Raw genomic sequence first — 576,716 nt, 5'->3', positions numbered from 1 at the left:
CTCAAAAATAAGTAAACAGGGGCGCCTGGGTGGCTCAGTCAGATAAGCATCTGACTTCTGCTCAGGTCATGATCTCAGTGTTCATGGGTTCACGGCCCACATTGGGCTCTGTGCTGACAGCTTAGAGCCCGGAGCCTGCTTCAGATTCTGTGTCTCTCTTTCCCTCTGCCCTTCCCGTGCTCATGCTCTGTCTCTTTCTGTTTCTCAATAATAAAAAAAAAAATGTTAATTTTTTTAAAAGTAATAATTGCTCCAAAATGTTAAGCACAAAAATTTTTGGTGATTTCTTTTTATTTTATCTACAGTATTTTCTGTCTGTCACTGTCTCTCTCTCTGTTGGTCCCTCCTTCTTTCTCTCCCTCTCTTTGTCTCTTAATATAGATTTGTGTGTGTATATATATATATATATATATACATAAATAATATATTTATATAATTATTGTTTTATTATATTGAGATCTATAATATGCAGAGTATAATATATAAGCATTTTTTCAAGTCTTTACAAACCTGTGGAAACATAATTGTTAGAATTGTGTAATATTCTACTAAGGGCACTTACTCAAATTCATTTAATTTTATAAGATATTTAGCATTGTGTTTGCTCCCATTTGAACACGGTTTTAATATTAAAATATCTAACACCTTAAGAGAAAGAAAACTGGTATGTTTTTAAGATTAAGTAAAAAATAGGGCATAAAACTGAGTGAATAGTTAAGGGGAAAAGTACTACTTAAGTACAATCGAAGGAACAGAAGTAATGACCGCTAATGCTAGGGGCTTTGCACAGCAGATAAAGATCACATTTCCCATGTAATAAGCAGTTAGGCTAAAGTTAAGCTCGTATAAGAATTTCTTTATATAGGTTTTTAAATTTGTGAATCCATATTTTTTCTATTGGTATTGGCTATGATATATTAAGTAAAAGAATAATGTTGATTTTATTTTTGCTGTTACATTAAATCAACTTGCATTTGTGCTTCCAGATTATTTTACTAAGTTGTGGTTTATGGAAGCATACTATTCCTTTGGGTAACAGTAGAACAGACGAGATAGATCTGCAAATTATTAGGGTTTTTTTCCAATTTTTAAGTTACTTAAGCACTTTTATTCTAAAATGAGGGGAAATGGCACTGGTATTTACTTATTACCAAATTAAATGTGAGGGTGCACAAAAAGAACTTGAAGCAGAGAAGGATCCTTCGTCTTTTTTTACTTTCTTGCTTTGGTTTGCATTTTCCCCCTATAACATGGAACCGGCTTTGGATATCAACATAAGGAAGGACTTGGACATAACGAGAGACGTATTACATTTAGATGCAAATTATTAATCATGCAAGGGGAAAAAAAACCTATTGTACTATGACAGACAGAATGAGTTTTATGACTAACTTGATAGTTTGCTCAGCTGTCAGTGCCATCGGGCATTAAAACTTTACACTGACATTAAAACTTTACATGAATTATTACTCAAGATTATTTTCCCAAGAAGAATGTTTTGTGAAGTCTTGTATGTGTTGTAAAATACCTCACATGTAATTTTTCGAAGCATCACGAGAATGAGTAAGGAGGAAATGCACCCATTTATTGACTTAAACTTTTCAGAGGAACCTGTGTTTTAAATTTTTTTTTTTCAACGTTTATTTATTTTTGGGACAGAGAGAGACAGAGCATGAACGGGGGAGGGGCAGAGAGAGAGGGAGACACAGAATCAGAAGCAGGCTCCAGGCTCTGAGCCGTCAGCCCAGAGCCTGACGCGGGGCTCGAACTCACGGACCGCGAGATCGTGACCTGGCTGAAGTCGGACGCTTAACCGACTGCGCCACCCAGGCGCCCCGGAACCTGTGTTTTAAAGAGTCAAAGACACTTTTGTCCCTGGGTTGGGATTGGGGAGTTATTTTTATTTCTCCTTAACAGAAGCATAGTGTCTGAAAGCAGCTGAGTATTTCTTGTCACCTGTTCCAGGTATTTAAATGTTGCTCTTTTTTCCACATGCATAATATATATTTATCCACCCCAGGTGAAAACAACATCAGAAGAAGGGGGGGAACCACCAAACCAAATTAAACCAGCAGGATTAAGCCAAAATGTAGTTGCCGCCAGCTTGATCAGTGATGTTTTATTCATCAATCACCTGCACTCACCTCGAATTGTTTACGCACAGATTTCAAGCATAAATAGCAAATGCACCACTTCCTTTTACTTGTGTAATATCATGGATTAATGTGGTGCCCATTAGTCTGTTAGATCCCCCTTCAGTGTTCAGGTGCTGCATAAAATGACTTCCTATTAGTTGTATTAAACTTCCTTTTTTTTCACATGAAATGAAAAGAACTTTCAGGTGTTTCACATAATGAGGCAGATTATTTAAGCACTTAGGCTACTTTAGAAAAGCAAGTAGGCATGACTAGAAGCGGCATTAATGCCTTTATGTCACAGAAAAATTACTGATGCAGTTTATGCGTTTTTCCAAAGCTTACGCGTCTTGTAACCTAATATTTTCCAGTATGTGTCCAATTTTGTTATGGAGGGTGTCAGAATTTACAGGATAGACTGAAAGTATGTGAGCAGCCTCCTTTAAAGAGGCTGATCTGATGAGACCTCCATGAAGAAGGAATATTTAAGCAGAACATCTGCAAAAGAGTCAAGACTGCAAAAGTTGTAGGGAAGAACATACCAAATATCAATTGAGCCATTGTCACCATTATCAAGTGCAAAGACTGTGAGTAGGGGACAAGTGTGGCGTGTTCGTGGAACAGGAAGAATACTGGAGTGTCATTTAACATACTCAGTCCTGCCACGTTCCAAAACCGTGCTCTTTACACCAAGCTGCCTTGGGGGAGAAACAAAAATATGGAGAAAGTGAGTGTGCTTCCTTTTCCTCAGCAATGGCTATATACGGTATATAAATGTCTCTTTATAAGCTGTCAAACTGTTTGATTGTTTATTTAAACAGAATTAAATAAAATCTCTTACATTGACATTAGAGTAGTTTCACACTTTGAAATGATAATAATAAGACTGTAGGTAAATTCTAGCCCAGAAATAAACCACAAATGGGACAAACACTTTAATATTGAAAGTACTGAGAGGAAATGAACCTTGGATTAGAAGATCCATACATTATTCGTGAATAAGTAGGATCCATTGTTGAAATCATGTAGATTTCATTTTTGCTCACTGTACATAATAATTTGATCCCCCCATAATTTAAAAGGCACGATACCATTCCAGTAATTTGAGATGGAAAAGAACATCTTTGTGTTCTCTATACCAGACATAATCTTCTAATTAAAGAAATGAGTGTTGTAAATAGGAGATCTCTGAGAGCCTTCCAATTCTGACATCCTCAGATTCTGTACCAAGCTAGCCTCTCCAAGAAACTGTCCTAAAGAATGATATCGTGGTTTTGCTTTGAGCTACTAATTGTTAATTATCCCTATCATATGATGTTTAAAATTGGGTTAGAGCAGGGGCTCCTGGATGGCTCGGTAAGTTAAGCATCAGACCTCAGGTAAAGTCATGATCTTTCGGTTTGTGGGTTCAAGCCCTGCCTGGGGCTCTGTGCTGACAGCTCAGATCCTGGAGCCTGCTTCGAATTCTTTGTCTCCTCCTTTCTCTGTCCCTCCCCTATTCGTGTTCTCTCTCTTAAAAATAAATAAACATTTTAAAACATTAATTAAAAAAAAGGAGGGGGATAGAGTAAAATGGCTTGCAAAGGTGTTTACACTCTAGGGTCCTTCGCTCTGCCACCAACAAGCCTCCTTATGTTGAATATCTCGTGTAATTCCGCCAGTCATCATTGAAAAACTGAGATGACATCATACTTTCTCATAATAAATGATAAATTACAGTGAGAGATAAGTTGCTCTTAAAATGAATCTTTAACAATAATTATAGCCAACACAAAATGAAAACATTCTCAGCAAACAAAAGACTCTATAAAGTCTTCAAATCTTGATTTGTTTTTTTCTTTTTGAAATGTGGAGTGAGTTATGATGGCCATTTGGCATACTTCAAGTCCTTCAAATTGTCAATTCTTTGCTCTTTCTAAAGCTCTGGAGGTCTGTTTTCTCTGAAATGTTTGTTTCTCTCAATTTGTAGCTCTCTGTAGGGTCCCACACTCAGAGCATAAACTAAAAAAATACAAAGAAAAGTGAATAATCTTACCCTAAATTTATTACAAATAGCAATTTAGAAGACTCATTATCACAGTATGAAACATTAAAAAAAAGAAGAATCATAATCAAAGAATGTGAAAAAATGTAGAAAATGTGTGGGTACGTATCTATCTAGCTATCTCAACAACATCTGAATGCATGATGTTGTGCTGTTATGCGTGAATCAATAAATACATTTCTGTACTCATTTAACAGTGTGTTATTGAAATTAGACTATAGTTATAAATACTAATTAGAATTAAATCATTAGAAATGAAATGTGCCCAGCATCTCCTGACAGGCTGCTGTAAATGAAAACACTTAAACTTGTTGAAAGTCATCAATTTTTGTTTCATACTTTTATCAGGGTTTTATAAGACAAAAGTTTGGGGCGGGGGAAGTCCCCAGGCTTCAAGAGACTATAAAATCTCATTGAAGTCAGTTTCCTGCAAGTCAAATAAAAAGGGAAAAAAGCCCCTTGGTACTCATCCACTGCTGAGTTGGTCGAATGGAGCCAATTCTAATTTTTCAGGGTTGTTGAACTCACCAGGGAGGACATGAGCAGACAGAAGAAGAAGACTATACTCTATGCCTCGGCTTCAGCAAAATCCAAGTGATTTCTCAGCCTATACTTCTGAACCCTCACATCATGGGTCTCAGTGTTCTCTAATGCTCTTCAGTGAGTACCTGGGGTGCCTCACTCAAGTAGCCCTGTTTCCTTGATAATGTAAGAGAGACATCAGCTCTCTCCAGGTCTGAGCTGTAAAATCTCAGGCCAGAGCAAGACTGACCTTGGCAGCTTCTTCAAGGAAGATTGGAAGCTTTGGAGTTCAGAAACTCCATGGAAGACTTCAGTGTGTTCCAGGATGGATGTAGCCACACAGGGAAACCAAAGAAGCAGGGAGTGCAGACCAAGAAGAGGTATCCATTGGAGACTGGGGAGGTGGTAGAATGTTGCTGAGAAACGTTCACCAGGCTATGCCAGGGTTCCTCAGCCTCAGCACTATGGAAATTTGGGGGCAAGTAATTCTTTTCTGTCAGTATGTAGTGTTGTTGCGGGTGTGTGTTTATTATAGGACATTTAGGAGCATCCCTGGCCTCTACCCACTAGATGCCAGTAGCACTCCTCCTGAGTAGAACGCATCAAAAAATGTATCCAGACACAGCCAAACATTCCATGCTGGTGGTGTGGGGGGTGGTAGGGGGGTGGAGGGAGAGGTGGCAAACTCTCCCATGGTTTAGAAATCTCCTGTGGTACATTATCCACTCCTGTGGTTTGGATTAATGACTTTCTACTTTAACTTTTAATAATCATGCTTCTTCCCCCAGAAAGCTTTCCCTTCCTCTCTGTGAAATTTCAGTGCTCACCCACATGCACTTTTAATACCCTATTCTTGGATCATTCAACAAAAATGCATTAGACACCTACTATGTACTGTGTATGTCCCAGAGATATGGTAGTCAATAAAATTGACACAGCTCCTATCTTTATAAACCTTGCATGTTTGAAGAGGAAGTAGGTCTTAAAATGCTTACCTACAAATGAGTGAGATATTTGTGGTTGCTAGGAAGGATATTAAACAGTGTTGTGATGAGATTGCTACTTAGGAATTAAGGAAATAATTTAACTTGAGTGGTCATGAAAGCTGATAATTGAACAGACACGTGTGTAAAGAAGGCAGCCTAACAACCAGGCTGAGGAAGTAGCAAGAGCAAGAGCCCTGACATGGGAGCAAGATGGATTTATTTGACGAACTGTAAGAAGCCAATGGCTATAATGTTGAGAGCAAGGGGAAAGGCAGACCTGAGGTGAGTGAAAAAAGGAAGGTCATGGCCAGGTGATACAGAGCCTAGTAAACTGTGGTGGAGTGTTAGGTTGTATATCAGTGGTCTATCATAGCTCTTAATACACTATCCCTACTTGTCGAGAGAGATTGGTCTCTCTCTCTTATTGTTCATGTGGCCTTAAACCATGCATTTTCTTAAATCTAAAAAATGGATAACACTATATGCCTCAAGTAATGTTGTAGGATTAAATAAAATATTGTGAAACTAATGAGTGTTAGTGAAATTTTGGTCACAGCATTTACCTGCATTGCATCTCTTAATCCTCACAACAGTATGCTTTATTCCCATCGTAAGCAAGGAACAAAAACACTAGAATTCGACGTTGAAGGCAGGAAAGGAGTTTGGCAGGCAAAAAAACGTGATGGAGAAAAGGCATTTCAGGGAAAATGGGAGCAACATATGTGCCAGGCACAGTTATTGAAACTCCTGAAGTAGAGAGTGACTGTGAGCAGTTAGGTGTGGCTGGAGGGTCAGGAGCAAGGAAAAGGAGGAGAAAAGCCTAAAGAAATACATTCTTAACATATTTAGGTTATGTGATCTTGCTGAAAGTAACTTTCTTCTTTAGTCCTCAATTTCCTTGTGCACAGAATGGGGCAACGGTGTTTCTTTCATAGCATTGTTGTGAGGAAGTATAATCTTTTATCAGAGACCAACATAAAGTTTTAAAAATGTTAGGTGTGTATCGAAACATCGAAGGGATGCTTATTAGTCTGCCAGTGCCTTTGTTAGCTCATTTCCAGTGATAGTCTAGGACTCTGTTCTCAGATCTTTCTCATTCTACATTTTGATGAAAGATTTGATTGCTAACACAGATCAAATTTTTTACATTATCAAAGTTGGAATGGATAGTTAATATACCAAGTGACAAAAATCATATCTTGACAGGCTGGAGTGATTAAATTTAACACAGATAAATGTATAGTCCTAAACTCACATTCAGGAAAAAAAAAATGTATCTATTGAGATGAGACAGATGTGGGTGTACAGCCATTCATCTAAAATATCAAAGGGCATTTTTGGGTGAATGCACACTTATATGAGGTAAGAATGTGATATATTTGCCCAAAAAGGCAGATGCAATGGCATTTTAGTAGCATTCATAGAGGTAGGTGTCCATTATAAGGAAGTAATTATCTCACTTCACTAAAGCCAAAGAAACTTATGGTAATGACAGAACGTGGCTGGCACGTATTGATTGTTTGAATGATTGCGTCTTTGAAACTAATGAATGAAGTGGTTAGTATATTAATGCTATAAATCTATCTCTAGTTAGTGTCCATTTAGAATGGAAAGTATGAAAGATTCTCTGAAAGATGTGAAAAGCAGTGTCCTGAAAGGAAATGGAGCCCATGATATTGACCTTCATCCTCTCTTTTGATTCCTGTAATTCCACTGCTGTTAAGGAGGCCAGTAGACCAGTTGGCAGATCTTTTCAAGGAAACTGACCCTGAATAGCTCGCTTTTGACATATGGCCAATGGAAAGTCAGGCTGCAATTCATCTGGGGAGTCTGGTTGAAATGTGTAATGATGGGCATGACATGTACTCAGCAAGAGTGGCATGAACCATACAAGGGCACTGGAATGCTTGCAAAGAGGATGCTCCAAAAAGAGGGTGCAGAGAAAAGCACAGCCCTCATTTGAAATATACTCTTAGTGAATTTCAAGAGACTGGAACATGTTTTAAGGAAATCTGGGCTTGCTTTCAAAAACAGGATCCATTTATAGTCTGAGGGGAAAGCCACAGGAGGCTAAGGGATGCTGGCTGAGATTTACTTTGAATTCCTTGATTTTCCAAATCTGAAGCTCAAAGTCAAGTTCAGGCTCTGCCAACTACTTGAACCATGACAGGAGTTAAAAGGTTTTTATAAGTCCTTGAAAAATGTAGCTATAGCTTGATGACTTCAATTCTGCAACATCAATAATGGTAACCAGGTTGGGTAATCCTTGTGATACTACTCAGTTTCACTCCCTAGTACAAACTGCATTTATTTCTTGTTTTGGAAAGGTATTACTCATATGGGAATGACTGTGAAGTGATTTGTGTAAGACGATTCTCTTGAAGCCCTGACAGTCCTGACTTGCTTGTATTCTTGGGTTGGATTTTGCCTTCTGCAGCCATGAAATTTTGTAAGAGCACATTAAAACTCTTGTTAGAAGCAGCTGCAGAGAATTCTACAGGGAAATGGTTAGCACAGATTAGGCACAGGTGCACCATTGGCAGTATCATCTGGATTCAAGAGATGATAGATGACAGGTAGAGTAGATAGATACAATTTTTAAACTGGATAATGATTTTAGTTACCAGCCCTTTTTTTTTCTGTAAAATTCCCTCTTACATCACTCATCACTCATTTTCAGCTAATTGGCACTTGCTCTCAATTTCAGAAAGACTGCTCCTAACTAAATTGGTCTTATCAAAATATTACTTTTCAATTATTTTCCACATGTGAAGGCTCCTTGTTCATGTTGACTCTTACCCTGTTTATAAAACGCCCTGTAATAAACTATATGGTGTGGATTAAGGTCCTAACTCCACATCTTGTTTGCACAACACTGTAAAATATATTTCAGAGATATACCATGTTATAGGCTCACCATCTGTGACACTAGTAATTGTGGCAGGGGAAGAGAAAGAACAGACACTTGTGCAAAGGTTGATTAAGACCTCCTTCTAGAAGTGTTATAAATCAGTTGTATTCATATCTCATGGCTTGGAACCCAGCCACCAGCCTGCTGTTGAGGAGTCATTGTTCAAACTTCACCTGTGATGAACTGAGATGTGATACCAGCAGGCGGGAGGCACTAACAAGAACAATTACCCAGACAGTTGGAGAAGTTGGAGTAAAGTAGTAAAGATAAGGACTATAGGAATGAATGGCCATTTTTATAAAAAATGATACACTCTGGGGCCCCTGGGTGGCTCAGTTGGTTGAGCGTCCAACTTCAGCTCGGGTCATGATGTCAAAGTCTGTGAGTTCGAGCCCTGGGTCAGGCTCTGTGCTGACAGCTCAGAACCTGGAGCCTGTTTCAGATTCTGTGTCTCCCTCTCTCTCTCTCTGACCCTCCCCCGTTCATGTTCTGTCTCTCTCTGTCTCAAAAATAAATAAACGTTAAAAAAAATTAAAAAAAAAAACTTAAAAAAAAAAGGAAATAAATAAATAAATAAACGTTAAAAAAAATGATACACTGAATAAGGTAACAATAGGTTGAGGATGGGTAATCAACAATTAAAGGCTAAGTGTGAAAGCCAATGAATTGGTACAAACAAAACAAAACAAAAACAGCCTTCCTGTGTTTCTCCTTTACTCTCCTGTTACTATCACACTTAGAACACTGATACCAGATGTGTGTTGTTGTAGGTCCCCCCCCCACACACACACAAAGCAATTCTCTGCAACACCAGTTGGGTATTGTACAATTTCACCCTGTTCTAATGCTATCTACCTGGAGATATCACCAGATACCATAGATTAAGGGCTCAGTCCCATAAGACTGTCCCCCATTTCAGATTCAGTAGCAAGTAGTGAGTCCCAAGTTACCCACAATTTCTGTCTGATTTGGCTATTAATAGGAGGTTCCCATGGCTTTCTACCCCTTAGATTCAATTATTTCCTAGAACAGGTCACAGAACTCAGGGAAACACTTATTTATATTTACTAGTTTATTATTAAAGGATATGACAAAGGATACTGAAGAACAGCTAAATGAAAAGATACATCGGGTGAGTTCTGGGAGGGACCTGCACACAGGAGCTTCTTTCTCTGTGGAGTTTGGATATGTCACTTGTTCGTAGGTGGATAGATTCACTAACCTGGAAGCTCTCCAAATCTCAGACTACTGGGATTTTATAGAGGCTTCATCACCTAAATGTGATCACTTATTAACTCCATTTATAGCCCCTCTCCCTCTTCCAGAAAATGGCAGGTGAGACTGAAGATTCTAAACTTATTTTTTCTTTCTTTCTTTGTTTCTTTGTTTCTTTCTTTCTTTCTTTTTTCTTTCTTTCTTTCCTTCTTTCTGTTTGAAAGAAAAAGCACAATGGGGAGGCGGAGCAGGCAGAGAATATGGGAAGAGAGAGAATCCCAAGCAGGCTCTACACCATCAGTGGAGAGTCAGATGCAAGGCCTGAACTCACAAACTGTAAGATCATGATCTAAGCCAAAGTTGGATGCATAACCTGAGCCATGAATGTGCCCCAAGATTCTAAGCTTCTAATCATAGTTTGATATTTTTGGAGACCAACCCCTATCCAGGAGTCATCCAGGAGCCCTCCAGGGTGACTTCATTAGAACAAAAGATGCTCCTAGTGCTCTTATCACATAAGAAGTTACAGTGGTTTTAGGACCTCTCTGCCAGGAACTTGGGAGAAAGACTACAGATATGTAGATATAGATACAGATTTTTTTTTCTATTATCACACAGTCAATGAACTTCCATGGCAGCATGTAAAGAGACTTTCAAGTCCTAAATTCTGCAGGCATAAAATTTTGAAGTTCAGGGCCAAATCTTATTTATAAGACTATCTCAATTCCATAGGAAGTTGAATTCTCCATTGCAGCTATACTAATGTCTGGCCCTAATTGAGAAGGAATAAAACCAAAAGATGACATTTAAACTTCTGAGTCATTCATATACAAATCTTGAATTCCAGATCCTTTTAGTATCCCTGGAACTAGAGAAGTGACCCACTTTTTGTTAAAGGCTGGTGCTTCTGGGGCACCTGGGTGGCTCAGTTGGTTAAGCATCTGACTTCGGCTCAGGTCATCATCTCATAATTCGTGGGTTCAAGCCCTCTGTGCTGATAGCTTGGAGCCTGGAGCTTGCTTCAGATTCTGTGTGTCCCTCTCTCTCTCTGCCCCTCCCCTGCTCATATTCTGTCTTTCTCTCTCAGAAATAACATAAACATTAAGAAATATATACTTAAAGGGTGCCTGAGTGGCTCATTCGGTTAAGCATCGAACTTCAGCTCAGGTCATGATCTCACAGTTTGTGAGTTCAAGCCCTGCATCCAGCTCTGTGCTGACAGCATGGAACCTGGATCCTGCTTTGGATTCTGTGTCTCCCTTTCTCTTTGCCCCACGCCCACTCGTGCTCGCTCACTCTTTATCTTGAAAATAAATAAACATTAAAACATTTTTTTAATTTAAAAAAGGCCAGTTTTTATTTCTCTTTACTTAAAGATGACTCAAAAGACTTGCCTCACAAGCAGAGGCATACCCTTAAGAATCCTCACCTGCTTCCCACCTTTCACCATCCATTAATCAGGGCTGAGTCACAGATGACTTGGTTCAATGTATGTGTGTGTGTGGGGGGGGGGGGCACTAAATACCAATGGACATATGGAAAGAGCAGTCAAAATTTAGCAGGCCAATGGATTAATCTTCATATAGAGCAATATTTGGGCAACTGAGAAAAAAATGATGGGAATATCAGAGAAATCCAAGATATACCTATGTAGACAGATTTATGGAGAGCACAAATGAGAATATCTTTATATCACATGTTAGTGCCCAATAGAACACGTCCACTTTTGTGGTAGGCAGGATAGTGCCCTCTACTCCAAGATGTCTGCCTCCTAACCCCTAGAATGTGTGAATACGTTATCTTGTATGTCAAGAGGGACTTTGCGCATGCCATTAAGTTAAGGATCTTGAGACGGGGAGATTATCTTTGTTTATAATCAGTTGACCCAATGTAATCACAAGTCTCCTTACAATTGAAAGAGTAAGGCAGGAAAGTCACCATCAGAGGACCCGAATGAATGAAACAGAAATTGGGAGTAATATGGTTGGTGCCAGGTGATATTGAGTCCAAAAATTCTGGTATCTTGTAGAAACTGAAAAAGGCTAAGAAGTAGATTCCTAAATCTTCCAAGGGAAACCTTGCTGACACCTTGATTTTAACCCCACAATACACATTTCAGACTTTTGACTTCTAAAACTATAATTTACTAAATTTGTATTATTTTAAGACATAAGTTTGTGGCAATTTGTTGTAGTAGCAGTAGGAAACTGATACAACCAGGGAAGAGGGACTAAACAACAAAGTAGACAGCATTACTCACCTAGCTGACCTTGGCATGTTTCTATCAAAAGTACTAGAATAATGGTCTTATGAATTTAGACATATTGGCAGAGATAGAAGTAACACATGGGCTCATTGATGCCCACACACCAAAGCTGACCTAATTATCACCACCAAATATCTTTATTGCCATTAACTAAGACCAGTGCTAAGCCCTTTGTGTGGCATTCATCAATCAGAACACCAACCAGCCACTTAGTCACAAGTGTTTATATTACATCCTTCCTAACACAGAAGAGGTTCATCTTTCCTGAAGTTGGCAAATACTCTTGATATGGGTTTCCCTTTCATGCCTGCAGAGCCCCAACCAGCCCCATTGTCTAGAATTTACAGAGGATCTGAACCATTGACATGGGATTTGCATAACATTGCATCCCATCAAGGAACACTTTTAAGAACAAAAGTTATGGCACAAGGCAAATACCTTGGAATCCACTGTTTATGTTACATACGCACCATACAAACTGTCAGACTGACACAGCAATAACAGTAATTGAAATACAGCTTGGAGATGATCTTGAGAATATAGGATAACATCCATCAGTATACCATATACACCCCAAATCAATGACCATTGTCTTTTCCACTGTACTTGGTAGGTATAATACGTGGGCTTGAGAAATATTGGTTGCAAGTAGGAGTGGCCACATGTATCACTCCCAGTGATCCCCTTGGGGACTTTGTGCTTCCCATACCACATCTCTGGACTTGATAGGTCTGGAAGTCCTGATCTTTGCCAGAGAACACAGACATAATCTCATTAATGTTTAGTTATAGCTGACATCTGGTTATTTCAGGATATGTATGCCAATAAATGAACAATTACAAAAAGGAATTACCAACCTTGCTATGGTGATTGACTCTGATTATCAGGAGAAGACAGGGTACTTTCAGTCCACAAGGCAGCAGAGAATATATTTGGCATCCAAGAGATCCACGACCACATCTCTCAGTATCCCCTGGCCCAAATTTAATAGGAAATTGACAAGCAAAGCACCTGTGGCCTGAGAAGGGCATGGTGACTACAGGGTAAGACTCCCTCAGAATAACAGTCTGGGTTACTTGACTAAGTAAACTGCCTAAGACAAGCACAGATGCTAGCCAAGGCTAAGCAGAATCTAAAATGGGTAGTAAAGGAAGGAGATGGTGAGCATCAGTTGCGGATTCAAGATCAGCCATGGTAGTGAGGCCATAGTGCATCCACTAGCATTGTTCTTGTAAATTTCCCCAGGAAGATAGAGCAACCAGAATCCCGGAGGAGGTGCTTCCAGAGCACATCATATGACAAAAGTAGATTTACTGGTGTAAGATGTGCCACTCAGGTGTGTCACCATCCCTCCAGTCTCTAATTCCCACTTTTCAGAGCTGAGTCATACATCCTTGAAGCTGCTGGAATTGTTGGTGTCTGAAAGTTCTCAGGTGAATCATTGTCCAGGAATTCCCTCAAAAGAAGAGAGCTGCATTACACAAACACATTACCTTTCCCTGGGATATGCCACATATAGTAGATGGTCAAGAAAGAGGTGTAAATGTCTCAAAATAGAACAGTTATAAAGACCTGTCCCATCTCCAGCGACATCCCTGGATTGTAGTGACTACATGTATAGGTCAACGTCTCTTGCTGTTCAGGCTTACTTTTTTCACTCACCCATAAGTTTTAATCTAATGCATATTCCCCAATAAATTTCTTACATGCAGATCTCCATCTCAGACTCTTTTTGGGTGAAAATATGACAATCTTTATTATAAGGTCAAAGAGGCAACTATTGTTTTTTGTAATGCAGTTTTGTGAATCGGAAGCAAGAAGTGTGATATGATCAGATTCTCATTGTGAATGGACCTTTCTGCCTTTGGTATAGAAGCAAAAGGTGCATACAGAATATGGGAGGAATGGACACATAACTATGAGGGTATAGGTAGAGGTCAATGAGGACATGAGAAGGGACATCTAAACCAAACCAAGATGGTCCTTAGCATCATGTAAGGCTTCTCAGTAGAAATCACAACTAAACAGAGTGGGAAAAGCTGTACAGGCAGAGAAGAGAAAAAAAGGGTTTTTCTAACAGAAAATGTGTGAAAACCTCTGATCAGGAGAGGGCAAGCCTATCACTAGCACTATAACTTGATAGTTATGTATCACTGAGAACAAAAACACATTAGCCTCAGAGCTGAGAGGCCACTTCCTAAATGAACTTCTAGGGCAGAGTTTAGACTTTACAGTAAAGGTCAAGTGGAACTATTGCACAAAATTAGCAGCAGAGGGGCCTGATCATGATTCCACTTTAGAAAGATCTCACTAAAAGCAACTTAGAGGACAAAGTGGAAGAACTGAAGAAACATAGCAAGATTCTTACATAGGTAGGGGCTGTCTGCCATCTGATTATAGTTTCACATCAGAAAGATTACTCTCTCAGCTGTATTTATAGTGGAATAGGACAGGGAGACTTACCATCAGAAGCAGATAAAAGATAACACAAAGATACTTTTATGGATTATCAAAAGATGAAGACTTCAATGCACATGGTTGTAGGATGTACATGCAATCCTTGCCTCATCTGTCCATGGAATTTCCAAAGACAATAACAAATGTATCATTAAGGTACAATGAGGTACAGAGGAGGCTTCAGCTGGTCCTAAAAAGAGCTCTAGAATTGGGTTGGCCATTCAAAGTTGTTCCATATTGAGGCATGGTGGCTGGGTATCTATACTCCTACATAGATCACTCTTTGGATTTCAAGTTGTCCCAGAGAGGGAGCATACACTTGGGGATGGTCATGGTTAATTTCTGGTAGGGACTCAGTCTTTTTTTCAACGTTTATTTATTTTTGGGACAGAGAGAGACAGAGCATGAACGGGGGAGGGGCAGACAGAGAGGGAGACACAGAATCGGAAACAGGCTCCAGGCTCTGAGCCATCAGCCCAGAGCCCAATGCGGGGCTCGAACTCACGGACTGCGAGATCGTGACCTGGCTGAAGTCGGACGCTTAACCGACTGCGCCACCCAGGCGCCCCGGTAGGGACTCAGTCTTAAACCATCAGCAGTCTATCCTCAGATTCTCAGCAGCTGGAGAAATGAGTATCTTGGCCCTTAATGGTAGAACTTAGTCATGCAATAGAGCATCCACTAGAGAAAGCAATTCCCGGGATAATCCCGGAGAAACTGCCTCCAGTTCTGCATAGTTTTCTGTTGCAACTTGCTCTCTGTGAGGGCTTACAAAGCTTTCAGTAAGTCAGCTTCCTTTCCTGTATTATTTCGCAGTTTATTTTGGATCCTGTAAATCAGCTGCTTAGGCACACTATAGTAAACACTTTTCCAGCTCCCAGGAAGAGTAGCCCATACTAGGTCTTGAATACATGTGCTGTTCACTTCTTAGCCCTGGAAACTGAAGCTACCCCTCTATTTACCTATCTTTTTTCTTCTGGCTCTCCCACTAAGGGAGAAAGTTTTGCCAAAATCAAAGATCAATCTAACTGTAGAGAGCTGACTTAGCCATCAAGATTTCTCATTGATGTGATACATGTGACCTTCTCTCTTTTGCTGTCACTGAATTCTACACCCTACACTTTTTTTCTAAGATGCAGAGAGAAAACCAACTCTCTCCACCTTGAGGAGAATGCCTTTCTCCTCAAATTATCACTTGAGGAGATAGAATGATCCCTCTCAGACTTCAAGTTACCCTATGGGCTTCCAAATATGAGAGAAGGCACAGAATATACCTTCCCAGGTTTTTGGTACCTATGTGCAAAAATGACTGGAAGAGAAATGTAAAAACTCATTTTAAAAGTGTTGAGGCAAATGATCATTGATACTATTTTAAGTTCAAAAGATTTTATCTCTAAGACATTTTATTGAATATAGACTAAAAGCTTCAACTTTGGAGTCAGACAGTTGTGTCTCCAGTTGGACCTCCTTCATCCCCTACTTGTGTTATTTGAGCAGATTAGTCAAACACACTTAACCTCAAAGACATCACTTGTGCGAGGGGATTTATAATAGGTAGCACGTTGTTGGTGTCCTACTCAACTTCCTCTTCTCTGACAGTGATCCCTCCCCCTGCTGCAGGTGTTGACTGCTCCCAATACACATCTGAACTTTTTTTGAGAGGATTCTCCCTGATTTATGAGGTCTACCAAAGTGCCTAGGAGGTTACCCACCCTCAAGTCAAGCCAGTAATTGATTATGAGGTGGGTCTACATCCCATTCTGACTAAACGATTATAAAAAATGTTCTACTCGGAAGATCTTCCTCATTAGGAAGATACAGTCTATTTTTTTTATCCTCTGTGTGTTGTTGTGCTTCCATGCACCTCACAAAACATCTGCAGTTACCAGCACACTATACTGAACATGAAACAAACATTGAAGTTGTCAGACAGGTGAAAAAGAGCTAAAGTTCTTGGAAAGATTGGTGAGTATTCAAGCAAACATTCTGGAGACTTTTCTACCACTGGACTTCCTACTATGTTAGTCAATATATGTCATCACTATTTAGTGAGTTGTTGCAAGATTTATCTTACTTGAAATCAAAAGCAAGTTAACAGATAAACAGTGTAGAGGGGAGAGAGAGAGAGAGAGAGAGAGAGAGAGAGAGAGAGAGAGAGAGAAGAAAGAGGAAAGAAGAGAGAAGATGTGTGTCCTGGCATCCACATTGATTCCCTAGTCTTGGTCCTAGAAGAAGCCATACATTCTTCCCCTAAACCCTGCTCAGCTTTCTCTTTTACTTGAACTAGATTGAATTGAGTTTCATTAAAGGGGACCTGAAAGACTAATATTGATTAATTCATATTTCAAAGTGCTTTGTACAGTTACAGTACAATAAAGACTCAGTGACTACTAGCTATTTATAGCATCCTTAATTATCAAGATAATCATTATATTCTTTCATCTTATCACTCCTTGTGAAACCAAAGTAGTGATTCTTAAACCTGGTTTCACATTAGTATCACCGATAAGGCTTTTAAAACTTAACAACACTCAAATTTTCCACTTCTATAATAGAGTGACTTATTCAGGTCTTCAATGTAAATAGGAAACTATACAAAATATATAAAGCAACTTTTGTCAGTACAATAAGTGCATCTTTGGTCTTTGCCCATAGTTGCTGGCATGCAGCTCCCAGAACACTTGGAAACTCCAGAGTAATAGGAACATGTTTTGTTCTACTAAGACTGCTCTTGACAGGGTCCTAGATCACTTCAGCTTGGGGTCTGGTTGCCCAAAAGACCAAGGCATGATTAGAGAGTTGGAGCTTTCATCCCTATCCACTTACCTTTAAGGAGAGAAGAAGAACTAGATATTGAGCTAATCACCAATGGTCGTTGATTTAATCAGTCATACATACTTAACTAAACCTCCACAGAAACCCCTAAATGACAAGGTCCAGAGAGATTATGGTTTGCTGAATACATGGAAGTGCAACTGTCAAATGGGTGGTGTGCCCGCAAAGAGCATGGATGCTCGCATGCCTCCCTCTATACCTTTCCCATGCATCTTTCTTTCCCATTTGGCTATTCCTGAGTTGAATATTTTAGAATAAACCCATAAGTAAGACGCTTTCTGAAGTTCTGTGAACCTTTTAAAATGATCAGACTTGAGGAGAGGATTGTGGCTAGCTGGTCAGAAGTACGGTGACAACCTGGGACTTACAAATGATGTCTCAAGTTGTGTGGGGACTGTGATAACTCCAAGCTGTTAGTATCAGAATTGAACTGAATTATATGACATTCAGTTGGTATCCATAGAGTTGGAGAATTGGTTGGTGTGGAGAAAAAAAGCAGCCCACACATTTGGTGTCATAAATGCTGTGAGTAACAACAGTTCAGTTGACATTATACAGCAGGCAGCAAAGGCTGGCACCTGAGAGAAAAGAAATAAATGAGGTGAACCTTACAATTTCCCCAGCTATTGTCTGGAGGAACTTTCTAGACCTCATACGAGCAGAAGGAACCCTACAAATGCAAGGAGTATTTTTGAGATTAGGAAGCAGATATCAGAGTTAAGATAGTCCAAGGTAGCTGCAAAACTCAGAGTACTGATGGGATGCCATGCAGAAAAAGAGCTGCAGATATCTGCAAGAAGCCCTATGGGTCTGTTATTGAATACAAAATTGTGTATGTGTAGGGGACGATGTCATAAACCCAAAAGTACACTACCAGAAAAGCTATTAGCTAAATTATTATGAGAGGTCACCTAAGTCTGGCAATATATTTATTTCTGACCAGTTAGATTGAAGACTGCTCACTGAACACCCAGAATATCTGGTAGTAGTAGATGAGTCATGACTTAGTTGTAGAGCAAACCTACCTCTAGGATAAGAACTGCTATAGATCAACACTAGTAAAGTTTAAAAGGAAGCAAGCCTGGGAAGTCTCAAACTGGTCCACAGGTAACTTTCCTGCCAAACAAGATAAAATTCAGCATTTGTGAAAGAAAGCAAGAGAATCCAGATACTAATGTGATATTAACAATGCCTAATGCCTACTAAAAATTAGGCAGATAATTTTGGGTAGTCAAGACAATGTCAGCTATGTGAATTTGATTACCCCCCCCATTTCTCCAACAAATAAACAATAAAGGACAAGAAAAAATACAATGACAAAAACTCAATCTGTCAGCATCACATGAAGATTGAGAACAACTAAAATTACATTGCCTGTAACTAGAAAAATAAACACCAAATTCTGGCCAGCTTTCTCTGTGCATCCTCACACAAAAATTTGGAAATGCAAATAGAGTTTGGAGAATACTCCAGTGTAGAGAAATTAGAGGAGCTATGTCTGGGTCTTTTTATTTTTCTAAAACTACATCAGAAAGAGAAAGCCTACTTTCTGTTGAAAATGCTTAAAAAACATTCAGGTAGATCAAAGCAGGGAAAAGGCAAAAATCTTTGTGTGAAGGGTGGGAGAGAGCGAAAGGAAGAGACACTCTTTAAAAGGACATAGAAAAGGAAGAAAAAGCAAGAGGAGAGAATTCAGGATTCTGCAAGATAAAGTAAAAGATACCAGAGATCATGCAACCCCTCCTCTGCTTTCCAAAAATAAATAAATAAAAGGAAAGACATACACTTTTGTACTCTGACAGGAGAGGGCACTCTTGAACTACCAATCTTCTAGCCTTTACAAGCTGGCAGACTTGATCATCTGTGTGTGTGCATGTGTGTGTGTGTGTATCTCAAAAAACAAAAAAACCTATGTAGCACAATGTTCAAAATTGAAATAATTATAATCACACAGCATTTAGGGATATGAAAAACAATCTGAATCAGAAATTTTAAGAATGCAAATAGAAATAAATTAAAAAAATGAAAGAACGAAATGAAAATGAATGAATGATATTTGGAAAGAAATAGGAAAAAAAGACAAAGACATATTAGAAATTACAACTAAATTACAAAGGACTCAAAGAGGAAGCTATTTGAGTGAAAGCATTAAAAAGGCAAAAATGAGTGTGCCTGGGTGGCTCAGTCGGTTAAGCCTCTGACTATTGATTTTGGCTCAGGTCATGATCTCAAGGTTCATGAGTTTGAGCCCTGTGTTGGGCTCCGCACTCACAGCATGGAGTCTACTTGGGATTCTCTCTCCTCGCCTCTATTTCTGCCCTTCCCCACCCCAAAATAAATAAATGAACTTTTACAAAAGGCAAAAATCAATGCCGTGAACAAGTTAAATAAGTAAAATTGTGTGGAAAAAAAAATAAGTGTTTGAAATTGAATAAAATCAAAGAACAAAATAACATCTGTATAATTGGAGTATCCAAGGAAGCTAAGATAATGCAACAAAATTCATCTGAAAACTGCAGTACAAAAATAGTTCCAAAAACATAAATAAATAAAACCTGTATCAACATATGCAAAGGGCCCATTGCATACCTGGAAAAAATATCCTGTGATTATCAACTCTTTGATATATACTAGTAAAAGTCATAGTGTGTAAAATTTAAAAACAATCCTTAGGACTTCCAGCAAAATGATACAGTATCTCACAAATGAAAAAGAATGAGGCTGACTTTAGACTTGTCCAAAATAACATACAAAAAAAAAAAAAAAAAAGGGCAAAATGGAGAAGTATTTTCAATAAATTGAATGGTAAAAATCATGAAACACAATTTGTTCTGTATTCCTTTTTATTCCATTATTATCAACAAAGCTGTCTTTCAAATATCAAGGCTATTAAAAATAAGAGTTACAAGAATTCTAAAACTATGAGACTTTTTTCAGAAATCTGCTAGAACATGAACTTTTTCCAATGAAAATATGTCTAGGGAAATTAAAACAAAGGATTAATAATAAGCATTTAATGTATTAATATATTAATTAGAATTGTATTAGATATAATTAGATATTGTAAGACTAACGTCAGCTGAGGGTGGAAGAATAATATGCTATATGATATATAAATTATCTTGTGGGTTCTGACAAGTAGAAATAATGCTGCTTAAAACATGGAAAGAGAAGAGGAGTAGAAAGTGAAATAAAGTGATTCTTTTATAAGAAATGAGTGTGGGGGCACCTAGGTGGCTCAGTCAGTTAAGCATCTAACTCTTGGTTTCTGCTCAGGTCATGATCTCATGGTTAATAGGATCAAGCCTCACTGAAGCCTGCTTGGGATTCTCTCTCTCCCTCTCTCTCTCTCTGGCTCTCTCTGCCCCTCTCCCACCCATGCCCATTCTCTCTCTCTCTCTCTCTCTCTCTCTCTCTCTGTCTCTCAAAATAAATAAACTTTAAAAAAAAATGAGTGTGAATTAAAGGATATCATTAACAAATGAAAAACCAAGTAAAAAATTACCTAAGTGTAAAAACTTGAGATAAAGGGCATTTTAAAAAGTATAAGTAAATAGGTATCCACTAAAACAAAACTGTAAAGCTTCCTAAATATTGTAATAAATTAAAACATAAAGAGCCAAGAAAACTATCATGTAGAGAAAGAGATATAAGATATAGTACTAATTTTAAGATAAAATCATATGGCAGAGGTGAGACCAAACTATCAGTCTTATCAATAAATGTGAATGGGCTTAACTCACCTATTCAAAAACAAATCTCAATCAGACTCACAGAGACCCAAATATATGCTTTTTACAAAAGGCATACTTAAAACAAACTGAATACTAGGATAGAAAAACCCTAAGAAGAAAGGATTAAGAAATACCAGGCAGAGCAATCAAACAAAACAGCAAGACAGTAAGAATGCAGCTGCAGAAACACTGATACTAGTTAAGGAAGAATACAAACCTAAACATAATATACATGACAAAGAACATACTTTGATGCTAAGTATCACAATTCACAATGATTAATTACAAATATGTATGTGTCTGTACCCCAATGATTATAGCATTACTATCAATAATAACCAAATTATGGAAAGAGCCCAAATGTCCATCAACTGATGAATGAATAAAGAAGATACGCTTTATATATACAATGGAATACTATTTGGCAATGAGAAAGAATAAAATCCTGCCATTTGCAACAACGTGGAGGAACTGGAGGGTATTATTCTAGGTGAAATAAGTCAGTCAGAGAGAGACAGGTGTCATATGTTTTCACTCATATGTGGAATTTGAGAAACTTAACAGAAGACCATGGGGGAAGGGAAGTAGAAAAATTGTTTCAAACAGAGAGGGAGGCAAACCATAAGATACTCTTAAATACAGAGAACAAACTCATGGTTGATGGGGGAGGCGGGGGGAGGGGGAAATGGCGATGGGCATTGAGGAGGGGATTTGTTGGGATGAGCACTGGGTATTGTATATAAGCAATGAATCACAGGAATCTACTCCCCGAGCCAAGAGCACACTGTATATACACTATATGTTAGTTAACTTTGCAATAAATTATATTTAAAAAAATTTATATGTGCCACATAACAGAGAAACCACCTTTATATACCCCAAGTTATAAGAGTTATGTAAGGATTCATAGGTATAAAACACTAATAATGAGTCTTAAATAAGCTTTTCTCAGTAGAAGACCTATCAAACCAAAAAAATGAAGGAAAAACAGAGATGAACTGTATTAGCACAATCAGTATGGATATACGTCTTTATACCCTAACAATAAAGAATATGATTTCTCAAGCATACATGGGCCATTCATGAAAATTTAACATATTTTATAATACAAAGAAATCAATAATTCCATAAATATTATAAATATTACCATCTGATCATAATTTAGTAAAGACTAAAAATTATTGAAAAACAAAACCCTAGAAACCAATTAACTTTTTGGTTTTCCAAAAGACTCCTTCAACTATTTACAATCTCTACTTTGAATCAGATGTGCCCTGGCTGAAATTCAGCCTGAAATCTTTGGTCAGATGCTACATTCAGTGAAAGCCACAACTCTCCTAGTTTTCCTTTACAATGCTGTTAGTCAAAATTTAGATGATTCAACCTCTTTAATTGGTTTTGTTATATTGCTAGCATATACAGCACACAGCAGCACGGTCATTAGTTTTCCAACCCTACACTGAGATTCAAAATCATAATGTTACAAGTATTAAATGATTTCTCTGAATATGTACTTTTTGAAACACCAGTACATTGCAAGTCATTAAAAACGAATGCTTTTCAGTTCACTTCATTGTGTTTGGGGGTGGGGGGAGGAGAAGAGATTTCTTCTGGAATTAACTAAGGGGATATTCTAAATCACGCTTCCATTGTTGATAAGAAGCTGACATTACTACCTATTTTTGAGTAGGTTAGATGTTCTCACCTTCCTTCTAAGGAGGAATCTTGCCAGAGAAGCATATAGCACATTGAATACCCAGATGGAAAAATCATACCAAATGAACAGAAAATACATTCATCTAGCAAGGCATTCCATCATTCAGAAAAGTGTATTTAACACTAGCTACATGTGAGGCACTCTGACAGGTAGTGACCCCCAACTTTGTAAGATAAAATCCTTGCCTTTCAGTAACTTATCATCTGACAGAAACAAATTCACAGAGAATATATTTCACTAAAATGTAATGGATATTATAGTAGACATGACAAACTCAGAAAAATGATGCTTGACATGGAGAAGGAGTGCCTCCCAAAGCAGAGGAAATTAAGTGTGCACCTTTGCAAATTAAAAGATAATTTATTCAAGTATAAAAATGGGGTGGGTATCTGTTGGCTATTTCTGCAACACTGCTGCATAATATGGAACCACAAGGTATAAGTGGCACACAACAAGCGTCTATTACTTCATGAGTACTTGGTTGGACTGGGTCAACTCTGATGATCTCAGCTGGACTCATCTATACCTCTTCAGGTTTGCTGTGGGTGCTCTAATCCTGACTGCTCCTGGATGGGTGGCTTGGCTTCAAGCTCTAGGGCTGGCCCTTGTGTTTACACTTCACCCAGGTCCTCACCCTGGGACTCATGCTGAAGGACCCTTGAAGGGGAGCACTTCTCTTAACATGAACAAAGGGTAAAAGACTGACCAGCAGACATGGTACCTCATGGGCTGAAATGAGAGCCCAGAAATGGCAGAGTGTCACTTCCCCCTACACTCCACTATCCACAGTAAGTCATAGGGACAATCTACTCTCAATAGCATGGTAAGGTAAATTCATGCATCTCTGCTGGAAGTTTTTAAAAAGTGAACAGAGGGAGAAAATATATAAGTCTTATATAGGAAGGAAATGAATAATTGGGAATAAATGATTTAATCGATAAGCATTATTCATAGCTGACATAATAGCCTGAGCCAGAATTATTTTTAAAAACATAGAATATATTAAAATGCATTAAATATACAAATTATAAAAATATATTAAAAAGACTACCTACGCATATGTTATTTTAGGGAACTTTTAGTGGTTCCGTTAGATTAAATGACATGGCGGGGGGTTGGGGGGGAGGCATTGGCAAATGGTAATGAGGGAATCTGGGCTCTTTTAGCCTAAAACAAAGATTTAATTTCCCTTTGAATCAATGTTTGTTTAGCTATCAAACATGTTTTCTTTTTTTTTATTTATTATCTGTCATCTTTCACCCAAAATTACAAATAGGCCCTTTTGTCTTATTCATCAGTTTGACATGAAGGAAACACAGACTATATGGTATGTTTTCATCATTTGGTGAATCCTTGCTACCTCCTAGTTAGCATTGAAATTATTATTAATAAAAAAGGCTGCATATCAATTGGTACCTTATGAGATGCCATGGGGAAGACACGAACATAAATTGGAAATGGAATGAAGCACAATATTTAGGATTTCTAGTATTGCAAACACTGCACAGTTTTTTGTGAAATGAAAAATTCTGACATCTATACCTTTCATCAGTTGGTTAAAAATGACATATGAGGAATGCTGAAATATTTAAAACCAGTATAAATATCCTTTTCATTCCATTTCTAATTTGCACCAATATCTCTCCCTCTGTATCTCTCAAAATGAAACTTCGTGTTTACCAACCTGTGGAGAAAAATTTTATTAACAGCACTGTAAACAGGAAGGAAAGGGAATATTAACTATTTGAATCTGTGGTTTAGGGAGCGCATGTGACCCTGTAAGAGTTTCCATTTTATTGTTTTTATGTCAAAATATTTTTGTGCAAATGGAATTCCTGTTCAAAATAGAATCTTACATTGCTATTGTTGCAAAGGCTCTTAATTTATAATAATCACTGAAAGCCTTCATATTTGGAAACCTTGCACTATGTTATATTTGGAAGCTGCTAACACATTTTTAATCATATGATTTATATCAGAAGTCTTCAAAAATTTAGCAAAGGGAGTTTCTGGCCTCCTTCATTTTCAAAGCTAGTGACAGGTGGTCAATCCTTTCTGATGCCTTGAATCTCTCTTATCTCCCCTTGGTCTCATCTTTTCTGCATTCCTCTTCTGGTTCTAAGGATTTATGTGATTACATTAGGCCCACCCAGATAATCCAAAATAATCTCCCTTTCTTGAAGTCAACTGACTAGTGACCTTAATTTCATATGCAATTAGTAACTTTAATTCTATTTACAAAGCCCCTCCATGACAGTATCAAGATTAATGTCTAAGACTGTTTTTTAGAGTGAAGAAGAAAGTATCTTTAGATTCTGTCTACCATACTGCCTCACTGAGTTCCTCCAGGGATTAAATAAAGGAATATATATCCTATGTATAGTGGCTGACACATAAGAAAATTTCTATGAATAATAGATTTTATCATTGCTGATCAATCAATAGAAGTCTGACATTTGGGTACATTTGACATCAGCCATCTTATAAAGGCTGGAAAAAGGAAGTTGAAATTTTGAGGGAATGTTATGTAGACTAAAATCATTAGGATGATCAGAGTTGTTAATTCACATCAAAAATTGGAGTCAAGTTCTTATTTTGACTTTGAAGTTCAGATATGTCACTTAAACAAAGTGTTTCAATAAATAAAGAAGACTACCACTACCGATAGAGGCTATGCCATTCTATTACCATGTGACCCTGGGCTCTTTACCTTCCCCATATCAGCACTCAGGGATTTCAGCTGTAAGATGGTGTGATAATACCTACCCACATTTAAAAAAAAAAAAAAAAAAAAAGATAAGAAAAGTGCGATGATACCTCCTAAGTAATAAGTGCTTAATAAATGTGAGTTTCCTATAGTACCCTTATACCCATGTATTAGTTTTGGAGTTAAGACAAAGAAGTGTTATTTTTGGTTCAGTCATTTATGAGCTTTTATTTTCATAGTCTGTAAAAATGGACATAATGGTTCTTACCTGTAGGACATTGGTAAATAAAATTAGAAACCTCCATGATTTAGCGATTACTGAAGTTTCCCTTTTAAAAGATTGAAGAATTTTAGAGGTGCTCGGAGGCTCAGCTGGTTAAACATCGGATTTCAGCTCAGGTCATGATTTCATGGTTCGTGAGTTTGAGCCCACAGTTGGGCTCTAGGCTCTCAGGTCTCAGCACAGAGCCTGCTTCAGATCCTCTATCTCCCTCTCTCTGTCTCTGCCCCTCCCCTGTTCGTGCTCTCTCTCTGTCTCTTTCAAAAATAAACAGACAATTAAAAATACATAAAAATAAATAAATAAAAGATTGAAGAATTTTAAAGCATTTCAAAACCTTTGATTGGCACATGTCCACCTGTCAGGTCACCCCTTAAATAATATTAGTGTTCCAGTTACTATAAGACTGATTGTAAAACACAATGCTTTTTGGGAAATGTGCACTTGTTACCACTGGGGGTTCACCTCCTGTGCCTCTGCTAGAGCGCAGTCACCTGTAAGCCTTTAGTTGGCCGATCTGAAAAGGCACTGGCTTGCTCCTACTATTTATTAATATGCGTTATCTATATTCTCAAAGGAATCTTCTATATCTGTGTACTTTGTGATCACTAACAATGTGGTAGGCAAGGTCATGGAAGATTAGCTAGGATTTAATGTAATTTGATGTTTGACAATGATAATGAAATGTGTACTGTATTGGAACTTTGCTTGTTAAACAGGGATAGTTTTTAATCTGAAAAGTTGCATTCAAAAAATAATTACAATGCCAGACCCTAAAACCAGAACACTGAAAGAGAAAAAACACCTGGTTACTTGATTTATTGAAACATTTTGCAACTTTGGAGAATATATTTATTCTCTCAATGGACCCAACTACCAGTGCGTTTATGTGTGTGTATGCACATAATAATGCATATAAATTATATACCTATAAGTAATACTATATATACATGTGTGCATATGATTAATGTTACATAAAATATATAGTATATATAAGAAAAGTAACATAAAACATAAATACATATAATTAGTTATATATACACATATATACACACACAACAAATATGTGTGTGCACACATAAATGGTTGCTATTACTATAACATAATGCCTTGTTAACATGCTATTTCTAAGGCTGAAAGTTCTTTGAAGGAGAGAACTATCGGAAAGCTATAGATATAACTGATCTGTTTGATTACACTAATAGTTTCCATACTAAACTTGCTGGGTCAATGTATATGAACATTTCTTTGGTTCTTATGTGCAATAATTTAATTTTAGTAACTCCCATAAAGAAAAAAAAAACAAAGTAGTATATCTAATGTGAATTAGATTATCCAGTGCTCTTCATTTCAGTGTTGTTTCCTATAAAACCCTGTTGGGTAATATTGATTCACTTCTGGATAGCAAGGGGTCTTTTCCAAAGCATTTGATTAAAAAAAAAAAAAAAGTTAGTTACTAGTCATTCTACTTTTACTAGTAAATTTTGTCAAGTTAATTGGGTTTTATTGTATTTGGAGACACCTGTGGGTAATGGTTAGGCTAGTATACCTTACACAGATCAGCAGGCAATAAACTGGCTTCTGCCTGGGCTTTCAATCCAAGGGCGTCACCATTTAATCTAACAACCTGCTGGGTAGAAACTGTTTCCTGAGGTATTCTCACTTATATGCAGCATCCAAGAAATGTCTTTTTGAAGCACAACACAGTTGTGTTTTCTTAAAATACTTCCCACAAGGGATGTGAATATCAATAAATGAGAATATCATAAGAAAAAAAGGGGGTCTTATTTTAGAAAAAAAAATTCATGCATTCAAAAAGCATTGTATTCTCAACCACTGCTGAAACCAGGGGTACAGGAATGAAGAAAATGTGGTTCCTTCCCTCAAGGAACTTGAAGTCTTATAAAAGAAATAGCATGTTAACAAGTCATTATCTTATGGTGCCCATCAGTATTTATCACAGTAATCTGTGTTGTTTGGTAGTCGTAAAAAAAAGAGCAGTCATTTACTAAGCGCATCATGTTTGCCACACCTTGAATAAAATATTTACAAAACTTATGTCACTGGATGCTCACAACAGCATATGTGGTGAGCATACTTTGATCATTCTTGTTCTGAGGATGAACTGTGGTTGGAGAGATTGACTTGCCTGCCTGAAGTAATATGGAGAGGACATCACTCAGTCAGGATGCATGCCTGTCTAACTAGCATCAGGGCATCTCATCACTATGCTGTATGGCCTGAAGGAGGGTGGGATTGTCTCTTTATTTAGTGGGGTGGCAGGGGGTAGGGATGTGGGAGGTTATTGGTGGTGGCAAGTGATGACGTTGAAGGATTCACAAAAGAGTAAGGTATCAAACATACACTAAAAAATGTATATGCTGGGACGCCTGGCTGGCTTAGTCAGAAGAGCATGCAACTCTTGATCTTGGGGGTTTGAGCCCCACATTGGAGGTAGAGATTACTAAAAAAATAATTAGCTTAAAAATAGATATGTTTTCTAAGCAGACTTACACATGGGGAATTCCAGGTGAAGGATACAGCATGGGCACAGATGGAGAATCCTGAGAAATCATGGCTAGAAAAAGACAGACAATTCTGCATGGCTGGGAATAGGCTGCAAAAGGAGTAGGTGGCCCTCTAAGATTCTGGAGGCAGTCATGTGACATAGCTAAAGCTCTCACATTATGAATTGTCATTCACTACCATAGAAAAGAATCAAACAAGAGTTCTGGGGTGATTAAGGTTTCAGAAAGATAGCTCTTCAGAGTGATAGAGGTATCAGTGGAACAGAACCTGAAAATGGCCATCCCAAGAAAAAGGCCATTGAAAACATCTAAGACAAAACTTACAAACTGAGGCAGTGGCAATGGGAGATCAGGTGAGAGGAAGGAATGCCAGATTGGATGTGGGTCCATGAAGCGGAAGAAGGATTAGGAGTTTACATTTCTAACTCAGGTGTCTGGTTGAGAGAGAGGCTTGACTATTGGTGCAGGATGGTTGGAAGGAAGGAAGAAGAATGATGATGAGGGCATTTTGTTTATGTCTGACCTTAGTTATGGCAAACTATGGGGTGACTTCACCAGAATGAAAAATGAGAGCTATCAAGCCATTTTATTTCCAAATACACAGTAATAAATGCCACAGCATAGTAATTTAGCAACCTTCCAAATTATTGAACTATAACTGATAAGGAACATTTTATCTAAGACCTCTCTCCCAATCAGTAGGTTGAAGAACTACACTTAAATGTATGTTTGTTTACCACATTAGATGCTCAGGAGAAACAACAAAACAAATATCAGCAACAAAAAATACTGCAGGAACACATTTGTATCTTCACACCAAGATCTTATCGGTGAATGAAGTTCCTCTCTTAATATGACCTCCATTGTTGAGAAAGCTCCCCATCCACTCCTAGTATCCTCTGTTAGCTACTTCTGTTCCTGGATCCCACTCATGTTAATTCTCTTGGTACTCTCACTGCCATCAAAAACTTCACCTACAAAAATTTTCTCAAGTTTATTAGGCTTTAGTCGGCATATTGTCAGGCATTCTATTTACTGGCTGACACATTAGCTATGTAAAATATATATTACTTTGTTTCCTCACTCAAAGACATTTTCCTAAGAAGTTTTGAGAGTAGAAACCACAAGCTTCATTAGGAATTAAAGATACAGATAAAGGAGAAGAGTTATTGAGAATCCACTCTGCCAGGTGCTGTGTTTCTGTGACCTTTTATTTTCCTAACTCACAGTACGAGATTAGTATTATTATCCACAGTTTTAAGAAGAAGGGTATAATGTTTAATGAGACTAAGTACCTGTTAAACATGCCACATCTTGCTGAGATTCAACTCAGTCTCTTTGAGGAGATAAAACACTGCTGTCTTCGTTTGCTTCCCTCTGGAGAGATGCTTGGAAATTACTATGTTTCTTACCCGCTTCATTCAGCCCACAACTTCTTCTAGGGGTTAGAGATGAACAGATTAGAGAACTGCCCAGGATGAAATAATGACTTTAGGACTAACAAATATTGTCACAAGTTGTTTTACTAATATATACCAAAGCCATCATTTCTCTTCCTGTGGAAAAATGAGGCAGGTATTCACGTTGTCCTTTTTCATGGATCCTCAGTCAGAATGCAAATTTTTGTGGAAGAATTTTTAAGATAAGCTAAAAATTTCTGAAATATCTCCTCCCTCATGTCTAAAGAATGATCTTTTCATCATATATCACATATCAACTACCTTGATCTTTTTGATTGTATATAATTCAGATATTGATGCATGCATGGGGGCAGAAAGGTTGAAATACATATAGCAACTCAAGTAGTCCTCATAATAAAATGTTGAGTCAAAAGTGAAGGAAGAGACACAAGAACTCTGTGTGGCTTGGTTTAATGACATTTTAGATATTGGGGTTAAAGGAAGGGAAAGGTTTCAGTGTGAGGAAAATACTGTGGGGAAATGGGGAAAGCAAATTCTCCCTAAGTGTTGAGAATCAGAGATCACTGTAGATCATTTAATTGTCTTTTAGCTGTTTTTAATGTCAGATTAATATTTTTTGGTTAGCATCTTATGAAAAGGTGTTCATTTATTTAGTAGGTTTTATTAATCACATTCATACACGATAGAATAAAGAAAAAAAGAAGGAAAAATAATAATGAAACCCTTAGATCCTAAATGTTCATTTATTTTTTTTTTTAGTTTTAATAGTCTTTATTATTTTTTTTGAAATTTATTGTCAAATTTGTTTCCATACAACACCCAGTGCTCATCCCAAAAAATGCCCTCTTCAATACCCATCACCCACCCTCCCCTCTCTCCCACCCCCCATCAACCCTCAGTTTGTTCTCAGTTTTTAAGAGTCTCTTATGCTTTGGCTCTCTCCCACTCTAACCTCTTTTTTTTTTTTTTTCCTTCCCCTCCCCCATGGGTTTCTGTTAGGTTTCTCAGGATCCACATAAGAGTGAAAACATATGGTATCTGTCTTTCTCTATATGGCTTATTTCACTTAGCATCACACTCTCCAGTCCCATCCACGTTGCTACAAAGGGCCATATTTCATTCTTTCTCATTGCCACGTAGTACTCCATTGTGTATATAAACCACAATTTCTTTATCCATTCATCATTTAGGACACCTAAATGTTAATTTAGATTCTACCATGTTTATTTCTGTGATAATAAAGAAGATACCTTATCCTCAGAGCTTTAATTTTCACCAAAAGAGTGAGAGATAGAGGGGAAGGAGAAGGAGAAGGAGAAGGAGAAGGAGAAGATGAGGAAGAGGAGGAGGAGGAGGAGAGGAAGGAGGGAAGGGAAGTGGGGGAGGAGAAGAAGGAGAAATCCTGGCAAGGAGAAGCTATCATAATGTTCATCAACTCAACAAAGTCATATAATAAGTTGCCCACCTTGCAAATAATACTTTTATTAAAAGTTAACCAAAATTCAAAAATACAAATTATAAATATTAGAATTACAAATTATTGTGCCAATTCTATCTCCAAAGAAGTAAAACGTGATATTATATCACTGATTTTACCTTTCATTTTAGATACAATTTTCAATAATGTAATACTAGCATTTCTTATAATTTCCTTAATTTTGTTTCTTTGTTTCAAAATCAAAGATTGATAACTGGCTTAAGGTCACTGAGGGTCCAGCTAACCCTAGGCGTGTATTGTTTTTGATAGGCATTTGAACATTTTCCATTTGTTTTTAATTTCGTCACACTTTTATGATACTCCACGTATCAGTGCTACAGGCACTTTTTTCTGTTGTCCACTGTTTTCATATATCAGGCAGATTCAGTAATATTCAAGTAGTTTCACAAACTAGCATGCTACTGATAATGGACGATAACAGCAGGTAGAAACACTGTGTTGGAAAATGAAATGTAAGTTACTCACCTGATGAGCAACAGCCAAAATCTGACATAGGAGAGTTCAAAGTGCCCACATATAATATGCACGTGGCAAGTGTTTTGGAAGTGGAATCTATAAAAATTAAAGATTAGTTGATACTTGTGTATGCAAAGAAAACAAAGATTAGAGGAAGAGGTGACAGCTCTTCATGACAAGCTTTGCAAAAGAAGCAGCAAGTACAGTCAGGAAAGCTTTCTAGGACAAAGAGAATATACAAAAGAATTTCAGAGTTTTGGAATTGAAGAGCTGGAACAATTTCAACATGAAGGAAATGATCAATACGGAGAGGCAAGGGGAAAGTTCTGGAATACATTTCAAGAGAGTATGTGTCAGCATCTGGATAAAACATCAGTTGAGAGAACTGAGGATATCTATAGAAATAGTAGAAACTGAGATGTGGTTTGTAGAATATTCAGATAGATAGTTTGGGGACACAGAAGAAACATTTCTGTGTGTCTTAGGACAGTCTTCCTTTCCTTTTCATTCGAGTCTGTATGATCCATAAGTTTCTTATTAGTGGAAACTTTGAATTACTTTTCAATACATGAATATTCTAGTATCTCCTGGAATCAAAAAGCAATATGAAATGATTCTAAGATAAAACCAAAAAAAAAAAAAGCACTCTTTATTTAAGCCGACTTTGGATAGTATCCCTTATAATAACCATAAGCTCTTTCCTTCAAACTAAAGACTCTGTCTCTCCCCCCACTCTACCTGTCTATTGTGGCTAAAGTTTTGATGATTGGCTCAGCCATCGCGGGGTCTCATTTTCCTTTTTTCATGAACTAGTGATGTGATAAATTTCAAGTCTCAAGTTGCCTGCAAAAAAAAAAAAAAAGATATAGCCCATTCCAAGTGTTTTTAAAAAATCATGAAAATATCGGTGTCTTACTGTTACAAAGGGAATTAAAAAAAAAAAGAGGAACAAAAATGAGAATTCTTTTTTCTGTGTTCAATTTTGAGACAACCAAACATGGACACAATGGGAAATGCAATAAAAAATTACATAAACTGTTTTGAGTTTTGAAAGATTAAATTTTTCAATAAACCATCAATTGAACATATTTAGATTATTGTCCCTGAACTCCCTATTGTATTTTTTTTCCAAACAGGAAATTTTTTGTTTCTTTGTTGGCATTTTGTTTTTAATTTTTAGATGATGTGCATAAAGGGAAAAGCATTAGGAAGAAAATCTGCAAAACTCAGTCACAGTTTTGAACTATCTAAACTAATCTTGAAATTTTAAATAAGCCACCCAATTTGTTGATCAGTTTTATCATCTGTAATAAAAAAGAATTGATCGATATAGTTGTACATAATTTTAAGGTTGGCAGTAACCTTATCTACCTTTATTTAGTTAAATATTGAAGTAAAAAAGTATTTGTTTCTCGGCTAGCTACGTCCACAAGTGGTAAAACTCTCTCAAATATACCTCTCCAATATACTGAGGAATCTCAATTTTCCCAAACCAAATTCTTAGATTTTTCTCCACTGGCTATGGAGTTTTCCATATGAGCACACCAACAGGTTGTATGTCCAAGCAAGCTATGTCCAAGAATCAGACACAGGGTGCTAATTAGGTATAGTGGGTCCAGTGTATCTTCACTTGACTTTCAGGAGGCTTCTGCCCTGGCCTTTCTCTCTGGTGCACAGCAAATGTGTCCTTTTTTTCCCCCCTACCTCAACCTGGGAGCTTAAGGTCTCTGTTCAATTACCTTGAGTCAACAGTGCTGATATGCGTCTGTTAACTGTATTTATTCTATCATTGCTTTCCCTTGACTGTTTCCAACTCCCTCATCTCAAGAATGAGCCTCTTGAGCAGGCCCACACATCACCACCAACAGGAGAGTATTCAAAGTTGAATGAAACTTTACTTCCCAAGTAAACACTTGGTAGAAGAAAGGGGCATTTATCAGAGATGGTTAGCAGTGGACACTGGAGAATGGAAGGGATTCTACTGTCTCCAGAAAGCCAGAGACTTTAGCACTTATTTTGTCTGTGTAACCAAGCATTACTGAGTAATACACAAAGAAGCAAATCATCTAGCTGTTTAAGGTCTAAAATAGTGTAGCATCAGCTACATTACCCATTGTTTATGCCTTGCTATAAACTTCCTTTCACTGATAATCTGACTAATACTTGGTGTGAATAGTTCCATCTTTCTCCATCTTTAAAAATGGTTCTTAAAGCTATTTTTTGTAGAATATTTTGAAATGGCACAGTTGACTCAATGAGCACAAGTTCCTAGAAAATCTATACAACTTCATGGCTCCCCCGAATTATTGTCATAGTCTGTGATCTTCAGAAGAGAAAACTAAGCTCTCCAAAACATACAAAGTGTCATCTGAGACAATGATCTCATTTGCTATTCTGGACAATTAATACATGTCTGAAATTCTGAGATCTAGCTCTTCTCCTCCTGAATTTATTGGAATCTAATGAACTGAGAGAGTTTGTAAACAATTTAGGGGGTGAGGTAGAGGGCTGACCCCACTCATTCTGCTTTGAACTGGTCAGCAACACAGAACACATATGGTAGGTGTGATTCAAGGATAACCTAAATACCACCTGATCCTTTTATAACTCTATCCACCTTAATCATAGCTGATGGAACTAAAAGATTAATATATAGGCAAAGCTAAAGAAAAATATTTTTTAGGTTTATGTATTTATTTTGAAAAAGAGAGAGAGAGAGAGAGAGAGAGAGAGAGAACATCCAAGTTGGGGAGGGGCAGAGAGAGAAGAGAGAATCCCAAGCAGGCTCTACTCTGTCAGCACAGAGTCCCACGAGGGGCTTGATCTCGTGAACTGTGAGATCATGACCTGATCCAAAATCAAGAGTCAGACGTTTAACTGACTGAACCACCCAGGTGCCCCTAAAACATTTCTTTCATTATTTCTTTTCTGACAAAGTGAGGTTTGGTCCTTGGGAAACGTGTTAATATATTAATATATTTCACCATGGTTTTTTCGCTGAAAACTTCACAGTATTAATGAAAGAAATCAAAGAAGATATAAATCAGTGAAAGGACATGCTGTGCTCATCAGTTGAAAGACATACTTAGTAAAGATGTCAATTAAAACACAGGTTTAACACAGTACCTTTCAAAATTCCATCAATTTTTTGTGGACATACACAAGATTGTTCTAAAATTTATATATAAAGGCACAGGATCTACAATAGTGAATGCAGTTTGGAAAAGGAAGAATAAAAGACAAATTGTCTGTTCAATTTCAAGGATTATTATATAGCTATATTAATCAAGACTATGGAAATGGTGGAGGGTTGAATACATAGGCCAATAGAGTAGAGAATCCAGAAATATATGTACATTATCTTAATAATTTGAACTAAAAGAAAAATTTTCCTGAATCATTCTGATGATGGTGGTCAGTTGAAAGAGGAAAATCAGGCATGGAACAGCATTGGAAGTCAGGATTATAGAGAGTATAAAGAAGCATAGATCAGAGATTTAGGGAGGTTAGGGGAGAGAAAGAGAGTAAGATTGATTTTTAGTTTCTGGAAATTCCACATGCTTCTAGAGACTCCTCATTCCTTCTGATTAATCGATTTTATCGTCAAGGTAATTAGAAAGGTGTCTTACTGTTATTGCTGTTGTCCCAACATTGTCCCAAGCTACCAGCTTAGAAAGACAGATGTACAACTTGGAAACAGTTCAACAAATTAAAGAGTGAAGGCTGTAATATGAACAGAAGTTTGCTGAGTTCAGGTTTCCAGGACAGGCCTTTGTGTTTCTGTGTAGAGAGTGACAGAACAGCAATCTCCCAGCCACTATCAGGAAGCAAAGACACACGACTTTCAGATTTAGGATGAGATTTAGAATTCTAAGATGGCATATATGAGGCAATAAAACCAGTGCTTTATGGGCAGAAGCAAGAGTGAGAGTTGTACTTTCATTAGAGTCTCCCTGACCAGGGCTGGACTAAATCACCCTGAGCAAGTTACTTAACCTCTCCAACCTTTAGTGAGTTCAATGGAGAAATGGAGATAATAACAATAGCTCTTCCACAGGATAGCTGTAACAATTAACATACAGCATAGAACTCTGCATGATGTACTGAATATTTAAAAGTGCTTTAGTGATATTAACATTGGTTGTGTCTTAATTTTGTTATCTGTCATTTGGACAGGTTTTAGAGAAAGTCTATAGATGGAGATATTAAAGTATCATTTGTTAAAATTTCACAAAGGTATGTCCACATGTACAAGATTTTCTGTTACTTGAGACACTTGACATCCCATGAACTAGGGGAACAAAGCCCAAGTTTAAAATATCTCACGTTCACATTTGAACAGTTTCAGCAATGTGCTCAGTGCCAACTTTTCTGAATATGAAGTTATTAATGTAGAAAAAGAAAGTAGTGATTTGGCCCTCAGAGATAGATCATTGGATGAACAAATTAAATGTGTATTCACTGATTTACAAAGTTTTAAAGTACTTTAAATAAGAAATGAGTTTGAAAGAAATTTTATTCTGGCAAACTGATACCTTTCTTCCACATTTGTTTGCAAAATAAGACTTCTCAGCGATCGTTTGGTTTATAACATATAATTTGCACTAGTAGAAGTAAGAACACAAATGATTTATATTTATTAAATAGCTGTTTGCTAACTGGCCTAAGGAAACCTATGGAATATCAGAGTTTGAGGTAAGGAATCCAAATGCACTGGCTCTTTTTAAAGGATACAATTGTTTAAAACATATAACTATTGATAGATATTCTTTTAAGTGTTGTTAGACAATAAGATATATGCAACTGATTGTGAAATAGTTAATTAAATTAAGCATAGCCATTTAACTCACCTACCATGAGTCCCAAGAATGTAATGCAATTGAAATCAAGGTTTCCATTTGTCACAGTTCACTGCAATGAGCTTTCTTACAATCTCTGCCAAACAAAATGAAATGAATAGAGGTTACACATTCAAGGCCCCTATCTTTTATTCCTTAAAGCTCATCAATATGTAAACCCCTGGGGAGTTAGCTTTCTCAGTTTGTACACCAGGCCTTCACTCATGTGGGGATCACAGTTCAGTGAGTTATGTAAAAGATCCCTGCCATCACTCTTTATGTACTCTTCCCTCCAAAAAAGATAATCTGATAAAATGCTTAGGCTATAAACAGGGGAGGCAGTAAGGGCAAAAAGGGCAGAATGCTTAAGATGTGGGAGAAAGAGATGATAGATAAATAGGGAGGGAGGGAGATAGATACAAAGATAGATAGATAGATAGATAGATAGATAGATAGATAGATAGATAGATAGATAGGATATTGGAAATATTTTATTTTGGATATATAATTTTATACCTTGGAAAACAGATAACATTGCCGTGGACTAAAACTGCCTTGCGGGGAGAGAACTGCAGAAAGATTTTACATAAAATTCTAAATTGCAATAACTTTGTAGTCTCTTCTAACTGATTCAAGCTACCTCCCTCCCAATCACTTATAACCATCCAAGTCAACACCTCGGCTTGTGTGTCAGCTCCTTTTGTACCTTACATCTCATCCTAATGTTCTTCCCATCTGTAGCTATTGCTGGTCTACTTTGCTTTTGCAGTGCATTCAGCCTGTAGAGATGGTAGCATTCTGAGATGTTAACTTATTCCATGTTAATATCCAGCATTTATTAAAGGGTTTAGGATTTTGTAGATACTCAATAAATGTTTTAAAATAAATGAATAATTGAATAAACAAATTAATGGATGAATGAATGGGTAGATAAATAGGACAAATGGATGGATAGATGGATGGTTGGATGGATGGATGGATGGATGGATGAGTGGATAGTGGATGAGTGGATGGATGGATAAGTAGATGGTTGTCTGAATTTGGGTCAAACAGAACTATTTAATTGTCATAAAAGCAAAACATAAATCATTAAAAATAAATAACCGGTACTCTAATTTTATTAAAGTCTTCTTCACCATCTACTTTGTTCTTCACATTTGGGATAATCAGTTAAACCTTCTTTCTCCTTAAAATTATCAAACAAGGAATTTTGGGGAAAACACTTTTTTTTTTTAATTCAGGAAATATTGAACAACTTCCAAAACCCCTACACAAAGAAAAAAGAAATCAATTGATGTTATCATCAGTGCATTTAAACATAGCTTCTAAAAATGAGACACTGATGAAAAGGAGTTTAAAAGCTGTTCCCTTTACACTATTCTAAAATAGTTGATGTTATTTCATTTTTTCTCCTCTGAGCTTTCAAAATACTCATGCTGAGATACTGAGATTGTATTCAGTTTCTGAAATTAGTGACATAAAGCTTCTCCAGCCACCCCTATTATCTAGCACAAAGATGCTAAAGCAGAATTGAAATCCTATTATATATATTGCATTAAATTGGTTCCCAGCGGGGCATCTTAATTAAGATGTGCTTATTACCTGGGTCCAGATTAAGTGGCATGGACTGTATCACAGTCTTTATAATCAGACAGAAAGCAGGGTTAGCCAGGCCCTGATTTGCTAATGAAGGCTAATGACCCGTCGCCTTCAATGGTACCATTGTGGTGGGGGCTTTTAATACCACACCAGACACTGTTTTAATTTAACGCTAAGAATGCACATAACCCTATTGCCCTTTCTTAAGTAAATACTCGTAGGTCTTTAAGCATTACTCTCTTAAAGAGAGATTTGCATCAGAACCTCACTTTATGCTTTAGGGCGATAATACAGTTCCTCTACAGAACCTGCAGAAAATGGAGACTCTTTCCTAGTTTGATTCCTCTTCTCTCATTTCTATTATACCCCCAACTCCAACACCCTCCAACATCATACTCCTCCTCATCCCATGTATACACTCTTCTGACAAGTCTTCATCTTCCTTGTTAATCTATCCAGAATCCCCAGAGCATCAAATCTAGGATAGATCAAGAAGCTCTTTATGATGTTATAGCACAAGTCAGGGTTCAGTTTCCAAGGTCCAAACTGGCTAAGAGATTGAGCTCCAAACTACTAAGTATATTTTTGTGTGTTCTTTGTGAAATCATAGATATATCTATCTGGACCATCCATACAAGTATGTATTTTCACATATTTTTCCCTTTCATTGAATTAGAATATCCTATCTTTCTATTCTTATATGAATCTGGATGCAAATCAGGGGAGAAGCTATCCTACTTGATTATAGAAAGTAGGAAATGTAACTGATCAAAGTAGCAGGAAGTATTCTCATCCAGGTGAACACCCTCTGGTTCATCCCCATCAACCTGGGAGTAAAATCTTATTGAGTGCCCTAGGTTTCTTTACTCTTAAGTGCCTAGGAAACCCACATATGAATTAAATATTCAGCTGGGTAACAAAGATCCTATGACACAGTCCACCAAACACCTTTAAAATCAGCATTGCTGAAGGAGCCAGCAAAGTTACATAAATATTTGATGAAGGGGACTTAGTTATTGGTGCTGCAATAATTATACAGATTGTAATGGTAATCCTCACTATCAATAATACCTTTGGAGGTAATGGCATTATATACTTCTCTCAGAGAGAATAATAACAATATTAACACCGTACTGACACTTGGCAAACCAATATCTCCCAAGCTGGGCTCACTTGGCAATCAGGACAGCAAGGAACCTTAGCAAACACATATTTTTTTGGCTGTCGTTCAGTTACTGGAGTGTCAGAGAATATTTGGCATTTAATGCTATGCAAAGTGTTGTTCCCGTTTGATTGTTGTATACTATATAAGCCTTGGAGCATGACGTGAAGTAATTTAACAACTGGAAAAACAGACATTTGGGACAAAACTCATTTCATAGAAAGGCTGATCACAGACATTTAACTTGTTCAAAAAAATGTTACCTTGTCATATAATACAGAGCTGAAGATCAAGCTATGGGGGCAAAAAAAGCCAGTTGTGGGAATGTGACGTGAAGTCTGTTTTTCACTATAATGTTATCTAAGCTCTAAGTACCAAGATGTGCCTTGGTCTTTCTTGCTGTGTCTCTCTTCGGTTTGCAACAAATGGGCAATTGAGTTAGTAGGTTTGTGTTTTAATGAGCTCTATTACTCATATCAGCATATTGATATGCTCTAATATCAGCTGTTTACTTCACCTGGCTCCTGTAAAAGATGCTGAAACAGTCTCACCAGTGTATCAGAGAATGCACAAAGACCCAAGAAAAACATAAGGAAACAAGGCAGACTGTGAGCCACATGTGAGAACTGGAGTCTCCTTTCTTTTCCTGGATAATTTACACAGGTATAGTCTTAGGAGCCAATCTCCTTACATTTTCACATATCCAAAGTCACCTCACTTTAGTACCTGATGGGGAAGAGGAGGGTTCATCCTATGACCTCCCAGATTCACCCACTCTGCAGCTGATCTTCAGCATCATGCTGTCTCTCTGTCAACTGTGATGCTTGTCACTGCCAGGGACTTTTCAGCATTGATAGAACTGTGACATTGATAGAATCCTACATTTTCTGCCCAGAATGGAGCAGGGGATTGAGAGTAAGAAAAAGCAACACTTCCTTTTACTGCCTATCTTTCTTTTTTCTTCAAAGACCTGCCTACTGTTTTAGAATTTACTGAATCCTTACAGTATAAAATCTGCAAGTTCCAACATCCAAAAATATTCTCTATATACCCACTGATTACCACACCCACTCACAACAACCCAATTCATACCACTATCATCTTTTACCTGGATTATTGTGATAGAGCTTCTCTTGGTGTTCTATTTCTTCTGTTGCATCGCTACTGTCATTGGTCCATCCAACAGCCAACATGTTCTATAAAAAAATAATGAAATACATTCAAAACATTAACACATGCAGAATAAATGCACATTTAAAATAAAACAGACCAACGATACATAATGTATAGATAGGTACAGAACATCTCTCTCTCTCTCCTAGTACAACATACACATGGACAGACAGAGACCAGGGTGTCTTTGTGTAGCTTATTCATTTTAATAATCCCTAGTAACTGGATCAGCTCCTAGAATATTGTAGAACTGAATATAAACTTGTTGAATTAATTAATTATGAAGTATTCAACATCCCTGGGTCCTCTGACTTCATAGAAAGTTCTACATATAATCCTCTGTATTTGGTCTTGCCACATGTCTTTCCTCCTACTAATGCTTCTCTCCCCGATGTGAATCTGTCCTCAGGACAATTCATTCTCAGTTTTAGTAACACATGCTCCTTAGAAAACTGGGTGTGAGTGTTGTAGGTCTCCCACTTCCCAGTGAGTAGTTGAATCACACACAGACACACTTGTGTGTGCATAACCACATTATGCTTACTTTGGGTCTGCAGAGAATCAGAAACACCTATAGAACTGAAACATTCAGCACCCTTTCCTTGTTTTATTCATAGATGGAAGAAGGCCCACTGAAGCTCTGAAATCATGGATTGGAAGAACCTTCTATTTTTTTTTTTTAATTTTTAATGTTTATTTATTTTTTAGAAACAGAAACAGAGCATGAGCCAGGGAGGGGCAGAGAGAGAGACACAGACATAATCCGAAACAGGCTCCAGGCTCCGACCTATCACCACAGAGCCCATTGCAGGGCTCGAACGGACGAACCATGAGATCGTGACCTGAGCCAAAGTTGGATGCTTAACCAACTGAGCAACCCAGGTGCCCCAAGAACCTTCTATTTTTGACCAGGGGCCATCTTCCTTCCCAAATTCAGTGAGGGAAAGAGGATGTTTCTTTCAGTACCAAGTAGAATGTCAGCATTATATTATCCAATTTTACCATGTTTTAAGAGATGTGCTGTGTTTAAATCATTGGAAAGAAATGGTTCTTTGGGGGGTTATTAATTATATTTTGTTCAATTTTCTATGTGTCTTATGATGTTTTGACATCTCTCCTTGGGCCATACAGACCTGGGGAGAGACCACCCATCCCAGGGCTAGCTAATTGCTGGGAGAGGTGGACAGCTTGCCTGGGACATGCCCTTCCTGTACACATTGGGCATACCAAGCCAATATTTCCCCTGCCCTAACTCACACCAGGGCCAGGTACCAGACTACTAGGGACTGTCTGTATACCCTAGAGCCCACCAGAATAATTCAAACTAGCCAATCCTAAACTCTTAACCTTGCCATGCCCTGCCTTGCCTTTCCTACAGAAACCTCAGAAAAGCCCCTGGCCTTGCCTTCCCCTTGCCCCTACTACTGCTTGGCCAAAATGGTCAGTAATACTTTTTTCTTCCCCTTTTCATGACACTTACCTCTCTGTATTGACACTCAGTCATCTCCATAAAAATTAGTCACCTCCATTAAAATCCCATTGGTATAATTTTTCCCAATGGTAAAATCCCATTGGTCAATCTGGACAATAGTACCCCATTCAGAACACATTTGAAGGACTTCTTTAATGAATTAGGCCATATACATACAAGACTCGTCCAAGAGTGGACCAGGAATTGAAAAGAGACTTGGCTCTGTTTGAATTGGGATATTCAGTCCTTCTGTTGTGACCATTAGGAAAACCACCTTTCAAGAGAGGAAACAGGCATGTAATATTCATGCGTAATTCATAACATTGGTTTTCAGGTCTCTTTTTCCAGTACACCTTTACCAGGTACATTGAGAGTAAATTCCTCTTCTCTGGATCATGCACTTCATTTACTAGGTCTACTATTTTCTTTTAATAGCACCTTTCCTTGGCCCATTAATTCCACTTTTGACACCTTAAAATAAGATAAGAAAAAAAGCAAGAACTTAGTTCTCCTGCCTAGTCATTGAGTGTTTCAAATGATTGATGGAAGGGCAGAACTATTCATATGTGCCTGGCAGGAATCAGGTTTGTGCTCCAAGAATCAGAAGATTGAAAGGCAGGAAGGGCCTTATGATTCATGACAGAGGGTGGTAGGTGTTTGGATGAGTGGTTTAAAAAGTGGGGAAACATGGAGGCAGGGGATGGGGGGCCTGGCGCTGTAATGACGTTAAGGATTCACCACTTACAAGAATATTAAATGCATTTGTTTAAAGTCATTGTAAATAAAACACATTGCTAATATTGTAGAACTTCTGTCAACCAGAATATTATTCATTTTTCATTTGTAAAAGAAATGGAATTTAATTATACAAAGGGAGCCACGTCTGGATAGCACTAAGCATTTTCTTGTATTGCTGATGCTTCCTCCTAGCTTTAAAAAAACTGCATGGCAATTTAGCTTGACAGATGTGCTAACAGAGATGGATGTGACATTACATTCTGGGTTTTGTTGGAGTTGCTGTTTTGGATGAATACAAACGCAGTTCTATGTGACTGATATCCTAAACTTTTGGTGTTTAGTGATTTCATAGATTTCATAGTAAGAAAGACCCCAATTTTATTTAACACTTTCAAGCAGTTTGTCTTACTCTTTTCCCCATGAATACAGACTGCAGAGATGCAAGTTGGAACATGGTCTTGTTGATAATGGGGCAAGAATAGCAAAGTTAGAATTCGGCCACTAGGCCTGAAAACAAGTGGAACCTGGGGCCAGACCCTCAGGCAACTTAGAATCAATTCTCCAGAGTGAGACTGTGATGGAGAACTGCAGGCCAAAGGTTTATTGGGGATTATTCTCAGGCGAGAACACCTATAGGAAAGCGATTGAAGCAGAATTGAGCAGGGAGAGAAGCTGACTGATAACTAAGTTGCAATGGAAGCCTCAGAAGATCCTATGAGGAGCTCTGAAGTTGGACTGGCCCTTTAGAACTGTCCCACATTGATTCACGGTGTCTGGACCTTTGCACCTCTGAGTCAGCCAAGCATCACCTGTGGCTGAGGCAATGCCCAGTGAGAAACAGCTGTGAGCTGCTGGCAGCAATACTGAGGAGATGAGGAGGAGATAGGGAATGGCCGCTTCTACCCTGAAGAAGGATCTGGGCAGAACACCATAGTATCTTTAACACTGGGCCTGGAAATCTAGAGCCATAGGAGTAAGTGAAATTAGAAACGCATGTAGAACAATTAATTTTTAAATGTAGGGTGTATAAACTGAGTAAGTGAATAATGAATCCCAGATAGACCTCCAGAGGGGACAAGCCAAGGTTTGGGAATGAGGAAGATAGTACTGATGAAATCTTTACCAGGATGAAGGGAGGTGATTTACAAGGGGTGATAGCCTGACTGCAAGACTTTAAATTATCAATTTCCTAAAGGTATTTTACAGGGCAAATAGGGGATGCTGGTTTAATGGATCAAAGCTGGGGTAAAAAATAGATGTTTCACTCCTAAAACACCGAAGGCTGATTTCATCTGTGGTGATGCCAAAAAGCAAAAGATTTTTTTTTTCCCTCACAAATAAGTATTCCCATGTTGAAACTGAAATGTTTAAAAGAGGGAAAAAAAATGAAAGGAGATAAACTTTGATCAAGGAAACACAAAACCTTCCAGAGCATCAAAGCAGCATTTTAAGGATTCACATCAAGGCTTTTCAAAAGTGGCACTGATTGGCATTTTGGACCAGACACTTCTTTCTTGTGAGGGCCTGTGCTGTGCATTGTAGGATGTTCAGCAACATTTCTGGCCACTACCTCACAGATACCAGTAGCAACCACCCCTCCCCAAAAGTCATGGCAACCAGAAATGTCTCCAGGAATTAACAAGAGTCCACTGGGTGTGAGGGGTGGGGAGAGGCAAAACAACCCCAGCCTAAATACACTTATATTCTTTTATTTTCATTAAGGGTTACCAATGGTCTGTTGGCCCAGAGCTGAGAGGTTTCTCCTGATGTGGGAATTTCAGTGCTACAACCAGGCAAGTCACAGGTAAACCATTCAAGTTGCTCACACTAATTGGGCTCTGTTTCAGAGAGCAGTGTGTTGGAAGAAATACATTGACATTGAAGAAATACATACCTGAAGAAATACATTGTAATACCAATTTTAATGAAAATAATAGGCAGCAGAATTGCCCAGCAAGAATTGTCTTTCGCACCTAAAAGAGCTTCTAATTTCTTCAGGACAGTATTGGGGTGACATACTGCAATTAGCAAAGGTGAATTCAGTGTAATTTTACCTAATCAGATAGAAGCTATTTCACTCAAACTTGATCATATGTAAAAATGGATATATTTTTTTACTGACAAGGAAACAATGAAATCCAGCTAAGTAAAAGGATATTGTGTTTATTTTTAAGTTTTTGAGTAGAGTTGGCACACGATGTTACATTAGTTGCAGGTGGACAACATAGTGATTCAACATCTCTATGTTTTGCTAGCTCAGAACAAGTGAAGCCACCACCTACGACCATACAGTGCTATTCCAGCATCGCTGACTATATTCTCTATGCTGTACCTTTCCTCCTGTGACTTATTCATTCCATACCTGGAAGCTTGTATCTCTCACTCCCCTTTGCCCACCTTGCCCACTCCCTACCCCCTTCCCTCTGACAACCGTTTGTTCTCTGTATTTATCAGTCTGATTTTGCTTTCTGTTTGTTTCTTTATGTTTTATTTTTCTTAAGATTCCACATATGAGTCAGATCATATGGTATTTGACAATGACATTGTATTTACAAGTTCTTTTAAAAACAATTTTTTTAATGTTTATTTATTTTTGAGAGAGAGAGAGACAAAGAGTGAGTGGGGGAGGAGCAGAGAGAGAGGGAGACACAGAATCCAAAGCAGGCTCCAGGCTCTGAGCTGTCAGCACAGAGACCGATGTAGGGCTTGAACCCACAGACTGTGAGATCATGACCTGAGCCGAAGTCGGACGCTTAACCTACTGAGCCACCCAGGCGCCCCTGTATTTACAAGTTCTTAAGAAAGAATGGTTGTCCCAAATAGGTTTTATTGTTCAAAATTCAAACTTTTAGGTAAAGACAAAGACCAGTGATTTGTTTTTTCTTTTGTTTTGTTTAAAGTTTACTCATGTGCAGTCACATATATTGTTCTTTTCTAATAACATGAGACGTGGAGGGAAGAATTTGAGGATCGTACAACTAGTTCTTTCTTTTTTTTTTTTTTTTTAGATTTAATTTACAGTGAGGGAGAGCATGAGTGGGAGAGAGGAGCAGAGAGGGAGAGAGAGAGAGAGTGAGAGTGAGAGTCAGAGAGAGAGAGAGAGAGAGAGAGAGAGAGAGAGAGAGAGAGAATCTTAGGCAGGCTCCAAACAGCACAGAGGCTGACGTGGGGCTTGATCCCGTGACCCTGGGATCATGACCTGAGCTGAAATCAGGAGTGGTATGCCCAACTGATGAAGCCACCCAGGTGCCCCAAAGCCCAGTGATTTGTAATTGACTTTGCAGCAGAGATTTCTCAAATAAATCACATATTTATCCACTGCATCCATTTGTCTCAGTAAATTGAGGAAGTTGAAGAGAAAATGATTTACTCATAGGCACACAACTAGCATTGTTCTCACAATATGTAAATGGAAACTAACTGGAAATTTACTAGTAAGAGTAAAACTAAGGTTAAATATTATTTCTGCTTTTGAAAATTGATTGTTTAATCATTAAACAAATATTGATTGAGATCCTATTATTTGCTAAGGACACTGTTAGATGTTGAGGTGGAATAACTCAATAATACCCCATAAGATAGCAAATTTGATGAACACCAATACATCACTGATTGCTGTGCTTTTGCTTATGAGCAAAGATTATTAACAATAACTTTTATTGATCACTATATGTCAAGCATTGTGTTCAATACATTTGTATTTTTATTACTAATCAAAACAATCTTCTAAAGTAGGTATGAGCACTATTTGGATTTCAAATATTAAATGTTATATATATATATAAATGTTTATATACATAAATGTTATGTATATATTATTGGGCAACTAATCATATTATATGTATATATACATATATGCAGTATATGTACAGTATATATACATATACGTATATACAGTATACATATATACTGACCTTAAGATTTGTCATGTAACAAGGTCACATGGTTTGCAAATGATGGGTCTAGACTCTCTAGAAACTATGCTTTTAACTTTCACTCTGATTTTTGACAAAATATGTTACCTCTATGATCTTTAATTCTGTACTAATTATAATCTATTGATATTTAAATGGAAAACTAGGTATTATTGCTTTCAGAAGTAATATAGCAGCGTGAGGTAGGTGTGCATTAACTTCTTAGATTTTCAAAATTAGCCTTAATTTCAAATATTTTGTAATGTTCTCAGGCCATATATCTTTATGATTCAAAAAATATATGTGGGTACTCTCAGAAGCATCAGTATGATTATTTGTGAGCTAATGAAAGAAATACAGAGCACTTAGTTGCCCAAGGTCTCAGAGCTGGTAATTAGGAAACATGGAATTGGAACCAGGACATCCGACTCCAATGTCCACTTAATCAAGTCCTCTGACTCATAAAAGTTGTGAGAGGGAAAAAGGAAAGATGGTTTAAAAAGAGAGCTCAAGCTCATGTTTGCCTAAGATTTTTCTTTTCTGGGTTTATTAAAGACTAATTGTCTTTTTTATGCTGTCAATGGGAATGGTGTTGGACAGCAAGCAAAAAAAAAAAAAAAAAAAAAAAAAAAAAAAAACTTCTTTGAGCACTAAAATCCCTCTAACCCTCTACCTTACTAATCAGAGAAAGACGTGTCCAGGGTGTGAAAGCCTGAAAGCCTTTCTAGGGTGTCCCTTACTTCCCTGGACTCTCACTATTGAATATCTCACTACTGAGTGTAAGACCCTATATTTGCAAAACCCATTTGTTGCTTGGTCTTTTTCTATGTTCCACTACAGATACTCTCTTAAGTATCTTATAAAGTGAGCTGGAATCTCTTTTGCTTCTTGCAGTTCCTCAGCCAGCCAAGTCGTCATAAGGAAGGGAGGAAAATAGATCCTCCTTCATGTTTCATGAGTTCATGGTTCACAGAACATCTCTTCAGAATAGATTATTGGATGTAGAGGTGAATGAGATACTGTTTATCTTGTTTGACCACCCCTCGACCTGGCAACTCACTATTACATAGAGGAAATCCTAGTGTCAGACATCTTCTGTGTTTTTTTTTTTAATTTTATTTTTGTTATAGTACATTTTTAAAGCTAAATGAAGGTAACTATCAAGGTTCTAAAAAATGTAATTATAAGACAAGCATATGTATTGTTGAAAAAAGGCCCTCTGAAGAGGTCAGGAGTTTGACTTATTCTTTGTGCCCTGAGGTCCAGAGTAATTGCCACATGGTGAGTGCTCAAACTTCAGCCCTATTGGATTGAAATGGGTTTCATGTATCACACCAGAATCCCCTAAATTATATGCAGTAAGAACACTATTTTTATACGTATTGTATAACTACTATAGTTATGGTACTTTAAACTCTATGTAAGTATATATATTACTACATATCTACACATTACTATTATGTTACTATATATAGTGCTATCACTTAGCTCAGACAGTGATCAGAGGAACTTTGCATCTCAATCGGAAGCCATATTCCCTTTAAAGAGTGACAGTGATGTGAAACAAAACAGACAGGGACTTGAGGTTCAGTCCAAGTTCTGACATTTACTGGCTGAGTGAAGGTGGCAGATCTTTTTGCCCAACTGTGCTCCAGGTTTCATGCTTGTAAAATTTACCAGCAGAAGTTTCTTTCCAGATCTAAGGGCTCAATATTATCTGGTCACAAGCTAATCTATGCTCATTTAGTTTTATGATGAGAAACCAGTCCAAAACATTCTCACTTGAGAGCTTTCAAGAAAATACTCTAAGCTCTTTATTTTGAGCCTGTTGTAGATGCGAAAAATGTAGTCACCTCCCTATTTCCCCAAATTCTCAGCACTATTCTGCAGATGGCACCATATGTTCTGTTTTATAAACTCTGTTTTATTTAGTTAAGGTGTTTTTGTTTAAATGCGAAGTACTAATTGCTATCTGAGATCTTAAAAGATAAATATAAAGGAGAGGCTTTGTATTTTAAAAATTAGGAAAAGGCATATATTGACATGTATATCTAAAAATATAGAAAGAGAAAGAATGGGAAGAAAACAATCCCTCATTATGCATATCCACCACTGGATTTTTTTTCCTTCTTAAGTCATTCCAGTCCTTCTGTCAACCTCCGTTGAAGTGGCTGTCCCTGTCAATTGTCTGTCGCTGCTTAATGTCATTCTTAAAAAGACTTGCAAACTTTATGAGTGACACTGTAACTTCAATCAATTTGCATTTCTGCCATGGTGGAAATTATTTTTGAAAACGTATGCATCCTCCCTAGGCTCTTTGAGGCCTTAATTGCCTAGAATGTCACTTGATCTATAAACTTTCTGCAAGAGGTTTGTCTGAAGGGAAGTCTGTATGAGCATGAGGAGTATCTTCTTTCATAGAACATTTTTAAACAAGTGCTAAAATCTTGCCTGGTATACACTGTTATGAGATCCTGAGGACGACCTATTGCCACAATATGTTGAATTATTTTCTGATATTCCAGACTTGGCAGGTGCAGCACAGAACCCAATGGTAGTCAGTTACACAGACTTTAAAGCTAGACTGGTTCACAGTCATAGATTTCCTTTTTACCAATCTTGTGACCCCACATACCTCACATCAACTTGTTAACCTTGGGTTCCACTTTGCAAAATTGAAGATCGAAAGTGCCTAACTCATAAGGTTACTGTGTTAAGTGCAATTGTACTTTATACTTGGAACATCAGCACTCAGTCACTGGCTGCTTTTCTTCTTTTGATGCCTGTCTCTGGGAAAGCTTGAAGGGATACCTCCTAGGAAGCCCAAAACATGAAACTGTGAGAACAAGTCATAGGTGGAGTGATGAAAAAACTGTGGCTATTGCTACCAAGTCTTGAATTAAAAGATTCTGTCTTTTGTCTTTACGCAATATGCATCTTTGTCAAACTACAGAGGCTTCTTTGTCTGTCTTTCTGTTGCTCCCCACCCTCTTCCTTCTTTCCTTCCTGTCTTTCACGTGTGTGCTTCAGAAAATAAGTACAGGGAATTGATGTAAAGCAGTATATGGATTGGTATTTACATTTTGCAGATGAAAAAACTGAGAGAATGGGTTAAGAACTTACCCAAGACCCTCAGCTAGAAGGTGTCAGATCTGGGCAGGCCGATTCTGTCTGGTCTTTTGTCGTGCATGATGCAGCTCTGTCATGGCATTTCACAGCCATCCTATTAGTTTCTCTGATCGAATGACACTAAACCTGCACTTTTGTTTCCCTCTTAGGGAAGGGCTGATTCCAAGCCTAATAGCAGCTATTAACATCCTCATACAAGGTCCTTTTAAAATGTGGGAATAGCTTTGAGATTAATTTCTTTTAAAGCAAACTTGAACTAGCTTTTCTATTGATGCTATGAAGAGGAAAATAGTCTTGCCCAAGGTCGATAAAGAATTGAAAAGTGAGGTTAATAATAAAAGCAGAATTAGAAGCAGTTTCAGTGGTGATATGTCATGTGCAAGCCTATAAAATAAATAGCAATTATCACATTAGAAAAATGAGTCTCTTGGAATGGGAGCTGTTTCTGACAACTCTATCTATGTACCATTCTCTCTGCCTTGCTCACTTTGTGACTCTTATTGACTAAATCAAAGCATGACACTGCCCACCCCTGTGCTTAAGATGAAAGCTGTTTTCTTCCATAAAAACTCAATAACTAGAGACAAAACCATGCCATTCCGAAAGCAACCCCTTATGTATTAGCTTATTGTATTAACAAATACTGTCTGTATTATGCTTTATTTGTATATGAAAAAAGAGTGCTGGCTTATATATATCTACAACATATAACGATAAATTCTTACTAAAGGTAGCACATCTTGCCTACAAAATAATACATGTAAGTGCTTGTTTTATGTTACATCTCTGAATCCTTACAACATCCCAGTTATTAATTATCCTTATTGCATTTTACGGAGCAGAAATCGGAGTTTGGAGAGGTGTAATGACATGTTCAGTTTTATGGAGCTATAGAGTAGTGGAGATAGAATTTAAACTTAGTTGTGCAGGCATACCTGGACTTAATACTAAGTGTGGATCACCTCCCTAAATTTATCATGTAAAATGTCCATATATATGTTATATGTCATTCACTGCCAATAGCAGAAAGTCATGATTCGTTTTTCCAAAGCTTGGAGATAGTATCTCCTCATTTTTAACCAAGTAAGGTAGGTGTATATCTTAGTATAACTCCACGATCTCCATTTCTAACTCATTCCCACCAAACACAAAAGTCCTGATTGCTTCTTGAGCCCTTCATGATGGAGCTGCTTATTTGTTTCAGAGATCACATGGCAGTGGTAAACTTCATATCTGTAGCAAAACTGTAGCCTCCTCTTGAAGGAAGTCCTCTACCCAAGTTCTTTTTCCACTGGATGTCCTGGTGTCTTAATGGGCACCACTAGACAGACCCCTGTGAGTCTGTCTTACAAATGTAAGCCTTTTTGTGAACAATATGACTCCAACAATGTCTCAAGGACAGAGAAAAGTTACCTCATCAGTAAAGACAAAATGTTTTCAATGCTCAGAGATAACTTTTCCCAAAACGTATTCGCTTAATTGAATACTTTCCACAGAGCAACGGGTTTGGCAGATGGTTAGTTGAGAACAGCGAAAGCAAAGTTTGGCAAAATTGCAATTGTCGTTATAGGCTTTATGTCCACCCAGGCATGTCTCAAGACCATTTGAGCAGTCATACCTGGGACTTAGTTATATGGTGGGTCAAAAAGCATTTCTGGGAAAACTCATCCTAGTCGGAGCAGTAGAGTCTAGAGCAATGGTCTCAAAGTGCAGTTCACAGATCAACCAGCATGCCCTATGTACTTGTTCATGCCAACTTCTCAGGCTCCAGTTAAAACCTACGGAGTCAGAAATCTGCGGAGATAGGCCTGGAAATCTGTTATTTAATAAGATTTCCTAGTAATATTGCTAGGTGCTAAATTTTTTTTTTTGACATTTTAATTCATTTTTGAGAGACAGAGAGAGGTAGAGTGTGAGCAGGGGATGGACAGAGAGAGAGGGAAACACAAAATTGGAAACAGGCTCCAGGCTGTGAGCTGTCAACCCAGAGCCCAACACGGGGCTGGAACCCACAAGCTGTGAGATAATGATCTGAGCCAAAATCAAGAGTCGGATGCTTAACTGACTGTGCCACCCAGGCACCCCTCGGTGCTAAATTTTAAGTGCTAAGCTTAGTGCAATTCTTTACAAATATAGCTGTATTCTTAAATCACGTGGGGAGGCTTGACAGTAATTACAATTAAGTGAAAATAGCTGGATATAGAGCGTAAGGACTTGTTTGGTTTTGTTTGTTTGTCTGAGACTTTAATTCTGAACTTCTCTCAGCCGCTGTCTTCTTTGTAAAATACTTAATGTTTTCCAATACATGCTATGAGTCAGACATGGAATAATTGTTTTGCAAGCCTATCTTGCCTTTATGACATAGATACTAACCCTATTTTGCAGATGAGGAAACTTAGGTGGAGACAAGTTAAGCAGCTTTCTCATAATCACTATGTAAGCGGTTCATTTTCTCATAATCACTATGTAAGTAGAGCCAGTATTTGAACCTGCCTTCTCAAGCTCAGAGCCTGCACTCTGATCCACTCTTTGACGTCAGTCTAGACGAACGGCAGATAACCAACACATATTGGTTCTTTTCCTCCCTGCCAACACATTCAGGTACATTTCTCTTCCTACTTTCTTGTTCTTTAGTAGAAAAACATTAAGCTGATGGATTTCCTTTGTAACTCTGCTTTATAGGAACTAATCACTTCTCTTTCTTTTTTTATCCCCCCCCCTCAAAAGTGAGAGATTCCTTTTAGAAAGAAAAGAGGGAGAAGAAGGGACCATGTGATTTCGTGCAAGACCTTAGGGTCTCTAGATCTCAAATGTGAATGTAATTAAAAAAAAGAAACTTTGTTAGCATTCAGTTCATTCTATACTCCCTGTAATCTATTCTAGGTTTTATCCCCCATCCTCACTAAACTTTAAAAAAATATATTATGGGTTATAACCATCATACTTTGCAACTGGGAAACAGCTTTAATGTGAGCAGATAGATATTAGTCTATTTGAAAATACCTCTTTGGTAACATTTTTAGCTAAGTAATTGGCAGCAGTGATAGCACAAGGAACAGGGTGGTATTTCCATCCTTGTGCTGATGAAAACCTGTTTTACCTGTAGCCTACAGATGACTTTTGGGACTCTGTCCCTGAAGGGATGGGACTGGGCTCAATAGATTAACCAATGAGGCTGATCTAAAAGAGCAGTATAAGAAAGAGGCAGTCCTCTTTACGTGCAAAACAAAATTTATTGAGTGTTTACAATGTGTCATATACTCTTCTCTGCCTCTGCCACATACCATCTAATTTGATCCCTCTGAAACACCATGAGGAATCGCTATTATACTCCCATTCTAAAGAAAGTTAAATAATTTCCCCAGGGTCACTCAGTAAGTGGCCCTGGTAGATGCATTAAACACAAAGAGTTTGCCTTCAGAAACTGGGTTTGCATCTTCTGTATTGTTTCGGCTTCTTGACTATCGTTTTCTAGAAAACTCTATGTTACTTCTAATCTTTTCCTCCGTTTAATTAACAACAGTTTTTGAATGTGTATCTTGTGCTACAGACTGCTGAAGACACTGGGGATTTAAGGGAAATTCACGGTTATACATATTTTGAAGGAATTCCTAGCATTTCATTTAACCTGCTGAAATTTTCCATCTCTACCACAGTGCAAATGAGCGGTAAGTTATAGTCAGTATTGATACACATTTTTTCAATGAATAAATGTACAAATGAATACATGAATCCAACCTGGGAGCAATGGACTTATAAACATATGTTCCTAACACATATGCTAATGATTTTGGCACAGACTAATGGATTTGTTCCCCCAAATCCATTCCTCCTTTCTTCCTTAATAAAGGAACCCCTGATATTTACCTAGACTAGTGGTAACCATGAATTCAATTACATTTCCTACTCATCTGTGTAGTAAGGTATAACCATGTAACTCCTTTCTCTTAAATTAATACTAAATGTAGCTGTATGTACAATTTCCAAGAGCTGTCCTTGTAGAGAGGTAGCCTGCTTTTCTTTATGTCTTCCTCCTTAATTCAGACATGATGATTGGAGTTTGAGAGGCCATGTTGGACTGTGAGGTGACATATTAAAAATTGCAAAGCAGGTACTCTCGCCCCTAAAAACCGGGAAGATGGCGGCGTAGGAGGACGCTGGGCTCACCGCACGTCCTGCTGATCACTTAGATTCCACCTACACCTGCCTAAATAATCCAGAAAACCGCCAGAGGATTAGCAGAACGGAGTCTCCGGAGCCAAGCGCAGACGAGAGGCCCACGGAAGAGGGTAGGAAGGGCGGAGAGGCGGTGCGCCCTGCACGGACTGGCGGGAGGGAGCCGGGGCAGAGGGGCGGCCTGCCGACCAAGCAGAGCCCCTGAGTCTGGCTGGCAAAAGCGGAGGGGCCGGACGGAGTGTGTTCCGGCAGCAAGCGCGACTTAGCGTCTGGGAGGTCATAAGTTAACAGCTCTGCTCGGAAAGCGGGAAGGCTGGAGGACAAAGGGAGGGAGAGCTGCTGAGCCCCCGGACGACAGACCTCAGTTTGGTGGGGAACAAAGGCGCTCGCCATCGCCATCTCCCCCGCCCATCCCCCAGCCAAAATCCCAAAGGGAACCAGTTCTTGCCAGGGAACTTGCTTGCTCCACGCAAACATCCAACTCTGTGCTTCTGCGGAGCCAAACCTCCGGCAGCAGATCTGACTCCCTTCCACTGCCACAGGGCCCCTCCTGAAGTGGATCACCTAAGGAGAAGCGAGCTAACCCTGCCCCTCCTGCCCCTGTGCACCTTGCCTACCCACCCCAGCTAATATGCCAGATCCCCAGCACCACAAGCCTGGCAGTGTGCAAGTAGCCCAGACGGGCCACACCACCCCACAGTGAATCCCGCCCCTAGGAGAGGGGAAGAGAAGGCACACACCAGTCTGACTGTGGCCCCAGCGGTGGGCCGGGGGCAGACATCAGGTCTGACTGCGACTCCGCCCACCAACTCCAGTTATACACCACAGCACAGGGGAAGTGCCCTGCAAGTCCTCACCACTCCAGGGACTATCCAAAATTACCAAACGGAAGAATTCCCCTCAGAAGAATCTCCAGGAAATAACAACAGCTAATGAACTGATCAAAAAGGATTTAAATAATATAACAAAGTGAATTTAGAATAAGAGTCATAAAATTAATCACTGGGCTTGAAAACAGTATAGAGGACAGCAGAGAATCTCTTGCAACAGAGATCAAGGGACTAAGGAACAGTCGCGAGGAGCTGAAAAACGCTTTAAACGAAATGCAAAACAAAATGGAAACGACGACGGCTCAGATTGAAGAGGCAGAGGAGAGAATAGGTGAACTAGAAGATAAAGTTATGGAAAAAGAGGAAGCTGAGAAAAAGAGAGATAAAAAAATCCAGGAGTATGAGGGGAAAATTAGAGAACTAAGTGATACACTAAAAAGAAATAATATATGCATAATTGGTATCCCAGAGGAGGAAGAGAGAGGGAAAGGTGCTGAAGGGGTACTTGAAGAAATAATAGCGGAGAACTTCCCTGAACTGGGGAAGGAAAAAGGCATTGAAATCCAAGAGGCACAGAGAACTCCCTTCAGACGTAACTTGAATCGATCCTCTGCACGACATATCATAGTGAAACTGGCAAAATACAAGGATAAAGAGAAAATTCTGAAAGCAGCAAGGGGTAAACATGCCCTCACATATAAAGGGAGACCTATAAGACTCGTGACTGATCTCTCCACTGAAACTTGGCAGGGCAGAAAGGATTGGCACGAGATTTTCAGTATGCTAAACAACAAAAATATGCAGCCGAGAATCCTTTATCCAGCAAGTCTGTCATTTAGAATAGAAGGAGAGATAAAGGTCGTCCCAAACAAACAAAAACTGAAGGAATTTGTCACCACTAAACCAGCCCTACAAGAGATCCTAAGGGGAATCCTGTGAGACAAAGTACCAGAGACACCACTACAAGCATAAAACATACAGACATCACAATGACTCTAAACCCGTATCTTTCTATAATAACACTGAATGTAAATGGATTAAATGCGCCAACCAAAAGACATAGGGTATCAGAATGGATAAAAAAACAAGACCCATCTATTTGCTGTCTACAAGAGACTCATTTTAGATCTGAGGACACCTTTAGATTGAGAGTGAGGGGATGGAGAACTATTTATCATGCTACTGGAAGCCAAAAGAAAGCTGGAGTAGCCATACTTATATCAGACAAACTAGACTTTAAATTAAAGGCTGTAACAAGAGATGAAGAAGGGCATTATATAATAGTTACAGGGTCTATCCACCAGGAAGAGCTAACAATTATAAATGTCTATGCGCCAAATACCGGAGCCCCCAAATATATAAAACAATTACTCATAAACATAAGCAACCTTATTGATAAGAATGTGTTAATTGCAGGGGACTTTAACACCCCACTTACAGAAATGGATAGATCATCTAGACACACGGTCAATAAAGAAACAAGGGCCCTGAATGAGACATTGGATCAGATGGACTTGAGAGATATATTTAGAACTCTGCATCCCAAAGCAACAGAATATACTTTCTTCTCGAGTGCACATGGAACATTCTCCAAGATAGATCACATACTGGGTCACAAAACAGCCCTTCATAAGTTTACCAGAATTGAAATTATACCATGCATACTTTCAGACCACAATGCTATGAAGCTTGAAATCAACCACAGGAAAAAGTCTGGAAAACCTCCAAAAGCATGGAGGTTAAAGAACACCCTACTAAAGAATGAGTGGGTCAACCAGGCAATTAGAGAAGAAATTAAAAAATATATGGAAACAAACAAAAATGAAAATACAACAATCCAAACGCTTTGGGACGCAGCGAAGGCAGTCCTGAGAGGAAAATACATTGCAATCCAGGCCTATCTCAAGAAACAAGAAAAATCCCAAATACAAAATCTAACAGCACAGCTAAAGGAAATAGAAGCAGAACAGCAAAGACACCCCAAACCCAGCAGAAGAAGAGAAATAATAAAGATCAGAGCAGAAATAAACAATATAGAATCTAAAAAAACAGTATAGCAGATCAACGAAACCAAGAGTGGTTTTTTGAAAAAATAAACAAAATTGACAAACCTCTAGCCAGGCTTCTCAAAAAGAAAAGGGAGATGACCCAAATAGATAAAATCATGAATGAAAATGGAATTATTACAAGCAATCCCTCAGAGATACAAACAATTATCAGGGAATACTATGAAAAATTATATGCCAACAAATTGGACAACCTGGAAGAAATGGACAAATTCCTAAGCACCCACACTCTTCCAAACCTCAATCAGGAGGAAAGAGAAAGCTTGAACAGACCCATAACCAGCGAAGAAATTGAATCGGTTATCAAAAATCTCCCAACAAATAAGAGTCCAGGACCAGATGCCTTCCCAGGGGAGTTCTACCAGACGTTTAAAGCAGAGATAATACCTATCCTTCTCAAGCTATTCCAAGAAATAGAAAGGGAAGGGAAACTTCCAGACTCATTCTATGAAGCCAGTATTACTTTGATTCCAAAACCAGACAGAGACCCAGTAGCAAAAGAGAACTACCGGCCAATATCCCTGATGAATATGGATGCAAAAATTCTCAATAAGATACTAGCAAATAGAATTCAACAGCATATAAAAAGAATTATTCACCATGATCAAGTGGGATTCATTCCTGGGATGCAGGGCTGGTTCAACATTCGCAAATCAATCAACGTGATACATTACATTAATAAAAAAAAAAAAAAAAAAGAGAAGAACCATATGATCCTGTCAATCGATGCAGAAAAGGCTTTTGACAAAATCCAGCACCCTTTCTTAATAAAAACCGTTGAGAAAGTTGGGATAGAAGGAACATACTTACACATCATAAAAGCCATTTATGAAAAGCCCATAGCTAACATCATCCTCAATGGGGAAAAACTGAGAGCTTTTTCCCTGAGATCAGGAACACGACAGGGATGCCCACTGTCACCACTGTTGTTTAACATAGTGTTGGAAGTTCTAGCATCAGCAATCAGACAACAAAAGGAAATCAAAGGCATCCAAATTGGCAAAGATGAAGTCAAGCTTTCGCTTTTTGCAGATGACATGATATTATACATGGAAAATCCGATAGTCTCCACCAAAAGTCTGCTAAAACTGATACATGAATTCAGCAAAGTTGCAGGATACAAAATCAATGTACAGAAATCAGTTGCATTCTTATACACTAACAATGAAGCAACAGAAAGACAAATAAAGAAACTGATCCCATTCACAATTGCACCAAGAAGCATAAAATACCTGGGAATAAATCTAACCAAAGATGTAAAAGATATGTATGCTGAAAACTATAGAAAGCTTATGAAGGTAGTTGAAGAAGATATAAAGAAATGGAAAGACATTCCCTGCTCATGGATTGGAAGAATAAATATTGTCAAAATGTCAATACTACCCAAAGCTATCTACACATTCAATGCAATCCCAATCAAAATTGCCCCAGCATTCTTCTCGAAACTAGAACAAGCAATCCTAAAATTCATAGGGAACCACAAAAGGCCCCGAATAGCCAAAGTAATTTTGAAGAAGAAAACCAAAGCAGGAGGGGCGCCTGGGTGGCTCAGTCGGTTGAGCGGCCGACTTCGGCTCAGGTCATGATCTCACAGTCCGTGAGTTTGAGCCCCGCATCAGGCTCTGTGCTGACAGCTCAGAGCCTGGAACCTGTTTCCGATTCTGTGTCTCCCTCTCTCTGACCCTCCCCTGTTCATGCTCTGTCTCTCCCTGTCTCAAAAATAAATAAAACGTTAAAAAAAAAATTAAAAAAAAAAAAAAAAAAAAAACAAAGCAGGAGGCATCACAATCCCAGACTTTAGCCTCTACTACATAGCTGTAATCATCAAGACAGCATGGTATTGACACCAAAACAGACACATAGACCAATGGAATAGAATAGAAACCTCAGAACTAGACCCACAAACGTATGGCCAACTCATCTTTGACAAAGCAGGAAAGAACATCCAATGGAAAAAAGACAGTCTCTTTAACAAATGGTGCTGGGAGAACTGGACAGCAACATGCAGAAGGTTGAAACTAGACCACTTTCTCATACCATTCACAAAAATAAACTCAAAATGGATAAAGGACCTGAATGTGAGACAGGAAACCATCAAAACCCTTGAGGAGAAAGCTGGAAAAGACCTCTCTGACCTCAGACGTAGCAATCTCTTACTCGACACATCCCCAAAGGCAAGGGAATTAAAAGCAAAAGTGAATTACTGGGACCTTATGAAGATAAAAAACTTCTGCACAGCAAAGGAAACAACCAACAAAACTAAAAGGCAACCAACGGAATGGGAAAAGATATTTGCAAATGACATATCGGACAAAGGGCTAGTATCCAAAATCTATAAAGAGCTCACCAAACTCCACACCCGAAAAACAAATAACCCAGTGAAGAAATGGGCAGAAAATATGAATAGACACTTCTCTAAAGAAGACATCCGGATGGCCAACAGGCACATGAAAAGATGCTCAACGTTGCTCCTCATCAGGGAAATACAAATCAAAACCACACTCAGATATCACCTCACGCCAGTCAGAGTGGCCAAAACGAACAAATCAGGAGACTACAGATGCTGGCGAGGATGTGGAGAAACGGGAACCCTCTTGCACTGTTGGTGGGAATGCAAATTGGTGCAGCCGCTCTGGAAAGTGGTGTGGGGGTTCCTCAGAAAATTAAAAATAGATCTACCCTATGACCCAGCAATAGCACTGCTAGGAATTTACCCAAGGGATACAGGAGTACTGATGCATAGGGGCACTTGTACCCCAATGTTTATAGCAGCACTCTCAACAATAGTCAAATTATGGAAAGAGCCTAAATGTCCATCAACTGATGAATGGATAAAGAAATTGTGGTTTATATACACAATGGAATCCTACGTGGCAATGAGAAAGAATGAAATATGGCCTTTTGTAGCAACGTGGATGGAACTGGAGAGTGTGATGCTAAGTGAAATAAGCCACACAGAGAAAGACAGATACCATATGGTTTCACTCTTATGTGGATCCTGAGAAACTTAACAGAAACCCATGGGGGAGGGGAAGAAAAAAAAAAAAAGAGATTAGAGTGGGGAGAGCCAAAGCATAAGAGACTCTTAAAAACTGAGAACAAGGGGCGCCTGGGTGGCGCAGTCGGTTGAGCGTCCGACTTCAGCCAGGTCACGATCTCGCGGTCCGTGAGTTCGAGCCCCGCGTCAGGCTCTGGGCTGATGGCTCAGAGCCTGGAGCCTGTTTCCGATTCTGTGTCTCCCTCTCTCTCTGCCCCTCCCCCGTTCATGCTCTGTCTCTCTCTGTCCAAAAAATAAATAAACGCTGAAAAAAAAAAAATTAAAAAAAAAAAATAAAAATAAAAAAAAAAAACTGAGAACAAACTGAGGGTTGATGGGGGTGGGAGGGAGGGGAGGGTGGGTGATGGGTATTGAGGAGGGCACCTTTTGGGATGAGCACTGGGTGTTGTATGGAAACCAATTTGACAATAAATTTCATATATTGGAAAAAAAAATTGCAAAGCAGCAACTTATAAAAATACCGATGGTCACGAAACTCTCTAATCTCGTCTATGTAAGATTATGTGAGAGAAATAAATTTCCATCTTGTTCAAGCCGTGGTTATCTGTGTTTTCCTGTCATAAGCAGTTAATCTAACCTTGTTGATTCAGTGTTAAGATACAAATGTGCATAGTGTTGCAGGAAGACAGATCAGGGAGCATCTACCTTAAAAGATGGCTGAGAATTAGGAAAGATTCCCAAGAAACTTGAAGAATGAGTAGGAGTTTACCAGCATCCAAGGTGAGGATATTCTTTCAGGAACCAAAAATCATATTTCTAGGATTCTGTAGTTCTATCTTTCTCCAGGCTGTTTCCCAGTGGTGATTTTGAATGCGTAATATCCATTAAAGATTCATTCATTAAATATTTACTGGGCATCCAATGAAGCAGACACAGACTCTGTGTTCAGCAGAAGCTCCCTGTTCTTCACACTCTGGGATCAGTCTATCTCTCTAGGCTTGCATCCTGCCACTGAGCTGGCTTGCATTTTATAAGTATTTAATGAATTAGGAGAATGTCGTTTAATACACCATGCTTGTTTTGCATCCATGCTGTGACAGTTATCCAGATTTCTTCTTTCCAGTTGCAAGGTCTGCCAAAACTCTTCGCACCCACCTTCTTTCCCTCTTATCCTTCCCTCCTCTTCTCTGGCCAGATAATTCAGGTGAGACTGAGGAAGATAGGTATGCACGCCAGGTCCAAGAATGCTGTGTGGTCCAGAGCAGTTTGTTAGAATCCGGTCAGGTAGAGAATGGCATAAAACCATGTCTGGAGCATCTTAAATCAGAAAGTAGAGATGTACTAATGGACGGTGGGGAATTTCAAAAGGAGACAGAAATCTCATTGGAGGGGCTCTGGTCAGTTTAGGGAAACTTGAGACTCAGAATAGGTAACAGGAGTAACAAATTACAATGCATTGAATAAAATATGAAATCACTATTCTACACTCTTATATAATGAATGAATATATTGAAAGTTTTATCAGAATTGGATTATGTATATAGTTTCAAAGTAGCTCCCCATAAACTAGTTGTAAATTGTAAAGGAAAACTGGCTCATTTACAATGGAAAAGCCTGCTGGACACTGTTTATACCAAGAGATCCAAGTGTGAACCTCAACCTACAATGGGAGAGAGAGGATCTGGGCATCGTTGGATGAGATGCAACGAGAACAACGCAGCACTGATTTTGCAGAATTCTCACCATAGATACATAGCCTGAATCTGCTCATAAGAAATTTTCAGATAAGCTCTAATTGAGAAACATTCTCCAATGTAAGTGGCTTATAATCTTCAGAGGAATAAGGCCATCAGAGGGCGAGGAAATATAGAAGAATGCTGTCAGGTTAAAGGGAAATAAAGAGACACTAAATTCTAGACTGCTTCCCTTTGTTGTAAAAGGGCACCTTTTCATCTACTAGCAAAACTTGAAGGAAGTCTCAGAATTCAATGTTACTCATGTATTGGTGTTAAATTACTCATGGACAGGATTGTACTGTGGCCACGTAGAAGAATGTATTTATTGTAGGAAATGCACAGTAAGGTGGGCGAGGGTTTGTGGGCACCATCTCAGCAATTTATTCACACAGTTTTAGGAAACAAAAAAACAATCCACAGAGTATGCGTGCATTTTTTCCTTCAGGTTCAACAATTATTTTAAAATACACTAAATAAGTACACCAAAAAATTAAGTGGTTGCAGGTTTTCCTCTGATTCTTCTTCACATACCCTGATGTTGAACACCCCTCCTGCCTCAATTTTCTGAACAAGAGAAGAGCACGAGATTTAAATTAAGGCCGATACGGGTTTTAATCTAAGATCCACTGTCTGTTTTATTTTCTCTGTGACTCTTGGCAACTTATTTACTTTCTTATCCTCAGTAACCACCTCTGCAAAAGAGAAAACATAGTAGTGTTTGCATTTTAGGCTCATTCTGAGAATCAAATTAGCTAGACTATGACAAGAGAAACACAGTGTCTGGTGCAGAGCAAGCACTGAATATCTGTTAACCCCTTTAACTGACCTCTTCTGTCTTCGCATGTACATCAGTAACTCCAGCTACCTCACTATTGTCGCACACCCCTAGGGGCCAGTAAGGCACTCCTCAGAAATGTGACATCACTCATCCTCTGATGTGACTCCTTTCATCTACCTCAAGCTTTGAAATTTCACAGTCTCTCGAAGAAGCATAGGCCAGTAGCCAGAGTGCCTTTTTTCATCCCTGAACTCATTTGATCCTTACAACCCCCACCCTGGGTTATACCACTGTGTCCATTTTACAGAAGAGAAAGCCTCAGGTTCTTCAAGATGTTACCTGTAGTTCTGACTGACTGTAAACCCTCCCCCTGTCCACTGCCCCCCCATCCATCCATTTTGCCCTGACGCTGCAGGAGCCAGAAAAGTAAATTAAGTAGGACAGGAGCAGAGAGGAGGGGAGAGACGATCATCCCCAGTTTCTGAAGGCAAACTCTGGTCATCTCTGTTTCTACCTAAACAAAGATGGCCTAAATAATTATAGAGACTGAGCTGGGTAGAGGGAGCAATAATAGTTTCAGCCGGTGAAAGACTGAAGTTTTTATATTCTACTGAATTGCACATGTACGTGTCTATGAATGAAGCTGTTTTCATACCGAAAAGTGAGAGGAAAAATAGTGGACTCTACTTGACTCAGGGTCCATGATTGAGTGAGGGGAATAGAAAAGCATACTGGAAGAACTATGGTAGGAAAGAATACATGTGTTTCTTCCTTATAACCATCCCCCATCGCTCGTTCCTTTCCTTTAGTTATTCTGTGTATTAGTTTGCTGGGGCTGCCATAACAACATACCACAGACCGGTTGACCAAACAACACACATTGATTTGCCCACAGTTCTGGAGGCTCAAAGTTGAAGATCAAAGTGTCTGCAGGTTTGGTCTCTTCTAAGAATTCAGTCCTCAGGTTGCAAGTGACTGCCTTCTCCCTATATCCTCATATGGTCTTTCCTCTGTCTTACACACATTCCTGGAATCTCTTTCTGTGTCTCCATTTCTTCTAACAATGACACCAGTCAGATTGGCTTAAGATCCAGTTTAAGGGCCTCATTTTAAAAATGTAATCAGCTCTTTCAAGGCCGTACCTCCAAATACAATCAGATTCTGGAGTACTGAAAGGTAAGACTTTAGTATATGAATTTTGTGGGGACACAGTATAGCCCATGACACATATTATTAAGCACTGCTTCTATACCAAGGAGTTGACACAGTGCTTTCCTAATAATAGCAGAGTGCCTGGCATATCTGATGTTTTCAGTGAAATTTAGGCAAGTACTTTACAGGCATTATATCATTTAGATCCCATACCATGTTTGGGTGTATCAATCATTACCCCATCTATAGAGTGGAAAACAGCTACAGAGATTTAGGTAAACTTCCCAAGGTCTCACAATTAAGAAGTAATTCAGCAGGAATTGTAGCACAGATATTTGTGTCTAAGCCAGCTTTCTATATTTATGATCTAATTCATCATTGCATATCTTTAGAACTGCATGATTATCTATCTCAAAACCTGGGGTTTGCAAATATCTCATTGATGAGAGATTTCTAGTTAATGTCAAATGTTTGTAACTCTGCTCTTTTTATATTTGATAAAAAATATGTGTAAAACTAATGAAGAATAAATTACATATGGTTGTGTGTATGTAAAGTTATGGATGCATATATCTTCAAGCATATGGTGATATAATATGCATGTATTTATTCATAAGAATTAGCTGTTTGGTAACATGACCAAATTCTTTTCACAGTACAGTATTTGTTCTTTTGGTGAATCTTATTGTTGCTTTTTAGTTAAGGAATTAAAGAGCAATTGCATTTATTATAAAAGAAGCCTATTACTAACATTTATTGAGGGTTTTCTATGTGCCCAGGACTTTGAACATTTATTTGGTTTCATCCTCCCTGAACGCCTTAGAGGATTAACACCTAACAGAATATAGATGGGTTCCTGGAGAAATTAAGTCACGAGTATCTGTATCAGGGAACTTGACTGATGTTTGCAGAATACCCCAACAGATCCAGAGTACGGAGATGCAGGAAGTTGGTCCCTGACAGAAGTGAGCTGGCCACAGACTTCCAACACCCCTGAAAAACTAACTTCTGGCACCTTCCCTGAAGACAGCAGGACAGACTCGAGAATTACAAGGGAGCTCTACACCAAGTAAACAACCAGTCAGAGGTGTTAAGATGTCAGTAGTCACAGTAGAGGTTGCAATTTCAGAACCTTTAGATTGCTGACTACCAAGCTTCGTGGTCCATAGGCATCAACGAAGATGCTTATTAAAAAAATATTTGTCCCCTGAGTATCCACTCTCAGAAATTCTGTTGCATTCTGTTTTGCTAGTGCCCAGGAATTAATACACTTTATGAATTCCCCCAGGTAATTACTGGGGCAGTTAGCCCAATTCTATTTCATATTGCCAACATAGTACATTTTGAGAAACATATATTTATATTAGTGGTTCTTTAACCTGGCTTCCTATTAGAATCAACTAAGGAGTTTTGTGTTTTCTATTTTTAATTATTTATTTATTTTAACTATCATTGCTGTGGCCCATACTCCAATTCTCAGTTAATTGGTCGAGGATGAGGCTTAGGAATTAGGCAATTTTAAAGTTCCCAGAATGTTTCTAAAGGTTACCTAAGAAGCAGGGGCTGACAGTGGTTTCCCAGATACAATGTAATAGAGTCAGGAAGATCTCACAGACCAAACTGATTCTTGCAAACAAGGCATTCCCATTAAAACACTGCCATTGAAAATTATTTTCTCCAGGTTAGGTGTTTTCTCCAACCTCCAAAATATGATAGTGTTATACTTAAAAATATCAATTTAAAATTATTATAATGCAAAAAGTTACAGAAATATAGACAGTTTTTCTTTTTTTAACTAAAAGGGAACTTGGTGAAAAGGGGCTTCAAAGAAATTGAAATTGTCCAGAGGAGATTATCACAGAAAATCACAGAACATGACAAGAATTTGTAACATTTGGAAAGTCCTTATGTTGTGCCCGGCTCTATGCTGAACAGTTAATGTACATAACATTATTTAATCTTTACAATAATACCAAGATATGTGCATCATTATTGAACACATTTTTATAGCTAAGAAAAAATGACAAAATTCACAGAGAATATAAAATGACCAAATGGGACTAGACCTCAAGGTTCATGATGTCGGATCAATGGTCTACTTATTGTAAGACACTATCACTGCATAAATGTGTAGAATTCCCAGATAAATGTGTAGAATTTTTCCTTGGGAAATAACAGTTGAGCTGTGAGATTCCAGGTGTGATGAAAAAAATTGATAGGAATCAAAGTGACAGAAAAGAAGTGATCATGGGACGTGAATGCCATGAAACAAGACTCTTGTAGCCCAAATGAGAAACCTACATCCCTTACCATAAACTCCTGGAAAGAACCCATCCCCCTGGAATCCAGATTCCTGCAGGGCATGTAAGAGACATACCGGTTTCCAGATTCTTGCTTTATTTTTTTTTTCTTCCACTACTTTATTTAAATTCAAGTTAGTTAACATATAGTGTAGTATTGGTTTCAGGAGTAGAATTTAGTGGTTCATAACTTACATATGATACCCAGTGCTTATCCCAACAGGTGCCTTTCTTAATGCCCACCACCCATTTAACCCATCCCCTCACCCACCCTCCCTCCATCAACCCTCAGTTCTCTCTAGTTAAGAGTCTCTTATGCTTTGCCCCCCTCTCTGTTTTTATCTTATTTTTCCTTCCATTTCCCTGTGTTTTGTTTCTTAAGTTTTGTTTGCTTTGTTTCTTAAATTCCATATTGACTGAAATCATATGGTATTTGTCTTTCTTCTGACTTATTTCACTTATAATAATGCACTCCAGTTGCATCCAGGTCATTACAAATAGCAAGATTCCACTTTTTTTTTTTTTTTTTTTTTTTTTTTTTTTTGGTGGCTGAGTCATATTTGATTGTATATACATACCACATCTTCTTTATCGATTCATCAGTCAATGGACATTAGGACTCTTTCCGTAATTTGGCTATTGTTGAGAATACTGCTGTAAACATTGGGGTACATGTGTCCCTTCAAATCAGTATTTTTTATCCTTTGTATAAATACCTAATAGTACAATTTCTGGGTCATAGGGTAGTTCTTTTTTTAACTTTTTGAGGAACCTCCATATTGTTTTCCAGAGTAGCTGCACCAGGTTGCATTCCCACCAAAAATGTAAGAGTGTTCCCCTTTCTCCGCATCCTCACTAACTTCTCTTGTTTCCTGAGTTCTTCAATTTAGCCATTCTGACAGGTATGAGGTACCTCATTGTGGTTTTGATTTGTGCTTTTCTGATGATGAGTGTTAAGCATATTTTATGTGTCTGTTAGCCATTGGTATGTATTCTTTGTAGAAATGTCTATTCATGTCTTCTGCCCATTTCTTAACTGCATTATTTCTTTTTGTGGTGTTGACCTTGACAAGTTCTTTACAGATTTTGGATACTAGCCCTATATCCCATATGTCACTTACAAATACCTTTTCCCATTCTGTCATTTGCCTTTTATTTTTGTTCATTGTTTTCTTCACTGTGCAGAAACTTGTTATCTTGATGAAGTCCCTGTACTTCATTTTTGCTTTTGTTTCCTTTGCCTCTGGAGACATGTCTAGCAAGAAGGTGCTCGGTTGAGGTCAAAGAGTTTGCTGCCTGTGTTCTCCTCTAGGATCTTGATGGTTTCCTGTCTCACATTTAGGTCTTTCATCCATTTCAAGTTTATTTTTGTGTTCAGTGTAAGTAAGTGGTCCAGGTTCATTCTTCTGCATGTCATCATCCAGTTTTCCAAGCACCATCTGTTGAAGAGACTTTTTTTCATTGGATATTCTTCACCACTTTTTCAAAGATTAGACAACCATATGGTTGTGGGTCTATTTCTGGGTTCTCTATTATGTTCCATTGATCTATGTGTCTGTTTTTGTGTCAGTACCCTACTGTCTTGATGATTACAACTTTGTAATACAGCTTGAAGTCCGAAACTGTGATGCATCCCACTTTGCTTTTCTTTTTCAACATTACTTTGGCGATTCAGGGTCTTTTCTGGTTCCATATATATATTTTTAATTTTTTAATGTTTATTTATTTTTGTATGAGAGAGAGACAAAACATGAGCAAGGGAGGAGCAGAGAGAGAGAATTCAAAGTAGGCTCCAGGCTCTGAACTGTCAGCACAGAGCCCAATGCAGGGCTCTAACTCAGGAACTAGGAGATCATGACCTGAGCCGAAACTGGACGCTTAAACAACTGAGCCACCCAGGTGCCCTGGGTTCCATACAAAATTTAACATTGTTTGTTCTATCTCTGTGAAGAATACCAGTGTTATTTTGATACAGATGACACTGAATGTGTAGATTGCTTTGGGTAGTATAGACATTTTAATAATACTTACTTCCAACCCATGAGCATGGAATGTTTTTCCATTTCTTTGTGTCTTCTTCAATTTCTTTCATAAGTATTCTATAGTTTTCAGAATACAGATATTTTATGTTTGGTTATATTTATTCCTACATATCTTATGTTTTTTGGTGCAAATGTAATTGGGATTGATTCTTTCATTTTTTTTTTCAGCTGCTTCATTAATGGTGTATAAAAATGCAACAAATTTCTTTATGTTGATTTTATATCCTGCAACATTGCTAAATTCATGTATCAGTTCTAGCGATTTTGGGGTGGAGTCTTTTGGTCATTCTACATAGAGTATCTTGTCCGCAAAAAGTGAAATTTTGACTTCTTCCTTCCTGATATGGTTGTCTTTTACTCTTTTTTGTTGTCTGATTGCTGGAAATCCAGCAATCCAGTGCAATGTTGAACAACAGTGGTGAGAGTGGACATCTCTGTTGTGTTCCTGACCTTGGGGGAAAGCTGTCAGTTTTTCGCTATTGAAGATGAAATTAGGTGTGGATTTTTTGTATATGGCCTTAATGGTGTTGAGGTATCTTCCTTCTATCCCTACTTTCTTGAGGATTTTTATCAAGAAAGGATGCTGTATTTTGTCAAGTGCTTTTTCTGCATCTATTGAGAGGATCGTATAGTTCTTATACTTTCTTTTATTAATGTGGTGTATCACATTGATTGATTTGCAGATAGTGAACCAACCCTGTAGCCCAGGAATAAATCCCACTTGATTGTGGTGAATAATTCTCTTTTTTTTATTTTAATGTTTATTTATATTTGAGAGAGAAACAGAATGCAAGTAGGGGAAGGGCAGGGAGAGAGGGAGACACAGAACCCAAAGCAAGCTCCAGGCTCTGAGCTGTCAGCAGAGTCTGATACGGGGCTCAAATCCACTAACTGTGAGATCCTGACCTGAGGGGCAGTCAGCTGCTTAACCGACTGAGCCACCCAGGCGCCCCTGAATAATTCTTTTAACGTACCATTGGATTACATTTGCTTGTATCTTGTTGAGAATTTTTGCATCCATGTTCATCAGGATTATTGATCTGTAATTCTTTTTAGTGGGGTCTTTGTCTGGTTTTAGAATTAAGGTGATTCTGGCCTCATAGAATGAGTTTGGAAGTTTTTCTTCCATTTCTATTTTTCGGTACAGTTTTAGAAGAATATGTATTAACTCTTCTTTAAATGTTTGCTAGAACTCCACTGGGAAGCCATCCTATCTTGGACTCCAGTTTGCTGGGAGATTTTTGATTACTGATTCAGTTTATTTGCTGGTTTGGGGTCTGTTCAAATTTTCTATTTCTTTCTGTTTCACTGTTGGTAGTTTATATATTTCTAGGAATTTATCCATTTATTCCAAATTGCCCAATTTGTTGGCATATAGTTGCTCATATAAAATTCTTTTATAATTGTTAGTATTTCTGTGGTGTTGCTGATGATGTCTCCTCTTTCATTCATGATTTTATTTGTTTGGGTCCTTTCTTTTTTCTTTTTGATAAGTCTGGCTAAGGGGGTTATCTGTTTTGTTAATTTATTCAAAGAACCAGCCTCTAGTTGTACTGTATCTATTGTACTGTATCTATTGTACTGTTTTTTTTTTTTTAAATTTCTATGTTATTTATTTCTCTCTAATCTTTATTATTTCCCTTCTTCTGCTGGTTTTAGGCTTTATTTGCTGTTCTTTTTCCAGCTTCTGTAGATGTAACATTAGGTTGTATATTTGAGACTTTTCCTGCTTCTTTAGGAAGGCCTGTATTACTATACACTTCCCTCTTATGACTGCTACATCCCAAGGGTTTTGAACTCCCATGTTTTCATTTCCACTTACTTCCATGTATTTTTTTTTTTATTTCATCATTAATTTTCTGGTTAATCATTAATTTTCTAGTAGGATGTTCTTTAACCTCCATATATTTGTGGCCTATCCTAATTTTATCTTGTGGTTGACATCCAGTTTCATAGCATTGTGGTCTAAAAATATGATCTCAGTCTTTTTGTACTGGTTGAGGCCTGATTTGTGACCCAGTATGTGATCTATTCTGGAGAATGTCCCATGTACACTCAAAAAGAATGTGTATCCTGATGCTTTAAGATGAAAGGCTCTGAAAATACATCTGTTAATTTCATCTGGTCCAGTGTGTCATTTAAAGCCATTGTTTCCTTGTTGATCTTCTGCTGAGATGATCTGTCCATTGCTTTAAGTGGGCTGTTAAAGTTCCCTACTCTTATTGTATTATTACCAATGAATTTCTTTAAGTTTGTTATTAACCTACTATATTTGGCTTCTTTCATGTTGGGGACATTAATATTATAAATGTTAGATTTATTGTTGGATGATCCTTGCTTTATTTTTGTTCTAGATTCATCTTTTGCTTTGCCACAGTTTAGGTGTGCCAAACACTATAGCCAGTACTGAGAACATACATTGCAATCACTATCCATATAGTCACCTACATAGCCAAGAGGAATTGACATATACATGAAAGCAATGGAGTGTTTATATTAAGTGCTATGAGCAAAGTAATTTTTGCTCAGGAGGGATGACAAAATTGGAGGGCTTAGGGGAAGAAGGTAGGAAAAAATAAATGAAGCAAAGAAAGAGAGAAAATTATTTCAGGAACATAAATGAGCTATAGGGGAAAAACCTTGAGTACTGAAAACAGGTGCCTGAAATATACTTCCACAGAGAATCCACCCACCCCCTGCCATTTCCTCTTGACTCTTTGTCCTGAAAAGATAAAGAACCAATCACTTGTTAAGCCTTACTGATGACATATAGTGAACCTTCCCTTCCTCGTACATCCACTCAATCCTTCAGAAAATTCCCAATGGGCAAGGAGTGCTTTTTAAACCACCTATTTTCCTCTGAGTGCTATTATCATGGGCCAATTTCTTTGAAAGTGTTTCCGAAAAAACATTATCTACTAACTAATAGGGACCTGTTGGTGAGTTATAGAAGTCCTGTAGCAGCTGTTGACCAGTCCTGCAAGTACACAATGCATATGCATGTGTTTTTCTCTTTCAGTCTGAATGTTATTTTCTGGGGAAAAAATGTATTTATATAGACTTTTTTTTCTCCCCCAGATCAGTTGAGTAGCTCTCTTCTTCTATTCTAGGGAAACATTTCACTAGTTATTCCTGTTAGGTTGAGGTATTGGAAGAGATAGGAAAAGTAGAAATTCTTTTCTCCTTTAATCCATCCCAAGACTTCTGCCATGGGGCACAAAGCCCCAAAGTGTTTGCTATTCAGCTGTGAATGGTTCAGCGAATCTACTCAGAAAACATACATCTCTTTACACATCTTCTATTTCACTATATTTTCATTTTGATTGATTTTTATATTTCTTTCTGAACTTTATAACTTGGAGATAAAACAAGCTTGGCACTGACCACTTGATATTAAGGAATGTACTGAACACTTGCTCTTAACAGAAAATTGGATCCGTGATGTGACTATTTCTATTTAATGTCAGGTAGTCACAACTTGTTAAGACCTGCTTTTCTTAAAGCTCTGAAATTGCACTTATAATGAAAATTCATTTTCAATGTTTGGTGTATGCTTACAGCAGGACTTCATCTGTAAATTACCTGTAATTTTCTTTTACTAGACTGGTTTCTAATATAAAATACTGATACTTTAATATAGTTTGCTTGAATTTATATCTATATGAATTAATAAAAAATAACAGTAACTAAATGATGTCTGTAGTCTAGTCAGCAGTATCATACCAATGTCACCCTGCTGGCTTTGATATTGATAAGTTACCTTAAATGTTACCATTGGGGAAGCTGAGGGAAGGGTACATGGGACTCTGTATTAGATATAAAAATTTCTGTGAATCTATAATAATTTCAAATTCAAATTTAAAACAGCAGTAAAAGGAGGAAACAGAGAGTGCTAACGAGTATCAAACATGCTTAAAAAATTAAATTTGGGTTCCTGGCTCCACCACAAGAGCTGACTTTGGGATAATTATTTGATTACTCAAACCCTCATTTTATTCATCTTTAAAATGGTAGCAATAGTCTCCAATGTACAATTAAATAAGAAAAATTCTCCAATGAACCTTTGCTTGAAGAAGCTACTAAAAGTGTGATAAGCTATTAGTGATACAAGATAAAATCAACAATAATAACAAGAAAATCTGTGCTGAATTACTTGTGTTTAAGTGTTTATACTACACATCCTGGGTCTTAGGCAAAAACAAAACAAAACAAAACAAAACAAAACAAGTTTTAAGGTAACCTGACCCTTAGTCCCTCTACATCTCTGAAATCCCTCCCCATCTGTGTCCCTTTTCTATGGCTTCGGGGTGACTGGAGCATACATAACTTATGCCAGGAAAGGGAATTTAATTTTCCTTGGCTTTCTCTCCTCATCATAATACCTCCCTGTTAACCACAGGGTTAAGATCTGGACCTGTTGGCTAAAAAGATTACCACTCCAAGGCCCTTTGATATGGTACAGGATGATCCTTCAAATGCCCTCTTTTACAATTAAGGCAGATAACCCATTGTAATTAAAGTAAACAATCTACTGAATATCATCTTTTGCAATGAAAGCAAGCTTTCATAATCCTGAAGAGTTAGGAAGCCATAATTCTTTTTTCCTTGTAATGGTAGAATATTGCACTTTCAATCACCAGTTGGAGAAGGACACTGAAGTTTCCTGATTGTTTTTTTTTTTAACTTGTTTCTTATCTGATATTGAGTATGCCAGTGCATTCCTAACGAGTATCATCATTATAGACAGATTTCTCTGAAAAGTACTTCTGAAGCTGTATTGCATGCTAACAAGGAACACCAGCCTCAATAAATGGTCTAACATCTATCCTATAAATGACATTTTTAAAAATTTTATGTGCTAATGCAAACATGTATAGCATCCTTAATTTCTGTTTTAAAGAAGTCATCCCTTACAGAAGAATGGATCCCTGCTCTTCATTGTCTCAGTGGAATGTTATGTCTCTGGGTAGAATTTCCATGTCATTGTTTTCATCTTATCAAATTCTCAGCCAAGTGTTCACAATCAGGTATGGGCCAGTGGTTGGAAGTTGAAATTGATGTGACTCCGAGATGCCTATGTTCTTGTCAGTTATGTGCAGATCAATTCAAAATGCATATTTTGGGCCTTGATTTCTGTAAGTGTTCTACACACTTTGACAACTATCTCCCGAAGTTTGAACTGCGAGGAATGTTGATGAATAAAATGATAGCTCCCACATGAACAAAAGAATGCTGATGACATAATGTATGACCTGATGAACACTTATGATCTTCTCAGAGGCCTCGTAGAAAGGCTGAGGTTCCTGGAAAAAAACTTATCGGGTACAAGAGGCTGGTGCACAAGTCTTATGCAGTGATAAGGGAAAATAAATCTTTTTTCTGGTAACTAACAACTTTAACAATATAACAGAATCACATTTTCAAGACTGTGCATAACTTTGATTGATTTTGAATGAAGCCAGCCAAGTCACTAAGATGTAGAAATGTATGCAAAATTGAAACCTAGACATTCGTGCCTGTTTCCTGACTGGTCTCAAATAAGATATTTAGCGCCTAAGTCCACAATTCCACTGGTGAAATGAGGGAAATTAAAAAAAGCTGTGCCAGCTTTTGTGTGGATGAAAGGTTGCCATGCTTCAAAACTGTTCCACATCACTTATGGTATGACTGAAGCTACACTACTTTTCCCCAAAATTATATTGAATTGGCTACCTACCAAATTGATTAGACTGTAATTGTCAGTGTCTTTTTCCTTTACCATCCCTTCTTTGTCTGTAGAGCCAAAGGATCATATAAGAACTGGAAGGTCCTTAAAGGGTTCAGATATCAGGCAGGGTCCTCTTATGTGTCAACTTGGCTGGTCCACAGTGCCCAGATATTTGGTTGAACATTATTCTGGATGGTTCTGTGAGGTTTTTTTGTTTTTGTTTGTGATGAGATTAACATTTAAATGAGTAGGCATTGAGTAAAGCAGATTGTCCTTAGAATGTGGATGAGCCTTATCCAATCAGTTGAAGGCCTTACTAGAACAAAGACTTACCTCCCCTGAACAAGAAGGAATTTTGCCAGAAGACTGCCTTTAGATGCAAACCACAACTCTTCCCTGAGTCTTGAGCCTGCAGATTTTAATTCACTAAGTCTTCAAAATTATGTGAACTAGCTCTTTAAAGTCAACCTCTCTCTTTCTCATTCTTTTCCCCCTCCTCTCAATAGATAGATAGATAGATAGATAGATAGATCATATTAGTTTTGTTTCTTTGGAGAACCCACACTGATAGAGAATGCTTCAAAGCTCTGTATCCACTACAGCAGAAATTAAAGGAATTGTTTACCTGGCACACTGCTAAAGATGAGAATACATGTTATAACCCAAACACTTGGCCTAATATACATCTTAGTATTTCTCCTTTCAGAGCACAATTCAAACTTCTTAATAAATATATGGTCTCATTACAACCTAGTCTCACATTGTCTTTGCAAACTTATTTCCCAAGGACCTCCATATTATAGATGTTGCTTCTGCCTGTCTTCTCAGCCCCAAATATTCTGCTAGGTGCCCTAGGTTTTATTTTCAAACTCTACAGGTGTGGGGACTAGGTGAATGGGTGAAACTAACTTTAACTAGAGAAGGCCTGTTTTCATATGCCTTTTTTTTTTTTTTTATATGCCTGTCATTTGTGAAGAGAGATTCTTGCCATCTTTCATGTGGGTGCTGTGGAAAACCTTTCTACACTGAACTGAAGTTCAGGAAGTAAATCCAGCTTCATGACTTTCTTCATTTGTTTACAAATTCATTTTCTGTTATCTCCCAGTTTAACTCAATCTTTGCCTGCAAAGTATTTGTTGGGTAAATAATGTCTCACAGTCTCTCAGAATTGAAGTGGATTATAGCACCTGACTGGTTCAGTCATTTGAGTGTCCGACTCTTGATTTCAGCTCAGGTCATGATCTCAGGGTCATGAGTTGGGGCCCCATGTTGGGGTCCTTGCTGAGCATTGGGCCTGCTTAGGATTCTCTCTCTCCCTGTCTCTGTGCTCCTTCCCTGCTCAATCTCTCTTTCTCTCTCTCTCTTTAAATAAATAAGTGAACTTAAAACAAGAAAGTACTTGCTGACTTTTCATGAGGAAAATAAGTGCCTCACAAGGCCACTTAATAGGGCATTTTGTTCTAAACTAACTTTTGTGTGTTGTGCAAGCAACTAGATAGCGATGTTTTTCTGTGTAACAACATGTGTGCTGTTTTTCAAAGGAGGGCTGAAGATGAGAAGGGTGGTTTCTCAATTCCAAAATACATGAAAGTTTGGATTTTGTATTTATTTTATTGAAAATGCAAGTGAACATTTGCATGTTTGCAATAAAAAATGTCCGTGGGTTAAATTACAGCTGGCAATGTACAATTGAAGTAGATAATAACATTCTTTCTTGTAAACTGATATGATACATAGATTTGGGGATGAGCAAGGATGGCAACTCTTATGTAAGATCCCTGACATTAAGAAATATGAAGGGGGGCATTTTTTTTCAGGTTGTCAGTCCATGTAGACAAATCACCACACAAATTTATTTACTTTCTTTCTTTGGCCAAATAAACAGGAATATTGACCACTGTCTTCATCATTTAGCTAACGAAAAAAGTTAAGAACGCCAAATTTCATGAAAGATATGTAACATTGTACCGTTTTTGAGTACTAATTGTGTACACGGTGCTCTGTAGCGAGCTCTCTATTGATATTTCTTTATAATTTATCTGCACAGTAGCTCTGCAAGAGACAAATATTCTTCAAAGAGACAATTGTCATAGAAGTATTATAATGGGACTTCATTGAGTAAGTGCCCCTTCCTTGAAAATGCTTGGCTTCATTTGATTCACTGGAAACCCTAGCAGGTATGTAGCAATATGTCATTTTACAAATCAATAAATCAAGGCTCAGAGAAGTTTAAAAGTATTGCTCATTCACAGCTTCATTTAAAAATAATATTTAGAAACTTTTTGTTTATTTATTTTCTTTTGCCTGGTAGTGTACCAAGCTTTGTCTTACAAAGAACAGAGAGTATGGAGAATCCATGACCTTTAGAATCAAGCAAGGGAGACAAGTGTTGATCAAGTATCCCTGTAACAAACGAAAATTGAAAAGTTGACAAATTTGCTATGAAGGAAAGAAACAGTACTGTATGAGAGCAGGTAAACGTGATCTTAATGAAACTTAACCAAACCCCCTGGGCCATGGGAAGGCTTTCCCCCACAATAGTGTCACTAAAATGAGGCATAAAAAATAAAAATCCAGGGGTGCCTGTCTGGTTCAGTCAGTTAAGCATCTGACGCTTGACTTTAGCTCAGGTCACGATCTCATGGCCTGTGAGTTCAAGCCCACTTGGGGCTCCATGCTCACAGTGTAGGATTCTTTTTCTCCTTTCTCTGCCTCTCTCCCTCTCTCGTTCAAATAAATAAATAAACTTAAAAATAAATCCAAATGTTAGGATGGGAGCCAAGAAAATTTAGACAGGTTAGAGCCATGCCAAAAGTTTACTGTAAGTCATTAGAGATTTATTTTATGGTTTGGAAAATAAACAAAGTAAAGCAAGCAAACAAAAAACTTAGCAGACCTTAATGGTCCACTGAAGTGGACCATTTTTTTTTTTTTTTTTTTTTGAGAGAGAGAGAGAGAGAGAATAAGTGGGGGAGAGGCAGATTGAGGGAGACAGAGGATCTGAAGCGGCCTCTACCCTGACAGCAGAGAGCCCAATGCAGGGCTTGAACTCATGAACTGTGAGACCATGACCTGAGCCAAAGTCAGACACTACACTGAGTCACCCAGGTGCCCCTCCACTTTAGTTCTAATAGAGATTATACATACTTTTAGATAGAGCAGCAAAAAACGTAAAATATTCAAAGGTTGAAGGCCAGAATTCTTTTCTCATCACGTGTGAGAACTCATGGGCTGCCCGCTCCACTCCCCATCAGTGAAGACCTCTGGGCAGTGACAAAGCTCACCAATTTCACCAATGCACATTTTTCATTTTCACTCATGCCTTTTTTTCCCCCTCTGCTGAGAATCTTACAGCTCATCTCAATCTTGGTAAGTAAATATCTGGCACTCCATCCCCAAGTCTAGAACAAAGGAGATGCATGTTGACATTTTGATGCTGGTCAATAGTTTCACAAAAAAATAGTCAAGATATCTCTTCAAAAAACCCTATGCCATAAACTTCCCTTAAATGAAAATGCCAGCTGAACTTGTTTCATTCTTTCTAAGCAAAGCTATTCAAAAGGTGCAGGGCATCAGAATGGACCACCTGGGCTGAGCTGTTAAAAAACAGCAGGAAATATAGGAGGTCAGAAAGAATAAAAGCAAGGTATTCACCATTGCCATAACCAGCAACATGCCTCCGTGGGTTAACCTTTCCCGAGGTTCTGACCCCACTCTGCCTGGAGAAGTTTCCCTTGCAAATGAAAGCTACCTCTGATCCTGGCTTTAGCAATAGAGATATATCTTTGGGTAAGATCCAGGAGGTAATGAAATAAGGAATCATAAATTCCATGGGTGCTTATGCCTGCTAACAGAGAAAAATACTGGAGCCTCTGAGTGTTGCAACTGTTTCCATCTGTTCTCTTTATGTGTAACTGATGTAAGAAATTAGTGACTGCCAGAAGTCACTTGGTTTGCAATTACAGTGTTTCATGATATTAGTATAAAGTAGGAAAATGAGATACTCTATTCTAGAATGGAAAGCACAAATGAAGGTGAAAGCTACTTTTGAGATCCTATATCACTTCTGGCATCCTTTGTCATTACCTAAAGAACGGGATATTCTCACTTTACTTGCAGAGCATATGGAAAATCCCAGAGAACCTGCTGATAAAATATGAAGGAAACTTACACAAAAACTCCTGAATTCTCACAATGGGTCATAGGAGTGGCTTTATTTGTCTCCTATGGGTCAAGTGGTTAGGTGAAATAGAGCTTAAAAATTACAAAGCCAGTCCTGTAACAAATTAAACTTTGACCCCCTAGTGCTTGTTCTGTGTCAAAATGAGGCACTCGAATATTCATCCTTGTTTTTAGTCTGGCTCTGGTTGGTCACACATTCTGAAGTTCTGACTTTCATTAAGCCTCCCAGCCAGCAATATAACCTTCATGTTAATTCAGTGCAACCCTGGGTAAGGTGCTTCAGTAAAATGAGAGTCAGAAAAATGATCTGCAGAATGGGTTGATGAATCAGTGCCCTGGATAATGCACAAAAACAATGGTATGGTAAGAAGACACACAAGCTGAGAATACTCTTGGTAAAACAAACACTTGCAAATATAACTAGTCAAAAAACAAATACTGTGTCTCTTAAAGCACAAGTGTAATACAGAGTTCTCTGTACAGAATATTCTTTAGTCAACAATGAAAGAAAAATAAAAATCCACAAGACAAGCAACCGTTTTAAATAAATATCTTATCTGTGGGTGGCAGTAGATTTTAGCAGAAAATGTATGCATCTTGGAGAAAGATGGATATGAGTTTGAATGCCCAATCTGTCACTTACTAGCTGGATGACTAAACAAATCCCCTAACTTCTCGAAGTCTAAAATTCCCAATTATAAACTAGAAGTCATTCCAACTATCTCATTATACCACAGTGAAAATTATATGAATTAATGAATGTAAAATGCTGGCATGCAATAGTTGATTAATAAATGCTAGTCCGTTCTTCAAACCATCCACACCTTCTATTTTAGTAGGATTTATTGTTTGGAGGGTCACTGGAAATCTAACGAAAGCTATCTTATAAAAATTGTAGACACATACAACTTGCCTTACCTTTCTGAAGGTTCACAGATGACATCCATGAGTTTCCCATGAGCCCCTGGCTTATATACAGTTAAACGACCCAAAGAAGGTTAAGGACAGGATGCCCATTTAGGGTGTTCTAAAAATTCTTGAGACAAATTAAACAAAAACTAACAGAATGTATTCCATTAAAATACTCAGCAAAGAATATTTCTTGGGAGTCTAGTTGTATGGCAACTATCACTTTCTTTCTGAAATGAACTACTAGGAAGTAAGATTACAACAAAAGAAACCAGATGCATGTATTTGCAACAAAACATTTTGTTCTGCTGCACTTAGATTAGTGTTATCAAAGTTATGATTATTGGCTTGCATTCTTGAATGTAGCACCCCCCCCCCCCCGCTTCTGAATGCACAGAGCATCTAGAAATGATAGAGAACTGTGGGACCATAAAATCAGACACTTGGGAAATTCGTACCCTTGAACTCCTACACCAATATATGGTGTTTTGTTAGTTTCTGAAGAAATATTCACCTCTGAGGCCTTTAGACATTAAAAAACATTTTGTTGCGTATGGTTCCTTATCTAGGGCATCTAGTAATGTAAAAATCCCTTCAATCATTTTCTTTTGAGTTATTATGAAAACAAGTATGGGAAAAAATAAGCCCATATTTATATACAACCTAGTTTCACATTTATTACAATGAGTAACTATATTGTTAATAGCTAGAATTACTGTAGTTTTGCAAAAGGTACTAACTTGAGACTTCATAGAGGATTATTTGTAACCATCCTTTTGAATCAAATGTTTCCTATTTATCTTAAAATATGAAAACGTTTTCTTTCAGAGTTCCTGTTTTTAACAAAGCTTTGATATTCCTTAAAATCTCATAAATTTAGTTGTGCATTTTAACATATGGTGGAACTAAAACAACCATAAAGAAGTCTTTGGGAAAGAGAAATGAATTTGCTTCATATTAGGTAAACTGGGGTCATGCATATCAAGTGTAGGGAGAATATGTAATGTAAATCAGTGACATAAAATAAAACACTTTGCCTTTACTCATAAGGAAAATATAAAAGTTGAAATAATTTCACTCTCAATTTTTTGGTCAGGTTGGTTATAGAAGATGAGATGTGGGGCACCTGCCTGCCTCAGTCAGTCAAGCATGCATCTCTTGATCTCAGGGATGTGAGTCTGAGCCCCACGTTGGGCAAAGAGACTACTTTAAAAAAAAAAGGAAGCTAAGATGTTCATGATTCTATTGCATCTTTAAGAGTTGGTAGTAGGGGCACCTGGGTGGCTCAGTAGGTTAGGCAGCCAGCTTTGGCTCAGATCATGATCCCATGGTTTCTGGGCTCGAGCCCCACATCAGGCTCTGTGCTGACAGCTCGGAGCCTGGAGCCTGCTTCGGAATCTGTGACTCCCCCTCTCTGTCCCCTTCCCAGCTCATGCTCTGTCTCTGTCTCTCAAAAAATAAATAAACATTAGAAAAATTAAAAAAAAAAAAGAGTTGGTAGTAATGCTGTGTGGGGACAGACTATAACTACACCTATATGGTGAGCATTGTGTAATGCATAGAATTGTCTAATCACTACATTGTACACCTGAAACTAATAACATTTTATGTCAACTATACTTCCATAATAAAAATCGTTTAAAAAACAAGTTGGTGTCACATATAGAATGGCAGAAAGCATGACATTCATAGTCCATAGATATTTTGACAAAGAAGTGTTTTGAACATAGTCATTTTTAATATGTGCTCCTCACAGTGATGACGGTATCACGCTACAAAGGGTCACTGAATGGAAAAAGCCAATTCTTACTGGAAAACCCAGTTTCCCATTGAGAAATGAAGCCCCTCGCCACACCTTTTATCTCCCATTGTTGTGGGTGGCAGATTTTGTTATGCACTGATCTCTTAATTTGCAAATTAAATTTAAATGTGCATCTCTCTAAGGGTGCAGAAACATTTGTAGATAGGAGCTGAGTATTCCTCCTAAGGGCATGCATATGCTCTCCAACAGGTATGGTCACAGACAGCAGGTATTAAAAGCAATACAAAAATCCACCCACCTGTGCTCCCCTCCTGAAAAAGTTCTGAAGAATTTGAAGTCTCAGATTATTTCAGATGCGGGGGTTGGTGTGATGGAAGCTCTAAGACCACTATGTCAACTATCTCTGCTTTTCCTTCAGCTTCAGCTGTATTCTTCATCTATTCATATTGATTTCAGCACATAGCATATATATGGAACACTTATTATATGGTAGGGCCTTTGGTAAGAACCATGGACTCAAGGATGGATGAGAGATAACTTACATTCCCCATAGGAAGTTACAACTTTGTGTCAGAGGACTTCCAAACAGATGTTCAGAGTCTGGGATGGTAACAGTTCTGATGGAGGTGGGCAAATTGCATTGTGAACTCAAGAAAGGGGCTAAGTAACTCAGCTAGGGAAGGATTCGGGTTTTGGAAGACTTGCAGTGGAAGTGAAATAATTAAATGTCAGGACTTCTCTGGAGGTTCCCCTGGAAGACCCAGCTAACATTGTCTACTCTGGAGAAATTTATTGTCTCCACTGCCACCCCACCATCATTCTATAGACAATGTTATCGCAGTTTTGCCAAGTTGATGTTAGCCTCTCTAATGATTAGCACACAGCGAATAATATGCACTCCCTCCTGGGGATGGGGGGGGGTGGGAAGAGGGGAGGTTAGGGAGACCGTCCTGTAATAGAATACATCTGAGTTAAATATTTAAGAATAGGAATTGGCCAGATAAGAAAACAAGGGAAGTGCATTTCAGAAAGAGGCTCTAGCGAACTGAGCATGTCCTGTCTTTTTGGCTCAAAAAATGTGGCTAAAGTCGTGTTTCTCTGTAGGGAAATGTTGATTCTCATTGAGCAGGATTTATTAAAGGTCAAGACTGGGAAATATCTCAAAGATAACAGCAACCTGTTTTGGAAAAATGAAGGGATGTAACAGGAAAAACCCAATGGGATGAGGATGATGTTTTCCTTTGGGAAAAGGGGAAATAATACATGATTTCCATCTCTGCTATAAGGGAAAGGTGAATCTTCTATAGCTCACAGTGTTGCTCACAGCGTTTTCAGAAGATATGAATTAGATAAACTGCTTATCCTCATGTCTGGGAACTTGTCAGCACTTGATAAAAATAGTTTCTCCTCTCCCTCACTCCTCTCCCACTCATTTTTTTCAGTGAATATGGTTTGAAGACCTCATTTATATGTCTGTAAACATCCTGAAAAAAACATACACAAACTTTATCAGAAGAAAAATATCGAATAGACAAATAGGATGTTGCTTGGTGTAATATATCAGTTTCATCACACCCATGGCCCTAAAAGCTGACTTATTACAGACAAGAAAAAAAAACCCATGAATTTCTTCACTCTTGCCTAACTTTCATACACATGAAACATAAATAATGTAAAAAGGTGACTTCTTTGCTGGCTTGTGTTCTCTTTCACTCGTTTCCTCATACCTTTTTAGAATTCTAAGAGTCTTGTCATTGTATTATGAAAAGAAACCCATGTTAATTGTGTTTTCAAGGTAGGCAAAATCTTAACGGTAATGCTAGCTGGCACGCTCACTGTGTTTACCCTATCTGGGCACTATTACAATGTATTAATTTAATCTTCACTACAATGCTGTGAGTTAAGTTTTGTTATTATTGCCATTTTAAAGAGGAGTCACAACAAATGAGCAATATAAGGTTACATTCAAGGAGGTACTTGAACCCAGGCAGTCTGCACTTGAACCCAGGCAGTTATGCCAAAGCGTCTCTGTTTCTTTCAACTATTCTAAAGGAAGAAACACATGGTAGAAGAATCAACAGAGTGAATTTTTCTAATGCCTCTCTTCTTCTCTTCAAACTCAGATGGTTGAGGTTGGATTTGAAAAGAAGTTGTGCAACACTCCCTAGTCATATACTCTGGAAAAGTAAGAGACTAGGGAGTGTGTGTGTGTGTGTGTGTGTGTGTGTGTGTGTGTGTGTGTGTTGATGCTTGCCTGTGCATTGGAGATGCAAATTCGCTGAAGGTAGAAAAGCAAACACATGCTCAGCATTTTCTCCATTATCTCCTTTGATTCCCCACACACATCTGCAATGTAGATATCATCCTTCCCACTTTAGGGAGACTTCTCCCATGTGACAGAGTTGCAAGAGGCCGAGCCAAGATTTCTGTGCAGGGTGCTTCCACAAAAGGTGAGACAGTATTATAAGAGCATTTAACGGAAATCATTACATTTGCTGGAAACAGGGTGAGATTCAGGAAAGGCTTTCTTGAAGAACGAGTATGTGCACCAAGATCTGAAGAATGAATAAAATTAGAATGGAGGAGTAGTACTCCAGAGAGAAGAGTACCCGCAAAGATAGCCTCGCTTGCATGAGGAACCGAGGAAAGTGCAGTATTTCTCAACACAGAGAAGAAGCAGGGCAGTGGTGTGGGACGAGGAAGATGTAGGTGGGAACCAGACATTTGGGATCTTGAAAACATGACCAGGATGGTCATCTGTATACTAAGAGCAAGGGGCAACCGCACACAGCTCTACAGTGTGTCATGAGCAGAGAGGGGAATGCTGAGATGAACAGCTGTGCAATTAACATGAGCATATTTGCATTTCTGAAGGTTGATTCAATAGGTAGAATATTGGGCACAGTCGAGTTATGTAGAGCAGTTAGGGAGCTCTTGCAGTAATGTAGCCAAAAGATGGTAGGTCATTAGCATAGAGCAATGGTGGGTGATACGGATGGATACATTTGAGAAATTATAAAAACCAGCTGAACTTACTGAAAGATGAGATGGGTGGTTAGAGTGATCAAGAGGTCCAGGCTTGACTTCTGGTTGGATGGACTGTAGCTGCACTCCCTAAAAAGCGAAGCATGGCTTAGAACCAGCCACAGAGCAGGAAATGTGGAAAGGAGGAATTCTAGAGTGTCTTGAGCAATATGTATTTAATCATAGTCAAACATTTTGCCACACCCACCTATAGGCGTTCAAGGAGAGAAAAAGCATCACAAAATAAGCACAGGAAAATCTGGGTAACCTATACCCACTGTAGTCATACACTGGATGTAAAAGAAATATTGACGGATACTAGACTCTCAGCAGCTGATTCACTAACTACCCTAAAACTGAGGTTCAGGAAGCATGAGTTCTCAAATTCCTCTAAGAAGTCAGGGTTTTGTTTCTCCCTCTGTGACACTTTAACTTTTGAGATGGAAGAACAGGTTAGAGATGCCAGCAATGACAGATGCCATTCAAAATTATTCCTTCATTTTACAACGGAGAAACTGAGGTGCAGGGAGCAGACCCACACACAACCAAGGCCACAGAGCATCATTCTATGTCATAATTCTATTGAACTGTTGGGGATCACGCAATGCAATGACAGGATGTGAAGAGAATATCCTTTATACTTTCCTATACCATTCATCCCAGGGCCAAGACACCCCTATGAATCAAATACAGTATACTCAAGCACTGACATCCACATGAGATATTTACATGAATGGTGTTTGGCTTCCTTATGGCGTATTTAATACATTCAGTAATGCCATGGATATGAGCCAATGCCAAGTCCAAAATCCCATAATTTAACTTGCTCAAATTCATTATATTCTGTTCTTTAAACTATTATTTTTTTAGACTTCCTCCTATTTTTTTTTCATTTTTATTACAAATAACAGCAATTGGATTGTGCTTAAGGTTAAGATTCATATCAAAAGGAAGATCCCTTTATTTATTCATCTGTGTGTGTGTGTGTGTGTGTGTGTGTGTGTGTATAAATTTCACTTTAGGAAATTTAAACACTTGCACATGATTAGGAGTAGCAACTAGTGTAGATCATAAATACTGGGTGATCTAGTAGTCAAGTGACAAACAGAACTTGATATGAGTTGTCTGCTTCATCACTCATTTTCGAGAGTCTACAAAATGGAAAACTAAAAAGTATGCAGCAACAAAATGGTATACTCTTACAACATATAACTTTAAGGTTTCTTTCAAATCGTTGAAGGAGAAAAACTATATACGCAGATAACAAAACCCATTCAACACATTGCCCAGAGAGTTTGGTATTGAGTGGGACCTTAGATTAGGTTTGGGATAGCTGCCAAACATCCTGCATTCCAATCCTCATTATTCATGCCGATGCTGTGTGACTTAGGGTAAAAAGCTTAAAGTCTCTGAACTTCAGTTTCATCTTCTGTAAAAGGGGAATAATAGTTGTTCCTACTTTGTGGTAGTCTTCCAAGGATTAAATGAACAAATGTAGTGAAGGATTCAGTGTGGTTCCTGGCATAAATGTTAGCTATGCTGAGGATGATGATGAATATATACAGTAAAAGTTGGGAAATACTGGAAGGCTTAGTTAATGCTCCACAGACAGAGATAATTTGTCATCATGCTATTGGAAAATAAAATTTCTTCATGTGCCTGGGCCAAGGAAAACCGGATTTGTAATGGTATTCTGAATAATACCTAGTCTGTTTTCTCAAAGAATATACAATTTCTTTTTAGGCAGAGATTCTCTTCTGTATCTTTCTCTTTTTAGTTCTAGGTTACTATTCAACTGATTAATCTCAGAAAAAATATATAATAAAATATGTTTAGTCAATCAAATAATTATATATATTTACATATGATATATCATATGTATTTAAATTTTTTATTATCATCATGAACATTAGGTACTAGTCATTAATATTAGGTAAATTGGCATAAGATGACTAATTTTGTGTTGGGCATTATAATGACCCTGCTTGTAAGATTTAGGTGGAAGAACAGGTTGGTGAAAATTATGTGGGTTGTCAACAAAAAACAGGACAACTCATATTCCAGGATGTGCTGTTTCCTTGGGGTGTTTATTTAACTTCTGTTACCCTCTGTTACCTTTTTGTAACAACTAGAGTCATACAATCTTACAGCTTTTGCAATATATGATAAAATACATAATATATATCAAGTACCAGGTATCCAGGAAGAGCTCAGTGTTGATATAGAACACATTGGAGTAAATACACAACATAAGTGATGCAAAAACACTTGTCTTTTCTCTTTAACTAAATAATTAAACGAACATTAAATGAACCATCTCTGAACTGGAAGTCAGGAGCCCTGGATTTTCATTTTGGCTCTGAGTTGTCATGGTTCCAAGCAGCCATCAACCTCATTGAGGAGAAAGCATATGACACAAAACTTTTGTGCCAAAGCCCATCTAGAACCAGTATTTCCAAATCCCTTGTGTACTCCCGCAGATCTCAGCTTGCATATCTGTAAAACAAACCAGTGACCTAAATTATCTTTAAGTGCTCTTCTAGCTCTGAGATGGTATCATTACTAGCATCTCATGTTTAAAAGTATTTACAAATGGATCTCAATCTCACCTTGTTTTTTTCCTGAAAATTGATTTAAAACTGGTGCATAAAGTGGGTAGTTGGGAGAAACAAAGTATGAGGGAAGGCAGCTCCTTTAGTTTCAATCTGCCTAGTCAGAGACAGATTTTTCTGTTAGAAAGAGTTAACTCACAAGAACCTGTGGTAGTTGGGCATCTTTTAAAAACAGATCTCTTTTTCTGTCCTCAATGAAAACAACTATATGTCCAGTCAATGGCTGTCAACTACTGTCAGGAGATTTGTTGATGGCTCACTGTCCTTTTTACATTCGCAGCATCATGCATTTTAATTAGAAGCCCATACAACTGGGTGCCCTCTCTACCTGCCACATATAAATGAATGCTAGCATGTTGCAGAGACAGTTGTCCCAGATGAAAAGAACCAAACAGGTCTCAGAAAAGACTGATATTCATAGAATGAGTTAAAAACCCAAGGGATGATAAATGAAGGGTCCAATTTTCACTGAGCCAATATAGATGTCCCAAGGTCAGTGGCTCGGTTTCCATATGCAATACTGACCAAAGTGTTCATTGTTACCATTGAAGAGTGTTCCTACGTGCCAGTTACACAGTACACATGTTATGAGACAGATGTGGAAATTTAGGTTCAGAGAAGTAAAGACATTTTACCTAAAATAATGGGGACTAAAACCTAAGTCCCATTGTAACTTCACTTGGTGGGTTACCTCTTCATCACATTGTATAGTGCTTGTTGTTGGGCTGGCCACATCATCTGTTGGAGGAGGAAAATCTCTCTGAACAAGAAGGAGAAAAGGAGTGAATTAAGGGAGAAAGGGAACACAAAAAGTATAGCAGAAAAAAAAAAGAAGTCAAAGAAAAAAAAGGTCTTGTCACAAAAGATGAAAAGGAAGACAGAAAGAAGGAAACAAAGACGATAGAACAAAAGGCAAAGAAAACGATTGCAGAAGAGCTAGAAGCCAAAAGGAAAGGACCAGAGATGGGATTTTGTGTGACAACGCACAAGACGAACGACGGAGCAAGGGGATTTGTTAGGATGCATGTTAAGATCTAACTGTTTCCCTTCAGGAGTGTGTATTAGTGTCTCTTTTGATCAGTAAGTCAATGTTTCAACTATGTTATCACTGCCTTCCTTGTGGCTTTTAATCATCATTCTTGAAAAAGAAGTGTTTTTGCCGACATATTGGAAGATGCTCTTCTCACTTGACTGATTATTTAATCCACCCTGAAGCTGTCTGTCTGTCGGTAGGACAAGGTGTTCATCCAGGAAAGCTAAGAACGGCGCTGACGTCTTAGAGCAAATTAACTTCCATAATGGCCCTGTCAATCCACCCTCCCATCACATTCTATTTTGTTAGTTTATACTAAACTCAATCAGTCTCACACTCGGTTTGCTTTCTTTCCCATGCATCAGTTAGTTATCCCAGCTCCCTCGACATGTACCAAGTGCTAGGCATAGATGAGTGGCCTAAGGAATATAAGGAACATTTCCACCCCTACCACAGGAAGTATCCAAGTGTTTTAGACTGAATGTTTCTGTCCTGCCCAAATCCATATGTTGAAGCTCAAACTCCCAGTGTGATGGTCTGTGGAGATGGGGGTCTTTGGGAGGCCATAGATGAAGTCATGAGGGTGATGCCCTGATGGTAGGAGTACTGTCCTTACACAAAGAGGTAGAGACCCGAGAGCGCTCACTTGCTCACACTGTCTCTCTTCAGCTTTCATGGGCCGACATCAGGAAGGGCCACGTGAACACGCAGAGGGATGGGAGCCACTTGCAAGCCAGGAAGAGAGCCCTCACCAAGGACTAAATCTGCCAGCACCTTGATCTTGGACTTGGATAAATGTCTTTTCTTTAAGCCACTCAGTCTAAGGTATTTTGTTATAGCAGACCTAGCTGACTAAGACCACACATGGTGTTAGACAAAAAGGTAGCTGTAACAGCCCGGGAGCTAGATAGCAAACAACAATGTTTTTCTAAGTGCTGTAGGCCTGGGCCACGTTAGAGGGGAGGGGACTATTCACCTTGATTTGAGAAAATCAAGGAAGCGTTGTCGAGGAAGTGAACTGGCCAGATTCCTGAAGATGAGCCTGATGAAGCAGGGCATTTCAAGCCGAAGGAAGCATGTAAGCTTATTTGGCAAAGGAACTTAATCTAATTGTCCAATTCTGAATGATTCTCGGTGACTGTCTTAAGTGCAACCCTGAAGATAAATCTTAGAAATGAGTCCGTGCTCCGCTGTGATTAATTAGACATGTCTGCTACGGTTATAGGATTGAAGAGGTGCCTGTGTTAACTGCCATATTCAAAGAATTCAAAGAATCTAGGGAGTGCAAGCACTAAGTTTAGGGTGGGTGGAGGGGAAGGTTTATACAGCAGGTATAAGAGATTGGTTAGTAAAGGGAATTTGGGGAGGATATAAAAGGCTGTGGATGTCAGGCTGAGGAAATTATACACTGTGAGAAAAATTATACACTCATATATTTGGTACTCACTATATTATGTGTGAAAATCCAGTGGGACCAACTTCATTTGACTTAAGCCTCTATCTCTTCCATCCATCCAATTTAGACACTGTCAGTCATTTACCATTTCCCAAATGTTAACGGTCCTCTTGCACAATTTATTTTCCCTACTGCATATTGCCTTACGCGCAGTCCATATCGGTTACATAACATGTGCCCCGATTTCCCAGATCTTTAGTAGGTGTGACAGGACAGACGTCAGGAATCTGTACGACACTGCAGTGGGCTCCAAGTACAGGAGTCGTGGTAGAGGGACTGTTGGGGGGCAGCATAGGGGCAGTGATAGCACAGGCTTCTTACCCTAGTTGGGTGTCATCTAGTTAGATCTTGGAGATCAGGCAAGATTTCCGTATGCATAAACCGTAAGGGAAAGTGAAGAGGAAATTCTAGACTAAGGAAACAAGCAATGATTCAGAGAAAGGAAAGACAATGGTGGCCGCTGCTGCCTGCCTGACAATATGTAGTCACATGTTACAGTAGAATTGGACCCTTAGAATTGTATACAGAGCCTACAGCAGCCTCTGACCCCCAGGACCCCATCGTGGTTCGTTTGGTAACAGTTATGGGGACCTGGTACTTGCTGAGTACTAAAGTGGGCTGCGTTAAAACATAATAAAAAAAATAATAATGCATGGAATTTAGAGTGCTTGTCCTGGAGCCTATGGCTCTAAGAAAAAAAAAAAAAGAAAGAAATTACCAATTTAATAAGCAGAAGGACAGCAAATCCAAAATGTGCAGTAGGGTCACTTGGGTGGCTCATTCGGTTTAATCTCCAACTCTTGATTTTGGCTGAGGTCATGTTCTTGCGGCTCATGAGTTCACCACCCCCATTGGGCTTCGCACTGATGGTGCCGAGCCTGCTTGGGATTCTGTCTCCCTTTCACTCTGCCCTCCCCTGCTTGCTCTCTATCTCTCCCTCTCTCTCTCAAAATAAGTAAATAAGCATGAAAAAATGTACAGTGAAATAAAAGGAAAATTTTTATAGTGCTTTAGCTTGGTTCAATCCCTTCAATGTTCTTGCCTGGAGTACTGCAGTAGAATATAATGGTTAAGGGTAGGATTGCTGAAGGCACACTATCTGTGTGATCATGCGCAATTACTTAATCTCTGTACCTCCCCCTTCTGTGAAATATGGATAATAAGATTACCTATATCATAGAGTTTTATGGGCAGTGAATGAGTTAAACACTCTTGGAACAATGCTATCTTCTATTTGCTATTGTTTTGTTAGTATTGTGGTTACTTTTTAACCAGTATTCCTGCTTCCCATTGCCCATAACCCAGTCTATACCCACTCAATTCCCAGGGCTATATTTTACATGGCTACCATAGAGGTGATATATCTATACCTGCTGGGTCTTTTTTTTTTTTTTTTAATTTTTTTTTCAATATTTTATTTATTTTTGGGACAGAGAGAGACAGAGCATGAACGGGGGAGGGGCAGAGAAAGAGGGAGACACAGAATCGGAAACAGGCTCCAGGCTCTGAGCCATCAGCCCAGAGCCTGACGCGGGGCTCGAACTCACGGACCGCGAGATCGTGACCTGGCTGAAGTCGGACGCTTAACCGACTGCGCCACCCAGGCGCCTCCTGCTGGGTCTTTTTAAACATGAGAGAGGTTTGCTAGATTAATGCTCAGTTTCTCAGTCAAACTGAGATAAGGTCCTCTGAGCTGGTGAAGTTAACTTTTGGAGCATGTGACCCTCTAACTCTCACCTTACGCTCCTCCATGTATCCTCCTCTCCAGTCACACCTGAATACTTATCAGAGGAGTTAAGTGGCTCCCAAGGTTAGAAGGTGACAAGGATCTTCAGAGAGGTTAAGTGACATTTCCAAGGATACGCTGATTCCTAAGCCTTTCACTGTTCCCATCAATCCATTGCGCTGTAGCTCTAGAGAGCTGTCGTTGTACCAAGATCATGTGTTGGTGTCATCTGTCTGTGCCACTTGGCTGAGCTTTTGAGGACATCTTGTCTCATTCACCTCTGAGTTATCTGCATCTGGTACTAAACAGGGTAACAACATGAGAATTAATGCATGTTGATGAAACCACAGTCATGTAGACATTTTCATACGTGAACATATTTTTATCTTAAGACACTGACTGCTAGTGCGTTCATTAAACTAAATACTACTTCTGCTAAGCACTCATGTAATGCCTTACCATTAATGACCAGTGTTCATGGTGAAATTTTTAAAGGGAATGGCAGGACTCACAAGGGTGTCTGCTGATCAGGGAGATTTTGGCCCCACACATAACAGTGTGGACTCTGGCCTCTCTATTTGTCATTATGGAAAAGCACAGATAACACATCAGACTTAAAATTTCAGTAAAATGGGGATTTCTACAACTTCATTTCTTGCTTTTGATCTCACACATTAACATCAAAGATCATAACATGGTGTGTGTGTGTGTGTGTGTGTGTGTGTGTGTAATACCATTCTGTCAAAAACTTTCATATTACTATATTTTTACTACAACCCAATAAGAAAGAGGAAGCAAGAGTTATTTCTCTCACATTACCGATGAAGAGCCTGAGGTTCAGGGAGGTAATGAGGGCTAGTGGAGGGTGACTGTGGAAGAAAAAAAAAGAGAAAGTCTATATAGACGTCAAAGTGGCATTGATAAGACCACCATAATCAATTAGTAGTCTCGTCCTGACTGACTTAATCAGCGTGACCAAATTCACAGGGCACATAGAAAAGAGAATGGGGAGGATCTTCTTACAATTTATCAAGTAATCATTACAAGAACATCATTTTAATGGTTTTATTATTATTGAGATTTATTTATCTCTGAGAGACAGAGCGTGGATGAAGGAGGGGCAGAGAGAGAGGGAGAGAAGAGCCTGACATGAGGCTCGAACTTAGGAAACGTGAGATCATGACCTGAGTTGAAGCAAGACACTTAACTGACTGAGCCACCTAAGTGCCCCTCAGAACATCATTTTTAAAAGACAAACATATGGAAAAAAAAGCAATAGCTGTTTTACTCTTTCAAGGTCCTATACCTAGTGAATGACAGAGCCCAGAATATGTCCCAGATTTTCTGACTCCATATTTGTGCATTCCCAGAATGCTTTCTAGATTTGTGTATTTTGCATCTGACCTTGAAAAGAGATGTGTGTGTGTGTGTGTGTGTGTGTGTGTGTGTGTGGTTTAAAATTGTGAATATCCTATAGGAGTACCCCAAACCCCAAGGATCTGGCTACACTAGGCAAACTCAAGGATCAAAGGGGAACCAGACAGTATTTACTATGTATTTCCTTTTCTATTTTTCTCAATTTCTGCTTTTTTGTCTTTTTTCTCTCCACTTTGCTTTGTCAAGTGTTTTATTTTTTTTTTCTTCCTCCTTCACACAGTAGAGTGCTAGTCAGTAATTCAAACAAAAGGAAAACATAAATGGTACTTCAGTATTAAGTCCTAGGGGACGTAAGTGATTTATATTCTCTTTCTTCAGCAATATTTGCTATAAAGCTATTGAAGGTGATATTTAGAGGAAGTGGATATTTTGCCACAATTTCACCTCTTAATCCTTAGAGCATTTCCTTGATATCCATCAGCAGTTCATAAAGACTTTAACACTTTATAAGCAATATGTTGACTTCCCTTTACAATGGCAAGGAAAAAAAATAAAAATAAGCTTTCATTGAAGAAGACTACAATGTCTCCTCAAATGAAATTGGGTGATAAACCAAATAAAATAGGCACAAATAATGGAAGTAAGCTTTCGCTTGTTTTCACACACTCTGCTCCAAATCTGCACACTGGGAAGATTTATTTGATTTATTTACTTCAGTCTTTGCTGAAAAAAGAAATTACAGGGGAATTTTTATCAACCTATGGCGAGGATGTTAACTGAAGATGATGATTATTGTTTCACAATATTAGTAGGGGGAGACAGAGAGAGATACAACAATACAAAATACTGTTTGTACCTAAAGACTAAAAGTATTTCTGCAGTGTCCATTGGAATAGGTTATACTGTTCCCATTCCTTATAACTCTCAGAACTGACATTTTTATTTTTAAGAGTCGATTTTATAGGAAATCAAAGTAGAGAAATATGGAACATTTGATATTGCATAAAAACTTTAAGCTCAGGAATAGTACTTTAAATGTGTATACTTCTAAGTTTAAGAGGACAATTTACTTGATAATAGTACTTTGAAAGACTGCTGATTTAATACAGTTTTTTTTCTTCAAGCTTCAGTCATTTATGTAGTTCTGTGTCATTATTTTCTAATGTCTGTACACCATCTGTGTCATATAGTTTTTTAATCAACTCACTTCTTTGAGAATGTAATCATTGGTTTTGAAAGGAAACTTTATATCTACACTTAAGAATAAGAAAATTATTTTCACTTGCCATAAATTCAAGGTAAACTTAGAAATCAAACAAATGAGGGCAAAACAATGTTCTTACATTCTAACAAGGCACTCGGAGTCTGCTTAGGGCTCTGAGCCTCAGGCCAGCATTTTGCTTGTTAGAGGCCAGCAATGGCAGGGAACTGAAGTGTTCCCTCTGGACATAATGAGACAGTTGAAAGAGAAGTGGAAAGCAAGTAACTCTCCCACCATGTGATTCAGTGTTATTTATTTTCCACGTCTGTGTCCCATGAGAATCACCACGGGGGTGTACCACCTGCAGCATCGGAAATGCTGGGGTCTCCTAACAAGTCTGGGATGGACAGCCAAAGGTGCAAGTCGTTCTGGGGTCTCACATTTTGCAAATGAAAAATGGAGGTAATATCTGCATTTCTGAACAGTAAGTACCAATATGGACTGATTGCTCAATTAATTCCATCAGCCCTCAATATATGCTATCTTTCCTTCTCTCCTACAAGCATGAAGACTCCATTTATTCCAAGTCCCTGTCTTCTCCCTTTACATATCCTTCCTTCATATGGAAATCCTAAACTTGTGTAATTCACCCCTTATTTTTTGCTAGAATAGTCTGAGGTATTTGTAGTTCTGAGGAAATTGCATCCAATATTCAGACAGATTCCATAAGGTTATCTGCCTGTTCTAGTGAAAGCTACACTGCCAAAATAAATAGAGAAATGGGAAAAAAATACTAGTAATGTAATAAAATACAGGTTAACCACCTCTGTGTAGGGCAAAGTGGAAAGATTTTGAGAGCAAATGAGACTTTGAAATCACATCATTTGGGTGTAAGATCATGAGAAAAAAAATAAGTTCCTCTTCTTAAGGCAAAAACAGCTTTAAAGTCCCATTAGGTCCTTTTAAAAAGGCTTCTTGAACATCAAATATCTTTTCCAAAACACTTCATTGATTTAAGTGTAAATTAATCAGTAATGCATGGTTTCCATTTCCCTCAGAATACATATGGATTTTTACATCAGATGCAAAGTATCTTTCCTGTTTTCCATCTCTTCAGAATTTGCAAGGGTGCTTTAGGTACTCCAGACTGACTCAAAAGTGCAAAGCCTTGCCCTTGATTCTTGCAAAACCTAAGTGGTGATTTTGGCATGAGATTTGTTTGGTCCTTTATATGAATGCTAAGGGAACATGCTTTCTCAGAATTCCAAACAGAAAAGGAGTAATTAAGAAGCATTGTGACCTTGGAAATATTTCTAGACAATAGCAGGGCCTAATAAGAAAAGCCAATGTGTTTAAAGATCTCGATTGGTTTCCCTGACTTCAACTCTGACTACATATTTCTGGTTTCCTCATCTGAAAAATGGGGATACTGGACAGTGTCTCTTTATCTTGCAGCTTGCTGGGGGAGAGATTTGAGATGATAAATCCACAAAAATTTATAGAGCATCTCTCCTGTGCTACTGGGGATTCAAAGATAAATGGACAAAATACTTTTCTGCGGTCTTCAAGGAAACTCCTAGCTCTGTAGGAAGAAAGCAGTCTGGGAATCTATTTTAGAGTGCTATCTTTGGGATGGGATGAGATGTGTGTCCAGAAGCTACAGAGACAGTGCACCTGCCCAAGGCATCCCAAACTTCCTTAATGGAAACTTGTTTTGTAAACACCCAGGTACTAAATTATGAGGCACTAAGGAGCAGGTGGGTTCTCAGGAATACTTGATGTCATTATAATCATTATTACTACTGGTATTACCACTACTATTATGCAAATCACCAGTAGGGATCTGAATTATTTCCTGATGTTCACTCTTAATTTTGTCAGTTGGAAGAATTAATTTTTCCCCCAGTTATTCAGCCTTAGTCTGCTATCTTCACTGTTCTATTTCTGCTCTAAAAGATTGAGTTTCCTGGTTTTGTTTCCTTTCACTTTGTTTTGCCATCCCTTTTTCTCCCTCTCTCTTTTCCAGTGAAATCTGTTATCCTTGTTGAGTCCCACACACCAATCTGCTGAGCCATCTGATTTTTCTAACTCCAAATCTGGGTCTATTTCTAGCTAACTGTTGACAATAATACCATAGTTATCTTTGCAGTCATATTCCTTTATTCGTTATCTCAAATAACACAGTACCTGAACACTGACTATGTGTCAGGCTTTGGGCTAGGTTTGGATACACGGATACGGATAGTGGAGTCTCTGCTTTGAAGGAGCTCAGAATTAATCTGGTGAGGGGGCCAGACAAATGAACATAAAATGATAGGAGAGTGTGGGCCAGGAAGAACAAGGGTATATAAATGGGCACATGAGTGAAGACTTAAGACTAGAATTCCTATCTGTGAGCCATCTAGAAAGAAAAGATGGCCAGTACTTATTGAAAAGTATCCTAAGAGAGGAAGAAAGCCATCTCTCTACACTTAGGGTCTGTTCAACAGGCTGATCCCAACAGCATCCCCAGAGTATGGTGCCCAGCCTAGTGGCAAATCCAAGGAGTGTCTCTGGGGAGCTTGAACTCTTTTATAATTAGTGGCAGCACCACAAGAACGCATCTCCAAATAGACATACAATGTATGTAGGAACAGTGTTCTCGCTATGCAAATTCAGGTTCTAGGCAAGTTCCCCAAGGAACTACACTGTCTTAGGCTGACCCAGACATTTTTGAGTCCAGATCTCTTCCCTGAGACCTTCCCATGTATCAGGATCTTCAGGCTCTAGTCTCTAAGGTACATGGCTTCCAGATAATTGGATTGAGGAAGAATCCCCAGCAGAGTTCAGCAATGAAGAAATGGGTATGGGCATGGCCCACTGTTTGCAGGGTGCTTCTCCTCTGAAGTCCTCATGTGGCCATAGACTCAACTACAAAATGTTCTGAACACTGGTATGAAGCCTAGTGGGCTGTCATTTTACCTGTCTGTAAATTTCAACACCCCCCTGATTAGAAACTGACCTTGTTTCACTAGAGATTTAGGAGAGCCCTCCTTCCATTACAACGTGGGCCCTTTCTTGCCTCAAGATCCCATTATTTCTCCTTTAGGTCATCAAATGTAAAATATCCATCCATATTTCTTTACCAGATCATGAGATTGAAGTGGGCCTCTTTCAAACATCAGCAGCCTTTCAACTCTTCTTAACAAAAGTAGGAGGGGGTTTGGAAGGCCAAGTGAAATAAAATAAAAAAACAACAACAAAAAAAACCCCAAATTTTAATCTTCAAGAAGGAATGCAATTGCATGAACGAGGTATAAACTGTTTAAAAAATGATTTGAGGGGCGCCTGGGTGGCGCAGTCGGTTAAGCGTCCGACTTCAGCCAGGTCACCATCTCGCGGTCCGTGAGTTCGAGCCCCGCGTCAGGCTCTGGGCTGATAGCTCAGAGCCTGGAGCCTGTTTCCGATTCTGTGTCTCCCACTCTCTCTCTGTCCCTCCCCCGTTCATGCTCTGTCTCTCTCTGTCCCAAAAATAAATAAACGTTAAAAAAATAAATAAATAAAATAAAAATAAATAAAAAATGATTTGAAGATGAAAGGCTGGTTTGTCTGGAGCTGAGAATGTGTTGGAGAACAGCGGATGGTACTAGTTAAAGGGCTGATTGAGGTCTGACTGAATGCCCTGTGTAGCCACCAGACAGAATTTTACAATTAAGAGGAGTAGCCTCACTGTAGGGATCTTGGAAGGATCTGTTTTCTGGCCATCTGATCTTTTTTAGGTAGGTGTTGATAGGTTTGCTTGAGAGGAAACTAACATATATACTGAAAACTAGATACCTTTTTTTTTTCTTTCATTGCATCCTTTAATGGAACAACGCTATGAGTTAAACATTTCATAAAGCATAAAAAGGCTTATGCACAGAGGCCCAAGAGCCTCAGAGTGGTTATCTAACTAGTTAACCAGTTAGCTGGTGTAATTTACAGAACCAGTAGTGTGTTCAGCCAGCCTTTGAAACGAGATGTAGGACTCCGAATGTCTGGCTCTTTCTTGCAGGCCTCATGCCTCCGAACTCCGGAGTAAGGGAGTTAGCATTTTCAAAGGAAAAAGAATTAGTTTAGCTGGTGCATACAGGACAAATAGATTGTGCTATAAAAGGATAGTGGAAAGATGAGCAGGGCCACTTGGGATTTAGAGAAGTAAAATACATTTCCCTTCACATTTTCATCATCTGAAAAACTAGGAGGTTATTGTAGAGAGTAAATGACACAACATATGTCCATCAATCCCTAGAGTGCCCAGCAAGATTTTAAACACTCAATGTAAGAACACTTATCACAACTCCTAATACCACTTATTATTACTTTCTCTTCCAGAAAAGTGATTATATGCATTATGTAATTTTGGAGGAGAAAACAACCCAGTGAAAAATAAAGGTGTTCTGTGCTCAGGCACAATGAGATAGTTTGGGGAAGACGGAATATCATTATATTTAAAAAAAAAAGAATGACTAAAAATTTAATAGGCTCCTTCATTTTGGCAAGTCATGTGCATTTGTTGTCTCTGCTTTTGGAGAATGCAACAGTCTTGTACACCTGCATTTGAAATGAGTTGTTACTTTGTGAGGATACATCAGAATGTATGAGAGCACATTTATGTATTTTTTTTCTTATGTTGATGTTTTTCTCTGATTCCCCAACAATCCTTACTCCAAAAATCTGCATCACACAAATTTTGCTTTGAAGGAGCCTCCTGGGGCTGCATCAGTGAGCTTAACTCCAGGATACTAAAATAATTCAACCAAGACAAGACACATTATTACGCAGATACTAGGTGAAGGGAGTAAATGTAATCTCACCAGAAAATGAAAATACTTTACTGGACTACATTAATTTAGATCTAAGTACCTGAACTATTTTTTCCCCAAGTCTTCTAACTTCATATCTTTAAGATTATTGAGTGTTAGCTTAATGATTTTTGCTTGGGCCATATTTACAGAGATAAGTGACAAGCTGACATATGACCAAGGACTTATGACCTGATGACAAGGACTTAAGATCTTGTGGGGTTCCCTCCCCCCAAGAACAAGTTATATAACCTTAGGCTCAGAAGTCAAAAGCCTTTCCGCATTCTTTTCCTATAAAATGAATAACTTGAACTAGATAGTCTCTAAAGGGCCCTTTTGGTTCTGATAACATGTTAACTCTATAAAACTGAGAAAATAATATATTTTCTCCCCTCATAAGATTATTGTTGCAAGGATCAAATAAAAGAGCTGCTGTTTTTGGAAATATATGAAGGGCTATACAAATCTAAATAGTAATAGAAGAGTGCTTGAACCGTGGACTCCAGTACTGAGGAGTAAGCATCACCTTGGAGGCCATTTGGTTTCATTATTTTCCAAATGGTCTTCAGAATGGTGTTTGTTATGCTGAATCAGAATCGCCTTATTCGCTTTCAAAAAATACACATTCTTGGGGCGCTGGGCTTGCTCAGATCGTGCAACTCTCGATCTCAGGGTGGTAAGGTTGAGCCCTATGTTGAGCATAGAGATTACTTAAATGAATAAAACTTTAAAAACAATACACATTCTCCTTGGAAAGCCTGATTTAGTTGGTTAACCATGGAATCTGGGATCTATATTTACAAAACCACATGCAATTAAAGATTCTGATTTGGTTTGGGAACACATAATGTTTAGTTCATCTTGTATTGCAATGTGTGTGTCCCTGCCATAAAGAGGTGATACGTTATTTAAAAGTAGGTGATGATAGTTACTTATTAGTATTTTAATGCTGAGAGGTAGTACTCAACTGTATTTAATGTTGAAAACCCTAGGTTGAAATTGTGCTCTTTAACTCATTAATTGTGTAACCTTAAGCAAATCATTTAACTTTCTGAGCCTCAGTTTCCCCATACTTTAAAGGATACCAACCATGCCCTTTCCATTCTTAGTGCCTTAATAATAAAACAGACATTGCCTGTAAAGAAATGAATGGGCATGTTATGATGTTATCTCGCCTCCCTCTTTAATTACTTTTTAAAGTATCATTGTTATAAGGGGAATGGTAAAACACATGCTGCATAATAATATTATTAAAAAATGCATCTCTGAGTTACATAACAGGTGTTTAGATATTCTACCCTCCAAATGGATGCCAAAGGAGAAGTTTGTTTACAGGTATCTTCTTCTCTCTCAGAGACTGTTTAGTGGGTGGTGTTTGGGTGAGTAAAATTACCTTCTGTTCTTGTTAGCTTATTTTCAAATTTAGGGAGATACACCCAAATGTACGTCTTGAAGGAATTTTGCCTTACCAGTTAGCTGTATTTATTCACACGCAGGCATGTTTGCAAAAGCAAGTACATTTTTCTTCCCCAGATATTCTTTCCCATTTCCTACCATGCCAAGTCTCTTGAGCAAATCCACTATTTACAATAGAGTTGTTTTAACGACATGTTTATGGAAATACAGATCCTGATCACAGTTTCCCTCTGGAGACCAAAGAGAATTTGAAACCCTGTTAGTAGATGGGAGATGAAAGGCGGGTTCAACTGTATATCAAATTGTATCTGAGGACCTGAAATTGTTTTATAAACCTCAATTAGGCCTCATACCACCCCCCTGGGGCAAGAAAGAAGTATTATGCACTTTTATGGAGACACAAACCGAAAACCCACGGAGAGGTTAATCAATTTGCATCACATGTCTTATAGCTGGGCTGCAGTGAGTTAGGAACAAAACGGAATTTCTTCCTAGGGAGCAACTTACCTTCTTTTATTTGCCTGATTACTACAGTGTGTGAAACTTCTGGAAAATTATGATGAATGTTCAAAAGAGACCCCTGAGAAAGGATTAGCATTTGTTTCCCAGTTTAGTAAATGAGTGATTTGTTTTTCACGCAAAAGCAACAGCACCTTTTTTGTTTTGCCAAACACTTTGGTAGAAATGACCCCTTTGAGGAAGGAGAAAAGGAAAAGCAGGGCAATTCAGGAATTAGGGAAGCAATTGGTAGGATATTTCTTTTTCTTTTTTCTTTCCACCTCCTTCTACATAGCAACCTGCACAGATATCGCACGCTAGAGGGCACTTGAGGTAGAAGGAAAAAAGTCTTGACGTCTCTCCGACAGGACCAGTTGCCTTTGCAAACAGGAGCCGGCAACCTAAAAGCACTGCTTTCCGTTTTCTACGTGGCAGTCGAGCTCTGATGAACGAACAGACAAACAAAAAACCCTTCGATAGCACTATGCAGCTTGGACTAATAAGGAAACTGCGTTCAGATTCTCGGAAACGCAATTTCCTTTCAACTTCTTGGAACCTTTGTCGAATGTAAATACAACATTCTTCCAATACCCAACTTGATAACAACTAATCAGAACTATAGGCTCCATTTTAGGCATATTAAGAGATGCTGATGTGCTGCCCCACCCCCTACTACTGAACCCCCCATACATGTGTAGTGATACGTTAGTGTTAGTGTGCACATTGCAGATGACAGTGATCTAAACCAGTCTTAGGATTAAATTTAACTATTATATTTTAATACCAAATACAATCTGATATACCAAACTAATTTTACCTCATGGGGTGTGTGTGTGTGTGTGGGGGGTCTTTTCCTTTTCTTTTCTTTCTTCTTCTTTTTTAAAAACACAATGTGGATTCACTGCCCCCCCCCCTCCCCTTCATGGCTTCCACGTTAACAAGAGGGGTCTGGCATCTTAATCTAGTGGCCGCTCTGTTCCAGAAAACAAAAATAAAAACACAACACAATCGAACCAAACCAAAAATGCTAAGTGTATCATCTACAAAATCCGGGCTGGCTTATTTGATAGCTTTGTACCAGTCCCCTTAAATCTATCTAACTGGCCCCTCACCCCCAGTTTCTGTGTAGAAGCTGAATTGGAGCTTATCTCTTTTCTAGCACCTGGGAAGATAGGAGATAATGCCATTTTGAAAACCTTCTCCAAAACGCTCTCAGCACAGATGTGGTTTTCAGAAAGTGTTTACACCTCCATTTACTGAAAATATAATGGCAAGCTCAAGATTAGTAATTACAGTCAATATTAAGAGATCCAGGCCTAATTTCAGGGACAGCTAAAACCAGCAGCCAAGAAACGTAACCATCACAAGTCTGAATAACAAGCTCAATGATGATTTTATGCCAAGAATCCATCACCACTTCTAAAGAAATCAGTCTAGTTTTTCAAAACCTGTAATAAACATTGGTGAAGTAATTCCATTATTTAGTGTGCATACACTTTTCTTTTTATTTTACCTTATTTGTTAAGATAAGAGTCTGCCCTAGAACATCCCAGGACAAAAACAATAAGTATTCATACAATGCACTGCTTTATTTTTATTCTTCTCATCTTTATATATATCACCTGAGAAAAGAATAGCCTAAGGCAGTGGTTCTCAAAATATAGCAAGCAACACAGTCCCTTGGAGCATTTGCTAAAACCCAGGTTGCTAAGCCCCACCCAGATTCAAGGTCTGAGAATTTACATTTCTAACAAGCCTCCCGAGATGGGGAGGCAGGATCTGGACCAGAGATCGGTGTGAGAACCACAGTAATTGCTCACATTCACTTCATTTGACCACCCATTACATCTTTTCATGACTGTAATAAAGAGGCTGATTTAAAACAAACTCTTAAAGAAATCTTTCCTAAATGTACCTAACATTTACAAACTTCTTAAAATGCCTTCCTAATTTTTTGCCTTCTCATGATATATGCTCCAATATTGGAAATTCAATCAAATTTCAGAGTCTCTTCTGCCTAATGCTACAGTTGTTATATATTACTTATTACAACCCCCACACCCTCAAAAAAAAAAGAACATGGTGGTTTTGAGGTTTCTGCATCACGATTTCATAACATGAAATCTGGGAAAAGTACTCTGCATTCCTGGAAAGTATTATATGTTAATTGGTATTACACTTACGTTTTGGCCTTCTTCATATTTCAGAGTCTTAAAGTTTTTACTTAAAATATTATGTTTAAAATATCCCAGGCAGGAGGCACCTGGCTGGCTCAGTCAGTGGAGTATGAGACTCTTGATCTTGGGGTTGTAAATTTGAGCCCCATGTTGGGTGTAGCGATTACTTAAAAATAAAATCTTAAAAAATTAATAAAAAATAAAATAAAATAAAATACCCTGGGCAGGAATTACATCGTGAAATATTTTCATTCACCGAATCCACACTTCTCAACCCCTCCTTTAGGAGAAAGTCCACAAATTCATTAATTGATCTAAATTTAAAAGCAAGCCAAGAAACCTGAAAGTTCTCGCCATTATACTGTGGTAAACACATGTTTTTTAATATTTGCTTTTATATTATTTTAGTTTTTAATTGTGTACCGGAGAATGAGAAGAAGAAAAGTTTACGTTTTGATGCAGCAAATAGTAGCTATGTTCCATTCTGCCATTTCCTGCTCCAGTGGGACAAAGTGGAGTGTCCCTATCTCTCCCACCTCCCGCCAGGGCTCTGCTTCCTATAAGCCAGCGGGTTCTTCACTATCCAACTAACCAGTCACTTGGTTTAGTGTCTCCTTTAGTCCAAATTACAGCACAAGATCTACCTGTAGTGAAAAAGAAACATAGAGTTTCTTTCCATGTCATTCAACTGCAGTAGAGTCCTCCTCTGCCTGTCACAGAAACCCAGGCTGGAAACACCCTGCCTCATCCCAGTCTGCAACTCAGTCAGCCAAGGTTATTTTGAAGGCATCTCCCCACCCCCCAGCTCTTCTCTGATTCTACTTCAGCCCTATCAGATAATCCCTCACCCTTCCTCCCCTGCAAGGCTCCACCGCACAGGCAATTTCAGTCGCCATTCGGAAAAGCCCATGTAGCACAGTCCTCTTCCTGTGGACTGGAAGCTGGAAGGCTGTAACCCTGGAGAGGATGTTGAAAAGAAAACACTTTCTTAAGGAGTTAGGCTCTCACCATTGTGACATTACACTGCATCCTATTAAGTGTGGGTGGAATTGTTAAAGAGGCAAATGCCTTGTCTTTCAGCAACCCTGATTATTTTAGAAATATCCTTATAGGGCTTTTTAACATTATCCTAATCCTCTTTCACAGTGCTTAATCACCCAGACCTCTCCTAAGAATTAGGAGAAAATTAGTAGGAAATTCCTACTGCAGTGCTTTGAGCAGAGATTAGCACATGGAGAGAGGGCTACCTTGAATTCTAGTTGCCAAAATTCAATGAAGACAATGCATGTAACTGCTCTGAGAGTACACGTAGAGGTGAGTCAAAACAACGCATCCCTAACCATGGCATCCAAAGCCATTGGATCCTGACTCTCTTCCCTTTGTCAAAAGAGTTGCTGTTGTTGTTTCCCTTTAAGAAAATGAGATTTGGGGATGTTGTCTAATTCTACCATTCTGGCTTTCTTTTGAGATGAGTTTGTTACTTGTGACGATTCGCAGCCTTCAGTAACACAAAACTTTTTCTGTGGTTCTCATAGATTTAAGAAAAGTACCCCCAGGAAAGGAGCAGAGCATGTGTTCAAACTGAAGATGAATGTCTGAAAATTAAGCACAACCCAAATATCGTGTATTTCTTTGTCCACTTGGGACTTACTTCCTGGTCTAGCAGGAGTTATGATTTGATTGAGGTATGACTTCTGTTCCTTTTTCCTAGATAGAATTAGCCAACTCCTGAATACCCTGCAAGCTTACACAGTCTGAGAAAAGAAGGAACAGTTACTATGTACTGTCTTTGTGTGTGTGTGTGTGTGTGTGTGTGTGTGTGTGTGTTTGGGGGTGGGTGGGGGCAGAGGGGAGATACCTCCTGGTTCTCCTCACCTCTCCGTGTCTGAAATAATTCACTAAGTTTTTTGCCCGTAAGAAGCTAGAATGTGAAACAGATATTAGACCTATAGGCTGTATTCTTTTAAACATTTCATAATGGGACACACACACACACACACACACACACACACAAATGTCAAATCTGCATAAAACATTACAAGCATATTGTGCCTATTTTCTCATTCTGCTCACTGTGTCTCATTAATTTGCGACAGTCAGTACAAGCTCTACAGACCTTGTGTCTGGTTGTCTGCGCCCTTTCCCCCTTCTGTTTCGGCTGTGACCCCCAGATGGTAAAACCCTTCCTGAGAACTCCCCTCTGGTGCACAGGGCACGGACCAAATCAGGGTGGCCTGTGGAGGGAAGTTAAGCAAAAAAGTAAGGATTAGTGCATCTTACGTTTCACTGATTGTACCAAAAGATGATCATGGTGGCTCAATATTTCTATGTGTTAGCCTTGGAAGTGAGAAGAAAACAAGCCTGGACCTCTTAATTTATCTGTACTGGCTCTACCCCAGGGCGGGGGTGGGAGGGTGGGGGGACGTTTCTCAGGACCTGCACGGCGTCCATCAGAGCAGTTGAACGGGCCACAGCCAGGGCATCTCTTGGCGGAGGTAAAGGAGCTGCGAAAATGGTGTCTGCGAGTAGATCTGGAGGCCAAGGGACACTGACAAGACAGGGCAATCTCCCCCTGGATTTCCCACGCAAGTTCTGCTGTTCTTTTCGTGCCTACTTACTGCGCGCCCCTGCCCGCTGCCCCGGTGCCCGCCCCGATCCCATCTCCCTGGAGTAGAGGCAGGGGGGTGCTAGGAATGTGCTCCACCCACAAGACCGCGACACACCGCCTGCCTCCGAGCTGTAGCGTCTGAGTCGTAGGTAGCGGTCTGACAAGCACCCCACTCTGTCCGCAAGAGGCTCTCGGAATTGCGAGGTAAGCCGCCCACGCGCACCCCTCGGCCCTGCCGCGTCCTCTTCCGCCCACGGAGAACAGCTGTGGGTCGTTGAGACGCTTTTCAAGACCACGCTGGCCCCAGGGCGCAGGTGAGAGCCGACCGAGGAAGCTCGCGGGAACCGCCTCCGCCTGCCTTGATCCTCCGCCGGCCCCCTTCTCCGGGAGGCTGGCCTTCCGCGGGCTGCGCGCTCCGCACGGAAGGGCGCATCTTCAGCCGAGGCTCTGGCTGCGGAGACGCGCGGGGCGTGCTCGGGAGCCAGGAGCGAAAAGTTGGTCGCCCACTTGGAGCGGGGAAGAGCGAGCGAGCGAGCGAGCGCGCGACCGCCGAGGGGGAAGGCAGGGAGGGGGCGGGGAGGGGGACTGCTTACATGAATTTCCAAGTGGTAGACCTGCCTCTGCGCTCTGCCCAATGAGATCCGTCAGGGGAGGCACCCGGCTCACTTTTCCACATCACTTCACAGTTACATTTGGCAGGCAGGCGGGCTCGCACGCCGGAGCGCTCAGCCCGGAATTCGTGGATTTATTCGGAATCTCCTTGCTTCCCCGAGTCCCTTCCGCCGGCGCCGGTCTGGGCACGGACGGTCCCGCGCACCCGCCAGCTCGCTGCACTTTGGGCTGCGGACACCCGGACTCGGCGCGCCCGCCCCGCGTCTCCACGGCGAGCCCGGCAGCTCCGAGAGGCATGAACGGAATCCGGAGGCGCCTGCCCTGCGCGCGGGAACCTCTCGGTGCTCGCCGCCCTCGGGAGCCGACCCAGAGTCCCTGCAGCCGTGTGTGAACCAGGAAGCTTGAAATTCGCCAGCGCCGAGCTCGTCAAGAGTAAGTGCTCTCCCCCGTCCCCTTTTCCCTCCAAGCCCCGAGGACCCCGAAAGGACCGTTTCCTTTAAGAATCCCTATCCCCCTTCGGACACCTTGCGCGTCTCCCCCCCCCCCCCCTCCCCCGCAGATGGTGGACGCGGGTTCCTAGCCCAGGCTTGGGGCTGAGCTGCGTCTTTCATGATGCGCACAGCCGACGGGGCCACCTCAGGGCTCTGACGATTTGGCAAACTGTTGTGACAGTAGGTCCTGGGGAGTAGCAAGCAGCCTGTGCCCCTTTAGTCTTCCTGCCAGTCTCCATCTCCGCGGTCGCCTGGCGATTTCGCCGCCTCGCCAGGCCGGCAGGCAGGCGACGCTGCAGCCGCGCGCCTTTACTGCGGGGTCCGTGCGGAGAATGGGCAACACCCGCGGCGGGGGTGAGGAGGGTGCGAGCCCGAGAGGAAAGAAGGCGCAGGGACCGGGGCTGCCCCTTTGCTGCCCCTTCCCCCCCCACCCCGGGGACAGGGAGGGACACCCCTGCCTTGGGGCCGCGGGCCGCGACCCAGCAGCGGAGAGCCCCCCCCCCCCCCCCCCGCCCCGGCGCAGGGCTTTCCTACAAGTGGCTGCTCCAGCCTACGAGGCGTGGTGCCCGCTGCAAACTTGCTGGCTCTCGGGCCGCCCCGCGGCTCTGCAGCGGCCAAGCCTCTGTACCGAACCCCGGCAGGACGCCCAGAGGCACTGTCCTTGGCGAGCCCGCTCTCACAGAGGCCCCCCGAGCCGAGGACTCCGAACCCTCTCCCCATCGCCCGGCAGGGCAGGCGGCTGCGCTTTGTGCCTTCTCCCTGCTCCCCATCCGCCGACACTCGGGGGGCGGGCCGCCTTGCTCGCCGGCCTAGAGGGCTCTCGCCTGGCTTGTGCCAGCGCGTAACAGGTTCGTAAGGGACCTTCTCCCCTCCTACCGGGTTCCAGCCAGGGCTGGGGGACGCCGAACACCTGCTGATGCCAACAGGTATCCGCAGTTCTCTCCGCTTCCCTTCTCTCCCAGACCAAAGCTCTCCCCACACAATGTGGCAGGAACCTCAAAGTTTTGTTACCGTTGACCCTTCCCCGCAGGCACTGGGCCGGCCGCTCATCAAGGGCCAGCCGTTGGCCTCCGCGAGCCGAGATGGCAGCTATTTGCTTGGGTTGCTAAATCTTGGAAATCAAACAACATGAATTGTTTATTGTTGCGAACGCACAGCATCAGTCCGTCATGGCAAATCAGGCTGTCAGCTGCTCACTTCAGCTCCAGTTAGAGAACGGGGCTTGTAGCCGAGGCAGCGGGAGGCAGGAAAGGTCCTTGCAACTTTACCACCCTTTCCTGAAGATTCCACAAGAGTTTCCTCTTGAAGAGGCACGATCCGACAATCCCTTAGCGCGCCGGAGCTGCTAATCAGATCAGCCGGCTGCTGGGTTTCACCTGGCTTCACGCAGCTTGCGGGCTGACAATGGGAAGGAGGGGGCTTCGGAGAAGGTACGCCAGCACTGCCCTCTCGGGTCGGGTACCATTGCGGAGCGGGTAGGAGGGACCCGGGTGGGTTGGGGCGGTTGTGAAGCGCCTGTCCGCCCTACAGTTCTCCTGACAGCCGTCTCAATGGTTAGCAACGCTCCCTGGGCTGTCACCTCTGCTTCATTATGGGAGCTTTTCAACTGGAAAACTATGTGGGAAAGAGATATTTATGTAAGATTCGAGAGTGGGATTTTCCATCCATTCAACCTCGCCGCTGTACTTGACTGCATGCAAAATGTGCCCCGTCTTTTAGGCTAAACACAACTGAAATTTCTGCCCGGCTGTTGCCTTTTATCAGCTGTGTCCAGTTTTGCAGAGATTTTATCTCTGTGTGTGTGTGTGTGTGTGTGTGTGTGTGTGTGTGTGTGTGTGTGTAAGTAACAAAGAGCGAGGGAGAGAGAGATTCTTTTACAGACAGGCCTGATACCTTTGAAGGATGTTCTCTAAGGGCTGATTTTTCTCCCCTCAAAGGGAGTTCTCCATAATCATCCTGTCCAGACATGTTTTCCACTTCCCTGAGCTCTGTGGCTGAAAGAAATTCAAGGATTAACCCTCTTATTAAATAATAACACTAATAATATTCTATAATTCTTTAGCAGATTGGAAGCTCCCCATCACATACTCATTTCATGCTGGAGCAGTTGCGGCATTTTAAACCATCCCCTTTGATAGATTTTTTTTTTTTCCTGGACTCTAAAGAGGGCTTGGAGTTGAGAAAAATCTCCCAAAACAGAGAAGAGCTTTCCCAGCCACTCTGGGATTGCTTCATTCAGGGCTGTTGAGTGGCATTTCGTTTTCCTCATTGTTTGTTCCCCCTGCCACCCAGATGAGTGTCAAGGTATCCCATGTCCATCAGGAATGGGCTATATATTTTAGAGATGCTGGCTAACGTTCTCCAAAATTTGTGCTGTAATGCTGTCACTTAAGCTTTGAATCTTTCTCCCCTGCAACCTAGATCTTGTATTTCTGGTTGTTATTACTGTTAAGAATCACTCCGGCTTTAAAATCCCCAGATTCCCAAAACTCTGGAGATTCTTGATAGGTAAGTCTCTACATGCAAGACTCAACATTTTTTGGCTGCATTTTTGCTGCGCAGGATGCATTTTTGAGTTCTTGAAGGTGCTCTGAATTTCACTGAAGAGCAATTTTATAGCAGCCTTCCCTAGAATAGCAGCAGCATTTGCTGCTCTAAAGGATATTCTCTCTAAAGGATAGGAGGTCTTTAACCTGAAAATAACTTTATTTGGGTATTGTGTAGAACTCTGGTCCAGACCGAATTCATCTAAGGCAGCCCCTTAGTTTAGCACTGAACACACTAAAGTAGCCAATGGTGGTATGCTCAATGTAAAAACAAACAGCCCATAAAACATACATGCTCAGCAGGCTGGAATAGACCACGTGAGAAGGCATTTGTAAAGGCTGTTGTATGAGCATATTCGTGATACAACATTTCCGTGTACACTGTGCACAAATTTAAGGTCTTAGGATGCTGGTTAGCCGGGAGCATCGGATTTTGGAGCAAAGCATGGGAACTCCAAAGAATCAGGGTATAATGATTCTATTCAAGAAGTTGTACTTAAAGGTTTTGCTTTCCAGTTTCCTTTCATTGTTCATTAGTGAGGAGAAAGGAACAATCATCCAGAAGTTAGAATCCCTACTTACCAACTGTCCAGAAAACCATATTATAAGTAAATTAATGCTTTAAGAAAAAAAATCTTTATTTTTCTACTCAAGGTGGCACACCTCACAGCTTTATCAACATTCCAATCTGAGCAAAATTTCCATGCAAAGCCGGAAGCTTTTCAGGGGTAAAATGATAGTCAATTTATATTTCCAACCACACTTTTCTGGTTTATCAGCCAAGTTTTGTGTTTGACAAATCAAGGAGCAAGCATGATCAGAGTAGCCTTTTAGTTATAGATGGAGTCTAAAGTCTCAAGACTTTGTTTTGGAAGTAGCATGCTCAGTGATGCTGTGGATAGTGGTGTCAGTCATTTTATATTGCCTAAAAAGTTACTTGGAGAAGCAGGAAAAAGATGAAGTTTTCTTCCCCCGTTGTTTTCAGCATTGTTGCACTCACAGCTGAAATGATCATATTTTGCTTTTTAGTTTAGGAAAAAGCTCCTAACTTTGGTGTATTAAACACCACCTGCAGAGTGTAAGAATTCAACCCTGGCCGGTCCTGGTTGCTCTGTATTAGGTGTGGTACACACATACACAAAATTTACTTGTAGAAAACTTCAAAATGTGCCCAGATAACTAACTTATGTATTGGTTCAAGTATGAGGATTTTTATCATGTTCCCTTTGCCATTTCATCTGCCTTGGATGGTTTGATTTGCAGCCCCCCCCCCCCCCACCCTGGCTTCCTGAATTTGTATATTGACCAGTCTTTTTTTTTTTTTTTTTTAATATCTTTTTGCAGTGCTGGAATTTTTTTTCTCCAGAATCCCACAGATGTGTATTTGTGAAATAAAATATTATTTTGATGGAATAAGGCTGTCATCTGAATTAGTGGGGCTTAATTAACCAAAGAGCGATTAGGCTTTTCTCATTTAATTCCCATAGAAAGTTGTGATGAGCAATCTATTTCTGCTGAACCGTTGGTTCTTGCCTCTGGAACCTGCTTCAGATATAACCATGAGGAGAAAATTAGTTGAACCTGGCAACTTCGAAAGGTCAGAAAGGAAATAAGTTCAAGGGATGCCATTCAGCTGCTGCTCCCATATGCTGCCTCTAGCTAAGTCTCCAGAGTTACTTCATGGCAAAGCACCAGGGCCAATACTGTTTCCTTTTTCTATCATGTCCCAAGCTTTTATTTCCCGAGTTTTAAATGTCATATGCTTTTCCTTATAATAAATATCATCTACCTTCTTGCCTGTAGAAGTCTTGTTTTTAAGTTTTATTAATAGTTGAAATAGATGTGGTTTTCTGTCTTTCTTTGGAAAACATCATAAAAGAATAACACTTGTACTTAGAACCTTCAAACTTTCCTTTCCTATTCTCTCTGCCAAAGACAGTTGCAAATGTTGAAATGATGGTTAGTTGAGGGCAAGCACAGAGTTAGTGCTCTGCAAACACTTATTTAATGCATCAACAGTGAACAAAGACTGCCCTCTCTTCCTTTACTAGGAGATTCTCAGTGAAGGATGGGGTGGGATATAATCCTACCCAAAATCCAGTATTATGATTATAAACCTCACTTGGAAAATCAAGACCAGACTTATATCAAGAATGCTGCTAACCTATATGGGATGCAAAGTAGTGTTTTATTGGGGAAAACACACTAAATTCTGAAGTGTTGCATGTGTAACTCAGTGTCCATACCTTTTCCTTGGTGGGGGAATGTATAAAATAATGAAGGGAAGAACTTTCCCTCTTTTGCTCCTTCCTTCCCCTCCCTCCTTTGCTTCTCTTTAGTATATTTTGTATTTGAATGGAACAGTTCATATTAACCTTATGTGAATTGCAAGTCAGAACGTCTTAGAAGACCATTCTATACTCTTCTATATTGCGTTAATCAGCAGGATACCTGGCACTCACATGTACACAATGGAAAAAAATACTGTGTGTGCCATGATAAGGTATTTCTGTGAATAGATTTATTTACATTTTAAGCATGTTGAATATACTGTAAAGGAATATTAAGTGGAATTGTATTCTATGTATGTCATTAAGTGAAAATGTTATAGTACCTTCATGTTCTATTACCGATAACATTTTCCATGCATTGTTTCTTTCTAGATAGATTAATGCATAAAATATGACTATTTGATTTCCGATGTGACACAAATAACATGAAATAAGTTGGTGAGGGAGTGATACGAATATCATAAGGGAATACTTTTCTTTCTTATACATGCAACCTCATCTTCCGAACTTGTTATAAAAATTACAAGGACACATTCCATTCTTTATTTCTCTATTGCTGTTTCAGCTTGACAAACAGAATTTAATTTTCTGTGTTGAAGTATTTCCATCTTCCTACTGGGGGTGCTCAAAAATGAAAAACCATTAATTTATACTTATTTTTATTAAAGTGGTAGGGCATATTTGTGTTTGTCTGAGTTTGACTCAAATATAGTCGGTGAAGATAGTACTGATTTTAGAACTCATATAAATACTTTAATTGTCATGACCTATGTATTCTGTTGTATCTCAGTATTACTTTTGTCAAATGATTGCTTGTTATCTGTCTACCCATCTATCAACTGTGTTCGTAGTTCATGGTAACCGTGTCAGTGGGTGGTTTTTAAGCTATAAAGTCTTTGAAACATGAAAGAATGACAGTAAGGTGCACTTGTAAGGATGGTTACTACACAGTATAATCTAATTGGCAGAATCTTGACTTAATATGCTGGGATACTTGGCTGCATTTCAGTTTTAGTATTACAGACTCTGTAGCCTTGGTTATGTGATATAACTGATTTTAACCATTTCTGCATGACTTAAGCAAGAAGCCAGAGCTTGTAATTTTCAGCTATCACCAGTAGTGCTGAAATGAATGGAAACCAGTTGTTGAATACTTTTGAAAGAAGATACTACCTGACAATCTTGTAGCATTATCTTCTCTCAGCAGCCTTCTGAGTAGTGTTGAGAGATCATTTTGGCCTCATTTCTGAGTTAGTGGGGACTCCTCACTTTGACCATTCTCACAGGAAGGTAGATGATGATGAAATGCAATGGAATTTTTTTTTTTTTTTTTTTGGTAGCAGTACCCAGCCAATGAAATGTTTGTCATCGAGTAGTTAAAGTTTGGCTGTAGTGCAATTGTACAGTAGGATGTAGCAGCCCATGTTTTTCATTGAGTGGTTACAAAGGGAGGAATAGGTCCCATGTGGATGTTTAGTGCTTGTGTGTTGTCCTGTCTGCAGAAAATAGTGAAGGGACAATGCTATGTCTTCAATGGAAAGAGACATGGTTGGCTCTTGGGAGGGGACTAAAAATCCTGCCCTTTAGCAGCTTAATAAAACTATTTGAAGTCATTAGTTGTGTGTTAGCTGTGGGCAGGGAAAGCTATTTATGAAATGCTATTTTATTCGTATCCAACATGGTTCCTGCCATTTAAAAAAAAAAAAACAAGAGTTGGAAAAGGTTATTTTATTACCTGTTCTAAACAGAACGCTGGGATATTTCCCAGTGAAGTACACAGCAAGAAATTGAAATAAAATAATTTTTTTAAATATCAATCAAAAGTCTTTGTTAAGTACATGGAATTTTCAGTAAATAGTAGCTATCATTGCTTAATTGATAGAGTTTTATGTACATTCAGTTATTTTTTCCCACTGTCCCTCAAGTTAGAGAGTATGAAACAGAGCATCAGTTCCCTTATTTGTCGTAATTGAGATACATCTCCCCGTACCTTATGAGTGATAGAACAGTGATTCAAACTATTTCCAACTCCAAACTCGAGGTTTCATCCACTGTGCCATGGAGCTTTTCACAGCTCAGCTACACTACAATTGGGCAAGAGTAAAATTGATTTCTATTGGTTACTGTGATTTAAAGGGTCTTGGTTCACAACCTTGGGAGTTCCCAGTGTAAACTTTGAAGTTGGCCTCCGTATACAGAGGCACGGAGTTGCCAAAGAAAGATGTGAGACACTCCTGACTGGTAGGTGGCAGTGTTAATAAACAAGGGAACTCAGATATGAAGCTTTTTCTCAGGTGGTCACACGATGAGATCTCCGCATCTGTGCACTAGAATCTTAAGGTGTTAAATAGAGGCCTCCATGGGGTTCAGTCACGTATTTAGTCCAGATGGACTCACCAACATCTTAATCCCTCAAAGCTGAGTCTTTGAAATGACTCGTAGTAAGAGAACAGTGGGTAGAATGTAGGTCCAGGAATAGGGATGGGATAAAAATTCCTGCGCCAGCTCTCTGATCCACTGGTGGTCACATCTTCACAAAGACCTCCTCCAACAAAAGGCGAACACATTGTTTTCACTCCTAGGTCTCTATTAAATTTTGAGCACGTTACTTAAAGACAGGTATAGATGGGGCTTTCAAATGGAGAAGGAGGTATTTAGAATAGCCCTGAGAAATCACTGCCTGACACTACTGTGTCTATACTTAGCAAGGGATACATGGAACTTGTGTTCATTTTTTTGAGATGATCTCAGTACACTCCTGTCTTAAGAGTCTGACAGAATAGATTCATCTTCAATATCTTAACCTTATGATTTCAAAAAAGTTTTCCTAAATGAATGTCTGGGTCTATAACACTACAAAAGGGCCTTATTGTGACCTTGTCTTTGTCACAGACCTAGTCACCCCCTGCTGAAATTTCCCTAACAAATAGAAATGCTTCTGTGCTCTGTGTGTAGAACAAAGTTCTGACTCCTTGGGAAAGGAGAAGGCATTTATTTTTGCCAAGGTAACCAATAATGATTAAACTTCATGAAAACTAAAGAAAAAGAGTCACGTGCCAATGGCAGCAGAATGGATTTGGCAGGTGTTCTGGGTGGCAAAATAAGCGAAAGATAAGTGCTTTTGAATAGAATAGTAGCTGGATTAAGGATATGGTAGGAGACCAAGGAAAGATGATTAGAGGGTTGTGGCTGATGGGGAGATAAATAGGTTTTGTGTGTGTGTGTGTGTGTGTGTGTGTGTGTTTAAAACAAAAACAAAATTAGAATCCTGTTATGCGACGGGAATCTGGTCAGGGAATTCTGAAGGCTTTAGGATAGATGACTCTCCTGAGTTGTATTTGGATGCATGCAAGTACCATCCCTCTCTAAACCCCAAATATATCTGTGCCTGTTCCGTTCCAGTCATCCAGCGTTTGGCGTGAATTGCACTGGGCCACAAGCTGAATCTCATACCCCATCTGTGTTTCTGAAACACCACTTTGAATTCAATGTGCATTTACCTGTTTTGAAGCAGCCTGCTAATGGTTCTAAATTCAAGGTCAGAAACATTTTTAATAGAAACTCTCTGGTCTTATGTGTCATTTTTGCTTCTATGAAATATTGTGGCTACTAAGCCTGGTGGATAATAAAAGCATAATTTCCTGTCAACCACAATAATCTGCTGGATTGAATCCTAAAGTGTCTGTAAAAGCCCATTTTTATTTTAGACTTCACCTATTGGTGTGTGGCTTATTGTTTAGAACTTTAATCTACCTCGTTCACAAAATTGATGGTGGAGTATATTTTTGCATAATGACTTAACATACCTGAGAATTGACCACCTTAAAAAAGTTCACCATAAAAAAAATGTTGGGGTCAGCAGAGTAACATCCAGGCTGTAATTAGAAAGGTGTCTAAAATATATGTATGAATGAAAAGTCAGATTGTAAGTATGTTACCCAAGAGAAGATATTTTCTTATGGGGAAAATTCTAAAGACTTTCTTACTTGTAAGAATTCCAGAGAGACTGTAAAATCTCTTCATCTCACTATCTGGGTGTAAATCAATGCAACAGCATTATAATAAAGTGGATTGCTTGGCCAGACATACGTACTGTGGTTGGAAAATCTAAAAATAAATTGATTTTTTACCCAAGCTTTACAACCTTGCTCAATTTCTTCTTCCTTGCATAGACTTAAGCAGTTTGTGTATGAGTTACTCTTCACGATGTTTATTAATTCTGATAACAGTGACATCACATTTGGTTGCATCTCAAGAATTCCTATAAAGCTATTTTCTAATCATCAAAGAGGACATTACCTCTGCTTGTGGCAGAGGTGAAAGCAATATAAATAGTATGGTTCTAATTGTCACAGTAGAAGCTCATTTGTCTCTAAGTGAAGACTCTCCAAGGCAGACTTCGCTGAATGGAAGGCCAAGTCTCACCACCCCCTGATAGCACATTTGTGCCTGTGAATACTCCAGTTAGTGGCACAGTTTTACCAGAGCCTTGCATAAAGTAGTGTGTGTGTGTGTGTGTGTGTGTGTGTGTTGTTGGGGGGGGGCGGTATTATGACATCATACAAATCTCATATATTCACACCAGTGCAGGGATTCCCAAAGTCTGATGTGTGTATGTACTCCTGTAGGCACAGTGAGGGTGAGCCCTGTGTGGGCCTGGGAGGAAAAACCTTCTCACCACGCTGCTAAATCCTTTGTTATTTTAAGGAGAAGGTCTGAGTTGGGAAGTGGTCTTATTTGCTCCAACCCCAGGCTTCTCAGACTCTGGTCCTCAAATCCATGCAAAGTCCCAGGCCCCCACCCTCCATTTACTGGTTTATTATCTGCATTTTGGCCAGGTTTCCTGAGGATTTGTATGCATATGAAGGTTTGAGAAGCACCCCCAGGGGTGTTGTGGAGAGGACTTACTACATTTACCAGAGCCCATTGTTAAATTTTCAGGAAATGCCAGAACTTGTTAGTGGCCACAGTGAGAGCTTGAAATTGGTGGAAGTATTTACATTATGGAAATAATAAATCAAGGATTCTTTCTTTCGAGAGCCACTTAAATATTTAACAGCATATCCTTGCCTCTAACTGTTGATTTTCCTTTTTATCGGAGACAGATGACCTCAGGCTTTGCCAGTGTCTAGTTAAGAGAAAATAAAACATTACTTAAAATACCAGTCTCTCTGTGCTTCAGTTTGCTTATCCATAAAATGGAAATGATGATAATAAAGTGATAATACTTACATTAGGGTTATTTTGAAGAGTAGATGTAAATACATAGCTGTGTTGTACATATAATATGTATATATACGTATGTAGTCTTGATTTACCATATACATACAAATATGTGTGTATGAGTTGATGATTTAATATTACCCAAACACTGTCTAAGTGTTTACTGTTAATCTCTTTGTAACAAATAACATTGGTTTGCCATTTTAAAATAGGTATTAGAAAAACTCACATTTTAAATTTAATAGTACAAGTAATTTAAGAATTTGGCTGTCTGAGGGAGGGGTATATGACTGTGCTAGAAATTCTGTGCAGGGGAGGGTAGTAGAAATGACCAGTGTGGATGAAGGAGAGTTTCCCTTCATCTCAATAGAGTTAGGATAATTTCTCTCCAGAGCTCTGCCACCAGCTATTGGCCACTGACCAAATCATTCCTCCTTTCTCTGAAAAATGAGGAATCAGATTGGAATAGCACTCATATGTTTCCCATACCCTGTCTGCAGGATGGAAAATATTTCTATTCCTCAAAGCCTTGGAGAAATCCAACATGCTCTTTGCTTCACAGAGAACTGGCAGAGTAGAGGGTACCTTATTTGACAGGTACTCTGTGGAGACCATGTGTAGGATGAATTTGGTGGGTGGAGAGCAGATCATGGATTGAATGATCTGGTAAGTAATGATTTGCAGACTACCCAAGATGCTGGATTAATCGGTGGTCTAGTTCCTGTGCATTGCCTGACTTAAATGCCCTTTCACACCTAACTCCTCCCCTCCTCCCCAGTTGGGAAATTGCTTGCTTCTCAACCCTTAGATGTCACTTCCTCCAGGAAGCCTTTTTTTTTTTTTTTTAAATGCTGTGAAGATGAGTGGCATACCATCGCTCTGTATTTCTGTAACCCTTCTCAGCCTGCATTTCACTAAATACTGTAAGTATATCTTTGTTAGTCTGTACGCATTGGACTCTTTGCTTCCTGATGAGAAGAGCATTGACCTGATTGCCTGTTGACCATCAGAATACACTCATCAGTGTTTATATAACGAGAGACGTGGTTAAGAACGAGAATTTTGGAAGTAGATTACCTAGATTCAAATAATGATCTGCTCCTTAACTGGAGGTATTTTTCGGGGCATGTTGTTTAACTTTTCTGTGCCTCAGTTTTGAATGAAACAGTGTGAGACACAGTAAGATTTATCCAGCTCTAAGATACTGCGTTAATGGGTGGTATTTTGGGCTATGCATCTATTCCTTTATTAATGCATCCTTTCTAACTAACAAAGGTGTGCCATGGTGTACAATTACTTCAGGGTTTGTTATCACTTTTTACCCGATTTTGGTAAGTTTGGGTGCAGTACCTCTCATGCCACATTTCATCCTGGCTGCCAGTGGATGGCTTCCATGAAGGAAGTGTCTATTATGAGTATCGGATTAAACTTTCTTATCCCAGAATCATCAACAACAGAACAGATGCCAGAATATACTTGCAGAGTTATTTGGCACAGTTTAAAAATAACTGTACGCTCTAGCCTTTTCTAATTGCTTTAACAAGACTACCTCTTTTAATCCTCAAAATAAACCATTTAGGTATTATTATAATTGTTGTTATCGTTGGTAGTTGGCCCCCACTAGTAAATGCAGTTTTTTAAACTAGAATTCAATCCCCAGACAGGCTGATGCTGGAGGAAAATCACAACCCACTTAGCCTTCTTGTCTTTGTAGTTCTCTGGCCATGCAAGGGTTTTGAGCATTCAGGGATGTTCTGTCCTATAGAAGGTGAATTTGGAGAGAATATACACTTTTTCCTGAGAAGAATTTAGAGTGAGGCTATGTGGACAGGATAGGTCTCAACTACTTTGTGATAAGGTCCAGCCTTTCCTCCCCGGCAACACCTTTGCCTTCTCCCATCCCACCTTCTGGAAGATTTTTGAGTGCTTTGTGTCACTCTTGGACCTTACCTTCTCCTGCCATAGAGGTTATGTGGCTTAAGTCTCTGCTCTTTCATTTGACTTTTTAACCAAAGCCTCCCAAAGGGATGGACCATGTCAACACCACCCTCACAGTCTGGTTTAGGAAAAACAGTTTAGTGAGTGCTTCGCATGTTCCTACTGCTTTATCAGAATCTTGATTCTGACTCCCTCTACTGACTGGAGCAAAGTGGGAATTATTTTTATTGCCATTTTGCAGAAGAGAAAACTGAAGCTCGGGAACTTACGTATCTGATGCATCATGAGAGAGACCTCAAGTGGTGTGAACTGGGATTCAAACCCATGCTTATCTGCCTCCACGGTGGACCCTGTGGCACACTACTGTGCTCCTTTAGCACTGTTCAGGCCCCCTGTCTAGGAGAGGGCAGGGTGTGTGATGGTCGTGCTGTGAATGCTGGTTAAATAGACCAGTGGATGGGCAATTTAGAAAGAGATTAATACTTGGGGATGTTTTTCTTGAGAACTTTTAAATTCTGTCTTGTTTTAAATTTGAAGCCTGCAAAGGTCTGCTTCTCACACTGGAATAAGAGAAGGTCATGATGGAAATGTGCTTTAAAGAAAGGCTTCTCTTCCTTTTGTGTGCTGCGGTTCCAGGGGAAGCAGAGGATATTGTTCTGGGCTCTGTTTTCTCTGAGCTGGTTTCCTATTGAAAGCTTTTCTTCCCTTCCATTTACAGACAACTGCCATTTGCAGTGCTTTCCCTAGGCACTCATGGGGCGGGGCCACCTGAGGTACTGTCCTAGTCCCGAGATTGAGCTGAGCCTGGGCAAAAGGTGACAAGTGGGGTGATTCCACTGGCCATCTTGTTAGATCAGATACAGCCTGTATTTGCGGCAGAATCTGGGTCTGCCATTTCAGCTGGCATCACTAAGGCCACTCACTAGCCCAGCCAACGTTAATGACTTTCTTGCTTTCCCATTCTGAGCCGGAATGGGACCAAGGACCTAGAGGTGAAAGGTTCCCTACCCCATTATGAATTCCCTGAGCCAAACTGATCCCCATGGTGTCCTGAGGAATTATTTTCCCATTTAATCTAATTCAGCAAGGCTTCTCTCTGGGTTCTGCAGTGAACATTCTTTCTTTAAAAATAATTTTTTTGAGAGGGAAGAAACACATTTTTCCACACTGAAGGTAAGCAAAAAAATGTATTTGACACCTCAGGTAATGGGGGATTTTTTTTGCCCATCCCTTTCTGAATCTCCTCAATTGAAAATTGTATTTTTACCATATTTCATTCCCAAAGGAGCTTTTCATAATTTAAATCTCCTGTTCAACTGTACATTTAGAATGGGAGCTCTGACACCAGCCTGATTATAGCATACATGCTGGACATTACAGAATTTCTCTCTGGGAGACTTCTAATTTTATTCATTCATTATTAGCATCCTGGCAGAGAATAGCATTCTGCACCCTGAATTGGACCATCCCTTCTGATGCTTTGTGGCAGCTAAGACTGTAAAATGGGAAATTTCCTTTCCCAATCTCATGTGTAAATTAAAAAAAAAATACCCATTAAAGGCTATTTATATTGCTCAACATAGAGTGAACTAGAACCCATTTTTAAATCAGAAGAGAGGGAGCGAGGGAGGAAGGATGGGTGGAAGGAAGGAAGTAGGTAGGGGAAAAAACTTGTGTTACTTAAGCGGTTTGTGATAACTAACATAGGTACAAATAAAAAAATCTAAATAAAGCTTAACAAATAAAAGGACCCACTCATTCTAACTCCTAAGATCCACTTTTTTAACTCGAGAGTTGGGGAAATGCCTGCTGTTGTTCATTTAGGTGCTTCTAAAAGGCAGCAGTTTTGTTGGAAGACCTGGTGGAGTGAACCTTTACTCTTTCTCTCTCCTTGTGTTTGCAGGCGATTTCAGTGAGAAGGAATGCCAGTGGATCGTGGTCTCAGAAAAGCGGCTTAGATGATGTCTGTTTCCTGTGCTAGAAACACGTGGCAGAGCTGTAAGTAAACGCTCTACACTGCATGATGAATTGGATGGCTGCAGACCGGAGGCAAAAAAAATAATTGTCTCATTTTCGTGGTGATTTGCTTAACTGGTGGGACCATGCCAGAACGGCTAGCGGAAATGCTCTTGGATCTCTGGACTCCATTAATAATATTATGGATTACTCTTCCCCCTTGCATTTACACGGCTCCGATGAATCAGTCTCAAGTTGTAATGAGTGGATCCCCTTTGGAACTAAGTAGGCTGAGTGAACAGCGGATTTTGAACCGCTCCAAAAGAGGCTGGGTTTGGAATCAAATGTTTGTCCTGGAAGAGTTTTCTGGACCTGAACCGATTCTTGTTGGCCGGGTAAGCTACACTTTTAAGATCCCCATTTCGGGATCTGTTTCTCTTCTTTAGATCTTTAACATCCGACTTGTCAGAATTGTTGGCACACTTAGCTGTAGTACTTTAGGCCAGATGGTTAGTTTAGTTACCTATTGGTTTCTTTAGGAATATGACTAATCCCACTGTAACAGTCTTAAATGTAGACAGACTGCTCTTCTGGTGAAGGCTCGGTCTCCCCCACCACTTGCCTCCCTTCAGATACAAAATACTTGTGTAATGTGTGTACCTATAGACTTTTCTTTCCCATTTTGTACAAGAAATCTGCATGGCAAACTTTTTCTCTAGCTTAAGTATTTGGAAGAGGGATACATTTTTGTTCGGTTTGAATTTCCTACAACCTTGATTCCTAAGATGTTTAGTTTCATTTTGTTTTGAGGTCATGTGTCTCCAGTTGCAGGTAGATTCCCCCCCCCCTTTTTTTTTTCCTGTGGTTTGTTTGTGGTTTTAGTCATTAACCTGGGTTGGAGAAAAAGAAATTCTTGGAGTGGATATTTAACAGTGCTTTGTACTGTAATTCAATAAAATTTGCGATAGGAAACTAGTTCATTCATTGTCAGATGGAATCAAATGTGTACAATCAAAATTTCACCTAGTGGCGTGTGTGTGCGTGTGTGTGGGGGTATTTACATTTGTTTTGTCGTTGACAGGTTCAACAAATGTTCTTTCTGTAGATAAGTTTTTTTTTCCAAAATCATACCATGGGTACTGAAGACTGTATACATTTATTCCTCAGAACTGTTCATAGGCTTCTATTAAATTTGATACATCATGGTAGAATTCTAATTATAAGCCTACCAATGGCTGATTTTCCTGATAAGGGAGATTAAGATGTGAGTCATGCCAATATTACTCATTTCCCAAAAGCAGTGATTTAGAAAAATAGGAGGAGAATTAAATATTGATCTCTAAGACCTGAGTTAACTCTTTGTGTTTGACTAGGAACTTCTGAATACATTCCTGCTTCTACCTTATTGTCTTGCAAAGCAAATTGAGACTCTCCAAGGGTTATGTTTTCTCATTTTGTATAGTTAGTCTACTTGGACAAACGATATCTGGATGAGGAGATCTCATGAGTAAATCAAATAATACTTATTAAGCCCTTTCTATGTGTCTGTCACTGTTCTAGGGATACTGGAGCATATCCGTTTTCAAAACCATGATCTCTTTCTTGAAGAAGCTCATACTGTAGCCAGTATTGAGTGTTTATTATGTATTGACCGCTCATACAAAAGCACTTTGTGGGCACAATCCTGTTTGCGTCTAAAAATAGCTTTTCCCCTCTTTCTGTGTATATATGTGTATGTGTTTATGTGCGTATATATACACATATAAAAAATATGCGTGCAAAACAGCTCTACACTACTTTTCTCAGATGTAAAAATGCAAAAATTTCTGAAAGATTTTTTTTGTATGTTTAATACAAACTCAGGTAGCAGAACTGACTTGAGGCCATTTATAGTCATAATGCATCCTATTACTGTGACTATTCATATAATTCCCAGCAGAAATGTTAATGTGCTTGAATACAGGGTACTGCCCCAGACCCTGCTAAGGGTGTTACTTACTATACAGTTTATGTACCTTAATATGTTTCCAAATGTGGAAATTCCTGAATTTTGAAACACATCTGGCCCAGTGGGGTTTGAATATGGGCTTCTTGACCAGCATTATGTTTTTTGGTTTGTTTTATAAGTACAGAAACTGAGACTTAGAAGGATTGGTAAAGCAAACCAAGATCATTGAGTTAGTAAAAGTTCTGAGTTTGAATCAGGTTGGGGATTCCCAAGGCCATGATTTTACCCACCATATCCTATTACATTTTAGTAACTAGTTGCCACGTGTTGAAACCATAATTTGCACTTAAATGTTGAATACAGGGTGACTGGCTGGCTCAGTCAGTAGAGCGTGAGACTCTTGATGTCAAGGTTGTGAGTTTGAGCCCCATGATGGTTGTAGAGATTACTAAAAAATAAAATCTTTGGGATGCCTGGGTGGCTTAGTCAGTTAAAGCGTCCAGTTTCGGCTCAAGTCATGTTCTCATGGTTCGTGAGTTCGAGTTCCACGTTGGCCTCTGTGCTGACAGCTCAGAGCCTGGAGCCTGCTTCAGATTCTGTGTCCCCCGCTTCTCTCTGCTCCTCCCCCACTCGTGCTCTGTCTTTGTCTCAAAAATAAACAAACATTAAAAACATTAAAAATAAAATCTTTAAAGAATAAAAAAATTAAAAATCCTTGATCTTAATGGAAACTGAGTTAATGAATACAGAATGCAGAGCCTGTAAAGTCCAGAAAAGTATTCTGGGTATTGAGAACTTACCCCAACCCTCAGGCAATTTGTTTTCCTACTATAGGAAATTCTGGATCTGTGCACACATGCATCCATGCATAATTGGTGAATTATGTGAATTCTATTAACTTTTTATGGAGGCCTATCAGTGTGATGGCATTTTGTATAATATAAATAACCAAACATGCTATACCAGGATGTCTCATTTTTGTCTGCATAGAAAAAGTATTTAAATTGGGGTTTGCTTTGGATTCGTAAGAGTCCGATGACTAATTTTAACGCTGTTCCTTATATTAATAGAGATAGAAGCAAACAGGCAGACTTCAGCATTGATTTTTGACTTAGTAATATTTGAGAAATTCATGCTTCTTTGAAGGACAGAAATCTTGTCAGAGAACCCTAAGATTGTCAAATGACCAAAATGCTCCCAAGTCTTTATGACCATTTTAATGAATTAGCTCTTTGCTTTCCTGTCTACCCCAGCCAGTTCACAATTGTTAAATCAGAGTTAAACTTATTTTCTGAAGAAATTTCCACAAACAGTTCCAATCCTCCATATTTCCCCTTAAAGAAAATTGCTCCTGAATTATTATAGCTTAGCCATGGAGGACCTTGGGTTGTAGTGAAGCCAAAAATACCTTTCAGGTGACTGCTTCAAATTATAAGTCAGGCTGAGTGTGCGGATGATCCGTAGCAAGGTACCCACTGGTGCTTTATGGTGTTTTATCTCTGTGTACACTCTTCCACGTCGGACTCTAAACCACTTGTCACTGAGCTTCTCCCCAGGAAGGGCTGAGAGCGTTAGTCACTCAGGAGCATACCTACTCTTTAAAAGGCACTCCTGTTGGTGCACCTGGGTGGCTCAGGTGGTTGAGTGTCTGACTTTGGCTGACTTTGGCTTGGGTTATGATCTCACGGTTTGTGAGTTTGAGCCCTGCATTGGGCTCTCTGCTGCCTGCTTTGGATCTTCTGTCCCCCCTTCCTCTTTCTATCCCTACCCCTCTCTCACTCTCCATCTCTCAAAAGTAAATAAACATTAAAACAACAAAAAAAAAGGCTTTCCTGTGAATCACCATGGTGGGGCCCTTGACATTGCAGGCTGAGTTCAAGTTCAAAGGCAGATTCAGTTTTTGAGTGACTGGCTTTTCAGAGCTTCACATATACCCCCCATCATCCATTGTGCTTTTACTGTATTTGTAGACAGTGGGGTGCAGAGAAGGAACAAGCCCTTGAGATGTACTTTCCAGAAGTTTGAACTTTGCCTTTGCTACCTTCTGAGTGTTAACCCTGGAGAAGTTACTAAAACTCTTTTAAAGTTATCCAAGTAAGAGCAGTAACACTGGCTGTTGTTCTATGTGAGTGATGAATCACTAAATTCTATTCCTGAAATCATTATTACATTATATCTTAACTCACTTGGATTTAAGTAAAATTAAATAATTTTAAATAAAGAAGAATAAGAGTGTATAACAGCCAATAAAATAATATATGCATAGTGCCTGCATATAGTTATTGTAGTCATGATTGTATTCTTTAATTTTTTTTAATGTTTATTTATTTTTGAGAGGCAGACAGAGCACGAGGGGTGTTCGGGCAGAAAGAGGGAGACACAGAATCTGAAGCAGGCTCTAGGCTCTGAGCAGTCAACACAGAGCTCTATGTGTGGCTCAAACTCACCAGCTCTCATGACCCCAGATATCATGACCTGAGCCAAAGTTGGATGCTTAGCCGACTGAGCCACCCAGGCGCCCCTAGTCATGATTGTATTCTTTTTTTTTTTTTTTTTTTAATTTTTTTTTTCAGTGTTTATTCATTTTTGGGACAGAGAGAGACAGAGCATGAACGGGGGAGGGGCAGAGAGAGAGGGAGACACAGAATCGGAAACAGGCTCCAGGCTCTGAGCCATCAGCCCAGAGCCCGACGCGGGGCTCGAACTCACGGACCGCGAGATCGTGACCTGGCTGAAGTCGGATGCTTAACCGACTGCGCCACCCAGGCGCCCCATGATTGTATTCTTAATTTGTGTGTGTGTGTGTGTGTGTGTGTGTGTGTGTGTGTGTGTGTGTGTAGTTGCAGTGGTGGCTAAACAGACAATTACATCACCAGGTGAGCACAAGACACCTGGAGCCTGAACAAGAGCCCTTGCCGTTATTTATCCCAGGTTGCTTAAGGTGGAGGTGATACTTAGATGTGTTTTGAAGGACGACTTGTTGCCTAGACTGAGGTTGGGTGGAGTAGGAACTTAGGTATCCCAGCTGGACAGAGGGTTTACGCAATGTCAGTGGGATAGGGTAGGACTACTGAGGATCCCTTCTGTCAGAAGTAATGCTGCCTGTATATTTCTTGTTGAATTCGAATGAGGTTGAAAGTCATATTCACAAGAAGTCTTCCCTGTCCCATTCTGTCTAAAATATAACTGTCCTCTCTCTAATATTTCATATCCTTTGTGCTTTATGTTTTCTTGTTCCTGATGATCATTGTCTCAGCCATTCTCTATCTTATTTAGGATTTGTCTCCTACTACAATGCAAGTTCCACAAAGAAAAAGGATTTTTGTTTCCTTTGCTTTTTACTTTACATCCCTAGAACCTAGAACACTGCCTGCTTATAAGAAGTGCTCAGTAAATATTTTGCATAGATAAATGAATGAATAATTCACCTAAATAAGGGAAGAATTTATTAAAAAGTAATATAAATTCAATATGACTTAATACAAGTGGCATTTTTCAATAAAGAGGGCAATGCATTACTTTCATGTTCCATTTTCATATTGGTACCTTATAGACAGCTGGGTAGTTTAAACATGGTCTCTACTTACTGATTTTATTTTTATTTTTCTAAATATTTATTTATTTTTGAGAGAGAGAGAGAGAGAGACAGTGCATGAGCAGGGGAGGAGCAGAGAGCGAGGAAGACACAGAATCGTTAAGCAGGCTCCAGGCTCTGAGATGTCCACACAGAGCCCGACGTATGGCTCGAACCCACAAACCATGAGATCATGGCCTGAGCCGAAGTTGGAGGCTTAACCCACTCAGCCACCCAGGCACCCCACTACTTTCTGATTTTAAAAGTCTTTCTTTGAGGTAGTCATAGTGTGCAAGTTAACTTGTTAAAACAACTCTTTTTTGAGGAGACTGCATGATCCTCTCTAAGCCCCTTACCCGTGGTATGAATCACTACATAGAGATGATGATTTCATTGTCTCCAATCCATCTGCAAACTTATGTCTGTGCTTATGGCACAAGGTACCTCAGAACTCTTCTTTCTGAATTTCTCAGAAACAGGTATCAGCCAAAGAGACTCTAGTTCTTCGTGGAACAAGAGTATACTTGTAAATACTTAGCATTCCACATAATTAGGAGCTCCAGGGGTGACTTACTCTGCCAATTCTGGAAGAGAATAAGGTGGTGCAAGGACTCTTCATCCTATATACTTATGTGTTCTTGTCTTAGAGAGAGAGAGAGAGAGAAACATGGTGGTTTTCATAAATCGTGCAACTAAGACAGGAAAAAAAAGTCATGTCCTTGTGATGAAATGGACATGACATGAACAGCTTGATAACATCATGGGAGCCCTTCCCTGTGAAACACAAGGATGATTGATCAAGTCATTCTGCAAATATGTATTGAGCACTTACTGTCTCCTAAGCATTGTGGCCAGTAGATTCTCCGCTTGGAACAAATACAAATGCAAACCCTCTGTCATGGAATTAATGGGCTACCGTGGGGAGAGAGACATTAGGAAAATAGTCATGAGAACACATGTCACATTAAAACGGAGGTAAGTGCTACAGGATAAAAAGATAGGGTTCTATGGAAACACATACCCGGGAAGCTTGTCTGTTTGGTAGGATGTAGAACCTTCTTGAAAGAAATAGCCTGTGAGCTGAGACGCTATAGCCAGCGTCCTGGCTATAGAGTGGCATCCCAGAGTGCAGGGATGGAAAGGGAGAGCATTCCCAGCAGAGGCGATCACAGATGCCAGACTGTTGAAAGAGCCGAGAGGGTCAAGGTGACTGAAAGAGAACTAAGGTTGGAATCTGAGAGTCACAGAGAAAGGATGGGAAGGCTCTCTTGGAGATCTGACTTCTTCCTTTTTCACTTCTGCTACAAAGCAGCTGGAAGAGCAAGTCAGACAGCCTCTCTGGGGCAGTTTCCTCTCTTGTAGTGGTACCGTGGATTATGAAATTATATTTAACATACAAATCCCTATGGAACAGGAAAAGCAAGCAATATAAGAAAAATGAGTGTAGCGTCTATTGATTTTCTGCCCAAGTTCTTTTGGCTCTTGTTCTCTGGTTCTGTGATCCTGGTTCCTCATATTGGTTTATTTTGGGAAGAACCGGTTTGCTCTCCAGGTGGTCAGAGATCTATCCTAAATCCTCTCTGTTACATAAACTCCTCTGCTCTCTTTCTTCCCTTTTCCCCTCCTACCTGGGCTTCTGAGCAGTTCCTTATTTGGATATAACTCCACTGCTGGTGATGCCACATCTATTTATAATTCTCTCCCTCCAAGGCACTGACTCATTTTCTCTCTTTAAATTTGACCTTCTAACCTTCCCTCTTCTCTGCAACTTGGAAATCGTTTGGGTGGTGCTTAGTATGAAGGACACGGGATGCCAAATAATTACACTATATTATAGTTTACGGTGTCAGCGGCTGGGGAGAAAATTGCACTTGACATGCCATTATTTTTGCTGGCCGTTTGCATGTAAAGAGCACTGGGCTACGCAGCCGCAGCCAAATTGTATCCTCGGCCTTGCGAGAACGATTCACTGTCAGTTCCGTGGAGCCTCTGCCTACTCAGACAAAGCCCGTGCACCAATAATTTGGCAGGAATGCAAGTCAGCATCGTGTGTCTCAATCTGGCAAAACGAGAGTTGTCGGCTTCTTGCCCCATGCCCCGACCTAGGAATAACAGGCATCCCAGAGTTTTGGGAAATCTCTGATGCTGATGTCAATAAAGGAAATAATATTCGTCATGGAAATCAGCAGAAACCCTAAACACACACACACACGCACAAATGCACACGTATGAGCGATCTACTAGCTGAGTTTGTGCATGAGTAAAATCCCAGATCATCTCCCACTCCTTTGTCTCTGGAGCCCGCCCCCCCCCCACCCTGTTTGCCTCATTCCTTACCAAGGGACCAGGTGAGAGTATGGATAGTCTGTGCTCATCTTTGCAGATACCCTCAGTCACACTTAAAAGTCTTTCATGTGTTCTTAATCTGCTTAGGGTCATCTCATTAAGGCAGGTCTAGTTTTCCCACTTGAAGAAAATGATAGTGGTCATATGTTTGTGGGTGAAAAGCCCGATAACATAACCCTATTTTATAAATGACAACAAGGTAATCAGTATTAAAAAAAAAAAACAACTTTCCTTGCAAATTCACATAGCAGAATAGCCTGAATCATTAAAACTTACTAAGATTTATAACATGGGGACGTGATTGCAACTGAGGAAATACCAGAAACAAGATATGAGGTGTGGATAGACTATAATAAAAAAAAATGCATGTGTGAGATGAGCAGAGTATGTGGCACACATGTGTTAAGATGTGCATGTGCACATGTGAAAATACATATTTTAATCATCTGCAAAATAATGAACCTCTGTGTACTCATCACCCTGATCCTCCATATTCAAAAATTTTCACCATTTTGCTGCTTTGTTATCTTTAGTTACTTCCCCTTCACGCTTGATAGTGCCAATACTCTTTATTTTTCTTTATTTATTTTGAGATAGTGATCAAGGGAGGGGAAGAGAGTGAGAAAGGGAGGGAGGAAGAGAGAGAGAGAAAGAGAGAGAGAGAGAAAATCCCAAGTAGGCTCCGCACTGTCAGCCCAGAGCCCAGGGTGGGGCTTGATCCCACAAACTGTGAGATCATGACCAGAACCAAAACCAAGAGTCTGACATTTAACCAACTGAGCCACCCAGGTGCCTGTAATACTCTTGACTTTGAAGATTAATGTAGGGGGGCACCTGGGTGGCGCAGTCGGTTAAGCGTCCGACTTCAGCCAGGTCACAATCTCGCAGTCCGTGAGTTCAAGCCCCGCGTCAGGCTCTGGGCTGATGGCTCAGAGCCTGGAGCCTGTTTCCGATTCTGTGTCTCCCTCTCTCTCTGCCCCTCCCCCGTTCATGCTCTGTCTCTCTCTGTCCCAAAAATAAATAAACGTTAAAAAAAAAAAAGATTAACGTAGGAAGAATCCTAATCATATTTATAATAACAACCCATTGTTTCTGATAATAAAATTCCCTAATAGAAAAAATGAAACATAAGTTATCAAAATTCCCAAATATATTATTGTATCTAATGAATAAATGATAGGTATGTGACCCACATTAAAAACAAAATAAGGAGTTCATTCCTGATATTGACTCATATTAATAATTGTACCAGGTATCAATAAAGAGGAATCTTTAAGGAAATAGACCAATATATTCGTTTTTTCCCCAATTCATGTGATTGGATTACCATTTTGTTTTCTTTATAATTTTTCCCCATTTTACTTTCTAGGATATGCTATTATTATATTATAAAACATTAACAAATAAAATTAGAGAAAATTAAATGGCAATGTTATATCATTTAATTTTCTTACAACCAGTGCTACATATTTATAGCATATTCTTGGAGACCACTGTTTAGTTTGAATCTCATTTCGTAAATGTAATCTTATTTTAAAAAAAAAGTACATTTATGTTAAATTCTTGAAAGGATAATCTCAGTAAATTAAAGAGTTAGAAATATTTAGTCATTTTTACACAATGATGAAGAGATAAAGAACAGCCATAGCTCGGCTATACTGCTAAATGTACTTTAATGACTTTTATTACCTTGGGATAGACCAAATGCTAATCAGAGATAGTTTATATTTGGCTTTGAAATGGGAAACTATGTTTTTAATGTTTAAGTATTATAGTCAGCCTGCATGTTGCAAGTAACTTTTCAATCAATAAGAATAACCTAGAAAAGATATTTATGGAATCATGTTATTTAAGAAAGATAAAAGTGTTACCGCATTTATAGAGTTTCCTTTGGCCTGGCTATGCGTGTTTGCTAGACAGTAGTTTCTGTAATATTTTAGCATTTTCCTTCCATGCATATCATTAACCTTAAAAATAAAACCACCAGTTCCATTACCAGCAAAAGATGGGTTTATTCGGGAATGAAAGGGAACTGCAGTCTGGGATAAGCAAGAGGTGGCGACACTTAAGTAAGTCCAGAGAACAGAGTAGAGATCGCTCTTTTACCGAGGGGAGAGGGGAGTTGGGAAGGCTGTTATAAATAGTCCACTGGAGTAAACTGGGAGTAAAAGTATGGTGGCTTCTCATTGACTTGTGACACACTCTAATTGGCTGGGCTGTTGCTGGGAGAGGAGGTAAGCTTTTCTTCCTTCTGCGGGGGTTGTGAAGTAGTGTCCATGTGCAAGGGGCATCTCTTTTATTTGGGTCTGCAGCTGACCTTGAGTCTAAGGGCTCTCCCTGCCATCCCCTTGACTTCATTTTCGTGAGGTATCCTTTCATTAATTTTCACCGTATCATTTCCATTATAGCTAACTTAAACCTCCCCCCCCCCCCACACACACTCTCCCCTTCCCCTTCCCTTCCTGGCATAATTTGGTCATGTACGTTCCTGTTCCTAACTAAGTCTTTGAATATTTTGAAATATAGTAAAGACAGCCTTGTCAGTATTCAAATATTGGAATGTTTTGTTATGATGTGGGTGTGCTTTCTCATTAGCTACGGCTACCTTACCTCACATTTTAATACATTTAGGAGTCCTTTTAGATGTTCTGTCTGTAAAGAGAAATATAATTCACTACATTCTTATTACTAAAAGTGAGGGTCTGCAGACCAGCACCAGTTTCTGGGAGCTAGTTAGAAATGTGGAATTTCATTCACCACCTGTATGCCTGACTTATGAATCAGAATCTTCATTGTAACAATTTCTCCAGGTAATTTGTGTGCACGTTAAAGTACACATACATAAATATAAGTATATGAATATAAATAAATACAAATCATCAGTCAATCCCAGGATAGCTTGAATCATGACTTTGGTGCTCTGTATCCGGCCTGAGTAAATTTGGAATACCACTTAATTAAAGAAACAGGTCATGGGGATTGATGTTTGGAAGAACTTTAGGCAAGGTATTGGGTAGGAACCGCAGCTTATTTCATTCCAACTTATGTGATAGGTGCCGGACACTATAGGCTGTGACATCAATTTGCACACGGGACTCCTCTATACTGCAGGTGATGGCAGAGGCAACAGCCTGTGGACCCCCACAAGCTGGATTAGTTAACAGGAACCATCCCCTGCTCAGCTCCATGGAATCCTTTTTTTTTTTTTTTTTTTTTTTTTTCTGCATGTATTTACCACAACGTGGCAGATGTGCTCTGAAATCTGCAGAGTATCAAATGTCACTGGGCTTCCATGGGAGACAATAGCAGAATCCAAATGAGCCTGATCAGAAGGGCTGAGGGATATTGGGAAACAGCAGGGAATAAAACACTAGATGCATATTTCTATTTCTCTGTAATCCTAAAAAAGCCCAGCTGTGTTGCATAGATCTCTTTTTGTTGTGAATATATGTCGGAGACTATGAGATTGATGACGTGGTACAGGGACATTAAAGAAAAGAAGGATTTTAAGTCACCAAAACAAACTGATCATGCGTATTGAGTGTTGACTGTATGGCAGACATCTGATAAAGTTTGCTGGTCCAGTCCTCACAGATACCCCTGATGAAGGCATCATTATTCCCATTGCCAGATTGAGAGAGCTCAAGGGAAGAGTTATTTCCATTAGTGGTTACAGGTTAGACAAACAGTGAGTGTGCGATGAAGCCAGGAGTCAAGCCCTGGGCACAGGGACCCCAGAGCCTGTTCCTGTACCCATGGCCACACATCGTCTCTTTTGAACCCCATGTGGGAGGTGCTCAATGAGCTTAGCTGCCACCCCGATTTGGAGATGAGAAAAGTGAGTCTTGCTGAAGTTGCTCAAGTTATAGTTTCATGACTAGAATGTAAAGAGTTAGTAAGATTTGAATATGCATTTAGAGATGTCTAGCTAATTGCAAAACCACTGTAACTATTTGCATGTTTCTCTTTGTGCTTTGCTGGTTGGAGAGCGGGGTGGATGTAAAGCCCTTGAGAGAAGAAAAATATCCTTGAGGCTTATGCGTATGGTAGCGCTGTTTTATTTCCTTTATGGAGACATGAAGCTGCCACAGTGTGGGTCTGGGCAGGGCTGGTGCCACCTACAGAGTGACATGTGGGTTAGTCTCCAAATAGAGGGTAGAGAAATAACTGTCTTTTTTGCTTTCTCATTTTTAAATATACATTTAAAATAATTATGATAAGGAAGCAAGAGAAGAACCATGTGGAAGGAGTCGCAGAAGAATATTTCTATTGAACAACTTCAGGCATCTTGCTCAGTGCTTTAGATACACTTACAGATGTCATTCTCTGCATTTTGCAGATGAGACCATTGAGGCCTTTGCATCGAATCAAACTTGCATTGGTTAGGTGACTACATTGCAATGATTCTAGCTTTTCTTCTGAGCTGGGCAGAATTCTGCGGACTCATGAGCTATAGCGTTACCTTGGAGTACTCACCGGGACCTTTGACCATGACTGGGCAATTTTGTAGGCTCCTCTTAAACTGAGAATCACCAGACAGCAGCAAGAAGAGTAGAATGGTTGAGTGGAATAAAAAATAAAATCCTGTACACGTAGGCAGGAACTAAAAGAAGACAAAAAGCTTGTACCCTCCAGCTGCTTGAACTAATTGTGTTAATGCTGAATAATTTATTAACAATTCCCTGTACACTTGGAAACTGAGCTGGACAATATTACAGAGGCTCCAGAGGTGGGATCAATGATTTGCTTAGCTCCCCGCAGTGACTTCCCTGATTCGTCTTGCAACTCCAAGGGTCTTTTTCCAAGGGGATATGGGCTTCTCTGTTTCATCTCTTCCTTCCTGACTCTTACAATAGTGACCTTCCTCTGGCCAGCTCCAGTCATGTCCTTTGCTACTCGTGCACTTTGGCCTCTGAGAATAATTCCCTCGTGCCTTTAGCAGATTCTCTGAGGAGAAGTGATTTGGTGAGAAGGCAAACATGGCTATTAAAAATGACCAAATCCTAGATCTCTTTGAAGTAAGTCAGACTCCCTAGCCACTCAAGGGCTTTATTTAGAATGTGGCAGGGTTATTTATAGTAGAGTTTTCTTTGCTTTTATTTTTTATGTGCTTCTGGGAATCTAAAAGTCTAAATGAATTTCTCATTGCAGTTTGTTTTTTGTCATACTCGTGTGTGTGTTCACGTGTGTGTGTGTGTGTGTGTGCACGCATGCCTTAGAGCAGTGATGCTTTGGCAGAGCTCAGCCTCCGATTATGTCCCTGCCTGCCTTTGCAGGAACATTTACAATCAGCCTTGTGAGGTGTTTTCAGAAATCATTAGACATTTGCAGTGGCTTGTCCTATTGATCACAGCCACTATTTCTCTCCTCTTCTCTGCTTTGCCTGTCATTAAACTCATATATAAAGTTCTTAGATTTTTAGAGCTGAAACCGAGTTCCACATCACAACTAGACTATGGGGAATGCATTTCAGTGTTTGTGGCTTTTTCTTCATCCAACAAGTTGGGTGAGAGATACAATTTGAAGCCAAAAGACCAGGCAGTAAACATGGAGACCACCCCCCCCATCACTGCCCCTCAGAAACACACACAAACAGATAAGGTGATCGGGTCGGGTCACAGAATACAAATGATCTAGCCAAGCAGAAAATGGAGTAGAAGACCAAAATTCTGAATTACAGAGAGAAAGTCACATTATAAATGTTACAACCTAAGAAAAGAGGGTAGACACAGAAAAAAACAACTGAGAGACTTTCACAGGAGCCAAACATTTAAAACTACACGGGATCAGGAAACAATGAGATAGAGGGAAGTGAAGAGTTAGAGAGCAAGAGAAGAAAGATAATGGAGAGGAAAAGAGAAGGAGAGAGAGAGAGAGGGAGGGAGGGAGAGAGAAAATGAGAGAGAGGGAGAGAGATGGAGAAAGAGAAAGAGAAAAGCCAGAGTGAGTTTTGAATCCACTCAGTGATTTTCACTAGGAAGAGTCTAATTTCTTTCAGCCTCTACACAGATGGGCTTATGCATACTTCTTTGGCACTTCTGATCACACACAGGTTGTTTTTTTTTTTTTTTTTTGAACAAGGAGTCTGTTTTGTTTCTGACACATGGCATTCGCTGAGTAACCGTGGCTGGCAGGACCCGGCATGAAGTCAGAACAATTTGAGAGAACCAGCAAGCATGATCATCTTTCTCCTAAACTTTCCCAGAAACAGAATTTTGGCTTTTAAATTTAAATACTTTGTAACAACTGGTGCTAGAAACTGAATGGTGGCCATTGTACCTCAAATGAGATATAATAAGTGAATAATGTCTTTAAATGAAATCATCACATAGTTCATTCTAAGGGTTCATTCTGATAGGCACTAGTTTACAAGAGAAGTACAGAAGTTGGGGAGGATTATGGGTAAACCCTTACACCATTTATATCTTCTAAAACTCTCTAAAATTATGGATTGGGCTTTTGAAACAGTGTAAGAGAAAAACACATTTTATTAGAATTTCTATTTCTAGTAGAGAAGCAATTTAACTTATGTATTTAATTTTAAATAATCCAAACTGTGCATAGAGGAGGCTAAGACTGTTTTCTGTGTCTGCTACTTGACAAAGACATTTCAATGAATATATTCTTTTGAAAATAATTTTTAAATGTTTATTTTTGAGAGAGGGAGAGGGGGGGGAGAGAGAGGGAGGGAGAGAGAGAGATTGTGAGCAAGGGAGAGGCAGAGAGAGAGAGAGAGAGAGAGAGACAGGGAGACACAGAATCTGAAACAGGATCCAGGCTCTGAGTTGTCAGCACAGAGCCTGATGCAGGACTCAAACTCAAGAACTGTGAGATCATGACCTGAGCTGAAGTCCAATGTTTAACCGACGGAGCCTCCCAGGTGCCCCTTCAATAAATGTATTCTTAATGGCTTAAGAAAAAGTGGACAAAGTGAAATTTGAAGGGTGTGTATAAGTAGGACAAAGGGAAATAACACTTGGCACATACCTCATGTCTTCTAGGATATACAAAATCTTATTTAGCATTCATTGAACCTTGTGAGAAAGAACTCTTGACACCGGTACCCCCCCCCCCAACAACCTTTCACATGTAAAGAAACATAGGTTCTGAGAGATGTAGCCACTGTCCCAGAATGGCCAACAAAGTGTGGGAATGGGTACTGGAATGCAGAGCTAGCTGATTTCAAAACCCATGCTTCTTCCTGCCTACACTCCACCACCTCCACCCTCCCTTTATTTGGTTCTTCCTTATGTTTCTTTGCACATGGATATGCTCTTATGGAATATGGAAACGTTCTTATTTTTAAACAACACCATTTGCTCTTCCAAATATTTCTTTTGATCATTCCAACAACCCTGAGGCCCAAGTAGGATGACTGTGACAGCACGAGACCCACAGGAGCCACCAGGGCTTCTGAGTCTCTGCTCAGTGTTTAATGTCACACTGCTTGATCAGGGTCCTCTGTGAATTCCTTGGCATTGCAGAAGGTGGGCATGTTTCTGTGATGACTCTTCTCCACGGGGAAGTGTGTTGAGATTCCTACTACAATTCCAGGTTGCACTACAGAGCAGGCTTCTTCGGACATGGACCCCTTATTCTTGCAACATGTTTCTGCCTTGAAATGGGAGAAGTCTGGTTGAGGTTACTTGTTTTAAGTATACTAGCCAATCGTGTGTTTGATGTGGTCTCTGCCATCAAAGGACTACACTACTTCCCTTCTCAAGCTGGCAAATGAAGAGCGAGAACTTGGATTAGTAATAGTCATCATCCCAGGAGGTGTTAAGGAAGGAGGCTCTCAAAAACCTTCACTGCCTCATAACCTCTTAGCTTCACATTGTTCAAGATTGTGTTCCTTAATGCAGCCTAGCACCCAACTTCTGGATGACGTATAGTCCAGGCCAGGAAACCGTATGTACAAAAATGTTGGATTCTTTTGTTAATGTTTGAGGAAGTCCCGGGCAGTTGAAGTTTTCTGTAGGAATATTCACCAGGCTTGGATTTGGGTGGGAAAAGGTGGAGCATTTCTATGTCAGTTGGCATCGCAAGCCCTGGGTACAGTTTGATCCTATGACCTGGCGAAAAAGCTTTGCTCTATTTACAAAGGAAATCAGCATGTCTGGGAACTGCTCACTGAGATGTAATGTGGAAGGAAAGGTCTGTCTGAAGGCTCTGCTCTCCTGAGAGAACTTTTGAGGTAGCTGAAGAAAGGCTGCCTCATTGGAATTGGAGACATCGAACAATTCTTGCAAATGCAAAGTTCTTGCGTCTGTTCCTCTGAAAGCTCCACAAGGTCCTGGCCTTTTCTTTTAGATTTCATAAACGTGTCGGCTCGAGCAACACTTGTCTGTCTCATCAAATAAGAAGCTAAGTGTTGGCTCTTCCTCCCTAAAACTGAGCATTAATGCACCACGTGCAGATTTTCAATTTGAACCTCATTCATCTTAAAGCACTAATATTTTCTAGTTTACAATTTACTTTTTAAGGTACATTGTTTTACCTAAGGCATCTGTTTATGGAGTTATAGGCTTGGGTTTGCAGCTCCAAGAGGAATAAACACTCACTCGAACACAGAAACACACAGTTAGCACAATGTTAGGAAACAGTGTTGAGCACCAATTTCTGAAACCTTTAGCAGATGTTCAACACAACTTTTTTGTTATAGCCACAGTGGCTAGTCTGTTTTCCTCCCATATTTATTCCTGATGCAATGAGCTTATATGGACCACCACACCCTGTAGTACCTGTATTGATCTCTGCTGGTCAAAAGTTTAGGCTTTTTGTTTTGTTTTTTTTTCCTAAATGAGAAATATGCTAGCCCAGAGTATTGTGGTAAGGAACTCCTGTGCTGAAGTTAGACAAACTTGAGTTTCAAATTCTGTCATAACTGACATACTCTGTGGCTTGTAACCTCTTTTAATTTTGTTAAGCCTCAGGTTCCTCATCTAGAAAATTACCTTGTAGGATTTTTTTTTTCTCTAGGGATTCCTTAAGCTATGAATGTGATATCTTAGTATCTACTAAGTATAATAGTATATCTGCTAAAGATAATAGTAGTTGTTAACCTAACCATTTCACACCTTGGAATTTTTTGTCATTAAAGCTCTAATTGCCATTACCTTGAATTTTTTTTAAGTCCTGCCATTTTGTGCCCGTATGCTACTTACCTGTAAAATTACATGGATGAGTGCAATCTTTTCTAGGGCCCTCAGAAATCCAACTTGTCATTTCTCTAGAATTCTGTTACCTATACTGGTAAAACACTGAGCTTGAGGAAGGAATGGATCTCACATAGTAGAAGGAATAGTGGTTCTTTAATATGAGTGTTTTGTATTCTAAAGTCATAGGTGAAAGTATGTGCCTAACTGTTACTTGCTATTCAATACTTACCAAGTAGAACATTCAGAATGACATAATGGATACCCACATTCCATAGTCATAGGCAATCGAGTGCAGTGCTTCAAAATGTCACAGTACCAACAAGATAATTACTCTGAAGATCAAGTGAAGGGACAGGTTGAAGATGTTCCCCAACTTTCAACACTCAGGAGCCCATGTAATTGGAGAGCAATGTGGGTGCGACACAGTGATGTTGAGTTCTGCCGTGCTGTGGACTGCTGTGCGATAAGCATGGGTAGGAAGGACTATTTTCCTCTGAGCTATGTAGGCGTAAAAATGATCCTATGAGAAAAAATATAGTCAGCACTTACAAAGTGTTCCTGACTTATAAGTATAGAATCATCACCATCATAATAATATGAATGGCAATGAAATACTCGATCTGTAACACCTGGAAAGCAGGTTGCATGAAAAGATCATTATTAAACATATGTAATAAAAGCTATTATGTTGAAATAACTTAGTGTTATTCCATGGCTATATTATTTCATGCAAAATTTCAAAAAGAAAATCTTAAAACTCCTGAACAGGTAAAAAAAAAAATCTATATTAATAATACTATCTGGAATTTATTGAAATAGAAGGTAACCTTCAATGGCACATTTTATATATATTAAAAGGAAGGAACCTTTAGATTCATAAATAAGTGTTATGTATCCTTCCGTACATGCATACCACCAAACCCCATACCAATTCAAATTATTAACTTTCTTACTAATGGATAATTATCGTGCTGAATATGTCCAATAAATAGGTTTTTAGACAAGTGATGGGTACATCTATTATCTAAGTTGTATTATCTTATAAATTCACCTAAGATTTGTACCAAGTGTCATTTTTAGGAAAATGAGGTGTTTTATAAGAAGAATGTCATTTTTAGGGTAACACTGTATCACATGTATTGCGATTTCCATTCTGTATTTCTCTCTTAAGGAAAATAGATCTGACTGCTGTTAATAACACTAATAGCTACCATTTTGAACACTTTCATGCTAGCAGTAGAATGAACACTCTTCAGTGCTCACAAAATCTCTATAAGGTGCACACTGCAATATATTTCAATTTGTAGGCATACACAGACTTAATGAACTTGTATAATTTGCCTACAGCCAGCCAGCTGAAAGTCGCTGAATCAGATTTCAAACATAAATATATTTGCCATCAAATTTTGCTCCTAAACATTTCTGATATATAATGTCTTAAAAAATGTTGACGTTCTTAGATAAAGTACACACATTATGTCATGTCATCTCTCTCTCACACACACACACACACACACACACACACACACACACACGGAAGCTAGAAACTAATAGGACATTCCACAGATTTATTTACATGTTATTTTCAAAATCAATACACTTGATTAATGTGTTATTCTGAAGTGCTAACACATTATTGGGTCAAAGTAGATTAAAATATTTATTCTGCAGTATTTATTGGGGACATACTATGTGCTAGGGCCTTTGCTAAAATGATTAAGACAAAAGCCAAGACTCTGGATGAGTTAAGCATTCACTCTGAAGAAATGAGGTAGAAATATTCTAAATAAATTTAGAAGAAATGAGGGCTATTCACTCTTTAAAACAACTTTCTGTTTTACCTTTAATATCCATACATTTTCTTTGCAATACTGCTACCAGTTCACCTAAATTATCTGGATTTCACATCACCTCTGGAAAAGAATTAGCAATCAAACCAGCTTGAAATAGGAAGGATTTCTCTCTTCCTCTTAAGAGAGCACATAGCTTGAAGCTAGTGCAACTTTCTAGTCAGTGAGAGAGAGGATCACTATGTAAATCATTATCACTGACAAGTTAAGCCTCCAGTCAAAAGCAGAATGTATAGTTTGTGTATTCACCTCAGGCTATTTGTCTCCACAGGGTAACTTTTTGAAAAGAAATACTTAGAGCAGGTTGATATCCACACATATCCACACAAACATACACACATACGGTATTACTCTCATGTCATCTTGGGTTAACTGAATTCCAAGATTTAAATTACTCTCAGGACTCTTGATATTCACCTCTCCATCCTAACCCAGAAATTCCAAACCAACGAGATGAATTGAAACTTCCATTCAGAATGAATTGGAACTTATCTGACTCAGTCTGCATGTAGGTGGTCAAATATGCTGTCCCAGCCTCATCTTCTCTGTTTCATTCGACTTGATTTTCTAAATTTCAAAACCAGATCTGTTATTATCCTGCTTGTAAAATTTCTGCTTCTCTGTTACCTATGTGGATGAGTATAGAATCCTTCCCTACCTCAGTGAATAGCAGTTACTATTATGTGATCTTAGGGGAATCATTTAACCTTCTAGGGTTATTGAAAACATTAAATGAGTTGATAGGAAATTGATAACGCTTAGAATAGTGCCTAGAGGTACTATGTAATGGTTAAGCATACTAATGATAATAAAACTAATTATAATTGTTCACCAACAAATAACTGTTACTGCAGCTACTACTAGAATTACTACTTCTGCTACTAAAAATACTTCAGAATTTGTATCTACAGGTATTACATGAGAAAAAAATATATTAACTTTGCTCAGCAACCATGTGTGTGTCTGAGCTCAGAGAAACATTGAAGCCAACTAATTCAAGTAGGATTTTGCTTTTTAAAACTCTTTTTTATTTGCTTTTATTTTTTATCTCTTTTCTTTACCATGATATCTGTAGCAACCTACATCTGTTCTGTTGTTGGCACATTGAGAGTACACAGTAAAAGTTTATTAATAGAGCTATCTGTGGATCATTTTTGTTAGACCATAAAAAAATACCTAACACTAGTAAATGCTAAATAAATGTGTGTTCTCTTTTCTTCTAGCACTTTCCCACAACATTTTGAAAATCAGTCTACTCTAAAAAGGTGAAACATGAACTGTCTTAAGCCGTGTGTTTTCAAGATAAGGGGATTCATTATGACTTTATTTTTTGGAAAACATATTAAACTCCTGTCCTTAAAGTATGCTAATGATCCCAATATGGACATCAGAAACACATGCAGAGCTAAGTATATGTACCTTAGCTTTTTCCAGGGTCCTGTGATAAAACAAAATTCAGCTGAGTAAATTTTATTTTATTTTTTTTAATTTTTTTTTTCAACGTTTATTTATTTTTGGGACAGAGAGAGACAGAGTATGAACAGGGGAGGGGCAGAGAGAGAGGGAGACACAGAATCGGAAACAGGCTCCAGGCTCTGAGCCATCAGTCCAGAGCCTGACGCGGGGCTCGAACTCAGGGACCGCGAGATCGTGACCTGGCTGAAGTCGGACGCTTAACCGACTGCGCCACCCAGGCGCCCCTCAGCTGAGTAAATTTTAAAGATGTTATTGGTTTCATGAATGGGTCAGCATCCCATTTAGCAGATAGAAAGTAGCTCCAAGGAACCATACAGAATGGGCAGGAGGGAGTGGGACAAGGAAGTCATATCAGTAAAAAGTAGATTGGTCATGGCAAGGCCAGTTTCCTTTAGGGGATGGCAGGGGACCTAGAGGGCAAATTACCTCACTAGTGCTGACCAGGGGATTCCTGATTGACTGGTTCAAGATTCCATTTTTTGGAGAAGCTAAAACTGTAAGTCTCTGTTTGGTGACATGAGGCTTAGCCTAAGTGACTCCATTTCGAATCTGTTATTATTTTAATATATTCTCAATGATGAGAAACCCATATACCCCCAGAGGTTAGGTAAATCCTCCATTGAAGTGATGACAGATCTGGATCTGCTGATATCTGATAGGCATGTAGCTAGCTGTAGAGCTTTGGTTCAATCATCATACTGTTTATGCAAGAAATAGCCAATAGCTTCCATGATTTTCATGATCCTCTTACTCTGAGAGTTTTTACTTCCAGATTTCAACCCTCCAGTCTTTTATACTTTTTTTAAAAAATTTTTTAATCTTTATTTTTGAGAGAGAGAGCAAGCGAGCAAATGGTGGGGGGGTGAGAGAGAGAGAGGGAGAGAGACACAGAATCCAAAGCAGGCTCCAGGTTCTGAGCTATCAGCACAGAGCCTGACGCAGGGCTCGAAATCATAAACCACAAGTTCATGACCTGAGCTGAAGTCAGACACTTAACTGACTGAGTCACCCAGGTGCCCCTCAACCCTCCATTCTAATAATTCCCCGTTATTAGATGCAATAACCTAGCAAGACTATGGTGGAGTTGTGTCAAACACCCGGATGCACGTGACTGGGAAAAAGCTTGTCCAACTTTTCTGAGCTCATTTGGGTTTTGTTTGTTTCTCTGTTTTTTTTCCATCTATTAAATATTTGCTCAACTTACATTTTGGATTAAATGAAAGTGCATATGAGAAATACTGGTCCCACACTTTTTATACAGTAGGAACTCAGTAAATGGTAGCTATGTCTTTTATTTTTCTTACTATTCTTCTTATTAATAATCAGGTCATGTAGAGGCATCACTAATCATTATGAGTTTCATCCTTCTAAGGCTGTGTATTGGTTCTGTTTGCTAATGAGACTCTCAGACTTAACTGAAGTTATCTGCTTTGTCATGCTCCAGTGTCTTAGTTTTACCTTTCATGTAATATCCTACTGATTTCTTAGAACTGAATCTTTGTACCCCCATTGTATTGATTTCATTAAGTCTTTCAGCACAATGAGTCATTAGTTTGAAAGATGTGGTCTTAGAGAAAAGTCTTTGGAACCAGGAACTGAAAGTTTCAGTCCTAAGACAAGTAGGTGACTACAGAAAGCAGAGACTTGAATTTCTTTTCCAGATGACAGGTAGCTTCTTTGTGGGTGTCAGTGCTGCTATCCATCCCACGTGTCCTTTGATTCATGAACTAAGGTTGAGTAACTCAGTCTTCTCAGTAATGCTGAACAGATGATGGGCTTGATTCATTTATTTACAAGATGAGAACTTAGGCATGGCTCAGAGGAAGCAAGAAAGGGCAACACTGAAGTTTGTATCAACTTCCTGTGTTTAGGAATAAGACGGGCTGGTTGAAGACAGCATGATAGACTGGGATGTTTTAGATTTAGACAGTTATGGGTTAAAATTTTGATTCTGCCACTCTATTACTCAGGGATTTCCAGAGAAACAGAACCAATAGGTTACATAGACATAGAAAGGGATTTACTCTAAGGTGTTGGCTAATGCGATTATAGAAGCTGAGAAGTCCCACCATCTGCTGTCTCCAAATTGGATGCAGGGGAGCCACTGGTGCATTTCTATTCCAAGCCCGAAAGCCTGAGAACCAGGAGAGTCAGTCACGTAAATTCGAGTTCAAGTCTGAAGGCCAGGAATGCTGATATCTAAGGGCGGGAGGAGATGAGCGCCCCAACTCAAGCACAGAACAAATCTGCCTCTTGTCTACCTTGTTCTCTTCCAGACTTCATTGGATTGGGTGGTACCCGGCTATTTCTTTACTCAATCTCTCCCGGAAACATCCTCACAGACACACCCAGAAGTAACATGTTTTTTTTGTTTGTTTTTTTCTTTAAGTAAGCTGTATACGCCCAATGTGGGGCTTGAACTCAAGATCCCAAGATCAGGAGTCATAGGTTCTACTGACTGCGCTAGCCATACACCCCCAGAAAAAACGTTTTATCGGGTCTCTGGGCATCCCTTAGCCCAGTCAAGTTCTCAAATAAAATTAACCATCACAGCCCCTGAGTAGTCCTACATTCTTAGGCAAATAATCTGGTCTCCTTAAGCTTCAATGTAATTACCTGTAAAATGAGAAAAATTACACCTTGTAGAAATTTGATGAACAACTGTGGTTATTATTTGCCATAGAGGGCCACATTGTGATAAAATTTCAACTTTTAGGAAAGTTGGAAGAATAATATGAAGATCTCCCCATATTTACCAGTTGTTTACATTTTGATCCATTTGTTTTATCATTTGCTATCTATCTACCTGTGAATATTATATTTTTCTTCAAAGTCATTTGGAAACAAGTTAGGGACATTTTAGGGATATTTTCTAATCACAAGGTAATTATCATTATCAGGAAATGTAACATTGGTACACTACTATTATCCTATCCATAACTGTCTAAAATTCTGTCAGTTGTCCCAACAGTGTTCTTTATACATATTATATTTCTTGGTCCGGGTCAAGATGACAGACTGCTGGTAGTTGTAATGTCTTTTTTGTTTATCTTTAAATTTATATTGTTGAAGAATTATAGGCCATGCATTTTGTACAATGTTTTTTTTTTAATTTTTGAATCTGATATCCCCTTGTGAATACATACATGTTATGTTTTTTGGATGAAAAACCAGAAGAAGTGATGATGTATTCTTAATATCACACATGTTGTCCCAATGTTGATGATGCCACTTTGATCATCTGGTGGTCTTTGAAGTCTCTCTACTAGAAAGCTGCTGTTTTCCTCTTAGTAAATAGTAATTGGTATAGAGCTACTGCATGAAAATTTTGTTTCTCATCAGACTTTTGTCTAATAGTTTTAGCATCATTGGTAATTTTGTATCTCCATTATTATATCCATGTTTGTTAATTGACATTCTACTCTAAAGAAGTCTATGAGCATTCAACCACTGTTCTCTATTAGAAGAAAAGCACAGTAGGAACATGAGACAGTCTAGGGGTATAATAGTGTAAAGACCTTAATTGCCTCTATAATTAACTGGTATATGCCTTCCTGACCAGTTATTTTGGTGCCATGTGCAACATAATACAGATAGGGCCTTAAAGAAATATGCGTTATATTCTCATTCCAATAGAATGTCTTAATTTTATTTCATATAGCATACCATAAGGCGGGATGGTGGAATAATGGGGGAATCCTTGGTAATCTGCACCCTAAACTCGAGGAGACTCTAGATTGGAGAGGGTTGGATGTTATATTAGAATTATGAATGTTTTGGAAAATCTAGACCTTGAGAACAAAGAAACTAGAATATTAGAGAAAGATTACTCTTAAAAATATAAAACACCTCTACTTATGAAATGCTTGTTTGAAGACTGTTAACTTCACATATGAAAGAAAGCAAAGTGGAGATTAAACTACCTAACGTTTCAGGATTGTTTAAATTGTAGAACCCATCAGGGATCTAATCAACTGCCTTCATTGCCATTATATAAATCAATTTGTCTTTTGAAAATTACTTCATAAATTACTACCATATTATGGGTTTAGGTGAAATTGTTCTGTACATTTTGGAAAAGATCTTATCTGGGTCTGTGTTTGTGGGAAACTTTCAGATTTTAGAATGAAAACTGTTACAGCTTTGGGAAATGTTATTATATGACTTCATACCTTCCCAATGAAAAAATATTAAAGATGAGCATCCTTAAATGTTCTGTGTTATGTCTCCTAGGAATGTACTAATGCTCTCTTAAGAAGGGAGATGTGAGAGCACACCTTCCCTTCATCTGGGTACAGGTTGGCATGAATCTTTAAGTGTGGTCATTCTGGAAGAAAGCAAAATTTTCCTCCCTACTCCCAACCCCAGGCAGTGTTTCCCTGTGGTGTGAATGAAAGAAGTGTGTTGTTCAATTAGAAAGCCTGATTCTTCCATTCTGGGTTCAACCTCAACCCTGATGCTGTTATTTTTAACCCTGCTTCTGGGGATTGGGCTTGGATGATCTGTCAGCTCCCTTCTAGCTCAGATATCCCAAACTAAGAAATAGAGAACACACTAGTAAACATTTCCACAGGCCTTGAGTTTTGATGAATTTATCTGCAAGGATGGATTAGGTTTATTTTTCTTTGTCTTGAGGCAAAGGAGACATATGTCTTTAAAGCTGCTTGGCTGGACTGTCTTTTCAGCATGATTTAAGAACACAGGAAACTTTCACATAGGATTAGGATCAGTATGAGCCATTGGAAGAGTTCATAAATTCTTTTTGGAGGGTGAGTAGCTAAGAAGACCAAGGGCGGATGGATTATGTCTGCTGAATTGGGCAGGTAGGATGAGAGCTTGTGAGATTGAAAGCATGTTTTCTTCTACCTTTCTAATATATCTGTTAATTTTGATTGCATAATAATGAGAAAACATATTATTAAATGTAATTGTAGGCACTCAGTCTGCACCGGAACAGCTGTTCTGTTCCAATTTATCCAAATGAAGAATGAGACCTGTAAAAAAGTGAAAGAGAATTCCAACATGCCTGCCCCCAGCACAAGCCCATCTTTGTCCTTAGAATCTGAGAATTAGATGATCTTTTGTGGGAAAACAAGAATTACTTTCAGTAACCTCTAAACAATTGGTTTTAGTTTTCCTCTTTTTTTTTCCTTTTTTCTTTATTGTAGCTTTAGGTAAGTTCAAACCTGAAACATTATCTCATTCATAATCATCTATCACAAGAAGTGTTTTCTCTGTCTTACACAGCAGAATGTTTCCTTTGTATGTATACTAGACCTATTCCCTCTTTAATAAAACTTTACCTTGTAAGTGTCTTGTCTGGGAACAAGAGAGTTATCATGATTTCACATAGTAATCACTTTTATTTGAAACTTGGTTCATTTTTCTTAATCTCCTTGGGGCTTAGGGTTTACCTTCAGACAGCTCTGTTTGGTGGAAGTAGGTATTGTGGGACACAATTAGGACTTCAGTGAGATTACCAAAGGAAACAGAAAGGGCAGAGGTGAGGGGTGCCTGGGTGGCTCAGTCAGTTAAGCATCTAACTTTGATTTTAGCTCAGGTCATGATATCATGGTTTGGGTTCATGAGTTCGAGCCCTGCATCAAGCTCTGCACCATCAGTTCAGGATTCATTCTCATTCTCTCTCTGTCTGTCTCTCTCTCTCTCTCTCTCTCTCTCTCTCCCTCTCTCTCTCCCCTCCCTCCCTCCCTCCCTCCTAAAATAAACTTTAAAAAGGGTGAGAGGTGATATTTTGCTAATTTTCTAATGGGTGGTTCCAATGTGAGGAACAAAATGGTTTTAGGAGGGTAGATGATGTGAAAAAATGGAGACCTGAGGAAAATACTCTAACATAGTGTGGTTCTGAAAGTAGAGTGATCATCAGAATCACATAGAGGGCTTGCTAAAGCTGGATGGTAGGTCCCACCTTCGGAGCATCTAAAGGGGGGCATGAGAAACTGCATTTCGGACAAGTTCCTGCATGATCCTGATGGTGCTAGTCTGGGGACCACACTTTCAGGATTGGGGCTCTAATACATCTGTAAAATACGGTCATTTCAGTAGCTTTTGTCTGTAATAGACCAATAGATTGGTGTCAAAGCTTTGTGCATTTTATTGGTTATTCGACAGATTTCCCTTGTCCCATAATAGGTAGATTGTGGGTTATGCCCTGTTGACACAGAGGTTACTAAAGCACAATCTTTGTATTCTGGAAATTGATAGTCAACTAGGGGAGGCAGTGAAGGAAATCCACAATCTCAATACAGCGTAATAAACAGTCTAATGGAAGTTAGTACTGGTTGATATGGAAACATAGGTGTGCCTGAATCACTTTGCACCCAGGGCCTGCAGTCAGTGTAAGATCTTTGGGGGCAGACATCTACAATGAGTTTTGAACACCATATAGGATCTGTTAGATTGAGGGACAATATTACATGCATAACGAAAAGGGTTAAAGGCACAAATAAGTGAAATGGTAATGCAATTTAAAAATAGTAACAGTTGGGTAAAAGTAGAACATGCAACAATGAGGTACTTTTTTCCTCCTTGGCCTATTATTAGTAGTATTCACTTCCCAGGCATGAGTTTTGCCTGCTATTATTAGGGCTTTGCACTTTATTATGTATGTGATGGGCTTGGAGAGTGAACTCTGTCATTGATGATATTAAGCAAAGAGGTAATAAGATTTAATTTCTATCACGAATGCCTGAATAAATTGTGATAATCTCCCCTTTGGAATATGATGCAACTGTGCAAAAGGGGGTGGCAGTACTCTTGTATGTTAAGGACTAGTCTCTGAAACAGGGTACAGGTTAATGTTCATAAAACGCTTTTATTCATGTACAAAGCAGATGGAGGAGAGTAGCTGCACTCACATATTCTTGTGTGTGCTTTGAATATTTCCTTCTGTATGGACACATGTATATGCACAAATGTGCAAAGTATAACTTGATAGCCGTGGTTGCCTCTGGAGGGAGAAACGGGAGGACAGCGATCTGCATTGGGAAGGAGAGTTGATGCTCCGCGTGCTATTTTGTGCTACTTACGTGACGTAATTTTAACATGCACATTTTGTTTTTGATATTATCACATATATTTACTACTACAACTAATAACAAATCATTTTAGAGTAAAAAGGTTGCTATTATAAATGTTTTTATACAGGAGGCCAGAAGGAAAGGCTGAAGAAGGAGGAACAGTTACCTTCTCTTTCAGTTCATGCCTTGAGTGTATTTAAAGTTAGAAATATGGTGCTGGGGCACTTGGGTGGCTCATTCCTTTGAGCTCCTTGATTTTGGCTCAGGTCATGATCCCAGGGCCGTGGGATCGAGCTCTGTGTCGGGCTCCTCACTGAGCACGGAGTCTGATTGTGATTCTGTCTCTCTCCCTCCCTCCCTCTCCCCTCTACCCAACCCCCCACCTCTCTCTGTTTGTCTCTCCCTCCCCCCCTTCCTCCCTCTCCCTTTCCCACTCCCTCACTTGTACTTTCTTTCACAAAATAAATAAACATAAAAAAAAAAAAGAAATAAATTCATGACAGGGTGTATTGAAAGGAAGAAATTGATTGATCTGAGAGAGTTGTAAAACCCAGGTGTTTTCTGGAGTCACTGTATACACATAAAAGTTTGTTTTTGAACCATGTGTATGCACATTAAAAATATCAGTTTTCCCCATCAGAAGGTATGCAAACTGAAGGCAAGGGATTTATTTTTCTTGTTTACTGTTATATCCCCAGTACCTCCTGGGTAGGTGCTCAGTAAATATTGTTAGATGAATGAATCCCAGAGCTTTAATTCCTTGCCTCTGTTGAATTTTTATTCTCTCAGCCACATATTAAATATATCCCCCCACTTTGGTGTAGAATCCAAAACTTAATATATTTCTTTTTATTGCAGAACTCTAAATAGGGTATATTGCCTTATATAGTAGTCTCCCCTTATCCGTGGGGAATATGTTCCCAGGCTCCCAGCCAATGCCTGGTACTGCAGATAGTACTAAACCCTATATAAATTATGTTTTTTCTTATATATGCGTTCCAATTATAAAGTTAATGTATAAATCAGGTACAGTAAGATCAACAACCATAACTAATAATAAAATAGAGCAATTATAACAGTTTACTGTAATAAAAGTTTTGTGAATGTGGGCTTTCTCTCTCCTTATTATACCATATGTACCCTTGTTCTTGTGATGATGTAAGATGATGTAAGATACTTGATGAGATCAAGTTTGGTGAATGACATAGGCGCTGTGACGCAGCATTAGATTACTACTGACCTGACGATACATATTGTCAAGAAGGAGGATTATATACTTTGGACCTTGGTTGACTCTGGCTAACTGAAACCATGGACAAGGGGGGGGGGGACTACTGTATTTTGTTTCCTGCAAAGATGACCCCCTACAGAAAAAGGCTTTACATGTATTTTGCTGGAAGCAGGGGGTTGCAGACATGCATTCAATATATTGACTGGCCGAAAAGTTAGAAAAGCAAAGCATCAGGCAGTGCATTGTTTCTTAAGGGAGGCTTGTGTCTCCAAAGTAGTGAATAAATTTTGTGTTTGCTAGTTTTAGGAATCAGATTACAGGAGAGGGAGAGGGAGAGGGATGGAGGGAAGGAGGGGGATGGATTCTTGGATAACTCCAAATTTTCTGATTTAGCTAAAATGATTGAAAGGCTTGAGCAGCACCTTTGTCCCTTACTTGTGTTGCTTTGGGCAGAACTCCCATTCTCTTGGAAACTCTCCTGTCCTTCCCTATAAAATATCCTTCATCTGGCTCCAAATGTGGTTTTAAGTACCCAGCAACGTGAAGAATGTGAAAGCATTCGGTACACTTCCCCAGTGCTGCAGTAATTTAAGTCATGTCATTGTCTGCCTAAATGGAGTCTTTACACATTTGCATTAGGTGTTAAGAGCAGCTAAAGGTTATGATCACTTACACTCCTGCTACATTGGGTTTCTGCGGGGAAATGAGAGCAGGAGTTTACAAAAAGGAATATCTGTAGTACAGACGGAGCGCACAAAAGTGCCTTACACTCTGCCTGGCAGATGGTGGTGTCTTAATAGATGTGTTTCCTTCCCTTCCGCCCCTGCTTACCTAAAATGTCTTCGAGATGCTAACTCTGGCAGTTTGTAGAAAATTGGATTCCTGAACTTGCCAAGTTGGTTTAGGGTATGAATCTATGATTTTTTATCTGAGTATTGTTAGTGAAGACATATTGCTAGTGAAGTCACAGAGGCAAGGAGTCAAGTCCTGACTCTTTTTAAGATTATTTGGCTAGGGGCCCCCGGGTGGCTCTGCCAGTTAAGTGTCCGACTTCATCTCAGGGCATGATCTCACGGTCTGTGAGTTCGAGGCCCGCATCTGGCTCTGTGTTGACAGCTCAGAGCCTCGAGTCTGCTTCAAATTCTGTCTCCCTCTCTCTCTGCTCCTCCACCACTCACACTCTGTCTCTCAAAAGTAAATAAAGATTTTAAAAAATCTTTAAAAAAGATTATTTGGCTAATGTGCACCTTTATACTCGACTCTCAGCTTTTCCTTTCTGTAAAATGAGAGTACCTTCCACTTTATCGGCGTGTTAAGATTTTAGCTAAAATATGCAAATTACTTGTTAAAGGATGTAGCAAATAATGGCAAACAATGCATGGAATTAACTAATATAACCTGGTTTAGAGGACCCTTCTCTGATCTGTTATAATATCCGCTAATGATAACACCCATGTAGTAAGAACTTGATTACTGTTTCATCATGCCAACCATTAAATTTTTGTTTCTGTATCTTAGCATGGAAAAAATAATAGTACCTGTCAGTTATGTTGCAATTTAAAGAGATTATATACACTTCTCATAGTAGAAAATCCAGTAATTTGAAGTATAGCAATTGGACCTATTCTTGTCCACCTCTAGAGTCTTAGCTGGCTTCTAACTAGCATGTGATATTTACTTTTCTAAGAGCATTAGAAGAACAAAGAAGGCTCGTCCTGGGGTTTTCTCAAAGACAAAATTCATTGCCTTGGACAAATCATATACTATCATAAGATGCTAAGTTTGACACAGACAGCAAAAAAAGCGTATCCTTAGCACAATCTCAACAGATTATGGGAAGGACTTAATTAATGTTTATAGAGTGTTTCCTTGTTTGAACAGGAATACAAAAGAAGGAATAGAACCAAGCATATGCTTTTCATTCCCTGAGCTCTAATGCAATTCAGTACAATTAATTTATTTCACCGTCTCCCTGATCAATCATAGGAGCTAAGGATGGCAGTCTGAGCACACTCCTGATTTGTAGCTGCAGGGAGTGGGGCTTTTCGCTGCACGAGCAAATCACTGAGAAAGATTTTCCTGGAGATTTGAGAGGGGACCCTTGGCACTGGTTTTATCTCGGCATGTGTGTATTGTTCTCCCAGGATGTAGACGCTCTGCCTGCTTTAGGACATGGAGTTGAAGTTGCTGTGAATCTCAGTATTTCCCCACATCTTAGGAGTTCACCATTCCATCAAAGCTGGACATCAACACGTTGACAAACTCTAACATCAGCACGTTGCCACTCACCAACCTCCCTGTGTGAGGCAACTCATTTCGGTCAATCATGGTACTGATTTATCTGCAATATTTTGAATCACTCTCTTTGTCTAAAAATAACAATGCATCAACTGCATGGGGCCTCCCTTGCCAGAAGTGTATGGATGTGTGAAATTATAATTTTGGCCTCCCTTTTCTTTTTTTTCTATTTCATCTCTCTCTGTCTGACTTTAGGTGTTAGAACTAGTCCCTAAGCCAATTCACTTCCGAGGGTTTGCAGAAATCTCCGGTTACTTTTGGATCTCACATAATTGAAGGACCTTTCCCTGTCTGTGAGCTGAAATACAGACCAAAGGAAAAAATGCTAGAGTGTTTTTAGAAAATCTATTCAAGTCTTATCTGTACCCTGACCCTTTTATTCTTTTTTCTTACCAAAAAAGCCAATTCTTTTTGGAATGAAATTATATTGATGCCATGATCTCATGTGTGAATATTTCTGGTCTCAGCAGCTTTCTTTACATCTCCTCAGCCTAACGTTGGGATTTCCTGGGTCACATTTCACATATTTGAAGAGATTTGAAATTGCGGAGTTAAAAATGGCTGACAAATGATCAGCTGCCAGCCTTTATTATTTAAGTTAATAACAAAACATCACTTAAAAACTTCTCATTCAAACTAAAAACTTCCCATCAAATTGTGTTATAACAAACTCTAAATTTTTTAAAGATTGTTTTAATTATTTGACAGCATGAGAGAGTGAGCAGGGAAGGGGCAGAGAGAGAGAGGGAGGGAGGGAGAAAGAATCCCAAGCAGACTCTGCGCTGTTAGTGCAGAGGCCGATGTGGGGCTCGAACTCATGAACCATGAGATCATGACCTGAGCTGAAGTCAGACACTTGACTGACTGAGCCACCCAGGTGCCCCCACAAACTCTGTAAAATTTTTTTTCCATATGTAGTTCATTATATTTTGTGTTTAACAGAAGAATCCTCCGTCATCTGAAGATGATGGGTTTTTCTTTTTATTTTCTTCCATTATCATCATCATCATCATCATCATCATCATCATCATCATCATCCTTTGGGTATTTGTAGTTCGTGAAGATGGGCCAGGGGTGGATGCTGGATTGTTACTGCTACATGCTTCTAGGATGGTTTTATATGGCTATTTCAAAAATATTTACAGCTAAAATGTAGAACTTGGTTTAAAGAGCCCCTGTGTAATCAAGGATAGAAAGTCATCTTTTGTATGTGTCACTAGGTGAATAGCTGCCTTACATGCCACTTCTGTCCCTGACAATGGCTCTGTTCTTGTGGAGTTTTCTCTCATTAGAAGATAATTCTTTTTAGAACCAGTGATTAAAATTTTAGGACAGATATTTCTGTACTGAGCACTGCTTGGGCACCAAGTTAGATATTTGTTTGTTTTAGTATAACTTTTTATGTATAAGTTCCTTTCTGCCTTTAGAAGTAATTTCCTGTAGGAAGTTTGGTGTAGATCTTACCCAGAGGAGGAAGAAGCAGATACCAACAGTGTCTTGAGTCTTCTGAGCATTTGTGATGATGGAATATTTTTGTTAATTGAGCAGTATTATTTTCTAAGAATAAATACAGGGTAAATTGATCACAGCTTGGGTCCTTAATGTTATGAAGTTAGAGAGACTTGGGCCATTTAGTAGCAATGTAAACTTAGGAAATTTACTAACTTAGATTTTCCGTATTTGGAAAGTTATGAAAATTATATTACATACCTCATAGTGTTATTGAGAAAATTAAATGAGGCAATTCATACAAAGTGCCTGAAATGAAGTTAACACTTAGTAAATGCTAACTATTAGTGCTATGATTAATACCCAAACAAAAACTAAAAAAGGGGAACGATTTTTAGAGACTATTTTTGCCAGTCTAAAACACCAGACTGATTAGAATGTGAGTAATGGGGAGATTCATGTTTTTGACATCATATTGTAATGAGAAACAGAAAACTGTAAAATCAGCCAGATATATCTGAGTCTGAACTCTACCTCTTACTAGCCAAGCTTTAAGTTTTCTACCCTGCCCAATGGATATAATAATCCTATCTCTAAGAGTTATCGTAAGGCATAAGTGACATGATGTCTCCAAATCGTATGACCCATAGTGAAAACCCAGTGTATTTTCAACCCCGTATGCATTCTCCTTTGAACTCTTCATTATTAATTAGCACCACAGAATAGATTAATACAGGGGAAATACATTTTTTAACCCCCCCTCTCTTATGTAACATGGCTTTCATTCCCTGGGAGTTGGGAACAGGTTGTATTTGTTTAAAAGCCCAATCTTAGGTCATAATTTCTCAGTACTTTTCCATTGTTGTGAATGATGTGCAGTCCAGCCTGCCTGAGATTTGTATCTGAATGAAGAGTCTGTCACAAAATAGAAATTAGAAAAACTACATTAAAGTGCTTAGACAAATTCCATATCCTGATGTCTCTTTTTCAACCTTTGAATTGTAAATGGCTTTTCCACACAAAAATCATTCAAGTTGTGCTTGAAACTTCTCTTTCAGCCACTAGCCCATAGAATCCATGGCTGGGTTAGAGCACCTCCTCCATTACCTATCTCATTTTCTAATCTGTCTTCACATAGTCCTGGACTCCCTGCTTCCAGCATACATAGAAACTTTACCCCTCCTTTACATAATCACCTCAAAGCCCATTACTATGGTGACTCAGTTTGGACATGTTTCCAGTTTTTAGTGATTCATTTCTCATAATTTCAGCATTGGGTCATACAACATTTTGAATTAAGCCTCTGTTAAAGAACACAATTCAACTGAGTAAGTTGTTATGACCTTATGGGCTTTGTTCAGCGATTTATGAATCAAGCAGCATCCAATCTAGTAGACAGAAAGGAGTTCAAAGGACTTGTATGGTTCAAGGTTTTAAAGCCCAAAGTGAGCTGAAATAAGACAGTTATACTGAGCATTTGTTGATGGGTTAGAACTGAATTACTTCCCTTATATGGAAAGGGAAGGGAAAGTCTTAGAGCCAGGTTAGGTAGTTTGTGATAAGCAGGCAAGTGCTCATTGGTTGACCTAGATTTCCTTTTCTGGGAGAGCAGAACATTGAAACGTAGTAAAGCTTTTGCCTGGTGAAGTGGGACTTAGCATGGGGGGCTCCATCTTGGGCCCAACCTGATTATTTTAACACCTGAAATAGCACATGTTCTTTCTTTTGTTTTCTACTCTATGCATGTAATAGCCCTTCTTGCCTTTCATAGCAATTGCAAGGTGAATAGAGGACCCAGGAAGATAATGAGTTTCTTATCACTAGGCATGTACAAGCAGAGATCACTTATCCTGCAAGTTGCCCAGGGATTTGAATATCAAAAGGTTTGTAAAAAGGGTTGAGAAAGTTGCTTACAGAATCTTTGAGGTGCAACTTACCCTTGAGGCTATTATGATTTTTCCTACTCAATACACCTTAATTTTTCAACTGTTCATCTTTTGGAATGAGGATACCCATATTTAGCAACAAAGACATTACATGTAGAGATTTTAAAGAAATCCAAATGTAGAGAATAAGAAAAAAGAATGAATCAGAAGACTTTATTTGTTGTTGCAATGTTTTGTTCAAAAGTCAATAAATCAGCTGTCTTTTACCATTCCCTCTTAAGGGTCTGAAACAACATTATCTGATAAAGTTTTCTGTGATGACAGGAAAGTACTATATCTCTGTTTTCCGAGATGATGGCATTAGCCACTAAATGTAGGTAGAATAACTGAGTAACTGAATATTTGTATTTAATTTTAATTAACATAAAATTGTGCACATGTATCTTGTGGCTACAGTGTGGGTTGATTGCAGGTACAGAATGTAAAATGGCTTTCTTGGAAGCTTGCCATTTACAGGGGATAGAGCAGAGATCATTACAACTTTCCACATTCGCAAAATAATTCTTCTTGGAGAAGAAAACAAGGTATGGGTGGTTACACTAACATAGACAAAGACTCAGTATAAAAGAAATATAAATTGTGGCTTTGGCTCTGTGATAGCCAAGTAGATAGTAGGACTGAATTAAAGGGGCCAGAAGGAGACTGTGCATACACCAAAAGTTGCTGCAAAACAGAAATGGCATTATAAGTCAGTGATCAAAGACTGGTCCATAGTTGGTAAGCAGCTCAGAGACAATTCATTGTCCATATGGAAAAAAAAAAATGGTTTTCTATTTTAAACCATCCTCCCCAAATTAATTACAGTTGGATAAAGACCTTAAGGATGAAAGGTATAAGTTTTGGAAGGCATATGAGAAAATTATTTTATGTCCTTTTGATAGGGAAGAATTTATAAAGCAACAAACAAATAATGCAGACATTGAAGGGAAAAATGAAAAGGTTTCACTGCATCAAAATTAAGAAATTTGGCTTAGGCATCAGGTTAGAAAAAAAGTGAAAAGGGAAGAGAAAAGCCATTTGTTACATGTAACTGACAAGGATTTTCATCAGAATATGTGACAAGTAAGATTAATAAATAAGAGACAAATAAAAATGAGAAAAAGATGCAGAAAAAGATACAAGTTACCCTTAAGCATCTTAAAAAGTGTTCAGCCTACTAATAATCATGCTAATTAAAAATTATAGTTAAGTAGCATTATGTACCCAACAAATTGCAGAAATGAGAAGTTCACCAATATCAGATGATGGAGATGTAGAGCAGAATGAGTTCTTATAACTGGTAGGTAGTGTGTGAGCTCATAAAATTGTTATATACAACAATGTGGTATTATCTTATATATATATTTTAAAGTAGGAAAATTGAAGCTATGGATGTATTGTATTACCTAGCAATTCTCTGGGTAAATGCCCTAGAAACCTTCTCTTAGGCATACACACTAGAGTCCAAGGAAAAACTATAAATCAGCAATGTTTATAATGCTAAAAAATATGAGAATAACTTACATATTCATCTATTGTAGAACAGCTAGATTTTTATTGTCTTTCCATAATTTGCTGAAAATGAACTACAAGTGAAAGCATCAGCATGAGTCAATTTCAAAAACAGGTGAACAAAAAGCAAGTCACAGAAGCATTTATGAGGTTGAACTTAAAAGAAAGGCATGTTAAATACAGCATTCAGGGTATTGACGGCCTTTAATGATGAGAGAAGGGGATGCTGTATTATAGGGTCATATTTAAGGTCAAATATATTAGGATTGTTCTATTTTTTTTGTTAGATTTATTGATGTGTTCCTTTTAGTAGTATTCTTCAACCTGATTTTTATATGATATATATAAAATATATACATATATAAATTTATATTTATTTATTATACTTAAATATATTTATTATACTTATATTAATATATTAAATAATATATTATATTATGTTATATTATTTAATATATTAATATTACATTTTATTTATTATACTTAAATATATTTATTATATTTATATTAATATTTTAAATATTATATTATATTATTTACTATATTAATATTACATTTTATTCATATATCAATATCAATATATATGAACTAATATATAAATATATTAAATAATATATAAATTAATATATTACATTAAATATGTTTATATTTATATTTATAAAACATATAAATATAAAAAGTATATATATATTTATATGATATATATATAATTTGCATGTAGAGAATCTATTTCATAATAAAAGTATTTAAAAAACCAGGAAATACTTTTATGACAGCATACAAATTGTTTCATACACATGTACTTTACCAGCTACAGAAGAGTTCAGGGCTCACTCATAAGCTAAGAGTGTTTGATGGTTTCATTTTTATGTTTTGTTTTTATTTTTGTTTTTTTCCAGGCTCAGACTCAGAGTTCCTGGCACTCACATGTCTGTCTTAGTAAATTCATTAATTCTTACATGTTATAAAACTTCAGGATCACTTATGGTTAACTAAAATTAGTAGTATTATATCTAGAAATAAGAATGGCATGTGTTTATTGACTAGTTACTATGGATGTGGCACTTTTTAAAGAGCTTAGTACACATTAACTTACTGAATTTTTACAACAACTGAAAAGAGAGAACATTATTATTATCCCAACTGCTTTCTACTGGTTAGGGAGCTAAAACTCAGAATTTATTTTTTTAGTGTTTGTTTATTTTGAGAGAGAGAGGGAGAGAGGGAGGGAGGGAGAAAGAATCCCATGCAGGCTCCACACTGTCAGTGCAGAGCCCGATGCGAGGCTTGATCCCAGAAACAGTGAGATCATGACCTGAGGTGAAATCAAAAGTCAGACACTTAACTGACTAAGCCACCCAGGTGCCCCTAAAACTCAGAGTTTAAGAAGCTTGTTCAACTTACCAGAACTGGTGAGAGAAAAGACTGTTTCTTATGCAGGTAGTAAGACTTCAGAGGAAAGGCTTCTGCCATTTACATTGTAAGGACTTACTGTACATACACCTTGTGATTTTTTTTTTTGTATAAGGAATGCATTTGGGAATTTATTCAATAAATATTATTGAGCATTTTCCATGTACCAGAAATTATTCTAGGATATGAGGATACAGTGATGAGAAAATTAAAAATAAGATTATGCCTTTCTTTCCAGAAAGCCAGCAGTAAACTCACACAAAAGTAAGGGGCAAGAGAGGGGGTGATGGAGTGAGAGAGGGGAAGAGGAAGAGGAGAAAGAAAGAAAGCAAAACAAAGGATCAGGAAGCAATTTTACATTCTTGACACCAGTCCAGGGTAATTAAACAACCTTAATAGGACAAACAAGGCCTTTTATTTTCTGCTTCCTAATTACTCTATAACCTGAGAGTCTTAATTTATTACATTACTTTTCAATTCCTGACTCAGACATTCTTTCTGCTGTCACTTCTGCCCGGAATACCTTTTTTATTTACCTTTCTGTGCCCAGTGCGCGTGCGCACACCCACCCACCCACACACGCACGCACACACCCTTCTACCACCGCCCCCACCATACCACACATCCTTTTAAATTTTTAGCTCAAAATTTATGCTTTTTTTAAAAGACTTTCTGGGCTCCCCTCAATGTCTGAGGTGAGTGGATGATTTACTCTGTGTTTATTACATTTAGAGTTAGGGAGAGAGACATACTGGTTCCCTGTATTATTCTAGAGGCTCTTTCTTTGTATGCCCTAATTGATGCCTTAGAAAAACCCTATGTTCAACTTTAGATTCCTGCAGACCACCAGATGGAAGCCCATGGAACTAAGAAATTTAAGCCTTATTGAGAAGTATGGGGAGGAAAGCAATATTGAATACATTTGTTACAGTTCTAAGAACATGATGAGGCAGCCAGTCCACTCACCATTATCTCATGTTGAGGTGATGGCACTGGCCATGCTACTATTGGTTACTGCTCATTCCTCACTAGGAAGTTTTCCAAATTTGCTTCTTTCACTGTTGAAATGATTATAGGTCTGTTGTCAAGAGATATAAATCATAACAACTACAGCTAATGCTTCTTTAGTACTTCCCATGTGCTAGGCACTCTGCTAAGTGTTTTTGAGATACGCTCTCATTTAATCTTTGGCACAGGTACTGTTGTTATCCCTACTTACCGTATAGATGAGGAGCTGAGCCACAGACAGATGTGGAAGATTGTTCAAGGTCACCCAGCTGGGAAATGGCAGTGCTGGGGTTCAAACCCGATCTTGCAAAGTCTAGCTTAGTTTTGTTCTTTCAGACTTTTTATATCTGTGTGGAGAGTACATTTGCCCTGTATAATTTTCTGGTCTGATGTTTTAATAAAAACATAAGTTAGGTAGTGTTCTAGGGCAGGACTTCAGGAATTGGCAAACGTTTCTAGAAAGGGTTAAATAGTGAATCTCATAGGTTCTGTGGGCCATGCGGGCTCTGTTGCAACTATTCAACTGTGTCATTGTAGAGTGAAAGCAACCGTAGACCTAATGCAAGGGAATGCATGTGTCTGACTTCCAGCAAATCTTTATTAACAATAGGATTGACCATAATTGGCCTGAGACTAATAGAATGTGGACCTTGGTTTTAAGGGCTTTGTAAATACTCCCATAGTCCTTAAAAACAAAACAAAACAAAACAAAACATAGAAAACGTGAAAGTACCATGACTCTTGGATAACATGGGTTTGATTTGTGCAGGGCCACTTAGTTACGTTTTTTTCCCCCCACTAAATATAGTACAGTACTGAAAATGGGTTTTCTCTTTCTTGTGGCTTTCTAAATAACATTTTTTTCTCTAGATTCCTTTATTTTAAGAATGCAGTATTTTATACATCTAATGTACACAATATGTTTATTGATTATTTGTGTTAATGGTAAGGTTTCCTATCAACAGTAGGCTATTAGTAGTTAAGTTTTTGGGGAGTCAGAAGTTATGGGTGTGTTTTTTAGTGCATAGGGGGGTGGTTGGCGCCTCAGTCTCCAGTTGTTTGGAGTCAGCTGTGTTACTATTAGGATGGCAACAGTTTAACATAAGAGGAATCTGAGGTAAATGGAGTGCTAGTGACTTTCACCCAAAGTAACAGTTTGGTAAACAATAGAAGAAGGGTGTGATGTCAGTAGGACTGTGTTCTTCGACATTTACATGATGTTATCTGCATTCTGACCCAGAGATTCCCTGAATGTGAGAGATGGTAAGAGCAACTCACTGTCTCTCCAGTCCCAGCTACTTGCTTGGTTAGCTGTATGAAATCCCCATGCTGTGAGCCTCTTTAACATGTATCCTTGTCCCCGTTCCTGCCCTTCTCTCTTCCCTGGAGACCCATGCACTCTCTCTCCCTCTAGTTTCTACAAGATTACAGTGCCTCATTATGTAAACTTGAATGCCTTCTGCCACCTTTTTAGGCTCCTCTTTCTCCTTCTACTCTCTAGTTCCTATTTTTGGGTTGTCTCTGGGTGGAGTGGATCAAATGTTGCACATCCTCTAGGTTAAATCTTTATAGGGCTTGAAAGGAGAAGAAAGGCACATGTCTGTGCTAGAGTTTTAAAAGAGGGAGGTATAAATGGATAAATTATTCTGTCTTGAGGGTGGAGTTCAACAAGATGCATCTTGATTTCTCCAGCAGGTATCACAGGACCTGACATAAAATAGATGCTTAATAAGTGTTTGTGGAATAACCTAATGGCTGAATGGCATGTATTATTTGATAGTCTTAAAGCATTCCTAAAACCATGGGAGTAGTCACTGATTAGAACGGTGGCTGGCTCTGTGAGTACCTGTAATTAAATATTGGGGACCCTTGAGAAAGTCCCTTTTGTTTCCTCCATATAGCAGATGACTTCATGTGTCTCTCTTTGGCTTTCATTGTTAACAAATCTATTGAGGTATAATTAATATTTAAAAACTACGTATTTGGTGTATACAGTTTAATGAGTTTGGACATATGGACATATGTATACACTTGTGAAACCATTACCATAATCATGATAATAAAAATAATCCACTCCCAAAACAAAACAAAACAGAAACAAACACAAAACAGAAACAAAAACCAGTGACTAATGTTATAGAAAAACCTGAGGGTAAATAAAACAAGCAAACAAAAATATTAGAGTCATCCATATTCCCTGTCTTCTGTGTTTGGGTTGGCCCAATTTTTTTTTTCTTTTTTGCCTGTTCCAGTTTATTGATAGAAGCTGCTTGGAATGTGATGTTTAGAAGGACGTTTAGGCTAATTCTGGCCCCATGAACGCAAGTGCCTCCATCAGTTATTGATGTCTGCCCTGTGTGCATGATCACAGAGTTGAGGCACCCTTCCAAAGTATCTGTTGATCTTTACCTAAGATTTATGTTGCTCTCTAAATGATTTTATTTTACTCATCAATGAGAAACCTTTAATTTAATGACATACTCTATCTGGAACTGGGCCTTACTAGTGTTTGTCAACTTCTTTCTTCACTCTGCTTATGTCCCTTGATCTCCAGGTGATGAAGGAAGCCTTTTACTGTCATTCCAGAAGTCCTATATGATGTCCCATCTTAAATATCTCAAATGTGTATTGTTGATAGCCAAGATTTATTGCAGTGCCTACCTTAGGCAAGACACATTTACTCTGGGCCCATTGTTCCTGGCTCTGACTTTGGGCTGGATTCTTTATTTCTCTTGGCTTTTTTTTTCAGTCGAGGTGCAAATTGCTTTTCAAAAGTTTGAGTAGAAACTAGAGCAGTTTTGGATGGGTTAGAAATGGGGAAAATGGCTCATTTCATGAATAAATATTTGCCTGCGGTTCTCCACTTTGCAGACTCAAACAGGGATTAAAAGGTAAAGATTGGCAGGAGGGAGGTGAGGAGGCTTTTAGGCAAAAACCAGCATGTGTGCTACAGCTCCACACAGAGAGAATGCAATTTTCCCTTTGTTATAAGTAAAATCAGCTATAAGTAACCCTTTGTAGCTGCCACTACAGAGAGTCAGTCTTGTGGAAAAAGCACAGGCTTTGAGCCAAAAATATCTGAATTGGGATCACTTACAAGAGGTGTGAGCTTGTGCAGGTGGCTAACTGTCTCAGAGTGTCAGTTTCCTCATCTGTAAAATGGGAACCAATACAGGCAAAGTGCCATGTCCAGAGCCTGATAGGCAGTAGATAATGAGCAGTAAAGCTTGGTTTTCTTATTTTTGCCATAAAGAAAAGATTATAAGCTAATCAGAATTACCCGATTTCAGAAGACTATTGAAGCAAACCTCTTCAAGCATTTTATTTGGATAGTCTGTTCGCCATACAAAAACCCTTCCATCACCATCACCACCACAACAAAGCAGCAGCAGCAGCAGCAACAGAATGGTGAGTGGGTAACTTCTTGAGCAGATATAATCAGGGAGATGGGTCATAGCCTTTTTGTTAAATTGGTCAAGGAACACATGATTTGTGCAGAGAGAAATTTATGCACACGTGCGCACACACACACACACTCATGCACACAAGACATAATGAGAATATTGTGTTTCAGAACTGCTAGGCTGGTATGCTCCCTAAAGTCCTGGCATAGCTTTTGAAGTTGCATAAAGATTTCAATAGAAGAGCAGAAGAAAATTTTGCAGTGGGCAAAGATAGTATGGCTTCCTTGCCAAAAGAGAAAGAGATTATAAATCAATACATTCCGGACTTAAACTGAGCATGGATGTAGGTGGAAAAGCTGTTTAATGTATTGGCATATTTTACATGATTCTGTGCCACAGTAACAAAGCAACAACAAAGATAGCAATAATAAAAATAACAATCACTAAAGCTAAAGCCAGTATGTCCCGAATGCTTACTAAGGCCAGGCATGTGCCAAGCCCTCTAATAAACCTGTCAGAACCTATGTGTTGTTGTTATGCAGGAAAAAAACGAGTTAAGTTAATAAATATAGTTAGTTTGTGGACACATAGTTCAGACATGGCAGATCCAGTATTGGAAATGAAGTGTTCAGATGTCACGTGACAGTGGAAAGGGCAGGCATAATCATAAATGTTCTTCTCCACTTGTGTACCTTTAACCTTAGATATGACGAAAATTACCTTGATCCATTCACTTTACCTCCCCAGATTTCCTATGGAGATTCTAGGGTATTTTTCTTCCAACCTACAAATGGGTATCACATTTGAACTGATTTCAGTTTTCCTTTATCCCAGACTCCCCTTTCTCAGGTAAAACTTTATCATAGAGACAATTTAGCCATCATGTTTTTTGGGAGACAAGGCTAGGGGAAGAGGCACTTTTCTTTGAAGTTGTTGGGAAGAAGTCTTTGAGCTAAATGTCTTGGAGAAATGTAGAATAATACCTCTTTATTATGGTATTTTTTTTTCCCCAGGGTTTTTCAAGGTTTGGCCTCCCTGACTTCCTGCCTCTTGCTTTCTTTTGTGACTTAGACATTATTGAGCATTTATTATGCTCTAGACTGCTTGGGGCTGGAGACTCAGAAACAAATAAAGTGTTCTTTATGCCCTGAAGGAGTTGCCATTCTAGCATTTCTCAGAAGGTTAACTGTTGCATGAGCGGGAGAAGATAGTAGAACCCTTGAGAAGAATTTAAGTGACTTTATCTTAACCCCTCAGCAGTGAGAGATCACCTTTATTTTAAAGATACATATTGCCTGAATCCCATGGCTGTGTGCTTTTTGTTAAAATTCTGGCTTCTTATATTATGCAGTTCAAGGGTCCATTGATTGCATGTGCTGGTAGGTATTTTGGAAACTGATATTGATACTGGATGTCTGTAGTCCAGACTTTTCCCATATGAATTAGTGTGCGTTTTTTGTTTTTTTGTTTTTTGTTTGTTTGTTTTTTTTCTGTTGTTGTTGTTTTATATGTATTTGGATTGTTTGCTGAGTGAAACCCCCAATGAAAAAGTTCCCACTGGCTTGGAAAATAAGGAATTATGCTTATGCGCCATTCAGCTGCTTATACTCGTCTAACTTTGATTTGCAATTAAAGTCTCCATCAATGTCCATTATGCCGTAGTTACACGCTATTGTGTTCTTAGTGTAACTATCACCAAATTATAAAGCTCTCATTCTCAACATTGTTTCTATCCTAGAATTTTGATTGATAACAAAGTAAAACACTTTCCATCGGCTTAAGCAGAAATAATAGCAGAATATCAGGAAATTCACAGAATCCAGAAGAAATCCATTGAATCTGTCTCAGAGAACATATTTGGATTCTGCAATGGTAGGCTTTATGAGAGCCCTGCTGCTGCCCCCTCCAACACTCATTCCTGGAAGTCTGGAATTCCTACTTAAATTCACGAGTTGTGGTGGATTTCCAAGATATCGGGAGAAGGCTCAGAAACTGTGCAGCCTGAGAGAGAGAGAAAGGGAGAGAGACAGACACAGAAGGACAGAGAAGAGTGGATCCTCTACAAAAGCAATCTGGCCTGTTCAACTATATACTACTGAAATAGAGCTATGAAGCACAGAGGGTCTGCTGCATATATATTGCTGCAGGAATATTTGCAGAATGATTTTTATCCCTGTTTTGCAAACTAAGAAGCAGAGAATTTAAGCAATTTCCCCAAGTTTGCACAGTTAATAAAAGGCTGAACTAGGTTTTAAATGTAGTACGTTTTAGGGGCACCTGGATGGCTTAGTAGGTTAAGTGCCTGACTGTTAATATCCTCTCAGGTCATGATCTCCTGGTTCTGAAGCTCTAGTTCTGCATCAGGCTCTCTGCTGAGAGGGCAAGGCTTGCTTGGGATTCTCTCTCATCCTCTTGCTCTGTGCCTCCCCTGCTCACACGTGTTTGCCCTCTCTCAAAAAGAAATCAACAACAACAAAGTAAGTGTAGTATGTTTTTGTATGATATTCTCCCTGATGAACATTCAGTCATGTTTTAAGGGATTGAGGGTGCAGCCTTAGGAGGCTAGATATTAGGTGGAGCTAGAATTTAAGCCCATCTTCTACATTTATGGCCACTTTTATTTTTTCCTATTCCAGCATTCCATGTTTGACAGTAAATGCCATAGCAGTATGGATTTTCTACTTTGGGTTTCCATTGTCAAAATGCTGAGCAGCCTTTTTCTTGGCAGGAGGATGATCACATTTGTTTCTTCTTCTTCTTCTTCTTTTCTTTAATGTCAGTGACACTTTCTCCCCAACCACGTAGACCGTCACAGAACCTTTATGATCTAAAGGAAGACAAAGAGATTTATGGCTTCTTGAGATTGTCTCCTGCTTCCCTGAGAATAAAATGAAATTCTTTGTACCACACTTCAATATACTTGACATCTTTTATTATTTTCAGGTCATACACATCTTTCTTCCTATAAAGAGAGTCATCCTACAAGCATTCATTCATTACTCTTAAGGTCATGTCACAAAGAATCATAGACTTATTGTCAACACTCTCAGTGTAGAAATACAAAACCTTTTTCGCCCCAAATCTTCTGTATGTTCTTATCAGGAAATCAATGTGCTGATGGGGCACTGAGGAGTGGGAGAGTTGGAGAAATTCAGTGCACTTTGCCATCTGCCCAAGCAGATGGAATTGGGATTGAGTGCTCTCACTCCGATCTAGGATCTGTTGGGTATTAGCATCTGGAATGTCATAACTACTAGAATTACTGCCCATGAAAAGGTACCAGTTAAGATGCTGAAAAAGATGTGCAGAGCATACTTTGCTGTGATATGGTTTCTATGTTTTTATACTATTTAATTCATTGTGTGCTTTGGAAGGTTTTTAAAAAACTGGGAATATCTACAGTTTCTTTCTTTTGAGTCTGCTTTTAGACTTCCCCAAAGCTGTGATAACCAACAGTAATAGTGTCACATATGGGTCTGAATGGTTCAAAACTTTTAGAACTGGGCATCTTTGATTTCACAGTACTTATTATATCTTTTATTAGTTCTTGAGTTTGTGAGTCAACTGTACTCTGCATTGTCTAGGCACAACAGAATGAAGCATATGCTGTTACATATCCAGACCCTCATCCCTGACACAGGTTGGTACCTACCCCTATTCTCATGGTAACACCAGCCTGGTTCAGAGAGGGATGTCTATGCACTTAATACAAAATTCCACTGTCTCATGGGTGGCTATTGTAAATCCAGTAGATGCCTCATCCTTTTCCAAGACTCTGCTTTATTGAAAGCCAACTATATTTTCTCATCTCATGAATGCATTTCTTTATATAGTTCTGCTGTTCCTAGCCTTTTGAATTATTATGTAGAAGCATCAGCTAGGCCCATTACTAGCTGCATTAGTCAAGTTATTTACCCTCTCTAAACCTCAGATTGTTTAATTCAAAACAGGACTAATTATACCTACACCATAAAACTCTTATGATGGTTAATACGTGCAAATTGTTTATTGTATTTCAGGCACTGGGTTGGTGACTCACTGATGATGAGTCTGAGGATTAGGCCAACCTGATAGATGAGACTAAGGAGAAATGTGGCAACTATGTCCATTTCAAATATTTGTGACAGGGGCATTAGGATGTATGGACTTCTTAGTACAAACATCTCGGAAAAGTGTTAGGTATGCGTAGAATGTTTGGATATCAATTTCCAAATTGTAAATCTGAGGGGTAAGACGTTCTGCACCTTCAGACTGAGAAGCTGTGGATATTTTCTCTAGCTCATCATTCAGGAAATTATATCTCTGGATTTATTTAGTTTCATGACATCATTTTCATGGACTACACTCCAGGTTTCTTAGCAACCTGGACGCCTCTGTATTTTTGTGCATGTTGCTGTGTGGCACCATGGGCTCTGTGGTGTGAAGGAGAGGTGGGTCGGTCTCTAGGGAATCGTATGACTATACATTATTCGGGACTCTGAAGGGTTGTATGCTTATTTCAGCCTCAGAGTCACCTTTTTGGTGTAAACTAGTGTGAGCAACTTCTGAATTTCGATCCACCTCCTTTGCCAAATTTCATAGAATCTTGACTGAGTGTATCTCTTCTCCGTGTCTCCCCTTCTGCTTTCCTCTCTCAGTGGAAAACATTATGTAGACCTCTTCTGCCAGGTACCTGGGTGAGACAGTTGCTGACACCTACAGGCTTAACAGTTCCTTCAACCTCAAAAGCCACTAGGTAAAGTGAGGTCCATTATCACCTAGCACTCATGTCATTCCATGGAAGGATTTGGGTCAGCCTTGATGGGGTGATATTTCTGCTCTCAGTTAAATCTCATTGTCATAGAAAAGGATATTCTGAACATTCTAGGAACTAAACCCAATTAAAAAAAAACATAAAACATAGAATAAAACACTCAAGCGCGCGCGCACACACACACACACACACACACACACACGCAAAATATGTTCTCAGAAAAAGTGCAATTTTTCTTGCTAAGAGAGTGGGGGAGGCACATAGCTAGATACAGAGCTGACCTTGGTATCACTCTCTACCTCTTCACCAACCCTTGTTTTGTCTGCAGGAATCGTACATGATGCTTATCCTGTCCCACCTCAAACCAAATTGCTACAAAAATAGACTCTTTTTTTAGACTCCCTGCTCCTCAGGGAGGTGAACAAGTTGTCTTTATTCTCTTCTTATGTTGATCCACTCCATTCCTCATTTCTTTCTTGATTTTGGAATGTCTGCATTTTTCCAGTTGTTGCTGCTTTGTTCTTCATTTTTCTGTGACTTTGGCAATCTTTTTTCAACTTCCTTCAACTTCCATTTATGAAAAGAGACATTCTCCAATATTTCCTGCTTGACTTTATTTTCTCATCCTTCTCTTGAGTTTGGATTTCACTTAGATCATACACATCATCTAAGTGATACACATACTCTCTTTTCGAGATCATACACATCTCTAAACCATGTCTCACTTTTAAGTTTCTAAACTGCATGGCTAATGGATCCACCTAAACTTCCACGTTAGCACATTAAACTCAAATTATCTTGATGTAGTTAAAAGTACAGGGATTATGATGATTTATGGACTTGCGTAAAAAGTCCAGCATCCTAAATTTAGTAATGGGGTGACCTCGTAGAAAATACTATGTATCGTGTAGCATGCATAATATGGTGATGATAATACATGCCTTTAAGAAATGCTTTGAAGATCAGAGATATTACATGTCAAATATTAAGCAGATGACTTGGCATATAATATTAAAGGAGGTCACCATTCTAAGAAAGAATGCCTTTCTTACCCTTTCAGTACTCATGGATCAGTCCTAGGGAAGCACCTTAATTTGAAGACTTTGAATAACATAGCTCTATCTCTGGGTCAAAACAGTGTTGTCTAGAAGGCAGGCCCAAACCTGATTTATATTCTCATATCAGAGACCAGCAAGGTACTTCTATACGCTAGATTTATACTCATGCCGTCCCACTTAAAGAGAATGCAATATATAGTAATGGCATCAGGAGCAATACTATACATATTTTACCCCACTAGTGTCCTGGTACACATTATATGTTCAGTCAATCTTTGTTCATAAATGCATTAGAAAATATATGTATCTGGGGGCAGCTGGGTGGCTCAGTCAGTTGAACATCTGACTTTTTTTTAAATCAATTTTTAATGTTTATTTTTGAGAGAGAGGGAGAATGCATGAGTGAAGGAGAGGCTGAGAGAGAGGGAGACACAGAATCTGAAACAGGCTCCAGGCTCTAAGCTGTCAGCACAGGTGCAGGGCTCAAACTCACAAGCTGTGAGATCATGAGGACCTGAACCAAAGTCCGACACTTGACTGACTGAGCCACCTAGGCTCCCCTGAACATCTGACTCTTGATTTCAGATCAGTTCGTGATCCCAGAGTTGTGAGATTGAGCCCCACATCAGGCTCTGTCCTGGGCATGGAGGCTGCTTAACATTCTCTCTCTCTCCTTCTTTTTCTGCACCCCCCTCCCGCACTCTCAATCTCTTAAATAAAAAATAAAAAATATGTCTTTGGATCACTGTATAACTGACAGAATTTTGGTCCTATTAGAGCTAGGAGAGAAATCAGAGGTTGTTCAGTACATTCTGCAGATAAACCCACGTAGGTCCTCTCTGCGCTCTGGGTATTCTTTGATAGATTTCAAAATAAAATGCACACAATATTTAAGGGACGTGCTACACACCAAGACAGTATCTCCATTACCCCAAACAGTATATGATGACATGTCTCATTTAGCAGTGACTCAGAGTAATAGGTAAAACAAACAAAAGCATGCAGCCAGCAAGTGTCAGACTTAGGGTTCAAACCTGTGCCTCTGTGATTTTAATAGAGGAACACCCTGTCCTATGAAATCTACTCTCCAGATTCACAGTTTGTGTTTTAGCCTACCACCTCACACACGTGGAAATCCATTTTAACGTTTCAAGGTTTCAAGGGAGGATACAGTCTACCCAGAAATCCATTCAATGATGGTGCTGCCCCGGGAGCTCACTTTTTGTAGTGATTTTCCGTGTTTGTGTCTGGGTCGTGTTCCATGGGTTCCGAGAACTTTCATGTCACATGCCAATCCTCACTTCGTACCATTCACTCTGCCGATGGGAAGTCTATTTATTGTGAGTCATTTGTATCGTTACTGCACACTTGAGGGCGAGGGAAATGAGGCCCTTAACACCGAGGAACACAATCACCTTCATTTTTCTTTCTCCTTAAATATATAACCCTGCGTGAGAAGGTTAGTTCAGCTCCTTTTTGTGTAAATCCAAAGCCGAGCTCAGTGTTTCTCAACAGTCTTGGACTCTTAGCATTCTGTGGTCTTCTGCCAGGAAAAATAGTCAATTTGTGGTGTGGGGATACAGGGAGACGTCCCTCACGGTTTCTGGGAGCAGAGCTTGTTTTCCATAAGCAGCCTGCCCCCTGTCAGGCTCCATGCCGCTTTCTCAAGCAGCACTAAAGGAAATGAACTAATGATAGCTGATGCTTGGGATGGGCGAACTCCCTCCTGCTGCTCAGAATGGGAATGCGAGGGAAAGCTGTGGGGGCCCGGGCCAACCCCGGCAGAAACAGGTTTTTAACAGCATGAATTTATGAATCCAGTCAATGCAAATGAGAGTTTATTATGCTTGGAGTCTAAAAAACGATGCCTCATTTATTAAATTAAGCTGCAGAAATTCTGTTCGGATAATGTTAAATGATAGTTTTTACTCTCAAAGCTAGGCTTTTCTTTGAGTGCTTCTGCTTTTCATAGTATTATTTTAATGCTGTGCTTGAGACGGAAGGGAGAGGAAAGATAAGGGGATGGAGGGCATTATGATGATGGCCAGATAAGACTGGATCTGAATCACGGTTCTGCTCTTCCCTGTTCTGGGTCCCACAGATTTGGAGGTAACCTTTGTCATCTTTTAAATGGGCACAGTTACCTAAACCGTAAAGTGTGGCGAATGAGACAATGAAGGGAGATCACGACATTTAACTAATAACTCAGTGCAAACAAGAGGAGGAGAGAAAACAACTTTCAGATACATATATAATCTAGATAAGTGTTTTTCACTGAGAGGCTGTGGACCATGTGTAAGAATTCCTATTCATTCATTCATTCATTCATTCATTCATTCATTCATTCATTCACATTTGTTTACCTGTTGAGGAGGTATTAGAGGACTCTGCATCAAACTAACCCTTATTCTAGTTAAAGAACCACTGACCTTAAAGTCACTGTCTCTGTTTAAATCCAGCTGTGATGTAAGTAATATGAGTATTTTAACCCCAGTGTGAGAGTGCTCACTAGGTTACTAATGATCAGTATCAACATGTTAGGAGCAAATGTGATGATGTTGGAAACAGAAAACTAGCCTGTACACGCTCTTTGGGATCTTTTGGCGTGTTTATTTTTCACTGACTATATGACTCGGGCTAGTATTTAATTTCCTGTGAGACTAGTTTCTACCTCTCCAACTTGAAAAAGTCTTGATGTATTTGCATGATTGCTTTGATTAGTAAATGAGATAATGCATGTAAAGGTTTTAGCGCAAAGCTTTGTATGTCGTGGTTGCTCTACAATGCTAGTGTTTTCTCTACCTACGTCCTAAAAATAAGTAATTGCTCATTGTTTATATCTATAGTTCGGAACATAATTGATTTGATTGATTTAATTTTAATGGTTTGACTCAGTGTCTTTTTAGTGTTCTTGCTTGTACATGGATTTTATGATGATAAGTTAATTATATAGTTGAATATTTAGGTACTCTGTGTGTGTGTTTGAATAATCACACTGTTCTTTTTTTTCTTTTCTTTTTGCTAAATTATGTCAGTATACAAGTTGGTTTGCTCTCAAGTTATTACCACGCCAACTTTCTATAAAATAATCACAAGACATATGTGGACTAGGGCACTGTTTTATACTCTTCTTTTCAAAGCAATATTTTCAACAAAGAGGTTCAGCCCAATAAAGCCCTTTGTGATAAAGCCAATGAACATGGTTTTAATTGATAATTCTTCCTGAATCTTGCAAACATGATTTTTCATCCTAGGAAGCCAATTTTGCTAACCTTTTAATAGTGTCACATATGTGATCAAGGCATAAGGTGTTCCAAGAACAATTAGCTGTTAGGATCCAGGTGTAAACAGAAGGATAATTCACAAATGCATTCCCCATGCATGTTATGCTAAAGAGCCACTGCAAATGAAAAGAATTAACATACATTATGGCCCATTTTCATGAAAGTGCCCGCTTGCAAATTAGTGTACCTAGTTGGAAATGTACAGTCACAGTGCTCCCCAAAGTGCAGTAATACTCCCTCTTCTCCTTGTCAGCATGTTTTATCAGGAAATCAAATGGCTGTAAGGTCATCTTGTGTATATATTTGTTTTATTCTTAGCTTTGTTCTTTTGATTTTCTTTTAGTTGAAATTAAGTATGTTTGTTAGCAGGGACGAGTTCCTTTGTGAGGCTTTCACCTTATGTGAGCTCATTTTAGAATTTCACGTTTGGGTTTCTGAGAGCCATGACTTAGAGAAAATTGGGTAGCCAAATACTCAGTTTAGGTTACTTTGCTGTTACAAACCTTGAGAGCTACGAATGGGTCTTTCATTGGAGACGTTTAATAAATATGGGGGGGAAAATGAGACATTCAGGTCTTGTGCTGCCTCTGGGGTTTCAACAGTTACCATATTGAAGTGATTCTAGCCTTTACAGAAAGGTAACTTGTTTTTGCTCCTACTCCCCCAAGAGAATGTAAGCACGTTAATAAATTAAGCACCAGGATGGGAAGTCAGCTGAGAAGAAAAGAAACTGGGTGCTGATCAAAAATAGTACATGGGTACGGAGAGTCTATTTGAGATGAGTTGGTCATAAATTGACCACTTTCGACATTTAATTAAACAGTGATTCCCACTTGAGGGAATTTGCACATGTTGTTTCTTGTATTTTGAACACTCTTGTCCCCAACCTCAACTCTAAAAGCCAGGGAAAGAGTAGCAGATGAGGGGAATGGAAATCGTTTCATACACAAGGAACAACATGCATCAAAGGCCTTGAGGAGGATAGAGGTGGGAAAGAACCAGGTATATATGAGGTCCTAAGTAGAAGACTACTGTAGTAGAGGTCAGGTTTACGTAGACCAGCTATATCCCTATAAGGAGTTTGCATTTTATACTTTGTACCCAGGAAAGCCCTTAAATCATTTTAAGCCAAAAGGGATGCAAACTAACTTACAATAAAGAAAATCCATCTTTTACAGAGCATCAACATAGTATGAGAAAAGTGTAGCCAGTAGACCATCTAGAAGGTCAATATTTAATGCAGGAGAGAGCAGTGGTGGTATTTTATAAAGAGGGTAAGGGGCAGACAGGGGGTTCACTATTTTGGGGAAGACTGAAGCCCTTAGAGGCAGTGATTTACCCAAGGCCGCAGACCTAGTCAAAAGTTGATTTAGGATTGCAGCCAACTATCTCCCCCGTGCTCATTGTAAATAGGTGAGGTTTGAAGAACTTTTTAGAGAGAAATGCCCAAGCGTTTTATTTTATTGCCATTGCCTACCTCTTGTTTGCTAGAGATAAGCAAGACAAAAAGGCAAGCTTAAAAGTGGGTTTCTGAGTATTTGCTTACATATGGTTTGTTACAAGATTCTCAATTAAAGAAAACAACAAAAAGTCAATGAACATGACTGGTGTATTTGGTTCCTTGAATTTCAGAAACCGTAGGAGCTTGGAAAATACTTAAGACATTGGGCAGTCTGTTATTTCCCAAGGCATTCCCAGTTAGTTTTTGTTTGTTTGTTTGTATTTGTTTTTATTTTTTCCCCCAATCCTTGTCACAATGGAGAAGAAAGTCTCAGTTTATTAGTCTTCAGTGAGTGTTAAAAAGAGAGGTTAACACTTCCCTGGGCCTGAGGCCCCTTCTCTCTTTCTTAGTGCCTTTGGCAGGCAACAGCATTTAGACAGAATTTAATAACGTTGCTTTGTTTTCATTGAATTTATTTTTATGATTACATTTATTTATGGCCTGTGATATAGGTTTTGTGTTAGAGTTGTGATGTAGAGTTTTCTTTTGAAATATATTTGAGTAAAAAGTCAATTTAAAGGCAAAAGTGAAAAACGTTAATAGATGGTATGTTAAAATGAAACATTTTACATCCCTCCTGTCAGTTACCTCACTGATGGTTATGGTGAGGTAGTGGGGGCCGTGGAGAGGGGTGCACTGGGGGCCAGCTTCCTTTGTCTTATGCCTTTCCCTTGCCCCTATTCCTTTCCTGCTCCCTACTTTGCTTTTAACTCTGGGGAAAGAATCAGTAAGGTAGTGAGTGCAAGATACACAACACCCCTAACCTTCAGAAGCCTATCTCATTAAGGGAGCGGGGATGGGGAGAGAAGAAGAGGCTTAGTTTTGATTTTACACGATTCTCTACCAGTGTACCACTTTGCTGTGTTAGCCCATACTTTTTCTCATACACAGACAGGTGACAACCACGCATTCAGTTTTGGAAGGAAAGGAGAAGGTACCAATTTTAAGTCAAAGCCCTTTGAGTCCAGCAGTTTTGGAAGCAATGCTTTAGTCCAGCAGCCCCAGACTAACCAGGCTTGTGGCACATGTGCTCAGCACTGTCCTGGAACAACAGATCCTGAGGATCATGTGATGGTAATGGGAAATGCTTGTGTGGCACAGTCTTGGGACATCGTCAAGTTTGTTCTGCTCCCACCTCCACTGAGGATTCAAGGCTAAGCCACTCTTAGGGAGACCTGCTGACTTAGTATTTGTATTTTTCCTACTTTTAACAGTTACGTACCGAGATGCTGCTCTTTGCTAGGCACTGTTCCAGGTATAGGGATTCAGAAGGGGAGAAGTTTGTCTTACCTAACTTGATTTTGGTGTGAAAAAAAAACAAAACAAAACATTCAAATGGAAGGGAACCATATTTATTTACATAAGTGTTATGTATCAGGCAGCATCGAGAGACAAAGAGGAATACATTTGGGGGATCCTCTGTGAAGCAGTAACATCAGCACAGGGACTGGAATGAGAGAGCTGTGAAAATTCTTTGTCTGAGGTGGGAGGAGCTGGCAGACTTAAGGAGAAGGAAGAGTTGGGATCTTTGTGATGGAGACCAAGAAGGGTGGGGGGGGGGGGTGGGGGGGGCAATGAAAACCTCAGGGGCAGAACCTCACACTCCCTGGAAAGAGACTGAACTTGGAAATTCATGATAGGGATTTGCTGCCAGATTTGGAGATTTTGAATGGGAGAGTAACATGATCCAATTCATGTTTTTTAGAGAGGTTATTATGTTTTCTTTGAGGGGGATAGACTGTGGGGAGGCAGTGGTAGAAGCAGAGAGCCGATGCAGGACCCTACTCTAACCTTTGAATTTTCATGTTAGAACTTTTTGGAATGCAAGTCCTCAGAGAATGTGGGTAAGGAAAAGAGAGCAAAGTGAAGTGAATGCTGTTAAACCTAGCACAGAGAGCTCTGGCAATATATATATATATATATATATATATATATATATATATATATATATATATAATATGTATATATGTGTATATGTATATGTATATGTGTGTGTGTGTGTGTGTGTGTGTATATATATATATATATATATATATATATATTTAATGGGAAGTGTTTTTGCTCAGCTCGACTGTAAGGATTCAGTCAACCAAGGCTAGGGTGGATGATGGATAGTAAAGAAAGGAAAGAAAAAGGAGGGAGGGACAGAGGGAAACAGGCAAGCAGACTGGATAAAACAAAAGGGCACCAGTCTGAAGTAGCACTTACCCATTTCTTCAGTTATTTGTGCTGTGTTTCTTTCAACATTAGTGTAGTTTTGAGCCCTAGGTTGTGGAATCAATGTGCCATGCTGCACTGTACAGAAAAATCTTCATGACACATTTTTTTAAAGAATTTTTTTGTTTATTTTTGACAGAGAAAGAGTGCGAGTGGGGGAGGGGCAGAGAGAGGGAGACACAGAATCCCAAGCAGGCTCCACGTTGTCAGCACAGAGCCAGATGCAGGGCCCGAACCCACGAACCATGAGATCATGACCTGAGCTGAAGTTGGATGCTTAAACCAGTGAGCCACCCAGGCACCCCTTCACTGAACGTTTACTCTGTACTGCAGTGTGGTAGAGTCTGTGGTGAAGACAGAAAATAAAGTGAAGGGCACCTGGGTGGCTCATTCAGTTTAGCATCCAGCTCTTGCTTTCAGCTCAGGTCATGATCTCTTGGTTCCAGGCTGCATTGGGTGCTGCACTCATGGTGTGTAACCTACTTGGGATCCTTTCTCTCCCTCTCTCCCTGCCCCTCCCCTGGGCATGCTCTCCCTCCCTCTATCTCTCTGTTAAAAAAAAAAAATAAACTTTAAGGAAGAAAAAAGTGATAAGGCCATGATGCCCTAGGAATTCATATTCTAAAGACACCAGCCTGGCTCCTTATGCATGCAGCTTAGGGAATTGCATGGGTCTCTGTGGCTCAGAAGAGCCCATGGCTGGATTCTTGCTCTGCTGTTGCTGTCTTGAAATTCTCAATTTTTGGACATGAAATCCAATGAGACAAAAGAGCATGCGCATAAGTGGGAGAGTCACATGGAAGAGAGGAAAATACTTTATACTTTAATACCTAAATGATGCTTTATTCTTGTCCCTTTGTCTACATTTTCATTTCGCACTGGGAGCCACAAATTAAATTAGCTGGTTTTGCAGCCAGGCACGTGGACGTATAAACCAGTAGTTCTAGTAGACCATGACTTTTCTTGTGTGAGAGATGCTTGTGTCCAGCCACAGGGTAGAGGCACTCAAGTCAGACGTAGGTGGGAGGTGCCAGTGGTAAAAGAAGAATATCAGGAACAAGTGAGAAGGTAATTGATTTTTAAAGGAAAATCAGGCCAGTGAGAGAAAGGACTTCAGACAGAGCAAACAATATGTGTGAATGCTGAGAGTTGTGAAGAGGTTGTGCCTGGGGATTTACAGTTGTCATTCAGGCTGTAGTCCAGAGAATGGTCTGGGGGTTATATCCACTGGGGATGTAGCTGGACAGACTTGGTCAGACTCAGGTCAGGGAGGGCCTTCTGTGTCACACTGTTGAGCAGGGAAGCAAATTGTTGATGAAATACTGATCTTAGTAAATAATCTCACATGTCCACAGAGTACTGAAGGTTTTAGGAGAGTCATGATGAAGTATTATACGGCACTCCTTGTGCAAATCTTTCCATGTGCGTTACTTTCCTTCACAAGATTATTTGGAAGGTTCCTATTAATTGCTATCCTGGCTGCAGGAACTGAAGTTGAGTCTGAGTTACTCTTCACACATGTGATCTTAGAAAGATTAAGTGAGAAACAGATTCATCTGAAGTATTTTGACTTCAGAGTCCATGCTTTTAACCCTTTTTTTTTTTTTTTTTTTTGTGGCATCCCTATGGAATGGTAGGTAAACAGCAGTGGTGGGAAAAGGCTTTGACAGATGGACAAAGCTTGACCTAAATTGTAAGGATCTTAGAATATTATTGTGTCACTGTTATGGATGAATGTGACAGTATTGCTTTCTTATATTGATATAGCTCTGCTTTGTTCATCTTCTTTCCCACATATCACCACAATCATACACAGAAATTCAACTTTCAGATAGATCAAGAATTCTCATAACATCAGACCTACGTCCCCACTTTTCTTTTGACTGGAGAGCAGTTTCAAGCACGCTTTTCCTTAACTCAGTGTCGGGGGGCCCACCTGAGCTGTCTCCAGCCTTTGGAATCTTCCCTGCCTCATGCAGACAGGCTTGGCCTCCCTTTTCCAAATTCCTGAATCTTCCATCTTTTTATGTCTCTTACCATCCACACATTTGCTTAGTTTTCTTATTCTGTCCCACTACACAGGAGGTTCTTGAGGACCGAATCTGTTTTCTTTCTGTATACTACACCCATTGCCTAGAGCAAACTGTAATGCAGTCAGTGCATAATTTCATTCTGGCCTGGGTTACCACCACTTACCCCAGCAGAGTTCTTCATCGAGTTGAACACCTGATATTAACAGGATATTGTATTGAGTGCCTACTGTAAATAAGGCAGACACTGTGCTAGGTTCTGAAACTAGAAAGGTAGAGTAAAAGACATGATAAAATTAGGGGGAAAAGAAATAAGAAATGATTTTAAATATGGTGGTGAGCAGAAGTGGGCTGATGGTTAAACTGTAGCTTGAATGGCAAAGAACCACCCATGTAAAGGTTCGCATAGAAAGTGTTTCATGCGCCGAGAAAAGTCCAAAGGATCTGAGTAAAGAGAAAATTTGCTGTGCTCAGAAAGCCTCTGTAGCTAGAACAGAGCATATGAATGTGTGTGCATGTGTGAATGTATGTGTGTTTGTGTTCAGATACCTACATACTGTCCTTCACATGTATTTAAGTAGCTCTGTTCATTTCCATCCTGAAATCCTATGCTCTCCTCTTTAGTACCAGAGCTGAATGGCTACTTAAATAGTCTGGAGTCTCTTGAAGTCACATTAACTGGTGTTCTTTTTCACAGAAATGGTGAACCTGACAGATAGGGAGGGTTTCCAATGTGTTCCTTTTAAACTACACTTAGCTGCTGCTAGTGGCTCTTAAATCGACATTCTTTCTGGCTTCCTTGAAGGGAACAATCAGATAGTCTGTAGGTGGTCTTGCTTAGACATTTGAAGCTTTATTCTTAGACAAATCTGCCAGGATATGCTTTGATTCCTGAGAACAGCTACAACCTATCAAGGGGTGTGTGTGTGTGTGTGTGTGTGTGTGTGTGTGTGTGTGTGTGTGTGTGTGTCTAAGGGGAGGAGACTTAGACTTGGATCTCTGGAGTCTCTGATTGTGTAATTAAGAATCAATTGGCCAAAACCTAAATTTGAATATTTAACTACTGCCACTGACTTGCTTCTGCTGAAATGATTTGCCAGGCAATATTACATTAACACCTAATCTACTCTGAAAGACGGTTAGAAATACTAAATTACCCAGATACACCTAATGTTTTCCGTGGAATGTCCATGTTGTATTAAACGCATGCATTGACTACTTCACACTTATTAGCATGAGGAATGATCTCGGAACATGGACTCTCTTGACCGCAGGTAGAATGAAAGTGGATTGGGGAGAAATGCAGGCAATCCCGTAACATGCAGCTTTAAGGGCCCTCCAACCCACTTGCAGGCTGGACCCCCTGCCTCAAGTACTGAAGTCCATTCCTATGGGGCAGGTGAGAAAAATCAGTCCGAGTAAAAACACTGTTGAAATCAGAATGAGTTGTACAGAACCGAGCATTTCGCTTAGCTTTTTATTCTTTTTTTCTTCTTCTTCTGTTTTTTACTTGAGAAGTAAAATAACTTCTTCTTGCCGAAGAAGTACAAACTTGTTAAGCGGCATCATAAAAATGCTGTTCAGGAACTTGGTACTTTTACTGTAAAAATAGATACTGCTTTGTGCTTATGCAAACTAGGCTTAATTTGCCCTCATGAAATAGAATTGCATTACCTTGGGTCTGCTGTTTGGAAATTAGATAACATTAAAGGCTATAACAAAACACAATGTAAATTTACCTCCTCTCCTTCCTTTATACAAGATGAATTTTATTGGAGTCTAGTGATTATTTGAGTCAGTTCCAGGCATTTTCTCTAAGTTTACCTTAAGATTTTACTGTGTGTGGCTTCTGCGTTTTCAAAGCCTGTCTTGCCTGCTTTAGAACAAAATAAACAAACACTTCTGTTGTGCAAGGCAGACTTTCAAGGAATAGGATCAAATTAGATGTACTGTTTTTAACTTTCAGAGTGTAGATATTTATAGTTAAAGGGCATGTGCATGTGTGTGAGTGTGTGTTTGCATGTATGTATGTTCATGTATACATACTTTTTTGGGCAATTAATTTACTGGATTGAAACATAGTCTAATTATTAAAATACACATATGGACATTTATATTAGAGAAAGTTAAACACATTTCAATTATTTAAAATGTATTAGTGTTTACATATTTACGTGAGCACTACTAAATTAAAAAAAACATTTTAAAATTTTTATTTATTTTTGAGAGAGAGACAGAGCACAAGCTGGAGAGGGGCAGAGAGAGAGGGAGACACAGAATCTGAAGCAGGCTCTAAGTTCTGAGCTGTCAGCACAGAGCCCGACGTGGGGCTCGAACTCAAGAACCGTGAGTTCATGACCTGATCCAAAGTCCCACACTTAACCAGCTGAGCCACCCAGGCACCCCTGAACACTACTAAATTTAACTTAAGTGATCAGGTATGATTATACTTAAGCTTCATGGTGTCAATGTAAAGAAAGGGGTTTACATTCTCGATATAGGGTTCATTTCTACTTGTTGGTTTAAATGTGGGAGAACTTTTGGTCTGTCTCACATGGCAACGCTGTTAACAGCATTAGGTATATTGGGGCATTTATAGGTCAAATGCTACTTCTGGTATTTGAGCATTTGCTAGGGAGTCAAATAGTTTTGAATTTTTCAGGAGCCCTGTGAGACACATCATTACAAGATGTTAGGCATTGTAATGGAGATGGTGTTATTTCCTACAGAATATCAAGAAACCCTTCCTTTTTTTTTAATTTTAATTTTTATTTAGTTTTTATATGAAATTTATTGTCAAATTGGTTTCCATACAACACTCAGTGCTCATCCCAACAGGTGCCTTCCTCAATGCCCATCACCCACTCCCCCCTCCCACCCCCATCATCTTCCTGCAAGGAATTTCCTTTGTACAAAGTTATACCCAGGTCTTTGCAGTCATTTTCCAATCACCTTATAGTTAAATCTTTCTCCCAAGTTGTCAGTCAAAAAACAGAGAAAAAAACACAAAACCTAGAGTAACAGCAAAATAAAACAAGACAAAATGAGAAAGTAGATGAAAGCTCTATTTATGAAATATTTGAACATCTGAATGAAAATCAAGAAACCACTTGGTTCTCTGAATGTTCACATTCTTCACTGGAGAGTGGCATGGTCTTTATTAGGAGGAATGCTGTTTCTTCTTCACTCACTGTATCTATAGGCTCGGGTAAGTAATTTCCCTAATTCTCTTTCACTTCCTCATCCATGAAAGGGAGCCAAAAACTGGTTGAGAAAGTTACTTTTGAAATACAGTGATAGTGCTAGTTCCTGATGTGTTAGCTCTTAATACTGTTACCGCCAAGCAGAGTTCATATTTATAAATGTGTGCATTTTTGTTTAGATGTCTCATTTCCCACATAGTTAAAGATTGGGACTCAGTTAATTATGGGAGTTGAAACTCATTCTCAAAAGTATTTTTGTTCTGCAAGTTTGGTTACAGTATTATCATGACACAAGTTTAGTCTTGAGGACTAGGGATATAAAGGTGTTTAAAGCCTTCCTTTAGTCTTTGTAGGAAGCACAGTATTAAAATCAAAGTTGGCACTGGAACTGCTGGAATTGTGTTGATGTGAACTCCTTAGTAGAGAAGAGGATGTGTAACCAAGAAGGACAAACACTGTATCTTTTTTTAAATTTTCTTTTAATTTTAATCCCAGTATAGTTAACATACGGCATTATATTAGTTTCAGGTATGCAAAGTGATTCAACACATCCATACATCAGCGGGTTCTCATCATGACAAGTGCACTCCCTAATTCCCATCACTTGTTTCACCCCCCAACTCACTCCACTCTGGAAACCAGCAGTTTGTTCTGTAGAGTTAAGAGTCTGTTTCTTGCTTTGTCTCTCTCTCTCTTTTTTTCCTTTGCTTGTTTTGTTTCTTAAATTCCATATATGAGTGAAATCATATGATATTTATCTTTCTCTGAGTGACTTATTTTGCTTAACATTATACTCTTTAGTTGCATTAATGTCATGGCAAATGGTAAGACTTCATTCATTTTGATAGCTGAATAATGCTATATTAGGTCTATATCTATATCACATCTTCTTCATCCATTTGTCTATTAATGGACACTTCGGACTGCTTCCATAATTTGTCTATTGTAGGTAATGCTGCTAGAAACATACAGGTGCATGTATCCCTTCGAATTAGTGTTTTTGTACTTTTGGATAAATATCCACTAGTGTGATTATAGGGTCATATGATAATTGTATTTTTAACCTTTTGAGAAGCCTCCATATTGTTTTCCAGAGCGGCTGCGCCAGTTTGCATTCCCACCAACCATGCAAGTGGGTTCCTGTTTCTCTACATCTTTGCCAATGCTTGTAGTTCCTTGATAAACATCATATCTTGTTTTTTATACCCCTTTTCTCCATAGTGGATAGATGAGAGGTGGACAACCAACTTAAAAACGTGCTCCCTTGAGTTACGGGAAACTGCAATGAAAAGATGTCACCTTAGTGGAGTCGTTGAAAATTCCAGATTCCTTCCTTGCGTCCGTTTGTCCCACCTCCAATCTGTACGTTATACTTAATCATAGAGTTGATAAGATTTGATTTGCATTTTGGGAAGACCACACAGGACCCTACACATCATTTAGTTTTCAGTGCTTATAGAAGATGAAATCCTGAGGATCCAGTAGACATTGCGTATGTTGCCCCTGCCTAATTCCATGATCAACCTTCTGTAGACCATGCACTCTCCTCATTGGTATCTGTGTCCCCCTACTCTGGCCTCCTTTCATTTCTTAATGTGTACGTGGGTTGTTTCCTCTGGGTTTTTACATAGGCTATTTCTTCTATCTGGAGTTCACCTCCTGTGTCATCCCAACTCCAGATTTTTAACCCCTAGTTTTTGTTTTTTTTTTAATCTCAGTTCAATATTTATTTCACTTGAGAAGCCTTTCCTAACACCCCTCCATAAAGCCAACTGTCTTTATTCATTTTCACATGATATCCCAGGTAACAACACAAATATCAAAAATAAACACAAAGCATATGTAAAACCATAAGTCTGTCCCCCAAGTCAAGCTGTGCATTATTATTTTCTTGGTGTTCACCATTAAATCCTCAGTACATAACACTGTGAGGGAGCTCAAAATATATTTATTTTTGAATTAATTATTGAATGGAATTCCCCTGTGGTATTCTTCAGCTGTTGTAGTGGTATTTTATTTCTGTGTAATAAACTCATACAAGAAATTATAGTTTATTGGCTTCTTCTCATATTAATGAGAATAATTTTCACAAATTTCAAAAAAGGCATTTTATTTTACCAGACACGTATTGAACATCAGCTCTAAAGAACTCTGCTTTGGAAGCCACACAGATGAACAAGACATGGTCACTGCCTTCAGGGTGTCTAATAATATTCAGTAACTGATTTGGGGTTTATTCAGTTTCTCTCTACATCAAAGGTTTCTACTAGGTTATGCAATGAATGAATTCCAGCAAAGTTGGCAAATTCCTGTGAAGCAAATCCCATTTCCCATCGACTTCCATTATTAAATTGGAAATGCATTTCCTCTTGTGAGGGACCCGCAGTATTCTATTGCTTAGCACAGTGGCTCATTGGGAAATCATATCCCTTCAAAGGAGTAAAGAGAAAAGGAGGAGTGACAGGCATGGTAGGAATTGTTAATATCCTATAAAGGTGCTGCCGTTAAAGGATAATGTTGGTGTAGAAGCTCGCTCTGGCTTTTAGCTTCACTATAGTAAAATGTGAGGTTCAGTGGAGAGTATGAGCAGGATCTTTTGATTTTGAATCCCCGTTCTCCCACACTAGTTGAATGATCTAAGGCGGTTTACTTCTTTGAGTTCCGTATTCCTCAAATATGAAAAGAAGATAATATGGGGTCTCTCATAGGTGTATTGAGAGGATTATAAGTGCTAAGAATATGTGTATTGCTTAGCATAGTGCCTGGTACAAAGAAAGCACTCATTCAAGTGTATCTTCTGTTTATGATGATGATGATAATTAGCCAAAGACCGGAGTGTGGAGTGTTAGCAGCATAAAGATTGAAAGAACAAAAAAATTATAGTTGAACTGGTGTTGGGGAAGAAAATAAGAAAAAAAAATACTGTTACCTCTTGATGCTCTATTTCTTTATATTATCATTGTTGGCACTGAGCCACTTGAATCAAAAGCAGTAGGAGGGAATAGACACCCAGTCACGTGGTACTCTGCACTCGTGTCATTTAATCTTTTCAACATCAGTTCACTCAACAAACAAGTATTGAACTGCAATGCACATTTGCTAAATAGAGTAAATCTAGCTCCTGCCTGCAATATTTCCCTAAAGGTGTCTTTCTTATGAAGAGCTGCTTCTCAGCTAAAAATATCCTATACCCTGTCTTATCTCTACCACCTTCTCTCAACACAGAAGTCAAAGAAGAAAAAAAAATCCATTTGGGATCAAAAGGTCTTGCCTTCTGTATTACAACCTGTATCACTTACCAGGAAGTATGCTGGGCTCGTCCTGTATAGACAGAAAGTGCTTTATCAATAATTTTGCTGTACAACCTCATTTACAGGTCCCTGGCTGTCTTGATTTCAGGATTATTCAGCCTGTACATGTTGTACAAAACCAGGGAGCAGGAAGCACCAGTGTGATGTTTTGGTTCACAGAGCTTAAGATGCCTTAACTCTAACATGTACCCGAGTGCATCCTGTGAGGTATTAGTAGGTGTCACGTGAAATAGTCCCAATGTTAACCACAAAATCTATGAGTTAATTAGATCCTAACATGTGTCTCTGCTGAAGGAGTAATCAGAACTTTTAACACGCTGACTTGGGTATCTGCAAATTAGGAATATAGTGTGTAAGTTCAAAATATCAGGTATTATTTTTCCAAAATTTATTGGATTACTTTTTATATATAAGATTACTTTAAAAAATATCTGCTGTCTCCATGGAAGGAGAATACTTTCTCGCTTTCCCCATTTTTTGTCAAAATATTAAGAAGGGCTATATGCCTGTGTGGCTCAGTCATTTAAGCATCTGACTCTTGATTTTGGCTCAGGTCATGATCTCAAGGTTTGTGAGATTGAGCCCCGCATTGGGCTCTGTGCTGACAGCGTGGAGCCTGTTTGGGATTCTCTCTCTCTCTCTCTCTCTCTCTCTGCCCCTCCCCTGCCTGCTTGTGCACATGTACACACTATCAAAATAATAAACTTAAAATTTTTTTTTAAAATATATTAAGGGAAAGTGAAGTTTTTATAAAAAGATACTATATTGAACAATTAGAACATACTCTCATCTGTAGCATATTCTTTAGAGGGATGAAAAGCATACATTTAGAGGCACCTGGGTGGCTCAGTTGGTTAAGAGTCCAACTTTTGATTTTGTCTCAGGTCATGGTCTCATGGTCCTGAGATCAAGCCCCACGCCAAACTCTATGCTGACAGTGCAGAGCCTGCTTGGGATTCTGTCTCCCTCTCTCTGGCCATCCCTTACACACACACACACACACACACACACACACACACACACTCTTTCTCTCTCTCTCTCTCTCTCTCTCTCTCTCTCTCTCTCAAATAAACATTTAAACAAAATAAATAAAAGTATGTATTTAATATGTGTTGTTGGAAGGCACATTGTTTCAGCACTAGACAAGTTCTCTACCACTTGGAACCTTGGTTGTGATCTTGTTACATATTGGTAATATTTGTTGACTAAAGAATGAATAGCATGTCCACTATTACAGAGGCACTCTGCTAGATGTTAAGTCCTGACTGTGTTCTAAACCCCTTTTGGATGTTTCTTCCAATGTTGTGAATTTTCTAAACCTAAAATGATTTCATCAAAATAATCAGAAAACTAAGAGATCAGAAATTTGGGGGAGCTAATTCTTATAGGAAGACTTAATTCTTTTGTACATATCTTAATGTCTGCCTGTTTTATTATGTTCTTTACAATGTCAGCTCTACCCAAATGTCTTTGCCAATCTGCCCCCAATGTAGTGTCATGAAGTCTTATAGCTCAGTTGGTAATTACTGATTTCCAGTAATTATCATGTGGATTTCTCATGATGTTGCTGCTATCAAAGTGGGGTTCTTAATGACTTCATAACCAGGGCGAAAGTAGGGACAGGGAAGACTTAATGGGGACTGTTAACTTCCTGTGATCAGGAACCTCTGTGTTTTTAACCATGTGGTCCTCCTGGGTGCCTCACTGTAATACAGATTCCATCAGATGAACATGTCCTTGGATTATTTTCATTTCCTTGTGGCATCTATTATTTGAGAACAGAAGCACAACAGCCTTGTAAGTTGACCAATAGCAATACCACACTGAAATTTAAATGCATTTTAACCCCATTTGACATTTATTTTCATCATAGACATAACTTGCAAGACCCCAGAGTAATGAGTAAAGCTTTTTTCATTTTAATTTTTTTTTAATGTTTATTTATTTTTGAGACAGAGAGAGGCAGAGCATGAACGGGGGAGGGTCAGAGAGAGAGGGAGACACAGAATTGGAAGCAGGCTCCAGGCTCTGGGCCATCATCAGCCCAGAGCCCGATGCGGGGCTCGAACTCATGGACCGTGAGATCGTGACCTGAGCTGAAGTCGGACGCTTAACCGACTGAGCCACCCAGGCGCCCCTGAGTAAATCTTTTTAAAGAATGAACTGAAATAAATATGTAGAATGAGGAAAAAAAAAAAGCATATCCATATCTTAAGTCTGAAAAGGAGTATGTTACTTCATTTAGAGGAAAAATCTGCTATATTTTCTTTCCGATTTATAATACCTGAAACTCAAATTCTATTCCATTTTTATTTTCTACTTACTCATATATTCCAGGGGGAGAAAACTCAACCCAGAATGAGAACTCCTTGAAGGCAGGGGCCTTGTTTTATTCATCATCCCTGTATGTAACTCCTCTGGAAAATAATAGGGGCTCTGTTTGTTGAATCTGTATGACTGAAAAGCAGCTGAATCTATCCCTGAATGGTACAGTTAGAAAATATGTGCTTGGGGAATGATCAGCATTTTCTGTGACACATTCAATACACTTTTTAATTCATACTGTTTAAATTAAAAAAAAAAAAAGCCCTCAGTGTCTTATAGAAACATCATATTTGCCGGTTTCCTCATAATCATTGTAATAATAATCATACTCTACTCAAGCCTAAAGTCACATATACTTCAATTTAAAAATAATGTCTACAATACTATTCCTGCATGGGAAATAAATAACAGTTTAGAGTTGTTTTGATACTGTTTGTGATACTGTTTTTGAGCAGTCTTGAAATTTATGGCTTTAAGAAACAGAGCTATTTTAACCTCCCGCCCCCACCCCTGCCAGCAAGAGAATACTCTGGCAAGCTATTGGAAAGACTCTGCTTTGATCACTATGAAATATTTCACCCACTAAATATAGTCAAGCACTTATCTTGGAAATAGATGACTGGATATGGTCAATCTTAGCCTATTGTCCGATTCCAGATTTCACCAGTTGTCTTCTCTCTGAATTCTGCACATAAGATTGTTGTGCAAGAGAAGAAGAGAAGTTTTGCCATTCAGTTCAGCTCATGTATATTAAGAGACCAAATTGTCCAGATCTAGAGTCTGCAGATAGCTTTACAGGCTGTGCCTCCTTGGGCAAGTTACTTAGTGGCATTGAACTTCGGAATCAATCCTTGTTCTCCCTACATGATATCTTGTCTTCAGCACAAACAGGGCTAATGTGTGAGTGGTAATGGTGGAAGAAAACTATTAAGCTGTACACGCTTACCGTGTACTGGAGAGTGTCCCTTTCCAAGCTCAGCTTCCTAATCCATTAAGTAAGTATACTGGTACCTACCTACTTCAGAGGAGAAAATAGACCCTTGAACGGGCACCAGCTGCTGTAGCTCCTGTAATCTTATCCACAATGGTGGGGCAGCCTTTGTGCTGTAGGAAGTTTCAGCTTTCCTGTGTGTATGTGCACACGCACGAGCACGCACAGACCTGGGTATTAGGGGTGCAGCTTAGGTGGTAGGAGCTTCAGAGTAATTAAATGGACTCAAGTTTTTGAGAATCACAGGCAGTGATTTTGAAGATGCTGAAATCCATTCTGCCTGTGACTTATTAAAATGAGGGAAAATCACAAAGCATCTTTTGGTTCAGTCACGTGTCTTTTCACAATTTACAGCATTCATTCTACAGGCTTTTAAATCCAAATGATTTAAAAGAAAAATAGGAGGGAATAATAAAACAAAACATCACCATGCCTGAGAAAGCTATTAAAAGAAAAAAAAAAAAAGCCTAGTTCTGTGTAAACAGGTGGCTCCATCACCTTTTAGCAAGAGTCTTCTTAATTCACACCAGCTGGTCATTTCTGGTTTCCCCTTACTTTCTTGGAATAGCTACTTTTCTTTGAAGCAAATTGCTCAGCTTCTGCAGCTGACTCCCCGAGTTTGGAATTTGTGAAGAAGGTAGTAGACCTCCTCCACCGTCTGCTCTTCTCTGTTCTTCCTCCTCAATTTCTTAACCCTTGAACAAATTTAGCTTTCATGGGTAACCTTTGAGGAGGGGCGCTCCCCGAGATGGACGCCGCCTATGAGTTTGGGTGACCTTTGCGAGTAAGTGCGATGGTGTAAGGGGGCAGATAAACTAGAATCCCTGACTTTTACCTTGCACCTAAGCACACAGTGAAATTGACTTTTCAGCAGGACCGGTGGAGGCTGGACTACCATGCCCCCCTATCACCTTTCTCTGAGCATTGATAGCAGTTTTAGTGGAAAAACTGACTTTGTGACTGTTGAGATGCAAATTCTGTTAACAAAGGAGAGCACATTTCTCCTGTACTGTTTCATTTAATCTCTGCAAGCATCCTGTCAGGTGGGCATTTTCATGTCTTCTTTAAAAATAATTTGGAAAATGCTGAGAAAGCTTAAGGAGCTGCTAATAGCGCCTAGTTCATAGGAATAAAACCTTATTCAAACCCAGACTGTTAGACTCAAAAGCCAGATACTCTCCCTAGTGAACAATAGTGTCCCATCCTCTGTTGTAATAAATCTGATGAACTTGATGTTTTTTGAACCTATTTTTGTTTTGGAACTTTTGTCTTCCTTTACCATTGGTAAAACTGTAGTTTTATATGTATGTATAATTATAGTTATATGTATGTATAATTCCATATATATATGGAATTAAAAAATACAAATACATAATGAATATATAAATATATAACTACATGTTTATATACATATAAAATACGTGTGTATATATGTATATACAGGCTATTTAAGTTTTGGTTTTGTATTACTGAAAGGCTTCTGGATTTTGAGAAGCCTTCTTTAGGAAATGAGGCAGTAAGAAACAGGCCTGGCATATTTCTCGTATTGTGTATTTAGAGAGAGCATTAACTTTTAAAATGTAAATGCCTGATATATACTACTTAATATAATTAATGTGTTTAATATATTTAATCCTCACAACCTAATAAATTAGCCACCCACATCATTTTTGTTTTTAAAACAAAAAGAAAACTTAAATAGGGTGACACAACTAACAAGGTAGTAGTCAAACCAGCTCACTATGTACCAAATGGACAGTGGCCCCTCCTCCAGCAGTGTTTAGGAAGGAAAAACTGAGAACCCATAGAATACAGGTTTATTTTTGTTGTTGTTGTTAACAATTTCTTCATCCAAAATCAGCAAGAACTACAGATTCTATGCTAATCAACATTCAACCTCCATAGCTCATTTCCTGTCACTCTGTGCATTCCATTTGACTGTTGAAACTATTTACTGGTCACTCTTAATGCTTGGAAATGTGACATGACATGCTTTGCACCTGTTATTGTCACAGTGGTCTTCTGAGGTAATGAGAAGTGTTCTCAAAGCCTGCCTTGTTCCTTGTAAAAGGAGATACTAAGTAACTTTAAAGACATGGGACTCATATGTAGTAATGTTGGAATAGGAACCTTGTTCTGAACCTTGTTCCGCCTGATCTTAGAGCACCTGCTTTTCCCCTTACACTGTGCTGCTTATGCTCTGTCTACTATTTTCGAGGGTTCCTTCACAGGATTTGGTAACTTAACTCTCTCCTTTGGTTGACACTATCCTGATGTAATTTATCTGGCTTCTCACCTAACTTTTATGTTGCTGTGAGAATTAGATCAGGCATTCACTTTTTCAAAAGAGACCTTCTATGATGGTTGACCTGTGGGCTCCATAACATTTCCCATAGTATAATATCACTTACTGTGCTGTAATATTAATATTCTGTTTTTATTCTGCCACTCCCATTGGACTATGAGATCTGAGAAAGGGGGCTATGTTTTAATCATATTTCAGTTTTCCCAACTCAACACAGTACATGGAAGATAGAATAGACTGTCATTCAATAAACAACTATAGAGTGCCTTGTATATCCAAGTAAATCTACTTCTGACCCAGATAATGTGTGGAAGTACTTGGAAATCATGTGAGCAACTAGGTTTTGACTCAGAGTAGAATGACCACTCTGTAAAAAGTTCTGTACTATTTTGACATGAAATTGATCTGCAAACACTCATCTTGAACCCTAAAGTAATTGAAAGGACAGAATATATCCTCTGGACTTTATTTTTCTGAAGTATCTGGAATCTAGAAGATGGAAATCCATTGTACTACCACCATGTTTGTTTCCAATCACCTGTTCTCTCATTCATCAATCTATTACATGGCACCTAATGTTGGTAAGACATTCTTAGATATGCTGAAATACAGACTGATAAAGACAGATAAGTCTTCTCATGAAGCTCTTACTGTAGTATTTGAGTCTATGGAGCAAGAAAATAAGATAAAACAGTGATGTAGTATGGAGTGACTGGATGATTATATTTGTTTGGATTTTCTGGAAAATAATTTCTGATTGGTGATTTAAAAAATATTGAAATATAATCGATAGGGAGTGTTATATTTGTTTCAAGTGCACAACATACTCAGCAATTGTATACGTATTCGTGTTCGCAGTGGTAAATACAGTTACCTCTGTCACTGAATTGGTGATTTCGTGTTCACCATGCTAAATAGAGTTACCTCTGGCATTGAGTTGGTGATTTATTTTCAAGCTATGAATGACAAGAAGAGACCAGCCTTGGAAAGATAAGAGGAATTAATGCAAATACCTTAGCAGAGAATAAGGCGAATTTGCTAGAGGAACAGAAAGGGACGTAGAGTGGCTACAGAGTGGTGAACTAGGAGTACAGTGGTATGAGATGAAGTTGGAATGTAAGACCAATGTTAGGTAACAGGTTTTTATGGACTGAGATGAGGAACTTAGCTTATGTTCTAAATGTGACAGGTGGGGATTGAAGAGTTTTTGTTGTTGTTTTGGGGGTATTGAAGACTTTTAAGTGAGGGGCAACAACGTGTGTGTGTGTGTTTATTGCGCAGTTTACAATATGCCGAATGGACATTAAGGAGGGAAGAGTAGAAGAGTAGAGACCATCTAGGTGACTCTTATGTCATCCAATCAAGGGGTAGTATTTCATTGGTCTGAGGATGTGAGTCACAATGGAGATGAGAAAACAGGATAGTTTAGGGATATTGTTGAGAGAATGAGCCAGTGCTACTTTCTATTTGGACATAGAACTTATGAGAAAAGGGGTCAAGGAAGTCTTGTAGATTTTTGCTTTGAAAAATGGGTAGATGCTATTACCATTTACCAAAATGAGGATCAGGTTATGGGCAGAGGAGAGGTCAAGGTATTCAGAATTCTGCTTAGCTCATGTTAACATTGAGGTTCTTTGAAATATTCATGCAGGAATGTCACACACAATGTTGGATATTTGAGTTTGAGAACCTCAAGATCATTCATTAAACATGCACATTATTGTGTCACTGACATTGACATTAGGATGAGATTGCCTAAGGAAAGTGTGTAAATAGAAACAGGAGATCAAGGAGACGACTGTGGGAACTTCAGCCTTTTGAGTTCTGGGAAAGGAGGGCACATCAGCAGAGGAGAGGAAGAGTGTGCACCTGGAAAGTGAAATGCTTTGGACACCAAGAAAAACAAAGTGTTTCAAGGAGAATATGACTCTTTGTTTTACTTGCTGTTATCATTATTTTAATTAAAATCATTTTGAGTCAAAGACGGAGCTATTTGAAAACACTAAAGAAATCTTAACTTTCCAGAAAAGGGAAAAAAAATGGCATTAGTCACATTTAGAGGCCACCTCTGGAAATTTCACCATACAACCCAAACTGTCTTTTAAATCTGTACGTGAATAAAATGAGAACCAAAGATGAATGTGGTCTGCCTCAGGTGCTTATTTTTCTTGTGGATTAGGGCATAATTATTTGAAAACGGTGTTGTAGTACTGTCAAATTATTGTGTCTTTTTCTCTGTTTCAAGTTCACCTTGAGTGAATTTCGTATGCCTTTAAAATGATACAAGAGTAACATGCTCACTTAAGAGTCCCATATCTTCCAACATTTTATCATTATTAGCATTATTGTTACCTTTATGGTAATTGTTATGCATGTGTTTTGCTTGTCTTCAAGATCTGGGACTCCCCAAAACTTGAATTTGTAATTCTTGAGAGATCGACAAAGACAGGGAAGAAAGCATCTTTTGGGGTGTTACATATGGCCTCTTCCTGCCAGGAAGTTGTTGTTGAATCAGCCATGGTTACATCAGACCCAGGGAGACTTAAGGGATTCCAGCAGCCTGTGTTCTGGGCCTTTTTTAAGATAAAAAAACCCATTAGCACAGTTTTCCCCTGCAAGGCTGTAAACTCTGGTCCTGGTGAGGAGCACACATATTCAAAAGCCAATTCGGGCCAGTAATGAGATCTTTAATGTGCAAATAAATATTAGATAGGGCAAAGAGCACACTATGATTAGATGCTGTGATGACTCATTTATGTTGATGTGCAATGTTTGACGTAACAAAGATGTAAAAGGAGATAAGAGGGGCATGCATTATTTTTAATACATTCTTCATTTATGTACAAAAAATCCGTGAACTATCCAAGAAATATAACTGAAAGACTGATTTGTGTTTTCTCCTTGGTGTTTATTATTTTGGATGTGGAAAAACTGTAAAGAAGGAGCTAGGCTGAGTAAGGGAATGCACCTTTGTTTATGTGATGTTGGAAGGGAAGTGTTGGGAGGAGGGTGATGGTTTGTGAGCCAGACATTTCTGGCTTGACTCCTGGCCCCATCACTTAAAGTCTGTGTGCTCTTCCATAAGTTTCTTAATCTCTTTGGGTCTCAGCTTCTTATCGATGCAGTGTGACAAATAATGTCTATGTCCCTGGACATGGCAGATATTTAGTTAGTGATAACTATTTACAATATTGTTTTATATCTTTCTCCAAATTACGAGCCTGTTAGTCTTTTCCTCTAACTTTATGTGTAGCTGGAGAGGCAGATCTATTTGCATAGCCCATCATTTTCAGATTATAGTAGGGCTTGGTATTTAGCTTTTTGGTATTAAAGTCAATTACAATTGATTTATTAGCTACTAGGAAGGTGCAATATAAATAATAAACTTGAAGGTTATAGATAAATTATGTTTTTAATTGGCATGCTAATAAATTATAATGTCATGGTATGAAGTAAGTAGCTGAATTCTTCAAACATCAGAGAAGTCACCTGATGAAAATGTTTAATAAAATTAAACTTAGCTGTCAGAATAAAATATGCCAAGGAAGAAAAATAATCCCCCCATCTCTCTAGTTAATTTGAATTTAGAATTATGTCTACAGATCTATACTTTAATAAATCTGGAAGATCCAAAAATCATTTTTTTCCTGATTATGTAACAATAAATTTTTCCCAAAAACTTTTTTCTCCTTGAGATAGGTAAGCCATATTTTGTTTGCAGATATCCCTTGAAATTGGAATGTGCGGCTTAACTCTTAGTAGAAACAACTTGAATTGTTATGATAAATGGAAGCATTTTTTTCATACCTCTTCATCTTTCTGGATTCAATACCGATATCCATATTTGAAGCAAGTTCTAAAAAGTGTTTGGTATTTGATAAATAGCATCACCTCTGGGAACTGAGAAACTCAGAAGAATAGATGAGGCCCTCTTCCTAGATGAGACATTGGCTTCTTGCTTAATTTTCCTTGGCTTCCTTTTTTGTTTGTTTGTTTTTCTGAGTGACAGAAGGAAATGTTTATATCGTACAGCTACTTATAATAGTATAATGACTAACATTTATTAGATGCTTACTAAATAGCTTGTACAAATGCTAAACATTTTACATATATTATCTCATTCAGTTTTAACAAACAACTCCAGGAGATCTAAACTAGCATCATCCCATTTTTGGATGAGCAAATTGCTCATGGTCATGTGGTATATAGATAACAGAGCCAAGGACACAGGCAGTCTATTGCATGCTTAACCTCAATTCAGAACTTCCACTTTTGATGAAAACCCCTTGGAGATAATGATCTTTGGACATTTGAGTGATTTTGCTCACCTGTGATTGTTAAAAAGGGGTTACCAGGTAGATGCCCTTGATGTTTTCATTGTCAATTTAACTATTTGCTATTACCTTACATTTAAATATTACTCTTCAGCTGTTCTATTTACTGATAGCAACCTTTAGGAATTTTATTTACAATTCTCAGATATGTGGCCAAAGCACAGAGCCTTCAGTTCTGTTTCATGCAGAGCAAAACAGAAAACAGGGATATATATCTTCTGCAGTCAGAGAGAGATGCCAACAGGGGTGGTAGGGAGGGGAAAGGGGGCTCCTCATTAATATCTAACTGCAAGGAGTGAATACTTCGAATTTTATGTATTCTTCTCCCTGAATGAGCTACCGCAATTCTGAGATGACTGGTAAGAACATGGAAATCATGTATATTGTAAAATAAGTGTCATTTGGGATAACGGGGTAATTAATTCATTCCTCATCAACTTGTCTGTAGCTACTGATGTATTACATAGATCTGTGCTTTAGTAGGAATTGGTGAGATATACACTCAGTGAAATCATTTTATATATGATTGGGGATTTTTTTTTTTTCGGAATGACTTTATCTTGATGATGCAGTGTGAGGTGTTGTACTTTTCCAGGGCATCAATGAAATACGGAATTGTACCATTTGTCTCTTTTAAACCAATTTAATTCCATTACATTTAATAATATTTAGTACTTATGGAGCATCATCTCCTTTCAAATGGAAACGTTAACTGTTGTAATTAATTCTCTGAGCACTTCTCCAGGCTTAAAATATAAATAGACATAAAGGAAGCAATTAGAAACAGGTGTGCCCTTGATAACGGAAGGGAACACAATCAGATGTTCAGCCTCTGACTCAGGACTCCTGGGTTCAGTTAGTGCATGTAGAAGGTTTTTTCTTCAGGGAGGCAAGCAGTTCACTAAATAGAAATTGCAGCATATATCTGAAGCTGGACTCATTGGAAGATTTCTGGGTCCCTTTATAGATGTTGTGAATAAAGTTCTATCATTAGTAAAGGTTTGAAAATAGATAACATTATGGGCGCCTCTCCATGCTGAAATGCTAGGATTGGTTTTTTTGTTTTGTTTTGTTTTAATTCTATGAGGAAATTGGATTACTGGGTCTCTGCTGTTCACTGTCTCTGGCTTATGCCAGTTTGTCAAGGTCTTAAGAAAAGGTGTGTGTAGGGGGGATGGGTGGTGGGTAGGGGATAATGGAAGCCACAGATGGTTAAAAAAAAAAAAAGTTGTTACTTTGGTCACTTGATAGCCCACTTGGAGAATCATCATCTCCCCATTGAACGATAACTCAATAGGTCAGTTTGATTCCTTCTAAAACATGGACCTTAGCATTCCCCATTGTCCTTTCACTAAAGGACAATTTCCTTCTGTCCTCAGGAGAAAACATCCAGGCTCCCACTCATGGCACAAGACATGCCGTGATAAACAGCTCCTTGTTCTTCATTGCCACGTCTTTGAGAACCATAAGACCAGAACCATGGTTTAAAGTCTCACACATATAATAGTTACAAATTCACATTTCATGAAGACCACCCACTAACACTTGGACAAGCAGTGCTCCACCCAAAAGCAGGGTCACATGGTTTTCAACCCTGAGTAAACATCAAAATTACCTTGGAGGCTTAAAAATATCATTTCTTGCGTCCCACCACAATCTGCTAATTCAGAGTATACAGAAAGGGGAGGCTCCTCGGTGTTGGGTATTTTACAGATCCCGTAGAGACAGGTGGCTTCAGTTTGCCTCCAAATTTTAAAACCACTTCAGTATAACAAAAAGTAATATTACTTAGAAGTTAAGAATAAAGGCTAGAGAATTAGACAACTCTGGGGTTCTTTATGTGTTCCTAAATGAATTTTTAATTCAGTATTTATATGGAGACAGAGCAGGACATTGAAAATGATCAGAAAAGTAGGACCCCTGGTGGCAGACCTTAGGTTTGTCTCTTGTGCAGAGCAGTCAAGCTAGTAACCTCCACTCTCGGGTATCCCACTCCACAAGACAGAAGCCTTCTGATTAACTGGATCTATTGTCCTTAGATACTAGTAGGGAGATAATTCATCAATACTTGAACATTCCTCTTCGGGAAGCGGGTCTCGTGTGACTTCTCACGTTACTCTTGCCAGCCACATGCATCCTCTTCCTGATGGAATTGTGATAAATCTAGTGTTTTTAATCTTTTTAGAAAGCTGTTGATATTTTGTCAGTCCTTATCTACTAGCCTTAGTTGTGCGGATTAAATGAAGCAACAGTAATAAAGCACCGTGTCTGACATTGTTAAATGTTAAATACATGTTGGCTGTTGTTATTATTTTTATTTTCAGCACTACGTATCTAATTACTTTAGTGCCTCAAAACTGTGATGCTCTCATTACTCATTATTTCTGAAATGCCTTGTTCTTCTCTTACCAGGAAATTTACAGTTAGAGCTAACACGGTGTAAGTATTTATAATGTAATGGGCACTGCCTTAAGTCCTTTATATATATTTAGCTTATTTAATATTTATACCTATGAGGTAAGTCTTGCTATTGCCCCCATTTTGGAGAGAAAGACACTGAGTCACTAAGAGGATATGTACCTTTTTTAGGATACAGCTAATCTGTGGTGGGTTTAGGATTTGAACTCAGGAGCTTTGTTTCCAGAGTTTGTGCTGTGAATCTTTACAAAACTGATTCTCTCACGCTCCTAAGATTTAGCTCCCAAGTATTATGACCATGTGAATCCATCATAGACATCTTCCTGCCTAAGAAAAATGACCTATTTTCTCCATTGTTTCCTATACAGATGAAAACTGTATATATAATACTATACTGTGTGCATTCCTTTTTCAAGGAACACATAGTCCAGTGCAAGAGCGCACATGTGTCTAATTGAGTTGAGTGTCTTTAGTCCATGGTAGAGTTTTGGGCATATACTGGAAGCTCAGCAAGCGTTAACAATAGAACCAAAGAAGAGAGTGAAATAGTGAACTCACAGGAAATAGAAAATTATATCAGTGTCCAAGAAATAAGAGATTTCTTCCTTCCTCTCTAATCAAGGGTATGTAAGTATGAGTTGCCAGCCATGGTGGCGATGGCGGTGAGGACATTTAATTGTATATTTTCATTTTTTTGAAGTTAAAGAACAGTTAATACACAATGTTACATATGTTTCAGGTGTATAATAGCATAGCGATTGGACACCTCTGTATTTTACGCTGTGCTCTCCACAAGTGTAGCTACCATCTGTCACCATACTATATTTTCATTCTTGATGATGTATTATTGAAGTCCAGAAACAGTTATAGTTATGTATTTTCAATGATATGCCACTGTCATTCATCACTTCTAAATCCCCCAGAATTCATCTACATAAAGTTGTTTTTGTGCCTAATGGAAATTTAATGAAAATGAATAGGTTACTTCATCAAAAGTAATATGATGACTGTATTTTTCTGGTTATGCATCATACATGCACATCTTCAAGTTTACTGATGCATTCCAAATAGAACAATTATATCCTACTTTTACATTTACCATGCTAGCTTAAAGCATATAGACTGTAGCTGTCTTACTTTTGGCTCTTCTGAAGTTAGCCTGCAGGATTTTGGTACATTCTCATAGACAACATCATCTAATGGGAAATCCATAGGTAATTCATCTCCGCTCTGATGTAAAGATAGCATTCCCTGTGGCCGTGGGATTTAATGCAAAAGATGATAGTTAACATTAGTGTTAACAAATTCAGCTTGTTCCCAGTAGTCAATCCTCTCGGCGGTTTCCTATCTGGATGGCATCCGGTGGACATGGTGTGGGACCTAACGCCGGAATCACATCCTGTAGTTGCTGAAGCTTGCATTTTTATCCCTGAAAAGCTTCAGGTGACAATCAGACTTAAATTCTCTGAGGATTTTAGTGCTGGTGATCATCTGATAATTCTACAAGCATGTCTTGAATACCAACAATACATGAAGTCTTGTATTCAGTGCCAGGTATACAAAGATGAGTGAAATGTGGATAGGAGTTCAAATCCATTTTGAGGGAGGAAGACAGTCGCGGTACTCATAATCAAGTAATAACAACCGCAGCTTCTGCTGAGTAATGTAAGGCGATGTGCTGGACATGTACCTCTCAAGAGGGTTTTCTTTTTTTTAATTGATATTATATTTTCCTGTCTGAAAAATTGTGATAGAAGTAAATTCTTTAAAGTGAAATAAATACCATATGTACTGGATCACACATGGGTTGTCCACAAGTCGTATTCTTTAACTCTATTTTTTTTTTAATGTTTATGTATTTATTTTTGAGAGAGAGAGAGAGAGAGAGAGAGACAGCACAGCGAGGGAGTGGCGAGAGAGAGGGAGACAGAGAATCCAAAGCAGGCTCTAGGCTCTGAGCTGTCAGTGCAGAGTCTGACGTGGGGCTTAACGCAAGAACTGTGAGATCATGACTTGAACTGAAGTTGGACGCTTAACCAACTGAGCCACTCAGGTCCCCGTATAAGTCATATTCTTAAGTGCTAGGATACAAAAGAGTAAAGTGTCCTTACTGAATCCTGACTTTAAGCTTCCTCTTATTTTTATCCTTCAGTTTATACTAACTAGTGTAGAATCACCACTTACTCAAGGGGTCAGGGAGGCCCTTTATTGAGCCAGGACTTGAAGGATATCTGGTAGTTCATTTAGATTCCCAGATACATCCTATGTACCCGCACTAAACCTACCTTCTGACATACGTTGCCCCCATGTCCACTGGGCAGGCTGGCATGCCTCGGGTATTTCGCAGGCAGGGCTTTAGTGTTCTGGAATTTAGATAGGCTGTTTGTCTCTGGCTCACTCTGGGCACCACTCAGTACTTCTGGGCCATATGGGCTGAGGCAACTTCATTCATTCAGGTACTGTCTCCTTACTTTGTGGCATATGCCAGCACCATCCAGAAACACCTCTGTCACTGATCCAATCTGAGCACTGTAGATGATTTCTGCCCTCACTCAAGCAATGTTATCTCTACAATCACAGGTTTTGATGTGTTCATTGCCCTTTCCATTCAGAGAAAAAATAATCCATACATTTAAAATTGTTCTGTCTGTACCACTTAAAATTAATTAGGGTATCTCTCTTCAGGAAACACAGATGTAATCCAAAATAGACTAGACCATATAAAATCTTAAAGTAGGAGAAAAAAATTCCTAGAACTCTGTTCCTTTTGCTACATGTGAAAATTGAAAAAAAAAAAATAAAGAGAAAGCAAAAACCCAGGCTTGTAGAGTTAATTAATATTCCCAATATTTATCCCAATGAATATTTCTCAAATTTTACCATGCCTTTCCATTTTTGCTGAAACCACCTTAAGCTATATTTCCATATTTCCTTGCCTGATTTATTTCACCATGTATTTTTTAAATTTTTTTAAATGTTTATTTATTTTTGATAGACAGAGCATGAGCGGGGGAGGGGCAGAGAAAGACGGAGTCAACAGAATCCAAAGCAGGCTCTGGGCTCCGAGCTGTCAGCACAGAGCCCTACCCGGGGCTGGAACTCACAGACCGCGAGATCATGACCTGAGCCGAAGTTGGACGCTCAACCGACTGAGCCACCCAGGCACCCCTTCAACGTTGAGGGATGTTTATTTTTAAGAGACAGAGTGCAAGCGGGGGAGGGGCAGGGAGACAGGTCAACACAGAATCCGCATCAGGCTCCAGGCTCTGAGCTGTCAGCACTGAGCTGTCAGCATAGAGCCCGATGTGAGGCCCGAACTCACAAACCCCAAGATCATGACCTTAGCCAAAGTCGGAAGCTTAACAGACTGAACCACACAGGAGCCCCATCACCATGTATTTTTTTAAATTTAATTTCTAAAAATTTCTTTCCTGATTTCCAGATTATACTCTTTCAATCAGTTTTCCACAGTGCAGTCTGAGTGATATTTTTAAAACATGTATCTGGACATGTATTCTCCTGCTCTAAATCCCTCATTAACTTCTCCAAACACCTTTGGGTAAAAGTCTAGTATACTTAATATGTCTATAGGATGCCCACAAACATACCACTACCTAAAAAATCAGCCTTTCCTCTTTACACACTGCTCAGTATCCTCTGCTCCCCAACCATAATGGACCTATTGTGGTTTCTTGAAACTGTTCAATTGATGCTGATCCTCTCAGTTTGGTACACAGTGGGGTTGATTGTAAAGGAAAAGGGCTTTAGACCTAGATTTAAACTTGGCTGTCCATTTTCCCTTTGTCTGTATTGGTGTATATTTCAAATGAAGAGGGTCTTACTCTCAGGTCATTATGAATAAGAAAGAGGACAACTTCTTCAGTAGATGGAACTTCTTTTTTTTTTTTTTAAGTTTATTTTTATTGATTTTGCTAGAGACCTAATAAGTGGGGAGGGGCAGAGAGAGAGGGAGACAGAATTGCAAGAGCCCGATGCGGGGCTCAAACTCAGGAACCCTGAGATCATGACTTGAGCCCAAATCAAGAGTCAAATTCTTAACCAGCTGAGCCACCCAGGCACTCCTGGAACTTCCTTTTTCGCATGGCGGTTCCATCTCATCTTCACCTTCCAAAGAATGGATTCCTGTCTTGTTCTGAGTGGGTCTTATGGGGTTCCTAGGTCACACCAGTGTCACCTGGGAGCTTTTTAGAAATGCAGATGCTCAGGCTCCATCACAGACCTGCTGAATCAAAATTTGCATTTTAACAAGGTTCCCTAGATAGTATGGGTACACATTGGTATCTTAGTTCCCTGCTGGGGATTGTATTTCTTAACTACTGTGTTTTCTTTTGTAAAATTCAAATCCAGCCATCATGTCAAATAAAATATATGTCACTGAGGGCAGGAGATATCTCTGATTTATTATTACATCCCCAGGGTTTGGAATGGTACAATCAATGACAGTTAAAAAAAAAAAAAAAAAAAAAAAAGCGGGTCCCAGAAATTAGGACTCAGTTTTCACCACTCTGAACCTCCTGTTATATCTTAATCCTGATAGCACTTAGTTATTACCTGACAGTGGCATAATAATCAAGGACACTGTATATAGCAAAACTCATATAATTCCAGATTAATTTTCCCCAGGCCACAGATATATTCCTGTGTGAAGAATGTTTTCAGAAGTACATATGTATACTGCAAAATGTATATTTGGAGCACAAAAGTCCAAAACCCTTGAACTGGGTTTTTTGACTTCATAATGCTATTTTTTTTGTTAGTTTGTTTCTGGCATTATCTCTCATAGGTGTCCAGTGTTCTCTTCACAGTTAATAACATAGTATGTCATGGAGATGATTTGTAATTTTTCATTACCTTTTCGAACATCTCACTTCTAGTCCAGTTATTCATTAGATGTGTATGTGTTAATCCAGTTATCGATTACGAGGCCTGTGTATGTGTGTGTGTATGTTTAGCTCAAATTCCAGAACCGCACATTTAATACCACTGATTTTTTTTGAAAGTAGATTTTATCATTGCAAGTTTCATTTATGTGCTATCTTTGTTTGTTTGTTTAACATTTACTTATTATAGTTAGTAAAACCCCTCGTGGACTTTCTGTTGGACCCACATGACATCGTGGTTCACAATTGCTGACAGTGCAACGTAAGTGTTCCTAGTAACCAGAAAAAGTGTCACAGTGGTGTGATAGTCTAATACAGTTTATATTTGCCTCCACCACCACACCCGCAAACCGAGGGATTCTTAATGAACGTCAGACGTACTCATTATTTCAACTTTTATATTCATTTTAAGTGAGACTATATGTGTGTATACACACACACACACACACACACACACATATATATATATAGTTCAATGCAGAGAAAATGCTGCAGTAAGTACTATCTTTGATGTGAGTCCCAGCAACTTTTAAATTCAAGGGTGTGGTTAGATGTGCATTTATTAGCTAGTCAGACCCAGCAGGTAGCAAGTCAGGCTCTTTTGAAAGCTGCATTTTTGTCTCTTGGACTCTTCAAGCCAAGTAATGGAGAATAACATCAGGAATTTCATTGAGGGTGACATTTAAGGCCCTTTGTTTTGTTTTGTTGCAGTCAAATACCCAGAGACCACTTTTCTTAACTAGACAAAATTGTAGCCAGAAAATCCTTAATGGTCCATGGAGAAAGCAATGATACAGTACAAACTCTTGCTTCAGTTGTTATTTTAAATATGGACATTATTTTTACCAGGACTGAGAAAGAGTTTATGGTTTATTTTTATGGAATAAAAAGGTCCACACAGTTCTAAGCCCAAAGCAAGTGTCTCCTAAGGTTTGTGAGTGATGAATCCAGAACTCCAAAGGTCAATGCAGGATTGTAAACTTACATTCCTTTTGGCATTAAAGAAATAAGCTAGTTTTAAACATTTTTCAAAAGTGCATTGAGGAATAGGCAATCTAATTGTAGTGTAAGCAAAGGTCAGCGACCTGTGCTAATTACAAAGCATTTTAACCCTATTCTCAAGTTGGAATGTGTCCTCGCAGTAGTTGGTTAACCTGCTTCTAAAGGTTATATGCATTTGTGTGCAAGAAAATGGAATTTCTCATTAAAAAAGAATATAGATACATGTGTGTGTGTCTTCTCTCATTTTAGCTACTTAATCCACATCACTGATGTTTAGTTTTACTGTTCACATTTTTTTGTTGTTGTTACTGTAAACATTTCTCTTTCTTCTTGGTTCAGCATAATGCAGATTTCAGTAAGCACTTGTTTTTAAGCACTTATTTCTAATCACCACTGTGATATAAAATGATTCATGACTGCGCTTCTGTTTAAAAACTGTCCCCAGGGGCGCCTGGGTGGCTCAGTCGGTTGAGTGGCCGACTTCGGCTCAGGTCACGATCTCGCACTCCGTGAGTTCGAGCCCCGCGTCGGGCTCTGCTGACAGCCCAGAGCCTGGAGCCTGTTTCGGATTCTGTGTCTCCCTCTCTCTGACCCTCCCCCGTTCATGCTCTGTCTCTCTCTGTCTCAAAAATAAAATAATTAAAAAAAAAAAAAAAAACAAAAAACTGTCCCCATAGTATATAGGGCTATAGTGATAGGCATGTATTTGTTATGCAACAGAGTCATTGAGCAAAAGCTCTACAGATATTAAGCTGACCTATAATTATATTTGATTGCATTTTAGTTTTTCTCTGAGGCATGTAATTGACATAAGTTTTATATGTATTAATCTGTTGATTAATTAATTGATTTTCTTCTTATTAAATAAGGCATGCTTTTGTTTACATCTTTACAGTGGTGCACTTATTAGAAATCTTTCCTGGCAAGCGCAATATAATAGTTTTCTTCCCAAGAATCTTCAATCTATATGGGGAACAACCAGCTGGTGAGATAGCTGGGAATGAAAATACCTAGCTCAGGAAGTTTTTGTTGTAGTCACTTGGTTAAGAGCAGGAGTTCTGGAGTCAGGGTGGCCGGCTTGATACCAAGTCAGCCAGATAGGTAGCCTTAGCCCCACTATACCCATATGGAAACTAAGGCTCAAGATGCTTGTATGGTTTATACATGGTACATGGTACACAGTACAGTAAATCAGAACAGGTAAAAATCTAAAGACAAATAGGCAAAGCAAATTGAAAAAGCCAAACTGTAAGCTCTATTAAAGAAATATCTAATGTATATAGCTCCAGACACTGTTCTTCTTCACAGTTGTCCCTTTCCTAAAACACAGGTTCCTATCTAAGCCCCAGATATGTCTGCCTCTTATAATATAGACAAAGAAAAGCTATTTTAATGAAGTTGGTTCTACAACAGCACCTGTACCTTGAACATCTTTGGAAAAGTTCTCAGATCACTGACTTTCATAGAGTTTCTAAAATATAATGTTATTTTCATTTGCTCATTTGATAGGATGATAAACATTTCCCATGAACTGTTATTAGGTTCATTAATATTGGTCTTTATTGTTCTTAAAGTTGGTCTTTATTAGAAGTGGACAAGAGATAACAGGAAGGAATGGAGGAGGAGAGCTGTGTGGGCACACAACAGATGCAGTTACCCGGGGCAGTCAAGAGTCACAGTAAGAACAAGCTTTCAATAGTTCAACAAGTTTTTGAACTGACGAGGTTCCTTGATGAAAGAGAGAGAATTATAAATAGAACATTTCTACTCTGCAATAGCCTGTGCATAGGGTAGGTAGGCATTTGGATATCTCAAAAGCAAGTTTACTGTATTCACCTAAGCATATCAAAGCTTACCATCGATGAAAATACAAATCTAAAGAAATAAAACCAAAAAATAACATAAAAGCAAGCACAGGCCTTCATAACCTAGTGATAATTGAGATCCAAGTTACAAAAACGGAAAACAAATGGGAGCGAAATAGTTTAGCTAATCCACAAAATTGCACAATAGAATTCCTATGTATTTGTTAGTGGTGGGGCCAACAGGTTGACTCTCAGCTTGCTAGTGTCCATTGTGAAGTATAAAAGTTGATTACCAGTACAAATTAGAGTATCCATAAGATAAACCAATTCACCTCAAGAAATTTGGTCACTGGCTTGGTGTGGGGAATACTTATTTATCCTTCACCATTTTCCCCCGAAGGACACTAGACAGTGGAATGAGCAAAATCCCCAATGTGAGCTGTGTAATATCACAGTGAGGTATTTCATAAGGCTTTTAATTTCTAACATTCCTTAATGTAGGTCACAGAAGTGCAACTATTGCATGTAAAGTACAATTCATTGGAACTAACTTTACTAACCTACTGAAGGGAAGGACTGGTCATTATGATACTGCCCTTGGAACTCTCAGGTGTTCCTATATAGTTGAATCATACGATTAGAGTATTCAGAGCAATGGTTTCAAATATAGTAAAATCTTGGTTTGCAAGCATAATTCATTCTGGAAACATACTTGTAAATCAAAGCACTTGTGTATCAAAATGAACTTCCCTGACTTAGTTGGGATCATGTGACATTTGGCATCATGTACTACTTGTATCACAACACATCGCTTGTTTATCAAGTTAAAATTTATTAGAAATGTTTGCTTGTCTTGTGGAACACACACAGAACAAGTTACTCTCAATCCAAGGTTTTACTAGGTATTTTTTTTTAAATTGCCTCACCTTCTTGTCAACCAATGTCTTATATAAAAGCAACAAAAGCAAACAAACAAACAAAAAAAACCCCAAACATTTAAAGTTGATTAAATATAAGGCTTCATCATTATGCTTCAGGCCAGGTAGGTCCACATGGCTCCTCATGCTCCATTTTCTGAAGCATCTCCTGAGGTATCACCATAGACCCTGCCCTGGGCACAGAGTTGTGTCATATATTTACTTGTATATAATGTCTATGATTTAGCATTGGCGTGTGTGTGTGTGTGTGTGTGTGTGTGTGTGTGTGTTTAATGAAAGATATGTACAAGTAGAAATAAAAGAATGTTTGGTGAATCCAGACCCCCACCTGTTCTGTACCTTACACATATAATATTGTCAGTTAACAGATATACTTCATTTTAATATAAATGTCACATTGACTCTGTAAGACGTTCTTGTTCGTACTGTGATGTAGAAATTGAAGATAAGTAAAACGATTTGTTGAAAGTCACTTGATGTTTGAATCACAAAGCCACTGTTGGGATCCAGGACTGAGTGACTCCAAAATCCATCTTCTTTCTGCTATACCAGGTTGTTGAATTACATGGCAAGGCTAAATGGTGAGGCACTCAGACCACAGGTGATATAGCTCATGCACTGCCTTCTAATGCATCTCTTGGTTTGTTTTTTTTTTTTGCTCTTTATCCTTGAAATTGTCATAAAAGGTATTAATGGCGGAGTTCAATGACAGTGATTAGCCACTTGGAATAAAAAGTGTATAACAAATGAGACTTTGTGTAGCCATTTTCCTCTCCAGTCTCACCATTAACTCAACACAGCCTGGATGCCAATTTTCAGTATGTGTCTATGTATAGTTGCTATTACTATTAATGAGACTTATGTGAGCTCACAAAAGAAATAGTGGAATCTATTAAATCAAAATTATGACTCCTTTACCAGTTCTTCATTGTGAGTGAGTACACCGCATCCTGATGATTCCTATTGCTTAGCCACCAATTGTTTAAATGCTGGGTCATTTGTGGGCATATGCTCCATCTGTCAGGTGTCACAGAAACCTAAGGACATAAAAAGTCCTTCTACCACCTAATGGTTTTCATCTGTTTGGTGAATTCAAGAGTTGACCCTTTAGAAGAAATAGCTAACAAGGACACAGATCAGGGTGTTAATTTGGAAGGTGTTACAGAGACAGGAAGCAACACTGTCTATAAATAAGTATGAAGACTTTGGAAAGCGATGTGAAGCATTGAAAATTAATGGGCTGCTGTCAGGCATACTTGGGTTCAAATAGCTGTTTTCCTGTTTGTTGTCTTCTGACTTAAGTAATCTACTAAATGATCAATTTTCAGTAAGTGTTCAATCTATTCCCTTCTTCTCATAGTTAGGGAATAGATTATTTTTCTATTTCCAAAGAAGTATCAACAGAATCCTTGAGAAAACAAATAGAATATTTATTTCAAATGGAGAAAAAAAATGGTTGTAAAGACGTGTACACACACACAAGCACATGTAGCTTTGTAATTCGAGACCAAAACTCCATGATTCTTCTTTATTAACTTTGTCTTGGAGTTAGTGATTTAACTACTCTGTGTTTCAGATTTCTCATCTATAAAATGTGAATAATAAAAACTACCATGGAGAGTAAGGCTGAAACACACACACATTAATCAATTAGAATGGTACATGGTAGGTTCTATGTATTCAACTTATCCTGCCATGACCTGACCTGATCCTGATAACAGTTATCTTTGAAATAATAATGGTAGAGAGTTTGTGTTGCTTTGCGACAGCACACATCCCCCCACCCCATTAAGAATTAACTTCAGAAACCAAGTCGTTTAGCGGGTAAACAGTTATTTACTGCGAGTCTTAATTTTCATTTCATGACATACATTTACACTAAGGAACTGTATATTGTACTTTTGTAGAAGAAAACCCTTTTAAAATTTATGTTTCTTGATGCTTTGAAATATATGTGGGACAATTCCTCTATAATTAGGCAAGATGCATTAATTATTTCCTAATGAGGCCAAATGGAAAAAAAAATGAAACAAAGGTAATGTACTATCACTATTTTATTTCTCTAAAATCATCAAAAGCCTATGTCTGACAAGTAGAAATAATTATTCATTCTCCAGATGGTGGCTTGGATTGGTGAAAGGGGAGCCTTTTGATTTGGGGATATTCAGTATTATCTCTACTAATCAATTTTTCCATTGAGATTTAGTTTTTACTGGGATAAGGAAAAACTGTGAATCTCCCGACTTTGGTTAGCTTCCTGAGGTTCTATTAAAACAACAAGAACAACAAAAACTTCTTTGCTTTTTTTTTTATTGTGTTTTGTCTTGTTATTTAATCAGGCTGGCCATGTCTGATAGGCATTTGCACTGTTGCTACCCCATGGTCTCACCTGCGTTAATTGGACAGTGGCAGTTTTCAATTAGTGTAAGCTCAGCTTCTTGGACTGCCTTTGCGATTTGTCTCACACATACGTTGTAATTATGTGTGTACTTCAATGTGTGAGACTATAAACATATGCTATATATTTGAATAAGAGTGCTGTCAACACTTTATTTTCAAAGTATATTAATTATGACTGAATAATAATGTGGATGCTAATGCAGTGAGAGAAGTATCCTGTGCCTGGTTGATATTTACATTACCAAATGCATCTCATTCTTAGAAGAGTGAATTTTAAAGTAAGGAACAATTAGGAACTCTATGGAAATTGTATATTAAGGGTATCTTACAGTTCTCCTCAAGACAGCTAACCACTCTTTATTTTAAATTGCTTCTTTGCCACAACAGAGATGTTAAAAATAGAAGGGTTGAATTGTATTTAGAGTTGCAACAACTAAAGACTGCATGGCTAGATAAGATTTTTAAGTGTTTATGGCTTCTTTTTTTTAATAGAAACTAATATCCATTTATCATGATTATATCGCTCTATCAATCACCAAGATCCTGTATATTTATGAGTGCAATTTTTGAGTATGATGCTCTTTGACCTTCACATGAGTACACACTGATGATGCCTGGGAAGGTGAATATTTTCAGCAACTTTCAGTAGTTAGGGTAGATGTTAGGAGTGTGAAAAGGATTCTGCTATTAAACATCCCAGGTACTTGTGGATTTGGTTAAGCAGGTAAATTTGACCTGATATTTAACTCTTATAGAACAGTATGAATCTGCTCTGTGCCATAGCAAGAGAATGGGGTGAGAATCTGTTTTCTGGGCACATAGTAGAAACAGTATTAATATTTGTTGACTATATTTTACAATAGACTCCAGGGACAAATATGAATCTCTATTACTATATAAATTAAGAGTTTTAGTATTCAGGACATGAATGTCAGAATCTTTGTAAAAAATGTTTTGGAACCTAACATTGACTATTTCTGGCAGAAACAACTGGAACCATTTATTAAAATTAGCATTTGTTACCAGATAAAATAATTTCACTTACAATTTTTCAAGATTAAAAAAAAATCACAGAAGTAAATTCCTTTTTGATTTCTTAGTCAGTGGTTTTCAAAGGTTTCCTGGACCAATAATAGTAGTATCACTTAGAAGCTTTTTAGAAATGCAATTGTTTGGGTGCCCAACCCCAAATTTCTACATAGGGTCCAGAAGTCTGTGTTTTTATTTAGGATTCTGATACTTATTAATGTTTACACTGCTCCAGTATATAGATGAAAATGTGTTTGTACTTTTTCCTTCTAGCCATCTAGATGGTTTACCGGGGCTTTGGAAAAACCTGAGATAATATTCACCTGAGATTTCAGATGAGTGCCCAGTGTCTAAGAAGAATTGCTTTAATGTGCAAATTAGTGTTAAGTTAGCTTCAAAGAAGGAGGGAACTTGGGCGGGAACTTGATTTATAGTATGTCATTTAACATTTAACATTAACAAAGTTTCAAAGTGCTAATTTTCCCATTTGTAAAACTTGCCTCAGATTGAAACAAGATAAGTTCAACTTTCTTGTGGTCATACATTGAAACTTCCAAACCTAGGTTTGGAATAACCCTACAATTTTTCTTTTCTTTCTTTTTTTTTTTTTTTAATTTCAGCAACCTTTGTTTACATTACATTTAGCCTATGTTTAATGAAAATTTAAATTATATTAGTTTTTTTTTTAAATAAACTTTATTAAGGTATAGTTGTTATAAATTTGAATAAGTGGTTCTCAAATTTCTTTTGGTCACAGGACATCTTTATAACTTAAAAAAACTTATTAAGGACTCCATAAAGCCTTGATTTATGTGAACTGTATTATACTTACATGTTTTCCATTTTAGAAATTCACACTGAGAAAGTTTAAAGATTTAAGTCATTTAAAGTTAAAAATGATAAACTTATGACATAAATCATTTATAAATGATAAACTCATAAAAGTTGAATGAAAACTACTTTCCAAAGCAAAAAATGAGAAGAATGTTATTGTTTTACATTAAAAAAAAAAAAAACCTCTTTAATTTCTGAGTTAATAGAAGATGGCTAGATTCTTCTATCTACTTCTGCATCCAGTCTGTCATAGTATGTTGTTTTCATTAAAATATAAGAAGAAAATCCAGCCTCAAATCTGTAGTTGGGAAGGCATGGATATTTTTATAATCTTTCCAGATAATTGTGGATATTTTTCTTTGGTATCACACCCAAATCTCCACAAGTGGAAGTGCCTGAAAAGCTAGTTTCAATATGAATCAGAAACCATGTCAGTAAGTTTTTGTATTCTTCTACATTAAGTCTGTTGGTTTCCCTTTTGTTTGGAATAGATCTTTGCCATTTTATAGTTTTTTTTTTTTTAGCATCACTCATTTGGAAAACACTGTTTCACTGAGTTATATAGATGTTTAAAATTTTATTATAATAAAAATTCATGTTTAGTAGTGTCATCAGATTAATCTCACACAAAAAATTAAGTATTTTGAAGTTCAATCTCATATAGGTGGATGCATGTTTTCTTAAATTTTAAGATTTGCTTTGAAGCTCAAATTCTTTCATGGGCAACAAATACTGTTATCTTTGAAGCAAGAAGCTAATTTTATTTGCAAATTAAAAAAATATTTTACAAATTGTAAATTTTTGATAAAATATATGGTAAATACTCAAGTCAGAATAGTTTGTCTATCATTTGTTCACATAAAAAATGTGACTTGTTCAGCTTGCAGCTGAAACAATGATATGTGACATTCCTTGAGTCAATAATCATACCTCACTATGGAGCAGAGATACCTTATGGGCATTGTCCATTCCATTATACAGAATTCTAAAAATGTGTACTCAGAGCTGAGATTTAATAAAATTAATATTTTGTATTGTCTCATAAAAGACATTCTTGTTTTAAGTTTATTTTGAGGTGGGCAGGGGTCGGGGGGGCGGCGAAGACAATGGAAGAGAGAGAATCCCAAGCGGGCTCCATGCTATCAGCCCAGAGCGTGATGCAGGGCCTGATCCCACTAACTGGGAGATCATGACCTGAGCTGAAATCAAGAGTCTGTTGCTTACCCGATTGAGTCACCCAGACGCCCCTCATCAAAAACATTCTCAAGTGAAACCGACTTTTTAAAAATTATTTATTTACTTATTTACTTATTTACTTACTTACTGAAGGTATGTGGTAGTGAAGAGTTACCCTGATTCTTAGTATAGTTTGATGCCACTGCCTTGATTGGTGCTAACATGGCAGCAGTTTTGTCTTATACTCTCACTGTAAATACAAATGTCAATATGGTGAAAAAAGAAAATAACTTTGACCACCTGGAAGGTGCTCAGAAATCCCCAGAGATCTGTGGACCCATACTTTGGGACTTCTGATGTAGCCCTTCCTGTTTTTTCCAGTGCTCAGGTAAGAAGTCCTGACAGAAGTGTTTCCTATAGAGATAGGAGAGATCTCCTTACCAACCTTACAGGTTTACTTCTTCCCAGAATATGGTACCCTGATGACAAAGACTTGTAAATGTAACTATAGATAAGTAAGCATACCCACCAGGACTACACCATTCAATCCAATCTACCCAATCCTCCATTGTTGCTTCTGAATTGCCAAGTTGTAAACATACACACACATACGTAAAATTTGTGCAGTGCTGACCTATATTAAGCCTTTATCTCAGTACATAGTCACTTTCAAAGAACCCTCAGTCTTATATCCAAAGGTAGTTGAAAAGCAACGTACTTCTTTATTTTTTTAAAATTTTTTAATGTTTATTTTTGAGATAGAGACACAGAGTGTGAGCGGGGGAGGGTTAGAGGGAGACAGAGAGTCCAAAGCGGGCTCCAGGGTCTGAGCTGTCAGCACAGAGGCTGATGCGGGGCCTGAGCTCACAAACTGCGAGATCTTAACCTGAGCCAAAGTCAGCTGTCTAACCAACTGAGCTACCCAGGTGCCCCAGCAATCTACTTCTTTAATAGAATCACTCCATAATATGCCAATGTGAAACCTACATTTTATTGTTAAATGAAACATCTTAGAAATTTGGTTCCCTTCTTGCATCTCTGAAAATCTTTCACACAAATCTCTTCTCTCTGCTCAAATACACCAAAATTGAAAGTAAATATATAATACACAAAAAAGCTTATCTTCTCTTCTAACCACCACCCCATGCAAACTCTTTGTCACTCTTCTTCCCTCTGCTGTCCACATATATTACATCTGTATTAGTAGCTTTTGAACTTGTCGTTGCAAATAAACTAGTACACCTGATTAATAGGAAGAAGGTGAAGGGGACCGTTTGATCAATTTTGAATGGCATAAGAGTCCACTAAGCCAGACTCACCTTTTCTCATGATCAAAGGGGGTGAAGAAGTTATGAATGCGTATACCCAGTATAGTTTCTTATAAATATATAGAAATACTAGCAAGAAGAAATTAAGTAGATTAGAGCTTTTTCCTATATTCAAAATTCCATATTGACCATCCACGTGCACCTAATGATTGCTGTCATGCTATTAGGGTTGTTGAGTGTTACAAAGGAAAGTTCTTTTAGTTTATTTTTTTAGGGCAAGTGGGAATACATGGTCATTTGAGTAGTTTTTCCCTATTAGTAGATTCAAATTTGAAAAGTGTATCTAATAATTCTCTAGCTTGATATTGTTTTCTGCAAATCCCACATCTCACCTCCCTACTTCTACCTCCTAAGCTTGCTACATCCCCCAAGAGCTAGGATAATTTCTCTCCTTTACTCCACCTGGGAAGATTTCTAACATTAGTCTCCTCCCCACAGGCAAGTTTGGGGACCTAGGGCTCTGAGGTGTTAATTAGGTGTCACAGGTTTCCAGAGGTCATTTGATCTAGGATTCTGTTTCCTGCTCTGTGCCTCAGAACCGATTACCCCTACCTTGGCTGTAATTCTTACAAGACTCTTATTAAGCAAACAGGCAGTATGTGAAATGCATGTTTTAAAATAATCACTAAACAGGTTTTTATTTTGTGAAGTCTTTGGTTTCAGGTACTTTTATTTTTCTTCCTCCATGTTTGGTTCTGGCACACAGCTGTAAAACAATAAAATGAACATGAGCTTCAGAAGGAGATGAACTTGGATTCGAACCCTTTCAAGATAAGGGAAGGGGTAATTTTCTGCCAAATAAGTATACAATGTGGTAATATACGATACAATCAAGGTGAATAAGACTAAAAAGCAAATGCACAAACAAAAACAGGATCATTGGCCATACACAAAAGAAGTGGGTTTTAAACAGATGTTTAAAACATCCAGGATATTTTCAAAAGGTCAATTTACACTGGAACATTCAGTCGAACTGTGGAAAAAGGAAACATTTTAAGAGAATGTTTTGTCAGTGTTCTTTATGTTTCAAAAGAATTTGATTAACCAGAGAACTAAGAGGAGTTGAAAATATGAGTTAGATTTCTGATGTGCTAATCACAATTACTTGCTAAACAGGATGTATCTTGTTATCCAAATAACTGACAAGAGCACAGTGGGAAAGAACACAGTGGATAACCAAATGACAGTCATCTCCTCTCTGAAATTCTGTATTTAAAAAGAGACTGGGATAATCAAAATGCCATGACCTTGAAAGAACATTGCAACTGAAGTTTAAAAAGAGCTACATAAACCTAGATTGTAGTCTGGGTCATCAAATGGGGTGTGATATTGGTAAATCATTTTTTTTCTGTGATCAAGATGCCTAATAATAACTTAGCTGTGTTACCTCATACTCCCCCTTGGGCTCTGCAAACCATCTCATTCAAAGTCTTGTAAAAAGCAGACGGTCACAGCCAAAGCTCAGATTTAACAGAAGAAATCACAATTTCAAGTTTCATCCACCACTACTCACTGGGTGGATGGATGGGTTGATGGGTGGATGAGTGAATGGACAAATGTGTGGATAAGAGAATTAAGGGGAGAAAGGTAGGTAGATAAATGGTTTTATTCAACAACATATGGGTGCATGAAAGAGTGGGTGAGAAGAGTGGTGACTGAATAGATTCACAAATATCCTTCCTTTTAGACAGATGAGAATCAAAAACCCTAGTTTGGAGTACAAATACAGTAATTTCCCATTATCTCAGTTGCCCTTTCCATGGTTTGTTACCCTTAGTCAACTGCAATCCTGAAGCAGAAGATCCTCATTCTAATCTATTATCAGTCAATAGTAGCTTAACACATGACGTCACAGTGCCTACACATCATTCATTTCACTTCATGTAGGCATTTTATCATTGTGCATCATCACAAGAAAAAGGGTGAGCACAATACAAGAAGATATTTTAAGACAGACCACATTCACAGAACTTGTATTATGGTATATTGTTATAATTGCTCCATTTTATTATTAGTTACTATTGTTAATAGGGTGCCTAATTTATTTTTATTTTCACTTTTTTTATTTGAGATAGCACGCACACAAGCAGGGGATGGGCAGAGAGAAGGAGAGACAGAATCCCAAGCAGACTCTGCACCGTCAGCACAAAAGTCCAGGGAGGGGCTCAGACTCATGGGTCTGACACATCATGTTTCCAAATCTGTAAAGCCACAGTCCAGACTGAAGGTGATAAATTTGCCCAGGTCATGAATGTTGGCTTGGGTAGTCTCTTGGCAAACAGTATGCTGGCCTCCTGTTAATATTCTCCTTTCACATTCCTATTAGTTGAGCATTCTTCCTATGCCTGTGTCTATTCCATTTCAAACTTTGTAGGATAAATTAGTTCACAAAATACGCCTGTTCTCTATGGTTTTATACTCATGGCTTGTAAATGTGTCCGTTAAATATTGTCATTCAGGAACAAACTGGAGAAGCTTTTATATCCTGTCTCCTCATCTAGGGAAATGAGAGATCCCTAGACTAACTACTTATGTACTCCTGAGGGTCTCTTTAGAATTATGCTAAAATGTATATGCTCTGGAATCCAATTTACTAGGTTTATATCTGGTTCTGTCGTTGTTAATTGTATGTGTCAAAAAGTCATTATATTTGCTGAACCTGAGTCCTTCATCCATGTAAAATCATTGACAAGGTACGGGACATTAAAATAGGTCCTGTGCAGATGAAAAAATAGACTTTAATGAGTGTTGACTATATGCCAAGTATGATGTTTGTTGCTGGGTATAATGTTTAATATTGTACATAGAGGTCCTTCCCTTGTGGAACTTTCCTTCCTTCCTTCCTTCCTTCCTTCCTTCCTTCCTTCCTTCCTTCCTTTATATCTTTCTATCATGTATCTATCCATCCATCCACCATCCATCCATCTATCTTTAAAAGAGTAGTGAAGACAATGTATTTTTTTTCTGACTATATTTTCAGGTCCCTGCAGCCAAAAACAGCAGTTCACTTGGGCTTGTTTCTAACTTTCTATTTCTCTGGACACCAGTTCCCATGGTCAGGTCAAGCTGTTCAATGCTCACACCAGTAATTGACAGAGAATGCAAAGAACAGGTCTGAGATATCAAGATGCTGTCCCTTTGCCAGTGGTGATGCTTTAGGAAAACTATATTTTTGTGAAGCAGGAGTCATTTTCAGTATGGGATGCTGTGTTCTGTTATTTTAACCAGGGAGTGTTTCTTCTTTAGCCTTTTTACCTCTTAAGACAAACTGAAGGGTAACTCGGTTTATAGGAGAGTTAATTTGAGAACTGTTGTTTCACTGAATTATTTTTTTTCCTTAGAGTGTGTGATCACAAGAGTAATTGCATATCCCAAGCTTTGTCTTACAAAATGTTGGGGTGATGCTATGCCTATTACATGGCTTTAATCCCTGCTCCTTATTGGTAGAGAGCAGTTTAGAAACATGAAAAGGATCTTTATGCCCTTGTGCTCTTTTTCTTCACCTGCCCTTTCAATCTCCTAGCAGCCTATAAATGTTTTTTTTATGTTTATTTATTTTTGAGAGAGAGAGAGAGAGAGAGAATATATGAGTGAGAGAGGGGCAGAGAAAGGGAGACACAGAATCCGAAGCAGGCTCCAGGCTTTGAGCTGTCAGCTCAGAGCCTGACATGGGGCCCGAACTCATGGACTGCGAGATCATGACCTGAGCCAAAGTCAGACGCTCAACCACCTGAGCCAATATGCCCCAATATGGGCCCAATATTGGGGCCCTAGGTGCCCCAATATGTTTTTGATTTAGATTGAAGTGCCACATTTTGAGATTTAGACCAAAATTGTACATTGTGTCAAAGTCCCTAGTGCCATCTTTGGTAGTAAATGGTTGTAAGGATGAGATTATCAGTCTACTCACTGATAGTTTCACAGACCATGGTATTGTTTCTCCCTGACAGGCACAGTACTAGATACTGAGAATAAGGTGCCAGGATACAATTTGATTCAAGAGTGCTAAGCTTGCTGTCTTCTCCAAAGGGGAGCAGATTCTTGAAAAACGGATCAATAAGTGACAGTTTTATGCTATAATGATCTCTGTTAATTTCTCTGGGTCCCAGAAGATGATTCTTTCCTAGCAACTTGGATACTTCTCTAGAGCAGGATAGGGAATGAGACACTCTTTGGTGATGTCTTTGCAGATAGAGTGGAACTTCCAAATAAGTTCTGATGCCAGAGCTATCCAGTTGTCAGTTGATAAGGAAGTGATGAGGAAGTAATTTCCCCTGTGGGTCACTGGATGTCATCCCTCAAAACTCACTCCAGAGGGAAAGGTGGCAGAGTGGTAATTAAATCATTCTTTGGCATTAAAATAGCCATTAAGGGAGGAATTCGTCCTCTCAGACTCTGTTGTCCTAGGAGTACTTTAGTGTCCTCAGAGATCCTGTGTGAGAAGGTTGAAAAGTAGTCTGAACTTGTTTTTGACATTCACAAAGAGATGTGGGTGACATTGGAGACTGGGGTGGGGTGGGAGCTCTTGTTCTGAGAGCAGTGATTTCGATTATCACATAATTGTTATTTTCCGTCTGTTACCCTTCCACTAGCCATCCATTTATCCATCCATCTACTCATCCTTCCATCAACATTCCCATGTCTCCCATGTCTCCATTCCTACATTGGGTGTTAAAGTTGAATACACAGTTGGGGGACTTCCAGGGCTTTGGATTTACAGTCGATTAGACTTTAGATCGCTGTGCCTAATTATTCTAAATTCCTTTCTCTCTTTAAATCATTATTTTGAAAATGGAATGGGAAGATCTTACTTCCCTCCTTTCCTTCATATTCACTTTATTCCATGAAAACATTTAGAGCTTCCAACACCGTGACAGACACCTTACTAGGCAGTGGGAATACAAGGGGAAATGTAAATGCAGATCCTTCTTCCCATGACTTTTGTAGTCTAAACTCATTTTAATTGGGGGGTATTATGCAAATAGATGGAAGTCGGCGAGGGTGCATTTGTACTGATGCTCACATTTCAACTCAGATATGTAGCAGTCCTGTTAGGATCCCTGAAATTGAAGACTTCATCTAAGAAACTGGGTTCACCCTTTGCACACCTGACCCTCTGCTTCTCCAGCCAGGCTGCAGTGAGTGACCAGAGGGACTGAAGATTCGTCTGGTGGTAGATGTGACAGATCATGGGTGTCAAGCTGAACTTGAGCACCAAAATTAAGGCAGCTTTGCAAATTGGTGTCTGTTTTCTCTCTGGCCTCCTCTCCCTCTTTTGCCCACAAGACCTTTCTTGTAGGCACACACCAACCTCTGTGATGTTACGAAAACAAAATTATGATAATGTCAGGCTCCTTACTGAAACGTTGTGTATATGGACTCTTGTTACTTTCATAGTCAAATCTAAATTCCACTTCTTGTTTTCCAAACTCTTCATAATCTGACCCCTGGCTGGCTGGCTTGCTTTCTTTCTTTCTTTCTTTCTTTCTTTCTTTCTTTCTTTCTTTCTGCTACATTTTCTCTCCTTGACTCAGTGCTCTAGCCATATTAAATCATTTTTACTTCCTCTAATACAGCATGCTCTGTTTTTTTCTCTGGATCATTATCCGTACTATTACCTATGGCTGGCATGTGCTTCCTCCTTTCTTTGAGATCTGAGGTTTTAATCATCGCTTCTTTGGAGAGGCCATTTCTGTCCCTCCACACTTCACGTTCTGACTTAAGTAAAATTTCTGTATGCTCCCGTACCCCTCCATATCATAGCTTGTGGAGCATGCATTTGAATCCAGGAGATTGACTCTAAAGCTTACACTCTGAAGATTGCCACTTGCTGATAGTGCATTCTGTGGAAGAGTTCCTGAAAACTCTCTGAATTGCATTAGTAGCATTGGTGAAGTGGAGAAATATTATCTAGTTTGCTGCGGGAATAACATTGCATTTATACATGTAAAAATGTATACCAGATGATAAGTAGCCAACACATGTAATAATAATTAATAATAATAATAATAATAATAACAAGTCTACTTACCCTGAATTTTCTGTATATTTATCTCTCACTAGCCTTTGGGTCTTGGAGAGCAGCAACCATGTGTATGTTGTTTGTAAACATTCTCTGCTCATATTTGATAAATGAATGGGTGTACTGTACTTTACTGTAGCCACGTCTTGAGAGTTGTACCTCTCAAGGAGAATTTGCATGTGTCCCTTACCCAGCCTGCTTCGTGTCACAGAAGCAGCCCTCGGGAGAGGTGGTCCTCACCCTTGCACGTGATGCATGGTGTGTGAAAATTCAGTGTCTTGGGGACATCTTTTGCACCATAATCTCACAGAGAGGGTCTTGGTGACAGGATCAGTGAAGTTGTATTGAAGTGAGCAGGTGCTGGCTGACTTGTGTGATGCACAACAAAGAGAACAGCTTGTCTTTCTGCACCCCACGTCCTTTTGAAGTCCACACCTGGAGTCTTACAGCGTTTGTTGCCTGTAAATTGCTATTCTTACATATCCACAGATCTTTTGTTTGTAATGCCAAGTGGGTTACTTGAATAACCATGTGAGTGTGTATTTGTATGTGTGACACAGACAGTAGGATGAGCCAAATATATATAGAAACACAATTCTCTGTGTTTCAAGAGTAGCGTTAGCCAGGTGATCTGGATTTTACTGAGATTCGCTAAAAATAAATTTCTGGAAGAAAGACGGAGCATACAATGTTTACTTAGGGTTTTTGTTTGGTGTTTTGTTTTGTTGTGTTGTTTTTTTTTTTTTTCCATTTTTTCCAGGATCTAGTTTTGGGAAGTTGCTTTCACTTATGTTGCAGTGTTTCAGATAGTTGCAAATGGTTGAGAATGATACTGATATAAAAACAGTTTTAGTTACTGTATCCTTACTATGTCCACTCCCCTTTTCCTCTATTTCTCAGATGATCTCAGATTCCAAAATCACATCTGCAGAGTAGATGGTTTATCCCTGTGTTCTAGGCAAGGTATCTGAAGCTCAAATAAATGCGTTCACCTCCCCAGTTCATATGGTTAGAGACCTAAATATTAGCTTTGTGTTTTATGACTTCAAAAACCTATGCTTTCCCCTTCTGCTTCCATTACTTTTAACAGAAGGGGCCATCGAAACCCAAGTTAGGATTATAATGCAATTTACTTATCAGAGGCTATGGGTAAATGTAAAGAAAAGTATGGCAGAAATAATTTCCAGCATAAATGAGGATAACACCATTTGGATGGCTTGAGTTTTTTTTAGTAAAAATGCTGTGTCCAAGAGTGACGCATACCAATACCTCTGTCTCAGGAATGCCTTGTATGTGGATGGAAACCTCCAAGAAGGATATATTATTCAAATTTTCTTTTTTTAATAAAAATGCTAATGAAAATGTTAAAATGCACATAAATTAAAATGATCATAAATTAGGATTAATATCACATTAATGAATTATAATCCCATACTCATTAAGATAAAGTGGCATTTCAATATTTGCTCTTGTTAATAAATTTAATACAATAAATGAAAGGGATACATTTTGAGATTCAATAAATATTTGATGTAATCTTATGCTTTAACTTTTTAAAATATGCAAAAGTAAAGTAGGAGATCTAGATGCATTTGGATTCTTTGTTGCTATTTTATGTCTTTTTTTTTATATTCTTTTCTTTTCATTTATTGAAGCACTAAATACAATTTAAATTGGCAAAGAAAGCGATAGAGCCTGTTCTGAATAAAAGTGATCCCAAGAGAACACAGTATCTTTGAGTCTAGGAGTTTCTTTCCATGCAGCAGCAATTTTTTTTTAAGGAACAAGTATTTGAAATTTGAAATCTTACAGTGAAATACCTGGAAAATAGATAGATAGATAGATACACGCACAGACACACACACATACATACATACATACATACATATATACATACTGAAGATATGTACATTTAAGCACTATTTTCAGCCATAATTCAGTGAATTTTCCTTTAAAAATGCAAACTAAAATATATACAGTTTTTAGTTTTTTTAACAGGATTCAACGTAGTATAAACAAGATGTACCATGTGTCAGAACACTCCTGTCTCACTCTTGAGAGTAAGCTGAAAATTTTAAAAGAGGGGTTCTGTTTTCCCTAGTACTTACCAGAATGCTTCAGGTAGGGTAGGTATTCAGTAAATTTTTGCCCTTGTAACCAAACTAACATGAGTTCAGTCCTTGGTGAGTCACAGATAGAAACTATACCAGGGGGTGTTGTCACACAAAGTAAACTTTTTTGCGACAAATAAGGAGACCATGGGGAGTAATTTCAAAAGCTGTGACTTTTGAGCAAGGGTAACTTTGTTTTCTTTTCTTTTTTTTTTTTTTTTTAGGATTAGGATGAATATTTAGAAAGGGGAGCCTTGTCATTGGATGTAGAGGTGGGCATTAAGGTCCCACATGTACCTTAAGGAAACATGCATATTCATATTATATTTGTATGTTATGTAAATGAGGCTTGTGCTCCTCCCGGGGTGGAGGTTTTAGTATTGTAATAAGGTAAAGGTAACTGTCAGTCACTCCGTGGTCCATCTGCGCAGGTGTGAGTCAGAAGTTTAGTTCAAACTGGTCTGGGTGGTCTGGGTCCATGGAACTCTTCCTCTAAGCAGTTCGTTATTGCTTGAAGGATAATTTTGGTTTCCGTCATGGGATATTGTACCTATAGGGTCTTTTGCTTGAATAAAGAGATAAGCTGGAAAGAAGAGTTTACAGAAAGGTGTGGAACAAAGGTCAGTGGGTACAAGCAGGTAAAAGTAGTAAAGGTTAGGCCTTGGGGGTCTAGCTAGTGATGACACCCTGACCTAAGATGAATTTGTATTTCTCCTGCAAAGTTCTGATTTTGCAAAGGGGACCCTTTTCTGGCCCCGCTGTTCTTTATAAAATGGGAATAATTTTCCAGGACCAGAAAAATTGTACAAATCAAAGAAGAGAAGGTCATAGAAAATATAAGATCTTGCTATACTTCAGGTTGGATTATTTTTGTTTTTCTAACATGTAGACATGAGTTGAATTATGGGTCTACTGCACTTGATCCCATCAAATAGAAACATTGGAGAGGTTATGATGGGCCTTGTCACACCTCACTTTTCTCATGTTTCATGTGAAATAGTCTAACTTATCGACTTCTGGAAAAGTTAAGAGAATTATCATATAAGCAAATCCCATAGTTGTTGATACTATGATCCATTAAAGGTAGCTAAGAACAAATTTAAATAAATGTATTAATAAATGGAAAAGAATACATGATTTTTGTGTTTTCCTCTTGATATTTTTATCATTCTAAATGTATGGTTGAGCGTCTGACTTTGGCTAAGGTCATGATCTCGCCATTACTGAGTTCTGGCCCAACGTGGGGCTCTGTGCTGACAGCTCAGAGCCTGGAGTCTATTTCAGGTTCTGTGTCTTCCTCCCTCTGTACCTTATCCACTCATGCTCTGTCTCTCTTTCTCTCAAAAATAAATAAACATTAAAAAAAAAAAAACTGTTTGAACTGATTTGTATACATTTTATTGTATTTCATTTTGTTTTATAATATTTTTTAATTTTGTGTTTAATGTTTTATTTATTTTTGAGAGAGAGAGATAGAACACAAGTGGGGAAAGGGCAGAGAGAGGGGACACAAAATCTGAAATAGTCTCCAGGGTCCAAGCTGTCAGCACAGAGCCCGATGTGCGGCTCAAACTCACAAGCTGTGAGATCATGTCCTGGGCCGAAGTCAGACGCTTAACCGACGGAGCCACCCAGGTGCCCCTATATTTCATTTTGATTGATATGCATACAGTGCCTAAACTCTTTGTACAACTACTGTTAGAATAAATTGATGATGTTAGAATGAATGTAGAAAGAACCAACTTGATACTCAAACAGAAGGTGGTTAAAAAATAACTTTGCAAATTGCCTCATTGCTAACCGATGTCACTTTGCATTTTAGCTACACACAGACCTGGATCCTGGAAGCAAAAAAATCAAGTATATCCTGTCAGGTGATGGAGCTGGGACAATATTTCAAATAAATGATATAACAGGAGATATCCATGCTATAAAAAGACTTGACCGTGAGGAAAAGGCTGAATATACTCTAACAGCTCAGGCAGTGGACTGGGAGACAAACAAGCCTCTGGAACCTCCTTCTGAATTTATTATTAAAGTTCAAGACATCAACGACAATGCGCCGGAGTTTCTTAATGGACCCTATCATGCTACAGTGCCAGAGATGTCCATTTTGGGTAAGTATGCTTCCAATTTCACAGAAATATTAAGAGTCCTCTTTAAAATAGCTCCTGGCATCTGGGCTGGTGTGTTGCTGAGTGAAAGACATTTATTACCGTCTTATCTCTGATTTGCATTTCCAAATCCCCTTTTTTGGCCTAAGTTCCACAGCTCAGTAGCTTTAGTCCCTTAGTAATAGGAACTGACGAAGCAGTTTTATTAAAATATCTCTCCTTACAACGATAGTACTTCAATAGGCTGAATTTGTATTCCTCTCACAAACTTGTAGTTTGAGTATTGTTACTGAGATGGATTTATCAAGATTTGTTCCAACATGCCAGACTAATCCTATTGATATTTGCTTGATGTTTAATTATTTGTTTGTGTATATTCACATGCAGATGCCACGCATAGAGAAAGAGAAAACGGTCTAAATCTGTAGTCAGCCAGATATTGGATTGAGCTGGTGGGTCAAGTCATGAGTGAATTAGGAAATCACAGTTGCCAGAGACTTCTTTGTAACTGAGCTTTCTGTAGGAGCACTGCATTCACCAGTGTCCTGCTCATACTTGTTTGCAGGCATTCAAGTATCCGTTATATTTTATTGAGCAGTATATATTTCAAAACATGATTTTCTCCCTTTTCTTTTACTGTTTTTGGATATCCTTATCTATCCTCCACCCCTGGCCTTGGTCTAGGAAACACCTGTTTCTAGACTTTATACTATTAGAGGAAAGGTGTTAGACCTCTTCCATACCTGACAAGATAAGGCGGGATCCAAAATTCAGAGTCTGAGATTACAAAAGTCATTCTTATGTATGTAATAAGTACCCCAGCTTATTTCAAATTGCATTTAAGACAACCTACAAGGATATGTGCAGTGCAGCAAAGTCACGTAAATTAAAGCGGGTGAAATGATGAGACAACTAGAAGACACAAGTAAACATATAAATTGAAGGCCACAATTAGGTAAATAGCTTGGCTTCATTTGATTTCTTTGCTCTTAACCTACATTATAACTTTGGTAAATAGACCCACTGCAACAGTGTATGAGCATTTTAGGTCTTACCCTAAAATGAGACGGTAAGATGAGCATTTTAACATCTTACCCATGTTATCTCTTGCCAGGATTCCACTTTACCCATCTCTTGTGCAAGGAATTCTACTTTCTTCTTGTTCTTGTTCTTGTTCTTCTCCTTCTCCTCCTCCTCCTTCTCCTCCTCCTCCTTCTCCTCCTCCTCCTTCTCCTCCTCCTCCTCCTCTTCCTCCTTCTCCTTCTCCTCCTCCTCCTTCTCCTCCTCCTCCTCCTTCTCCTCCTCCTCCTCCTCCTCCTCCTCCTTCTCCTTCTCCTTCTCCTCCTCCTCCTCCTCCTTCTCCTTCTCCTTCTCCTCCTTCTCCTTCTCCTCCTTCTCCTTCTCCTCCTTCTCCTTCTCCTCCTCCTTCATCATCATCATCATCATCATCATCATCATCACCATCATCATCAAAATCCAGTTGCTCTTCTACATCTGGTTGAAATGACCTGTTTTCTAGGGAAACTTCTATGGCTTTCTAGCAAGCAATTAGCTTTCTACCATCACCACAAGAAGACATCCACAAATGAGCAAAAGCATCTCCATGTTTATACTTCTTTAAGAATCTGACATGCAGGGGCAGCTGGGTGGCTCAGTTGGTTAAGCTTCTGACTTTGGCTCAGGTCATGATCTCACACTTCTTGAGTTTGAGCCCCCCATTGGGCTCTGTGCTGACAGTTCAAACTCTGAAGCTTACTTAAGATTCTGTGTCTTCCTCTCTCTGCCTCTCCCCTGTTTGCACGTGCTCTCTCTCTCTCTCAAAAATAAACATTAAAAGAATTAAAAATCTGACATGCAAACAGGAACTGAGAAACTATTTTTTTCTTTTTTCCCCCTCCTCTTTTTCTTTTATCAACTCATTTAGAGCAAAGAATTTCTCTAATCTGTCTTTTTATTTTTTATCTAAATTATAGTAAGATGGTTTTAAAGGACTCCTGATACCTACAATACATACAGAACACTTTGTCTTAATTGCTAATAAGTGATGAACTGTTGATTGCAATTCATGCTTATGATTCCTGCATCATAATGACCAAATCTATATCTATTTATTGTAAATATGTCAGAGGCTACCTTTACTGTGTATATGAGTCATGTACTTGATAAATACGTTGGGAAAGAAAACCCCCAAAACTTCTGAAGACTTCAAGATCATTCAGCTAAGAAAAGCATGTTAAACATAATATTAGCAACATAATACAGTGTATAAATGTATACTTATGTATGCATTTTTTCCTCTGTTTAAAAGATTTTTCTTGATAATTAGGTAGAGACTAAAGGAAATAACATAATATTAGCTACATAATAGTGTATAAATATACACCTATGTATTCATTTTCTTGATAATTAAGTAGAGACTAAAGGAAATCATCTATAGTAACATATACACAGTTATTTTTTAAAAGATGTATAGCCTTTGACATCTCTTCCAAAAACCTGTGGTTTTTGCTGCGATTGAAAGTGTGCTTTTTGAAGTTAGATAGAGTTTTGAATCCTAGTTCCATCCCTTATTATCTGGTTGACTTTGAAGTTCAGGGAGGTTAAATTATTGCTTATTTTCCCAAGCTATAATGCAAAGATAATAATTTCCATCTTGCTTTCATTGTGTGAGAATCGCATGAGGAAACACAAGGTAAAGGTATGCTGTAAAGTAAGTAATTGTGCAGAATTGGCTGTTGCAGTTTTTAAAATCATTTTTATTAATCTGTTTCCCACGTTACCTTTGGACCTTTGCTCAAGTATTGATTTTACGCATTGGGTGTCTGGTTTCTGTTTGACTCCAGCCTCTCTGGTTAAAGGAAGCAGAGGCAGCTGCACTATTTTATTGTCAACTGTGAATTATTCCCTTCATTTCTCATGAAGGTGAATATCAGGATGAAGGTCAGCTACTATCTCCTTTCTCTCCCCATTACCACTGTTCTCTCTCAGCCTGGCTCTTCCCTCCCCTCCTTAGTTCTTTCATTTTTCTTCCTTTGCTACTGCAGAAATGCCAGCACTTGCACCTGCACACCCTGAGGAATGCCAGCAAGGACTGGGGGGTTCATTGTGCCAAAAGCGAAAAATAAAATTCTAATTGAGAAATTTACCAATATTAAATTGAAATGAATGTGATGTTCAAGAACTGTCTGCCAGCTGACAGGCTGTCAAGACAAAACACACATATATATTTGCCCAAATGGCAGCCAAATTATTTTAGAAATATCTTACTTGGAAGCTAGAGACACAGCTCTTTTATATTCTGTGAATTTCAGAACTTGATGAGAATTCTCTTTTATAGCAATACCACAGAAAGAGTGGCATGTGAGCTTGTCTGATTTTAACTGTGAATCCCAAACTAGCATTGTTGAGGTGGGTTTTTCAATGCAGATTTGCCTACACCTATTGAGTTTCAGACAACATACATATTTTGAATGCTGTGGTACATTGGGGTGAAGGGTGTTTAACCCTGACCATATGCCTAAACCTGTGTTCAGATAAAATAAACTTTTTATTTGAGTTGAAAATAGGATCTCAGATTAGTGGCCTGCAAATCTGCCTTCTATTTGTGTGACAAAATCTGTAGAAGCCTTACTTTATAGTGTGCACAGTGATCTCTACCTAAATAAATATGTTGGGAAGAATTTAGTGATTATATGTAAAGTACTTGGCAGAGCAAAGAGTTAGTGACCAGGGTGTATGAGTTTCTTTACAGCCATCCATTCATGAGTTACTTCTACTAGTAAGATTCAGTAACCTATATGAATGCCTTGGTCAATGAAAAACTTCTTAGCAAGCCTTACCTTTTTTATTTCAAAAAAATACATATGTTGGAATGAACCCTGTTTCATTCAAAAGGTCATATTAGTGAAAGTAGTGGTGAAGGAATGAGAAGTCAAATAGTGCTTAAGCTGCTAGATGTTACTGCATTGTAGAGTACACAATTATATGATATATAACACTAAAGGTTTTCTTAGTTTTCTTTGTGATTCCGGGCTTCTCTAAGGATGATCAACTTGTATTGAAAAGTTGCTATATGCCAGAAGCTGTGTTAAATGCTTTTAATATCTGCGACAGCCCTCCACCACCAGTACTGATATTAACTCCTTATTTCTCATATTTTTAATCAGAAAAACAGGGAAAATAATAGCTAATCCAAATCCAGATATTAAGTGAAGGAGCTGGGATTTAAATCCAGACATCTGGCTCTAGCTCTCATGGGTTTAACCAGTTTGCTGTTCTCATCTTTGATAATATCTCTAGAGAATTTTGTTTATATGAGAACTATGTTTCTGCTACATATATATAATAGTTAGTGTTTTTCCAAGGTAGATGATCACTTGAGGTCAATATACTTTGCAAATTAAATAAAAAACGAAGACAGGATTTGGAAAGGAAAAGTTTGGGTAGAGAGTTGCACAATTTTCAACCTAGGCACAGAAGCACTTTACAAATTTAAGAACAATGCATCACATACATATTCAGATAACAATAAAATTAATTAGGAGCCATGTGGTGAAGACTGACCCTGAAGTACTGCTAATATAATAAAGATTAAAGGGAGTAACTGAGATTGACTTTGAATTTCCTGGTTGTGAATGCAAAAGGAGAATGTACTATCCACCAAAAATATCCACCAAAATATCAGGAGAAAGTTAAGAGATGACTTAGTATGATATATTTTATTTTGTTTTATTTTTTAATGTTTCTGTTTTGAGAGAAAGAAAGAGTGTGGGTTGGGAAGGGGGAGAGAGAGGGACCGAGGATCCAAAGCAGGCTCTATGCTGACAAGCAGTGAGCCCGATGCGAGGCTTGAACTCGTGAACTGAACTGTGATCATGATCTGAACTGAAGTCAGACGCTCAACTGGCTGAGCCATCCAGATGCCCCAGTAAGATCTATTTCAAAAAGGCAATTCTTACTGCTTTCCAAAGACTCACAACTGAAGCGGTTATGGAAGTCAATACACAATACACACATAAACTCATTCTCTGTGAACACTAACTCACACAAAGGAAAATGTTAAAATTTGAAAATAATTTCCGTCATTTTCTATCTATCTTCTCTTGCCATTAATATTAAGCCTTTTCGTTATAAATATGTCCTTTTATGATAAACATCCTCAAATCTTCTTATGAGGAAGGCCCACATAAAATACTTATTATTTATTTGGTGTTTTTTATCATCTTTGATTTGGAATATATTTAATCTTAGAGAAAAGGAGTAAATGTAGTTCAAGTGTATTTTCCTTGAACCATTTGAGAGTGAGTTGCTGACTTGATGCCCCATCACCATGGAAAACCTCAGTAAGTCCTTCCCACAATGCACAATGCAGCCATCACCATCAGGAAATTTATATTGATGTACCATTGCTATTGAAAGCACAGAACTCAGTCACATGTCTCCAATCATGGCAGTAATGTTCTTTTGTATTAAAAGTATCAAATCCAGGACTGTAGGTATATTACCAGTATGTGTCCTTAGAGTGCTTCGATCTGGAATGGTTCTTAAGTCTTTCCTTTGCTTTTATGACCCTTCTACTTGGACATTATAGAAGAGTTAATCTATAGAATTGCTTAGTTAGGATTTGTCTGAGGTTTCCTTGAGATTAGATCCAGAATATGCATCTTGGAAAGTGATATCACAAATGGTATCTTATTGATTTGTATCATGTGGTACAAGATTTTGACATTATTGGTGATAATAACTTTTGATGACTTCATTAAGGCAGTGTCCACCATGTGTCTCCATTGTAAAGTTATTTTATTTTTACTCTTTGTACTTAATAACAACTTTGTGGGCAGATGCTTTGAGCCTAAGTAAATATCTTATTCTTCATCAAATTACTACACCCCCAGTTTTAGCATTCATTGAAGTTTCTTGGCTGAATTTTTACGATGACAGCTGCCAAATGGTGGTTGTACTAATTCCCTCATTCCATCTGCATTGATTACTTGATATTCTTCTTTAAGGAAAAACATTCTTTTCTTCCCATTTATTTGCTTGTGTATTTATGTTAATTTGGACTTCTAGATTTCTGTTTTATTTAGTGAGCTATATACTGTTATTATCATTATTTATCTTAATGCCATGATAATAGTTATGAATCATATTTGTATCAGACTTGGTCATGACATGCTCTTGAAACTTGTTCTGTGTCCTATTGACATGCCTCATCATTCTTTGGGTACAGTCTTATCTCTGGCGAGAGTGTTCTAGGTTTTTTTGTATTTTCCCTACCCTGGCCCTGGAATTTGCCATTTATACAAAGACACTTGGTTCCATTTAAAACAGACTTGTATTTGGCGCCAAATTCAGGGTATTGGTTGTATGCATTGCTACCAGGGTGTTGCTCCTCCCATATCTTCTCAGTGGACAGGGCAGAATGAAGTAACATATGAGAGCATGTGTACACACACACACACACACACACACACACACTTATCTGTATTGAGTTGAACAGTGTTCCCCTCAAGTTTTGTCTGCCAGGACTTTAGATTTTACCTTTATTTGGAAATAGAGTCTTTACAGATGTAAGTAGTTAAGTCCAGGCCATGAGTTAGATAGAGGCAGAGATTAGAATGCTGCCCTAAGAAATGTTAAGAGCTACTAGTAGCTGTAAGGGGCAAGGGAACATCCTTCAGAAGAAATGTGGGCCAGTCAACACTGATTTTGGACTCCACCACTGTGAGACAATAAATTCCTACTGTTCTCAGCAATCCAATTTGTGATCATTTGTTATGGTAGCCTTCAGAAACTAATGCACAATCGATCTATTGAAAACCATGTTTGTCTCTAAACCTCCAGTTCTAATGCAACAACAGAGGGTTCATTATATATTTTTTCCCTTCTCCAGCTGTAAGAAACTGGAGTTTCCTTATCCTCAGTATATTTATTATTTGGATCACCCTTCACATCCTGTAATAAGGGATTTCCATTTGCTCCTTCTGCCCAACCCCAGATCTCTCACATAAATGTTTATCTGCTGTCATACTCTCCCTTCATCTTTCTATTCTTACACAGATTAGTATCTTGCCCAGTCACACTTAATGGCTTTTGCACGAAATTGTTCAGATGGCAGGAAAACAGGAATGGAGGCAGAAAACTTATACTACTCTCTACTTTTGTTCTCCTCTATTCCTCATTTGTTTCTTGTTGTATACTGGACCTATAGCAACAGTTTCCAATCTGTATTCAAAATAGGTTTACTAAAAAAATCAAATTCAATTGATAAACACTGAATTTTGGAAAATGCAATGTTTTTTGTACTTCTGAGTCTTTATTATTATGTCATAATTTGATAAATTTGTATTACATGCTCTTTCAGAGATTCAGACACTTATATGATCCCAGAAGCTATTTTTTAAAAAAATATTTTGCAGCACTGCATAATTTTATACTATACAAGCTTTACAAACACATGTCCAAAGAGAAGAGATTTTTGATTCTATGCAAGGCCACATATTAGTTTAGCATGTAGCTAAATAGTAAAATTTGCAGTTTCTAAAGAGTGAATTAAAAATTATGACAACTGTAGCTTACATGGATTAACTTGTCATTCTTGTCACTTCCTGGTACTTATTTCAGTCATATGAACAAGATTCCCAAAGTAATAGAGAGTTCATTCCCATATTCTTTTTTTATTATTATTTAAAAAAATTTTTTTTTCAACGTTTATTTATTTTTGGGACAGAGAGAGACAGAGCATGAACGGGGGACGGGCAGAGAGAGAGGGAGACACAGAATCGGAAACAGCCTCCAGGCTCTGAGCCATCAGCCCAGAGCCCGACGCGGGGCTCGAACTCACGGACCGCGAGATCGTGACCTGGCTGAAGTCAGACGCTTAACCGACTGCGCCACCCAGGCGCCCCTCTTTTTTTATTATTATTAAAGAAACATTTTTTGTCACATAAGCTTAAAAGATCAAAGAATGCTCATACTGACAAACAGTCTTAAGCTTCACATTCTCCTTTCTTATAATGTAGAGGTTGTAGATTTCTTGTCTGGATTAAAAAAAAATGGTCCTTTTCTCTATTTTAATGGAAAGATGCAAAATGAAGAAAGGGAAATACATATCTTGATGGATTTGATTATATTTTTTTGTCTTGTTTGATTCAGAGTGATGAGCAAAACTGCAATTCTTCAGGAAAACATGGGTAGGAAATCATGGGGATTGAAATAAATACTCTCAAAAGAAATCCAGCTGCTCTACCTGATATGAATGCCTATAACAGCTGTGGTTCCAAAACTCAAAGATGACGTGAGGATTGTGTAGCTTGTATTTTGCATAAGGAAGCTAACCTTCATTAGGGATACATGTTTGAAATACTGAAAGTATTCTCCTATCAGCAAATCTGTACTTATCATAAGGAAAATTAAAATACCTCCAGAAAAACTTTGTATTATAGGTTGAGGTTTGAGAAACCAAGGTAGTATTCTACCTAGACAATCCAATGATCTGCTGTCTTCCTTGTCTTTTTGCCCTCATATGAGAATTAATATTTTAGGACTCACCATATTTATCGATTCCAGAAGCAAAAGGGCAAGTCTTCTGTAAGTTATTCAAGCCATGCTTGTGTCCAGAGCTCTGTGAATTAGCATCAACACCCACAGTGTTAGGAGTTTTTCTGTTATGTTGTCATTCCAGGAAATCATGAATTAAAAGGAACCAAAGAGTAAAAGCTTATAGAGTTCGATCTTTGCCCACATTCGCCTGCTAGAGACATGAATCAACTGCATGTCAGGGCAGCTCCAAAACATGCATTTGTGAAATTCTGAAGTCTTGGCTGAAAATGAATGTAGGACACCTTTGTCAATATATTTTTGGTATCAGCATGCTCTTCTCAGAACCTTGCCTCTTGGAGCTGGTGGGAATTCCTTAGAATGTCTATGCATTTATTAATATTATTTCTTTAACTTTGATATTTGTGCATGATGGGCTTAATAATAGTACTTCCTGGATTCACTGGACTTTAAACATTACCATTTGATTTTTTTAGAACCAAACGTTTTATTCCTTGGTTGTTTTATGAGGTATGTGTTGTTATTTCCTATTCTGCTTACCAATAACTTCACATAGAGAAAAACAATGAGATTTATATGGCAAGATAGCTATATGTGTAGATAAGCACATAGATTAATAGATAAAAAGTGATAGAGCTCTTAAAAGGGAAAAATAAAGGTACACAGATATGTAAAATGTAGACCTATGGATAAAAGAGCTGTGTGTGTGTGTGTGTGTGTGTGTGTGTATGTACGTACTTGATATATAATTCGATATCCTAAAAAAAGACAAAAAATAGTTATATAGGAGGCTGTAGATGAGAATACATGGATTGCTTCAAATACATCTCCCGTTGTAAGGGAACAGGTTTTCATCCCTTGTGCCTGCATTTGAAGAGTTTAAAGTCAGTATAACCATATTTGTTGCCAAGAAGATTTTATTCACTTTCTTTTTGTCAGTGAGCATGACACCAAAGAGTCTTCCCTATATAACCATGTCACATTTTTCAGATCTCATCATTATTGAACAATTATGAATCTTTGCAAGCCACAGGAGCCGTCTGAGTTCAAGAAATATATTCAATGTGGGAGAAGGGGAGAAGGTGTCTGGGGAGGAAGACCACAGAAGTAAAAGTGACATTTTCATCACATTATATCAAGGGTACCTACTATCAGTAGGATTTATTCTTGTTGATGTTAATCTTGATCACTTGGCTGAGGTATTATTTTATTAGATTCCTCTACCATAAAGTTACTCTCTCCCTCCTTTTCCATACTGTACCCTTTGGAAGGAAGTGTCAGTGTGCAGTATATCTTTAAAGAGTGGAAGGTTATGCTTTCCTCCCACACCACATAATAGCATCGCTCATGTGATTTCTCATACATATGAGATTTTTCTCTTTTGTATTTTTCCTTTCTTTCTTCCTTTTTCTTTTCTTTCCTTTCCTTTCCTTTCCTTTCCTTTCCTTTCCTTTCCTTTCCTTTCCTTTCCTTTCCTTTCCTTTAACGAATGTGTGTACTCAAGTGTTATTTCTTTTGTACCTTGGCTTATAATACAATACAACTTTATTTTCTTGCTCAATTTCTTTGTCAGCTTTGGCCACTGGAAGCCATTTTAGTTGTTTCCTGTGTCCCTTTAACATCCATCCGTCCATCATTATCATCGTCATCATCATCATCATCATCATCAGTACTTTGGTTTAGATTTTAGCACTTATTTACTTTCTTACTTTCTTGCACTGCATGATGCTCCAGGCTCATCTTGTATAATTATTACTCCAATTCTAGAATAAACTATTTTTCCAAGGAGCCCCGGTTCCTTTTATTGGAGTGTTACAAACCAAGATGAGTATTGGGTGTATTTGTTCCTACTGAGTTGCCTTTGCTTCTAGGCCCTCTCAGCTGATACAGGGAGGACAAATATATGTGGATATACTAAATTATACACACACACACACACACACACATATCTTGTACAAAATATATGGATAGTAGTATATGTACTAATAATCTACTAATCCATGTATTAGTATATACGTTAGTATGTTAGTGTATTAGTATGTTAATGTGTATATATACACACACAGTATACTTATATACACACATATACAAACATATACAAACACTCACACACTTAGGTCCCCCTTTTTCCCCCATCGCCCTCAGTAAGTTCTAAAATACATATGTAATCGGGGGCGCCTGGGTGGTGCAGTCGGTTAAGCGTCCGACTTCAGCCAGGTCACAATCTCGCGGTCCGTGAGTTCGAGCCCCGCGTCAGGCTCTGGGCTGATGCCTCAGAGCCTGGAGCCTGTTTCCGATTCTGTGTCTCCTTCTCTCTCTGCCCCTCCCCCGTTCATGCTCTGTCTCTGTCCCAAAAATAAATAAACGTTGAAAAAAAAAAAAAAAGAAATAGTTTAAAAAAAAATACATATGTAATATAGTGGCATTATTTTCTCACAGGTTATATTTTATCCTGGAGAACTCTATTATCCATTTTTTTAATTTGCATATATTAAGATTTACTCATTGTGCTATAAAGTTTAATAGTTTTGATAAGTATGTTGTGCCATGATTCCATCATTACAGTATCATACAGAATATTTTACTGCTTTAAAAATATCCCTTGAGCTTTACCTATTAAACTTTCTCATATCCTTAACTCCCAGTAAGCGCTGATCTGTTTATTGATTCTTTCCTAGAATGTCCTACGAAGAAATAATATAGTATGTAGACTTTCACTTAGTAGTATGCACTTAAGATTCATTCATCCATGTTTTTGCATGGCTTAATAGTTCATTCCTTTTAACCAATAAGTAGTATTGAGTCATATGGATTACCATAGTTTGTTTATCCATTCACCTATTGAAGGATATTTTTATTGCTTCCAGTATTGTGTGATGATAAATAAAGCTGCTCTAAACATTCATGTATAAGTTTTTGTTTAGAAATTAGTTTTTTTAGGGGCGCCTGGGTGGCGCAGTCGGTTAAGCGTCCGACTTCAGCCAGGTCACGATCTCGCGGTCCGTGAGTTCGAGCCCCACGTCGGGCTCTGGGCTGATGGCTCAGAGCCTGGAGCCTGTTTCCGATTCTGTGTCTCCCTCTCTCTCTGCCCCTCCCCCGTTCATGCTCTGTCTCTCTCTGTCCCAAAAATAAATAAACGTTGAAAAAAAAATTAAAAAAAAAAAAAGAAATTAGATTTTTAATGTTTATTATTATTTTTCTTATTTTTGAGAGAGAGAGAGTGAGCGAGCATGAGCAAGGGAGGGGCAGAGAGAGGGAGACACAGAATCTGAAGCAGGCTCCAGGCTCCAGGCTGTCAGCACAGAGCCTGATGCAGGGTTCAAATCCATTAACTGTGAGGTCATGACCTGAGCTGAAGTAGGACCCTTAACTGACTGAGCCACCCAGGTGCCCCTAGAAGTTAGTTTTAATTTTATTTTTTTTTTTCAACGTTTTATTTATTTTTGGGACAGAGAGAGACACAGCATGAACGGGGGAGGGGCAGAGAGAGAGGGAGACACAGAATCAGAAACAGGCTCCAGGCTCTGAGCCATCAGCCCAGAGCCCGACGCGGGGCTCGAACTCACGGACCGCGAGATCGTGACCTGGCTGAAGTCGGACGCTTAACCGACTGCGCCACCCAGGCGCCCCTAGAAGTTAGTTTTAAATTTAGTTGGATAAATATCTAGGGGTATGACTGCTTATATTTAATTTTATAAGAAATTTTAATTGGTTCAATGGAAGTACTAACCACAAAGCCCTATCTATAATCTACAAAACACTATAAAGATATCCCTCTTTGATCATCACGTCATCAAAAAACTAGAATAGAAAGCAATCAGTTGATACAGAGATGGACATAAGTACTTGAATGAGTTCCAGTCATCACATTACAAACAGGAACTATCTTAAAATACCGTCAGACCTTTGGAAATGCAACCCAAGAGGATTTTTTTTTAATTTTTTTGAATGTTTATTTATTTTTGAGAGAGAGAGAGAGAGAGAGAGAGAGAGAGAGAGAGAGAGAGAGAGAGAAAGCATGAGCAGGAGAGGGGCAGAGAGAGAGAGGGAGACAGAGAATCCGAAGCAGGCTCCGGGCTGTCAGCACAGAGCCCGACGCGGGGCTCGAACTCACAAACTGTGAGATCATGACCTGAGCTGAAGTCGGATGCTCAACTGACTGAGCCACCCAGGTGCCCCCATTTTTTATCTTTCCTTTATTCTGGTCAAAATAAGTCCTCTTTATTCTATTCTTTGTGTGTTGTTCATAGGCACTGTTCACCAGCTTGCCACTAACAACATTACTCTGCCCATTCCTGCTTTTTGAAAGTATGTGTGAAAAAAGGGAATGAGTGAAAAAATGAGTATCTTCTAGTCCATAACCACCTATGGAAAACCTACCTCTTTCAGGCTGTAGTGAACATCCATTGAGTGTCTGCCTGACTCATGCTGTGTTTAATCTCTGCTAACTGTCCATCTCCCTGTTGACAGTAGGGATAATTAACAGTCAGTTTATATAAGGTTGCTTCTGTTCTGGAACACAGGTAGACGTTTGATCACATCGAATTTACTTAGTCTCAACCCCAGGAATTTGCCATGAAGACTCAGAAGATTTTGAAATAGTATCTTTCTAAGCAGCTCGACATGTAAATATGTGAACATGTAAATCACTATGTAGACATCATCTTTTCACGGTGTCTATTAGAGAAATCAAAAAGGTACACTTGACTGAGAGAGGTAGGGAGATGAACTAAGTAACAAAGAAAAGAAAATGATGAATAAGTAACAAAGAAAAGACTCTGCAAGTTCTTACTGGATTTTTTAGTCTCTGGTTTTCTAGAGACATACTGAGTCTTAGGTAATTCCCATCTCTGGCTTCCCATGATACTCCATCCATACATGACAACTCCACAAGGGGAGGGACATATTATGTTTCTTAAAAACAAAAATTTCATAAGAAATATATAATTGTCTTTTGTGTGTTGTCGGTGCCAGTGGAAAGAAATTATTCAGAGGAAGTTTGGTCTATTAGAGAAGGGATATAGAAGCATTTTTCTTCCTGGATATGTTAACCCTGTATAAAGATAATCAATATTTATGCACACTGAAATTATATGAAGTTCTTTTTTCATTATATAAACCTAGAGAATAGACTATCACTCTTGTGTCTTCCTTCTGAAACATCTTGGCTCTTCAGGGCAAGGTGTGGCATTAGTAATATGTCGTGCTTATCTTCATAATATAATATGAGTAAAAGAGGAAGTTTTGTCTTCATCTGCCATCGACTGCTGCTCATTTAAACACAACGAACTGAAATATTACATTCTTGGGAATGTTTAAACTGGAATTGGGGATGGGATATCCCTTCTCCCAGGCTTTTGAAAAGGTCATGTATCTCCTTGACCTGGGAAAGAAAGAGAAAATGAGTGAAGGAATATTCTCTGTTCAGTATGAAAAAGACCCTTCATGCCAAATGCAATGTCACTCTTCCACCCATTTATATTCATAGATGCTTTTAATGGATGTCAGATAACATGCCATCTTCTGTGCTTTGTTCTTTTAAAAATTACTATTAAAGAAAAGCTGGATGATCAAAACTGAAAACAAAGGACAAAATTCATTCCTGAGTATGTCTTTAGTGTCCTTTTTCTCACCTTGACAAAACCATCTGAATAATGATAACCACCCCAGGATCCTTTTTTTTTTTTTTTTGGTATTGTTATTCCTTTGTAATTTTTAGGGCTGCTGATACCATTAGGTAACAATGAAATAATATTCAACAGTCCCCACACATTTATGTATATGTAACAAGTTACAATGTCAAAATTAAACGAAAGGAGAAGTGCCAGAATCTGCCTTAAGAGTGGCTCTCGCGGTGTCTCGCAGCTCCAGGAAATGCTGTGTATGTGCACTCTGAGCACGCTTTTTTTTAAAAAATAATTTATTGTCAAATCAGCTTCCATACAACGCCCAGTGCTCATCCCAACAAGTGCCCTCCTCCATGCCCATCACCGGGTTTCCCCTCTTCCCAACCTTCATCAACCATCAGTTTGTTCTCTGTATTTTAGAGTTCCTTGTGGTTTGCCTGCCTCCCTCGCTGTAACTCCCCCCCCCCCTCCCCTATGGTCTTCTGTTAAATTTCTCAAGATTCACATGTGAGTGAAAACATATGGTATCTGTCTTTCTCTGACTGATTCCACTCAGTATAATACCCTCTGGTTCCATCCATGTTGCTACAAATGGCCAGATTTCATTCTTATTGCTGAGTAGTATTCCATTGTATATATAAACAGCATCTTCTTTATCCATTCATCAGTTGGTACACATTTAGGCTCTTTCCATAATTTGGCTATTGTTGAAAGTGCTGCTATAAACATTGGGGTCCCATTGCCCCTATGCATCAGCACTCCTGTATCCCTTGGGTAAATTCCTAGCAGTGCTATTGCTGGGTCATAGGGTAGATCTATTTTTAAGGTCTTGAGGAACCTCCACACTGTTTTCCAGAGCAGCTGCACGAGTTTGCATTCCCACCAACGGTGCAAGAGCAAGTGCAACAGTGCAAGTCCCTCTGAGCACCTGTTAGGGGGACCCAACAGCAAGAAAAGTAAGACCATGTGTTGTGAAGCCAGCACTGTCTGCCTGCTTCATGTAGCACTAAGGGCATTGGTGACTTAGAATTTTCATAAGCACAGAAGGCAATTCTTGTTCTCATTCAGGCTTTTCTGCATGTTTGCCTTCTCTTGTCCCTGGTACATATTTTTGAATTATGCATTAAAGTATGATATCCCCACAGTAAGTGCATATGTCATAAGAGCACATGCTCACAAACTGAACAGTTTCATGTAATTAGCACCCAAATAGAAAAAAATCAGAATAGTATTTGCCTTGCAAAATTCATTCTTGGGCTTCTTCCTGACACTATTTTCACAAGAGTAACCTGTATCCTCACTTCTAAAAGTATAATGTTTTGCCTGCTTTGTGCTTGACACAATTGGACTCATACACTCCTTTTGGCTTCTGTGTCTCATTTCTTTCTCTCAATGCCCCAGACAAGCTTGAAACCAGTTCAACCAAATTTACAAGACATGTGAATGAATCAGTGAATATGGTGCTTTTTAAATTCCTTTATTCTGTTGATTCCTCCCACACTTCTCCTCTTTTCTTTTTGGTTTTGGTGTTAGAAGGTGACTTTACCATTAGATATGTTATTTCGGATGTCCTTTCACCACGTACCTAGCTCAAGGCAGACAGTGGGAACTTCCACATCAAGGCCAAGATTGGTTTGGTAAGTCTGCATCCATGGGACGCAGAAGTGGTTTCTAATCTGCCTGAAACAGACTGATTGATTGATTGATTGATTGATTGACAGAGAGAGTGAGTGAGGATGAGCCTGGGAGAGGGGCAGAAGGAGACAGGAGAGAGAATCTCTAGCAGGCTCTATCCTCTGCTCTGCGTGGATCCTATCATGGAGCTCCATCCCATGACCTTGGGATCATGACCTGAGCCCAAATCAAGAGTAGGATGCTTGTCTCAGCCACTCAGATGCTCCAAATGTCACTTTTTTGTAAAAGAAATTTACATATTAGAATTACTTTTACCCCAAAGGGGAAAAACACCCAAACTGCAGTTCTGCCTTTTCTTTTTGTTTTTGTGAGGGGGAGGGAGGGAGGGAGGGAGGGAGGGAGAGAGAGAGAGAGCGCAAGTGCATGTGAGCATGAGCAGGGGAGGGGCAGAGAAAGAGGAGAGAATCCCAAGCAGGCTCCACGCCCAGCACAGGGCTTGATCCCACAAGCCGTGAGATCATGATTTGAGCCAAAATCAAGAGTCAGACACTTAACCATATGAGCCACTGAGGATCCTTCTACCTTTTATTTTTTTTTAAACATTTCACTCCCTGTTTCTCCATTGTCTCTAATGTTATCATCAAACCACCTACATTTTTGGACAGTAAAGTCACAGAGATGAAAACTCAACTCTGTGCAGAAAGAAGGACCTAGTGGTTAAGAATTCTTTCTCTAGAGTCTGTAGGCCATGTTGCAAACCCCTAGTAGTTTCCTTAGAGCCCCAAACTGACCTTTAGTCCTTTGAGATTTGCCGCTGGAATTTTTGTCCTATATCAAGTATGACATTAATTACATGGAACATGTCATGTTAGAGGAAACTATTATAATTTTGTTTACTGATATAAATTATCATTTAAAAAGGAAACTTTAGGGGGTACCTGTGTGGCTCAGTCGGTTAAGTGTCCGACTTCAGCTCAGGTCATGATCTCACAGTTCTTGGGTTCGAGTCCCATATCTGGCTCTGTGCTGACAGCCCAGAGCCTGCAGCCTGCTTCGGATTCTGTGTCTCCCTCTCTCTCTGCTCCTCTCCTGCCCATACTCTTGTTTTTCTCTCTCTAAAAAATAAATACAAATAAAAAGGAAACTTTATTTCATCACTAGTATCATTTGCCTTAAATAGATAAATGTCAAATGTAACATTAGATATAATGAAACATATATATAACATTAGGTAGACATGTGAGATATACGTAAATATATAAAAGTTATTGACTTTTGTATAGACATTGTTGCCTGGATAAATAAAAAAGCTTTTATTTGTAGGCCTTCATGTTCCTTGGTGTATGAAAGCATATTGGCAAATATCAGCTGTTAAACTCATACAGGCATAAAACTGAGATTATGCCTTTAGTTTAAAAGGAGAATGGAATGGGTCTATGTCTGTCACTGTGGATTTGAAACTAATTCATGCCGATTCTTTGCATACCTACAGTACCCTGCTGGAATGCTGCTCCTATTTTGGAGCAACGTGTTATGCAAAGTGCATGTTGACATTTTGGTGTATGCCATGCAAGGACACACACAGCCGATGTTCTCTCTCAGCCATACCTACCACCAAGGGGCACATGGTTTGGCAGGGAGGGTCACCTGCTACTTACATCTTGCCGAAGATGTGGAAGGACCATCACAGCAGAAACCAAGACTGCCTGGAGGACCCAGAGATGTCTGGAGATATCCCTGGGAATTTTGCTCACCGAAGATTTGCATGGCAGGGGGTCCATTAAAATTTCATGTTTCCTGTGACTAGAGGAGCTGTGGCCATTTCTTAAGATCTCTGGAACAGATGAGGAATAGGCACACACTATCATCTGCTCAAAAGTCAAGTCCTGTGCGTTGGTCAGAGGCTGTGCTAGTAGGATTGTGTGGGCTCTGCTACGATCCATTTCTGCAAAATGGAAAACATTTCAGCATCATCTTTCCATTCCTAGGCCTTAGCCATCCAGAGCGTACGAACAATTAACATTGTATTCAGTGAGCAAGCAGGTGGATGAAAAGAAAAGTGTGTGATTGTTTCAAATATTTGGTGGGAGCCTTTACCTCATATCCGTCAAGTGAAACATATCTGATCAGAAGATATTTCAAGATGTCATGATAAAAGTGAGTTATTGCTGTGCTATCATCCTCGGTGAAAAAGGCAGTTTTGGAGCTTCCTTATCCCCACGCCTCAGACACAAGAGCCATGTTGGGTTTTGAAGGGACATTCGAACACAGACTTGGCATTTGCTTTGAACAGAAAAGACATTCCTGATTAATTTTAAGATTTGCCTGACTCGTTAGATATATCTGTAGCTCTTTAACTTCTTTAGAGCTTCCGATACTGTAGAAACCAATTTGAGCAGGGTGGGGAATGCTTAGATATGTAAGATCCAAGGTTAGGCATAGGACTGCGTGGAGAGTATAAAAATTTGCTTCCCTGTGTCTGCTGTAATGCTTCCTTGAAATATTCAAAGGTAAATGCTTAGGCTTTGAAGCCAGACTGTGTTTGAATTGTGATCTCTTCCTAACTACTGGGTGACCCTAGGAAGGGAATTTACCTCTCTGAATCTGAGATTGTTTGTCTTTAAAATGGGGCTTACAAAGGAAAATTATGTGAAAGGATAAAATACTCTGGTATGTAATATTCCAAACAATGTCATTTGGCCCAGGCTCTGAGGCATAACTACCTGTTCCAAAGGTCTGCCTCATTGGCTTTCTTTGCATGCTCCTTCTGAATTCTCTGAGCATCAGTGTATATAAATTTGAGTCTTCCTGCATGGTGGTTTTTGTTTAGGATACATTTTCAGAATTAAGCTAGTTAGTTTGTTCAAATAATTATTTTATTACCTTTACTTAAGACTATACCTTTACTCTTTGTTTCTGTGATCCTACCTACTCTATGAAAGAATTTTTTTTAATTTTTAATTTCTATTTATTTTTGAGAAAGAGAGAGACAAAGCCTGAGTAGGAGAGAGGCAGAGAGAGAAGGAGACACAGAATCTGAAGCAGGCTCCAGGCTCTAAGCTGTCAGCACAGAGCCTGACACAGGACTTGAACTCAAGAGCCTTCAAGTCATGAGATCATGACCTGAGCCGAAGTTGGCCGCTCAACCAACTGAGCCACCCAGGCACCCCAATGAAAGAATTTTTAACATCTCATTTCTTTACTTTGTGCTGAGTTCCTGGCCTGTAACTCCCAACTGCCCGCATGACATGTATATGTGAGATTGAGAAGCGTTTTTAACAACTAGCACATCCAAAACTGAATCTCATACAACCTGTGGGACAGGATCCACGCAAGGAGAGCCATGGGCCTTCTGCATTTAAGCATCTTGCAAAGCTGCAGTCAACGTGTCAGCCAGGACTGAGATCTCATCTGAGGCTCTACTGGGCAAGAATCCTAATTCCAAAGTCTCATGGTTATTGACAGTGTTCAGATTCTTGAGGGCCTTCAATTCTTTTTTGTATTTTTTTTTTAATGTTTATTTTTGAGAGAGAGAGGGAGAGAGGAGAGAGAAAAAGCAGGGGAGGGGCAGAGAGAGAGGGAGACACAGAATTCGAAGCAGGCTCCGGGCTCTGAGCTGTCAGCACAAGAGTCCGATGTGGGGCTTGAACTCATGAGATCATGACCTGAGCTTAAGTCAGATGCTTAATCGACCAAGCCACCCAGGCACCCCAGAGGGCGTCTGTTTCTTTCCTGTGTGGTGACCATCTTCCCTTCCTTGCTGCATGGCCTTTCCCTGTGACAGCTCAGAACATGGCAACCTCCTCCTTCATAGTCACCAAGAGAGAGTCTCTGGTATAACAGTCATAACAGTCTCGTGTGACATAATCCCTTTACCCCATCACCTTGGCCGTATTGTATTGCCCAGAAGCAAGTCACAGGTCATAGTTATCATTGATCCCCTCCTCTGTGGTTTTATAATAGCAAGAGTGATTATTTCTACAACAGGGTTTTGAGCATGGCATTCCCTTGCCAAACACCCTTGTGTGTCTTCCCTTTGCTCTTAGAAATAAATGTAGTCAGATTTGAACCATTTTACAGTAGCGAACGGTCACCTTCTCCTCTTCAACTGCTGTGTCTTCCCTCCCCATCCTAGTCCAAGAAACCATTATATTTCACTCAGACTTCTGGCTGGCCTCCATGCTGGCTGTCTGGATTCGCTATTCTGTGAATTCTAGTGCATTCTCTGATTATGGCATGTTCCTGCTTACTGAGCGTCAGTGTTTCTCCATTGCATTGTAGAGATCGTTCAAAATTTATAACACAGCTGCTAATGCTCCGCTCAATTTGTGCCAACATCCCTGTGTTTTTAAGCTGTGTACTGTCCCTCACAGGCCTACTTCTTGTCCCTCGTGTGTGATGGCCTCAGAGACTCCACATGTACCATTGATTTTGCCTAGGAGAGTCTAATTCCTCGTCATCCTTCTAGTTTGGATTTTTATCATTTCTTCCAAGTGTGTTCAAGCCTTCCTATCCTTCTGTCTTTTCCTTCATACAAATTATAATTAATTAGTTACTTGTGTAGTTATCTGTGCTTATCACTCCTGAAGATGGAGCCTCTGCCTACATTGTTCCCCGTCGTCTTCTGTACCTCGCAAGAGGCTAACACAGGTATATCTCAGAAAACAAACAGACACACAACAAACAGAAAAGGAAGATAGGACTAAAATAACGAACGATGTTCTGTTTACATATTTCAGTTGCAGTTAGGGAAACAGACAAAAGATCTTTCTGCCTTGAGGCCAGGTGTGAAGGACATCTGCGTTCTCATGATCTGTGCTCCTGAGAGGTCAGGAGAGGAGCCCAGGAGAGGTTCGGTCATGGCCAGACACAGAACAGTTCGTGAGGTGGTAAGTATCAGGTACAACTGACAGCACTCCAGGCATCCCATGGTGAAGCAAACTTCAGTGTCTTGGGGAAACATGAGGCGTTTTGGTGCTGGAACATTATCAAGATCTGTGCTGCCTCGCAGAGTGACAAGGCAGCTGATCTTGAAACGTGACAAAGGGTAAATTTCTTTTACGTGATGCTGTGTCTTCAGTCTTCCTGTACACACCAGACTGATAGGGAAATGAGGAAAGTGCTCTCTGTTTAAGAGAGAAGATGCTCGGGCCTTCTTCACTTGTTTTTCTTTTGATATTCACGTTTCTCCCTCCTGTTTAAGAGAAATCAGTCTTAATAACATTCTTCCCCTTTATGATTCAATATAAAGTTGACTTACGTATTATTTCCTTTTAATTTTTGGTTGTCCTAGGTAAGAGCATCATGGAAAGCTGGGGAATAACAATGCATCAGCCTACCTTCGAGGAAACTCATTTGTGTAGGATTTAGACAATGAAATACAAGATTCACTGTATCATCTTTTATTTTTCAGTGCTTTTAAAAACTTAGGCAAGACATGGAGGTGAATATATTAATTTTATTCAGATACAGGGGATCAAAATATTCAGGTGGCAACTTAGATAACCTTTTATAGAATAGGATTTAATGTACAACATGAGATGCTAGAGTCTCAAATGAGCGGCAGAGAACAGGTGGACTCTGGAGAGGAAGCTGTGGATCTGGGAGGCCGCTCGTTAAACATGCAAATTTGGATATATTGTTTCTCTTCTCTGCACATCCAGTTTGTAATTTTTATTTTTATTTTATCGTATTTCAATTTTTGAGAGAAAGAGAGAGAACATGCATGTACAAGGGAAGGGGCAGAGAGAGAGAGGGAGAGAGAGAGAGAATCTTACACAGGCTCCATGCTCAGTGCATAGTTCGGCACCGCGCACTATCTTAAAGCCATGAGCTCGTGTCCTGATCCAAAGTCAGGACTCAGATACTTAACCGTCTGAGCTGCCCAGGTGCCCTAGTTTGTAATTTTTAAAACAATTTTCTTTTACTATTATTTAGGGAACTAATTTACATTCAGTGCCATTTAGTAGGGCTTCCGTACCTGTTAATTAAGAAATAAAAATAGCATCACCTACAAAATTCCCGGGCTAGTGTCTTACACACAGTAGGTGCTCACTAAATCTACACCGTTGTTATCTCATTATCAACATCATTATCGTTACTACTGTAGACCAACACTACACTGAGCAATTTCACCTGATTGGATGGGCACACATATCTATGAGTTCTTTTGTTCCTTTGTTTGGATTAAGAAAAGCCAACAGTTGTCTAAGAGTCTTACAGCAAATATGCAGTGAATCCGGGGTTTTATTCTTTCCAGTCTTACCACAAACGCTTTAACTAAATCATGATTCTGTACATCCCAGTGGAGCACATCATTGTATGTTAAATACCTGTATATGGTTATGAAAATCACAGCTGCTTTCAAGGTACTTAGGGTTCACTCACTTTCCATTGTCCCCAGACTAAAACCTGGGCAATTATGTTGAAATACTTAAAAGCAGTTGAGGAAGTATAAAGTATTTCTGCCATTTGGGCATCGTTTATTCAGGGTTGCTCCTTGAGCAGCTTTTAAAGGATACTCTTTCTAGGAATAGAAAAAGAAACTCATTACTTGGTTTTCCATCCTTCTTTAATAAACATAGAAAAGTATTCAAAGAAAGATTAAAATTCTTCTAATATCTGACTCGATGATCAGCTCCGTGAAGGCAAGACCATTGCTCACACACTTTGGCATGGTGTTTGCAAGTATTTTTTTTCTTAACTGTGACAAAAACTTCATTCTTAATCCCCCTTCTTGGTTTTTAACTTACTGTTTATGAATCGCAGGTTAATGCGGTTTCTAAAAAAATTTTCTCTTAAGCCTTGCAGGAACCAAAATTTTCCAATATTTTGTCTTTTTTGCACCTATTCTCTCCTTTTCTCTCTCTATCACACACACACACACACACACACACACACACACACACACACACACACACTCCTTTGCCTTCCACTCTCTCTATATGTTGCAGTGTGTGTGTTTGTGTGCCGATTTGTGTGATACATACTGTCTGAGTTGGAGGGAAAATGCTGCTTTCTTTCCAAATCAAAGAGAAAAATGCGTCGAGTCTGAAATGGCAACAAAAATAGCTGGCTTGACTCACAGTCTGTCTACTCTGAAATATAAATTCTATCCTGAAGGGAATTCTCTTTTCTGTCTCGTGCAGTCTACTCTTCATACATACACACATAGTGAAATATGCACAGGTTCTAAAGTCTTCATAGGAACATGAGAGATCATTAATTTTGTCCTATCTTGGCAAAAATGGGGGTGAGAAATTATTTATATTGTGGGCTGTAATTTAAGGCAGTTCAAGGTCCAAAGAATTGAGTTTCAGCAACTGCCTAGGAAGCCTCTTGTTTGAAGAATTCCACATTACCCCCATTTACTTGTTTATGAGGTTGCCAGTTCCAACTGCAATATACAGCGTCGGGTAGTCTTGTTCTGAGAAGATGATGATATTATTTCTTTCTAGTGGTGTGTAAAGTAATTGTGTTTGATTTCATGGGTTTTATAAATGGAGTAAAGAAGGTATCTGAAATGGCACATCATGCTGGTGACAGAGGAGATAGAGGGTTAGATGTAAGAGAACTGACATCGAATATGTAAATAGGTATTATAGTTATCTCTGTGGATTCTTTATTGTTTGTGTGAGGTTTTCGTATATTGTGCAATAGTGTTGTATATCTTTGTGATCCCTTTGGTTGTCCATGATAGTACGGTCATGTGAGTAAAGCAGAAAAGTATATTGGACTCAGAGATTTATGATTTGCTTTAAGTCTGTCTGTTCCAGCTCTTATTATTTATAAGACCCACCGAGACAGATCCCCTGTGCCAAATGTGCTTTCTGTAGACTTTCTACCAAATCTAGGCTAATGCTTGGATCAGAAATAAGGGAGAAGGGGCCAGACACAAATGGAAAGTTGAGGCTGTTCTCGGTGGTTGATCACCTTCATTCATTTAATCAAGAGAGAGAGAACATCTTTTCTTTAAGGATATATGCACAAGAGGATTCTTTTTTATTATCAACAGTTCGTAGTCTTTGCTTCTGCTTTTGTTGCCTGAACAAGCACGTGCAGAATCAACAACAGAAGTGGTCTAAGCTCAGGCAAGCAGAGGCCATTTCCCTGACAATGGATTAAAACAATGCTTAGACCTAGTTTTGAAGGTTTTTTGAAAACTGCTCATGTAAACACAATGTCCAGGATTCTCTTTTTTTTATAATAATTTTTTTTTAATTTTTATTTAGGGGGGAGAGAGCAAGCAGGAGAGAGAGAGAGGGAGACAAACTCCCAAGTAGGCTCTGCACCATCAGTGCAGAGCCTGATGCAGGGCTTAAACTCAGGACTGTGTGATCATGACCTGAGCAGAAATCAAGAGTCAGATGCTTAACCAACTAAGCCACCCAGGCACCCCAATGTCCAGGATTCTTAATCATTCTAGAGCTGTAAAGTATCTCGGTGCCTTGTATAATAGATGAGGACCAGGAAGGTGTCATCACAACCCTGAGGTCTTTTAATGTAATGTGGGAGGTAGGAGAGCAGCATTTTCATTTCTTAGGGAATTTGTGAAATTTTGTGCCTGGAAATTAATGTTATTTAATTCTTATTCAAATTTTCACAAAGTATATAATTTTAATGGCTGTGGTTATCTCTGTTATATTAATGTGGTAGAAAAAATTATAATTAACATGAAAACTATACTGCATTCCATATTTCTTAATTTATTATCCTAAAAAAATGTAGCTATTCTGATCAGGACACCATACCATTTGGTGGAAAGATACTTTAATTACTGGAAAGCATTGCATGAAAACAGGGAGATTTATGAATTATATCCTTACTGACACTAAACCCAAAACATATCACATATTGAAAGACTGAAAAGCATACTTAGCTGTATTCCCAAGTCCCCAGTATTGGTACTTTCCGGACAACCTTTGAATACAAGGAGGCTAGGGGGATTTTTGAGTCTACTCTTCTATACAATTAGAAACTTGATAGTTTTCTTATCTTACTCAGAAGATTGTAAAGTTATACAAATAAGCTAAAGCACTGTGTAACACAAGTTATTAGTGGCTTATTTCTTAGATCGTAGATACCTATGTTGATCTGGTGTAAATAGTACTGCACTTGGTCAGGTGATACGTGGGCTCCTTAATCTGAGTGTGCATGGGAAGATCTCGGGAACTGGTTAAAACAGTTTCACACCTTCACCCTCCCAATCTGTGACTCAATAGGTTTGGAGTGAAGCTGAAAATTTACATGTCTAACAAGTTCTAGAGGAAGCTAATGCTGCTGGTCTAGAGACCAGGCTTTGAGTCCACTTGCTCAGTGGGTGATGAATGCCATATTTTGTTACTTGGAGTCCAAGGCAGTGTGCCAGGAGATTCTGAAAACAAAATAAGAGAGGTGTGACACATCTTTTTGAGGTGTTACCAGAAAATGGGCAAAGCTCTTTCATTTTTTTTAAAGAAATAATGTTGATATATTAAGGAATGAAATGCAGAAACAGCATGACATATCCTGAGAAAAACACAAGACCTCAGAGTTGTGCCAAGTTTATAATTGTCTGCTTCTACCTGTGAAAGCTATCACCTAATATGACTGCCTGCCTAACTTGCTAGAGCTTTTCAAACACGTCCACCCAAACGCTGTAAAATTAGGGGTTCCACAGGGCAAGTGCTGTTATGCCTGTATAGCTAATCTTGAATCTCCAGGTTTTAGCTTCAGGTCTGGCAAAAATAGAGGCTCAATAATCTGTGTGGTGTTAGGCAAGATTTCTTTTATTGTAACCTCTCTTGTGTCTAGCTGTCCCCAAAGGAAAATAAAAACAATGATAGAGCCACTTCATTGGGAAGATAATGTTTTAGGTTGGGCCTGTCATATTGATTGAAGGCAATATTTGATACTATTTATCAAATATAGTAAATGTACTGAGAGCTTACTGCGTGCCACGCCACTGTTTAATAACAGTGAATAGACAAGGCGATATATACCATTCCATATGAAATTCTTTGTTGGGAGTGGGTGGGCTGAAAATTTCAGGTAAACCAGTTCATGGTGCACTTCTTAATTAACTGCATGGCTCACAGTTCAGAAAACACGGCTACAGAGGTTTTTATTCTTTTCAGAGACAATGCCTGCCTGGAGGATATGGCAGCAAACAAAGATAGGGGGAAGAATTGAGCCTCCTTCAGGCTTATTTGTGTAAATTAGGAGTCTGGTGTATGCCTATGATTGTCTAAATAACTCTTTATTATTTATATATCAGCAACTGTATTCATCATTGATTTCCGTTAACAAAAACACACATCCATACAAGCTATGCTCTAATTAGAGAGCGAATTAGAAGTGTCTAATGCCTTAGTACTATAGAAAAATGACAATACATAGGTTTATGTATTTACAAAAGTAAAGTTTAAGCTCTTATCTTTTGCAATTCTTCAGGCTCTCATGGATGCTCTCCACAGGTTTTGACCCCCTTTTTCGTCCTACATTACACTTGCTGCTTGTTAGAATGCAGGTGCTAATTAACTAGTTAACACCTTTTGTACAGTACTAAGAGCCCCGCCTTCTGTGCCTTCTAAGGTGTCTCTTTGAGTTACCCACTAAAAAGAGATGTGCTTCCCACAGCAAGTATGTATTACTTTTGTAATTAAAAACTCAAAATAACATATAACGTTTCAAAGGGCATAAAGCACCTTTCCTCTTCCTAGCTCACAAATAGCATTTTTCCATGTGGCCAGTTTGTGGTGACTTGGATTCTTTGCTCCCTCCTCTGATTTTGAATTGACTTTCCAAGGGGTAGCACCTAGGGATCTCTCTGCATTTTAAATACCACTTATCTGGAGATTCTGGTCTTGGTGAAGCAATCATTCACCCAGAGCGGAGTTCTTTTCAAACTGGACACACTGCTCTGTTTTCTGACATATCATGCTTTGTTTGATAGTTTCAAAATAGGTCCATTAAGTGTCTCCACATTCTGATTCGCAAGTAGCTGCTAAATTCTTTTTTGTTTCATCATACAGGAATAATATAGTATAGTACATATTACACAGTACATAGGGCATAGCGTAGTACAACATAGTGAGACACAGAATAGTGCATGGCATTTGCTCCTAATCAGAGTCAGCCTCTGATTATGGGTCCCACATCTGTCGGTTATGGCAACCCATGATAGTGTCCTAAACATTTTAGTTTTTTCTTTTCTTTTCTTTTCCTTTCTTTTCTTTTCTTTTCTTTTCTTTTCTTTTCTTTTCTTTTCTTTTCTTTTTTCTTTTCTTTTCTTTTCTTTTCTTTTCTTTTCTTTTCTTTTCTTTTCTCTTTTCTCTTTTGTTTCCTTTCCTTTCCTTTCCTTTCCTTCCTCCTTCCATTCTCTTCTCTTCTCTTCTCTTCTCTTCTCCCTTTCTTTTCTTATCTTCCCTTCCCCTCCCTTCTTTCTTTTTATAAACAGTCATTGTTTTCCTTTGACTGTTTTCATTTTGTATATATTATTTTATCTTTAGGGTTTTTTTTTTTTTTTTACTATTTTAATGTTTGCTATTATTGTAACTATTACCAATAATATTGTACATTTTTTTTAGGTTTACTTATTTATTTTGAGAAAGCGAGAAAGAGGGAGGGGCAGAGAGAGGAGGAGAGAGAAAATCCCAAGCAGGCTCTATGTTGTCAGCACAGAGCCCAGCCTGGGACTCGATCTCATGATCCATGACATCATGACCTGAGCTGAAATCAAGAGTTGGATGCTTAACTGACAGAGCCACCCAGATGCTCCTAAATGTTTTCAAATAGGTATTCATTTGTTCTACCATCGTGTAAGGAAAAAAAAAAAACCTTGCTCATATTTTGGATTCTTTAGGATAACTTGAAAGCGATAGAATTACTAAGTCAAATGTTTTGACTCTATCTATGTATCTACATGTACATATCTATGTATCCATCATACCTATGTATGTAGGTATGTATGTATGTATGTATCCTTTGTTTTGTATCCCTGACTGTACTAACTACTTGGGTACTTGCTATTATTATTATTATGCTACAAATACCCAAATGGAAAACACCTGTAATTGAGCACATGAATGAATTGAAAATATGCATTTCTTGGGTATCTATTTCTTCCTATTTTTTTTTTTCAGGAAGCTAAAAGTGATTAAGTTTTAGGGTTTATGTGAAGTCTAAATGAGGTAATCCCTTAAGTAAATACTTGGGCCGTGTGTGTGTGTGTGTGCGTGTGTGTGTGTGTGTGTGTGTATAGTGTTTCCTCTATTTTTGATGGTAATGATCAGTATCTAATTAAAACAAAAGACTGATATTTGAAAGTAAGAAAAGGCAATTGACAATGAGTTGGAAATATAGCAGTTAAAATGATATGGGGTTCTCTAGGAATTTGTGGATTTTCCCTTCATGCTTTTCCTTTGAAAGAATGTCATGAGTGAAGTTTGTATTTAATGACCATCCCGATTCCTAATTATTTTCCTGGGGAATCGGGAGAGCTGCTAAGGTAGCTACATATCCTGTATGAAATACTGTTTTGAAAATATTTCTCTGGAGAATTTAAAAACAAGAAGAGCTCAGATTCCACCGTTTTTAGACATATCCCGGTGCTCCTCATTTCACACATTTATACTCAAACATGTACAAAATCCTTGCTGCCACATTTTTCTTTCTGCCTGGAGAACAGCTGTAAAGATATTAATTGTGCTTCAGTTATAAATGGATTGCCAAAAGGGACAGAACGGGTTGTGTATCTCATCAGCACGCCCTGTCTGGTATAAATAATGAGACAGGAACTTGGTAAATTGGAAATTTGTGATAAAAATGAGATGTGATATTATAAAGTCCCATCAGTTCCTTCTTTGAACACATTGATTTTTAAGGCATTCTGCAGGACTGCTAAATCAATGATTGTCTGTCACAAAATGTTGGTTAAAAGGGTTCTATTACTGGGGTCAACTACAAATTAGCCCAAAGGGTAAACACAAAGGTAGTATAAATGTTAAAAGGAAAAAAAAAGCCACAGATGTTGTGAAATAGAGTTGGAAAGGCACAATTGTAAGAAAATGTATACACTCACTGTCCCTCCTACGGTTCTTAACTGTGGTAACTAGGAAGACTTGAAGAGTGGAAGTACAACTTAATTGAACAAGGTACTTGATCATTTCACTTATTTTTAAAGCAAAGTTGGGCCTTTCTTTGATGTTTCTCCAAATTCTCTCTGGGTCTTTCAAATCTGCCGATGTTCACATGTACCTTTTGTGAGCACCTGGCAAAGCTCTTTCCCAGCACATCATGCTTAAATTTTAAACAAACCTAAGAACATATTGATAGTTCCAAATGTTTCGTACAAATAAATTGATACATTTTGACTTGTTTCTTAAATAAAACCCAATTTTGGAAGAGGTCTTACCTTAATGTGATAAACATTGGTGGATGGAATTAAAAAAAAAAATCACGTAACTATACAGAGACATGAATACTTTCATTTCTTATGACCAAGTCAGTATTCTGAAATCACAGAATACCCTTGAAGTTGAGCTATCTGTCATTTCACGTTATCAGGAGAGGTTGCATTTCCGTACCTCCAGTCTGCCTTCCACTTTTCCCTAGGCACCAGTCTCCTCTGCACACATACACAACTCCTTGAACAAAACTAAGTTATAGACTGTGTGGTGATGTTTCTTTCCATAACTCTCCCCGTGTTCGTCTGTGAGCCCTCCTCTCAGGCCATGAAGGACCTATATCCATTTTTAAAACCCCAGGGCCAAGCACAGTTTGATGGTGTCCAACAATCAATAAATGTCTGTAGGATGAGAGGAAGGAACTAAGGAAAGGAGAATAAAGAGAGAAAAGGATACACACAAACAGATACAGAAGAATAAGATGAAGAGATGAAAAATTAATTCAACTTCCTCCTGCTGTTTTGTTGAACCCTTTAAAGGTATGGTCCCTTCAGATTCAGCTTTATGTCTTCAGGACTAGAAACATCATTGTTCTGTTTCTCTCTGTCTCACCCTCTCTCCCTCTTTGTTCCCCTTTCCATCCTCTCCATTTGAAAACCACTCAAGATGTTGGCAGATCCTTAGTCACTTTTTGTAAACTCAATGCCTCCCTAGCCTTTCACATATTCTTTTGTTTTTGTCAAGATTTGAAGTAAGGCAGAGTTTTCAATACATTTCTCCCAAACTCTGTACAGGTATACGGGTATCAAGGTCTCGCTTCATTCTTCTAGTAATTTTGTTTCCATGTTACAGTCTGCTTATTTAATGTGACTGCATAAGACTTCTCAAGTATAATTGTAGAAGACTTTTTTTCTCACATATATGTTAATATGAACTGGGGGAAAGAGGCTGTTAACTGCAGTCCCAGAATTCCTACATGTAGGAATGAGAGGTTAGCACCAGAGTTACCAAGGATGGGGTTAGGAATTGACCTCAGTAGACTTGATTTCAAATCCTTTGAATAACTTTCTTTAAGGTGAAGTTTTCTTGCCAAGGCTGGTTATTTGTAAGGATTATATATGTGTGGATTTCTGAGTTGTATGGTCAGGTTTTAGACACGCATCTAAACTTGACTGTTTACGGTAAGGTGCTGGAACTTTAGAGTTGAATTATCTGGTTTTGAGGAAAGAAGAAAAGTGAGTTAGAATAACATTTCTTCACTTACTATATGCCTCAATACATGTATTTAGCTTTGTTGCACGTGGTTTTCCATACTTTTGAGTGTGTTGGGAGACAACAGTATCAGGTTAGTAGGTATATTTAGTGTAAAAATGAGTAAGGGAAGGTAGAGGATACTGCATAGTGAGTATGTAGCACATAGTTGGAGATAATTGTTCCAACTAGAATTTGAAATTAGGATAGGTGGTATATCTGTAACTCTTTTCAGATTGAAAGTCAATGTGTTTATCAGAAGTAAAATTTGATATAAAATATACTAATACCAGAATACAGATACTGTATATCTCTGTGTTTTTTTGTTTGTTTAATACAGTAGAAGTGTTGATTTTGGGTCAGGTGGAACTAGAATTGAATGACAGCTTCTTAAATTATAACCTAGACCCTGGTAATAAGAGATGGTAATATACTGTGTCTTACTCAGTCAGGACTGTGATCAAAAACTACCACAGCCTGGGTGACTTAAACAACAAGCATTTATTTCTCACAGTTCTGGAAGCTGGGAAGTCCAAGATCAGAAGATCCAGTATCTGATAGAACCTACTTCCTACTTTGCAGGTGGCTGTCTTCTTGCCATGTCTTCACATGATGGAGAGCAGGGGGAGAGAGAGAGAGGCACATTCTTTTGCCTCTTCTTATAAGGGCACTAATCCCACTACCCAAAGTAATCTACACATTCAGTGCAATACCTATAAAAAAAAAACACGAGCATTTTTCACAGAGCTATAACAAACAATTCTAAAATTTTCATGGAGCCAGAAAAGACTCCAAATAGCCAGGGTAATGTTGAAAAAGAAAACTAAAGCTGGAAGCATCACAATTCTGGACTTCAAGCTGTATTACAAAGCTGTAATCATTAAGACAGTATGGTACTGGCACAAAGAGAGACACAGATCAGTAGAACAGAATAAAGAACCAAGAAATGGACCCAAAAATGTATGGCCAACTAATCTTTGACAAGGCAGGAAAGAATATCCACTGGAAAAAAAGACAGTCTCTTTAGCAAGTGGTGTTGGGAAAACTGGACCATTTTCTTAACCATACACAAAACCAAAATGGAGGAAATACCTAAATGTAAGACAGGAAACCTTCAAAATCCTAGAGGGTAAAAGAGGCAAAAACCTCTTTGACCTCAGCTGCGGTAATTTCTTACTAGGCATGTTGACTGAAGCAAAGGAAATAAAAGCAAAAATGAACTATTAGAGCTTCACCAAGGTGAAAAGCTTCTACATAGGGAAGGAAACAATCAACAAAATTAAAAGGCAATGGGAGAAGATATTTGCAAATGACATATCAGATAAAGGGTTAGTATCCAAAATCTCTAAAGAACTTACCAAACTCAACACCCAAAAAACAAATACTCCAGTGATGAAATGGGCAAAAGACATGAACAGACACTTTTCCAAAGAAGACATCCAGATGGCTAACAGACACATGAAAAGATGCTCAACATCACTCATTATCAGGGAAATACAAGTCAAAACCACACTGAGAGATACCACCTCACGCCAGTCAGAATGGCTCACATTAACAACTCAGGCAACAACAGATGTTGGTGAGGATGCTGAGAAAGAAGAACTCTTTTACACTGCTGGTAAGAATACAAACTGGTGCAGCCACTCTGGAGAGCAGTATGGAGGTTCCTCAAAAGATTAAAAATAGAGGTACCCTATGACCTAGCAATTGCACTACTAGGTATTTATACAAAGGATACAAAAATGCTGGTTTGAAGGGGCATATGCACCCCAATGTTTATAACAGCACTACTAATAGTAGCCAAAAGATAGGGGCATCCCAAATGTCCAGCAACTGATGAATGGATAAAGATACACACACACACACACACACACTAGAATATTACATGACAATCAGAAAGAATGAAATCTTGCCATTTGCAACAACGTGGGTGGAACTAGAATTTATTATGCTATGTGAAGTAAGTCATTCATAGAAAGACAAATATCATATGACTTAACTCATGTGGAATTTAAGAGACAAAACAGATGAACATAAGGGAAAGGAAGGAAAACTAAGATAAACACAGGCAAAATGTAAGAGATGCTTAAATATGGAGAACAAACTGAGCGTTGCTGGAGGGGTTTTGAATACAGGGTTGGGCTAAATGGGTAATGGGCATTAAGGAGGGCCCTTGTGGGATGAGCACTGAGTGTTATATGTAAGTGATGAATCACTAAATTCTATTCCTGAAAACATTATTATACCATATGTTAGCTAACTTGGATTTAAAAAAAGAAATAGTCACTAATCCCATTATAAAGACCTTACCCTCATGACCTGGTTATTTCCCCCACAGTCCCATCTCCTAAAATTATCCCATTGGGGGTAAATATTTCAACATATAAATTTGGGGGGAACACAAAATGCAGTCCATAGTATCCTGTTAGTGATTTTTTTTAATAATAGGGATTAAAGGATTTCCCTATATAATACTAGTGGAACATCTAGCAGGGAGTGACTCAGGTTCAAGAAATGCGGTCTTTATTTTCTCCAGTTTAAGTAGAATTTCCTTAAGCACATTCTAGCAAGATAGGCAGAAGGTCCTTGTTTTTTCATCAAACATAGGAAAATCCCAAAAGATTTATTCATGCAGGAAAGGGCCTACCACATTTCCAGCCCCCTCAGTAGGGAAGGAGAGATTAACCTTCCTCCACTCTCCTCCATCCTGTCCCCTCTCCCAGGACTCCATCCCTGACCATTGCTACTGCTCTTCAGTATCAGATGATTTTGTTGATTCACACTTGAATAGAACCTCCTAGTCCAGTTCTTTGCCAGAACCATGCTTTCCTTGCCTGGAAGGAAGCTTTGGGGCTGTTCTTTCACACAATGATAAGGTAACCTGTGATGCCCAATTTTCAGACTTGGGCTCTCACAGATTCGCCTTCACAGATGTGGCTGCAGCCTTCCTAGATGCAGGATTGTAAAACCTAGAGAGGCTTCACTTTGTCACCCATGGAACTTAACATCATTGCCCCTCTTCCCAGCTTCTGGTAAAGACACTTTACCCCTGGCAAAGACACTTTCTACCTTCTCAGACCCCAAATAAAATCTTCAGGCTGTCAGTTCTTCTACAGGAAGTTTTCATGAGCTCATATAAGGAACTGGTATTATACTAGGTTTTATTTATAGCCACAAGAGTGGGCCCATCTTTAGGAAGTCAAGACTCCCCTCTTAAGAGGAGGAAAAATTCCTATTGTTTATTTTCTAATGAATTTATAAAATATGAAAATAAGACAAAACAGTAGAAACAAATAATTCAAAAGATCAATGGACCAGACTCCTCTTAATCATTGAATGTGTCTTCCTAAAGAAAAGAACCATTCATTCATTCATTCATTCATTCATTCACTCATCTATTTAACAAATATTTATTTCGCTTTCTCAGTTGCTGGAGAGAAAAATAAAAATATTAGGCCAAGTTCTCTGTACTTGAAGATAGAAAATTCAGAACCAGTATCATAGTTATAAAGGCTGGGAACCTCTGTAACTGGTTTTGAATATAGGTTTTACCCCTTTCTGTTTGAATGGAGATCATCTTAACAGATGTTCCAAGGCTTGTTGCAAAGATTAAAAGAATAAATATTTTATAACAGGCATTGTTCTTAGTGCTTGTACCCCTAAGATGATGTAGAGCTTTACCTCTTATATAAATAAAGGATGAGGCCACCTTGCAGAGGAATGGGCTAATTCTGCAGAGGAGGGTCAGATGGGAAAGTTTGAGAGAATAAGAAAGAATATTGTTTTCAAGAAGCTTTCAGGGGCACCTAGGAGGCTCAGTCGGTTAAGCGTCCGACTTCGGCTCAGGTCATGATCTGAGAGTTCATGAGTTCGAGGCCCACATCCAACTCTGTGCTGATAGCTCAGAGCCTGGAGCCCGCTTCAGATTCTGCGTCTCCCTTTCTCTGCCCCTACCCTGCTTGCTCGCTCGCTCTCACTTGCTCTCTCTCTCAAAAATAAATATTAAAAAAAAAAAACAACTTTCAGTCTGGAAGGAAAGAATCTGTGCACGCTGCAATGTAAATATAAAAGGAAAAGATGTTCCCAGGGACAGTCAAATGAAGTATTTTTAGAGTTCAGAAGAGGGGACAGTTCAGCTTGGGGACAACTAAATCTTGAATCTGGGTCTCCATGAGTTAGGCAGATGTGTTGGGCAATCATAGGAATGTACTTGAGCAAGTCTGCAGGTTAAAAAAAATAATAATTGGGAAGATTAGAAACCTCTGGTGTAAAAGAATGTTGAAAACCCTTTTCTGACATTCTGTTTTCCTGAGATAAGTTCCAAACTTATCAACCTCCTTCATGGGGATTCTTCCTGATTTGCAACCCCACCTCTGAACTTTGACTCAAGAGCATCCTTGTTCTTAAATGTAACCTCAGTATCATTGCTCCCTCCTCCCGGAACCTTGCCTTTGCTGTTTAGCTGCCCCTCCAGTGTGACTCACACTGTCTTTGTCTCCCCTACAGCACTTTATCACATCACTGGTTAGTCCTGTTATTTTCTGGTCACCCCCTGGTGTGCCCTTCAAGACAGCAAAACTCTTCTAACTATAAAGCCTCTTAGGTGCCTAAAATAAGGCTCAGCACATAGTAGGAGCTCACTGAAAATATAGTGTGATAGCGAAGGGCCCAAATAAGCCCAACTCCCATCCTTTTCCGCTACGGGCATCATGGATGGCAGCACGTATAGGATGGCATATTCGGGGTGAGTTAAAGAAAAGTCCCTGAAGCCATTTCTCTAGAATGATATTTCAATTAAGCCTGTTTTTGTCTAAGACTTTGCCTTCTCAGTAGCTCAGTGGTTCAGTGGTTTTTCACTTGGGCGCATGTGAAATTTGATAGGAGAGTTCCTCATTTTGTCTTTGAGTTGAGGGGGTGGGGGTGGGGGGTAGAAGGTAACCGTGTGAGGTGGTTGGTGGATGTGTTCATTAATTTGATTGTGGTAATCATTTCACAATGTCTACATATATCAAACCATCACATTGTAGACTGCTTTAAATATATTACAATTTTTTTTTGTCAGTTATATGTCAGCAAAGGTGGAGGGGGGAGATGTAAAGGAAGAGATTATAGTCACAACTACACTGTCAGTTTTAAAACTCCTAGCTTTTAACTAGAGAATTAAGCTCATTCTAAAAAGAATAAAAAAAGAACAGCCACTTGAGTGGTTATAATTTTGTTCTCATGCCTCTTAAGCTCAAATTCATCCTTCACCAAATGTGTACGTGTCCAGGTAGCATGCCACAGAGAGCCATGGGTCAGCTCCAGATAGTGTCCCCTCATCCAGGGAATCCTGATTGTTTATCCATATGGAGCAGAATAAGACTATGAAGTAGATATATCATAAAAATGATATTCCCATTTTTAAATTAAGAAACTGAGTCTCCTAGATGTAAAAGAACAATCCTGGCTGCAGGAGAGTGACAAGTCATTGATAGAGAATGTGACCTCAGTCCAATAATAAGAGGATGTGAGCAAAACTTCTGACACTATAATTGTAGCATATGCCTGTGTTCCACGACATCGTGCTGATGCCTTCTAGAAATAAATTTTACAAAGATTTGCAGTTTCCTGTTACGGTGAAACCCTGTGAAAACATTGCTAAAATAATCGTCAAACCCTCTCGGGACAGAAATTCTGACTGCTGCACATTCTTTTGCCCTCCACGTCTAACTCAGAGCTCAGCATACAGCACCTACCATGCAAATAGCCTTTGTGTGAGGGAATGAATGAGTTCATATACTAAAATATAATGAAGGAAGCTTCCACCGACTGCAACCCTGACACGTTGTAGAAGGTACCCGCAGAGCCCCTGGTAGCATAATTTTGCAAGGTCAGGATGGAAGTAGCTGCCAGTCTAAAGCATAAATGATGCTAGTTTACTTCTTAGGTATTTATAGGATTTCATTCCATAGGTAACAGATTAGTGAAGGCTTGATAGCTGGGAATAGGCAGCCTAAGAAAAGAAAGCATACTTTTTTTGTCCCATTGTACTATAAGAGTCATTCTGATTCTGAAAGAGTTTATTTATGCACACGGAACCGTAAAACAGGCAGCTTATTAGTTTTCACAACCAGGCTTCCAATCGTCCTCATTATCTGTTTGCAAAAGCAGTGGGTAGGCCACCGTTCTGGCGCTGTTTGTGAGAAACACGGAAGGTACTTTTCTCCTGTGCATAGTAAACATGGCTGAGATTTTACAGTTACACATTTTCGGCCAATATTTTTCACTTCTCTCACCCAATGCACATTACAGATGTTCGCAGGAATGATGCATGGGTGGATAGAAGACATCTGTGTGCTTGAATGCGTTTTCTGAAGTGTTTAATTGTTCCAGAAAGTTTCGAGCTCATTTTATAAACACAATGTTAAGTGTGTATGGATGTTGCATTAAGTTACAAAACTGTTTATACCTCTAAATGCTCCAGAATAAAATATGGAAATGGAATTTTATTTCCCCAGTTTATGTCCCAAATCATAGAGCCCGAGAAATGACAGGATGCATTTCGGTGCTGTCCATCCGCCTGACTGCAGTTAAGAATCTGTCCCTGTTCCCATAATAAAATCAATTTGGAGCATATAGTATCTGGCAGCAACATTTTACTACAGGCTGAGAGTTGGCACGTGAGAAGAACACCCAGTGAGCAATGGTTAGACCTTTGCAAAAGATGATAGAGGAGGAAGTGACTGTTCAGGATTTCATTGTGTGGTATATGTCTTAAAGACCGTTTTCTGAAATGAAATGGCAAACCCGTGCTGCCCTTGCCTCCTGTTTAATTGGCTCTTATAAATTGCAAGATGGATCGCCAAAAAAGAAGAAAAGGGTTTGATCTTCTCTTCTCACCCTGACTGTAACTTCCCTAGTTTAACCAGTGGTTGTTCAGAGCAGAACTTCCTAGAAGGAAGTAAAATCCTGTCTTCTTGCTTCCAGGTGGCACATCTCACTATTTATTTCCCTCAGAGCTTGGTTGAGAAAGAATTTTCCATGTGTAGGGTTAAAAAAAAACAAGCCATAAATTTTACTGATCCATGTTAATCCTCCTCATCCTCCAAAGATCCCCTAAGGCGGCCCTTGGAGGTTTGGATATTTGGCATATGTCTTCTATAATTAAATAGCAAAACTGGGGGGAAAAAAAGCTCCTGGTAGGATTTAGGCCATCTTTGCACTGGGAGGATTTGCTTGAGGCCCTTCAGGAGAAAGTAATGTTGAATATGGTGTCAGTTGGAGGGACGTGAAGAAAACTGCATCGGCTGCCTGCATTTACTCTCAGCTTTTCTGTAAGCATATTAGGTCTGTGTTCTCTTGTAACTTGGGGGGTGGGAGGAACAAAATAAACAATGAAAAACCCTCTAGAATTACACAGCCATCATGCACAGAAGTATCCCAGAGCACATTTCCATAAAAGTGAAAAAATAATGGATTTGGCATCACACGTTTAAAACGTCCAGGGCCGATGCTTCAGCTTCTAGTAAGGGATAATTTAAACGTCAACAAGTTACACAGGCCTTAAGAAATTATTGCTCTGCTATTCAACAACAACCAAAAAACGTTGCCATGGCAACACCTGTGCCTCACTACCTCTTGTATTGCCTAGTACTTGGGAGAATTAACAAGGAGGATGAGGGAAGATGGGCTGAGGGTTTCATTTTATTAAAATAACCAATGCCTGCTGCATCATTGCTGTGACCCGTTAGGCCTCTGATCTTCGGAATGTGTGAATGTTTAAGGAAGACGTTTTCAGATGATAACGCGGGGCACTCTATCCATGGACCGTACGTACTGAGCTTGCATCTGGGTAGCCAGAAGGTCAAAGCAAAAGTTTGAAGATGGTAGCAGGAAGGCCAGGAACATACACCTTTCTGAATTTCAGTAATTGCAAGGATTCTGCTGCTTTATTTTCCCACCTGCTATCAGAACACTTATTCTCTGAAAATGGATTGCAAATGACTCTTTGCAAATGGGGTTTATGTTCTTCTCATCATAAGAGTTTTCGCTTTTCCAGTGTGCGCATTTTCACACTGCACCAAACCTTTGTTTTCCTGCTCAGGGTGTCAGCACCAGCATTTTTCTTTCTGAATAATGTGCAGAATTGGTGTGCTGACTTGCTCATAAAAAAGTATAGTCTAGCTAACAGAGCTGCACTACCCAAACCCAACATCTTATTTTCCCGAAGGCCTTTCATCTTAGTTTGTCAGCAAACTGGAACCTCTAACCTGACACTGTAAAATTTTTGATGGTTAATTTTGCTTGTAGTGTTTGCTGTCATTATAGGGGGAAGACTTGTGAGCCCTGCTGCTAACGGGAGGGAACTTTCAGGTGTGGCAGGAGGCAAATGATACCGTGAGCCTTCTGTTAATTAAAATCCAAGTGCATGTTGGCAAATATCACTTATACAAGAAACTAAATGCAGAAAAATGGGCTTATTAAAAGCAGAATGCACCTTGGAATTGACGTATTCATACTTGAATTGATACAGCAGGATGCATTGTGGTGACAGGGATCATTTTTGTTGACAACAGCTGGAAATACAACGGCTATATTATTATAATTAGGATCGGCATCAAGTTGGATTATAATAGGGGCTTTCTTGGAGAAATGGCACAGTGTCAAATTTATAGTCACCAGCTAAATGAGTCTCTTGTATCCTCGACAAAGGGACAGAAACAGTTCCAAATGAAAACACAAACAGAGAATCCTGTTGTTATATTTCCTGGGTATTACGCAGGGTCCTATTTATCACACACCAACACTTGCCGCTTTGAAGAAACATTATCCTGCAAGGTTTACACTTTTCAATTTGCCTCTGTGGTCTGCATTCTGCATGCATTTCCATGGAGAAGCCGACACCACAGCTTGACTAGAAATCTTTTCTGCTGCAAGATTAACCTCAAAGCATCCATTTTCCCCCCTCTGGGTAATCACTTGACAAATGCATCCACAAAACCTCTACACACATCTATTCCAGTGTACAGGTGCATCAACAGTCTTGAATCACTATTAGGAGAAATATTATCCTTGACGGGAAGTAGAGCTGCCTTTTCATTTCCAGATGTCTAAAGTTGAAGGATGTGGATTTCCCGGGAAGCCAGACATCAGGCAGAAATATCATGGATGAGGATGTGGGTAAAATCTTGCCTTAGCTATGTCGCATTGCTCGGGACAGTAGTTCATCTTCGAAAGAGTATGGGATTTGCATGGGCTGAGAGATAGGGCATTGATTTGAATGCCACCCATTCACATAACAGTGAGAAACTTGTGCTGATGATGTGCCCACTGCCTGGCCCTTGTGCTTGCTACATCCAAACACAGTTTATTTTTGAGTCCACAGCAGTTTTATACCACAGAGGAAACTGACGTGAGATAAACTAGATGGGAGCAGGTGAGATGGAGTGAGTGTGTATGTGTATTTTCTAAGTTTCTTATTAAAGGCATGAACATATTGCTACATTTGGGGAAGGCTTTCTGTGTTTTCCCCTCAAATTTAAGGAAATATACTACTATTAATTAGGCACAACACTTAGAAATGACAGCAACCACCTCCACTTAAAATGATAAAAGATGAGTTTGTTTTTCAGTCTCTCATGCACATACACATAATGTACATATAATAACAGTGACAGCAAGGTCTCAGAAATATAAAATGTCAATGACTCTTCATTACTGTTTGCATAACTTATTACATTTAATTATCTTAACAAGCCTAGGCGGTAGCAGTTATTTTACCTTCCTTTTTGCAGATTAAGAAATCAAAGCTTAGAAAAGTTTTCTTTGGCCAAGGACACAGGACTCATAGAAGTTGAACATGGGTATAAAACAAGTGTTCTGGTTCAACCCAGTATGACTCCAAATTTATCTTCTTAGTCTCTTTTCTCTACTTAATATCATCCCATTTGATTCTCTCACAGAACTTTAAGGTGTGCAGAATGAAAAATGATTGTCTTCAGATATGCAAAAAACTAAATCACAGAACATGGAAATTATGGAAATCTGGCCCCTTCCTCCTGCCTCAGTGTTTGGTAATGTGATGGGACAATAAAAGAACATCAGGTTACAGTAATCAATGAAAACAAATAGAATCATCATCAGTCTGGCATTAGTGAAGTTCCCAGGAAAGATCCCTAAATTCCATTTAAGGAAAAATCATCTCCGTGGGCCTTTATGCACTATGAATGGATTAAAAAAAACCTTCAATATATAAACAAATCTGAGTGAGAATTCTTCAGAATAATCATGATAGAAATTAATGTTTCTTTGTAGGGGAGTGAAGTCAAATTATAAAAAAGTCCGGGACCCACTACAGTCATTCTGAACAATGACTTTACTTAAGAGTTGCCTGAGAAGACTTTTAAAAATACTCCACCACCATCCCCATATTGCCATGCCATAGATCTGAAAGGTACCCCAAAGATCTAAATGTTTTTCAACCCAGATTCTAAAATGTAGGCAGAGTTGGTGCTCATAGGCTTAGCATGTGGTCATATCTGTGCTCAGCGTCTATATAGATTATTTAGTGTGACTCTCACAATAATTCTGATGTGTATTGTAGATTTGAAATTGATGGGTGAGGCAGGTTAAATGATTTGCCCAAAGAGACGAGTAATTGTTTCAGCGTAGATTGGAAATATCCCATCTGCAAAACCGTGGCCCACATACTTCTCCACCCAAACACACCCACTGCACACATATATGCAGTGATTCTGTCATTGTTCACAAATTTGTTTGATTGATTTATTTTTCTGCATGAGGGTGTTTCTCAATTTAAGTCACCTACTAGCAGGTAATTTTAGTGAGGATAGGAATTTTTGACTATTTGTTCACTTCTTTGTTTCCTGTGCCTAGACAGTGGTTAGAACAGAATTAGCTTAACGTCATATTTGAGTTCATTTTTCTCAAACAATGATAATGTGTTACTTCATAATGGTGGGGGGGGGAGCATTTCTCCTAAAAAAAAAAAAAATAAGACAACTCAACAAAGCAAAACAAACATTTATTTCACGGACTTCTGCTTGGAAGAGTTCACCCTTTCTTATGAATCTCTGGACTATTAGCTCTCAGTAACTCCTGAGTCTTTTTCTTGCTATTCATTCTGTTTTTTTTTTTTCTTTAACTTTTTCCGAACTATTCTTAGACTTAGAGAAAAGGGACAGAAAGAGTTCTGCATACCCCTCACTCAGTTTACCTTCATTTGAACATCTTATGGAAACTTAGTACAAGGGTGAAATCAAGAAAATGAGCCTCAAGATCCATATTTATTGTTAATGTTTTATCACCCCCCTAACTGGACTACTGCTGTAACCGCATATCTAGTCTGATCTCCTAATCTTGTATATCGCTTGCTCCAGTTAAATCTGGGGGCACTAATCGAGGAGAACAGCATAGGATTGGTCTCTCACTGAAATACCTTCTCTGTTTCCTACAGGAAGAGCCAATACTCCCCATCTGGGCATTCAAATGACCTCTGCATTTTGCACTCCAGCTTGTGTCTCCAGAGTTAGCTTGATGACTGATTTTTCCAATCAGATCTCCTCCTAAAATGTATTTATTTCACTTTCTTCCTCTTACCTGGAAGGTTTTTCCTCCATTTCTTTTCCATCCCACACAATATTCAAATAACTACAAATATTGTACTTTCACGTGCTCATCTTTACCAGCTAGTTGATGAGTTATTTTCGAAAGTGAGTCTTATTTTTTTCTTTGATATTGTTCCCAGTGTCTGATGGAATGTATTACAAAGCCAACATGAGGTGTTTTTTTTTTTATCACTGTAGATTTTGTAGCACCTCTGAATCATAATGCTGAGTAGAAATTCCAATTTTACAGGACTATCAACCGCTCAATGAATAGTATTACTACATTTTCATGTATAGTGACCGTAATTCAAAACCCTTAATAACATTTTGATTGGCAAGATCTTGCAAAAGCTCTATCCTATTTCAGTAAACATGGAGGTATGCTGCTCAGATCTGCCCTTCAAATTGAAACACTCTTCCCCCATGCTGCTTGAGAATGTTGATTATTGGCATCTCAGGGCTGAAGGTCATCCAGCTGAAGAGAGCTGCATGACCCAAGACCAAGCCTCCATTCTCAGAGGGGTTCCCACATCCAATAACTGGACAGTGCTGGAGTCTAAAGGTCTGGCCCCATTTCCTCAATGACCATGTCAGGTATAGAGAGGCCGCTGGAGTCTGTGAGCGCATCACAGACCAAGGGCTGGTTCCACCCAATATTGTCCTGTTCATTTCCCCACAGGTATCAGTTGAAGAGAACTCCCTGATGAAAATTCTGCAATTAGGGGCATCTGGGTGGCTCAGTCAGTTGAGCCGCCAACTTCAGCTCGGGCTGTGATCTCACAGCTTGTGAGTTTGAGCCCCGCATCGGGCTCTATGCTGACAGCTCAGAGGCTGGAGCCTGCCTCAGATTCTGTGTCTCCCTCTCTCTCTGCTCCTAACCCACTCGCATTCTGTCTCCGTCTCTCTCAAAAGTAAATAAACATTAAAAAAAAATTCTGCCATTAATCTGAGAGTCTACTTGCTAGGGAGCTTCTCTGTGACACTTAGATGCCATTTGTCATTAAATCATCAGATGATTTATTCATTTGCCCATTCATTCAATTATCAGTGTTTGATAATTACAGTAAAACCTTGGTTGGCAAGCATAATTCCCTTCCAGAACCATTCTTGTAATCCAAAGCACTTGTATATCAAAGCAAATTTCAAGAACCATTGGCTCAGTTGTGATCATGTGAAATTCACCATCACACACTACTTGTATTGCAAGACGTTGCTCGTTAATCGAGTTAAAATTTATTAGAAATGTTTGCTCGTCTTGTGGAACACTCACAGAACAAGTTACTTACCATCCAAGGTTTTACTGTATTATGTGTCCAACCCTTACTGGATTAAGGACATTGACCCTGTCCTCACAGAACTTGAAGCCTGTCACCACACCAGACATCTCCAATTGCTCCCAGTTTTAGCAGTTCCCAGAATTTCACACAGTCTTTCAGACTACTTTGCCTTTACTTATGCTTGACTTATTGCTTGGAATTTCTTCCCTGCCATTCTCATCATTAAACTCTACCTGTCTTTAATAATGTAAGTCAAATGCAACGTCTCTCAGAAAGCTGTCCTGTCCCTGCCCGCCCTCTCTGTGGAGTGAGAGTTCCAGACATCGTGCTATTGCATTCAGCTGAATTTCTATGTGTGTGTGCACCAGTCCCCTCCTCTTCCCTTCCACCACCAAACTGTATACTCCTTCAGTGTAGACCTTATCTTAGTATCTTTACTTCATATGAGGCAAGCTGTATGTGCTCAATTGCTGAATGACTGAGTGAATAACACAAAGAAAATGAATCCGAAAAAAAAAAAAAAAGTTTTGATTCTATTATCCATAAGGCGTAATTACCTAAACATGCTGATTAATTGGTGGTTCCAATCTAATTTTATATTCTAAAGAATTAGATAAAATGAATGAAATATTCCTCTGATATTTCTGTGCAGTTTTTCTAGCAGCCATTTTATTCAGGTGTCTTCAGTTTTAGTTTTGCAAAACTTAAATGCTACGTGTGATATGATTAATTTTGTGTTTCATGTTTCTTTGATATTTTTCCTTTCCATATCCTCCAAGCCCACATGAATCTGATAGGTGTCTTTAAAATGAAAACAAAAAAAGAATCTTAAATAATATTGATTCTAAAAGGGTTATCTTTATATAGTGTTCCAGCCTAGCAGTACTCGTTCTTTTAAAAGACTTGGATAGTTTTGAAGTTATGACAGAGTAGTTTATCTCCATATTTTTGAAGAGATTTCTTATTTTCCTTATTCCCACACATGGATTTCTGTATGATATGCTTGGCAAAATTTAGCTCTTGGCAAAGGATAATGTGTTAATTATTATCTTTTCTCTCCCTCTTTTTCTTCTTCTTTTTTTTTTTTCCTCTTTCTTTCATTCTTCCTTCCTTTCTTTCTTTCTTTCTTTCTTTTTTTTAGGTACGTCTGTCACTAATGTAACAGCTACTGATGCTGATGACCCAGTTTATGGAAACAGTGCAAAGTTGGTTTATAGTATCTTGGAAGGGCAGCCTTATTTTTCCATTGAGCCTGAGACAGGTTTGTGGCCTAAATTTTGAATTCTATTTACCATGTTATTGCTTCAGGGAAACACTTTTCTTGGGATTTGGATTATGAAATGTCATGGTTAAGTACTTCACTGCCTGTATCAATAATATTTGAATGTGTTATTCCTGTGCAATGTGTGCTACATGGCAAGCCCAACAATCATTTTGATACTGATTAAAACAAATTGCAGACCCATTATAGAATATCACCTATTTAACAGATGGCCTGGCACCATTTTTCATCCTGGGGGGAAAATGTGTTTATACATCAGGCGCACTTAAATATCAGATTTAAGAATAAAGCCAGTTGCTTATTGGCTCTGTGATTCTTTGCGAGTAATACTTACAAATCTTTTTTAAGTTTCAACTCCCCTATCTATAAATTGGGTATGGAATCTGTTTAATAGTGTTATAATGAACATCAAATCAGGTAATAAATATCGACCATATAGTGCATGACATGTGGTAATCATCCAATGGGTGGGTATTATTATGTTTGCTATTAGGTTGCTTATTTATAAATCAGGATACTGATATCTACCCATTAGAGATCTTTATGACCTAGTGGTGGTGGTAGTAATAAAAGTATTGCCAGTATTCGACCCAACCAGTATCCTGAATCTGGTGGTACAGATTTTAGAAATCATTAAGTTAGTTTCAATAACAAAACAAAACTTTTATAGCACACTTAAAAATTATTAATAACAGTGTCTTTTGCATGAATTTTTATTCTGTATCTTGTGGTTCGGTCTGCAAATTTTCCAAATTGACAAATTCAATACATAGCTACGTATAGTATAGGTATAATATATTTTCTCTGATTCATGAGTTTTCAGTATTATTGAGATAAATTTCCATGTCTTACCAGTAAGTCAGTTATTAATAAATTAAAAATTTAAAGCCTCTCTTTGCTTTTTTTTTTTAAACTCAAAGAGTAAAATCCTCATGCATTTAAAAGTGAGAAAAAGTACAATTTATATATAAATAGGTCATGTCTTAAAATTGAATTTAGATTTAGGAACAGGAAGGAACTCTTGTAAAAGACATTAATTAGGGGCATAATTACATACTCTTCCTCAGAGAAGAGAGAAGTCTGTTATAAACTTCATCTCATTTGGGCTCCTTGATGACCCTAGGGGAAGTGTCAGAGAATGCAGTCAGCTGAAAGAGAGAGAAAAAAAGAGGGAGAGAGGGAGGGAGGGAGGGAGGGAGAGAGAGAGAGAAGTCTGGAGATGTCCTGTTGGCCAAAGTCACAGTGACAGAGTTGGGAGTAAAACTGGGACTCATCCCCAGGTCCTTAATTTCAAAACCATCTTTGAACTTTACTTTCCTAGGGAATAATTATGGAACAGAGGCTTCTGTAAAACAAAACTGTGTTGATGGCTTAAGTGGAGTTGAATCGCCTTTTCCTTTGCTCCTTGACTATTTGTCCACTTGGATCGTTTTGTTCACCAGGCCCAGCATAATCCAGCAAAAATGTATTCAGCATTCACTGTGTGCCAGACATTGAATTAAATGTAAGGAGAAAAATTCACAAAGGCTAATGTCAGCCTTTGAGTATCACACAATCCATTTTGGAAGACAGATTTTTGCTTTCAACATAAATACAAGGGAGTATGGTGATAACATTTAAATAATTCATATATCAAGAATAAATTACTATGAGGTATAGATGATAAAAGTCCCCTAGTAAGTCAGAGGATTTGGGTACTTTTAAGTCTCATTGACATCTATTGCCATTTGCTTAATCAAATGTCAGCAACATTTAATATTTACATTTTTACCCAGCATAATGAGTGTCTTTCTCAACACAGATTTATTTTAGCTTTATCGTTTCTAATTTGAAAGATACAAAATTATCTGTTTTTATATTTTAGAAAGTTTATTCAGAACCCATTGTGGGAAATAAAATGGAGAGAAGAGATACTTTGAGAATGTATATAGAAATTGCTTAATCGATATTGGTTGAGTGAAGTTGAGATTTTAAATTAAAACAGACACAATGCAGAAGGAAATAGAGGCTAAATTCAGTAATCAGTAGTCAGCCTAAGTTCTTTTGCTGCAACACAAATATGTACAAGTGAAATATAAACACTTGTGTGAATACCTGCATAATTACACTTAGGTGTGTTCAAATGAAAGCAGAGTGTAAGTTGTTCCCATACAAGCTAAAGTTGCTTTGTGAGTCCCTTTCTCTGTGTTTTTAAAAATATTTTTGAAACTGGTATGAATTTTTTTGAGTGTTTGTGGTAGAAAAGGGCATGTTATGCATAAATTGATTAAGAAGACTTTTTAGAACTTTTATGTCAGAAAAATATAGAAAAAAAGGGCAAAGACCATTGAGCATTTGGGCTTTTTATTTTATAAGCAAATGGAAAGTAAATACACTTTCTGGCAACCAAAATATGTGTACCAGTTATGTCCTCTGGAAAAGACATTGAGACAGAATGAGGAGAAGAAGTGGCTTAGTGGGGAAGGGCTATAAAAGATCAAAAAAGCACTGTCTTAGTTCTGGCTGCTATAACAAAATACCTTAAACTAGGTGGCTTATAAGAAACAGAAATTTATTTCTCACAGTTCTTGAGGCTGGAAGTCTCAGATCAGGATGCCTGCATGGTAGTATTCCAGTGAGGGCCCACTTCGAGGTTGCAGGTGGCAGACTTCTTGTATTCTTGTAAAAACAGAGCGAGCTAGCTCCCTCGTCTCTTTGTATATGAGCATTAATACAGTGATCACATTGCCTCTTTTTTTCCTTTCTTTTTAGTTTTTTAAATGTTTATTTAGTTTTGAAAGAGGCAGAGGCAGCATGAGCTGGGGAGGGGCAGAGAGAGAGGGAGACACAGAATCCGAAGAAGGCTCCAGGCTCTGAGCTGTCAGCACAGGGCCTGACGTGGCACTTGAACTCATGAACTGTGGGATCATGACCTGAGCCGAAGTTGGCCACTTAACTGACTGAGGCACCTAGGCGCCCCTGATCGCAATGCATCTTAAAGTCCCTGCCCCCAAATATCATCACATTGGGGATTATATTTCAACATAAGAATTTTGGGAGGGAGATTAACATCCAGCCCATAAGAGGCCTGAAACAGGATTAGGCAGGGCAGCCCGTCATACTGCCGTGCAGATCTGATACCCATGCAAGTTAAACAGAGAGGAACAGGAAAGGCAGTGCAGATTTGACAGCATCTTGGCGAAACCCATGGGGGTCCCTGGAGCAAAAATGGCTCTTAAAAGAAACCCATAATTTACAAACATGGGTAGGCTTTAATACAGTCTGGCCATGCTCACTCTTTGGCTCTGATGTGTCTGGGAAGAAGTGTCCTCAACTTGCAAACTAAAACTAACCCTAAAGGTGCTTCAGCTGGAAGATGTCAGCTAAGTATACTCTTAGGCAAATTTTTTGTTGAAGAGAAATCCAAGCAGTGGTTCTCTGTGGCTGTCACAACATGTTGCAAACACAAAAGAGTAAATAAATTTGCCCTATCAAGTCAGCAAATGTGATGTTTAAAACAGTAATGTGCAGGGTTAATATGTGCTTGGTAAATTACTTAGTCAAAACCTAATAGTAAAAGTATTAATAATTACATTTATTGAAAAAAATTGAAGGCTATGTATCAAAACCATTAAGAATGTCCACTAATTTTAGGGGCGCCATAGTGGCTTAGCCAGTTAACCATCTGATTTCGGCTGAGGTCATCTCACAGCTCGTGAGTTTGGGCCCTGAATCGGGCTCTGTGCTGACAGCTCAGAGCCTGGAGCCTGCTTCAGATTCTGTGTCTCCCTCTATCTCTGCCCCACCCCTACTTTGTGCTCGTGTGCTCTCTCTCTCTATCTCTCTCTCTCTCAAAATTAAATAAACAAAAAAAAAAAAAAAAAGAAAAAGAAAAAAAAAGGAATGTTCACTAATTTTGACCTAGGGATCTAAATTCTAGAAAAATAAAGAAATATTCAGGGATGAGCCCAAATTCATTACAAAAGACCTATATACCCCTACAACTCTCATAGATGCCAACCCTGTACATAGTTGGTCTGTCCATGAATTCAGGAAGAGATGCAAAATAACTGAGACAGAATATGTTGGTTTAAATACCAATACACATTTCTACTGTGGATTTGTTCAGTTCCTTTTTTTTTTTAATGTTTTTGTATTTTTGAGAGAGAGAGAGAGAGAGAGTGTGTGTGTGGGGGGGGGGTCGGGTGGGGGGGGTGGGCGAGTATGAGCAGGGTGAGCAGGGAAGGGGCAGAGAGACAGGGAGACACAGAATCCAAATCAGGCTCCAGGCTCTGAGCTGTCAGCACAGAGCCCTACATGGGGTTTGAACCCATCAACAGTGAGATCGTGACTTTAGCCAAAGTCCAATGCTCATCCAACTGAGCCACCTGGGTGTCCCCTTCAGTTCCTTTTTTATTGTTATTATTGTTGTTAAAGAACCAGGATAGTGAAATTTGTATTTTGGTAATAATTTTGAAACAATTGTTTCTCTTTAATTTAAAAAGAAATTTAAAGACTTAAAATGTTTAGAGCAGTATTTGGTTTAGAATATAATTGAGAGAGAGGGACAGAGATATCTCATATATCCTTTGCCCCACAAATGCATAGTCTTGCCCATTACCAGTATCTTTCACCAGCACAGTACACTTTTACCAAGGGTAAACCTACATTGACACATAATAATCACTCAAATCCATAGTTTGCCTTTGAGTTTATTTTTGGTATTGTACATTATATAGGTCTAGACAAATATATAAGGGTATATATCATTGTAAGGGTATATATCAGTATAAGGATATATATTACTGTAATACCATACATATTTTCACTGCCCTAAAAATCCTCTGAGCTCTTGCTGTTCATCCCTCCCCTAATAACCCTTGGCAACTACTCATCTTTTTATTGTGTCCATAGTTTTGCTTCAGAATGTCTTATAGAGTATGTAGTTTTCTTTGATTGCCTTCTTTCACTTAGTATATTCATTTGAGTTTCCACCATGTCTTTTCATGACTTGATCACTCATTTTTAAAATTTTATTATTTTTATTTTTTACCATTTATTTTTTTTCATTTACATCCAAGTTAGTTAGCATATAGTGCAACAATGATTTCAGGAGTAGAATCCTTAATGCCCCTTACCCATTTAGCTCATCCCCCTCTCCTACGACCCCTCCAGTAACACTCTGCTTTTCACCATATTTGAGAGCCTGTTATATTTTGTCCCTCTCCCTGTTTTTATTTTATTTTTGCTTTCCTTCCCTTATGGTCATCTGTTTTGTATCTTAAAGGCCTCAGATGAGTGAAGTTATATGATATTTGTCTTTCTCTGACTAATTTTGCTTAGCATAATACCCTCCAGTTCCATCTACTGTTGGATTGGTAAGTTGCAAATGGCAAGATGTCATTCTTTTTGATTGCCATCGATCACTCATTTTTTTAAGAGTTAAATAATATTCCTTCTCTGGGTAGATCACAGTATATTTATCCATTCATTGGCTCTCGGACTTCTTAGTCCTTCCATGTTTTGCAAATTATGAATTAGGCTTCTATAAACATCGATGTGCAGGTTTTCATGATGATACAAGCTTTCAACTCCTTGGAGTAAATACCACAGAGTACAATTGCAGAATTGTATGGTGAGAGTATATTTAATTTTGTAAGAAACCTCCACATTGTCTCCTAAAGTATCTGTACCATTTTGCATTCCAGCCAGTATGAGTGCAAGTTCCTGTTGCTGCCATTTCCTCACCTAAATTTGATATTGCCAGTGTTCCAGATTTGGGCCATTATAATAGATGTGCAGTGGTATTTCATTACTTTAATTTACATTTCCCTGAAGATATGTGATGTAGTGAATCTTGTTGTAAGTGTATTTGGCACTTCTATGTGTTCTTTTGGTGTCTGTTAAGGTCTTTGACATATATTTTGAAATTTTTAAATTAAAAAAATTTTTTTAACGTTTATTTATTTTTGAGACAGAGAGAGAGAGCATGAACGGGGGAGGGTCAGAGAGAGAGAGACACACAGAATCTGAAACAGGCTCCAGGCTCTGAGCTGTCAGCACAGAGCCCGATGCGGAGTTCGAACTCACAGACCTGAGATCATGACCGGAGCGGAAGTCAGACGCCCAGCCGACTGAGCCACCCAGGCACCCCCGTCTTTGACATATATTTTTAAAAACTAGGCCCTTTGTTTTCTTATTGTTTAGTTTTAAGAGTTCTTTGTGTATTTTAGATAGCAGTCCTTTGTTAGATATGTTTTTTGCAAACATCTTCTCCAAATTTGTGACTTGCCTTTTCATTCAGTGAAATACAGTACCTTTTACAGACCAGGGATTTTAAGTTTTAATCAAGTCTAGCTTACCACTTCTTTCTTGGTTTGTGCCTCTGGTGTTATATCTAAAAAGTCATGGTCGGGGCGCCTGGGTGGCTCAGTTGGTTAAGCGTCCGACTTCAGCCAGGTCACGATCTCGCGGTTCGTGAGTTCAAGCCCCGCGTCAGGCTCTGTGCTGATGGCTCAGAGCCTGGAGCCTGTTTCAGATTCTGTGTCTCCCTCTCTCTCTGACCCTCCCCCATTCATGCTCTGTCTCTCTCTGTCTCAAAAATAAATAAACGTTAAAAAAAAAAAAGTCATGGTCATATGCAAGGTCATCTAGATTTTCTCCTATTGTCTGGGAGTTTTATAGTTTTGTGTTTTACATTTAGGACTGTGATCCATTTTGAGTTAATATTTGTGAAAGGTGTAAGGTCTGTATTTGGATTCTGTTTTGTTTTTACATGTGGCTATCCAGCATCATTTGTTGAAGAGATTATCTCTGTTCCACTGCATTGCCTTTGCTCCTTTGTCAAAGTTCAGTTGATGTTGTTTATGTAATCCCATTATGAGCTTTCTATTCTATTTCTTGACCTATTTGTTTGTCCTGTCACCTATACCACACTGTCTTGATTACAGCAGCTCTGTGGTAAGTCTTGAAGTCAGGAAGCATCAGTCTTTCTAATTTGTTCTCCCTTAGTATTTTGTTGGCTGTTTTGGGTCTTTTACCTCTCTATATAAACTTCAGAATCAGTTTGTTGATATCCATAAAATAATTTGCTGATATTTTGATTAGTATTGCATTGAATCTCTACATCAAGCTGGGAAGAACTGACATCCAGATGTTTCTGAGTCTTTCTGTTGATGAACATGGAATATCTTCCCATTTTGTAGTTATTCTTTTATTTCATTCATTGGAAGTTTGCTGTTTTTCCTCATATAGATCTTGTACATATTTGTTGGGTTTATATTTAAGTACTTTAGTTTTGGGGGTGCTAACATAAAACGTATGGTGTTTTTAATTTCAAATTTATCGTTTTTATATAGGAAAACATTGGCTTTGTATCCTGCAGCCTTGCTCTAGTTTATTATGAGTTCCCGAAGGTTTTGTTGTTTTTATTTCTGTCGATTCTTTTGGACTTTCTGCATAGATGATCATGCCGTATGTGAACAATGAACATTTTATGTCTTCTTTCCCATTCTGTGTACCTTTTATTCCTTTCCTTGTCTTATTGTAAGGACTTACCAGCATGATGTTGAAAAGAAGTGGTGAGAAGGAACATCCTTGTCTTGGACCTGATTTTAGTAGGAAATCTTCAAGGTTTTCACCTTTATGTGTGCTATTAGTTGTAGGGTTTTTGCAGATAGTCTTAACTGAGTTGAAAAGTTCCCTTATGTTCCTATTTTACTAAGAGTTTTAAATCATGAATGAGAGTTAGATTTTGTCAAATACTGTTTCTTCACCTACTGATGTGATCATCTGATTGTTCTTTTTTTAATCTGTTGATGTGATAGATTTTATTGATTTTTGGATATTGACTCAGTTTGGCATATCTTGGATAAATCTCATTTGTCCATGACATATAACTCATACTATTTTTTGATTCAATTTATTAATATTTTGCTGAAGATTTCATATCTATGTTTTTTATAGATATTTGTTTATAGTTATCATTTCTTAGAATGCCATATGATTTTGGTATTAGGGTAGTGGTGGCCTCATAGAATGAATTAAGAAGTATTTCCTCTGCTTCTGTCCTCTAGAAGAGATTGTAGAGAATTACTATAATTTCGTTATTAAGTGTTTAGTAGAATTAGAATAACCCGCAAACGCATCTGGTCCTGTCCTCAGTTCATTTTTATATCAGGATTCTGGCCTTACCAGCAAGAGCCAGACTTGTAGTTATAATCAGTATTGTGACAGTGAGCATCCTTTCAGCAGGCTATGGGACTTGAACATATTTATGAAATTTATAAAGAAGATTGCCCAATGGCAACTGTCATCAAGTTATTGATACTAGAGTATTTTTAATAATAATAAAAAAAAACAGAGCACAGGAGACAAAAAATCCCCTATGTGTCTTATTTTATCCTCACAAGAATGTTAAGAACAGAACTCTGGACTTTGGAAAAGAGAAGTTCTGCTATCCCCTTACTTGTTACATACAACTTAATGGAATTATTTTCTGTTGCCATAACACCTCAATCTCTCTACCTCAGGGAGCACTCCTTCTCTTGTTTCAGGAATAAATTTGAGATTGCAGAAAGATTTGCCATTTGTTTTGCTTTTTATATTATTTCAGCTTATCATAATCAGTAATTATCTTACATATTGATTTTTTTTTATATTTTGAAGTTAGTTCTAATGCTAGAATGTATAATCCATGAAGGAATGGAGCTTGCCAGATTTGTTCCTTATACGTCCCTATGCCCAGCAGAATGTATGGCACCTAGAAGTCCTTCAGTAAGAATTTTAAATAGGAAGACAAGGAAAAGAAAAGCAAAGGACGGATGGAATGGGGTAGAAGGCAGGAATGGATTAATAGAAAGAGAAAAGCTTGCTATAACTCATACAGAAGATGTGTGATAAACCAGGTAGGGAATGCAGCTTGGTTTTTAGTCTATATTCCTTCTATTTGTTCCTATGGTGGGAGTAGCCCTACTGTAACCCCAGATGTAGTTTTGTTGTTGTTGAGATTCACTTAGAGCTAAAATTCATGCCATTTCCAAGTCTCATACTATGTCCTAAGTGTCTAGCCAACACAGTGCTATTCTTGTACTTGCAAAAATGAGCCTTGAGACTGTGATAAACTCTTGCTCAGATTTAATTCAAGATCACATGTTGAGATAGAAAAGGGCCATCACACAAGGAAGGAATGGTTATTAATATATCCTCTTATTCGAGAGGTCACTGTGATAATAATGATAACAACAACAACAACAACAACAACAACAAAAACATGCAAAGGAAAGTATTCGTGTGTTTCCACAGTTTTCTAGGTGGACAGAACAATAAGCCAGACTGTAGAGGGAAGAATTTCTGTCTTCATGCTACAAATGACATAATTATATTTCAGAGAGAAAGGTAAAATGCTTTCCACATATCAATAAAATTCCCTGTCAAATTATAACAAAAACAGGAAGAATGACAAGAATATAAACCTAAAGTCTTCATTTATTGAACACCTATTATGTTCTTGGCATTGTGCTAAATGGGTTTGCATGCATTATCAAATTTATTTTAATTTATTGCACACAGTATTTTGAGATAGTTTCTCATGTCATCTCAGTTTTACTTATGAGAGAATGGAATGCGGGTTAAAATTGATATATTTTTTTACACAAGGGGCTTGAAGAAAGACTCTAAGTCAGTCTGTCTGAGATCAGTCTCCAGTTTTTCAACAGTCTCCTGTATTCCCATCTGACTTCCCAGCAGTGTAGCTGAGCCCTAGGGCTATCATTGGTGTAGAAGAAAGGGACCTATAGATCTTGCAAAGTCCAGATATACTTCATATCTAGACATAGGAGGCAGTTCGGTTTCAAAGGAGATGTAAGCAGTACTAATTGTAAAATGAATTATCATTTTTTATGAATAGCTTCAAAAGGCTGAAAGTAGCTTATTTGTATTCTATAAGTACCTTCTTTTTTTGTTTTCCCCTTCATGCTACCCTCAATACCATATGTTTGCTTACAACATTGTGAGCAAAGACAGGGAGAAATGTGGCATCTATTTAAAAAGCACCAGTTTAAGGACAGCAGTGAGAAAACAGTTGCAGTCTATCCTAAGTGACTGAAGATGGAAAGTCTAAATGAAATGCAAGGCAAGTGAATGATACATGCTTAATTATCCACAGAAACCAAGGTAAAGTTGCAGGACAGTTTAAATGTTGCTCTAGGCAAGAAAGAGTGTGAAAAATGACCTGCTTAAAAATAAGCTAACTTAAATCATTGACCTTTTTTTTTGAAACTCAGAACATCGTTCTTCGTTGGATACAAATAACATTTGTCTCAGTAGAACCTGTAAAAAATGCGCTAAGGAAAAAAAATACTCTTTGGGAAAAAAAATGCATGTAATGAATGGTTCTCTTTTAGAAAAATCAAGATAACACATGGAGTCTTTATGAAATGCCTTCATGGAATTGAGTCATTTTTATGCATTCCGAGTCAAAGTGATAAATTGCAAACACACGGGTCTCTTTTTAAAACACCAGGATTGGGTGGATTATCATTTTCATTGCCAAAGGGACCAGCCAAAGAATGTTCTTAGTGCAGATTTTTTTTTTAATTTTTTTTTCAAGGTTTATTTATTTTTTGGGGGGACAGAGAGAGACACAGCATGAACAGGGGAGGGGCAGAGAGAGAGGGAGACACAGAATCGGAAACAGGCTCCAGGCTCCGAGCCATCAGCCCAGAGCCTGACCCAGGGCTCGAACTCACGGACCGCGAGATCGTGACCTGGCTGAAGTCGGACGCTTAACCGACTGCGCCACCCAGGTGCCCCTTTAGTGCAGATCTTTGAGAAGAAATATTCAGATAAATTCAGGCAGACCAGCAATGCTAAGATATGAGTTAAGTGAGAATGTCTTTGTAATTCACATCAATCAATATTTACTGTCAACACTCTGATAGGTCATGTTCTGGTCGTCAAGGGCGCGATGTTGTCTATGGTAAATCCTAAAAAGAGATGTATATCGACAACTTCAATGGTGTGATAACATAGAACACGTGCCAGAATTCATGATACAGGGATGGAGCAAATTGCCACCTAAGCAAACGGTAGAAAGAGAAGAACAAGGGAACCTTTTAAAAGGCTGTGTTCTGAGAAAATGGTGGCACTTTAACCAGTGATTAATAGGGTAAACTGTTAAATAAAGCCTTACAGCAAGAGGAAATCAAAGGTATATGTGGTCACGTGAAAAAAAAATTGGATATTGCGGTGATACTGAGAAATTAAATAGTTTTCACTTAGAGGTATCAGAAGTTTTTTTGTTTTTGTTTTGTTTTTCCCTTAAGAGATTGTTCTGTATGAAATAAATTTATACCAGAATTTAAAAATCCAAGCTCCCACTAATTTTCTGCATGACTTTGCATGAGTACCATCACCTCTTGGGACTAAATATCCAATATTAAAAAACACCGATATCATTGCCATTTCCAGCATCCATAATATTGGGGTTAAGGAAGCACATATTCCATACTTTGCTTTTGATCTCTGCAAACTGAGAGTTCCTTTAATATTATTAATTTTTATTTTTATTGAATCAAGAAAAATGATTTTGGGTAGGATATTTCCACTTAGAGCAACCCAAAGATTTTGTTTGCGTTAATGGTAGATAGAAAAGTATTTCTGCATTGTTAAATACAAGACACCCATTTCTATTGAAACTACTGGATTTGGAGTGGAAAGTTTGACTGAAAGGTAAGAATGCCATGGAAATGAGGAAGGTGGCATTTCCAATTGCCTAAGGAAGTTACATCATAGGGGATAAAAACCCTTTCCTACATGCTGGCCAAAAGCTGAGGCATCTCCACCTGTCACACAGCTGACGTGCTTTTAAAAATTACAGAATACTCTACATCAGGTCTTCCTATGAAGTGGGTGGCTAGTAATGGGGAAGGGATGGGGATGGCTTCTTATATAACATGTGGAGTCTCTTTTAAGTCTCCTGGAAGGAAGGACAGGGACTCTCCATGAAGAAGTCGGGCTTGAAGTCAATAGACAGAAGGATTTGGAAGGGAGCCAAAGAGTAATTTTCTCACCTGTGAGGATATCCTCCTGTTGCACTCTTCATTCTATTTGTGTTTCCTTAATAGTGAAGTTCATCGATTTCTATAATTTTACAGGAAAGAATACAAGCAGAGAGACATACTTTTCAAACATAATGGCGCACGCATACGTGTGCGTGCACACACACACACACACACACACAGGCACACATATGTTCAGAGCAACTAAAGAGGGGAGGAAAGTATCAGTGTGTGAGTTTGCTTGTTTTAGGCCAAATGGGAAGATAGAGAAAAACAGTTGCCTTTTTTATGTTGCTTATATTTCAGGTAGAAGAGCCAGCAGTGGATATTGAGTAAAAATCATAGGCGTTCACAAACTATGTGCCAGTGTCTTTATTTCTTATTTAATTCATATATCATATAAAGTAGGTATTTTAAGATAAATTCTTAGAAGATGAGGATTATGAGGATCTTTGAGGTTTAATGATACACTAAGTCAAACAGGTAACAAGTGTTTGGTACATATAGATCACAATAAATATTTGTGGAACTAATGAATGAATGAATAATTTAATGAATGAGCAATGAGAATCTAAAGCATGTAATTCTACATGTACCTAAGTCTAACCTTCACTGTGTTGATGATAATGATGACAAAAATTAATTTTAAATATCTAATAGATCATTATCCTACTCTACTCAACGTTTATAGATAGTACTCCCAACAAATTCTACCCCTCCTCAGTTTTGCTGATGATTAAATCCTCATATCCCCAATGAGCATGACAGCTGTCTGCATGCACACACTAACTTAACAATCATTTATTTTCTTGCTTGGAATCTCCTATGGGAGGTGAAATAGGTTGAGTAAGTTTTGTGGTCAGATTAATTGCTTTATGATTACTAAAAACAATGTCTCTACCCCAAGAACATAGAATAATTAAATATATTTGGGTAAATAAAAATAGTGTCATGTCATGTCACTTACACCTTTGGACAAACACTTTTTAAGTCCAGAGGGAGCTGTCCAGTGCTGACTGTAACTGAGGTTGAAAAGATGCATTTTTAGAGAAACCAAGGTCTTTAGATGTGCACAGTGAACAGAAAGGCTATGAACCACCCAGACTCCTCAACATGTAACACATGCTGTCACACTGGGGTGCTTTGGGATGGATTTAAGTGGAAGCAAAAGCAAATACTTATTCGCAATGACATCCATTCAACCTGAGCAGACCAGCTAGGATCAAGGATTTTTCCAGCTTACTATGTATCATGTCCCTGCAGAATTAAACTGTAATTTCTATCTCTATGGTGATATTCTTTCTCTCCTTTGAAATATAGCTTTGAGTTTTATTTGGACTAGTTCCAAATGACTTCGTGAAGAAGGACAAAACTGTATTTGCGTTGATTTTATAGGAAAACATGGTTTATCTAAGGATGTCAAAGATTAATCAGTATCCAAGATAACGTACGTTTTGACAACTCTTACATTAAAAATGCATATGTATAATATCTGGTGTTTTTTGTGTTAGTATAGCAGGTCTTATACAGTTGGAGGATATAATTCTACCCTCCATCCTTTAGGTCTAACTCCATAACCCAACATTTAAGATTACCTAAGATTGTACTAAACATATCATGGAAATTCAATAATTGTTTTTAAATATTGTGGTAAGTCTGACTTTAGATATACCTCCCCCAAAAAGAATTATCTAATGTTCAAATTTCCTTGTCTGGAAAACAGAGTTATACATCATAAAATCTTGTCTATGACTGTCTATGTAATTATTGGAAGCTCAGAGAGGGGATTAGTTAATATTGGACACCCCTCTCACTTAAGGTAAAAGTAGTCTCTGTGATAGGTTCTGATGCGTGAATAGGAATTCACTAAGTGGCTGTAGGAGGAGAAATGTACAAATACTTCATTTGTTTCCTTGTAAGTCATATTCCAGAAACATCTCTGTGAAATTATTTCCTCTGGGCTAAAACATGAGATATCATAATTTTTTTGAGAAAGAGAGTTAAAAAAGGAAGAATTTCTTTTTTTCCCCACTATATGAAGTTTATTGTCAAATTGGTTTCCATACAACACCCAGTGCTTATCCCAAAAGGTGCCCTCCTCAATACCCATCACCCACCCTCCCCTCCCTCCTACCCCTCATCAACCCTCAGTTTGTTCTCAGTTTTTAAGAGTCTCCTATGCTTTGGCTCTCTTCCACTCTAACCTCTTTTTTTTTTTCCCTTCCCCTCCCCCATGGGTTTCTGTTAAGTTTCTCAGGATCCACCTAAGAGTGAAACCATATGGTATCTGTCTTTCTCTGTATGGCTTATTTCATTTAGCATAACACTCTCCAGTTCCATCCATGTTGCTACAAAGGGCCATATTTTATTCTTTCTCATTGCCACGTAGTACTCCATTGTGTATATAAACCACAATTTTTTTTATCCATTCATCAGTTGATGGACATCTAGGCTCCTTCCGTAATTTGGCTATAGTTGAGAGTGCTGCTGTAAACTTTGGGATGCAAGTGCCCCTATGCATCAGTACTCCTGTATCCCTTGGGTAAATTCCTAGCAGTGCTATTGCTGGGTCATAGGGTAGGTCTATTTTTAATTTTCTGAGGAACCTCCACACTGTTTTCCAGAGTGGCTGCACCAATTTGCATTCCCACCAACAGTGCAAGAGGGATCCCGTTTCTCCACATCCTCTCCAGCATCTATAGTCTCCTGATTTGTTCATTTTGGCCACTCTGACTGGCGTGAGGTGATATCTGAGTGTGGTTTTGATTTGTATTTCCCTGATAAGGAGCGACGTTGAGCATCTTTTCATGTGCCTGTTGGCCATCCGGATGTCTTCTTTAGAGAAGTGTCTATTCATGTTTTCTGCCCATTTCTTCACTGGGTTATTTATTTTTTGGGTGTGGAGTTTGGTGAGCTCTTTATAGATTTTGGATACTAGCCCAAAAAAGCAAGAATTTCAACCGTAAGTGTGGGGATCTTGTCTAATACTCACCATATACCCTAGTGCCTGGCACTTTTCCTGTCTCATGAGAGTTGTTCAAGAACATACGATAAATCAACCAGTAAACATAGACAACAAAGTCAAGGATGAGCGTGCCTAGAAAATGGTCATCTTCAGAAGGATTTGGGTACGGTCAACTTTAGATCACAGGATATTGGGGGTTTGAAAAATGGAAACTTTTAAGAAGCTTCTATCTTTGTGCTCTGTTCTCATATTTAACATATATCAGCATCTAATCATCTGATTATTTAAGAACAGAAGGTATGACATTGCTGATAACAGACTAGAGACACAAGGATGTGCCCACATTTCAGGTCATTTGTATTTCTTCTTCCAGAAGCAGGGGCCTTTAACTCATTACAGTAGCATATAACTCTGGACATTATAGTCTGTTCAGAAAATCAAAAGAAGGTACCAGTTATTGATTATCTAGTATATGCCATTTGTCATTGTTGTTTTAGTAACTATGTGCAGTGGGTGCTATGATCCTCACTTTACATAAAGAAAACAAAAGCTCTGGGCAAATTGATTTCTGGAAGATACCCAGGTAGTAAAAGAGCTGATTTCCCTACCTCATCTGTCTGATTTCAAGCTCTGCTACATTAGGCTTTCTGTCTCTTAACAGAGAGGATTAAGGTTGTGGGGTGGGGTGAGGAATGGTAAAAAGCAAATGTGATCAGGAAAAAAAAAAAAAAAGGAAAAGAAGAAAGAGACCGTAAACTATTTAATGCCCTCTGTTAGATTAACATTTATTTTAAATTCAGTAAATAAATATTTATTGATTACCTCCACTTTCAGGGACAAAATGATGGATGAGGTAGACATGGCCCTGACTTCACGGAGCTTATGGAATAACTAGAGAGATGTCAACATAAATAATTACATTATAAATACATCAATTGGATATTTCTTATTTATTGTCCGAAATGTCATGAAAAAAAACTTGTAAGGGAATGCGATAATTGATTTATTGTTGTTGTTGTTGTTGTAGTAATTTGAAAGATTGGGCTAAATTTCGTGAAAGGAAAAGTGGAAAAAACATTTTGGATAGTGAGAATAATTGGTTTAGATGAATATGAATATGGATGGTACTAGAATATTGGATAAGGAAGTCTAAAATAGAAATACTTGCAAAAATTAATTAGTCTCAAGAGAATGTCTTTCTTTTAAAAAAAAAATACCAGGAGGACTTTCTACTTGGGGTGAAACCCTGATTCAGAAGGAATTTTGAGTATCAGGACTGGTCTTTGTCCCCTTCTAGTTAGAACATTTTGTGGTTATAATTTGGAAATAAATGGATATTTCTACTAGGTTTAATCAACATTTATAGAATAAACAGATTTTTCAAATTTGTATGTGCCTGAAACTGTGCTTAGATCAAGTGAAAGAGACAATAGTTTTGACTTCCCATAGGCAGGGACTAAGGAACATGTGGCTATATAAAAATAAAGCAAAAATAATTTTTTAATGGTTTAAGAGTTAGACTAGAGTCACTTCACAATTTGTGATTATGTATAATTTTACATTCAAAATCTTATATGTGATTGTTTTATTACAAGGTAGGATGTTATATATGACCACAAGGAGCAGAAATATGGAATTCAGTAAATTAGTAATCTTAGTGTTCATAAGGTTAACAGGGTTGAACTGGTTGGTAAATGTAAACATAGCCATAATTAGATAGATCTATCTATCTATCTATATATCTGGAGAGTTTCTTTAAAAGTAGTTTCCATGAGCGGTAAAATTTTATTGTGTGTGACAGAGTACTATTAGAACTTTCTTTTCCGTCCCATTAACTTTAATAATGTTGCTGTGGTATTATCTATCTTAACAGCTACCTTTGCACTCTGACACCTGTGGATCTCTTAAAGACAGGAATTGAGATTGCCTAATTTTCTATTTAATAACAAATCCATTCATGGACTATAAATGGAACTGATAATAATGACTGTATTTACGTGATGAAACAAAATGCAAATTGGGTTCCCTTGCTCTTATTCTCAGCAGCGTATAGATTAGCAATCCCATACACAAATAGTAATAACAGAAAAAACGTAGTATGTAGCAGACCTTGGATAGTAAGTGCTAGAACATTAAGCAGTTGAAGGAGTTGGGGTCACTCACTGGTCCGCAGTTCCTTTTTTTTTTTTTTTTTTTTTTTTTGCAAAAATGAGGTCAAGGAAAGAAGTAGTCCCATAAATTTCTCATAAGAACTTATCAGGACTTAAGGAACTTTTACGTTTTTACAGGAACACTCTATAACTTCAGTCAAGTCATTTATGTTTAGATGACTCCACATCAAAGTAGCAATCTTAGAAGAATGACCTTCTAATAACTTCAGAAAATCATATTTTAAAAAATCTTTTTTTCCTTTTGAGGAAATGGTCTGAACAGGATTTGTTAATAATTGAGTAACAAGAAAATGTTTAGAAATGTAGTACTGGTTGTGTGCTTTTTCTCACTATGTGTATACATATCTGTAGTTACTCTATGATAATCAGAAGGAAGCAGCCTCACCACCATGTTCCATTTTCTTTCCGTCAGGCATATCACATTGCAGCAATAAAATATTAGAATTGTCACAATGGAATCTATTCTGAGATGACATCATTTTATATTTAAAAATAGATACAGGGGAAAACACATTTGAAAACAGCATTTGTCTTATTTACATTTCATATGAACTCTAAAGTAATGTGCCTCCTACACTCTGGAAAATAGTTATTGAAGGCTGTCATCTAAAGTAACTGAAAAATATGCTGAAAGGAAGCCAAAAGACAAACAAGAGCTCTGTGTTACATATAAACATTTATTTATAACAGAGATAAATCTCTGAATGGTCACTGTGTTTAAGATTCGAGGTGGTGACGATCTAGTTTGGAATTTCAAGGGAGACAATATGGTGCATGAAGTTCTGAATGTGGACTTTGGAGTCAGAGTTAGATTCAACTTCTGTCTCCCACATTTACTACTTTACGACCATCGCTAAGATATTTCACAACCTCAAGATCCTATTCTTTATGTCTTAAGGGTGGATGATCAAAGCTACATTTAGAGCTCTTAAAAGATTCTGACTGAGATAATATTTTTCATGTGCACAGCAAATAATATCCGTTGAGCTCTTCAAGTTCCCTGACTTGACGTATTTAGAATTTTCAGACATGCGTTAACCCAAATGCTTCCCCCTTGAATCTTGCATTTATCAATATTGGGTCACACCAAGTAAAAATTTTCGGTAACATAGGCCATTGAGTTGAGAACGAATTTGGGTGGAAACGTGAGGTTTGTTCATATTTAACAGACACATACAAAACCGTCCCTTATTATCTTGGTGGGACGGCCCTAGAGTGTAGGACCAGAAGGCCCAGATGTATGTTCAAATCCCTGAGCAAGTGACTAGGAAATGGCATCTTCAGAAGCAGCTTCCATTCGACCCACACGAAATTCTGGCTTCTGCATTTTTTTCTACCACTTTTGGTTGTTGCATTTACCAAGGACTGTCTTCCTCTGTGCTGACTACCAACATCTGTCTCTGAGTCAATTTGTCTCATTCCTCCATGCAACCATTTCAATAAATGTCAGGGTGCTGAATTTTTTCCTTTGCAAATATTTATGTATGAGTGAGAATAAGCACAACAGTAATTTGATCCTAAGGTATTCAGAATGTTTCACAGATGTAAATTAATTATACCATGCATCTCCCTGTTAAGTAGAACAGTACTTCTCTGGCTCTTGAGCTTTCTGTGGCCAGAATTTTCCACTATAGAAAGGGAGAAGTGGAGAAAATCAGCTCTCACTAGGCCTCCACACATCTTCAAAAGAGCCCTTTAGATAGTCATGTACTTGCATGTATTTACTTTTATATGGGATCCCTCACAAGTTTGCATGGGGAAAGATCATTCATGCCTTGACTCGTTGAAAAATATTAAAATATGTTGAGAGACTGCTACCTGTCAGATGCTGGGTAAACATGAATAAACAAGAAAAGTCCATTTTTTTATTGTCTCCTCCTGCTGGCATCCATATGGGCAGAGACTTTGATGGCTCGGTAACAGAGAAGGGGAGTGTGGACAGGGGATCCTCACTGATAATTTGACGTTTGAGTGGAGATATCACAATAATGTTCTTACTAACAAAGAGAGGGTCAAAGAGATAAAGTAACTCACCCATGGTCATGCTGTCTATGGCAAGCACCTGGAACATAATAGGTGTGATGGAAATGGCTTCTATCTGGTCTTATGGTATTTATCACAGTGTTTAGGGAAGTAAACAAGGGGCTAGTCATATATATTTTGGAGTGATAAGGATAAGAATACTTTTGAAGAATAGAGGATGCTTAAAGCCTCAAGTAAATTTTGACACAGGAGCTGAACAGTTAGATGCTAAAATAAGAACAAAAACACATTGAAAACAAAATGGTGCAGTAAATGTTACAATAGAGGGATGCATAAAATGATAGCAACATTCAAAATAGGAAAGGATGTAGTTGCATTTTATAGGCAATTGCTCACACCTGCCTCATCTTTTGACTTGTGAACCATTCCAGTCCAGAGAACTGTACGTCCTTTATCTTTCTATCTCCAAACCTTAGGACAGTGCCTCTTTCCTCCGAGATGCTCTCTCAGTGGTCATTGATTTAAATGATACTATCCAAGATTTTGCAAAGATGAGGAATTAAAGGTGGTGGTAGTTTGGTAGCGTGGCTTCTTTACTCTTAACTTGCTATGGGTGTAGTAAGAAGTTAGAGTTAAATTTGGAGTATTTGGCAAGATTTAGCCTAAGTATGGAAGACTAGTCAGGAAGAAAGAAAGGTTGGTTTTATTTATCATCTTCCTGATTCCTTCACCTGAGACTTCTTTGGCTATTAATTTCACTCACACCAGAAATGGACCCCTATAATGTCTTCCTAATAACAGATTATTTGCATGTATGAAGCTAGTAAGGTTAGTGAAATTTTATTTGCCTTTAAATATAGAAAATATTTGGGAACTTTCGAACATGAAATGATTAGGCAAGTAGCTATTGAAAGAATGCTGAGTTGAGAAAGAATCAACAGCATCCTCTTATCTTTGGACCCCTTTGGGGCGATCACTTGGCAACAATTTCTAGAAAAAGAGAAGGAAGAATAATTAAAGATCTTGGGAATGATCATTACAATATGCCTCTAACTATAATGCAGTATGTTTGGATGTTTTCTATAGGTTTTCAGGAAATACATGTTTTTAACAAGGATGGATGAAAGAACACACTATTGCTTAGATACATTCATGCTTGTGAAGAGAAATATTGGAACTGGAGGTAAAAAATTCTGGATTCTAACATCATTTCCTAGTAGTGTGACCTTAAGTAAATCACTGATCATGCTATACATACTTTTAAAGAGTAGGAAAAACGTGTCTTTTAGGCAACCTCACACATGTTCCCTGATTCAATCCTTTGACCTTGTTAGAAACAAAGAGTTAGTGGTCTTCTTTTAATACAGGATATTCATGATGAGAGAAGGGTAGGTGACTTACTTGAAGTCACCGAAAACACAAATGTGAGATTTGAAGACAAATTTATTCTTTTGTCCTAGTCCAAAAAGGTTTTCTGTATGACATGATTTCTTTTAACTGTGCTGCATTCATGTACACCCAGAGGTTACTTCTAGAGATGGTTTAATTCATCATCACACTGCATAAAATGATACTATGCAAGTAGTGGTGGCAAATTTCTCAGAATCAGTGTCTTGCATTCTTGGTATTTTTGGAAGGTCAAAAACAGATACATATATAAAGCCCAGTTTCTATAATTACCACAATCAACTGGTTGAGAGTTTGAAGGAAGCAGTCTTTCACCTACTGTGGGTACGTCTTCTACAGAGAATCTCAGTGCAGACCCCTCGACCTAGCTTAATGCATAGCGAGTAGGAGGTAGTCAGTGAGAATCTATTGAACTGAATTGTGGGAAGCGGCCATATAGAGAAGGTAGAATTTCAGTATTCATTCATTCCTGCATTCACACAAAGTATGTATTCCCATAATATGTGTCTTCATTTAGATTTTTTGGAGCAAAACCATTAAAAAGAATATATATTGCCACAAAAGTGGAAAAAACGGAAAACAAGTAGTGATTGATAGGAACCAGGAAGAGGAAGAAAAAAGGACTGTTATGTAATTATTAAAAATCCAGAGCAGGAAAAAGAAGATGTACTTATTTCTTGCAGTTTTTTATTTTAATATAGAGAGTAAAAATCATGAGCCACTTAATGTATTTGAAGAAACAGCTCTGATGTATTGTGACAACTGTCTTGAAGGGAACAATAGAGCCATAAAAATCTGCTCTTACTAACCCTCTGCTCTTACTAACCCTCTGTTAACTCCTTTAACTAGAACATCTACCTCACTTTTACATTCTGACTGGTTTTGCCTCTGGCTTGTCTTCTAGGGAAGTGAGATGGCCTCCTGTTAACATAAGTCTAATTACCTCTGTCCTGGAGGGACATAGAGATCCATTTCCCCATGCTTGCTGCTCTATGATGGGGCATAATCATACCTGGATTTCACTATTCGGAAATGTCCTGGGCTAATCATAGTTAAATGTGGCCTATGTATATGGGAACCACTGGTAATGAATAGCTCCTGCAGGTGACTTGTGTCTGTCTCATTTGTTTTTTTTCTGCAAAGTAAGTTTCACTGTCCCAGCATTACAAATTAAAAGACTGGGGCCCGGAAAGCCAATGAGTTGTGAGCCTGGTTGCCCTGTGTAATGTAGCTCTGCACATTACAATACATTCCCCAGCTTTTATACTTAGAATGCAAGAATTGTGAAGTTAGCCTCCTTATCTGTCTTCTCCACTATATCTATAGTACCTGAAACAGTGTACGATATATAGTAGTCCTCCACAAACATTTGTGTAATGACAGATTTATTACTTGTCTGTTATTTTGCTATGCTACTACTTCTCCTTATCCAGTGCGAAATAGAGCATAGGGCATTTTTGTGCCACCTGCCTTCTTAGGTCCATGAATGGGAGCTGAAAGGCATTAGCTGCCTGAGTACAAATAATTTTGAGTGGGGAAAAGTTTTTTTGAATAAAAATAATAAAATAGATAATGATAATAGATCACGATAATAAGAGTGGAAAGGAGGGGTGAGTATTGTGCCAAAGGAAGGGAGCTGATGGTGCTTCTTGCACAGACACTGACCTGATTAAGTGGGAATCACGTAGCAATATTGTTTGAGAAGACACATGAGGGGTGGAGGAGGAGAAGAATTCTATTTTGAGAGAGAATGTGAAGGCAAAGAGAGAAGTCACTCTGCTGGGAAGAAAGAGCCTGCATCCCCAAAGAAGAATGTAGGAGGATTTCAAAAGCAGAACTTGCAGAATGCAACAAAGCGGTCAAGGAGAGTATTGGATTAAAAGGTACAAAAGGTATCATGGGAAGATTATCCAGGGATAGTAGTGAGATCTGTGCCCCTCAGATGATTTTAAACAAATCAAGTTGTCAGAATTTTCAGTGATTCTAATATGTAACCCCTCTAGCTACTTCAACACTTTTCACATTTGTACATCTCTATGTTTTATGAGTCTTTGGCTGACAAGGAAAATGTAGCAGAAACATGCCAATGGTAGGAAATTCTAGAATATTTCTTTTGAGCCCAATCTTGTTTCTGATTCTTATTTTGAAGGGAATTGAGGCAAGTTCTCGGCATGATGATGTCTGATGTCCATTGTGTCACATTTCATTGAAGCTGCTGTGCCCCTCTGCCCTGGGTTAAAGCAATGGAAGAAAATTGTTGCCCCACATTTATGAAGTCCTGGGTTCTGATTATATGAGTAGGAAACTTAGTCACACCTAGAAATCACACAGTGATCATTTGATACTGAACATGCAGTGACCTCATGGGGCAAAGGCATGGTTGATTATTAGTGAGAAACTTCTCTAGAAATTTGAGGTTTAGTATTTAGCTAATTGGGGCATTTTATTAGCAAAGGCCGGTGTCTTACTCTCTATATTGCATAGATCCTTCAAATCAGGGTTAATGGGTCACTGGAAATTCCCTGAGGGAGGTCACTGAGTTGATGTGGCATCTCTGAGTTAGAGATTACTAAAGGAGAAACAGCACTGACTGCCATTTGAAGCTAACAGGCAGACTTACCAAGCAGATTACTCTCAAATTTGCAATTAGTGATCATCTAAAGCCTCCAGAGTATAGGAGAGACACGTTGATATAATGGGAAGTGCTGAGAGACGCATTAGATCTATTACTGTCTCAGCCATGTTGAAACTCACAGAATACAAATAATTTAACCAAGACCACAAAAGTTCACGTTTCTTCATGTTTTCATGGGAACTGTAATAGTTATGGTCATGAAATGTAGAGATGAGGTGATGATGAAAATTATTATGAGAGCTATGTGGGTGACTATCTACTCTTTGTCAGCCACTGCATTAAACACCTTACCTGCGCATGGACTGTGTACCTGTGTAGGACCTTGAACAAAGAAGGCTCAGTAGGATATGAAGTATTGCTATTTTATTGTGAGTGATCTTCACAGCCATCCAGCAACAATGTAGTATTACTGGGAGTTAGAGTAGGAGTAGTATTAGTGATCAGCAAATTATGATTTTGTTATTGCCTAAATATGTTACATGCCCTGTCTTCTTTAATAATATCGTGCGGAAATAAAACAACAACAAAAAACTATGGGGTAAATACTATCTCTGTGTAACAAAAGAGGAAACAGGAGCTCAAAGATGTTGAGAAATTGCTCAGGTTACTTAAAACAGTTGGAAGCGAAGGAGTCAGAAATCTCATTGTCCGATATCAAATCCAGAGCTCTTAAAATGGTACATTCTGTTTGTCTGTGTTGCCAAGTCTTGATCCATATGACATGCTGTGTCTGACTGATATCTGGGGCCAGAAAGTTTCAATGGTGCATGAGAGGAATCAGGACCATTTAAGGATCATATCGATTCAATTAAAATTTGAGTGTCTTTTATGCTCTGTGAACAATGTTAGATGCTACTTCATATAATGTCTGGTAGGTGATACCATCTCCATTTTCTAGATGAGGAGACTGAGGTTCTGGGTTGAAAAGAGTGGCTTCAGTGTATTTAGATGCAGGTCTCAATCCTGGCTCCATTTCGTAGTAGGCAACTCTAAAGCCTGTGCTTTATCCGCTCTACAACCCTGTTATTCTCATCTGCTTAAGTTCTCAATTGCTAGGAGAAAGCATCCAATTTTTTAGCGACTTTCACGTTGCTTTTTTAAACCACCCATACTTTTTTTACGTATAATTAGTTATTGGAATTATGGCTTAAGGAAAGAATAGTGCCATCATGCTCTTCGCAGAAATAATTCCACTTGATTGAGGAGTCCCTGGAAGTGTTTTCATTTAGGGGAAAAGAAATCTCACCTTAATTCTGAATAGGAATAATTGCAAGTATTGCAGTGTAACAGAATTGGCAATTTGAGCAGCATCATTTATTGGCTAGCCATGTGTTGATGCTGCAAATGGTGGCCTGTGCAGAATTATTTAATAGAAGAGCTACAGAACAAACAGTCCATGCACTAAAGTCACCATGCACAAGGTGTGTAAAAATATTGAGACAGGATATCATTGTTAATTCGCTTACAATCTATGATATATGTTCTCCCATAAGGAAATGGGTGTAGACATGTCTGTGATCCACAGAGTGGGATAGTTAAGAAGTTATAATTATTTAGTCAAAGAATACGCTGCTTTACAACACAGGAAATTCACATATAAGGAAGCGATTTGTACATATTGAGATACTTGAATGATTCTCAGTGTTCTGATTTAAAGCTCTCAAGTTTGCTGTTCTCTAGTAAGAGCTTTCAAACACAAATGTGAAAGGTCAGGTAGAGGTTAATATATAAAATCTATGTGAAGAAGTCACGTCTGTCAAACAGATTCACGTTAAGATGCTGTAATAGCATCGGAGATGATTGTTAGACAAATGTCTCACTAAGCACTACATAGACATTTTTTTTTAGCAAAAAAGAGTATGTTATTTTATTAACACATCATAACTAAGATTCTAGAGACCCAGGTTTGAGCCTTTGTTCTGCCACAGTCTGTTATGAACTGGCCTAAAACATTTTCCATTGCTGAGCCACATTCAAAATCCATAATATTCATGTGACAATAGATTTCCAACTAAGTTTTCCTATGAATTATTTTAGGAAAAATCAGATGTCATCTATATATGAATATACATATATACACACACACACACACACACACACATATACAAACACACAAATGTATATGAAATGTTACAGGATGCAGAACTCATCAGCATCACCCCTTTTTCTGAGTAATCCTGAGGCTATCTGAAATAATAGAACACTATACCACAAGTTTATACTGAGGCATTTAATAAATACAAGTGTCAATTATGAAACAGGTAAAATACCTAGAGGAGCAGTGAGAACACTTAGGTTCTTTAATATGAAAAACACACTCTCCTCACCAGCATTCACTGAAGTGTTAGGTCCTTTCTCTTGGCAAACTGATCATGACCCTTGGGATGGAATGGAGTAGTCCTTGAGCCTCCCTTGAGCCTTCGAGGTGGCAAGACTTAAAAAAATGCATCTGGTCCCTGAGACATGACAAGTATTAATATTGCATGCTTCCCTAGTCTAGCTCTGAGCTCCCAGAGCAACTGGAAAAGCCCCCAATTAACATTTTATTTTGTTTGTCTTTTTTCCTCCCTCTTCACTTTATTCTACCTTCACTTCTTCTCCCTTGTATTGTCTTTTTCTCTCCTATAATTGTCCATACTTATTATGTGCAGGAATTGTGTTTGGTTCTGGGCATGGGAATGAATGAGGCATGCTTTCTGTCTACAGTGATTTACTATCAGCACAGGTTGAAATCCTAGGGGAAGTGATGAAGAGGAGAAGAGACTTGAAAGTTAATGCTATGAGAAAGTGGCTAGCAAAGGTGCAGAAGATCAAAAGGAAGAGAGTAATTAGCACTACCTGGGAAGCCTTCTTAGCCCCTGAAACACCAGAGCTGGGCCTGAATGGATGGATGGAATTTTAAGAGGCCTAGTAAAGGGCAAGGGTGGTCTAGACTGCATTATCCACACAGAATAGTGAAGGTGCTAAAGTCTGTTGGAAAAACCTGAAGAAAGGTAAGTATCTGGGGTATCAAGGGCATATGCTGTGTAGAATGTTACAGTAAAAGTTGAGTTTGGGTACAAATTATGCAGTAGAGATTTGAATGCAAAAAAAAATTTTTGTCACCTGGGAAGCACTGTGGGGACATTACTATTTTGAAGTTGATAAGACATGTTCATACATTGTAGCATCACTGAATATAGTCTTTGTTTCTAATTTTTTAAGTTAAGGTAAGTTTAATTATCACTAAACTGATACCTAATTTTTATTTACATACATATATATGTATATGTATATATTTATAAAATGTATATACAAAATGATGTATGTATAACTTTGAGTATACTTATGTGTGTGTATATATACATATATATATATATACACATTAGATATGTGTATGTAAAAATAAATATAAAAACGTACATTTACATATATCTTTGTGAGGATGTCATATATCTCTGTATGTATAAAGGAAGACATTGGCTTTTTATTTTTCATGTAATAATATCAAATTTAAATTCTTATATAACAGTTAATAAACTTTTACATATAATATTGGTAAGTCTCAGGGAGTTTTAGTGATTTACCCAAGATCACTACATTACATTGTTGGTAATCTCATATCAAAATAAATTCTCATCTGTATAACCCCAGAACTCATTTTCTAATACCTATAGTCCTGTGCTTTCCATTACAAAGAACTGGGAGATTTGGGGGAGGGGACAAGCTTCAATTTCTTCATAAAAACATGTCACATTATCTTTGTATTTTTTGCCAAATTTTATAAGCACATTATAATATAGAATAATCATTTCATATATTATTTTTAAAAATTGAGAATTGTTATAAATGTTTTATGTTGCTATGGAGTTATAGAACATAATTTTAAAACATCCGCTTAACTTTGTATATGTTTGATTTCTATAACCTTCACCACTAATTTAATATTTCCCTACTGTTGCATATTTAAATTGCTTGACAATTTTCAAAATATCATGTAAAAAAGTGAACATCTTACTCTAAACATTTGAGATATCTGGAGAAAGGAAAATTTATAATTTCCTTGAAATAAATTCTTAGTTTTAAAAATACCAGATGAAAGTATATAAATAAGCTTTTGATTCCTGATACATTTAACTCATTAGCTTCACAATTATGTTGTGATATTTTACAAAAGCACCAGAAATATATGAGAAATATAGTTTCTCTAAATCCAGACCGTTGTATCTATCTGCCTATCCATCTATTATCTATTATCTATTTATCTTTACATCTACCTATCATCCATCTATCTAACATTACCTTTCTAGCTAATTCATAAGTTGTAGTCACAAGGGAAAATGAACCCTATCGAGTTCATTTAAAAGTTTTTTTTTATGTTTATTTTTGAGAGAGAGACAGCATGAGTGGGGGAGGGACAGAGAGAGAGGGAGACACAGAATCCGAAGCAGTCTCCAGGCTCTGAACTGTCAGCACAGAGCCCGACATGGGAAAACAGCGAGATCATGACCTGAGCTGAAGTTGGACACTTAACCAACTGAGCTACCCAGGTGCCCCCTTATAGAGTTCATTTTTGAACACTATGGAAGCTAAAGAGTTTTCTAATGATTTGTTTTCTCCTTTGTGGTATATCTGTGCAAGTTTGACATTATTGCACTTATTATATTGTAGCTATAATTCAGTGATAAGGTGGATATATATCTGGTTGTATATCCTTTACCCCCCATACATGGCAGCATAGAGTACAAATCACATGGCAGAGCAGAAAGTTGTGGGTACAATATATGGTCCCCAAAAGGAACTTTTCCCTGGTGGATTTGTACCACTTAATCTCATAAATGAGAGATTTTTTGTTCCACAGATAGTAAAATGATAATTGCACATTGAATTGGCAAGAGTTTTGGGAATAACAAAGCTAGTGGTTTCATAACCAGGATAATGTGTTCAACAAGTCTTATTCAAAAGAGGAGTCTAGCACAGCATTTTATGTCAACTGCAATCTTTGTACAGCACAATCTGGGAAACCCGCAAAGAGTGAATTACAGTAATCAGGCTTCAGAATGACAAAGGAGTTAATCAGCATCTCCTTGCCTTTCTCGTGAAGCCTCTCAATCTGGTGATATCACAGAAATTATAAAAAGAAGTCTTCGTGACGGATACAAAATGCTTCTCAAATGATAACATTAAAGACAATGGGAAACACACACACACACACACAGACACACACACACGTTTTAAATTTTTGAGATGACTGACACTAGATTCTAATCAGAAATACTCCCTGGATAATGAGACAGAAGGAACAGCTGTTTAGCACTTAGGAAGAACTTAAGGCCAACCTAGGACTTAAATTTTTTAACTACTGCAACAGGGAAATCTCCATATGATTGAATAAGGTTAAGATAAAAATATTGTCTTTTAAATATAGGAAAATCTATTCACAGTAGGGTAATATATACCAGTTGCAGGGCAAGGTGATTCCCCCTCTCCCTTCTTAATTCTGTTACCAGGGTTCACCTCCCATCCTAAACCTTCCCACCCAGCTCTCCAGTGTCAGATTCAAAACCTCCAATGAATTAAATTCATGGAGAATAGATTGTTCTCATTAATTCTCATGAATTTTCTGATTAGATTAGATTTTCAAAATGAAGTTTGAGGGAAATTCTTCTAAAATGTGATGATTTATGTTCCTTTTTCTGAATTTATGTTATAGTTAATGCTATTGAGACTCCAGCAGGACAGGCTCATTCTCCTTAACACCAATTTGTGTATGTGTGTTTTTTCTTCTCAAAATCTTAGAGCTTCTTATTCTCAAGAAAAAGAAAAGGTTTCTCCCAAGGATGTTCCATGATTTATCCTAGAGTAACTAGGTAAAGCGTTTAAGTATAAATACTAGAACCATTACTGAGTTGGAAATTTATAAAAGTCAAAGAAAGAAGATTTTTTGTTTTAGTTTTGTTTATTTTCAGAGGGAGACAGCACAAGCAAGGGAGAGGAGCAGAAGGAGAGAGAGAGAAAATCCCAAGCAGGCTCCACAGTCAGCATGGAGCCTGACATGGGGCTCGATCCTATGACCCTGGGATCATGACCTGAGTTGAATCAAGAGCCAGACACTGAGCCACCCAAGCACCCCAAAAGATGTAATGTTTTTAATTGTATCAACTGCAAGTCAATCCTGGTATTACCATATTTAATTAAGTTGATTTTCTTTTTCTTTGTAAGACTATTTATCAAATGCCAATGTCAATGAGTTTCACTACCCCAGAAGAAAGCATTTTGTGATACTGCTTTCCATAAAATTGAAAACTCTGATTTGTTGTCAGACTGATATTATGGAAGTTTAAGTATAATATTTAATCTTCTGAACACTGCTGGACATCAAAAATGTGTGACTATGAACATGTAGAAAGACATGAGCACTAATTTTGCTTGACTACTTTGGTGAAAAAGGAGGGACACAATTCTTGTCTTTGGGAATGGGAAGTTATTTGAAATTAACACCATCAAAGGTGTTTTAAATTGGTTTATTTCAGCAGAAAGGATGTAGGGATCTACTGTATGCTGTTTGAAAATCAAAGTTGAAACTGGATAAAAATGCCATTTAACTGAGGCTTTCGGTAACTTTTTAGTATCATAGGTCAGAATTTTTGACTTCTCAAATCTGAGAGGAAAAAGAACTTACTATATTTCTGCTCTTTGCAAGGTGGTATTTGATACCAAACAATACTTTTTAAAATAAAGAAGTTATGTCTTTGTCGATAAAAGAAAAAGCCTGAAGTGTGGGAGAACATGTGAACCAAAGGATATAATTTAGAGGAGAAATAGAGGGAACTTTTAAGGTAACTTTAAGCTTCTATTTTAGGAGTTTATCAATATCTTACAACATCTACGTAGGTGACATGATCTCCCTTTTGAATAAGAATTTTAAAAAAGGTTCAGTGACAAGTGTAGAGATGCCCCAACTCAAGGAGAAAAATGGGAGGGTTGAGGTCACTTGGGGTTTTTCCTAGCCTGCCTTTTTGACCACCAGGTAGCAGGAAAAATGCTCCAGAAATTCTTTCTTGAATTTTCTAATGAGTCATTGTTAATTATGAGATTGAGCCTAGCGGCAGCTCAGAAAACAAGAGCTGTTCATTATACAGTTTTGCACTGAAGTCCATGAAGTGTGCTGCATGCCCTAAAGAAAACTTGTGGAGACTCCTTGTCTTAGAAATTAGAAAACCACTCCAAGTATTGTCTAAGAAAAGAGAAAGTGTGAAGATGTCCAGGTACAGCTTTCTGGCTGGGTCATCTTGAGCAACTCACTTAACTGAATAGCTCTTACTCGCTTATTACTGATGGGGAAACAAAGAGCCTGCCCTGCCGTCTCAAAGAATAGCCCTTTGGACAGCAATGTGTTCTTATATTGAAGTACTCTTTGAACTGTAGATGTGTGTTTAACAATGATGTGCTGGAAACATCTTTGATACCTGGGTAATGAACCAGTATGCTGACCATATTTTATAGGGTCTTGGCAGGAATGGGGTAATTGAGGAGAGTTTAATAAGTAACTGTTGACAAAACCTTGGCCAGGTTAAGAGAGACCATCACAGGATAACAAAGCACCTCAAGCCTAGCAGCAGAAGAGCGATCATTACCCGTAGACCCAAGAGAACAAGGGATTGGGGCATCCATTGGATACTAGAGTTTTGTTCTAGTAATACCTGAAAAGACTAACCGTAGAGTGGGCCAAACATGTGACTGGGATATTTGGGGAGTCTGGAACTTCGCCCTGCTACATCCTCCCAATCTCCTTGGGTAATGTGTGTTGGTTGAATCTAATGCAGAGTCAGAAAGTAAGGAAGTTCGTTGAAGCAATCCATAAAGGTCACTGTCCCATGCCAAGAATAGGTAGGAAATGCTGGAAAGTGGATCTGGAGAGGCAATTGGAAAATGTTCAGCACTCTAACCACCATCCAAAGAGGCATTTAAATAAATTTTGGTTGGGAAGGAAAACGGGGAAAGGGAGTAGCATAGTTGGATAACTAGTGTGTGTGAAGAACTTTACATGAATTATCTCACATAATCTTAGTATAACCACAATGGAAGGCTGATTTATTATCACCATTTGACAGGGCAAGATACTGAATCCTGATGAGTTTAATAATTTGTTCATGGTAATAAAAGTAGTTAAGTGTGAGAATAACATAAGAAACCAAACTTGCTTGACTTCAATATGAAGGAGCATCTGTAAAGGGACTCCAGCTTCTCAGTAGATATGCCTATAAGGTAGTGTGAGGCTGCTTGCTTTTATAGAGGAAGGCGTAAACATAGGTGGAGACCCATGGAGCTCTTTTTGTCCCATTTAAGCAAGGCTCTCATCAGGATGCTTCACATATATTTTGATATAACTCATACGCATTAGCCCAGGTATGCTGTTTTTAACTGAGCCTCAATATTATTTTAATTCCGAATGTCTGAGAGATATCACAGTCTTTTTTTTTTTTTTTGATTTACACTCTCATGATGTACTTTAAAAAATGATGAGAATAATACATACCAAACTTCTCCGACTCTGAGGAAATTATCAAAGTTATTCCACTGAAGTAACCTGAAAGGACTCTTGCATAGACTTCAACCTATCCACTTCTTTGGGGGAAAAAAATGATGCCTTCCTTGGGTAATTATATCATTTACCTCCGATTATTAGATGTTATATATTAAATTCCAAAGTCCAAAGGATGGCTTTAATTTATGATGAACTTAGAATGTGATGGTACCTAAACTTGACACACACTTGTGTAAATATCATGGGAGTAAAACAATTTTCTAATGCTTCCTACTGGAATTGGGCCCATAATGAAGGTATTCTGAGTTATGAAATATATATCCATAGCAGAATAGCCATATTGGCATCTCATCATACTAATGATGAAGCTTTATTTGTTATTGTTGTTGTCTTAGCTCACGAGTTATATTTTGATATGATCAAATCTTGAAACAAGCCATTATATTGAAAAATATTATGTTACTATCAATATTTCCAAATAAGCAATATTTCCAAATAATTACCTTAGAAATGCAGGAGAAATTCTCTTTAATCCAGAAAGTTTTATTTTACTTGGGCCAGAGACATAACTCACACTTATTCAACAAGAATGTTTTGGGCTAGTCACAATAATTTTTATTATGGGCTTTTACCAATATGGTAGGGGGGTATTTTTTTGACACAGAATTAAATAAAACTGCAGAACACAGAAAAAATATAGTGTCACCAGTGTAAAGGATCTCATTGTCCTTTGACATGGGAAAAACTGGAAATAACTGGAATATCCACTGATAGTATGTTCATAAATGAACAGTCATGCAGTTAAAAGAAGTAATGAGTTGGACCTCTAGATGCTAGTGAGCAAACAAAAGAGATCTCAAAGATATCTATTCTGTGATAAAAGAAAGTCCCAAAACAGTGCCTGTATCATGACCACATTTGTGGTTAAATGTTTATACACATTTGTATGCATATACATATAATGGCTTCGAAATTATACACATCAAAATGTTAGCAATATTTATCTATAAAAAGAGGTATGAGAGTAAGGAGAGGGCTAAATAAAGATTTTCAAAATAACTTCAGAAGCATCTACCCAAATTTTGTATCTTTAACAAGAATATTAAATTACTGGTGAAACACATAAAGAAGCAGATGGATGAAACCCTGAAAATATATCAGAAAGGAAAAAGCTAACATTTTAGCACTGACGATGTTCTGTTATTTTGTATGATCTTATGTTTTACCTCCTTTCTCTTTTCTCTCTTTTTAATTTTTTTTCTAAATTTTTTATTACTTTTACAATGGAGAAAATGTAGCTAACTAATTAAAATATAAATGTTGGATAGTACCTTTGGATTTAGACACTCGCCTACATTAATTCTGATTGGTGTTTTATTCATCTGAGTTGATTCTAATAATGCATTTATTTCTTTCATCTCTCTGATGTATTTGTGAGCTTCAGAATAATTTATCTTTGACCTCAGAGCCTTCAAGCTATTTATGTATTTACTCCTCTTGTAGGGGAACTGGAGTCTGTGATAAATTGTAAGATTCTTTCACTTCCAGGGTTTTCCTGGGTAGATGAGGCCATGTTTTGATTTATACTTTAATTTGGTAGGCAACAGTATGCCATTCAGTTTACTTTCTAATGTATATTTTTGCAAGTTCTCTTTTTTATACACTATAAAATGTATTTTTGCAAGTTAGCCACTAATGTCTGTGACTGAAATCTTTCAGTGTTGGCATCACTGATGCACACCAGTTAAAAGGCAAAAGAAAACAGAAGATTATCTGAGTGGGGACTTGATGTAGGTGTGTGTGTGTGTGTGTGTGAGAGAGAGAGAGAGAGAGAGAGAGAGTGAGAGAGAGAGAGAGAGAGAGAGAGATGCACACATTCATTTTGAATGAGCTGTCTTCCTGAAAGTCATTCTCCCATTTTTCCCCCTCAGCAATTATAAAAACTGCCCTTCCCAACATGGACAGAGAAGCCAAGGAGGAATACCTGGTTGTTATTCAAGCCAAAGATATGGGTGGACACTCTGGTGGCCTGTCTGGGACCACAACACTTACAGTGACCCTTACCGACGTAAATGACAATCCTCCGAAATTTGCCCAAAGTAAGTTTGTTCCCTACACTGGGTGAATATCTAATTACAATGTTTTCGTATTAATTTATTTTCTAATTTTTAGCAATATCCAAAAACCTGACAGCAATCATTGAATGTTTATTATATGCAAGGTATGCCAATGTGTGTGTGTCTGTGTGTATACACACACATATACACATACACACACACATAGATATGAAACAACCAACTCTCCTGTCATTTTGGTAATAAATATATTCTCATTTTACAGATTTTAAAGAAGCTGAGAAAATTTCCAAATATTTAGGGTACAGTAAATAGTGTAGCTAAGAGTTAGAACCAGTCATTTACAGAACATCTGACTGCAAGACGTGTGCTTAGTTCTCCATTCCCTGGTACCTCCCCTTGTGAACTTGAGAGAGTAATTACAATCCACCTCAGATAGTGCTCTATCAATAGCCCCACTTTATTGTATAAGAGGAACCACATCTTTAGTGCCTTAGGAGGGGAAAGCAGATAGGCCGTGTACGGTATACTGGCCGTAAAAATAAACACTCTTTCCTGTGACTTCCTGTGGCTCCTTCAGCCATCAGTGATCACTGACCCTACTCATCCTTACTAAAGCCAGGCTCTGCCTCAGAAGCATCTCAACAAAATTCGAGGCAGCCACCATCCATGAATCAGGGAGACAATCATTGTTTTCCAATTTTATGTACGCTCACAGAACTGTTTCTTTTTTTTTTTTCTTTTTTTAAAAAATTTTTAATTTATTTTGAGAGAGAGAGATTGAGCATGAGCAGGGGAAGGGCAGAGAGAGGGGGAAGAGAGGGAATCCCAAGCAGGCTCCATGCTGCCTGATGCAATGTGGGGCTGGGTGTCATGAAGCTGTGAGACCATGACCTGAGCCAAAATCAAGAGTCGGATGCTTAAGCAACTGAATCACCCAGGTGCTCCACAGAACCATTTTCTTGTGAGCACTTATCCAAATACTCTGACAAACTGCATTGTGAAGACCTTTTGATGTGGAGACTCTTGAGTTGAGACATGAGTGATGACTAGGAATTAGCTGGAACAAGATGAAACTAGGGAAGTGGGGGTGTGGTCATGGCAATGGGAGGAAGAGGATATCCCAAAGTCCTGTGAAAGAAGGGTATATGGCCCTAGGTGAGAATTAAAAGACTCTTATAATAGGGGCCCCATGATAGCTCAGTCGGTTGAGCATCTGACTCTTGATTTTTGTTCAAGTCATTATCTCATGGTTCATGAGATTGAGCTCTGTGAAGGGGTCTATACTAATAGTGAAGAGCCTGCTTGGGATTCTCTCTCTCCCTCTCTCTCTGCCCCTCCCCACTGTCTTTCACAGTAAATAAATAACCTTACAAAAATCCTACTACAGTTGGAACACAGAGTCTAAAGAGTTAGGTTAGGCAAGAGTTAGCCATACTTGGATTTGGAGGCCATTCTGAGTATCATGATCTTTATTCTAAGATCGCTGGGAAGCCATTAAAAGGTTTTACATTATAGGTAAAGTAATAGAATTGGAATCCAGGGAAATAAGAGAAAATGAAATCTGGCCTCCTTCCAATGTGTTCTCCACACTACAGCCACTTGAAGGGTGTGCATAAGCATTCATGTAAAAAGTGATGGCAGAGCTAGCACGCCAGGGTGGTCTCTGTGGAACTGGAGAAAAGTGTATAGGTGTGACAGATACTTAAGAGGTAATGATAACAAAACTTTAAGGATATGTTGTATTCTCAGTTGAAGAAGTGAGTTTTCACATTTTTGCAATGAGGGATTACATGCATGCTGGTGCTATTTGCTATGGTAGGGAATACCATAGGAGAACCTGTTGTGGTTTTTTTTTAGGAGGATTTTTTAAAGTTTATTTATTTATTTTTTAAAAGAGAGAGAGAGAGAACGTGAGCAAGCATGAGCAGGGGAGGGGCAGAGACAGAAAGAGAGAGAGAGAATCCCAAGTAGGCTCCGCACTGTCAGCCTCTAGAGCCTGATGTGGAGGTCAATCTCACAAACTGTGAGATCATGACCTGAACCACAACCAGGAGTTGGATGCTCAATCAGCTGAGCCAACCAGGTGCCAATGAACGGAGAGAAGAGCCGGGAGAGGGATGAAGAGGGAGGTAGGGGGAGAGGAAGAGAGACAGATGGGGGGGGGGGAATGTTGAAAATGATACATTTAAGGTATTTTTGAGAATTTACCTGCAGAAAAAAAATCAAAGGTAAAAAGAACAGAAAGGATGAATTTTCATTAGGAATTTCAGCATTTTCACTTCTGGCTATGCATAAATCTGATAACAATGCAACCCTTTTTAACCAAATTATTGAAATGGAGAGTACCATCTCTCCTATCCTTTCCCCAGCTCTCTTCTTTCCTTTTCAGTTGCCATTATAGTTCAGGATCTAATATGCAACTCTTCTTTCTCAGAAAATGATTGTTTCAATTCAGCAGTGGCAGGTGAGTTTCAAAAGTGTTCCCTTTCTTCGGAGTAATAACTATTAACTATGATCACACTAATAGAGATGAGTGAGCAGAATAGGAATGGATAAATGTTCCATTTGCTTGGCTTCCCAAAGCTCCCTGATGTAGGACTAGCAGCAAGGTGAAGCCCCTTGCTGGCTTATTGCCTTAACAAGCATACCTAGAGGGATCATCTCAAACCTTAACTGGAATATAAAGTTTGAAGGAAATGGAATCATTACACTAATTATGAGAGAATTGGGAGGCTTGTATTGGATGTGTGGATTTTCAGTGCCTACCTTATGGCAAAACTATTTGGAAAACATTTTTGTTCCCCAGTCCCATAATTTCATGATTCAAGGAGACATTTTTATTTCATCATTAAATAAAAGTGTGCTAGTGCTAGAAGAAAACCTTACCCATCATAGGAAATAATCTTGTTAGATTGGGTAGAATGAGCCTAGTTTATCCAAGGGACTCAGTGATTGAGTTCCAACTAGAATTGGGTAATGTTCTCTAGATTTAATTTTTCCTTTTGTTTTATAGCTCATTGAATATTTATTTATTCCCTTGTTTTGGTTCCAGCGGGACTAAAACTTCCTGATTTCCTTGACTTTGGGTTCCCCACAAACAGGCATTGAGACAGGAATTTGATTAGAAGTAGTTTATCTTGGAGATGATCCCAAGAAACGCCAGTGGGGAAGTGAGGATGTGTGCGAGAGAAGGATAGAGAGCCATTAATGTGCATTATCAAGCCGGCTACGACTGTGGGGGAACTGCAGCTTTATCCCATCGGGGAAACTCTGCAACACTGTAAATAGACAAAAGAAAAGAAATAGCTCAAGGTTACCCTACCAGAAAGGGGAGGAGCCTGGGATTCTATATCCTAAGTTGTGTGAGTCTTTGAGGGCTGCTTCTGAGAGGGCATTAATTTTCTGGTAGTTAAGGCCTGACAGGCAGTGGGCAAAATGGGTTCTGAAGGCCAGAAAAAAAAGCCTCAGGCAAGAAACACAGGAGTTGGCAGTTAGATGTGGGGCCGGTGTGTACTTAAGTGGTAATGGCCAGGGGTTATAGTCTCTTCCCTCTACCAATGAAATGAGTGACACCAATACAACAACTAAAGTGATTTGAGTAAAAATGGGACTGATACCACTAATCAGACACGTTTTACTGGCCCCACAGGAGAATGAACATACACTATGATTGTATTTTGCCTAGAGAGTCTTGGAAGTAGGATTTCTGGTCTTCAGAGCAATGAGGACTTTAGTAACAGGAGGACTGTTTCATGTGTCTGAACAGCTTGCTGCAGGGCACAGCAGAAGTTTAGTAATTGGATGTTATCAAAAATGGTCTACAGGTCTGTAAATATAAAGGTAACTTCAAAAGTGACTTTCAGTGTGTTACACATTACATCTTTCTGTGCTGAAATTAGCGTAATATTTTATGTTGGGCAACAATGAATATCCCCATGGGCAGCGGTGTGATTATACAGCAAATTGGAAAGAACATTCACATAGACTCCCTCATATCCCGATGTAAATTTGCTCCAAATATATGCTTGGTAAACATACAGTTGAATAAGTTTTATATCTCAGAAGAGTCTCGAAGAGGGATCACTTCTTCTGGGAACTCTTTGACTCATTTAAAAGATTGTACATTTCACAGCAAAATGGATATTTTTCTCTTTTCCATCACTGTCCTGTTAATATCTGTAGGTGTGCTCAGAACAAAGAAAGTACCCAATAAATATTTCCTGAATAGGTCAGTAAATGAATGGAAGTTGTGCAGTGCTCAGTGTCTTGTTTTGTTTTGTTTTTTCCTAAGGTCTGTATCACTTCTCAGTACCAGAAGATGTGGTTCTTGGCACTGCGATAGGAAGGGTAAAGGCCAATGATCAAGATATTGGTGAAAATGCACAGTCATCCTATGACATCATTGATGGAGATGGAACAGCGCTCTTTGAAATCACTTCTGATGCCCAGGCCCAGGATGGCATTATAAGGCTAAGAAAGGTAAGCTAAGGAAGATTTTGTTCATCTTCCAAAGACGTCTTTGAAACTTGAGTTTTGAAGTTGACAGGGGTTGAGCAGACTTCCTGACATAATTTTAGGATTGGTAAAGGTTTAGCTTCTTCAGCTGTGAAAAAGCAGAGTCCTTTTTGCACCTCATAACCTTGGCCCCGGTTTAGCTTTCAGCTAACTGGGGGGCAACCAGTTACCATGGTGTTGGTAGCATCCCATCTCACCCATTATTTCCCCTCATCTATGCCTCAGTGTTCTTCCCTGAGCCAAAGGAATTGGCTCACTTCCTTTGCAGAGCACCCTCGTCACAAAGGGAAGTCAACACTCAAAAGGTCACCCTCAAGCAATGAAGGACATAGATAGGTAGACAGTTCTTATTCATTGAAGACATTATTCTGAGGCATATTGTCTATGGTTCTTAAGAGGATTCCCAGTAGGAAAAAGATTCAGATGCCCAGAGAGGTGGCAAGTTCAGTGGCCTTTAATCCTTCCCTATAGAACTCTCCCCATTTCCACACTCCTGCTTCCTGGAATATCTGCACAAAATATATTGAAGATTCCCAAGTTTTTATTGCAGGCTCTACTTTCAGAGAAACTCAAGGACAGACAAAACAGTCAGCCTGAGTTGTTCTGGTCAGCTCTAGCACTAGAAGGGCAGGGCCAACCCTCCTACCATTGGTTACTCTGAACCATGCATCAAAGGTCCAAGCATTATGGTAAACGAAGCTCCTCTTGGCCTTGCTTCCGGGTGTGGGGCTACCATGAGAGAAAGAAACATCTAGATGAGTAGTACAGATAATGTATGGCTATTGTATCTGCATTTGCCAGCAGCCATTTCTTTTGTGATAGATGTGAAAAATTCTGTACAGTAGCTTCTGAATTTATTTATCATCATGACACCTACATTCATAAAAAAAATATGTAGAATGCATTTCATTATCTTATGGGCATGGACCTTTGCAAGGGAAAATATCCTTTTATCCTCATCATGAGTATTTTTTTCAATACTGTTTTTCGAATCTTTTTCACAAAACAGTACAAATTAATTTTAATTAGATGTGTGTGTTCATGAATAAGAATATAAATGGCAGAGCACACTGTTGGGAGCCTGTCTTGATCAGCATTATATTCATGTGACTCCAAGCTTACTATCTAATTCTCTCCATCATGTTACACAAGAACGTGATTCCAACGGCCATGCTCTAAAAATCCCCCCTTGGAGAGATAGTAAGATTATGAACCTGGAGTTTCCTGGACATACTTTTTATACAAAATCAATGAATTTTTTAAAATTAATTTCAAGTGAAAAAAAAAAAAAAGGCTGCATTTATTTTAACTCTTTTCGGAACAACACTAGCTTTCTACCTGGCATGAGTTTAGGTTAAGAGTTGGAACGTATTTAAAAACTCATGTTTAAAATAGAATACAGTATAATTATGCTTGAGTCAATTATTGAATAACCCAGAGCCACATTTTCTTTAGCTAATGATTCCTAATGTCATTTTTATTGTTATTATTAACTGCCATCCTTTGCTACCATAAGGTGCTTTTATAAACTGAAGCAGTTAGCCATGTGTTATAGTTTTATTCACTGTTATTCATAAACGTGGAACTATATACTACATGTTTTGACACTGAGAAACCCATGTATTTTCATGTAGAGAGTAATATGTAGGGAGTCATATTTCTACAATTCGTGGGTCTCTTGTTTGATAAGATCCTAAGGACACTAGGGATGTGTTTGGATACATTGTCATTATGTTGAACTAAGAAATAAACAACATAATCTGCTACACTTAACAGTGTTTGTGAGGAATTTGAAATTGCAAAATAGTTACAGTAGGGGTGATTGGCAAATTTTTGCAAATGCTGATGTTGAATCGTCTATTTGTGGCTACGTGTGCCTAGGAATTTCAGAATAGACAGGGAAGTGACTATATGCCTTGTTTACTAGAAAATATTTCCCCCAAAAGCCAAGTCCCATTAGAACTGAATTCAAGTAGAAAGATCAACCCCAATTTTGAAATAAAGATACATCTTTAAGCTTATACAGGAGTTCTGAAAGAGTTCCCTAATGCCAGCTTGTCTTCTGATTTATTTTTTTAAAAATCTGCATTGCAGATTGTGAAGAATTGCACCTCACACCTCAATTGTCTCTCTGAACTTTGACAGACATTTATTCATGAAATCTGAAATATTACGAGTTGACAATAACTGCAATGTAAGGAATCTGACACAGATTGGCTTCTGAGTATTTAGGGGAACTAAATATTTTACCTAACTCTCTTCACCTGGGTCATTAGCTGAAGTCGTAGGGGCTTTTAAGGAATGAGATATTAATATGTCAGAAGTATTGTCAGTAATGGAGCAGTGAGGTAATTTCAAATTGCTTTTAAGTGGTTGGTGGAGGCACAGCCAGTCCTAGTTGTCTATATATATACTGCTCTCACCCTTCCTTCTTCTAAATATAAACACTGATAAATATGTATCTGCATACATATTTCTTTATATGCCCACCTGCTTCAGAGCCCAGAACTTATAATAGAGACCTTCTAAGAATACCCTAAAAAATAATAAACCTCATTTTAGCCACATGATCAGTAGCGCAGCGGTGATTTTAGAAGCGAAATCAGAAAACACTCTTTGTTGGGATTAGTGCTAAATTATGCTTTATAATGTCTCCTTGGACTAAACAATGATTATTTCTAGTTCTTTACATTTCACACACTGTTGCAGAAATGATAAAATATTCTTCCCAGATAGAGATTGTGTTCCATGCCGCCTTATCTCCTACCAGCAGAGGCCCGATTAACTGGCTGATTGGTATTCAGGTCGTGCCACCACTAGTAAAATTTTATTATGACTCTGAAGTGAAATTTTGATGGCACAATTCATGACTGTGAATATTTTGTGAATTCCAAGTGAAATGAGCAAAACAAAACAAAACAATAGGAGATTAGATTCACTGAGCTTGTATAATAAACAGATATCAATAAATGCCTGTAAAATTTACAGGTTGAATCTGAGGGAATGGAGAGTGATCCCATTAAGGCTCGCAAATGGGCTTAAATGCACATAACTATCATCCATCAGCATTATACTCATTTGTTCTTGCTGCTGTGGTCATTAGCGGGAAACATTCATCTTTGTCATTTCTTAACAGCCTCTGGACTTTGAGACCAAAAAATCCTATACGCTGAAGGTAGAGGCAGCCAATGTCCATATTGACCCACGTTTCAGCGGCAGGGGGCCCTTTAAAGACACGGCGACAGTCAAAATTGTTGTTGAGGATGCTGACGAGCCTCCTGTCTTCTCTTCACCTACTTACCTCCTCGAAGTTCATGAAAATGCTGCTCTAAACTCCGTGATTGGGCAAGTGACTGCTCGCGACCCTGATATCACCTCTAGTCCTATAAGGTATTACTTTTCTAATTTTTTTAATGTTTATTTTTGAGACAAAGAGAGAAAGGGTGTGAGCTGGGGAGGGACAGACAGAGAGGGAGACACAGAATCCGAAGCAGGATCCAGGATCTGAGCTGTCAGCACAGAGCCCGATGCAGGGCTCGGACTCACAAGGGGTGAGATCATGACCTGAGCGGAAGTCGGATGCTTAACCGACTGAGCCACCCAGGCACCCCAGGTATTTCCTTTTTAAAAGGCATAGGGGCTACATCAAAGGACAAGCTCATCAGTACAGAATGCAATTATGTGTACATTCTTTGTGGCTGGCTTTGGTAATTAGCTCACGTGACTGAGGGATTTTGGTCAGCACAATGTCTGCATGTGTGTGTGCACGTACGTGCCCAGGCACACATGTTCACACACACCTACTAAGAGCTACATGCAATACCCAGAGCCAGGAATATCAAGATGAATGAAGCCATTGCAGCTTTCAGAGAACTCAGTGAAAATACAAAATTGCATTTTTTTTTCTAGCGTTGGGCAAGTATTGCTGGTTTGTCTTCTTTCTCTTCTGACAGTTACAGTGAACTATATATATAAGAACTTGAGAGACGTGAGACCACTGCCTCATTCAGTTCATTAAGAGGCCCTTATCTTATTTGTGTCATTAGTGTTTGGCTTTGAAATTATCTTCTTATCACTTCATGGGCATTTCTGATAGGTCAGCATATCTGGATTGGCCCCTTTTAGACAAAATCTTTCTTTGCCATTAAACAAAAACAATCTTTTGTTTATATTTTCCCTGCTCAGAATTTTTTCCCAAGATGAAACAATTCGTTTGTTTTTTAATGTTTGTTTATTTTTGGAAGAGAGAGCAAGAGCGAGAGGGAGAGAGAGAGATAGAGACAGACAGAGAGACCATGAGTGAGGGAGGAGCAGAGAGAAAGGGAGACACAGAATTGGAAGCAGGCTCCAGGCTCTATGCTGTCAGCACAGAGCCTGACGTGGGGCTCGAACCTACAAACCATGAGATCATGACCTGAGCTGAAGTCGGATGTTTAACCAACTGAGCCACCCAGGTGCCCCAAGATGAAACAATTCTTTATTAAAGTTTTTCTGCTTTTTTTTAGAAATGAGGCTCAATTCCATTTTTTTGTTATTGTTGTTGAACTGTGTACATCTTTTCTCTTTTGCCATTCATCTACATGACACTACAGGTGCTGAAGCTACATAACATGAACACTGAAAATCTATAACATGTAAACTGGCTAATGATCTGCTTGAGTATAGATTTCAAATATTGTCTTAGAAATGCTTGTTGGAAGGGGGGGGGAGGGAGAGACAAGCAGGGAGAGAGGGAGAGGTGGGGAGAGGGAGGAATACAGTCTTAAAGAATTGTCCTTTTAATCTGGGAGTTAGATGTCAGTTCATCCCATCTCATTGAATGGATATATTTTCAACTAGTTTAATCACAGAAACTCTGGATAAGTGAGCTTTCTACAAGTTTTATCTATTCACTTTTTTTTTATGTATTAAATTTCCATTACTCACAAGGGCACTGAAACTGTGAGGCTACAAGTGAAACTCACAGAATAGTCGGTGCCCCAAATAGTTTGGGCAAAAAATAATTCTTTTCAGATCCAGAAAAGCTGGTTTTAATACAAGCCACTTCAAAACTCAGGATAATGAAGAGGGTTTCCCAAAAGGATACAAAAAAAAGAAAATTCCCTCAAAAGAGCCCAATCTCTGAGAAGATAAAATCCCACCTGGGGATTTGAAAAATGGTCAGGTGTCCATTCTCAGTTCCAAAGAAGTTCAACAAGCTATAGCCATACAGGATGTCCATAGTTGCCTAAGAGAATTGTATCTCTCAAAGGGCCAAGTGTTGAAAACAAGGGAAAAATGTATCCCGAGAAATAAATGTGCATGGTCATTCATTTTCTGACTACATATTGAAGTTATGAAATGGCTCTGTATTGCAATGCCAATATATAAATACAGGCCATATTTGTTAAATATTCTGTCCTGTTTCATGTTTTTACTACTTTTCCTCCGAAGAACACAGAAAGGAGCAGTTTCCTCTTGCCTCACATCTCCAAGCATGACACAGAATGAAGGGAGAACTGAATGATGGGGCCAGTTTTAACCCTTGATTTTACATGATTTCTAAGCTTTTTAGCAAGGAACATACAGGAGCTCAGGAGTATGCCAAGTCAGGGGCCCTTACAGACAAGGGGGTTTCAGATATTGGGGCAATCACATGTAAACCCCAAACATGGAATCCATAGTGGCAGTGGGAACACACTTCCAATGCAGAGATATGCTCTTAATCGGCTAGGAGAAGGTCTGAAGAACTGTTCATGCCACAGTGACAGGAACCTCAAATTGGCAGAACTGGTTAAAAATCCAGGTTTATGGTTGCCCACATATTTTTGCACATTCTGTTATCTATCCACATACTGATGCAAACGTGGAGATTTACTGATACCAACTCCCCGTTCCCAGGGAATCAAATGATGATTATCACTGTAGTTAACTGTTACTGTTATTGCTGTTGTTATTTTTATTATTACCACTGCTTTGAAAGGCAGGTGTAGAGGAAGCTTGAAGCTGGTTAGCAACAACTGTCTGGTTTAGAAGTGTTTTGTTTTCAGGCAAGCTAAAGGAGATTAGAGGCCATGTTACCTGGAGAGATGGACAGATAAGATACCACCTGATGACACTGACATCTGTGCCTCTGATAGATTTCAGGCAAGCGCTTATTCCTTGGCATCTATGGTCCCACCCAAAGAAGGGGAGAATACTGTTTCAAAGCATTTTGCAACAGGGCTTTGATGAGTGATTCAGAAGGCAAGCCCCCCTCAGTGTGCATGGAGGTGGATTGGGTGCATGGGATGGGAATGTAAGAATCATCAACTGCATTTTTCAGCACCTCTTCTGCTTTTCCGTACTTGTTCCCCCCCCCCCCCCGCCCATTTCATTGCGTTATGGAGAGCAGCTCTCCTCTCTCTTTGCACAATTGGTTAATTTGAGTAGAAAATTAAATTTTCTGACTAGCCAGAGTAGTGCATGGTTCCTTCTGAGTCTAGCAGACAGATTTAGACCCATTTAACCTTTTTAAACAGAACTAGAGGACATGGATATTCAGGGAATTACTGAGTGACAAATAGCTATGCATTATTGTCTCTTTAGAACTGTTGTATTTTATATGCTGACAAGAAGGTACCCATCTTTTAGAGGAATGTTTACTTTGACATGAAGTAAGAAAGAGGCCTTTTTATGGCATTTGCTGTGTTTAAAAACTCAGTTGTTTATTGGTTGGTCAACTTCCCCTAAGACTCAACTTCTTTCTAGAGCACATCATCAAGTTGGAAATATCATGTATTTTAAAATTCTTATACCTGGGGCGCCTGGGTGGCGCAGTCGGTTAAGCGTCCGACTTCAGCCAGGTCACGATCTCGCGGTCCGTGAGTTTGAGCCCCGTGTCGGGCTCTGGGCTGATGGCTCGGAGCCTGGAGCCTGTTTCCGATTCTGTGTCTCCCTCTCTCTCTGCCCCTCCCCCGTTCATGCTCTGTCTCTCTCTGTCCCAAAAATAAATAAACGTTGAAAAAAAAAAATTAAAAAAAAAAATAATAAAATAAAATTCTTATACCTAAACCTGTACTTTTTTTAATTTATTTTTTTAATTTAAATCCAAATTAGTTAACATATAGTTTAATTATGATTTCAGGAATAGAATTTAGTGTTTCCTCGCTTACATATAACACCCAGTGCTCATCCCAACAAGTGCCCTCCTTAATGCCCATTGCCCATTTAGCCCATCCCCTGACCCAACACCCTACCGACAACCCTCAAGTTCTCTGTATTTAAGAGTCTCTGTGGTTTATCTCCCTCTATATTTTTATCTTATTTTTGTTTCCCTTCGTCTATCTTCATCTGTTGTATTTTTTAACTTCCACATATGAATGCAATCATGATATTTGTGTTTCTCTCACTGACTTATTTTTCTTAGCATAATGTACTCTGGTTCCATCCACATTGTTGCAAATGGCAATATTTTTGATCTTTGATCTTTGAGTACAATTCCATTGAATGTATATACCACATCTTCTTTATCCATTAATCAGTCTATCTGGGCTCTTTCCATACTTTGGCTGTTGTCAGCAGTGCTGCTATAAACATTGGGGTGCATGTGCCCCTTCAAATCAGCATTTTTTTTTTATTCTTTGGATAAATACCTAGTAGTGCAGTTGCTGGGTCATAGAGTAGTTCTAGTTTTAATTTTTTTTTTTAGAGTTTATTTTTAAGAGAGAGAGACAGAACATGAGCAGAGGAGGGGCAGAGAGAGAGAAGGAGACACAGAATCTGAAGCAGGCTCCAGGCTCTGAGCTGTCAGCACAGAGCCTGACATGGGGCTTGAACTCGGGAACGGCCAGATCATGGCCAAGGCCAAAGTCAGATGCTTAACCAACTGAGCCACACAGGTGCCCCACTAGTTTTAATTTTTTGAGGAACATCCATACTATTTTCCAGAGTGGCTGCACCAGTACCTAAACCTGTGTCTGTAACTACATCCGTATCTGTATCTTTGTCTATGCCCTTTCAGGGGAAAGTAGACAGTGGCATGGAGGGTCTTACCTTGTCCCTGCCAGGAACATTAATTAAATACTTGCTACTCTTTTCAGTACTAAATGTCTCTGAGTAATATTGAATGAAGTCGGGTAAATTATTTATATTTTAAAAGGTGATACATTTTGAGCTTACATTTTGAGCAATCCTATCATTGCTACTTCCTCCAGCAGCTGGTCTCTGGAATTCTCTTAGACTCGGTTTCCTCATATGTGTTTTGGGTTAATATCATGTCCCTCACAGGGTAACTGAAATAATTAAGTTATTAAATTTAAAAAAATATAGTAGCTACCAGCATTGCCAGTTAATAAAGCCACCATCAATTTCATGTCCTAAACACACATTAAAAATCCAGTATTTGCACTCTTGGGTGGCTCAGTCGGTTAAGCGTCTGACTTCAGCTCATGTCATGGTCTCATGGTTAGTGAGTTGGAGACCCTCACTGGGGTCTGCACTAACACACAGAGCTTGCTTCAGATCCTCTGTCTCCCTTTCTGTCTTCCCCTGTCCCCCATGTGTGCCTGCTCTCTCTCTCTCTCTCTCAAGAATAAACATTTTTTTTTTTTAACTCTGGTACTTACGTAAGCAGAGTTTCCTCTACAAATGGTTGCTTCACTGTGCAGAATTACCTGTTTTTCCTTTAACAGTTAGCTGCTAAATAGTCTAACCTCAGTTAGTGTAAAACGCCCCTGCTACTGCAGTGAGTATTGTTACTGGTGAGTGCTTAATATGTGACAAGGATGTGCTAAGTATACTCATTTCATTCCCTAACACCTCTGTGATAGAACATATATTCTCATTATCGCAAACTGATGAGGAAACTGCAGATAAAAAGCCTCCATTGCTGAGTATCACACAAATACTGTAGTGGAACCATGAAGCATACCTGGGTTTTCCTGACAACGCAGTGCCTATCCTCTGTCCCTCTGCCTCACTCTATCCCTGAGATCTCTGTGACTTCACCCATGTCTCTGCCTGCTGGAACAGCCGAGCAGGACCAATTTTAATTGAAATAATAAACTGTGCATTCTCTAAATGGCCTCATTCCATTCAGGATGCATACCAACAAGGAAGGAAGATAGACCAGGTCTGTGGCATTAATCAGAGCATGGGTGGAATGCTCTTTGCTCCTCAGCCCTACCCCTTTGTATGAGTTTTGTTACTATTGGCTGTAAACACAATAGTGATGATGGAGGTAAAAGAAGAAATGATGTTCTAACAATAACATAAATGAAACATGGTGCAAGTTACTATTATGTACCAATTCACTTTAATTCTCACAAAAGTTGCTGTAAAGTCATCAGTGTGATTCTAGTTTTATGGAGAAGGAAGCTGTGTCTCTGAAAAAGTTCCCTGTGTGTGTGTTAGGGATTGCAGGGCCAGGATTTAAACCTAAATTTATTCTTACCATTGACTACTATGTCTGTGCATGCTTCTGGCATCTTTCATGAGGAGTAGGCTGATGACATCTCATATTTACTGAGTCCATACTTAGTGACAGACACTCTGAAATGCTGTTATGTGCAGTAAACTGTTTATGTAAGGTAAAAATTCTTAGCACTGGGTAGGTGTGGAATTCTAAGTCAGTGCCTTCATGTAAACCCTCTATGGTTCGTTTTTCCCTTTAAATAAATTTATGAGAAGTGTGTATTTGATGTTACCACTGTGTTGAGATGACATGTGTCTGGGGTTGTTAGTAGTTGCTTCCTGTTTCTTTCAGAGCCTTCACCTTGGGTAAGACTACATGAACTGCTTAAATTAGAAGTAGGGATAATGGCCACTCAGCAGGCAGAGTAGACGGACACCTGATCATGGTAGGCACAGTGCTCTGTTGTCACAAGTCCTCTCCTGAAAGTAAGTGCCCACTCAACACAAGAGATTACATTTTTAGTTCCTACTTGTACTTGGGCATTTTTATAATTCACTGTCGTTATCCAGCTTGCTGTTAATGAGCTCTTTTCCTGAAAACACTCCTTACAATCCTGATGCCCAGTGATGCAAAAGTGGAAATATTTCATTCAGTAGAGAACCTGGCATTAATTTGGAGAGTAGACTGTGTATTGATTGACTCCTCAGTCTTGCAATAACTTCCATTTTAGGGAAGGACCTATTTTTTGTTTGTTTGTTTTTATTTATTATTATTACTATTATTTTTTTGGTGATAAGAACACTTTACATGATTTCTGTCTTTTAACAGATTTTTAAGTGCACAATACAGTATTGTTAACTGTAAGTACAGTATTGTAGAGCTTATCTCCAGAATTTATTCATCCTGTGTAACTGAAAGTTTATATCCATTAATTAAAGACTCCCCATTTCCCCCTTCCGCCAGCCCCTGGCAACCACCATTTGATGCTTCTATGAATTTGACTATTTCGGATTGTCTCCCGAACAATTAAGTGGAATCATGCGGTACTTAACGTTTCTGTGATTAGCTTATTTCACTTAGCATAATGGCCTCCATGTTCACCTATGACATGGCATATTACACAATTTCCTTTCTTTTTTCAATGTTTATTTATTCTTGATAGAGAGAGAGAGAGAGAGGGAGAGGGAGTGAGAGAGTGCTCGAGGGAGGAGGGGCAGAGACAGAGAGGGAGACACAGAATCCGAAGCAGGCTCCAGGCTCTGAGCGGTCAGCACAGAGCCCGATGTGGGGCTTGAACCCACGAATGGTGAGATGATGACCCGAGCCAAAGTTGGATGCCCAACCGACTGAGCCACCCAGGCACCCCTACACAGTTTCCTTTTTTAAGGCTGAATATTACTCCGTTCTATCAACATACCATGTTTTCTTTATTCATTCATCTGTTGATGGTCATTTAGGTTGTTTCTATATCTTGGCTATTATAAAGAGTGCTACAGTGAACATAGGATACTAATATCTTTTAAGATCGTGGTTTCAGTTGTTTTGGACAAATGCCCAGAAGTGAGATTGCTGGATCATATGGTAATTCTATTTAAATTGTTTTTTAAAACTCCCATACTGTTTTCCATAGAGGCTGCACTTCTTTGCATTTTAACCACCTGTGTGCAAGGATCTAGTGCAAGGACCGAGTTTTCTTAAAATAATTAAAATTTGGCCATTTCATTCCTGCACACTCTTAGCCAGATAAAAGCTTGATTGTGTCCCAAATCAAAAATACCAACCCTTCCAAATCATTGTTCCAAAACAAATCTCACTATACTTGCTAATTCAACTAATACTACTTAATGCATCTATTAAGTCATATTTTCATTTAGTCAGATAGTCATTTATCCATTCAGTCACACACAGACTATATATACATTTTCATATACATATACATATATGTATATATATGTGTCATATATAGAATTTATTTATTTTACTAGGGGATTTCTGTAAAGACAGAGCCCCTGCCCCATGGACCTTATTCTCTAGTAGGGAGGCTGGCTAAATAGCCATGAAAAACCCAACTTTCACATTTATCTAATTAGATACATGTTTTCTAAAAATGATGAATAAGGATGGATTCTGGAATGTTAGGGTCACATGAAGGAAGAAGTGTCCTCATTTCATAATGGATTTGAATAGAAACAGCCATATACATCCAATGATGCTCAAGTGGAAATATCTCACACTGTAGAAAACCCTATATTAATTTGAATGTTTTTTTTTCTTTTATCCTCTCCCTCTCTCTGTAAAGAAATGCTTTGGGTAAAAAAGGAATCCTTTTTTCTCCTTAGAGGAGTAATAAATAATATGTGATGCAGAGACCTTAGAATCCTGGGACCAGCAGAACCAGATAATATTATTTATTAAAGCAGTTAGAGCAACCAGTGGAGCAATTAGAGGCAAAAAGCTGAAAACTTGTAGATGGAATTTTTGATACACAAAATGCATGCGAGAAAATGTTAAAATGGTTTCTTTAGGCATAATAACAAAAGCTAGAATGAAATTAAGCAGTGAGAAAGAAACAGTTGGAGTTCACCGAAATATAATAACTGATTCATAACTAAGGGGTTTATTTCATTATAAGTGGCTCTAAATAGCATCTTCACTTGCAGTTGGCTCAAAATTGCATCTTCCTATAAATTTTCCATATAGAGGCTGCAAACCAGTGTTTAGCAAAACATGTTTTAAAATAGAAAAGTACCTGTATGCCTGTTAAACTTGAAAAATAGACATACACTGCCTTTCTCTGACAACAGCATCTCCCTAACTGTGCCCTAAGGGACACTATCGGGATCAAAGACATTGTGGCCACATTGATTTGAACTCAAGTTCCTTTGCACTAGGATTCCACAGGTATGTTAATTAGCCAAAGCGCATTGCAGTTTTTAAGAAGGAGAAAATGTAAGCAGCACATTCAGTCTTTGAACTTTGTGTAGTTTTGCAGAGTATCCAGAGCATATGATGGAAGACAGGACCCTGAAGCTCCTGTACTGGTCTGTGCTCTAGATTCTAATGCACTGAGCATTGCGAGTTTCACGATACTTATCCTTCTGGGTGTAACAGGCGGTTTATCTTCTTATTACTGTATGAGTCTCCCTCCTCCCAACAGCTGCCTTTTTTTTTTTTTTTTCTTTAGGACCTACTTAAAGGAGGACTCATGACTTTTAGTGAATACTTTTACTCTATTACCGTAGGCCTGCAGTCAGTAAACTATAACCTGTGTGCTAAATCTGGTCTACCACCTTTTTTTGAAGTTTTATTAGAACACAACCACCCTTATTCTTTTATGCCCTATGACTGCAGAGTTGAGTAGCTGTGACAGAGATAGTATGGCCAGCAGAGCCTAAAGTACTTACTTTACAGAATTTTTTTTTTTTTTTTTTTTTTTTTGCCAAACCCTACCCTGGACTGATAGCAGTTTGGATTTTCATCAGTAATTTGAACAGTTGGCTCCTGTATAATTCTGGGATCTTACTCTGTCTCAGAAAGTCCCTAAAGATAAAATACATACATACATATATATATACATATACATACATGTATGTATATGTATATATATCATTTTTTTAAACCTGTGGCAGCCAAAGAAATTCTTTATGTTAGACTATGTGATAGGAGTTGACTTTGTCCATTTTTGTCTGAGAGCCCTCGGGACATTGGTTCTCATGGGATCCATGGCAGTGTATTCTCATGTTGACTCTGCCAGAAATGACTAGTTTTGTTTAGTGTAGCTTTGGAGCCGATCCCCATAACTACCATACAAGCTGTGAAAGGGCATCCTGAGAAATGGTGTGATGCTTACCTGCTTGGAGCGGGGAATTTACTTGTTTTTTTGCATGAGTTTATTAAAAAAATAGATTTTTTTCCTCCATTCTCCAGACCTCAGTAATAAGTATAATATAGGGTTTTTAGAAGTGTGACTGGTGACTGCCTTAGCCAAACACTGGTCTCTTGATGTCAGTGTCTTGGTACATTCTCCAATTTCAGCAGTATTTTTCTGTCTAAAAGCATGAGATCCCCTAAAAAGAGAAATTAACTTGAAATAGACTTGCTACTGTAGTGTGCTAACAGACTCTAACATGTATTCTCCAACATGAGACTAGATAGTCACCAAGTGATACTGGAAATAATCTGTGGATCTTTATTCGTGACTATTTAGCATATTAGTATAGTGCCCTTCACATGTATCTCATTCACACTTCATTACGTTAACTCTATGAGTGACATGTATCCTATTTCCATTAAACAACTTGTTGCAGGTTGTTTTCCCTGGGAGTAGATGCATTGGAAGTACAAGATGTTTATTAGGGATCAGCACCTGTGAATGGAAGGAGACAAAAGCAGGATGAGCAGGGGAGAAATCGAATGGCATTGCAGTTCTGGCAAAAGACCCAATCCAGTGGGTCTTTCTGGGATGAGTGTTAACCATCAGAGAAATGCATCATCCCTCTGCTTGTTTCATCTCCAGATGAACTCTGGAGTGTAGGTTCTCTGCAAAGGATCCAGATTCTAAGGAGTGGATAGCTGAAGGGTGTCTACTGACCCCTCCCCACACAGCCCAGGCTTCCTTCCTCGAAGGGATATCTGCACAGCATATCTTCATGTCAACCGTGGATAAGAGCACTAAACATCTTTATTCGTGAAGTAATTTGACTAAATTCATACTGCTAGCCATGTAGCTCCCAAATCCATGTTGCCACCACACTACAGTGTCTTCCTTTAGGCAAATGTCTATTTGTTCTGCATTTTGAGATGCAAACACCAAAGTGGCAGATTGGTTAGCTGAAATGTTATCGGTGTAGTATGGCAATAGTTATCCAAAACTATGAAGCTGCATGTATTTATAAAATATTTTATAAAATATGAGTGATCTAAGTGGTAAAAATAGCTTAAGAATCTAGAGACAGGAAAAAAAAATTGGAAAATGCTGATCTTGGGTTTAAAAAGTTTGTGTTTTTTTGTTTTTGTTTTTGTTTTCTGATGGGTGAAGTCTTTGTCTTCTCTAGGGAACAAATTTGATAATAATGTTTATATTCTGAGAGAAACAAAGATGCCTGTGTAGGCTGAGCAATGTTATCTAATATTGTTACTTTCATAAAGCAAAATAAATCCTCTATTTTGCATCCCAACAAAGGGAGATTGACATGCTTATCTGATGTTCAAATATTTATGGGAGTCATTTCAACCAAGCCTTTAGTTTTCCTTATATTTCTACATTCTGATTTGACACAAGGTATTATACAACCTTGCTTTTGATAAAGGGCAATCAGATTTGACTTAGTGTTTCAGAGGGAAACATAATATTGCATATTTTAGAAGAGAACACGTTAAAAATGGAGAAATGTCATCTCCATCCATCTATCAAAAGTTTATTGGTTCTATTCTATGTGTCTGGAGCCAGCTTGCTGGGGAACAGAGTGGTTCAAGTTGAAGTGCCTTCCAAATGGGTTTCTAGATTCAAATCAAGTTTTGGGATACTCTGCTGAGAGGTGTAGCTTCACAGTAAATAAGATTTAGGAAAGTCCTTAAAAAGGATCAGAGTTAGGGAAAATATATTTAATGGTGCAAAAGACAGCAATAGATCTAAATGTCCCTGTGAAGACAATAGGACAGAGCAGGTATGTAAAGGGAGCAGGCCCCAAAGTATGGTGAAGTGTGGGAGATATGCTCACTGGAAAAAGAAGAAGCCTGTCTAGATCACCTGTATTAAATATCACGTGCATGATATTGGGCTTTGCACTTGTTTAAATGTACAAGATTAAGTTAGACAATGCGGGCAGGCATTGCGCTTAAACATGGGTATTTTTAGTGGAAAATACTTTTCCCCCTAGACAAATTACATCTGCCTGACACTGCAATAGTGTGCTTATATTAGTACTATTGTATATCACATAGGTAAACAGGCTATTTCAATGTAAATTCATTTCCAGCCCTTAAGATTTAACAGGCCACATCTTGTCCACCTATTAATACCTATCATTTAGCATAAATCCTTAGCATTTATTAAATGATCCAGAATTTACTAAATGTCTAATTAAAATTCCAATATATATACAATTTTATGCATTAAAAACACATGCTTTAATATAGTTAATATTTAAAATATATTTGTATTATTTCTTGGGTGTGCATGTTTTTAATAAATACTTTTTTCTTTTGTACAGTAAGTGATTTTGACCAAAATTGGACAGATATAATATATAATCAAATACCACCATCCTTATAGCTTTCCGACATTTAGTGTCAGATACTATGGTCAGGATTTTATACTTACTATCTCAGTAACTTTATGACCGAGGAAGAATGTGTATTATCTTAATTTTACAACCATAGACATTGAGAGTCAGGACAACTTATATGGGCTACTCCAGTCATTTATATAGAGGATTAAGTAAGAATTTAATACGCGGGGTTACCAGAGAAGCTGAAAATTAGGAAGACCACAATAAATACATTAAATATATTACTCAATCTTAATTCTGGGTATGGTCCTATGGTCCAGACTGATACATAATGAGTACTTTTTTTTTTTTTTTAATTTCACGCCATCTCTGTTTTATTGTTAATGTAGCCTCATTAACTTTCAGTATCCTTTCATATAAAGAAAAGTCATTATTGGCATGATTGGAAGCCCCCAGAAGACATTTAACAGAGTTAAAGAATGTTCTCCACTTTTAGATTTCCCCTGAGAAGAGGAAAAGGCTGTGAGCCTTTCATAAGGGTATTTCTTCAATATTCTTCCACCTCCTTTAGTTCCCACATCCAAACAATTACCATGTTATGTTTATTTTACTTTCTAAGCTCAAGCACCATCATCTCTAATGTGAGTAGTTGCAAAAGTCCCATTTGCCAGTCTCTTATGCCTTGATATTCACACAGCTGCCAAAATGATCATTAACTCAGTTGAGAGCTGTGTGTTGACCAATAGGTTAGCCACTGGTCACACGTGATCTTTGAATTGGAATAGAATTACTTTAAACTTCATAAAATACACATTTCTATTCCTCAGTTATACTTGCAGGATTTCACGGGCTAATCAACCACATGTAGCTAGGGGTCACCATATTGGATGGCTCAGAGCATATTTCTACATCACAAAAAGATCTACGAAATTCAGCTGTGTTTTAGATCATATCACTCTCCTTCTATATTTTTTCAAGTGGCTTCCCATTTCCTACAGGTGAAAAAAAATCCTTCATACAGTTTCCAAGGTCTTTCATGATGTATTCCCTGAGGCCCTTCCCCTGTTGAGTCTTGAACTTCAACCACACCATCCTCTGTTAAGGTCTTCAAGCACACTATTCCTGACTCAGACTTTTCGTATTTGCTTCTTATTTTGATGTGAAGATTTTTGTAATATTTTATGTATCTCAGCCCTTTTCTTTTTTTCTTCGTGAATCTATGACTGTAAGCTTTGAAAAAACTTATTTACTTTCATTGTCTTTCTTTACCTATAGACTCAGTGACATGAGAACGAGGCCATGTAAGGGCCAAGATGGAAGAAAGGCTGGGAAAGAAAAGACAGAATTCTCATCTGTCAGACCTGAGCTCTCCCCACACTAATCTAGTCCTTTAATTTTATAGTTTCCTAAACAAATCCAAACTCTCAAGATTTTCTGTGTGCATTTTTTTTATGCTGAGGATGCTGTCCTTACATATTTCACCTGGAAAAATCCTGCTCATTCTTCCTGTCCTTAAAGAGATACTATATCCTCTTAGTGTCATCTCTGGCCACCCCTCCCCCTTTCCCAGGCACCTTTGGACTTACTGCGATGTGACTTCATTACGGAGCTTGCTACTTTTCATTGTAAACGATGCAAAGGTCACACCAGTACATCTAAGAGGAGAGTCTCTATTCAAACATTGAGCTTCTTCCCTAAAAGAGGTAGCCACTAAAACTTTACTGAAATTAAAAAAAACATAAAAATAAAAACTTATATTTAATACCTTCATATTGTGTAAAAATGTATTCTACTTTTTTCGTATATTTGCTATAATATCATATTTAGAATTTCCAGTTATGAATGATTATTTCGATGACTCAGGGATAAAATTAGAATTTCTCCAAAGACATTATGTAAATATGGAAGAATTAACCATGAATCAAATTTACCTGAGATTTACTCTGAGTAATTCTCTTTTTTGTTGTTGTTTGTGTTTTGGTTCTGCAGCTACAGAAAGTTACACATGAGACTATGGCTTTAGGCTGCTATTTTCCCAAGGTATAAGTGGGATAAACTATAAAACAAAACACATGCTCAAGAAATGGAACCTCATATGAACTGACAGAATTGAAATCTGAGATTTCTATACTTGACCCTAAATAAAGTAAAAGATACCTGAGATTGTTTGGGTTGGGTGGATCTACTTCACTCTTTAAGTGAAAACAGTAAGTCGAAATACTACATTATGTCTGTCTCCATATGGACACCAAAAAACCAGAATCTTTCAAATATTCTGTTGTTACTTAAAAATACCTAGATATTTGGCAGGGTGTATTCTAGAAATAATGATACTCCGTGTAAAACCATTTTTAAAAAGTGTGAGAAAATTTAAAATTTTTATGTTTTTATATATTTTTGAGAGAGAGAGAGAGAGAGAGAATGAGTGGGGGGAGGGGAGAGAGGGAGGGAGGGAGGGGAACATACAGAATCTGAAGCAGGCTCCAGGCTTTGAGCTGTCAGAACAGAGCCCGTGCGGGGCTGGAACTCACAAGCCATGAGATCATGACCCGAGCCAAAGTCATATGCTTAACCAACTGAGCCACCCAGGTGCCCCAAAAAGTGTGAGGAAATTTAGAATGTGTTATCTAATTTTAGATTCACCTAATCTTTAAAAGAAGGCAATCATATTGTTCTCATTTTTAGATGAAGAAAGTGAGTATTGGTTATATAAATTGGCTTAGCAGAGAAGTTAAGAACGGGAGGGCCATTCCCTGGAAAAATCATCACGTGTTTCACAAATACTATAGTGGCAGGTCGCCTGGGTAGCTCAGTGGGTTGAGTGTCCGACTTTGGCTCAGGTCATGATCTCCCAGTATGCGAGTTTGAGCCCCACGTCAGGTTCTGTGCTGACAGCTCAGAGCCTGGAGCCTGCTTCAGATTCTCTGTCTTCCTCTCTCTGCCCCTCACCCGCTCACACTCTTTCTCTCTCTCTCTCTCTCAAAAATAAACATTTAAAAAATAATAAAAAAAACCTAAATATTATAGTGAAAGAATATAGTCCAGAATAACTTTTTTAAGAAACTTCTTATCAGTTTATCTGATTGTTAAGATAATCAGTGTAGCTGGTTTTGCACACTGCACAATTAAACCTGCACATTTGGCTCATGTTGCGCTGAAGTCATTGGGAGTGAAAAGAAAAGTCTCCTTGACTTTAGGAACTTAATTCTAAAAGTCCTGAAAGTGTTCTTAACATTGTTATAGACCAAAAAGCGGTAAACTGAATAGGGGATAGAGGTTCACTGTACATAGTGTTAGGGGTTGGATGGGGAAGAGGAGGTGGGAGATGCTTTAAATGGATATGCACCTATAATACTTGCATATTGAAAACAAAATACACATACACATGTGGAATTTTGCGCCACAAGCTGGTATGAAATATAAATAGTTGAGCTGTGTTAATTGAGGAAACATATTACATGTTTCAGGTAAACATTGTTATTTAATATCAGTGGTGGCAGCAATGCAGAATAGGGTGCCTTTTCCCAGCACAGTGATATCCAGTGGTCTATCTGGATCTACTCTCAGCCGCTGCACCAATGGTATCTTCTTATATTTACTTCTCTCTGTAAGCTACTCTTAGTTGGGTAAACTGGTGACATCAATTTGTGTTCATGGTCAGAATGATGTATGTTAAAGTAGAGTCTCCAAACAAGGTGCTATGCATCTAGGTAGGAATTTTCTTGCCTCTATAGCTTTAATTTCACAAAGTAAGATGATGAAGCTTTCACCATTTACTTCTAAGACATACTACTATAGGTTACAGAAACAGTAGTATTGAAGCAAACCAGGAAATTTGTGAGAATAAAATGAGAGAGTTTAAACAGGGCTTCTAAAACATATTCATTGTACTCGATGGAGAATGTGTATTTCCAAGACTTCCGTCATTAGAATTGATGTTAACATGACCCAAGGAGCCCATTTTGTCACATGCCACTTCCCACTGTGTTAATAAGAATTCTTTTCCTTCTTACTGTGGCAGGAAGATGGCTCTCCAAAGTATATTCTGTTCTTCTCAGAACGAGATCTTTTCTCTAACACATTTTAAGTAATTCTGCATAGGAACAGCAAATCCAATACATGCAAACTTTTAAGAAATTAGAGTGGAGACTTGAATACTGGAGATACAGATCCTATTACTTTTAAGATACAAATTAGAAGGCATTGAACTTTTCGGTAGATTTAGGAACCAAAATAATTCTTTCTTATTTTTTATTTCTTTCCTGTCCCATTTATTGCTTTCCCTTGTATTTATTTCTTTAGCACCCTATTTCACATATAATCATAACCTATGCTTGATACATGTTTGTGCATCTTGCCTACAACCAGTCATTGAGTAACTACAGTGCAAAATCTAACCAATGTGATACTGTAATATATGAATCAAAAATGTCCCCTTGTCCTAAAAAAGTGAAAGTCTGGCAAATGTTTAGCTACAGAAAATGGAACATCCGTAAGGAAAAGAATGACTCAGAAGCCTTGAAGAGGGATCTGTATGGATGAGGTGTGTGCTGAGAAACCCAGTATAGCCTTTCATGTCATCACTCAGAGTCTGTGCTCCATGGAGGTACTCAGACTAGCAGGTAGTTTGAAAGAGGTGAAGATGGGAATAGACAAATATTACCAAGGGTTTTGCAATATCTTTCTAGTGTCATTTGTGAAGTTCTGTCATTCCTAAGACTACTAAACGATGTGAATGATAGCCCTTATTTATATATTTCCATTTCTAGAAATTTATGTCCACAGTTACTCTAGGCTTGAAGGCATCTCTTACAGATTGAAAAACTGGCTCATCATTTATTTTATTACTCATTTATTTATTTGCCTAATGTGAGTCATGTATCAACTCATTTACTGCAAAGCACCACTCTGTGAAGAAGATATTCTCTCCTATTTATAGACAAGACTGTGAGATTATGAATAGTACATGATTTCAGGGAGATTCCACTGAAGGTTCTCTGGTTTCTCTGATTATACTTCTCTGTGCTGCTATTCAGAAAGACACTGGGAATCCCAGAAGACAGAGTGGCTTATGGATCTACTTCCCAGGTATCTAGCCCCAATCATGACATTCTGAGAATTTACACAGTACACTGGATCCTAATATTTCAGTCGTTCCTCCAGGTTTGTTTTCTTAACCCATTCTGTTTTTCTTTGAAATGATTTTCTGTTAACTGACTTAAGGAAAGAGCCTATAGTAGAGTTTCATGTTTAAGTATTGCCCTTTATTGCTGCTGTTGTAGATGTATGACAGAGTGGAATGAGAGGGAGGGGAGGGGAGGATGCGAGGCAATGCAGTGGATGGTGGCAGCTTAGAGGACTGGAGGAAAGCAAGGTGAGTCTTTGCAGCTAGAGATGCAGTGCTGTGGCTCTCGTGTGTGTGCTTGGGGTGGGGGTGGGTAGTGGCCTGAGTGTCTTCTGAGAACATTCCTAAACATGGCATGCTTTCAGTTTTTAAATGTAATCTTTAGTTGTGGAATAAGTTTTAAAAATATGTTAAAATGCAATCAGTTTTAACTATGGTTAAGAAAGATCATGTTACTCAACAGTAATACAAAATTGAATGTGTCCACTAAATCTGTGGACCCGCAGTGGTGACCTCACGAGACAGAGATTTTGGTCAGAAAAGTTGGTGGAAAAATAAACATCTGAAATGGTGCCAGACATGCAGGTTTCATTCCCCATTCCCCCACACTTCTTTTCCTTCTCAGCTTTATTTTTAATCACTTAAACTGGCATCCTCTATGTTTCCTTCTACGGATAGGAAAATCCAGATGAACTTGTTTAGGGACAGAGAACCAAGGAGTGAAATGGATGCTACCTTGGGCCTGAGAAGGGACTAGGGAATCATCAGGAGAAACTTATTATCATGTCCAGATAAGTAATGATAAGATTACAGATTTTTAAATAATAGATTTACTGAGCAATTATTATGTGTCAGGCACAGTAGTAAGTGCTTTATATGCAGTACCTCATTTAAAACTCACAACCCATTATAATTCCCAATTTACAGATTAAGTAACAAAGACCCAGATAGACTAATAGCATGAGTAAATCACATCTATGTAAATGGTGAAATTAAGCCATGAACTGAGGCAGTCAGACAGGGACCCTTGTTCTTTATGATGAGATTATTATTTTTTTAAGTTTTTTCATTTATTTTGAGACAGCATGAGCAGGGGAGGGGCAGAGAGAGAGGGAGAGAGAGAATCCCAGGCAGGCTCTGTGCCATCAGCAGGTAGAGCCTGATGTGGGGCTTGATCTCACGAACAGCAAGATTATGACCTGAGCCGAGATCAAGAGTCAGATGCTTAACCGACTGAGCCACCCAGGTGCCCCACGATGGAGCCTATGGTCTGGGACTCTCCTGGTAGTCTTAATGTAAACAACCAGAAACTCAGGCCATGCCCTTAAACAACAGAGCAGAAAAAAGTTTGCTAGAAAATAAAAGTGGATTAAAAACCTATCAGGAGGTCTATAAAGAAGACGGGAGATGGAGAATTCTTACTCCCTGGCTTTCCAGCGAGGTCTAACCCCTTGTCATCTGATTTAATAAATCATATTTCTTTAGATATATTTCAATATATGGAATTATATATATATTATAATACTATATATACTATAAAATACTATATGTTATATAATATATAATAGTATATATTAGGATGTATATATACACACATATGTATATATATATGTATATATATTATATACACACATATACACACACACGTATATATAGGCATTTGTAAGATGTTAAATCAGTGTGTTCTAAAATAAGAAAAATAATCACAATTTTGGGTTCAGAAAATTGAGTGCAAAGGTGTCATTCAATGATGTCACTATCATACAAATGATAGTAGAGTCTTGATCCCTGATACTTAGTGGGCAGCACACACGTATTGACAAAGTACGCCACACTTATCATCTCCTCTAGTCCTCGCAAGAATCCTATTATCCAGTATTAATATCACCCCTACTTTATATATGAATAAGGTAAGCCCTTCCTGTAGCTGGTACACACATAGACTTCAGAGTGAATCAAACATGAATATTCATTCTGGTTCTGCTGTTCACTAGTTATGTTGCTTAAAATGTCCTCTAAGGGTTTCATTTTTCCCTTCTTCATTCTATAAGACACCAAAGAGAAGGGATACCTGAGTGGCTCCATAGGTTAAGCATCCACCTCTTGATTTCAGCTCAGGTCATGATCTCATGGTTCGTGAGTTTGAGTCCCATGTTGGTCTCTGTGCTGACCATATGCAACATGCTGGGATTCTGTCTCTCTTCTCTCTTTGCTCCTCCCCTGCACTCGCTGGCTGTGCTCTCTCTCTCTCAACCAACCAAACAAACAAACAAAAAGAAACTGAAGATTAGAGGACAGAAGAAGGAAGGAGCATCTAGCACTGTGCTTGGTCCACATTTGGTGTTTAATGCATGCTTGTTGACTATGTTGAATCAGGACTTCTAGGATGTTTAGCAGTTCTTGGGAGCCTTTATCATAAAGTCAACCAGGCAGATGTGTGAAATATCTACATAGGCAGCAAGGGGCATCTTTAAATAGTTGAGGTAGACTTTAAACTGAATTTAAACAAAGTCATTTTTCCCCCATCAAGTTCCTCCCATTGTGTAATCTTGTAATATTATGACATTCTCACCTGTGATCGTACTAAAGGGCTGTATTTATAGCCTATTTTATAAATTCTTATGACTCACCCCATAAAGTCTGTCATGAACTGGAACTTTAAAAAATGAGAAAAATATCTCTGCCTCTGTTAGAGTTAAGAAACTTAAATGACACCCAAAAGTTTTTCCAGTTTTATGCTATTTATAAACTGCTAAGAAAGGGGCGTTCTCTACCACCTTCTAAGTAGGAAAGTTTATTAAATTTTTGTGCAATCAGACATGGTGATTACGGTGAGGAGGATGATGATAATGATAAACATATCTCTAGCACTTTTAGAACATATCTTTAGAGACTGATTGATGCTTTATTTTTAGTCTGCAACCATATTTGACCAGTGAAAAAATCAAGGCTCAGTGAAGATGAATTATCCCAGAAACAGCAATACATAAATAATAGAGACAGAATAGCCATCTTCTCATTGCACCCTCATTGGTGGAGAACAGAGAGAGATCCTGTGTCTACTCCATTTTGTATAAAGTCATTAATCCCATCAGACCTAATCTAACCCTATTTACCCCTCAATGTCCTCATTTCCAAATGCTATCGTATTGGGAGTTAGGATGTTAACCTCTAAATTTGGGGGCAGCACAAACATTCAGTCTACAACACCCTCTTTTCAGTCTCCATTCCATCCTGTTTTAGTTTATATTACTCTTTATTTATGGGTTAATTTTTCTAACTATGTCTTATGTTCCTTAAGACTTTTATCTTATTGAATTCAACATTCTATAACCAAAACACAGATCTTGGTGTATAAAGAGGATAGCAATAAATGTTGTAAAAATCATAATTACCATATTATCTTGATGCCTAGTATCCCTTAGAAGCAGTTGGTTCTAGATACAAAATACCTTAGCGGCACCTGCATGGTTGAGTCGGTTAAGCTTACAGCTCTTGATCTTGGCTCAGGTCATGATCTCACAGTTCATGGGTTCAAGCCTCACATCGGGATCTGCACTGAGAGCACGGGGCCTGCTTGGGATTCTGTCTCTTCCTCTCTCTATCCCTCCCCCACTCATTTTCTTTCTCTCTCTCAAAATAAATAAAATTTAAACATAATACCTTAATAATGTCTTCTCTGAAGGAGTTTTCTCAAAAGAGGAGCTACTAACCTGTGCATTTAAAATTGTGAATTTTGGAGACTCGAGTGTTATAAAGCTGCTGAAATATCTTTTCTGACTCAAAAATGATTACTAGATAATCAGCCACCATCTTATTTCTATGGAAAGAAACTAACAGGAATCTTAAATATACACTTTACTTGTCAAGAAAACAAAACAACCCAACAGCAACAGTAATAATAACACATACATGTTGCCTAGTGAAATATGGGTTTAACATAAATACACATTTCCTTTGAACTGCCGTAAATGACATGCTGCCTAGCACCATCCTGATTTGGGCTTGAGTTTATTGTTTTATGTGATATTTTGTGGCAACTGCTAATTATCATAAGCTGTCCAATAAATGTGATGGATTGTGCAATTAACTCTTCATCAGCATCCGTTTTTGAAGATGCTACCTATTGAAACTGATGGCAGTTTATGACCTCCATGTTGCATAGGTAGCTAATTACTCCTTGGACAATAATTATTAAGTTTCTTGTGCCTCATTCAGTCATTTTATTTTACAAATTATGATGCCACCGAGTTTCCCAATCCATTTGACTTCACAACTATGACTCTCACAGGATTACTAAAGGTCTGCTGTGGAATATATGGATCATACAAACATTGAAGTGATTACAGATGTATGTCTTTTGTAGGTTTTCCATCGACCGGCACACTGACCTGGAGAGACAATTCAACATTAATGCGGATGATGGAAAAATAACGCTGGCAACACCACTTGACAGAGAATTAAGTGTATGGCACAACATAACAATCATTGCTACCGAAATTAGTAAGTGCCTGGGTTTAATTTCTTCCTTGTGTGACTGGGTTCAATTTATGCCTAGTGATCACATGACAAATGGTCCCTGTTTGCATCAGATATTTTGGCATTGGAACTTATATTATTGCTCCCAAGGAGCCTTTGAATGAATTGTCTCAACAAGAAATAACTTGCCCAGTGGTAAATTACCAAAGGTTGCAATATATATGGGAAGGAAATATTCTCATATCCAAATATTCTTATATATCTATTATTCAGCCACTAAATAATGATTTGCATATTAAAATATGGAGAAAGAGTTAGTGTGAAAGGGTAGGTAAAAAATAGAACTCAAGTATTGCTCACTAGAATTTAAATAAATGGACCGAACATATATACTATTATTCACATATTTAAACCACACACATACATATTCACATATGCAGACAAAATATAGACGGAAACTTCATACTGTCAATGCATATTATTTTGGAGTGATAAAATTATAGATGATATTTGTTTTTTTTAAGAGTTTAATGTATCTTACACGGTACCATAGATTATTTAAAACTGTAACTTCAATATAATTGTTTTCATAAATTACATGTGAAAATGTAAGCTTTTTTTTTTTTTTTAGAGGATGTTCCAGGGTTGTTAAAATAACATGTTAGTCTTTCAGTCAGTTTTTAGTGAGCACAGCTTCTTTGATTGCACATACTGCCGCTATTACTGGGTCTCTAAGCAGTAGCTCTCTGGTGGAATTTTGTGCTACACTGTCTCAGAGAATTTGCACTCTGCCTCACCAATTTTTATTACACAAAAATATGCAAAAGAACATAATAGTCATCTTATTTCCAAACAAAATACATTTTGCATATTATCTGATGTCCTTCTTTCGATCAAGGACCTGATAAGGCCTTTACAGTTCACACAGATTCAAGGGAGACAAATTCTTGAATGAGTTGGGAATCTGGGTAAGGAAATAAAAATCAACATTAAGAAAAATTCCTGGGCGTACATACAATATAGAGTTTATAGATGACAGTTAATGGATGTGGGACCTAAAATCTTCTCTGAACTCTCTCTAAAATTTCCTCTATGGTTTCTTGTGAAGACAGGGCAAACATCTCTGAGACGCACGATTAATTTGTTTGTGCAAATGAGCCATCCATGACATCAGGATGACACCACTTTTCCTTGTTCTGGGATATGGGGGAAATGTTCCTCATGGAACTTTGTTAAAAAACAAACAGAACAAAAGTAAACCAACAGTAACACTGTGTGGAAAAAGTGAAGATGTAAGAGTGCAGCGTATCTGTTTTTTTTATAGCCTCCTTGAATGCAAGCAGAGGACATGCAGTCAGGTTGATACGTGACTTTAGCCCTACCAAATGGAGGGTTGTGGAGAGAGCATAAACTCTGGAAACTCTGGTGTTTTACTGGCTAAGGAGTAGTATTCTCTTCCTCATTGTGTTGTTATGGTAGCAGTTACCCTTCGCTAACATTTAAGGGATAAAGCAAACCAACAATACTACTTGATAACTGGTTCATCAGAAATGTTAACCCCATCTACACCTGGGTGGCCCAGTTGGTTAAGCCTCTGACTTCAGCTCAGGTCATGATCTCATGGTTCATGGGTTCGAGCCCCGCCTCGGGCTTTGTGCTGACAGCTCGGAGCCTGGAGCCTGCTTCAGATTCTTTCTCCCTCTCTGCCCCTACCTGGCTGGCGCTCTCTCTCTCTCTCTCTCTCTCTCTCTCTTAAAAGTAAATAAACATTTAAAAAAAGAAAGAAAAGTTAACCCCATCTGGAGAAAGAAGTACAAACATGAAATTTTCATAATTTTCATAATTTACAATGTTGAAGCCACATTATTACCTTAAGCCTCAGAGAAAAACTGTATACAATTTATATTGTTTTAGGGCTTTATAAAAATTCTCTAGAGGATCACAGTTTTCTTTATGCAGGCAGTAATTTTTAAAGAACCTTCTCATATTGAATACAACCAAGTTGAGTTAGCCTTAATTCGTGACACTTTTTTTTTTTTTATGAGATGGATGCCTTTACTTAATAATCATCAAGGAGGTCCTAATTATAAGGATCTATGTTACTCATTCTAAGGAGTAAAAATAAATGAATATACAGAGCAGGTGGTTAAGAAACATTTCAGGGACAATCACGAAACAAAAGACTCGTTTGCAAGGAATTACAGGCAAGTAAGAAGACAGACACAAAAGCAGTTGCTGCAAGGAAATAAGCTGTTAACTCTAGGGTGACCAAGTCTGAGATGACATTAATTTGTTCATTTACTCAATAACTATTTATTGAGTCTATACTGCTTGCCAACTGCTCTACTGGTGGCTGGGGATATAGCAGTCAGCAAAAGAGACAAAATCCCTAGTGATCTTGGGGTTTTCCTTCTCATGGCTCCTCGAAGCACCTGGATATGAAAGGGTGAGTTGAAATCTGCTGAGATATCCATACAGAAAGACTGAGGGGTAAGGAAGAAGATGGTGAGTGTTGGGAATTACAAGCAGTTCCCTGTTGATGGTGTGGAAAAGTGCAATGATGGAACTCCTTTAATGAACATATGATTATATTAAAAAAGGGATCATGATAAATTTGAAAAAGAATAAGTTGTTATGTGTCCCAGTAAGATAATTAGTTCAGATCATTTTTAAAGTAATATAGTTTATTTTTTAATAAATACAGTATACTCTAATTACAAAAGTATATCAAAGTTTAGACCAGATAAAACTTTCTTCATGGCTTGAGATAAACCACTCACACATGTCCCAGATTCAGGTTTACAGTTGGTTCCATGTAGGGAACAAATACAGAATGGCTGTGCCCGTATAAAGACCATTGCCTTGTTTGTGAATATTATACAATTTAAAATATATAACCCCAACTTACATTACTCTACTGAAATAATGAGAGTTATCACTCTCTATTACTTACCTGGAGATTGAAAACTAAACAAACTACATAGGCATATTTTGACCTATAAGGAAGTTTAATTCAGGAGGTCAAACATCTCAAGAAATGTGGAACTGTTAACTTAGATATCAGTCTGCTTTTCTTGGAATGTTTGCCTGTATCCTTCTTAGCACCAGCAAGAAAGAAAGTACAAAGAGAAATTTAATTTTTGGCTGAAAGATAAAAGCTGAGATGGGCATAAATTTAGGAACTTTAAAGTACAATTAAGCCTTTTATTTCCTAAAACATAAAAAGAAGTATAAATAATAAGATCACAGAAGGCTTCAGAAAAATTAGAATTACATGAAAATGGCTTAAAAACTTGTTTGACTTGGTTTTATTACTTAGCCCATCATGTAATGTTTATCTTCCGAAGCCACAGACCATGTCTTGGGGAAAAAAAGAAAATTAGAGATTTATTGTGTTTGGATGAGTTGAAGATTAAAACCACCCAGAAAAACAGAACCTTAAAAGTTGAGGTTTTAATAAAGATAAAGAAATACTCTTTCCAGGGAGAACAATTTAAAATTATTCTCAGAATGCCATCTCATCAAAGATTTAAACAAATGAAATTAAGCTAAAAAAAAAAAAAATGGATCTTAGGGAAGTCCTTCTCTTATCTCTTAATGAGAATGGAGATGTTGTCCTTTATCCTCTGTCAGATTCACTTAACCAAGGCTGAGATGCTTCATTGTGTATAGTACACAAGTATTTCTTTGGGGATAGATCTAGCTTGCCATCACAATCAACAGGCACCTCTCATTACACGAGCTGGCAGTTAGATGCCCACGTGCTAACAAGAGATTAGACTGGTAGAGCGTGTTTCTGCTACCAGCAATGCCATCGTCTGCAACTATAGCGCATGGCTGCTATTTACCACAGTGGTGAAGGTTTAAGGTAAATTTAGCTGACTAATTAAACACTGAAAAAGTATTAGGTAAGCCCTATCATGCATTAAATTCTCACAGCACTCTGAGAAAGTAGGTACTGTTAATATAATTGAGCCTTGAACCACACAGGTTTGTACTGCACAGGTCCACTTAGATGCAGATTTTTTTCCAGCAAATACACTTACAGTACTGTAAATGTATTTTGTCTTCCTTATTTTCTTAATAACATTTTCTTTTCTCTAGCTTACTTTAACGTAAGACTACAGTATATAATACATATAACATAGTAACTCCATGTTAATAAACTGTTTATGTTATCAGTAAGACCTCTGGTCAATAGTAGGCTAAGTTAATATAGCCTATAGTATATAAATATAATTAAGTTTTTGGAGAGTCAAAACTTATACATGGAGTTTCAACTGTGCAGATTTGGGGGATTGTTGGCACCCCAAACCCCAGAATTGTTTAAGGGTCATCTGTATGCATTTTTCAGACAAGGAAACTCAACACAGTTAAGTAACTTACCCAAAATTTCATAGAGGTCAAGGGTTGGGGTAAGAAGGCAAGAATGGTACCCATGCCATTCAACTGCAGATGATATGTTCTTAGGTGCCTTCCATGGAAGAAACCTCTGTTAAACCTTCTTTCATCATCCGGCTTAAATTGAGCTTCTGACATTGCCTAGCATTTGCCAAAGCAAGTGAGTGAAGTATTTCCTCTATGCCAAGCAGAAGGGTGCCCAGACAGGGGTTCATTGGAGGAAAGAACAAGATCAGGCAGGTCCTGCTCTTGTAGCGCTTCTTTTTTTTTTTTTTTTTTTCATTTTTTTTTTTTTTCAACGTTTATTTATTTTTGGGACAGAGAGAGACAGAGCATGAATGGGGGAGGGGCAGAGAGAGAGGGAGACAGAATCAGAAACAGGCTCCAGGCTCTGAGCCATCAGCCCAGAGCCTGATGCGGGGCTCGAACTCACGGACTGCGAGATCGTGACCTGGCTGAAGTCGGACGCTTAACCGACTGCGCCACCCAGGCGCCCCTCTTGTAGCGCTTCTAAGCGAAGGTAGGAGTATTGTCTAACGCACAAAGCAGAGTTCTGAGACTGTTCAGACTGCAAGTGTATAACCATTTTACAGATGAGGAAACTGAGGAAGGCACACAATAGTACATTTTAGGGGACAGTGTTTTTCAATGAAGACCACATGGTACTCAGCTGACCCGAATCACCTACATGAAAGAGCCCTGGTGTCCGGCCGGGACGTGCTGTGTCACAATTTCCAGGCAGCTCAGGAACCCCCCGTCCTTTCTACCCCCCAATCAGAGGTACCTTAGGCTCTAAAAATGCCTTGAATGAAGGCACAGAAAGCTGAGGTGTTCCCTTGTTTGTTTCTGTCTTTGTTGTCATTCATCTGGTGACTAGGTGATACTTCCCTGAGCTGTGATTTGGCCTAAGGCCCATCAGATGACACACAGGGTTCCTCTGGGTTGGATAGAATGCTAAGACCTGCCTATGAGGACAGTGTGATTAACAGCACAGCTGTAGGAGACATAAAGGACATTGGGGGACAGCGGGGGAATCCACTTGCTTAGAATAGTCTCTGCAGAGGCATTTCAGAGGCACTGAATGACAGTTTTAGAGCAGAGAAACTGGTAGTGTGAGATGGTTAAGTAGGGAAACCCGCTGACCCTGGGTGCCTGGGTGCTGGCAGTTGGCATTTACAGAAGCACACTACTATTGGTTACCTGAAAGTATTTTAAAGCAGGAAGCATATAATTGCCCATTAAATTAATCTCTTTGAGTTAGTGATAATGCATTGCTCTGGCCCACTACCGTGGGCTGCACACAATATTGCAAATGAAGCTTTTCACTAATGACAGCTAAATCTCCCAGGGAAAACACTAGTTTGATAGCACTTAAGAAATGTTTCTTCCTGGCATAGGGCCCAGTTGCCAGAATATTTGCTTTGTCCAACCCAGGATACTTAGGAAAAATATATCTTTGTAGCTCATGGTGCAGAGAAATCTTGAGTCCTGGTGCTGGCCGTGTCTTGGCCATATAACCTTGGGCAAACTCTTTCTCCTCGTCCATTCTCAGTGTTTTCATCTGTGGAATGGGAATCATAATTGTCTCTTGCAATCTTGGGTGTAGTGAGAATTGAATTAAAAGTGATAGTACTGTACCTCTTAGCTCAAAATCCATCTACAGCCTCTAGAAATTAATAAATTATATACATTATTGCTAATATAGTTGTAATCATGGGCTTTGAATCACAGCTTAATTTAAAACTATGTATTAGGTTTATATTGTGTGTTACTCTATCTCCTCCCCGCAGCAACAGAATTGGTAGTCATGGTCTGCGTATTACTGTTAGGTGTGGTTATGTTTCTTCATTGCACAACTGATAGGATAAGTTTGTTCACTGACCTTCATCTTGTCCTTGGTTCAGGCACGGTAGACTGGCCAGTGGCTAAGGGAAGGTACTCACAAGAAAGCAGGCACATTTTTGCAGAGCCTGCTTGAACTAAAGACTTCAAATTTTATATCAAGGTCCTATTCAATATTTATCATCTCTTTCTTTTTTCCCTGTGGCATAATAGAAACTAAAGTTTCATTGAGATCAATGCCATTCCCTAGTGTAGGATTAGATGGAAGCAGATCAAGGGATGCCATATTTTTCAGTTAGATAACGCTCACAGACGGGAAAGGGTGCTGGAACCTGAGGTGGACAGTGAAATTCATGTGCACAGGTGGTTAAAGGGCTCCCAAATATCAGGGAGGCCATAACAATATGACCATCTGAGAATATAGTCCCCTGACCTCAGACAAGCATACAGGTGCTGTAAGGTGAAGGTCACTATTATTGTTAACAACAAGATTGATAATGAAGGGATTTGGGAAATAACATATTTGAAAGTCATGGGGAAACTACAGGTTCCTGGGAAAGGGGTCATCCTCCAGTCAATCATTATCCAGAGGGATGGACTGGAGTCAGCATCATTCTGCATCCAAGGAGATGCTGATTCAGGCCCAAATGAGTATCATTCGGTGGGTAGCCCCCATCAGCTTTCTTTCAACTGCTATAGCGCCCACGTTCTATATAGCTACTCTGGTTTTTTGCAGATTGACCTGGCAATTTCTCCCTATATCCTCTGTGTTCTGCATCCATTCTGCCAACATCTTGCCACAACATCTCCATCTTTTTCATCTCTGCCCTCCTTTTGCTTTCATCTACTTAGAAAAGCATGCAGATTGATACTAGAGATATCGGTTTTAACCAGGAGCTTCTTTAGGATGTCACTATGACTAACAACCCCTTAGTCCTAACTTAGACAAAAACTGAGGGGTTTCCATCCCTGTCTTGTCCTGGTTTCTCTTTATAAACCACCTACCCAAGCCTCAGCAATAACTCTTCCTATAGACAAAGGGTAGAAAGAAGGTAAGCAGCGAGCAGCAATTCAAGCTTTTTAGGTGCACGTGACAAAAAATTAGCCACTTCGGGCGAATAAAGGTCATTTGCAGCTTTGAGGATAGCAGAGTGGTGTGAGATGGAGAAGGCCTTAGATATAAATATATGAACAGATTATAAAGATAAGATAGTATTAGAGTGATTTCTCTTCAGGCTTTGGTTTCTCTGGAACAGAGACGTTGTAAGGACTTGGGGAGGAAGTGCAGTTATCGGTCTGGAAATCAAAGAGAGAAAGGGGGAAGTTAAGTGATTGGTTTTCTAAGTCCTGCTGCTTGGATTACTTTTTCATTTAGCCACACTCACTCTGTTGGCAAGGTACTTCTCTCTGTGGCTCACTGTCCCTACATATAAAATGGAGACTGCATTGGTGCACCTTTAGAGATATATGATGAGGAGTAAACATATTTAAGTGCTAACATTCTGCCCAACATAGTGTAAAATTGTTGAGGACCGGTTCTGAACCCAGGTTCAGCTGCTTGCTGCCTTAAAGGCAAATTCGAAAGACAGGTGATGGTGGGAAAGGCAAGGTGGGAGGCCAGCAACTGGGGAGGATGGCGGACTAAAGTCCCAAAGACCATCCTCCCAGCCCAGGCCAAGCATGGGGTTTTCAACAGGGAAGATGTGGAAAATCGTGAGGATGGCTACGGGCAGGAGAAGCTAGTGCAGCAGTTAATCACTTGTCCTTGCAAGTCTTCCAGATTCCGCTACTCTGCTGGTAATCAAGGCTCGCAGGTGTCTCGCAGTAAAGGATGCCCCAGGAGTGCAACAGGTGCCTCCTGATAAGGCAGTTCAGACTCCTCCCCTGTACCAGTAATTAAAACTACGAGTTGTCTCTTGAGGAGACTGGTCCATGGTTGCTGTCTTTGAATGCAGTCAGGCCTTATCTTCTGGAAAGTCTGGTCCTTTGTCCCTCACGGCCGGAGGACTGCGGGATCTCCTGGGAAGCAGGTTAGTTTTCCTGCAAACCATGAAGTTAAGGTCAGCAAGCAAGGAGTGAATAAGCTTGAAGCAAGGGAAACTTTAAGGACTGGTTGGAGGGCTGTTGTCAAGTGTTCATAATTATGACAATGCAGTATTGATTATTATAGCAATAATTATAAAGCAAACTTAGTTTTATCATTATTATACAAATAAAGAGGATATGCCCAAGACGGGCACATTGTCATGAGCAGAACCACCTAGCTTCATTCTGAGGATCTACCAAATTGTGAGTTTTTTTCCAGAAGTGTCATCTTGGGATTATTTGGGGAATATAATTTTTCACAATGATGTGTACCTAGTAGAAGTGTTGCCTTTTCTCTCTCAGCTCAAAGTGTCCTGGCCAGGTTCCCAACTTGAAAAACTCCCTAGTTCTAACTCCAGACTGAGGTCAAGGGTATTGCTATCACCCTTTCACAGCAGGTGGTAGTGGTTATTAGTTAAAAACGTGAACTTTGAGTCAAATCGTCATGGCCAAAATATTGGGGCATTGTATGCTTTATGTGTGACTTGACTAAGTTATATAATCTCTTGAAGCTTCAGTTGCTATATTTTAAGTTTGTTATGAGAGTTAAATGAGATAGTACAGAAAAAGGACGTCAGAAACCAGTGTATAGTAAGTCCTCAATAGTGTTGTCTTCCCTCCCTCAGGCTTTCCCCTTCCTTCTCCCTGTTCTTCTTTCACCTCCTCCACACTAAACGTGGTGCTTACCCCTCTCACATCCCCTGGCATCTCCTTTGTCCTGTAGCTAAACATTCTGTTGGTCACTCATCTTCCCCCACTTTGTTCCCCAGCCACTTGGGCTTAGGGGGAAAGGGTTGATCAAAGCGGTTATATGAACCCTCTGATTTGTATCCACTCACCTCTGTGGAATAAGCCGTGCCTAAACTCTGCAGCTTAAAATAATAAACATGTATTTCTCCTGGTTTGATGGGGCCAGATGGGTAGTTCTTTGGGTTTGAACTGACTTTGCTAGTCGTTCTGGTCATCTGCTGGCTTGTCTGGGGGTAGATGGTCTGTGTGGATCTCACCTGTCTATATAGAAGGTTGGTTAGACCAGGTGCCATAGAGGGCACCGCTGTACCATGCTACGCATGTGTTTGATCCTCTGATAGGCTAGCTCAGCATCTCCAGTGCTGCTCTCAGGGCTCCAAGGAGCAGCAGCAGATTGGTGAAGACGTACTTTTCAAGTCTCTGTATCAAGTTTGCTATTACCACACTGGCCAGAACAGGTCACATACCAAGAGCAGGTTCAAAAGTTTCAAGGTTCAAGAGGTTCAAGAATGTCACCTCTTAATGGGAGGAGTTGGAAATATTATGGCCATTTGTTTTTTATTCTTTTTAAAATGTATTTCATGCTTAGATGCCGAATCTCAATAAGTGTGACCAGGAAGCAATAATGATCTGCAGCCTAGGCATAGGTACTTACCTGCCTTTCTTCCAGAATCCTCACTATACTACATGTGAGTCAGAATTTTTTGCTCCCACACCTTTCTTATTTGGGAGAAACAATAAGACACAATATTTCTGACAGCCATCAACTGGTTAACTGCAGGGTCTTTAGAATTTCAACTTAAATAGCAATTTGTATTACGCATACTAAATCTATTAGTGCATTTATAATGCTACAAGAACTTCTATGTGAGTGTTCATGCAAGCATTAACTATTATTATTACTATTTCCTGATACTCAAACTGGGTCAGGTTTCTTTGTTCTAAGTTCTCACAGATCCATTCTCTTTTACTTCAAATGACAGGTTAAGGATTATAAATAACCACCGATTTGCTTATGGCTTTGAGAATACATCTCGAAAGGAAGAAATGGGTGAAGCCCTTGCTCTTGTGAAACAGGTTATTATTGTTTTATTATTGATCACTGTTTGGTCCTGGGATCCTACCATAATGCTTGGTGCCTCCAATAAATATTTGCTAAATTAATGAATGATTAAAGGAAACAATGTTTTAATACTACTGGAGAGTACCCTGATGAGTTCTGACTCAAACAGCCACTATTAATGGATTGGTGAAAAGGATCTTTGCTTTAATATACCCCACTGGGCTCCTGGTTACGGGTCTCAGACAGGCCTATGGCTTTCTGGATTTTCTAAAGTCATGCTTTCTTCAGTGACTGAAGCTAAGACACAGAGGGCAAGAAGAACTGTGCTCCCCTTATATGAAAATTGTGAGCCATTGACTGTGCTCACAGAGAGGGATTCCCGTAGAATATTAATCAATCTCAGGAGTCAGAAACCATGAGAAAGGTGCTGGCAGAGAGGAGCCTCGGATCCCCTCTCCTTCCCCAAGGAGCCAGGCTTCTGATCTAAGAAACTTTATTTCTCTTCCCTTCTGAGAGCCTTGAGGCAAGCCCTGAATAATGCCAGCCCACACTTCATTACCCAACAAGCCCGTTTATCATTTAATCTGATCTGTATTGAACAACTGGAAGCAGGTTACAAAGCAGCAAAGCCAAGAATGAAAATGCAGCGCTTTTTCTGATTACAGGAATGCCTAATCCAAAGCTTAGAAACTGGGGCTAAAAATAGGCACCAATTCCATCTTTATCCACCCCCACCCACCTAGCATTTCAGTTAGGTTCAGGTGACCCTTCAGCCAAACAGTAGACATTTAAATTCCGATAGCTTGCTTACATATCATTTGGGGTGGCAAGGCATTAATCACGCTGTACCCTTATACTAGTGATGATTTCTGGTTCCTGGAGTCTCTAGTACAAGGATCCACCACATGTGATGGCCAAAGTCAGAGGTTATGCTGTTCGTAACAAGGATGTGTTATGCTTACTCCTTTTATGACTATCCGTTCTATGTACCCACAAACTCAAATCAACTAAAAGCAAAGAAACTAACATCATTTTAGCACCAAAGTTGGGGCCAGGTATTGTGTTGAATGTTTCACAAGAGTTGTTTTGTTTGAGCCCTACAGAACCCCATTAAAGAATGGAGAGGAGGTGGTGCCTGGGTGGCTCAGTCAGTTAAGTGTCTGACTCTTGATTTCAGCTTAGGTCACGCATGATCTCAACCGTTTGTGGGATCGAGCCCTGTGTCCAGCTCTGTGTTGAGCCCTGTGTCGAGCACTGACAGCAGAGAACCTGCTTGGGACTCTCTCTCTCTCTCTGCCCCTCCCCAGCTTGCACAATCTATCTCAAAATTAAAAAATAAACTTAAAAAGAAAGAGTGGAGAGGATATCCTCTGAGATGTGAAATGACCACTCCAGGACTACATAGCCAGAATTCACAAAGTCATGCCAAAACATAATGCTTTCATATCCTCAAGACAATCGGTAGTATTTTTATAATGTTTCAAAAGTAAACAAATACCTAGAGCAGATAGGGCTCAGCTCATTTCAGCAAGGATTCCATGGGCACCTACTGTGTTAAGAATTGGGCACTTGGAACGCAGTAAGACGTGACTCATTTCTCTTTGAGCCTTAATAGTGCATCTGAAGCAAAGAACTTTTCCCTCAGGCATGCATTTGAAACTCTAACATATCATTTACTAAAAAGCTTGTAATTGGGAGCAGGGTGAGATTTCTCCATTGGACAGGAAAGACCATGTTCTCTGGGAGGATTCCTTGGAGGAGGTATATTTTCATCAGGCTTTTTGTGAGAGATTTCACAATTAACAAACATCTTGATCAAGCGGAGAAGAGCTTAGAATATCTTCTGGTGATGAGGGAAATCAAGAGAGAAAAGATACGGTTGGAAAATTAAATGAATCAAATTTTGGTTGCCTTTTGATGACAGAGCAAGGAAATTACCTTATTCTGTGTCAGAGAGCCCATCGTATACATTAAAATATTGAAATAAGAGATAGGGTGCAGAATATTGGGATTCAGGTTTAGGAGGTTAGGCGATTGGAATGGAGAGCCTGAGATGGAGAGAATGAAGGGGGAAGAATAGGGCTATGATGGAGTTTTTGTTTTTAATACCAGTATAGTTAACATACAGTGTTATATTAGTTTCAGGTATACAATATAAAGATTCAGCAATTATATACATAGTGCTTATCGAGATATGTGGACTCTTTAATCCCATTCATCTATTTCACCCATCCTCCCACACATCCTCTGGTAGCCATGTTTGTCCTCTATAATTAAGAGTCTGGTTTTTTTTTGGATTGTGCATGTGTGTTTTTTTCCCTTTGTTCATTTGTTTGGTTTCTTCAATTATACATATGGGTGAAATCACTTAGTATTCATCTTTCTCTGACCTATTTCACTTAGCATTATACTCTCTAGATCCATGCATGTTGTTGCAAGTGGCAAGATTGCAACATATAAAAAATCTTTTTTTATAACAGATTATAGATATAAATTACTAATATTCCATTGCACATATTTACCCCATCTTCTTTATCCATCCATCTATCGATGGACATTTGTGCTGCTTCCATAGTTTGGCAATCATAAATAATACTGCTATAAACATAGGGTTGCATGTATCTTTTTGAATTAATGTTTTTGTATTCCTTGGCTAAATAGCAAGCAGTGGAATTAATGGATCATATTGTAGTTCTATTTGTAATTTTTTGAGGAACTTCCATACTCTTTTCTACAGTGGCCAAACCAGCTTACATTCCCACCAGCAATACACAGGGATTACTTTTCTCCATGGCCTTGCTAATGCTTGTTGTTTCTTGTGCTTTTGAGTTTAGTCATTCTGGCAGGTGTGAGGGGAGACTGGTTTTGATTTGCATCTTTCTGATGATGAGTGATGCTGAGCATCTTTTCATGAGTCTGTAAAGCATCTGTAAAGCATTTGGAGAAATGTCTGTGGCTGTTTTCTTCCCATTTTTTAATCGGATTGTTTGGGGCTTTTTGTGTGTTGATTTTTTTTTTTTTTTCAACGTTTATTTATTTTTGGGACAGAGAGAGACAGAGCATGAACGGGGGAGGTGCAGAGAGAGAGGGAGACACAGAATTGGAAACAGGCTCCAGGCTCCGAGCCATCAGCCCAGAGCCCGACGCGGGGCTCGAACTCACGGACCGCGAGATCGTGACCTGGCTGAAGTCGGACGCTTAACCGACTGCGCCACCCAGGCGCCCCTGTGTGTTGATTTGTATCTGTTCTTTGTATATTTTGGATACTTACGTTTACAGGATATGTCCTTTGCAAATATATTCTTCCATACACTAGGTTGCCTTTTAGTAGTCTTGGTTATTTCCTCTGCTGTACAGAAGCTTTTTATTTTGATGGAGTCCCAGTAGTTTATTTTTCCTATTGTGTCCCTTACTTTGGGTGACATCTCCAAAAAGGTTACTACAGCTCATGTCAGAGCAATTACTGCCTCTGCTCTTTTTATGGTTTCAGGTCTCACATTAGGGCCTTAATCCATTTTGAGCTAATTTTTGTGTATGGTGTAAAAAGTGGTCTGGTTTCATTCTTTTGCATGTGGCTGTCCAGTTTATTTTATTTTTTTTAACATCATTTGTTGAAGAGATTGTCATTTTCCCATTGCATATTCTTGCTCCTTTATTGAAGATTAATTGGCAATATAATGAGGAGTTTATTTCTGGGTTTTCTCTTCTGTTCTATTGATCCATGTGTCTATTTTTGTACCAGTACCATAGTGTTTTGATTACTACACCTTTGTAGTATATCTTGAAATCTGGGATTGTGATACTTCGTGTTTTGTTCTTTTTCAAGATGGCTTTGGCTATTTGGTGTCTTGTGTGGTTCCATACAAGCTTAAGGATTATTTGTCCTAGTTCTATGAAAAATGTTGTTGGTATCTTGATAGGAAATGCATTAAATCTGTAGACTGCTTTGTGCAGTATGGACATTGTAACATATTTGTTGTTCCTGTCCATGAGCATGGATATCTTCCTAATTTCTTATGTGTTGTTTTCAATGTCTTCCTTCAATATTTTCTAGTTTTAAGGGCACAGATCTTCCAACTCCTTGGTTAACTTAATTCCTAAGTATTTTATTTTCTTTCAATGGGATTTTTCTCTTAATTTCTATTTTTTCTCCTTCATTATTAGAGTATAAAAATGCAGAAGCCCTTCTGTATATTGATTTTTGTATCCTGCAACCTTAGTGAATTAATCAGTTCTAGTGGTTTTTGATGTAGTCTTTAAGAATTTTCTATATCTAGTATCATGTCTGCTGCAAAGAGTGGAAGTTTTGCTTCTTCCTTACCAATTCAGATGCCTTTTCTTTCTTGGTTGCCATAAGTAGGACTTCCAGTAAATGTGGTGAAAGTGGACATTCTTCTCTTGTTCCTAATCTTCGGGGGAAATCTGTTTTTTACCATTGAGTATGATATTGGCTGTGGGTTTTTCATAATGTTAAGATAGGTTCCCTCTAACCCCACTATATGTTGATGGTTTCCATCATGAATGGATGTACTTGGTCAAGTTCTTTTTCTGCATCTATTGAAATGATCGTATGGTTTTACTTTTTCACTTGCTGATGTGATATTCCATGTTGACTGACCTGCAAATACTGATCCACCCTTGCATCCCAGGTATAAATCCCACTTGATGGTGGTGAATGAGTTTTTTATGCATTATTGGATATAGTTGGCTAACAATTTGTTGAGGGATTTTGCATCTATGTTCATCAGAGATACTGTCCTGTAGTTATCTTTTTTTAGTATTGTCTCTCTCTGGTTTTGGTATCAGGGTAATTCTGGCCTCATAGAATGAACTTAGAAACTTTTATGTTTTTCAGAATAGTTTGAGAAAAATAGGTAGTAACTCTTCTTTAGATGTTTGGTAGCTTTTACCTGTGAAGTCATCTGGTCCTGGACTTCTGTTTATTGGGAGTTGTTTTGATTACTGATTAAATTTCATTGCTGCTAATCAGCCAGCTCATATTTCCTATTTCTTCCTGATTGATTTTTGGGAGGTGATAGGTATTGATCATTTATTCTCTTTCATTTCATATTTTTTAATTTGGGTCTCCTCTCCCCCTTGTTCTTATGAGTCTAACTAAATATTTATCAATTTTGTTGTTTTCAAAGAACAAGTTGCTGAATTCATTGATGCTTTTTTTTTGTTTTGTTTTGTTTTTTAGTTTCTATTTGGTTATTTCTGCTCTAATTTCATTATTCCCTTCCTTCTACTGGTCTTCAGTTTTCTTTTTCTAGCTCCTTCAGGTGTAAGGTTAGGTTGTTTGAAATTTTTCTTGCTTCTTGAGGTAGGCCTGTATTGCTATAAACTTCCTTCTTTTTTTTTTTTTTCAACGTTCATTCATTTTTTTTGGGACAGAGAGAGACAGAGCATGAACGGGGGAGGGGCAGAGAGAGAGGGAGACACAGAATCGGAAACAGGCTCCAGGCTCGGAGCCATCAGCCCAGAGCCCGACGCGGGGCTCGAACTCACGGACCGCGAGATCGTGACCTGGCTGAAGTCGGACACTCAACCGACTGCGCCACCCAGGCACCCCTAAACTTCCTTCTTAAAATAGGTTTCCTTCATCCCAAAGATTTGGACCATTATGTTCTCATTTTCATTTGTCTCTATGTATTTTTTAATTTCCTCTATGATTCCTTGGTTGGCCCATCCACTGTTTAGTAGCATGTTATTTAACTTCCATAAATTTGTGTTCTCTCTAGATTTTTTTCTTGCGGTTCATTTCTAGTTTCTTATCATTGTGGTCAGAAAAGATTCATGGTATGACTTCAGTCTTTTTGAATTTGTTGAGACTGTTTGGTGGCCTAATAGGTGATCTATTCTGGAGAAAATTCCATGTGCATCTGAAATAAATATGTATTAAGGGCGCCTGGGTGGCTCAGTCGGTTGAAATAAATATGTATTCTGCTATTTGATGATAGAAGGTTCGGAATATATCTGTTTACTCATCTGCTCCAATATGTCATTCAAAGACACTGTTTCCCTGTTGATTTTCTGCTTGGACGATCTATCCATTGATGTAAGCGTGGCATTAAAGTTCTCTACTATTACTGTATTACTAATGATTACTTCCTTTATGTTTGTTACTACCTGCTTTATGTATTTGGTGCTCTCATGTTGGGTGCATAAATATTTACAAGAGTTATATCTTCTTACTGGATTGTTCCCTTTATGATTATATAGCAGGTTGTAAAGTCTGTTTTGTCTAATATAAGCATTGCTAAACGCAGATTTCCCTTTACTTTCCTTTGGAAAATAAATGTTTTCCATCCCTTCACTTTCAATATGCATGTGTCTTTATGTTTGAAATGAGTCTCTTGTAGGCAACATATAGATGAGTTTGCTTTTTTTTTTTTTTTTAATCCATTCTGTTACCATATTCCTGTTGGAACATTTAATCCATTTACATTAAAAGTAATAATTGATAGGTATATACTTATTGCCGCCTTGTTACTTGTTTTATGGTTGTTTTTGTAGTTTGAACCCATTCTTTACCCCTCTTCCACTCTGCATGTTTTAGGTATATGGAAGCATACATTATAGCCTTTTATTTTGTCAATCTCTTGAGTGATTTTTATAGATACACTTAAACTTTTTTTGTGTTCCTACATTTCTTACTCCTGCTTATGGTTTTTCCTTTCCACTCAATATATCCACTGTAACATTTCATGTAGGGCTAGGTTAGTGGTCATAAATTTTTTAATTTCTTTAACTTGTGTTTGGGAAACTCTTTATCTTTCCTTCTGATCTGCAAGATAGATAGTATTCTTGGCTGCAGTTGTTTGTTTGTTTGTTTGTTTGTTTGTTTGTTTTGTTTCAGAACTTTGAATATATCATGCCACCCCTTCTGGCCTGAAGAGTTTTGCTGAAAAATCAGCTGTTAGCCTTATGGGATTTCCTTTGTATGTAACTGTTTTCTTTTCTCTTGGTGCTACTTTATCACTACTTTTTGTCATTTTAATTACCTTGTGTCTTGGTGGATACCTCCTTGGGTTGATTTTTGTTGGGACTCTCTGTGACTACTGCATCTGGATTTCTGTTTGCTTCTTCAAATTAGGAAAGTTTTCAACTACTTTTTTTTCCAGTAAGTTTGCTGTACCCTTTTCCCTGTCTTCTCCTTCTGGGATCCCTATAATGTGAATGCTATTATGCTTCATGGTGTTGCTGAATTCCCTAAATCTATTTTCATTTTTATTAATTTTTTTCTTCTTTCCTGTTCAGCTTGATTGCTTTCCATTAGTCTGTCTTCAAGGTTGTTGACCTCTTCTGCTGCTTCCTCTAGTCTTTTTTTTTTTTTAGCTTGTATATTTTTATGAACCCTTCTTAAGTTTATTTATGTATTTTTAGAGAAAGAGTTAGTGTGGGGGAAGGACAGAGAGAGAGAGAATATGCCAAACAGGCTCCATGTTGTCAGCACAGAGCCCAGTGCAGGACTTGAATTCACAAATTGTGAGATCATGACCTGAGCCAAGATCCAGAATCAGATACTTAACCGACTGAGCCACCCAGGCACCCCTATTTTAGCTTGCATATTTTTAATATCAGTTACAGAGTTCTTCATCTCTGATTGGTTGTTTTCTATGTTTTATAGCTCTTTGTTAAAGGTCTCAGTAATGTGTCCTCCATTCTTGTCTCAACCTTTATGACCATTAATTTAAACTCTCTATGAGTGATATTACTTACCTCTATTTCATTTAACTCCCTTGCTATGATTTTGTGCTGCTCTTTCATTTGGAATATATCCCTGCTGTGCTCATTTTTTTTTTTCTAATTCTCTGTGTTTGTAGATGATAGGGAAGTCCCCTATGTCTCCTGGTCTTCAAACTAATGGCTTTATGAAGAAGGTGTTCCTGTTGTGCAATGTCCCCTGTTCACCAGAACCTAGCACTTTAGGGGTGTTTCCTATATGTGTTTTGTGCACTGTATTGTGGTGGCTGAGCTGATTTTCCCTTCTGTCCGGTCATCTGCAATGGTTCTTTTTGCCTTTTGTGGGCAGGGTTTTGTCTCTGTGGTGTTAGTGGTCCATTCTGAGCTGCCTTTGTCTTGAGTCAGACCAGGTGCATGCCAGAGATGTAGTAGCACCAAACTGCAGAGCACTTTCCCTGTGTTATCGCCTGTAAAGCTTTGGTTGGCGGTTGGGGTCTGTAGTCAGACCCAGTGCCTTCCTCCAGCCCACTGCTAGTTTTGAAGCCAGACTGCTATGTCTAGTTACCTTCCCTTATCCTAGGGCAAGAGTCACCTGGGAGTAGTGCTGGCACCGGTCAGTGCTTCTTGAACACTGCCAGGCTTGTGGCTTGTGGCACTGCTTTGAATAACCTCAGGCCAAGGGAGTATTGGAGGAGTCAGGTCTGCATGAGAACAAGACAGCCGGGGCAGGCTGTCAGCAAGTTAGGTAGTGGGTGTTGGTGTTGTCTAGTTCTCACAGGAGTTCCTGTATCTAGGCTAGGGGTGAGAGAGGAAAATGGTGCCTGTCAGCTCCTTGTTCCTGGAGAAGTCTCCCAAAGATCCCTTCCCCTCCAGCATTTTCTGAGATGAGTAAACGAATCTCCTTTCCATGTACCTCACGTGTTTTTTCAAACTGCTGCTTCTCTGCTGTGTCCCGATGGGGCTCCTTGTTGTGGTATCCCTTTAAGCATGTGTACTTAGTTTCCTGTGGCCCTCAGGTTCTTCCAGAGCCATTCACACTGATTTTTCACATTCCAGGTGTTAAGCCCCATTGACTGTAAGAACTCTAAAAATTTGGCCCTTTGGTTTTCAAAGCCAAATGTTAAGGGGATTCGTCTTCCCCATGCAGGTTCCCTGTGCCTGATGACCTGGTGTGAGTGTCTGTGTTTTTGCTCTCTCTGTGCCAGTGGTATCTCTCCTTGCTGTGGACAGTCCCTTTGTCTACCTCCTGACTATGCTCTGCCCCCCCTACCCTCTTTCATAGGGTCTCTTCTTCACATTTAGCTGTGGAGAATCTGTTCTGCCAGTCAGGTTCATTTTCTAGGTTATTTAAACTTATGGGAGTGTTACCTAGTTTTATCTGTGGGACGAGGTGAGTTTAGGATCCTCCTACCATGCCATCTGCCTTGGGAGTTTCCAATAATGGGTGTTCCTGAAACTTTATGGTGGATCAGAATCACCTGGAGGTTTGTGAAAACAGATTTCTTGGACAAGAATTTGTATTTCTAACAAGTTCCCATGTGAGGGATGCTGCTGGGCCAGGTACCACTTTGACAACCATTGCTATAATCCCTGCAGTCCTAATTCAGAATATAACTAAAGCTGTATTAGATATGGGGTTTGAAAGAACTGAATTTGGCATCTGATTAAAACTAATGAGCAGAGAGGAGAAGCAAATACTCTTGGTGGTTGCAAGCCTTGATGATGAGTATGTAACTAAGGATATAATTAAGTATTGTGCTTACTGTATTCTAAGCAGTATTCTAGCTCTTTGTATGCCCTTTATCACATTTAATTTGCACAAAAACTCCTTAAGTGGGTATCATCAATTCCTTCTTCTAATAAAGAAGAGATTCAAAATTCAAGCTCACTAGATTTAGGTGGCTGACTTTGGATTTGATCCTAGGTTTGTCTGTCTCTTTACCCCCAATCTCTGAACATAGAACCACTTTCTTCTTTTGATAACCTAGATGCTATTAAGATCTACCATGATTTCCATGAACAAGCCAAGAAAAAGAGAAGATGGTCCATCCCTTCCAAAGTTGAAGCATCCACAGTTAAAGTCTTCCTTTAACCAGATTTTCGTAAAAGAGGTTCCAACACAATAGGATATCATTGGTAGACTTTCACCCCCACTAAAATAACTAAATGGGGTGCATGTGAGGAGGTCCAGATGGGGGCAATTAATTTAAAATTGACATCTGTGAACTATCTGTTCTAAAGGAATTTATATTTTTAGGAACCTCCAGTTCCTAACTTTAGAAGAAATTAAAGTCTAAATGAGGGGCTAATATTAAAATCTGAATGCTCTGCAAACCCATAGAGGTAAGCTTGGAATGATGCTGAAGTCTGTTCCACACACCTGCTGTTGCAATTTGATAATTAATGCTTAATAATAGGCTGACGAAGGGGGATGTGGAATAAAACCAGGGATGACAAGCAAGGAATGTAAAGGCTTTGACTCTGCAGTCAAACCAATAGGATTCCAATGTAGTTTCCAATAACAACAGTGTACTTGAACATAATTTCCTTGACCAATCTAATGTATTTGCCTATTGATTAAAAGGAAACTATAATATTCAGAGAGCTAAAACTTATTTGGCTGGCATAGAAAATAGATTCATCTATATCACATTATTATATTTTTATATTTACTATAATAGATTATATTAACATAAAATTGTTACGTTTTATTATATGTAATTCTATTATAATGCAATATGATACATAGTTATACAGTGTAAATATATTCTCTATATCTGTATTTAACAATGGTGATAGTGATAGTTTTACCACTTTTTCTTTCCAGTGCACTGCTGTGAGTGTGATGTTTAAGAGCCACTGATTTTTTTTTTTAAGAACCTTTTCTCTCAGCCTTATTTACTTGTTTAGCAAACACAAAGGAACAACTCTAATGCACTGTAAAGAAACAATCTGTGTTTGGAAAAAAAAATGTTCTATTTGAGCTTTTTTTTTTTTTTTTTTTTTTTTTTTTTTTTTGCTGGCTTTTAAATAAGGCCTGTCATTAGATTGCACGTTAGGCACAGTATCCAAATTTCTTTGCCGGTTCATATTTGAGTATCTTTGGATATAAAAATACCCATACTGAGCCAGCATTTGATTTCCTGCTGAACTGTTTTTCACATTTCCAATATAATTATGTAGCAGTTACAAAGAAACAAAAACTGAACTCCAAAGAATACCATAGAAACCCACACTTGTTTATTTAAGAAAAGATATAAAAAGCATCTAAGACAGAAACTGATGTGTCAGATGACATGTCAGGGAAACTGATACCTAAAAATAAGTCTGAACGTATCTGGACATTTATCAGAAATGGTTGGTTAGACGTGGTTTAAAAAGGCAGTCTATAGATGACTTCTGGTGTGTAAATAGGAGATCTTAGTGAAACTGGGAAGTGCTGAATTATATATTTATTTTGTCTTTTTTCTCTGATTGATTTTTGATCCCTATAGTATCCTTCTTAAAGAGGTTTAAAATATAATAAAACAATCACTGAGTATCCCAAATAGTTGTGGATTGAACACACAAAACATTAATGAGTCAAATATATTTCTGCACAACACTGCTAGTCATTATGGTCCCAGGTTGTTGAAGCTGTAGTCCCCAGCCTGGAGGTGGGGCTTCTCTAGTTGGGAGACTATTCCTGGATTACAGTCAAGTTGTCTATGGAAGGAGACAGAAAGCATCCAAACAACACCTAGAGGAAGAGATGAGTTCTATATGATACCTTCCTCAGTGTGCTTCCAGTCAAGCTCCATGCCACTTTAGGACAAGAGAAGAAGGAAAGCAAGGATGTTACAGGCAGAGGAATTGGCATGAATCCACCCAGAATGCTTTGGGAATTTGGAGATACAAAGCAGGGATTGTTAATATTGGCCTATTTCAGTCTTGGTTATGGTGGCTTCCATAGTATGTGCATCTTACTTCCACCTGATCTTTCTGTTGTGCTTTAGGATTGCATAATAGGTCAATAGGAAAATATAAATTAATGCCCAAGGTTTATTTTCTGGCTGCACAAATGCTAGAGATGCTCACGTGGTTTTGGACATCAGAAGAATTAGGATTTAGGAAAGTTGCATGGATGCAAAGAAAGCCGTGGTACCGTGAGAACTCTCCTATGACCTCTATTGACTCCATGTGTAGATCCACAAGATGGAATGATACCTGAATGTGACAAGGGGATACACTGGGATTTGGGATGCTATAGGATGCCAAGCAGAATGCTACTCACTGTATGCAAATGCTTCTTTCATTAACTCCTCATTAAAAAAAAAAAACAAAACATTGAGATGGATGTATTCTGAGGATTGTTTCAGAAATGGAGAAAGAAGATCTAGGGAAGTCAAGGAAGGTGTGTATATGGTCATGTACCAGGTTTGATACCAAAGTCTGGATTCTTCATGCTACTAAGGAAGTGTGGCCGTTGGGCAAACATCCTTTGAAAAATATTAATATTTGCACAATTTTTCAAATATGTCAATAATGACAGGTGTAGTGTACTAGATATTATACATAGAGGAACAAAAAAATTAGGGAATTGCTTACAGTCTATGTGGGATTAAGAATCCTAAAAATAAGTCAGAGGGTAGTATGCTTATTTTATTCAGTGTAGTTTTAGCTTGGAATTTGGCTCATCATTATCTTCACATGGTCCGTTTTTTTTTTTATATACATATAGAAAATTACTTTATCTGCAAAAGGAACATCTGCTTTTAAGAGGCCCATTAAAACCATATGGGGAATATAGGTTCAATTATTGGGCCCTTTGTAATTTTAAAACTGGACTTCAGAGTTCTCTGTAGTATCTGAGTGAAATGAGAGCTCTAATTAATCTCTAGTTGATGTATCTTGGGTGGCTGCAGCATAGCATGATAATGAAGAGCACATATGTGGAGACAGAGAAGATGTAAACTGATGACAGAACTTCTAAGTCATGTGATGTTGAGCAAAGTACCCATCCTTTCTATGACTTAGTTTAATGATTTGTAAGGTGTGGATAATAACACCTTATCTTTCTAGATAATCTTTCTATATGGTTGGACAATACACCTAGCATCGTGTGTAGTCTTAAAAATACTACAATGGTTGAATATATGGAGGAAGGTTAGGGCAGGAAAATTTTATTCTTTAAGACAGCATAGTCAAAGTGTAGTCCAGTGACACTGAAAGTCTTTGAAACATTTTTAAGACATCTGCAAGGTCAAAATGTGTTTATAATACTAAGACACTATTTGGCTGAGTGGGGAGTGGAGTTGTCTAGCAGCTGCCTAACATATGATATGTTGATATTGCTCAATGGCCAATGAAATGTGTGCTTGTGTGTTACTGTGTTTTCAAGAAAAAATTAGTTGTAACTTCTAATTGATAAATATTGAGAGATAGCCCAGTAACATACATCTTTAAATGTAAAAGTTTTTTTTTATTTCTTCAATAATTTTTAAGTATACAACGAGGACTTGAGACCAAATTGCTTGAGAACTGTCACCTTAGAAAGGCATTCATTTTTGCAATTGGTGTGAGATATAGTAACAACAAAAATTGTTATTACATATTGGATATCATGTTGGTAAAGTAATTTATCACTAAAAAATTGAGGTTGGCTATTGAAAGCAGCAATGCATTCAGGAGAATTCTTGGTATAGAGTATACAGTAAGAACTCCATAAATGCTAGTCCCTGTTAAGAGCAGAATGAAAATCAAGGTTGCCCTGATGGAAATAGGTTAGCATTATAATTTACATTTCTAGGTTCTCATCAAATAAGGTTGCCTTCTGAAGAGGCAAAATTGTTTCAGGCCAGATCAAAACTTGACTGCTGCTAAATCCCTGGTCTTACTATTGCAAAGAGATATGTGAGCCGGGGGGAGGAATTAAGAGAGTTCTAGAAATAGAGCCTGTGGGTACTCATCCTGGTTCTGCCAGAAAGAGATGCCCTGGTCTAAGGATCAAGACTGAAGTGATCTTCCCGGGACCAGCCCTGTCTCTGGAAACAGACACATTGTCAGAGCTTTTGGCCACCAAGATTTAAATTATACATCTTCCCCAGTGCTCTCACTCTGTGTTTTTCAAGCCACCTTTTTTTGTGATTCTTTTGTTCAATTTTGGAAATAGCTGCAATAAAATACACTGACCCAGATAATCTTTATCATAACTACTATCCCATCGTTTCATGAGATTTCCTTAGTGCTTGACTCCAGCATTTGGATGAGATTGCCCATGTACTTTATAAAACTTCCCTATGTGGTTATGAATCATATGATTAACACTGTAAAAAAAAAAATCGGACAGGTGTTGTATGTCTGTAAGCTTCAAAGAGGACTTCACAAGTAGTGTTTGGTAGAGCCAGACTTTGATCCTGCATTTTGCCTGACTACCTAACATCTGCCTTGGATAGACATTGGAAGACCTTGGATAGACATTTTATTTTTCATTGTAAACATAATCATTGTCTTGTTAGGCAGGTGTCTTCTAAGAGTTTGGGTAATGCATGTCTGTGCTGAAGCAACATTCACTTCAAGGATGCGCAGATAGACTAAAGTTTCTGTTTCTGCGAAGTTGAGGATAAAACCCTAAATCTCCGTGAACCTAGAAAGGTGAATGGTATTTTAAAAACTATAGTCAAAAATTGAAGCCCTTGCCAGGTAAAGATAACTTTGGCCTCCAGACTTCATTTATGCTAGTAATGGGAGTTCCTTACATTACTCTTATGATATTATATATTTCATAAATGGATACTTTATTCTTTACTACACTGAAAACTTAAATATATGAAAATAGGCCAGGGCTGATAATATTATCCTGCATTTTAGGTGATGTTCCCAAAGGTCAGAAAGCTTAGGTTGTTTTGTCAAGATCATTCAGCTAGACAGTGCAAATTCATTGTGCAACCCTAAGACTTTTCATGAATTCATAATTAGAGTGTGTGCCACTCATAATCATTTTATGAGAACAGATACTAACCAAATCGATTCTAGGAATACAGACTGTAACAGTGGTAACAGTAATGGCATCTGTGACCACAGTGGTCCATAAAATTGTGTAGTAGTTGTACCTAGGAACTGTAGGAAGAGTGGCAGAGACACTTAACAAATCATGCAGAATACCTTGAAGGGTGTCATCATTTCAGAAGAGATATAATTGAGAATATGCAGGTCTCAGTTCTCTTCAGTGAAAGCAGAAGCCTGCTGGCTTGCTCCTTCCAGAGTGCCCATCCTCTCATCTTCCTGCTGATTGTCTTCTTCAAAGTACACAAGTGCATCTCTGGAGTTGTATATGCTTTGCAGCTCAAAGGGATGGTCCTGTTCTTAAAAGGGCCAATATAAGCTTGGCCTGAGGTTCTTCTTCAACGTTTATTTATTTTTGGGACAGAGAGAGACAGAGCATGAATGGGGGAAGGGCAGAGAGAGAGGGAGACACAGAATCGGAAACAGACTCCAGGCTCTGAGCCATCAGCCCAGAGCCCGACGCGGGGCTCGAACTCACGGACCGCGAGATCGTGACCTGGCTGAAGTCGGATGCTTAACCGACTGCGCCACCCAGGCGCCCCTGAGGTTCTTCTTCATAAGTAATTTTCACAAATGACTACTTGACTTGTTTAGCAGCATTTCTGTACATATAATATTGAGATAAGAGACTGTGAAGTAAATAGGTTACGTTATCTTCAATTTATAAAGCTGAGCTCTAGAGAGGTTAAGTGATTTCTTTAAGATCACAGACTTGGCAACTTAGGTACATCAAATGTCCACCAAGTCTGTCTTTCTACATCAGTAGACTATTTCTGAGTCAGTATCACATGGACTTCTTGCAGATTTGAAGATTTATTCTGGATGTCTTCTGGAAATGGAGTCTCTCCTTTCTCTCTAACTCCTTTCTGTCATCCCATAGGATCAGCCTGGAGTTTCTCAGGGAAATAAAATGTATGCAGGCCCATTGTTGAAATGCTGGGTCAAGAGAGATATGAATTTCAGATCCAAGTTCATGTTTTAAAACAATAAAATTACTTCTTTTATTATTTTGATTAAAGCCTAGAAGGCAGGGAACAGAACTCTCTTGAATTAATCTTGCATTTTGAAGCAATTATATGCCTATAAACTATGTGATGCCAAAACATCTGGAAGGAAAAATGAAAAATTAAATCAACTGGCATTTACCCATACACAACCAAGCAACTGATGTGGGGAAAGGCTGCATGAATACCTCAACTAATTTTGATGAATTGCCGGAGAAATAAACCCTAATTGTCCATTTAGTAAGTGGCTGGGATTGTGGATCTAATGACAATAATCTTAACACTGAAGTGTCAGCCTGCGACATTGGAAGATCATACCTTTCTTGGTTTCTTAATTCTCAGATGTGTTTTTTTTTTCTTTTGAGAAATCTCAGATCTTGATATTTAGACATTTAATTGAAGCCCTTCTGTTAAAGAACAAAGATTTCTTTAAAAATTACATTATTGCTACATTCTTTTTTTTTTTCTTTTTTTTTTAACGTTTATTTTTGAGACAGAGAGAGAGCATGAATGGGGGAGGGGCAGAGAGAGAGAGGGAGACAGAGAATCGGAAGCAGGCTCCAGGCTCTGAGCCATCAGCCCAGAACCCGACGCGGGGCTCGAACTCACGGACCGCGAGATCGTGACCTGAGCCGAAGTCGGACGCTTAACTGACTGAGCCACCCAGGTGCCCCATTATTGCTACATTCTTACTCTGCCTTATTTGCAAAGGTTGAGGGTTATGGTTCTGCAAATTCTATTGGAAGAATATAATAGAATCATGATGATCTCCGAATTTATCCAGCTTACAAGTCTTAACAAATATTTCATTAATCTTTGCAGCTGTTTCTCTGAGGTATGTAAAGGGCAAGTATTATTATACCCATTTTTCAAGTGTAGAAAACAAGGTGAAATGACAGAAAATAATTCTCCCATGACAGCAGCAAGAGTCTTGCCCATACTATTCCATGTTTGTCATCGCTGTGTTGTTTTAAAAACATTACACAGGTTAGCTAATTAGTTCACATGTAAATTATTTTTTGAACTTTTATCATGTTGAATATTTGTGTACATATACATCTTTAAATCTGTATCTATATTTATACACCAAGTGAAAGAGGGAAGAAAATTGTTTCTACAGATTAATAGGAGCATTAGAGAACTGAGGACTAATTTAGTCAATGTCTGTCTATATCATGCCATCTGTTACATTCACCCTAAATGTGTCCGTTTCCTCTATTTTCCCCCCAAAAGCTCATGAAACCAGAGACTATGAGGACAGAGGATCTCTGGTTTACTTCAGTGTTGAGACAAAAAGAAACATACAGCAACATTAATCTGACATGTTTATAGACATGTATAGTGGCACTTAGGCTGTGTCAGTAATTGGATGTGAATGGTTAGCGATTCATGTAAATGGTAGTAATTAATCTTAAGTTTTCCAAAGATAAGCACATTTGGAGCCATCTGTGAAGGAAAGAGAAGTACTGAAGTTGGGTAGCCCTCTTTGATCTGAGTCTAAGCCCCTTCCTATCTCAAAGGATTCTACCTCCTTTCGATGCCTTTTCTGATTTCTCATCAAAGAAAGGAGTTTCAAGGGGATAGGCTTTTGTTTGAATTCTACCAGCCACCTACTTGCTGTGTGACTCTGGAAAAGTCACCTCATGTTCCTGAACTTCAGTTTCTTTGTGAAATATGAATGTTAATATGATAGGCACGCTGTGTGATCTGCAGTAGAAAAGCCACCTGTCTAGCACCCAGCCCCAAGCTTGGCACATTGAAACTGACAGTTAAATTAGATATATTAAATTCATTTGATTATTATGTTTTCACCTTTGAATCTCCAGAGGCAATCAGGAATTAGAACAGGATAGTCAATAATATTAGTTGTTATTATTAGCTATTAATGAAGGTCTCCCTTGTTCCATTAGCTGTTTGTTTTGCTGTTAGACATGTAAACTTATTTCATTTCTCAGGATTCTTCAAAATACACAGAATCTTAATCTCTTCTCTAACAGCTTTGAAGCATTTTCCATCCATGCCTCCCTACTTATTCGGCAAAAGGATTAAGAGCAACTACCCCTCCCCCTGAAATCCCAAACCATTTACTCCATGTGAATTTTGCTATTTTCTTGAAGTTAAACCCTAGACATAAAAATGGTAAATGATTTTTTACGCTGTCAGTTGTGCATTCAGATAACACTTGGTTCTGCCCGCACTCTTCCACAGAATTGAAGTGTGGAAGATAAATATGCAGGAAATCCAGTCAGAGACTATCAGAGACTTCCGTTTCAACTCCAGCTCCCAACAGTATTATTTTACAGCTAATGTGCACTCTGTCGACTTGGAGTCTGTGCCCTGTGATACGCGTGGAAAGATCGATGGAGGGCCTTAGGGAGGAGGAGGAGGATGTGCAGATGCTCTGCAGTCCTGAAGCTGGAGCATCCTGGGTGGTGTATCTGAGGTTCCTGTTGTGAGCTTAGTGTTCAGATGGTAATATAGTCAGAGCTGCCTGAGTGAATAATGATATCTCTTCTGACCCTGGCTTGTACGTATGCAGTTCAGGACATTCCCTGTTGTAACAGGTTGGAAATCAGCCACAAGGGCTGGCCTAACACATGAAGAAAGACTGGACACTTTAGCGTATTGCTTATGAACATAGGCTGTGGAGGGATCCAGCCCAGAAGGCTGTTTCCTGTTCTTTTTTGTATTGTGCAAGCCCGGATCCTTGGTTACTTCTGAGATGTGCAATTTAGGGCAACTTGTTTAACATCTCTGCCCCAGCAGGAACATGGTGCCCAAATGTTCTCACTTTCATTGGAAACAGAACTGCATTTTGATGGAAAACACATGCCAGTTGTTCAGAAAACTCTCTCATGTACTGCTTCCGAAGCTCTATTTTTTTAAACATTTTTAAAAGTTTTATTTATTTTGAGAGAATGCACAAGTGGGCAAGGGGCAGAGAGAGACAGACAGAGAGAGAAAACAAACGGGCTCTGCACCCGTCAGCCCAGAGCCCAATGCGGGGCTCGAACCCATGAACCTTGAGACCACAACCTGAGCCAAAATCAGGCTGACTGAGCCATCTGGGCATTCCATGGAGCTTTAATGTATCTTTGAATTACCTGGAGGTCTTTTAAAAATGGAGGTTTGGATTATCTAAGTCTGTAGTACAGATTCTCCATTTCTTCTAAGCTTCCATGTGATACTGATGTTGGTCAGTGAACTCACCTTGAGTACTAAGGATGTATTCACCATATATTTAACAATTATCACAAGACCCTAGGTTGGGTGTTTCTCAAAGTTCAGCTTGCATTATCCTCACCTTGAGAGCTTGTGAAAGCCCAGATTGCTAAGCCCCACACTCAGAGTCTCTGATTTGTTGGGTCTGGACTGGAGCCTTGCTTAGAATGTGCATTTTTAGCAAGTCACCAAGTGATATTCAAACTCTGCTATAGATCATAAACTGAAAAAAAGACTGATCTAGATCAGCTCCTCCTCTATCTGAAAACTTTGGTTAATACTTCTGAAGATCATATGTGTGTTTTTCAATCTTAGATGACGATCATTAGGAAGTTGATGTACTTAAATTGTTATTTTTATATAATTATATACTTGCATGCAATTTTAAGAAAAAATACAAAGAATTCCTCTATACTCTTTATACAGTTTCTGATAGTGGTAACATCTTACAGAACTGTAGTATGATACCACAACCAGGATATTCACTCTGATATAATCTACCCGAGGTCCTGAGATATCCCCAGGTTTATTGAGTAAAACTATACTCATGGTGTTTGTATGTGTGTCTATAATTAGTTCTGTTCAGTTTTAACATGTGTCAATTCATGTATACACCACCACAGTCAAGATCTAGGGCAGTTTCATCACACCCTGAAAGGATTTATCTTAATACACTTTTATAACCAACCACTTCCTTCCCAAGCCACATTTTCCCATCCCTCATTTATGGCAATCAGGAATCTCCTCTCCAGGTTTATTGTTTTGTCATTTCAACAATGCCGAATAAATTGAATCATACAGTATGTAAGCAACAGGAAGTGTTTAAAGCTTACAGGTGCCTGGGTCTTACCATTATATTTATTATTTTAGTATGAGACCCAATATCTGTATTTTCTGAAGCATCACAAGTAAGCCTAATATTCACAGAATTAATAATATCTCACTCCCAATAAAGGAGGTCTTTAATTTCAGGGGTTGCTTACAACTGACTCATACAGATCTAAACTCCTTTTCAGTGGCCAAAAACATACACATGACAGATTTAATATTGAAGCCTTTTAAAAATCAGAAATCTTCTTGGAAGTGCATTTTTATCATTCCTTAAATTTTTAATTTGTTGTAACTAAAGACTCTGTGGGCACTTTGGCTGCTTCCATAACTTGACTATTGTAAATTATGTTGCCATAATCATTGGGGTGCATGTATCCCCTTGAATTAGTGTTTTTGTGGTTTTTTTGGACAAATCTCCAGTAGTATAGTCACTGGATTGTAGGGTAGTTCTATTTTTTAATTATTTTGAGGAACCTCCATACTCTTTTCCACAGTGGATGCATCAGTTTGCATTCTCACTAACAGTGCAAGGGTTTCCTTTTTTTCCATATTGTTTATATTTTTGATTTTAGCCATTATGATAGGTATGAGGTGGTATCTCATTGTGGTTTTGATTTGCATTTCCTTGATGAGTGATAGAGAGCATCTATTCATGTGTCCTTCGGCCATGTGTATGTCTCCTCTGGAGAAATGTCTGCTCTTACCTTCTGCCAATGTTTAATTGGATCATTTGTGGGGTTTTTTTTTTGTGTTGAGTTGTGTAAGTTCGTTATATATTTTTAATATATTTATATATTTTATTGGATATGTCATTTGCAAGTATCTTCTCCCATTCAGTAGGTTGCCTTTTAGTTTTTAATAATTTAATTTTTTTTTTTTTTGAGAGACAGCCAGTACATGAGCAAGGGAGGGGCAGAGAGGGAGAGGGAATCCCCAACAAGCTCCTTACTGTCAGCACAGAGCCCCATGCAGGGCTCCATCCCACAAACCTGTGAGATCATGACCTGATCTGAAATCAAGAGTTTGAGGCCCAATCAACTGAGCCACCCAGGCACCCCAGTTACCTTTTAGTTTTGTTGGTTGTTTCCTCTGCTGTGCAGAAGCTTTTCATTTTGATTGAATCCCAATAGTTTATTTTTGCCTTTGTTTCCCTTACTTTGGGTGACATATACAGAAAAAATGTTGCTATAGCTGATGTCAGAGCAATTATTGCCTGGGCTCTCTTCCAGGATTTTTATGGTTTCAGGTCTCAAATTTAGGTTCTTAATCCATTTTTGAGTTAATTTTTGTGGATGGTGTAACATTCTTTTGCATGTAGCTGTCCAGTTGAAGATACTGTCATTTGGCCATTGCATATTCTTACCTCCTTTGTTGAAGGTCAGTTGACCATATAATCATGGGTTTATTCCTGGGCTCACTAGTGTTGTCCATTGATCTATGTATATATATTTTTTAACCAGTACTATGTTTGTGTTATCTTCAATTTCTTCAATGTTGTCTAGTTTTCAGAATTTGGGAGTTTAACGTCCTTGGTTTATTCCTAGGTATTCTTTTTGGTGCAATTGTAAATGAGATTTTCTTAAAGTCTCTTTCTGCTCCTTCATGGTTAGTGTGTAGAGATTCCATGGGTTTCTGTGCATAGATTTTGCATCCTGCAACCTTACTAAATCCATTTATTCAAGTAGCTTTTCAGTGGAGTCTTTAGGGTTTCCTATATATAGTATTATGTCATCTGCAAAAAGTTTTATTTCTTCCTACTGATTTGGATGTCTTTTATTTCTTTTTGTTGTGTGCTGTGGCTAGGACTTCTAGTATTGTGTTACATAATCGTGGTGAGAGTGGACATCCTTGTCATGTTCCTGACCTCAGGGGAAAAGGTCTCAGCTTTTTGCCAATTTTTCATATATGGCTTTTATTATGTTGAGGTCGGTTTCCTTTAAACCTACTTTGCTGAGGGTTTTTATCAGCAATGGATATTTACTTTATCAACTGCTTTTTTTTGCATCAATTGAAATAACTATATGGTTTGTATCCTTTCTCTTATTGATGTGATATATCACATTGATTTGTGAATATTGAGCCACTCTTGCACCCTGCAATAAATCCCACCTGACTCTAGTGAATGATTTTTTTTTTTTTTTAATGTATTGCTGGGTTCACTGCGACACTATTTTGTTGAGGATTTTTTTGTATCCATGTTCATCAGAGATATTGGCCTGTAGTTCTCTTTTCTAGTACTGTCTTTCTCTGGTTTATCAGAGTAATGCTGGCCTCATAGAATGAATTTGGAAATGTTCCTTCTATTTTTTTTTTTTTTTGGAATAATTTGAGAAGAAATTTTGAGCAGAATTAGCCTGTGACGCCATCTAGTCCTGGACATTTGAGTTTTTAATTGATTCAATTTTGTCGCTAACCTTTGTTCAAATTTCCTGTTACCTACCAAAACTAAAGCAGGAAGTAATAGGTTTCTAGAAATGTGTCCATTTGTTTTCATAATATTCTTATAATCCTTTGTATTTCTGTGGTGGCAGTAGTTAACTTGTTTCAATTTTTATTTTGTTAGAGTCCTTTATTTCTTTGTAATGAGTTTATCCATTTTACTGATACTTTCAAAGATTCAGCTCTTGGTTTCACAGATATGTTGTAATTTTTGGATTCTATTATTTCCTTCTTTCTGGTTTGTGTGTGTTCCTCTAGCTCCTTTAGGTGTAAGGTTAGGTGGGGTTTGGGATTTTTCCTGTTTCTCGATTTGCCCTGTGTTGCTGTAAAGTTCCTTCTTAAAACAGATTTTGCTACATTGCAAAGGTTTTGGACCAAAGGTTTTGTGTTTTCATTTGTCTCCATGTAATTTTTGATTTCCTATTTGATTTCTTGGTTGACCCATTCATTGTTTAGTAGCACGTTAATTAACTTACATGTATTTGTGTTCTTTCCAGATTTTTGTCTTGTGGTTACTTGCTAGTTATTTTCCAATTTCATAGTGTTGTGATATGAAAAGATACATGGTATGGCTTGGAGGCTTATTTTGTGGCTTAATATGTGATCTATTCTGGAGAATGTTGCAAGTGCACTAGGGAAGGATGTATTTTGTTGTGAGGATGAAATAATCTGAATATATATGTTAGATCCATCTAGTCCAATGTGTCATTCCAAGTGACTCTTTTCTTGATTTTCTGTTGGGATGATCTGCCCAGTAATATAAGGGAGGCGTTAAAGTCCCCTACTGTTATTGCATTACTATTGATTATGTTTGTGATTAGCTGCTTTATGTATTTGGGTTGTCCCATGTTGGGTGCATAAATATTTACAATTGTCGTATAACATTGATTTTATTTAGGAAAAGCAGCATGGGTAAATTATAAATTTGCAATATGAGACTTTTTCTAGAAAGGGCTATAATCTCATGTTTTTGTTTTTCCCCACTCCTTTCTCTTTTTAAACCTTATTAATGAAATGTGAGTTCTATATTTTCCATATTTAATACTAACACACATTTACTATTAAATATGTAGAATGCTTTAACAGGTATTTCTTATGTTCCCTGAGGTAATTATGTTTACATTAATGGTGAATAACATGGCAAATATTCAATGTTACCTACTAACACTACAATAGACATCTTTAATATTTTCACAAGTTTTAAATTCAGAAGGCAGTATCTAGGAGTGGTGGATCAACTGGGGCTGAAAGATCCACATCACTTCTCTAAATGGCTGGGAAACTGATGTTGATCTCAATGTGGCTTTCTTCAGAGAGTGGTTTGATGCCTAGCGTCCATGGTGTCTGGATTCCAAGAGCAACCATCCCTACAGTGTTGGAGAGTGAAGTCTAGAAGTTGTTGTTATATATATATTTTTTTTCTTTTTTAATGCCTATGGAACTCTACTACTGGCTAAGCTTTACTTCTGTCGTTTTCTATTGCTTAAGCATATACAGATTTACAGGCAGACAGAGAAGAATGCTAAATAATTTCTGATCAGAGGTGGTTTGTAGTAGTTTTAAAACATGGCATAAAATTACTTAACTCCTGTTTTTAAAAGTTCCAGAATCAGCCTCAGGCTTCAAGTCCAGGAGCTCATCATGGATGTTAGAAACAGGTGTGCTCCTGTGAGTCAAATTTCTAGAGTGTGGTTCTTCTGTATTGGAAGACCTAGAGACAAAGAATAGAAAATTTGCACATATTTACAATATAATGATGGAAAGTGATAAGGATAATTTCTACAGACAACTATTTTTCCATAGTCAACTACTGAAAAGGAAAGAAGATGGAAGTTACATAGCCACCAATAGCAATTCTTGAATTCAAGTGAACATCTAACACAGGTTCATGTATACAGTACTTCTCTGAAGGGCTGATTCTTCTAGATTCTAGTCTCTACCCTACAGCTCTTGGTTGTGCTCTAGGAATCATTCTTTTTTTTTTTTTTCATAAACTATTTGTGTTTGTAGCTGAGATTTCTTCTCATCTCCTTCCTGTCTAGAAAGGTTTGAGACTCCACTAGCCTCTTTTTATCATTTACTGTCTTTTAAAGACTTTCTAAATTTCAAATAAGTTTATAAATCGATTTCATTAAGACAGTGGTATCTCTTCATTATGAGCCCTTACTGACCTTGGCAGCCTAGGTAGACTGCTATAGTTGATGCCCTTAATCACCTTAACAGAGCCAGTCTGTGAAATGAGCACTGTTTTTAAATTGTCAAAGGGACTTGTAGCTCTCTGGAAATTCCCATGAGGAACCTCATACTTCTGACATATTAACAACAAAGGATCATATTGTCCCATTCTGTATGTGACCTGTGGGCTGAGATATTTCTTAACTTTTTTCTCTGGAGAAGACAGAAATGAAAAGTAGTTTTGTTTTCACACCCAACCAACTTGGTGGAAAAGTTCCTTCTTTAGCTAATTTTTCTCCATTCCTATTTACTTAGTCATTGAAAAGCCATGTGGCAGTAAAAAAAAATAGTATGCCTCTACCTAGCATCTCTTAATTAGATCATCAAATGCATTAAGTACCTTTCCTTTTTTCATATCAATCCACTACCTACCTGAGTTCCTTTCCTCCAACTTCCAATAATGCATGCCTTATTTTTATGACTAGAAGATCTCGTTGCCAGTGCTCCCCCTGCCCCATTCTTTAGTCTTTGAACACTCTCTCTGGGGCCCTTTAGGCTTTCACTAACAGTCATCTAAGATCCCCCTACCTCTTGTTTTCCACTTGGTCCCAAGCCCAATGCCACCTGTTTCAAATTTTCTTTACAAATCTATCCAGATTATATGTTCTTACATTAAAAAACTACTCCTGCAACACTTAATGACCTAAAACAACAATTAGCATTTATTTTTCTCACAAATCTGAAATTCAGCAAGGTTGGTCACACTCAGCTGGTCTCTGCAAAAATGTAGTGCTAGCTGGGATAGCTTGAAGGTAGCTGTCCATCCGGTTCCAAAATGGCTCCCTTAACTGACTGGCAAATCTTTCCAAAAGGCAATTTGGGTTTCTTCATTGTCTGGAGTCTATATTCATATCTCCCTTGGGATACTAGCTGATGGGAGTGGAAACTGCTAGGTTTTTCAGACTTGAGTCTAGAAAGTGCCACAGTGTCACTTGTTTCATATACTATTGATTAGTAATGGGTTATACCTTCAAGAGAAGGGAACGTAAACCCCACTTCACTATGGGAGGCATGTCAAAGCATTTTGGGGCCATGTTTAAAAATCATATTGAGTTGGATCACACAGAGCATATTACAAAAGACAGTTAAAATAGTCTCAAATTACATTTGTAAAATATGAAACGAGAAATACTTCACACTCTTAGATTACTAAAATTTTAGGAATCGAAAGGTAAAAGTTAAGCATTGATGTAGATGGCATGTTCTTCACAGACCCCTTAGATACATTGTTTTTGTTTTATCTTTGGCAAAAACGAGTCATTTTTTTAAGGCCCACCTTTGCAATCTGAGCAGCTATGTAACCTGAGATTGTTTCTTATATCCACTGAAGCTTTCTTTATTTTTTTATAAATGAAGAATAACATTTGTCCTACTTAAATCAGTGGCAGTAGAGACCATCTATTGGGACACTAATGCAAGGCCTGTATTTTCATATAGTAATGGCATTTTAATTTAGATATCTGAATAATAAGAGAGCCTGAATAATGAGGGGTCTGCAGAGGACTGATAATTGCAAATACTGATAACTCAAGATTCGTCAAAGTGAGATGAATTTGTGCAGATGATAAGCTCGAGATAGGTTTGTCAAAATTTCAAGAAACTGAGAGTCCTGAGCCCATAGATTTTCTCACTAGGACATTTTTGCATTCAATTTTATAAGCTTTTTACAGACACCTCAAATAATGTCAATATGAATGATTTGCGGAGCAAACTGTGGCAAACATGTAGAGGGGGGAAAGGGGAAGAGAAACTAGAGATTCAGGAAAAATACGTTTTCCCTTCAGCTGAGAATACAGTACATTATGTTAAATATGACACTGCCATATAATTGCTATCTTTAGATAAGAATTTTGATCTTGATATTACATATGTAATGCACAATTGCAATAATTTGGTATTGGGTAATTATACATTAGGAGGCAACAGCAACACAGACACTGTAAAGCCTAGCAAAGAAATTATCCTCTTACAGTGATAGTTTTCTAATGATTTTCTATGTAATGTTTTAATAGTGGTGATTTCTTGAAAAGGTTTTCAGTGGTTATGGAAAGTAAGTTTGCAAGGAGAGGGGATGACAGATGAGCTCAGATTTACCTTAGATATTTAGCAATAGAAATCTTTCTGGTTGTAGGAAAATGGAGGAGAGGCACAATAAGGATTCAAATGTACAAAACATCAGTTAAAAAACTTAATATATGCGTAGATAACACAGACAATATGAAAGAAAGGAAAATCATTAAACTCCAGATGATTTTGTTCACAACCTGGAGAAAACCACTATTATCATTCCATATATTTCTATTTGGTGTTTTTACTGTAATTTTAACCCCGCTTATATGCTGTCTCTATTGCCATAGTCACCACACTATGCCATAAAAAAATCTTTACATACACCTTATTAATTACTACATACTACTTTGTATGACTAGATTATAAGTAAATTTCTTCAATATGAAAATTCAAATAGTGAATGTGAAATCTTTAGGAAAAAATAGCATAAAATATGCCACTACTATGAATACACACAGAAATAAATACTAAGAATCACAGGGAACAGTCAACTAATTGTTGTTAATTGTTCTGGATTATTTTAATTGTGACTCTTCATGATAATTTTAAGTTTAAAGCCAATATGCACCCACTGACCAATAGTAGGTTCCCTACCTGTAAGTTGCACTCTTCGTTGTGCTTGAGTTTATTTGGAGACCATATCCTTACTCTTATGAAATGAGACCTCAAGGAAACTTTACTTGTGAGGACAATTTTTGTTTGCTTGGATCTCTCACCTTTACTTGAGCTTCTGAATTACTTTACTTTTCTTAAGGAAATATTCTACTGATAATACTTGCCCTTTGACTCATCTTTTTATCCGTGTAACTATTCATTCCTATGTTAATTACATTTTTATTCATTATTGATTTTATAGACATTCACTGACGGTTATGTACAAAACAGGGTCATGTTTTCTGGGAGGTATGAAAGCAGTAAAACAATTTCATCTTTAAGAAACCTGATACTTTTCAAGGAGGAGGAAGGGTTTTATATTTGGAGAGAACTAAGTTTGAGAACATACAGTTGGGAGACCTGCCTTTATTTTGTATAAGTTCTATTTATAGTTTCTACATCATAAATACAGTTATACTAATTTATAATAATATCCAATAGGATACCTGATAGGTTCAGACATGAAAGTTGTTTTTGTTGTTTTCCATATCATTATTACACTTTCTATCCCTACTCATGTAAGTAAGTGCCTTACAAACTCTGACATTTACATCCTCTTGCTCTTTTTTGGTTCCACTAGCTGAGTTGGAACCTGTAAGTGTAGTGTTTATTTACTGATCATAATTTGAAGATCAAAAATAGACTTGTTGTAAAATCCAAACTTGAAATTTCTTATCATTTTGTATATGAACATATCCTCCAAAAGCTTCTTTATGAATAAAGTAATTTAAATTTTTTTCATGTTTATTTTTGAGAGAGAGAGAGAGAGAGGCAGACACTGCAATCAGAGCAGGCTCCAGGCTCTGAGCTGTCAGCACAGTGCCTGACACAGGGCTTGAACCCATGAACTGTGAGATGATGACCTGGTGCTGAAGTCAGATGCTTAACCAACTGAGCTACCCAGGTACCCTGAAAAAATATTTTAAATGAGGAATTATTCCTTTAGCAATACCAATAAGAATATGTGGCTATGACTTGAAAACTAAGGAAATACTTTGATATTAAAAAGTAAAATTTTTCCTCCACCCCAAAGCTGCATCTATGCCTTGTACCTATAATTTTTCATGTAACACCTTGTTTCTTACTACATGTCCATCAGACACAGTGGGCACTGCCCTAACTCTGGTTCTTTAGTCATAACGTTATTACTATTATTGTCTCAAAAGTAATTTGCCTTCAAAATTCAGATCAAATAGTACCTCCTTTTGGAAGCTATAGATGTTGCTCCATCTACGTGGGAGTTCAGAGAAGACAGCATGATATCCTTCATAAATATACTTATTTGTGTATATGTCTACCATTTGTAATCCTTGTAGCATACAAGATATCACATTATAAATGACTGGCAACTATTTGGATGCAACAACAAGGTGTTTAACCACATGCTTATAAGATGCTAAATACTATTCAGATAGAGAAAATACATCAGCCTATCGAGACAGGGGGAAGGAAAGGTGGCATAGGATTCTTAAAAATATTCTGAGGTGGTGGGGATAGATCAGAAGAGAGGTTTCCTAAGGAAATGAAATACCCTCCACAAACACAGCAGTTGGTTGTATACTTTAAAGTTAATAACCCAAGCCTAATTCTTTGTTAAAACCTAGAGTAGTTGTGCCTTGCTTTATCTCAATTCAGTAATCAAGAAAAGGATGTTTAATTTTCTTTGCAGTCTGTCACTGTTATGTGCAATTCTATTACTACCCCTAAGAAAATAATTTTGTGTGCTAACCATCCAGAAATCTGTGATTGAATACTTCCAGACGTTAGCTATGCTCTCCCTTAAGAATCTTTGCAGTAACTGTTTCCTCTGCCTGATCTATGCATCCTCTTGATATTGTCAGGACTGACTTCATCTTTAAGTCTTTGCTCTAATAAATCCTACCCTCAACCAGTACGAAATCTTGCTTACCCCTTGATTTGTTTTGATCAGCATTTTATCCTGTTGTTCACAAATTCTTTCCCAGGAGTAGAACTTATGCTGTAAATTGTTACCTCCCCAAAAGCAAAGAAGTATCTGATAATACTAAGCCTTTAGTAACTAGTTACTGAATAAAGGAATAGTTGACTGAATAAATGAAAACATATAAACCAGGACTAGACTATTAACATTTATCACTTGGCTTAAAGAGGATTGTCTAATACCCAATTCCATTAGATAATTAATTGCTGGTATAGTAACATGATAGTTTTCATGGGCATCTACCAATATTTAGACTGGAAAGTTTACCACAACTTAGTGTAATTTTATAAAAAGATGTTTCCTGCTACAAACAACAAAACGTATTAACAGAGGCTGAAACTGCATTCTTGTCCAGATTTATTGTCACCACATTCCTTTTATGCAGCTACCCTATAAACCTACATTTTATTCTTATTCACTGTGTTAATGCACTATGCCATTTTGGACCTTTTTAGGCCATCATAATGGCTCAAAATATGATTGGATAATCCTTTATCTTACAAATAGGAGTATCACATTTCCTTTAAGCCAATGGTTTTACTTCTCAGACTTCTCTCTTTTTTAATGGAGAGAATGTAGAATGGTATATGTGCAAATTATTTTGCCCCAGGTAATAAAGGAAAATGCTCTGTGCTAGTGTATGGCTTTCTAACTTCTCTTCTAATGGGGTCTCTATCAAGCTAACATTTAAGGCAGATAGTGTATAACTGCATGAGATAGGTACTTTGGAGTGAGGCAAACATGAATTTTAAACCCTGTATTGTATCAGCATTTAATTGTTTGACTTCAGAAAAGTGAGATAGTTTCTCTAACCTTTGTGTTGCCATCTGTACAATGGATACTGACACCCACTGAACATTTATCATTAGCTTCCTTTTTTCCTTCCCTTTCTTAGCCTTCATTTTCCATGTTACGTCGGCACTATACTCATTGTTATTCATAGGATGAAATGATTTGTTTAACTGCCTTAATACATTAGGCAATTAATTCTTTTTAGTGTTGAACAAATTCCAACAATTTCCTGAGAAGAAATTATAATGAAGGTTTATGTGCAAGAAATGAAAAGTTATAGAATCTTTTTTATTCTCATAGTTATAAAAAATCACCTGGCTAGGCATTATTTCAAATTACAAAATTCTGAATTGCTCTTATGCGCTTAATTAGAAATAAATATGGATGTTGGGATGAGAAACCACATTGTGGAACACATTAGTATAGATTTTTTTTTCCAGTATGGAATTATGGGAGCAACATCATCACCACTCTAAGAATTTTGTTGGGGGACAGTGCTGAAAGGATGTATAATAAACCAGAGTCAATGTGCTTACCGGCAAAACAGTAATTTGTAATGATGGGAATGAATGACCTGTAGGAGCAAGATAAGGTCAAAAATTAACAGTTCCTAATTTAGTTCACCGAGTCAAGTTTTCTATGGGAAACTATGAGTCAGAATACACAGAAATATTTTGATAATCAGAGCAGATATTAAATCCTACCCCCATATATACCATCGAGTACTCCATCTGTCTCTACCACAGTCCTATACTGTTATTCTATGCTGGAAGTGGTCAGAAATACACTGCTTTGGGAGATGATTTTTTATTTCTTGAGTAACTGTTAGAAATAGCATTTTCCTAAAGTGAGTCAAAATGTGCCTCAAGGTATGAACAAGTCTTATTTGCTCCTCTTTGGCATAGTAAAATACAAAGTTTCTTCAAAAAGTTCATGGGACCTCGTTTCAGTCCCCTGGAATAATGGATATAAAAACTGTGTGTGGATTTAGGTCCTAATGTGCCTGGACCTCAGAGGAAATGGAGTCAGTAAGGAGGTACCTTTTGAGTTTTGAGCAAAATACAACACAGGACAAAAATGAGACCTAATTCTTTTAAAATCCTGCAATTTGCTCTGTGTTTTCATGTATGATTTCATCCAATCCTCTCACACTCCTCAGATAAGATACTATCTATGTATCAGGTACTATTCTCTATGCTAAATATAACAGTGAATAAAAAAGACCTAAAATTCCTACCCAGATGGAATTTACACTCTTTTATCAGCAGTAACGAGGGTTTGCCAAACCATAATACCTGCTTCCTGGTTGGTGTAAAGTCTAAATTACTAACAACAGAGGGGAGAGAAGGACAGAGTCTTTTTTCCTAGAAGTAGAGCTTTGCAAGGAATGTAAAAATAGGGCAAACATGAATATGGTCTTCCAAATCCTCACAAGATTTATGGTATATACAGAGGGAGATTCTTAGTGGAGGAATTTTTTTTTCCACTATGGTTCTTAATGTATTAGTCTGCTCAAAACTCTGGAGTCCTCTTTTTTTTCTTTCCAGTAAAAGCTTCTGGGATCCAAACCTAAGTCAGATTTTACCAAATTTTTGATCATCACAACATTTCAAGAAAAACGTCCTAAGTTTTTGGTATAGATGTTTCAAATGAAGTGAATATACCATTTACCCTAACTCAGGGTTGTAGATTCCAGCTTGCATAGCCAGAATTCAATAAAATTATTTGTTCTTTTCAAAAAAATGGAAAGAGAAAGACAATGACATGTATCTCTATAATAGACTATGCCTTGGTCATAGCATCAGTTGGCAGAAGTACCTAAAGACCTCTCGGACCTCTGGAAGCCATTACTTTGATGTTCACTGGTTGCCAACAGACCTCTGCTGAGAGTAGATACAGTTTTCCAACAGTCATGAAGAAAAAGGAGCCAATGTCATTTCATTTCCATACTTGGGATGAATGCTTGGGTTCAAATTGTTAACTTTTTTAGATGGAGAAAGGAGAGAATTGATTAAGAAAATAGAGAAAGAAGGTCAACATACCTATAACTTGATACTACAATCAGCTATAGGTGGTTTGTAAGCATTATTTTCTATTTGGTATCTCCAGTGCCTAGAAGAATACCTGGCATCCAGTAGGTACATACTTAAGGTTTCTTGAAGTTTCTACAAGTTGGGAGAGTTACTTTTTAAATTACAATGATCATGTTAAGTATTTGAGAATAATTATGTTACTTTCTTAAGACTGCATAAGAATAAAACCATGATAGGGGCGCCTGGGTGGCGCAGTCGGTTAAGCGTCCGACTTCAGCCAGGTCACGATCTCGCGGTCCGTGAGTTCGAGCCCCGCGTCGGGCTCTGGGCTGATGGCTCAGAGCCTGTTTCCGATTCTGTGTCTCCCTCTCTCTCTGCCCCTCCCCCGTTCATGCTCTGTCTCTCTCTGTCCCAAAAATAAAAAATAATAAATGGAAAAAAAAAAAAATTAAAATAAAAAAAAAAAAAGAATAAAACCATGATACCTGAGAATAAGTATGCACTAAATATCACATCATTTAAGATGATGATGGTGTGGTGGTGATGACATTCTAATGTGACAGGCAGGGATTATCACTGGAGTAGGGATTGGGTTTACAAATAAGATTTCACTATCGGATGGTACGAGGTAAGTCTTATGTAAGGAATACTCAGAGGTTAGACTTCAAGTGTACAATTTTTTGTAACGTAATGGAGTTCAGAAGAGGAAGTACAGTGAAGTTCTTCTCTACTGATTGATTCAAGTACTTTGATGGAGAAAATCTACATCCAACTAATTTATGCTCTAAGAGGGTAGGTATCAATATATAGTGATACATTGGCCACTTTTTACCCACCTAATTTTGCTCACAGGCCTGCCCCAGTCATGCCAGGCCATACCTGGAAGGAGACCACCACAAGCAAGTGGATCATCTGCAATAGCAAAAATGTAGATGTCAACAGTACAATTTAGCATTTTGCTTGCAGTGCATTTCTCTTGCCTCTTTGTTTCTTTTGCTGGTGTGTTAAAGAAAAAAAAAACTTTTCATTTTTGTCTTTGACCGAATTTGTAAAAAATGGAGGCATTTCTGTAGTATCCAAGGCTTTTTGCCATTCTTCATAAATTGAGAAAAAATATAGTACCTCTGGCAGTTTTTCTTTTGCACTGTTAATGGTTATTATTTTGCTAACAACCTGGAAGGCTCCAATACTGGCCTGTGTGCTCTCACTTTGTCCTAATGTTTTGAATTAAGCTTGACATTTTGTGTCCCTGTCAGCATCTCTGTTCTATAGGTTGCAAATTTGCATGATAGATTTACTGAGCCCACAAAACATTTATTAATCTTTGTTTAATATGGTAGGCATTTTAAAAGTGAGTTTTGTGCAACTGACATCTAAATTTTACTGATAACCTCTCCCTCCAAAAAAAACCCCCAAATTTACAGATATCCTGTGCTGTATAATGCCATTATGTACAGGTGCTTAACCTTACCTCTGCAAACCCAATTATAAAACACAATGCATATTACTTACAGGATTTCATATTTCACCCAAGGTATGGTTTTAAGTTTTATTAGAAGAAAAGATAGCATTTTTGTGTCTAGTTACCTTTCTGATATACCTTGATAGACAGATGGTTTTGCATCTGTAAACACAGTTGGGCGAAGTAGTGATGTATAGATCTATGTATATCTACACTTATGTTTACATGTATTCACACTACTCAGTGTTAACATCTGGGAATAAGTCCGCATCATCCATTTTATTATCATTTACATGACACTGGTGATAAGTTGTACTGCAATCATTTAAGCCACCTTTGCTAATCATTTATTTGTTTGTTTGTTTTTTTTAACTCAGTATGGGGTACATTATATCTTGGTCCACTGTTAGAATATATGCAGAATTTACTGTGGCCAAGGCAGAGACTGAGCAAAGGCAGACTCAAGATCAGTTTGGCTTTCTAGTCAGAGGATTCATTAAAGATAACACAATCTTAATTACACTCTATGAACTCTACTGGGAACCAACTCACAGAGGATTAGGGTCTTCGTACAGTAATATTTTGTCCATTGTTCAACAAGTACAGAGTGACTTACAGTTAAATTTGTAGGGGGAGGGGAAGATAATAGACATAGTATACCACTATGTGATGGGGGGAAATACCTCTTTTTCTTAGATTTATGATAATGGCTTATGTATGACTAACTCTCCCAATGAGAAGAACTATAAAGTTAGGGGGAATACTATTTGAAGACAGCCAGTACTTAAGAAGCCAAGATACCAGAGAAAAAGCAAACAGATTGAAATGACTCCTAAATTTATCTCTACTTATTTCCTTAGGGCCTTTAACTTATTCAACTCACGAGGCATAGAAACCAAGCAGGAGTCAGTGACCTGGAGTTTCTGATGATTTCTTAGGATTGTGGAGATAAGAGTTGAAGTTCAGGGTTAGCAAGGTGTCTGGAAAGTGAAAGGCCAACTCTATGGTGAGAAGGTACTTGAAAAGAATCAGAGCATTATGGGTGACTTTTTACCACAATGCATTTATCAAATCTTAAAATGTACAGGAATAAGATGATTGCAACCTATCAGAAGGCATGTACTAAGAGGTAAAAGCTAAATAAATATTTTAAACAAGTAGAAAGGATGGATTCTAGAAGAGAAAAGCAGAAATAAATTATCCCCCACAAATTCAGAAATCTAATCTTGATAGTTTCAAGATCTCTATGTCTCCTCCTATGAGGAAAAAATCAAACCCTGTCTATATGAACATCTTTTCGTGTCTTCATATTTTCAGTTTTCAAAATGCAATGTTCATTTTCAGTCCACATTGTAAAATTCAATTAAATCAGCAGGCATGCCATAAAAGAAAATCAAACCACCAAAACTCCAGAAACAGATATAATTCTAATACCACTTTAGTATTTTTCTATAAGTACCCAACAATAAACACAGCTAATACATTAAAAACTACAACAAAGGGTGCCTGGGTGGCTTAGTCAGTTAAGCATCTGACTCTGTATTTCAGCTCAGGTCATGATCTCCTGGTCATGAGATTGAGCCTTACATCAGGGGTGGGGGAGGATTCTTTCTCTCTCTCTCCCTAGGATCCTCCCTTCTGGGGATTCTCTTCTCTCCCCACCTCAAAATAAACTTTAAAAAACAACACAGGAGATGGATACTTTGACCAATGAGCTGGAATCTAAAAATAAAGTATAAAACTAAAAAAATTTACTGATTAAGTAACAGCATAATCTGAATTTAAACAGAGCATGAGACCAACAGCAATATTGAGAATGGTAAAACTGATAATATTCAGGAAAAATCACAGAAAATATGAATAAAAATAGAGAGGGGCCTGCTAAGATACAAGTAATAGAAGTCTAACATATTAGTAAATAATGTTCTAGAAAGAGAGGAGGAAGACTAGGGAAGAAGTAATGTTTAAAGAGGTAATAGTCCCATAGCTTTTAATTGGGTAGAAGACCTCAAGCCATGGATTCAAGAAGTTAACCAAACTCGGGGTGCCTGGGTGGCTTGGTCAGTTAAGCGTCTGACATCGGCTCAGGTCATGATCTCATGGTCCATGAGTTCGAGCCCTGCGTCTGGCTCTGTGCTGACAGCTCAGAGCCTGGAGCCTGTTTCAGATTCTGTGTCTCCCTCTCTGTCTGCCCCTTCCCTGTTCGTGCTCTGTCTCTAAATAAACGTTAAAAAAAAATTAAAAAAAAAAAGACGTTAACCAAACTCTATCAACTAGATACATAATAGTAACATGGCTGAAAAACAGACCATGAGAATCTGAAAATCAGCACCCCTCACCCCATTATATTTAGAATTGGACAATTGACAGCTGATTTTATAGCAGAAATTATGAAAGTCAGAGGGGGGAAAAATAAGCAGAATAAATATCAAAGCAAAATTTTATATCAAGAAAAAACTTCACATAAAAATGTTTTGTTTTTTTGTAAAGTACTTGGTGTAATTTATCCTCACTAGTTCATTACTAACAGGAATAAACAACAAACACCAAAAATGGTCATGAGACAAAAAGAAAAACAACCTAACTGGCAATATGGTAATGTTGAAATGTGGGGAGAGAAGAAGGAATATTTACTATTAGAATGTTTCACATGTATAAATTACATGGGTATTTAAAATATATAACAAAAATGATCCAGAAAGAAGAAAGCTAAGAAATGAATTGGTATAAAAAAATTAATGCATTGCAAATGTCTTCACATTCTACATAAAATTTGTACAAGATTACCATAGACTCTGTTAGGTCAAGGACACATACATACATGTATTATCTGACTTCCTGGGAAGATGAGAGATTAGGAGCACCCCAAGCTCATCTTGTCCCATGGGTACAAAAAGGAACCCTCACATCAATGTATGTAAAAAAGAAAATGACCCAAAGACTGACAGGATGAACTCCACAAATAACTGTAGAAAAGAGGCTACACTTTGAATCAAGTAGGAAGGTCACAGACATGGTAGGGAGTGACCTGCAAGACAGTATACATGAAGGGAAGGAGCCACAGGTACAGAGATGGGAGAGAAAGACCCTCGTAACAGGGAGCCCATACAAGGAAGAAAAATTCCCGTAATATTTGGATTTTGAGTAACTCAAAAAAATTGGTCCTTTTGGTTTTCCACTAGTGGGACTTAAAACCTAGAATTTTAAAAATCAGTGGGATCATGGACATGCTGCTTCATTCAGTCTTGGTGTGGCAAGGCCCCTCCAGTGACATGAAAAGCTTGCTAGTATTACCATCCTTTGCTTTGGGGAATCTACCTTCTCTAGTATGCTGTTGGCCAGAGCCCATACAAGGCAAGGCTGCAGGCCTGACCATGTCCAAGGAGCCCCATACTAGTCAGCACCACTCCAAAGTGACACATGCCCCACAGAGAGGGAAAGATAACCACATACACCAGTCAGAGGCGACAGTAGTAGGCTGGAGAGAGACAGCTGTCTGACTGTATGCCATGTCCACTAACAAAAGCTTCTCAGGGGACAACACAGGAAAAGCACCATGCAGTAGAGATAGCTACTGTATCTCAGGCAACTATCTGGTATGACTGAACTGAAGTGCAAGACATCCCCAGGCACATTAACACCACAAGAACCAAACACTGCCCATACCAGGTGAAGAGAGCCATTGGAGACAACTAGATTGAAGGAACAAGTGGCTCATCCAAAACAGCAGGGCACATGCACCACATATAGGAGATATCCCTGAAACACTAGGTTCTGATAAACAAAGGGCACTACATGGTCTCTTGTTCGTAAGGCCACTACTTGCCAGTGTGGGAGATGTAGCTGTCTCTCCTAACACACAGAAACAGACACAGAGTTAGGCAAAATGGAGAAACAGAGAATATGTCCCAAATGAAAGAACTGGACAAAACCACAAGAGACATAAATGAAGTAGATACAAGTGATGGAGAAGTTAAAGTAATGATCATAAAGATACAGGACCTAAGGAAAGAGTGGAGGGTATCAGTGAGACAACTAACAAAGAGATGGAAAACATAAAAGAACCAATCACAGATGAAGAACAAGATAAATGTAATTAAAAATACATTTGATGGGCGGCACCTGGGTGGTTCAGTCACTTAGTTGTCCAACTTTTGATTTCAGCTCAGATCATGATCTCATGGGCCAAGAGATTGAGCCCCATGTCAGGCTCTGTGCTGATGGCATGGAACCTGCTTGGGATTCTCTCTCCCTTTGCCCCTACCCCACTCACTTGCACCTTCTCTCTTACTCCAAATAAATAAACTTTTAAAAATACAGGTGGCTGAATACATACCAGACTAAAGGAAGCAGAGGGATCAATTAGACAAGTGGAAATTAACCTGAACATATGAGAGAAGAAAGAATTAGTCAAAATGAGATTAGACTTAGTAAACTCAGTAACTCCATCAAGCATAATTCCATTTGCATTATAGGGAATCTGAGAAAGAGAGACAGAAAAGGGGGCAGAAAATTTATTTTAAGAAATAATAGCTGAAAACTTCCTTAATGTGGAGAAGGTAACAAATATCCAGATCCAGGAGGAAGAGCACCTTCAACAAATTCATCCCAATGAGGTCTATACCAAGACATGTAATCATTTAAATGGCAAAAATTAGTGATAAAGAGCTAATTTTATAAACAACAAGAAAAAAACAATTACCTACCAGGGAAACCCCCTGACACTATCAGATGCTTTTTCAGAAAAAACCGTGCAGTCCAGAAGGGAGTGGCATGATATACTCAAAGGGCTAAAAGGGAAAAATCTGCAGCCAAGAATATTCTATCCATCAAGGTTATAATTCAAAATAGAAGGAGAGATAAAGACTTTCCTACACAAACCTGAAGAAGTTCGTGACCACTAAAGCAGCACTACAAGTAATATTGAAGGGGGCTTCAACAGGACTTTGAGAGGAAAGGAAAGACCATAAGTGAGAGTATGAAAAGTAAGTGTATCTATAAAAATCACTCAAAGGATTGACAAAGAATGTAAAATATGAGAACATATAGATAAAATGTGGTAGAGAGGAAAGAATGGGCTAAAACTTAAGTGACCATAAACTTATAGAATGCTTTATGCAGAAGATGATATATACAAATATGGTAATCACAGATCAAAACCAATGAAAGATGTGTAAAAACTGAAGAGAAGGAATCCAAGTAGATCACTGAAGAAAGCCAACTAATTGTGAGAGAAGACAGAAACAGAAGAACGTATCAGAAAAGCTATAGAAACAACCATAAAACAAGTAACAAAGTGGCAGTAAATATATATCTTTCAATTATAACTTTGAAAATGGACTAAACACCACAGTCAAAATATATAGGGTGACAGAGTGGATGTAAACACACACACACACACACACACACACACACACACATGCTGCATAGGAAAGACTCATTTTAGACCTAAATCCACCTGCAGATGGAAAGTGAGGGGATGGGAAAACATTTATGATTCAAGTGGACATCAAAAGAAAGGGTAGAAATACTTACATCACTAAAAATAGAATTTAAAACATAGAGACAAAGAACATTATATAATAAAATACAACCTAACAAGAACATATAACAATAGTATATATTTATGCACCCAACATGGAAGCACCCAAATATATTTAAAAGTTAATAACAAACATAAAGGAATTGATAGTAATAGGGGACTTTAAAAGCAATGTGCCATCAATAGATCATCCCCAAAACAAAAAATCAACAAACAGTGCCTTTGAATGACAAACTGGACCAGATGGATCTGACAGATATATTCAGAACATTCCAAACCAAGAAAGTTGAATACACATTCTTTTCAATTACATATGCAACATTCTCTAAAAATAGATCACATATTAGGACACAAAACCAGTGAAAACAAATTAAAAAGGATCCAAGTCATTTCATGCATATTTTCTATCCACAAAGCTATGAAACTAGAACTCAACCACAAGCAAATATCTGGAAAAAGCACAGATATGTGGAGGTTAAATACATGGTACAAAACAATGAATGGGTCAACATAGAAATCAATAATAACATGAGAACCAATGAAAATAAAAACAGCCCCAAGTCTTTGGGGTACAACAAAAATAGTTCTCAGGAAAGTTTATAGCAATACAGGCCTACCTCAAAAAGAAAAATCTCAAACAACTTAATCCTACACCTAAAGGAGGTCAGGAAAAAAAAAAAGATCAAAACCCAAAACCAGCAGAAGGCAGGCCACAATAAAGGTTAAAGCAGAAATAATTGAAATAAAACCTTAAAAAAAAAACCACAATATATCAATGAAACCAGGAGCTGGTTTTCTGTGGAAAAAAAAATAGTAAACCTAGGCAGACTCAAAAAATATTTCTCAAATAAATTAAAAATAAAAGGAGACATAACGACACCACAGAAACACAAAGGATTATAAAAGAATATTGTGAAAAATTATATCAACAAATTGGACAACCTAGAAGAAATAGATGCATTCCTATAAACATATCATCTACCAAAACTGAAGCAGGAAGAAATAGAAAATTTGAACAGACTAGTTATTAGTAAATAAATTGAATCTGTAATCAGTAAACTCTCAACAAACCAAAGTCCAGGACCAGACTGCTTCACAGGTAACTTCTACCAAACATTTAAAGAATAGAAATAGGAAAGGAAGTAAAACTTCTAAAATCATGCTGTTATGCCACAATTACCCTGACACCAAAACCAGACAAAGACACCACAAAAAGAGAATTACAGGCCAGTATCTCTGATGAATATAGATGTAAAAATCCTCAACAAAATACATCAAAGCGACCCCAGCAATACATTAAAAATAATCATTCACCATGATCATGTGGATTTATTCCCAGGATGCAAGGATGATGGCTCAATATTTGTAAATCAATCAATGTGATACATCACATCATTAAGAGAAAGAATAAAACCCATATGATTATTTCAGTAGATTCAGAAAAAGCAGTTGAGGAAGTACCACATCCATTCATGATAAAAAAAAAAATATGTATCAACAAAGCAGGTTTAGAGAGAATAGATCTCAACATATTAAAGACCATATATGAAAAACCCACAACCAACATATACTTAATCTGGACAAATTGAGAGCTTTTTCCCTGAGTTCAGGAAAAAGACAAGGGTGTCCATTCTCACCATTTATATTCAACAAAGTACTGGAAGTCTTAGCCACAGGAATCAGACAACAAAAAGAAAAGGCATCCAAATCAGTAGGAGGGAAAAACTTTCACTATTTGCAGATGACATTATATAGAGAAAACCCCAAAACTCCATCAAAAAACTATAACTGATAAATGAATTCAGTAAATTTTCAAGATACAAAATCAACACAAAAGAAATGTGTTGCATGTCTATGTACAAATAATGAAGCAGAAGAAAAAAAATTAAGACAACAATCCCATTTACAATTTTACTGAAAATAAAAAAAAATACCTAGGTATAAAGTTAACCAATGAGGTAAAAGACCTGTAATCTGAAAACCACAAAACACTGATGAAAGAAATTGAAGGAGACAAATGGAAATACAGTCCATTCTCATGGATTAGAAGAACAAATATTGTTAAAATGTCCATACAACCCAAAGCAGTCTGCATAGTTAATGCATCCCTATCAAAACACCCCAAGTATTTTTCATAGAATTGGAACAAATGACTCTAAGTTTTTATGGAACCACATAAGATCCTAAATAGCCAAAGCAATCTGGGAAAAAAAAAAAAAAAAAAAAAAGCAAAACTGGAGGGATCCCAATTCTGGACTTCAAGTTACACTACAGACCTGTAGTAATCAAAAGAGTGTCGTACTGGCAATAAATAGACACAGAGACCAATGGAACAGAATAGAAAATCCAGAAATAAACCTACAATTATATGGCCAATTAATCTTTGACAAATGAGGCAAGAATATGCAATGAGAAAAGGACATTCTTCTTTAACAAAGGTGTTGAAAAAACTGGACAGCTACATGCAAAAGAATGAAACTGGACCACTTTCTTACATAACACATAAAAATAATTTCTAACTTATGATCTAAAAGCATTAAAATCCTAGAAGAGAGAGTAAGCAATAATTTCTCTGACACTGGCCATAGCAACATTTTGCTAGATAGGTCTCCTAAGGAGAGAGAAAGAAAAGCAAAGGTAAACTATATGGACTACATAAAAAGCTTCTGCACCGCCAAGGAAACAATCAACAAAACTAAAAGGCAACCTATGAAATAGGAGAAGACATTTTCAAATGACATATCTGATAGAGGGTTAGATATACAACACTCAAAAAACAAATAATTAAAAATAAGCACATGAATAGATCTTCCTCCAAAGACAACATACAAATGGCTAATTAACACATGAAAAGATGCTCAACATCACTCATAATCAGGGAAATACAGATCGAAACCACAATGAGATACCACCTCACACATGTCAGAATAGCAAAAATCAAAAGCAGGAAGCAAGAAGTTTTGGCAAGGATGTGCAACAAAAGGAACCCTTGTATATATTCTGTTGGGAATGCAAACTGGTGCAGTCACTATGGAAGACAGTATAGGAGTTCCTCAAAAAGTTAAAAATAGAATTACCCTGTGATCCAGTAATCACACTACTGGGTATTTACTTTAAAAATACAAAATCACTAATTCAGAGGGATATATGCACCCCCATGTTTATGGCAGCATTATTTGTAATAGCTAAATTATGGAAGCAGCTCAAGTGTCCATCAATTGATGAGTGGATAAGGAAGAACTGACATATATATGCAAAGCGATATTATTCAGCCATAAAGAATGAAATCTTGCCATTTGCAATGATATAGACGAAACTAGAATGCTAAGTTAAATCTGTCTGAGAAAGACAAATACTGTATGACTTCACTCATACATGGAATTTAAGCATCAAAACAATGAGAAAAAAAAAAAAAAGACACAAACCAAGAAACATTCAACTATAGAGAATAAACTGATCATTACCAGAGGAGGGGTGGGTGGGCAAAAGGGTGAAATAAATGATGAGCACTGTGTGATGTGTGGAATTGTCAAATAACTGTATTGTACACCTGGAACTAATATGCCACCGTATGTTAACTTTACTGAAATTAAAATAGTAACTTAATTTTAAAAATCAGCAGGCTCAGCTCTGGGAGAGCCAGGCTGGCTTGAAGAGGCTGAATCCCTGTCCATAAGGAGACAGCACAGAAAGAGAAGTTTCTTGGGCATAGGGATCTGAGAGTTATTTACTCATCTTGGAGCATATCCTGGTGGGGCAGAGATCCTTCTAAGACTTCTCCAAGAACAAAGACTTGTCCAGGCATCATTTCCTTCCCCCACCCCTGAGCATTAACACAGGATCACCTGGGATAACCAGCACAGAGCAGATACTTGCTAATATTGTGCCTCCACTGTCCCCACGACTATGGACATACCCCCTTCAGCCAGGCCTACCTTGGTCCCCAGGCTGCAGGCCCCTTCTGCAGAGGACCAGCACAAATCTGGCTAACATTGTGCTCCCTACCTGCTCCTCCCCGCCCACTTTGTGGATCTATACCCACCAACATGTCTGGCCCAGATCAGGGTGGCAGCAGGTCCCCTTTTGCAGAGGACCGGTATGCTAACGATGCTACAACTGTGTGCCCCCTCCACATGCACCTGGTGGATTCACAACTTCCACCACCAATATGCTTGTGGCCAGAACCTACACCATGTGGTGCCACGAGACTGGCAATTTGCAAACTGCCCCAAGAGGGGCTGGTACCAACCTAGAGTGACACCTGCCCTGGGGAAAGGGGAAGATAACACCAGATCAAACTGTAACCCCAGCATTGGGCTGGGGTCAGACAGCATGTCTAACTGCAGGCCCTGTCAACCAATGAACACTTCTTAGGACAATACAGGAAAAGCACTCTGCAGTATTGTGCTACTTAATCTCTGGCCAATACCTGGTGTCACTCACCAAAGCCCAAGGCATCCTCAGAGTAGCCCACTACCATCATAGGGAAAAATCCTGTCTACAATGGACAAAAATCCAATTTGGACACCTGTCTGAAGGAAAGGCACCTTGTCCACAATACAAGGGCACACAAAACACACATGGGAGATACCACTGAACTGTCAGGTCCTCGTAAATGCAGACCACTGTGTTACAGGGCAGTACAGGATCTATTCCTCAGGAGGTCACTACTTTCAAGAGCACAAGATATAGCTGACTTTGCTAACACACAGAAACAGACCCAGTGAGTTAGATAAGATGAGGAGAATAAGGACCATGTCCTAAAGGAAAGAACAGGACAAAATCACAGCAGGAGATCTAAGCATATAGTGATAAGTAATATACCTGATAGAGAATGTAAAGTAACAGTGATACAGGTACTCAGTGGATTTGAGAAAAGACTAAAGGACATCAGGGATGTCATTAACAAAGATTAAAAACAGGACAAATCAGAGATGAAGAACACAATAAATGAAATTTAAAATACCCTTGGTGGAATAAATGGCAAGGTAGAAGAAGCAGAGAACAGATTAGTGCCCTGGAGGACAGAATAATGGAAAATAATTGAGCAGAGCAGGTGAGAGAACAAAATCATGCAAAATGACAATAAACATAGGGAACTCAGTGGCTCCAACAAGCCTAAGAACACTCACATTATAGGGATCTCAGAAGAAAGAGAAAATGAGAAAAATTCTTTTGAAGAAATAGAAAACTTCCCCAATCTGTGGAAGCAAACAGATACCCAGATCCAGTAGGCACAGAGAACCACCACCAAATTCAACCCAACAAAGTCCACACCAAGACATGTAGTAAATAAAATAGCCAAAAATAGTGATAAAGAGAAAATTTAAAATCAGTAAGAGGAAACACTTACCAGGGAAATCCCATAAGGCTATCAAGCTGATTTTTCAGCAGCAACTTTGCAGGCCAGAAGGGAGTGGCATGATATATTCAAAGTACTGAAAGGCAAAAATCTGCAGCCAAGAATTCTCTATCCAGTAAGGCTATGATTGAGAACAGGAGAGAGAGAAATTCTCGATAAAAAAAGCTAAGGGAGTTCAGGACCATTACACCAGCCCTATATGAAATGTCAAAGGGGACTCTGAATGGAAAGGAAAGACCATGAGTAAGAAAAGTAGGAAACAAGCAGTAAAAAAATTTTTATCTAGAAAATCAGTCAAAGGGCTCACAAAGTAAAAGGGTATAAAGTATGATACATTCACCTAAAACGTGTGTCAGGAGGAGATGAGTGAAGTATGGTTCAGTATGCATACAAGGTTACATGTAATCCTGCGGGTAATAAAAATTCAAGAGCAAGGAATAGATAATAAGAAATGAAGAGAAAGGAATGCAACTATATCACTAAAGAAAATCAACTAATTGTGAGAGAAGACAGCAAGAAAACTACAAAAACAAGCTTAAAACAAGTAACAAAATGGCAGTAAATACCTTTCAACAATTTCTTTGAATGCAAATCGACTAAATGCTCCAATCAAAGTGCACTGGTGGCAGAATAGATTAAGAGAAACAAGACCCATCTATATGCTGCCTACATGAAACTCACTTCAGACCTAAAGACACATGCAGATTGAAAGTGAAGGAAGAAAATCATTTATCATGCACATAGATGTGAAACGAAAACCTGGATTGCAATCCTAATATCAGACCAAGCAGATATTAAACAAAGACTGTAGCAGAGATTTAAAAAAAGGACACTATATTATCATAAAGGAACAATCCAACAAGTTAACATAGCAATTGTAAACATTTATGAACCTAACATGAAAGCACTCAAATACATAAAGGAGTTCATAACAAACATAAAATAAGTGATTGAGAGCAATACAAATAATAGTAAGGTACTTTAACACCCCACATTCATCAATGGATGCATCATCCAAGCAGAAAATTAACAAGGAAACAGTGACTTTGGGTGACACATTGGACCAGATGGATCTAATATATATATATATATATATATATATATATATATATATATATAGAGAGAGAGAGAGAGAGAGAGAGAGAGAGAGAGAGAGAGAGAACACATTACACTGGAAAACAGAATACACATTCTTTTCAAGTACATATGGAATATTCTCCAGAATAGATCACCTATTAGGCCAAAAACAAGTCAACACAAGGTCAAAAATATCCAAATCATACTGTGCATCTTTCCTGACCACAATGGTATGAAGCTAGAGATCGACCACAAGAAATAATTTGGAAAAAGCACAAGTATGTGGCGGTTAAATAAGATACTACTAAAAAATGAATGTGCCAACATAGAAATCAAAAAAGAAATCACAAATTACATGACAACAAATGAAAATAAAAACACATCAGGGGCGCCTAGGTGGCTCAGTTGGTTGAGCGTCCAACTTTGGCTCAGGTCATAATGTCACAGTTTGTGGGTTCAAGCCCTGCATTGGCTCTGTGCTGACAGCTCAGAGCCTGGAGCCTGCTTCCAATTCTGTGTCTCTCTCTCTCTCTGCCCCTCCCCCACTTGTGCGTTTTCTCTCTCTTTGAAAAATAAATAAAATCTAAAAAAACAAAAAACAAAAAAAACACATTGGTCCAAAATCTTTGGGATGCATCAAAAATTGTTCTCAGAAGGAAGTGTATAACAATACAAGCCTACCTCAAGAAGTCAGAAAAATCTCAAACAACCTAACCTTACACCTAAAGGAGCCTGAAAAAGAAGAACAAAACCTCAAACCAGCAGGAGGAAGGAAATAATAATGATTAGAGCAGAAACAGATAGAAACTAAAAGGATAATATATCAATGACTCTAGGAGCTGGTTCTTTGAAAAGATCAACAGATTCATGAACTTTTACCCAGACTCATTAGAGAGAGAGAGAGAGAGACAGGGAGAGGGAGAGGGAGAGAAAGAGAGAGAGAGAGAGAGGGAGAGAGGGTGGGAGGGGACTCAAATTCAAAAGCAAAGGAGACATACCAATCAACACCAAAAAAAATACAAAGATTTTACAGAATATTATGAAAAATTATATGCCAACAAATTGGACAACCAAGAAGAAATAAATTGCAAGAAACATATTACCTACCAAAACTTAAGTAGGAACAGAAAATTTGAACAGACCAGTTGCCAGAAATGAAATTGAATCAGTAATCAAAAAATTCCCAATAAACCAAAGTCCAGGAGCAGATGACTTCACAGGTAATTTCTAACATATTTTTTTTTTAATTTTTTTTTCAACGTTTATTTATTTTTGGGACAGAGAGAGACACAGCATGAACGGGGGAGGGGCAGAGAGAGAGAGAGAGACACAGAATTGGAAGCAGGCTCCAGGCTCTGAGCCATCAGCCCAGAGCCCAACGCGGGGCTCGAACTCACGGACCGCGAGATCGTGACCTGGCTGAAGTCGGACGCTTAACTGACTGCGCCACCCAGGCGCCCCTCTAACATATTTAAAGGAGAGTGGATACCTTCTCAAACTATTCCAAAAAAAATAGAAAAGGAAGGAAAACTTACAAATTCATCCTATGAGGCCAGCGTCACCCAGATACCAAAACCAGATAATGACTCTACTAAAAAAGAGAACTTTATCTCTAATGAACACAAATGCAAATACCTTATTAAAAACACTATCAATGTGAACACAGCAATACATTAAAAAAATCATTCACCATGATCAATTGGGATGTATTCAATATTTATCAATATTTACAAATTTATTAATGTGATACACATTAATAAAAGAAAGTATAAGAACCATATGGTCATTTCCAAAGATGCAGAAAAAGCATTTGACAAAGTCCAACATCCATTCATGATAAAAACATTCAACAAAGTACAAAGTAGGATTAGAGAGAAGAGACCTCAACATAAAAAAGGCCATATATGGGGGCGCCTGGGGGGCTCAGTTGGTTAAGCGTCCGACTTCGGCTCAGGTCACGATCTCACGGTCCGTGGGTTCAAGCCCCGTGTCGGGCTCTGTGCTGACGGCTCAGAGCCTGGAGCCTGTTTCAGATTCTGTGTCTCCCTCTCTCTCTGACCCTCCCCCGTTCATGCTCTGTCTCTCTGTCTCAAAAATAAATAAATGTTAAAAAAAAATTAAAAAAAAAAAGGCCACATATGAAAAACCTACAGAAACATGGTACTCAACGGGGGAAACTGAGAGCTTTTTCTCTTATGTGAGGAGCAAGAGAAGGATGTCTACTCTCACCACTTTTATTCAATATAGTATTGGAAGTCCTAGCCACCTCAATCAGATAACAAAAATAAATTAAAAGCATCTAAACTGGTAAGGAAGAAGTAAAATGTTCACTATTTGCAGTTGATATGATACTGTATTGAGAAAACCCTAAAGACTCCACCAAAAAACTAGAATAAATGAATTCAGTAAGGTCACAGGATACCAAATGAATGTATGCAAATCAATTGCATTTCTATAAACTAATAATGAAGCAGTAGAAAGAGAAATGAAGAAAACAGTCCCATTTACAATTGCACCAAAAATAATAAAATACCTAGGAATAAACTTAACCCAAGATGTGAGAGACCTATACTCTGAAAACTATAAAACACTGATGAAAGAATTTGAAGAAGACACAAATATAGAAAGACATTCCTTGCTTAGGGATTGTAACAACAAATATTGTTAAGATGTCCACAGTACCCAAAGCAATCTACAGATTTAATGAAATCCCTATAAAAATACCATCAGCATTTTTCAGAGAACTGTAACAAACAATCCTAAAGTTTATATGGAACCTTAAAAGACCCCTAATAGCCAAAGCAATCTTGAAAAATAATAAAACTGTACGTTATCACAATTCCAGATTTCCAGTTATACCACAAAGCTGTAATCATAAAAACAGTGTGCTATTGGCAAACACACACAAAAATTCCTACATGGAAAGACCAATGGAACAGAATAGGAAACCCAGAAATAAACCCACTATTATATGGTCTGTTAATCTTTAACAAACAAGGCAAGACTATGCAATGGGAAAAAGACAGTTTCTTTCACAAATGGTTCTGAGAAAACTGGACAGCTACATGCATAGAATGAAACTGGACCACTTTCTTACATTGTATACCAACAAACAAACAAACAAACAAACAAACAAATAACACCTCAAGATGGAGTAAGGATCTATATGTGATACCTGAAACTATGAAAATCCTGCAAGAGAACACAGACAATAATTTCTCTGAATTTGGTCATAGCAACATTTTCCTAGCTAGATCTCCTACAGCAAGGGAAATAAAAAGCAAAATTAAGCTGTTAGGACTATATATAAATAATGAGATTCTGCATAGCAAAAGACACTACCAACAAAACTAAAAGACAACCCATTGAGGGGTGCCTGGGTGGCCCAGTTAGTTGAGCATCAGACTTCAGCTCAGGTTGTGATCTCACAGTTCCTGGGCTCAAGCCCCACATCAGGCTCTGTGCTGACAGGTTACTCAGAGCCTTGAGCCTGCTTTGGATTCTGTGTCTCATTCTGTCTCTGCCCCTTCACTGTTTGCACTCTGTCTTCCTCAAAAATAAATAAATGTAAAAAAAATAATTAAAAAGATATGTGCAAAAAAAAATGCACTGAATGGGAGAAGATATTTTCAAATGACATAGCGAATGAAGGGTTAGAATCCAAAATATATAAAGAATTTATACAAATGAACATCCAAAAACAAATAATCCAATGAAAAATGGGCAGAAGACATAAAGAGCTATTTCTCCAAAGAAGAAGTAAAGATGGCCAACAGACACATGAAAAGATGCTCAACATCATTCATCATCGGGGAAATGCAAATCAAACTACTATGAGATATCACTTCACACCTGTCAAAATGGCTAAAATGAAAAGAAACAAAATTTGTTGAGAATGTGGAGAAAAATGAACCCTGGTGCACTGTGGTTGGGAGTGCAAACTGGTGCAGCCACTGTGGAAAAAGAATATGGAGGCTCCTCAAAAAGTTAAAAATAGACCTGCCCTATGATGCATCAGTCACAATCTTGGGTATTTAAGTAAAGAATACAAAAACACTAATTTGAAAAGATATATGCACTCCTATGTTTATTGAAGCATTATTTACAATAGCCAAATATGGGAGCAACCCAAGTGTCCATTGATAGATGAATAAAGAAGTGGTGTGTGTGTGGTTGTGTGTGTGTGTGTTTACAATGAAATGCTATTGAGCCATAATGAAGAATGAAATCTTGCCATTTGCAACAACATAGATGGATCTAGTGAATTAAATCAGAGAAAGACAATTACCATATGATTTCACTCATACGTGGGATTTAAGAAACAAATTATTAAAGGAAAGAAAAAAAAAGACAACCAAAACCAAGACTCTTAACTATACAGAACTGATGGTTATCAAAAGCAAGATGGGTGAGGGGATGGGTGAATTAGGTGAAGGGGATTAAGAGTACATTTATCATGATGAGCACTGAGTAATATATAAAATTGTTGAGTTATTATATTGTAAAACTGAAACTAATACAACACTGTGTTAACTATACCGGCATCAAAATTAAAAAACAAACAATTGGGGCGCCTGGGCGGCGCAGTCGGTTAAGCGTCCGACTTCAGCCAGGTCACGATCTCGCGGTCCATGAGTTCGAGCCCCGCGTCGGGCTCTGGGCTGATGGCTCAGAGCCTGGAGCCTGTTTCAGATTCTGTGTCTCCCTCTCTCTCTGCCCCTCCCCCGTTCATGCTCTGTCTCTCTCTGTCCCAAAAATAAATAAACGTTGGAAAAAAAAAAAAAACAAACAATAGGTAAATATGATATTTAAGGTTCCAGCTAAGATAATAAAAATAAAAGTCTATGTAACTAATTAGTTAATGGGGAAATGGATGAACTGAAATTTATCAGTACAAAAGAATATAAATAGGAAAAATAGTAAAGAATTGATGAAGAAGAAAAAGTACAGTAAGAAATTAACACCCAAATATATAACCAATCACACTGAATGTAAGTAAACTACATACCTCAATTAATATTTATCAGTTTTCAAACCAAAATAAAAAGGAATAATTTTTGCATCATGTTTCTATTCAGAGTAAACCTAAAATTAAGGACACATAAGGACTCTAAGGATTAAAGAAGATCAATCATGCAAATTCAAAGCAAAGTAGTACAGAATAAGGAGAAAGAAATATTACAAAAAATAAAGAGAAAATTTTCATGATAAATGATTAAATTCAGCAGGAAAATATAAAAATCTTGTATGTTGCCAATAATATATTTGCCAACTGCGTAAGGTAAAAAAAAAATGACAGAAACAGGGAAAATAAATCAACAGCTACAAATAAAAATTTTAACCCCCAACTCTCTACTAATCAAACAAGTAAACAAAAACAAAACAACAAAGCCACCTATCTGTCCTTACAAGAATAGATAGTATTTGAATATTGTGATTTGTAATCTTTTCTAATTGAATGTCTAAAGTACTGCACTCAAAATTACAGAAATCGTTCATATCAAATGGACTTGAAATATTTACCCAGGGTGGCTCAGTCCCTTAAGCATCTAACTCAGGCTCAGGTCATGATCTCATGGTTTGTGGGTTTGAGCCCCGTGTCAGGCTCTGTGGTTACAGCTAAGAGCCTGGAGCCTGCTTCAGACTCTGTGTCTCCCTCTCTCACTGACCCTCCCTGCTCATTCATTCATTCATTCATATTCTCTTTCTCTCTCTCTCCTTCTCTCTCAAAAATAAATAAATAAATATTAAAAAAAAATTACCCAAAATGTCCAAAGGCTGGGCCATAAAGCAAATCTCAACACATGCAGAGTATGATTTCCTAACACAATGGAATTCAACCATGGGGGGAAAAACACTCAACTAAAATCATCCCTACGTATTGGAAATGAAGCCATACATTTCTAATTAGTCCATGGGAAAAAGAATAAAATCACAAAGGCAATTAGCACATTTTTAAAATGGATGATACTAAAATCCTGACATGGCAAACCTTGTGCTAACACAGTGTCCACAGGAAAAAGAACCTTAAACGTCTGTATTGAAAAAACACAAATGCTAAAAATCAGTCATCTAAGCACCCACTTCAAAGAAGCTACAAGCGAATAGAAATCTAAAAACTAGCAGAAAGGTCAAAATATAGTATAGAATATAATGCAATTGAAAGCAGGTACAATAGTGAAATTCAACTAAACAAAAGCTGTTTGTAAAGATGAATAAAGTTTCTTTGTAAAGATGAAATGGTGCAAGGAGGTACAAGTTACCAATATCAGAAATGAGGAAGGGGACATTATTACAGACTCTATAGATGTTAAAAACATAATAATTGCACATTATGAATGTATTTATGCCCATAAAGTTTAAGCTACCTATGAAATAAGCTAGTAAGTTAAAAATGTAGTCTTTACAAACTGGCATAATTATGTCTATCACTTTCTCTACTGAATAAATTGAATCCATAGTTACTAACTTCTAACACATAAACCGTCATGCCCAAATGAACCAGACACAACCTTTATCAGAGAGAAGTAAAAAAGGGAGCATTTTCTACTTCATGTCACAAAGGCAGCCTAATCTGAATGCTAAAAGCTGATGAGCATATTACAAGATAGGAGATTTAACAATCTGCTTCTCATAAACAAAATCCTAGGTAATATACTAGCAAATCGATACCACTAACGTAAAAATATAATACTCCAGGGAATACAAGGACAGGTTATAACTTTCGAAAAATCTATTAATGTGAATTAAAATATTGAGAGAAAAAAAACCTAAAAAACTATCATCAATCTCAGTAGATGTAGAAAAGTGTATACATCCATCTCTTGATCATGAGAAAAAGCCTTCCGCGCACTAGAAATAGCAGGGAATTTAACCTGATAAAGGATAGCCACACAAACCACCCCCCCAAAAAAAACAAATATGAGACTTAATGGTATAAAAGAATGAATGCTTTCTCCCTGAAATTGGAAATGAGATAAGTGTGTCTACTGTTGCTACTTTATTCAATTATACTGAAGGTTTTAGCCAGTACAGTAAGATACAAGTAAGAAACAAAAGTGAAAATATTGGAAAGGGAGAAATAAAGTTGTTACTCTTCATAGACATCATGATTGAGTGCATAAAAATGAAAAAAAAAAAACTTTACATCATCAATAGTTATAATCAGATTTTTTAGTAATAGAATAAAGATACTACTTATACTAGTAAGACTTCAACTAAATAGTAACAGGATATAAAGAATGATGTGTAAGACCTCTAAACAGAAAACTACAAAATTTTAGTGAGAGAAAGTAAAGAATTTGTGTCTACTAAAAAAGTGAAAAATCAAGCCACACAGTGTGAGAAGGTATTGTGATACACTGCCTAGCAAAGGACTCATAGTCATAACATATAATGTGCCTATTAATCAGGAAACCTAAATAACCCATTCCAAAGTCTTCATAAAAGAAGATATCCGGGTAGTCGGGTTAGCATAATAGATTCTTAGCATCAAATCATCAGGATATTGCAAATTAAGATCTAACTGAAATAAAATTACACACCTCTACATTGGCTAAAATTAAAAATTAGTAATGAATTGCTGACTTTGCCAAGTATCTTTCAACATTTGAAGAAGCCTGAACTTTTTACTCATTGCTGGTCAAAGTACAAAGTGGTACATCTCATTAGAAAAATATTTGAACGCACACTCGTACTGAAAGGATGCGTGTCCTATCACCTTTCACTCTATTCCTAAGTATGCCGTGAATTCATGTATTTGTGCACCAAAAGATATAAAGAAATGATTTATAGTACTTTCAAATAGCCTGAAACTGAAATATCCCACATTTTTACCAGAAAGAGAATAAATAAAATTGTGGTATATTTATACAATGAAATCATTTTCCATGTAATAGGAAAAATAAACTACAGCTACATGCAACTATGGAAGCTAAAGAAGCCTATTATACAATACATTAATTTAATTTTTATAAAGTTGTGAAGAAGGCAAACTAATGTAGTATCAAGTTACAGAAGAGGTTACCCAAGGATCATAATGACTGACATGGGGCACCTGAGAGGCTTTGGGGGAGCTGGTTATACTGGATGTCTTGGTCTGGATGGTGGTTATATGGGTTTAACTTTATAAAATTCTACTGGAATAAAACCTTAAGAGTTATATGCTTTATTGTTTGCATAGCTGACTTCCAACTACCAAAGTTGTCCCTACACAAAAAATTTAATGGAGCCATCCCAGGAACTTTGAAAAAAAATATATGACTATTAGATTTCTATATATAAATTCACTAATAGAAAATTTCATGATAATGGAAATGTCAAACCTTCTTTTTTTTTAATATATTGTTGATTGGCTTATTATGGTCTTGTATTCTGTGGGGAGTGATTCATACTGAAATTGATGTGATGTTTTAAGATTATGTTTTATAAGTACTATATTTTAAAAAGCCTGTGGGGAATAATTTGTTTTGTTCCTATTTGTTTCTTTACTTGTTGGTCAGACTGCCCTCCATTCACATTTTAGCTTTACCACTTCCTGGCTTTGAGTAAATATGAACGAGATGACTAAAGTCCACATAATATACCCTTTTTTAAGACTCCTTGGATGTTCAAGAATTGATACTTCTTTACTACATACTATATTTCACTCATATACGTGGATTTCAGACCTTACATACCCAGAGACTAGATTCATATTTGAGACATAATATTCTTCACAGTAACCCAACAAACACCAAATATATGGTATATACCAGATCATGCAATAAATGCTGGGCAGTTTACAGTATTAGTTTTCTTCTCTAATAAAGTGTGTTGTTTTGTGTGCATGCATGTATGAACGCATGTCTATGTATTAAGGCATAACTGTTATTGGAAGCTGGTACTGAATGTTCATTTAAACTGAATATTGGATACATCTATGTATCAGTCCCTCTGAAAGTGTGTCTCCTTAATTAAGATTTGAATATATAAGGGATTTAAACTCAACTGCATTGTAAAAGTAACTTCAAGAAATTCAGTTCCAATAATCTTGAATCAATCCTATTTGAAATAATTAGAAGGAAAAGAAAAACCACTGAGGATTTGGTAATAGAGGCATAATGCAATTTTGTTGGCAAAGTAAAATGAGAGATTTTTGCAAAGACTTACTTAGATTATCAAAGAGGACATGGGAGTTATAAACTCAACACAAAATTTTATTTCCTTATCTGTTACAGTTGGTAGAAAGAGGAGATGGGTGAGAAGGCTAGAAAGATGTATTTAGGACCGTACAAAGACAAAGTCATTATTTGAGTCATAAATTGAGCAAAAGTGATACACAAATCTAAAACAAAACAAACAGAAAACCACATATGCATGTACAAATGTGTACAACAACAAAACGAAAAGAATGTAGACAACAGAAGAAAACAAATTTGTAAGCCTGCACAATTAAAAGTAGGTAATAGTTACAATCAGATACCACCTCACACTGGTTAGAGTGGCTAAAATTACCAACTCAGGAAACAACAGATGCTGGTGAGGATATGGAGAAATGGGAACCCTCTTACGCTGTTGGTGGGAATGCAAACTGGTGCAGCTGCTCTGGAAAACAGTGTGGAGGTTCCTCAAAAAACTAAAGATAGAACTACCCTACAACCCAGCAATAGCACTACTAGGAATTTACCCAAAGGTTATAGGAGGGCCGATGCATAGGGACACATAGACCCCAATGTTTATAGCAGCACTTCCAACAATAGCCAAATTATGGAAAGAGCCTAAATGCCCATCAACTGATGAATGGATAAAGAAGATGTGATTTATATATACAATGGATTACTACCTGGCAATGAGAAGGAATGAAATCATGCTATTTGCAGCAACGTGGATGGAACTGCAAGTTGTTATGCCTTGTGATATCAGTCAGAGAAGGACAGATATATGTTGTCACTCATGTGGATTTGAGAAACTTAACAGAAGACCATGGGGGAAGGGAAGGGGGAAAAATAGTTACAAACGGAGAAGGAGGGAGGCAAACCATGAGATTCTTAAACACAGAGAACAATCTGAGGGTTGAAGGTGGGTGTGGGGATGGGGAGAGGGGAAAATGGGTGATGGGCATTGAGGAGGGCACTTGGGATGAGCCCTGGGTGTTGTATGTAAGCAATGAACCACAGGAATCTACCCCCAAAAACCAAAAGCACACTTTACACACTGTGTGTTAGCCAATTTGACAATAAATTATATTGAAAAAATAAATAAAAAACAAAAAAAGTAGGTAATAATTTATAGCAGATATTGAGAAAAACGGACAATAGCTCATTCTCATTAGTATTTACTTTTCATTTATAAATGGACATAGATGTCTTCACTTAGAATGTGACTATCAAAGTTTTAAACTTAATAAAAATATAGAATGCAAGAGCTTCAAAAGTTAGTTCTCACCTCAACGGTTTGAAAACTTCTTCCTAGGAGATCATAATTTTACAAGCATAAATTACTTAGTTTTAAGGACCTCAACCCTTGATCGGAGTAAACAGATAATGAAGGTTAATGCAGATAGACAGGAAAAGGGTGGAGTGGAGGACCTGCCACGTGTTTAGGCAGGACTCTGTAATTTCTAGGTTCATGTAAGATGCATCTAATAAATAAGAGGGCTACACATTTTCTGCCCCTTTGGAGAGTGTCTGAAAATGGTGTAGCCAGGTAGCCTGCTTTCTAGCAGGTGGAAAAACAGACAGGGTCAGTGATGACTTGATCCAAAGTCACCCTTTGGAGTTATTTTCTCCAGAGAGTTTAAGCCATTTCAAAATGTCTAAGTCCACAACTCCCTCAGCAGAGAGCATTTCTCTCCCTTTACCGCGAGCACTCCTATTTAGGTAATAGAAAAGTAGAACTTACAAACTTTGTTTATTTGATACTAAAGCCTCCATCTGATTTAAGTTCTAATTGAATTCTAAACTATTCTGTAAATATGCCAGATTTTTAAGGAGTAAAACAAAGTGTTTCCTCTTTATAGTCTGCCTTGCTGAAATTTTCACAATCATACAATAAAAAATTATGAAAGTTCTGGTGGTCAACTCCTCCCTCGATACATTCTAGAAGGCAGAAATTTCTTGGTGTGTATTGGAGGGGGTCAAAAGACTGAACCAACAATCAGTGCTGTTGCCCTGATAGTGAAAGGGTAACACATAAAAATGATATTGTCAAGAGAATCACCTAACAAAAATATCCCCAGTAGCATTTCTCCCATGCTGGTATCCACTGGTTTATTATATCCTAAGTTGCTCCTATTTAATAACCTATTGATTGGTAGACCATCCACTAGCAATTTAGAAATTATGTCATCAATGGGCATAATAGACCTCAAAAAGTTTTATATTTAGTCACTAGGCAGCCTAAGTCTGCTCCTGAAATTATTTACCAAGACTTCCTTAAACCTTCTTATCAGTTTTGTTTTACATTTCCCAACTTGCTATATTTTTCTATCACATATTCAGTTCACATCTTCCTATTTTATAAACTTCCACTGTTCCTCTCATCCCTATTCAATTATAAATTCTCTTACTTTGCATTCCCCTGTTGACTGTAATTTACTGCTCATGGCTTCCACTCTTCTACTTGTAGAAGGCTCAAGAATTATTTATTGAGACCCACCAGTATATCTAAATTTGTCAAATCATTTTTTTTCTCTCTTATAGTCTGAAAAGGAGAGGCTGTTTATTTCAATCGATGTCTGCAAAAATAGCTCATGGAAACTAGTTAGAAGCAAATTCCCAAGTAACTTAGACTTGGCAGGATTCCATTACCTTTGATTATAAAAGGGCAAAATTAATGGGCAATTCATGAGGCTCTGTGACAGAGAGGTGACAGGAAGTCACTACGATTCAAATGGGAGAAGTCAAGGAGTTGTTTACACTAGGTGCCATTTCACTTTTTTCTTCCATGGTACGTGAAAACAGTCTGACTTTTGTGGCCAATTCAAACAGGCTTTTCCTTCCAGACCACTTTGTCACATCTCTTGTGTTTAGAAAATTAATCTTTAATGAATGCTAATCAAGTTTCTAATTATAATATCTTTATATTTAATGTTTGTGTATCAGATGAAAGGCAAACATTTTGGGGCCAGTCACAAAGGACATGAATTATTTCCTCAGAAGCTTATCTAATTAATTTTATTGCTCTATAGTATCTTTAAAATTTGAATTGCCATCATTTCATTAATTTAGATAAAAGTGAATCTTCAGCATTTAAATATGACACTTGCAATAATTTCAATCATGCATGTTCATCTAATATAGATAGTGGTAACACATTTTGGGAATATTTTGGGGGCATGAAGCACTAGTTTTCTTATTTTATTGTGTTTCTTCCTATTTTAACAGTTTCAAGAAATAATCAGTAAATTTCTGGGACAGCCATATACTTAGAAAAACAAAATAAACCAATGGTAACTTTGCTTGCCTCTCTGCTTTATGGTAACATTTTAAAATTGTAAATTTCATCAAGATATAGTTCAACGGCTTCACACTAATCACATGATACAGCTCATGCTCATCAACATATACCAGAAGACTTCCTGATATGGCCTGAATTTTGTGTCCTGGCATCACCACCAGCTACTTCTCTGGATGCACTCAAAATTTGGGCTACTGATGTACTGGTGATGGCATGGTCTCTAGGCTTCTGGGCCTTTTCAAATGTGGCTGATTCTATCTAAAATATCTGTACATCTCTGTTTACCTAGGGTACATCTACTCATTTAAAGCTACCTCAAAGTTTATTTCCTTGTTTAAATCGTTCCTATGACTATAGCACAAGGTCTCTGCCTCCTGTGTTCTTCTGCAACATTTTGTAAAGGAATATTTTGTAGAATAGATGAAGGTATAAAACCATTATAATGTATCTCCTAGATTACTGTGGTCTCCTTGATTGTAAGAACTTTGTCTTAGTAACTGGCAAAAGAGAGAACACTATTTATTGGATAGCTAAAGAGAAGAAAATGAAAGAATAAATGAATGACTAACAAAAGGGTGTTATCGAAAATCTCAGGAGGGAGTTATGAGCTTTTTAAGCCTCCTCAAGCTTCTATGTTATGTTGAAGAATGAATTCAAAGAAGCAGCTAAAAACAACTGAATTATTTTCATTTATGTTTGCTTTCTAGGACAGGAGCAGGTTTGTGATAGTATCATCCTATTTAGTCACAAATATCCTAGCTTTTGAGAAAATGGAATATAGGGGCTTATATGGTGGTCCACAAAAAGATATATCTAGGTCCTAACCCCAGGAACCTATGAATGTGCTATTTGGAAAAAGGGGATTTGGAGATGTGATGAAGTTATAGATTTTAATATGAGATCATCCTTAATTAGCTGGGTAGGCCCTAAATATAGTAATAAGTGTTCTTATTAGAGACGGAAAAGTAGAAAACATGGCATGATAAAAAATAGCCCTGTGAACATCGAGGCAGACATTGGAGTTCAACTACAGCCGAAGAATGCCATGGCTGATCTATCTCCAGCAAGTAGCAACAACTTCCAGTATCTTGAGATAATCATTGGGCTTGATCTTTTCCACATTCCTTTACAAATGACATCCATTCTTTCTAAAAGATTCAGAGCCCTCTGCTTTATGTTTCATCTTCCTGCCCATCCCAAGACAAAATGATTCAGCCATGGCTTTCCAAGTGACACTCTGCTTTAGGAGTGGAGTGCCCTGTGTGGGTGGAGTATGGTAGAGAAGAGTAATAGCCTTCAGTCTTCTTGGTTCTTTTCTCTCAGCATGAAATTTCCCCTCATGAGACTTGGCAAGGAAGATCAGGGCCCAGGATTCTCAATGACATTGTTTCAAATGTGTAAGTGTGTCCCATGAGTAGGGACTTGGTGGAAAAAGGCAGCCCCCACCCAGCAACTGCCGCAAACTTAGTGTAAGCAACAGGTATGTGAACAGGATAAGAAATGCTAATGTCCTGGGTATATATCCCTTGACTAGTAGCTTGGGGGAGAAGGACCCCTGTGTTCTTGTTTGTGTTTGTCCAGAGTAGATTTTTCATCTTCCTGAGCTACAAGGGTAAGAGGAGTAAGCAGGTATTGGTTCAAATGCCACAGGATTCTCTTACCAACGTTTTGGTTTTCTTGAGTAAGTATTTTTACTTGTTGTATGCACTTAGGATGGTTAAGCATCCAACTTGATTTCAGGTCAGGACATGATCCCAGAATCATGGGATCAAGCCAAACATTGGGCTCTGCACTGAGCCTGCAGCTTAGTTAAGATTCTCTCTCTTTAAATTTAAAAAAAAATAAATATATGGGGGCACCCGGGTGGGTACCATTCATGGGTTCAAGCTTTGAGTCAGTCTCTGTGGTGAAAACTCAGAGCCTGGAGCCTACTTCAGATCCTGTGTCTCCCTCTCTTTCTGCCCCTCCCCCACTCATACTCTGTCTCTCTCAAAAATAAGAAAAAATTTTAAATTAAATGTTTTTTTATTTTTTTAACAGTTTTTATGGGAAATGGGATAGTGGTATTCCTCATGTTGGCATGCCACAAGTAAAACAGTAAAAAACAAAAAACCAACAGAAACAACCTGAATTGTGTGTTTAAAAGACTTTTGGGAAGAGATGTAGTTTGGTGTGAATCTTAAAGGATAACAAGGAATTCCACAGTTATAAAGAGAATAAATTATATTATCTTGTTAGTGCTTACATAATATATAATGGACAGTTAACCCTAAGTCTACAGAAATTCTAACCATCCAGTAGCATATCATTTTTCAGTGCCAGGGGGTACAGTTTAGATTTTATTTCTTTTTTTTTTTATTTTTTTAACGTTTATTTATTTTTGAGACAGAGAGAGACAGAGCATGGACAGGGGAGGGGCAGATAGAGAGGGAGACACAGAATCTGAAACAGGCTCCAGGCTCTGAGCTGTCAGCACAGAGCCCGATGCGGGGCTCGAACTCACGGACCGTGAGATCATGACCTGAGCCGAAGTCGGACGCTCAACCGACCGAGCCACCCAGGCATCCCTAGATTTTATTTCTTTTAATAAGGTGTACTGTAAACTACAAAGTCAAAAGCAAACACCTAAAAATATATTGAATTCAACTATATAATAAAACGTGAATTTAGTTAATTTGGGAGAAGAGAACATCGGCTTTAGCATAATTATCCTTTGCCAAAATTCTGAAAGGAAAAAATCTGTGTATGCATGTTTGCCTGTTAGGTGTGTGTGCAGTCTAAGAGAGAAAACACAGAGTATCAGTTGGTAGACTTGACCAATCAGCCATTGCCCATGAACCTGACTCAAGGTTAGGATTTCCTCACTTTCCAAGAAGCAAAATCACACTAAAAGGAATCAGATAGTTTTTCCTTATACTTAAGTTTCCAAAGACTGTGCACTTATATTTCACAGTCTATTCTGCATGTGCTATTTATTAAACATATTTTGATCACTCGTTGTTAGGTCAAGAGAGGTAGATGACAAAAATGTAATAGAAGTCTTGTCATCATTTATATACACAAGAGTTGGTCTCTGATGGGGAACAGAGAAAATGAATGTTATATAAGTAAATAACTGATCAACAGTTCATAAAGTTGGGATCCAGAGAATTACGAGATAAAATTAATCAGTTTAAGGGGTTCAACTTGGGTGCAATAGTACCTTGAACAAAAATACGGAATTTAAACTGTTCTGACTCTCAGGGAAGTTTGAAAATTATTATACAATTCTGAGAATGTTCAGGATAGATCCCTTTTGGTATGTGATATTTGTACTCAAACTTCAAATAGTGGTCACTCCTGAGATAAAGATTTAGAATAAGCCTGTAAGTATTCTTGAAGAAATGGCAGTGATTAGTTACGTTAACATACTTTGTTTTTGAAGTTCATCAGTACTATACTATGCAAAGGTTTCATGTTTGGGAGACCGCAACTACATCTTCGAGTTAAGTTTTAACTGAATAATCTTGGTAAAAGCTTATTATCCTTTGAAGGGCAGTCTCCCATCAAAGTATGGGAATATCATTGAATTTAATGTAACTCCTACTTAGATTCGATACAGTTATAATTTACTTAGGACTGAAGAGATCTAATTATGTGAAATATCTCTTATTGTATATACTAAACAGTATGCATGGTACTGATCGTGCTGACAATTACAAAGGGCAAAGGCTAAAATGCCCTTGACTACGTGCCTAATAGTATCTGAGCCCTTCCTGTTTTCTCTTATTTATAACAATTCTGAAAATAAAGTGTTCAGTTTTTCAGTTTCGATTTTCTCAGGAATAAAAGAAAGTTAAGTAATTTTTTCAGGATCACTTAGGAGGTACAGGGCAAAGCTGGGGCCCCACACATTGCTGTGTAGTACAAACACTATATGCCCTTTTCTCTCTATCAGCTGCTATCCAGCTCACGGTCCAGCTAGAAGAGAGGTGGTGTATTTCAAATACCTTACACCTTATTTATTCACCTTACATAAGTAGACAAAACATAAAATGTAAGTTCCTTGCCTTAGGGTCATGTAATGTTTTCAAAAAAACTTCTCTTTCCATTGAAACTAGAGAGATCCACAGTTCCTCTCTCAATGAACCAATTCATTCATTAGACCTAAAATAGGAAAAGAAAAGGGATTCATCAGGTGAGACATTTAAGGCCATTGGCTTGATTTTGGGGAATGAGGTTATGTTCCATGACTGAGGCGGTGGGAATTCCACAGGATAATATTCATCCATCCACAGTTAATCAAATTAGAATATTGGAGAGTAGCCATCCTAGTTAACTAAATTCAAATCTTGTAACACTGCCAATGGGTTTAACCAACTATAAATTTGTAACATGGCCATGATTATTGGTGGTGTGCTTTACAAGTATTTTCATAATAGAAGTATTTTCGTATTTCACACACAAAAAAGAGTGAAGGTTTTAGAGATCTGAATTTAATCAATTATCACCAAGAAGACTTTGAAGTATCAAATCCAAGTCTGTTTCTTCATATTCAAAAGCCTTCCATGTCCCCCCTCTTGCCTTACATATAAATAGTGCCATAGAAACAAAAATAATTGGCCATCACCAATGCATTCTGTATAATTTACAAGAGATCAAAATATTATTACATGGTACAAACTGTATGGCATTTATTACAAGTGAAAAATCATCACATGGCCGAAGTCAGCAATATATTAGTAGACCAGATTTCTGTGCATATGTGTGTGCGTATGTAACTTTTTAAATTTAAGGGCTGAGGATTAAGGATTATGTATTAAATTCTCTGCTGTTGGAATTGACCTGAAAAGATTACAAGATTATTATCTGTTTACACTGATGAAAATCTTTATGAAAATGACAATATTAAAATGACTTAGCCTTAGCTTATCCAAAAAGATCCCAAGGTCAGTTTTTAATAAAAAAAAATTCATAAAATGTAGGCTTCCCCATCTTTAACATTATCTTGTTTATCATTGTTAAAGACATTGTCTTAACAATTGACTTGGTTCTGGCCTTTTCCTGGGTTTTTGATGTTCACCTTTAGTATATAGCCAGTCAAATATGGTAATAGCACAAAAATGGCTTGTGTTCTACCCAAGAGAAACAAAGAGATAAATCTTTGTTCCACACAGCACTTTTTTCTTTTGTATAATGGATTTTATCATTAACATAAAGCTTTCTTCATCAAGGAAACCTCTTTTAAGTTTTTCAGACATGGTCATTGTAAAGCGAAGCTCCAGCAAATGGTGTTTGAAATAATAATTTCTCCTTTTTTTTAAGCAGTCAAGCACGTGCTATTTTTCCTTATTGAATGGTCAGATTCCATAATCACTATGTTGAAAACACCCTAATTAAGGGAAGTAGAAACAGACACACATGCTTTCAAGAAGAAAGTTGAGTTGCACGGTAAAAATGAAATACCCTCAATGCTGATGTTATTTTTTCCTTCCCATAGGGAACCACAGTCAGATATCACGAGTGCCTGTTGCTATTAAAGTGCTGGATGTCAATGACAACGCCCCTGAATTCGCATCCGAATATGAGGCATTTTTATGTGAAAATGGAAAACCCGGCCAAGTAAATATCTCCATGTTGTTAATGCTGAATATGTTTGTATACAACTGTCTCATATTTAATTAACCTGCATTATAGTGAGCATCTCATCATTTATGGTTTGCAAAGTCACAGGCAGGAAACACCCAAATGGGAACAGAAAAGGAGCATTTTTCTTTCTCAGATGTTTGTTAAATCTCCCTACTTATGACCACATTGGCTCCTGAAGTCGAACAACCTACTGGGCCATGAACCCAGAGCCAAACAACCATCTTAAAATATCTCAGGCTAAGATCTTAGAGAGGTGGGGACAGAATTTTAACCTTCCAATGACAGGAAGCAGGAGAAAAAGTTCATGGGGAGGGCCTTTCAGTTTCATATCAATCATAGGAATACCACTTAAGGGTGAAACCCAGCAAGACCAGTTGTAGAAAGCTAATTTTGAAATCTATAAATAGTGTAGATTTATTTAGATCAACATAGGATGAACAATATGTTTTAGACATGCAAGGAAAGCAACTGAATATTTTGTGTATTAATCAAAACTTTTTTTTTAAACCTGTCTTCTGTAGCAGAGATAGGGACAATGGAGACAGACAAAAACACAGAGAGGAAGGAAAAAAAAAAAGGGAAGGAGGGAGGGAGGGAGGGAGGGAGGGAGGGAGGGAAGGAGGGAGGAAGAGCAAACCACACAAAGACAAACAAAACCTGCTCTACTCTGAATGTCAAAATGGAAATAGTCTATGTAAAGTTCTAAAAAACACAAATGTAATAGATTTATTTTAACAAGGTGCCAAAGTACTGTATGTTTAAGAAATTTATCGTTTTTCAACTTCCTAATTTATTTCTGGATGGTGACATTTTAATTTAAATAAACAGCAGCTGACAGCATGACACTGGAGTTGTTAATCCAACTATTCTTGTGCCTCATGTGGGTGTTAGGAATTAAACTTACTATTTGTCGAGTAGCTTACCTGACAAGAGTTAGATATTTTTTTTCCACCTAAAGAAAGGACTAACACTGTAGCCCTATACTTTTATTTCATTATTTCACAATGCTCCTGTACAACAGGGGACATTTTCCCCTCGACTACTCTCATGTATCTGAAGGATTAGCCTCATTTCCATCTCCCAAAAAGAGACACAAATACATGCGTGCACACACACACCAAGTACAGCTAAAATTCTAGCAATAAAACTGATTAATTTCAAACATCTACGTGTCATAAATATGGTTATCAAAATATTCATTTTTAGCAGCAATACACTTTTTAAAAAATATTCTAACATTAACTTAAATGTTTCCTAATTTCATCATGTGGAATTGCCCTTTAGCCTATCTTTTGAACATTTTCATCTGTTATCATTTGAGGGTGGAATGTGTGTGTGTGTGTGTGTGTGTGTGTTTATGTGTCTGTGTATACACAGACACACACACACACACATATATATAGTAGTAAATATCATTTAGCTAAGTTAGGATTGAGTTGGCAAAGAAAGTTTGATCAAAATTTATGCAGGTTAGTTTCAAGGATATGGTTGTGTGGGCCAGATCGTTGCTGGGGTAATATAGCCAATCACAGACTTCTACACCAGACATTGTTGATCACACAGAATGTATCTAATGCTTTAGAATTTAAATAAAACCCCACTTTCATGCAAAACTCACCACACAAGTTCAGAGAGTCAATGGCATTGAGATTTCAAAAATTCCACATTGGCTTCACTTGTGATACTGACCTTTGGACCTCTAGGAATCTGGAGATTTATCCTATGGATTTTGACTATTTCTAAGGTTTTAATGATTCCTCAGCAGTTTTTATCCTCAGGAAAAACAAATGCATTGTTTCATCATCTTTCCTATGCAAGATCAAAATAAAAAAAAGTTGATTCTTTGTTTTATGATTTTTGCATATCAAAATGAATGACTCATTCTGTGAAGAAATGCTTATGTTGTGTATCTGTCCACTGCCACTAAATTATCCTCAAGTGAATGTGTTTAGGTACGTTTATTAGAGTTCATATTAACATGAAGATATCAGATTTTTGACTGTTCACCTAAGTTTTGGACATAGGACTGGTTGATACACATAAAGTTGTATAAACAACTCCTGAATTCCTTGAATCCTCTGTGCTAGTCACAACTCATGTAATTCATTACATCATCAGTAGGCCACTTTTAATGGCTCAAGTATATTATTTTTATACTTAACATTTTCCAAAATTAACTGTTATCAACATAAATTTGTTAACAACATAAACACTAGTGTGTTTATGTAACTTCAACATACACATTTTCAGTCATTTCTCATAATGCCACACAACATCTGACTTTGAAATCAGAATATTCATTATGAGGTGATAACACACTCATGAAAAACAAATGCCAATAGCTGAATGAGCACTAAATTCATAGTTCTATCAATATTTTCAACCATTAATGTCTGCTTTACAACAGCCTCAGAAAAAGGAATGTGGAGGACTCTGAAATGTCTGGTTTGTCCGGAAGGTATGGACTTAAGGCTAAAATCAAAGAGGATCTACTTCCTGGGAAATGAGGCAGCTGGGGATCATTGGGAATAATTAAGGGCAAGCCACTGCAACACTCAGTCTGTAAAAACCTCCTGGACTGAGAGAGCCTCTACAAAGAGGTTTTTAAAACATCTCACAAAATGAGAACCAGTACCAACAAAATACAGACAACTCTACTGTGCTTGACCACTCTTTTCCACTAATTGGACTCATTAAACGAAGAATTAAAAAAAAAAAAAGACTAAATAAAAACTTTCACCAAGGAAGGAGGGACAACACTTTCCTGCTCTCTGGAAGTACATCTCCAATACGTGATACATCTATGCTGAAACTGTTATAGGTTCTTTGAAAGTAGAATTGGAAATCATGTCTGCTTCTAGCACCTTTTCATTATTATGAAGTGAAAGATGACATTTTCAATTTACTTCCTAAAAAGAGGAACCACCACCCATAACAGAAAAAGTCCATAGTCCATATTATACAAAAATCATTGTGCATCCCTTTTCATTAGAAGCATCTGAAATAATTGCTCCATTAGATAATTAATATAGTATTTTCTATTGCTAATAACTTCTATTTTAGAAAAATTTCCCCAATAGTTCTAGGTAATTTATCTCAAGTCACAAGTTTTAAGATGACAAATATATATCTTTAGTCTCCAACTCAATCATATCACGATACAATCATTTACAAATTACTTGGCTCTCAGTTTAACAGTAAGAATAAAAAAGATTCCTTCCACTGACTCCTCTCTAATGGCCAAAACAGAAATGATGGTATGGTTTAAAGATTTCAAAATTAGAAAATATATAACTGATAGTTCATGTGTATAATAGGATGGTAGGTTTGGGTCAGTCAGTAAATACTTACTAAACAGAAACTATGTACCAGGACTTGGTGAGGTACTGGGGATTTAGTGGCAAACAATGCCCTAAACAACAGTCTTTTTCCCTTCTAGAGTTTTCTCTCTGGCAAACACGTAATAAAATTAGAAATGATAGAATTGCAAGAACATACCTCAAATCCTCTGGGCAGAAAGGAGGCTGAAGAGCTGAAGGGAAATGAAGCTATCTTACTGAAAAGACCTCTTAATATAGGACCTGTTCCACCAGAGACAGGAAACATCTATCAAGAGCTGAAAAGGAGTCAGCTGGGGATAAACCAGGTTCTCTCTGAAGAGAATGGTAATCTGGCTGGACGGGTGGAGGAACAGGTAACAGCTGTGGAGAAACCAGTACCTTCCTTCATTATGCTTGACAACAGCACACTCAGAACCAAACATGAAAAGAGAAATAGAGAGCTTTAGTGACCAGTGTTGGCTAGAGGGCCTTCCATAACTCTGTTCTCCATCCTATCCCCTTGATAGGGTCTTTCTAGGATTTTATTTCAGATGCTAACCTCTTGCTTATCATACATACATAATTAGGATAATTTGCTCCAGATGGTTCATTGATGCAAGGACTACATTGAAAATGTTGTATTTCCAGGTATGAGTCAAGGTCTCTTATTTAGTCCCAGAGAATATTTTACTGTTTGAGGACTAGATGACAGACTGCTTCAGTTCTTTTTTCCTTCAGGGAGGAGCTTCCCTTTTTACTGTAAATAAATCTAGTGGCATATAATTACAGCTTCATCACCCTCTATAGAAGCTGAGGCAAGCTATTTGGCATCAATTATGTCTGGGATGAAAAAAAAAATGCTTTGGTTTACTTCTTCTAATCCCCTTTGTCTCTGACCAATACTGTAGCAATATGAAGTTGGCTTATCCTAGGAATGTCATAGGTCAAAAAATAAATAAATAAAAACCACAAAGAAAGGAAGAAAATAATATCCTATATTTCTAGATATGTATCTAGCTAATGCTTTGCATGTAATGAATATTCACGAAATTTTAGAATCATAGTTCTAATTCATTTCATTCAGCAGTGACAAATATTTCAATAACTAGCTTCTCAGATATTACCATGGAAACACTTGTTTTACTCACAGACACAGTGCACAAACTAACCTCTTCAAATGAAAAATCACTTATTTATTTATTTACTGAACAACATTTTGTATTGCATCTACAAGATACTAACTATTGTAACATGACCCAGGGAAACAATGTAAAAAGGGCAAAAAAAGAATGTCCTGTCTAATGGAACTTAATGAGGGAGAGGACTTATTAAAAAAAAAAGTGGAATGAATACATAATATAATTTCAATTTTGAAAACTGGATTGAAGGAAACACTGGCACAACTAGGCAAAGGGGAAAAAAGAAAAAGCAGACCCTGCTTTATATGGTGTTGTCAGAGAAAGTTACTTTTTAAGTGAGTATCCTTTAAGCTGAATCTGAAAAAAAAAAATTAGAAAGGGCTAGACATTCAAGCAGTGGAAGCAAGAGACTTCTAGCCAGCACGGTAAGCTTGGGCAAAGACCCTCAAGGGAGAAAGACCTTGGTTTGTTTGAAGAATTGAAGACCTCTGTGGCTAAGTGTAAGAATAAGAAGAATGCAATAAGCAACACTGAAACTGGACAAAACGCATTTTGAATAAAATGTACACACACATGCACAACACACACACATGCATACATGCAATTAAGCAGGAAGAACATTTAATAGGCTGTAATTGCAAAAGATGTTGGTAAAAGATATTTATTAAACATAAACTATGTACCAGGACTTGGTGAGGTACTTGGTGATCTAAGGTGGTAGCAGTAGAGATGCAGACAAGGAATTGTGAAAGCCGCATGCTTTCATGAATACCGTAATATAGACAGACATCCAACACACAATCAACATCACTACTTCGGAGATTGGTGTTGGCAGCCACATTTTACTGATAAGGAGGCTGAGGCTGAAAAAGGGTGAGGGGCTTCTCCAAGGCCATGAAAAGTGGCATACATGGGTTTCAAGGTCTGTTCTTGAAGCGTCCAAAGTCCTTGCACTTTCTATGATCTTGCAGTGCTTCCCAAGGAAGCGGACTTTGAGATTCCATTGCCTGTGCAACAAACTTCTTAGAAATAAGATTGTGATCAAGAGTGAGCATTTTTCAAAAGCGAAGAATGTCAACTCCTGTGACCCATAAGATACATTATCCAAAAAGCATTCCACAAAATCTTAAGTGAAAAGAAAGAAAGCTTAGGGAGAAAAGTAAAAATAATTATCTGTTGATAAACACCAGCACCAGGGTTTGCTACTTTATTTATTTCTTTGAAAAATTTCTGTTGGCTTTTTTGTAATAAATATAAAACAGTGAGTCAAAAATATGGCATTTTATAACACTCATGAAACAATAAATTTAGGAGATTTAATTTTAACTTCCTTGCCAGCAGGCATTTTTCAGGATCTATTTGCATGCACAAGAGGGAGACAGGATTGATTTTAAAACAGATGAAATTGATAGCCTCAACAAAATGCATACAGTACTATTCTCATTTTGGGGGGTGTAGCTAGGAGATGGTAAATTAATAGAATCCGTAAAACAATATTTGAAGAAATCATACTTAACAAAATATATTTCAAAACCATCATTAACAGAAGTATGACTTTTAGAGCTCACTTTTGACAGAGGGGAGCACATAAGTAAAAAATACAGTGGAAGGATTTGAAACGAGAATAATCTTAGTGTGAATCACAGCCCTGCCATTTACTAATTTTGTGACCTTCAGTCTTAACCTCTACTAAACTCCGATATTTCAGAAATATCTAGTGCAATATCAAGTGCTTAATAAATAATTATAATTATTATTAGTGTATATTTTAACTAATGTCATAGTCTAAAAAGCAAAATATAGGATTAAATCATTAGGATTGCTTTATTTTGTTATAGCTACATGACTTTGATTTGGAGCAAAACATTATAAATAGTCCCTTAATGGGTCCCTATAACAGAAGACAATCTAGTTCCCTGTATTGGAATAACTCCTCCTCTGGTAATTTCCAAGTATTTTATTTATTCAGGGTAAAGGAAAGGCTTGTACTTTATTCCTCCTCATTTAAATGTGTGGGCTAATATCATTATTTTTCAAATATACTGGGATGAACCTGCAGGACACATACAATCTCCATCTTTTTTGGAGTCATGTTTTCAGCCAACATACACATTGGCTGAACCTCTTATGCGATCCCCAATTCCATATTCTAGCACCTCACCTAAATGAGATTGATGATCCACAGAGAACATGCTGTCAGGGATTGTTTGAGAATCTTGGCCTATTTCATACAAATATATTTTCTTTGTTTTGTTTTCAACCTATAAGTTACTGAGTAAGAATTTAGGACTAAAGCAAGGTGGGCACACGTGTATGCTTCTTTCCATTTGTTCTTAGAAGCCAAGTTGATACCCTTTTGAAGAAACTAAAATTGACACTGGATAGTAAAAGGCCTTAGGCCTAGGCTTTGTGCCAGTGGGTAATATGTGGTACCACGAGGAGCTGACATTTCGTTGGAAGGGCAGAGACATGGTAACCACCAAGCTAGATAGACACAATGCCTCCACACAGAGGTGGAAGTCTCCCAGGCCTTTAAAATTCAGTAGGAATTTTGGAGGACAGCATTTCACAAAGAGTGCCTGAGAAAAACTTGTAGGGCATAGCACATCAATATATGGTGTGTGTGTGTGTGCGTGTGTGTGTGGTTTACTTAATAAGGTCGTGGAGCACTGACACTGAATTAAACCAAGTTCAACAACATTCCTTTCTTCTTTTGTTTAACTCTAAGATTCCCTTACATTTATAAATACATATGAATCATGAGAAGGCTATATGGTCTTTGCCATTTAGCAAACATAGCTGATTATAAAATCTTTCAAATTTCCTTCAGAGAAAACTATACAACTAGTGGTAAAGGGAACCCAGTCAGGAAACAAACCTGCTACAGGAGGATAAATAATGCCACACAGGTTCAGCCTAGGAAGTGATGCTTGCAATGTCAAGCAGGCATCAGGAAGTATTCCTGTGGAGTAGTATCATGGAAGATGGAGAGAAGAGATTGAAAAGGGACCTGAGACTTCTCAGCTATGTTAGAAACTTTGGGGTTTACCCTGCTAATGAGGTTTTCAAAGCAGAGCAAGTGATGGAATATTTTGTTAGTATTAATTCAGAGGTGCACAAAATACACATGAAATATGCAGAGTCTAGGAAAAAAGGTATGAGACACTGGAAATTTCAAACTTTGTATAAACATACTATTCAGAAGTCCTTGCTTTGTATCATTTTATCTCAACTTGGTTTCAGGAAGGGAAAGGGAGTGAAGGAAACAGAAATGGAGGAAAATATCGAAAGTTTCACAAATGGGTTTATAAAGGTACGGTCCCCAAATGTTGACCCAGAGGACTGACGACTTCACTTAGTGTTTAAAAGAGACATAGAAAATCAAATCTATATCCTTCTGTTGTATTTTCCATAGGTCAGATTTCCAAGGTATATGTTCTGAACAGTAACCTAATGGTTTTTAAAGACAAAGATACACACACACACACACACACACACACACACACACATTGGCATGGCAAAACACTCTAGATAGGAGAAGTCTTGGTAGAGATTGGATTACCATGCAAATTATAAAACAAATATCCAGTAACTATCCATTAAATATCTATGAACAGTGCTTATATTTGAACACTATATACAGTTTTGAAATTATGGAGGATAATTGGGTCATTGTGCAGATTTTAATATAATTTCCCAAATTCCAATATTTCCTCTTTTTTCAATTTATCATCATTGTTATAACTTGATTTCTCTTGTGTGCATAATTTTTATTTCCAAGGACCCGTCTTTTAGGGGCTGGTTTTTAAGCTATTTTGTTTTCTTTCAGTTATAAAAAACATCGATACTCTGATAAAAGCTATGGACTTTCCCCTCCTTTATGTGCATATATAAGTAATTTCATTCAACTTTACTTTCAAGTTGAGAAGATTGAAGCATGTGATGCTTATTCATGGTTCATCCTTTCCTTTCCCAAGTTTAAAACTCATGCTCTAATAAACAGAAGTTAGTATTTCAGGAAAGCTAATAGGCAGAGGAATGAATAGAAAACCAAAAACGATGCTGTGCTTTCCGCAGCACCTTTGATTTCGTCCCATTCAACTCACTTTCCATCACCTTCCAATTCACACCACCACAGAAAGACTTGCCAAGAAAAAAGAAAATTAAGTTTTGCCTGACAAAGTGACAGTGTTCTGTGATGGTAGATAGTATCTTGGCTATCAATGTTGAGTGTTCCTGGAACATAGATGTATATTCCAGAAGCTTTTGAAAGCACTCCAAAAGATGCAAGAGAATGCAATCCTCTCTCACCTTGTCCACACTTACAAGGAACTATGATTTCTAAGTCTTCATTTTGTTGTGTGATGTGTCAGAATAAAAGGGGACCTTTATCTCAGTAAAGCAAAGTACCTGAGCAATGAGAACAAGAATGGATGAGTGCATCCTATGCACTCTCCAAGATATTGAAGGCGTAAGCCCCAACTTAACTGAAATACATGTGCAGAATGTATGAATGTCAACAAGATTTTGAGGCAGCCTGATGTATTGGGGCAGGAAGGCACAAGTGGTTTGTTATCATATATATCTGGGATCAAATATTATATATCACATCTTTGATGTACTAGGGTTCCAATACATTTCTTCATACATACTTCTCAAGGTTATGTGAGAATTAGTGATGAGGCTAAAATATGCTGACATCATCCGTTCATTCATTCATTTTTTCATTTAGGCAATATGTATTAAATAGTTATCATGTGGTGTTCTTACAACAGTGAAGGGGGTAAAAATCCAACTCATTGTATATAATCATGCTTGGTACCTAAGAGCAAATCAATGAATAATATCTATAGAATCTTATATTGCATTTCTAATGGATCCCATGACAGTTTTATGGTTGCAAACAGATCAGATCATCCAAAATGTATCTGTTGGATGCTTGCTTTTCAAAAATTAATAATGACAGTGATACCTCAGTCATTAAATATTTTTGAAGTAAGGTAAAATAGTCTTACGTAAAGTTTAATCAACTCTGCTAATAAAAACAATATAAGTTGGGTTAAGTGTTGATGTTTTTTAATAAAACAGAAATATGATATGGCCCCATAATTCTCAAAATTTTTCTTTTTTTAGTTTCATTTCTTAGAAGGGTTATTTCATTTCAAATTAGTAATCTCAAGAAATAGAACAAAGTCTGCTCCCATAGAATTCCAAGTATGGCCTTGAAATTCATCTCCTTATCCCAACATTCCAGATATACTTTGTTTTTCTAATAAATCTATTTATCTATCTATCCATCTCCTATATATAGATATTACCTATCTACCTATCTATATCTATATAGATATATAAAATTTCAGCTTCCTTTAAAATTAATCCATAATAAATCATCAGACATTAGTTTTTTTCAATTGCATCTTAACTTTACTGGTAGAAAGGAAAAATATATAAACCGAATGTTGTATATGTACTCCTAAAAATCTGTGACCTCTCCAGAAATTTTCAATTATCTAAAAGGTAATTGACGTCATAGTAGCACACTGGGGGAATGTGTGTGGTTTTCATTTTCCAGCTAGTCAGTGTGCCTATAAAATCTGCTTATGTGGAGTTGCACTGCCTTGAATAAATCTATTCTTTTCTTTCTATTGTTTAAAGCTGAGTGTATTCAGATGTTATTACATCAGTGAAAATTTCAGCCTTTTAGATAGGGGTATCTTAACACATTTTAATAGTATAAAGTCCTTCAAGTGATTTACCGGGTGTCTACTTTTAGAGAAAATGTCTAGACAGTAGCTATCTACATTAAAATAAAATGAAGTGTCAAAAATGGTTTAAACCAAATTCTTAAGTGTAGTCAGTTCATGGGATATTTGGAAGTTGATTTAAAGATTCACCATTTCTGGGGCACCTGGGTGGCTCAGTCCATTGAGCATCTGACTTTTGGTTTCAGCTAAGGTCATGATTCCAGGTCATAGGATTGAGACCCTGTCTGGCTCTGCCTGAGCATGGGGCCTGCTTAAGATTCTCTCTCCCTCTCTCTCTCTCTCTCTCTCTGCCCCTCTCCCCTGCTTTGTGCTTTCTCTCTCGCTCTCAAATGAAATTTAAAAATAAAAAATATAAAGATTCACCATTTCATCACTATTTCCCCAACATATCAAGCACTGAGCTTGATGTTAGCTTAATAATACAAACTCCCCTAGGGGCGCCTGGGTGGCTTGGTTGGTTAAGCGTCCAACTTCGGCTCAGGTCATGATCTTATGGTCCGTGAGTTCGAGCCCCGCGTCGGGCTCTGTGCTGACGGCTCAGAGCCTGGAGCCTGTTTCGGATTCTGTGTCTCCCTCTCTGTCTGCCCTTCCCCTGTTCATGCTCTGTCTCTGTCTCAAAAATAAATAAACGTTAAAAAAAAAATAAAAAAAAATATAAACTCCCCTAATGAGTAATAATAAGAGAATTGTAAACACCAATCTTCTCCGTTGGCTGAAAACAATCCATCTCAGACTTAAGCATGCATCAGAATCACCTGGAAGACTGTTTAAAATGCCTCACCCCAAGCCTTTCTGGTTCAGTAGGCTCAAGAAATTGTATGTCTAGTTTTTGGCTTAAATACATCGTGGAAAAAAACATATTCATTGCAGGTATAATGTTTAGACCAAACTTCTGAGATATGGCATGACAGGTAATTATATTCCTTTACTTCAGGTAAGGTAAATTATTGCATCTTTTATTTTGGTCGTGGCGGCTTAACTAATGAAATAACTCATGTAGATCTACTTGCCAGCATGTATGAGTCTTTTTCATGCAGATTACTTAGAAATATTAGGAAGGGTATTATTACAGGAGCTCTATCCACTAACTACACTACAGAATGCATTTAGTCGTGAATGATTTTCACCACAGGATATCAAAAAGTCTTTTCATTTGCTCTTCTTCACTTATGCTCACACACTTTAAAAGTTAGTTTTTCAACTGGTGCACCTGGACATAGGAATACTTTTGAAACAAAATTGGGTAAATGGAGAAGGGAATACTACCTATGCTCACGGATAACTTTCCCCCTCACTGTTCTTTATAACTGCTTAGAAGAAGGTTCTTGTCAAATTCTTCCCTTAAATATGTGTACATGTAGGCTAGTCATAAAAGACTTACTTGTGTTCCCCAGATTTTCCCCTTGGATTTCCATTCTTTCATTTTTTATAAAACTGGAGGCCCAGGGCATCTCTCTGCACTTAAATGTCAGGGAAAACATGCTAGGTGTTCAAATAGAGTGAATATAATTATATTCCCATCTAATCTGATGAGGTTAGGGAACTGTTGTGGTAACATCAAAGCCATTACATTTATCATGGGGCTATGTCATGAATAAATGGTACTGACCCTAATAAAAAAAATGATAATGACAATAAGGATGATGACTGACATTCATTGAACATTTACTAGGAACCAGATACTATATTAAGAGATTCACATGAATTTATATCAATTCCCAAAACAGCCCTATGAGAAAGGCACTTTTTATTTGTCATTTTAGAATACATGGAAACTGAGTTTCAGAAAGACTAAAGTAACTCCCTCAGTGTCACAATGACGAGAAGGTAAAATTATGGCTTCTATCAAGGCTGCTCAATTTCAGAGTCTATCACTTTGATGACTATCTCACTGTCTTAATCCTGAGTTATATTTTGTGCTATTTTTTTTGTTATCTTATTACTCAAACTAAGTACACTGATAAGACATTTTACAAGATCCTTAACAAAAGGAAAACCCCTACCAGGTAAGAATATGTCCCATTTTTAAAATGGAGAAATGAAAGCTGAGAGGGGTTATTTCCTTTATGTCTTAACCTTAACGTACTGTTCATCATATAGTATGCACAAAAGTCATAGATGCTCACAGTTGTGGTTCTCACACTCATTTAGGCGATAAGTCACTAGGCAAGGATATCCTTTTCTCAGAAAGAAATGATCCATTTTTTCATCTATAATGAAATTGGTAAAGTTGAATGGGACCTAAATTCAAACAGACCTAATATATTAGGCATCATCATTATATTCTCTAAATTTCACAAACCTCACAGCATTTCCCTGTTAATTCTTCTTATGGTAAATCTGATGTTGCCTTGACTGTCATGCTTTACAGGCGTTTTTTTTTTTTTTGTAGAAATTATGTCATAGTTATTTACAATGGTAGTGTAAGCTATCATTTTTACTACATTAACTACTGCCCGGTGTTTCATATTGAAGTGATTAATATCACAGAATCATTAATATGAATTATTAAGCTGATTCTCTGACATCCTAAGAAACAACTTAGCACTAAGTTAATGCAGCTTTGCAAATGAAATAAGCACATTCAACCGGCACCAATTCCAAGTGTGTGTATCTATCCAAACAGCTCTGCACAGTGGTAATTCTCCTAATCCCTATAATTTATTCATCTCAGGATACACTCCAAAGCATTGTTTGCATGTGTTATCCACTAGCTTTAAAAACAGTATTCATTATTGGGAGGGAACAGATGCAACTCCTCAGAAAGGTTTGTTGCAGTGATGTTTGTGCCGAGGAACATTCTATTTGGCAAACATATGTAACCTGATAAGCAAAATAAAAGAGGAGTTTTGAGGATTCAAGATTTAAGTTCTTTACTTCCACGATCCTCCCAAGAGCCACACTACAATCACTGTAACAATTCCAAATCTCATTCTAGATGCCCGTGTATATTCAAATTGGAAAGAAACCTGTAATTACCCAGTGGAATTTTCAAATACCCTTAAATTTGCTACTTTGAGCCACAGACACCAAATGGACACAAATGAACATTAATGTTCATCAATTTATCAAAGCTGAGGTTTTAAAGTGATAAATGTTTCTCCTTGTTCTTGGCACAAACCATCCACAGCAACTCAGAAAAGTGAAAAAAAAAATCGTTGGACCCAATATCAGTCAACTAAAAGATGTCACTCAGCTTTTAAAGGCAGTATAAGCCCTCTGATGTCATCAATGATGCTGACGTCGAGTTTTATGTTACAGGTCATTCAAACAGTGAGTGCCATGGACAAAGATGATCCCAAAAATGGACATTATTTCTTATACAGTCTTCTTCCAGAAATGGTCAACAATCCGAATTTTACCATCAAGAAAAATGAAGGTAAATCTATTAGCCTTATGAAACAGGGTGGAACATAAATTGGAAAATAGGATGTGATTTCATAATTTGACTGAAAATATCAATAAAATAATTTTTGCTCACCCATGAGCAATTGAAACTTAGCTTATCAGCCTAATGGCTTGGTAATTACATCACTTCTTCCTTCCAATATTGAAACAATAGATAAGAAAGCTGTTAATGTGAAAGTTAATTTTATCCCAGGGAATACCTCAATCACCTTACTTTGAAGAATGAACAGTAAGATTTAACCCCTGGGAAAGTTCCAGGAATTTTGAGATACTGAGATATCTGTTAGAGAAGGAACTGGCTTATACTTCACAGTTGCTAAGTTTTAATTGAATGTTTACCAAGTCTTTAGGGAAAGCCTATCCTAATTTTGCCTGGTTTGTGGGTACACATTAGAGGTATTTGTTTAAGCCTGTACCAACTTTGATAATAGCAATTGGATCAGGAAATCCTTCTTGAAGGACACTCCTTATCAGTATTATTGTGGAGGTAATATAAACTGATTTTATTGTTAAGTCTTTCACTCATGGAGAACATTTAATCCATTTCATTATTTCTTGAGAACTAAGTTTGGATTACTGTTTTCCCTAACTATTATCTATTACATACGAAGGTTACAGATCTATTTTTTTAAGTCCATCTCATCTGTACATTTTTGTTTCCTAATCTGCTGTATATGTAACAAGCATTTTTTGCTGTTGATTTTGGCTCAGGTATATTTAAAACTTAGTTTTGGCTGTTTTGGAATGATTAGCAAAATAAATGTATAGTCTTAAGCTGTTTTCTGGCTTTACTGTAGGCATTTGTTTGGATTTCTGAATGGTCTCTATAAAAACTATACTCAGAAGAGTCAAATTTAGTTGATGACATTTGGGTAATTTGCTATGTTGTGTTTCAAGGAGGGAGTGAATTTTGACGACATTTCCTTCATGAAATAAAACATTTTATGGCTCTTGTTAAGTATATTATGGCCCTACCTTTTAACATGATGCTCCTTACTTAGTTCTTTGGGGATGCTTTGATAAATGTAAGTGCAACACCAAAAATGAAATGGAGAAGTCCTTATACAGATATTCCTCGTTTAGCTGGCCTTCACTATTATAAACACGAAGGAGACGAAATCCTGTTCTTTGTCCTTAGTAATGGAGTACTCCTTTGTTAACCTTCCCTAATTAGGAACTGTAATCCATGTACATTGTCTTTGTTTTTCAGTTATCAAGATTTCTTTTTTATGAAAGTCACATGAATATGGCTAAGATGAAAGCCAAACAGAAATCCCAAGCTGAGCTAAAAGTCTGTGTATGCGTGTGGTCCATGCTCACTTTGATTGTGAGCTAATAGGTATCAGTCATTATTTTTGCATATGAAATGCCCTCCATTTAAAAATTCTCTGTGAAGAAATATTTTCCCATCCCAAAGGTTTTGAGCTTTTTGGCATATTCTGGGCATGCAATTTCAAGATATGCCTGTCATATAAGTACAGCCTGTCAAAGGCACCACATAAACATATTGCAAAGGAATGAGAGGCTGTTTGGGGTGCCAAGGAAAGTGCAGTTTCGTACTGTATTTGTACCCTAAATCTTTTAAAGAGGGGATTTTGGTCTGACAGTGAATGAATTTCATGTGTTTTCTCTGAATTTTGGAGGCACTAAGAAGTCAAATTTGCACAATTAAGTAACCTCTTTCACCCTATCACACATTTCAATAAGCCCTTTAACAGAATATTTTAAAAGCATGTATATTATATGTTTTACTTTGAAACTAGAACATGGAAGTTACACTTTTTATTTATGTCACAGAATTGTGTGTGTGTGAAATAACTGAAAAAAATTTTACAAAGATTCCAGGTGTTATAAATATTTTGTGCAAAGACCACTCTATGCTACAATGGTTCCATTTAAATTGTGCGTTTATTTTGCCAAAAGTGACCATCTAATTTATTTTTCCAATTGGGGCATTTTTTAAAGTGAAAGGGGTTGCTATTTATATTTGTTCCTGAAAAAAAAAAAAAAAAAAAAAAAAAAAAAAACAAACATAAACCAGGATTCTATTGTGGAAATCAGGATATATGTTCACTGTGATTTTGGATTTAGGATCCAATATTCAACTTCTCCGTAGAGTAAATCATGAGCTCACTAGTTTTTCGAATAGATATGTATAATTTATACTCTATCTTCCTTTTCCTAGATCAGAAATTCACAAGTTTTGCTATATAGACCACCACCTTATTGGCATCTGGATAGTTACTATAAAAATAGGGTTGGGGGAGATGGTCCCTTCTTCACATGTAGAAAAAATCAAAGTAATGGAAAAAAAGTTGTCAGATTTAAAATTATGGAAATAAATAAGTAAATAGATAAATCAGTATTTTGTTAGCCTATTACCCATTCCCTGTTAATGATAAGACAGTACAAGCACAATTGAAAAATTCAAATACTAGACATTATTTATTTTTAAACTATGGTATATTTTATGTTTTAAGATGGAGAAAATCAAATGGCATAATCATATTTAGGATTGTTTTTTTTCTTCATAAAATGGACTTTAAAATGGTCATTAACTGATGTTTCTCCACTGATAGTGTCACGATTTATGAGTCCCAGCCCAACAGATGAAGGTTAATATTTTGAGAGATCTAGTATATCCAAATTTATAATTGATGGCCAGATGATTTCCTTATTTAATCAGATATTTATGGGTGATGGTTTTAGTATTTCACATTTTCTAAGGAAATTGTAGCCACGTCTTTCAACTTGAAGTTAATGTGACCTTTCCCCTCCCTTGTATAGATTGGTTCTTCTGCAATTTTCAGCTGACTAATTCATAATCAAAGACAAAAAAAGATCAAAATTAGCTGTCTCCTATCTCCTACAACAGTTGGGTGATTCCACAAATAATTCTCTTTCTGAATATATGAGATTCATATTTCATCCAGATTAGGAAAACAACTTTAAATACCCATAAAGGTGAAAGCAAACATCAAAAATATGATGAGTCACATCATATATGTATCACATATATACACCGATCATAGCACCTCACATTGTCTAAATAATATGGCCCAGACATTGGTTTCCCCATCTTCCAGTTGGGTGAATTTAGAAACAAATAGAGTTTTTTGCTGACACATTGCAGTATTGGCCTCCATTCTAACCATGAAAATGGAAGATACTCAACAATTCAATATAACAAGACATGGAAGATAAATGGACCTTTCACAGATACAGAAATATCTTGGTTGCAGAAAATTTCAGGTCTGCCAGGATCATGGTCTTCTCCAGCCTGCACATGGTAGTTAAAAGATTTGATTGGAATTGCAGAAAGCAGTCTGGAAAAATGGGAGTCTTCATGTTTTGTACTAAAATATTTGAATCCTGTGTATACAGAAATGAGGAAAACCACAAACAGGACAGTATAAAAAGAAAAGAAGCAGACAATAAACTTGGCCTTAATTACACTTTGGTTAGGCTTCAGAAAAGACAGCAGGGGAACCAGAGTACCTGATGATACTAACATTTGTTTCTCTTCTTGGTATTTCCTTTTCAAAATCCTACTGATAAGCACCTCACTCCCCAGGTATAATTGCGATAATTAATTTGGATAATGTTGATGCTGACTGGAGCTTTGGATAAATGCACCTGGTAATCTCAATGTCCAAAACATGGTTCCCTGTTTAGAATGCATTTCATGCTTTGTTTTGTGGGGTTTCCATCTCAATTGATTGACTGGTTTCAAGCAATATGTGTTTTATGTCTTTTTATCCTCTAGAAGCACCCCTTGTAAGAATACAGACTACAGGCTGATAATTTTAAGCCATACTTTCCTCATCTGTAATACCAGGATAACAATACCTATTCACCCCACAAGTGTGCTGTGATAGATATGTGTAACCAAGGTCTTAGACAGCTCTTAGCACAATGTCTGGCGCATAAAACAAAAAACAAAAACAAAAAAACAAAACAAAAAACAAAAAACCTTCATCAGTAAATGGGACAAGATCCTTATAAGATTAATCTGTTAATTCTTAAATTCCTATGCTATGTCCCATCTCCTCTGACTTATCATTCTCAACCAGCCCCTTGGCAGCTTTAACTCTGTTAATTTTCGAATATTGTACAGTAATTGTGAAAGTGGCCTCATTGGTAGTTGTGAAAACCTTCATCCTTACTAGAACACATTACGAGAAATCTGCTTAGTAATGTATTGCAATCTAAATGATATAATAAAAAGATAAAAGAAAAAAAAAAGGAGTAGGAGGAGGAGAAGGTAGGGAAATAATTAAAATATTTACCAGCCTTGGAAATAGCTGCAGGGTTCTTGGACCTGTTTTTGAATTATGAAGGCTTTTCTTTCTTTCTCCTGTGCCAGAATGAAACTCAGCTTTCTCCACACAATAGCTGACCCCATCTTCCAACTTGATGGGATTACTTTTCATTTTAGCATATCAAGTTGTTTTAAATACCCACAACCTCCTAACACAAATACCCTGTGGAATCATTTTGCACAGGCTGGAAGATTAAAGGCAACATTCCTTTGCTTTTTTGAAGAATGTCAACTTATCTCATGTTCCTCTCACCGCAAAACTGAAATTTGCTGCCTAAAGGTGTAAGTGGATTTCCCTGATCCCAGGCCAGCCAGAGCTGGCCCTCTGTCCCCCATCTTTACTCAGGCTGAATCCTCACACATGCCTCTGCTGTATTCAGAACGGAGGCGTTGAGACAAACAGAGGCCCTCCTCTTTCTCCTCAAGCCACTTGTACCCCCATCCAGGCAGAACTGGACTTGAAAGGTCTTCCTGAAGATCCAGAGCAAAGAGGGCCCCTTTGTAATACAGGTGTCCTTTTCTGGCCACCTCAGGCCCTCATGGAATTCTTCCATTACCTCAGGCTGCTTTGAAGCTAAGATAGGACTTTCCAAAATAACATCTTTCCTCATGTGGCCTTTACGAAAGCCTCCGTCCCTCAGCCACTGCAGATCCATTCTTAACAGGTTTCCCAGGCAACCATACCTAAGCAACAAGTGAAAACCCTGTGCTTGTATGAGTGTGATAATGAATACCTATATATGCATGTTTGCAGTATGGGGACCCTGTCTATGCTGCTCACAGAGAGGAATTTTCCACAGCACTTACACAGCACCAAACATTGACAGAGGTCTTTTCCATATAAGGTATCGGTTCTGATCCACATGAAGCATGGTACTTCTTGTCAATGTTGAATGGTAAAAGGTAGTACTCAATTTGCATGAAACAGGAGGCCCAACTGGGATCCCAAATATGCAGAACAGCATTATGCATACATGATCCAAAAGGCTTCTGCTTCAGTAATTCATAATTTATTGTTTATGCTTCTAGCAATGTTCCGTTGATAAAAAGCCATTTATGTTTCATTTTGTCGTCTAAACTGTAATTAAGGATGATGTGCAAACTCAGAAAAATAGATAACAGATCTCTACTTCCACTTTCCAAGTTGCATATGATTGTAGAGTTGGGTTCAGAAAACTAGATTTTCTTTTCTTAAGTAGTTTTAATAAAATTCTTGTTATTTTGTATAATCTCCATATCTTTTTGGTTTGTTTTTCTCTTTTAAATCATAACACAAGAGTGCTTTCAGAAGTTGAGAATTTCCTCTGCATATACTGAAAATCCTAAAAGTTTTGCTCTACTCAGAGATAGCACTGCTCCGTATCTGTTCTTTAGTGTATATTGTGGGAGACAATTGAATTCTGAGATTACTGACTACCAGGAATATAATTTAGATACACAGCATAGACTCACATGTGTGGTTGTCCACATGCTATTCAAAGTTATAAATTGATTAAGAGTGTCATAGTTTGCTAAATCATATCTGATCTGGATAGAGCATTCTAATTCAAAAAAAATAATTTTAATGTTTATGTACTTTATTTATTTTGAGAGACAGCATAAGATGGGGAGGGGCAGAGACAGGGGGGAGAGAGAGAGAATCCCAGGCTCGTACCCACAAACTGTGAGATCATGACCTGAGCCGAAATCAAGAGTCAGACATTTAACCTGCTAAACCACCCAGGCATCCCTCTAATTCTGAAAATTTTTGAAAGAGAAAAACCAAGAGATAAATTGTACATGCTTAGTTATCTTAAAGCTATTGTAGTTACCTTAAAGATCCCTTAGGACAAATAATCTTTTTATTGAGAATTTGCTTTCTGAAACTTTTACTTCAAAAGAAAAAATAGAAAATAAGGAAATCAATCGAACATCAAGAGGAGTAGAGAGAATTACTCAGAGAAATGTTTTTTATTTATCAAATCTTGTTTGGACCACTTTCTTGTTTGTGCCATTAAAAAATAATGCTATTTACTAATTTAGAATCTGTTTACAAGCATAAACATATGTTTTGGGATTTCGTGGGTGCCAGATAAACATGACTGTCCTTTTGGTAAGCACAAGCAAATATTAAAATTGAATGTGGAAACAAAATGAGCTGTCAGTCGATGCAAATTCTCCTTTTCTAAAAAAGTATTAAATGTAGCTGACAATCATTTTATCTCCCTTCAGCATAGAAGTTTGAATTAATTTTGAGCACTTTATAGATACAACATTAGGTATACGTGACATTCTATCTAGGGATGTGACCTGAATAACACATATCATGTGCTTTGCATCCCTTGGTTTATTAAAGTGGATACAGAAAGCAGAGAAAAAATTTGGAAACAGTAAAGGGGGCACTCATGTAAACATTTTTAAAGTTGACTTGGGGTGAAGTAGAATGAATAGTAAAAGAGAGACCCTGTGGAATATATAAAGCACGAGCTTCATAGTTAAGAGTATTTAGCTTTGAATCCTAGCTTTTTTGATTATGATCTGTGAGAACTTCCACAAATAGATGAATAATCTCGAACCTTTATCTATAAAATGGAAATAATTATTACCCATATGTTGTTTTGAATAAGAAAATAGTGATTTAATTGTTAAAAATGTGCGAAGTTCAGTGTCTGATAAATTGAAGGTACTCACTCAATAAATATTAATTTCCTTTCCTTATTTCCCTTCTTTTTCTACAATTGTATGAGCCTCCTGAATCTCTCAGCCCACTGCAACAAACCCGCACCCACACCCAATGGAACAAACAAAAATATGAATAAGGAAACTAAAATAAGGCATTTGGATGGTAACTAATGATAAGCTATTTAACTGCCCCTTATTTGAGTGGCCAGTGATTGACCATGTCTGTAAACATCAGCCATAAGTAAAGCAAAGGGAGAGGAGAAATGGTGAAGATGAATTTTGGGGTAACTGAAATTTTTCTTTGAATACAATCCTCATTACCATAACATAATAGATAAAAAAAAAAAAGGAGTACTTACAAATTGTAGGTGTCCATAGAGCTGAGTTTTCTCTCTCTAGATCCAACTGCATACAACTCTGTATACTGGCAAATGGAACATTTGAGAGTTGATAGAATGATAGATTGTTTTATCTTGGAGCACCTTAGTAAAAAAGAAAAAGAAAAAGAAAAAAGAAAAGAAAATACAGATTAGGAAGATCTTAAATATTCAATATGGAATGTCAAATATATTTTAAAAACTCAGTGATAGTGTACATTTAAAAAAGGCAATGATGAAGAATGTCTCTCTCCCCAATTTTATTATCCACCACTCTCTCCCTTCTACCTTGTTCTTACCTCTATATTCCTTATGCATCCTTGAACATGCAAAACCAATGATGCTTTTTAAATGCACTCTCCCTTCCCTTTATCTGGAATACACATCTACTGCTCCCTCCATTTTCTATCTAGCTAATTTCCAATCATTCATAAGAATTCAGGTTACCCCCATCTGTGAGCAGAACAAGGGAATGTTTAACAGTTGCTGTAAGTTTTTTTTTTTTTCCTTTGCTTTTCTCTGCAGGACAGTGTGGTAACTGCTAGGGCAGGCACATGAGTCAAAGAATGTCTCCCCCATTATCCTCTGAGGTTATGAATAAGAGAGTATATCTTTATTCACTCATTCATTCAATACCTATTTATTTAGTGTCTACCATGTGCTAGGCACTGCCTTGGAATTGAAAACAAGCCAGGGAATTAAATAGGCATTGTTTTGGTCCTCCTGTACAGTGTATTTTTGTTCTCACAACTCAATCTTATACTAATTTGAATTCACAGAAAGGAAGGCTATAATCTAACATGGATTTTTGTCATAGAGTGGAGAAATTCACAGGCTAGGCTGCAAAATACTATGATTTGGGAAGGAAAGATCACACATTCTAACTTCTATACTGTCATAAACAAAGGTCCCTCTTAGACCTCACCCAACTTGTAAAACTGGCCCTACATAAAAAAGAGTTTTCATCTTTACAAAGCATTGTGATGATCAAGGTGGTGATATACATCCATAGTCGTGGATAGTGAATTCTCCCTGTGAGTTTCAGATTTGTGCCCTCACTATGTCTGCACTCAGACAAGTTGAACCACATTACTCAATGTGCTTCTGACTACAGTCAGATCATGTTGGGGAGTTCTTTTCAAATTTAAGGTGATCCCTAGGCATCACTGTAATTTATGCGGCAGCACTGCCCCTGAATGGGGGCTGATGATTCCATTTTTGCATGTTTATGAGAATCCATTATAGTTTTGATCCAAGCTTCATTAGATATAGTTTATGTCTTTTCCAGTTCCTATGCATTGTTGGTTCAAATACCTGTCAGTGACCAGGTTTTAGCTAAATTTCAGTGTTTAATGTTTACTGAGGTCTTCTGGCAACTACAGGATGGTATTGTGCTGATTTTTGGACATGGCATTGGGTTCATTTTTCTATGTGTTCCCTAAAGAGCCACCAGAATGAATGTACTGATGCACTTCATAGAGAAATATAGTAATTTTTGTTCTTGGACCTTTATGGGTCACCCATTGCCTTTCCTTTCAGCCTAGTAGATAGCTTACTCGAATTTTCTCTATTGTTTGAGTAGATCATTCTCAGCCTTTTGATGGCTGTTTATCTTAGGGCAGTCTGAGAAAAAAGCGATATTGTCCCTGGTATGCTGAGCACAATCTTCTTTCTCTGAGTTTCATGCTTTCACTTGGCTAGACTGTCATTTCTCATTCCATCAAGGTCACACTGTGATGTACTTTTCCGAGGACTTCAGTTTCTTCTCCTACAAAATGAATGGGTTAGTGCTGAGGAGCTAAGAATTCACGTACCCTAATATACTGAGAGTGCAAACATGTGCTATTTGGAGAAATATCACAGACTTGGAAATCAGACAAATTCCGCATCCACCAATTAATGAAGATGTGACTTTGGATAGAGCTTTTAACTTTCTGTAACAGACTGTGTTTGATAATGTTAAAATAAAATTGCTGTGATGAACAAATGAAAGGATATATGATAAGTGCCAAGGGCAGTACCTAGAACTTATGTGATGTTCTGTGTACTTTGTCTTCTTCATTAACCTTCAAAAGAAATAATGCACATGCAAGTCATCTTTATACCAGAAATTATTATACCAAATTTCATTCATACTAAAATACTAGATAGTATTATTAAAAGATATGCCTCTGCAATATTACAGGTTCTCTTTCTCAGTATGTTAGGGCAGAATTCTGGACATATTAAAGAATTAAACCATTCCCATATATCAAAAGAACTCAATAAACATATGACACATGGTTCTAATAGCTCGGAATTTGGTAGTCTTGCTTATCTTCTAAGGGTGGAGAAAGAAAATATAAGTGTTCTATGAAGATATTTAATTACTGGATTGGTATTGATTTATCAGGAAGGTCTCTCAAAAAAGTAGAGCTTAAATAAAGTTTTGCAGAAATGAATATACTGTTATGTGCAGAGGGTGCTAATCACAGTTAAGGGAGAATGGTCAGATATACAAGGAATTTACTTTAAGGAACAATAAGGAAAGGCCAAAAATGTGTTTAAAGATAGATGCAATGAAACATTTTGTGGAGATCCATGAACTTTATTCTCAGAAGACTTTGCATGGTTCACAAAAGGACATTAATGGTGTCGCTCCTAGTATTTTAAGTATGTCTGCATAGATTCTTGATGTTTTTCATAGAATAACAAATGTGTCCTACACATTTGGGAGGTTTTAAGACAGACAGACACACACGCACATGCACACACACGCGCACACACACACACACACACACACACACACACGTTTCTAGTGGGGCTGGGAAATGAATTGATATAAACACACACGATATATACCAGTAATATATATATGAAAAAGGTCCCTCAGTGCATATTTTCGTATCTTAAAAATAAAAAAAAAAATAATATCTTGGCTCATGTTCTGAAACATGAAGTTGACATCAGTTGATAAGAAACTTCCCTTTCTTCTAAATGTCATTGGGCAAATGTTCAACAAAGAAGGTTTTAGAGTGGTTAGGAGAAAATTATCTAAAATTATTTTTTCCCAAAGTAAAATGGATAAAATGTACACACGTTCACATTTTGATTGTGTAGGGAGAAACAAGAAGAAAATCTATGCCCCTATATTAATTCTGGTATAGCCTTTCTGTCTTTCTAAAATATGTATGTATTCCAAAGCTGATGCTTAATTTTACAAGAAGTTATTTTTGAGAAACAATCTAACATTGCATAGAAATATGATTGCTTATAAAATATATTTAATTGGGAAACATAAAAAAAGATTATACACATTAGATTATAATTCTACACATTAGATGCTTACATCTCTGGTGAGAATTTTATTTAAAAGTCCTGCAGTTATTGTAAGATAAATCTGTACTCTATTACTCTGCATGGGTTATATATCAAATTGCAAGAAAAAAACAATGGTAAAGTTTTTTTGAGTTTTTTGAGTTGTTTCATATCATTTCCATGATATACGTATCTATCCATCGATCTCTAAACGTACACATTCAGGTTGAGCATTATCATTGCCATTTTACAGATGGGAAACTGAAGCTCAGCTGTGTTAATTGAATAGGCACAGAATGAGGCTACCAAGCTGGGAAATCTGCAGTCTTACAAGGAGCACTTACTGCCTCTCAAAGCCTTGCACTTTTACTCCTAGAACATTTGCTCAGCAAAACTGCTGATATTTTATTTAGAGTTTTCAAACACTTGTGATTCTTTTTCTCAAAATATAGAAGGCTAGAAACTATTAACTAAGCCTTAGAGAGGACCATCACAGTATTAGTTGGGTAAAACTTGGCAACTCTAATCTGATGCCTTAAAAACTTTAATATCACCAAATATACAATATTGTTAAAGAGATACACCGTTAATTTATGTCCAATTAAGAAAAACAGCATTCCATTAAAAAGCTGACAATACAACATGCCCTTAACTAAAAGACATACCCTTATTTCATAGGTATTAAAACATATATGTGTATATATGTGTGTGTATATGTATATATATATATATATATATATATACATACATATATATATGTATATGTATGTCATATACACACATATATGTTAGAATCAATAAAATACAGTATTTCATATAACAAGTCTGAAGGAGAACTGGAGGGAAAAAAACCAAGAACTTAGGTATAAAAATAGTGCTGGGTGCAACGTTTAGGTAATCTAGATCAACATTCCACTGAAATTAGAGTATAGACAAACTGTGAAGGCTATTTTAAAGAAGCACATTTCTAAAGGCAGTCATTGTTTTTATTATATCACTCACTTGCTTAATCCCTTCATAGAATGCCTCTCAAAATAAGCCAAGGGCCATTAAAGGAATTGCGTATTCATTTCTCTCAAAAGCACAATTTCCAAGGTTGGAATTGCAGTGTGGGAATTTAAAATCCAAGTCTTGGCTATGCAAGCTGTTCCTGGAAATGCATTATTGGGGTACGTGCTGGGTCTTGTTTATAAATATAGAACATGGAGCTTTTGCATCATAAATTTCTCTTATCAGGGCCCTTCCTCTTTAGAAAGGTGATGGTAACATAAAAGTGTCAGAGAACAGAAAAGTGGCAAGAGTTTTTATATCATAATTCAACGGGACCAAATAGCAAAATTGGTGGGACCTTAAAGAAAAAAGAAGGAAGCAGACATCAGGTGAGGATGGGCTGTAAGGGATTAAGCTAGCTATATAAAACCTACCCTGAAATGCATTCTAGACCTCAATATGCTAACTGCAAAGAGGAATAGGGATAGTCAAATTAGTAAGGCTGGTATAGCAGCAGGAATTTCAAAAAAAAGTTAAAAGAAAAAAAAAAAGAAAAAAAAATCTCACTGCTAGGGACAGAGATGTTCCTATCCAGGACTCTCCTTAAGAGTAGTAGCCAGGGAAGGTGCTTATTAGATGACCTACATATGGCTCTGTCAAAGGGCAACAATGACAACAAAGTAAGATTCAGGGAAGTTATCAGTATTTTTAGGAGATCTAGTGAAACAGGAAACCAAGGCCAAGAACAGATAAAGTTCATTATGTGCTAAGTAATCCCTGGATCCCTGAAAACTCCACTCTTTAAGGTCCATGAATGCTGGGCTCACAGAAGCCCATTCACATTGCAGGGGATCTGAGCCTCCGTACAACATGCATCAGTTTGTTCTCCTAGAGGACAGAGAGGGGAAACAAAGTTACAATGTGAAGAAAATTATGGGGGAGGAGGAAGCATGGGCTCTCACAACTGTGATTCTGTTATGCTTGATCCCACGCGATTCTTGTCCTCCTCCAGCTACTAAAATATAATATATATAAAACATAAAATATATAAAATACAAAATATTCTTAGAGGTAACAGTGACGAAAGTGAGCAATGACAAAGACAATCACACACAGTGGGAAGCCAACTCCCACAGGTTGAGTACAGACTAAGCTCCATCACTTGCGAGCTGATCTTTGATGAGCTATTGCATTTCTCAGCCTGAATCTTCTCTTAAAATGGATACATCCAGGCATTACTTACAGCATTGTGAGGAGTTTTTTTGTTTTTTTTTTTTTAATTTTTTTTTAACGTTTATTTATTTTTGAGACAGAGAGAGACAGAGCACGAAGGGGGGAGGGGCAGAGAGAGAAGGAGACACAGAATCGGAAGCAGGCTCCAGGCTCTGAGCCATCAGCCCAGAGCCTGACGCGGGGCTCGAACTCACGGACCGCAAGATCGTGACCTGAGCTGAAGTCGGACGCTTAACCCACTGTGCCACCCAGGCGCCCCATGAGGAGTTTTTAAAGATTATGCAAACTTAGAGTACAATACATGGGATCAAAGGGAGGATCAATAAATGGTGGCTGTGGTTAAAGAACATAAGAGGCTGGTGAATGAAAGTATTCATTTAAGGTACCTTCACACAAAAGAGTTCATGAAAAGCTTACCTGTCAAGTCTTAGACAGAAAAAACTAGGTGGAGAGAGTACATGTACTTATTAAGACTTATTTGCTTGCAGACAACCCCACTCAAACTACCCTCGCTATAAAGGTAAATTGGCCCAAATAACAGAAAGTCTAGAGTTTATATGGCTTCTCTAATGATGAGACCCAGGTGCCCCAAAGCCTGTCTTTCCCTACAACTTCCTCTACTTTCTTTCTGTGTGTTATCTTGCCTTCCCTGCACAGTCTCTTTAAAGAGAAGGAAACAAAACTTGCTGAAGGATCAGGGCTATACATATCTCACAGCCTGGTATTTCTGGAGGAGAGATCCTCTTTTTCCTGGGTTGCCTATGTATCAACTCCTGGTTAAAACATCCGTGTATGGCCTAAGAGATGCTCATGTGACTGAACTGAGCCATTCTCTGTATTCATGGACATGAAATATGCTCAGGGCTGTTGTGAACAGTTTTGTGAGCTGTTCCCTGTCCAACGCCCTTGGCCCTGGGGTAAGCAGCAATTGAAAACCAGCCCATTTTCCCCATGAGAAATTATGACCCCAGGGAGTCTTCTTTCTCTATTCTCAGAAAGGCCTGATTTCATTTCAAGCCCTTGAACCCTTTAAGGTTGCAGCTGCCCAAAGGTGAATCCATCCCTTAATTCACACAAATTCAACCTTACGCTGGCAGCAGCCTGAGATCTCTGATGGGTCAGCCTGGGTAAGTCCCCACTTTCATGGAGGCAAGCCACTTGATTGACAGCTTTGTCACACTCCAAAGAAATACTGGAAGGTCAGTTTTAAAAAAAGAGATAGGTTGGAAGAATAAAGAGTACAGATGGGATAAGAAGGTACAAGTCATAAATAGGCCAGTAGCATCAATGCTGTGAATGACCTCAGCAGAGGGATTCCTTCACTTCCCTTGGGAAGCTTCTTGGTAGAGCATGACTCTCCCTGTTCAGAAAGTTATGAATTGCAGCTGTCTCTTATGTGACTTACATTGCATTACATTGCAATATGTCATTGTGAGATGTGACATAATATAATGTAAGTGACAGGCAGCTAAAATTTTACAGCAAGAAAACTTTTTTTTTATATCCAGGATCTGCTATCAAATTTGATAGCAGCTATCAATCCATTTTTTTTTCTGCAGATAGATCAAAAATTTGATGTTCATGAAAAGCAGGTCATTTTGAAACATCCACAAACACTTCAGTGCCTGCACAACTCAGTTACCATAAATCAGTTAAAAAAAAATCCTAAAAGCTGCATTAGTCTTGACTCAAGTTCTGTTTTTGCCTTCCATGACTCGTGCAGATATTGTTTTAGATTTCTTTGGGATATCACTAAGAAGTTTAGTGAGTTTAGTTTTCTTTGGGATATCACTAAGAAGTGACGATCTAATAAATTATTTTAGTGCCCACATCAGACCACGTGTTTCACAACTGAGGGTGGCTTTGCAGTCCAGGAGACATTTGGCAGTGCCTGGAGCCATCACAACTAGGGAAGTGGTGGGAGATTACTGGCATCTAGTGGGTAAAGGTCAGACATGCTGCTAAACATCCTATGATACATAGGGCAGTTTCCATAAGATCATTCCATCTAATGTTTGGCAATTCCTCTGATCCCAGAGGTCACTGTTTAAGAAAATTGGCCTAAATATGGTCATGACCTAGTCCAAAGATGGCCGAAGAGTAATTCTGATGACTCTAGAACTAGTTTTTTCCGATGGTCCCATCCTCAAGACAGGCCATGGTAATGCATTAATTAAATATTCAGCTAAACCTTTTGGGCCTAAGGGGCACTTAAGAGAATCTCCTTGCACATCAAAATTGACTGGGAACCTCATCTAGTAACAGCCTCACAGAAGGTTCTACAGGGAGAGGAAAGCCAGATTTTTGAGGTCTAATCCTACCTCTATCAGAAGTCTGTCTTTGGGGGTCTTTGTAAAATAGTTTCCACTTTGGGCCCCAGGGGTCTCCTCTACACTATGGACATATGCATGAAACTGAAGTCCTTGACTTTGTTACTGTTGTTGTTTTAATGGAGGAATCCTTTTGTTAAGTTATATTTTTCAATATACCCTAATTATGTAGAACACACAAATATGAAGATTCTATGACTGAAACATAGGTGAGGGACAGGACCAGATAGCCTATCCATTCCCTATCGCCCTCTCTTCTAATATGACAGAACCCAAGATACAATTTGAAAACCAATGATGCAAGGAGAGTCCTTCTAGGAGTAAATTCATTTGGTATTATCAGTCATGCCAGGAAAAGACCCTGGAGAGTCAATTGTGCCCATGTTAATACTCAACTATAGAGTGTGGATAGCTTCACCAACCTTCCCCTGTGCTTTCTTTCTGAGAACAAAGCAGACAATAATCCACTGCCAGTGTTTATGTGAACCTGACAAAGAACTCTCACTTTGTAGGATTTCTATCTGCCAAGATGCAGAATGACACCAGCAAAAAAAAAAACATAGGTCTTAGATTATGACAGCTCCAAATAGGAATCCCTGCTCTGCCATTCACTAACTCTGTGTGTTTGGGTCCTTTATTTAAGGTCTGTGCGCTTCTGTTGCTTTATTTGTTAGGTTGGGTTAATAATGCCTGTCATAGAAGTGATTTTAAGGATTAAATGTGATAATGATATAAAGCATTTATACAGAATGTGATGCATAATAATAGCTATCATTTATCGACTGCTTCGTAGTATAATTGTAAGAATTAGAGATAATGTGTGTAAAGTGCCTGGCATGTAGAAGATGCCCCATATATAATAGCTACTGTTATTATTCAGCTCGAATGCACAACCAGGAAAGTCCCAGAAACATTTATAAAATGGAGATGGTTTAATGTCACTTCCTTGAATCATACCTCATGTACCTTTTCCCCTTCTTTATGGCAGAGAATCTCTAGTCTGCCCCTGGGATTTCAGTGTTCAACTTTGACACTCAACAAAGTTAACTTACACATAACTCGTATCAACAACAATATATGAGTGTCTACAATTGCTTTTTGGAGTATATCTCCATTTTGCGGATGAAGAGGCAGAAACAGGGGGCTGTGAAGTGCCTTAGCCAAGGTCAATTAAACAGGTGAAAAGTAGTGAAACCAAGATTCAGGTGAAGGCAGTCTGCTCCAGAACTCTATGTAAATCATACAGCTTAGTGTTGCCAAATCAAGTCTCTCCTAATAATGATACCCTGTGAGGCATAAAAACAATCGCCCTTTAATTTCATCCCAATTCTGTGAATCAGCAAATTTGCTGCTATGCTTGTCTTCCTGGTTCTTCTGGTCAGAGCTAGGCTGAGCTATTCTCTCACCTTGGTTCACACAGCTGCCTGAGGCTTTGTATCAGACAACTGGGAACCCATTCCACATGGTTTCTTCTCCTCTAGAAGGTTAATTTGGACTCTGGGGGTAGATAGTTTCCCAGACTGAGAACAGATTCTTCAGGATCTCTTAATCCCTAGGCTCAGAACTTGCACAATGTCACATTCACCAAATGCTTTTAGTCAAAGCAAATCACAAGGCAACCCACATTTGGGGCTGGGAAGAGAGACTCCACTCCATGAAAAAGAAATATATATTCTGTGGCCATTTTCTGTAGTCTACAATGTGTACCTTCTATCCATAAGTCCTTCATATTCTTCTCACATGTGATACATGCTCACCCCTATCCCAGGATTCCCCAAAATCTCTTAACAATTTTAGAATCAGTTTGTCATGATCTGTAACAGATATGAGTGCAGATGACATTTTGAGTTTCAGCATCTCTCAGTCAGGAGACTATGAATTGAAAAGGCACATTATCTGTAGCCCATATACCTAACGAATAGAGTTAAGCTCAAAATAATTGGACTAGAGATTGACATTTTAATAGAGGATGAATGTTAGATGTATAGAAGGCACTGGTCCATAGCTATTGTACAGTCCACCTGGTGACTTGTTGCCATCCTCTTACTCTAAAGGTAGGGAATGAGCCAGGTTCTGCTTCTGGGCATGGCTCCCAGTTCATTGTTTACTGCTCTTGCCTGTGCCCTCTAGATTCTTAGGTCATCCCTGAGAAGTATTTCATTTTCTACAAGAAACACTTCATGTTTTCAGCTGAAAGTCTTTCTTATCTGCTAAGTGTCTGAGGCTTCTTTTTGAATTACAACTGTTTTAGTTCATGCTGAAGATGATTTAAGTTGTAAAATTCTCTTCTAATACTTTATAGGTTTCCTATAAGTTTAATCAGTAGCCTCCACTAAGAAGATAATAGTATCCTTTCTGATTTTCTAGAATTTGCTAACCATTTCCTGACCTCTTTCCACACCTCTGCACCTACCTTGTCCCAAAGCTGTTGCTACATGTTTTAATTTTTTTTTTTACAACAACCCCTTTATAAGGTACCTGTTTCTTTATCAGTTTGCTTTTCTCTGTAACAAACTAACTCAAAAATTAGCAGCTTAGGGGCGCCTGGGTGGCTCAGTAGGTTGAGAGTCCAACTACTGATTTTGTCTCTGGTTATGATCTCTTGGTTCATGAGATAGAGCCCCATGTCAGCACAGAGCCTGCTTGGGATTCTCTCTCCCTCTCTCTCCCTCTCTCTCTGATCCCCTCCTCTCTCTCTCTCTCAAAATAAACAAATAAGCATTAAAAAAAACTTAGCTGCTTAAACAATAAACTTTTAAAGTTTCTTATGACTCCTTCTATCACCTGGATGATTCTTCTTACTTAAGCTAATTCAGCTGGGACTCAGTCTAACTTGGCTTCACAACATACTAGATGATTGGCTTAATATTAGGCGGGCTAGGGATGATTTAACATTGTGTGTCGCATCATCCAGAAGGCCAGTCCACACTTGTTCACATGGTATTGGTTATAGGATACTAAAGCGTAGGAAAATATACCAAATACCAAATACTAAGCTGCATTTCCTGTTGCCCCTTGGCCAAAATAAGACACATGATTAATTCCAGAGTAAGTCTGGGAGGGGAATATCCAGAGGCATAATTATGGAAAGAAGACTTATTGCAGACATTTTTGCAAAATAAAAAAAAAATCTATAACCAACCTACTCATTATTCAGCACCCATTTCCTCCAGAGAGAAACAGATAAAATTATTCTATAGAGCAATACAAGTGCACCATTTATTCTATTTTCTGGGGGAAGGTGGAAGGGCTTCTAACAACTTTTTGTTATAATTGTTTACTCTGCGACTGTGGCCAAAATCTCAGGGAAGCAGGACCTATTCTCCTTCAGTCAACAAAGAACAGTTGTTCCTCTTCTTAGCAACATTAGGACACAACCCAACACATGTGTGCACATGCGTACACACACACACACACACACACACACACACACACACACACACACACAACCACCTGGGAGAATTCCAGCATAGCCAACAAGGTATATGCATACTCTTCCCTTACTCTCTGAAAGGGGAACTGCAGAAGAGCAGTAAAACAGTATATATGTTTTTTATTCAGAGAGGTCTGGAGGAAGGAATCCATCAAACCTCACTAATAATGCATAGCAGGATTGAGGGACTAAGAAAAATATTTAATGTTTAGGTTTACAGGCAACTTCAGACACTTAGATAAAAATCTCTGATGGGGAGGATTTTCATAGAGTTGGCCATCACATTTGCCTTTGGACACTGAAATTCAAATGAACAGACTGACATTCATAAAATCATTGCCTTTTCCCTCTAGATAGGGTAAACTTTCACCACTGTTTTCCTGGTTAATTCCAGGTTTAAGCCCGCTAGCATTTCTAGCTAAGCAGTTCTAGCATGCTAGCTGTTAATAATGGCCTCTTTTGTTTCCAAAGCATTTGGATGATAAATTATATGGCCACCTAACCTCTGAACTACATTTTTATCCCTATGACAAAAAAATCACTGATGTTACTACATATAATAATTTCCAAGTGGATAACAATGTACTTCCCCTGAACACCACTGAATCATCCGCTGCATAGCAAAAATATTCAGTGATTGTACTGTCTGGCAAGGTAGTCAAGAAGGTGGTCAAGGTGGTTAGAAGTGTTGATTGATTGGATATAAGCTGTGCATGTTTACTCTTATTCAGTATGTTTTCAAAGAGTGTTATGACCAAATACTACAGAAGCAATCTTTCATACATTTTCCTTTTATTCATCCATTCATGCACATTTAACAAATGTTGACTGAGTTCCTAAAACTTATCATGAACAGGTACTGTGACAAATATAGGAAATACAGAGATCAATGTCATGATCCATATCCTCAACAATGCTATTGGAGTTCTTACTCTGTCCTAGTCATTGGTTTGCTTCTCTTAAGTCTGGAGTTTTCAAAGGGCAAAACAAGATTACAGATGAGGGGATCTAAATAGATGAGGTAAGAAAAGCAGGCAATATGGATTTCTAGAAGAAGAAGACACCTGAGCTAAGTCTTAGAAGAAGAACCAGATGGAGAAAATAAAAACTTGGTGGTGCTTCCATCCAAGGGAAGAAAACTGGGAAAGAAAAGATTACATAGAAGTATGTGCCAACCACAGTGCCTGTAATGTAAATAGATAAGTTGCATTCAGCAATGGCCCAGGCATACCACAAATAAATGAGGGCTTTTGCCTTACTAAAGGTCTCAAGATTGGAAAACCAATGATCCAGGCAATGAGAGGAATAGGCACAGAGAACTTGAACACAGAAAAGAAGTCCTGATGCTCAATTCTGAAGGAGGTAAATCTGGGCTGATTCTTCAAGGAAAATGTACTTATCAAAGGTGTATGACTTACCAAGGTAAATGAAAGTGGGGGTCATCCAAGACAAAGGGAACAGCTTGGCTAGACAGGGGAGATTACAGGGGAACTATAATCTCACTGGCACTACTAGACTATATACTGAGGGGGCACGCAGGCATTAGTAACTAAAAATGAGGCTACAAGGAGACCAGAGATATTCTGAGGAATTACAAGGTGGAGGTGGTAAAATAAGAAAAAAATGGAGGCAGTCCTTATAATGACTTTGTGTACTACAATGAGCCTTGAAGAAGGAGTCACTCACATACAATAAACCAGCCCTACTGAGGAAAGAAAATTCCAGAGGATCCAAATATGAATTATACTGATATATTCATTCTACTTCTTCATTTTCTTAGATTGAACAGTGTTCTTAGAATAAACATATGGTGCTGTTAATGGACATGTTACTTGGTACAGGAGAAAAATAAACCAAATAAAAAGACCAAAAGTTGAGAGATTTATTTCAAATGTTTAATCGATAGCAACTCGAAAGGTATGTGTGCTTATCGAAAGAGCATAAATATTTTACAATTCCCATTCCTGCAAACACTGATCAAACTCTGTAGATCATATCATGCATATTGATGAGAATTGTATTGTTCCAAACCTCATTTTGTTCACGTGAAATAGGAGAGCTTATATAGATGAGAAAGACCATTTTAGAATCATCTATGTGTGAGAAAACTCACTTAGCAAGGGGGTTTATAACTTGCCACCACTGTGCCAAACTGCTTCAAGGTTTCAGAAAGCCAATAATGGCAGAATTGCAACAAAGATCAATAAAGAATCCAACATTTTAGACAAGAGGGAGAAACGTGATTAACCTTCAGAATCTATCTTTATACCTTCTCTCAACAATGCTCCCAAGAGTTAGATTGCTCCTTCAGAGACCCTCTTGACCCAGGAAACTTGATCATCCTTAAAATATGGATACTGAGCTGCCAAAATGCCAGTGTAAATCCCCCATGGCCCATTATTCAGCATATGTCCAACATACTTCCTTGCTCCTATACATCCTGAAAAATGTCAGCTTTAGTGAAATGGTCCTGAGAATATAGTCCTAGTTTAAACACAGCTTAACACTGGATAACTAACAAAGTTAAAATTCCTAGACACTGATTCAGATGGCAGTCTATATTAGTGGTTTTTAGGGCATGGTTAGATTATTGTATCTCAACTATAACATATATTAGTGGAGTGAGCTTGGGCAAATTAGTTAAACTCTCTTACAACCCCATCTTTATCCAAAAAATAAATAAATAAAAATAAAACACATTAGTAAAACTATCTTCATAGAATTTTGTCATTAATGTTTATAAAATTCTTCAGGGGCACCTTGGTGGCTCCGTCTGTTCAGCATCCGGCTTCAGCTTAGGTTGTGAACTCACAGTTCGTGGGTTCAGGCCCGTGTCAGGCTCTGTTCTGACAGCTCAGAGTCTGGAGCCTGCTTAGGATTCTGTATCTCCCTCTCTCTCTGCCCCTCTCCAGCTGGCACTCTGTCTCTGTCTGCCTCTCAAAAATAAACAAACATTTAAAAAATAAAAATAAATGAATAAATAAATAAAAATCTTCAGAAGGACTCAATAAACATTTTTTCTGTCTCAAATTCCTGGCTATTACCATCATCATAGAAGCAAAAATAAAATCTGTAATCATAATAAACACTAGTAAGTATTGCTTCCTGTCTTACAAAGGAGTGGCTTGAGTTCCCTTACAAAGATCCTTGAGGAGATATTATTAACCTCATTTTAAAGCTGTAGAATCTAAGGCTCACTGAGGTTGAGATTAAGTGATTCCCTTAAGTCACAAAGCAAATAAGTGGTAATACTATGGAGAAAGTAGGATTCCATGTCAGTGTGCTGGGCGTAGGGGGTATTTCCAGGGAGGAAGTGAGGCTTGACTAACATTAATGTGTACCTCTTACCAGCCAGGAACTTTATATATCTTATCTACTTTTAACTTTACAACCGTCCTAAAAAGGAGTTGTTACTTGCTCTACCTTATATTTACAAAAACTTGAGTGGTAAAGAGACTTTTCCAAGATCACAGAAGACCTACAATTCAATCATCATTCACTTTGATTCTAAAGCCCTGAGCAGTTCATTGAGAAATGGTGTTTTGGTTAACAGCGACAATGCTAGTTTCTTAAACTGTCAAATGAAGAAGGGGGGCCATACCTTCACATTTTGGAGCAATCTGCCAGCCCATGTGTCAACAAAGCTCCCTCTGCCCTATCCCCCTCTTATGTTTTTTGCCTCTGGGATGCTATACGTTAGACTGTTAGATACTGAAGACATCAAAGTGGGTGGCATGGGGGAGATGAGGTAGGCAATACTTGGACTTAAAAGTAACTTAAGATAACAGAAGGTAATGCTTCGATCCACTCAGACCCCACAAACCTACTGCAGGGGCTTTGATGGAAAAATTTTTTTCTTTTTCTTTTTTTTTAATGTTTATTTATTTTTGAGAGACATTGAGAGAGAACACAAGCCAGGTAGGGACAAAGAGAGGGAGACAGAACTTGAAGCAGTCTCCAGGCTCTGTGAGCTGTCCGCACAGAGCTCGACGCAGGGCTTGAACTCACAAACTTCAAGAGCCAAAGTTGGACGTTTAACTGACTAAGCCACCCAGGCACCCCTGAAAAATTGATTCTAAGTATAGAATGGGTTTGGGACATCTTAGTCTTATGAAAATTTCACTTTCAAGATGATAAGAACCATTGGAAATGATGCTAAGGGTGGTCCATCCACTAAAGGCAAAAAGAAGTAAAATGCTCTCTTTAAATGGGTTTCATTTTCTCAGTCAATCACCTTGAGGTCCCTCAGTATGGAGTATTCCCTAGCTGGAGAGAGAGTAGAAGGGAATTCACGCTGTTCAAATCTCAATATCCCCACTGCCACCTCAATGGGATCATTCTGCAGAATCCCAAACCACAAGGGAATACTAACAGTTACTTTCAGACCTCAGGACTGCTGTGTTCGGGGTTATCCCAGACAGCTGAGTGCATTGCATTTCCCCCCACTGCTTGATGGCCCAACAACAACACGAAAAAAGAAGCACTCAAAAAAAGAGCAAAACTCTTCCTTTTTAAACTCCTTTGAAAACAAACTGCTTTGCAGGCAAGTTTGGGCCCTGCAGGAGGTTAGGGGCACAGAGAGAATTGCTACATGTCTTGAGTCCTTATAAAGCTGAGGTCGTTCAGTAGAGTTTCCAAGGGCACATATGCACTAATTACATGCTTGGCTTTCATCTGACCTGAACGAACGGGATGTAAATTAGTTGCTCTGGCAGAGAGGTTGGCATGATGGAGGTGATGCTGGCATGTGACACATGAAAGGAATAAGTAAACACAAGTAGGCAGGTCTCCTCCTTGCTTTTCCTTCCCTGTTCCAGCAGGTTAGAAGTTCCTTCTGCTAAGAGATTTCAAACTGTTTGGAACACCATTTTTGGGACAGAGAGACATGAATGTAATGCCCTCTGTACCCATTTAACAAGCTGTTAGTAGCCCCGTTTGCCAAAAGGGACTGATGATTTTCCTCACTGTAACATATGGGAACGGCTTGCAATGTTGCATGATAAAAACAAATATGATATAGCCAAATGAGATGAAGGTTAGAAAGAACCCACTAAAGTTCCTAGCTTATTGGTTATACACACTCAGTAAAAATCACTAGAATTCACTTATGCTAGGGCTGTTATTTCTCCATTCCACAGATGAGAAAACTGACTCACGTAAAGGTTAAGCAACTTACCCGAAGCGCTTGGTTGATATATGCAAAGCCAGGGTCAAACCCAAATGGCCTGGCTCCAGAATACACAAGGAAACCATTCTGTTAATAAGTATTTTTTACACCGTAGAATTAGGATAACAACCCCTGGTGGGAAGGTCTGTGTGAGAACTAATGGGGTTGTAAGTATGAAATCATCTTGTAGGGAGTTTAAAGTGAGAGCCTCCTCTTCATGACAATCATCAAAGCCTTCATAATGTCCTCTAAATTCAGGAGAACCATGACAAAGCTAAGGGAATCCCAGCTGCTCAGTGCTACTGCCAAAGAACAGAAGAAGTTTTAGGAAGTTATTTAGACTGTCTGAGCCTGAATCCTGATCTGTAAAATGGGCATATGTGATGATCACAGCTTCATTTATAGTGAAGAAGGCTGGATACAATCTATATATGTACTGTGAGTATTAAATAAGGAAATGACCTTTATGAACGCTATGAAATTTGTGACTGACGTTTTTTTGGCTTTAAAATGGGATGAGGACTGAGAATTGCCAAATTTCACTAGCAATCAGGCTTCATTGCTTTTTTGTTGTGGCATGAAAGGAAGAGGGAAAGTAAGCCAGACTAAAATGAGTCCATTATAAGCCAGGTATACTATTACATGGTTCATTTAAACTACCCCAATATTTAAGGAAAGTATCAATATCATTTTAATGTGTAAGGTACTGAGGGGGAAAAGATTGTAATTTGCATCCAACTATGTGGTTAGGAAGCTGAGGAGTTGCTCTATAGGATCCTATACCTAGGATCCCCCAGGTAACTGCCTTCTTCAAAACTGCCTTGTCACAAACATTTCATCCCCCCTTATTTCAAAAGCTATCTGGTTAAACATAGATTCCACTTTCAAACCTCAAAAGGACACATACGCATATGTGGAAATGTCCTTGTAATTTCCGAGCACATTCTGCCTAACCTACAATGCATTAACGCTAGTAAATATAAAGAAACACAAAACCCCAGCCTTGTGGAGGTTTCCAGCTGCAAGACTTCCAATTAAAAATTTCTCCCTTTCTTTACTCGCGTAACATTTCCAGCATAGATAACAATTTTACTGCGACATCTTTAATACCATTAATGATTTGATCTTTCTGCAAAGAGCTTAAAAGCCCACAGAAGACAGAGATAGACTCGAGGTAGGTAGGTGGAAGGTTACACAGCAGGAGTATCTAGTGATGTGAACATAATAAAGAGAGTGCCCCAGAATTAAAGGAACCAGATGAGGGGCATTTACAAAGTAACACTTGAACACAAACCAACTGCTGATTTTTTTTTAAATAAGAACTTTGGAATTAGAAAGTAGATTTCCAGTATCTCTTTGGTTTTATTTTCACAGGCAAAATCAAATGGAGAGTTGAGGCAATCAGTACTGGGAAAGGTGCCCCGTACAGAGTAGATGACTAATAAATTTGTCAAATGAGTGATTCGGGCAAACAAAAAATCCTGCTGTCCTAAGAATGGAGTGCAAAGAATGGATGCATTCCTGCATGAATAGCGATCATTATTTGAATAATTATCTAAGCATTCAGATCATCCTGGTGTTGATAGATGTGCTTTACGTTGGCTTTGAGGAATCAGATTCAAAGACACAGAAATATCCCAATGTGAATAAGACTTCTTTGCTTCAGTGATGCGTAAGCAAAGGCTGGCATCTTCATGTTCATTGCCCCAAGTTAAATAATCTGGGAGGATGAGAGCATTCATCTTTCATTCCGCAAACATTAAAGCTTTACTACAGCCTCAGTGTTAGAATATTCAGATACGAAGTCATTTAAGACATAACCCCTTCCCTCAAAGGAATTTACCATTTGACTCCACTGAACACAGTAGAAATTAATGAAGCTAGCTTCTTTCTCAGGTGAGGGAGCAACTTCTGCTTTTGGTTTAGAGCAACTGATTCTAAAAGCCAAAAATCATCCTCTAAGGGAAATGTGTGCGGAGCAAGGGAGACAGACTCATCATCTCCGCCGAGGGAAGAGAAAACACAGGGAAGGTAAGTAATAGAAACAACACAGCAATAGTAATAATGATAGACCTCTTTATATGTGTCTGGTCCCTGGTAAGCACTTCGTACACCTTATGTAATGTCATCCTCACTATTAGAATGTAAAGTTAGTTATATTATTACCACATTATATATAAGGAAACAAATTTCAGGGTTGTAAAAATTCTGATAGAAACTATGTAAAAAATGTAAGTTCCCTTCTTTATCTCTTTGATCTTATACTCTGATTCACATCACTCCAGACAAGCCAGAGCCACAGTGACATCCTTCCTTTTCAGCTCAATGAACTTATCACAGGCATGCCCGCCTGAGGGTCATTGAATTTACTATCCCCTCTCTGGACACATTGTCCTCTCCCCCCTCCTGACTCAGCTATCTAAGTGATTGACTCCCTCATCATCTGCCTCAACTCGCTCAAATGTTGCCTTCACTGAGCATGCTCTTCTCTACTGAGCTCCTCAGTTCCCCAGACCTGCTTTGTTTTCTTCCATAGCATTTTTCACCTTCTGTAATACCTCACTGGCCAAGCCCTTGCACCCGGTTCTACTGTCCAAACTAAGCTAGATAAGGGTTGCCCTTGTTTTGTGTTTTTTTTTTTTCCCCAGATAGACCCTTTTTAGATGCTAGACAAAACAAGTCCTTTGTTTTCAAGTTCTGTTTCCAATTCAAAACTGTGTATTGACCATGTATCACCAAAACAGAAGCCACTCTCAGTATTTAAAACAGGAAATTTAACACAAGGCAATGGTGACAGAGATGATGGGAGACAACTTAAATTTTGGCAACAGGGGAAAGTTATTGCAACCAAGAAGCTGAGAGACAAAGGGAAGATGCAGAATTACTGGAACTCAGTGTCTAGTGTTTCCCAGAAAAGTTAGAAATGCAAAAGGAGCCATAGGAAGGGATGGAAGACTGAAGCCACTGAGGAGGTTCAGCTGTTGCTAGAAATGCCACCTTGAGCTAGCGAAGAGAGATGAATAACTTGGGAGTTCTTTTCTCCAACCCTCCCGTCACCAGCTACTGACTCCCCATTAGCTGAACCCAGCCAAATTCTGGATGACACAGGATCTGTTAGGTCAGCACCTCCTGAGGCAAAGAGCAGAGCAATTGACTGTCAGGAAATCAATGTAAATGCAAGCAGTCAGATAACTGCCCCTGTCTGACTGATGCATTAGATTTCACATAGGTTGTAAGGCCTGTTGCTATAGCCCCTCAATGTAACCTGGCTCCCTTATTACCTAACACATGGAACAATTATAATTAAAGAAATACGTGTGACTTCTGCATTTGTCATTATGGTTGTTGTTTCACTGTGTCTGCCTCTAGATTAGAAGTTCCATGAAAGCATCTGAACCTTTTTATTGCTCTATCTATAATGCCTAGACCATGGAAACACTTTCATAGAGTTCTTCACAATAAACACCTGGAAAATGGAGGAGAGTGAATCACCTGAGATTTAGCAACATCATGATTTATACACTTTATTATCACATTGCAATAATCTGTTACTGGTTTTAGTTCCATTTTAAACCTGAAAGGCAAGAATGTACAACTGATCTCAAATTCTGAAGGTGTTATTGCTTAGTCTCCCAGCACTGTCATGTATTTGTGGGGAAGTAGGAGGAATGGACAACAGAAAAGATAACAATTCCATGACGACAGGCACTGTCTCTGCTGAACACCAACGGTGCGGTGGTGATCTAGTCCTGGAGGGAAGGTATCCTCAAAGATCACTTGACTCTTTGCTTTACTGGCTTTTCTAGAATTACCAATTGCAGGGTCTATCCTACCTCATGGTGGAGGAGGGTGACTGAAATAATGCCTTTTGCAGAGAAATTGCACCTATGCAGCAAGATCAAGTGGATTTCAAAACCTTTCTATCTCTAAGATCCTTAACGCGAGCACAGCCAGAAGTTTGGGACTGAACGCAACAAAGATATGAATGAATGCATGATGGAATGAATAATATCTAGAGCCAATACCTCTGAAAAAATAATGTCCCCAATGTCCATTAATACTTTTAAAAAACCCAACTAGTGAATCTTCTAAGGGCCCATGTCTTTTAAAATGCTGCTCAGACAATGTTTGATTGTCTGTTTAGAGCATGCCAAAGAGAGATGGAAATCCAAATTATGTACATGTATATACATGAGGATATACAAACATTATATCATCTGATTCTCATTTAAAAGTATAAATGATTCCTTCCAAAGGTCCATGAATTAAATCATGGGTACCATTCACTGACTTTAGGTTTTGTCCTGTGCTCTATTTTTTACATCTATAGTATGATCTCTAATCTTTGTAATAGTCCAACAGGTTGTGTGTTATTGTTCCATCATTCAATTAAGAGAATAAAGACTCAAGGTAGTAGAATATCTTGTCTAAGTCCGCAGAGCTAATAAACAAAGATGTAGTTAGAAAATAACTGCCTAGGTTATTTTTCAATGTTTCATTATGGAAAATATTAAAAGCTTATAAAATAAATCATCTTATTGCTCTCTGCATACCCATATCTTAAATTTCAATAATTGCCGCCTTATGCACAAGCTTATTTCATTTATTTCCTTACCACTTTCCCCACTTCTATTTCTTTGAAGCAAGTCCCATGTATGATAGCATTCATCAATAATATATATATTTTTAAATGCTTATTTAATTTTGAGAGACAGCATGTGAGCAGGGAAGGTATAGAGAGGGAGGAGGACAGAGGATCCGAAGGGGGCTCTTTGCTGACAGCAGAGAGCCTGATACAGGGCTCGAACTCATGAACTGTGAGATCGTGACCTGAGCTAAAGTCAGACACTCAACTGACTGACCCACCCAAGAGCCCCCATAAATATTTTAGTATATGCTATATAGGCTGTTTTTTAATGTAACAGCCTTTTGTATACTGTATATAGATTGAATAGCTTAATATAGACTAGTTATTACTGGCAAATGTTAACTTACTTTCACTTTTAATTGTCACTGGGCAAAACTCCCATTTCAGCCTGTACAGGGATAAGCAATTATTGTTCCAAAAGTTAAGTAGGATAATTACAGATGTTCTATTGGCTTATTGGACAGGAATGAGAATTTACATTGAAAGAAATGTACATGAAAAACATATCTGTTGTATTTTTCTTTCAATGCCGTTGTCTTTAATATAAGCATTGCAGGAAAAGAGAAGAATAATCAAGGAAAAAAATACCACAATTGTGATGAACTGGAGGATTTAAGTGGAGATACTGTAAGAGGAAATTTTTAAAATGTGAAAAATGTTCAAATGTAAAAACATGGTAACAAAAGCAACACAAGAATTTAAGTATCACTTCTACCTTCTGTGGTGGGTATGGAGATCCTGGCAAATGCATGTTTAAAAGTAAGAATGCAGAGCAATTACCAGCAAATCCACATATGACATCTCTTGGGAGTCTTTTGGAACCAGTTTCACTTATCCTTAGGTTTTTAATATTTTCCATCTCAAATTAAAAAATAAAGTTACTTTTTCCTAATAAATAAACTCTCATTGCTTCAGATCACTAAAAACTAATGAGCTGTTAAACGTCCACAGAAATTGTTTTTGGTCTTAAATGGCTTCTTGTAAAAGGAAAATGCTCGAACTCTTCAGAAGATTGGCTTAGATTTCACTTTTCACAAGCTTAAAAAAAAAAAAAAAGACTGAATAAGCTCCTTTTTGTTATAGAAGGGCAAGTTAAACAGCAGAATCTACTTATTGAATTCTGTGAATATCAATTTTTTTTTAATATGGAATATTTTAGGAGCTTATCCTTTACTTGGAGAGATTATGTTCCCAGAGATTCAGCGGAGGTTTCTACAGTTTTTGCAAGACATGACGCATACTGGTAGATCATCCAGGTTACCACCTGGAATTTTCCTAATTTTAGGAGCCAAATATTGTCAGCTGTCAATCTATGCACAGTGTTACTCAAAGGAACATTTTGTAGATAGGCATTAGGGTCACAAATGACTTTGCGACTATTCATCAATCTTCAAAGAGATAGCACATGTGGCTCTCCTATGTGAATGCTAATACAAATGTGAGCATATTCTTTTTCTTTTTCACAATTTTAAATAGATTTTTGAAATACAACATACATTTCATATAACCCACCTATTTTATAGTACAATTCAATAATTTTTAGTAAATCTACAGAGGTACACAACAGTCACCCCCATCTAATTTTAAATCAGTTCTATCACCTCAAAGTAATAGACAGATGTAATGATATAGAGGCTTAAATGCCATCCCGAACTACATTTCGAAAACCAAAAACATTTTAATATTCCAGGATTGGGGGTGTTTTCAATTTATCCACTGATATCTGGTCCCATTTTCCAAATTGTATAAAGTGGCAGGTGAATGTGGGATCATCTTAAAAGAACTCCAACTCCTGGGTGGACAGAAGGACCCAAATAGGGTAATTCTAAGAGTTCCGTTTGGGAACTTTAGAAGGCACCATTTTAATCACATGAGTTCAAGTCAGAGGGGCTGCCAGTGCTAGAGTCTATGAGGAACACATGAAAAATCCCAATAAACAAAAGTACCAGCACTTTCTATCTCCCTCTCATAGGGCACCAGTAACAGATTATAGCTGTATCAGCCATGTGAAATTTTACCCTTTCCCTTGACCCATGTGTCCGTGGGCAGATCATGGAGCTGTCACAATCAGATACAGCAGATATGTGACTAGAAAAGGAATTAGAAGGACAGAGAGAGAAGAGAACTAAATACCCCACTTTGGGAAGGCTACCTTCCACTCCTGAAGCAAAACTAAGTGCAGGGGAGGCAGATGTAAATCAAATGAATTGGGAAATTCTTAAATCTTTCTTGAGATATAATTGACCTGCAACAAATACTCGTTTTAAGAGCACAGGTGAAAAGTTTCACAAATGCATGCACCTCTATCACTATCACATTTCCATCACCCCACAAAGTCCCTTCATCTCTCTTTACAGTCAATCCCTTGCACACACATGCCACCAGACAATAAGGGCACTTTGTGGGGCTATGAAAATGTTCTACATACCAATTAGAGTTTTTTGTGTTCAGTATTATGTTGTTAGTGAATAAAGCAGGTTTCTTCTTCTTTTACAATCTTTAATTTCTTTCTCGTGCCTTATTTTTTTCTGTTTAGAGCCTGTAGCAGAATGTTGAAAACAAAAGAATACAACCTTGGTTGTTGCTGATGGTTGGGAAAAAGTATTCATATTTTTCAACATTACGTAAGGTGTTAATTCCAAGTTTTTATAAGATAGCCTTCATTAGGTTGAGGAGAATCTCCTACTCACCGTTAGCTGAGTTTTTTTTTTTTTTTTTTTATCATGAATGAGTGTTGAATTTTATCAAATTCATCTACTGAAATGATCATGTAGTTTTCCTCCTTTATCCTATCAATCTGGCAACTGACTTTCAAAGTTAAGAGAAAAACAAAACCATATTCTTAGGAGAAATACCACTAGGTAGTGTCAGAATCATTTTTTCGTATTGCTGTATTCAAATTGCTAAAATGTTCTTAAGAATTTTCCCCCATAGGTTAATTAAAAGATATTTGGTGCTCTGCTGCTCCTCTTTGTAAGTAGTTCATGAGACCTGATTTTTAAGATTTCAGGAATTTGGGGAGCTGGTTAATACTAGGTTGTTAGCTTGAAATCAACCATAGTTGAGGTATCGTATCTACAACACAAAAATTGGCAAATGCTACCTATCAGTGTCTTTCTCCCTGTCTCAGAAAAGCTGGTTGTAAGACATTTAACTTCATACCGCTGGGGACATTTGATGTGTGAAGTGTCTGCATATGTTTGCAATAGTTTTGCCTGGTTTAAGTATCAGGATAATGCTAGTCTCATAAAATGAACTGGGAAATGTTTCCTCCTTTTCTATTTTATGGAAGACTTGTGTAGAATTGGCATAATATCTTCCTAAAGAGTATGGTAGAATTCACTAGTGAAGCCATCTGGGATTGTGGTTTTCTTTACAGTAAGCTTTTTAATTATTAGTATAGTTTCTTTAATTGATATAAGGCTATTCCAAATTTCTGTTCCTTCTTGAGGTGGTTTAGGCACTTTTGCATGTCAGGAAACTTGTACAATTCATCTTAGTTAAAGCAAGCATTGTTATTAAATTGTTCATATCACTGCCTCACTTCATACCTCTAATATGTAATTTGTGTTTTCTTTTACTTCCTAATTAGTCTAGTTAAAGTTTTATAAGTTTCATTGATCTTTAGCAGTAAACAATATTTCATTTTATGAATGGCTTGTATATGTTTTAATTTACTCTTTCATTGATACTTACCTTTGTTAAACTCTTTCATTTATTTATTTGGACTTAACTTGCTCTTTTTCAAGTTTCTTAAGGTGGAAGTTTAAGTCACTGATTTTAAGACTTTGTTTATGTCTAATACAAGTATTTAACATCTTATATTTCTCTTAAATAGCTCTTTAGCTCCATCCCACAAAATTTTAATGGGTTGTGTTTACATTCTCATTCAGTTCCAAATACAGTTTCTAATGACCCTTGTGATTTCTTCTTTGACTCATGGCATAATTTTCTTGTTAAGGTATTCTAATTTAATTATTTTGAATCAGGGAACATAACTTGTTTATTTCAACTCTTTTGCATTGGAACTTTTTATGGCCCAGAATGTAGTCTATCGTGGTGAACAGTCCCTGTACCTTAGAGGAAAACAGAAACAAAAACAAAAACAAAAAACCCATATATATATATATATATATATGGTTTTCTTTGTTTGTTTATATATATATGTATGCACACACACACATATATATGGTTTTGTTTGTATATATATACACACACATATATATTTATATTTATATATGTATGTTTTCTCCTATTGTTGGGTGGAATTTTCTGACAAATAATTTAAATGACAAATAATTTACATCAGTTTATAGACTAAAACCATCAGGTTCAGGTATTCTGTCACCTTACTGTTTTCTTCCTATTTGTTGTATCGATTACTTGAGAAAGGAGTGTTGAAATTGCAAAGTATTATGGAATTGTCTGTTGCTACTTTCAATTCCATCACTTTTTGTCTTAGGTATTTTTTTTCCCCCAGTGGTACAAGTAGGAAAGTTTATTAAAGTGAAAGTACTCTCTGGGGATGTGAGAGCAGGGGAGCTCAACTGACAGCTGCCTACCTCAGCGGGTGGGTCTCTGTCTGTCTTATGTATTTTTGAAAGGTATATTTGACCATCACATATTAAACCTTCTTACTGAATTGACATATTCATTCCTATGAAATAGCCCTCTTTATAACTGATAATTTTCATTGTTCTAAAATTTATTTTGATTGATACTAACATGCATTCCACTTTGCTTAGTATATTAATATAGCTAATATTACAGCTTTCTTAAATGAAAAGTTTTCATAATATTTTTTTTCCAAAATTTTCCCCTTTTTATCACTTTCCTTACCTCTCTCTTTGCATACATTCTTTTTCTCTGGTACTTACTCCTACAAATCCAAAACCCATCTTTGTGTCTTCAGTTCAGTGAGACTATTAGTCTCTCCTTGGACTTTTCTCAAGTTGGGAGCTTTCAAATGACACTGAATAGTACTTTTTAAATATTAAAATGAGATGTCTCATCATTAAGACTCACCAATAATGTTGTAGAATGTGCACCAAATTTTTTCCAAGGACAATGATCCAGGTGAGTTAAATATTCCTAGGTAAGAAAGAATAAAATTTTTACATAAATGAGTTATACTTGTCAAAGCTGTTCATTTGGTACAATAACAACAAGAATAGATAGCAATGCAAGGTGAGCACCATCAAAGAAATGTATAATAAAAATATTCCATTTGAAAGTAGGGGATATGTTGTATATTCTTCTTAGAACAATCTTGATTCACAGTTGGAGAGAGAAAATTTGCATGAACCAGACCATTTTAAAGAAAGAAGTGAGCTATTTACTGATGGATAAAATGCATCCTAAAATGACATAGACCAAGCTTCCTAGAGAACTCTCAAATTTTCTCCTTAATTGTTGAAATATTTGTGTTCCCAGTGAGTAGAAACACATACATGAGAAAATACTCTAAGGAAGGAAGAGGCCTCAAGACAAAAACAGAGATAGAAATCTTTCAAATGGTACCAATGATCTTGGGCTAAAAAAGTTAAAGATAAAATAGAAGAACTATGCAATTTAACATCACCTACTGTGTACACGATCTAATACTAGATACGGGCGATGTAAGATATAAACTTTCATTGGACAGTCTTCTCTTTAGGAATTGTCATCAATGGATTTTCTAAACGTAGCTCTGAACTGTAGCAATTTCCTAGTGGTTTTTGGCTTTTTTGGATTTTTCTGTGAGTTCACTGGGCTTCCTTTTGATTAAGATAAAGTTTTAAATCGAAATCTGGATTACTAAAACCGATGACTGATTTTTTATAGTAATTAAGTGGAAGTTTTCCTTAGAAATCACTTCATACTGCATCTGGATTCTATAAGAACCTCATCATATTCCATTCTGGAAACTCTTCCTCAATGTGCATCCTGAAGTCTTACTCCTTAACCTTTATTTTCTCAGTTCTTTACTTTATATTCCAACTTGGAGGTTTTCAAACAGAAATTCCTTATAAAGTATAAAACTATGAAATCCAAATATTCTTAAAAGATTATAGGTCTTCACTTAATTTCAAAGTTAAGGTAACTGATAGCTTTACATATACTAATGAAAACCACTGTTATTTTAAGTTTTGTTATACACCTCAGGAAGAAAAACACATTTGCTCCTCAAAGACCTTCTGACTCTTGGTTTTGTAATTAATAATTTGGGTACAATAAAAGTATTTGCTCTGACCATGGGGAAATTATTTTAAAATGCAACCAGGTAAGTAATGAAATTGGGGTGCAAACACAATTAGGAATGATTCCAGAGCCTGAATATTATCTGATAAGATATTCAGAAAAAATTCTGAAATACACACCCTAAAGGAATTATACCTTAAGATAAGCTATTCAGGATTTAGAATGTTGAAAATGGAAGAACTCCCCCTAAATTTCTATTTGTTAAGCACAGCTATATGGTGCCAGAATGTGGAGTATTTGATAGTAGGGATCTTTATATCACTGCCCAGTACCAGAAAATACTACGCATCCATTGTCAACGGGGGTTGGCAAGCTTGGAAAATCAAATAACATCTTGAGAATATTTTAAAAGACTCATCAAAAAAATCCCTTTTATTTTCAAAGAAAGTATTAAAATGAAATCATGCATGACTTCAAAATGTATTCAAATTTCTCTATAGTGTATAACAATAGGGAATTTTATCAGATTACATTTTCAATAAAAAGAGTTTGAATGAGTTTGATGTGATTTCTATTTCAGTCATAAGGGTGACCTACACAGGTATCTTCTTCTTCAATCATTTTATTTCTGCTCCTTCCATCTGTATTTTAACCTGTTAATATGTGGGTGAATTTGAGGAAAAGCAAATCAGTTTGACCTTTAATGTAAAGTCATTTTTGTATGATCAAAACAGTACTATTTCCAATACCATACAGGATGTGGATTTTAAGATTCAAAAGCACGTGCCATTCTCAGCAACCTGGGAGGAATGATAATGTGACCACTGCTTGCATGATAATTTTATCTACATAACTGCCTTCCGTACTCTTGCCTTCACTATATATTAAGACTTCTGCCCAAAGATATATGTTTAGCCAAGCTGTTTTAATATAACATATTAAACTTTAAAGTGATTCAAGGACAAACACTGGACTTCAGCTCGCTGTAGGATGCCACATTTTCTTGCATCTTTCCCTCCTTTTTTTAGCAGTTATTTTACCACTAAGCCAGAAAAGAAGGAATTATGCAGGAAAATTGCTATCAGCTGCTACCCCTGCTGGATTACAGAACCCAGAGCATAATAGCTTCCCCAGTGGAGCCTCTAAGGGTTTGGGCCAAGCCATTAACCACTGCAAACACCTAAGGGAAGAAATGGAATAGAGTAGAATGGCTCTCAGGCATCCCAGGAGATTTTTATGCAAACAAAATTTATTTGAAATGCAGATGTCCAGGGCCTATCCCCGGAAATTCTTATTCAGTTGATTTGGGGTAAAATCCAAGAATAGGCATTTTTAACACATGCAAATATTTATATCTGAATTACTGCCTGAATTTTAAAGTTGGCTTCTGTTTGTGTGAATATTTGCTCAGATTTAAGTTGATAATTAAATGGGTTTAAGATTGCAATGTCAAGATGGACCAGGTATATCAGACCCTAGGAGATAATGGACACTTTATTTTAATTAGTGTAATAATAAATATAAGACTGCTGACATATGTCTCTCTCCTTGCATTCTAGTTTTGTAGGGCTAGGAATATTTTGGACTTCTCAAGGTTCTGTTTTGTATTTTGAGACTCGTTACAAAGTGACTAACTCATATTCACTGTATTCACTATCATGTATTTAAAAGAACAATTAAAACCACTATGTTTACTTTACATTTCTTTATAAGCCAATCTCCATTTCATCTCTGAATTAGATACTCCCAAATCCCTAGGCTGTTCCTACAGCCTCCTTCATAAATGAAGTAATAAATTTTCAGCTAGTTACTGAAGGATGGACAGAACTTTCTTACATGAAAAGAAAGAAGTGAGGTTATTGGATGCAAGGGGAGAGACGTATAAAGTCATAAAGCCACACAGATGATGCAAGAAATGGAATCAAGAAAGGGATTTTTAAAAATGGGGAAGAATATGGATGAAATATTATTAGTTCCATTATTTGAAAGGTTGAATTTGTGCTACTGAACATTCAGGTACATATGGTCAGTAGGTAAGTAGAAGAGATGTAGGGTAACATTTTAGAAAGAAATATTGTCTGGTATTTGAAATCAAATAAGTGAACCACATTCAAATAGTTCATAAAGAGGTGGTAAAGAATGAAAATTCAACTAAGGATATTTGAAGCTCCAACTGACTTTATTCAAGAATAAATGAATCAGACAGCATCCCATGTAGCAAAGAGAAAGGAGCACCAATGACGTCCAGTATAGAAAGTTTTTTAAAGTCAGAGAGAACCAGAAAAAAGGAAATTATTAGCAAAGAATGCACTGGTGGGCATTCTAAGGCAACATAAGGGTTCTTATTATGGACTGTGTCCTAGTGCTGACCACACAACTCCAGGTTGGTTGGTTGAAGGTCACATTCCTTGCAGGTGGTGGGGCAGGGGGGTGGCTGAAACTGCATTTAGCTTAGGTATCAAGTCTTGATTTGCTGATGTGGGCTTTAATATAGTGACTCCATTTTGAGCCCGTGGTTTTCTTGTCGTCAGAGGTTAGATGAAAACGCTGAGGGCAGCATGCTATTGAACAAAACAGGGAAGCAGAAAAGATGGAATGCCATTCTCTGTATTTCCCCATTTCACAACCAGCTGTTTTTAAACCCAGCCCACAGGCCTCGCCTTCCTTAAGGCTTCTTTTCATCTGTATCCATGATGATGGAACTTTAAGTCAAGGTACATATGGCATAGTGGACCACAGGGTATGAGAGCTAAGGCAGGACAAAGGTCACAATTAGAGAATAGACCACCAACTCGCCTATGTTTTGGCTAGTTACATGCCATTTTTCTCTCCCCTTCTGTGCCAGAAGTTCTTTGAGATCAGTAATCACATCCTCACTTAACCTGGCCACCCATTTGCTCATTTAAGGATTAACATCTTGCTATGGAGACTTCTATATAGTGACACACATGACAAATGAAATGATGCATTTGCATTTACTAAAGAAGACGGTATCTCTGCATCCAAGGATCGTTCACTTTGCAAGACAGAAAACCATCATATCGGACCATATTGCAGCATGCTAGGGGAAAGTATGCAGAGGATCTTTCCTCTGACAGTGATGTCTTGTTGACAATAGGCACTGAATAACTGAGGGCAGAATGCAGTGAAGGTATCAGTATAGATTTGAAAGAAGTTAAGATAGAGACGTGGGTGATAGAAAGGGAATGTGCATTTGTACCATTTTTGGTGGCTTTCACCTTATGTCTTATTTGTATATGTGCAAATTCAAAACATTCAGGGAGAGGATGGTATCTAACAAAATGATGATTTGCAGGGATACTTGACCTCCTTCAAATGGAAGCAGGTTAACTAGATAACAAACTACTTTTGGTAACTCCTTTCTTTCATATCCTCAGTTCTCCATTCACTATATTTAATGATTTCAGGAAGTTCTATGCAATGTATACCTCGCTTGAACTGCTGTTGTAAAACAGCCTTACTCTCTGGTCCAACTACCCTATACATCAAGTGTGTTAATAAGCACAAATTTATCATCTCCGGTGCAAAATGAATTAATCAGCTCCAGTGCAAAAAGAATTAATCTCTGACACCCAGTTTCTTAAATATTTAGAGAGGTCTACTCAATCAATAGCGATGTGGTGGAAAAGTCACTCTCTTGACAACACTAGCTTTCCAATGTCTTGATTTTTAATGACTATGAGGTTATTTTCTGGAATTTTCACAAGAAATTCTAATAAGAGCCTTAGTATTTCTTTGTTTGGTTTGGTTTGTATTTAAATAGCTTGCACACTCTAAAAAATGTTGTTGTTTTTTTTTTTTACTTCTGCATAAATAGGTAAAAATACTCTTTCTCATACATGTTGGTATTTATAAAAGGTTTACAATTTCCATTCGAACAGAAACTGACTGTTGGTATAGTTTTCACTTTCTGGGGTTAGTTAATAAAGGTATTCCTGAAATAAAATGAAGGTCATATTAGTCTTCATCCCTCATTCCCCAGTGCCTGGAGTAAAATAAATCTTTTCATCTAAGCATTAAGTGATCTACATAAGGTTCATGGAACATTTTGTGTAAGAGCAAGTATGCAAATTAAATACAGGGAAAAAATAATCAAACTCAGAAGACCTTGGGCAATATGATTGTATCTAGCATAGAATTTGTACCTGTAATACTTGTGTTTCTCTCTGGCACCAAAAATAATCACTTCTTGATAATTAATTCATGGTTATGTTATGCTATGATATGTTGTGCTATGTTAGGCAGACTCTCAGGATATGGGATTTAGATCTATGGAGTACTGTACTGAATACCTTTTGATCCTTCTAAAATACTGAATTATCATCTACAGTGGCAATGACCATTTAGTTTTTCCTTGTTCGTGATAAAGGTGTCATAGAATGGAAAAACCTCCCTCCACACACTTTCTGTTTTGTATCTTACCCTTAAGCTTTAATTTAACCTTCTTAGAGCTCATTTTCCCTTGTTTTCTGAGATGACTTTTGTTAGGATGACAGAAAGTGTAGAAAATGCATTGGATTTTAGTTGTAATTCTTAGCTACCAGCTGAGAAACCTTGAACAAGTCACTGTCTGTCAAAAACTCCATTCCTCATATGTAAAATGGGAATAAGTATGCCCTTCCCTGACTCTGTAAATCACATTTAATCAGATTCACTGATTAACTTAGTTTATTAGGGATCCCAGAACAAATTACCACAAACTGAGGGGTTTAAAATAACCAGAGATATATTATCTCAGAGTTCTGGAGGCCAGAAATCCAAAATCAATTTGCTTATAGGGCCATACTCCTCTCCAGAGATTCTGGAGGAAAATTCATCCTTTTTGTCTTCCAGCTTCTCTGTTGGCTGTAGACATTCCATGGCTTGATAGTTACATCATACCAATGTCTGCCTCTGGGGTCACATTACTTCTTCCTTTACTCTGTGTCCAATCTACCTCTTCCTCACTCTCACAACAATACATGTTTTGAATGTAGTACCCACCGGTTCAGCCCCAGATGAACTCATCTCCAAACATTTAATTTAATTATATATGCAAAGACTCTTTTCCAAGGAAGGTAACGTTCACAGATTTCCAAAAAAAAGGACTTGGATATATCTTTTTGGACATCACCATTCATACCACTATATTCTACACCAACTTCATATAATCTAATTTTTTGCTTTTATATTAACAATTTAAGAATAGTTTATGTAGCTTCTTATGGAATTTTAGAAGATGTTTAACTTTCACAGGCTACTTGCTGAGTCCTAAGCATAACCCAGCTTCTGTATATTTCCTCCACAAAATGAAAACAATGCAGATGTTTATAGAACTGTAGTATTGCATGCTTATAGCAGAGTTTTTCTGTTAAAAAAGTGTTAATTCATTTAATGTGTACTTGCAAATTTTTGACTAAACATTATTTGGTGTTAGTCGAGGAACTTCCAAAAGAATTCACAATGATGTTTTTTTTTCTAAAGGCAGGATAAACATTGATCATTACTTTACGGCTAGATATACTTTATTATTAAATATTTGGAAATTTGATAATGAGTTAATGCTTGACAAACATTGATATTATTGACATCAGGTGGTATTGTGGACAACCTAATGAGGAAAAAAAAAAGGAAACAAGTAACAAATGATCTAATTAGGTAGCTCAGAATATCCAGTTGCTTGTTGCAGATTTAGTATGTTGGTACACTTTCAATGAATTATGTAGGAAGTTATAATGGTACTAGAGGAGATTGGCTTCACAGAGTCTTAGTTTTTATTAATTCATTACAGCCTGATTGTTTCCAACAAGACTCAGTGTTTAGAGTAAAAATGTATAAATGAAATATAAATGGTATGATCTTCACTCCATATTCCCAAATATTAGATATTGTATATACATATATTTATATCTAATTTGCTAAAAGCTAATAGATTTGGTATCTCTATTGCTTTGCTAGGCTCTTAGAAATAAACAGCAGACACAACACAATAAGGACTTAATTAAATCTCTTGTCCATACCTACTGAACAGAGTGCCATTTTCCCTTTGTTTTGACCTCCTTGCCATTTTTATTCCATTTTACTTGACCGAGAAAATGTGAAATAAATTTGCAAGTCAAATGCCAGGAGATATTTTTTCAAAAAGAGAGAATGCCAGTGATCTTCTCTTCATCTACTCCTTTTGTCATAAACATTTGTCTGGCAAGTGCCTTCATTAACTCTGGCTCCTTGTTGCTTTTGCTTGCATGTAAAACAATAAACAAAAGCCATAGCTCCATGATTTCAAATAAATGGGACTTGGGGAAAGTAAAATTTCTGCATCAGGGCAACAATAATAGATGAACGACAGTAAAACAATAGAGAACTTAATTTGCCTGCCTTATTTTATCTGGGGGAACAAACAAGGACAATGTGGAAAGAACATGGGATATTTAAATAATAACAAGAATAATGACCTTTCTTTTTCTATTAAAAATACATAGAAAATAAATGGAAGGAAGGAAATTAGTGAGGACTGTGGGAAAATTACACAAATAAAGTTAAAGAATTATCCAGGTAGACACAGTCTATCTCTTCAGATAGATTTGGATATTTCATGGAGTATGTATACAGAAATAATTAGTGCCTACAAGATTTTAGTTTGCTCAGGCTGCTATAACAAACACTGCAAACTGGTGGCTTAAACAACATTTGTTTCTCACAGTTTGAGAGGTTAGGAAGTCTAAGATCAAGGGGCAGGCAAGGTATGTTTCATTCTGAAGCCTCTTCTCCTGGCTGCTTGTAAGAGGCCACCATGTTTCTTTGTGTTCACATGACCTCTTCTTTGTGCACCCATGGGTAGAGAAAGAGAAGCATTCTTGTGTCTCTTCTTATAAGGCCACAAATTCTATAGGACCAGGACCCTACCCTATGACCTCATTTACCCTTAATTAATTTCCTTAAAAGTTCTATCTCCATAGACAGCCACACTGGGGGTGTGAGCTTACAAATGTCAACTGCAGGTGAGGGGAGAGGCACAAACATTTAGTCTATCACAAATGCTTACTGGCTTATTTATACAAAGAAACTTTTCTTCTAAGAGTATTAATGTTCTATGAAAGAAGGCCCTTGATTGCCAACTCTAAATGATATAAAGACTGAATATTAACAATCAAAGAAGACATTCCTCCTAAACCAGCTACAGGAGATTCTAATTCCGATTATGTGCCCCCTCTGAATACAGGACTAAGTTATCGAATTTCAGCTCAGTAAAAGGGAATTCTGGTGTGCACTCTTTAACATGATGATAGTTCACATATTTTAGATATCTGAGATGGTATTTCAAATATTTTTCTCCTCTCAGTCTTCTCTATTCGAATCTAACCACCCTTAGTTTATTGTTCATGTTACATGGTATTAGTTATGCCCAGAGTAAGACTGAGAAACCATGAATATTTCTCTTAAATTTCCATTTAGGACCTTGGGCTATATCCTTTCCAATAGCCTAAATTGAACTTTCTCACTGACTTATTCTGAATCACATATAATTCCCTATGACAAAATAACATGAAGGGAAATAAATGTGAGACTCATAAAATGCAGCTAATGATTATTCATTCACTTAACAAATATTTGCTGAGTACTCATTATGCATTTTAAATTGGTTATTCATTACTTAAAAGTATTTCAGTTTATTTTGGCATCCCCTGTATCGATCACATCCCTATTACTATATTATTTCTTTGTAATAAGTTCTTTGATAAAAATATAAAGATTATCTTATTAGATTGCATAAATACTCTGTCTGGGAAGGCTGGGGACAGTTAGTAAAGGAATTATCCCCCCCAAAATTACATTTAAGTACAGACATAAAGAATGCATAAATGTTAATTCAAATGAGGGCTAAGGAAAGGTAGAGAGATTATGAGGTAGAAGAAAGAGCAATTATGAAAGCACGAAGGAAAGAAGATCCTTGACTCAGAAAAGGCCAGGATGGCTAGAACACAGAGGAGTGGTAGGACGGGAAGCTGGAGGATGAGGCTGGGGCTCGACCATGTAAGTCACATAGGAAGAAAAACTCTCATATGCAGCAGAAATTTTAAATGGACTTAGCAAGCTTCTATCATATCAGTTAGTTGATCACTTCCTTATAAGTGAAACATTCCAAATAAAAGTGGATAAAACAACCCCACCAGTGTTGTTTTTTATGAGGATCTTCACTCTGTGTCAAGTCCTGTGCTGAAGACTTGGAATAGAGCCATGACTAAGGCTAGACTCCCTCAAGGGGGTTAGGCTTTACTGAGATAATACATACACTTTACTGAATATTATCTGTTAGTCTCCTCAGTGTTAAAACCATTGTATTAAAATTCTGAGACTTTAATTTTAAGATGGCTGTATTTGATACAACATCAAACAACCTCCAATAATGCACTAATAGGTATATCTGGAGGAAAAAATGACAAACTAAGCATATAAGTAAATATTTTTATTTATAATGAATATGTTATCAGAATCTGAAAGGAATCTCATACATAATGGCATAATGTAATGTGCTGTCTGAAAAAAGAAAGCATATACCCCTACTGTTTATCTGTTCCCTACTTTACTATTTATTTGGTGTAGACCTTGTATTACTCAGCCAAGGAGTAAGAAACCCAACGATTCCACTATTTTTGGAATATTGTCAATTTTGAGAACTATGTCTGGTGTCCACTTTAACTTTCCACCAAGATCTTTCTTTCACAAATCAGTCATAAGCAAAAACGAATGGGTTTAGAGTATGAAGCAAGATTCTGGAATGGAATCATTCATCCTCCTTGGTGTAATGCTCATAAGCAAAATATTCAAGGAAGATGAGAAAATAGGAGAAATCTTTAACTTATGGAAATAATAAGGAATACTGATATTTGACTATTTCACCTATTAAGAGTATCAGGCAACCAGGTGATAAGCTGAAGAGATATGTTTCTATCTCAGTGTAACACAAATGCATGAATTGGACAGCAAGTGGACATTGCTCTCCACCTGGATATTAGTCCTCCCTAGAGAATACCAAACTCTCTTGCTCCATCCTCTTCTTAAATAGATCTTGACAAAACACCCTTCTTCCCTTTCTCAAACTGTGTTATTTTATACTCAATTTCAAAAGATTTAAATTTAAAAATAAATCATGACATATATGTTGATGGGCTTTCAGTGACCACTCTTTTTTTCTCATAATTTTTTCAGTTTTAGAAAATGTATTTTCTCTAGTAAGTCACCAGGATATGTTCTTCTATTTGCTCCAAGGGGGAAAAAAAATAAATGAAATAAATACAAAACCCAGGAGCAGAAGCCATGAGGATGGAATAGATTATGATGCAAAGGCAACATGATAGAAATTGGAAATGCATTAAAACAAAAAGGTATGAAAAAAAGTTTTTAAATAATACAGTCACCCAATTGAATCCAACTTTAGAGGTATTGAACAGCTGTCTTTTATATGGCTGCCTTTTCTCTTTGCATCATTGCAAAGAGAACAAAAAAGAAAAAAAAATTAAGGAGGAAAAAAGAGTACAAGTAAACAAACTTGAACAAAAACTGCCTTCCAATAAAATCAGTCATCTTAATGTTGAAAGTCAAAACCTATTTTCTCTTTTTTAGTATCAAGAACAAGGTACAGGTATCACCATAACTTCTTATGCTCAAAATTCTGTTAGAAGGTCTAGCTAGTATAGTACAATAAGAAAAAAACTAATAACGTAGGCATTTAAAACTATAACTTTCCCTCTAAACATTGCTTTAACTGCATCCCTTACATTTTGATATGCTGTATTTTCATTTGCATTGTGTCACAATATTTTCCAATCTCCCTTTTGACCTTGCCTTTGACCCAATGATTATTGAATAATGCATTGTTTAATTTCCACAGATTTGTTAGTTTCCCAAATTTTTATTATTCATATGTTTATTCATTCCATTATATTCAGAAAACAAATTTTGCATTATTATCTTTTGAAATTTTACTCAAGTTTATTTTACACCCTCACATATTGTCTACACTGCAGAATGTTCAATGTGTACTTGAGAAGAGTATTTATTCTACTGTTGTTGAGTGGAGTGTTCTATAGATATCACTTAGATATCATTGATTTATACTGTTTTTCAAATCTTCTATTTCCTTGTTTATTTCTGCCTAGTTGTTTTATCCATTATTAAAAGTGGGATACTGGAATATCCAACTATTACTTTTGAATTTCTAGATATTACATGCCAACAATATATTATGTACTTACTGTTTTATACAATTGCTTTATAAAACAGTGAAGAAAAAAGGAGAAAGTTGTGTATTCCATCTTTCATGATGACATAATTACTTTTTCTGGTCCTCTTTTCTTTTTTTTTTTTAAATGTGAATTTAAATTACAATCTGAGGTTATTACCTTTCAGTCTGAAAGAGTTCCTTTGGTATTTCTTACAAGGCATGTCTGCTGCTGATGAATTTCCTCAGCTTGATGTTTACTTTCCAAGCTTCTATTTCATATTTTTTTTTGTTTGTTTTGGAAAGAAGGCTTTGCTGAATATATGATCCTTGGTTGAAAGTGTTTGCTGTAAACACTTTGAAAATGCTATCTCATGTCCTTCTGGCCTCCATTATTTCTTTTCTTTTCTTTTTTTAAAAATTTTTTAACATTTATTTATTTTTTTTTAACGTTTATTTATTTTTGAGACAGAGAGAGACAGAGCATGAATGGGGGAGGGTCAGAGAGAGGGAGACACAGAATACGAAACAGGCTCCAGGCTCTGAGCTGTCAGCACAGAGCCCGACGCAGGGCTCGAACTCACGCACCGCGAGATCACGACCTGAGCTGAAGTTGTACGCTTAACCGACTGAGCCACCCAGGCGCCCCAACATTTATTTATTTTTGAGAGAGAGAGAGCACAAGCAGGGGAGGAGCAGAAGAGAGAGAGACACAGAATCGGAAGCAGGCCCCAGGCTCCGAGCTGCCAGCACAGAGCCCAGTGTGGGGCTCAAACTCATGGACCTTGAGATCATGACCTGAGCTGAAGTCGACCACTCAGTCAACTGAGCCACCCAGGCGCCCCGTGGCCTCCATTATTTCTATAAAAATTCAGTTAATCTTATTGGAGTCCCTTGGAAGGGATGAGTCAATTTTGTCTTGCTTTCAAGTTGTTCTCCTTGTCTTTGGCTTTGAGTATTTTTACTAGGATACACTGTGAAACTCTTTGCATTTGTCTTCTTACAGTTTGTTGAGGTTTCTGAATGTGTAGGTTAATGTCTTCAAAATTGTTTGAAGTTGTCAGCTTTATTATTTTTCTTTTCTTTTCTTCTTTTCTAGTATTTTTCATCCACATATTTTGGAGCCACATTTTTATGAGGCTCTGTTCATTATTCTTTATTCTCTTTTTTCCTCTCTATTCTTCAGCTTGCATATTTCCTATGCATCTATCTTCAACTACATGAACACTTTCTTTTGCCAATTCAAATCTACATTTTAGTCAGCTTAATTAGTATTTTATTTCAGTTATTGTGCTTCTTAACTCCAGAATTTCCATGTTCTTTTTTAAATGTTATTTTTAAAAATAATTTTTATTTATCTATTTATATTATTTGATGTGATATTATTATCAGACCTTTCTTTCTTTCTTTAATCATAGTTTAGTTTATTGAACACTTTTTTTTTTTTTTTTTAATTTTTTTTTTTTTCAACGTTTATTTATTTTTGGGACAGAGAGAGACAGAGCATGAACGGGGGAGGGGCAGAGAGAGAGGGAGACACAGAATCGGAAACAGGCTCCAGGCTCTGAGCCATCAGCCCAGAGCCCGACGCAGGGCTCGAACTCACGGACCGCGAGATCGTGACCTGGCTGAAGTCGGACGCTTAACCGACTGCGCCACCCAGGCGCCCCTATTGAACACTTTTATAATGGCTTCTTAGAAGTCTGTTTAATCTGATATCTGGTTGCTTTCATGAATAGTTTATTTTGCCTCCTTTTTTCCTCCTTGCTATATGGGTTTCCTATTTCTTTGTATATCTTGTAATTTTTTGTTGGAAACTGGACGTTTTAGATATTATAGCAGTTTTGGACATTGAAACCCCCCTACACACACTGAGAGCTTAATATTGCTGTTTTTGCTTGTTTATTTGTTTAATGACTGGCTAGAATGTTTTTGTTAAGTCTATTTCCTATCTGCAATTTTAAACCACTGATATTTCACCTCAAAGGATCCCAGCCTTGGGTATGCCTACAGTCACCCTAGAATGACAGTGATTTGGGCAGGGTTCTCTGTATCTTTCCCTGACCATGTTCCAATTGTTAAACTCCACTAACTGCCAGATGATTTCTGTATTGTTTTCAGACTGGGGGCAAGATTGCTCTACAGACTAAGCCAATCAAGTTTGGGCTCCTAGAATATTTCTCTAAGTCAGTGTTTCAGATGTGTTCTCCCCAGGCGTGTTGCTCCCCCAGTCTCTGTCTCAGGTTCTCTGAGTCTCCACTGAGGCCAAACTGTAAGCCACTCTCTCCAGAGTTGAGTTGGAAACTATGATGTGTTTCTCTGAATGAAGCCTCTGTTTTAGATGATGAGCACTTGGTGCTGGGTGGGGGTGGGGGGTGGATGTGGAGTAACCTCAAGTTTTTTGGCTTGTCCTTCCCAGGGTGTAACCAGTGCCTGATAGGCTAGGGCAAGGGTAACTGAGGCCCTATATCCCCAGGGGAACCCTTCCCAGGGAGAGTTTCTGTCTCACAAGCAAGGGCTGTGAGAAAGAAAGGAACCCTCTTTTGGCTGCACTCACTTGAAATTTGGTTTCAATAATATAGTAGGATGAGACTGCTCACGCCCTGTATCTCCTGCTAAGACAGTTCTTTAACTGTCTTAGCTGAGGGGACAGGGAGCCCTATGTTCTTGGCTGAACCAGTATAGAGTGGATTTTCCATCTCACAGAGCTGGGAGAAAGTGGGTTCTACTTCACACATGAGTCTCGTCATTCTTACCAACCTTTGGTAGATTGTCCTGGATAAATGTTTCTTCATTTGCTGCTTGCCTCCAGGACCATTTCCAGAGATGTTAAATGGTCTTCCTTTTATAATCACCATTTTCACTAGGGAACAGTTCTGAGGAGCTCCTCACATCATTGTCTTGCTGAAGTGGAACTCTGTGATGAGAATATTACTTTTATAAATAAAGAAAAGTTTACAAGATTGCTAGAATTAAAATCAATGCATAAAACAATTACACTTTACACACTAGCAACAATGATCAGAAAGTGCACTTTTAAAATATTAATATCACTTTGCAGTTTGATAATATTACCAAAGCAACAAAAGATATACAGTACCAATATTAAATCTAACAAAAGATGTGAAATTCTCTTGTAGCTAAAAGTTAAAAATTACATGTTTAGTGATATATATTAAAGAAAATAAGGAAACTATGATCTTGAAATGGAAGACTAAAGACAGTAAAGGTGATGCCAATTCTCTCAAAGTTGATTTATATTTTAACATAATTTCTACTAAAGTTCTTATAGGGATTTTCATACAATTTGCTAATCTGATTCTATAATTGTCAGAGATTAGCAAATGAACAATAATAGCCATGATACTCGTAAAGAAGAACATGAAAGGGAAATTAATCTAATAAACATCAGGATTTATTATGAAGTTTCCATACATAAAAGTGTATCACTGATGCAGATTTATAAAAACAGAGCATTGGGAACATAATAGAGAGCTCCTAAAAGGGTGAGGGTGCACAAAAGTTTGATTTGTGAGAAACTGAGAGTTGAAGAGCAGTGAGTAAAGGATAAGTTACTCAATAATTAACCTTGGGGAAATCAATTACCAGTAAAGAAAGAAACACACACACACACACACACACACACACACACACACACACAATTCCATATAATCACCTAAATGTGACAGATGGCATTATAAATATATTTCATGTAATTTACTTTTAAAAACTCAGTTTAGAAGCACAAACCTAAAAGAGATTGATAAAACTGACTATATTAAAACTTTCATGAAATTAAAAGGCACCATAAGTCTTAAAGAAACTAACCACAACTTCATAAAAGATATTTGCCACATGTAGATTTTTTTTAATGTATTTCAAATGCAGGAATTTGAACTGTGTGAAACTGCTGATACTTGTTTTTTTTTTTAAGTGTACAATAATGACAATTTCATTTGGCATAATAAAATAAATCCATAATAAATATAAACACCAATCAGAAATAGTTGTTGTTGTTGTTTTTTTTTTAAGGAGAAAAATGAATAGGCAAATAAGGAATTGACTTGCCTGGAGGTAGCAGGTAAAATTTGCCAAAAATGACTCATAGACTTCCTTTACTCAGATAATAATTTTCATTATCTAGGATGGGAATAACAAATACAAATGCAAGGAATAGTAAACACTGTAAGTTTAGTGGTGGACTCACTAATGCTTTTATACGTATTAAAGAGCATAGTTTTTTTCGACACTGAGCAATATTCCTGCTGCAGTTTCGAAATTATCAGTATAGATTGTTTTAAAGAGAGAATATGCAAAAATAGTTTCCCATATAAATAATGTCAACCACAAAAAGGCAAAAGTCTCATTGTAATTTTATTAATTGCATCTTGAAGAACAATTCCCATCTTCTGTTTTGAACTATGGTATATGAAATCATCCACAAATGTTCCTTGCACTAATTAACTGTACTCCAACTTGTCACACATTTTCTGAAAATATAACATAACTATATATTCTGTATCTGTTTTGAGATAATGTTCTCCCATTTTTTAGCTTAGTGGTATTTCCCTCCATGTCTTGGAAATAAAGATAACTGGATCATTTGGTACACCACTACTTAACTCTATTAGAGAACTCTTTTCAGTCTTCAACTACTAATGAGGCACAACGAAAAGAAATTTACAAAAAATAATGTTACTCAATTTGAGTGTTTTCCTATTTGCTTACTAGCAAGGCATTAGAGATCCATTTAATATCTTAAACAAAACAAAAATAAATATAATTTATACATCTATTTTGGGGAACGGCCATCTTTTTTTTTTTTTAATTCTGGAATAGCACTATATGGTACAGAAAATTTAACACATTCATTTAAAGTCATTTGAGTAGAATATGTGTTCATGTATTTGAGTGTTCTGGAAGCCAGAAGGACATTAATGACCAAGAATTGGACAACAATGGTTTGGAATCCCTGCTTATTATGCAACAATGAGGTAGCCAGGTATTCTAGGGTCTACAAACTTGCCAATATATGAAAAAAATCCAAACTGAAATAATCCTTTTGCTCAAATAATATTATACACATTACCTGAAATTGTTTATTTGCTTCCATGTAGAATATAAAAAGGAAAATATGTTCCCATTTTGAATAGATATGTCTTTCATTAATCAAAAGGAAAAAACAATAATTAATATATACAATATGACTACAGTTCATGAGCTGGGCATGAATGACTACGAAGTTTTATTTTGAGGGGTGAAATTTTGAGAACCATAGGGCTAGCATGGGTTCAATTACTCTTCGCTGACAAGTTTTACCCTGAACTGAAATGAACCCTTCAGTACGTCTTAATTGTCTTGAAATGTTGCTCTAGATAACGAATATATCTCTCCATATAATTGACTGATACATGTAAAATGGAGCATTTGCTCCAATGACTTTTCCATTTATTCTTTTTTGCGTAACCACTATAGGTCTTCTCTACAGAATTTTAATATATGTGGCATATCTCCTCCAATTGGCAGTAAATGGGACTTTTGTTAGTTTAAATGCTCAAGGGCGTGAATGACTCTTTAGATACCTGTGGGAGACAACAGAGTGCATTGTTTTGTATGCCATATCGTCATATAGTCTATCTTTCAATGCAGAATTTCTCAAACATGCCTTTCAAATGTGGTCCAATTCTGTTCAGTCAATTTTGCATTATCAGGATAAATGAGGGAAAAAATAAACTTATTTATGGAAACATGGGTTAATTTGTGTCTTCTGAAAGGACACTTGAAGATTATTTTTATAAAAGAAATATTTTGCATTTACAAAGTGATGGTAAAATTTCATTAATTCATGGTGGGGGCCCATTTATTAAATTTGCAGGGCATGGATGTTTTGGTCCATGTCAGTTGGGGAGGTGGGGGGGGGAGGGGGAAAGAATCTAACTGGTCTAGCGGAGTTGGGATTGTCTTGAGTTTTCCAGAGGATTTATGAACTAGAAAAACAAGTGTTGTTTGGGCAGCCATTTGGAAATTATGCAAACTATTGTAATTTTCACTTTTTCCAGATAATTCCCTCAGCATTTTGGCAAAGCATAACGGATTCAACCGCCAGAAGCAAGAAGTCTATCTTTTACCAATCATAATCAGTGATAGTGGGAATCCTCCTCTGAGCAGCACCAGCACCCTGACCATCCGGGTCTGTGGCTGTAGCAGTGATGGTGTTGTCCAGTCTTGTAATGTTGAAGCTTATGTCCTTCCGATTGGACTCAGTATGGGCGCCTTAATTGCTATATTAGCATGCATCATTTTGCTGCTAGGTACGTATTTCCTTCACAGCTTAATGGTCACCATTTTTCTGGATCATAAATGACTTAAATAAGGACAGCAAACCCGAACCCCAGTCAGGTATCAGCATTCTTCTGGGGGAAAGGAACTTTCTTGCACTTCTCCAAGCTTTGAAGTTACCAAGTATGGGTGAAGGAAGAAAAGTGCCACGATAGCCAATGTCCAATTGGAGAGGACAATTCAGTGCCTTTTTCAATCCCATTACCAGTGAAAAGACAAACTAATTCTAATAGTGGTGGAAGTGGGGACAGACCTTTATGTGGTTACAACAGCATCTACCATATAAGAAGGCCTGCAGATCTGATGTACACCAGTTTACTGTAATGGGAGGCTCTCGTGTGTCCATAATACTCTTTTCTCTAAATGATGTATACATTGCTGAGTTCATCCAAACACACAGTTTGGTCAGATTAAAAGATAACAAGCAAGCAAACAACAAAAAAAATATTTTTCAAAATTACACTGTGTTCTTCAGCTATTTTTCTGGATATTAAAATCAACTTAAAATGAAGATTGAAAATGAAGGAAAGTTTTTTTTTTGGTAACTTTTCCATTAAAAATTTCTAATTATAAAAACAACATTAGAGACTAGAAAGATATATAAGAAGAAAATTATGTCTTATCCTGTCCTTAAGTAAAGGATATGGCAGTTATTACCTTTCCAGTCACATCCGTTCTATTCACCCACTGCCTGGATTAACATTTCTAGACATATTTTACCCTGTGAACCCTAGTTTGGTTTGGCTGGCTTTGCCTGTTGGGTATGTATTCCTTTCCTTTTACCTACCTTTAGGCGTACCTTCCCAGATGGAGAAGCCCCAGCTTCCTTATAAGGCAAGAAATTGTGTATGCCAATTTGACATTCATCTTGATATATCACTTCATCTGTGAGTGAACATTATTTGATTGGAGAGAGTCTTGAAGAGCTGATAAAACACAAGATATTCTAGATATAATTTACTCTGCTACTTTTTCTTTATCGAAGAAGGACATGGAATCAAAGGATATTAAATAACTTGCCCAAGAGCCACAGCAAGTTAATTATTTTTATCTTTGCTCTTTTCTATTGTGTGCCATTTATTCTAGAGCTCGTAACAGTCTTACATGCAGCTTTCACCATGGATAGATGCAAATTAATTCTTTTAACCCAACTTCATCACCACTTAATAAACAGAAACAACCTGGAATAATACTCACTCAGAATACAATAACCCATCTTTCAGAAAGGTGTTTAATTTAATTCCCAAGTGAATTGTATTAAGGCTATATGCTGGCAAGTTTCTACACAACGCCACTCTCTCGTAACATACATGATATGTTGCTTGTGAAATTATGTAAAAATTGAGCTAATTGTTATTTCACATTTTTCCTACAGTAATTGTGGTGCTGTTTGTAACTCTGCGGCGACATAAAAATGAGCCATTAATTATTAAAGATGATGAAGACGTACGAGAAAACATCATTCGCTATGATGATGAGGGAGGAGGAGAGGAAGATACAGAGGCTTTTGATATTGCAACTTTACAAAACCCAGATGGAATTAATGGATTTTTACCTCGTAAGGATATTAAACCAGATTTGCAGTTCATGCCAAGGCAAGGGCTTGCTCCTGTTCCGAATGGTGTTGATGTTGATGAATTCATTAATGTGCGGCTACACGAGGCAGATAATGACCCAACTGCCCCGCCATATGACTCCATTCAGATTTATGGCTATGAAGGCCGAGGGTCTGTGGCTGGGTCCCTCAGCTCCCTGGAGTCCAGCACCTCAGACTCAGACCAGAATTTTGACTACCTCAGTGACTGGGGTCCCCGCTTTAAGAGACTGGGAGAACTCTACTCTGTTGGTGAAAGTGACAAAGAAACTTGACAGTGGATTATGAATTAATCAGTGGAACTGAGCATTCTGTAATATTCTAGGGTCACACCCCTTAGATACAACCAATGTGGCTATTTGTTTTAGAGGCAAGTTTAGCACCGATCATCTATAAACTCAACTACATTTCAATGTTGAACCAAAAATTAATAATAAAAAGCATATGTTAGGAGGTTATAAATCTTGTGGAGTGTGAATTAAAGTATGTGGAGTCTCTAGAAGTCTTTGGATATTTGATATTTACTTAGCCACCACAGACAAAGATTGGGATCCTGGCTAATCCTTAGAGAGATGGTTAAAAAGAGGAAAAAATCAAAATTAAAAGGTGCTTTCTTAGAAAAATGGACCTGCAAGAAATGTGCTGCTGATATGTGTCTTCTGCAAGGATTTTTATAAATGCAAATGGTTTTTTCCCCTTCACCAATAAGGATTCCGCCACAAACGATAAAGCAATACTTGGTCTGCTGTACGTTATGACTTTCTGGAGTTTTGGGAGGCCTCCTAGATTATACGGTACGGTGACCGCACATTGTACATAACTGTTGGCCCCACTCATCAGAGACTGAATAGCATCTTTAAATATTGTGTCGAGCCTTAAAATATTCACATGTTCGTAATCCATTCCCGGGTGGGGATTGCCAACTCAGTGGTGGGAGGAGAGAAATCCCATTCAAACAGGCTTGTTTTCTGGAAGCAGGATTACTCGTTCCCTCCACTTCATCTTCTTCCACAAGGACAGACAGATAAACCGTATCACACAGCGGACTACATATGAGACAGATGGTTTTATTGCTAGCGCGTGAATTTATTTGTTTAATCCTCGAAATAAATATTTTATTGATGTCCATTAATGCTTTTATTTATTAAGGTTGGTAATCTATATAGATTAAGGGACTATATGGAAAAAAAAACTAAATTATATCCATTAATAATCCTTTAGATTGTTTTATATAAATATATATATATATACACACACAATGAATGTTTAATACATGTACATTTTGATGAGATGAGTATGGCAGGCAATATTATCAAAAGGGAAGCTAAGAGTCTCTTTAGAGTAGAAAGTGTTATTGTGGCTGGTGATGGCAGGAGCAGCATTTTCCCAGAGAAACTTTTGGACTGTTTTCTATTTTGTTCATAATCCTAGTATTTGGTGTTTTTACTACAAGCACAAACATCTGAAAGCATATTGATTCATGTGACTATTTAAACTCTAGACTTTTAGATACCTACATAATGCCCTGCCCAGTAAACATGCTTCAAGTTGCCCCCACTGTTTTAAAGCAGGAAGTGGTTTGTACATAATTTTACTGCTTTTGTTTTTAGCACTTCTCTCCCTGATCTTCATGGTGATGCACAGAATGTCGTAGACTCCAAAAAAGGACAGCACTAGAAGATGTGAGCATATTCAATTTGTAACACAATCCTGCCATTTAGGAGTAGAAAATGTATGATAAAAATCAAGTACTACACGCAGATCATTTTAATTTTCTACTTTGCTTTAATGCAATATTGTTTATTTACTTCATGTATTGTATTCAGAGAAACTCCTGTATTGTTTCCTACTTTGTGAAATATATTTTTATAAATACCTTTGTTGTCATCACTTTTTTTTCCCCTAATCAGATGAAGATCTGTTAACAGAGACATCAACTCTAATTAGAGTTCTACAATGTTCAACTAAATCATACCGAGGATCACTTATATTTCTAAGAGTCATTATTATAAAGCAGAGGAAAGAAATAACCTGGCAATGAACACAAAGCAAAAGGGACATTAAAGGAACATGGTGTACACAAAGTCTAGTCCAGCTGTGCTTGTGGGGTCCTCCTGGCAGCAGAAGCTGTAATAGAGTTAAGAGTAAAAAGAAAAGAAACAAGAATAAGGAGGGAAAGATTTCAGCTAGGAGTACAGGTCTAAAACCTTTAGAAGGAATGTGATCAGTATGCAGGATTTAGCAAAAAAAGATCTAAACCGCAATACAGACCTGACCGACTTCTGCCAAATGGGTTCTGAGTGAAAGACTGCCTGATGAGGGGTCTGTCATTGGGGAAAAAGTAGTTGAGGTCTACTTCCCCTGCCATCTCAGTCCCTGGCGTGGGGTTGCCTGGGAAGAGCAGGACTTTGGCTAGAAAACTGAAGATATCAAATCCTGGAGACCGCCTCCACTGTGACAGACATAAAATGTTTGAATATTGGAATTTACAACTATCCAGGGACTTAGTTGACTCATTGAGTGTCTGTTGCCTGAGAATAGTTCATGTTTTATGCTCTGGCTACTGGACACTTTTTCTTGAGGTAAAAGTAATGGTCCAGAGTGACTTTATTTCACAGCTTGGCACAGTACCTAAGACAAGTACTTAGTGAATGTAGATTAGTAATAGTAGTTGCAAGAGTAACCAGTGGTAACATTCTGACTAAACCAAGGTGAAATCATTACCTTTTTACTTATTTCTTGCATATCAGATGCATCTCTAATGTACTTCTCAGTGAAGCCCTTAGAGTACTGACATACAAACATGTTTGACGGAAAAACTACACTTTTTCAGGAATATAAAATCTATATCCTCCAGTCTTGGTAATCCATAGGGTAATATTTATATGGTGGTTTGGGGGGGTAGGAGATGGTGTCTATCATACTAGTTCCCTAAATCTTACCTCAAAATTTATTTTGACCAGGAAGGGAGAATGAAAGTGTTTTAACCTCTTGGTGATTTACTTTGCCACCACCATACTAGCATTTTGTGCTTTCAAAGTCCATTTAAAGTTTTATAATATGTAATGAAGTAATTAACACCATGGTCAATGGTACTTTTAGGGTACCCTGAATCTACATAAAGATCCGAGAAACACCCGCCGCCCCCCCCCCCCACTCAGCTTAAGTACTTTGTATTTTAGCAAGAGACTTGTTAGGACTTCCTCAACCAAGACAGGTTGATGGGGTTCCCAACCTTTTTCAGACTTTGAGTACTCCATGCTCAACTCTTTAAATAATACATTTTTTGAATTTTATCAGAATGAGTATTTTTACTTCTGCATTGTTTTCTGTTACAGTAATACATATGTCTTACATATACATGTGTGGTTAGTTTTCAAATAAAATGCTGATTCAGTTCACAGGCATTTTAATGTGACTGTAGATTTTTATTGTGTCCTAAGCATTAGTTGTTTTCCATTCTTAAAACTCATTCCTGCACAAGGTTTCTCTGCCTAACAGCAAATGACTAATAAGTGGGAGTCAGGTGAGACAAAATTATTTCCCTCTGCCCACCTCACAATTCAAGTTCCTGTCTGGGAAAACTGATACATTCTGGGGTAACTGGACACCACCTGGAAACAGTTCAGCCCCAACCCTGTCTACTATTTCAGCAAATCATATTACAAAAATATCTCTTAAACATCCATGCATGGTTGCCACAGAGTATTCAGAACACAACCTTCCAATAATATTTTATGATACAGTTATAAGATTAAGAATTGTTTATAATAGGATAATTAAAATATGCTAGAGATTATATGCAAGTATTAACATTGCTGCACAGAATTGTGATTTCTGAAATATAAACTTGACAGTGAAAATGCTTTCGGAAAATGTGCGGGTGTTTGTATGTATGGAAAATAAAACTTGGATCTAGGGGCATCACCAGTGAAAGCAGGATGCTTAAAAAGAGTCACATGTGTTTTGGGAGAGTTTCCTTAATCAGATGCTTAAAGTGAGACAAGTCTCTGCATGAGATGTGGAAACCACCTAGGAGCAGCCAAATTCCATACTGAGACTCTTCTGGGCTGTGCTGTATTTTGGAGAAGGAAAAGCGGGTGCTGGGAGCTAAGTAACCAATTACTCTTTATAGCCACATAAGGACCAGGGGCAAGTAGGCCCTTCCAACAAGTTATATTATGCGATCACTGGCTTTGCAGGGAATCTCACGAATATATAACATTCTGATTGCCTTTTTGATTGAAAGTTCCTTCTGAGATCAGGACAGTGCAACCAGTAATAAGATTTCAAAAAATCCCATCACTGGCACTGTTGGAAAGGCTGAGCATGACTGAAATCACATCATTGTCAGTCAAAAAGATAAGGTAACAGTGGGCATCACTATAAAAGCTATATAAATGCACAATTTAAACATGAATATCAACATGGAAAAACTATATATATATATATATATATATATATATACACATACACACACATATATACACATATACATATATATACACACACATACATATATATATGCCCACATACATAGATATATACACATATGCCAAATTAAGTTATTGGGGTTAATCTTATATTTATAATTTTCATCCCATAATCCTATGCTACTAAAACCCCGGAAGGGTAGCTCCTTGTTTTTCTGAAACTAACCTTGAATTGGAAAGAAATTGGATTGAAGATAAACAGTTTTAAATGCAGGTTTTTGTTTGAGAACAAAATAATGGTTCATAATACCTGGGACGAGAAGGAAATACATCACATTGTATTTGAGAGGTTTTTATATTATTGTGTTTTTGTGGAGAAAATAATTGTGGAATGTATTCTGCAGGTAATAGTTTTCAATATATTTTTATTTTCCCCATTCCAGTACTATTTTATTTGCTATACAAAGTTTTTTTGCAGAGTAACTCAGTTGCCCAGTGTTAAACATATTGTTGCCACTGTGGTCATTGCCCTCTTCATGACTGTAGAAGACAGAAATGCTGTCATTAAAGTAGATGTTTATTTGTATTATTTTCTTCTTAGTCAACACACACTTATGTATTCCATGGTATATTATTTTGTTTTTTATTTACATGATACACTCTTTAGAGTAAAGATATTCTAGTCCTAGTATTTCTGACCCAATCCTAGTATTAATGGGTCCATGCAACTTAAAATCCCCCTGACTGGATGGACTATCTTCAAGGAAAGAATGTGTTTCCTACATGTATTGAGCATCAATCATCTCAGGAAATAGGCTATATATTTGATAAAGAAAGATTAAATGAGATGGCATCTCTAAACTAATTCCCTTATTTATAAAGTAGAACTAATTAATCGCATCTAACCTAATTGTTGAGACATTCTTTCTCTATCGTCTTGAAATAGTACTTTGAGTCTAGGTTTAAACTTAGGTTGGTCTGACATTAAAGCCCATAACTTTCAATTAAACAAAACTCTGTAATTATAATGGAAAGCTTGTAATGATAAGAAATAGAATCTAAGTTATGAACAGTGATATGGAAGAACTGAGGAAAAACTAAGTGACTCTAAGTGGGAACACTCAGGAAGTCTTCATGGAGAAGTTTTCAAAAAAGATGGGAATGAAAGAATTGGCAGAACAGAAATCACAGCTTTTCAAACACCCAAAACTAAGAGGGGAGACATTATAAAAAGATCACACTTACAGATTAACGACAACTTTTTGGACCTTCAGAAAGATCCAAAACATTGGTGCTCATAGGACACTTTAGGTTTACCTAAATTGTAGCATGTTTGGTGGATGAGAAAAATGAGGTTCAGAGATGTCTTTGGGAATTTTTTGGAGTTACATTAATCATCTAAGAAGTAAGAGAGACCAGATTTGAACTCTGGTCTTCTAATTCATTACCAGGATTGTGAAGTTGTGTTTTTGTGTATATACATACCTCCCCCTGCCCACCCCCCCCAACACACACCCTTTATGTCAGTTTCATCTAGATCACAAGGCTAATAGGCATTTGCTGGAAGAATCAATGTCTGGGGCATTCCTCTTCCAGCTTGAGTTACCTGTCATCATCTGACATACATCCTGAGTTTAAGCACCATCTCTTGCAGGTACCATTATTAACAGATAACAGCTATCTATTACTATGCACAAATGAGAGAAGGATAATTGTTAGAAGGAATAGCACAGGAAACTGTCTGAGAAGAAAAACTGTAGAAAACAAAGGCTTCAATTAACCTAGAGACCAAATAAAAGAAAATGAGAAATCACTGAAGGTAAATTTTAATTGCTTTGGATCCCCTCTGTATGGGCAAAGATATCCAGGGCCATCCTATGACTCTTCACAAATATGAACTAGATTCTAACAATTATATTTCAAGTGAATACAAAAATTTAGGAGTCATTGGAAAAATTCTCTTTTCCTAATATATGCATTCCTAACTACAACTTTACTTAATGTTTTTGTATTTTTCTCCCTTAATTCAACCTCTAAATTTTGAGAGCAATTCCGTATTTATGAAGTCTAATTTTTGCAAAAGTGAATGGATTATCTAGGCTCAAGGAGAGAGCTATAATCATACTGCAAATAAACTTTAAAAAAAGATACCTTTCTAAATTTTTCTAAATTTATTTTCTACAAAATAGGTGATATGATAAGAAAACTCTTGTCTTATCTTTCCAAGACACAGGGTCTAATTGGATAAATTATAGAAGCAAATAAGTGATAAAACATTAGATTTCGCTCTGCTATGGAAAAGGGGAACAGATAGTTTTATGAAAAGACAGAAAATTAATAATCTAACCCTGCCAAGGCACAGTATTCTGCTAGAAACTGTGTTATAGTGAATCTTAGAGAGAGTGAGTATCAATAAGTAGAGTCTGCTGGGGCAGAATCTCTCTCAACGGACTTTACAGTTAGTGCTTTTTACCATATGAAATCTCCACGTGACAAAATTTCCAATACCCTTACTTATTTCATAAGTATTTGCTTAGGATTTCCCAGAAATCTGGGTGCTGGGAATATAGCACTCAACAGGACAGGGAGGTCTATTTCTTCACAGACTTGGTGGTATAAGAGAAATAGAAATAGAAATAAAAAAGACAGAGATGATGATGATATGAAAGAACATGACATGGACAGGAAATTAAATGTTTTACACGGAGTGGACAGGGTCATCTTTGAGTTGTCACGTGAAGTTGCCAGGATAAGAGCAATGGAAAAGCTTATGTCCATCGTTGTGCTGTTCTAAACCATATACAAGAAATAACACATACAAGAAATGAACACGAGGCATAGACCACAGTGGATCAGGGCGGAGGTGGCACAATGTGCTGTGGAAAAGTAGTCAGAGACCACGTTATACAAGTCCTTGTCAACCAAGGGCAAGTAGCTCAGATTTACTTCATGTCTGTTGGAAGAGGAGGTGAGTGAAAGTGTCACTCACTTTCACAAGCAAAGGGATGACATATTCTGGTTTGTATATTTAAAAAGATCCCTCTGGTTCTCAAATGGAAAGGGATTTTAGGAGACAATGATGAAAGCAGGAAACCCAGAGAGGAGATTGCCACAGTAGTCCAAGCAAGAGCTTATTTTGGTTTTGATTACTGAGGTGGTTTTAGAAATGGAAGAAATAGATAGTCCAGATATATTCTGGATATAAAACTGGCAGTATTGGCAACTTCATTGGATGTGTAAGATGAAGGAAAGATGGATTTAAGGGTGACCTCTAGAATTTCTGACTTGAATAACTATGTGATTAGTGGGGCCATTTATAGGGATTGCGTCGACTGGAGAGGGTCTGGTTATCAAAAGCAGACATCCGGACTCCTCTAATGATCCACAAGAGAAGGGATAACAGAAACTAGAGTCACTTGGAATTTCCTTGATGGTGTGTATAAATGACTTCTAGAAAATTTTACTGCATTTTGATTCTCCTATATATGAATACCTGAATCAATAAAGGTCACAAGTGACATGATCAGCCTTGGGCAGAAAAAAATCCAGCCACACCGATTATTATTTTTTTTAATCTTTCTAGAAATAGGAAAAATAAACACTTGATATTAGTGAGTTTATTCTTGGCTGGAGTAAGATGGATTCACCTACGTTTCTTTTCTTTTTTTAATGTTTATTTATTTTGAGAGAGCATGAGCAGGGGAGGAACAGAGAGAGAGGAGGACAGAGGACCTGAAGCAGGCTCTGTGCTAACAGCAGTGAGACTGGTGAGGGGCTCAAACTCACGAAACATGAAATCATGAACCATGAGATCATGACTTGAGCTTCTGTATCAGGAAAATAACACACTCAAGTCTTGTTTATTGCCATTTATTGATAAAGTTCATCTGGTTATCTGTAAGCTGAGGAGCTTGGCATTTAAGAAATGCTGGGTGCATGGAATTAAAGTGGGATCAGTCTGGAGGGAAACATCTTATACAAAATAAACATAAGAAATTCCTACACAAGAAAACAAATTTAAAAGGATGTTTCTTCCTTGTTATCCCCTTATTATGTTATAAGCCCTATACCAGATGTCATGGGAGTTGGTCAAAGGTGGTAAGATTTAATCCCTCCTTGGGAATTTCTAGTCTTCTGTGTTAACATGACACATTAAAAAAAAAAAAAAATCATAGCATTGTGTTTTGACATATAGGTTTTTGCACTTTCAAACTGCTTTAAGAATACGGAGTGAGGGGCGCCTGGGTGGCGCAGTCGGTTAAGCGTCCGACCTCAGCCAGGTCACGATCTCGCGGTTCGTGAGTTCGAGCCCCGCATCGGGCTCTGTGCTGATGGCTCAGAGCCTGGAGCCTGTTACCGATTCTGTGTCTCCCTCTCTCTCTGCCCCTCCCCCGTTCATGCTCTGTCTCTCTCTGTCCCAAAAATAAATAAACGTTGAAAAAAAAAAAAAAGAATACAGAGTGAAAATAAATAATGCTTTGTGACTTTAGGAAAATAAAGGTACAAAAATATTTACTGAACTATGCCATACAGAAAAAGTTATTTGGGTTAGTGAATATGGTGAGAGATGGGACAAATAGGCACAGATAATATCACAAGTCAAAAGCAAGAGCCTAGAGAAGATAGAGTGCATCTTTAAAGTTGGCAGAGATAAACCAAGGACTAAAAATTACAGATCTATTTATTTTCCCTATAGAAACATCAGTAGAATCTAATAGTATTAATAAGTAATGCCTCTTACTTTAATGTGGTGTATCCCAAGAATTTCCTCCCAGGAATGTAATTTAGTGTTATTTGGCTGTCAAAGACAGAAATATCACTTAAGATTTCAATAGATGAATAAAAAAAGTCTCAGAGTTCATGACCTGTTCAGTATTAAAAGAAAAAAAAAACAAAAAAGAAAAACTAATAAGCACAGATTCTTATTAAGTTGATAAATGGTAATCTATCTAAATTCGATAGCAATTGAAATATTTAATAAAGAATTTAAAAGGTATATTCCCTTAATATGAAAATAAGAAAAGAATTGCTGTCCTCACTGCTATGGTTCAATATCATATTGGAAGGGCTGGCTACCACCATTACACAAGGAAAAGCAAAAATAGATCCCAAGATTTAAGATTTATGGGGCAGGGATGCCTGGGTGGCTTAGGCAGCTGAGGATCTGACTCGATTTTAGCTCAGGACATCATCCCAGGATCATAGGATCAGGCTCCCCATCGGGCTCTGGGCTGAACATGGAGCCTGCTTGAGATTCTCACTCTGTATGCCCCTTTGCACCTCTCCCACTTGGAGTCTCTCTCTCTCTCTCTTTCTCTCTCAGGTTAAAAAAAAATTTTTAATTAGAAATTAAAAAAAATTTTTACGTGGGGGAGGGGCGGGGGGCAGGGGCGGCACCTGGCTGGCTCAGTCAGAAGAGCAGGTGACTCTTGATCTCAGGGTAGTAAATTCAAGGCTCATGTTTGGTATAGAGATTACTTAAAAAAAAATAAAATCTTGAAAAAAAAAAGATTTTTGGGGAAAAGAAAAAAAAGTGTCAATATTTGCAGATGGCATTGCCATAAATATAAAAATTTTAACAGAATAAGCAAACTGTTAATGCTAAGCAGAGATTTGGAGTGTCTCAGTCAGTTCAGCAGCCAGCTCTTGATTTTGGCTCAGGTCGTGATCTCCTGGTTTATGAGTTCTAGCCTCTCATGGGGCTCCGGGCTGTCAGCATGGAGCCTGCTTGGGATTCTCTCTATCCCTTTCTCTCTCTGCCTCTCCCTCTTGCATGAGCTTGTGTTCTCGCTCTCTCTCTCTCTCTCCCTCAAAATATATAAATAAACTTTAAAAAATACTAAGCAGAGAGTTTATCAGTATAACTAAAACTATGATAAAAACCTAAAATGTTAAAGATGCCAATTATTCTAAAAATCTATAATTTCTCTTCCATTGAGATCAAAATTAGAACAGAATTTTGATACCAATTCAACATCTTTTCTTTTTCAAATTTGATTTTAGTATTTACTGAGCTCCATTCTTTAATATAAAATAATTATAGTAACACTAGTGTATTCCTCACACTGCCAGATAAGGACTTGCTACGAAGCTGTAAAAATAAAAATAAAACAAGAAAACAATAAAAAGCAAAAACGAACAAACAAAAAAACAAAAAACAATGGCATCCCTGCTTCAGGTGAATAAGCATATTCAAGTACACTAGCCAATAATCAAACGTAGTATGACAAAACATGCAAATACAGAAACAGTAAGCTATTATTATAAATAGTAAGCTATTAATGTAAACTCAGAAGGTCTAAAAAGGTAGATACAGACAAATGTTGGTGAAAATATTAAAAGTGAGAAGATTCATAGACTGCATCTATCTTGTGATCCAGCGATGACATACGAAGATAAGTCAATATGCCTGATATTATTTATTATGTTTTTTTGTTTTTCTAAGATGCCAGAGACACTGTACTCATCGACAAAAGGAGAATGAATATTAATTACGACTACTTAATAAATTCTAAGGGCAACTATGGGGCATTTAGAAGTAATAAAATGAATGCACATGAGCCAACATACATCCACTTTCAAACAATGTCAAGGGTAAAAACAAAATATAAAATGAACTTTCTGGTAAAATAACATCTGTATTAACTGAAAATGCAGTCACTCAAATATACGTTTTACAAAGGCTAGTTATTATCATTGCATTATGTGAGAAGACAGAATGGCCCAACAACTTTTACTTGAGGTTCATAGAAGTAAATGAATACATAAATAAAAATAAAAATTAAACAAATATAAACGTATTTAAGGAAAATAATAAACAACCTATGTCTTGGATTTAGGGTCAGGTGGAGGAGAGGGAGCATTACAAAGAGGATAAGTTGTGGTCTGTTTATGGAAGTTCATGCATGCTAAAGAGTCTAGACCAACATGGAAGGTCCCATCTATGTAATTTGTTATACAGAACACAAGCCCATAGGATTTTAATAAATATTCTGACTAAAAGACAGGTTTTCAAATATATTTCATATTTGGTGAAATGCCCAGACTACCTAATCCCCCCCTAAAAAGTCCCCATCCACATTTAATAAAGACCCTTAGAAATCCTACTGCAATGAAAACTTCTTAATTTGTTTACCTGAGGATTTCTCAAATGTAATTATATATATATATATATATATATATATATATATATATATATATATATATATATTTTACCGAAACACCAACTTCATCTTTCCAGATATATGCATGTGGTATAACAGAAAATGAGCATTATTACTGAAATCAAAAGACAAACAGGATTTTTAAAAAGTGGAAGGATATGGTCAAATCTAATTTTTTTTTTTTTTTAATTTTTTTTTTTCAACGCTTATTTATTTTTGGGACAGAGAGAGACAGATCATGAACGGGGGAGGGGCAGAGAGAGAGGGAGACACAGAATCGGAAACAGGCTCCAGGCTCTGAGCCATCAGCCCAGAGCCTGATGCGGGGCTCGAACTCCCGGACCGCGAGATCGTGACCTGGCTGAAGTCGGACGCTTAACCGACTGCGCCACCCAGGCGCCCCTGGTCAAATCTAATTTTAAAAATCAAACCATTTAAATTTTATTCGGCATATATTAGCCAATCAAGTTTCAAACTTAAATGTTTAGTAATTATTTTTATGTTCTCACTGAGATCATTATGAGATCATTATACAGTGATCTTTCTGTCTTCTGAGCTCCTCCTATTCTTCATTTTTTATACTAATTTTTATAAGTTTATTTTTAATTTACATCCAACTTAGCATGCAATGCAAAAAATGACTTGAGCAATACAATCCAGTGATTAATCCCCTACATATAACACCCAATACTCATCCCGGCAAGTGTCTTCCTTAATGCCCCTTGTCTGTTTAGCCCATAATCCCACCCATAAAATTTCCAGCAACTCTTATTTTGTTCTCCATATTTAAGAGTCTCTTATGTTTTGACCCCCTCCCTGTTTTTATATTATTTTCCTGCCCTTCCCTTATGTTCATCTGTTTTGTATCTTAAATTCCACATATAAGTGAAATCGTATATTTGTCTTTCTCTGATGAGTTCGCTTACCATAATGCACTCTAGTTCCGTCCACATTGTTGCAAAAGACAAGTTTTCATTCTTTTTGACTGCTGAGTAATACTCCATTGTGTGTGTGTGTGTGTGTGTGTGTGTGTGTGTGTGTATATATATATATACATACCACATCTTCTTTATCCATTCATCTGTTGAAAGACATTTGGGATCTTTCCATACTTTGAATTTTGTTAATAGTGCTACTGTAAACATTGGGATTCATGGGCCCCTTTGAAACAGCACACCTGTATCCTTTGGATAATGATGAGTAGTGCAATTCCTGGGTCATAGGGTAGTTGAATTTTTAATTTTTTGAGAAGCTTCCATACTGTTTTCCAGAGTAGCTGCACCAGTTTGCTGTCCCACCAGCACTGCAAAGGGGTGCCTCTTTCTCTGCACCCTCACCATCTGTTGTCAGTATTGTTAATTTTAGTCATTCTGATGGTGTGAGGCAGTATCTCACTGTGGTTTTGATTTGTATTTCCCTGATGATGAGTGATGTTGAGCATTTTTTCATGTGTCTGTTAGCCATCTGGGTGTCTTCTTCGAAAAAGTGTCTATTCCTCTTTTTTGCCCATTTCTTCACTGGATGATATGTTTTTTTGGGGTGTTGAGTTCGTTAAGTTTTTTCTAGATTTTGGATTCTAATCCTTTATCTTATATGTCATTTGCAAATATCTTCTCCCATTCTGTTGGTTGCCTTTTAGTTTTGCTGATTGTTTCCTTCACCATGCAGAAGCATTTTATCTTCATGAAGTCCCAATAGTTCAGTTTTGCTTTTGTTTCCCTTGCCTCCAGGAACGTGTTGAGTAAGAAGTTGCTATAGTTGAGGCCAAATGGTTTTTGTCTGCTTTCCCCTCTAGGATTTTGATGGCTTCCTGTCTTACATTTCATTACGTTAGGTTTTTCATCCATTTTGAGTTTATTTTTGTGTATGGTGTAAGAAAGTGGTCTAGGTTCATTCTTCTGTATGTCGCTGTCCAATTTTCCCAACACCATTTGCTGAAGAGACTGTCTTTATTCTTTTGGATATTCTTTCCTGCTCTGTCAAAGATTAGTTGGTCATACACTTGTGGGTCCATTTCAGGGTTCTCTATTCTGTTCCATTGATCTAAGTGTCTGTTTTTGTGCCAGTACCATACTGTCTTGATGATTACAGCTTTGTAATACAGCTTGAAGTCCAGAATTCTGATGCCTTTGCTTTGCTTTGGTTTTATTTTTCAGGATTGCTTTGGCTATTCAGGGTCTTTTCTGGTTCCATACAAATTTTAGGATTGTTTGTTCTAGTTCTGTGAAGAATGCTGATGTTATTTCTATAGAGAGTGCACTGATTATGTAGATAGCTTTGGGTAGTGTCGACATTTTAACAATATTTCTTCTTCCAATACATGAGCATAGAATATTTTTCCTTTTATTTGTGTTTTCTTGAATTTCTTTCATAAGCTTTGTATAGTTTTCAGTGTAAAGATTTTTCACCTCTTTGGTTAGGTTTATTCCTAGGTATTTTATGGGTTTTGGTGCAATTGTAAATAGGATCAATTCCTTGATTTCTCTTTCAGCTGCTTCATTATTGGTATATAGATGCTTTCTGTGCATTGATTTTATATCCTGCAACTTTGCTGAATTCATGGATCAGTTCTAGCAGTTTTCTGGTGGAATCTATATGTGGGTTTCACATATAGAATATCATGTCATCTGTGAAGAGTGAAAATTTGACCTCCTCCTGGCTGATTTGGATGCCTTTTATTTGTGTTGTCTGATTGCTGAGGCTAGGACTTCAAATACTCTGTTGAATAACAGTGGTGAGAGTGGACATCCCTGTCATGTTCCTGAACTTAGGGGAAAAGCTCTCAGTTTTCCCCCATTCCTTTCACATATGGCTTTTATAATCTTGAGGTATAATCCTTCTATCCCTACTTTTTGAGGGTTTTTATCAAGAAAGATGCTGTATTTTGTCAAATGCTTTCTCTGAATCTATTGAGAGGATCATGTGATTCTTGCCCTCGCTTTTATTAATATGATGTATCAGATTGATTGCTTTGTGGATATTGAACCAGCCCTGCATCCAGGTATAAATACCACTTGATCGTGATGAATAATTTTTTTAATGTACTGTTGGATCCAGTTGGCTGGCATATTGTTGAGAATTTTTGCACCCATGTTCATCAGGGAAATTGGTCTATAGTTCTCCTTTTTCGTGGGGTCTTTGTCTAGTTTTCGAATGAAAATAATGCTGGCCTCATATAATGGGTTTGGATGTTTTCCTTCCAGTTGTATTTCTGGAACAGCTTCAAAGGAATAAATGTTAACTCTTCCTTAAATGTTTGGTAGAATTCCCCTGGAAAGCCATCTGGCCCTGGACTCTTGTATTTTGGGATATTTTTTTATTACTAATTCAATTTCTTTACCGGTAATGGGTCTGTTCAAATTTTCTATTTCTTCTTGTTTCAGTTTTGGTAGTTTATATGTTTCTAGGAATTTGTCCATTTCTTCCAGACTGCCGAATTGACATATAATTGCCCATAATATTCTCTTATTATTGTAGTTTTACAGTGTTGGTTGTGATCTTTAATCTTTGATTCTTTTACTTTTAATTTTTTAAATGTTTATTCATTTTAGAGAGACAGAACATGAGTGGGGGAGGAGCCGAGAGAGGGGGAGACAAAATTTGAAGCAGACTCCAGGCTCTGAGCTGTCAGCACAGAATCCAGTGTGGGGCTTGAACCCATGAACCACAAGATCATGACCTGAGATGAAGTCTAATGCTTAACTGACTGAACCAAACAGGCGCTTCTTTCATTCTTGATTTCATTTATTTGGATCTTTTCCTTTTTCTTTTTGATCAAACTGGCTACAGGTTTATCAATTTTGTTAATTCTTTCAAAGAACCAGCTCCTGGTTTCACTGATTTGTTCTGATTTTTTTTTTTTTTCTGATAGTATTGATTTCTGCTCTAATATTTATTATTTCCCGTCTTCTGCTGGTTTGGGGTTTAATTTGCTGTTTTGTTTGTTTTTCTAGCTCTTTAAGCTATATCGTTAGGTTATATATCTGAGACCTTCCTTCTTTACAAAAGCCTGGATTGTTATATACTTCCCTCTCATGACCACCTTTGCTGCATCCCAGAGATTTGGGGCTGTGGTGTTATCATTTTCATTGGCTTCCATGTACTTCTTAATTTCCTTTCCAATATCTTGGTTAACCCATTCTTTCGTTAGTAGGATGCTTTTTAATCTCCAGGTATTCATTATCTTTCCAAATGTTTTCTTCTGGTTTTCTTGTGGACTTCTATGATTCAGATATTATTCCTTTTTAGTGAGTGACTGAGTTATCTGATTCTTATATTGTGCACTTTTTTCCTTAGTTTCTCTCTTTTTTTCTGCTTTATTATTCTCCATAATTTTGTCTTCTATATTGCTGATTCACTGCTCTTCTTCACCCATCCTTGCCGCTGTGGCGTCCATTTGATATAGCATCTCAGTTATCATGTTTTTAATTTCATCCTGACTAGATTTTACTTCTTTTATCTCCACAGAAAGGGATTCTATGGTTTTTTCTACCCTAGCTAACATTGGTATCATGATTCTAATTTTTATTTCAGACATCTAGCTTATATCTGTGTTAAGTCTGTGGCTGTCATTTATTCCCATTCTGTCATTTGGGGTGAATTCCTTCATTTCATCATTTTGGAGGAAGAAACAAAATTCATAAAATAAAAATTAAAAAATTAAAAACAACACAAAAAAGCAAATAAATAAATCAATATCCTAAGTATGTTTTGGTCTGGCTGTTGAAAGAAGCTTGATAGAATAGAGAAAAAAAGGGAAAGATAAGAAAAGAAAAAAGTAAGAAAACATTTTAAAAATTTAAAATAAATGTACATAATAAAATAGAATGAAATTATATAAAGTAAAATAAAATAAAAAAGATTACCAAAATAAAAATATACTATTTTTTTTTAATTTATAAAAATGGAAAATAAAAATAATTTTTCTCTTTCTGTATCCAAGAAGATAAAAGAAAAAAAAAAAAAGAATAGCTGGACCAGAGAATATAATGAAATCTGAGTGAAATTACATTCAGTTTCCCTAGAAGTCAAATTACAAAGCACTTTTTAGTCCATACACTAAGCAGGTGGAGAGACTTGCGGTGTTCCTCTAGGGCTTGGTTGAAACATGTGGACAGCACTTGGTGTAAAACTCATTCTCCACTAGCTGTTGCTGCTTAGCTTACTGGGGTGGAGCAGTTTGGCACATGTACATGTGTATGTGCATGTGTGGGAGAGGTGAAAATGTTGTCACCCAGCTTCCCAGTCTCTAGCACCAGAACTCTGTTCTCTCACCAACAGGCAATCAAGCACCTCTCCTTTGTCTCAGACTTCCATCCACTCCCTGCTTCTACATTGTTTGCATCCAAACCATCAGCCTTCTAGGTGATCTCTCCCTCCTGAATTTTATTTCAGATGGGGCTGTGTTTCCAAACCCCTCACTTCTGAGCACCCTGCAGCTTGGACCCTCTTTGACCATCTGGGGGAGGGTCTCCATGAGCAATGGCCTGGTGCTGGCTTACCCCTGGGAATGTTCCTGCAATTGCACTGCTTCAGGGGCTCAGAAATTGTGACCTAGTGCCAGCTTGCCTGAGATACAGTTTATGCAATCGTGTGGCACCAGAGGTTCAGGGATTATGACAAATCACAACACAACTAGCACTAGGTTTCACCGCACCCTGGTGTCTTTGTTCCAATACCAGCAAACATGGCTGTTCTGTGGGGTTTGCTGGGACCTTTGCCTGTGGGGAAGCTATATGGCCACTACCAAATGCCCTCCTATCAGGGGAACCACTTCTCCCCATTTGGCCCACTGACCCCTGAAACCCCACGGTCTGCTTCTGGGAATTCACCCTTCCCACCAGAGCATTGCCAGGTATTGAGTTGTGCAATTTACAACTATGTACTCTCCTGTTCATAGAATCCTAACGTTACTGAAGCCCTCTCCTTTCTCCTTTCTCCCTTTCTTGTTCAGTCACTTGTGGGAAAGAGTGGGTTTCCACTCTTTCTCTTTCTCTCCAGCTACTTTTGGGGGAGTGCTTTTCCTATACTATTCCCTCTTTCTCTGTCCTCTCTCTGCAAAAACAGCTGCCTATCCTCCTCAACTTCTTTCTCCTCCAGTTCACCTCTTCGTGCCACGTACCTGCCAAATTCTGTTGCTCAAGTTATGCAGCTTGTTGTGTTAATACTCAGATAAATTTTCTAGGTGTGCAAAATGTTTTGGTGCTGATCTAGCTGCATTTCAGGAATGAGAGAAGCAGAGGACTTCCATGCTGCTCCACCATCCCTGCCCCTCTTCCTGATAAAACCTAATTTAATCCATTTCCTCTTGATGGAAATGCATTAAGGTTACTATCTCCTATTTATTGAACATCTATACTGCACACAGCTCTGTGATGAGTGTCATTAGAGGTAAAACAATGGAATAAATTATAGACCTTATTCACACAGAGCTAAGTGAACAGATAAATTTACCACATGAAGATAATTAGGTGATGCGACCTACTGTATAGGACAGTATCTAAGGAAGTGATAAAATGTGGGGAAGCTGTCAAGTAAATTGACATTCAGGAAAGGAAAAGCTCAAGGAAGGTCATAATGGCCAAAGAAAGCCATGTGCAAGAATTTAAACTTGTTTTAGGCTTCCTTCCCTATTTAGGAGACAGGGATTATGAAGCAATTATCTTCCATATGGTTTATTGCTATATCCTACCAAATAGTTTCTTCATCTCTAACCTTCTCCCTTTTCTTTCTTTTTTTTTTTGTTTATGTTTTTTTTTTGTTTATTTTTGAGAGAGAGAGAGAGTGTGTGAGTAGGGAAGGGGCAGACAGAGAGAGTGAAGGAGGGATGAGGATATCAAGTGGGCTCTGTGCTGACAGCAGAGAGCCTGATGTGGGGCTTGAACCCATGAACCATGATATCATGACCTGAGCCAAAGGTGGACACTTAACCAAGTGAACTACCCAGGTGCCCAAACTTCTCCCTCTTCAATCTTTAAAAAATTTCTATTATCAGGTGCCCGTGTGGCTCAGTTAGTTAAGTGTCCAACCCTTGATTTTGGCTTCAGTGCAGAGACTGCTTGGAATTCTCTCTCTCCCTCTCTATGTCCCTCCCTAACTTGTGGTTTCTCTGGCTAATAAATAAATAAGTAAATAAGTAAGTAAGTAAGTAAATAAATAAATAAATAAATAAATAAAATAAACTTTAAAAAATTATATTATTGAATAAACTTCCTGAAACTTCATATTTAACTACCCATTATTCTATCACTAACTTAAAATGGCTCTCTAATCATTCTTTAAAAAAAAATTGGGGGCAGATTTCAACATACATTTGCACAGCTTATTATACATCATGTCCTGGTAGAACTGAGTTTCTGAGTGAAAGAAACTTTAAGACTGGTGGAGAAGGCTATAGTGGAAAAAAAGAGGATTTATTATATTAAAAGATGACCTCCATACCCACAAAATCCACCCAAGTTACTCATTTAAAGTCTTCTCACTTTGCTTTGTCAGGATAGGATTTTCCCTCTTAATTGTTTTTGCTAAAATTATTCAGAAATGTTCTTCCCACTGACACTCAACTATACATATTACATTTATCTTCCAGGCTCCACTTTCAGTAGTGGGTATGTCATCACAAATTTAGATATAAACAGCTAGGCAGAAGATTATAGCTAGGCAGAAGTTCTAGTAAAAACGAAAAGGATACGGAGTACATTATTTTGTTAGAGTGAAAGGAAGGAAGGAATGAAGGAAGGAAGGAAGGAAGGAAGGAAGGAAGGAAGGAAGAAAGAAAGAAAGAAAGAAAGAAAGAAAGAAAGAAAGAAAAATCCTTGAAGGCTCAAATGTTGGAAATGAAAAAATATTTAAACCAGTTCAACATCTACATAGTTTTTGATGAAAATAGTTATTTAGGGGTGGGTGGTGGGTCTAATAGAGTAGTAACCAAACTGAAGGTAGGCACTCCTTCATATTAATTGAACATAGAAATGATTGAATACTTTGGGGTAGGAAAAAAAAGATTTATATGACACAGTTTTTAGATTGTATGCCCTTAAACATTCAATTGTCTCTCCTGAATTCATTGTCATCCTCTAAAAAATGAAGGGAACTATAATATCTCAGTTGCTTTCAAACAGCACTCCACAGAACCTGGCCCAGTTGCTGCTGATGGAGGGGATGAAGAGAAAGGTCTATGAGCAGGGTCATAGACCCTCCACCATCACTACAATCATCACTTGTTTTTAATCCTCTAAAAATTGTTTTCTGTGTTGAGGTTTCAAGTTAACTACACTTGAAGGAAACCTTTTTTTTTCTGTGTGTGCTAAAAAATCTTTCTGAACAATTTGCCCCACATTTTTCAAAATTTCCTTTCTGTATTTTATTAGCTTGTGTGTTTCATTTAAAAAGCTACACATTTATATATGGTCAATAGAAGTCCATGACAAAAAAGAAAGGTAGAAAAATCGCTTTGAATTTTTCTAAATAGGGTAAAGATAATACCAGAATATTTACTTCCCAATAAAAGGAACAAAGAGTATTTGATCTATAGCATTTTGTGTACAACATCAGAGGGAACATTTATATACAGGAATGCAGTGATTTCTAAGTTGTCATGGCCACCCCAAGATTCACTTAAAAATCTGCAAGAAATAAAATTCAATCCTATCAACATTTGTAGTGGGAAGAGATGTTTCCATGTCACTATGCTTACTACTTTCTGGAATGTTCCTGAAAGGTCTGTGTTGAATGGAGGGAACAGCAGTCTTTTAAAGTCTATCATTCATATGAGTTAGGCTCATATTATTTCCATATTTGTGCATGATATATTCTAGGACTGCAGAAGGTAGAAACTAATGTTGCCAGCTTTTTAATGCATGATAGTTTTATAATCACACTGTAGAATAAACACTCTCTTCTATGTTATCCAATGCTGAAAGTATAGAAAAATGGCACACGCCCAGCTTTAAGATTCTCAGTGAGGAACTATAAAGACTCTTACAAGGGCACTTATGGGACAGTGATGAAGATGTCTTCAAGACTGTTAAATGAGTTAAGTACTCCATATCTAGAGATGTAGAAACACAATCATTAAACCAATGTTCCTCACTGTACCCACCTACTTATCACTATACTCAAAGCATGTAAAATCTTTCTGATCAATTAGGGAAGAATGTGGTAAGTGGTACAAAGTTAAAGAATTTGAAATTGTCTCTTCTAACCACTCAGGTAACTTGTAACCACAAATGTTTACTCCATGGACATACTAAAAAATGGTGGGGCTTCTCCTGGTCCACACTTAAGAATCTAATAAAGAGCAATAGTGACTTTCTGTGATTCTACTCTAAAATGGCCACATCCTCACTTTTTCTTATTATTTCCTTGTGACCTAGTTTGTTGATTTAGTCATGACCAAACTTCTCTGATGTCATGCTTTAACCTTGCATTCTATTTATTCCTCTCCCTACTCTGAAATTGAGTAACCAACAAAGATGTGGAGAACCCCAAAGCTAACCATGGAAATAAACCCAGTAACATTCTTAGTCCTGAGTGGATAATGAGAATAAAGTTAATGGAACTTAGAGAGGTAAGGTTTTGTCTGTAGGATAGGTGACAGGAGCTATGGCAAAGAAAAGTGTCTATTCCTGCGTGCCTATCGAAAGATGAATGGATAAGTAAGATGTGCTAATGTACATAGACACAAAAGAATATTATGCAGCTGTACAAAAGGAAAAGCACTTGGCATTTATGACAACATGCACGGACCTCAAGAGTATGATACTAAGTGAAATAAGTCAGACTGAGAAAGACAAATACCATATTACTCATAGATGGAATCTAAAATATAAAACAAATTAGTAAACAAACGAAAAAGTAGAATCAGACCTGTAAAGACAGAGAACAAATTGATGGCTGCCAGAGGGTAGTGGGATAGGGGCATTAACAAAAAGAGTGAAGGAGAGTGAGACATACAGGTTTCCAGTCATGGAATGAGCAAGTCATGGAAATAAATAGCACAGCATAGGGATTACAGTCAGTGATTTAGTAATAGTATTGCATGGTGACATATAGTAGCTACACTTGTGGTAAACATGGCATAATATGTAGAGAAGTTGAACTGTATGTTGTACACTTGAAACTAATGTAACATTGTACATCAACTACACTAAAAAAATATTAAGAAGTGGGTGTTCTTTTTGATTTTGTGGAATTACATGACTTATCAAGGGATAGAATGAGGACACAGAGAAAAGTAACCAACAACAAAGAAAGTAGAAAACTGTTAAACTATTTATTGATTAGGCATTATGGGATATTGCTTTCACATGTTTGTAGGAGATGTCTATGAAATCAATGCTATTTTTAATTACCATTCTATAAATTAAGAAACTGAGACTCTTAAAGTAACTAGAGCAAAATTCTAATTTCACCTGATTACAAAGCCTGACATTCACAGCCTATGGATGGTTGTAAAAAAATTCTGGGAGGAACTCAGAAATATGATCACACATTTGCAGTGACAGGGTTTCTGCAAAACTCTTCAATCATATCCATTAATGCATTTTTGCAAAGTTCTACTTTCAAATACTATTGAAATACCCCTAGATTTTCATGGAATCCTTAGCCTGCAATTTTGTCTCACCTCTAGCAAAATCATTACCTGTGAACAATTTGGAAAACTGTGCCACTTTTTGCTGGGACTTTCATTACATCTACCAGACAGCTACATTTAGGAGTGTTTTCTGGCTTACCTTATTTCCTATGGATGCATTTGGAGAAATTCCTCTTTGTAACTACAAAATTAAATCTGATTCAGTCCAAATTCAATCAAATTCAACACTCAAGAATGTTTCAACATTTCTTACATTTATGATGTAGCTAGTTACTGTGACATCATGCTTTCCAGAAATTATGAACCTATGCTACTGGGAGGAGATAATGTTTCCTGAACACACGTGGCAGGAAAAAAAGGCATACTCTTGGCCCAAGATAATAGGAGATACAGTCTATTAAATCCTCATTCATGGAAGAGGATTTAGCAGATATATACATTAAATAATCATAACTACGTGGTACTGAAAACTTTGCAGACCTGTCTGCCATGCAAAAAATGAAAAAAAAAATTACCTGTTACATATTTCAGCTGATGTTTATTGGGTGCCTTCATTTGCTACAGGCTATAATAAGTTCTAAGTACATACCAGCTAATGATAATGATATGGTCCCTCTCTTCCTAGATCTAACATAGTATGTTGGGTTGTGTACACATAAATACATATATACACACATAATACATATATATGTGGGGTGTGTGTGTGTGTGTGGGCACACACACACACAACATATATTTTGGAAAGTGTTTTCTAGTTGGCAGTGTAATGCTATACAGGTGCCCTGCACCAAGTGCCCAGGCAAAGGGCACAAATGGAGGCAGAAATCTAGCCTGACTTCATGGTTATGCCATTGTCATGACGTGGAGCTGTACCAGTTGGGAGAAAGGATTATTATTTGTTCACATAGATAGGATGCCTTTTGCAACCCATCTCCTGGAGTAGAAGTATTTTTCTAAATCGTTCGGAGACACTCTAAGAAATAGACGTGAAAGTACTCTGAAGAAACATCTTAAGAATCTATGAAATAAAATAATAAGGGAGCCCAACTTCACTGGGTTATTAGGAAAGTCCTCAAGAAAAATGGCATTTCAGCTAACATTTAAAGGGCAAGAAAAAGTTAACCAGGTCAACAGAGAAACAAAGAGGGGTAAGACAGAGTCACAGGTAGACAGCCCCCGATTTCAAAGAGTCTGAATAATCTGAAGAAAGGGAAGAAAAGGGTAACTAGCACTTAGTGGGGACAAGGGGAATTTAACAAGAGGTGAAGATGGAGAGATTTCAGGTGGCAAATCTAATAGGATCTTACAGGACATTGTAGTGAATGTTTTTATTGTTGGTCTATTAAGAAGTCACATGTTAATGGTAGGATGAATGTAAGTGCTGATGTCGAGGAGGTGGACGGAAAGACAAGTTTGGAGAATAAAACAAAGTTTTCTCTTGGAGATGTAATTCTAGATATCATTAGCATATAAGTGCTACTTAGTAGTGAAATTGCATAGTGGTTAACAGTAGAAAAGAAGGCTCAGAACTGTACTAACAGAGTAGAAGAAATAAAAAAAAAAAAAAATGGGAGTAAATACAAAGCTATACAAGAACACCCAAGGGAAGGGGTTGTCCTGGAGGACAAGAGAAGTGAGGTTTCAAGAGTCATGTACTTCATTAAAAGAGCTGAGTGATCTAGCTGGATGCAGACTAAAAATATCCACTGAATTTCTCCTTGGTGGCTCTTGTAAGTGCACAGGCAGTAGAGTGAACTGAGCTCAGTGGAATGAACCAAATGAAGTAGAAGAAAGAAAGAATGCAGGTTTAGGAAATATAGACAGTGGATATAAAGGAAAAACTCTACTTATTGAATAGCTCTGGGCTCCAAATAGGTGGGTGATTCTCTACACTAAGAACACTTCAAGTTTCAGGTGGACACCAACTGGGTGTCCTACAATCCAATTCAGTTCTGACACTATTCACCCAGAGAGAGCTTCAGACCCACAGAGTAAGTACTCAGTCCCACAGGACTGCTTGCACTTGAGATATTGTGCCTGCACAAGGAGACATGTCCACCTTGCTCCCTGTGCTTCTCACCAACCAGCCATAAGTCAGAAGTTCCTACAACCCCCTCCACCAGTTTGGTCACTGGCTAGAACAGCACACACAATTCAGTAAAACAGTTGACTTACTATTGCCGATTTATGGGAAATGATATTTCAAAGGACACAAATGAACGGGTAGGTAGAGGAGATGCACAGGGCAAGGTATGTGTGTGAGGGTGCAGAGATCCTGTGCCATTCCAGGTGAACCACATTCCCAGAACATCTACAAGTTCAGCAACCTGAGACCACTCCAGGGATTTTTACAAAGGCTTCATTACTTAGATGGATTGGCTAAATTGTTGGTCATTGATGATAGGCTCAACTTCCAGCCTTTCCCCTGCCTCTAATCAAAGGATCAGTTCCCCTGGAAACCAGACTCCATCCTTAGGGCTTTCTAAAAACTACCTCATTAGTATAAACTCAGGTATAGCTGAAAAAGGCTTATTATGAACAATAAAAATCATGTTTACCATTTAGGAAATTACAAATGTTTTAGGAGCTGAGTATCAGGAACAAGGACATAGACCAAATATTTATTTCTTATAAATCACAATATTACAGTAGATTGCTACAAATTTTGGCTTACCTTTAGGGGTATCTTTCTTAATAGAACTGATTTTAGGAATATATAAAATCAGAAGAACATTTAAAATAAATAAATATATTATATATGTTTGTTTAAATATTGAAGACACTGGATCCTATATTATGCTATTAGAGATAAGCTAGTTGAATAAAGAAAAGTTGAGGCTGTAATCCATAGAAGATGTAAATAATTGCTTTTTGATAGGAGTGGCCCATTTTCTCATTTGGTGTAAGACTGAACAACTAATGGCTTATGCATTTTATTCATTCAAAAAATAAAAATAAAATAATTTGTTAAAACCTTACTATGTTTATACCCCTGTGCTAGATGTGGACAGGTGCAGTTTAACAAGATCAGTATGGTCACTCCCTCATAGAGCTTTCATTCATTTGCAGGAGACAGATAAAGGAAAGCAAATTTGCCACCTCAAAATAGGCCTTGTTGGCCTAAGGATGATTTTACGTTGATTACTTTTAAAAAACAGTGGACACAGGGAAAGCTATTAAAACCCAGTAGAAGTTATGGGGCATCTGGGTGGTGTCTGACTCTTGGTTTCAGCTCAGGTCATGATCAGGTCAAGATCTCATAGTTGCTTGAGCTTGAGCCCTGTACTGGGCTGGGGCTGGTGTGAGGTCTGCTAGGGTGCTTAGGATTCTCCTTCTCTATTCCTCCTCTGCTCCCTCTATTACTCTCTTTCAAAGTAAATAAATAAACTTAAAAAAAAGAAAAACCAGCAGAAGTTATCCTTTTGTATGGAGCATTTACATTTATAAAGAAAATCTCCAACTGTAAGGGTATCTCCTTCTCCTTATCAGGAAGAGAAACTGACTAAATCTCCAGAAACTCTTATCAGTGCAGGACAAAGGAATCTAAATTTGCATAACAACACTCATTTACTGTGCTCTTCCTTGTAACCTCCCTTGACTACACTTCCCTCCCTTCCAAAAAACCATCTTTTCTTTGGTCTTTAGCTAGAGATGGTATTTTTTTTTTTTTTTTCAACGTTTATTTATTTTTGGGACAGAGAGAGACAGAGCATGAACGGGGAAGGGGCAGAGAGAGAGGGAGACACAGAATCGGAAACAGGCTCCAGGCTCTGAGCCATCAGCCCAGAGCCTGACGCGGGGCTCGAACTCACGGACCGCGAGATCGTGACCTGGCTGAAGTCGGACGCTTAACCGACTGCGCCACCCAGGTGCCCCTAGAGATGGTATTTAAGGTGGGGACTTGGCCCATTTCAGGAAGTTACTCAGTGTTCCTGGGTCCCTTCCATGGATACAGGAGGTACACATGTTATTAAACTTTGGTGTGTTTTTCACCTCTTAACCTGTCTTTCTATTGTGAGGGTTGAGGGGACAGTGTCCAGGGGGTCTCAGCCAAGAAAATAGAACAGTATTTCCCCCCTTCCACAAAGACAAGAAAGAAACAAAAATAAATAAATGAGATGACTTAAAGGAAGAAATAAGGGCAGGATAAATGCAGTGAGAGGAATAAGAGAGGAGAGCTTAGAACTTGCATAGGCCTCTGGAGGAGGAAGGCCCAGGAATGCAAAAAGGGATCAGAGATGTTCCTGAACAGAAGCATTTTCGTACTCCAGCAAGAGACAGACTCTGTTGCAGCTACTTGTGGTTTAAAATCATTAAAAAAAAAAAAAATCCTGTCAACTTATTTAAGGAAGAAATCCCCCCATATGCTCTTTTTTTCTTTTTTTTTCCCTGAGCATTTGGAGGTAATGCTCTGCCTGGTGTTTTCCCTTATGCCCCTATTCCAATGCTCTGTTTAATAATAATAATAATATAATTATCTGGATATTGTACAACATTTATTCACAAATATATTACAAATATCACTTCAGTCTCCAGTAACTGGTAAAATGCTGTACCCTGATGTTTTAGTTGCTACAAAGTTCCTAGGTTCCTTCAGGAATGTTTTACATTTCATTAGTATAATGATAGAGTTTATGATTATCTACAGTATGTAATTACATCCATTAATAGTAACAGTGCATTTTTACATTAATTATAATGAGAATTAATGGGTGGTTATATGGGTTTTCAGCTACATGGAAAAGTTTTGCTACCAATTACTCTTGTATGGCTGAAGATGAATTTATGCACAAATTTATTTTGCTAATTATTTTTGGAAATTATGAGATTCCAAGTTCCAGTAACCATGAATTACAAAAACTAGGGAAAAGAATATTGGGTGGGAAATTAGTATTTGGAACTCTAAAAGAGAAGAAGTTTATTAGAGTTTGGCATGTACGTCAGGAAGTGAAAACAGAGAGACCTGAATTACAATCCACTATTTGCCACTTCTTTTCAACTCTCCCACCCTTATTTTCTTCCTCATTTATAAGTTAGGGCTCATGATAACTACTATTCTGAGCTATACCAATGTGAAGAGATAATTTTGTGAACTTTCAGCATGCTGCCTGGGACATCATAAATACTCAATAAATGCTAGTTACTTATATGGAAAACAGGGAGGCAGGATTTATGCAATAAAAGCTTAGGAAACATATAGGTGGTTCCTTAAAGATAAAAGAGAAGCTGAACTCATGGCAAACAGAACTACACTTTTTGATATCTGCAAGAGAATAGGGACCAGGAGTCAAAGTGAGCCTGGGAAAAGCAGGAGGTGGCTGTGGAAATTATATTTCATGGCCCATAAAATCAGAAAGGCATCACAATCTTGAATGGAAGACCAACCAGGGTTAGGAAATAAATTCCCTCCAGGCATGCGTATTATCCATAATAAGGCAAAATGATTTCATAAGCAGCCCATTGAAACATAGAGGGGGAAGATACTAAAATTCTTCTAGGTGCCCAGGACTGGTTAAAGAGAAATTAATGTGTAATAAGAAATTATTACTAATTTAGGACTTGCAAAATGCCTTCCTAGGTTTACATTAAATCTTACTACCTGATTATCTCTCAACCTCTGTCTCTCTCCCCCCATCTCCCTCTTTCTCTGTGTCCTCATCTATGTTCTTCAAAGTGATTACTTTTGCCCAAAGTTTTGCAGGATATGTCACCCCATGACAAGAAGATATGGGAGTTTTTTGTACATTTTAAAGTATTCAGAATCTTAATTGTCTCATTTTCATTTATTAAATCATCCAATCATGATAACCACTGTGATAGTTACGCAGGGGCTATTATTACCATGTTTGCGACTGGCAAATATTTGCCTTTGACTCTATTAAGCTACGTTCTCCTTTCCTCATCCAATTAGTCACAAAGGTATCTCCATTTTTTTCACACCATAATTGGAAGCAAACTACCTGAACAATCAGTGTGGTCAGTAACAATTCTCTGAGTTAATTTGTCTTTCTCGTATCCACTGCCTCAATTAAGAACACATCAGCATTATGAATAAAAGAAAATACATTGACATTTCCCAAATCTTGACAAGGTATAGAACAGTCAATAACGAGATTTCCATTTCCTCCTATATTTCCTACAGCAGGGTCTATAAGTGCCCCATACAGATGGCTGTCAAGCAAGCCTGGGAACAATATTACAAACAAAACTGCCTGATGGAGCCAGAAAAGGAACCCTCTGTCCTCTGCCTGCGAATTTGAAATGACCTCTGCTTGAAGCCTTTGTCTTCATTAGTGGAAAATTCTTCACTTCACATTTGGAGACATAGGCTCAAGGGATGCAAGCTAATGTTCTCCAAATTGGGTTTAAAATTAGACCTCAGTCTTAATATCCTGCCATATTGAGAGTCTTAAAGAACCCTAATTTCCTCTAAAGGAAGGCTAATTTGATCTCTCATCTAGGTGGGCTCTTAGAAATGTGTGCCATAGCACAGAGTGAATATAGACCTCTTCTTCCACCTTTCATACCTTCAGTTAACAGATATCCAAACCAGCTTTCATCCCCACCCCATAAATCAGGAAGCAGTGAGAAGATTTTATTTGGGCCTCATATGGCACCATGTCTGTTAGATACATGACCCAATAAAAAATCTGGGCCCATTCCAGGGAGAACAATTTTGAATTCATTAGACAAGCTGCTGTCTTGCTGAATTTCCAGCTGCAGAGAAACAATAGCTATATCAATAACAAGAAAGGGTGACTAATCAGCTCTTAAATAGAGGAGGGGCCAATTCAAAGGTCAGTGGGCAATAGAAAATTAAGATTCACATGGAATCTCAATCAAACAATCTCAAGGTGTAACTAGGGAATACTTTCCATGACTATGCCTCCTTCCCTTATTGTAGTAAAATACAAATTGTAGGCCTTATAATTACTGAAACAAAATAAACTGTGGTTGTAAACATAGTAACAGAACAAAAAGATTAAGTGATTTTGGGGCACCTGGGTGGCTCAGTCATTGAGCATCTGACTTTGGCTCAGGTCATGATCTTGCAGTTTTTGAGTTCGAGCCCCATGATGGTCTTTGTGCTGATAGACTGGTTTGGGTTCTGTGTCTCCCTCTCTCTCTGCCCCATCCCTGCTTGTGCTGTCTGTCTCTCTCTCAAAATTAAATAAACATTAAAAAATAAAAATAAAAAAGATCACGCGATTTTAGTAGATGGTCCTTTTATCCATTCATTCAGTCGTATAACAAGTGTTTATTGTCCATTTACTGTGTGGTAGGCACTGTTCTAGACAGTTGGATAACATCACTAAAGAAAAGAGCCTTAATATCTGCTCTCCAAGTAATTATAGCAAAGGAGATAGACAATAAACAATAAATATAAAAAAATGTTCTGTTAGGGAGACGTGTATTCACTAAATGTTAATCTTATTTATCCTTATGTCATGTTTTTTCTAAACCTCTCAGTATCCATGTATCCACAAGATGCTACCTATTTATAGCACTTTTAAAGTCAAATGGCATGTGTGTGTGTGTGTGTGTGTGTGTGTGTGTCTGTGTGTGTAGAGGGGAAGGGATGATAAAAGTATAGCAATTTGCCAAATTCAGGTATTAACTAACGTATAAATGAGAAAACTGAGGGAAAGAATTTCCAGCCAGTCTGTCTCAATCTAAAGTCATCTTGTTATCACTATGCTACATTATGTCTAAGAAATAATACTGCATAAATAAATAAATAAAGACGGGATTACTTTTTTTATTTAATTGTAATATATTTTTAATTTAATTTCAATTATTTTCTTTCTGTGAATTCTGTATGATGTGAAAATGTCGGAGTTCAGGAACAAATGGTCAAAAAAGAACTCTTGAGGTGTCCTTTGTGTAAAAAGGGTGGTTTTATTAAAGCACAGGGACAGGACCCATGGGCAGAAAGAGCTGCACTGGATTTCGAGGAATGGCTGATTATATACTTTCAAGTTGGGAGGGGATTAGGGATAGCCTAAGTTTCTAAGGAATTGGGAAGCAAGATTTCTAGACATTGAGAAGTTAGCTGTTGTTAGGAAAAGGTCATTTACTACAGTCTAGCAAAACCTTAGTCATGAGACCCTTCAGATGTGTATCAGTCGGCCATATGCTTGGAAGATGATTGCTACCATATATCTTGGAGGGTAGAGATAATGGAAGTTTCGAAAGGAATTTTTATATGTTAATAGAGACTTATGGTGATCCTGGAGGTCAGTCTCTGTTAAGCTAAGATTGCCTTTTGCCTCTAGTCAAGTATTAACATAGAGGGAGTTGGGTTCCTAGAGGAAGGTCACTCTGCCTGTCTCAAGGACTTGTCAATGGGCTGTACGTTGTAAGAAAATTGCATTTTTCCTTTTGCCTTTGTTTTCCACATCACTGTGTATCCTGATAGAATTCAATCACTGTTCCCACATTCCTCCTTTTCTTTTGTTTCCTCCTTCTTTTTCTTTCTTCCCTTTCTTAAATCTTCCTTCCCTTGAACACACTTTTCCTTCTCATTTTCTTCTTTAAAATATATATCTATTTTTATAGTAATTAAATATATTATATAAGCTTCAAGTCTCCTGAGGGTACTTAAGCTAAAAGATCAGATACAGATTTTTGTTTCAGGTTACTGTTTCTTTTTCTGATCTCTAACCCTTTTTCTTTTATAGGAAAAGAAGTTGAAGAATTTCCTTTTTTGTTGTTGTTTTTTCCCTTTCTCCCATTACTATCCTTTCCCTCAAAAAAAAAAAAAAAAAAAAAAAATCCTCAGGAGCTCCTTCTTCCTTCCAAAGTAAAATTCTTACCATTAATTCTTTGACTTTAGCATTGGACTCCAACTCATAGTTATTTTCACAACAAAAACAAACATTTTCTACTTTGCAAGGAAAACTGTAGGTCCATTGATCTTAGAGATCTAACATGATGTAAATATTCATGTAAATGTCCCTTTCTCCACTTTACATAAATGAAATGGTGACCTTTCCTTATCATATCTTCAGGAGTCCACTCTAAACATCTCTTTCTTTATGTTGTCAGAGTGACTTCCTACCTACCCAAAGTGTGCAGCGAACTTAGAGTCTTCTGCAGTTGTCGGTATACCATTATGAAATAATAGAATCTAGTACTTAAGAGGTGGGAGAAACTTTTAGGAAAAAAACTATCTGTGAGAAAGGTAATCAACTCCTGAAATAACACACACACACACACACACACACACACACACACACACACACACATTCTTCAGACCTGACACATTGTCTCTTTCCTGAACTTTGTGCACATGTAGGAGCTATGTATAATTTATGCTAAAAATAGATATAGATATAATATAGATAGATATAGATATAGATATAAATATAGATATATATTTATTTTGGGCATGTTTAAGTTGCTTACTGAGTCCATTGATCTTCCTTTACTGGGAACCTATCTTGTAATAAATAATCTTTTCAACACAAAATAAGCCCATTATAAACAAAGTGGTTTTCATTTGCAATGTAACAGCCTTCAAAAACTTTTTTTTTAGGTTTTCAGCTGTTTCTGTTCTGTAGATGTTTATTGAAATTATGTATACGGAAAGTAATAGTTTTAACATGCAATTTAGGGGCCAGAACCTCCCACTCAGTTCTCTAAAAATATCTCCATAATATCATTGCACTAACATTACTATACCCTGTGACTAGAAGTTTCCTATTTCCTCTCCCTCCTTCCTTTTTTTACTTACACGCTTATACTATCCAGGTACATTTTCAACTGCCATGTCACTATGCCAATTTTATTTCATATTATCTGTAGACAATAAAAAAAGAACAGTGATCATCTGCAGAAGGTCAAGTGGCCTGCCATATTTTCTGATTTATGTGGAAATTCCCTATAAGTGATGTAGACCTGAAGTTTTCTCATTACACTTAATTTTCAAAAACTGTTTTCCATAAAGTAAATTAAGACATTGGTCAAATTTATTACTTCAACTTTATCACTGTGAAATGCAGATCAGAATGACTATCAGATTTACATAATATACATCAAGTCAATGGTCCAAATTGCTTCTCCAAAGTCATCTCTTTCCATCTGTCATGCCCACTCTATTTGTTCTTCTGTGATCTGCATAAATGTTTTTCTTCCACTTTGAATGCCCCAATTACACGTTGTTCCATGTACATGTGGTAAATGGCAACTCTTCCTCAGAAAACAATGCTATCATGAGGGTATCTCTATGTCCCAGGACATTTACACCCAGAAGACAAAAGTACACATGGCTGCAATTGAAATACCATGAGGGTATATTGCAGAACAAGGTGATAAACACCATAACAAAATGAATACAATCAATTGTTTCTATGCCTGTACACTCATGAGGTCATTAAATTTTAGAGAAATTACTCACACTTATTTTTCTCATGACCTAGTTAAGAACCTCACAAATAGTGTACCAACAATAAATTTTGGCCTTGTATAACCAATGTTGCCCTGCTTTTCCAATCTCAACACAGACCAGAATTTCATGAGCAACAATAATAAACTGAGAAGTGGGGTGAGGAATCTAATTTCCATACTTATAATATCATAGTATTTAAAAATGTCCAATTTTAAACAATAAAAATATGCGATGTAATAGTAAAGTATGGCCTTTATACAAGAAAAACACATCAGCCAATAAAAACTGTCCCCAAGGAAGCCCAAATTGCACATAATAGACACAGACTTCAAAGAAGTTATAATAAATACATTAAAAAACAAACCAAGAAAAAAAAAAACCTAAATGAAATGACATCTAAGAATTAAAGGAAAGTACGACAATAATGTTTCACCAAATAGAGAATATCAACAGAAAGACAAATTATTAAAAACAAAAAGTTGGAAAGTATAGTAACTGAAATAAAAATTTTACTAGAGTGACTCAACAGTAGATTTGAACTGGCAAAAGAAGAATGGTGTATTCAAAGATGCATCAGTGGAGATTAAGCAATATGATAGTAAAATACATAAGAACTATGGGAACAATGGGAAATAAGCATATTAAAACACAGTCAACATCATATGTCACAAGGGAAATGGAAATTAAAACAATAATGAGATACCACACTACACTATCAGCATGACCCAAATCTGTAACATTGGCAACAAATCAGGCAGGGATGTGAAGCAGCAGGTGTTCTCGTACATCGTGATGGGACTGTAAAGAGGTGCAGTCCCTTCGGAAGATAGTTTGTTGGTTTCTTACGAAATCAAATATACTCTTACCATACAATCCAGCAATAAAGCTTCTTGGTATTTCACCCAAGGAAGCTGAAAACACATCCACACAAAAACCTGCATTTGGGTATTTATAGTAGATTTATTCATAATTTCCAAAATTGGAAGCAACCCAGATGCCCTTCAGTATGTGAATGAATGAATAAACTGTGAAGAGTCCAGACAATGGAATATTATTCATTCCTCAAATGAGTTATTAAGCCATGAAAAAACATGGAGAAACCTGAACTGTATATTACTACGTGAAAGTGATCAATCTGGAAAGGTTATATACTATATGAGTGCAACTATAGGACATTCTGGAAAACAAATCTATGGAGACAGTAAAAAGATAAGTGGTTGCCAGGATTGTGTGTTGGACAGTGAAAGATAAATACATAGAACACAGAGGATTTTTAGGGCAGTGAAAACACTTTGTGATGCTATAATGATGAATACATGTCATTATACATTTGTTCATATTTATAAACTACAACACCAAGAGTGAACCATAATGTAAACTATGGACTTTGGGTAATTATGATTTTTGTCAATGTGGGTTCACCAATCATAGCAAATATACCATTCTGGTGAGTAACACTGATGATTAAAGAGGACATGCATCTGTGGAGGCAAGGGGCATAAGGTAGGTCTCTGTATCTCCCTCTTAATTTTACTGGAAACCTACAGCTGCCCTAAAAAAATACAGTTGTTTAAAAAATTAAGAGAGCTCCAAACCTTTGGAACAACATCAAATATGCCAACATATACATAATAGGAATCCCAGAAGGTGAGGAGAAAACAAAAAAGGATAGAAGAAATATTTGAAGAAATAATGCCTGAAAACTTCCTTGAATTAGATGAAAACCATCCATGAACTCTACGGGTCCAAGGACGATAACTCAAAGAGATCCAAACAAAGATGTTTTCTTGTCAATGTGTCAAAAGCCAAAGAGAGAATTTTAAAGACAGAAAGGGAGAAAAGTGGATTCATTACATACAAAAGGGTCCAGGTAGATGATCAGTTAATTTCTCATCAGAATCCGTGAAGGAGAGAATGCAGTGAGATGAACCATTCAACATACTCAAAGAAAAAGGCTAAATAAGAATTATTTATATGGCAAAACTGCCCTTCAAAAACAAGGAGGGAATTAAGACATTTTAGATATATAAAAACAGAGAATCTATCACCAGCAGACCTGCTCTATCAGAATTACTAAACAGAGTCCCTCAGGTCAAAAATGAAAAAAAAACTAGGCTATAAAACAAATTCACAACTGAAAAACTAAGAGACATGCAAGGTAAATAAATAAATAAATACGAAAGACAGTATAAATGTGTATTTGTTTATAAATTCTTTCTTATTACATATTATTGAAGACAGAACTACATAAAGAATAATTAGAATATTGTGTTAAAGGTCTTATATAAAAACTTAATTTGTCTAATAATAGGAAAAAGAAAGGGAAAGGCATAGAGTTATTTTGAAGAAATTACATATGTATATAATACACTACTGAAAATAGTTTGAAATTAATCCAAACTACACAGTGTTAAGATACAATTTTAATTCCCAGGTCAACTACTCAGAAATTTTTTTAAGTTCAAAAAATAATTGGGGTGCCTGGGTGGCTCAGTCAGTTAAGCATACAACTTTGGCTCAGGACATGATCTCATGGCTCATGGGTTTGAGCCCTGTATTAGGCTCTGTGCTGACAGCTCAGAAGCTGGAACCTGATTCAGATTCTGTGTCTCGCTCTCTCTCTGCCCCTCCTATGCTCACACTCTGTTTCTCTCTCTCTCAAAAAATAAAATAACCATTAAAACAGATTTTAAGTTAAAAAATAGTCAATTAGGACTTAAAATTTATACTACAAAATATCTAATAAAAATAAAGGCAGTAATGTAGGAAAAGAGAAATATACAAATAAGACATAATCAATAGTGGAATGGCAGACATAAATGGCAATGATAAGTAATAACACTAAAAAATAAATAGACTACATGTTCCAAACAAAAGTAGAGAGAGTCATAACAGAGAAAGAAGTACATAATCCAACTATGCTGTCTTTAGGAGACATACTTTAGATTCAAATACACAAATGGATTAGTAGTAACAGAATGGAAAAAATATATACCATGCAAACAGAAATTTTAAATAAGTTGAGGAGTGCCTGGGTGGCTCAGTCAGTTAAGCATATGACTCTTGGTTTTGGCTCAGGTCGTGATCTCATGGCCATAGGAACAAGCCCTGTGTGGAGTTACGTGCTGAGCATGGAGCCTGTGTGTGATTCTCTCTCTCCCTCTCTGTCTACCCCTCCCCCACTCATGCTCTTTTTCTATCAAAATTAATATTTTCTTAAAAAGTTGAAATATAAGTGATAGTATAGAAGCAAATTCTATTATTTTTGGTTAACTGATTTTTAATAAGTATTCAAGAAAGTCAATGGGGTACAGGGGAAGATTTGTGTTTTCATCAGTTGGTGCCAGGACAAATGCATACCACATGGAAAAGAATGAAGTTGGACGCCTACCTAAAACAGTATATAAAAATTTACTGAAAATGAATAACAGATTCAAATCTCAGAGCTAAAACTGTAAAATTCTTAAAAGAAAACATAATTATACATCTTTAAGTATTTGGATGAGGCAAGGTTTTCACATAAAGGACATTAAAGCACAAAGAACAAAAGAGATTATGGATAAATTGGACTTCATCGAAATTAATTTTTTTCTATTTCAAAGGACACCATCAAGAAAGTGAGGAGGCAATCCACAGATGGGAGCAAACCTCTGCAAGTCATATGTCTGCTCAGGGACTTGTACCTGAGACAGTTAAAAAAAAAGAAAATCATGCCACTCAAGAGATACTAAGACATAAAATTAGATATATAATAAAGAGTGGCGAGGACATGGAGAAGTGGAACCCTCATAAAATCATAAGTGGATTTTATAATGATACATCCATTTTGGAAACCTATTTTTTTTTAAAGGGTTATCATATAACTCAGCAATTCCACTCCTAGGTATATACCCAAGAGAATTTTAAGCATGTATCTACATACAAATTTGTACTCAAATTTTCACGGAAGCGTTGGTCATAATAACCAAAAAGCTGAAACAACTCAAATATTGACCAACTGATGAATGGATAAATAAATGTGGTAAATCCATATGACAGAATATTTTTCGGCCATAAAAAGAAATGATGTTCTGTTAACATGGTACACCATGGATGAACTTTAAGAACATTATGGTTAAGTGAAAGGAGGCAGACACATAAGACCGTATACTGTACCATTTCATTCATATGAAATCCCGAGCAAAAGAAAATCTATAGAGATAGAAAAAAGATTAGTTTTGGCCAGGGGTTTGGGGAAGAGGGAAATGAATAATGACTGCTAATGTGTATGAGTTTTCTTCATGGAGTCACAAAAATACTCTAAACTCAGATTGTTCTTAGGTACAAATTTGTGAGTTTAATAAAAACCACTGAACTGCATACTTCAAAAGTACGAGTTTTATGGCATATGAATTTATATCTCCATAAATGCCATTCAAAAAATAACATAGCTTGAGTTTTACACTTATTTTTGTAATTATTTGATTGATCTCTCTCCTCCATTATATCAGATCTAAAAAGAGCAGGAATAGTATTTTTCCACCCATTCCACATCATTCATATTGTATTCACAGTATCTAATGAGATTTCTAGCAGTCAGTAGATATGGAAGAAATGCTAAAAATAGTGAAATTTTAAAATGTGTATTGAATGAATATAACCTATGGCAATACTAACATGTTCTAGACCAAGTGTATCTCTGCTAAGATGAATAGGCCACCTCCAGGGGATAAATGATAGCTGCTGAATATAATTTTTGAGTAAACTCAGTCTCATTTCCTGATACCTGAAATGAATAGAATTATCTTGATTAGCAGTCAGGGCCCCACATGATATGCATAGTCTAAGCTATAATTGCAAAATGATGAAATAGATATATTTTTTAAGTACATTATTCCTCTATGGGTATACTCCAATTTGCGTGATCAGTTGCTTGTATTAACCCTTCCCTATGATTGTTCAGGTGACAAAAGTTAAGTCACAGTTACAGTCAGTAACCACTCAGCAAGGGAACTTGGGAAAATGAATGTTTCTGGTTTGCCCTTTAAGAGGTTTTACACTCCAACAGTGGCAATTATCTTTTGTACTGTTGTGATCTATATATTCTTTGACCAAGAAGTATAAAACCACTGGTTGGCACAGACTTACTTTGCTTTCACAACTTTCCTGGTAATTGATAATTGAAGCTGACCTGTGAATTGCTCTCCAGTGACAGTGATGTCTTAAGCTGGATATCCTTGCAATTGAGAGCAGGGTTTGACTGTAACTTCAGAGTGTCTCTATCTTAAAATTCTAGCCTATTTTTAGAAAAATTTTGTTTCCTTTTTTGCCAAGATTAAAAATGTATACGTTTCAAAATATCATGCAAGACTCAAAAAAATCAACAGTTTTTCCTTCATCACTAAAAATTTGAAACCAATATTTTAAGCTACTTACCACATATCAAGTACTTTACATACTTTAAAAGCTGTATTCCCAAAATATAGATCAACAGGTTAATACCTCAGATTCTTGAGATAATTTATCAGTGGAGGGGAGCTTAATCCTACAGTGGTCAAAACTGGATTTAATCATAGTTGAGTTTATTTATTTCCATTACACCACTGGTTCTCAGTTAGGGGTGATTTTACCCCCAGGAGACATTTGGAAAAGTCTAGAGAAAACTTTGTTTCATAAGCACCACCAGCATTTAGTGGGAATGATTAGAACTTCAGCTAACCACCCACCAATGCATAGGACAACATCCCACCACAAATAGTTACCTGGCCCAAATATCAAGCTGAGAAAACCCACATTACACCACTAGTTCACAAATTTGAATTCATGTGAGAATCATCTAGGAATCTTAAAAAAACAATGACATCCTTTCTGAGGAGATTTTGATTTAATTGCTCTGATATGCAATCATGATATTAGGATTTTTAAAAACACATCCCCTGGATTTCATGTGCAGACAAATTTGAGAACTATGAGAATATACAGTGCTGTGCCTGCACACACTGAAGCTAATACACGATTTATGAAATGGAAAATTCTGTAAGGACTACCTTCAGCAGTTGCAAGAGAAGACAGAACAGGCTGAGAACCTCAGGTTGCTGCAGAACTAAGTCAAGATCTAAGTCCATCCAGAAGGCACTGAAAAGCTAGACCACAATGACTAGGAGACCTGCTAGAAGGTTATAGAGTATGCCTTCTACCTGGAGAAAAGCGTGAACCAGAGCTGGCTGCATGGGTATCAGCTGGCCAATGACAAAAGGATGCCCACCTGTGTAACTTCCTGTAGCATCGCTATTTGCACCAGCAGGTCAAAGTTTTCAAAGAGTTGCACAACATAGGAGCCATGGAAGGCAGTATAGCAGAGTATCTTTTCAATAAGCTCATCCTGAATGATGGCAGTAAGAAGTGAGCTTGGACTGCCTTGCTCATGGCCATGGAGTGAATTCCCCTTATCACCAGGCAATGCATGCAGATGTAGATCTAAATAGATCTAGATCGGGGTGCCTGGCTGTCTCAGTCGATTAAGCGTCCAACTTCAGCTCAGGTCATGATCTCACAGTCTGTGAGTTCGAGCCCCACGTCAGGCTCTGTGCTGACAGCTCAGAGCCTGGAGCCTGCTTCAGATTCTGTGTCTCCCTCTCTCTCTGCCCCTTCCCCACTCATGCTCTGTCTCTCTCTGTCTCAAAAATAAATAAAAACATTAAAAAAATTATTTAAATAGATCTAGATCTATCTTTCTATTTATCTATTAATCATCTATCAGTGCATGCAGATTTAGAGCTAAATAGATCTAGATCTATCTATCTATCCATATCTTCTTATATATATCTATGTCTATTGATTTATAAAGGGATTTATTATAAAGACGTGGCTCACATGACTATGGATCCTGAGACCTCTGCAAGCTGGAGGCCCAAGGATGTGGTCATGTCTTTCAGTCCAAATCCAAAGACCTGAGAACCAAGTCAGTCCCAATCAAAGGGTAGGAAAAAAAAAACAATCCCCAGCTCAAGCAGTCAAACAGCAAACACAGTCTGCTTTTTTGTTGTACTTAGGCGCTCAATGGGTTGGAATGGATCATATCTAGGCAGTGTGGGGAGAGCAATCTGTTTTTCTGGAGCTAATCTCCAGAAAAAAAAATTTCAAAGATACAGGTGGAAATAATTTTTACCCAGCTCTCTGGACATCCTTTGGACCAGTCGAGTTTACATAAAATTAACTATTATAGTTTCCAAAAGTAAAAAACAAAACAAAAGCAAAATAAAACAAAACAAACAAACAAAAACACAGATTGTATTTTAGTAATTCTTTGTGGACCCTCCAAATGTGTCCTCATTATTCTTCCTGCTGTGCCCTGGAGGAAGATCTTTGCAGACTGCACCAACCAGTTTCCCTCAACCTTTGTTTCTCTCCCTTCTTAGCTACAGTTTTGCAGTGGCTGCTTCCTAAGATGCATTACCATCTCCCTCTTGTAAACTGACCCTTCATTAAATTCTCTTTGGACACCCCTTTTGAATGGGCCACCTTTTCTTGCAGAATAGCTAACCACAGCAAGGTCTAATGAATAAAGACAGTCTTGTTTGTTTGTATATTTGTTTTTTAAATCTTGGATTGGGTTTTTAGAATTAAAAAAAAAAAAAAAAAGGCAGTTTATCACTCAGGTTTCCAGGAAAAAGGTAATCTCAACATAGGGTATGTTTTTTTTTTTTTTTTTTGTTTTTTTTTTTAACATTTATTTATCTTTGAGACAGAGAGAGACAGAGCATGAATGGGGGAGAGTCAGAGAGAGAGGGAGACAGAGAATCTGAAACAGGCTCCAGGCTCTGAGCAGTCAGCACAGAGCCGACGCGGGGCTCGAACCCACAGACCGCGAGATCACGACCTGAGCCGAAGTCGGACGCTTAACCGACTGAGCCACCCAGGCGCCCCAACATAGGGTATGTTTAAGAAAGATTATTTTCAAGGGATTATACAAAAATAAGCCAGAGATATGTGCATTCTGACCTTAACTCCCTACTCTGTTGTCCTCTTGGGAGTTCCGTGGCTTAGTACAACTGAAAGCATAAGGTCAAGAAACTCATTGGCACACACACAGATGATTCTTCTGGCTTTAAGATAAATAGGAAGAAGGGCGGGAAGCAAATCTGGAAGGGAAAAGCAAAGCCGTTGACCACAGTGGTCATCTTGCTATTGGCTCCTTCTTCTTTTATGCATATTACTTAGCTTAAAAAAATGTTCACATGAAATATTTCATTAGTCCTTAAATCGTTAGATCTTAAATGTACCTTAAAGTATCTTTAGTATCCTAAATGTATCTTTGGTATACTAAATGTAGAACTTAGAAATCTTGTAGAAGATGCATAAACTCATAGTTTATGTTTTGAAGGACCAAACCTGTAAGATTACTGACCAATTACAATCTAATGAGTCTTCTAAAAACTTTAATGATATTTTTCTTTCTTCTTTTCTTCATTTATATATTCATCTATTTACTCCTACATTAATTTAACAAGAATCAAAAAGCATATTCACTGAGCAGCTACTATGTTCGAACTTGAGAATTCAGTAAAGACAGGGTCTCTGCCAGTTGCAATTTAATGGGAAACAATTAAATTTGAAAATAAATGAAGACAGTCTTATTTGAGATATTTTTTGAAATCTGTTAAATCAATAAGTTACCTTGTCAAACTCTAAACATCCTTGTGTTCAATTTTTTTTTATTTTACTGATTATGAAGTGATTACATGGTGCATAGTTTATAAAGCAAAATGTAGAACTAAAAATCCCTGACACTGAGGCCAGTGTTTTTCCAAACTCAATTACTGACACTACAATGAATTTTACCAGTAAGAACGGATCATCCTCACCTGTAAATGCTAATTGGTTTCTGCCCTTTTTCTTCCTTGTTTTAAAATGATATATTTATCAAGTATCTAAAATACTTGTTTCTCACAAGAACTGGAATTTTTATAAGATAAATCATTTTTATAAGAAAAAATCATGTGTAGAAGGGATATCCTTTACTCTCTGACTACTCTCTGACCACAGAATGCTGATAATTCAATAGAAGTATCTTACATTAAATTTTTTTTAATGTTTATTTTTGAGAATGAGAGAGACAGAGTTTGAGAGGGGGAGGGGCAGAGAGAGAGGGAGACACAGAATCCGATCATGACCTGAGTTGAAGACGGACGACCAACCGACTGAGCCACCCAAATGCCCCAACGTTTTAAATACTCATATAAATGAAACTGAAAATTATGAATCCTTTCAACTACTCAAGTTAATTCTTTAATAATTGTTCCGAGTTCTATATTTTTTCAGAACAATGTGATCTAATTTAAATAAATAGGAAGTACCCATAAACTGTGCAGAGAGAGATTTTTTTTTGAAGAATAAAATCATTTAATGAACCTCCAAGAGTGCAAAACTCCATTATGCACTTTCTAAATAGGTAATTCTTCCATTATTGATGCTGCCCTCATTTTAATTAATAATCTGAAGATAGGAACAGGGACTTAAGAGTCCGTGTCTTGGTTTTGCATGTAGAAGTTGATTTGGGCATTGCTGTTTAAATGAAATATTGTTTTTCCACATAATATATCAGAATCTCAAATCAGACAATAGGTAAAGACAGCCAAGAAATAAATAACTAGATTAACGAACATTCCAAAAATATGAAAGCTCAATCACTGGAAAGAACCCACTAGGACCAAGAGTGAGCATTCATACAAAAGCTGAGGATGACAGAAGTTACATATGGTGTCTCCCCTATTGTGTTCATGAATAACTCTGTAATATGACCCATCACATCATGTATGAATTGTTCTCTGAACACCTTTTTTCACACTAATTCCTGTTACTTTTCACTTGCATTCTCCAGCCATACAGTCCTTCTCTTTGTTCCTGGAACAGGAAAAGCTTGTTCATGCCTAAAGTCCTTTGTATCTATTGCTCCCTCTGTCTGGAACGCTCTTCCTCACAAGGCTGGCAACTCACAATTCAGTTCTCAATTCATGAACCATAGCCTCAAAACTTTCCTAATTATTATCCCATTTTATTGTTTTTCTGCTGATTTTAACCACTACATTATCTTTAATTATTTCATGAATCAGTTCATTTATCTATTCTTGCCTCTGCCACTGGGATGTAAGCATCAGGAAAACTGAATTTTTATGTGGGCTATTATTTTTTAACACTTATTCATTTCTGGAATGACAGAGAGAGACAGAGCATGAACAGGGGAGGGGCAGAGAGAGAGAGGGAGACACAGAAACCAAAGCAGCCTCCCAGCTCTGAGCTGTCAGCACAGAACGCAATGCGGGGCTCAAACTCAAGAACTGCAAGTGCGCAACCTGAGCTGAAGTCAGGTGCCAAACCGACTGAACCACCCAGGTATCCCTTGAGAGGTTCATTATTATTGTTATGGTAGCAAGAGCCTGGCTCAATAAATATTTTATATAATATTTTATAAAAAAAGTGGATATTTATAAAAAAGTGGATACCATGAAAAGCAGTCTAATACAGTGATCAACTTTGTAAGACCTGGAGCAAGAGTCCCTAAATTCAAAATCTAGTTCTGCTACTTTCTAACTACATAGCCTTGGATGCCTCGGTATCCTCATCTCTAAAAGGGTAAAAATAGTATCTAAATTTTAAGTTTTTATGAGAATTAAACATGTTTATACTTATGAAGTGTTTAGGATGATGCCAGGCATAGAGCAAGTGTTAGGTGTTGTTAAATGCTTGTATGTATGATGTGCATGAGTGGGTGTGTATGTGTGTGTGACCCATAATTTCTGCAGTTAGTTTTAGAATCTTTCTCAATGTAGCTGTGCAGGCTGCCAGTTAACTATTCAATGCCACCATCTACGGTGAAACCTCTTTGCTATCCCTGGTACATTCACTTACATGCATGTATATGTGTGTTTCATCAATTAAAACAAATAGTGTATTTGATTTCTTAAGTAGTAACTATGTAAGAAAGCTGTGAACACTTCAGAGGGGCCATTATCCAGAATCTAGTGCCTCAGGTAAGAACCTAAATACTTAAAAAAATAAATTAATGTTTACTTATTTTTGAGAGACAGAGATGGAGCATGAGCAGGGGAGGGGGAGAGAGAGAAGGAGACACAGAATCTGGAGCAGGCACCAGTCTCCGAGTTGTCACCACAGAGCCCGATGGCAGGGCTGAACCCACGAACCAGGAGATCATGACCTGGCACCCAGGTATCCCAGAACCTAGATACTTTTAATGTTTGTTTATTTTTTGAGACAGTGTGAGAGACTGAGCATGAGTGGGGGAGGGGCAGAGAGAGAGGGAGTCACAGAATCCAAAGCAGGCTCCAGGCTTTGAGCTGTCAGCACAGAACCCGACACAGGGCTCGAACTCACAAAGATCATGACCTGAGCCAAAGTCAGATGCTTAACTGCTGAGCCACCCAGGTACCCCCAGAACCTAGATACTCTTATAGCTTCAAATAAAGAAGTTTGGTCTCTAACACCTTTTATTTTATTTTTTTTTTAATTTTAAAGTTTATTTATTTATATTGAGAGAGGAAGAGAGAGCATGAGCAGGGAAAGGGCAGAGAGAAAGGAGAGAGAGAGAATCCCAAGCAAGCTCGACACTGTCAGTGCAGAGCTGATGTGTGGCTTGAACTCATGAACCATGAAATCTTGACCTGAGCCCAAACCAAGAGTCAGACGCTTAACCAACTGAGCAACCCAGGCACCCCAGGGTCTAACACCTTTTATAAGGCCCAATTACCCATCCTCCCAATCACATTGCCTCTCTGGATTCAGGTATATCCTATTTAGATTTACCAGTGCTCTTGCCTTGACTTCCCACACCCATCACCTGGCCCCGTCTTATGGTAGTGAGGTCAGGTTTAGTTCCCTCTGCTCCACCTACCCATGTCTATCACCAGTTATAATAACAGCCTCTTCTTGCCCTCTTGCAATTAAAGGTCTTCCCTTCCAAGTTACCCAGGTCTTGCTCAACGGCATGCTTAGCTGTCACAGTATGTTAGTTTCCTGTAATTCCTTTGCTTGAACTCCCATCTGGGGGGTTTAGAAAAGTAGAAAATACAAAAGAACAATTTGTAAACACATGTTTCTAAAGCTCTGAACACAATGTGGAGGAACAAAGGGGAGTCAGAACTCCCTGATCTAATCTTTGGAATTAAAGAAGTCATGACTATTGTGACTTATTTAATTTTGTGGAAATAACATTTCAGCTTAAAGTGAATGAGGTTTTGGTTTCCATGTGTTAACTGTTTTAACATTTTCCTCATTTAATAATGAATAGAGTAAGTGATAGAAACAAAATAATTCCATGTTTGTTTTAGATATTTTCCTCAAACATGTGATGTGAAATCATTTAAGTTGTAGAAAGGGGCTCAAAAAACTAGTCAGTGAAAAAGTACAGTGAAAGAAGCCTTGAGTAATGACTGGGATATATGTTTTGTTGCATTTGATTATTCCCAAAAATGCTATGTGTTGAGCACCTTGTACTAAACAAGGTAGTGTTTTTTTTTTGTTTTGTTTTGTTTTGTTTTGTTTTCTCACTGTTGAGGAGACAGAGATTTTTAAAACATAATCACTGCTTAATAGGAGGTCAATCTCCTGGGGGAGCCCATACAAGAGATGTGAAATGAAAGATGACAGAGACACTTACAGAAAGAGACACTTATAATACTCTGAGACTGGAATAAACTGGTTTTAAATTTTCACATTCCCAGTGAGATAACTTGTCAAATTAAATCCCATCCCAGTATGTTAGTGTTCTGAGAGTAGGATCTGGACATAGAGGAACCCACCTAGAAAGGGGACACTTTGAAGTCCCAGAGAGGGAGTGAATTTTCTGTACCAGGTTCTGTGTTATCATAGCCAACGTGATTCTTCTTTGTGGGGCTCAGAAATTTCATTTAAACATAATGGATTTGGGAAAGATGTAGCTAAGATATTTTTAAGACCTGGTAGTCTATGTCTCATAAGAGCTATCTCCCAACTCATCCTAGTTTTTCAACATATTTACTAGATTTTTTAACTTTCTACCTTATCTAAGGCATAAAAATAGCTTTGGATGCCTTAATGCTTAAAGAGATATGTATGCGAATAGACAAAGTGCTATTTCAAAGGGCAGAAAATCAAATAAATTGAGAGAAACAATACAAAAATACCTAATTCTCAGAGTTTTACCTGAGCTGTTTTCTTCTAGGAAAGCATTATAAATCAACCACATGGTGAGAGTATATAATTTACTTTTTGGAGCTATTTTGTGAGTATGATGAAATAAATTACCATAAGGTTGTAGGAGAGGAAAGAAAAAAAATGATGAACGATAAAAGATAGAGTGTTGTCTTGAGAACTAATTAACTTTTCTACCAAAAAGACCATACGGCTGAGGGCCTCAGCTCTGGTGCTTCTTCCATCTGGGTAACTGGTTCAAATGCATAACATGCTGCTAGTAATCAAAACCAAATCTAGTAGGTTACTCTCTTAATGTTTGTAGACACTAAATTGATGGGCAAAGTTCAATCTCTTGAGCAAGAACCTGTCACCAACACATATTCTGATTTGCATTAAAAAAAAAAAACAACAACAACAAGAGGGAATGTCCATTTAATCTTAATGTTGAACTTCTCTTCCTTCTAAATATTAGTAAGTTAATTAACATTGACTGTTTACACTATGTGGGTACTAATCACATGACAACTACAGCACATACAAAATGAGTATATTGTTACTTCTACAGAGTTTACATTGTAATAGGGAAGGTCAATGGTAAATGCATTTGGGGGACTTTACTTGCTCATCATGATAGGAACTGGTACTTGGTCATAGTGGATTGACTATTCTACCACCCACATCCATTTTTCATCCTTTTCACCTCGCTGTAAACCCTGAGGGACTCACAACAGTCAGACTGCATTATTCAGGTTCCTTTGAATACCAGTTGAAGTGGGCCAATGGGCAGAACCAAACAGAAACTGGAGATCCAACGGAAAGAGAAGTCAGTATATTTCCTTCTCATCTGTTCACTTGCATGGCTGTTGTTCTGGCAAGGGCTGAATTCCTCTACCTGTTACTACAACTTCTATTAATCAACATCTCTTTCAAGGTTCCAGTTCATACCTGGCTTGTAGTAATACCATTTGATCCTTTGCCATTTTAGGTGTAGGGGTGGAAATGTCATCCAGTGGCCAGAAGTTAGATATTTCACTACCCAGTGTTCACTTCCTTAAATCTGCTCATACCTCTGCAAATGTCCTTTCACTAAACTCTCATGAATTAAACTGTATTACTATTCATTTGTTGAACCTTGATATGGTTAGCAAAACTAAAACCATGGTTAATTGGGAATCAAACTAAGTACTCAAACCTTAAACAAATTTTTAGTTTAATTATAACCATTTACACTCATCAGTCTTTGGATTTAAGGAAAATATATTTTGCAGAACATATGATTATTGATTAGAAATCAAACTTACTTTTTTTGCGTGATTCTCCCTCTCCATTTTTTAAATTTCAATTCCATCAAAGAGAGATGAGAACTCACACTTGTAAAATAAGGACAGCATCAACTTGGAATTTCTCCCACTCTTTCATATTGCTTCTTGCTCACCTAATGTAGGAATGTCTCTTTTCAGCATTCTTTATTGTGTCTTTATAAAATATTCTGTTTTGTTTTCATAAATGTAACAATTCTTTCTTGCTGCACTCTAATTAAATATTGCTTAAACACAATGAAATACAATAAATAATTGCAATTAAAAGTGCAAATGGAATAAATAAGGTTGGAAACAAACACAGCATATTTGAATATACAACGCAAACAGCAGCAACAAAGTGTCAAAGCATCCTAAAGGAGTCTATTTATTGGCTGTGTGTGTATGCTTTTACCCAGGAAACGGACACTGTTTATTAAACAAATATTTTGGTTAACTAGAAGAGGATTATAAGAGTTTCCCTGTTTAATATGAACATTTATAAATACAATTACTAAGAATATGAAAGCATGAAAACTGTGTACTGATAGCCTGGGAGAAGGGAAACTAAGGATTGTTCCCAAAGGAAGTAATGAAGGAGTTAATACCTGAAGGATGAGTAGGAGATATTAAGGCAAGGAGAGAAGATTATTCCCCTAAGAAGAACAGCCTATGGAGGGCATTGATACTAAAAAGGAGCACCAAATTTGAAACAAGAATAAATTCAATTGAGCTGGTTGATATCATACAACTTGGCCAGTGTTTTCCCTCTACAATTACATACTAAAATCCACTTTATGGGAATGAGTGTGGGTTAAGTGAGCTGCCACGTGTAAGAAGTCTTTAATAATGGTTGTTCTTAAAAAGTTAATCCACTCTTGCTTATATCAAGGAATATGAGTTTGTTTCTAATTGTTATTAAATTCTGGAAAAGACACACTGCTCATATTCCTATCCACATCAGTCTCCCCACAATTGGAGTAGAACTTGCAACATTGTAATGCTTTTCCTAGATATTCTTGTAGCCCCAGGGGAAACTCCAGGGGCCCTTTCCTTAATCAGTTTCACCTCACACCAAGTGAAGCATGCTATTCACTTAATCCCCTTTCTCACTGGCATAGTAATAACTGCAGGGATCTGCTGAGATGGCAGGTGTTATTGTTGGGAAAATGAATAAAGTTTTACACCATAAGATGGCCAATGGGACTAAAACAAGCTCTGGTCTCTAGTTTAGAGACCCCTCTTCTGGGTTCTTCTTGCTCTATTTGCTGCGCGCGCACGAAAACCCCCACAGATATGGAAGCTGACAACTATAAATTACCCTTCCCACTTGCATTCGGCACTAAGATATTTGGAAAAACAATCTCCTCTGAGCCTGCTGGTGTTAAATAAATCTCTGATCCACCAAGATTTCCGAGTACCGCTTGGTTTTTCTGCTAGCATTCCAGCCTGGTTCCGTTACATTATAACCTCATCCATGGTCTATCATAATTTATCTCTAGAGGTCACAAAAGGCCTAGAAACAATAGCTAAATCCTTCCTAACTGTTCAAACCAATTGGGGTCTTTAGCTGCAGTCATCTTGCAGAACTGACCCGGCTTGGAACTCGAGTTGCAGCCCAAAGGGGAATCTGTGCCATGCTAAAAGAAAACTGTTGCTTTTGGGTCAGTCAGGACATACACAAGAAAATGCCCATAAACTGATTAAACAGGCTATCTCCCTCCCAGACTGTGCAACGCAAGGATGGTTTTCCTGGAATGAAACCTGATCATAGCCACCCTGGCTTCCTCCCCTCTTAGGACACCTGGCCTCAATACTCCTACTTCTCATTATTGGTCACCTCTTTTTAATCTCAATGTTAAATTTGTCTCTTCTAGAATCCAACAATTTCATCTACAAATGATGGTTCAATAAGGATTCCATCCCATACCATCACAGGATCCCTTCCCCCTATATCCCATGCACCTGGCCACCAAGGAGTTTTTCTCAAATTGCCTATCGGCATGTTAGTATAATACATGCCCTGGTCTATAACTTTCAGACCATCCCTGATGGCCCAAAAACTTTAGAGAGGGACAGCACCCTCCCTCCACTCCCACCCCATCCAGCAGCTACTGAAGATGAGACCTCCAACCAAATACCAAAGATTTGTCATGGTCGATCTGCCAGGGGGGGATTTAGAGGCTGCTTTTAGGCAACAGGCTTGAGCAATGGAAACTTAAGCAAGACACAGGGCTCTCAGTGATCACTGAGCTGAATACACACAGGCTCATTAAGCAACCCACCTCAAAATGGCCTTAGGCCCTAAGTAACTAACCAACAGGCTACTTACAACCAGGCACAGCTCTAAGATTACCAAAAAAGGGAAAATCCCTTACATTTTCATACTTCCTCACTCTGCCCTCTAACTATAGCCCTTCACCACTCCCTTGTCTCTCCCAGTCTCTCCTCTGCTCCCGCCACTGCTCCTGGGCAGTTATTCAACCAACTACTGTCTTCTTTGTTCTACCTTGGGTGAATTCTTTCACTGCCTGTGCCAATGGCTCCCACCCAGTCACAACAGACCACACATCTCACTTGGGTACAACCAGCCCCTATTTAAAATGTTGAAAATTCCATATTTTTAATAAGGCTGCAGCTATTCACCCGGTCCTTATTCAATCTGTCATGAAGGAGTTACTTTAAAATATGTAAAAACACTATAATGTACTAAAATCTGTGAAAAATTTTAATAGTGTCCCTATGATAATGATTCTGATAATTGCCAACATGAGTTATTTCTCAGAACTAGTTAAGTTCTAGTCTAGGTCTAGTACTAGGTCTAGGTAAGTAGACCTAACAGAGGTAGGCATTACATCGTTCAGTGTGAGTTGGGTTGCCCTCTATCTAAACCTACTCTGTTGTCAATAAAATCAGAGCTAGAAGTACGATATTCAACCACTCTGGATTTCACTTCTGCACCACCACTAGCCTCCTATCTCATCCACTTAAATTCTGAAGCTGCGAGAAAGGCAATATCTTGCCTGTGATATTGACTGAAAGAAATCTAACAGGCTTGAGAACCGAAAATTTGTTTTGTTTTGCTTTGATATTTAAGGCAATATACTGTGGTTAATGTTTCACTACTGAAAAATATTGCTATGCAAATCCCTATAAATTATTCTCAACAAAATTTCCACATAAATTCCTGTGTTCCTTTCCTTTGCAGCATTATAGTTTGAATGTGAGACTTGGATACTGATTTAAAATTCTTTCAGATGAAGCTGAAACATCAAGTCCCATGTTTATAATGTGCTAGTGGAGGTCCTGTGCGTGTGTAGTTGACAGAGTTATACCCACATCCACCTTTGTCCAAAGAGAATGACCAGGCTAATATGTGTGAATAGGAATTCTAAGAGATTGAAATCTTACTAAGGTGGGGAATGTTATCACTCAGGTAAACATATTGAAAAGCTTACAGGTGAATAGATAAAATGTCCTAGTTCTTTTAAAAAAAATATTTATGGCTTGATGTATAGGTAAAACATTATTGGTTTTATTTTGGTATTTGAAGCTCCATGATAAATACACTAGAATTTATTATACTATTCTCTGCTTTATGTACGTTCACAATTTTCCATGATAAATGTTTTTGCTTGTTTTGTTGTTTTTGCTTGTTTTGCTTTTAAGTTTACCCAGTGTGGCTTTACCTGGGACTCTCTTGCACACTGTACTGTCTTAGGTTAGACAGTCAGAGCCATCAAAACTCTAGTTCATTTCTTCTCCCTCCTGTCTTCCTTCAGCCTGTGTACTGGCTATACAGACATCCCAAACTCTACAGAGAATTGATGTTAACCCTGGCTTTAAGTTCAGGAAATGGTTATCTATTTTCTGCCTCAAGTCCAAATTATATCTCTCATACCCATGTGTCACAGTTTCGCGGTGAGTGTTTTTCAGTAGTAATAAGAAAATGATACTATGTTTCCCATTGGGCTTAAGTCCTTGTGATCTCTCTCCCTTGGGAATCTCAAAGGGAAGAATGGTAACTGGATCCAGGCAAGATCTACGCACTGATCCCTTAGACTGACACAAACTTAATAGCACCACACTGAACGATAAACTCTTGGATATCCTAAACACTTAATTTAGAGGGTTCTGGCCTTATTCATCTTGATAAGGAGTATCACACAGGCCCTCATGCTATGAATTTGAGGTTTACCCTATGTTATCTTTTGATAGCTCCATTTTCAATCAACCCCAAATATAAATAATTTTTCTCCAGCATAAACAAGATAGACTACCTCTTCATCTCTGCTCACACCTCTTTTAATTCAGAACTAAGTATTACACAACTGGAGTATTTTAGGAGCACACTTACTAGACTCTGCCTCTAGTCAATTATCAGCCTACCCATTCTCCAAACTGCTTGAGGAAAGGGTCACCTTTCTAAAATTCAGTGAATTCTATTATTCTTTTTTTTTTTAATATTTATTTATTTGAGAAAGAAAGAGAGACAGAAAGAGCAAGCATGAGTGGGGGAGGGGCAGAGAAAGGAGGAAAGAGGGAATCCCAAGCAGGCTCCACGCTGTCAGAAGAGAGCACAAATCAGGACGGGATCTCCTGAATCATGAGATCATGATATGAGCCAAAATCAAGAGTCAGACACTCAACTGAGTGAGACACCCATGCACCCCTATAATTCTGTTATTTAAATTGCTTCACACCTCCCATCTCCTACCTCTGAAATACATCTTCTTCCAAGAAAGTAGTAGAATTGCTTATCAAGAATTGCACATTGTTTTAGGTATTGAGCCTGCTCACCTATCATCGATTCTGTGCTCCAGACACAGCTAAATTTTTGCCAGACTCAACCATGCTTCATCTTTCCTCTCTCTCCACATTTGCACACTCTTCCTTTCCTCAGAGTCCTGCCAGCCCTGAAAACAGCTATAGTCTACACCCTTTGTTTTGCATTATCCCAAGTTCTTTAGTGTATTTACTAAACTCTTCCTTATTTTCCCTTTAAGAAATGAGTCAATACCGAAATTATTTGCACTTCAGTAAGACTAGAAAGTCTTTAATGCATCAGGCAGAGATTGGAGTGTGTGTGTGTGTATGTGTGTGTGTGTGTGTGTGTGTGTGTGCGCGTGCGCGTGCGCGCGCGCATGCGCATGTGCGTGTGAGATTTGGTATGTTAACATTTTCACGATAAACATAGCTACAGGGATTCTTCACCAAGCCTTTTGAAAATCTGATTATTAAGAACAATGTTCAACACTGCCTGAGACAAAGTCCAAGTTCTATAGCATGGTATGCAAACTGTCAGGCCTGGCACCTATGTGCTGCTCGACTTTTAACTCCAGTCAAGCTTGTCCCCCTACTTTAACCTTTATTAGTAATGAACTATACAGCTTGCCCTTCGATACCATTAAACTTGCTCATCATTCTCCCATTTCTACTTTGACTTACCGACTAATCTCCACTTATCTTTGTGGACTGAGCTCAGTCATCATTACCTTGTAAAGGCTCTCAATATCTCTGCTCATGCAGTCCCCTTTTTCAGACATCCACTCCATATCTCTCTTATTGCCTAATGGTTACAACATTTTGAGATGCATCTTAGATTGGAAAATAATATAAAATGTTCCTTGGATATGTTGACACTGAAATCCCTGCCTCTTCTATTTGTTTACACCAAGCTTTATCTAGTTGTGTGTGGGGGTGTTTGTGTGTGTGTGTGTGTGTGTGTGTGTGTGCGTGCATGTATCTTTTAAAAAGTATTCTCCTAAATAAGAAGGCTTGTGTCTGGGTCAACTTTGTGCCAGTCACTCTGCTGGATAGTTGCAATATATAGTAGGAAATTAAAAGACCTGAAACTTTATCTATGCCTGGCTGATGGCCATCTTTATCATAGACAATCTCATCTTTGGTTGCTGTTTTTCTTTCAAACTCTTGACCATATCCTCTGTCAGTATAAAGAAAGATAGATAAAGAATAGCCCTATTATGAGAACTGCTCAAAAAAGTACTTGCTTTCTCTTATTTGATCCCTGCGGAGGATAGGTAGGGAAGGCATAGGAGGATCTCATTAAACAATGGAAAGTGACTTTGGGAAGTGACATTTGGAGTAAAGGATTCATCACCTAAGGCAGATCTTTGGTGGTGAAATTTCCATTGATAAATATGAGAGAGAGAGAGAGATTGAAACAAGCTTGCACTTGGGAAATAAGGACAGGAATGAGAGCTTATTTTTATTGACCTTCTGCTATGGCCTAAGCTATTGCTTCAATCAACAGCAGCTTCTTAGTGAGTACATAGCCTGTGCCTGGGATGGAGCTAGGTAATGGGGTTTCAAATGCCACCAAACTCATCCAATCAAGACTCTGTCATCGCAGAACTTACTGACAAGCTGGAATATAGATAATTATTCATCAATACACTGAAGCTAATAAACGCTTTGAGAGGGGAAATACTGGGGAAATGGAAAAATGGACAAGACTAGTTACCTCTCTTCTGTTGAGACCACCCCTCTAATTCATAGGAACTGGCTTCAGAGGAGGAAAAACAAACGCTATAAAAAACATAATTTGTGTGTGTGTGTGTGTGTGTGTGTGTGTATGGTCACCTAATGTTTAGAACTGAGGGTCATCCTTGCTTACATATGAAAGGAAAGAAGATTAGATTTGATTATAAAATGAAAAATATAAGCCCCAGTTCTGCCCCTTTATTTTTGACTAACCTGAAAAAAGTCACACCACCTCTTTGAACTTGGGTTTCCCTAGCTGCAAAATATAAGCACTGATACCTGACTTCACAGATTCTAAGGTTCAATTAGGACAATTAAGGGGAAAATACTCTGTGAACCATCAGTAGTTGTGCAGATTTTGTTACTAGTATTTCTGCTATGTGAACCGGCCTAGGAAGTCTGGGATTGAGCAAGATAAGACTTGGTATAAACTTGTAAGACTAACCAGATGAATGGTTCTAGACATCTAACTTTCAAAAGTTCCCTGCATTTCCACACCAATTTTTCTCTTATTTCAAAGATTTGGCCTTCTCTTTCCTGAAAGGATGAACCTAGAAAAGCAAATCATTGTTGTTAGAGTTTGTCTAGGGCTCATTGGCAATTAAATTTTCACTGGGTCTATTTTGGGACCAGTGGTGGACATTGTCAATGCTCTGTCTAACCCCCACCCCAGGTCCTTCTTACCTGTTCTGTGTGCCCATCTGCAATCTGTGTATCTTCTGTATTTTCCTTCAAGCTTCATACAGGACAGTCTTTGTGTAGTGGAGTTGCTTTTGCCTGAAAGCAAAGAAATTAGAATTATCTGATTGTTTACAATCCCCCTATATGCAAGCAGGGATAGCTAAAAATCAATGACAGGTTGGTTCAGGACTATGAAAGCCCAGCTTCCTTTCCCAGAGTTGGGACACTCCAGAGCTCATGTAGGTTTTGGGCTGATGCTGGGACTATGTCTGAAATGTCATCTTTGTTGGGCTTCTTCCTCATGTCAAATATTCCCCATTTCTGCTTGTCCCATTTTCTCCACTATTTTACTGCTTTCTCTTAGAAGCACTTTCTTAATAAATGACCCTGATTTCTACTTTTGGGAAATCTAACCTAAGGCAAATCCCTTTAATTTTGAGAAGCAAAGACAGATTGACTCCAAGCAGTTGGCTACGGATCCCCAGAATGGATTCGTCTAAGTAGATGGGAGAAAAATGACTGCAAAATGGAGACAATAATTTTGGCAACAATAGAGGCATTATTTCAACAGTTGCATCTTTAGAGACCATATTAAATGGAATCTAGTGTTATTAAGTGTATTTAGTAGTAACCGAATGACTCGTTGGTGATATTTACAATAACAGGCATTTGGGTGTATAAGACATGATTTGTCAGACTATAAGAGGAGACATATTGCTTGACAATTGTACAGACTTAACTAAGAGAATTTTATATTGTACTTAAAAATTAATATATATTGTCTCTGTAATTTATAAAGTATAAAAAAACTGACATTTATCCAGCATAAATTTCCTTATATACATCATCTCACTTAATTCTTATCACAACCCCTTGAAGCAATTAACATTCTCATCTGAAGATGAGGTGAATCACATGCAATACAAGAACTTATGCAGAAATACACAGAGTATGGGACTGATTTACTGCAATCCACATCATGTGTACTTCAAATCCTTGTTTATTATACTAGACCACAGACTTTCAGAAAGTAGAATCACTCAAAAACAAACAAGCAAGTGGCATCAATCTTTTGCTAAGTGATTTAGTAAGTTCCTGGATGAGAGAAGATTTGTATTTTAGCTCCATCAAGTTGGATGGTGCAACCTTCTCCCATCACATGAATTGCACTTCACTTAGACACAGATGTGTACATGCATTTCAGTATTCTCTTAGTATTTAGTGGTATTCAGTGTATGGGAATTTCACCCCTTCTACCTCTCCTATGCTGAAGCAAAGATTCCAGAAGGACTGGCATATAAATGATATGGTCTGTGAATATAAATTCTCACTCTCAGCTTAGAAAAGTAAAGTGATTATTCTTATTTCATTAGTTATAGAAGAAGACAGAATTAGGTCCAAATCCCAACTGTGACACCTAGTTATGTGATCTTATATGAGTGAAACTTTGGATCCTGAGATTTCATTATAGGTAAAAGTAGTTGGCTACTTTTAGCCTGAGAAGAATGTAGGCTGAAGTAATACTCATTGTTAATTTCCTTTTCTCGGGAATCTCAGAAATGGTTATTAAATCATATTTATTTGTGTTTTGGGTCAAATACAAGATGAGAAGTTTCCTGGCCATGGCGACATGTCCAAGGTCACGGGGAAGTGCAGAAGGAGGTAAGGGCACTTGTGCTGGAGGTGTCAGCCCCATTTGAACGGTAGGTTTTATATAAGGTTTGTCTGAATCTTAGGGTATAATCTATGTGTCAGTAGTGAGCATGTTCTCATCTGTTAGAGTGATCACACGGAAGGTATAGCAACCAAGCTGCCTATTTTGGGGGGTGAGGAGTGGGAGAGAGTTTGCCCATATGTTCAAGCAATTAGGACAGATACTCAGGATCTACAATCACTTCACAAAAATAAAAGTGAGTTATCTTAGACATAGTTTCAGAGATGTAAACTACAGTAGCTATTTTACAGAGATGAAGTCTAACACATAAGAAAGGAACAAAACAAAACAAAACAAAACTCTGTTTCTTTGATTGTCCGCTGAATAAAGGCCAGATGTGACAACGAGGCAAAGGACATTCTTTCAACTTGAAGTAAAAACCTTGTGTGTGTTTTCTGGATTTATTTGAACAAAGGAAAAAAAAACCTGAATCAAGACAAGGGATGAGCAGAGTTTGTTTATTCCAATGACTGTGATGTATTGGTGTCATTTCTCATTTAATAATTCACATGGAGAAGCAATTCTTCTTTGTTCTCTTCTCCTACCTGCTAAAGAACCTGAGACCATGCCCTGAAATTAGCAGACTTTGACTTTGAGTCATTCAGAAGGCTGTAGTTGGGCAACTTCAAGCCCCATTTAAAATTTTTCTTTAGTGCTTAAAGGCCCACCTCTGTACACAGGTTTCTGTTAACTCCTTCCCAAGAGATCTCATCACCACGACCTAATGATGGAATACATTTGTGTGTTCAGAAAAACTCAGCATTAGGAATCCTTTTCAGTTTTGAAACACATGCAGAGTTTAAATGTCTTTGTAAAACAACACTGAGTGAGTCACAACAGGTATTTTGATCCCTGTGTTTTACAAGATTACTACAACATAAGGAATAGCCTACAACTCAGGAATCCTGTTTTTAACCAGGGTCCTACATTGTCCCCACTCTTAATAGGTGCCCTATTCCCCAAACAAAATAGTAATAACCAAAGCCTCACTAACTTTGACCAAGAAATTGGTCAAGGGCAAGTAAGGAGGGTTCTTTCCTTTACTCCCTATAATTCCTGTTTTCTTGACAGTGAGTGAAGGAATGAAGAGCCCTGTTAGGTTATCAGCCTCTCTCTGGCAGGATTCTCTGGCCAGGAGCTCAGCTTCCTCCCCGACATGTCCCCACTGTTCATTTTTCTAAATGCTCCCTCTTCCCTCTCTCTTCATTGTAGAAGATAACAAAGGCTATCAATCTCCCAACGCTGTTCTGATGCTTTCCTGGCAGTTAGGAATTAGATTTATTTACACAGGTTTCAACAGAGTCCAATACACGTTTTTATAGTTCTTTCCCCAGAACCACTCTGTTGTTGTTTTTGTTTAGTAGATGCATTATTATTTTTCTTCACTATAACAGACACAGATGAAAGTTACATCTCATTTTTAAAATCCAAAAAAGTAAAAAGAAAGAGATTAATCAGTCCCAACACCCAAAAATACTAAGCTTTTTCTTCTAATACATTATTCATAGCTCTAAAATAGCTGAATATTACTATACTGTATGTTGTAGTGTATATACCATACATACACATATATAATATATAATATATAGCATATACTATATAATACATGTTATGATACATAAAATATGTTATTTTTGTGTATATATACAAATATACACACACACATATATATATATACACTGTGATGTTTTCCACCTAATATACAAATAATGTTTGATATGGCTTTATAATATTGTAACATAAAATCTATTGATAATATAATTTGCAAGTTAAATTTATCAAAACTTATTTAACCTAAGAGTCAAATAATAGGTGATTACTACATAGTCTTTGTTATAGAAACATGACTATCTGTGAACCTTTCTTGGTATGTATGTATATATATATATCTGAGTGTGTGTGTGTGTGTGAGATATATATATATATATATATATATATATATATATATATATAATATATTATATGTAGTATGTATTATATATATATGAAATACTATATAGTGCTATATGCTATATATATATATATATGTGCATGTATATATACTGCTATATACTTTTGTATAATATATACAATAATACTGTATATTATTGGATACATGTCTTAAAAATTATTTAGCTTTTAGACTATAACAAGGATCTTTAGGATCCTTGATATTTACAACCATATAGCTATAAAAGGGGTTGTAATAACATCCATCATGTTTCATGGAGAATATACCATATATTTCTGTACCTGTACTAAATACTTCAGTTGAAATTTCAGTGGGGAAGCAAGCTTGGAATAATCTTGAATGTTCTGGAAATTGCCACTGTGAGTGGCTAGACCCCAACTGAACTGGTTTTGGTAATGACTTACTGGTTCATGTATTTTGGTGGGGTGGGGGGCATATATTCCCACATCATCTATTTTGTTCTTGGGACCCCAACCTTCAAGGCATAAATAATTCTTGTATATGTACTTTGGCAGAATGATTTTGACGCAGTCATGAAACTACACAGAGGATATACCATGCTCCCTTACTTCCAATCCATACACACTTAAAAAGAAGCCTCAATTTTATCAAAAGCCTCCTTAGATAAGCACCCCCTCAGAACCACAAGTCTACTTCAGTTCTGACACATCCTTCAGATAGAACAAAGCATTGCTCATACCTTGAGCTCTTTAAAAAATGCTCAGGACAGCAAGATTCCAGGTGGCAGTCGGCCATAGATGCAGCTCTTTTTGGCAGGAGTAACTTGGTAAGTTATTCATTCTAAGCAGTTTGTGGGGGAGGTTCTTCAGTTCAGTATTGTCACTCACTGTTTACTGGGGCTGAAAAATTAGCACCATTCAATTTTTAGAGTATTACAATAGAATTCATTATATATGCATATATAATTTCAATTCGGTTTCTGTAAGAGATAATGTCAAATGTTTAACACAGAAACAATAAATGTGTGAGTGTCTAGCACAATAGGGGTATTGAAAGATAGATCTTTAAAAGTAGAAGCTTGTGAAATACCATAACCTGAATGTAACTATCTATCTACCATTTGTCTATAGCATAAAATACACAAACATCCACAAGGGTAATCACTGACATTCACTTATACACTTATACATGATATTTTTTTGTATTCAAAAAAGTATTTAAGATAGGCATCAAATTAAAACATTTGTTTTTTTCTCTTTCTAAATAGTGAACTCAGAGTTCTTTGAGTAATTGAAGAGTTTTGGGCCTCCTGGGTGGCTCAGCCAGTTGAGTGTCTGGCCCTTGATTTCAGCTCAGGTCATGATCCCAGGGTTGTGGGATCCAGCCCACAGCAAGCTCAGCACTGAGCCTGGAGACTGCTTAGGATTCTCTCTCTCCCTCCCTCTCTCTGTCCCTCTCCCCTGCTCATACACACTCTCTCTTAAATAAATAAATAAATAAATAAATAAATAAATAAATAACTGGAAGTGTTTCATTTTGTCATATCCCCAGAAGTGAACACAAGTCCATTCATACAATACTCAGTATACAGTTTTTTTTTTTAAATCAATAAATGAAGAATGAAGATAAGGAGGAATTAAGTAAGGCACTAATCATACAATGTACAGGAGAACCTCCCCAATTTCTCCACTCCTAATTTCAATAATGCCAAAGTTGAGAAACCTTGATTTAGATTGAAGCATAAAAAATTTATAAGAGTTGAATAATTAATATCTGGGTTTTTGATTAAGAAGGATTAATACAATTTTTTGCCATCTTTGGAAGAAGTTATCAAGATTTCCAAAAGTAAAAAGAGTAATTTTATACAGATTTTAAAATGTTGGAGCTATGAATTAATGAGTCCCAAGGATGCCTGAGCCATTGGATTGGATAGGGTTGGTATACACTTTGCAAAATGTGGCTCCCCACACCACTGCCTTCACATCTCATTCTCTGTAAATCAGCCAGTACAGAGAAGTTTCTAAACTCCATTTAATTGTCCCAGTCAAGAAGATGTTATAGAAGTGAAACTTCGTAGTGAGTCATGTGGGTGCTTACTTAGACTCCAGAGAGGGAATGACCTTTTTAGTTACCAATAAAATGTCCTTCATTTTAGCCAGTTTGTACTGCTTTAGTCTTTGAAAGAGAATCAGACTATGAATAGTCCATTTTCAATGAAATTAACAAATAGAACACTTCTCAAAGAGTGGGTTAGAGCTAGGTCTCTAAAGCTACATTAATTCAGCCTGGAGCATCAGTGCTTGTCTTCTTTTATCTAGTCATCATAGAACTGAGATCTTTAATACTATGGAGAGATACATGAGTCTTCAAACTTCCTTTAGCCTTCCATCTCTGAGAAAATGATCCATGACTTTAAACTTTCCTCAGAGTAACTTTAACTTGCCTTCAAACTTCTTCGTTATGTCCCTGGAAACCATTCCACTTTCTTCCCACCTCTTGACTATATACATGTAGTATATATGTATATATATGTATACAGTCATATAGTGTGTGTGTGTGTATACATATATACACATATATATATATACATATATACATATACATATGTATATACATATACATATACATACATATATACATATATATGTGTGTGTATATATATATATATATATATATATATATATATATACACTCACACACATACATACATGTAGGTATAGTGGGTTGGAGATCCAGAGAAAAGCAGATGCTGAAAGTCTGAAGGCTCTCTATTGCAATGGGGAGTTCAGCCTTTGTACTAAGGCCTTCAACTGATTAGATGAGATCCACCCACATATAGAGGGCAAACTGCTTTACTCAAATTCCACTGATTTTAATATAAACCCCATCCAAAAATACCCTCATAGAAACATCTAGGATAATGTTTGACCAAATATCTGGACACCGTGGCCCAGCCATGTGACACATAAAATTACCCTTCACAGCCACTTACGCACACTTACCATTCCTACTACTCTTAGGCATGTATGTACGTGAAATGAAAGCCAGTGTTTAAAAAGAAATCTCTTACATAAATGTTTATAGTGATTTTATTCATTAATTGTCCCTAATCAGAAACAACTCAAATATTCTTCAAATGATAATGTATCCATCAAATAGAATGTTACTCATCAATTAAAATTTAAAAAAATACTATTATAAGCAGTGACACGGGTGAATCTCAAATTCATTGTGCTAAGTGAAAAATGCAGATAAAAAGGTTACATACAGAGTATAAACTCCATTTGTATGACATTCTGAAAAAAAAAGCAAAAAAAAAAAAAAAAAAAAAAAAAAGCCCAGATCTGGGCGCCTAGATGGCTCAATCAGTTGAGCTTCTGACCCTTGATTTTGGCTCAGATCATGATCCCAAGGTCATGGGTTCAAGTCCCACATTAGGCTCCCTGCTGAGCATGGAACCTGCTTAAGATTCTCTCCTCTCCCTCTGCCCTCTTCCCCTGCTCATGCTCTCCTCTAAAACAAACAAACAAACAAACAAACAAACAAACAAACAAACACACCAAGATCAGCGGTTAACAGTGGCTGTGAAGGAGATGTTGATCTCAAAGGGAAATAAGTGGACCTGTTTGTGGGAATGTTAAAACTGTTGTGTATCTTGACATTTCACAACTGCATACGTCTGACAAAACCCAAATGGTGAATTCTACTGTACTAAAATTATATCGCAATAAAAGTTTTCAGGGCAATTCTGCAAAAATGAAATCATTACACATTTAATGTATGAAAATATATATGTAATATAACTAGATAAAACCCAGTAATACCAGGACCATAAGATGAAAATTGTCACTTCTCTTGTTTTCAAATCCATTTTGCTCAAAAGAGGCAGTTGTACCATGTACAAATACTCAACAAACTAAAGAGGAATTATATGTGTACTTTTACTATTTTTAATCATCAGTGTTCTTATAACTTCTAATTTGAAAGATATCTCCCATGTATACCTTTTTCCTTTTCCTTTCTTTCAAAAAAACATGAATTGCCTTTTCCAGTCTTTCAACAAGTTTCAACTTAAACTTACATGCTTTTATATGAAAGAAGTCTGGCATTCCCACTGTTTATGAGTGCTACATAGTCTCATTAAGTCATTTCCTGCTAACAACAAATGTCAGAACACTTAGATTCTCTATCTGGAAAATAGGGATAGCGATGCTTGAAATGTTTATCTTACTCAAGATCTCTTAGCTAATAATTTAGTGACCCAGGATATGTACCTAAATCTGACTACAGGTTCCAAAATACTTTCCTTTCAAGTTTCCCAAGAAAATGTTCTAAGCTGGAGCCACAGATACTTGGATTCCTAAATTCCTCAGTTGGTTGCAAAGGTTGAAAGAAGCTCCCCCCAAATTTTCTCATGATAAGATAAAAACATTGCATCCAAATTGATAATTAAGATACAAGTAATTGAACACTGGAAGCCATTCTTAGCAGAACATATTTTCTGACACTTGGTATCAGAATCTTCAAGATGCCTCCAACAGAAGATACTGGGGAAAGTGGCCAGAAAAGTCAGCCACAGAGCATTGCTTAGATTATTTCCAAGGCCATCTGTACTACTCTAGGGTCTCATCAGTTAACTTCATCAACTTCTCCAAATGGAGAATGGAACAGTCAGATAATTAGTTCACATAATCATACATAAAGGACCAAAAGAAATAACACTTCCCATTGCTTTGAAAACTAGTAAATTCTGTTCATTATAATTTTGTTTGGGCAGTGCTGTGACTTATCTTTTTCACAAGCTATGCTAGTACCTTAGAACAGAGTTGGAAATTCTTCATTCAAAGTTAGTATAGTAAATTACCAACAAAATAGAGTCTCCCAAACAAGTGGGATCTTGTTTATGGAAGATAACTGTGGTCCATGCTCTGGATTAGATATCCACTTTTGATAATGACAGTAGGTAAATAAACAGAACTTTATGTGCTTCCACTCATAGCAAAGCAATAAGTTTTGACCTTGGTTGGTCATGTCACCAGAAGGCTGAGGAGCAAATTGCTGAAAAAGACTAGAAATCATAGTGAACTTACTAACCTTCCAGTCATGCCAGGTATCTCTGTCAAGATATTCTATAGAATGCCATTAGTAGAACAACAGGGAGATGGAAGTCAACAGCCCAGCAAAAGGGGTCATTCATGAAAGAAGAGAAGAAGACAAGTGAAAATTACAGTTTTGACATTAGTAAGTGGGAATAAATAGAGATGTTCTCAGAGTGGTGCTTGTAAGCAGGGAACAGGTAATTGCATATAATAAATGCCCTAGAATTGTCATTCTTGGGCTGGTATGCCCTTCCTCTATTTCATTGCCTCCTTCGGATACTTGGTGAGATCTGTTTTATTTTCTCTTGTCTTTGCACTTTATATTGATAATGAAGCCTCACACCTAATAAAGAGTCACTCCTGGAAACTGGACTCTCCCTTCCCCTGGCAGGAAGAAGCAAAACTCCTTTAGAATATTTTATTCCTTACATCTCTGAAGTATAAATTCTCAGGCTATTGATTGAAACACACGCTTTTGGGTCATTGTATCATCTTCTGTGATGGTTGCTTAATGCCTGTGTGTTGCCTAATGTTCAGTGGAGAAAACAGGAAAGAGAACCAAGATTTACTAAAATCCATCATCTATCAGACACTGTACTAGATGCTTTTCATTACATCATTTATTACCTTATCAATCATAACTAACAGATAATTCCAAATCTTAAGAGTTTGGAGTTATAGAAAATAGAATATAAAGATTAAAAATATTTATATTCTATTTTATCCAACTATTATGTGTCCTACTACTTGTTAATTAAGAAACCAACAGAGTCACTGAGGACAAAGACTTTCCAAATCTTTGTCTACCTTAGTCAACGTGGACTTAATTTGGGGCTGGCTGCCTTCATGGCTGCAAGAAGGATGCTGCAATATTAAATGCAACATCCAGATATGACAAACCCAAGTGGAAGAAAAACAGCATTATTATGGATAAAACCCTTTTCAGGATCCTCTTGTGTTTTTTTGAATTGAAAATAATTATATCACAGGCATGTTACTAAACTACTCATTGGTAGATAGAAATAAGAACACTGTAATTGACTCCAACTAATAAAAGTTAACCTCAGAGAAAGGCTGGACTGCTTGGGGAAAGGAAGACATCTAGACAAAACTGAGATTTTATAGGAAGTGAGAAGGCTGCCATCAGTATTTTCTAGAATCAGTGATTCTTTTGACTTTGACAACATAGAACATCTAATGACTTGTATGGGCTATGGAAACTTAAAAAGCAGAGATAGAAGTATTTAATTTAGTCTCTTTATCCATTATGACATTGTGTCCTGTGTTTTTTCTCTATTATACATGGTGGTTTCAAGCAAGGGTTTGAGAGGGGTAGGACATGTGATTACAAAATTGTAAGTCACCACCTTGGCCCATTAAACATTTGAGAAATCTGTATGTGAGAATGTCAATCCTCTCAGGCCACGTGCACTGACTTCAATGCTTTGTGGTTTGGTGGAAACAAACCTAGCAAACCCAATCCTTGGTCACTAAAAATGAAAACTTTATTGGATTCAACCAAATGGATACAGAACAGCAAAAATACAATATGTGGTTAACCACAGACCAAGCAGTTCCTTCTGCTTAGTTCTGATGACACCTGAAACTCTTTTCTCCATCATTGCTGCTCTTTTGGCTCTGGTCCAGTAGTTGATCATCTGAATGTGGAGAATTACTGTGAGGCTAGCACGTTTTTAATGAGTTCACATAGAAATAAAGCTTCTCAAACTTGGTACATGCTTATAATTTTGTTCCCTCCTTCTGGGAGAATGAAATGTTGAGTTTATTATATACATCTTGAACAACCAAAGTGTGCCATTCAGGACTAACTCTCAGTCTAAAAAACATGGCTCCTGATCTCTTAGCTAGCCGTCAGGGAGGTGGTAATGTCAACTCTTAGTGAACTTCTGGAACTGTAAAAAGGCAAACACAATTTAGATCAGTTTTACCTTGTTTGGATTGTGAATGTCAAAATCTTATGAAATTCTTACCATTTTTTGGATGAATAATCCAATAAGAAGTGGAGAGACTTGTCCAATTTGAATTACAGTGCAAAACAGTAATGCATCTAGCATAGCCTATGGACATTTGATATCTGGATATAGCATTAAAAAAAAATGACTATGTTCACTTTAGAACTTCAACATAGTGAGTAGAAAATACCACATAGACTTGGGTTTAAATCCTGAATATTTTATTGATTAGTGGTTCTGTGACCTGAGAACAGTATTATATAACTTTCAGGGTTGTTGTGCAGATTATATATAATACAAATGTGGTTTTAATATAATGGTAAGAGTATAGTAGATCCAAAATTTCAAAGAATTTGTGAATACAAAGAGCAGGTATAATTTAGTGGGCTAATCTTGTCCTGGTTGTCTTCCCAGCTATGTATCTTGTCCTCTCCTACTCTACTACACATTGTAGGAAGACTTACTTCTATAAGCTGCATTTCTCAACTGCTCTATCTGTTCATCTCTGCCTGATTTCAGTCTTTTTAAAACTCTATAAGGAGACATGAAAACAAAGGTAAGTGGAAACCAAATTCATACAGTATCCTTCACTGGGTCCTGGAACAATAAAAGGGTATTCATGGAGAATTGGTAAAATCCAAATAGTCTGAAGATTAGTTAACAGTAATGTACCACAGTTATATTTATTAAACATTTAGGGGGAACTTGGTAAAGGTTATATGGGAACCTCATTTATACTCTTTCAAATGTTTCTATAAATCTGAAATTATTCAAAAATAAAACATTTACTTAAAATTTTAGTAAATTCAAGGCAGGATGCTTATCTTACAGCCCACCCCTCCCTGCCCCCTTATCAAGAAGCTTTTCCAGCAGTGGGGTATTTCCTCCATGGCTCCAGTGCCCAATGAATGGCATACCTGTCTCTGTTTTCCTCTGGAATATGTTAATACTGCCTCCAATTTCTTTTTTTTTTTCTTTTTTTCTTTCTTTTAAACTTGGGATGAATTTCAGGACCACAGTCTTAGTGACTTGGACACTACTACTTCTGGGTTGATGGGTTGGTAAAGATGGACTCATGGTAACCATAAACCTTAGGGATGTTAATAAACCAAATAATAAATAGTCTCCTTAGCCTTCTTGAAAACTAACTTTGAAGTAACCTGCACATCGCTTTCCTATTAGTTTAATATATTCTGTTTAAAATCTAATAAGATGGTTTGTTAAGTTTATTTATTTTGAGAGAGAGAGAGAGAGAGCAAGCAGGGAGAGGCAGAAAGAGGGGAAGAGAGAGAATCCCAAGCAGACTCTGCATTGACAGTGAGGAGCCCAATATGGGGCTCATACTCATTAACCATGAGATGATGATCTGAGCCAAAACCAAGAGCCAGCTGCTTAACCAACTGAGCCACACAGAAGGTTCAATAAGATGACTTCTTGATGAGCATAGGCTAAGAACCACAGGAGTTGGTAATAGGATTTTATTATTCAGGGATATCTGGATAATAAAGTTTAATTATCTGACATGAAGACAAGATATTTCTAAGCCTTTTATGTGGACAGAGCAAACAAGACTAAACAAAGCAAAGAGGGCAATCAACAAGTGGTGCTCACTTCTTCATCTATCACTCTCTTCTCCATATTTGTATTAACCTTAGAGTCTGATCAACTTCCATCTTATTGAAATATTTCATGTATTCTAATTCATCCACTCACTTTATACCCAAATTTTGCATTCTGTCCTTTTGCATGTATTTGTATTGATAATCATGCATAGCTCAATCTATTTCCAATTTCTTACTGGGCATCATGCTTATTTGATGATGAGTTAATAATATTTTATGTGTTATTCTATTGTTATTGTCATTGCCTATTTATATTGTGTTTCTCCAAATAAACATGCCATAAATCTATTCAAAGGACCAAGGTGGATAGTTGAAATTACCAGGTTCTCAGAGCTCTGGGATCAACATTCACCAGATAAGTTCTAATTAATCTTGTCACAGCCTCTTCCTACTCCTCTGGAGCCTACAAACAATTTCCAACGCCTGTCACACTAGCAACAGGGGGGAAGCACAATGATTCAACTATGAGCACAGCTCCCTGATGCTTATGTCCTTACCCTAGCTAATAAGCACCCAGCTGTGGAAAGAGCATAAGCTCGGAAATCAGAATGTCCTAGTTTTTAAGGCATGAGAAGTGGGATCTAGAACAAGTTACTCTGACCTGCAGTTTCTTATCTGTGAAATGGGATGAGATTTTATAGCTCTTAGTAAATGAAATAGAGAGTAATTTAAAACAAACACTACTCAGTGCTTGAGATATGGTAGATTTTCAGTGTTCATTAATTCCCTGCCATGTGTAAAATAATCCAGTGTATTCCCAACTCCTTCTTCCAGGATCCAGTAAGAGTAGAGCAAATAAATACTTAAAAAATACAAAAATCCTCCTCAGATAGTATTATAGCTGGTTTCTCTAAACATCCTATGTCACATCTTGACAACTTGTAACCATGTCTCTTAGGTTTCAAGGACCCTGATTCCTGTGGAGATTTTGGGGCTCAAACTTACATTCAACTTATATCTGCCAAATGCTTTGGCTTCTTTATTGGTAGGAAAGGAAGTAGGCATGAATCAATATCATAATGGAAAGAAATATATGGTCTGACAGATGTAGATTTGAATCTTGCCTCTGCCAATTATTATCTGAGCAACTCTTGGGTAAGTTTGTTCATTTATAAAATGATAACAATAATTAATACTTCACAGGGTATTTATGAAAATGAAGGAAACATGGGAAGAAATCAATGAAATCTTTGATATAGTAAGATAGGTGCAAATTTATTAATAGTAGAATCAGTTGACGGTTTTTATTACTGAAGCAATTTTTGGTTCATTTGGCGGCGTTGGGGGGCACTTAGACTTACGTGGATGGGCGGCAAGACATATCCCAGAGCCTGCTCTGCTGCATCAAAGTCATGATCTACCACCCCTTCTTCCTAGAACTGGTAGATCTTCTCACCACAACATTCCCTTCTCAGCCAACACACTGTCACTTTTCTTGCTTAGTAGACCACTAGTTCATAATTTCAAGATTAAGGAAGAAATGAATCTGCTATGCCTTTGCGAACTATTCGTTATTTTTATTTTTGTAGTGTGACTCTACCTCCCCAAATACTGATTCCCATTAGTTTCCTATATCTTAGGCTACTTCCTCCACATTTAATTCCAAGCCTGGCATGCAACAACTGTAGGCAGTAAGAACAAATTGCAGGAAGCCAATCTGGACAACTCTGACATCCTAATTGGTCTAATGACCTACTCTCTTATTCCTGTATGAAGAAATGAATTTATAGTTTCAACCTGATTACCTATGATACCATTTCTTTCAGGAATTCTCTCTATCTCTCTCTTTATATTTCCAGTTAAGCTATATATTATTATATAGGACACAAGTCAGTCACACTCTCTGTTATCAAGAAAATTCATATCATATAACTGGTTTGATGAGACTAAGGGTTTGGAAAGTAAATTATATAGAATCTCAGGGGCCAAGGTGCAAGCTACATCATCATTTATTCATTAGTTCACTTATATCTTTAACAAATATGCATCAATACTTCCAATATGATAACCCATATGAATTCAGAGGAGAAAGAACAGGACTTGGGATGTAGGAAAGCTGGATTCATATCTTGCCTTGACCCTGAGAAACATACTCAATCCCTGGAGCATCAGTTCCTTCAATTAAATAAGAAGAATTGGAAAGATACTGTATTTAACATGTTTCACAGCATCTGCTGTACTATTCATGCTCAATAAATGTTGTTTCTTTTTTGTTGTTGCTATTTTCTTGCTAAAATGAAATAGATGGACCATATTTAGAATAAATGAAAAGTTCTCCATGTTACCATTTTTAAAATAAGATTAAAACACTATTCGTTTTGTACCCTATAATTATTTTAATTAATATTTATCCCCTCTAAGTATTAACAAGGATCATGGCTTCAGTGATCTTGACTACAGATGTATTAAGAGAGGCCTTTGCCCTCCCAGATAGCAAGGTGTATGTATGTATATCTATAATGTAATGGGATGTTGGTGAGGTTGGTAAACATTATTTCTGAGTGAAACTCTAGACACTTAGAAAGGAAACTGGAGTTGCAATTTGACAGATGAGTCACTTCTGAGACTTCTGTGTTCACAGATGAAGGACCAGAGTGATATAACAAGAAGGAAACCCAGAAATATATTCCTCTCATCACCACAGAGAATTAGAATCATAGAATCCATGAAATAATTGTCTTCACTTTCAAAAGACCACTGGTAAAAAAACAAAAAACAAACAAAAAAACAAAAAAAACAAAAAACAAAAACCATGGACAAGCAGAACTACTGACTCCTCAGGTCTCACTAGTCTCTGCCTACAGACTAAAAATTTTTAAATGCCCAATCTAAGATGACACAGTCAATGTAGTAATCTGACAATTTTAAGAGATGTTAGGTATTTAAATACCTATATTCAAAGACTGCACTGTAGTAGTAAATACTAGTTTTCAGCATATGGAAGAGGAGATTTATCTGTGAATGCTCCCATAGACTGAATGTTTGCATTAAATACTTATCCCCAGTGTGATGGTATTTGGAGATGGGGCCTTTGGAAGAAGGAATAAATTACCTGATACAAACTTAATTCTATACAAAGAAATGATAAACAGGGGAGACTATTGTATGATCAATCCCACTGTTTATAGGACTCTGATTTAAAGATGTCAGTAGGATTTCAGGCACAAAGACAAAAGCAACTCTACACCCTTCAATATGTATAGATAATTCAAGTATCAATTATTAGATAGATACATAGATACTTGTTCACATTAGTAATAAAAGGACTAGAAAGCTCAACAGAAAAAAAAAGGCAGAAAAAAAAAGAGCCCAACAGAGAATACTGAGGGATCCCAGAGATTAGCAACAGAGGGAAGACATTGCCACTTTAATTTTTTTTAAATGTTCATTTATTTTTGAGAGAGAAAGTATGAGCAGGGGAGGGGGAAGGGTAGGAAGAGGGGGATAGAGGCTCTGAGCTGACACCAATGAGCTCAATAGGGGGCCTGAACTCATAAACCCTGAGATCATGACCAAAGTCGGAGGCTCAACTGACTGAGCCACCCAGGCAGGTACCCCAAGACATTACCACTTTAAGAGCTGAGTGTTCAATAGGGGGAATATCAATAGTATCAACAGTACATAGGCCAGAGCCCATAATGCAGAGTTATCCAAAAGGAACTAGAGCCATGGCAGGGTGTTGTTTTGTTTTGTTTTGTTTTGTTTTGTTTTGTTTTGTTTTGTTTTTTTCATGTGAAGGGCAGCCATGGAGGGAGGCCATCTGGTGGAAGCTGGAGCCAGAAGAGCAATGCAGCCTCCATCAGAGGCAACATAGGAAACTGAAGGAAAGGTAACAAATAACATAATTTTTCTCTCCCTTCCAAAGTTCTACAAGGTGTCTTATTGACTGAAGAACACTAAAAACCAGAGAAAAGGGGGAATCTGGAAAACATAGTTACTCTGAAAAGAGAATACAGTAAGAGAAGAGCAGGTATAGATTAGAGAGTATATGGATGGTTCAGTGGCACACTCTTTAATCCATCCTATAGAAGGGGTGCATAGTCATTAGTATAACAATTCCACTTGACTCTACATTACCCTGTTAAAACTTCAGTGGCTTTCCTTTTACAAAGTTATTAAATGTTTTGCATGGCCTCTTCTCCCACTTGTCTCCATTCTGGGAATTATACTCCAGAATTACTTGTAATCTTGCTTTTATAATATTTTGCAACCATTATATATGCTGTTTATATCCTCAGCTGGACAGGATTCTCAAGACAAAAGACTATTTAACTTGAAGTCTCATATCAAATAACTCATCCTCTATGTTCAGTCTATAAGTCAACACCGCCATCACATAAAGACACAAGGGCACTTGTAAAAAAAATCCCATCTTGTGGGTTGCCAAACTGTATGATCAATTTGTCCTACAACGAGACTGAACACCTTCATAGGCAGCAACTGCCAGTTTCAACTCTGTACCTCCAACACCTAATAGTATATGTCACATGTTAGAAACTCAATACATATATATGGAAAGAATGACTAAATAATCAAACCAAAATGAATAAAATGAAAGTCTGCACAGTATACTATTCAAAATCTCATAACCTTCTTTCTCCAACTTCATGTTACATGTTACAATATGATATGTGAACTCTTCATGATTGATATTATGAGAAGACAAAAAACTAGAAGAGTGTGTTATCAGGATATCAATAAAGTTTCCCCTGAAAAGCATGCTAACATGCTATATATTCACCTGACAACTGTTGGCCTTTTGACCACAAGAGGTCAACAAACAGTAACTGAACATGGTGGCCTTCATGGCAGTTGGTCTTTGCATTGTATTTCCATGAAAACCAATACTGTGTGGAAAACTGGGTGGCACATATTCATGTTTAAGTCCCTACTCATTTATGCCAACATACCATATAGAATCCTAATTTATGATTAAATATTTCTAAAAAAATATTATGCTTAAGCAAACATTAGGAAGAAACTGAGATGACATTTAAATCAATCACCTCATTAGCAACCAGTTTTTATAATAGCATGATATTTATGGGAAAAATACTTACATGTTGTTAGGTTCAACACCAAATTTAATGGTCTTGAGGTCTTTGCCATCTGATAAAACCTCCTCTTAGGTGACAAGTCAATGTTTTACACTAGAAAATATCAAAGAAAATAATATTCATCGTTGGTTTGTGTATGCGCTTGTATGTTGTTTTTTCCCCCTTTCTCCTTTCTCCTTTTGTCAGGCTAAACTTTATATAAAAAAAGAAAGAAAAAGAAAGGAAGAAAAAAAAATCCTGGTAATATTGAAAGCAAATTTCTTTATAAGAATATAAAACCCAAGATAGACTTTGTAAAGTTTGCAGTTAAAATTCAGAAGCTTCATTTTAGTGAATGCTTTAAAATACTGCACACAGTTTGCTATTTCCCCTTGATTTTCTAATGAAATTGCAAATAGAAATTCAAATCTAGTAATATAACATGTCTATTAAACCATATTTTATTCCCTTTATCTATGTTATTTGGAAATAGGTGGTCTTAGTTCTATCATACCACTATAATAAGAATATCATAGGCTGGGTGGCTTGGAACATAAATTTATTTCTTACAGTTCTGGAGGATGGAAGTCTATAGTCAAGACAAAAGCAGATTCAGTGTCTATGAGGGTTTCCTTATAGAGGGCCATTCTTCTTCTGTGTCCTCACATGACAAAAGGGGTGAGGGAGCTTTCTTGGATGTCTTTTATAAAAGCATTAATCCCATTAATGAAGGGTGTGCCCTCATGACCTAATTATTTCCTAAAGACCCCCACCTCCTAATAACATCACCTTGAAGGTTAACATTTCAATATATAAACTTGGGGGATGGGAGCATATTCTATCTATAGACTAGACACTTTCTGGCCCATAAGAGTGTAAGGGTTTTCATTATAAATCAAGGAACTAGAGTTCTGGTAAATATGTCCCTTTTTGAGTGAGAAATGACCCATCTCAATGAGCAGTCATCCGAAATATATTTCCTAAGTGACATAAGCTGATTTTGGAGGAAGGTAAGTATGAAGACAGAGAGAGAGAGAAATGAAGAGAAATGAAGCAATTTCTATACTAATGGACCATGAAGTATATATATGCTGTTTCCTACTCTTTGATGAGGAAGATAAAAAGTGGAAACATACCAACAGTGCTGAATGAGGCATGAACCAGATTTTTTTTTTTTTTTTTTGCTGGGGTGGGGGCAGAGGGGAGGGCAATATATACATTTCTCAAAACCCAAAGTTAAAATAATCTCTACCAAAATAAGAGTTATATCTATAGATTATCCTAAAGGGAATGTAATGTCTGACATGTAATTTTATTGCCTGTGCATCATATGTAAAAAAAAAAAAAAAAATTCAAATTATTTACTTACTCAAATTTTTTACAGAGTAGTAATAAATCTCCTTCACTTTGAGTTGACTGGATGATATGATCCAGTCTCCATCTTTAGATCAGTAAAGTCCATCTGGGTCTACAGGCAAATATAGTGTGATTAAACCCATAGTTTCTTTTGAAAGACTGAACTGAAGCAATAATTAACACTCTATAACTTTAAACAGGATAACAAGCCATGAAAAATATACAGCATTATCTCCTGGGCTAGAAACAAATAATTCACCTAATTTGTTCCCTATTAAGTGTAACTGATTCTATTACTTAACAGCCTCAGGGGGAAAGGGGGGCTTATAGGGGGAGCTAAAATGTATTATTTTGGATTTTTCTTTTACAAACATTGTATGGATTAAGGTAGTGTTTAAGACAATGGACTAGATGATTCTAATTCTTTCACTCAGATAACTAGAAAAGTTGAATTTTAAAAAGTTTGAAGACATTAGAAGAATACCAGTCAGAAAAGTGACTGAAAGGGATCAACCATCAGGTACAATAGAAAGCTGGGAGAACTGAGTCCTGCATATGGTACCGCATTTTCAGTAATAATTTTCCAAACATCAGCTGAGGCTAAGCTTTCAATAGCTTCACAGGGCTCAAGAGAAAGAGAGGTTTCTGAAGAAGAGGGGGGCTGATAGTCCCATCATGATTTCAGCTAGAATCTCAAAGGGAGCCCCTATCACTGTTAAGACAATAAGGAATAAACTAGTTTTGGAAACATGTGAAAACCTGTTTTGAATACCCTAAAATACTAATTAGATGAAAGTAACATGGAATTACTGCAGCCCATAGCCCTGCTGCCAGCCAGAAACAAACATCGATTCCCTCTAGAAAAACATGCTTTCATCACAGTTCTCAAACTACTTGTGCAATACTGGCATATACAAGGTTCAGCATTTAATTTAAATTAGGCAAACATATATGAGAAACCAAACAATGTGACAAAATGCAAGAACCACTAAAAACAAACAAATAAAATCTAGTAGAAACAGAAACTTAAGGGATAAAGAGAGATATAATAGCAGATAAGACCCAGCTAAAGAGAAAATTAGTGAACTTAGAGGGAGGTCAGACAAAACTCTGCAGAATTAGAAAACATACAGTTTTATTAGCTACTAAAGCTAAATATACACACTCCCTATAAACCAGAAATTCTACACTTACATACATCACAAAGGTGTGTACATACTTATATCTTAAATTTATGTACAAGAATTATACATATGATTTTATTAGTAGCATTGGTAACAGCCAAAAGTCTAGACACAAGCTTGTATAAACAGTAGTCTGAACAAATAAATTGTTGTATATTTACACAATGGAATAATATACAAAATAAAAATAAAAATAAACAAACAAAAGGCACATACACCATTCTGGATAAAGCGTTCACAAACATATTTATGAATAAATTTGCCAGAGACAAAAGATGCCATGCTATGTGATTCTACTCACATAAATTCAAAATCAGGAGAAACAAATCTATATTTTTAGATAATAGAATATTGGTTACTTCTTTTTTTACAATAGTGGTTACTTCTGGGAAGAGTTGCAGGCGTGATTTGGAGATGCACGATTCACATTATTGAGTGCTTGTTACAGGAATATTATTAATTTGTGAAACAGCATTGAACTTACTCTCATGATTTGTGCACTGTTCTATAACTACATTTTGTACAGATAAAACATTTTATTTACAAAAAATGTAAACGAAAAGTGCAAAATAGGAAAGATGTTCTTAAGGAAGAAGAACATGGCTACAGGACTTAGAAGGTCAGATATCAAGACTGTTTTAAAGTGCTAGCATTAAGATAGAATGGTGTTGGCCCAAGGATAAGGTAAAAGACCAAGGGAATAGAAAGGACAGAATAAATAAACCCGCATACCTGGATACTTTTTCGTGACAAAGATTACTTTGCAAAACTAGGAAAGGGATGACATTTTCATAATTGTTATTAGATTAATTTATTATTCAAAATGAAAAAAACATGGAATTTGATCACTACTTACCTTCTACTATGCACACCCTCTCATACAAGCATACAATGATTTGTAGGTAGATTTTAGATTTGAAATAATAAAGCTTGTACTAGATAAATGGCTAAACAATGTCTATGATCTTGAGATAAGTAAAATTTTCTTCTTAACAGGACCCAAGAAGAGTATCAAACATAAGGTAAAATATGCATAGATTGGACTACATTAAAAATGACAAAGTCTAATCATTCAAAGTATATTAAGGGGGTGAAAAGATAAACCACAGAGTGGGAAAAGGTTTTGTAACAAGTATAATAAAAAAGGGCTCTATTTCAGAATATATCAAGAACTTTTACAAAATCATATAAAAACAGTAACCTAAGTTAAACTACGGGATAGAGATTTTAATGGGTCTTCATTAAAGAGGCTTATAATAGGCATTGCATAAGTATTTACTAAATTCATAAAGTAAAAACAATCTAGTTAAAGCATAGGTAAATAGAGAGACTACCAGAAATCTCAATAACCTGTCTCTCAAGAGGCCATCTCTCAGAGGCAAAGAGATCCTATTCCTTTTTATCTAGGAAAGAATTTTGTACCAGAAAACTTTTGTCGCCAACATCTTCCGCAGAATGTAAATTTCACTCTCGCATCCTGGTCACGCACCCTCTGCAAGGTGTGGGTCCAGGGAGGCTGACATGAAATTTAAGTCCCTTTTACCACTCTCAAGTTTACCATCTTAATAGATACCTTTTGTTGTTGTTTAAATACACCATCACTCTGATGCACAGAACTTTAAATGATTTCCACCTTCAGGCTGGAATCCAATATAAACTCCACAGGAAAGAAGAATTAGCCTTCCTACCCACGGCCAGAGATCCATAATGGTACATGATGGTTATTTTAAGTAACTGAGCTATGGGGTGGGTTTTTAGGCAGCAATATGGTGCCATTAGCTTACCAACATACCAATTGATTTGGTATAAGTTTTGTGAATCTACATAATAATGTGTTCTTATAGGTTTATTACTGGGGTTCTAAATCAGTGATCCTAATATAAGGCACTAATTTCTCTTTGGTATAGGAAGTCATGACATTAACTGATTTCATAGATAAAGAAATGCAATCTCAGATATTTGGCTAAGACCACTATTATATGTCAGAGCCACCCTGTCTACTGACAGGTAATTGCAATTTCTCATTCCACTATGCTGTTTACTCAGGAATTAAGATGAAGGGACAGGAGGAATAACAGAAGAACATGTAATGATTATGTAGTCTACTTATTGCATAATGAATTGCTTGAATATCTCTAAAGTTTTTAGTAGATTTACTAACAGAGACCTTTATATTTATTTATTTATTTATTTATTTATTTATTTATTTATTTATTTATTTTACTTGTTTCCACTCACCATGCTCCTGTCTCTGACCAAATCCCATGAAGAATTGACTTAGGAACTAAGGATCGGAGGGGAATGCAGAGGGAAAAACAATAACAACACAATAGCTAGATAATCTATAAACTGAAACAATCAACCCTTAATTGAATGCACAAGTGTAAACTGAGATGTTTCCCTAATAGTGAGGCAGTAGGCAATGATTAATGACTGGAAGAAATCAGTAAAGAATTCTTCCTGAGGTCTGAATTGTGCCTTGAATATAAAAATCTGCTGGAACAGGTGACATGTCGCCAAGGGTTCTGAGAAGCAGACAGAAGAAATTGCAGATCTGCCAACAATTTATTTCCAAAGACAGAGAGAAATAGTGACGTAGCAATGTCACAAAATAACACAGAAAGCTTTATTTTATTTTTCCTTCTGTCTGAAGAATAGTGAGCCAGACTATAGTTTTATTATCTGAGCTACAGAGAAAGACAAAATGCAATAATTAAGAAATCCAAAGACTGTCATAAAAGACAATATAAAGCAGGAAGTTGAACAATTACTTAAAGTGCTCAAAAAGCTTAGCTCAGAACTTCCTTGCTCTAAGTATTTTGGGGAAAATGAGGAGTTATCTCAGGATGGAGGAAATATTAAATTCCTAGGGAAATAAATATGATTACATAAGAATATTTATTCAGTCATCCATCAAATATATATTGAAACCTACAAAACCTTCAAATGTAAATTTTTGCAAGAGAAGAAACATAAAGATACTGCTCACTGATTCATCTCCATCAAGTAGAACAGAGTCAATTACATAGAAGATGCTTTAACAATTCCTAATCAAAGAATAAGGGGGGTGGTGGTGACACTGCTTTCATGGAGTTTACAAAAGAATGAGTAAGACAGATATTTGTGTGGTGCCTGGGTGGCTCAGTCGGTTGGGCGTCCAACTTCGGCTCAGGTCATGATCTCACGGTTCATGAGTTCTAGCCCCAATGCGTCAGGCTTTGTGTGAGAGCTTGAACCTGGAGCCTTCTTCAGATTCTGTGTCTCCCTCTCTCTTTGCCCTTCCCCCATTCATGCTCCGTCTCTCTCTCTCTCTCTCTCTCTCTCTCAAAAATAAATAAACATTAAAAAACTTTTTAAAAAAGACAAATGTTGCTGTATTTCCAGATTGTTCTTGTGATTTATATAACTGCAAAGGAGAGGTACATGCACATGGTAACAACAGAATATATAGAACAGCTATTCTCATACCTGCCCACACATCAGAATTACCTGGAGAACTTTGTAAATAATACCGAAGCCTGCTCCTCTACCCTCATGAGCCTGATTTAATTTCGCTGCATTTGGGTCCTGGGCACTGGCATTTAAGAATGGTAATGTGCAGCTAGAGTGTAAGATATGCATATATAAAAGAAGTACTGACCTAATCAAGAAGTTCTGAGAGAAGAGCCAGGGTTAACCAAGGCAAACGTAGTATATGTGGGTGTAGTATTCCAGGCATAGCAAACAACATGTACAAAAACTCTGTGCTAGGAGTAACATGGCACTATTAGCACACTTTAAGGGCAGCATGGTTAGTTCACAGAGGGAAGAGGGATGGGATGATGTCGGTGATAAGGTAGACAGGTGCCAGAACATACACATTTTTGCCTGTGTCTTTAAAACCTTTAGTGGCTTTTTGTTATTCCTAGGATAATGCAAGTTGGGGGTTGCTGGGAGAGATTTTGACTTTCAGGATCATCACTTTGCCTGCAGATTTAAAAATGGAATAGGAGGGGTAAATATTTATGCAAAGAACAGTTAGGAGACTACTATAATTTTCTACACAAGAGCTAACAGTAGCTTGGACTAGACAGAAGTGGGAGTGAGCAGGGCTGCTGGCTATGAGTCCCAGGCAATGGTGTTCTGGGTTCTAGGAGTTAGGGGGTCCTTCTCTGTCCTCCCCACCAGCTTTACTTTTTCCCATGGAGACTTCAGCCTTCTTTAAGGACCTGTGCAGACCCTTTCCCCAAAGTTGTGCCAAGGGGCTGCTGTTAGTAGTAGATCGGTGGGTAATATAATGTAAGCTGGGGTGATCGTATGTATGTGCATTAGCTCCTTAAGATGTAGGTTACAGGTTGGGATGCAACAGAAGTAGGTTAGGCTTATGAATAAGGGTCAGGCTTGTGGCCAGTATGTTCCATGTATAATTTTGTCAATGGTCCTACATATATATTAAGGACAGATCTGGCAGTGAGAAATAAGTATAGACAAGTACACGAAGTATGGAAAGGATAATAATACATGGCCAGCTTCATCCTCCGAAATAAATCCTATTTTTAAAATATCTCAGCATTTGCAGTATCCCAAGATATTTTCTTACTCATATTTTCCCCAATTATTGTCACAACAATTCAATAAGTTAGTCAAAACAGGTATGATTTCCTCCATTTGCAAATGAAGAAATAGACACTTCTACAGATTAGGAATTGGCAAGATAGTAAATATGTTTGAGTTTGCAGGCTATATGTTCTCTGTCATCACTGCCATTGTAGCTACTCATTCCTGATATTGGAGTTCAAAAGTGGCCATACACAATATGTGAACAAATGGGTGAATCTGTGTTCCAATAACTCTTTATTTATAAAGAGGCAGCTGGCCAGATCTGACTCAAGGGTGGTAGTCTGCAAACGATTCCTAATGAAGGTTGTTATCCATTGACTGCAAATAAAGAGCACAAGTAGGACTAGAAGTCAGATCCTTTGGTTTCTGGTTCTGTTTTGGCTACCTCAAAGTGCTTAAATGACAGAGAGACGGAACATTATGTCCGAGGGACATAGAGATCACCTTGTCTAAAATCATTTTACAGATGAGAAAACTGAGGACCACAGTGGTCAAGCACTCAAGTGAGTTGGTCCCGGAGTTCTTTCAAGCCAGAACCAAGACTATAATTTGGAGCTTTTTAATCCTGTCGTGTGTATTTTCTGTCAATACACTGCAAAGTCAGGAACCCCATGAACTTGACCTGAACCAATTCTGGACTTCCTATTGTGTTCTCTTTATATGATATCTCATTAGAAGAGTGTGGGCCAGAGCCTAGGACCAGCAAAATAGCAACAGATTGGACAAAGTTGAGAAGGGCCTTTTTTTGTATCCTCTAGGCTCCCAAAGTGGTTAACTCTAGCCCTGAAATGCCTAATTATGTTAGTTCTTAAAAATATTTTTTAAACCAAATCACTCAGGAATGCACCTCAAATTTCTATTTCATTTAAGGGCTGCATTTTGCACCAACCTACGTTATCCTTGCTGTGATTGTATTTGCTGTGACTACTGTTGTGTTTGTGCATGTGTTTGCATATGCTCTGAATGCATGAGGCAGACCCTTCTGCAGCCTCCTTGAAGCTGTAGACCACTTGATCTAAACTCAGGGCACAGGTGCATTCTAGAAAACACAGTCAGGAAGGCAGAAATAATTACAAGTGAGCCCAAAGGTTTTATGTTCATTTCTTGAACATGATGTTGGGGATATTTTTCAAAATCTCCATTTTCTCCTCATCACTTTCTTCTGATCCACAGCAGTTCATTTGCCTTTGCCTCTTTTCTAACCATAACATTTCTTTTCTTCCTGCCTCTCTTCTGTTTCTGATTCTGCATCAAAATGCCAACAAGAGATGACAGGCAAAATACTTGGCAGAGGGTGGGGATGGGAACAAACAGGGTAGGTAGATAAAGTCAGAATCTTCTTTATAGAAGAGAGAAGATAAGGCCAGGATTACTCATACTCAGATAAGGTTTGTCCAGACACATTAAAAAAAAATTTACCCTTTTACTTAGAATACATCAACATTCAGAGCTGTTTTAATGAATGTACCAAAGGCCTCTTTTTGGAGACATAGTGTCTGTTGGCTGACGTATAGCATTTGATAATAAAACTGGAACATGTCAGACATAACTGATAGCCCTCCTTGACTCTTGTTGTAGTTGGAAACAAATTCAGAAGGTGTAATTTATTTAGAGTTTAGTAAACCATTCAAAAAAGTTCTGCTGGGAAATCTAATAGAGAAATGAGAAGCATTTTGTCTGAAACTACCAGTGTCTGTCTACATAAAACTGACTAACGGACAATAAAATAGGTAATTACCATCAGTACAACATCAAATGGAAGATAAGAGGAGAGGTTTAGATTAGAACAGACACCTATGAAGGTAGAATTTGGAATTCACAGTGCATCTGTAGCCAGACAAATAACCAATTAAGAAACAATTTTATGTATTTCGCTTGTATTAGGAAGCAAAATACAATGAAATACCAAGAAAATTTCTTCAAGCTCAAGGTTTTTCTTAATAAAAAGAAAAGAAAATAATAAAGCAATGTTCACACAAAAACTCTTGATAATATATGCAGCAGCTTTATTCATGATCACCAACAAATGGAAGCAACAAACATGTCTTTCATAAGAAAATGGATAAAAAAAAAACAAAAACCTGTGGTACATCCATACGAGAGAATACTAGTCAGTGATAAAAAGGAATGAACTCTCATGCCATACAAAGGCATGGATGGATCTTAAATGTATAATACTAGGTGAAAAAAGCCTATCTAAAAGGGTGACATACTGTATGATTCCATTTATATGACATTCTGAAAAAAAAAAATAAAACAACACCTCTACAGTGATGATAAACTGATGGGTTGTTGCCAGAGATCAGAAGGGAGAGGTTAAATAGATGAAGCACAGGGGACTTTTTTTTATGGTGGCAAAACTGTTCTATATGATACTGTATTGCTGAGATATGACTGTATTTGTAAAATCCATAGAAATTCATAGCAAAAGAGTGAGTCCTAATGTATGCATATTAGAACAAAAAAATCATTTAGGAGGTTGGAGGATCTCAGAATAGAAAAGAGAATATAACCAAGAGGGTGCCTGGGTGACTCAATCCGTTAAGCATCCGACTCTTGATTTCAGCTCAGGCCATGATCTCACAGTTTGTGAGTTTGAGCCCAGCATAAGGCTCTGCACTGACAGCATGGAGCTCACTTGTGATTCTCTCTCTCTCTCTCTCTCTCTCTCTCTCTCTCTTTCTACCTTCCCCCCAACTCTCTCTCTCAAAATAAACAAACAAACAAACATTTTCTATTAAAAAAAAAAGAATATAACCAGGCAACCAAACTGTAATCAAAATATATGAACAACCCCAATGAAGTGGTGGGGAAAAGGAGGCTAAGTAACCTTGGAAGTACGTGGAATCTGTAAGAGTATAGGCAAACAGAACTATAAAAGCACCGTACTCTAGTTGATAAAGTCCCCCTTCCCCACAGTGGTGTGGGTCAACATTTTCCCAAACCACAATACTTACATACTGTAGTTGAAGAATTAAGTAAATAGATGGTGGGATCCAGCTTTCAACTGGGAGAGGTTACAGGTAAGCAAGGATGGCAAGAGATAAGGATCTATAAGAATGGTTATAGAGTTGGAAACATCAGCTTAAACTCATGTTTAGTTTAAGAGAGGTACAGAAACATCTCTTGATATATTTATATATTTGGGTTGGCATATACACACATATCCCCTTGCTCTGTCAGCTGAGAGGTCCTAGAAGCAAAAGCATTTCAGGAGCAATAAGCATGCTTGTGTCCAGAAGCTGGTTTCTAATACCACTTTCCAAAAAAGAGAACCCAGGGATCCTTGGAGAAATGGCTGATTCTAAGACTAGGATGGGAAATAGTCAAAATAAACCTGGAGCTTCTCATAATTCTTGAAATGAAGGAAGTGTTCAAAACATACACACACAATGATGGAAGCTTGGAAAAGGGATAGAGAAGACAAGTAAAAGAGTTCCCAATGGAAAAGCTAGAATAATCTGAACAAGAAAATAAATAAAGTCATATTGGACTATAATCCAAAGTATAAAATAAGTATCCATGAATCTATACTGTTAAAAATAAGTGACAGAATTTCTAAAAAATGGGAGAAAAGAGAAAAGTCTCCCATATAGAAGTATTCTAAGTAAAGCATGGTGATATTTCACCCTCAAGGAAGTGGAGCATAACTCCCACTGTGTGTATTGCTTTCCTTCCAAAAGTACAGAATGGAAATAGAAGAAAAATGGTAACTTGACATTGGATAAACTTAACAAGCACTACAACACAAAAGATCAATGCTAACATCAACAGTGATAAATCATGTAAATATTATGTGCATTTAATGTGATATAATGAGAATGACACTTTCCCACTATGATCTTCCTTCCAAAAGTCCAAACACCAGTCTAATAACGAGAAATAACAGACACATCCCAGCTAAAGGACATTCTACAAAAATCTTATCAGTTCCCCCCACAATTTCCAGGTTATCAAATATTTTATTTTATTTATTTATTTTTCCATTATAAAAAATTTTTTAAAAGCCTCAGAAACAATCACAGCCTACAGGAGCATAAGGAGAACTGATAACTACATCTAATGTAGTACGTTGGATAGAATCGCGGAACAACAACAAAAAAGAATGTTGGGTAAAAACTATTGAAATCTGTATAATCTATGGATTTCAGTTGTTCCTCATTCATCAGTATTGGTTAGTTAATTGTGATAAATGTATCATAGCAATATAAGATGTTAATAATAGTAGAAAGGGTATGAGGTATATGGAACTCTCTATTACCAACATAAATTTATATCTAAAACTGTTATAAATAAAAATTTCACTGGAAAGCTGTAGAAGATTTCAATTTAGATATATTTTATTTAATAAACAACCCAAAGCCAGGTACTAAAAGAGTAATGAAATAACTAGTCTATAGATTCTCTCTGTAGCGTTTGACAATTTGATTTTATGATGTTTCACATCCTTTCATCTTAGACATAAATTTCATGACAGTGGAATGTATCTTATTTGTCTTTATATTCTCACAGTGTCTAGCACATTAGTTGGCAAATATAAGTGCTCAAAGGTTTGGGTAGAATTGAAGTAACATATATTAATGGTTCCATAGAACTACGTAATGAATAAATTGGGAACAAAATGAATATGAGCATTCATAGCTACTGTAAAAAATCCAAAAGCAATTGTTAAACATACAACATGGATCTAGTGCTCAGAACTATAATTAATGCCCCTTGAAGATTAACGGTAGACGATCAACTTTTAACTGGTACCACAGGTTTGAATGATAGGATAAGTAGCATTTGAATACACTGTCAAAAGGAACCTTGCACTTGGACCCAATGTTACTAAATTCTTAACATGGAAATAAGTACTGTGTGCGCCCAGAGTGCCTTGATTACGTTTACTCCAGTGAAGGCATAGTAAACTTTTAACATTCATCCATTTAGCAGTCATCATTCCTACCTTTGCAAGTAATTTGATGTATGATATAAAGTCATTTTCAGTCAAATCGATACCTCTGTACACCTACAAATTGCTATGTGGTTGCTGAACAGAATTCACTGAGTTACTCATGATGCCTAGCTAAACACCCAACATCTTTATCTCAAACTGTTTTTTTTCCCTTTGTGTTGAATAGGTATATTGCATATTATACCTTCTGATTATAAATTGCTTTCTAGGTCATTTCAGTGGAGTTAAGAAATTTTAAAAAATAGCAAAAGTAAACTTCGCACAAAATAAACATTAAAAGTGCAAAAGTGTATTCAATGAAAAAATCATTTCCTGAAACAGAACCCCAGATACAAACAGGGTATTTTATATTCCTATTCCTTGCATAGAAAACTTGATTTTTTGGACTTCTTTTACACAAGGTGAGTACATTTCATTTCTTAAAAAATAAATGGAATGTATTCCTAACTTATTACTATTCCCTAATTTATTTAACTATACTCTTAGTGATGGCTATCTAGTTTATTTTCAGTCTAATGCTCCTCTTACCAACAATGTGGAAAAAAACTTTCCTTTACTTACAGATATGTGCACATGTATATAACGCATGTATATACATCTGTAGGAAAAGTCAAAAGTGTCTTTGCTTGTAGAAAATATATGTGCATTTTTATTTTGGATAGATATTGCCAAATTGACCTCCAAAGAGATTGTACAAATTTATTGTTCTATCAATCGAATCTATTTTCCTGCATCCTTACCAACTCAGTCTATCTTGTCAGCTCTGACCAACGTAGAATGTGTAGATATGCACAAGAAACAAGTAGTATTTATTTGAAATGGCATGATAGCCTGTGTGAACTGGTCCTTGTCCTGGAAGAAGCAGATGCTTTATTAAACTTTCTTCAAGTTTTTAAGACACCAGCTTTTTTGCCAGGGTGCTGAATAATTTACACAGTTATCTATAGTTTCGAATAAGATTTGTTTCTTGTGCATGTTCACAACAGCCAACATTGAAACCTTGGTGAGAATATTGCCTGTCAGGGGTTGTGGCTCTTGGTAGAAAAGATCATTACCAAAGTGCAGCTCAGCAGGAAAGGAGCCTGCATTTTCTCTCCCTTACTAAGGAATCTCCATAGGCCAAATCTAACTGAAATTAGAAGGCAAGGGAGCTCAGTGGATAGTCTACAAAGATTAGCTTTCTGAGAAACAAGAAATACACAGAATAAGCTTAGAAAGGACTGAAAAGTAGACCGAGGGGGCAAATTTTAAATACGTAGCATATCATATATTTGCAAATGTAAATATTCAAGTTCTCATTTTGATTCCACCAGGACTATTAACAATCTACTGTGAGAAAAATATATAGACCCAAATGGATAAGAACTTTCATGCTGGAATATAGTGGAAGGCAATATTGTTAAAAAGAGAACTACAGATTTCTTTCAACTTGACAATTCTTAAGTGATAAATACTTTAACCACTTCATTTTTAAGATGGGGAAATGTAGATCTAGGAAAGTGGCTTGTAAATGTAAATCTAGCAAAGGGAGAGTGCTTGACTGTAAATACAGGATGTTGATCTCCCTGGGGCTCCGAGGTCTCTTTTCACATAGTCATGGCATATCTCATATAACTGACTGAGGAATTTACACTTGCAGAGAGAAACATTCATTTTGTGGTTAATCCTTCAGAATACCTCTTTTCTGGGTAATCCATGGCTAGTTTGAATAAATACAGTGGTGATGTATAAAGCTATAAGTGGACTAATCTTAGACTACTCTCTTAGGCGACTGTCTTACCAACAATATATTTTCTGCACAGAATATTGGTTTTCCACCAAAAAAGTGTAATAAAGATTTTTCAACTTTAAAAAAGGCACATATAGGTGCATGTGTGCATATATGTGTGTAGGTATACATGTGTATATTTTACTGTGTTATAAACTAATAAACAGATCATATCATACACTAAAATACAAATACATACATTCTCTTTAAGAACAAGCAAATAACATTTGACAGATTTATTTCCTTGCACCAGTATTGTTAGATAGGATATTAGAAACAAACTGAAGAATTCTTGGAGCTAAGAGATCACTTCCAAATATCCTCTACTTTCCCCATTTTAGTATGAGAAAATTCAGGAGATTAGAGAAAGGAAACAGATTTGAGAATCAGATTCTCTGATTTGAGAATTAAAACCGAAGTTTACAAAGATTTTCCTGGGATCAGAATCCGAAGGAGCAAAAGGCAGGAGGAGGGAGAAGGGGTGAAACGGTCCAAAGCAGGTCAGCTCTAGTGGGTCATGTGGTGGTGGAGAATGAACACAGAGAAACCAGCTCAGCAGTGAGAAAAGATATTGCAACATAGCAGTGAAGTGTCCTGAGACATAGAGAGCGCTTATTATCAGCTTTTGGGTTCAAGGCCCTGTAAAGCCTGGTCGTACTTCTGTTCCAAAAGCTATAAAATATTATTGAAACTATGTTCTCACATATATAATTGACCAAGCTTCAGTGAGTTTCTGGTTTTGATATTAAAAGAGATTTGACTGATACAGGAGTTCTCTGTGTTCCCATTTGACATTTTTCCTCATATTCTAAATTGTGGTTATACCAAATTTAATACTCCACTTTAAAAATGCCTAGCTTTTTAAGAGCTCTATGGCATGCTGACAGAAACCTGAGAAAAATCGGTGTATTGTAGATGCTTTCGCACAAAGCAGAAGGGACTTCCGTTATGGGAATATTAGACCCGAGATCCTTTTCTATGAATTTTGTTCTATCTACTGCAAATATTTTCTAAAATCCAACAAATTCATGTGTTTATTTTTTTATTTTTTATTGCTTTTCTCACTGTTGCCTTATCACACCCTAAAAAAAAATTCTGAAGAGAGGCCCTTTGTAGGAGTATAATTGTAGATCCAAAAAGCCTTCATTTCCTCTTACATCTTGTGATCATCATACATGTTCAAAAGCTTTGATGAATACCCAAAAGCAAGATTAGTGGACCAAGTTGCCAGGAGCTCTAAAATCATTTAAGTGAAATCTCTTTTTGAATTCAGCCACTATTCGATATAGTCAGCCTCTGAGAAATATGAAGTTTTAGAAAATGTCCACCATCCATCAGCAGGAAGTCAAAGTTTCCAAATTCTAGGCCTTTTACTCTTCTCCTGGGTCTATACCCGTGGATTGTACAGTAGTTTGCAGAAGGCCAAAACATGCTTACAATCTCATTTTAAATAAAAAATAGAAAAATAGAGAAATTAAAATAAATGAAAGGAAAAGGGGTGATGCTAGACTTGGGAAGACTCTAAGGACTCTTAACAATACTTCCAAACATCTTCCATTGTCCTCAAAAGTTTCACTAATGATCCAAGGCTCAGAGGATGAAAGGCATTTTCCCCAGAGCCACACAATTTATTCTAATGGCTGAATAGATCTCAAGTCAATCTGGTTTTATGGCATGATTAATAAGGATATACACTCAGGCCAAGCCTGGATGGGCAGCATAGGTGCCATTTGACTCAAGTGTTTAGAACAATTCATCAGCAACCCTATGCCTAAAGCAAAAGTTGCTCAATGAGAAGTGTGCAGCTAAAATTTATCCAACTATATGTTTTGCTTTTGTTTTTGCTTTATTATTTTTTTGCCCCCTTCTGTCCTTACACCATATTGCTTTCTCTCAATATTGAAAAATAGAGGGATTGCCCATAAGAGTCTGGATTTCTGGTGTCTCTCACTAAGATGAATCAGTGTCATCAACACTGGGCCAACAGTGCTCACTCTGAGGTATAGCCAGTCAGTATACACAGGAAACACATGATCTAAGTCTCCCCCTGCTCACAGCCTGCTTTCTTCCTTGTAGTTACTTGCTTAGCACTGACATTTGCTATTTCCTTATGTTTCATAGCAACAATGTCATGTAATATTGATGCTTCTTTGGAAAGATCCACTTTGCCCTTCTACACAAGATGCTTCCATGGATAGTATACCACATTGTATTTGAGTAGCTAAGTATGTGGACTCTGGAATCAGACTACTTTCACTCAAATTCAGGCTTTCTCACTTCTTAGTTGTGTGATTTGGGCAAACTAACAACTTTCTGCTTCAGTTTTTTCATCTGCAGGAAGAGTTTGGTAACACTACCAAGCTCATTGAGCTACTGTGGGTGTTCATTGAGTTAATAAAGAATACATTTGCCAGAAAATGTCCCATATTCTTTTACATACAAGTATTAGCTATTATTATATTGTCTGCTTAGGTGCACCTGAGTGGCTCCGTTGGTTGAGCCTCCAACTCTTGATTTCAGCTCAGATCATGATCCCAAGATCTTGGGATCAAGCCCCTGTTGGGCTCTGCACTGAGTGTGGAGGCTCCTTGGGGTTCTCTCTTTCTCTCCCTCTGTCCGTCTCCCCTACTTGTGCTCTCTCTCCATCTCTAAAATAAAAAAAAAATAAACTTTCTGCTCAGATCTGCCTATTGTCCCCAAAATGCAAATGTGACTCATAAAGCAAAGTCATTACGGGAAACTCTGGATTCACAAATGTAGACTTGTTTTACCCAAAGAACAGACACTGTTTTGTATCTGAATGATCCTTCCATCCTATGCTCCACCATAAGTATCAAACTTTTTGTGTTCAAGTGAGTATATATGATTTTAATATCTTTGTTCCTACACTCTATTCTGATATAGTAACAACTTAATCAGAAAAAAAACCCTCTTGGAAATAATCTTTAAAATATTCAACATCTAAAAATAAGTCCAATAAACTAGTGAACTTCTTCCTTCCTTCCTTCCTTTCTTCCTCCCTCCCTCTCTTCCTTCCATTTCTTTCTTTCTTTTCTTTCTTTCTTTCTTTCTTTCTTTCTTTCTTTCTTTCTTTCTTTCTTTCTTTTTCTTTCTTTCTCTTTCTTTCTTTCCTCTATATAAGACAAGTATGAAAAATATCTGACATCTATGCAAATGTTTTCTCATCCTGTGCACATGGAACTCAAAATGAATCTATTGCGATACTCTTTTTCCAGAGTTTAGCCTAGACCATATCTTCATCAGAGTGGTTCAGAAAACCATTACCTATTATTGTAGTTGATCCATCTATTGAAAACTATTATTTAGCTATTTTCCTGTTAACTGTACTATCACCCTTCCATATGAGTTCAAAATCTAAAAGCCATCTTCAATTTTTTTTCTCACAGGATATTGCATAAGTTTCAATATCCTGTAAATTACACTCCTATAATGTCTTTTGAAGTTGTATCTTTCCATTGCCATTTTGTGGGTGTGGGCTTTCATTGCCTGGCACTTTGGTGGGAGCCCTGGTTTCCTAACAGGTGTCTACCTCAAGTCCCCTTTATGTGATTCTACCCAGACTGATTTTCCCAGGAGCACAGGTAAATCATGTCATTCCTTTTTAGCAACTTCTCAGTATCAATTTTATTTCTAACACAATTATGGCCCAATCTGCCTTGTATTCAAAACCTCCCATGATCCATCTACAACCTTAACCCTGACTTTCTTTAAGCCTTGCCCTAGTTGCTATACTCCACTTTCTCAAAATGGTTTTTAATTTTCTTGGTCCTTGTTTGATTATGCTTATTTCTCTGTTTCCACATTTAGAATACATACCCATTTGCCTAATATCAGCCCCTCTATAAAGTACCTCAAATGCTTTCACGAAGAATTTTTTAATGTTAAGTTTTGAGAGAAAGAGAGAAAGAGAGAGCACGTGCACATGTGAGTGAGCAGGGGAGAGGCAGAGAGAGGGAGACAGAGGTTCCAAAGTGGACTCCACGCTGACAGCAGAGGGTCCAATGTGGGGCTCAAACTCATAAACTGGGAGATCATGACCTGAGGCAAAGTCAGACACTTAACCAACTGGAGACACCCAGGCACCCCTCAAGGGTGCTTTTATCTAATAAGAATTACATATTCCATGGATTTCTATAGTGTTCTGTTTGTATTTTCTAATAAATATCCATGTATTGCCTTTTATTAGAGCTAGCTCTGTATGACTCACTTAAACTCTAAAAAGGAAGGAAGTGAGTTGACAAGTATTTTTAAATATCTACTTTGTTCATATATGCATTTATAAGTGCTTAATATATGTGCTGCACATAAATGGAGGCAGGAAAACACATAGAAGAGATCAACCTTAAACTAACTTTTTAAAAAACATTTTTTTGTATCTCTGTGTAATTCTGATAAAATATTAGGTGTAGGGAATGTTAACATTTTCGATTGAAAGGAATTTTATGTATTGTCAGTACTTTTTAATTACTTAGGTTCTGACACTTGTGTGAAAAAATACAGAATTACATTTGACCTAATAAAGTTACTTTAGTCTAACTACATACATTTTTATTTAGTACTTAAATTTTTCTTTTTTTTTAAAAAAATAAACATTTATCTTGATATAATGCCAAAAAGAGCTGCCAATTTGAAAATATTACTGGAAATAGCATCCCTACAATTGGCTCAGGATAGCAAGTGGCCTCTACTCTTCATTTCAAATTTATGAGGGCAAATGCTTATCACTTTCAATCATTCACTTTGCTTGCTGTACCTCCAGCTTAATTTAAAGCAGGCCAACCAATAAAATCATAGATCAAAGGGTCACAAAAGAAAGAGAAACATAAATCAACAGCTTGCAACTTCTGGTATTGTCTTTCAGTGACTCCTTTCTTCCTTTGCTTTTAATATGAAGACAAATTGTACAAATGAGGGATTTTTTTTTCAGTTAGCAGTTCAGAAAAGGTTATCTGATATTTTTTTTTCTTTTCAAATAGTTTTATACACATGTATACAGCATAGCTATACCTTAAGGCCAGTCTTCAGTATTTGTAAATAGGTAATAAAATTATGTTTCTCTAAATCCAAAAGTGGTATGATCCAATAGGAAGCTACCAAAATTTGGAGCTAGAAGAGTATACTCTAGCTTGACTATTTACTAGCTATGGGATGCCATGGAAGGAATAAAGTTCCACATAAATTCTTACAGAAGAGACCTAGTTACTGAAACCAGTATACACAGAACAAGGAAAGAATCCATTTGCTCAACTTGAACTACAAGGTAGAACATGAAGGTTGGATTAGGCTGGAGGTACGGGAGGGAGATGGATCAGTAGCCTTCAATGTCACCTTCTATACTATAAATACACACACGTATACATCCACTGATGTGGTGATTTCCTTAAGACATACAATGCATTTCACCTAGGCAAACTTTCTATTCTTATAATTTCACCACAGGGCAGGCACCACCATAGCATTTTCCTGTGATTCCCTTTGCCTCTTTCCTGGAAATGTTTTACTTTCAGGAAGGAAATTATGATAATTTAAGATATTGGTTTAATATCCTTAGTTCAATCTCTGGATAAGAAAATGTACAAAGAATTTGAATTTTAACAAAATGAACACGGTGATCACATACAAGTGGTACCAAAATGGCTTGAAGAAAAAGAAACTAGTTTGTTATCCACAATTTGAAAAGTGCTGAAACTGTGTAGAAGCAACACAAAATTAGTTGAACCTGCTCTAAATTTCTGTACATTTGCATTAGATACTCTTGTAATGGACTTTGGATTCTCAGCTATTGTGCTTAACAGTCCATTCATAAAAATTGATATCAAGATGAACTCAACATGATTTCATTAAACAGAGTTGAATACTCAATTCACTAAAAAGTCCAGATACTTCTCAGCTAGATGAGGGTTAGCCATCTTGAATATTGACACATTCTAGTAAACTCAAAGAGATAATCATCAAATTATGTTTGGCTGTTTTCTGGGAGTTACAACCAATATGATATGCAAGACTTGGAAAAACAACATCAAACTGTTCAATGGTGTCCTCAGGCTGACAAAAATCTTTTCGGATTGCTAAATGCTGTCAGTGTGTTTCCCTCTTAGGCTTTATAGTTTTTCAGGTCATCGTAAATATAGTGTATCCATTAAACAGTCTTACTGCAAATCAGACACTACAGATGATATTTGAACATTTCTATTGCACCTACTTGAAATGTTAATTTGTTCTTTCCCAGGAGCAACTGAAACATCTGGTGCTACTTCCAAGGGAAGTCACCGGTGCAGTTTACTTTCCGAATGGGAATGTGATAGGTGAGCTAGAGGGTAAAGCAGCACCACGTGTGACAGAAAGCAGGCATGGCAGAAAAAAAATGATATTTTTTTTAGTAACATGCTTCCTGTAAAAATGGCTGGAACATCCACTAGATTCACATTTCATTTGCAAATGACTCTCATCAACTTTAAATAAAATTTTGTAATTTTGATCTATAAATATTGAATAAATAAGATTATCTTCTGTGGTGATGAGAAATCTATCAAAAAATACCATGAGGGTGCAATTTACATCTTTCTCACACCACAAGGCTTGTCACCATACCCAAAGTTGGACACTTGAGTTGAGGTCCACTGGAAGAGATTCAGGCATTATTAGAACTCTGAGATTGCCTATGATCTCAGAGAGAAGAAAACAAAAAGAGACATTGATATGTTAAAGGTATGAAATACTGTAGATAAGGTTCAAACTTAAGATATTTTTACTAACAACTCACAAATCCACACTCTTATTTAAGACAAAGTACAGTCAATAAGAGGCATGCTTGTTCATGCAACAAATATCAGAAATCATGGGACTTAACCTTTAGAATTTCTATAAAAACTTACTAAGAACAGTAAGTCTACAGCTCATAATTGGAGCAGTCTTTCTGAAACAAGAAAGGAGCTCCTTTATAGCTCTGTTCCCACCCTTTTTTAGGGTTGATGCCACAAAATTATATCTTTATACACTGTGTGCTCAACAATTTAATAATCTTTTAAAGGCATTAGTGTCTTAAATTATGTAGAGAACAAGATCCAGCATTCTAAACCAAAGTTACAGTAGTACTAACTTCACACTAATAGTTTATTTTCTTTAAATGTATTAGTTTCTGAAATAATGTAGAATAGAAAATGTGCAGTTACAAGCCATTGTTACAGTAACACCACCTTTGGTAATTGCCTGTGTATTAAGTTTTACTGAGATCTTTATTTCTTCATACAGTTTCCAGTTACTGGCCACTGTGCTTTTCATTTCACTTTGTAGGACTCCCTGAAGCATTTCTTGGAGGGCAGGTAGTGGGGCCATGGATTTCCTCAGCTTTTGTTTATGTGCAAATGTCTTCATTTCTCCCTCACTTTTGAAGGATAGTTTTGCTGGATATAGGGTTCTTGGTTGATAAGGTTTTTTGTTTTTGTTTTTGTTTTTGCTTTTGCTTTTGCTTTTCTTTTAGCACTTTGACTATATCAGCTCTCTTCTGACTTCCAAAGTTGCTAATACAAATTTTGTGGATATTCTGATTGAGGATTCCTTGTATGTGACAATTTGCTTCTTTCTTGCTACTTTTAAGACTTTTTTGTGTTTGTCTTTTGAAAGTTAGATTATAATGTGTCTTGTGGCAAGTCTCTTTGAGTTCATTCTGGAGTTCATTGAGCTGCATGGATATTTTTATTCATGTCGCTCATCAAATTTGGCACATATTCAGTCGTTATATCTTCAAAAACTCTCTCTGTCCCATTATCTCTCTTTTCTCTTTCTGAGACTTTCACAATACATATGTTGTTGGTCTTCTTGATGGATCCAGAGATCTCTCAAGATCTGTTCATTTCTGTTCAATCTTTTCTTTCTGTCCTTCAGAGTCAATAATTCCAATTATACTATCTTCAACTTCAGTAATTCTTTCTTCTGCCTGATCACATCTGATTATGAATTTCTCTGGTGAATTTTTTATGGCAATTAATGTACTTTTCACTCTAGGGTTTCTTTCTTTCTTTCTTTCTTTCTTTCTTTCTTTAAGTTTTCTATCATTTTGTTGATGTTCCATTTTGTTCACACATTGTTTTCTTCACTTTCTCCACATCTTTTAGTCCTTTGAGTGGCTTTAAGACAATTGTTTTAAAGTCTTTGTCTACTATATCTGCCATTGGGTCTTTTTTCAGGGATAGTTTCTGTGATTTATTTTTCTTGAATGAGACATAGCCTTGCCATTTTTTGTTGAATACTGAACATTTGAATATAATATGTGGTAAATGTTGAAATCAGATTCTATATCCTCCTAGGGTTTCTTGGATTTTGTTATTTTTTTATTTATTGTTTTTGTTTGTTTGATGTTTGTAGGATGTCTCTGTGCTGAGAATCAGCGTGGCATATAAATTTAAAGTTTATTAGTTATTTTCAGGGCCTTTCTCTGAACATGTACAGCCACCTTCTAATTTTCCCTGTATATGCAACTGATTTGAAGGACCTTGTGTTTAACATCTAGCTTCTGAAGGTGGAAAAAGGAAATAATTGAGGAGGGGGGAAGGCAGTGGCCCCTTAAGTCACTGGAAGTTACTTAAGTTGGAGGGAAGCGTGTTTGCAAAAGTGGTGGGGAGTGCAACAATGGCTACTTGCCTCTCTGTACCTCTGTGATAAGAATCAGCAATCAGTGATCAGAGCACAGACCCCAAATATTTAGAGAACAAGGTATTTTTTGTCCACCCTGGTTCTCACAAGGTATCTGTAACCTGCTCCAGGAACATGTGCACAGCTGCCTGCCTGTCACATGGCTGATGGTGGAGAATGGGTAGCTGCTATGCTACTGAGAGCTGAAATTGACCAAAATTAACCATAATTTACCATCCAGCCTTTCTCTGGAAGTTTCAAGCTTTTAACAAAATCTGGAGTTCCAAAGTAATTATTTCAAAAAGATTGTGCCAGTGCAATTGTGGTCTATGTGGGGAGACAGATTGCTGAGGCTTCCTGCTTTGCCATCTTCCCAGAATCTTCTCTAATTTCCTCATCTTTAAGTTGGCATATATCTGTAGGCATAATAAATGCTATAGACGTTGTTCCACAGGACTAAAGGTAACTGAGACTTCATCTTTTCGTTTTTAAAACATTAAAGGTGGCTAGTAAAAATTAAATGTAATGGAATACAGTGGTAAGATTTCATTCACTGAGTATCACCTAAATTTGGTTATCAGTTTAACAACAACACTCATGTATTGTGAGTTTCCAAGGTGGATGTCATTAGAGTTCAATAATAGATGTCTGTTTCTAGGAATCTTATTTATCACTGTTTAATCATAGAGATTGGACTCTTAAAAGGATAAACAATAATTCAGAGCCCCATAGGCTAAGTGTTCACTGGATAATATATGGTTCAAAACTGAGATAGATTTCAGAAGGCAGAATATTATGAGAAAAGTTTATTGAGGAAAGTGATGCTTGGTCCAGGTCTTAAAGGATGTAATGAGGAGAAAGCATATTGCAAACGACATCTGAAATGTGTCCCTAGAGTATAAAGAATGACATAGTTGGTTTGTTAATAGTATCATATCTTTTCTCTCAACAAACCAGACTGTACTCTATTTTTTTTCTATTTTACCCTCACAAGAATATCTTTTGTATCTCATTTCCTTAGGATCCTTAAATATGAATGAATAGCTAATCTTGAACTATAGGGTCTTAACAAAATAGAAATGTGAAGCTAAATCAGGACTTGGCTACATTTTGCCTGTGTTATTATGAACAAGTTGTTCAACTGAAAAGCTGATCAAGTGTGGTATCCCATATGTTCATTTGAACATAAAATGAAATAATGCACCTAAGTTGCTTGGCCAAGTGTCTATTTGTATACATGTCACACATGAATACTGCACATTCTGGAATTTTGATAGGAGGGAACAGTCTTCTCTAACAGCACACATGGGAGATTCCAACAAAAATTAAAGACAGATACTCATTTTCAGGTGTTTGAATTAATCTCTTCTTGAGCATGGCATAGTGGACCAGCCAGGCTCTACGAAAAAGAGGGTCTGCTTCTGATAGCTCCAGAACATGCTAAAATTAAGGGATATGAAGAATCAAGTCAGGTGGGAAATTTGTGAACTATAGAGAGGAGCCCAAGGAAGAAGTCATGAAAAACTTTTGGGTAGATCCAAGGATGGGAAGAATAAGGATATGATAATGGAAAACTGTGGACCAGGAATTCAGTAAAGTAAGAACAGTACTTCTCAGAAATAGGCATTCCTTCATTATTTTCCATGATGTACATAAGTGAAAATTCAAACGTTGGGAATGAAAGGGAGATTTATTGAAAATAAGTGTAATTAAAATAGAATATAGTGAAATGAAGGTAGTCACTAGTTTAAAAATAATAACTATGGCAGTCAAATGCTAAATTGTAGCCAAATCTCCCTATATGTCCACCTCTGAAAAGGTGAGGTATACTCTGTGGCTTATCAATCTTACCTGAAGCATCTTCCAAAATTTCTACAACTTATTGGTAAGTATATTACTTATGTCACAGACTCTACTTATTCCTCAGAGCCTTTCCCAAAGAAAAAGGAAATTCCTGTTCCCAAATGATGCATTTCCCTACTTGCAATTGTCTTTCATTTCATTACCTTTTTAGTGCCCTAACTTGTTCTTTGTAGGTTATATAGTTGCTTTCTATTGTTTCCAGTCAAACTTCTGGAATATCTACTCTTAATATGCTTATGTTATAGACATGTTATTAATAACAGAATTATCTAAAATATTACTTCTTATTTCTCTTTCTCACTTCCTACCCCTTGTTTTTCTTAAGTATATCAGTATGGATGGATGATGAAAATCTCAGACAGCCTGATAAGAAAAATCTTTCTGTGTGTAAGAGAAAATAATGGTCCACATAAAATTTATCAAAATTTATATATTTGATAAATATTTTCACTCATAATCATGTTTAAGGATTCTAAAAATTTTATGAGAAAATTATAACATATCTATAGATAGGAAGATAATTATATATTTATATGTTGGCCAATGAGTTCATAAGCCACATACCGCTATCTCTTTAACTTTCACATGAAACATTGAATTTTGGTATCTAGAATATTGAAGTATATTCGAATGATCTTGCTTCCTAGTACGAGGAGAGAGTTAAAAGCAAAGAATTAACCATAGAAGTTAAAAATATAGATTTTGGAATCATGATTGGGTCCTAATCCACATTTTGTCATTTACTGATTCTGTGACCTTGAACGATTAACTTCCTTTAAGCCATATTAAGGAAAATAGTTATCTGCATATTTAAGGAAAATAGTTTTGGGATATTAAGGGAAAATACATAAAATATTTGTTACTTCATTTTTTCCTTTTCTACAATTTGAGCAGAAGAACAACTCTATATGAATTGCTTTGGGGCACAGGAATGGGGCAAGAAGGAAGGCAGGAAACTCTGCTAGTCTTCTGTCTTTGGTTTTCAAAAGCTTAACATCTTAGGAGATTATGCTGTGTGGTTCTGAGACTAAACATGGAAACAGAACGTGATATTAAGTAGAAAGGAAAAGGATGACTCAAGTTTAATAAGAATTTGAGGTTTGTATGTGCCATCTAAAAAACAAAACAAATAAGCATACAAAAAAAGTAGAAACAGACCCATAAATACAGAGAACAAACTGGTAGTTGCCAAAGGGGAGGGGATTGGGGGATGTGCATAATGGGTGAAAAGGCGTGGGAGGTATAGGCTTCCAGTTATGGAATGAACAAGTTACAGGGATGAAAGAATAGGAATATAGTCAACAGTACTGTAATAGTGTAGTATGGTGACAGATGGTAGCTACACTTTTGGTGAGCATAGCATAACATAGACTTACCAAATCACTACATTTTACAACTGAAACTAACGTAACATTGGGTCAATTATACTTCAATAATAATAATAATAATAATAATAATAATAATAATAATATGAGGAGCTTATCTATCCTGAAGATTAGGGACCCATACTCTAACTTCATGCTTCAGGCTGGTGGTTGAGGTTGGGGGTGGGTAGCTAGGGAAGGAAAAGAAGCTAAAAGAAAAAAAAATATCTTTAGAGGTTAAGGGTTATAAATTTACCATGTGTATAGAAACAACTAGGAAAATATCAACAAAGCTTGATCAGGAATTGGAGCTAACTCAAATTTCACAGATGGTTCAGCCTTCCCAAGTCAGTTACAGCAACAGAGACCTAACAGTGTTAAGTCTTTTCTAACAGTGACCCATTATGGCCCCAGGAGCCAGGACTTTGACTGTGATATCCAGCAAGTGACACCAGTCTTACCTTGGGATTCTGTAAGAGAAGGTATTCTACGTAAATACAGTCATCTGGAGACTAAATATGGTCCTAATGTCATAATAAACATAAAAATATTATATTGGCTATCATATGCAAGGGGAGAAGCAAGGGAAGCTCTCCATCTCTAAATGGGTTAGCACTGTGGGAGGAGAGCTGTAACAGCCCAGCTTGAGATCTCCACTGAGCTAATACAGTGATTGAACATTACTTTTCCATCCCCATCCCCATTAACATGCACATGAAATGTGAATGAGAATACCAGCCTAATTAGGATGACAATTAGGATTACATCATCAACATGTTACAACCATCATCACCACCACAGATAAGAACACTGAGCCTCATAAAAGAGAAAAATCACTTTTCCAACAGCACATAATATGTCAGAATATCTTTGAAGAAGTACTGAGTGTTTAGAATAAAGATTCCTGAACTGGGGTATGAGGATACGTAAGTTATGATGTGTTGTAGTTGATTGTCTGGGAAGTCACAAAGTTTAGCTTACTCTTTGTGCAGACCCCCTATTGAAAAGTAAGACAAACCTCTCAAAATACAATCAGTTGTGCTTTATATTTGTTTTATTACCTTTTTTAAATTATGAGAACATTCAGCTGTCATACCTGATGAATGCCAACATCTGCTACTGTATATTTAATTTTCCTAAAAGGAAAAGCTCACCGTGTGCCAGAGTATCAGAAACAAGAGTATTGACTGTATGCCTCTGCTGGGCAAAGCTGACCTCTGTGTCTCTGGCCTGGGGAACCTCTGTGGTTGTATATCCAGCTTATGATGACATGTGTGTCAGCTTGGGCCCCAACACAGCAAGACTCTCATGAATCTAATCAGGTGGATGGTACCAATTCTTACAGAGAATGAGATAATAAATATCAACTGCTCCTGAGTCAACTCTAAATTATCTATTTTGGGGACAACGTAACCAAAGTAGGCACTGACTGTTCATACTCCCCCAGATTTTCTTTTTAACATATTTTGCATAATTTGAAGTCCTATGTGGGGCTTTCATTGTAGAGAAAGATATCAATTCCCAGCTTGCCTTACAGCTAGAAGGGAGACATGTCACTTGAGTTTGCCAACCAGTCATGCTGGTGTGAAACTTTAATCTGAAGTCAGTAAAACGGGCCAAATAAGGGTGATGGCAGAGGCAGCTTGGTTCTAAGGTCTGTGGTATTGGTACAAGCTTCCAGTATGCTCCAGAGGCACACCCTTGTTTGTGATGACAGCTGCTCTGTAACAATATTTAACTTGGAAGTTGCTCCTTAATAACTTACGTTACTGTAAATGCTTACAGCCTTCCCAAATTTTCTACAGGGTACTCAATAATTAAATTTCTCCCTGCTTGCATATATTGCAGTAGATTCTTCTATCTATATAGATAAGTCCTAAACATATAATAGAATGATGATAAAGGGCTCTATCAATCAGAAATTATGAGTTGAATTCCTTGCATTTGAAAGAGGGTATGGGATTGAATATGGACTTCTAAATTTAAAGGGGGGCGTGGGTGGGTAATAGAGAGGGAGGGTGAGAGGAGGGAGAGAATGGAAAGAAATATCTCTTTCTTTCAGCTCTATTTACCCTCTCAAATCTGAAGTTATGAGGCCCCCACCTGGACAGAACCTACTTATGTTCTCACTATTTAGCAACCTCAGCAGAGGAGAACTAACTTGTAAAAACTGACTGGTTCTAGGTATACAAAGATGTTCTCTGCTTCTATCCTGACATAGTCATAGTATCACCAGGGGAAAACGTGATCCCCCTGAACATACTCTCTAAAACAGTGCTTTCTCGACAATTGCTAAGGTACTATGTTAGATGATTTTTAATCTGTAATTAAAAAAAAAGACATCAGATAAAGCAGTTTTATGAGATTGACATACTGCCCATTATGCCAAGATGGCTTGCAACAAGAAAGCACTTTTATCTATCTATCTATCTATCTATCTATCTATCTACTTAAAAAAATTTTTTTGTAATCTTTATTCATTTTTGAGAGAGAGAGACAGAGTATGAGTTGGGGAGGAACATAGAAAAAGGGAGACACAGAATCTGAAGCAGGCTTCAGGCTCTGAGCTGTCAGCACAGAACCCGACGTGGGGCTTGAACTCACGAATGGTGAGATCATGACCTGAGCTGAAGTCGGATGCTTAACCGATTGAGCCACCCAGGTGCCCCTCTATCTATCTACTTTTAAATGTTTGTTTGTTTGTTTGTTTGTTTGTTTATTTAGAGAGGCAGAGAAAGAGAGGTAGATAGCTGGGAAGAGGCAGGGAGAGAAAGGGAGAGAGAATCCCAAGCAGGCTCCGTGGTGTCAGCGCAGGGCTCAGTGTGGGGTTAGAACTCACAAACTATGACCTGACCCAAAACGAAGAGTCAGGATCTTAGTCAACTGAGCCACCAGGTGTCCAGATAAAGCACTTTTAAAATAAGACTATGAGGCACATGGAGAAGGTGGTCAAAGGATGACACTTTTTACAGAACAACTGCCCACTCCTGACTGCCAGCAAGGCTAACTCCACCTCCAGGCACCATCCCCTGGCTCCTAGGGTTTTAGAGGTTGAATCAGGCCACCTCCTTCCTTCCTGTTTGCTTGTCAAGTACCCAATTTCCATTCATCTGCACCAAGAACATGGGTACGAAGGAAATAACACTGATTAGTAGGACAGGCCTATTTAAAAAATAACGGTAATTAGGACTAATTACCACCTCCCCAGGCTCACAAGGTTAAAGAGGGTTTATTATCATTGTTGTTGTTATTATTTTTCACAAGCAGAAAAGACTGCGAGGTCAGATGCACTCAAGAGGGCTTTGTGTCTACAAGTTAAAGCTTGAATTCATTAAACGTGTACATCTGTGCAAATACATTTGTGCTCACAAATGCACAGTGACGAATTCGCATTCACACTTGCACAGTTGCACACACGGACCTGCACATACTTTCCTATCAGATTTCTTCATTATTCAAAAGGAGAGGAGCTGCTCCAGGCAGGGAATCCAACTAACTTATGACACCATAACACTTACTCTAATTTACACTTTACAAACAAGCCCAAATATATCCTCCCCTGAGCCAAAGCCGTAATTCAGCTCGCGCACGCTGAGGAACTTAAGGTAACATTCTCTTTCTGAGGTTAGAAATTATGCCTAATATATGCAATGTTTCTCTTTTGTAATGCTAATTAAAACAAAGACTGAAGTAGACAACCGATTCAGGTTATTTATGCTGAACTACCTGTACCGCCTTTCATGTTCATCAAAACAAAGTACCAAACTGGCTTTTGTTTGCACCAACGGCTACATCAGTGTTCTCTACACTTTTTATATGTAACACTTTAGAAAAGGAATATTTGATTGTGGTGTTAATTGAACATTGATTGTCAGGTTTCGTTTACACCTTACAGGTATTTATATACCACTGTACTTTAGATACTCCATAACATTTTATGTTATTTATTATTTAAAAAAATTACTGTTTATTTTTAAGAAAGAGACAGAGAACAAGCGGGGGAGGGGCAGAGAGAGACAGAGACAAAATCTGAAGCAGGCTCCAGGCTCCAAGCTGTCAGCACAGAGCCCTATGAGGGGGTTGAACTCACAAACTGTGAGATCATGACCTGGGCCAAGGTTGGGGACTTAACCAAGTGAGCCACTCAGGTGCCCCTCAATAAAATTTTAAATGATGAACCTGAACATCTGCCTACTTATCGCTTAAAATGAGAACTTTACTGTCCATTATCATGATGCAATGGGAGCATCTCTGGCTTAGAAGAAAAAAAAAAGATATGATCATGATACTAGTATTTATTTTTTGGTTAAACCAGAGTTTTAGAATGAGATGTGATTAACTGTGCTTGAAATACCTCTTCTATCTTTAAACTGAGGAATTATTGTCATGTCATCGTTACTAGCTTTCAGAAAGCGTGGAATGAGCAAGTAATTTTCTTCTGGGTCATTCCAGAGAGTCTGATTTTAAATAGTGTCACAAAGGAAGTACCTTCACACCCAGGCTTCTGCCATTCATATTACAGTACAGAGGGCACTGATTTTCTTCCTGATAAAGGGAGGAGAATAAAGGTATTTTCTCTCCTGTAACAGCAGCATAGAGAGAGTGAGGGGCAGCATCCATAGAGGGCAGTCCAAGCACTGAGGAGATACAGCGAATAATGAGTCCATTCTCCCTGTGGCACAGTGAAGGGGTAACTGCTTCACAGTATTTTGATCCAGAAGATGCTCTGCTTGAAGGAGACCTTTACTTTAGACATGTATTTTAAAGTAAAATTAAAATCAGACATTTTAGTGTCTGCTCATACTTGTTCAAACTTATCTCCCTCCAGAGTCCAAACATAAGGAAAGACTGTCGAGCACACTATGGGCTTGACCAGTGAAATCCTGGAGACCTAATTGGAGCATCTTCGGCCCATGAAAATGCCATGGGGTAATCAATGTCTATCTACGGACATCTATGCATGGACATCCCAATTGGTGTCCAGGTCAGTAGGAGCAATCGTGGTAGTGGTGATGACAGTAGTGGTAACATTCGCAACAGCAGCAACAGCTCACATCCATGGGAAGAAGCTACTTGAGTTGTACCAGGCACCAGACTGAGTATCTGACATGGACAATTTCATGCGATCCTTCAACTGTGTAACAGAGATACTAGTATGCCCATTTAACAGATACAGTATCTGATCCTTAAAGGTGCCCGTTTCCCGAGGCCATACAGCTAGTAAGATACAACGTCAATATGTGAACTTCTCTAAATTGGCACAAAGAAGATGCTCTAAATGGAGAGAGTCCACATTAGGAAGAGTGAGGCAAAAAGTATAACCAAACAGTTTCAAGAAGTACTAAGAAGAGTAATTGCTGGAGTCAATCTGAGAAGATACAACTAAATGTTAATTGGGTGACTTTTCTATATCTAAGTGCCCTGTTTGTAGCATGGAACAGGCTGGGGACAGTTTAAAAGAACCAACAGTGGGGCGCCTGGGTGGCGCAGTCGGTTAAGCGTCCGACTTCAGCCAGGTCTCGATCTCGCGGTCCGTGATTTTGAGCCCCGCGTCGGGCTCTGGGCTGATGGCTCAGAGCCTGGAGCCTGTTTCCGATTCTGTGTCTCCCTCTCTCTCTGCCCCTCCTCCGTTCATGCTCTGTCTCTCTCTGTCCCAAAAATAAATAAACGTTGGAAAAAAAATTAAAAAAAAAAAAATATATAAAAAAAAAATAAAAGAACCAACAGAAAGCAAATAAAAGAATCACTTTTATTTACTACACTATTACATTAAAACTATTATTTTAACTGTATTAAAAATATTGTTTTATGACACCTGTGCAGGAAGCATCCAGTTTCTGAGACAAAGTCAAGGGTTAGCATTGGGACACGTAAATGAGGGTACAGATCAGCCAAAATGACAGGTTGTTCTTTTAGTGACATTTTATGTAATAAATATTTGCAGGCATCTTCCCAGATGACAGCAATTCTCCATTCTCTCTTCCCAGTGTCCTTTATCTCCTTGAGCAAGTTCTTAGCCATATTGTATATTAAATCCCCCCACACAAGCTCTAGACAGAATTTACATGTTCACCTCTGATCTAAGCTAACTTTCTAGCTAGAAATTTGGAAATGGGGCTATGAGAAGTTACTACAATCTGTCTTTTCATGGACAGTAACAACTCATGCTCTCTTTTTGGGATATTTTTTCTTGTGGATTTGAATAGCAAAGAGTTGGAGAAAATTTCATGACATTTTTAGTTTCTTTTTCTTATCATGTCTGTATTCGAGCTTCTGAATTCTCTATGATATCTTAATAACACCTAGATTAAAAAAAATAGCCAATTAATTTGGTTTTTGTAACTTAGGAAAAAAACCCTCAACTAATACAATTGATGTAAACAACATAGTATGTTATACATGATACTGTTATGATTATTATTATTTTGAGGAATGGGCTAAGCTTTCTCAGTGATGTTTTCTCATCCTTCATAAGAATATAAGGTAGGGAACTTTGCCAAGTCCTATAATAAGCAGACATCTGGACTACATAAATGTTATATAAGTACGTAAGATTAGATTCTGCAGCTTAATCAGATAAGACTTATTCCTTTCAAAATGCGGCTTTACAAAAATTTAGGATGTGCTATATTTCACATTATCAAATGCCTCACAACTCATTACTTTACTAAATTTAAATACATCATGAATGTTCAATTAAAAAATTCAAACCAACATGAAGAAAGAGCAGTTGACACAATCACCCTGTCCAAGTATAAAATTTGGACTTAATTACACTAATTAGAAAATAGACTCTAAAAACTGTGCATAATTTTCAACAGGATAGTAACATAACTTGTTTTATGTTCCAGAATCAGTTGCAGAACTGTGAAATCCCCCGTTGGTACCATTGCTAATTTATAAGCTTCATACTTACAAACTTACGTTAGCTCTTATTACAACAAATGCACAGTTGCCTTTCCTTCTGTGTTACAGAGGGATTAAAAGAGGAGTATCCAAATAGACTCTGCTAGTTCATGCTCATTCTGTAATGTAGTAGTGAGTCCTGAAAACAGTTATCTGTTGTTTGAGAAGAATATCATCTATAATTTCAGTATCATGGCTTGGTGACTCGAATCCCAGACTACTGCCCGTCTTGAATATGCCACCATATAAGGCTCTGATTCCCATCAACCATGCTTGAATGCTTTCTGTGAAAGTCATCTTGTGTTGGTCAATGGGGAGAGATAAGACCAATGAAAGTATCTAAATAATTAAAATTAAGTTTTTACTTATTTATCCAGTATGTTAAAATAACAGAGGATCACATATCTATATCTATATAGTTATATTAGCCAGTGTGGATGCAGTCTTTGAGATGGGTTGAAAACTATGCAGGTTCTGAGATACACATGGAATTCACTCTAGGGCAGTGGTTCTCAAACTGGGAGGTAACTTTGCCCCCAGGGAGCATTTGGCAGGTTTGGGAGACACTTTTTTGTTATAAGTGAAGTGGAAAAGGGCAGCTGGCTGCTAGTGTTAAAAGCCAGAGAAGCTGGTAAACTCCCTCCAAAGCATACGATAGTCCTGCATAACCAAGAAGTCTTCCACTTAGTACTGCTGAGGTGGAAACTCTGCTATCTCCTTAAAGAGCTATTTTCAGTTATTTTGGTGATGACTGTGTTGAGATGAAAGATCCCTATCTTGCAGCTGACTGAGGAAAACTCATGGATTGGGAAGTGCATGTTAATGTCAGATGGGAGCCCCTTGGAACATAAGGACACTCTAAATTAAAGAAATTATTTTTTGATCAAGTGGCTTCTCACACAGTCTGATCTTTATAATTTACCCCAGAATGAGAAGCAGCAGGTTTTTTTCCTTTAAATTTAACATGTTTATTGAAAATTCTAACGAATATATATACCAATATATTATTAATCTAAAATTCTAACCAATATATATACCAATATATTATTAATCAATTGATTAAATCATTGTTTACACGGAATATCATACATTTGTCTCAAAGTACTGAAAAAATTTTAGTTAATTAGATACTATAAACTCTTTTAAATGGAAGAAAAATTGGTAATTTAACTCTAACTTTGCATATGGAAATTATGTGTCTCATCTGAGTAAACAGCCAGGACCCTGAACTACTGCAAATAGGCTAATTTAATTGTGCAACACTTGAGGTGTCATGACCCTATGCAAGAAAAGATGATTTTCATTTGAGACTCCAAGCAAGAATGGACTTTGCCCATTAAAGGTTGAAACTATAAACTTTCCCAAGAGACTGTATGGCAGGAAATGTTGATTGTGACAGAGAAGGTGACACACGGAGACAAATATTTCAGAACACAAAACAGCTGCAGTATAGTGAGGCCATTCCAGTCTTCGGAGTCAAACAGACAATCAGCACTTAATACTCTATTGGAAGGAAGCAAAGGCCAGATGGTAATCAACCAATAATGACTAGATTTAAAAGGAACTTTAAGCCGGTATTGGTCACTTCCTTGTTTAAGTGTACACTTTGTAGTTAACTCTTGGTCTGGCCTAAGACTGAGAAGATGTAAGAAAAGAACACAATTAGCGCACAATGGGAAAAATAGAAGTGACCCTAGAAAAAGTGATCGTTGGGCCAATAAGACACACAATTATCCTGCTCATCCATATGAGCATTGTTCTCATTCAAATTCTTACCCTCTTTTACCAAAATTCCCAGACAATATGGCCTTAAATGCTTTGTCTGCCTCCAAGCACACTATATTACTCCTTCCCATCATCTACAAGCACTCAAAAACACAATTTAAAATTGAATGCAATTCTGAAAAGGTGATAATGAGAATCAAGAATCAATAATAGTTCCCACAAATTCACCATTCTCATAAATTATATGTTTTCACTTTTTCCACTTCTTTTCCTTACTTCTTTTCTAACAGTGTGAGGATCAAATGATATAATTTTTAATTCTAATTTGTCTCTTAACATATAATAGCATTTCTATTTGCTTTCTAATCTCCATTACTAGAGATTTTATAGATACATAATTTGCAGCATAGTTGAAGTGTCACAAATTTATTACTATAAAGAACATTTAAAGGAAATCGTATTGCTTTTTCCTTTATTTTTAGATGAAGATGCTCATTTCAGTGTTACTGATTCTGAGCAATTATGATGGTTCTAATAGTTATCCAAAAGCAAATCAGTATTACATGGTCAACATATAGAACATTTTATTCTTTCCTAGCTTCATAAAAATAACCAACATTTTTTCTCTCCTAGCTTCATAAAAAATGCTGTAGCAGTTAATATGGGATTCTGGTATACATGAGGATACGTTTCAGAATATCCTCATTTGCCCTTATTGTTTCATGATTATTTTTATTAATTTAATAACTTTATTAATATTTATTAATAACTTTATTATTAACTTTTATGAATATAAAATAATACATTGCACCTATTGTTAAATCGGAGTTTTACATGGTGAGCCTGTTGGTTACGTATATCTCAGAAATTCTCATACTGTGACTAAGGATTTAAAGTTTACATTGAGGTTTAATTTGCCACAATTCTGTTTGTGAGTATTCATTAGAAAGTTGAGGATCACTTATGTGCAAGGTTCAACGATAGGCATGCAGAGAGGAAAACCATATGGTCTCTGTCTTCCACAATTTTGTAACTGGTAGAAAAAAAACAAGTTATATGTTCAAATAATTATGGTAATGTCACACATTATAAATGACAGAAGAGAGATGTTACAGGTATGAAGTGTAGGAACAGAGTAGAATGGGGACGGCTTGAGGAAGTCATGGCATTTCAGCTGGGTCTTGATGAGAAGAATATTTTAGGAATGGAAGGGGTGCCTGGGTGGCTCAGTCGGTTAGGCTTCCAACTTTTGGTTTCAGCTCCGGTCATGATCTTGGGATTTCATGCCCCACATAGGGCTCCCATGCTGACAGTAGGAGCCTGCTTGGGATTCTGTCTCCCTCGCTCTCTGCCCCTCCCCCACTCAAGCTGTCTCTGTTTCTCTCAAAAAACAAACAAACAATAAGGAATGGAAGACACACTTTACAAGGTGCAGAAATCTGAGCAAAGGCACAAAGGCAGAAAATACAGAGCAGTGGATTCTAATAATTTTACAAGTCTGCACCCTCTAAAATTATAGAGCAAATGTGTGGGTATGTGTTCATACTTTTTTTTAAGTTGTTCAAAAACTTTCATCAGATTTTCACAATCATTAGTGACTGAATCGCTTTTAATTTTATTTTTTTCTTCTTAATTTTTTTTAATGTTTATTTAGTTTTGAGACAGGGAGAGACAGCATGAACAGGGGAGGGTCAGAGAGAGAGGGAGACACAGAATCTGAAACAGGCTCCAGGCTCTGAGCTGTCAACACAGAGCCTGACGCGGGGCTCAAACTCACGGACTGCGAGATCATGACCTGAGCCTAAGTCAGATGCTTAACCGACTGAGCCACCCAGGAGCCCCAAATTTTAAAAAGTAGGCTTGAGAGGTGCCTGGGTACCTCAGTCAGTTAAGTTTCCAACTCTTGATTTTGGCTTAGGTCATGATCTCACAGTTTGTGGGATGGAGCCCGATGTCTGGGCTCTGTGCTGACAGCATGGAGCCTGCTTGGGATTTTCTCTGTCCCTCTTTCTGCCCCTCCCCAGCTTGCAGGCCCTCTCACTCCCTCTCTCTCAAAACAAACAAACAAGAAACTTTAAAAAAGTAGGCTTGAAGCAGTAAGCAGAGAGAGGGGAAAGTAGGAGTATATGGTTCTCCTTTATCTTAAGAAACTGGAAATTC

The 576,716-nt window shown here is 37.7% G+C and overlaps 1 protein-coding gene and 1 long non-coding RNA gene across 7 annotated transcripts; one reads left to right on the top strand and one right to left on the bottom strand.

Moving 5' to 3' along the window:
• Positions 1–104,148: 104,148 nt before the first annotated feature.
• LOC123579252 (cadherin-8) lies at positions 104,149–470,471 on the top strand. Of its 6 annotated transcripts, none has more exons than XM_045442964.1 (14): positions 104,149–104,529; positions 105,099–105,369; positions 119,330–119,777; positions 220,110–220,404; positions 264,886–265,005; positions 298,684–298,851; positions 303,122–303,309; positions 306,482–306,735; positions 328,440–328,576; positions 402,024–402,145; positions 405,612–405,866; positions 415,658–415,775; positions 466,723–466,974; positions 468,378–470,471. In XM_045442964.1, exons 3-14 carry the CDS (start codon positions 119,529–119,531, stop codon positions 468,869–468,871), a joined length of 2,652 nt encoding a protein of 883 aa, XP_045298920.1. In that variant the 5' UTR covers positions 104,149–104,529; positions 105,099–105,369; positions 119,330–119,528; the 3' UTR covers positions 468,872–470,471. The 6 variants fall into 6 exon arrangements, with proteins under 6 accessions (XP_045298920.1, XP_045298923.1, XP_045298921.1 ...); XM_045442965.1 differs by lacking the exon at positions 104,149–104,529 and adding an exon at positions 113,668–113,803 and having other exon boundaries at positions 104,880–105,369; XM_045442966.1 differs by lacking the exons at positions 104,149–104,529; positions 105,099–105,369 and adding an exon at positions 106,601–106,858.
• Positions 125,113–127,210, bottom strand: LOC123579254. The gene is made up of 3 exons (XR_006702700.1): positions 125,926–127,210; positions 125,737–125,816; positions 125,113–125,546 (listed from the first exon to the last, which is right to left on the bottom strand). It is a non-coding gene; the product is annotated as an uncharacterized LOC123579254 (long non-coding RNA).
• Positions 470,472–576,716: the final 106,245 nt, after the last annotated feature.

This window comes from Leopardus geoffroyi, chromosome E2 (genome assembly GCF_018350155.1).
Source record: "Leopardus geoffroyi isolate Oge1 chromosome E2, O.geoffroyi_Oge1_pat1.0, whole genome shotgun sequence".
Classification (NCBI taxonomy): Eukaryota; Metazoa; Chordata; class Mammalia; order Carnivora; family Felidae; genus Leopardus; species Leopardus geoffroyi.
The sequence above is the reverse complement of the archived record's forward strand: the minus strand, read 5'-3'. Positions and strand labels throughout refer to the sequence as shown.

Coding starts and splice junctions, on each gene's coding strand:
- LOC123579252 (XM_045442964.1), top strand. CDS start 119,529: ATGCCAGAACGGCTAGCGGAAATGCTCTTGGATCTCTGGACTCCATTA. Junction 265,006..298,683: donor TTCCATTGAGCCTGAGACAG/GTTTGTGGCCTA, acceptor TTTCCCCCTCAG/CAATTATAAAAACTGCCCTT. Junction 405,867..415,657: donor CTGGACGGGTGGAGGAACAG/GTAACAGCTGTG, acceptor TTTATGTTACAG/GTCATTCAAACAGTGAGTGC.